Source organism: Manis javanica, chromosome 3 (assembly GCF_040802235.1).
Source record: "Manis javanica isolate MJ-LG chromosome 3, MJ_LKY, whole genome shotgun sequence".
Classification (NCBI taxonomy): domain Eukaryota; kingdom Metazoa; phylum Chordata; class Mammalia; order Pholidota; family Manidae; genus Manis; species Manis javanica.
In genome coordinates, this window is record NC_133158.1 from 73907530 (window position 1) to 74484245 (window position 576716).

The window sequence follows — 576716 nt, forward strand, 5'->3', positions numbered from 1 at the left end:
GCAAATATTTACAGACATAAAGGAACAAATTGACAGTAATACAGTAATAGTATGGGACTTTAACACTCCACTTTCATCAATGGGTAGATCATCCAGACATATAATTAACAAGGAAACACTGACCTCTTATGACACATTAAGCCAGATGGACTCAATAGATATATATAAAACATCCTATCCAAAAAGATCAAAATACATATTATTTTCAAGTGCACATGGAATATTCTTCAGTATAGATGACATTAGGCCACAAAACAAATCTCAGTAAATTTAAGAAAATTGAAGTCACAGCATCTTTCTGACCACCGTAGTATGAACCTCAAAGTCAATTACAAGAAAAAAAAAACTGAAATAAATAAAAAACATATAAGCTAAAAAACATAATATCAAGCCACCAATAATTCAACAAAAAAATCAAAGATGAAATAAAAAAAAATAACGAGACAAATGAAGATGGGAGCACAGTGTTCCAAAATCTTTTGGACACAGCCAAAATAGTTCTAAGAGGAAAGTTTGTAGCAATACAGGCTTACCTCAAGAAACCAGAAAAATCTCAAACAATTTAGCCTTACTTGTAAAGGAACATAGAAAAAAGAAGAAGGAAAGAAAGAATAAAAATCAGTGAAAAATAAATGAAATAGAGATTTTAAAAAATAGAAGCATCAATTAAACTAAGAGCTGATTCTTTGAAAAGGTAAACTAATTTGATAAACTTTTAGCCACACTTGTAAATAAAAAAACAGAGGGCCCAAATAAATAAAATCAGAAATGAGAGAGAAGTTACAACTAACAGAAATATAAAAATACAGCCACAAAAAAGTTAAAACCATAGAAATACAAAAGATACAAGAGTACTATGCACAATAATATGCCAACACATTGGGTAACCTAGAGGAAATGGATAAATTCCTAGAAGCATACAATCTTCCAAGACTGAGCCAGGGAGAAAAAGAAAATCAAAACAGATAGATTAGTAATAAGGATATTGAATCAGTAATTTAAAAAAAAGAAATCCCAACAAACAAAAGTCCAGCACCAGACGGCTTCACAGGTGAACACTACCCAACATTTAAAGAAGAGTTAATACCTATCCTTATCAAACTATTCTCAAACTCAAAATATTTGAAGAAGGAACACTTCCAAATTCATTCTACAAGGCCGACATTACCCTAATACAAAAAATAAGTAAATAAAGACACTACCAAAAGTAATTACAGACTGGTAAATAAATACAACAATCCCCAAATATTAGCAAGCAAAATTCAATAGTACATTAAAAGGATCATACACTATGATCATGTAAGATTCATTCCAAGGATGCAAGGATGTCATTATCCACAAATTTAATCAACATGATACACATTACCAAAATTACCAGAATAAAAACCATATGATCATCTCAATAGATGCAGAAAAAGCATTTGACCAAATTTAACATCCATTATAATAAAAACTTTCAACAAAGTGGTACAGAGAGAACATACTCAACATAATAAAGACCACATATGATAAAGCCATAGCTAATATCATACTCAATGGTAAAAAGCTGAGATTTTCCCCTAATATCAGGAAAAAAACAGATGGCCACTCTCACCATTCATTCAACATACTACTAGAAGTCCTAGCCACAGCAAGTAGTCAGGAAATGAAAGCATCCAAATTGATAAGGAAGAAAAATCGTCAGTATCTGCAGATGACATGATACTATATGTAGAAAACTCTAAAAACTCCACCAAAACACAAGTAGAACTAATAAATATATTCAGTAAAGTTGCAGGATACAAAATTTAAATACAGAAATCTGTTGCATTTCTATATACTAAAACTATTGGAGAAATTAATAAAATAATCCCATTTACAATTTCATCAAAAAGAATAAAATACCTAGGCATAAATTTAATCAAGGAGATGAAAGACATGTACTCTGAAAACTGTAACACATTAGTGAGAAATTTAGGATGACACAAATAAATAGAAAATATATACTGTGTTCATGGATTGGAAAAATATTATTAAAATGTCCATGCCACCCAAAGCAATCTATAGATTCAGTGCAATCTTTATCAAAATGTATTTTCAGAGAACTAGAATAACCCTAAAATTTATATGTAACCACAAAAGACTCAAAATAGCCAAAGCAATCTTGAGAAAGAAGAACAAAGAAGGAGAATCACAATCCCAGACTTAAAACTAATCTACAAAGCTAGTAATCAAAACAGTGTGGTGCTAGCAAAAAAAAAAAAAAATGCAACAAAAACAAAGAAACAGACACATAGATCAACAAAACAGAATAGAGAGCCCAAAAATAAACCCATGCTTATATGGCCTATTATTCTATAACAAAGGAGGCAAGAATATAAAATGGGGAGAAAACAGTCTCTTCAAAAATTGGTACTGGAAAGATGACAGCAGCATGTAAACAAAAGTAGACCACTACCTTATACCATATATCAAAAATAAACTCAAAATGGATTAAAAACCTAATACAAGATCTGAAACCATAAAACTCCTAAAAGAAAACATAGGCAGTAAGGCCCTGAACATCAGTCTTAGCAAAAATTTTTTTTTGGATCTTTCTCAGACAAGGGCAACAGAAGCAAAAATAAACTGGGACTACATCAAACTAAAAAACTTCTGCACAGCAAAGGAAACTATCAACAAAAATGCCAGATACGGGAGAAGATATTTGCAAATCAAAAATCCACTAAGTGGTTAATACCCTATATATGTATATGTGTGTGTATATATATATATATATTAAGACCTCATAAAACTCAGTACCAAAAAAAAAATCTGATTAAAAAATGGGCAAAGGACCTGAGAGGATATTTTTCCAAAGAAGACATACAGATGGCCAACAGGCACCTGAAATGATGCTCAACATCACTAATCTTAAGGGAAATGCAAATCAAAACCACAGTGAGATACCACCTCACACCTCTCAGGATGGCTAGTATGAAAAAGACAAGGAATCACAAGTACTGGCAAGGATGTAGAGAAAAAGAAACCCTAATGCACTGTTGGTGGGAATGTAAATTGGTGCAGACACTATGGAAAACAGTATGGCAGTGTCTCAAAAAATTGAAAATAGAACTACCATATGACTCAGCAATTCCACCTCTGGAATTTATCCAAAGAAAACCAAACACCAGATATGTGTGCCTTTATGTTCACTGCCCCATTCTTTACAATAAACAAGATATAGAAGTAACTTAAATGTTCATCACTAGAGGAATGGATAAAAAAGATGTGGTATATATAGACCTTGAAATATTTCTCAGCCATAAAAAGTGAAATATTGCCATTTGTGACAACATGGATGGGCCTAGCAAATATAATGTTAAGTGAAGTAAGTCAGAGAAAGGCAAATACCTTATGATTTCACTTACATGTGGAATTAAAAAAACACAAAACAAAATAGAAACAGACTCAGATACAGGAAACAAACTTGGTTAACAGAGGTAGGGAGGAATTAGGGGAGGTGGGTGAAGTAGAATAAGGGGGTTAAAGTTATAAACTTCTAGTTAGAAAATAAATCATGGGAATGTAAAGTACAGTATAGAGAATATAGTCAATAATAGCATAATACCTTTCCATGGTGACAGATTGTGACAGGTAGTCTTATTGTGATGATCATTTTGTAGTGTATGTTAATGTCAAATCACCATGTTATACACCTAAAACTAATTTTTTGTGTCAACTATACTGCAATAAAAATAAAAAAAGAAAAGAAAGAAAACCTCTTAGAAAATTACCAGAATACAAGGTATTTAGACTTAACAAAATTCTTCTTACTGAAAAATTACATCAGATTAGAAAAGAATGCAAATGTATCAATTCTATGGTGATTGATTAAAGTAAAGGAAAACTTAATAGAATTTATAATCTTTTTTGGAAAGATTGGATTCAAAATATAATTTATTGTCCATCTCTACATGATATAATGAAAATTTTTAATAGAAAAATAAACGGAACTTCAAAACAGTAAATAATGCAATTTAGCAGATGATAATAATTCAAGATATTACAGATATAAGAAACAGTACAGACTTCAGCAAGAACCAGAAATTAATGTGTTCTTGTATATAAGCATAAACTTAATAAGCTTTACCTATGACTATAATAGTTTTCAAACTGGAAATTACCCTATGAGAAAGAAAAAATTAAAAATAAGACTATCATAAAATTTGATGTGCAATCAAATATTTTCACCCTGGAGACTTTTCTTTTATGTATATTATATTGGTATTGCTAGAACTATGATTAGGATGATGGTTTATATATGTTACCTTCTCATAGAAAATTGTACTTATAAGAAAAATATGAAATAATGCATCATAAAGTTTTATGATTTACACTTGACTATTATTAAAAATACCAGCTTACACTATCCCCTGAAGCCTTTGGGAAAGCTTGGCAAGGCAGCAGAGACCAGGAGGAACTGGACGGGACGGGTCATAAGGCATTTGGGTTCTAGCCTCACTTTCTCTTTTACTTAACTGTTTATCATTTGCATTTGCCAGTGGTCTAAAAGAAAGATATTTTAATGTCTGCATAGTCTTCAATCAGTAAATGTGTTTCGTGGCATAAATTTAACATTTTTATTTTAATCTGTTTTAAAATCTAGGCTTTTGAAATAACATATCAAATACAAATATATGGGAATCCACGATAAAAAAAAACTCCTACTCAAGTTACTAGCCCATGCTCTGGTGATCTGTATGTGGTGGCAGCCTGTAATTCATTTTCTTTTTCTCTTAATAAAATTACTCTCTATTCATGGGCACCAATTTGTTTGGTTTAACTTTGAGAAACCGTTATCTCAAGGTACTGATCTGGAACCCAATTCTCCATGGCTAATGTGTTTGCTCCCTTTGCTTTTTGTTCAGTCCAGCTACTCACCTGGCCTGACACTGCTTAACTTCCCGAGCTCAGGCGGGATCAGGGTGATGTGGCCACGGACTGTTGGCTTTTCTCAGGCAAACCTGCCCGCACTGGATGCTGAAGAGAGTATGCGAGCAAAGCACCGAGTTTGCTTCTCTTCAGCCTGTCCACTGACAGGACTCTCGGAGCATCTAGTATTTCCCCCCCACCCTAGCATCAGTAAGCCATCACTTCACAGCAGTAATAAATTGAAAAATCAGAGAGCTGGAGACTTTTCCAAGCGTGTTTCTCAGAGCAGTTCTGCTGTGACATGGGTGGGATGGGGGATCTGGTGGAGACAGTCTGCTGGGTCCACCTACAAGCTTGTAACAGGGTTTCTCCAGTAGAAACTTACCAAGAAAGTTCCTCCACCATAGTAGGGAAGGATGAGCTGTACTGCCAAAAGGAAAAAGCCTTTCTTTTCCAGACAATTGTTTTATTTTTTCTTCTTTCTGTGTCTTTTTTATTTCATGTGATTTCAAGAATACTGTGTGGAATTGGGAATAAATTTGTGTCAATTTCTCAGTTGAATTTCCAGTTCTACTTCAGTTTCTTACGTTCAAAATGGAGACAATATAACTTACACACAATAGTATATAAAAATGAAGGAAAAAGTTTATTTTTAGAGATAATGAAAACTAGTGTTATCATATAAAATGAGATCATACTACTGTTACAATGTCTTTATTTTATCTTATTTAATCACATCTCTCCTTAAAAACTACACAGATGGTTCACAAGCACCAGCCAGACCTCCTAAACCGCGACCCCGCAGGACTGCACCAGAAGTTCACCACAGAAAACCCCACGGGCCCGAGGCAGCATTGGAAGATGTCGATGCAAAAATCGCAAAACTCATGGGAGAGGGTTATGCCTTTGAAGAAGTGAAGAGAGCCTTAGAGATAGCCCAGAATAATGTCGAAGTGGCTCGTAGCATCCTTCGAGAATTTGCCTTCCCCCCTCCAGTCTCCCCACGTCTAAATCTATAGCAACCAGGACTGTAAACACCAAAATGTAAAGCATTCCATGAATATTCCAGGAGTGTGGAAAGGAGAGAAGTGAGATGGAATTCTGGTGAGGGGGTGTCTCCTCTTCACGTGGCATCTTGAGAAGAGAGAGGCTTGGAAGCACTGCTCCTCAGAAGACTTGCTCAGGATGTCAGCGGGTGCGGCTTCCTTATTTTTGCTAGCCATACTTTTAAATCAGGGTTGAACTGACAAAAATAATTTAAAGACGTTTACTTCCCTTGAACTTTGAATCTGTGAAATGCTTTTCCTTGTTTACAAGTTGGCAGAACTGCAGTTTGTTTCTGTTTTGGGTTTTTGGTTTTGTTTTTTTTAATACCTGTACTGTGTTCTTGATGGACCCTTTGTGGAGTGGTCAGGTCTGCTGTACCATTTCCCTTCAGCTCCCTTGCTGTGCACATCAGCAGCTGCATCACATACTCATTTTGATCTCTCCCATCATGCCCACCCCCCCACTCCCACTGAGGTCCGATACCATTTCTCCCATTTACAAGATGCTTTAAAGGTTCTGATTTTCAACATATCAAACTAATGCAAAAAAAGTGTGTGGCCTTCACTACTGAGTCTTTTCATTAGATACCATCGCTGTTGAGAGATGGGAAAAATCTGAATGTATAAAGCATTTTTTTGGTCAATTAACTGTCTTTTATAAGGGGTTTTCATATAATATAGAGGAGTGTCCCTTTTTAGTGTAAGTTTTGTGATCTTTAATTTGCCATGTTTTAGTCCTCGTCATCCCAGGGGTATCACAACTCTGAAAACTTTCTACACTAGAGAACAGCTACTGCAGGTGCAGGGGGAATCCACTTGCCCGTGACAATGCTGTACTGAAGTTATACAAGGAGGCTCCCAATGCTGATGCCTGCATTACTTTGGGGCGTGCTGAATAAGAGGGCCATCTTCCTGAAATGTATTAATAACTGCCAGGCAAAATTATGGTCTTCCCTCCCCAAAAATGGAGAAGAAAGCATTTCCTAATCGAGTCATTTCATGCTGGTACCTAACTGGCTTAGGAACGAGCACATACAGTGGTGGAAACGTTCGATCTTGGATGCACTAAAGTGTTGATGCTACTGTGGCAAAAATGGTTTTTGTTTTTTTTTCCAAAGTTCTTAGTAATTTTCTCTCGGCAATCAAATTAGACTTCATATTTAATTTGTAGATGATCTCATTCATTGCTTCACATTGCTACATCCAGTCAGGTGAAAGAAATTTATGTAGTTTTGCCTTTGTTGCAAAATGGAGGTTGGTTCTTCAGAAACCATGTTACTACTTTTAATACGTCAACAAATATTTATTGAACATTTATGATGAGCTTGGCACTGTTAGCCACTATGTTTTAAAAGCACAAACTATTGCAAGCTGACTCCAATATAATGTTTTGTTATTCTTTATCTGCGCTTTTAATGGTGAAAGTCTCTCTGATGGACAAAGCCTGCAACGTTTCTACCACAGCTTCAAAATTGTCAAGAAATTTGCATTTTTTTTCTATTTTTAAGTCAGTGGAGAAATGAGACAAAATCAGGTCTGTGTAAAATGGCTGAACCCACAGAGGGTTTTCTAAATATGGACTAATTTCAGGTTTGTGCACTTTTCTACCACTTCTCTCTTAACTTCAGCGTGATATAAAAAGATGCATTTGATTGTGAGCCTCTTTGGGATCTGAAAGGACACGACCAAACATCTAACAGGTCCCACAGAAGTCAATGTTGTGCAAGATTTGTGTAGTTGCCAAGTTGACCTGGGGAGGGGAACTAATGCATTACTTTGCAAAGGGACACATGCCCTTACTTGACAGTTTGACTATCATGCTATGAGTACTTGAGGAATCACAGGCTGTGGGTAGTTTGTGCTGGTGTTTTAATTTCTTTAGGTGATTCTGAGCTGATTAATGTCCCTGTAGGAGAATTTCTAATTTACCTTAGATATTCTTCCTGTGAATAGGTATATGAGTGCAGGGTTTTTTAAAAATACTTTTTAAACTTGAATTGGCTAATTCCTCATCACTTTATAAAGTCCATGTTCTGTCCTCATGATTATTCACTTATTTGATCAATTTCTGATTCACATTGGAATAGCACTGCATATTATGGCTTTTTAATGATATTCTGATCATAGATACAGTCTAAAAGCCAAAAGTTGCCACTTCATTGTGATAAAATACTAACATTCTTAATAGATTAGGAAATGAATGTAAAACACAAATTTTAGAAAACATATTTTAGAAAACATTCTCATTTGATTTTCAAATAATGTGTGAAAATTCCCAGTGAGAATTAGAAAAAGAAAAGATTGGTAATGATAAATTTAGACCTGAAATTTTCTTAAAATCTGTTTTGCAAAGAAAATTTACTAGCCTCCACTGAAATCTGTGCATCCAGTACTTAACAGCAACCATTAGTTTTATCATGAAAAAGAATGAAAAACTTACAGAATAGAATGGAATGTGGGAATCTTGTTATCAACGTTGTCATGAAAAACCCCTTGCTACCTATTACCTATGACAGACCAAACTCATTTTTTGAGGAGATAAACCAAAACACTTTTTTTTTATCAAAGTTACTACCCATTAATGGTTGGAAATGCTCCAGACTTTCACTGTGATCTGAAAAGTAAAACATTCTTTCCACTTCTCAAGACTTGGTAATACGATTATTAAGCCAGTACACCATACAATCCATATAATTCAAACAAATCATGACCAACATTAACCTGCTCTCCCTGTCTCCCCCAACATGTTGTGGGGGTATAAGTATGTATCCTCAATGACAGTCCAGTAAATTTAACCTGCATAGTCTTTATTCCTCCCTCGATGTCTATAATATCCTGGCCAGATTTTCTGGACTTGAACCAGAGCAGTAGTTATGTTTACCTTGAACTTTCTTCCACAGACCTTTAGCCCTTCTTGTCCATTTCCCCTTGCACACATTGGAAATAGTCTTAATAACAGAGCCCTAATTCAAGGTCAGAGGGCCCATTTGTTAACTCAGTATTTCACACCTAAGAAGACTTGCAAATATTTCTTCATAATGTGAATTTTTCTTTTTCAGTTCCAGAAGCATTTCCTACAGTTTGGACATTATTTTTCCTCTCAGATTGCAACTTGAAGTTTTAATTTGCACTGAATTATCTAGCCTGGTTACAATTTTATTTTGTTCTCTTAAGATGACGGATTTAGAAGCAAATTACAGTATATTTTCAATAATACAGGTACTGCCTGTTGACCTGGAATTTTAGTGCTTCTAGGAAAAGTTTAAGCAATTGAGTGAAGGTTCTTATGTTTTTTTTCCCAATTACCATTTTATTTTTTTAATGTCTTTTTTAAACTTGTCTGATGTGGCAAAATAGTTATGTGTTCAATTAATTTATATTTTATTCATCCTTTTTCAATTCTGGTTATGTAAACTCAAGTACTTTATCTGTTCTTTTAAGGTATTTTATAAAATGAACGTTAACAAAAAAGCAGAGTTGGTATTTTATTTTTCAAGTGAACACAAACATTTCTTTTGGAGCATTTCTGTGTTGTAATTTTATTTGTGGTAAGCAAAAGACATTTAAGAACTAACTGGATGAAATGGTAGTAGTCATCCCAGATGATTTATTTATTAAAATACTTAAACCACATCATTTAAGGATACACACAAAAGCTACTCCAGTTAACAAAGATGAGAGGTGAGACAGAAGCCTTCTCCCAAAACCACATATAATATGAAAATATAGTTAATACAACTCCTCCTAAAGGAGCAACAGGAAAGAAGGCTGTGCCATACTGCATAAACCTGGAGAAAAGAACTCATGGAACAGGGTAATTACCAAAGCCGTGAACCGGTGGGACTGAAGCCATTCCCCCACCCCAGGTCCCTGGCAGGAGGAACAGAAATGGAGCGGGGACAGGGTAGAAGCCAAGACTGCTGACCACCCAGCCCTGGAACTCTCCTCTGAGAGTATGAACCTACATTGCATGGTGCTTGAGATTACTGGGGTTGGAAAGCTCAGAGAGGTGGAATACTTGGAGAGACAGATTCCAGCTGCTTGTGGAAAACACAGATCCACATCTGGCTGCTCTGGGCCAAAGAAAGACAGGCAGTCAGAGACTTCCTAACAGTGAGAGAGCTGCTAAAGAGGCAAGGATTGCACAGAGCTTCCTACTCAGGAGAAAAGACAGGTGGACAAAATTGTCAAGGTGCACTCTGCCCAGCAGGTTGGGAACATTCAGGAACTTCAAGCGCTCCATCCCCCTGGCTGGCTATGCAGCTCCAAAGCCCCCCACTGTAATACATAACCTGTGGTGCTTCCTCCTGGCCGGCATTGGCTCTCAAACTGGCAGCCCCTGCATTGGTGTCAGGTCATCCAGAGGGAGGCCCCATCTATGGCAGCTACACATGCAAAGCACAGAGGCTTACACCTGTGCACCATGCCCACTGGTTCTCTCAGTGGAGATGGGCACAGCAGCCGGCAAGCAAGACACAGCTCTTACCTCCCCCCAGGGCACCAGTGCTGCTCTCCTTTGACCTCTGACATTGCTCCAGGGGCTGAGCAGCTCCAGAGAGTAGAGCTTCTGGACACCAGAGGGCGCCACATACAAATATGAAGTCAGAGGAACCTGGTTCAAACCAAAATCCCACAAACAAGAAAAAGGGCCAAAAGAAAGTGAACTTACCAATCTTCCTGCAAGAGATTTCAAAATAAAAATCATAAACATGCTCATGGAGGTACAGAAAAATATTCAGGAACTCAGAAGAATTCAGGAGATTCAATCATTAAGGAATACAATATCTGAAATGAAATATACAATGAAGGAATTTAAGACCAGATTAGATGTAGTAGAGGAGATGATAAATGGAACAGAAATTAGAGAAGATGAATACAAAGAAGCTGAGGCACAGAGAGAAAAAACGATCTCTAGGAATGAAAGAATATTGAGAGAACTGTGTGACCAATCAAAATGGAACAATATTCACATTATAGGGGTACCAGAAGAAGAAGAGAGAGAAAAAGGGATAGAATGTGTCTTTGAGGAGCTTTGAGACTCATATTAGAACAGTTGAACCTAACAGACAGTTACAGAACACTCCACTCAAATGCAGCAGGATACACATTCAAGTGCACGTGGAACATTTTCAAGAATAGATTGTATACTAGGCCACAAAAAAGAGCCTTGGTAAATTCAAAAAGATTGAAATTGTACCAACCGGCTCCCACAAACTTCCCAATCTGGAGAAGGAGATAGTATCTCAGGCCCTGGAGGTTCACAGATCTCCCAACACAAGGGACCGATGGAAGACAACACCAAGACATATAATAATTAAAATGGCAAAGATCAAGGATAACGACAGACTATTAAAAGCAGGCAGAGAGAGAAAAAAGATCACCTACAAAGGAAAACTCATCAGGCTATCATCAGACTACTCAGTAGAAACCTTACAGGCCAGGAGGGAGTGGCATGATATATTTAATGTAATGAAGGGCCTGGAACCAAGAATACTCTACCATCAAAGATTATCATTTAAATTTGAAGGAGGGATTAAACAACTTTCAGATAAGCAAAACCTGAGAGAATTTACCTCCCACAAACCATCCCTACAGTGTATTTTGGAGGGACTGCTCTAGATGAAAGTATTTCTGAGGCAACATAGCTGTCACCAGAGGAAATACAACCACAGTAAAGGAAGTCAAACAATTAATTACTAAGCAGAAACAAAATCAAATTGACTACCCCCAAAGTCAGTGAAGGGATAGACAAAGAGTACAGAATATGATACCTAATATATAAAGAATGGAGGATGAAGAAAAATGATGGGGAAAAAAAGAACCTTTAAATTGTGCTTGTAATAGCATACTGCATTAAGTTAGACTTAAATAGTAAGGAAGTTACATTTGAACCTTTGGTAACCACGAATCTAAAGCCTGCAATGGCAATAAGTACATACCTGTCTATAATCACCCTAAATGTAAATGGTCTGTCTAAATGCACTAATCAAAAGATTTAGAGGCACTGAATGGATAAAAATACAAGACACATCTATATGCTGCCTACAAGAGACTCACTTCAAAACCAAAGACATACACAAACTAAAAGTGAAGGGATAGAAAAAGATATTTCATGCAACTAATATGAAGAAGAAAGTAGGAGTCTCAGTACTTGTACCAGACAAAACAGACTTCAAAACAAAGAAAGTAACAAGAGACTAAGAAGGACATTACATAATGATAAAGGAGTCAGTCCAACAGGAAGATATAACCATTATAATCATGCACCCAACCCAGGAGCACCACATATATGATACAAATACTAACAGAATTGAAGGGGAAAATAGAATGCAATGCATTCATTTTAGGAGACTTCAACACACCACTCAATTCAAAGGACAGATAAACCAGACAAAATAAGTAAGGACACAGAGGCACTGAACAACATATTAGAACAGTTGAGCCTAACAGACAACTACAGAACACTCCACCCAAAAGCAGCAGGATACACATTCAAGTGCACATGGAACATTTTCAAGACTGGATTATATACTAGGCCACAAAAAGAGCCTTGGTAAATTCAAAAAGATTGAAATTGTGCCAACCAGCTTCTCAGACCACAAAGGTATGAAACTAGAAATAAATTAAGCAAAAAATGAAAAAGCCCACAAAAACATGGAGGCTTAACAACACGATCCTAACTAATCAATGGATCAATGACCAAATAAAAACAGATCAAGCAATATATGGAGACAAATGACAACAATTATTCAACACTGCAAAATCTGTGGGACGCAGTGAAGGCTATGCTAAGAGGGGAGTATATTGCAATACAGGCCTACCTCAGGAAAGAAGAACAATCCTATATGAACAGCCTAAACTCACAATTAACGAAACTAGAAAAAGAAGAAAAAATGAGGCCCAAAGTCAGTAGAAGGAGGGACATTAAAAAGAATAGAGCAGAAATAAATCAAATCGAGAAGAATAAAACAATAGAAAGAATCAATGAAAGCAGGAGCTGATTCTTTGAGAAAATTAACAAAATAGATAAACCCCTAGCCTGACTTATCAAGAAAAAAAGAGAGTACACACATAATCAGAAATAAGAAAGGAAAAATCACTACGGACACCACAGAAACAAAGATTTATTAGAGAATACTTTGAAAAATTATATGCTAACAAACTGGTAACCTAGAAGAAATGGACAACTTTCTAGAAAAATACAACCTTCCAAGGCTGACCCAGGAAGGAACAGAGAGTCTGAACAGATCAATTACCAGCAATGAAGTTGAATTGGTAATCAAACAACTACCTAAGAACAAAACACCTGGATCAGATGGCTTCACTGCTGAATTTTATCAAACATTTAGTGAAGATGTGATACCCATCCTCCTTAAAATTTTCCAAAAAGCAGAAGAGGAGGGCATACACCCAAACTCATTCTATGAGGTCAGCATCACTCTAATACCCAAACCAGGCAAAGACACCACACACAAAAAAGAAAATTACAGACCATAATCCCAGGTGAACATAGATGAAAAAATACTCAACAAAATATTAGCAAACTCAATTCAAAAATACATAAAAAATACCATCCAACATGATCGAGTAGAATTTATTCCAGGGATGCAAGTATGGAACAAAATTTGAAAATCCATCATCATAAACCATATCAACAGAAAGAGGAACAAAAATCACATGATCATCTCCATAGATGCTGAAAAAGCATTTGACAAAATTCAACATCCATTCATGATAAAAACTCTCAACAAAATGGAAATAGAGGGCAAGTACCTCAACATAATGAAGGCCGTATATGATAAACCCACAGCCAACATCATACTTGACAGCGAGAAGCTGAAAGCTTTTCTTCTAAGATTGGGAACAAGACAAGGATGCCCACTCTCCCCACTTTTATTCAACATAGTTCTGGAGGTCCTAGCCATGGCAATCAGACAACACAAAGAAATAAAAGACATCCAGATTGATAAGGAAGAAGTTAAACTGTCACTGTTTGCAGATGACATAATATTGTATATAAAAAACCCCTAAAGAATCCACTCCAAAACTACTAGATCTAATATCTGAATTCAGCAAAGTTGCAGCATACAAAATTAATACACAGAAATCTGTTGCATTCCTATACACTAATGATGAACTAGCAAAAAGAGAAATCAGGAAAATAATTCCATTCACAAATGCATCAAAAAAATAATAAAATATCTAGGAATAAACCTAATGAAGGAAGTGAAAGATCTATATCCTTAAATCTACAAGACACTCATGAGAGAAATTAAGGAAGATACCAATAATGGAAACACATCCTGTGATCATGCATAGGAAGAATTGATATTGTCAAAATGGCCATCCTGCCTAAAGCAATCTACAGATTCATTGCAATTTCTATCAAAATACCAACAGCATTCTTCAATAAACTAGAGCAAGTAGTTCTAAAATTCATATGGAACCACAAAAAAATCCTGAATAGCCAAAGCAATCCTGAGAAGGAATAATAAAGCTGGGGGTTACACTCCCCGACTTCAAGCTCTACTACAAAGCCACAGTAATCAAGAAAATTTGGTACTGGCACAAAAACAGAACAATAGGCCAATGGAACAGACTGGAGAGCCCAGATATAAACGCAAGCATATATGGTCAATTAATATATGATAAAGGAGCCATGGACATACAATGGGGAAATGACAACCTCTTCAACAGCTGGTGTTGGCAAAACTGGACAGCTACATGCAAGAGAATGAAACTGGATTATTGTCTAACCCCATACACAAAAGTAAACTCAAAATGGAAAAGACCTGTATGTAAGTCATGAAACCATAAATCTCTTAGAAGAAAACATAGGCAACAATCTCCTGAATATAAACATGAGCAACTTTTTCCTGAACACATCTCCTTGGGCAAGGCAAACAAAAGAAAGATTAACAGGTGGGACTACATCAAACTAAAAAGCTTCTGTACAGCAAAGGACACCATCAGTAGAACAAAAAGGCATCCTACACTATGGAAGAATATATTCATAAATGACATATCCGATAAGGGGTTGACATCCAAAATATATAAAGAGCTCATGTACTTCAACAAACAAAAAGCAAATAACCCAATTAAAAAATGGGCAGATGATATGAACAGACAATTCTCCAAAGAAGAAATTCAGATGGCCAAGAGACACATGAAAAGATGCTCCACATTGCTAATTATCAGGGAAATATAAATTAAAACCACAATGAGGTATCATCACCTCATACCAGGTAGGATGGCCAACATGAAAAAGACTAGGAACAACAAATGCTCACAAGGATGCGGTGAAAGGGGAACCCTCCTACATTGCTGGTAGGAATGTAAACTAGTTCAACCATTGTAGAAAACAATACGGAGTTTCCTCAAAAAACTAAAAATAGAAATACCATTAGACCCAGGAATTCTACTCCTAGGAATTTACCCAAAGAAAACTCAGATTCAAAAAGATATATGCATCCCTATGTTTATTGCAGCGCTATTTACAATAGCTAAGATATGGAAGCAACCTAAGTGTCCATCAGTAGATGAATGGATAAAGAAGAAGTGGTCCATATACACAATGGAATGCTATTCAGCCATAAGAAAGAAAGAAATTCTACCATTTGCAACAACATGGATGGAGCTAGAGGGTATCATGCTCAGTGAAATAAGCCAGGCGGAGAAAGACAAATACCAAATGATTTCCCTCATTTGTGGAGTATAACAATGAAGTAAAACTGAAAATACAAAACAGCAGCAGACTCACAGACTCCAAGAAGGGACTAGCATTAACAAAGGGGAGGGGGGTGGGAGGGCGGGCGGGTAGGGAGGGAGAAGGGGTTGAGGGGTATTATCATTAGTACACATGGTGTGTGTCGGGTCTCTGGGAAGACAGTGTAGCACAGAGAAGTAGGGACTCTGTGGCATCTTACTACACTGATGGACAGTGACTGCAATGGGATATTGGGGGGGGATCTTGATAATATGGGTGAATGTAGTAAACACATTTTTTTCCTGTGAAACCTTCCTAAGAGTGTGTATCAATGATACCTTAATAATAATAAAAGAACAACAACAACAACAACAAAGGTTTGCACACTGGGTAGCTCTAACAATAGAAATTCATTATCTCATAGCCCTGGAGACTAGAAGTCAAGATCAAGGTGTCAATAGGGTTGGTTCTTTCTAAGAGATGTGATAGAGAATTGATTCCATGCACCCCCCCACCGCCGTGCGGTTTTAATATATCAGCTCCCATGAGACCAGAGAGTACTACCATGAAGACAAATCAACATAAGTCAGATAGATGATAGATAGATGATAGATTGATACATACATACATACACACACACACACACACACACCTGACTTTGGGAAACTGCACACATAAATGAGATGTCTGCTCCTTTGAGTAGCTTTGAGGATGTATACCAAGAACTAAATACTTGTATAATGAGGATTGAATAAAGCAAAATGTTGCCTGAAATATAAGATTTTTCAAATGTGATTTTTTTTTATTACAAACTGGTACCATTCTCCCAGTATCATCAACCCCACAATCTTGTAAACATATATCCAAAAAGTACAATGAAAAACAACAGGAATATATTATCTAACTTACAAATGTTCAGTTTTAGGGGCACAATTACATACTGAGGGTCACATATCTGTAAGCTATTGTAACTCCTGTTCTCAAATTTCTGTATATTATGCTCCCAAGTTAAGAATGAAAACAGGTTTGGGAACGCCAGAGTTGTAAGCAATCTTCCATGTTAGAAAACTGTCCAACAAGAGGCAATCTTACCCTTTCTGGAAAAGTTTCTAGGCTCAAAGCACTTAAATGAAAAGGAAATGGTCTGAAACCATGTCAGAACTGGAAAAGATATAAATAAATAAATGAATAAAATAAAAAATAAAAAAGCTACACCCTGTCTTAGAACTGAAAGTCAAAGTTACAGGAAAGTTCTAAGAAATACCATATTTGATAAAGCCATCCCTAATCAACACTCGTAACATCTATTCTCTAAATTCTTGATTTTTCTAATCATTCATTACTGGCCAGTATATAGTGGGACAAGAACAACGGAAATAAAAACAATGTTAATAGTAGCTTTTATATCAAGAACCACAGAATGCTGTAAAAATAGTTGGTTCATACAGAGTAATCACTATACCCTCAAAGTACATACAGTTAAATGGAAAATACACATAAGTAAGTCCAATACAATAAATGCCGTATATGTTATCACACTGTACTGGAATCATGTGCTTATGGTAAGTGCTTAAGAACTAACTTACTGGGCCCTTACTATATGCAAGAGTTTAGTGTTAAAGTATTTAACCCAACAAACATCATGGCCCTTCTAGTACTGTGGAAGGGAAGAGGGTATGATACATTCCTTCTAGAAAGACAAGTGATGAGGCTGGCCAGCATTTTGTCAGCCTACAAGAGGTGCAAGAACTCCAGAGGTAAAGCTTTTCAACTAAGAACAGCACACATGATAAAACACTGTTATTTAGGCGTGGGTAAGAAGTAGTGGGGACTGAAGAACACAGAAAGGACTAGTGAGGTATGTTGTGCCTGAAGGTAAAGCATTGTGCAAGACACTCTAGGATCCTAGGAATCACAGGACTAGGGAATCACTTGCTTGAGGTCAGAGGTCACTGGGCACCATGAAAGTACCCAGAGGCATTAGGGTGTGCCTACCAGGAATTGCCATATTAAATGACAATCAGGCAACAGGTAAAGGGAAACAATTTTCATGCCTTTTCTTCATATTCCTCTTTTGTTTAATTTTCAAAGGAAACCTGGGCAGTATTCTTGAATATTCATTTTTTGTATATTTTTCATCCCTACTGCCACTACCCTCTTTTGGGTCTGAATTATGACTCCGGTAGAATTTTAAATAGCCTCTAAGTGGCTTCCATGGCTCTAAGTGCACAACAGAATCAAGTTTCTGAAATCCAAATCCAATGTTACTTCTTGTCATAAGACCCCTATGGCTTTGTAGGGTAGGAACTGCGTGTCAGCTTTCCTCTGTGACCTTATCTCCCACCTCAGGCCCACTTTGCTTCTGCTGAGCTTGCAGTTTCCCAGTGTGCTCCCTGTCTTTGTGCATGCTAGTCCTCTGACATTCTTTTCCCTTTTGCCAGCAGCTGTCTCTTTGTCTTGGACACCCAGCTCAGGTACTCCCTCCGTGGAGCATTTCCTGCCTTCGCCCACAGGCTGGGGTGAGCAGCCATCCACTGTGTCTCTCACAGCACCATCATTATGACTACTTGCCATGTGGTTTTCCAATTTTTTCTTCCACAGGTGGCTCTGACTAGATTGAACTTCCTTAGTAGAGGAAGCATGTCTGATTTTGTCTGTGTCCCAAGCTCCTAATATAGAGCCCACCACCCAGTACACAAAAAAATGTTTCAAATAAAAATTGCAGCCTTAAGCAGCCAAACGTGGAAACAGTCATGAGCTCCACCACTAGCCACCTGTGTGCAATGGCGTCTCTTTTCTCTGATCCTTCTTTCTTCACCCATGGACCAGAAGTTACATAAGCTTACTCACCAATGTGATTATAGCAGACACCTTAGTTTTTGTTCACTGTTTAAATGGGGAGCAAAAATTATTGAATAACAAAAAAAAAAAAAAACAGATTCACAAAGTAAAAGCCAGAAGATTTTAAAATTTATTTCTGTAAAGCTCAAATCTGTTTCCAGTAATTAGAGGCTAAGAGAACAGTTAATTCTTTACAAAGAGGTAATGACAAACATCTATAGGAGACTACTACTCACAAATTCTCACGATGATATAATACTGGTTAAGAGGACAGGCTCTGGAGCCAGATTGCCTAGGATAAATTCTTACCTCTGCCACTTCCAAGCTATGTGATTTTAGGCAAGTGTCCTAACTTCTCTGTGCATTAGTTGCCTCATCTGTAAAATGGGAATAGCAACCATATCTACTAGTAAAGAACTGACAGAGGGACTCATTGAGTAAATGCAGATAAAAAACTTAGAATATACCTAGTACCAGGGAACGACCAACAAGTGGCAGCTCTCAATACCATGTATTCAGGAACTTAAGCCACATTTCATCTCCCACAGTCCCCAGAGTAGACAGCAAGTAGAAGCTTGTCCGACTTGGCCTATCAGTTCACACAGCGAGGGGAACACGATTGCTCTGACTAAAACTGAGGACATTTGAAACTTCAGGGGATAATGAGCTGCACATTCTGCTGATAAATTGCAGAATTGAGTTTTTAATATAAAACCTTCCTCCTATCAGCACTCTTCCTGTGCTTGCTTGCTACTCTCAGCCTTGTGAAGTGAAGGTGGATGCTGGAAATGGGGAGCTGGCTAGACCACTGCAGCCAGGCTGCATTCTTCCCCAGTAACTGCCTCCTAGACCAAATATTCAGAAGCTATTTTATTAATAGATGAAAGCCTTTTTTTTAATTTAAAATATAGTTCAGGAACAAAAACTAATTTTGTTTTTGTTGTGTGGAGAAAAGTGGCATGACCAGTGGGTTCCTGCAGCTACTCTGCCCCTGGCTCCACACCAAACGTAGCAGGATGTTGAAGAGAACAGTTCCTTTTTTTCTAGAATAAGACTAATGCCCAAAGCTGAAAACAACAGATGTTAAGTGCCTCCATATTCTAAAAACCTACCTAGCAAGGACCCATTAAGAGGCTGGTGGCAGAACTCTCTTCCACAGCCCCAAAAGTATAAAAGCAGAAAGTGATGGACTCAAGGGCTGACCGAAGAGAAGTGAGTGAAGGTGAGAATGCTGTAGATGGAATTCACCTCTCTCAATCCAAGCAGGTATCTCCAGAGGACAGCCAACCACAGAGACTGGGAAAAGGGTCGTCTCATTCTATCGGATGTCTACCTATGCAGTGAACTTACAGATCTGCCATCCGTAGGTGAGCAGAGTGGAGACAATGGTCAGGAGGAGTCTGCACGAATCACCTGGCAAGCCACCACCTCCCTGGGGGAGCAGGGCGCCGTCCACTCCCCGGGGACCAGCAGACCCCAGCAAGGCAGCCTAGCGTGCGCTGTCCTGACAGGCCCCGCGAAGGCTGCCTGCCGGGCTTTCCTGGAACGCGAGCGGCAGCAGAACTTGGGGCGCATGCCACCGGACCGGCCCTGAAGGAGTCCGCCGGGGGGGAGCTTAGGCGTCAGACAATAACCCGGTGAGCGACTGGAGAAGTCGTACACGAACTCAGTGACGGTGTTCACATCTGGGGACTTCCCACACAGATGAAACAAAAAAACAGCATCTGTGAAGCACTACAGTAAGTCTGTGAACTAAAAAGGGTTTTGCTCTCTTCCTTGAACCCTTCCCGTCTTCTCCCAACGCCGAAGAGGCAGAAACCTGAGTGAAGAGGATGGCAGAGAAGAAATCTTGCTCTTTCTCTTCTCCTGGTCCCTGAGGTTGGAGCCTGGATGGGGCGGGGGGACAGTGCACGGGACAGACTGTACTGGAATGCTGGTGACCAGGCAGTCACGAGGGAATTGATAGTCAAAAGTAGTGATTAGAGAAAACCCATCACACCTCACCATGCTGGCAGCCCATCAAAAGGCTCAATAGATGTGTTACTAAAAATAAAACAATCTTTTCATTTCCCATGGACTTTGGTGGTTTCCTTAGCTTCAAAACAATAAAGTATTCAAAGTCAGCCATCACTAGAGGTTCCTTCTCTGGGCATATGCTGTGAGCCAGGCAGACCTATTTAATTTCTCTGGGAAAACTTCCTGCCTGGCCAGCTCTGTTCTGTCCAGGACTCAAGTCACAAACTCTGGTTAACAGTCTCTTCAGCAGAGACCCTCTCCTCTTTGTTACCCAGGAGTGCAGGGTCCCACTCATCCCCTACTCTTCCTAGGCAGACACTCCTCCTCCTCCAGAAAACTATTCAAACCTCACTCGTGAGCTTGTTTATAACATAAATATATGGGGCATGAAGTAAAACACCTGGCAGCACCTTACCTAGAATGTCAGGGGCTGTGCGGAAATTACTCTCAAAAGGAACTGTACTTTTCCCTGAAGAAATGTTCCAGTGGAAGATGTAAAGTTTCTCTGCAGAAAATTAAACTTAACCACAAATACCTAGGCCCTAAGCTATTCAGACATGAATCAAAAATAGCAGTACCAGGGTACTTATTTGTATAAATGTTTAATCACAAGTCATGTGCAATGTTATTTATCTGGAATTGCCTGCAAAATAAGGGAGAATAGATGGTCAAAAGCAAGACTAATGTATCTCAATTGGGCTTTTTAATCAGTGCTAACATAATTAAACATTTATATAGCACTTTGGGTTTAGGAAAGCTTTATATTATGTTTTCCAAGTTATAGTTCTCAGAACTCCTTTGAAATAGGTGCATTATATTTGGTAACTTCTCTTTGCACATAAAGAGAATTTATAAGCCAGAGAACAAAAATAACTTTCCCTGGGTCACTCAACAATTCACAAGAGCAGCTAGAATTATAATCCATCAATTAGTTCCACTCTAACACATCAGACATTAAAAATAGACCTTAAAAGAATCAGGCAGATCTAAGTAATCCTTTTGTGAGCAAGAAAGGGAATTGAAAATGAGCAAGTGACTTTCACCTATTATCATTAGTGCATGATGGTAACTCTGATGGGCCGTCAGCTCAATAAGGTGTGATGGCCAGAATGGGCCAGAAAGAGAAACATGCTTACTTATTGACCATATGGTTTTTATTAAGAATGGTTTGGCAATTGGTCAACACCATCCTGCCAAGTAAACAGAATCACGTAGCTGAAGCTGAACTATACACTGCAAATTCTGCTAAATTGTTCAGGAATCATCCATCTGCATTCCAACGTGGCTGAGCAGCATGGGGTCACTCCAGCTAGTCATGTTCCATGCGTAAAAATGCCTGTATTTTCATTACTTTACTGTGTAATTAAAAAGAGGGAAAATTATGTTACAGTGCACCATATCTCAGAAAAAGAAAAGCAGGTAATTGCTTGATTCAGTGAAAATCTACTACACAGGGAAGAGGAACACATACATATTCTCACAAGTTAAATCCAAAAGCATCTATTTCATCTGTGAAGCTCCAGTGTGTAACACAGAAGCACTTTGGGCCACCAAGCTATTAATCTCCAAGAAGCTATAAACTTGTCATGTTAAGGACCCTGCAAATTCAGCTTGAATATACTTTGCTTTTCACATTAATGGCATGTAAGGACACTTAAGCCTCTCATTTTAGCACCTTGAGAAGACCAATGTCCTTGTTCTTCTCTCAAAGGACCACTACCACTTCGATGCGTGACTTGTCAATCCTTTGCGATATTAACCCATTAAATTAAACTCACTTGGATTTGAAGACAGGAACAAGAGTACTTGCTTCCCTTTAGAGGTCACACACTATGAGTCCACCTGGGAAAATTCAGAAGTATCCAAGCCCTCCACTGTTGATTAAAATCTGTTCTGATATCAGTAAGGAGTCAAGCTTCACTTTTCTCAGGGGAACAGTCAGGGATCTGATAAAACATGACAGACAAAATGCAAATCATGGCATCGATTAGGTGGTGCTTGTGCTCTATTTAAGTTAAACTTAGCTAAGTTAAACTCTAGCATCCTCAGATTTTACTTCATGCCCAAATTTCTTCATCTCGAAAGAAGCATTAATATATGCCCCATAATGTTGTAAAACTCCAGAGGCAAGTTTAAACAACTTGAAATGGCTTTGGGATGATCTGTACATTTTTTAAAGAATGTGCTGTTCAATTCTTTACATTTTTTACAGAGATCAGGAATCAGAACTCTCTTTCATTGATGGTTTATGGTCTTATTTTCCCCAATTTCCCTAATATGCAGCTTCCATATGTAGTTTCATCTCATACAAGTTCTTAGAGGGAATTTCTAAAAACTTGATTGTCTCAGTGGGAAAGGGCCCCAGAAAGAGTTCTGGCTTCTAATGTTCACCCATAACTGCAGAGGTCATTAGCCCATGATATCATTCTTCTGTTAACTTCCTTGTCATGTAAAGATGTAGGAGAAATGCTCATCAGATTGGTGACTTCCATGTTTGTTTTTGAACCATATAAGCAAGTCATGTCATCTCTTTAGGCTCATTTCCTCATCTACAACATTATCAAGTTTGGACAAACCTTATCTATAGATTCTTTCAAGTCTAAATATATACAGGGAGGTGGCTGTCACCAAGATAGCAACATAGAAGCTCCTGGATTTTTCTCCTCCCAAAGACATACCAAATACACAGATACACATGGATCAATTCTGAGAAAAATTCAGAAACTAGATAACTGACTCCTACATATCAGGTGACTGAAAAAATACCCACGTCTACAAAGGTAGGAAAGACTAAGATGCACTCTTGCGACAGACCCCATGTGCCAGCACAGCACCATGCAATCCAGAGGGAACCCCCAGCTCCTGGCTTTTCTTTGAGGAGCAAAGGGGTTGGCGAAATGGTATAAACTTTCAGTTATAAGATCAGTAAGATCTGAGGAGCTTCCGTATAGCAATGTGATTATCATTGATAATACTATTTCATATAACAGAAATTTGCCAGTGGAATAGAAACTGTTCTCACACACACAGAAAAGGTAAAATATGTGAGGAACGCATTGGGTTAATTAACTAGATTGTGGGAATCCTTTCACAATGTCTATATATATCAAATCATCACACTGTATGCTTTAAACATACGATTTTGTTTGTCAATTATACCTCAATAAAACTGAAAAAAATCATATTTGTGAAAAAATAAATTTATATGGGGAAAAACATCCTGCATAAACTGCTTAAATCTCTTGAATAGCACTATGAAAACAGTCAAACCTTACATTTCTATGAGGTTAAAAACTTGTATTTCCTTTCCATTAGAGGATGGTGGGACTAGCTTAATGACACATGAGCCATATACACCTCAATCTGACTGTTGGCTCCCCAAGAAGAATCATCCAGAAACAACACTGTGGTGCTTTTGTAGGCAAGGGTATATTTTCAGTTGAACTTCAACAACACAGTATAAGGCAGAATTGCTGGAAGACTTCTCACTAGCTGTCAGTTCCCACACTGCTGGCTTTGGTGTGTTATTAGGGAGATTAAGCACTTGCTTGTTTACTTCTGGGCAAGATGAGTGACCTTTTGTTTCCATTAGGGCAGTGAGTTTGCTATAAATCCCTGTGTTAAATTCTAGGAATCTAGAGATAAGCAGCTATTGAGGGCTCTGCCTTCTCTCCAGTTATCTTAAGACACCCATAGCACATACTACAAGCCTACTCACTTGAAGAAACTTTTAAAGCCTATGTACTAAATGTGAACTTACCTGCAGCATTACTGACAAGCTGTTTTCATAGATGGATGGACTTAAAGGAGCCCTAAGAGCTCAACCTGTTCAGCTTCCTGGCCTCATTGCTTGTCCTCATTGTCTTAAGAGAGACACATACCCTGTGCAATCCAGAACGGAGCTTGCTTGGGTTTCTGACTAAGAACTGTTTGCTGTTCTTGGTCATTTCATAACATTCCTTCCAACTCTAAGAAGGAATTCAAAGCATTCACAATATTACTATCAAACTTGATAATGTTGTAGATGAGGAAATGAGCCTAAAGAGATGACATGACTTGCTTATATGGTTCAAAAACAAACATGGCACAATATTATAAAGAAATATTCTTGACATATTATGAGACTATCCAACATTCTGGTCATGTGCAAATGTTTACAGTCTATTTGGACACAATTAAGTTTCCCTTGAGATATATATATTCTGGCTACCTATATTTCAGATATTATCAGTGAGGGTTGCTCAAACTTTGCTCAAACTATGAGTACAACATAGAGCCAGTTACAACACCATGCTTCACGTTTTGACAATGCAACTTCTACTGTTAAGGACCCCAGAGGCAACTGCTTCACTCAAAAGTATCTACCTTAGGGACTTACTGTCTAATGTAATAGAATGTGTACATTAGCCCAACAAAATTTCACACAAAATTTCCACATTTTATGGATGAACTGTAATATAATTATTAGAGATAAATTATTATAAATTATATCTCTATTCATTTTTAAATTAACTCACTATGTGGGTTTATATGTGTTGAGGGAGGATGTAGTATGAAACTGGTTTAATGGAAAAATATCCTGCATTTCTAGCTGTATGATCATTCATGATTCTTCACATGACAGTGAGAAAGATAATTGAACTATTTGTGACCTAGTTTCCTTGTCTATTAAGAAAAATGGTAGTACAGACTGTTATTTAAAAGAACTTGGGAAAAATCAAATAAGCATTATCTTGAAGAGTTTCAGAAAATTATTCAAAACCATAATCATATATTGAAAGAAACACTGCTTTGACCACTGTGAAGGAGTGTGTCAGTGTACTGTGACTCTGTCCTTACAGTGAGGGAAGGGGGACCTTTGTGATGGTCACATCCTCATTTGAGGCAACCACCTTCCTCCCTGAAATTAACAGCAAGCAGCAAATCTCCTTATTCAGTGTTAAAATGTGGCAGCCTGCTGAGTGTGCCGCCTTGACACAGCAATTACAGTGCAAGAACAAGACATTATTATCAATCTCTAGATGCTGAACCAGTGACAACCCCCTAAAAAGGGAGTAAATCAGGAGAAATGGAAGAAAAAAGACAGGGAGGCAACTGCACAGTGAGAAGGCAGCAGGGGAATGCACAAAACAGGGATAAAACGAGGCTCTAGAGGGGAATAAACATATGAGGACAGAGGAAACATGGCACCAAAAGTTCACTGCTGGATCACATTTTATTTTCAATAGGCACATTTGGCAGATTTAGCATATTTGATTCGCATTAATAAATAAACGTAACAGAACTTTGGAAGTAGGATGCGAGCCTGCAATACATTTTCCACCATTAGAGATGTAAGATGAGAGTAGACTAGTTTCAAGGAAAAAAATGCAAAGTAGGGCAAAGTCATTTGGGAAGATCTGTCAGTCCTTTCCATTTAATTCAACACACATTTGTGGGGTGTTAATCCAGTGTCGCATAGTATATAAAGTAATGAAATAATGAAAATGAGGCACAGTCTTTACCTCATGGGGCCCAGGCTCTGGGCTGTGGCGGGAAACTTTTGTGACTAGCCAGGATGGGATGAACCAGCTGTCTACCTACAAGTGTGCAATGCCTCTTCCCTCTGCTGACAGGCACCCAAAGGATGGGGCTCTCAGGGAACTCATTCTCACCCATGTGCTCAAGGCCCTTCTAATCCTTCTTTAACAATCCCCCATGCTCTGGAATTTTCTCTTTCTCAGTGCCCCTCTCTGAAATTTTCTGCAGAACCATTGCTCTCTGCTAGCTAACTACATAAACAAAACTGTGTGATGAATACAATCTAGGAATTAAACATACAGACTTTGGAGTCAGGCAGCGTGTAAATCAAACCAGTGGACTGCATCTTCCTACCTTCAAGATCTTGGATAAGTTACTTGAGTATTACCTGTAAAATAAGGATAATACTGGTATTTACTTCAGTGTTGTTGAAGGATTAAATGAACATATAGCAATGTTCATTTGAAATACTAGCCATTGTTTTCTGTTTTGGGGCTGTATTAGTTTGCCAATGCTGCCATAACAAAATACGACAGACTGCTTGGCTTAAACAACAGAAATGTATTTTCTCCCAGTTCTGGAGTCTGGATATCCAAGATCAAGGTGCCATCAGGGTTGGTTTCTCCTAAGGCCTGTCTCCTGCTTGCAAATGGCCATTCTCTTGCTGCATCTTCAAAGGGTCTTCCCTCGGTGCGCACATGAGCCTGGGGTCTCTCTGTGTGTCCAAATTTCTTCTTGTAAGCACATCAGTCAGATTGGATTATGGCCCACCATATGAACTCATTTAACCTTATTTCCCTCTTTAAAGGCCTATTTCCAAATACAGTCACATTCTTAAGTACTGAGAGCTGAGACTTTAGCATATGAATTTGGGGAGGACAAATGCAGTCATAACAGGGGTATAAAGTAAGTCTACACACAAAAAAAATCCACATTCACACCTGTGTGATTACCTCCTAGAAGGTGATGTAGAAATTTTCTTTTCCCCAAATGCCCCATCATTATCCCAATCAATACTATCTTCTCCCCAGAAATAACCACTATGTTAGCTGACAACCTCTTCCTCTCCTTTAACTTCATATAAATGAAATCATACAGTGTGCACTCTTTTGTGTCAGCCTTCTTTGGGTCAACAATAAATATATAAAAATACACCCATATGGTTCCATGGTACAGAACTTTCTTCTTTTTAGTTACTATGTATGAATATACATATAATTTCCTTTTTCATCAACCAAAGAAGAGCATTTGGGTTGTTTTCTGTTTGGGAGTATTATGAATAAAACTGCTATGAATTCTCTTATATCTGTCCTCAGTGAACATATGCATTAATTTCTCTTGAGTGGAATCATTTATTTAGAAGTGTAATGCTTAATTTATAAACAAGTGAAATTTTCAAGGTATTTTTTATTTTAATTTTAATTTCAGTGTAGTTAGAAACATACTACAAATAACTTCAATATGAAGCTTAATAGTAGGTAGACTATTGCCTTGGTCAAATAGTGTTAATGAGTGTGGATTTCTGGTACTAGGGAAATCCTTGGTGCTTCTGGGAATAGCACAGCTTGATATGACACAGGGGTAGCACTCAGGTGACATACACATGAAAGAGCTTCTCAATAATCATGTATCTGGGGCTTTGAGAAAGGGTATTGTGAGAAAAAGGATGAGTAAATGAACTGGAAAGAGTACAGACTTGGTAAGTATGTGGAAAATGCATATCAAATGAAGACTATGAAGTCAAACATCTATGGAGGACTCATGTGTAAGTGCTATACTAGACACAGTGGTAGAACTGAAGGTTATTTATTTTGGGGTATTGGATCCCAAGAAATTAACAGTATTCTTGATTAAAAAACAATTAAATGGAAAATCATAAATAAAAATTCAAGTGCTACAGAGCAGTTTAAAGTAGAAATATTAAAAAAAATACAAAGTATAACTCAGCATGTACATATTGAGCTTGAACCTATTTCCATCTGAAATAAACTGATGTGAATAAAACAAACAAGCAGGCTATTTAATTTCAGTTATCAGCAGGATAAAAATTTTACATTTCTGCACCTTCCAAAAACTAAATATTGCCAACTTACACTTTACCACATAGAGTGATGGGGCAGAAAATACTAGTTTGCATGCTCTAAATAAAAACATTATGGTTAAAAAAATAATTTTCTGGTTTTCTTTTTTCCTATTATTAAATTCTGAAGCTGGTTGGATGCTGGTTAGCAACATTTTAGACTCAGTGGGGCATAAGAATTTTGAGGCCATGAGGGTTTTAGGACATGTTGTTTCGAGTAGGATTAAGACTTAATTCCATTTATACATGGCTGCACTCCAGGTTTACTGAATCACAACCTCAGATTATTTTCATCAAGCTCTATCCATATCAAAATCACCTCAGTATCAAAACTGTTTCTCACACAGAGCCCGGTTTACGAACATCTGTTTTAAACTAGGAATTACATTTTATCACTCTTTAGCTTGTACAGTGGCATTCAAAAACTGATGATAGCACATCCCTGGCATGTTTGACTTCAATAACATACTTTATCAGCCAAAAAATATAGTGAAAATACTCTCCCTAAAATGATATTCAGTAGATAATCCAAAGTACAGGAGAGTCAGGAAATCTTTATCACTGTGACGTTCATTTTTACATGACTCACATGAGAAGCAATTTTAATTTTTGATGCTTAAGAAATAATACAGAATTTTTGGCCAGGCCATATGATCATCCATGGAACTGAAACATTTCCTTCTAAAAGTAAGTAGAGATGCTGAACACAATAAAACAAAAATAATTTGAAATTCATAACAACTTTCAAGAGAGAAAATCTGAAGGTGCAAGAAAGAAATTGAAAACTAAGGTAATAAACATGTGAACTTACACTGTCGCTCCCCAAGAGACTATTATGGCTCTGAATCCTGAAGGGACTGGTTTTACAAAGCTCATGCAAAGAGAGTTGATAGGGTTATGGGCCCTATAAAGTAGGAGCTAGAACTTCTACATAAAACTAGGCTCTCAAGGGGCTAAAACACAACAAAAGGCAAGTTATGAAAAGTCTGCACATGAACACAGGAAACTGAAAAAGAAGCTTGCCTGTCTCAACCTTGACTCAAGACAGAAACATGTATCCCTTGAAAATTCGCAGAGCTGAATTTTGGAAATCCTGAATATACAGATTTTGACATCACAATACCTTTGAAATGATAGGGTATATTCTGAAAAATTGCACAAAATAAATATGAGTAATAATTGCTGAGGTAAAGAAGAAATAAAAACCATTAAAGGTGAAAGAAAGAATAAAAAATTTGGATATGGACCAAATTTTGGATATCTAGACATAGAGACTAAATACCCAAAAGGTGGATCTGATACATTGCAGTAAAATTTTTAAAGGTCATGGAAGAGAATTTAAAGTAAATATAGCAGTAAAATCACATGCAAATGGTACGTAGAGTGACAGAAATTTTTTGACTTCTGCTTCCATCAATGAAGACATAACAAGAATAAGACTTAACCTCCTGAAATAAATAACCAGGAAACTAAGCTTGCATGTTTTTGAAAAACAACTCTTTTCAGACCTTGGGCAACAGGCCGTCTCCAGAGCATGGACAGAGAGAGGTAGAAGCCAAACAGACTGTGGCATCTTATGGAGCTGAGAAGTTGGAAATCAGTGTGAAGGGAGATGAATGCAAATGCAGTTTGTGGACAGAGTTCCAGAGAAGGAGAGAGTTGTTCAGAAGAAGTGCCCCAGGTATCTGCATTAGGTCCTCCTTGAGTTTTTGCTAAGGACCATGTTCTCATGCATAGAATAAAACCTGCAAACCAGAATAAAGAATGACCAGCAAGTTGCAAGGAGAGCAGTTCCCAAAGCACAGTGGGTAGGTGGTTATCTGAGTTGCAGCCAGAGTGGAAAGTCCTCAGTGATCAACAGGTTATTCAAGGGAGACTGAGCTACATCACCCTTAGCAGGAGGGCTGAGTTATCCCCACAGTGTGGGCCACTCCAGACCCACCTCAACAAAGTATAAAAGCCAAGACTCAAAGGCATCAAACTGATCTATAAACAAGTACTTGTTAAAAGAAAGCCTAGAAGTCTTTCAAGTTAGACAACAAAATCCAGACCTTCAACAAAGTAATCACAAAGTCCAGCATCCTGGGGAAAAAAAACCAAAAAAAATCAGGAAAAGGTAACTCATAAGCAGGAGGCAATTCAATCAATGAAATCAGATATAAAGGTGCCAGAGATGACAGACAAACATAAAAGTTTATTACAATAGCTATCATAACTTTACATGTATTATTATACACTTGGAGGCAAACATGAGTAAAATAAGAGAAATATTAGACATTAAAGAAAGAAAAAAAAAGCAAAAAAGGGAACTTCCAAAGATGAAAAGTGTAATGTCTTCAATGAAAACTTCACTGAACTGGCTTAACAGCAAATGAAACACAGTATTTGAAGATATACCAACAACATACATCTAAATGAAGCATAGAACAATAGACTGAAAAAGAAGGAGCATCAGTTGACCTGTGTATATTTTTGGAGATTAAATACCCTGACATATATAATTGGAGGCTCAGGAGGAGAAGAGAGAGGGACATAGAAAAAAATACATGAAAAAATACCACTTGAAAAATCTGAAATTTGGTAGAAACTGTAGACACTGATTCAAGAAACTCAACAAGTTCTAAGATAACCACTGGGAAAACCACACCAAATTACACAATTGTCAATTCTGAAAAACAAATATTGAGAGAAAAATCTTACAAGTAGCTTCCCTCTCCATCTAAAAAGAAACAGTACAGAGAAAGAAAAAAAAAAAGCTTAGGTCATTAATTTAAGCCAAGATGAATAGAAGAAAAAAACCTTCCACATGAATATCCAGAGAGAGGAAGGATTCCAGTTTCTTCCCAGATGCTCTTCGCCCTCCACGTTCCTCAGCCGCCTTCTTCAGACACTAGCAGGGGCCTGACTTCCCCGGAGAGGTGAAGGGGGCTGCAGACATACAGACCTTCTGTTACTGACTCTATCACTCTTCTAAGTATCTTTACAAATCTGCACAACATACATTCTAAAACATACTTTCTGGGTGGTAAGATAACTTTTTATTCTTAATTTTTCTCCAGATCTCTGTATTTCCATCAACAGAATTCAAGAAGGACCTTCAGATTCCACCAGATCTGAATCTCATGAAACTATACTAAATCAAAGACTTCCCCCTAATTGTTGCAGTCCTTTACCTTACTCCTGGCTCATTCTCCTTCATTTCTCAGTATGTTTAGTCTTAGCTAAATCAAATTCTCTCACTGCTACTGTTAAAAAGCTTAATGATTTTACTGCAAAGAAGTAAAAAGCTAACCTTTGCAAACAATATGGCTTCTCTCTCACTTACCAACTTTACATTTCCCTGTATGGCCCCGGAAGATGACTGGTTAGCCAGAGACGGGGGTAAGATTCCTCAAGGGAGGAACAACCTAAGACAGGCACAGTCGCAGGGGGGCCATCAGGTGAGAATTTGGGGATCAACAGAGGTGAGGCTCAGAACCTCACCCCCCCTGCTTTGAGAGAAATCTTCTGCATCCGTGGATGTCTTGCTGCCCTTGTCTAGCCTGGATTAATACTTAGTCCATAGGCACACACCTGATCATCTGATCATCTACATTTGCCTTCTTACAGCACTGAACTATGTTTTCTACCGTTATCTTGCATCTACCTACCACTTCAGCATTTTATTAAAAATAAAAATAATAATAATAATAGGAGAAATGTGGGATCAACATATAAATCAAGTACAAAAATCAAACGAATATTCATATTTGACCTGATTGTTTATAGGTCATATTGCATGATCAAAACCGAAAGTTTCTGTGATGAAAGCCCTTGTACTGTTCACCATGTAAGAATTTATTCACTATGTAAGAATTCGTTCACCATGTAAGAACTTATTCGTTATGCTTCAGAAGATTGGAGACTGACGAGAATTAGGCTTGAGATGGATTAATGATTGTACATTGAGCGTTGACCCCCCCTATACTGAATTTTATTGTTGTTAACAACCATTTGATCAATAAATATGAGAGATGCCCTCTCAAAAAAAAAAAAAAAAAAAAAAAAAGCTTAATGATTTTAATACACAAGTTGACAATCCTTCCAACAAAGAGGCCTCCTGGCACTCTGATCCTCTCTGTTCCAATGATCTTGTCTTCTGTTCTACCTCAGTGCTTCGTGTCCCTCATGTCCAGGGTCACACCTAAACTCATCTTTGCTAATAACTGTGACCCGGCGTAATCTCAATTTCATGCAGCAAGTTCTCTATTATATTGGCTCCCTCTGGAACCCTGCCTCCTGATTCCTCGACACTGCCAGTACCTCTCATCTGTGGATCCTCCCCCCTGCCCTTCTCCCTCACACCCTTGCTGCCCTCTTTCCCCTACCTCACAGCTCAAATCCTAGGCCACCCGCTATAACCCTCATCGCACATGCTCTCAGTTCCTTATCCCTCTCTTGTCATGTATTTTCTTGGCTATATTAATCACTGATTACATTTCAACTCTGGTTAAATCAAATTCTCTGCCTCCTTCCATGCCCGCAGCCAGGAGACTGCACCTGGCAAAAGAAAAATACTAATATGCTGACTGGTCTCACTTTAAAATCTTTATCTTTCTCCTCAAACATCTAAAACCTCCTGCCCTACCTTCACTCTCAGCTGGTGACTTTGCTTCCATTTCACTGGAAAAATGAGAAAATTGAAGCAATCAGTAAAACCTCCCTAAGAGTCCCACTACCACATCCACCCCCCTGGGAGCATCTGTACTCAGACTCGGCCTGCCCACCTGACAATACGGGGGGGCCTCTGATCTGATGTGAAGTCAGCCCCTCTACCCGTGCCCCGGACTGCATTCTCTTCCCAGCTTTCCTCTAACAATGGTGGGGGTGCGGGCAATAGTACAAATACAAGTCTGCTTCACATATGCACACATTATATATATGTGTGCATGTGTGTGTGTGTGTGTGTTATATATGTGTGCATTATATATATGATCCATATCCAGTAAAATAAATTATATTTATAAACACATATCATACATAATATAGTGTGTTGATGAGGAAGACACCAACATGAATAAGAAAATTAATTTAGGTCTATAATAATGTTTAAAAACAAATGAGCTTCTCTAATTGGTAAGTAAGAGAAGAAAGCAATGATTTACTGAACATTTGCTATATTCCAAGAACTGGGCTAAGATCTTATATCATCTCATTTACTACAAAAAGTAATTCGTGTAAGGAAACTGAGACTGAGCAGTTAGATAACTTGCTAGTAATCTAAAAGAGCTGGGAAATGGCCAAACTGGACTTTGTCCAAAGAATAGTCTGACTCCCAAGCCCGAGTTCTATCCCCTTTGCTGCAAGCGAAAAACACTATCATTTCTTGGATGGCTGGTCCTAATGTGATCCTAGACATTCTCACTTGAAGACCATGCTTTGTAAGACACAGCTCCACGGCAGTAAACGGGAGCCAATGTGTGGTTTGGTTAGACTGGGGCCTCTTTGCCCCTGTCCAGTGTGGCATGGCTGTCTTACTAAATAGTTGCCAGACAGGCCCAGAGGCAGCAGCATTCCAGTTGCAGGTGCATTCATTCCTAGATGTGGACTTTCTAACCAGGTTATAAAGTGCTCTGGGATTCCTCCACATGACATGCATCCTGTAAATGTAATCTGTAGTTTCCTTTACCCTATAGGCAGGAGGACTGGATCAAGCAACTTGAATCAAGCACTACAGTCTAGCCTTCTTCCCCTCTCCCCTCACTTCAGAACCACACTGGGCATGATGCTAACACACCTCCTCTGCCTCCAGAGTGAACTGCAGCTGCACTTCAGGGAACCCTTCCTAGACTCAGCCAGAAGCCAGAGGGTCAGTGAAGTGTGAGAGCCTCTTCCCAAAGGTTCTTAATAGCTGACTACGCACACCTCTTCCCATGTCAATGGCATCAGTCATGATGTCAGAGGGGCCATCTATACTCTGAAAACCAAAAACACAAGTCAGGGTTTCCCATCCCTGCAAAGATGTTTTACCATCCCAGGGTAGGGGTCCCCCAAATTGTGTAAGTGCCTTAGGGTCCTGCCAGAAGGAATGCCCTATAGAGGTGAAGGATGTTCATGTGCTATGCCTATGGTCGACACCCATACTAATAAACTAGGGCAGCCTGCTTAGGCTCATCATTCTGGGGGTATACCAGCATACCTGTGAGGACGAGCTCAGTGCCCTTCCACACTTCATGTTCTTACTGTGCAGGGTTTTTTTTAAAATTTTGCTATTGAAGTGCAGTTCACATAATACTAGTTTCAGATGTACAATATCATGATACCACAGTAAGTGCAGTTGCCAACTGCCACCACACAAAGTTATTAGAATATTATTGACTGTAGTCTCCTATTCTATACTGTTCATCCCTGTGACTTACTTATTTTATAATTGAAAGTTTATACTTCTTGATTCCCTTCATTTATTTCAGTAAAATAAATTATTGTCTCTCTCTCACTGCCCAGCCCTGGTTTATCTAGTGGTCTTTAAATAAAGAGGTAACTTGTCCCTTTGACATTGTCACAAGTATATAATATGCAGTTTCTTTATGGCCTTCCCCAGAAAGTCCTGCAACTCCTTACTAGAGTTCCATCAACCAGGAAAGGGCAACACTCAGGTGGTGGCTCTGGGAGTCCGAACACCACCATCACCACGAGACCAGACAGATGGGGGGCTTATGGCATGGGGGCAGGAGATAATTTCAGCCCGAGTCCACATTGGAATAGGCCTAGCTAGTTGGTAAATATACTCTGAGGTTATTTACCTTATCTCGGACAGCCAAAACAATTTCCTTTTAGGACAGTTGGCAGGGAAGCTGCGGCAATGGTGCCTAGGAGGGAAGTGGACAAGGGATTAGAATTAACCCTAACCACTCTTCCTATTGCCTTTCTCTTTCCCTTATTTCTAACAGCATAGTAGGCATATACATAAACTGTAATTAGCACAACCCCAGTATTGGCTCCCTGACCAATGGAGTAGAGGCTATTAAAATACAAAGGGCATATTTAAAACCTTTGAAATAATCCTTATGCACAAAACACAGTAATGAATCTTTGGGGGAATATTAGAAATGAGTACCAACATCAAAGTTTGGAGAATAAACAGGGATGACATTATGGGTTAAATTGTGTTCCGCCAAAAGATATGTTGGTATCATAACCCACAGTACCTCAACATGTGAGCATATTTGGAAATATGGATGTTGCAAATATAATTAGTTAAATTAAGATGAGGTCATACTGGTGTGGGGTGGGTCCTTCATCCAGTATGACTGGTGTCTTACGAGAAGAGGAGAGAGACATGGAAGAGAATGCCATACTGAGAAGCAGAAACGCACAGAGGGAGGTGCGATGAAGCAGAGACAGAGGCTGTGCAGCTGCAAGCCAAGGACCGTCAAGGATCAATGGGCACCACCCAGAAGCTAGGGAGGGCAGAGGTTCTCCTCTGCAGATCTCAGAGGGAGTGTGGCTCCACCACACCCTGATTTTGGACTCCTAGCCTCCAACACTGTGAAACAATCAATTTCTGTTGTTTATAGCCACACAGTTGATGGTACTTTGTTACAACCAGCCCAGAAAACTAATACAGGTGGTATTCCTTTCAAAACTTCACTTAACTTCCCTGTTTTATCACTGGAAAATGTAGATGAGCCCTGGAGAACAACAATAGAATATCTTCACAGATCAGGTAATAACTTCACCTGGAGCTTACTTACCAGATATGGACACTTGACTGAAGAAAATCAACAAAGTGTCTAGGAACTGGTATAAAGTTACTGAGATCGCAAGTGAATTTGTTTTATGTATAATAATAAACCAGGACTATCAGAATCAATTTCTTTCAATTGTGAGAGCCAACATTAGTTTTTTACCATCTTAACTCATCTCTACGTTAATTTTCTGGTTCTCTATCATAACTAAGTTCACAAGAATTTTCTCCCATTTCCACAGGACATTTCACTGTCCATTACATTAAAGACATCGTGTATATCGGACTTAGTGAGCATAAGCCACATACCATCTTGGGAAGGAAAATACATGCAAGATTCTGGGCGATAAATCCCGGGAAAATTCAAAGACATGCCAGTTCAGTGAAATTTCTGGATGTCGTTTCAGCCACGCTATATCTTTCAAGGGACTGACCATTGTGGCTCTTTGTCCGACCAACCACAGAGAAAAAGTTAAATACTCAGTGGGTCTCCTTGATTTTGGATGCACTATAAATCAGCTGGGTGGGCCACTCTGACCACTTACCAAGCAACCTCTGCAACTTCAGATATGGGCTTGAGAAGCCTCCCATCTGTCCCAGGCGGCCTTACGAGGGCTCTGTCGCCGAAGCCTTAACATCCAGCGGATCTACTGGTGCTTACATTTCCTGTGGGCTACTGGAATGCTAAATGGAGCCTGCTGCAAATCCCCACCTGAGCGCTTCTGAGTTTTGGGTGATAAAATGCTCTCCTCAGCAACTGTTCTCCACTTGAGATACAGCTCTGACTGTTCCTCGTGCTGGTAGAGACTGAAGAACTCAGTCACCATAGGACAAGTGACCAGGGACTTGAACTACGCATTTTACATTGTTGCTTATCCCACTAAGTCATGTCTGGGTATGTGCAGGAGCAAAACCATTATCTAGGGAAGTGGTATATATAAGACTGGGCTTGAGCAGCTCCTAGTGCTGCAAGAAATTTGCCTTAGCAGGTGACTGATAGCCATGACACACTTAAACCTGATGCACTAATTTCTCTCAGCCCACATTTTTTGGTTCTGTGAGAAAGTTAACAGGTTGACTAAAGAATAAAAATTGGTAGACTGCTTTACTGATGCCCTCTTAGAAGATCTGAAGATTTGTGCCTTTGTTGCTATTTCTCCTGGCAGAGCTGTCCTGGCATGAGAATTGCTTATGCTTTAAATATAACCCTTCTCAGGGCTCTAATTTGAGCCATAAAGTGTATGTGTCAACTTGTAATTGATTTCTGCTTTAAAGACAATATTTTGATTTTGTTTGTTTCTATAACTGAAGATAGGATAGCTGAAGTCATGGTGCTTGATCTTGACAAATATACAAATCCCTTGAAAGGCTGAAGGAGTCAGAGACATATGGGACATTACCAAGATTGGCATAAAAGTCTAAAATCAAAATGTGAAATGAAAATCATTAGTAGACAATAGAGAGGGATGCAGAAGTGAAGATAAATGCCACAGATGTTCTGAGCACAGAAGGGCCACATGGCAGATTTGCGCTTGTCTTGCAGGTGCAATAAAGAGAGCTTTGTAACAGGTGAAGTAGAGGGCGTTGGGGGGAAAGTATGGGAAGAACTTACTGGGGAGATTTTTCACAAGATAGCAGGCAATCAAGTATTTGAAATTTGGGGTTAGGTTGGATATTAATGACTGTGTTTTGTCTAATAAAGAGAATGCACACAGAATTATTCAAGCCTTCCCAAAAAACTGAACCTTTAAATATTTTCCTTAAAAAAACTATGAATTCTCATCTGGAATTCTAATATTTAAAATATATAAAAGCAAAGATACCTACTGGATGGGAGTGATGGTGGACCCTGGAGAGCTCTATTGTTGGGGCCTCCTCTCTACCCTTCTGCTGCCACTGGTCTGAAGACAGTCAGTGTTTACCCAGGCTTTTATTGAGTAAGATCACTGCTGCATTTAAAAAATAATAATATTGACTTAAAATGGAAGACAACCTAAATTTTCCCAAAAATGTATTTGAATAACATCAAAAGATACCCATAAATTCTTCTCCTATAGCTTTGATTTATGTAGTCATACATTTCTTGACTCATTTTTTTGCAGTCTCAAAGTGGTCTCAGTGTGATTGCAGAAGCACAGAGTTCTGTGAATGCTGGAAATGCACTCGCAGAATGTTTGTGTACCGATGATGCCTGGGCCCCATAGGGACTTCGTAGTCTTTATCCTATGCCTACCTTGGAGCAGGCATCAACATTTCAGTAAAAGTACTCAAGGCTTTATGAAATTAAATTTGCTCTGGGGGATTCAGTAAAGATCCTGAGGAACAAGGAGAGGGTTACCTTTGCACGGCACTGCAAAGTACTTAAGGTAACTCCCCGTGAGCCATCTCAGGCCTCCCGACAGTCCTAACCCATCACAGTCATGTTGTTTCTTTCCACTCTTCCACAGCCCAATTCCTCCAGTTATCTTGGCTTCAGTTTTTCCCACCACTCCCACCCTTAAGTCTTGCTATAATTCTTCCTTTTCTCTTTTTCCCTAGATAGAGCAATTCAAAGGTCATTCCCAGCCTCACCATTTGCTCAGCAAAGAACACAACCTCACTGTATTTCATTCCTCTGAGGAGTCAGTAAGTACCTGATTATTTTTCCACCGTAATTTTTTCTATCATATTTTTAACTTAATTAGTACACATAGCTAGTGGAGCAAATCTCCATTGACAAACAGTTATTTTTTTCTTTCTCTTTTTAATTATATGGTGTATAGGTCTACTTCTGCCTTTGGCCTCTCCATGACATACCATGGCAAACTTCTAATATTGTGTAGATTAGTCAGGAAAAGCTAAATGACGCTGCCGTAACAAAGAAATCTGAAATCTCAGTGACAGAAGAAAAATCTCTATATACGTCTTATTCATTCTATGTATCTACTGTGGCTCACCTGGGGTTATGCTCTTTTCACACTCCAGAGCCCCATTTGATGAATCAAAGGCCATCTCAAACACTGGTGGGCCACTGGTAGAGAGAAAGAGAGCTCTGGGGGTTGGGAGGGGGTGACGGGGGGGGGGGGAGGGTGTCTGGCACCAACAATTTAATGCTTAGGCTAAGAAGTGATATCTGTCTTCTCAATCTCATCCCCCATCCGCAGAGGGGCCAAAAGGCACATGTGTGTCCAGAAGCTGGAAAGCCAGAAATACTTGAAAATATCACTAATGATTACCACACTGTTACTAACTTCTTAACCAACCTCTCATTTTTCTCCCCCACAAAAGCATAAATGTAGGTCTAAGGTTTTGGCACTATTTGTCCCTTGTCCACTTATTTTATAACTTGCAAGGATGCATTGCAAAAACAGTTCTTACTACTCTGCCATCCATATTATCTCCTTTTTCTCTTCTTAGTCTCCTGTTTCCTTTTTCTAAGTATTATCAATAAAATACTTTATCCATTCTATAGAGGATTCTGAGGTTGAAATGTGGAATTTTGCCAAATTCACAAAATGTGGTTTGAAAACTTTCCCTCATGGGAATTGTCAGAAAACAATCAGCAGACTCTTGGTCTCATCCCACTATTCCACAGTTCAGGACAGGGTAGGCACAAATAGATTTGTAGTGGATAGAAACCAAATTTAATTTTTGTCATTTTCATCATTTTGTCTATTTGTGCCAGGAGCAGTAGCAATTCATGATGAGGTTATAACAATTTTATTAAAAAATTCTACTTTCTATTTAGATTGCAGGTGATTGGTGACTGGCATAATTTGTCTGTTTATCAAAGCATCCAATACTGATTTGCACTTAGTAGGTGGTTCCTAATTGTCGGTTCAATTGTATGAGACACTGATTGATTACTTCTTAGGATTTTAAATAGGCCAGCAGAGGACTTGTTTTTTTTTTTTTTATTTAGCAAAGACCCTTCATTAATTTATAATTACTATTATGCTCTATATAATACACTTTCAAACACAATTTTACACAAAATTTCCACAACTTCACAACTATGTATTATTTTTCCAAATTTTAAAATGGAGGAGCAGATTCTCAGAAAGATTACAGGTTTCAGGGAAACCTGCAATAGGAAGACATGTTTTCTGAATATAAATAGTATTTTTTCCATTAATAACCTACTTGCTATAATTCCTGAAGCCAGGTATGTTAGTTGGGATCACGTCCAGCTACGTACACTAGTAAGAGCAGCAACTCCAGGATAGGAATTCGCGGTCACTGCTGCCTCCCTCTGGAGGAGGGCCATCTGAGCTGCGCGGTGCCGCTGTAAAACCAGCAGGGACCAGTGTCTTGCCAATGGGTTTCAGCCCCGGGCAAGTTCGCTATGGATTCAATGTGACCAAAGAAATTGACAGCAAAATGTTTTTTGGGGTGAAAGGGTTTATTACCCGGCTTGTTCTCCTGGCGTCGCTGCCTCCCCCCAGAGCACTGGGCTGAGTTCTCTATATAGCGCAATAATAGCTTATTGCCTACAGGTGTGGAAGCGGCAGCCCAGCAACAGGCCAGTTACATCATCAGGTGGTTTAAGTTCAGTGAGGATCCTGGCCATCGGAACCCCAACTTCCCCACACCCAGGCACCTACCTTTCTGCCTCACTGAGCTAGCACATGGCTGCCGTCCTCAGGATCAGCTAATATTCCAAGAAGACAGCTGGATTTCCAGGGTTTCCCACCACCACCTCTTAGCTGCGGGTTACACAGAGAAGTGAAGAATGCTGCTGAGAATGAATGCTTCCACCTGAGACCAAGCTTTTTAGCAATTCTTTGCTGTCCCCCACAACACTTCCATCTGCATTTCCTAAGTGAGAATTTAGCATATGACCGCATCTCACTATAAGGATGGCTGGCAAATCTCGAGAATGTAATTGTTAGTTCTGAGAAGCAAGAGCTCAAGGTAACACTCAGGGATTTGTCTCTCAGGAGGACAGGAAGAACGGATATTCGTAGGACAATGGCAGTCTCTACCATAGTTGGGTACCTGATTTCAATCTGAATTCTCTCAGTCTTCAACCTCCTGCTAATAGCAATTAACTAAGAAAATTATTATGAAATTGATAGCACTGCACTTCATCAATTCTAAGAGGTACCCCTACACACACCTTTTCACATGATGTATCTTAGTATCAATACAATCAATAAAATTGGCAAACAGAAATTTGGTTGCCATTACCTGTCGATATGATAACAGCCCAATTCCATGTGCCTTATTTTATTACAGATGATCCATAGATGCTGCCTACATACAGGTTTGAAAGAACCCCAGGACCTCAGCCACTCTGGAATGAGTCAGGACAGAGCTGAATGCTCACTCTGCATGGGCTCAACTCATTTATTCATCAACTTATTCTTTCATTTGCTCAATAATTCAAAAATATTTCTGGAGTGCCTAAACCTAAGTATTGCCCTGGGCCCTGAGGATACACCAGAGAACCATGTCCTTGCTTTCATGGATCTTGCATTCTCATGGGAAAAAATGTGAGGGAGAAAATAATAACATGTAAAAAACATACCAGAAGTGATTAGAAGGAAAATAAAGCAGGTTATGGGCTAAGATGGTGTGTCTGTGGGGAATGGGAGACATTTTAGGATCTCAGAAGGTCTCTGTGATAGGTGACATTTCAGTGCTACTTAACTGAAGCTGAGTGCCCATGTACATACATGGAGGAAGGTCATTCCAGGCAATGTGAGATTTAGGATTAAGCTACTCTCTCAGGCCCAGCATCTGATCCAGTGACCCAGTGGGTAGGCTTTCATTAACCAGGTCACCATATCACCAACACCATTCTATTTATCCACCTGTTAAGTGACCACAAGGTTCTCTGTGGCCAGGCTCTGTCCACTCTTAGATACCAGGGTACCACATTTGTCCATGCTGGACTTGACACTTCAGAAACCACCTTTCTAGAATGCCAACAGTCAGTTGCCACCTTTCACTAGTGCTACTGCAGTTTCCCCCAGTCTGTGGCCGAGTACACTCCCACGAATCAGTCCCTGCCCAGAGTGTCTGTTAGTTTTATAATTATAAATCTCTTTATACTACTAAACTCTGGTTTCCTGATTTTGTCCTAAGGTTGGCCGGATAAAACATAGTAGGCATTTTGAGCTTTCTTATGTCTGTGTTTTCTTATGTAAGACTATGTACTTGTGCTGAAGTGTTTATTTCCAGACCCTCAGGGTCAGGGATCCTCTAATACAAGGAGCTGTGTGTATGCAAAAAAAAAAAATTTGTCAGTATGATTGAAGAAGTTTCATTGAAATGTTCTTATCATAGTTCTGTGTTTTTTCTCGAATAAAATGAGACTAATATATAGTACCTTGATATTTGCATATTGTCCTATTTATGGATGATGCTTTATTTTCAGCTCTGACGATATGGATAAATGTTCTTTTCCATATCTTCTCTGCTGCAGTCATCACTTTAACACCATTTTTCTGATGATCATCAAAAAGTTTTGACTCTCAGTCTCTCTTGTGAACTCATGGCAATAGTTTCTTATTGTTTCTAGTGTCTAACTTTTCTTTTTATCATAAAACACAGCCTAGTGCACATTTAACATGACATCAGTCTATTAGCTTTCACTAGATAACAGACCACCCCCAAAATTAGGGATTTAAAATACAACCATTTATTTAGTTGAAAGATTCTTGGGTTAGTCAAGGGGCTCCTCTGGTCTGAGCCAGCTTTGCTGATTTCTGCTGGTCTCTCGTGTGTTTGAAGTCAGCTGGTGGGTCAGCTTGTGGCTGAATGGCTTAGGATGGCCTCACTGACTGTCAGTCAGACGACCAGGGACTACTGAGCCTCTCCTGTCTCATTGTGGGGTACATCAGCCCAGGCTGCCTCACATGCTGTTGAAGGATTTCAAAATCAGCAAATAGACAAGTCCCAATGTGTGTTTGTCAGGTTTCCTAGTAGCCAAAGGCCAAAACTATTCAGTGGCCAAGATGGCTTCACAGGGGTAGACAAACAGACATCATATCTTGCTGAGAGGAACAGTGAAGTCACATTAAAAAGGGATGGGCATGAATGGTTATAGAGGCTTTATCATAACTGCCAAAAATTAGAAACAACCAAGGTGTCCTTCAACAGATGAATGGATATACAAACTGGGGTACATACATATGGTAGAATATTATTCAGCGATAAAAAGAAAAATCAAACCATGAAAATACATGGAGGAAACTTAAATGCATATAGCTAAGTGCAACAAACCAGCCTGAATAAGCCAGTGTGATGTTAGCACATGACATTCTTGAAAACGCAAAACTACAAAGACAGCAAAACATTAATGGATACCAGGAGTTTATGAGTAAGGGAGGATGAATGAGTGGAACACAGAGGACTTTTAGGGCAGTGAAACCATTCTGTATGATACGAATGGTGGACACATGACATGTGCAGTTATCAAAACCCACAGAATGTACAACACAGAGTGAATCTTAATGTGAACTACGGGCTCACTGAGGTAATAATAATGTGCTAATATTGGTTCATCAATTGTAACACTTGTACCACACCAAAACTTTTCTGTAAACCTAAAAGGCTCTAAAAAAGTCTATTTTAAGAAGGAGTGGGAGAGAAGGGTACATAAAGGGATAAGAATTTTTTGTGACTTCTTTTGCAATCTGCCCCAGCATTGAAGGCCTTTCAAAATCTGCCAAACCTTCCTCTCCAGATTCATCTTTTAACTCATCTGAGGGGGCCACCTTGTCCTTAGACCTAGAAACCCAACCCATCCCTAGAGTGCAGCTGCATCTCTGCGGGGGGTGGGGTGGGGACTCTAACCTCCCCTTTTCTCTGTATTAAAATCCTTTTCATTTCTCAACCAGACTATTACTTTCTCCACGAATCCTGTCAATGTCCTTGCATGAGAAAGAATCCCTTCTTGTTTTGCATTCCAACAACTCACTGCAAGTACCTTTTTGTGGATCCTGGTTTGCCTTTTATGAAGTTCAACTGTCGCACCTGTTTCTATCTTCCTTGAGGCCCTTGTTACTTTTTCTGTGATTCAACTACAATGCTAAGCACGGTGCAAGGCACTTAACTGGAATTGATGAACGTTGATCAGTGACTGTGATTAAATACATAAAAGATGTGATAGTTCAGTCACAAAAGTCCTGTTTTCTTGCCTTTTTTTTCTAAGTTGTTTGGATTTCCTGGTCTTTCACTTCTAATGAACCAAGTGCCACTGCATTTGTAAAATATAAAAAACAATATGTGATTATTAAATCACACAAATGATAATGATGGCAAATGGTTTCATGTAAAGTGTGGTAGAAAAAGGAATCAGATCTATAGCATATAAAGAATATCACATTTAACTTATGGACAGTGGTTAAGGAAAATATATATAAATTATTAGCTATTAGAGCCAGCAGATGGTTGCTATAATTGACAATGTGAATATTATAAGCATTGCATTAGACAGTGTTTCATGAGAATGAGTTTGGTAGTCAATACTGTACCACTTGGGGTACATTTTTTCTTTTTTACCATGACGATTGGAAACAGTGGGGATTTGAGGTTCTAATTTTAATTGATAAGCAGATAACTTTTTGCCAACTATTGAGCTCTAAAGGCCTGAGGTCTGCTCACTTTTTCAATATCATTTCTCTGCAATTGAAATAAAATGCTCAATTAGTCTTTTAAGCACAGCATCTGTGTTTTGAGGGCAAGTTGAGAACTGAAGTAAAAAATTGATTTTGTGGATGATTCTCAGACGGGTACTGGATCTTTCCCTTAGGGAAGCCCCCATCTCTGAGCAGAAGGCAGCTGCTAGAACTAGGACAGAAGAGACAGATATGGGTAAGTTTAGTACATGACCTGTGGTGGAATTTTAAATGGTTAGTAACTGACATAACTGAGCGGGAATCTAATGCTACATTAGCTGAGAAAAACACAAGGGACCTAACGATAGTGCTGTCTCCTCAGTCCCATGCCAGGAAGGGAAAGAAGGCCAGGACCCTACCTGTACAGGGGCCCTAATGCTCCCACTCTGGGGGATGACCCAGTCTGTGAAAGGGACTGAGGAGGGAGAATCTCCACTGATGGGACTCCCTGTCCTCTCTGCAACTAGGTAATGGTTTCACGTAATACCCTGGGTTTTGTATAGAAACTTGTCAATACAAATGCTTGTGGGATGTGCTCAGTGAGTCACTATTTAGAAAACGACCCTCAGAAATATACATATTTTAAAGTGTGTACATAGGATGAAGATAACACAAGAAATCACCTGTGATTATAAGACTCTTCAGTTAATGCACAGGCCCAGAATGTAGGATAAAATTAGTAAGACCATGACATACACACCCAACTATCAATGCCCTACAGGACAAGCAAACGTGCCCCACCCCCTCTCTCCCTCTCCCTCCCTCCCTCCCCCACCTTCCTTCTCCCCCTCCCTTTCCTTCCCTGTCCCCCTTTCTCTCCCCTCACTCCCCCTTTTCTCCCTGCTCCCACCCTGCCCAGGGGAAGAAAAGACAACATTCTTCATGTCTTCAGTCCTAACAAAAAATATTTACCTCATTTGTTTGTTTTGATTACTAAATGAGCCAATCTTTTTAAAATGCCTAGCTCAGGGGAATCTCACTAAAATTGCTGCCGCTGAAGGGTTTACCTAGTTTCAAGGCAATAGATAATCTAGGTATTAACAATTATGCATAATGAATCAGTTGTGGTATAATGCAAAGAGCTTATCTTGAATCACATCAGCTTGGGTTTGAAACCACTTACTGATGACCAAGAGAGTTTGGCTAACTTAACATCTCCGAATCTCCACTTCTTCCCCTGTAAAATGGTGCAGTAACATCGACCTCAGTGTTGTAAGGAATTAATGTAAAGTAAGTAGGAAGTAGGAGGTGATTGATAAATGTCAATGCCTTTTGCCATTTCCTCCTAAACCTCTCCTATGGCAGTCTCCAGTCTAGACAAGAGGATGCCACACTTGACTAAGTGGGTTGTAGCCCCAGACATTCCCTTCTACTGAGTGATTGATGGAAACCTGTTATCGCTTTCTGAGCAGCAGCTGCGGTTGACTGCTGCACAAATGCTCCCTGGACGTGCTGCTAGCAGATAGTGATGCTTCATTACCCACGGTCAGCTGACCACTTCTCTGGAGGAACCCAAATGAAGCATGTGAACCAGGGCTGCCCACCAATTCCGAATACAGTCCCGGATGGACACACGAGTGATCACATCCTTAACAACCTATTTCCTGCAATTTTGCATGCTGATCTGCCCTGAAAAACCTATTCATCATAATTACACACCTAAAATGCCCCCAGTTTTTATGTTTATCTCTAAAGTTAATTATATACCTAAACTTGTTTTGCACATTTTCTTCCAGGAAATTTCCAGCTACTCTCTGGATTTAAGCTGTTATATGACTTCGTCTCTCCTTCCACAGCCCTTTTCTGCTCTATTTCCCACCCAGATGTCGGCTGTGAGATTTGAAGGGAATACTAATGTGAATCCGTACTAGTCATTCCTCAAAGAGGCAGAGTGATCCTGGAGGCAAAGGAATAGGGCTTACAGTATGATGAAGTCCTTGTTGTCTATCTGCATGGGACTTACATCAGGTAAGCCTCAATATTTTCAACTGTGAAATGCAGATAATAATGCTTCATTCTGGTAAAGAATTATTGATGCTTAAGTGAATGCATGAATGAAAAATGATTTCTTCTGCTGTCTCAATTATTTCTGAACACATAGTTGATACTCAACGTTTTAATGCTCTTTTTTACACACAGATCTGCTCAGTCTATCATTTTGATCCACCTTTCGCTAAAAACTCTTATTCCGAACCTATCGCCCATGTCAACCAGTTCTGTCAGAGAAGCAGGTGGTGAGCAACTGGCTGAAGAAATGCCTCCAGCTGTATAATTCCAAAGCTTCAGTGCTTGACGGTGGGGATGGGAAGAACAGAGCCCTCCTGGGAAGGAGAGGTGGCACTATGTTGCCACCTTCTGTGAGACCACAGAGATGGCCTGACAGATAAGAACATTTCCTGGGGGTCCTACTGGGCTCAAAGCACCTGATTAGGCTCAGTAAGGGATGACAACAGAAGGAGAAAATGGGCCTCCTGCCTGGCTGCTCTCTCTGCCAAGGGCTTGGAGGCCTGAGAGAAGCAGGGGAGTCAGGGTTAGCTGGAAGGATGGCACACCACAATGCATTCCACTCAAGAGGAGCTAATTTTAAGCTGGCAAGTATTCTGTTCATTAACACAGAAAATATTCATTCCAGGAGTAAGGGAATTGGGAGTTAAGCACATCCAAGCACCCAGGAGGACTTGTAAATCACAGAGCTGCTAAGCAGACTGCAACCTCTGCTGAGAACAGGGAGACTATGTATTCCAGTCACAAAGGTGCATAGAAGCTTTTGTAAACCGAGGGAAGGCAGACACAGCGCCACTGCCTCACAGAGAGGACAAAATCTAGGACAACAGTTACTATACAGCCCAGCTATGCCAAAGTCTTCCTGTTGTCTTTTCTTCCTTAGTCCTTTTAAAGTTTTCTGATTTGTCATTTGTGGACATTGAACTGATCCAAAGGAACATGTGTTGTTTCACCGGAGAGGGGCTGGGGGTGGCAGGGGAGACATGCAAAGGCCAAAAGAGCATATTCAGTTCTGCTGTGGGTTTGTCCCTGGCCTGGCCAGAGCCGAGCTCTGAGAGCCGGCTGCTCCCTCTGAGATAATGTGGAGCATGATTTCTTCTGCTGTCTCAATTATTTCTGAAATGGAAACTTGCAAGGGCCAACTCACGGACTTACATTTAGGGAAACAACTCAAGCCCTCCCACACAGTCGTGGGCTTTGTTCTCATGGTTTTTTTCTGTGGGTTTTCTGCTCTCTGGGGTAGATTCTTGGAGAAACTAAACCAAAGCCCCAAGATTAATTCAGGTGGGTTACATGTTCAGCAATTTTATACAAACCTTTCAAGGCAGATGTGTGACAGGCATTTCTAATTATTTATAATGATACTTTTATGACCATAGCTTTTTTCTTCTAAGAATTTTCCTGATTTCAGCATGCTTTAGAAGGATATTGCCAGTCATCACAGCTAGCAATAAAAATTGGGGTGAAATGGTATGCAAATGAGCAATGTAAAACGTTCTTTTAAAGTTACATTTTGTACATGTTTCCATTATTATGATTTTATATTGCCAACAGCACATAGTTCTCTGTTTCAATTACATTAATTTTTTTAAAGGCAAATTTCAGAGTTGTAACTTAAAACAATAATTAAAAACAACCAGCAGTCAAATAATGCTGAGAAGCAACTTTAGTACAGGAGAAATAACTCTAGATTTGAGACAGAAATACAAGGTTTAGGTCAGCTGTGCCACTGAAGAAAATATTACTTAATCTTTCCAGTCTCAGTGACTTCAGGTCATAAAACAAGGACTAAGATGTCTATTCATCTGAATTGTGATTATAAAAATTGAACAGGATCGTGTGGATGAAATCTACCAGGTGAACGAGTTTATAATAATTAGTGTTTTCCTGGATAAATAGCATATAGAGACCAATGTTCACAGAATTGAAGGATAGCTTTGAACAGAGATTCACACTGAAGGACTACAGATAAAGGTTCAAAGATGGGCTTCCAGACAAAGTTGAAACAATGTGTAAAACTTCTGGGCATGTGTGTATGTGAGGACTCTCTTGGTTGCAGGAGACAGTACCCACACTAACTTACCCTAAAAAGAGCTTAAATGAATAAAGTACAGGTGGAAGCCTGGGTACCCTGGGGACAAGTGGAACCAGGACTTGGAATACAGCCAAGGTTTATTCACTCCACCTAGTGACTGTTTCTTCTTTAGAAGGACATTATTCACTTCAACACAGCTGACCCACTTCCTTGAAACACACAGAGGGGAACACAGGTTCAGACACTTACATCACCCATCCTAGAGAGGAACAGAAACTGGTTCTGCCTTCCCAGGAAGGTCCAGGAAAGGACACAGATCATCCTGCGTTGATCAGAATCAATCACTGGTCAAGAGGCAAAATATCTAGATGCTAGTGGGGACCACTTACATGCCATAGGGTAGGAAAGTATATATTTCCCAGAAAAAAGGGGAGATTTGGTGTGGTTCTGAAGAGACAACACATTAAAGACTATTTGGTGGGAATTCTCAGATTTTCAAATGTTTTCATTCACCATAGAACCACCTATCTGTAGATTTGAGAATTAAAAGGATGTTTCCTCTTGTAGAAATATCTTGTAACAGATTTTTCTTAAAGAAATCCAATGTTTCTGTGGATATTTTTCTGTAAAAATATTTTTCTGTAAAAAGTTTTTGTTTAACTTCAGTCATAGGATTAAAAAATAATGCAAAGCATTATTTATTAATAATCTTCCCATAAGCAAATTATTAATATTCAAATGGAAGTACATGGAAGACTCTAAGATTTAATAACTCTCAATGGACATGTTAGGCTCTGTAAAAATAGCTAATATCTGAAAATGGATGTCACTTGAAGAAATATTTGAATACTTAGTATGTAAGATTTGAGCTAGAAAATATCGTTAAGAGAGCTATTTAGGGAGAAACATCATTCATATTTGTGATGGTGAATTTTCTACTTTCATTTGGCTAGGCTGTGGGGTCCGGTTGCTTGTCAAAGGCCACTCTGGAGTTTCCATGAAGGTATGTTTTAGAGGTGATTAACATTCAAATCAATAGACTGAGTAAAGCAGATTATCCTTCCTAGTGTGAGTAATCTCATCTAATCGGCTGAATGCCTTAAAAGGAAAGACAGCTTTCTCCAATAAGCAGTTCTGCTTCAGGACCGCAGCAGAGGAACCCCACCTAAGACCCCAGCCTGCAGATTTTGGACTGAACACTGCTACAGCTTTTCCCGGAATTTCCATACTGCTCTAGGGGTTTCGGACTCCCGAGCCTCCAGTCACGTGAACCAGTTCCTTAACATAAGCCTCCAGAGAATCTTCATTAATAAAACATTCCTGAAATATAAACTGTATCTAAGACTGAGAAGAAAAAAGCCAGTAACCCAAAAAAGCCAGTCAGCGGAGCAGAAGCAGCAGCGGACCTTCGCAGGTTCACCTACCAGGGCTGGGCCTCGCCTCTCCGCCGGACGAGCCCTGGAACTGCCTCGGTGAGCGCGGCCGCGGGGGGAGCAGCGCGCCTGCGCGAGGCCAGGAGGGAGGCGCGGCCTCCGAAGCCCAGGTGGTTAAGAACGCACCTGCGGGTCTGTACATCCTGCCTGAGGCGGTGGGCTGCATGGTGGGCGTCTACAACGGCTAGACCTCCTCCCAGGTGGACATCAAGCCTGAGATGATAGGCCACTGCCTGGGGGAGTTCTCTGTCCTGGTGCAGCAACGGCAGCCTAGCATCAGGCCACCCTCTCCTCTTGCTTCTTCCGCCTCGAGTAGCCTGCCCAGCCCAGAAAGGCCAAGGACTTCTCCAAAAGTAAAAATAAAAAGTACTGGTCTGTGATTGTTCACATAAAAAGAAAATGAGATATGTAATGTTGTTCAAAATAAGACAATTTACATTAAAGCTAAATTAAGATGATTTCTTATATATTCAGAAACAAAAAGTGTAATGCTGGGTCACACTCATTCGTTGTGGGAAACAGGACTCTCAGACATTGGTGGTGGGAACAAAAGAATGATACAGCTCTGCGCTGGGCCACTTGGTAATAATACCCAGGGAAGCTGCATGCACATTTACCCTTTGACTCACGATTCCACTTATAGGAATATATTCCAAGTATACACTGGTAAAAAATATGAAGGTCTGTGCACAAGAAGCTTTATTAGTACTATCAAACAACTGTAAACAACCAAAACAAAACATTTACCAATAGGACCAGTTGACTGAATCATGGTACAATCAGAGTAGAAAAGATGGATGAGGCTGATCTCTACGTATTTATATGGAGTGATTGCCAGGGTATATTCCAGGTGAAAAAAGGCAAGGGGCAGAATAGTATTTATAGCATGACACCTTTTGTGTCAAAGTGGAGGAAATATGGAAATAGGAACATATATGTGTGTATATATATAGGTATCTATTTATATATATATATATATATACACAAACATATTATATTTCAAAAAAGAACAATGGAAGGACAACTTTAAAAAATCCAATAATACTAATTACCTATCAGGAAGGAAGCATATAGGCTAGAGAAAGAGATGGGATTGAAATATGAATTTACATTACAATTTTGACATGGGAAACATGTGAATGTTTCATGTAACTAAGAACAAATAAATAGGAAGAAAAATTTTAAATTAAAAACAGACTGATATAAATAGACTCAACTGTTGATTGTATAACAAAAGTTACCTTCACGGGAAAAAAACTTTAAGTGACTAATTTTAGCAGTACTATATTCTTATTTTAAAACTATAATAGCTATATTTAAGATAAAACTAGGTAATTATATTAATTATCCTGTGGGAAATGAGCATTGAACTGTAGTCTGGAGGACCCTGAACGTCTGACTGAGAAGTGTGTAGACACAAATAAAAATAACAGCAATCACTTATGAGGGCTTTCTAGGAACCAAGAACTGGATTTCCTGTATCATTACTTTTCATAACAACCTTTTGTGGGAGGCATTATTTTCATTGTTTCATACATGAAGAACCTGGAGCTTAAGAAAGGTTAAATACCTTCCCCAAGGACATTGTTTATACCTCTCTAGTTAATGCATATCCATCTTTATGATTTGTCCTTGGCTTACTTACTTACCAGAAACCGCATTTCATTGATTCAAAATGCCATCATCTGCAAGAGTGACAATTTTTTAATGGACCAAAAAAAAAATGCTGTCGATTAAATTATAGCACAATGTTTTATCATTTAGAGTTTTTATTTCAAGGATTGAAGGAATTCTTAAAGTATTATTTAGACATTCATTTTGAATCATACATCACTATTATCATATATAAAATTAGCAATATTAGCAAATTATGTTGCCTATGATTTCCTACAATTTCTTGCCATTCAGTCTGACTTTTCCACATTGCTTTTCAATTCAGCCATCAAGGTGTATGTTTTCCCACATATTTCCCTTTGTGTGCTCAAAAGAAGAAATACAATCAAAGCACATTGGTGCTGGGCTCCAGAGCCAGTTTTTCAATGATACAGAGGTAATCTACCTTTGGGTACCCTTTGGAACTTAACCCATTTAATCTATGTCCTTCCCATCATCTCTTGCAAGTGTTTGTATTGTTAAAAAGTGTTTTTGATTTTCCTACAATGTGTTGAAATTTAATTTTGCAAGTTTCAATGCTGGAGCTTTTCATGTTTTCTTATAAAACAGCAACTAGGTCATGACTGCTGCCAGACAAAATAAAGCGTCATTGGACATAACCTGTACCTTGATTACTGAGATGTTAAAATGTGAGAAAGAAAAATGCAGGCCTTAGAAAATAGTAGTTAAAAATAGAAGATTCACTCAAACATCATGAGCATGTGGAGGCAGCATCTAACTAGAGTATACAGCTAGTGGCCTGCCTGGATTTAACAACTCTGTCCCATTAGTTACTGTGTGTCCAGTGACAATCTCCTTTCCTCTCCACCGTCTTCCCATCTTCCCTTCCTTCTTTCCTATACATATTTATTGAGTGTCTATCTTGAACTAGACATTAGTATAGGTCTGATGGAAGTCATTAGAAAATAAAATAAGAATCATATCCTTTTGCAGCTTAAATTTCATTTAAAGAGAAGCATTTGATAATTATAGGGAAAAAGAAATACATTTTAGATGAGTGAAACACCATGAATCAACAAAATTGAAATAAAAGTGTACTTTTTCCCTGATATCAATTTAGACCCTTCAGAAATTACTTTTCTGGACTTTAAATTCTTTATTTGCATATTGCATGAATAAGTTGTGTATTTGTGTGTGTGTATGTGTGTATGTGTATATTACATTTTAAAATCAAAATACAGATGGAGATATCTCTTATAGAATATCATGTATTCTTCAAGGTGAAGAAGAAAAACTTCTGCCTAAAATGATCAGTGAAATGCAAAAAGGGCAACAGCATGGAAAATGAAATACAAATGAGGTTTATTAAATTATCTTGGTTATATTTCTCTAAGGTGTTGTTTGCAGCCCAGATGACCCTCTCATTTAGCACATGAGTTCTTGGTTAACTAAGCTGCCTTTGGAGTCACTGTGCTGTCACTGTGCTGTCATTCATGCATGTCATGGATTTTATTTTTCTTTCCTTAAATCCACAGAGAATATATCTCATCCCGAAATGCACACAGTCATTTGAATTTGGATTATTTCCCTGGATTCTTCATGTAGGAACAAATCTGTTATTTTGTATAGGGTTATTTTTTTCCTTTGCTTGATATCACAGGCTAATGAGCATATCATTTTCAGCAATTTAAATTTAAATGAATCGAAGAGTTAACTTTGCCTCTGTTCTTTCATAGCCACATACAGTTGCATTAATCTGATTAATAGTAAGGAGGTTAAAATTGCTAGCTTCTAAGAGAGGGACAGGCCAGTGGTATTAAATTTTATATTTGGAATGATTGTCCTTGCATGTTATTAGCACCTGAGATGGAGAGGGAATTCAAGGAAACGATTCTCTAACCATGTGTTAATTTAATTTTGGAAAAGATTCTTTAAGGGATAAATTGCATTGCAATGCGCTTTCTAATCAGACCGTGCATTAATTTATATCAAGGATCCCTTATCCTTTAAATCTACTATCATGGGCAGTAATTGTGAGGGCTCTATAAGGCTGTTTACAAAGTTTCCTATCAAGATACAACAGAAGATGGATTTATTTATAACATCAAATTTGTAATTGTATAGAATAGACACATCTCATTAGTTGGAAAGATAATAGCTAATTTATGTCATTCTGTATTTTGGGTGTGTATAAGACTTTCAAAAGAGGAGAAAAGTGGAAGGAACAGTAAGAAATTACCACTCACAGTTCTTATCTATAACCATTTAATTTATTTCAGTGGCCTGATGTCACTTATGGAATCCAGAACATAGATGATCGTTTTTTCTTTCTTAATTATATTATATTCTTTCTTAATATTATTATAAATAATAATGAGACAAAATTAGCAATTGTTTTGGTTGCTCTATTATCTACTCAGTGACTTTGAGACTAAAGAACCAGCTGCCCAAAAAGAACAAAAGTGTTCTTTTTAAGTTCCCCGCCCCTGGATGGAAACTTGGGCAGCACTCATGAATTTTTGGTTCACTGGGAGATAATAGTTCTGTTGTCACTTGAAATCACAAAACATAGTTTTCATTCAGTAAGAATGTCCAGTCTCAAGTATTAATCAACAATTTAATGAACATTATGAGGTAAGGCTTTCCTTATTCATTTTGTTCTAAGGCTTGGGCACAGAAGTAAGGTGTGACTGCTCTTTTCTCCATTCCTACCAGATCCTTGCTCTGTATTTGCAGCTTGGATGGTTTGGACTTGGAGCAAGGGAAAGGAGGAGAGAAAAGTTAGGAAGACAGGAACTTTCTTATTTGCTGATGGCTTCAATGTCTCTGACCTTGGAGGATATTTAAAGCTGTTTATTTTCATTATCTAATGATTATTTTTCTCCAACATGGTGTACCAGGTCTCATGCAGATGCACTGGACTAAGACACAAACGAAGCAAGTAACTAAACTGGTTGAATTGGAAGAGGTGATGCCACCCCAAACATCACTCTGTCAATCGTAGCTGTCCTGGGCCACCTGCATGTGCACTGCTGTTACCTGCAGGAGATGAGGACACAGTAAGGGACACACACACACTGAGCTCCTGCTATGAGATCTCTTGCCCTTGTTGAACCTTGACATTGCCATCTAGCCTCCAGAGAGCAACACAGACCTGATGTGAGCTAAAATGAAACAATTTCATGTGTGTGGAAAAGACCACTTCCAGGAATGACCACCAACAGTAGGCCAGCATTTGCTCATGGACTTATTAGATAGAGACCACCAGCAAGTTAGCAGTTGTCAGAGACTTAGCTTTCCCAACTTAGGAAAAGACACTACCTTCAGTTTAATATTTAAAAAACATATAAAACTGTTTCTTCAAAGTCTGCATGTTTCTAAAGACTATAATTTTTCCACTAAACCAGTAAGTATATCTGTCCCTCAACAATGCTCTGTGCCATTGGGGGGCACAAAATACACAGTACCCACCTCTGTCCTCACACCAGTGCCACCATTACACCACTCAGGGTATAGTGGACAGTCAGAATCCGCCTGGCTTGCAGGAAAGTTTGGTGAGGAAGCATGTATATGTAGGTATACTTAATAACTCCACCCTAATTGTTTCTTATTTAAGTAGTCCTATCCCTATTTCCCTCTCCTTATACTGAATCTTCCCACTGAGCAGTTTTATAGGTCCAGAGAACCTATGACTGAAATATGAAAACATAATGAAAAGGTTAATGAAAGCAGTGAGAAAACTTCTTTGATTTCTTTTAGGGTATTGCCTGTGATCTTTTAGATTCATGTTCTGATTTAGTGCCTGAGTACCTGAGTGCCTGCTGATTTGTATGATTCTCAATGACCAATGACGTGAATTACTGAAAACCTAATTAGGCCTTTTGAGCTGAGAAGTATTTTTTAAGAGACTCTGACATTTGGTGAGGAATGTGGTGTCAGCAGAACATCTAGCCTGAATATAATTTCTAATTTTGGGAAAGGTATTGGCACATAATTATGTGGGCATACAGAAAGAGCAATTATAAGAACCTGTCTTCAATGCTGAACTTTCAGAACAATGACAAAGGATGAATGCGGACCAGAACCAGACAAAACACATAGTGGCCCAGTCTTCTAAGACACTTGTATATGATTTATATATTTAAAGTCTCTAAACAGCTACCTGGAATTACTACAGATAATTCTTGTATGTTGATGCCAAAATATATTTAATAGCATATATAGAGAGGTTGGGGGCCCTTCTTAGTGAATGTTGGTCCCAGAAAGGTCAGCGAAGAGGGGAACATTTCAAGAACACATAAGTCTAATTATTGCAGCTTTAATAAAATGTGTTAGATTTTTGTGGAAGGAATGTTCTTGGTATTATGCTGACCTAATAAGCCAACCAGGAGCTCAGATGCCCCTGAAGAGGTATATCAATTAGCTCTTGTGGTATCACAATCTCAAAACTCAATGGCTTAAAACAGTACTCATTCATCCTTGTAGTCCATGTGTCTGCGGATCATCTGACTGACTGCTGATGTAGACTGGGCTTGGGTGTCTCAGCTCTCTTACTTGTGTGGTCATAGGTTGGCTAGGAGCCCTGCCTTAGCCTGGGCTTGTCTGAGGCACTTTGCCTGGTGCAGCGCTCCTCTGAGTCGTCTCAGACTCCTCCTGGCAGTAACAGGCCTGCCTCAGCTTGTGCTTCCCATGGCAATGACAGAGAGACAAGAGGGCATGGGGAAACATGGTAGGCCACTTGAGGCCTAGCCTCAGAACTAGACAATTGTCACTCCTACACGCTTTTACTGGCTAAAGCACACATATGGCTAAACCTAGTGTCAAGGGGGGTGGGGGAAAATATGCTCTGACATTTGGAGAAAGAACTGAAAAATCATATGTCGTGGATATGAGACAGGTAAGGGTAAAGAATTAGGACATCTAATGCAACAAATGGACCATGCAAGAAACGGAACAGGATGTTTTTTGCAAAAGCGTTTAATTTTAGGAAGTGTCTTCTGAGACATACACAGACAGGGGTGGAAAGAAAGGGCCTACACTGTGGCATACCTGTAGTGGCTTCTTCTATGAAGAAAATATGAGCCAAGGACAAAAACCAAAACCTGTGCAAACTATTACTGACGTGCATCATCACACAAAGTCATCTTTTGGCAAAAAATTAGTGAACTGTAATTATAAATATATGTGCTTCAAGTCTGGAAATCTGAGCTGATTTGTGATCATCCCACTTTCTAAACCTTTGCTGCTCCATTCTGATCTTTCATTATTATCTAAATTGGAGTATAAACTATTTTGGTGAAGCCCATTTGACTTTTCTCCCAACCACATGATTTCCCCAATAGATCAAATGCTTAAAAAAAATCACAGTAGAGGAGAAATTGATAAGTGGATTCCCCATGCCCAACCTATACACACATACATACCCTAGTTTCAATAGTGAGAGTGGGGAATAATGGAGATAAATCAACAAAAACTGCCTCACTGCCAGTTCCCCTTCAGTGCAATTCTAAGAATTCCTGGGCAAGGATGCTGAGGGAATCAATGTAGATTTCACTCCATCTACATTGCAGAAATTTCATAAAAACAATATTAATATTTATAAATCTGAGCAACTCTATGAATTGAACACTGATTCCACACATTGTCATTATCATCGGGACAATAAAAATATAATGAGTTCTGTGTAGGTAACTGTGAAGTACAAATCTGATATTTTAATAACTATTTTAATACATTCAAGAACAATTAAATTCAAAAGAATGAAGGAGTAACAAAGTCACTACAGGCAACATTTTAAATGGCATTACTCTGAAAACAGATTATCAGTTAGGAATATGGGGAAAGGTCTACCTGTTTTTTTGTGGTATTGCCAATGTGCCCAAAAACTCATCATCTTTTAAGCACTTCATAAGCAACTATCATGTATGAAAAACAAAGCTCTCTAAATTAAGAAAAGTCACAGAAGATGACTCCTATAAATGAACCTGAAAATATTTTTAAAAATAACTTTCCCTCTTAGAATCAGACTCAACAATCAGTAATGTCTCATTGTTTCTCAAGACAATTGTAAAGCTTTTGGTGGACAATTCTAATCAAGCTAAGAAAAAAAAACTTGTTGCCAACAATAATGTAGAAGCCCAAAATTTCTGGGTAAATTGGTTTAGTAATAGTTGAGCATTCCAAGGACCCCAGTGCTTACACACAACCTTTTTATAACAGAAATGTTCCATTTTCATAATAAGTCATTCCAGGGAGAGTGCTGTGAATCAATTTTCAAGTGGTAGCTGCATCGTTTTTCACTAATAATGTGGCTCTCTTACTCATGAGAATGCAAAGAACTGTATAGGACTGCCCAAATTTCAACTATCATTTCTGTGAATGTGAACATCTCAGATGGCATGTGAATCAAACCATCAATTTACACTGCTAATTGAAGCTCCATATTTCCTGGTCTACCTGGGAAAACAGTCAGAAAGAAAATATAAGAAAAGGTGAGATTTCATTTTGATTATTTATCCCATAAATTTATTTCAAGTTGAGTTGCTGTCAGCTTCCAAATGCACGTTTATCAAATGCTGTACCTTCAGACCATAGCCTCTGCTCTCTAATACAAGTTTATCAAAGAAACTAATTTATTTTGCACCTCTAAGACGCTGAGGCCCTCATTTGTTTATATAATTAGGTTTACTCATATAGATTTGATTGAAACTATTGAGTCCACTATGTGCTTTTGTACCTATTTGTTATACTTATAAATGTCTCCCATCAAAGTATCATGAATATTTTCACCACATAGCTGTTTCCTATTTTACAAATATTTTACAGTTCTTCCAATTCTTTTTCTGATAAGCAAATTCCATGTTCTCCCTTCCAGGGTAATGGAATAAAATAGCTCACAATGTGTTTATGTGTGTCCTGTGTGTAGGTGCACATATAGATACGCATACACCTGCATATGCAATTGAATTATCTTTTCTCTCATTCAGCTGTCTGGCCATCACAAAGTAGAACCTTTTCCAGAGCTAGCTAATAAAATATTTCAAGACAGATAATTTAAGAACATAACCTGCTTTTGGAGATGTATGTCTGTGTGTTTATTTCCCAAAGAATATTTGTAAGTTTGAGAAGCATTTTTAAGGAAAATGAAGAACGGACAGATTTGGGGAAGAAAAAGAAATTGGATTAGAATGAGGATGCTGAATGGGTGAAGACAGTGCCTAAGAAAAAATGAGCCACTGTTTTCTGACATCATGTCTCCCAACTACAATGCAGTTAAAAATATTTATATTAATCTTAGATAAGAAATACACATTCTGTATTTAAATGATTTTTTATTATTAAAGTATACTTGTAAAGCCAAAATTACTGCACTGATTTTTTTAAATGGTTGAGTTAGTTCCATTTGATTCTTTAGACATATAATAATAAAAACTAATACTGACATAACTTGTTTTTAAAGCAGTTTTCACGTATTTCTTATCATATTACTTTGACTATGACATTAATTACTTAGGGGATCCAGTAGTAAGTTACTCAGTGCAGATTTATCTTTTGATAGCCTCCCCAAGCATAAATACAATGCATAGAACTTGAGCTTATCTTGAGCATAGTTGCTGGCTCAACCACCTCCCATGTCTGTGATTGTGGAGTTATTCATTGTCTTCATCTGTAAGATAGAGATACCCCTCCTTCTTACAAGATGTTGAGTGGATTCAAATGAACCAGTGTGAATAAGACATGAATACAGTGCCAATCTCTTAATAGGCACTTAATATATGATAGCAATATATGTATGTTTACAAATGTGACATGTCACATGACATGACACATCACATTTTTATGACATATTTGACCTATGCATCACAGGACATTTAAAAATACACATGTATGTAACATAATGACTTATGTCTAATCATCAAATATAGTGAAAAATTCTATAATGTTGGCCTATCATATGATTTAAACATCTTAGATTAATCCTTTATACAGGATATAACCCATTCATATGTCAATTACTATTTCCCAATTTTACCTATTATGAAAGGAGGACTGCTTTATAAAGAAGTTTGAGAATGTAGTAGGCTGGGGCAAGCATGGCTTTTAGAATCAGATCTGGTTTGATACAACTTACCTGATTAGAAGCTAAATGTACTTGGGAGTTAAGCAACCTCTGTAAACCTTAGTTTTCAGCTGTTAAATGGGGGATATTTAATACTATTTACAACTATTAAGAATTAGGTAATGTGTGGATGTCCCTTGTCCATACTAGAAGCTCAATAAATATTAATTTCTCTCTCCAATGTACATAGCTGTCTTTATGTTATTTTGAAGGGAGAGAATTTCTATAAAAGTTTGTGCCCAGTTAATTCCAAATGGTAAGCTGAATGGTGTGTTAATGGTGGAAGTGAAGAGTGTGTTCTCTTAAGTTCCTAGAGCAGCCACACAGGGCACCCACAATAAATGTAATCTATCATTTAAGATAGAGACACCCTTACAGAACCAGTCACTGGTAAAATCTAGGACTAGCTAAGGTGGGCCACCTGACATAATAGGAAGACATGGACAATTTGACCTTGCTGCATTCCCTTTTCAGATAGATGGACAGTCATGAGTTTTCCAGTCTTTCATAAAGATAACTACTTTCTATACATGAACATCCTTGTTTAGACAAGAGGCAGACAGCCGTGAGAGAGATGTGAAGACATATTTCTGTTTTATTATCTTTTAGGCATAGACGGGTTTGTTAATCCATTTCCACATACAAGTCCTGTAATCACAGATAGGAAGTGAAACTTGAATTGGCAAAATCTGTCTCCTGTTGCCAAAGAGTTAAATTGAAGAGATGCAACCTCAAAAGCTGAGAATGGTGCATTTATCTTCCTTCCCAGCCTCCGCTGTGCATAGGGCTGCTGTTGCACAAATAAGCTTTCCTTTTTATCCAGGCATTGATTTAATAGTAATGATGTTGTCCCCTTTTTCCCAACAAACTTTTTGCTTTCCGTCCATAGCTCCGAGTTTTGAATGTTATGCTCTCTAGGTTCTGACAGTTGTTTGTGGACTTAGGTACTCATACCAAATGGAAGCCAAGAAATAGTTGTAGTATAAGCCTCTTTCTATTGTCACATTGCTTCTTTCTGCAAATATAACTTAGGAGTTAGACTTTGAACCTTTGATCTCCCACACCAAAAAGAAAAAAAAGAAAAAATATTTATATGGAAGTAATTTCATTTTAGTGTTCATAGTTTATTGTGGAAAGCAGGTGTTTAAAAATTTTAGGATTTCTTTAACAAAATTCTAAAAAGAAAAAAAAAATCACAGTATTTACAGAGATAACAGAACGGCTTAGCCATGCAACACAAATAACTTTGGTTGTTTTCTCCTTTCACTTTGGTTTAAATATTGATGAAGATTCAGTTTTTTTTCCTGCCCAATAAAACTTCAATAAATCAAAGTTTAGAGGCAAAATAACATATTTGCTTTTTCCCATAATATTTTATACAGCATCGAGTCTAATAGGATAGTTTATTTATTTAATCCATACCAATGCACTACAGGAAGCTTGTATTAAACTGAGTCACTATTGCCCAGACAGTAAATGGTTTACAAATGTACAATAACATGTGTTTCTAAATAATGCAGAAGTGGCAAAATATTATTTTCAATCTCCATCTGACTTTAACCTTCAATTGATTTTTCACTGCCTTCATAATTTTTTATCCATCACAATAAAAAAAACAAACACCAGTTTTCCTTTTCCTCCCAAAGAAAACAGAACACCTGGAAATCTGATGTTCATTTTTTTTTCTATAAAGTTATATAAATCCTGGGACAAAAAAGGCTGTGTGGTGTTCTCTCAGAAACCAGGCTTCTGCTTGAAAGAGCAAAGTTTAAAAGTCTAGTCACAAGTAGCTATTGGCCCATATCCAGCCTACTTCAAAAAGTTTCCATTTGTACTACCACCCTAAAAAGTTCCTCAAGCATAAAACATGTTTATAAAGTTACAAATCTGAATGTAACTAAAGATACATAGACATTTTATTATTACACTTTCATGTACTGCTTGATAAATTATGTACCAGTTAAAAACACTAAATTATCTCAAGGTGCATTCAATTATCTGTAGCGTAGTTAACAAAAACACACACGAAAAAAATATATATTCTATATTCTGTGGAAAATAACACAGCTTTGATAATGACCACTGTTAAAAATCTCCAATTCTGATTGATATCTTTGTTTTTTAAAGGAAATAGTTACAATTTTAAGGCAGTGGATAACCCAAAGGATTTAACACCAACTTCTAATTATAGTGATTTACAATGTGATTTATGAAAATGGGAATGTTATCCATGATTTTTCCAAACTGTCTCTCACATATTGTTTTTTTTTTTTCTTTTGGCAGAAAATAATTTACTAGCAGGTGTCTCTAAAGGTAAGTGCTACCCAAATTGTTATGTTACTTTCAGAACAGGCAAAATTATCAGTTTGGGAGTACTATCATTATGTATGTGTGTCCATATGCATGTGTGATTTACTTCTGAGAGTCAGCTGGTGGTACATACACAGAATCAGCTCCTCCAGTGAATGCCAATCTGATTCCCTGCCTTCCCCTCCCTGGTGTTAAAAATCACAGTTTTTGAATAGGGCAATGTGTGTGTTCCCCAATCTTCACAAGCTGCCACCTTTGGGATTTAGGTGCTTGTGAGAAAGTTTGGGGACATTACTGATAGCAATCAGAATCAGAAATGTACCTGCTCATATTATCCATTATAAACAATTGAAATAAAAACATTACATTGTACATCAGATTAACAGCAACTCCCAGAACAAAGCTTACAGTGTATAAAAATAGCTACGTAAAAAATTTACATAAAAGGCAAACCAAAAGGAAATCTTCAGTGCAGACATTTACAGAAAAAAAAATTAAACCAAATACAACATATGACCTATTATCATGGTCGTCAAAACCTGTTGTTACTGTTTGCAATTTCATTTTACTGTTTTACTTGAGATAATTCTCTAAAATCCTGTGACAGCTTGGTAGAATGAACTGCTTAATACTTGAGCCATGAATTGCTGTCAATGTCTTTGTATATGTATTAAATACAATCCACGTTCATGCTTCAATTGGTGTATATAGTTTTTTTCTCTGAAATGATGAAAGAAACATAGTTTAGTATGTAACCATAGAAATCACTTTTCACCATCAAAAGATGCTTTCTACTAAAAGTGATAGGAATTACTTTCCAGAACCTTTCGTAAAACTCCTTTGCCCCTGAACCCATCTGTGATCCCAGGAATGGCTCTGGCCCTTCTCAAATGACTTTCTGCAGTTGTTGAGAATCTTACTTTTGTGAAAACTGGTTAATAATTCATAGGAAGATTAAGGTTTTTTAAAGAAAATAGTTTATTCTGTTTCTCTTCAGGTTAAAACATTCACTTATCCTTCAAATCACACTCTATTTTGTTGGCTTTGTCTTCAAGCTCAATTTTCCTTTGAGAATTTATCCAATTCTGAAGGAAACAGAAGGTAAAAAATCTATGTTTACAAAGGATTGAGGGATGAACCCTAGAGAAACAGAAAAAAAAATCAGGTGGGAATATTACATATTTGGCCTCCAGTGGAAGGCAGGACAGGGGAAGGAATAGAGTTCTTACTTTTTTTGCTGAGTCAGTCTGAAATCCTGGTTTTCAGACTTTAAAAATATCTTCTTTCAATTATTCTCTTACATTCCTTTCCTGTGAATCCTTCCAATCACAATACTTTCTCATGTCCTCTACCTTCTCTATGGGATTGACTTGGGTGAGCCACTTAAATCATGACTAGGGGTTTGCTTATAATGAACCAAATTTTACCATGATTGTCGGGGGTTTTTAGATCAAATGAGTAAGCTATAATACCAGTTATTCTCACAGACACACAAAATAATTTATCCAAACTGGCTTCTCTGGCTGAATCAAGAGAACATAAATAAAAATAAAAAGCTCAAATTTCAAGTGGCAATACCATGGAAACATACTGCTTTGGGAGAGTCTTAAAAATTCACATTCATATAGCTATTATATATGAATATATGCAATATATGCAACATTGATATATATTTTACACACACACATGTGCATTGATACATACACACACATATATATAATATATGCACCATCTGCAAAAGTATGTGTGTATGCATGCACACATGTGTGTATGCACACACATTCATTTTTCATTAAAATGATTTGGGAGATGGCTGTATAAATATACTGACACTTTTAAGTATATTAAGTCCTTGGATTAAAATTTTTGTATTTGAAAATAATTCTCACTGTTGCTTTTTAAAATAAATTTAAAGTATTAGAATCAGCTCTTATCTAACAAAATATCAATTTATAAAATTAAGCTTCTTTGCACTTGGCAAAATTTTTGGCTTTAGAATACAAAATGCTAAGAATGTTAAAAATCTCAGAATGTACTTTAATTATTCAGAGGATAATGATTATTTTTCAGAGGAAGGAGAGACTGTTGAGATATTCTTCTGAGAACACCTTTCTGAGTTATCAAAGTTTCCTTTTGAAAAACTCTTTTCCTGTTTTGAAAGCTGCAATTATGAAGCATTTTAAATGTCAAGGCTTTCCCTTTCATCTCTTACAATGTTTCATACTGTCTTGGAAATTATTTCTATAAACCTCACACAATTTACCCACCTGGACACAACTACAACAGTTTCTCTCTTAGGCTTCTGTTTTGTGATTGTTTTCCTCTAACTTTTTGTTTTCTTCCAGATTACCAAGGTCTTTGTTTACATGTTTTGATGCAGTCCTATAGGAGAATTAAACAGACATTATTACATTGATACACACATATTTAACTTTTTTTTTTTAATTTTAGGGTTCATATTAATGTATCTTTAAAAAGCAAATGTTTTACATCTAATACAGGTGAACCACTCAGGTGAACAATTCTCCATCTGTGAACAGTGACTGGTAACAGAACATGTTCCAATGACATTACCTTGGTAGGGGGTCTGCATGAAATGTATGCTAAGACAAAAATAAATCAATCATTTTGAACACAGACTACATACTTAGTTACATTGTGTTTTTGGCTGGGTTGTTTTTTCTCCACTTTCTGGGAAGTAATTATGATCAGTTGAAAGTCAAAATTTTTGTTCTGGCCAAATACTTTCTGCAAAAATTTTCTGAGGGAGTTTCATCAGGGCTTTTCCCTTTTGGCATTCTCTATTATGCATCCAGGTTGAGCCAATGCCCTGTATCTTGGTTCATGGACTTTGTCTTATTGAATAAATTAAAAGCAAGATTAGAAAGAGACCCAAGTGAAATGCAAATCAAAACCACAACAAAATATCCCCTCACACCAGTCAGAATGGCCCTTATCTAAAAGACAAGAAATAACAAATGTTGGTGAGGATGTAGAGAAAAGGGAACCCTCCTGCACTATTTGTGGGAATGTAAATTAGTACAACTGTTGCAGAAAGCAGTATGGAGGTTCCTCAAAAAAATAAAAATAGAAATATCACTTGACCCAGTAATTCCACTTCTAGGAATTTATGTGAAGAAAACAAAATCCCTTATTTGAAAAGATATACGTGCCCCTATGTTTATTTATATTATTTTATTTATATTATTTAAAATAGCCAATATGGAAGCAACCTAAGTGTCCATCAATAGATGAATGGATAAAGATGATGTGGTACATATACACAATTCAGCGATAAAAAGAAAAGAAATCCTGTCATTTGCAACAACATGGATGGATCTAGAGGGTATTATGCTCAGTGAAATAAGCCAGGCAGAGAAAGACAAATACCATATGATTTTACTTACCTGTGGAATATAAGAACAAATAAAACAGAATGAACAAAGCAGCAGTAGACTCATAGACACTGAGAAGTGGCTAGTGGTTACCATGGGGGAGGGGCTGGGCTGGGTGTGTGAGGAGGGTGAGAGAGATGAGGGGGCACAAAAATTCTCAATCATAATATAAGTTGGTCATGGGGATGGTAGTACAACATGAAGAATATAGTCAATGATTCTGTAACATCTTTCTATGCTGACAGTAACCACACTAGTGGCGGTGAGGAGTTAATATGGGTAACTGTTGAACCACTGTGTTGTACATCTGAAACCAATACAAGATTGTACATCAAAGATACTTCAATAAAAAATAAATTAAAAATAAAAAAAAGAAAGACTGGCATCAGTGGCAGAATCTAAAACAGCTCTAATGTTAAGGTCCTACTCCAGCAGCATCAGTGTCCCCCAGGAATTCAACAGAAGTGCAAATTTTGAGGCCCCACAACAGAACTATGGAAACAGAAACTCTAGGCATAGGACCTGCAATGTATGATAAACAAACTTCCTGGTGGTCCTGCTTATGATGAAGTTTGAAAACCATTCCCCTGGTGGCTGCTATGGTTACACCAGCCTAGGTTTTATCCTTTAAGAGCTGAAATCAGGTTTTCTTAACCATACTGCTGAATTCCTTGGTCATGTGACCTCTCAGGAGCAATCATAATTGTATTTTCAAGAGGGTCCCATGTGCTGTTCTCCTTCCCTCCACCCTGCCTCTTTTCCTTCTTGAACTCCCTTCCTCTCTCCCTGTTACAAGCACATCAGGAGAACTCTAATGATACAGCACTTCAAATTATTGTTGCCATATAATCCCTAGAAGTACCTCTACTTTTAATAAATTATATAGTCTCAGATGTGTCTCTTGGTTAAGGAAGCTGGGGCAGAAAATTCCATTTTTCCCTAAAAGTATTTTGATGCTTTAAATTGAATTCCTTAAATCATTTGCTAAGAATCACAACTTTACTAGCAAAAGGGTAGTAGTATGATCGGTGTCCAAGTGAGATAAAGACATATGGCTTATTCAAACTGGGACATTCATTATATTTATCATAAGTTTAATTTAATTTGTGATTTAAAAATTCTTAGTTTAACCTAAAGGACAGACTTCCAAATCTATTCATTAGGCAGTAGAACAATCTCAAATTGCCAACATGACTAAGTCCTATAACATGTGATAATAGTTTACAAGACAGGTATTTTAAAATATAAACGAAAGCATGTTTGAAATCATTTGTACATTTGAGGTTATTTCTTGAGTTATATCATATTATCACATATTTTCTATATTGTACTAAAATGGTACATCATAGTGAATGACAACTTCTTTATGTAAATTTTCCAAGCCAATGGAAGAATAAAATAGATGGCATCTAGATAAATAAAACAGATATAGATAACATCTACATTATATGTATCACAGATGATTTGAGGTCTAGTCTTTTTTGCTAAATAAGTTACTTAAACAATAACTAATAAAGTCTTAGTAACTCCAACAATAAAACATGAGGGGTGGTGGATTAGAATGCTCTCTAAGGACTTCTTAAAAAGCCAAAACTTTCTATAAATCTGTGAATCCTCAGCAAATTGTTTTATTGAGGAATAATATCCATGCAAGATAATATACCTATCAAAAGAGTATTATTCAATGAGTTTTGAACAACTTTATGTATGAATGTAACCAGCACCCAGCTCAAGGAACAGAACAGTTGCAGACCCAGAACATAATACCCCCATTATACTCCCTTCTAGTCACTACCACTTCCTCAAAGGTTATCACAATCCTGAACTCTGAATAATTTTACCTGTTCTTGTAATCTGTATATAAATGGGATCATATCACATGTACTCATTTCTGTCTGCCATCAATTTAAACCCAATCTTATGTTTGTGAGATTCATATATAGTGTTGCATGTAGTTGTAGGTTGTTTATTCTCTTTGCTGTAAAGCTTGTCATTGGGTGAACAAATTGTGATTTATTCATCTATTCTATTGGTGATGGGCATTCTTGTTCCTTCTAGGATTTCACTTACACATAGGTTAGAACTCTTGCGTGTATCCTATGTGTCTCTTAGTCTCTTATGTTCCTATGTGTTTTATGTACTCTTTTTTCCTCTCTACTTCTATCTGGGTGTTTTCTATTGATCCATATTCCAATTTAACTTGTTTGGTGTTCTGTGGCCAATCTGCTTTTATTCATTCACCAGACTTATTTTTTAATATTATATTTTTCAAGCCTAAAATGTCTATTTTATTTTAAAATACATTTGAATGATTTTTCCATTCATCTCCTTTGACCATCTTTTCTTTCACTTTCAATATATTATTTATAGTTATCTTTATGTCCTGTGTTAACTACAACTCCAAATCATGCACAGGTCTGCTTTTTTTTTTGTTATTGAGTGCACTTTTCTTGACTCTTTGCATATCTAGTCCTTTATATTTTATGTATCACCATGTATAAATTAACTATACGGATTCCATACAATGCTCTTTTCCACCAGATAAGGCTCTCCTTTCCTCTGTTAAGCAGATAGGGTGAAAGGCCGATGACTGCAATTCAAGCAGGGCTTGAGCTAGGTTGAGGCTCACTTACAGCTTTAATAAGACTCAGTCCACCTCTAGATTATTTCTATTCCTAAAGCATGGCCCTCTCACGCTTCTGATCAAGATTGTGGTATGCCTTACTTTCAACTCCTAAATATAGAGAAACCCAGCTCTTCCCTTTGGAGGTCTCCACCCAGATCTCTAGCCATCTGTCTCATGACACATCAAGATACAATCGTTATAGTCTCTGGATTTGAGTAAAAGTTCCTTAAGAATAAGGACCTTGTTTTATTTCCATTTTACCCACAGCACATAACACATTGACAGAATATGGTAGGTATCCAAAAAACACTTCTTTTACTGAACTGAACTGACCTTATCACAGTTCATATTTCCTTCTACTATTACTTATGATATTAGTGTTCACCAATATGAAGTGCATATACACCTAGCTGCCTTTTCACAAATAGATAAAAGAGAAAGAATACTATATTGAAATGACAGAACTTGAGTGATATATTGCTCTAATATTTTCAGGTAAAATTGCACAGAATTATATGCAAAAGCATGTACCTTGATTACTTAAATAGCTCCTAACTATATTCCAATATATACTAATAACTATAATTTCTATGAATTAGGACGATATTGTGGTTAATAATCAAGGAAAGCCACACTATTCTCAAAGCCTCTTCTTTCCTGCCTTACTCTCCTTGCATTCTCTCACTGCTCTAATTTTTCTTCCATTCCCTCTATCTCTACTTCTCCTTTCACTATTTCTCTTTCTCTCTCTTTCAAACTCACTTTATTAACTACTATTTCAAAATATGAATGAAAATTCCAACTTGTTTGGAGCCTCTAGAGTGACAGATGAAAGAGTCAATGCTTTGTAGGCATATGTTTTTTAACTAAATTAAATTTATAAAATAAAGTAATGTAGTAAATCAATTTTTTACTTTCAATTTTTTTTAACCTGCCTTGACTGGTATGGAAATGAAATTACCTTAAGGTTGAAGACATAATGATTTCACAACTTTAAAATAAAGCATGGACTATAAGAAGTTCTGGTACTAGTAATTTTTAAAAAACTTGTGTTCAGTTAATCCTTACATTTATAACAATTATAGACTCTCATGAAAACACAGAATGAACTATTTGACTGTACTTGAGAGTAAAAAAAGGAAAATAGAAAATGAAGAGAATTTGACTCACAATGGGGGAGATCTACGTTTACATGGGTTTTCTTTTGAGGGCATCTTCCAACTGGAGAAGCAGAGGCTATACGGAGAACAAAAGCTGGAAGTAAAGGGGGGAAATCTCAGAAAGTAGATAGCCACAGAGTGGTGAGGGCCTCAAATTTGTGTGTAAGCTACAATAAACTCCTTGGATGATTTCTAAGTTGTGAATACGCGGGAGAAATTTCATATAGCCCATCAGAAAGCAACAGCTGAAGAGCCTAAAAACCTGACATGGATTTTAGCTCCTACCCACACTGGTAAAGTCTGGAGTTGAAACTCACCAAGCCAGAATTCCATGGAAAACATATCAGTCTTTCTATTAAAATCTCAGAAAAGCCAAGTAAAGATTATGGGCCAAGATCCAGCATTCACCCTAAGATAGCTGTGTCATATAAAAAGTAAGTAACCTTCATAAGATCAAGGAAATTAGGTAGTAATCAAATTATTTGCTAGAAAAAGAATCCATATTTTTAGAAAAACATAACCAAAACTATAATCTCTATAACATATTGTAATAATTTTAAAAAGGACTAGTATATAATTAAAAATTTAACATATATGTACACACACACACACACACACACACACACATATATATATGTATATGTATATATGACCATGAAGAATAGAAGAATGTACACAAAGTCCAGAGAATGTCCTTGGATGACACAGACTTTGGAAATAGTAGGCAAAAACTTAAAATTAGTTATTATATTACATGTTCCATGTCTTAAAGAAAAATATGGTAACATGAGAGAACAGATATAAATCTCAGCACAAAAAATGTAAACAAAAATAATTCTACACCTTAAAACTGCAATATTGGAAATGAACAATTCACTATTCACTGTCTTACCATCAGATTGGAGGTAGCCGAAGAAAGCCTCAGTGAACTTAAGGACAAAAGATATAAACTGAATATTCTGAAAAAAAGACATAAAGATGATAGGGGAAAAAAAGCAGATCCTCAGTGACCTGTAGGAAAATATCAAGCAGTCTAATGTATGTGTAATTGGAGTTCCTGCAGAAGAACCTAAAGAGAAAGGGACAGAAAATATATTTGAAGAAAAAATGAAAAATTCCCAGATTTGGTGATGTCCATTAACTTGCAGATACAAAAAGCTCAGAAATCCCCAAGAAATAATGATAAAAAGAAAAATACACCTAAGTATGTCATAATCAAACTAATTAAAAACATATTCAAAGAAAAGGACTTGGGAGTAAATTTGTTCAAGGGATGAATGACATGAATAAGAGTTGATGTGTCTCATCAAGAAAAAGTGCTTATCAAAGATAATTAACATCTTTAAAATTCTGAAAGAAAAATCTCTCAACCCAAAATTTTATGTCCAGTAGAAAGACATTTTAAGTAAAGGCAAAATAAGACATATTAAATTGAATGAAAGAAAACTGGGAGAAACCATCCCTAGGAAACCTGTGCAAAAAGAAGCATTAAGGGAAGTTCTCAGTTGAAGGGAAATGACACTAGATGGAAACTCAGATATATAAGAAACAATAAATAGAAACTGTATATATGTGGTAAAGTAGAAATACTGTTTAAAATTTTTTACAAAGACAATGGTTTGATGCTATATATACATAGCATTATATATATGACCCTTGAACTGTTATAACTTCATTTAACTTCCTCTATTCTTTTTGCTATTGTTACCATATGCATTACAACTGCATATATTATAAACCTCACACTACAATTATATGGAGGAGGTTAAATAAAATTTTAATGTTTCAAGGTTTTTAGATTATTACATGAGTAGATGGTTACAAATTAGGAGTTCTTATTGTAACCCCTAGAATAACCACGATAAAATACAAAGAGGTATAATTAAAAGGCGAGTAGAGCAATTAAAATGTAATACTAAGACTTACTTAAGTAACTCAAAAGAAAGCAAGAAGAGAAGACAGGACAACTAGATAACAAATAGGGAGATGGTGGTCTTAAATGTAACTATATCAATAATTAAACATAACTTGGCAAAATCCTCCAATTAAAAGATAGATATTGTCAGACGCTACTATGCATGTAAGCAAAACAACTCAATGCTCTGTTCCCAGGGGAAAATTTTTATTCTGAATGGTCCACATAGTAAATATTTTAGTTGGGCAGGCTGTATGGTTTTTGCTCTAACCCTTCATCTCAGCAGCCTGAGAGTCATAGTTTGATCAGTCTTATAAATAAAGGGATAGAAGAATATATACATGTAGACATTAAGTATATGAAAACAGTATGGCTATATTAATATTAGACAATGTAAAATTCAATGTAAGAAATATTACAGCAATGCAATAAACGTAGTTATTTAATTATAACAAGTGTAATATGTAAGGAAGTCATTATGATTGTTAAGTATATGTTCCTAATGAAAGCATTAAAAAACTGATAGAACTAAAGGGAGAAATAATAGACAAATACACAATCTTATTTAGAGAATTTAACACTCCACTTCAATAGCTAATAGGATAAATGGATCAAAATTCAGTATGCATGATCATGATGAAGTAACTAGTACTAGGCTAAACTCTAGTACAAACTTCTTGCATCATATGTGAAGTGTTTCCTATAATTTAAAAAAATCTGTAAGGATAAGAAGCTTTAAACAAACTTTAAGCTAACATATAGCTATAGATCCCTGTACCCATAAAGCACCAAATCATTTGTTTTTCACATGTGCCCATGTAACATCCACCAGGAAGTACTGTGTACTTGAATGTGCAGCCAAAAAGCAAGCAAGAAAATGAACTATAATGCATTTCAAAGACTGAACCTTACTTAATAGGTTATCTTAACAAAACAGAATTAAATAAGAAATGTTTGGAATTTAATACAATTCTAGTTACATGACTCCAAAGAGGAAAAATCAAGGGGAATTTCTAAATATTTTAAACTGAATGAATATGAAAATACAACACATAGTAATTTGTGAAAAACAGCTAACAAAGTGCTGAGAGTGAAATTTATAGTTTAAATGCTTGTGTTATAAAAAGAAAGGCTAACATCACTAATCTAAATTTTTTATTTACTTTATGAACTTAGAGAAAAAAGAGCAACTTATACTACTAAAAGAAAGAAAACAGTAATAATAAGAGCAAAAGTAATTAACATTGAAAATGAATAATAGAAATAAAAATAAAGCAAAAAATTAGTTCCTGAAAATCATTAAGAATTGATAGCTCCCTTAAAAAGACTGGGTATGATTGTGGAAAGCAGTATGGAGGTTCATTAAAATGCTCAAAACAGACCTACCATTTGACCCAGGAATTCCACTCCTAGGAATTTATCCTAAGAACGCAGCAATCAAGTTTGAGAAAGACAGATGCACCCCTATGTTTATCGCAGCACTATTTACAATAGCCAAGAATTGGAAGCAACCTAAATGTCCATCGGTAGATGAATGGATAAAGAAGATGTGGTAGATATACACAATGGAATACTACTCAGCCATAAGAAGTGGAAAAATCCAACAATTTGCAGCAACATGGATGGAGCTGGAGAGTATTATGCTCAGTGAAATAAGCCAAGCGAAGAAAGAGAAATACCAAATGTTTTCACTCATCTGAGGAGTATAGGAACAAAGGAAAAACTGAAGGAACAAAACAGCAGCGGAATTACAGAACCCAAAAATGGACTAACAGGTACCAAAGGGAAAGGAACTGGGGAGGATGGGTGGGCAGGGAGGGATAAGGGGGGGGGAAGAAGAAGGGGGTATTAAGATTAGCATGCATGGGGGGGAGGGAGAAAGGGGAGGGTGGGCTGCACAACACAGAGAGGACAAGTAGTGACTCTACATTTTGCTAAGCTGATGGACAGTAACTGTAATGTGGTTGTTAGGGGGGGCCTGATATAGGGGAGAGCATAGTAAACATAGTATTCTTCATGTAAGTGTAGATTAAAGATTAAAAAAAAAAAGAAAGAAAGAAAGAAAGAAAAGGGGGATTACTCCTTGATAGGATAAAACTATTGGTAAATCAAAGATCAACACATGCTTTAAATATCCTTAATGTTGATCACTTAAAGGGTGTCAGATGATCAGCTATGGAGGTACTCTTTTCTGATAATATTCCTTTCTTTTAATAAAAAAAAAATAAAAATAAAGCAGTTACTGTGTGCTGACCTCCAATGAGTTCTGCACAGTGGTATAGAGGGCATGTCAAAGTGTGGGCAAAGGGTCTGTTTGTTTCTATGCAGAAGATCAAGGCCTAGCTTGGATACCCAGAAAATGAACTAAGATACGATATGAGGAGGAGCTTCCGGCATCAGCACTCTCTGGAGGACTCGTGCCGGGGGATGATCATCAAAAAGCCTCCACAGGGATCTGGACGATGCTGCGGTTGTGGCTGCATCCAGCCCACCGTCTCCTGGACTTGCCATAGGAATGAGGAGGGAGATGTCTAGGCTGGCATGTGCATACAGTGAGACAATGAATTTGACCGGATCTGTACTGTTGGAACTCAACCAGGAGTTGGGAGGGGTGCAAGTTGTAGCACTCCAAAATCTTATGACTATAGACTATCTACGGTTAAAAGAACATATGGGATGTGAACAGATCCCAAAAATGGGCTGCTTTAATTTGTTTGATTTCTCTCAGACTGTTCAAGTACAGTTGGACAATATCCATCATATCATAGACAAATTTTCACAAATGCCTAGGGTGCCTAAATGGTTTTCTTGGCTTCACTGGAGATGGATGGTAATTATAGATTTGCTTTGTTTATGTCACCGTATTCCTATTATGTTATATGTGTGTGCAAATTAGTTAGTTGTTTAAAACCTATACATACTTAAGGTACTCTACAAGAAGATATGTCAAAGAAATAATCAATCCTCCCATGTTTCCTTCCATATGCTACATCTATAGCTTTTCTTCTTTCTTCCTAATTACAACCCTTAAACAGAATTCGTGCCTCATATCGAATTTACCGAGTATCATAATTCCTCCAGGTGGTAAAGATACCTCGAGACAAGTGCTGGGCATAGAAGCCACAGGGCATAAATCTGCAAAGAAGTAAAAAGCTAACCTTTTCAAACAATATGGCTTCTCTCTCACTTACCAATTTTACATTTCCCTGTATGGCCCCGGAAGATGACTGGTTAGCCAGAGACGGGTAAGATTCCTCAAGGGAGGAACAACCGAAGACAGGCACAGTCACAGGGGGGCCATCAGGTGAGAATTTGGGGATCAACAGAGGTGAGGCTCAGAACCTCACCCCCCCTGCTTTGAGAGAAATCTTCTGCATCCGTGGATGTCTTGATGCCCTTGTCTAGCCTGGATTAATACTTAGTCCATAGGCACACACCTGATCATCTGATCATCTACATTTGCCTTCTTACAGCACTAAACTATGTTTTCTACTTTTATCTTGAATCTACCTACCACTTCAGCATTTTATTAAAAATAAAAATAATAATAATAATAGGAGAAATGTGGGATCAACATATAAATCAAGTACAAAAATCAAACGAATATTCATATTTGATCTGATTGTTTATAGGTCATAATGCATGATCAAAACCGAAAGTTTCTGTGATGACTGCCCTTGTACTGTTCACCATGTAAGAATTTATTCACTATGTAAGAATTCGTTCACCATGTAAGAACTTGTTCATTATGCTTCAGAAGATTGGAGACTGACGAGAATTAGGCTTGAGATGGATTAATGATTGTACATTGAGCGCTGACCCCCCTATACTGAATTTTATTGTTGTTAACAACCATTTGATCAATAAATATGAGAGATGCCCTCTCAAAAAAAAAAAAAAAAAAGAAATATGGGGTCATAGTGAACCTGATACTCTGGAAAAAAAAAAATCAAATGAATATTCATATTTGACCTGATTGTTTATAGTTCATAATGCGTGATCAAAACTGAAAGTTTCTGTGATGACTGCCCTTGTACTGTTCACCAGGTAAGAATTTATTCACTATGTAAGAATTTGTTCACCATGTAAGAACTTGTTCATTATGCTTCAGAAGATTGGAGACTGACGAGAATTAGGCTGGGGGTGGATTGATGATTGTGCATTGAGCATTGACTCCCCTATACAGAATTTTATTGTTGTTAACAACCATTTGATCGATAAATATGAGAGATGCCCTCTCAAAAAAAAAATTAAAAAAAAAAAAAAGACTGGGTATGATAAAGGAACAAACTACAAATCAACAACATTAGGAAACAAAGAAGTGTTAACCCTACGGAATCCACAGGCAAAAAGGAGTAAGGGAATTTATAGGTAACTACTTTTTCTTTTCACAAAAATGAAATGGACATTTTCCTTCAAAAATGTAACAAAATTTATTTAAGAAGAAGCAACCTTATATCTATTAAATAAATTAAATTTGCAAGTTTTGTTTTAAAAGGAAGTTCTTGTAAAGAAAACTCCAGATCCAGGTTGTTTTATCATTGAATTATATCAAACACTTAAGGAAGTAACAAACTCAGTTAAAGAAGAGGATGGGATTCTCTCCAACACATAATAAAATTACTTAATTATTAAGTCCACACTACACTAGTACCAAAATCGGACATAGATATTGCGAGAAAAGAATATTACAGATCAACATTCCTTGTGAATGTAGAGAAAACTTTCCTATATAAAACGTTGGTAAATAGCACCCATTATAAAAATTATGCAATACATAAAAGTTACGATACCCAATAATAGAGTGGGATTTATTCTAGGAATGCAAGACTGGCATTCTGTAATCAGTTAATATAATTTATTTTATAAGAATAATATGAGAAAACAATACGGTTATTTGTGGTAATAATGTGCATGTAATGTAATGCAATATAGATTTAGAAAGAGCACTTAAAATTTAACAATGATTTATGATTAAAAACTCTAAGTAATCTAGGATATTAAAAAATTTCTTCGACCTGTTTATGGACATGGTGTAGTTAGGAATTTGACCTTTGTCTTCAGTTCCTGGGAGGTAACCTAAATAGAATTTCTGAGTGTCAGGAGTTGCTTTTTTATTCATGACGAACCTCTTGGATCACACCTGATAGTTTATGCTGAGAAGATGTCTCAGGATAGGACCATCCACAACCAATAGTTTTAAGATGGGGACTGGCCACATCTGAAAGGAGCAACCATACGGTTCTGGGTAAGGCTTGGGGCCATGTGATAATTAGCCTGACTTCCAGGACGGGAGAGACTGGAGACTGAGTTCAACCATATGGACTATTAGTTAATCAGTCACACCTGCATGATGAGCTTCAGTAGAAACTCTAGATACCAAAGCTCAGGTGAGCTTCTCAGATTGAAAATACTCCGTGCTTTTGCCACACATCAATGCCGATGGAGTTACATGTCCCTGAAGACAAAGGCAACTTCACATTTGGAACCCTTTCAGCCTCTGCTCTATACATCTATTCCCTTGGCCAATGTTAATGTATCCCTTACTTGTAGTGAACATAACTGTGAGTATAATAGGTTTCAGTGAGTTCTATGAGTATTTCTAGTAAATCATCAAATCTGAGAATGGTTTTGGGAAACCTCAACTTGACTTGGTATCAGAAATGAGGGGGTCTTATGTGGACTCTTCCCTCTAACTTTGTATTTGGACCCTAATTCCTTGCATCTGGGATCAAAAGTCTTGCACAAGCTTGGCAGTCTAGAGGACTGTACTCTTACCCCTGCAGTTTGGCCAACTCTGGGTAGGCAGGCATAAATGAAACATGTATAGCTAATATTGTACATAATGGCAAATACTGAACAGTTCCTTCTCTAAGACTGGCAACAGAGATTTCTGCTCTCAACAGTCCTTTTCCACATTGTATTGAAGGTAGAAAAAGAAAAAGCACACAGAATGGAAGAGAGGAAGTATAATTATCTCTATTTACAGATGAAATGACTGTTTACACAGAAATCTTAAGGGATCCACAAAAAACTAACAGAACTAACAAGTGACTTTAGGAAGATGGTTGTATACATTTCAACAGCAACAAAAAATTAATGTTTTCATATGCTACTGTAAAAAATGGAATAAAAAATAATTGCATTTATAATAGCTGTAAAATACATGATAATAAATTTAATATGCCAAATGTCTACAGTAAACTCAATGAAATATTGCTAAGTAAAATGGAAAATATTTAAATAGAGATGTATAATGTTAGTTTATTGGAAGAGTAAATATTTTTGAGATGTCAAATCTACCCAAGTTGATCTATAAACTCAAAACAACAATGATCCCACAAAACTTTAAAAAAAATTTGTGGTAGAAATTAACAATTCTCTAATTATATGGAAATGCAAAGAAGTAAAAATGCTAACACAAGCAGAACATCAAAGTTGAAAGACTTATATCATCATCATTATTATTATGAAAAATATATCATGGCCAAAAGAAAGTAAACAAATGGTGCTGCAATGACTTAATAAATTATACATACATAACAAAAGCAAAAAACAAATCAACAAATAAACCACCTTAATATTCACACACAAATTTTAGATGTATATGATTTCCTTGAATGTAAAAGTTAAAACTATAGTTTCTAGAAAAGAAAAATATCTTTGTCACTTTGGGTTAAGAAAAGATTTTGTTAAGTGGAGACAAAAATCACTAAACATAATAGGAAAAAATTGGTTAGCTGTTCTTTATTAAAATTAAAAACCTTTGGTCATCAAAAAGTAGCATTAAGAAAAGGAAAAATCAAGCCACAGAGACAAAATATTGAAAAGTATATATAACAGAGGACTTAAAAAAGAATAGGTAAAGAACTCCTATCAATCACACAAAGACAAATACCAGTAAATCATAGGCAAAAGATTTGGGTAGTCATTGCATGAAAAAGATGATCAGTAAGTACACGGAGCTTAAAATCATTAGGTTTCAGGGAAATGCAAGTTAAAACCAAAATTAGATAGCATTTCACGCCTTCTAGGATGGCCAAAATTAAGCAGACTGACTGACACCACCAAATTTAAGCAAGGATGTGGAAGAACTGAAGCTCTCACACACTGCTCTCAGAATTTGTGAACAGGACAACTACTTTGGAAAGCTGTTTCTCAATTTCTCATGAACAGGTATCCATCCTATGACCCAGCAATTCCGTTTCTAGGTATTTACCCAAGTGAATGAAAACACATGCCCACAAAAACGCTTGTGTAAGAATGTTGATTTTAGATGAATTACTCATAATAGCCCAAACTGGAAACTATCCAAATGTCCATAAACAAGAGAATAGATTAAAATAATATGATCTATTCTAACAATGGAACACTACTCAGCAATCTGAATAAATGAAATCGATCATACATTTATCTCAGAAATACTATGTTAAATGAAAGCAGCCAGACAAAAAAAGCATACATTCTGTATGATTTTGTTTATACGAGGTTCAAGATGAGGCAAATGTAATCTCTGGTGATAACAATCAGCACAGTGGTTGCCTAAGAGAACAGGGATGATGGAGCTGGACAGGAAGGGAGTTCATGGGAACCTTTTGGGGTAACAGGATGCTCTGTACAGTGATAGGGTAATGGTTACAAAAGTGTATACATTTATCAAAACAGATTTAGTTGCCCATTTAATGGAAGCAAATCTTACCTTAATTAAAAAAAACACTGTACAGAGAAAAGCTAATGCATAACCCTTGTCACCAGGAATTGAAAGAACCAGGTAAAAGGTGCAGTGAGAAACTAGATAGCACTTGGCACTTCCCATTCTCTTTTCTTTGTTTGTCTAGGGGTGGGGAATAGTTTTATCAAGTTGTATCAGATAGAAGAAAGAGGTATCAGAGGAAGGGACTGACTAGAATTCTCTCAAGAGAAGTCCTGCTACTCAGGACAAATCTCAGTATCTTTCAGCCTAATCTGTACAGGTCAATCAGGCTAAAAATCACTGCTCAGGGTTTGGAATTACAAAAGAAGAGGTTGTTAAGGGCCACAGGAAACATATTTGTAGAACGTATTTGCAGAATAGTAGATTAGTCAAATTATTTTTCTTAAAGTTTACAAAACAAAAGGAAAAAGACAATAAGAAATGGTAAATAAAAAGCAAAAATTTCCCTTCTTTTTTAAATCTCACTCTCCAAAACAGTAACTGCTGTCACTCTTACAACGGCTTCATGGCCAGGTGCTGTTCTGAGTACCCTATAGATATTTAATTATTTTAGCCTTAGAACATCTCCATCTTATGCTCAGACTGATAAACTTGCTTGTTGGTAAGTAGCAGAGCTAAGATTCAAATACCAGCAGCCTGCTTTCAGCATCCCCTCCCCTGAGTTACAAAATTAAACGAGTATGCTAAGGGATAACCATTGTGAAATGTACTAAATAGAAATAAAATAGTTGCCGGTGGGGGAGGGGGACATTCATTGTATATTTGCATATAAGATTTACATGAATTTTATTATGCATCTCTCCATTTTTGTTACTGAGTCTCCTCTCCCTAGCAGCGAAAAGCCTTTAAAAATTATTCTGGTTACTTTAGGCTTGGTTTTGAGATTGATGTGGTAAAAATAAATATAATTTTACCGGTGTATCTTGTTAAATTTTCAAACATTTTAGAATGTCTGAAAACACAGAAAGAATTAAGAGGTTAGAAATCCATCTATTACTGTGAAAGAACAGAAATTTAAATGGTTCTCTTTAGCAAAGTATTTTTCAGTCAATTGATTTGAGGGATAAGTTTAGATATTTATCAAGAAAGAGTGTTAAAATACAAAATATTATGGTTATTTGTCTTATGTTTTTTTTACTACTCAACTCTTTTGTAACTTGAAATATGACGGAAAATTTAAATCATAGACAATTACAATAAATTAATGTTGGAAGATGCTCTAGGGGTAACTAAGGCAATTTGAAGAAACTCTAAGAATGGAACCATAGGCCAAAAATAAAGGTCTTTCATCTAGGCCCAATAGTAAATATGGGGACCATCCATTGCATAGAAATTGGGGGATCAAAATAAACATAACAGTACTGAAAAGCATGAATATTGGATGACACCTGCATGCATTCAGCATCATGGTTCAAAGTGTTTCCTTAAGGAGGGTAATGTTGGGATAGCACACACCCTGGCTCAGGGCAGGTACCCAGGGAACAGGACTTCCCTTCACCTTTGAAGAGAGAATTAAAATGAACACTTGAAATTAAAAAGAAAAAAAATTAAATGCATATATGCAGACAATATAGGAGATTAAAAAATGAAACGTTATATTTTGATGCATGCCCTTTCCTCTGGAAACATTTCAGGCCACATGTAGCAGGAGAGGGGAGAGCCATGGATGGTTCTGCCCTCTGAGAGGCCAATGACTTTGTTACTGACTGGATGGGAACCCCAGGACTTTCACATCATTTTGTTTTCCCTTTAGTCCACTCTTTTATTTATGGTTTGGTAGAATAATGAAGCACTTTATTTTCTTCCTTCTGTGGCTGCCTGTCAGGCTATGGGTAGGGAAAGACAAATAAACTCAAACTTGGATTAGCCCAATTTCAAATACAAGGGGAGAAGCCGTATCAGCCCTGACCTTTAGAGAACACCCTTCCGTCCCTAGTACTATATTATATGCCAGCATGCAATCAAAGTCATAGATAAAATCTTAATTCTAAACAAGTCCTGGCGAGGCAGCAAAAATAACTGAAATATATTCCATATGGGATATGGAAAAAGATACTACATGTATTATTTTGGGCAGGTTAATATCACTGAGCCTTAGACACTATGAAAGAGGGTTAACTGCATTTACTTCATTAAATTATTGAGGATTTCAGAAAAGACACAAAAGAAAATGTAAAAAAACAGTAGGTGCTTTATAGTGGTAAGTAAGCAAAATCATTAAAAATGTGCTCTAAATGGTCCTCCAGCACTATCTTCTCAATTTATTCAGTGGGCCGTTGATTTTACCTCATGGGAATGTATATTTGCATTTAGAGTGAGTAGTAACTGGAAATAGACCAGTTAAAATTAACTTTCTTGTAAGATTCTGTTCCATTTATCAAGAGACACTAGTGAGAAGGATTTTAAAAAGGTTTCATATAACATTGTTTCCTGAAGTTTCAGGGTTATAGGCAAGTCTTTTTTTTGTTTTTAGTCTTTCTGCCAATTTAGAACTGCTTCTTTTTTTCTGAGATAGCAGTAGAATAATAGAGCATTATATAGGCAAAACATCTGTGAATTTCCAAATTGTTTATATATCATGTAACTTCATGAAAATAGTCAGGAGTTCCACAGTTGCAAAGATAAATCTCTTAGTAAGTTTCTAAGATTCATACAATGTGTATTTTGGGATTGCAAATGTCTGGTTAATGCTTACCAGTCTAGTGGTAAGAAGTATGGTGGTCAGGGGTCTCTTATGAGACCCTGGAAATTATGGTTTTAATAAACTTCTGAGTAAGTTTGTGGCACATCATGCTGCCTTTATATTCTTCCTTTATCTTTGGCTCTTTTAATTTTTCATTAGTTCTCGTACTAGGAAATATGCAGGGGAGCATGTGCAACTCAAATAGTAACATTTAACTTCCTGCAGAGCTAAAACAAATATTCAGAGGACAGGATGGAGAGAAGTGAAGTAATAACAAAAAATAATATTGATTTATCTCTAGTTCTGTAATGTTCTCCTATCTGTCAAACATCTAGACATGAGGTGGGATTAGCCAAATAATGCCTTTTGCCTGGAACTGTCAGTGAATGCTCCACATACATGGGAAATGATCAAAGTCATACATTCTCATTATCAAAGAATCTCCCATTTTAAAGAACTTCCAGCAAGAAGTTCTATGACTCAAAGCAACAAAGGAGTCAGGAGTCCTTACCCTGCAATGAATATACAATATCACAAAAGCACAACTGCTAAGCATTTCTTGCTCCAGTTCTCCATCTGAAATAGGTATAAATAAGTGTAGCTCATATTAATGGAATGGGGAGTACATGTTAGCTGAGCTGCCACTAGGTATAGCAATAAATGTACTCTTAAATTCTACCTGTGCATAAAAGATTGCTTTCTCCACTACCTTCACTGACTTTTAAAATTGCCAGTGTAAAGAACTTCCCCTAAATGTTGCTTTAACTTCACTGCTTTGCTAAGCTTATCACTGAGGCTTTTAAATAATATATCTGACTCATAATTTAATTATTGCTCAGACTGTCTGCAAAATGGATGACTCACTGAGACTGCTGATGATATTATTTAGCAGGATGATAAACACAGGGGTATGTTTCTTTAGGTATCTGGGGAAAAAGTCTCTATCATATCTTTATTAAAAGTCTCTCATATCCATGTAAAATTGTGATAAATATTATCTAGAAGAAAGAAAGTGTGGTAAACCCAAAAGTGGCCCAAGTAATTCTTCACATGAAAGCTCTTATCATTAATCTGCACTAACTCTGGACATAGGGATTAACAATAACTCATATCGCAAAAATGCTGGCTTATTTTAGAGGACACTAGCAAACAATAACTAATCAGGAATGCAAAGCACTTAGCAAATCTGAAGAGTTCCACAAATTATTAATAGAAATACATTGAGGAACATTGTAATTTATTATTTTGATTACCAATAATATTAACTAGCCAAGTTGGTGCACTTTTCAATTAAATAACAGTTATTTAGAAAAATGTTCAGGTCAGATGGTAAAATCCACACTCAATATAATGAGGTACTTTAAAGGAAATGTCTGAAGTATTAACCCTTAACCTAAAAACACTATGAAGCCAAGTGTCCAGCACTTATTTATCCATGATTTTAATTAGGGGTCACCATACTAAAGTTATTATGATGTTACCAAACACACACACACCTACAAACACATGTTTTTTTATTCATAGTAGGACAAATGAAATCTGATGAGATGCTGACAATTAGAGTAGGATGATTAAGGACGTTGGGGGTACTCCAGGAACTTAATGTTCATTTTATCATAATGTAGATTATTGCCTAATATTTTTCAGCTCAATTCTATGATAAGGGGAAATTTTTCTTTTCATTCTTTAAAGAAGTGAAATAACTTTGGAGTTTCTCAGAAACCCTAAATAAATAAAATGTGAATACCCTAGAGCACAAGCTGTTAGATTTGTAAGTACGTTATTGTGGGTTATAAAGGGAGGATACGATTTTGATCATCAGGAAATTTACACACATAAAAGGAGAATTTCTTTAAGACAGATATTGCCTCTGGGCAATTATTTGGCATTTCCTTTCATTTACATAGTATAGGCAACCTTCTGAATTTTCCATGGAAACCATGGACACATGAAGTATTTGTGGGCAAAATATTCTTTGAGAAAAAGAATGTATTTGTTACCAAGTGATAGTGGGAAATGCTCAAGATTGAGTGAAGTGCCAAGGTCAGAAATGATTGTGCCCCAATGTGAAAGAGGGCATGAATACCAACTACAACACATAACGGGGACATGTTTCTGCCTTATGTGACCGAAAGAGAGAAAATGTAAGGCATAGTGAGAGAAAAGAAGACCTAGTGATTAAGCAAAAAGATTCTAAAACACCACTGCCTTAAATAAAATACGATTCTGTCCTTCACCAACTGTACAACTTTAACCAAGTCATTTAACCACTCTGCCTTAGTTATTTAGAATGTAAGATATGAATAATAATAGTATCTACACCAGAGATGGGCTTTGAAAACAAAACAGCTCAATATTTGTTCATATTACATGACTTTAAAATTTCTGAACTACTGACTCCCTTTGGTCATTCGACTATTGCTTCACTGAAATTGCTGTCTTTATGGAGCAACATCATGGAACTGCGTCTGTTTTATCTTTTGACTCCCTTTTAAGTTAATATACCCAAGTTATTGAACAGTGTTATATCAGACATCAAGAATAATTAAGTCCAAAGTTGCCACTAGCTATACACATTCCCTTGCAAGAATCAATTTCCTTATTGATAAGATATGGAGATTTAAAGCCTATGTTAGAAAACAGAAGTATATAACAGAATCACCAAGGGAAGTTTTTAAAAATGCAAAGGCTAGAATTCCATCTCTTCCCAGTTATATCTGAAGCTAAGGTCAGGGCTGGGGCAATGAGGAGTACATGACATATGTGTAATTGTGGGTAAAATTGCAATATTTCTGAATCTCCAGCCTAACCTTAGTGCATCTCCATATCAATAGGTATTTCCAAGGGGTGCAGAGAAGTAGTCCAACTCCATATCAATAGGTGATTACATGGGGAAGGAGGGAATATATGGACCAGAGAGGTTGGATGGGGTCTCTTTTTGCAGATGGGTCATGAGACACACTGGCAAGCAGAAGTGGATGACTGCTTGTAGGCAATAAATGTTTTTTCCTCTCTTTATTTCTCCCTTTGACTGATTTCAGCTTCAAAGGTAATTTGCCCAGGACTGGGACCAGAAAATACTACTACCAGTATATTATATACTGTACTACTATGTATTTTCCCCCCGAGTTACATCTGGTAGTAGTCATCAGGACTTCTGAAACCTCAGTCTGTCTTTGTGGGTGTGACCCTTGGGCAGGCTGCCCCTAGAGATGGTGGAGAGATACCTGGAAACCCACCAGTGATGGTGGTGAGGCCCCAGTGGCTGCCGCGGTGGGGGGTGATGACTCACTCTTAACTCTGGCACTGGTAGAGGGTGTGGCTTTACCTGGGAGCTCCCTATCTATGGGGCTTCCAGGGGAGCCCTGAGTGGGGAACTGCTCTATGGTGAAGCACCTCCTAGTCAGGTGGGGCCTTCCCCAAAATTGGGAAAGGGTGGAGACACCGGAAGATGTGGAATTAGCCCTCCGTGAGACAGAAGGCTGCTTAGAGGCCGAGTGGCCGTGAAGCAGCCAGGATTGTGGGATGTTTGTTTCTTGAGATAGTGGAAAGGGTTATCAAGGAGAGAGACACACTTTGGCAGGAGAGAGACACACTTCAGCAGCGCTTGGAGGAGCTGGGCAATGACCTATGGGATGCCCTTAAGAAAGAGAGACAGTTATTGAGAAGAGAGGTCATGTTCCTGGAAGACACTTAGCAGTGAGGGAGGAGACATCAGAAGAATCCACATTGCAGAAAGCTGTGGGGGAGGGAGAGGAAAAAGCAGTGCTTTCAGTCCCAGAGATGGTAGAAGAGATATCAGGGGAGGATGAAGGCATGGGGCCGAGGGTAGAACTATTGCCGAGGCCACCAGCTGAGGCACCTGCCCTACCATATTAAAGGCCCACTTGGTCGTAATTAAGAAAATAAAAACGCAAAATCTGTGGGCACCTCAGCAGGAAGATCAACCCCCTCCCCAGGTTGTGGAGCACACCATGCTCCACCCCTACACCCAGGATGAACTGGTGTACATGAGCATCTGGTTTCTGCAGAAGCCACTGGAACCTCTGCCAAAATGGTTTTCTGTCTCTGGGATATGGGAGTGGAAAACATTATTATGTTGGGTTCTGAAATGAGTAGACTGGCTTCCCTGATGACTCACCCTTCCCTCAGGTACTGAATGCAAAGTGCCCATCACACCTCATGGAATCAGGTGCTGCTGGATTGACTGAGAGCAGCCATAGGGCAGTTTGGCTGAATCAGGGTGATTTAACATACTTACCCACTAGCTGGGAAATGTATGCAGAGCTCTAGCAGGTGTTAAAGGAGTTGGGCATGAAAAATATCATGTATAATTTGGACCCCAGGGCCCCAGTGTGAGTTGTTCACCATAGGAAAGAGAAATCTGGTGCTCTATACAGATCCCCCATCTCTCTTTGGGTCTCTAGTGACTACACTTGCCCCCCACATAGGGCAACCCATAAGTGAGGCTATTTGTACTTTAGCAGAGGCTATTTGTACTTCAGCAGATCTGGGAGAGGTTGAAACAATAAGATCAGGGAAGGAAGTACAGGCTACGACTGAAAGGAGAGGTGCAAAAGGCCCCGTGAAGGTCATGAGGACTCAGATGTGGGTTGATTTGATAAAGGTGGGGGTAGTGAAAGAAAAAGCTGATGGGCAGCCCAATAGGATCTTGTTAGAACTGTGGCACCAACTGAAGCCAGAGCAGCAGTCCCAGCCACTGAGGTCCAGGATACAAAAGCTGGAGTCAAAGCCCCATGTCTGGCCTGTGTCCCTGCAAGTCTTCCTGGGGAACAGTACTCAGGCTTCCATTGGGCCCTCATCCCTAAAGGAGGACGATTGGGCACTATGGTTTGACTGGCGGGGGGAGGGTTAAGGCCCCCATCTTGGGAGACATGCTGGGGATCGGAGGCCACATGCAGAATTAGCAATTCGTTGGTCCTCCATGAATGTACAATGTATACTGGTGCTGGTGGAAACAGGAACTGAATGTTCTCTGATTTGTGGCAACCCTGAGCATTTTCCTGGACCCCTGCTGTAATAATTGTCTATGGGGGTAAGGTAATTAGAGCAAAGAAACCCCAAATCCCATTGGGGATAGGATGTTTACTCCCAAAGGAATAGAGTGTGTACAGTTCTACCATCCCTGAATATATTTTGGGAGTCAATGTCCTGCAGGGCTTGTGGTTATTGACCACTACAAGTGAGTTCAGACTGAGGGTACATGTGGTAAAGGCAGTTCTAAGGGGACATGCTCAGCACCTGTCTGTAGCTCTGCCTGTACCTCAGCAGGTGACAAATACTAAGCAGTATAAATTGCCCGGAGGACACAAGAAGTTGTAGAAACTCAGAGGAGTTGGAGAAGGTGGACATCATAAAGTCCACTCATAGTCCTTTTAATTCCCCAGTGTGACCAGGGAAAAAGCTAGACAGCTCCTGGTCCATGACCATGAATTACAGGGAATTGCATAAAGTCACACCCCCTTTGCATGCTGCTGTCACCTCTATAATAGCCCTGTGGACATGGTCTGTCATGAACTAGGGATGTATCATTATATTGTGGACCTTGCTAATGCTTTCTTCTGTATTGACATATCACAGGAAAGTCAAGAACAGTTTGCCTTCACATGGAAGGCCAGCAGTGGACATTCCCTGTCCTTCCACAGGGATACCACCACAGTCCCACCATTGGTCATGGACTTGCAGCCCAGAACTTGGCCACATGGAAGAAAATGCAAATGGTTTGTCATATGCTCACATCTGCTTCTCTAGCATATTTAGAAGGGGAAGTCCCTAGACTGCTGCACTATCTAAGGAGAAAGGATGGGCTGTGAACAGCAGCAAGGTTCAGGGACCTGGTTTGTCTATAAAGCTCTTGGGGGTTGACTGGTCAGGTAAAACTAAAGTTATCCCAGAAGCAGTCACAGACAAGGGCCAGGCTTTCCCCACCCCCCATTGTGGCAGTAGTGCAAGAGTTTTTGGGTCTTTTGGGCTACTGGAGAGTGGTTATCCCACACTTGGCACAAATTCTAAAGCCCTTATACCAGTTGGTATGAAAGGACATCAGGTGGGATTGGGATGAAACATGCACAGCTGCTTTTATGCTGCTAAGCAAGCAAGGCTGTACAGGCCTTGAGTATAACGGACTCATCAAGGCCCTGTGAGCTAGATGTTCATGTAACTGAAGATGTTTATGGATGGTGTTTTTGGCAACAACTTGAATGGACACACCAACTTATTCAACTCTGGTCACAACTATGGAAAGAAGCAGAGGTCTGGTACACCTTGATAGAGAAGTGACTGGCTGCTATGTACCACGCCTTGCTGGTTATGGAGTCCTGCACCATAACAGCTCCAACCAAGGTCATAACCACCTGTCCCATTGCGGGGTGGGTGCAGGACTGGACCCAAAATCCACAGAGTGGCATGGCACATACACCTACACTGGCCAAATGGGTGCATATTTACAGCAGCATAGCACCCTCTCCAATGGCCCCTTTAGTGGAGAGTTCCAATGCTTACTGGGGCCTGAGACGTATACCAGTGGAAAGGAGGAAGAACTTGCTTTTGAACCATTGGTAGCTGAGAGTCCTTATCAGGAGGGAAAGCTCCTATCCCTGAATATGCTTGGTTTACAGACAGTTCCAGTTGTGGGCAGCCCCCAAAGTTGGGCTGCGGCTTTCCATCCTAAGACTGAGACAATATGGATGGAGGATGGAGAGGGGAAGAGCAGCCAATGGGCTGAGTTGTGGGCAGTATGGCTCATGATCATCCAGGAGCCCTCCCCTATAGTTGTCTGCACTGACAGCTGGGCCATCTATTGGGGCTTGACCCTGTGGTTACTGACATGGTACCATGCCAATGGGATGGTTGGTCACTAGCCCCTTTGAGGGCAAAAGCTGTGGCAAGACCTATGGGCCTCTGGTCAGACTAAGGCAGTTACCATGGACCATGTTACTGTCCATTTGTCTTTGGCATCCCCAGGGAATGATGAAGCAGACACATTGGCCCAGGTGTGTTGGCTAGAAGGCAAGCCTGTCTCTGATGTAACCCAATGGTTATATCAGCGTTTGTTGCATGCGGGGCAAAAGACAATGTGGGCTGCAGCCTGTTGGTGGGGCTTGCCATTGATCTTTGAAGAAGTTACTAGAGCCCAGAGTGCCTTGTATGCTCTATGAGGGACTTACACCAAGTCCTGCAGCAACATGCAACAATAGTAAAGGGGCTGATACCTTTTGTCAAGTGGTAGATAGACGATATTGGGCCTCTGCCCATATCAGGATATTGGTATGCCATGACTTGTGAGGACACAGCTACTGTACTGTTGCTTGTTTTTCCTCCATGTCATGCAGATCAGCAGATGACCAAAAGGGCCCTAGAGCATCTCTCTGCAGCCAGTGGCCAGCTACAGGTAATTGAGAGAGATCAAGGCACCCACTTTAGTGGACATACGTTATAAGAATTGGTGCAGCAATGAGGAATAAAGTGGAAGTCTCATGTACCATATAACCCTACCGGAGCAGGCAGGATAAAGAAGTACAATGGTTTGTTGAAATATGGCCTGAAGTCAGATACCAGTCTATGGGCCTGGTCAGTTCACTTATGGACAGTGCTACAGAGTTTGAATAAGCCCTAAAAAGGAACCTTGAGCCCTATGGACATGCTAACACACATTGCTGCCTCTCCTATAGAACTGTATGTGCAAACCAAAGAGGAGTTACTGAAGCTAGTATATGGCCAGCAGAGCAACATCCTGCTGCCAGCCCCAACTGCATTAAACCATGGAGACTCTGTTGAGTGGACGTGTCCCTGGACAGTTTGACACATGGACCAGCAATGGCAGACCCTTCTAACACCTTGGGGAAAAGGCCTGGAAGCTGGCTTCTGTGTGTTCCTGGAGTAACAGCAGAGTGACCCCCAAAGATCATGGTAGTGTACCCAAAATGTCTAGCAGGTAAGAGTACCTTACGGGGAAGTTTTGTTTTATCATTATGGCCAGTGCATGTACCTCCCATTCTGGACCTCCCACAGGGAGGGGGGTGAAAGCACAGGGAGGGGGGTGAAAGTCTGTTATACTAGACCAGGACAAGATCCCATTCCTGCCACTGTCCTAGCACAGGACCACTCTCTTGCATGCATCCTACTTGTTGGACAATATTTGCCTATGCTGGTGTCACTAAAACATGTATGTTATCTCCCTTAAGGTCATTTTCTTCTACAGTCCTGTGGTCTCGACCCATCCCCAGGCTGCAGGTGCCACGTAATGAGTGATCTGAACTCCCTACCCATTCAGTTACTGGCACCTGTGGTATGGGCCATCTATGGACTTAATCTGCATAGGACTTTGAACCTAGCTGAATCCTCTGGCTTGAGGATTATCATGATTTTATTGCTGTTTTTATTGCATATTATTGGTCTTGCTACAGTGTCCCAGTTTTCTCACACAGGGGCCATTGCAGAAGATGGGGAGCTAGTAGATTTCTGGAGGGGTGGGCCGAGGGTAAAACTGCAATATTTCCAGAATCTCTAGTCTGACCTTAGTGCATCTCTGCATCAATAGGTGTTTCCAAGGGGTGGAGATAGGTAGTCCATCTACCAATAGGTGATTACATGGGGGATCTGGGCTGGAGAGGTTGTTTGAGGTCCCTTTTTGCAGCTGTGTCATGAGAGACATTTACGAGCAGAAGTGGATGATTTCTTGTCAGTAATAAATGGGTTACTCCCACTTTATTTCTCCCTTTGACTGATTTTGGCTTCAAAGGTAATTTTCTCTGCACTGGGTACATATTTTCCCTGTGGAGTTACAGTAATATTAAGAATCTTCATTGGTTAATCAGATTTTCATTATAAACCACTGCTAGATGATTCATAAGGTTGATACTATCTGTATTATTTTATTACAGTAATAATTGTTAATCTAAATACCTCTAAATCATTTTAAAAGTAGTCTTGGTACTTTGTCTAGTCATTGTTTTAAAATTCAAGACAAAATAATGATGAATTTTTCTCTGAATTAGATCCTTCTGTAGAGCAAAGTGATCTAACTAGAATAAAGTATAGTGATAAGATAATTTCACCTCATCAACATTTTCACTATTAGCCAGACTAATCCCTTTTAATTAATCTCCACCAACCTTAGTCAAATGGTTTAGAACGGATGACCTTTAGACAGTATATGCTTTTTAAAAGTCCACATAGACATTGAAAAAAAATCAAATATTTCAATTCAGACTATTAACAGAAAAAATAAGGGGACACATGTGAAATCACACCCCAAGCCACGACCCCAATGTTGGCAATGTAGTCACTGTGAGCTAAACATGAACAACCTGATTTGGGGGATTTGTCTTTTCTACTAGGGAATTTACATGCCCAGCTGAAGTGACCATAATTAATCCATTGCAGTTTCTCCCAGTGAAAGTCAATGAAGAACCACAACTTACTTTGATTTCTTCATGTATAGCCAATAGACGACACCAGCAACTAGGGCAGCGAGGAGGAGACCAACCACGATTCCCACAATTAGTTTTGCCTGGTCATTCACCTTTTCTCTGTTTTCATCTACAACAAGAAAAAAAGTCCATGCAATTACAGACAATGCCAAGGATTTCTGAAGTCAAATCTAGTTAACTGTTTTTTATTAAAAATGTCTAAGGCTCACTATTATGAGTAACATGCAAACTTGTGCTTTTAAAGGATAAACTTTTAGCAATCTTACTGTCTTGTCTCATTTGCTATTTTAATTCAAGTAAAAATTCTGGCAGCTAAGCAAATTACTTATACAATGACACTTCATAAATCTTGAGCTGATAGTCAAGGAAGGAGAGTCGGCAGCATAGTACCTACCACTTATCTCGTCTGCCTCATCGTGTTCTGGAATACTTACTGAAATGAAAAATGTTAATATGAAATTAAAAACAAAATTTGTTGATATATGAAAGTCACCTTTACCATTATAGTATGATGTAATAATACTCAAAGATAAAATATCTATTCTACAGCTAATGGTAGAAAATAATGTACATTTAATAGAGCATGAACCTCCCTACAAAGAAATTAATAATGTTTTAAGGAAAGGAGAGTAGTTAAAACTGCAATTGTATTAGTCTACCATAGAAAATTTCACAACTGACAAGCTATGGTATTAACCTGAAATCCATATTAATTTTCCCACTATCTACCACCTGTCACTAGAACTATTTTTTAAGAGAAACAAGTTGCCACATATGAGACCTATAATGCAGTGTTTCTCAAATTTTCTCTAGTTACCTACCTGAGTGAGGGAGAACTCGCTTTCAGTGAGGGAGAACTCTACTGTCAGGGACTTACCACTAGAGATGTTCTCAAAGTCTTGGGGGTGCAGGTTAAAACTGGGGATGTCTCAGAGGCAATAAGGCCAAATATGTGATATTTGCAAAAACCCTCCAAATGACTCTAATAGAGCCGTGCTCCTGACCCAAAAGAATCACCATCGAATATTAAACTACATACCTATTTCCTATGTGCATGGAGCCTGCATCAGAACTTGCAGTGATGTTTGTTAAAATGCAGATTTGCAGACCTTCCTCATACATACTGTGTTGGAATTTCAGAAGGTGATTACTCAATTTGAAAATTACTGTATTAAATGTGGATCAAGCCACTGCAAGGTCTACGAAACCACTATTCAATGGGTTATAATTAAAAGAGAGACTTGTGTTCAGAAAGAAGGGATAAGTTCTCTTTCTAGGTAGGAAAAATCAATACTCCCTAAATTGAATTCTGAGATGTCAATGTTCCTATTTTAGAATTAAATTTGTTTGGTTCTTTTCTCCTGTCAATCCGTCAGGTTTTTATATTCTAGTCATATTCTGTTTAGGACCATTATCTTCAGACAATTATTTTTCCCTAGCTCCATCTAACTCCTAGCCAGTATGTCCCTATCTTGCTAATGTCACATACAGGATTTCCAACTGACTAAAGAATAAAAGTTTTGAGGGTCAGTTAGCATCCTATCCAGACCCAGGCCTCACTCTAGGCCAGTGCTAATTGAAGGTTGACATAGAAATAGGAAAAATGACAGAATTGAAGATGATTGATAATTTCAAATTAAATGATAATTATTTGCAGAAGAAACTGTTATTGGTATGTATTATTACTGATTTCAGCATTGACAGATTTTTTTCACATTTTCTGATAATTTCATTTATCTGATTTTTAGCTAAGACTTAAGTATGATATTCAAAAGCATCAATTTTTGAAAAAGATTTCATAAATTTTAATATCAGTTTTACTGTTAATTTGCTAAATGACTTTAAACATGTGGCATTCCTGCACAAAATAACTGTAGCATCAATACCACAAATAATTGGAATGTAAAATATTCCTATATGCAGGAATATCTCACATTCCAGTATGAGATAAGGTCTCTAACCATAACACATGAAATGATTTAACTGTCAAGACAAGGATAGTGCAAGAATGGACACCAGGGAAAACAAAACAAAACAAAACCTTATGATGATGGTACCAAATGCAAAATAAATAAATAAAACTTACCATAATGTAGTACAGGAAGATGGAATTGAAGATTTTAAACTAATGAAGAATAACTTCAAATTTTCTTACTTTTTTTAATGCCAGAAATGAAATACTCACTAGCAGAGACATTCAAGGAGTTTACTGTTCTTTCCAGCTGGTTTTCTGCTGTGCAAGTTAATGTAACATTCTCTTCAGGGGAAATGATAATTTTACTATAATACCTGCCATTGATATAAGGAGATTCCTCTGTCTGGAAAAGAAAAAGGAAAATGGATTCAGAAATGGAAATGGATTTAAAAACATGGAAAAACAATAAATAATACTGAATGAAATAGGCTAGGTGTGGTACGCTGTAGTGCTATCTGTTCAAGGGTATATGAAAGGTCATAGGTAAAGACCAATTCTGGTAATATCTACAGCAGGGGGAAAAAAGATTAGTGGGTCCATAATTGAATTTCTATTTATGCTGCTACTGTAAATTCTAATAATTTAATTAAGCTCCTCTTTTCCATTGATGCTCGGGTTAGTTATTATTTTGGCATGATAATATTTGTGTCAAAATAATTAATTAGTGGTTACTAGTCACTAATTTTCTCTTAATAAACTTATGAATTTAGTTATTATCTGTAAATTATAGCACTGTAGTGCTTAATTCCTTTATCTTAGAAACCACTGTATCTACGTGTGTATGTATGCATGATTTGCTCATCAGAAAATCAAACTATTTTTTCTCAATTTTCCTGAGCTAAATACAGAAGATACATTCCTTTTCATGACTGGTTAGTTCATTTAGTTTGTATGAGGTGTTAATGAGAACAATCAGTACATTTAATTCCTCCAAAAATAAGAGATAATTCACTTTAATCTCCTCTCCAGAACTTGACAGCTAAACCCAGCCCAACTAAAGTGAATATGTACTTGTCCTCTTTTCTGAGTCACATTAATATACACCATGTCCTATACTATTCTCTATTTGCTTTCTCCTCGATTACATTGTAAGGGCCTTGAGGACAAGAGCTAGATTCAAGTTTAGGGATATCATCTAGTCCGTGGGGAAGGGGTGGGGTAGAGTTATCAGTAATTGAAAAATAATAGATTCACCAGGTGAAGAGAGAACAAATAAAAGATTATGGATGGGTCAGCATAAATCTAGAACTAGAAAAATAACATATCACCTAGTGGGCCAGTATCAATCCTTCTCCCTGACAATGAAGAATGGTATTATTTTTATCCTCATAGTAAGTTCACATTAAGCCTTTTTCACTGAGACTTTGTTTTTGTTACTTTTATCTCTACAAAATGTATTTGCACGTTTCTAGGATGGCCTTTAAAAATCTGTTTCTTTTCATTCATCAGCTATTATCTGCTTATTTTTCCATTTTCTATGCTTGTATTACCAGTAACTAAAGGTTCGTTTTTTTCTGCTGTAATTACTACTTAATAGAACCAGAGAGCAAAAGAACAGAAATCAAACAGTTTGGTGCTAAAATATAGATCTATACATTGTCAGCAATTTAGGTAGTTCAGGTCGTTATTCCAAATTAAGACAGCTGCATTTCCTTAGAGTTAAGTGGCCTCGGGCCTCTCTGCCCTCCTTGTACATACTCTCTTACTTGTGTGTACCCATCACATCTAATCAAATCAGGGGTCATTTCAAGAGGGCCCATTCCTTTGGGGGACCTTCTGTACTTGGAATTATGCAAATATATAAGCATAAGCCATAGGTGGAAGAGCCAAAATTCAACATGATCTGCAAAACCACATTGCACAAGCTAGACCAGTGGCCCAACTATCTTGGACGGAGAAAGAATAGATATTTAACTTAAAACTAAATTGCAACTCTGCTTTATGCATGCCTTCTCAGATTTCAGCGGGGTCCAAAGCTGGGAAGAAGGCAGCACAGAAGATTGAGATAATCAAATGGAACCTCTGGGTGTTCCTGAAGAATCTCTAACAGGCTCCTCTGAGAAGAAAGATATCAAGACTGTTTTGGATAAAATGAAATGAGTAAATATGAAAGTAACCCAAGCAAGCAGGCAATTTAGTGGGATTACAGCTCTGAATCTAGTGACAGTCCAGATTCTCATTTTTTCTTTTGTTTTTTTTTTTTTACCAAAGAGAAAATTATTGGTAACATTCATAAGTTCTTAGCCCTTTACTATTAATAATATATCCTGACAAAGGTACAGATACCAGGGTTTGGTTTATGTCTAGTTTTGTTGAGAAGGAAACATCCTAGACACTATATACCAGCTAGCTTTATTCTGGCCCTAGCTGTGGCACACACCAGTCAGACCATATGTTCACAAAAAGTGAATGTGTTCTTTACCACATTCCAGGGCCAGGTTTTAAGAAGAAATATCCCTTAATGTGCACAAACAAGCAAAGTAATACACTTACACTCAGATATGTAAGTTTATGAAGCAGAAAAGTGTATACCTTAATGTTTTACCCACCCAAATTTCAGGAATTAGTGACCTTGGAACAATGCGCAATTTACATTCCTTTAAAAACACATTCCTTTAAAAATACTGACCACAACATAATGATTTTTTCATTCTCTTTGGCCCTGGAATTTAAAATTTCTCTTTGAGCCATGTTCTTCCTTTGTGAAAATTAAGAAGTTAGCAAAAGCCTCCCTAGAGTAAACAGCAAATTTCAAGATACTGACCAGTTAGCCTATAGTTTAGGTACCTAAATAAAACCCCACAATGGACCAAGTGCAGCATGTAACAGGAAGACAAATACTTGCTTGGTTTATGACACTTCCACTGCCCGTAATTGTCCACTGTATCGCTGGCTTTGGAAAACCTTCCACATGGCAGATTATTGTTTTAGACAGTCCACTGGGATCAGTTTTCTTTGTCATTTTGATTTGTGGTTTTCCTAAAATATCATCACAATTAAAATAATGTGTTGAACTGAGATCATAAAATAATCCAGGTGTCAAATTCTCCAAGAAAAATAATTCAAAATGATGCTAAGTGTTTTGTTACCTTCTACAATGAGAGTCAATGACTCTCTTTTCTTTAGGCCTTCAACCTCTTCCAGAGCAGTTTCACAGACATAGTTTCCAGCATCCTGATAATGGAGACTAGAAAATGACGGGCTAGATCGAAGCCTGATATTATCCTGATTAAATAAAAAGTTAATTACTTCACATGGCACAATTATATCTCTCAATGTATTTATTAGATAATAATGAAAACTAAATTATTCCCCTGAGTCTAATGAAAATGAAAGTTTCTTTTTCTTAACTTTAGATGTTTTCAAAAATTGATTTCCTTTTCCTTACATAGTTTCAGAGATAGACGTATCACTTTTATTTAATACTCTTCTGCTTACTGAATTTGCAATTTGGAACAAGTACATAAACTTCTGAGACTGTTTCCTTATTTGTGAAATGGAGTAATAATCTTACTATATTGAACTGTTATGAGGACTTAATTATATAAATAATATAATGTTTTAACATTAAGGAAAGTTCTCAATTCATAACTATGTAATTTGTGACTACTCCTTGTAGTAAATGTAGATGAACTAGGATTGACAGACACTGGAGATTTGCACTACATAATAAATTACGGCTATAAATGGCTGACAGTCATTTACATGATACAGTACAAAACAGGGTATCCAATACAAAGCCATGGCGATTATGACCAAATGTTTTTTTAAGAAACATTGTAACCACTTACTAATCCTAATATCTATGAACAAAGGAAATGTAGCATTTAATTTTTAAAAAAGCACATACAGAAAATAATGTTTTACTGGGAATTGAAATGCTTCTAAGCAGACAACTAAACACAACCCTAAGATTATGTGGTTTTTCTCCACTATGAATTTTTTTCTACTTCCCATCAACTAAACAATGGCCAGGCAATATTGATCATCACTCCAGACATTAGGTATTCAGCTAACTACAGTGACTGGAGTACAAACTCATTTAGCCAAATAAACTTAGTTTCTCAAATCCTGTAGAAATATACACCATGAGTGTTCACATGATTATTGAATAGCTTAGTCGCCTAGAACTTGCCTAGTCCTTTTACCACTGACTACTAGAAATATATCATATTAAATATGCAGTCTACTGAGTGAAAAAGAAGTTGTGATGAGGCTGTGGTGAAGAGAGAAAAAAAGAAACAGCTATCAGAATAAGAGGGCAAATCACAGAGGACCTAACATTAAAAGTGATCAACAAGCAATACAAAATTAGATATTTTCATCAAAAAAACCCTAACAATAGATTTTTCCACCAGTTTTTATAAAAGTAATTCTTGTCAACCCCTATGTCATATGGGTTGTATGTGTTTTGTCACCACATCACTGGTTAAGTGCTCCTGGCATATGCCATGTTCTGGTAATAAAGGCACCCAAGTGTTCAATATACAGTCAAGGATTTGAGTGGAATGACGAAAGTTACACCTTTCCCTGTGCTGATAACCTTGTCTCAAATCAGCAATTACCAATCCTTTCTTACTCTAAAAAAAGACACCAATGATTGGGTCCCCAGTAATGCCTTACATTTCAGAAAACTCCAATATAAGCACTCACTCAGAAATACTAAGCTCTTAGCATGTTTCAGGTGTTCTACTATGTATGGCCCAGGGGCGAAAGGAGATCTCTACCTTTAAGAACTACTGATTCAGTGGAACCCATATTCAGACACTTAAGATCAGTTTCAGCAGAGGCTGAAAGTCATGAGCAGAGCATAGTATTCACTCTCAGTAAGGCCTAAGCTCAATTTACCACTCTGTCACTTATGAACTTTCTGATTGCTCTTGCCTCAACTTCTTTATGAATACTGTGGGGAAATAATAAATGTCTTACATATTTCACAGAGTTGTCCTAAGTGTCATGGGAGAACAATGTGGGTTAAAACACACTAAAAATTGTTAAGCCCTAATGTATATAACAGTATATGCGTGGGTCTATGCACATGTGTGTATGCACCTAATTACTTAGTATATACATATAATTAAATCAGTTCCCCAAACTAAGTTCCAATTAAGTATTGATTATGGATGTCATAGTGCTGTTGATTATCTCTGAAGTTTCACTGTGGCATGATTTATATTAGATGTAGAGAAAGAGAGTATGAGTGTAGGTATAGAAACATGAAACATATTACCCATGAGAACACTTATTTGATACAATATAAAACACAAAAGAAGTATAAGAAGGGATCAGTCCAAACAATGAAATATTATCAAGGACTATTACTTACTTTCATCCACACTACAGTCGCATTCCTACTAGCAGATATTGTGCATGAAACAGGCAAGGCATCACCAATCTGCTTGGTCACTTCCCCACTTGGGCTTAAGGACAAATCCAAATCTGTGAAGCAGAAAATCTGATTGAATGCAAACTCCAGGAAAATAAGATTGTCAAAGTATTTTGGAGAAGAGAAGATGAAGAAAAAAATCCTTCTAATTGCACTTGAAATTCAGAACTGATTATGTGACTGAAATAACTGAATTGCAGCATAATCAGTCTAGTTTTTCAAGCCAGTTTTGAGATCAGTGTGGACAAGTGAATGGTCAATCTAATTGGTTAAGCATTTATTTCCAGTTATCATGACTGATATTTTGACTGCATTTAAGTGTTCTCCTAGGGTCTGTAACTTGAAGGAAAAAAATTCTTAAATCACTTCTGGAAGAAAATAAAGATTATGACTAGGTAAATATTATAAAAAGAGTTGGTAAGGCTCACCATAGCAAAATCAGGTATATTTAGATAGCAGGTGATAAACTGAAAAACCATGAGAGAGTTTATGTGTTTCTTCAAAAAGAATTCTCTCTAGTAGTTAGGTATTTTTAAAATGCTATTCCATTTATCATGCAGTTGAAATTTTAAATAAGATCTGTTGTTAGGTATACTGTCAGCAGATCACATTTTTAAAAAATTGAGTAGAAACACATCTAAGAAGGTGTAATCTTTCAGATGCAAAGTAATTTCTATAAGAATCACTGCCATAGTATGATCTGTGTGAGGAAAATCCAATTCAATAGAACAAACATTTGTTGTACAGCTACTATGTTCCAAACAGTGATGGGAGATAAAGAGCTGAATCATGAGTTTACAACTTACAATTTTTGAGGTAGAGGAACTGTGCACTCAACTATGTGACTATAATACACAGCAGCATGAAATCAGCATGGAGTAGCAAATGTGCTATAGATTAGGGGCTCAAATATTTGTTGAAAAGCTAAAGGAAGGGCTAAGGCTAAAGAGGTAAAAGCAAAGACTTGTAGAGTATACAGAACAGGGCCAAACTTAGTTTCATAGCAGTAATAAAGGTTTTGTATAGAAGTCAGTATCTGTTGTGGTTTCTAATGGTTGAGAAAGGCTTTGGTAAGTGGAGATACAAAGAAATCTGCCACATAAGCAGGCAAAGCGGTGAGAGACCTGGGCAAATTTCACAGTGGTGAGTAGTCTGCTGTGAATGGTTATAATACACGGAAGAAAAACCTATACAATTCACTGCAGCCAGAATATCAAGGACTGTGCTTGCCACACTAAGAGCTGGGACTCATTCTCTACAGTGGGGATTTGCTGTTGTGTCCTGTGCTTCTCTTTGGTTTTACATGCTATAATTGCGATTTGTTGATGGTTTGCAGTATCATTTTTAATACTCATTTCCCCTGCTAGGCAGTAAAACCATGAAGGCAGGGATTTGAGTCATCACAGTGTAGCCACAGTGCCCGATGGGAGGCTCTCCAAAACTATGGTTGAATGAATGAAGAAAAGAAGTAGGCTTTCACAATTTCTCATTACGATTAAAATATTCAATATCACACAGAAAAGTGGAGTTTTCTCAGACTATATGGGCAAATTTTATTTAGATAAAAATTCCATTCAAGGTGAGTGGAAGCTTTTATTATCTAGGCAGTTAACTTGCTAATAATGAGAAGGTACAAGAAGTGATTTTAAAAGATGATGACAGACTTCGGAAGTTTTGATGAAGAATCTGTATGTGTTGGCAGAAGAATAGTAGACATTGCTTCAGCAACTATGGATCTGTGGGCTGAAAGCCTTGATGGGAAGTCTGTGCTGAAAACATGTACAAGTACATCTTGGTGCTTCTCTACCCACACTCCCTTTTAGCCATCTATGGAAAGGGAGCAAATCTTGTTTTCAGAAAACAAACAAGCAGTCAAGGATAAATGGGCAAAAACAGGACTTTTATGTTTTTGTTTCATGTAATTTAGAGTAAAATCTTGATTTATTTGTAATATTTCAGCCTTTAAAGAGCAATACAGGCCCTAAAAGCCCTATAGTCTTGAAAACTAAAATGTATTTAAATCCAGTTAAATGCACTGAAATCTAATTAAACTGTTACATGCTTTTGTTATTTTTTTCCTTTATCACAGCTTATTGTTGAGGTACTAAGTGGCTGTAGCCAAGTCTTTGGCTTTATCACTCTGCTATCTATCCACCCTCTGCTTGATCTACAAATACAAATACAGGGACTTTCTTTTTAGCATCCTTAGTAGCTAGTATCTCTTAAACATAAGTTCATCATACCATATATAAGCACTAGATTATTGGTTATTTTCCAAGGATTTCATGGACAATGACACCAAGAGATTTTCCACAGGGAATTTTTTGTGCTTGCTATATCCCTCCACCTTAGTATTTTTTTTTTTTTAATCGAACAGGCTGTATAAATGGTCCCATAACTGGCTGATCCTTACAGAAAAAGTGGCATTGCTGTTATCCTGAAAGGTCACTGCTTTCTTTCTAATTAGCTCTTGATGGCAGACACACTCAGATCTGGGCAACATGAATATGAAGTGAACAGAAATGGCCTGGCTGTGAACATTTCCTGAGTCCATTGTTTTAATAGGGCTCCCCACAGTGTGCTCCCAACATCAGACACTCAAAAGCAACCATTTGGTTACTCCATCCCCCATGCACCTCCTTGTATCTCCATCAAAATTTTAGCTTCTATCCCACATCTTTTCCAGGAATGAAAAATTTAGAACCATTTCTTCAAAACAATTTCTAGAGCCTCTATTTTGAAAGAAAGAAAGTCCTCATACTCAATGGAATTATAGTGGATCAGGTCTGGAGAAACCTTTTATAACAGAGCATATCTTGAGGTGCTGTTGGGTACAAAGGCCTTAATAGAAACCTTGGCCTACTCCTCCAGGCAAGACTGACATTTGCCCAATGCCCTCTGTGAATTCCAGTGTCACGGGGTAACAGTTCAGATTGGTTTCTTGTTTCAATGATTCATCAGGTACATCAATAACACTGACTGTCAGGAATTAAAAAATAAAGCATTAAAGTAAAGTGTCTCTTCTTTATGTATCTTTTTCTATCACACTGGAGTACCTAGAACTTTTGGAGTATCTGGAGATCAAAAGCAGGTTAAAAGATAACACATAGGTATGTTCAGGGTGATTCTGAAGAGATTCTGTTCAGAAATCTTCTAGCTTTTTACATAGAGGTCAATAAATGGCTTTTACTGGTCTTGACCTCTGCTTCCAAAAGCTGAGTCTGCAGTGACTTTGTGTTGCTTGGGTTTAGATGTTAACATTATTCTTAATAATAATGATAAAGAAAAAAATGTTTCATCTATACTTTTCTGGGCCAAATGCAAACCTTGTGAACTTGAAGAATATCTGAATATTTTCTTAAAATATCAAATGAGCTATTTCTTTAACATTCATGTGAATATTTTGTTCACACCACAAACTAAGGACATTTAGAAAGAAAATGTTAGTTTACTACTGCTAAAAGATAAAGCTATTAGATTCATTCAATATTTCCATATTTTAGGGCAAATCTGGACCAAAGTTGAGTTTGCTGTGGTGCACTTCAGTAAGTCTACTGAAACTACATTATTTAAGAAAAATACAGCTGTAATTTATTTGAAAAGGTAGCCAGGTAGACTATTAGAGGCTGTTAAAGAGAAGCTGATAATGGAGAATAAGGTGACTTACAGTGAACTGTGATGGCTGTTGAAGCAATCATGCTTTTTGTGTCTATCAGGGAGCATTTGTAGTCTCCTGTTGCATTGCGCCTCACATCTGTCAGTGTGTAAGCATTTGAGCTTCTTATTCCTTCGGGCTGTCCCTTTTGATAGAGTCAAAATATCAGATGATTACACTTCGTAACTACAATGAGAACAGTTGCATATTTTTATGAAAATAGTATCTTCTCAGATAATAAAAAAAGGGAATGTGCTTCTCCGATTGGACAAATGAGAGTAGAGTTTGTATAATCTGATGTCTGGAAAGATAATATTGATTGTGTGGTTCAAAGAAAACTGAGGAGCTAATTTAAATTGTATTGATGACATCTGCTGTATTGACAGGATGACTTGTGTTTGACTGTTGAGGCAAATTTTTAAAACTTTTCTAATACTTTGTTTTTATATTTATGCCTTGCCTAATTCAACAAAAAAGACTGGAGGCAGCTCAAAAGAAAAAATGCCTTATATCCAAATAAAAAGGAGAGAAAGGAATAAAGAAAGAAAGGAAGGAAGGCAGGGAAGGAGAGAGGGAAGGGAAGAGGGAGGAGAAAAGAGAGGGGAAAGAGATTTTATAAAGAGAGACACAAAAATAATTATTGAACTAAGAATAGAAAAAAAACAGATGAACTAGTATACATTGCCAAAAAAAGATAATCACCTGATATTATCGCTAAGACTAAGGCACAAATTTGGATCTGTCATGTCTAACTCAAGGAATGATTCTTCAGGACTTACTGGTAAGTAAAACAAAAATTCCTCAGGAGGAGGGTTGCCATTTCCCAAGCATTTAAGAGTGATGTTGTCCCCTTCTTTGATGGCATTTTTTGGTGGGAGCACTTGTATTGTCACCTGCTCTGTAGGATCTGCAAGTCATAGAAAAAGTTAACCATTTTCATCAAGTACCAAATTACTCTGTACATACAATGTAAACGACTAAATTATACATAATTTTGTCAAGAAGATAGTAATTACTTAAATGTATCTTTTTATAGAAGGACTGAAGTTAATAGCTACCTGCTATACTAAGTACTAATCTCAGTTAGAGCAAACTACAATGAGACCCTGTTACATAAAAATCAATTTCTTCTTAGCAAAATATCTTTAACTGAAGTAGGACACTGTATGATTTCATTATAAGGACATTTAATTATATCATATAAATTGTACATATATATGATGCATTAATCATATATGGATCAACCAGCAAAGTAGCTTAAGCTATTCGGCACCCCTGAACTCATATTATGTAATAATACCTTATATTAAATAAACAGAGGCATGAGCTAAACAGCACCTGCAAGATTTTTGGCATGCAGGAAAGGAGATCGGCTTTCAAAAAGATAAATCCCATGAACTGAGGGACACCCTTAAAACAATCAACAGGACTGTAAATGTATTGTAATTCTGTTCTGTTCATTGGAGCCAAGTGCAACTTTCATTCCATTTTGGTTATTTTTGTCCATTTTGACCATTCTTGATCATAGCCTGAAGTAGAGCAAGTGGATATCTTTAGTGGAAGCTACTGCTCAACAATGAATGCTTAACAAATTAAAGGCTGGATATATTAGACCACATTTAGCAAAGGGGTACTAAAAGGAGATGTTTTGACAGTTATAAAGGATCCACTTTCTAATGTATCCACTTGTTATACAACTGGATAACACTGAACAATGAATCCCAAAATCATATGATGCTAAGGTTTATTTCAGAACATTTTCCGTAAGGCTTAATAACTATTGAGGCATGTTATTCAATGATATTTCCAAACTGGTAGTACCAAAATTGATCTGTGAAGACTTTTTTTCTTACTAACTAATAAAGCAAAACAAGTAAGTGCTAGATTTGGAGGTTTTTTCCATCTCTTATAGTCATTTGTTTACCTTTCTATGATTAAACTACAGAAAACAACTTAGAAGGGTTGTTATAGATTGTTTCTTTGTCTCTTCTTCATGCTTGGGCATCTCTGAATATTTGCCCAGAATGTTCTGAAGCTAAATAGTGATTGGTTCTTTTTAGTTGTTCTGAATGTGCCTGAGGTAGATCCCTGACCAGCATTCCCAATAAAGTTGGAAAGCAAATAAAGTTTGTTCTTGGTCCCCTACTAACCTTCATTTCTAGGCCTCCCTCACTTTCACATGACCCTTCTCTGATTACTTTTGGCCTGCGGTGCATCACTGTGACAACATTTGATCAAAGCTGATACCAGAACAGTGAACAATTATAATTTGTCTCACTTTCTTCTTTATTTCAAAACTTCCTTCTCTGTGTCTCCTTGTCAATAGGCTCTGCTCTGTGTTAGATAGTTGAAGAATTAAACTGAAATCAGCTGTTAATATAACACATCTGAGTTTTAACTGTAACTTTCTGGATGTCTGCTAACATGCCTCAAACAAAATTAATGATCTCATGCTCTCCTCTTGCCCCTGACTTTGAATCTTACTCTATTAATAAATCATCACTCTGCCAGTTACCCTGACTTTCTCCTTTCCCTCTCTTATCCACTCCAGCACCACAAGTCTTAATTATGAATACTTAATGCATTTTGTACCTGATTCTCCCCTTCTATTCCCATGAACACTTCTGCAGTCCAGGCTCTAATTGACCTACCTCTGAAACACTGCCAGTCTCTGTTCAGTCTCTCATCCTGACTCTTCCTCCTTTCTACTCCTTCACATGAATTCCTCTAAACCAGTTTCCTGAAGTAGTGCTTTGAACATTACAATGATATTCAAAATCTTCACACATTGTCAATAAGTAATGATTGAAATAAAATTTCTTAATCTGATATCCATAATTGACTTTATGTCAGGTGAGAATTTTACATCTCACTACTCTCTATATATACCCCTACATAATAACCAAAAGAGTCTACTCAAATTTTCTTCCTCCCATCTCTCCAAGTGTTCTTCTGTACAATCATGTACTCATTTGTTTTAGTTAATATTTATTTTGTGTAGGCACTAAATGCTGGAGTTACATAGCTGGAAACAGCCTTTTGTGAACTTTCAGTCTATTTATGATGACATCAAACTTAACAATTAAGGCTATAACAACATAAAACTGCAATATGATATAAGCACAATGATCACTGGTAGCTTATAGATGCAGAAGACTGGGAAGCATCCAGTAAAAATTGGCTGAATGTTGAAGAATAAGTGGTTTGCTAGATAATAAAGGTAAAGTAGTGAGTGCACATGGACAAGCATGAAAGTAGTGTTCTACAGAAGGAATCTGGAAAATACAACAGACTCTAGAAGGTAGAGTAAAGTGATAAAGATTGAGACATAGTGCAGGACCATAGCTACAAGAGATTCAAGGCATGTTAAGATCAGTAATGTGAAGATTAATCTGAGAGATCTGGAGAGTTGTTAAAGAATTTTAATCACAGCACTAACATGGTCACATTTATGTTTTAGGAAATATTCCTGGCAGCAGCTTGGAGGGCAGTTTGCAGTGAACAGACAGGAATACTATTTGGGAATTCACCACGGAAATACAGACAATAAAGAATGATGACATAATCTTAGTGTCAGGAGGCAGAATCAGATAAACACAAAGATTAAAGAGCTAGATTCTATACAGCTGCATTACTGACTGAATAGGGTAAGGAAAGAGTGGGCTAGTGCATCTTTCTCAAGCTTTCTCAGGATGAATTCAATAATTTTCCTTTTCCTGAATGTACTCTTCTGTCATTTCCACTTAGCTCTCTCCTCTGCTCTGAAGTTTTGGTTCTCTAGGTGTGCTCCTCAGATTAGCAGCATCAGCATCATCAGGAAATTTGTTATAAATTCAAGGTGGGCCCCTCCACACACCACCCAGATGAGAAGCTTTAGCACAGGTCCAGCAATGTGTGTTCTAAGCCCTGCAGATAATTCTGATGCACACTCAAGTTTGAGATCCCTGTCCTTGGGAACCTGAGCTTGTAGGACTGTTCACTTAGCTCCTGTGTCACTTACTACTCACAACATTGCATTGACAATTTCTGACGTAGGTCTTATTTCTGTACTGGAGAAGGAAACTCCTTGAATGTCAGGACTATGACTTAAACACTTCTGTGTCTTCACCGGGAAGGCCAACATGGCATTCACTGTGCCTTCTCAAAAGCTGTGCCACTCAACCAGCCACAGTAAAATCATTTCCTTCTTATTCATCTGAACACTTTTCTGCCCACCCAACTCCTCATGCCTGACATCCACATACATTCCTGTTCTTTCTTAAGCCAATTTTTCAATCCTTATTACTCATACTGATGTTCTTTTCTATCTTGTTCTCCTGCACTTATGCCAAGATAGTTTATTTCCAATTGAATATTTTGAAGAGAAAGAATTCTGCCTTCACTTACAGAAATAAAAGCTTGACTTCAGATAAGCTATACACAATGAAATCCTCTAAATCCTCACCTTTAAATCAAGTTGAGACTTATTTACAAAGTTTAAGTCAAAACAACATTTTATTGTTAGAGCAAGTGGAATTTCAGTTTTGTTCCTCCATAAGATTCATGTTTTAAATGACAAAAATAGGATGTAGATGAACAAAAACCTTCCAAAGGCTCAACTGGCATTTCTGCCCTTTTTTCCAAAATATAGAAGTACTAGGTTATTTTACACATGATATTATTACAAGAATTTTTTATTCATTTAAAAAATTCTCTCTTGCATTTTTCCCAAAAATCTATGTCTAGCTCTATATTATACAGTAATAATCATATAATAACAATGGCAATCGTACTTAATAATGACCATTTAATGTGCGATGTAGTGTGCTATTTTAGATTTGTGAGTTCACTTAATCTCCAAAACAACACTATGAGTTAAATATCATAGTTTTCCCATTTCAAGATAAGAAAACTGGGATATAATGTAGTTAAGCTACTCTTCTAGAAACACACAGTAATTGCTAGCCCTGGAACTAGATGGCCAGCATGTTTGCTCCAAATCATTAGATTATCTTGGCGGCTGTCTACGGGAAAGAGGATAGCATTTGAGAAAAGAATTCTAACCCAGTCTCTGTGGTTAATTTAGAGAAAATCTCTCGGCCTCATTTTGCTGCTAAGTAAAATAATGGAGTTAAATCAGATGATCAAGAAGCTTCCTTTTTAGTCTAATATTCTGTGTTTAAAATCTATGAAATAAAGTCAACTAAAACATCTTGGGATACAACATCCTTTTTAAACTTATGTAACTGATCTCATTATTAAAATCAATTTTTTCATTAAAATGGAAACTGCCTATCATTGGAAACCAGACTAATCAATCATAAGCCTCTTATTTATCTGTCATTCATTCAGAAAATCATCAGATGGCATTTTGAATTCCTACAATATCCAGAGATATGTGTTTGGGCTGAGGACTACCAGAACGGATCAGAGTAAGTTAGAGATCTTAACTCTAAAGAACATAGCATCTAGCAGAATACAGAAGAAACATTCTTAACTAGAGAGTGAAATATTTTATAAGGTGGAAAAGCATTTATTCTTTCCATCTTTGAAGCACTTCGGGAGGAAGAGATTATTTGGGTAATGAAGAATCAGGGTAGGGTGTTGGATTGAGAATTTGGATTGGGACTTTAAAATTTACAAAATTATATATTGAGTTACTTACAGTAAATATCAAAGACTGCTTGTTCAGAATTAATTGTTTTCTGGCCAGATGGTCCATAATATGTCACAGAGCAGGTGAATGGCATTTGTATGTCAGCCTTGGTTGACTTGTACTCCAGGGATGAAGTCATAGTATAGAGCTGAGTTACTGGGTCCATTTGCTTTTTAAAAATTATGACCACCGCTGAAGAAAATAAGAGCATTAATGATAGGATCTTTCATCAGAAAATGACAATCCTTAATTAAATGTTGTAACACCAGAAGCAGTTTTGTTTTTCTTACTGTACTTAACAGGAGGGAAAATTGACATATACTTAGGTAGGATGTCTTTTCAAAACCATGAATCAGAAGCATAGATAGAAATAGAATCCTGGAATTCTATCTCCCACTCACTTTAATTAACTTCTAGAACTTGCCATATACAGAAATAATTTTTCTCTGCTCTCAATTCTTCTGCACAAGGGCTAAAAAGGCATTTTAAAAATCACTTCATAATTTAATGGATACTTAAAGTAACAAAGCTTAGGGTCATAGCTCAAAAGAGGGTAACACATGTAGATGCAGGATAGTCTAAGGAATCCCTAGAGAAGAGAAAGTCAAATGTGTCGTTTGAAGTCACCACCCACTTCATACACACCTCCTTCAAAGGGCTGCAGCACTTTTCCATTCCTGTACCAAGTGATGTTGCCATCTGGATAACTGTCTTTTGAAATGCAGTCGCCCAACTGCAAAATAAAGAGGAAATATTACTACCTTGGTTTCATTGGTGGTTGTCAATATGAAAATAGGATTATTGGTCAGCTGATGTGCCCAAATACATAAGCCTAGTTTTGTCCCCCCTTAAAAACAACCTCCCTTCATACCTCTGCTAATGTGATTGTTCAGATCTGATCTTCTCACACCTTTACTTCAACTTTCAGTAATTGAACTTGTCAGTATAGTCCAAACTCCCTACATGGGATATGGCTTGTCATAATCTAGCCTCTCTTTACCTCTCCAGATTTATCATTTCACTGGATTCTCTAGCCCACTGTCTTAGCATCCAAAATTCCAGCAGTGCAAATAACTTGATGTGCCCCCCAAAATGTCATTCTCCTTCACAGCATATTTCATATTGTTGGAAAGCTTTCTCTAATTGTTATATGAATGAAATCTACTCACCCTTAATAACTCCATAAAACATTTAGCCCATTCAAGTAAGAAGACTTGTGCTTTTTGTTTGTTTCTTAGTTTTGTTTTTGTTTTTAAATCTCATCTCTTTCTCCTCTCTCCAGAATAACCACAACTTCTGTGTCCCTACTCTATCATGCAGACTCTCTGATTGGCCCCCTGTGACACTGTCCAGTCCACGAGAGCAGTCTACTTATTTGTCATAGCATCTGAGTCCAGAAGAGGGCATTTAACACTAGGCTAAGTAAAGACAATTAATCAAAAAAAGTTCTTACCTTTGTTAACTGCTCTGTTTCCAGAAATGGTGCTTTGCTTACAATTTCAGGTTTGGATGGTTGCTCTAAAGTTAAGGAGAAAAAGCTTTTAAGTACACATGGAAGAACAAAAGAACTTTTGTGATCTGGATTATAGAAAAATAATTCACTTATTTAAAGCAGAAAAACAAGCCACAGAATAAAGAATATAGCTGCCATATAATCTGTAATTATGAAATCTGATTAGCCCACCCTCTCCACATATTGGCTTTATTATATTAAATATTATTTTTAAAACTTATTACTCCTTGGAATAAAATATTCATGTTTTCTGGATGTTTAAGCAACATCCAGGAAATATGGATTTGATAGTGAAACAGAGGTTACTGTATCTGCAATTGATTACCACGTGCCCTTTCTACTTATTATTAACTGCCAGCTCTGTAGGTGAAAACCTGAATCCACATGAATCCTAATCACAGAGGCACTTATTTAAAGTGCATATTTCTGAGACCTGCTTATTAGACTACTAAATCTGAATCTCCAGGGAAAATCCTATAAAACCTATAAATGTTTTAAACAAGTTTCCTAGGTGATTCTTGGGTAGGATGAAGTTTAAGAATCACTGCTCTAAAATCATGAGAAATACCAAGTAGTTGAGGGCTGCAGAAACCCAGGTTTCCTATGTATCTCAAACGTTAGTTATCTGTCATTAATGGATTTTTATGAATATTTTATTCTAATTTTTCTTTTTAATTAGCTCTACTGAAAATTTAACTCTACAGAAAATGGATATTGCCTCTTTGTTATTGATTTTTGTGAGTTTCATGGAGCAGACATTCTATTTTCAAATAAACACACAAATAAAAACAACCAGCTATTCTTTCTTTCATAGTCTTATGGTTTACCATCCACAATATTTTTAATTTTTATTGCCAAACTAGACTAAATTGGCTTTTGTATAATTATTTCTCAGTTTGGAGTTCAATTGTCAGACATGTTACCTGCCCAGATCATTATAGGAAATAAAGTGAAGACAAAAGTCTTTGGAGCAGTAAAGTGGATATCACCAAGACTGTATGCAAAAAAATGTAAACTTCCTCAGGTTAATATTGAGAGCTAATCTCGCCTCTGTGATTGCTTTTATTAGAAATTAGAATAATGAATAATAATAGTAAATCTGCCTATGTGTCGAACTCATCCACTTTAATTATAAGAAGACCTATTTACTACTAATTCTAGGAATATAATTCTCCAATACAATTTTCACAAAAGTGATTATCTATTTTCAAATACACAGACTGGAAACAAAATATAAGAAAGAAAAATAGAAAAAAGAAATATAGAAGAATGGCAAGACATACAGAATTACATTAACACAAAGAAGTGACTCCTGCCTGCCTGTTCATTAGGAATGTGACCAAAGAATTGCAAAAATTTGATAAAAAACTCAAAATAAATAGTAATTTTTGGGAAGCATATGGTAATATAATGTCATTAATGTTCATAATTACAACATACTAAAACATTAAATTCTCTTTGGGATTCGTTTTTTTTTTTTTTTTTTTTTTTTTTTTTGAGAGGGCATCTCTCATATTTATTGATCAAATGGTTGTTAACAACAATAAAATTCAGTATAGGGGGGTCAATGCTCAATGTACAATCATTAATCCATCTCAAGCCTAATTCTCGTCAGTCTCCAATCTTCTGAAGCATAACGAACAAGTTCTTACATGGTGAACGAATTCTTACAGAGTGAATAAATTCTTACATGGTGAACAGTACAAGGGCAGTCATCACAGAAACTTTCGGTTTTGATCATGCAATATGACCTATAAACCATCAGGTCAAATATGAATATTCATTTGATTTTTGTACTTGATTTATATGTTGATCCCACATTTCTCCTATTATTATTATTATTTTTATTTTTAATAAAATGCTGAAGTGGTAGGTAGATGCAAGATAAAGGTAGAAAACATAGTTTAGTGCTGTAAGAAGGCAAATGTAGATGATCAGATGATCAGGTGTGTGCCTATGGACTAAGTATTAATCCAGGCTAGACAAGGGCAGCAAGACATCCACGGATGCAGAAGATTTCTCTCAAAGCAGGGGGGGTGAGGTTCTGAGCCTCACCTCTGTTGATCCCCAAATTCTCACCTGATGGCCCCCCTGCGACTGTGCCTGTCTTAGGTTGTTCCTCCCTTGAGGAATCTTACCCGTCTCTGGCTAACCAGTCATCTTCCGGGGCCATACAGGGAAATGTAAAGTTGGTAAGTGAGAGAGAAGCCATATTGTTTGCAAAGGTTAGCTTTTTACTTCTTTGCAGATTTATGCCCTGTGGCTTCTATGCCCAGCACTTGTCTCGAGGTATCTTTACCACCTGGAGGAATTATGATACTCGGTAAATTCGATATGAGGCACGAATTCTATTTAAAGTTTGTAATTAGGAAGGAAGAAGAAAAGCTATAGATGTAGCATATGAAGGAAACTTGGGAGGATTGATTATTTCTTTGACATATCTTCTTGTATAGTACCTTCTTGTATAGTATGTATAGGTTTTAAACTACTAACTAATTTGCACACACATATTGACATAATAGGAATACGGTGACATAAACAAAGCAAATCTATAATTACCAGCCATCTCCAGTGAAGCCAAGAAAACCATTTAGGCACCCTAGGCATTTGTGAAAATTTATCTATGATATGATGGATATTTTCCAACTGTACTTGAACCATCAGACAAATTAAAGCAGCCCATTTCTGGGATCTGTTCACATCCCATATGTTCTTTTAACCATAGATAGTCTATAGTCATGAGATTTTGGGGTGCTACAACTTGCACCCCTCCCAACTCCTGGTTGAGTTCCAACAGTACAGATCCAGTCAAATTCGTTGTCTCACTGTATGCACATGCCAGCCTAGACATCTCCCTCCTCCTTCTTATGGCAAGTCCAGGAGACGGTGGGCTGGATGCAGCCACAACCGCAGCATCGTCCGGATCCCTGTGGAGGCTTTTTGATGATCATCCCCCGGCACGAGTCCTCCAGAGAGTGCTGATGCCGGAAGCTCCTCCTCATATCGTATCTTAGTTCATTTTCTGGGTATCCAAGCTAGGCCTTGATCTTCTGCCTAGAAACAAACAGACCCTTTGCCCACACTTTGACATGCCCTCTATACCACTGTGCAGAACTCATTGGAGGTCAGCACACAGTAACTGCTTTTTTTTTTTTTTTTTTAATTAAGAGAAAGGAATATTATCAGAAAAGAGTACCTCCATAGCTGATCATCTGACACCCTTTAAGTGATCAACATTAAGGATATTTAAAGCATGCGTTGATCTTTGATTTACCAATAGTTTTATCCTGTTAAGGAGTAATCCCCCTTTTCTTTCTTTCTTTCTTTTTTTTTTTTTTTAAATTTTTAATCTACACTTACCTGAAGAATACTATGTTTACTATGCTCTCCCCTATATCAGGTCCCCCCTAACAACCACATTACGGTTACTGTCCATCAGCTTAGCAAAATGTTGTAGAGTCACTACTTGTCCTCTCTGTGTTGTGCAGCCCACCCTCCCCTTTCTCCCTCCCCCCCATGCATGCTAATCTTAATACCCCCCTTCTTCTTCCCCCCCCTTATCCCTCCCTGCCCACCCATCCTCCCCAGTTCCTTTCCCTTTGGTACCTGTTAGTCCATTTTTGGGTTCTGTAATTCTGCTGCTGTTTTGTTCCTTCAGTTTTTCCTTTGTTCCTATACTCCTCAGATGAGTGAAATCATTTGGTATTTCTCTTTCTCCGCTTGGCTTATTTCACTGAGCATAATACTCTCCAGCTCCATCCATGTTGCTGCAAATGGTTGGATTTTTCCACTTCTTATGGCTGAGTAGTATTCCATTGTGTATATGTACCACATCTTCTTTATCCATTCATCTACAGATGGACATTTAGGTTGCTTCCAATTCTTGGCTATTGTAAATAGTGCTGCGATAAACATAGGAGTGCATCTGTCTTTCTCAAACTTGATTGCTGCGTTCTTAGGGTAAATTCCTAGGAGTGGAATTCCTGGGTCAAATGGTAGGTCTGTTTTGAGCATTTTGATGCACCTCCATACTGCTTTCCACAATGGTTGAACTAATTTACATTCCCACCAGCAGTGTAGGAGGGTTCCCCTTTCTCCACAGCCTCGCCAACATTTGTTGTTGTTTGTCTTTTGGATGGCAGCTATCCTTACTGGTGTGAGGTGATACCTCATTGTAGTTTTAATTTGCATTTCTCTGATAATTAGCGATGTGGAGCATCTTTTCATGTGTCTCTTGGCCATCTGTATTTCTTTTTTGGAGAACTTTCTGTTCAGTTCCTCTGCCCATTTTTTAATTGGGTTATTTGTTTTTTGTTTGTTGAGGCGTGTGAGCTCTTTATATATTCTGGACGTCAAGCCTTTATCAGATCTGTCATTTTCAAATATATTCTCCCATACTGTAGGGTTCCTTTTTGTTCTATTGATGGTGTCTTTCGCTGTACAGAAGCTTTTCAGCTTAATGTAGTCCCACTTGCTCATTTTTGCTGTTGTTTTCCTTGCCCGGGGAGATATGTTCAAGAAGAGATCACTCATGTTTATGTCTAAGAGGTTTTTGCCTATGTTTTTTTCCAAGAGTTTAATGGTTTCGTGACTTACATTCAGGTCTTTGATCCATTTTGAGTTTACCTTTGTATATGGGGTTAGACAATGGTCCAGTTTCATTCTCCTACATGTAGCTGTCCAGTTTTGCCAGCACCATCTGTTGAAGAGACTGTCATTTTGCCATTGTATGTCCATGGCTCCTTTATCAAATATTAATTGACCATATATGTTTGGGTTAATTTCTGGGGTCTCTAATCTGTTCCACTGGTCTGTGGCTCTGTTCTTGTGCCAGTACCAAATTGTCTTGATTACTATGGCTTTGTAGTAGAGCTTGAAGTTGGGGAGTGAGATCCCCCCTACTTTATTCTTCTTTTTCAGGATTGCTTTGGCTATTCGGGGTCTTTGGTGTTTCCATATGAATTTTTGAATTATTTGTTCCAATTCATTGAAGAATGTTGCTGGTAATTTGAGAGGGATTGCATCAAATTTGTATATTGCTTTCGGCAGGATGGCCATTTTGACGATATTAATTCTTCCTAGCCATGAGCATGGGATGAGTTTCCATTTATTAGTGTCCCCTTTAATTTCTCTTAAGAGTGACTTGTAGTTTTCAGAGTATAAGTCTTTCACTTCCTTGGTTAGGTTTATTCCTAGGTATTTTATTCTTTTTGATGCAATGGTGAATGGAATTGTTTTCCTGATTTCTCTTTCTATTGATTCGTTGTTAGTGTATAGGAAAGCTACAGATTTCTGTGTGTTGATTTTGTATCCTGCAACTTTGCTGTATTCCGATATCAGTTCTAGTAGTTTTGGAGTGGAGTCTTTAGGGTTTTTTATGTAAAGTATCATATCATCTGCAAATAGTGACAGTTTAACTTCTTCTTTACCAATCTGGATTCCTTGTATTTCTTTGTTTTGTCTGATTGCCGTGGCTAGGACCTCCAGTACTATGTTAAATAACAGTGGGGAGAGTGGGCATCCCTGTCTGGTTCCCGATCTCAGTGGAAATGCTTTCAGCTTCTCGCTGTTTAGTATAATGCTGGCTGTGGGTTTATCATATATGGCCTTTATTATGTTGAGGTACTTGCCCTCTATTCCCATTTTGCTGAGAGTTTTTATCATGAATGGATGTTGAATTTTGTCAAATGCTTTTTCAGCATCTATGGAGATGATCATGTGGTTTTTGTCTTTCTTTTTGTTGATGTGGTGGATGATGTTGATGGATTTTCGAATGTTGTACCATCCTTGCATCCCTGGGATGAACCCCACTTGGTCATGGTGTATGATCCTTTTGATATACTGTTGAATTCTGTTTGCTAATATTTTATTGAGTATTTTTGCATCTACGTTCATCAGGGATATTGGTCTGTAATTTTCTTTTTTGGTGGGGTCTTTGCCTGGTTTTGGTATTAGGGTGATGTTGGCTTCATAGAATGAGTTTGGGAGTATTCCCTCTTCTTCTATTTTGTGGAACACTTTAAGGAGAATGGGTATTATGTCTTCTCTGTGTGTCTGATAAAATTCCGAGGTAAATCCGTCCGGCCCCGGGGTTTTGTTCTTGGGTAGTTTTTTGATTACTGTTTCAATTTCTTTGCTTGTAATTGGTTTGTTTAACTTTTGTGTTTCTTCCTTGGTCAGTCTTGGGAGGTTGTATTTTTCTAGGAAGTTGTCCATTTCTTCTAGGTTTTCCAGCTTGTTGGCATATAGGTTTTCATAGTAGTCTTTAATAATTCTTTGTATTTCTGTGGAGTCTGTCGTGATTTTTCCATTCTCATTTCTGATTATGTTGATTTGTGTTGACTCTCTTTTTCTCTTAATAAGTTGGGCTAGAGGCTTATCTATTTTGTTTATTTTCTCAAAGAACCAGCTCTTGGTTTCGTTGATTTTTGCTATTGTTTTATTCTTCTCAATTTTGTTTATTTCTTCTCTGATCTTTATTATGTCCCTCCTTCTGCTGACTTTAGGCCTCATTTGTTCTTCTTTTTCCAGTTTTAATAATTGTGATGTTAGACTATTCATTTGGGATTGTTCTTCCTTCTTCAAGTGTGCCTGGATTGCTATATACTTTCCTCTTAAGACTGCTTTCGCTGCATCCCACAGAAGTTGGGGCTTAGTGTTGTTGTTGTCATTTGTTTCTATATATTCCTTGATCTCTATTTTGATTTGTTCATTGATCCATTGATTATTTAGTAGCATGTTGTTAAGCCTCCATGTGTTTGTGAGCCTTTTTGTTTTCTTTGTAGAATTTATTTCTACTTTCATACCTTTGTGGTCTGAAAAATTGGTTGGTAGAATTTCAATATTGTGGAATTTACTGAGGCTCTTTTTGTGAGCTAGTATGTGGTCTATTCTGGAGAATGTTCCATGTGCACTTGAGAAGAATGTATATCCTGTTGCTTTTGGATGTAAAGTTCTATAGATGTCTATTAGGTCCATCTGTTCTAGTGTGTTGTTCAGTGCCTGTGTGTCTTTACTTATTTTCTGCCCGGTGGATCTATCCTTTGGGGTGAGTGGTGTGTTGAAGTCTCCTACAATGAATGCATTGCAGTCTATTTCCCTCTTTAGTTCTGTTAGTATTTGCTTCACATATGTTGGTGCTCCTGTATTGGGTGCATATATATTTAGAATGGTTATATCCTCTTGTTGGACTAAGCCCTTTATCATTATGTAGTGGCCTTCTTTATCTCTTGTTACTTTCTTTGTTTTGAAGTCTATTTTGTCTGATATTAGTACTGCAACCCCTGCTTTCTTCTCACTGTTGTTTGCCTGAAATATGTTTTTCCATCCCTTGACTTTTAGTCTATGCTTATCTTTGGGTTTAAGGTGAGTTTCTTGTAAGCAGCATATAGATGGGTCTTGCTTTTTTATCCATTCTATTACTCTATGTCTTTTGATTGGTGCATTAAGTCCATTTACATTTAGGGTGACTATTGAAAGATATGTACTTATTGCCATTGCAGGCTTTAGATTTGTGGTTACCAAAGGTTCAAGGTTAGCTTCTTTAGTATCTTACTGCCTAACTTAGCTCGCTTATTGAGCTGTTATATACACTGTCTGGAGAGTCTTTTCTTCTCTCCCTTCTTATTCCTCCTCCTCCCTTCTTCATATGTTGTGTGTTTTGTTCTGTGCTCTTTTTAGGGGTGCTCCCATCTAGAGCAGTCCCTGTAGGATGCCCTGTAGAGGTGGTTTGTGGGAAGCAAATTCCCTCAGCTTTTGCTTATCTGGGAATTGTTTGATCCCACCATCATATTTAAATGATAGTCGTGCTGGATACAGTATCCTTGGTTCAAGGCCCTTCTGTTTCATTGCATTAAGTATATCATGCCATTCTCTTCTGGCCTGTAGGGTTTCTGTTGAGAAGTCTGATGTTAGCCTGATTGGTTTTCCTTTATAGGTGACCTTTTTCTCTCTAGCTGCCTTTAAAACTCTTTCCTTGTCCTTGATCCTTGCCATTTTAATTATTATGTGTCTTGGTGTTGTCCTCCTTGGATCCTTTCTGTTGGGGGTTCTGTATAATTCCATGGTCTGTTCGATTATTTCCTCCCCCAGTTTGGGGAAGTTTTCAGCAATTATTTCTTCAAAGACACTTTCTATCCCTTTTCCTCTTTCTTCCTCTTCTGGTATCCCTATAATACGAATGTTTTTCCTTTTGTATTGGTCACATATTTCTCTTAGTGTTGTTTCATTCCTGGAGATCCTTTTATCTCTCTCTATGTCAGCTTCTATACGTTCCTGTTCTCTGGCTTCTATTCCTTCAATGGCCTCTTGCATCTTATCCATTCTGCTTATAAATCCTTCCAGGGATTGTTTCACTTCTGTGATCTCTTTCCTGACATCTGTGATCTCCTTCCGGACTTCATCCCACTGCTCTTGCATTTTTCTCTGCATCTCATCCCACTGCTCTTGCATTTTTCTCTGCATCTCATCCCATTGCTCTTGCATTTTTTTCTGCATCTCTGTCAGCATGTTCATGATTTTTATTTGGAATTCTTTTTCAGGAGGACTAGTTAGGTCTGTCTCCTTCTCAGGTGTTGTCTCTGTGATCTTTGTCTGCCTGTAGTTTTGCCTTTTCATGGTGATAGAGATAGTCTGCAGAGCTGGTACAAGTGACCGCTGGAAGAGCTTCCCTTCTTGTTGGTTTGTAGCCTTTTCCTGGGAGAATAGCGACCTCTAGTGGCTTGTGCTGGGCAGCTGTGCGCAGACAGGGCTTCTGCTTCCTGCCCAGTTGCTTTGGGGTTTATCTCCACTGTTGCTGTGGGCTTGGCCTGGCTGGGGCTGTTCCTCCAAAATGGTGGAGCCCCGTTAGAGGGGGAGCAGCCAGGAGACTATTTATCTCCGTAAGGGGCCTCTGTGCTCCCTGCTGCCCAGGGGGTTAGAGTGCCCAGAGATCCCCAGATTCCCTGCTTCTGGTCTAAGTGACCTGTCCTGCCCCTTTAAGATTTCCAAAAAGCACTCTCCAAACCAAAACAACAACAGCAACAATGAGAGAGGGAACAGAAAGGAAAAAAAAAAGAAAAAACACGCGATTTTTTTTTTTTTTTCCTCAGGTGCCGGTCCCAGGCACCCGCGCACTGGTCCTGCTGCCCTGTCTCCCTAGCACCAGGGTCCCTGTCCTTTCAAGGCTTCCAAAAAGCACCCACCCACCGGTCCCGCAGGGAAGGAATGCTCAATATTCTTGGTCCTCAGGCACTGGTCCCACGCACCCGCTCACCAGTCCCGCCGCCCTGCCTCCCTAGCACCGGGGTCCCTGTCCCTTCAAGGCTTCCAAAAAGCACTTGGCAAAAAGAGAGAAAAAAAAAAGGGGAAAAACACGCGATTTCTTCCGTCCTCAGGTGCTGGTCTCAGGCACCCACCCACCGGTCCCACAGGGAAAAATGCGGGATATTCTTTGTCCTCAGGTGCCGGTCCCAGGCACCCGCTCACCAGTCCCGCCGCCCTGCCTCCCTAGCTCCGGGGTCCCTGTCCCTTTTAGGCTTCCAAAAAGCACTCGCAGAAAAGAGAAAAAAAAAAGGGGAAAAACGCGCGATTTCCTCTGTCCTCAAGTGCCGGTCTCAGGCACCCGCCCACCGGTCCCGCAGGGAAAAACGGGGGATATTCTTTGTCCTCAGGTGCCGGTCCCAGCCACCCGCTCACCAGTCCTGCCACCGTGCCTCCCTAGCACTGGGGTCCCCGTCCCTTCCAGGCTTCCAAAAAGCGCTTGCCAAAAAGAGAAAAAAAAAAAAAAGGGGAAAAACGCGCGACCTCCTCCGTCCTCAGGCACCGGTCTCAGGCACCCGCCCCCAGGTCTCGCAGGGAGAAACGCGGGATATTCTTTGTCCTCCGGCGCCGTTCCCAGGCACCTCCTCACCGGTCCCGCCACCCTGCCTCCCCAGCAACGGGGGCCCGTCCCTCTAAGGCTTCCAAAAAGCGCTCGCCAAAAAAAAAAACTGCTCCGGTTTCTCTCCACCCGCCGGGAGCCGGGGGGAGGGGCGCTCGGGTCCCGCCGGGCTGGGGCTTGTATCTTACCCCCTTCACAAGGCGCTGGGTTCTTGCAGGTGTGGATGTGGTCTGGATGTTGTCCTGTGTCCTGTGGTCTCTATTTTAGGAAGATTTTTCTTTGTTATATTTTCATAGCTCTATGTGTTTTTGGGAGGAGATTTCCACTGCTCTACTCACGCCGCCATCTTGGCTCCCGCCCTGGGATTCGTTTTTAAGGCAAATGTCTAATAAATTTGAGAAAGGACTGCATCCAAAAAATTTAAGCAAATTGAAAATTCTGGGTGCTTAAATAAGCTAGAGTTCTCTGGGAACTAAAATCAGCTATTTATACCTCTCTGAAAGCTCAAAAGAGGTGAGATATTAAATTATGCAGCCAATCAAGAGTCAGAACTAACAAGAAGAAAAGAACAAATGGTTTGTTGTTTCTCCTTAAGTAGAATATATTCTTGCTATTTGGAGAGATTTGAAAAATCCTTTGAAAAACCTGAGGCTTTTAATACAAAATGTGGTTGGGTAGTTTAGCAAAATTGCGCTACTTTCTAGTTCACCAAAATCATATACCAAAATAGTTGTGTACCTCTTATGTACAATATATCCTTGTACTTTGCTTTGTAAACCCTGTGGTGTTTTATCCATGAACATCAAATCATAAACACTTGATGCATTAAGACTGATGGTCCTTTACCCATGGCTATGTGTACTTTGCTTCCATAAATATTTTTTTTTTATATCTCATTGTGGTTTTAATTTGCATTTCTGTGCTGATTAATGATGACCATCTCCCCATTTGATAACAAGTGTCTATTGATATACTGTGCCCACTTTTAGTTGGATTATTCAAATGATTATTATTGACTTGTAAGAATTGTAAGGACTATGTATTGAGAACATTTTCTCTTCTTGAGTTTGTCTTTTTTTTGAGAGGGCATCTCTCATATTTATTGATCAAATGGTTATTAACAACAATAAAATTCTGTATAGGGGACTCAATGCACAATCATTAATCAACCCCAAGCCTAATTCTCAGCAGTCTCCAATCTTCTGAAGCATAACGAACACGTTCTTACATGGTGAACAAATTCTTACATAGTGAATAAGTTCTTACATGGTGAACAGTGCAAGGGCAGTCATCACAGAAACTTTCCGTTTTGATCACGCATTATGAACTATAAACAATCAGGTCAAATATGAATATTCGTTTGATTTTTATACTTGATTTATATGTGAATCCAACATTTCTCCCTTATTATAATAACTATTATTATTTTCAATAAAATGCTGAAGTGGTAGGTAGATGCAAGATAAACTTCCATAAATATTTTATAAAATTTATTCTTATTTCAAGTGAATGAAACTGTAGCAACCCCAGGGAAGCCTATTGAAAGGATGCTTGAAGTTATTCATCTTTCTATTTGGAAGATAGAGTCACAGTGAGTACTGTGGAAGTAATGATAATACCTATTGCGTTCTTGGAGTTATGTTCTTGGAGTTATTTTCTCCTAAAAGTTTTGTTTCAAACTCTCTATATTAACTACATTTTTTGTATGTAATTTTTCCTTATATTAGCTTGTAACAATCGATGAGTATTAGTTGGAGGACCATAAAAGAGGGCACATACTATTTTAGCAAAATTGCATATTGATTAGGAAGTGTTTAAAAAAGACTTTACATGAGTTATGTCTTAATAGGATTCAAGAATTCAAGACCGAATAGAGAATTGAAAGGGAAAGTCATGCTATAAATTTATTTGCTTTATTAAAATACTTTGTCAGGGGTCTCACAGCCAGGTGAGGATGGAGTGATGAGTGCAAAATTGCTCTGTATCACTCATAAATACTAGTGTTATTATCAAAATCCACACACAGGACAGCTCAGTTTGCTATGGGAGGAGAGCAGGAAAAGCAGTTGGACTGGTTACACTGACTTGAGAGCTTTCCTCAGTACTTTGTCAGCAATTACCTCTCATAAATCCTCATATACTTTAAGAAAAGCATTGTGAGCCTGGAATCATAGTTTATTTTCCTCCAGAGATGGGAAAGGCCTTTTTTCATATTTAAAGAATTAAAGTGAAACATACAGTGTAGGTCTCATTCGTGAATAGGTTATTTTCTGCTTCCTTCATTAAAAAAAAATTACTTCCAGGTTGATTACTTTCCTGGGGAGGATGGAAGGAGGGATGCCCAGTTCTGATAAGAACAGTATCCAAGCGAAAGCTCTAAAATGATTGCATGATGCCCACCAGCACAGCCTACCACCAAGGGAAGAGCTGGCCCGGCTGTGCACAAGACCGTGTCATGGGGACAGTCTTTCTTTTAACAACACCAGCGCAGAAGAGAGTTTATAGATTAACCTGGATTGTGGTTTTCAAATGCTTTATTAGAGCTGGAGCCCTTCTCCCTCCTTTTTTTGTCCTGAACAAATTACCGTGAAACCACTTTAAGATATTGAGTAGGTAGAATTCCAGGTAATCTAGCAGAAGACACTCCTCACCCTCATCAGCTTCTTCATCAGCCCCTCAAGAGGATTCTAGAAACACAGTGGAACAATTGCCATCTAATGCAATGCACTCATTTTTCTGATGGGGAGGGAATCATAGGCCCAGACTGATGAAGTGACTTGCCCAAGGTCAGAAATTAGCAGCAGATCTAAGAAAGCCAAGTCTCCTAAGGACCATTTCAGTGATTTTTCCATTACACCACCGGCAGCCGTATGGCAATCTGGGTACCCACTTAACCTCTAAGACTTTCGCACAATCACTGGAATGAATCTTTGGGAATTTTAAGGATTTTGAACGGTTTTATTAACTTCAAATGTGCATTAAATACAAACACAATTTGATTCCGATGACATTCAACTTCAAAAAACAAAACAAAAAGCTGCATTAGTGGTGATAAAGCACGTGACTGATTTGGATCTGCTCTGCTCTATGGGCATGATTTCTTGCATTTGAGGAATAGCTTCAAACTAAAACAATCCTACATCAGAGGTAATAAAGTCATCAGTCATGGCATCCAGTTTGAATAAAAACAGTTTGACTTTGCCCGTCAAGACAGCCCTCTGTAGCCAGCTGATCTGGGATGAGCTCAAGTTAACCACCCTTGATTCTGTGGTACACAGGGCATGTTGCTAAGGGATGAGACAGAAAGAAACAGAGGACTGATTGATGAGCCTAGTAACTCTAAAGTGACTGTAATATATACATGCATGGCATGAAAGCCTGCCTGTCACAGCTGCTGTTTGCTTCACCAAATGTGACCCAAAGTAAATTCATTATTTTTAAAAAAGCAAAGCCCTATATGCTCTTGCAAACACTTTCTTTATCATGATCTGTGCTGTTCATTTAATTGGACTTGGAGGGTCCCACGGTTTCAGTATAAAACACCATTTTCCAGAGTGTGTAACTTGTCTATTTAAATTCTCCCTGGCCTAGAGCCTGGAATGCAAATTCTGTTTCTGAGAATCACTTTGTTGTCAAAAACATTCAAAAGAGAAGGGGGCAGGGGGCTGCTGGCGGTATGTGGGGTGTGAGTTTGTTTTCACTATCATAGAAATACTCTGTATTCTAAAACAGCTTACAAATTTTATTGATTTAGACCAAGTAAATTTTTTTTAGATTACTGTATGGCAATTTTTTAAAAAGTGTATTCTGAAAACTGTCACAAATGATTCTTCTGAATGGAAGAAACTGGATTTTCTCTACTTCCTTGTAAACTCTTGATATTTGGTAATTCTAACATAGTGAAAAAGATGCCTGATAATGACCCGCAATACACATAACCTTCAGAGTGTTGTGACTTTATCTCTGTACCTACTGGGGTATTTTTGTTCTATACTTATATTTATGGCTTCATGGCCTAATTAAAATAATTTTGTTGTTCTCTTTAGGAAAAGTGTCCCTAGCAGGGTACCATCCATTTTCCTATTAACATCAAAGTGAAATAAAAGAAAGAGAAAAAAAATAGATGAAACATTGGCAAATGCAAGATGCAGATTATTTGAAGCGTTTAATGGAATCGGGCATGACCAACAAACAGTTGGCATTTGGTTTGATACATAAAATGATTGAAAAGGATGGATAGTTTCTGGAAAATGCCTTAAGAAAAGCTGAAAAGTAATCAACTGAAACATGTAATATGCTTTTCCAAGGTTCTTCTGGAGAACAAAGGTTTCCTTCTATGGTATGAGTACTCTTTGAATCTGTGTCATGAGCTCATAGGAGCTTTGAAATCCACATAAATAATAAAGGGACAGTTCCTAATTAGTTGCCTAGACTATTACACGAGAAATAGGAAAAATTCATGGTTACTTGCGGTAGTAGCAAGGCTTTCTGGGTTTTCTTCTTCCCTGTTTATTTGAATAATTTCTAGGTACTGTCAAGTTATCAGAAAGTAGAGCAAAAATATTAAAAAGTTGAGACCTTCCACCGAAATTAAAAAAGACTGGTGTTGTGAAAAACTTTTGAGACCCATTTTTCTCCCTCTAATTTCTAAAATATTATGATGTTATAGAGGTGAAACTCTTTATTCAAATATTAAAAGATAAAATGCTTTAATTAGAACTTCTCAAATCATTCATTTGTATAGCTATTTGCACAGAACATTAACTGTGTATTATCATAATGCAAAGTAACTTCACCATAATGACTGCAGTAACGACCCCAAGTTTCTTCTACTGACCCTACCCTACTCTTCCCCCTTGGTGTAGTCCGCATACACATTCAGGGTGTGGAGAACGTCTCTATTTTAGGGCAATTTTCTAAACTAACTGGACACTGAAGAAATAAATCAACAAGCATTAAAAGTCAGGATGTGTGTGTAGTATACATAAATACACACATACATCAGAAGTGTATATCTCTGAGTCATAAGATAGTTTGAATTTGTCTGTATTTTATTGTTTTTATATATCAAAATGTCAGTGTTATACAGCTCAATCTAACACATATATATGTACACATGATATGCATGATGTATGTATGTATGCATATATATACACATGTCATATGTACACAGATCATTTATTTGTACATGTCAGTGAAAGTTACAGATTATGTGCCAGTTTCCACTTAGCAGTACTTCATATATCAAAGGAAATTTTACCCAACAAAACAAGAGAGAATAAACTTTAAGTTGCTCACTGCAAAACTCCTATTTGAATTTCAGCTTTTTTGTTTTCCTTGCTGACAGCATGCATGAGCAGAATGAAGATCGCAAGAAGTCCTCTTACATAGATGCCTGTTGTGGAGACACTACAGAGAGTTGAGTCTTCTTCCTAAAGAACATGTTCTAGTACCAGACATTAATCCCACTTAGCATGTATACGTCAGACTACTTACTGAACACCTTGACTACTGTAGGTGCTTCAAACACGTTGTCCTCCGTGACTAGCATGCACACAAATCTCTTTTCATCACCGATCCTTGCATTACTGATAGACAATGTGTAGTTTTCTGAGAGGCTCAATCTGTCTTTGTATTCTGGTACATCATCGTACTGCACACTTTTTTTTGTAGAGGACCTGAAGGCAATAAATACTGGGGAGCCATCGGGCTTTTCCTAAAATTAAAATAACAACACATTTTAAAAACAAGCATATTCAGTTGTTCCAGGATTACATCCAGAAAAATAAAATTTCCATGACCATATTCTTCTACCAATATTTATAGTTCTGTTCAAGAAGAATAATTTTGAATATGAGCTTCACATAAATCTTTGTACAGAAAATTACTCTTCATAAGAGAAGAAGCTATAAATTCTTCTACAAGTATTAGTTTAAATATGTGAAAATGAAAGGACACAGCTCTAGGAATCTGAGCTTCTCTTACATCTGGAAGGCAGAAATAGTGACTGTTTTAAAACTGACAAGAGTTGGCCTTATGTCTAATCTAAAAGAAAAAATCAGATGAAAAGAAGCATATAAATGTACAAATGATACTCAATAATCACCACAGCAAGTATACACTTGAGCTGCAAACACTCGTTTAGAAATCCTGGGCAATTATCTTTTCCATATTCATTACTTTAACCCACATACTTTAAATGTCCACACCTTTCAGTTTCAGCCAAAACTGACACAGCTGACCTTTGCACATAACAAAGTTTAATGAGTCTTCATGGAGGAACAATATTTGCCCTTGTGAAACAATCATGTCCATTAAGCAGTAGAATCCGATTAATCACCAAAATCTGCAGTTTTGCTGAGTCATATGGCTTAGCTCAAAGGACTTTCATATAAAAACTTACCATAAAAATAAAATAAAATCTGGCATATACAATTATGCCAATAGCGCTGAGACATATAATTCATTTCTTTCTCTGTTCCCACAATCATTCTCTTACCTAATAAGCTATTTAAAATAGGGACCAATCCCTCTTCTACTTACCTCACAAGGCCTGTGAGAAAATGAAACATGATTAAAACATTTTTAAATGAATGGCAAATTTCAAGGTGCTATGTGGAGTTACATTTTTTAAATTGTTAACAGTTATTACTGCTATGGACTAAATATTGGTGTTCTCACAAAATTTGTTAAGTCAAAGTTCTAACCCCTCATAGCTTGGTATTTGGAGGTGGGGCCTTTGAGAGGTAATAGATGAGGTCAAGGGGATGGTGCCCTCGTGATGGAATTAGTGCTCTTGTGAGAGGAAGACACCTAAGAGCTCTCTCTCCATGACAGCACAAGGAAGAGCTCGGTCCTATGAGCACAGAGCAAAATGGCAGTTGTCTGCAAATCATGAGGGGGACCCTCACCAAGAGCAGAATCTACCAGCACCTTGATCTTGGACTTTCCATTCTCTAGAACTATGACAAACAAATAGCAGTTGTTTAAGCCACCCAGTCTGTGGTATTTTGTTATGGCAGTCCAAGCTAAGGCAATTGCTAAGCTCATCTTTGTGTCCAAAAGTTTGAGTTGGTTGAATAACTGAGAGCATCAATAATATTCTCTGTAAATATTTTAATTTTGTCACAGGTTTACAATGCAAATCCTTGTCCTAAATCATTCCTTCATTAAGAGAAAGTTGCTCAACCAGTACCTTAAATTTCCACATTCACTCTCTTATGCAATAAATAAGTTATTAAATTTTGAGCACTTAACTATACACCAGGTACTTTCTTTGGGCTTTCCATGCATTAATTGACTTAATACCCCTAACAACTCTGTCAGAGTTATAATATTAGCTCCACTTGCAGATTAGACAATGGAGACAGAGATTGGTTAAATAACTTGTTGAAGGGTCCGACAAGTGCCTCTCAGTAGAGCCAAGACTGGCACCCCACAGACTGGCTCCATTCTGAATACCGTGTACCACTCTCAATAGCCAGTAGACACATCTTCTGTCCCAGGCACTGAGGCAGATGCTGGTGAGATGGGGATGAGAGCAGGTCTGGAGGGCTGCCTGGGGAACTCTGATCTCCATTCACAGGGAGCTTACCCTGCAGTAGGGGAGAAACTAATCCACCTTTCTCTCTGTTTGCTCCTTTGACTCTTTCCAAACCTGCCATTCGGCTTTCACACTACATTAAATTAGAGCTTGTACACTATTTGCCAGTCAACACTGTTTTTAGAACACATGGTACTTTAAATGTATCTATCTCATCAGTTTATCGCTGAAGCTTTTTGCTTAACTAGCAACTTGAAAATTGCCATTATTGTTTGTTTCCATGACCAGTTCAGTTTCTGTGAAAATTATACCCTGGGCTGTTGTCAGAAATGTTTATGATCACAGAATATTTAACCATTTGTGTTCTATTTATTTTGGCAGTAACTTTGACTCAACAGGTAATTTATGTGGTAGGCCCCTGACCTTTGGGATTTCAGAGGTGTGAACTGACTTTGTCCCTTATAGGGGGACTTCATATTTCCACTTTTACAGGGAATCAGTAATAGTTCAAAATTATCCATGAGCTGGATAACAGGAGGGAAGTACTGAGCAGTGCTGGGCGCCTCACCCACTTACGCTCCTCACACGTGCCCCGCATACAAGCAGTGTGCTTAGAGCCCCAGAGTCATAACAGTTTACATTTTTCATGCAATTACCACATTCCAAGCAGTAGGTAAGTATTCAGATATGAATTACTCCATGTAACTCTCAAAACACTATAGGAAAATTATTCTTATTATCTCATTTTATAGATGGGAAAACGGGGATTCATTCACTTGTCCAGAATTCCACAGCAAGTATCTGGTAGAAAATGGTGATCTGACTTTAGAACCCATGTTTTAATAGATTGTGTTATATCACTCTTTGAGTGCAACCTTAAGTGTATTTCCCAAAGTGTGCTCTGCAGAATGTGTTTTTACAGATATTTGAGAGGAGAAGTGGCAGTTAAATAAATCTAAGAAATGAATGAAACTCAGACAATTCATAATACATCTTAGTATACAAAAGGCTCTGAGCAGTGTCGCAATAAAAAACTTTTCAAAATTTATTTGACCATCAAACTCTTTTCCTATTCAAATGCCTTTTAACATTTCAAGGAGCTAGGGAAAATTTACCAGTATGTTCAAGGAAACATATGTCTACTTTAAGCTTACAAACTACCCTGAGTCTCACATGATCCAGCACTGGGAAACTGATACACTGATACCTTTAGTTGGTTTTGATAATTAAATTGAGATATTTTATCAGTCCAAGGTATCTAGCTACTCCACATTCACCAACCCAGATATCTATTTTCAATTTCCAGACCCATATGTACCTTGATACCCGAGAAAATATGATTTTGCTATCTGCCATAAATTCGAAATAAATAAAATCAACAATGTTAATGTAAAAAGGACCGATCTGCATCAACACAGTTTTAAGACTAAATACTAGAAACAAGTTTCTAATGCTGATGACTCTTACACAGCCATACCAAACAGCACATGAGTATGTGAAGGAAGGCTGGCATCCTCCACTAAGCTCTGTAGTATCTATACTCCACTGGTTTTATTCTTGAACTCTGTCTTTTTCTCTGGCTCTAATATTTAAGGCTGTATTTTTGACATTAATATGATCTAAGAATTATGTGTTTATTGGCTTTATTTTAAAATAGCATTTGTAATATAAGACTTAGAATTATTCTTTTAACATATTCAACACATTAATTCTACCTTCCTACATTTCTGCCTACAGTTGAATATCGCTGTTATGTTAATTTAAAATTTGCATTTACTCTCAGAAGAAATTTTATTTCAAAAACTAGAGGCAGTTAACCAAGTCCAAGGTAGGTCACACTTACATATTTCCATTTGCCAAACATGAGATTCTGAGGTACGTCGAGTCGGCAAGGCATGAGAATGGTATCTCCATATGCCGAATTTACAGTATACCATCCAAGGCCTGGAGAAAAAAGGAAAAAAGAGACAGAGAAGATTTTAAGTGTTTTTCTGATGTAAGAATGTAAATAACTTCAGTTCAAGATGCATATGTTAATAAAGGTTATCTATTATAATTTATCTTACATGACATACAAGAAGTATGAAACTATAACATTTTTCCTATTTGAATATCAACAGCTCTTATTTAGCTACTAAGCTTTGGATGCCACACAATTCAAATTTACAGATACTCCCAATTATATCAAGGAATAAGTAAGTGCATATATATCTCAAAGGAATGTAGTGGAATCTAAGCGGTTATTTTCTCTTTAACCACATATAATAGGAAAAATATCACTATTTCATGGGACTATGCAAAGATTAACATGTTTAAAGTTCTCAAAACTGCCTAACTATATTTACAAATATTCCCAAATTTATCTTTACAACTATTAGAAACTAAGAATTAATACATATAAAAGAACTGAATTGTACTTAGAAGTGGGAAAATATGCATAAAAATAGACCTTTTAATAGTAATGACTAAAATACTAGTTTTAATTTTATTATACATAAAATATTAACATCATAAGAATTTGTAGTATGAAAATTCTTCATAGAGTGTTTATAAAAGGATTACCTTGCATTTTTGGTAGACAATCTAATTTACACCATAGTTAGCTACTAAGGTACAGAAAACTTCCTAGGCCATTTAATTTTTTTATTGAGAAAAAAATATAAGTGATAAAAAATTAAGTTATCCCCAAACCCATATTTTTGTATATGTATGTAACATAATATTTAAATCTGTATATATGCATGAAGTTTAGAAATCCTCAGGCATTTAACTTGGCAATAGTACTTAGGAAACATCTTAGATTGTTTTTACCTTCACTTTACTCTACATGGATCTTTAAAATTAAAAACTTTTACAGCAAAATATCTATTAAGATATTAATACTGGATATAGACTGTGAAAGGGCGAAATTCATTTTTAAACTTAAAAAACCCCAAAAAACTAATGCTATTTTTTCCACCAGGTGGTGCTAAAATGCAAAGTTCAGGCAATTTCCAACACATAAATAAGACCATTTTATGACTTGTGAAGAAACCGGACAAGATGAATACCATCGATCATAATGCATTCATAACTTTTATATAGGAATAAAAATCACTAGCCTTAGTAATAAATACATAGATAGATAGATACATAGATAAATAAATAAATAAAATTTAATTTCTGACTTAAAATTCTGTCAATTGAGAAAGCTATTTCCCTTTAGAGCAATTTTGCCCCCATGAACAAAAACATTACAAAGAATAAAAATTTCACATAAATATGCCACATAACAATTAGTTTCTAGCATTTTTAACATTGTAAAATAAAGAATACCAAGTAAAAGCCATGAGAATATGTTCTTCATTTGCTATTTGGGATGAGATTTACTAAAGTTGTTTATTATGTGTTCAAGTTACAATGAAAAATTACCTCAATAATTTTTAAATTGTTTAGTGTTTCTCATACTGGAATTTTAATTCCTTTTAACTTCAAACCATTGAAGAGCTTAAGACTAAATGAACAAATGGTCTCTTCAGCCTTGTTAAAATAAAAATTGTGAGGATTTAGGTAAATGGTTTCAGGCATGCAAACTAATTAGAGTTAAGGCACTGCTTTATGTAACAGCACAGTATTTGCCTTCCACAATACTTTGGCTCCTAAATATGCAACTTCTATCAGGAATTTTAAGATCTGTTCATTCACTACCCAGGCCAGTAATGACAAGCCAAGGAAACCATTTTATGCCTTAATGTTTTGTTTTTTTTCACCAATATATAGCAAGGCACTTGAATATGCAATAAGTCTAAGATGGTCTGGATCTATACTTTAAAATATGGCAGAACATGCACACCTAATTACCTCCTATCATCAAAAAGCACAACATCTTTTGATAACTGACAGTGCTCCTTAGGTTGGTCAAGGGGTGAAAACAGTTTACAGAGTCCTTTGCCAGGTATGCAGGGAAATAAGAAAATTCCTTTCCCCAAAATTGAATGCTTTGCTCTTTCTTACAGACCATTTTCTTTACCCTTCTCTCTAGAACTTTAATGTGTTTATACACACACACACACACACACACACACACCAGATTTTATCATAGATTTTAAAGCTAAAGGAATTTCAAGAACATAGTGTATTAAAACGATGAAAGTGCAGTCAGAACAGGGAAGGGGCCATATTATTTTTAATCTTTGTATCCACAGGAGCAATGCCTGGCATTGAATAGGCATCTAATAAGATGATTTCTCATTTGCATCTTTCCTTTTTGGTTATCAAATTAGTATCTTTCCTTTTTGGTTATCAAATTAGTATCATTGAAAATCAGGGAGGAATTGATAACAATGGAACTTTGAGATGTCTTATTTCTACTGTATACTCTAAAGGCTGTCATATGTTATCTGATTTATAGGAGACATGGATTTATGCTTGGATGGCACTCTCTTCTGTGAAGAGACACAAACACAAAGCAAACATTTTTATAAGAATTTGTGGATGAAACTACAGGAGAAAACATTCCTCCCTTCTATTTCAAGAGAAATGAAGAATTTTTTTGAGCTCTGTGATTTCTACTATGAGACGCTTTTTCCCTTACTTTTGATGACCACAAAGTGGAGAGTTATTTTTTAAAGTACCTGAAAATTTATGGATTGGATTTTTAATGATGCTTGGTATTCAAAATTAGCCAGGAGAGCACTCTTTAGAGCATAGCAAACATTAAGGGAAGTAAGACATGTGACAAGAAGGAAGGCAGCAGTTAGATACAGAAGCACTGGTCTATAGACTTAGGGCAGAGTGAATGACAATCAGTTGGATGGTATTACAAGCCACAGTCATGATTTTAGAAATAACTTTCAAGTTTGCTATTATCATTTATTTCCCTTTTCTGGTAGGAGTATACTGACTCCTAGGTTCCTCTGACAGAAAAACTTAAAGGTCTGAACTTGTTGGGAGAATGAATATCAATAACCAGCACCCTACAACACCTGAGATAAAGTGGCCACAAGGACTACTGTGATTGGTGATGAATTAGCATCCTGATTTCTGGAGATGTCTCAGTCTTTGATAGGAAGTGCCAGTGAGACCCAAAGTACCTGTCAACACAAGTGATTTTGTTCATACTTTTCACAGAAGAGATTTTATCTTTGAATTGCCAAGTCTGACTTGAACTTAGCTTACGAATATTCCCCTGCAGTTTTCTCCCTATAATAATAGTTGGCTAAATTACTCATGGTTTTGAAGCTTAGAGATAGGACACTTGCAAATATAGAATGCCTATAATGTCATTCCTCAAAGAAGGCTAAATATAAAATACAGAAATAATGTATGTGCACAAGTGTGTGCACTTCTGTGTAGTACAATGTGTGTGTGTGTGTGTGTGTGTATATATATATATATATATATATATGGTCATAAGATAGGCTAGAAACATTTGTATTAAATTTAAGGTACTGTTAGGAAATGTTAATATTACTGTTGATATCAAAATGTCCTGACATAAAATAAAACACAAAATTGTGTTACACTTGAGAAGTAGTGTGTAAATTAAGCATTTTTTAAATGAGGAGTTTTTACTAAGTATAAAGATCACTAGAACTAGAAAGACTATGTAGGAGAATTCAGTGAAAATACAACAGGAAAAGTGCAACATAAGAAAAATCTCTTTCCAAGTAATTCTGACATAGAATCTCAGGTAAGTGATCATAAAATACAAGACAGTTATTATTATGCATTTTGTATAGCAAATAATTTTAGGAGGCACTGAAACAAACTGGTAAAATTCTGAAGTTAGGTGAACACATTTCATTTTTAACTGAAGTAACAAAATGTAATAATTTCAGCCACATTGGTGAAACATACTTTTTCCATATTGACTAATTCTTAAGGACTATCAAGTTCAGAGTAATCATTCTTTTTGTATTACTGACATATAGACATTTAATTTGAGGTAGCTTAAAATATGCTACCACATTTCAAGAACAACAAATATTATAGGAAAGTGGATGAGATTTAAGCCAGTTTCACATGCTGTAATTTAGCATGGTTAATTATTTTTTATTGCACATATACTTTAATAGCGTCATTATCCTTAAAAGCATGTTTTTGAGCTCTGGAGCTCTATTCAGTGCCGTAAAAGGGTTAATCCCTATTACAATTGGCTCCAAGCTTATGACAAAAGAACTACATTACAGTGCTGCAGAAATTTTAGAGAAATTTGTTTGTGCGGGTGAATTGTTTTGGAGGAAGGAGGTAGAAATGAGAAAGTTATCTGTAGAAATTACTTTCATATTTATTTGACTGGTTTTGACAGATTAACATGCTAGTGTCCCTATTTGCTTTATTAATAAATTAAGACAGGTACAATTCTAATTAAACAGGCAAATATATTGTAACATCAGTTTAAAGCAGTGTTTCTCACTTCATCATTATTGACATTTTGGGCTGAATCAATCTTTATTTGGGGGAGAGGGCTGTCCTGTGTTCTGTAGCATCCAGCTTCCCTGCTACTGCCTGTAGATACCTGGAGGAATGTCCCCCACCTCCAGTTATGGCAACAGGAACTCTCCATACAGGACAAAAGGTCTCTGAGAAGCAAAACTGCCCACCCCTGCCCCCTGAACTTCCATCTAGTTGAGAACCACTAGTTTAGACCTTCAACTATTGGCTTCTTTCATTAAAGCTGTGGTTTCCAATAAAGGGATCTTTGTTGTAAAATAGAATCTTAATGTAGGACTAACTTACTGAATACAAATGGAGGGATGGAGGCAGAAATGGCACATAATAACATTTGGTTATTATCAAATTTGTTTTCCTCACAGAAACATCTTATATTATATTAAACTATAATAGAGAGATTAATTCCCGACTCTGGGAATTTGAGATCCAATCTCTACAGAAATTACAAGAAATATTCTGTTTTAACAAAGCTATTTCATGTACCAATCAAGCACAAATCATACATCAATATATGCTTTCTAAACTATACATATTACATGTATCTTATTCAATGAAAAAATGTCAGAGTACTATTGATAGAAGGTAAGGCAAATGCCTTTAATGTAACTGTCAAGCCTGTGATTTTATGATTCAGTGACACCAAGTTATCTTATTTCATAATTCTTCCCACACTTTATTGACTTAAACAAGAGTTTAAAATTTTTGTCAAGGTCATAGGATATATAAAAAGTAAGGTGGTGTGTGTGTGTGTGTGGAGAGAGATGCAAAGGCCTATAATTCCCAAGTAATTTGGAAAAGATGGCAGATGCGAGAAGACATCTGATGGAATCTAATGTTTATTTGAGAAATAGAGAAAAGAGTTTCTCTACTCTCTTTTCCTTTTTCAATTTCTTTTCAACGAATGTGGGTCCTTGAGGACTAACTTGGGTCTTTTTCTAAATCTTGAAATCAGTATACATTCATTTAAAATTCACTTTCTGTATTACTTTTCACAAAGATAATATAATATAGGTATAATTTTGTCATACCTAGAAATAAGAACAATAATTCTTCCTTTCTCTTTCTCCCACAAGTTCTTATAATTCCATAAATGTATTACAAATATATCTTTTATATAATTGGTTAGGTCACTGTGAAATAACATTTAGAGGTAAAAGAACTATCTTATTAAATTCTAAAATACTGCTAGTACCCAGGAATGTATTTTAAGACATATGTTTTTCACTTTCAAGTTTGATATATTATAATGCTTGGATTATTTATTTTTTTAGCATATTATAGGTCAATATAACTATCCAATTATGTCATAGAAAGGAGATCTACACATGTAACATAATTTTAAAAATACAGTATCAGTACTTATACTATATATATATGTCAGTACTTATATTATTGGGCAGAAAAATATCCTCCCAACATACCATTACCTCTCAGTTCATTATACTACACACATGGAATAATCTATGAGACTGGGTAAGTCATTGTTCTTCCCAGCTGGTTTAGGCTTTGCCCCATCTCTGCTTCATTTACCATTGTTCCTTTGTTCCTTAGGTCCTGGCATATCTTTTAAGACCTCCATATTTATACTTTCAATCATGTATCAAGTATTATTGAATACCTATTACAGGGAAAGTGCTAGATGTTTTTTGTGGGGGAATTATAGAAATAAAATACTGAGGCCTAATGTATTAGGATGATAGAATTTGTGTGAGATGCTTAATAGGTAAACTAAGTGTGGGAATGCAGAGAAAGGAATCCCAGCAGTGGGCTTGAGGATATTGATAAGGGCTCTTGGAAGACATTTCATTTGGTCTGAATACTGAATAAAAGTTTCTAAAGATGGGAAGACAAGAACTACTTCACCAGCATGTCATAACCAGGGACCATGTAGAGGCACTTGACTGACAGTTGTTTTTCTCTCTTACGGCAAATCCATTTTTTATTATAGCAATTTCTACACAGTAAACCTTTGATCTTCATAAGGAACATGTCCTAAGACTGGCAGTTTTCCCAAATTCATAAATGCACATAAAATTTCCCCAATAAAATGCAATAAACTACTAGGTCTCTTTACTTTCATCATCAACACTTGCATTTGGATCCCTTTTGGAGCCACTTTAAATTATAAGGAGGAATTCTATCTGGAAGTTATTTAAAAGCAAAAGATTGATTTAAGTTGTGGATCTTTATTTTCATTTTCTGAGAGATGCCTCATGAATTTTAAATCAGCAAATGTACAGATTCTACTGTGCCTGTCAGAATTTCTTAACTTGGGATCCGTGAATGAACTTCAGGTCATCTATGAATCCTCTAAAGTTATTTTAAAAACCCTAAAACTGCTTTACTAAAATATCTGTTTTTATAGAAAGAGAATTCAAAGCTTTCATCAGTTTGTCAAATGTAACAAATGTAAAGTGAATGGAACTTATGGAAGCACAATTTGATGATATCAGTCAAATTTTAAAATGTTAATACCCTTTGATCCAGTAATTCTACCACTGGGACTTTACCCTACAAGTTTTTGCGAAAGTACACAATTACATACAAACATAATGCAACATTATTTTGAATACTAAAAAACTGGAGGAACCTAAATGTTAATATATGCATAATAAAGCACATATCCAGACAATGCTCTACAGGAATTTACTGAAAAGAAATGAAAGCTAAATACACTATTTTTCTCTCTAAATATTTCATTATTTTTTATCACTCATTCATCCATTGACTACTGTATGCCTACTCTCTGCCAAGCACTGTTCTAGGGTGATGATCCAGCTGTGAGGAAAAAAAACACAAAAAACACAAAACTGCTTTCAGGGAGTTTAAATTCTAGACATATATATTTATTCATGTATTTGAAAGTTTAAATTATTTTTAGAGAAAGAGGAAAATTATCAGTTTTATTCCTCCATTATGCTGTAAGCTATTTAAAGGAAAAGACTAGATTTTTCTCTTCTTAAAATTCATTGCAGTACCGTGAAGGCTGCAGGAGCTCAATAATAATGGGAAAATCAAGCCCACTGCACTGAATTCAAAGGAACTCTATAGGATGATACCCTTATAGCTAATATTAACATTTCAGAAAGACACATACTATTCTGTGAAATATTAGGGAATCCAGTGAAGTGGGGATGAGGGGTGCTATGATTAGAAATCAGTATCTTGGAATTATCCAAAAACAGAGATTTTGGCTTTAAAAAGCTTTTTAATGTAATATAACATACATGGCACAGATCTAGGTTTACATTTGAAATGTCACTAAAAGCACCAGGACTTAGGATTTTTTTAGTAACTCTCCTCACATTCTTTGTTATGAGGATGAGACTGGGATTCCCACACATTTGTCCCACAATGGACCTCTGGGTTACAAGTCATCACTCCTTGGTGATGAGTTTTTGACAAGGCTATGGGGTCTCTGTCAATATTCCAAGACACTGGTCCCTTCGTGGGGACAAACAAATAAAAACACTTCATGTTCTCGGGGGCTGAGGGGGAGCAGGGAGAATACATTGAATCAAAACATTTTTAATTTTGCATATGAAAATAACAATAGTCTATATTTGATTTTAAAGTAGAATTTTATAGACTAAAAAATGAGAATGTTTAAATGTATTTTCCTTTATATTATATAGTTTACTCATTATAAATATTAAAACCATTTATATAATTAATAATATATATTAGTTGAAGTTCATAATGTTGACTATTCTCTACAATCATACTTCTAATTATCTAGGACTTGATGCTGTGTCTTTAAGATGTTCATATAAAGAGAGTCCTCTATGCAATGAGTCAATGAAATGAGAATTATCAGTAAAATACTATTTTTCTACTGCTCCCTTCCCTGATTCAGCTTCTAGCATTAGTTCTTGCATTGTCTAAATCCATTTCAGAACTAGCTTAACTAAAGAGGTAGAGAAACCAACATTTAAATATTCCCCCAGGTTAAAATAATTCAAGGTGAGGATGAATATATTTATGCTCTACTGCTCAGAATATTTTATCAACATGAAGTCCAGGTTTAACTATTTCAGAATATTAGTTCTATTTGAATGGTGAGAAGTTGCATTTTCCTGTGCATTTTGCCCTAAGTTATATTGAAATTGTGAATACAATTTAATTATTTTAGTGAGAACAATAACTGTACTGTATTCATGAAAATGCTATCAACAGGAAGGCAGGCACAATGCTTCACAGAAGACCTTAATTGCATCATTTGAAGTAATGGAAACTTTCGGAATTTAGTAGTCTGTCTTCAGAAAGAGTTCATAGTTATTATGACATACTATATTTATTTTCCGCAAATAATTTAATGCCATGACAACAAAAAGACCTCTTGATTTGAGAAATTCAAAGCTGTCCTTGATAACACTCCCAATCCCCCAAATTCCTAATAGCTTTAATAGTCTTTAAATGCCTTAGAAAAAAAAATATATATATCACAGAGACTTTTAGCCAATATGATCATCACTGTTTTCACAGAGAGCTTCTGTTCATAACATCTTTGCAAATTGTATTGCTTTAGCATTTAAATTAATATTCAGCAGGATTAGAAAATTTTATTTAAAAAATTTTATTTACTGGTATATTCCACAGTAAGCATCTAACTAGGAAGCAAAAAATGTTTACATAGGGTGAAATAGGATTTTGCTCTTTTCTTCACATGAATCCCAATTAGCATTCCCTATGTCTCCTGAGGAAACAGATTTGTACAATCAAACATGGTAAGTAATAAAGGTTAAAAAGCTATTAAAGGTTTTCCCACATATTCAGTGCAGATTGCTGGCTGATTTCCGAGACAGATTTGTGTAAATTTCATGCTTTTAATTGACACCTCCCCAGAACAGCTGTAATATAAGTTAAAGTCATAGGAAGAAAAAGAAGGCTTTTTATGGCATTGTTCCCTTTCTTTAAGAACTAAACTCAGTTTACTACAAGATCTAGTTTTCCACCTTAAGGAGGAAAGAGATAAGATAGAAACATCTGTCCAAGACAATTTTTTGAAAAAGATCAAAACCACAAGAAAAATACAATTTCAAAATAAAATAAATAGTTGTGTAGGCTTAGGGAAGAAACATAATCTTTTATATGAAACTGAACTCATCTTCCTTAAGAGACCCCCAAGCCTTAATGGATCTTGTGTCACCCCAAGGATTAAGTAAGCATGGAAAACAACACCCACTGTGGCTTACCCACAGTGGGAGGTCCATGGAGTAACTCTAGAAGGCATAAACTTAGAGACAATACTGTCATCTATTACTATTAACAGTAACTCTTCATATATTCCATTTTCCCTGACAGTCATTATTCTTAATTGATGAGTGGGAGGAAAAGTGGGAAAGAGAACAAGATAATTTAGGAAGGCAATGAGTAGAGATGAGAAATATAGGAAGCTGTATTGAAAGGTAGTTTTATCATTTTAAAGGTGTCAGATGGAAGAATGCTTTAAAGATCTTGTAAAATCTGGACTTCAAGTTGCCTGCAGTTTTGAAACTTTCCCTTACTCTCAAAGACCTGAGATCACTGAATGCTTCATTCAGAAGTCAATTGTAACTTACCAAGTGTGCTATATTTATGCCGTAACATAGGAAATGGTTTAATGACCCCCATAAGACTGTCTGGAAGATCAGCTATTACGGACAATGTACAAAAAAAAAAAAGCTATATAAGAAAAACAAGTCCTTAGAGCAGAAAAATGGCCCGGTGGTGGACTGAGAATCCTGCATTTGACTGGATTTCCATGCTTGCAAAACTCTGCATCATATTCAACTGCCTGTTTTACACCTTCACATCCTTATTTAAGCATCAACTAAATAAATGCCTCTTTTGTATTATTCAACGACAACATGTGTGAACTGTGATGGACATGAATATGTATCTTGCAGACTCTCAAATGCAGGGAATATAATTTACCAAGAACCCCAACTGCTGCACTTTACTGTCCATCATTTAGTTTGTGCCGAGGCCATGCTTTCCACAAGCTAGTTCCCAGATCATGAGTGAGTTCAGCAGGGTTATGAAGGCAGGCAAAGTTTTTGGAGACAGGAGACTCCTCTGAGGGCTGACTATGGCCCAAGAAGTCCTGGACAAACCTTCCTTAGTCTACACAACAGTCTAGGACTTGTCCACTCAACTTTCCTTCTCTCTCCTTCCCCTGGGATCAGATTTATATTGAAGGCTGATGATTCCCCCAGCCTACCAGCTCCTTCCTCATTTTTTTCTCACATAGGTATCTCCCCTAAAACAGTAATCCTTACGTACTTAATTCATTTTGGCATGTTTCTCAAAAGATCCTGACTGACACATGGTAGAAATTAGGCAGAACATAGCTATATTTACCAACAGATGTTAGTAGACTATCGATTCCAGAAAATCAGGATTTCTACAGGGATATAGTGAAAAAACTGTACTTTGATTTAAGAGGGGTTAGCTAAATTAAAAATAAAATAAATAGTACAGCAATAATAGTAATAATAATAAGCACTTTTATGGGGCTTTATAATTTGCAATATTCTTCAGATACATGGTACTTTTTTGCATCTCAGTCTCACAGAAGCCCTAAATGATGTTCAAATAAGCCTCATGATGAACAAATATTATGATACTTCATTTTACTGATAAGGCACTGTTCATTCTGCAAAACCAAGAAACTAGCCCAATACCACCAAGCCAATAGGCAGTGGAGCCATTCGTCAATATTAATTCTCAACTCAAGTCCAAGGCTCATCACGATTAGATAGGCAGAAAATGATTACATGTTCTTATTTAATTTTGTATTGTGGTCAATTTAGGAATATTACTTGGAAATATTTAAATGTTTTCCATATTTAAAAACTTATAGGTTGGAGATACTAGAAAGAAAATAAGCTAGTATATTTGATCACCTTTATTCCAATGAAATGTTATACAGCAACTGAGCATTTTTGTCAGCAAATACACTAAGTCCTATCTATGATAGCTCATCTGATTCTCAAAATAACAGAAAACTACAAATAAGTGAAGAGGTAGGCATCTTTCAGATAAGGAACCAGAGGTATAACAAGGCTCTTAATGTAAACAAGGCTCTCTGTTGACAGGCAGAATTGTACTTTACTTAGCATTTCAGACCAATAACGCTGTAGAGGTACTAGAGCAGAATGTCAAGAAAAAAACACTGGGTGAATGAAATGAAATGGTTGGGATTCAAATCAAGTCTTTCTAACTTCAAAAGCTGTCTTTCCTCTCTACCGAAAATACTTTTTACAATTGCAACCTAAGGGATTTGAAAATTTAAGTTCACACAGAAACCTGCACATGAATGTTTATAGCGGCTTTAGTCATAATTGCCAAGATTCAGAAGCAACTAAGGTGTCCTTAAATGGGTGAATGGATTAAAGCAACTGTGGTACAGCCATACAATGGAATGTTATTCAGCAATAAAAATAAATGAGCTACCAAGCCATGACAAGACATGGAGGAATCTTAAACACCTATTGCTAAGTGAAAGAAGCCAATCTGACAGGCTACATACTATACTGCCCCAATTATATGACATTACAGGAAAGGCAAAATTATGGAAAGAGTAAAAAGACCAGTGGTTGCTAGGGTTTGAGAGAAGGGAGGAAGAGAGGGATAGGTGGAACACAGAAAATTTTTCAGGCAGTGAAATTATTCTGATACTATAATAGTGGATACAAGTCATTATACATTTGTTAAAACCCATAAAATGTACACCACAAGGAGAGAAACTTAATGTAAATTATAGACTTAGGTTAATAGTAATGCATCAGTATTGACTCATCAGTTTTAACACATGTACCACACTAATAAAAGATGTTAATAGGGAATGTGGGGGGTGGGGGGTGTTGGGGTACATGGGAACTCCCTACTTTCCACTCAATTTTCCTATAAATCTGAAACACATAAACATACTTTACTGATTTAAAAAATTTATGGACATAGTTTCTTCAGCCTACTGAATACATTCTATATTTAGATATTTTTCCCTAAATTCCCTTGTTTACAGTGGAGGGAAGGACATAAAAATTTAAGGGCAACACTTTGTATTCACCAGGAAAGGCGATTTCAGTCTAGGCAGCTGAATCCCCAGGCAGATCTCAGCAAGTGCTGCCAACACCTAGACTTCCATTTAACAGTGTCCCGGGTGGTCATGGTGCAACCCAAAAATAGCAGTTTCATGACGACGTTTCCCACATATTCCCAGTCCCACTGAGGTGCTAATACACTTGGTTCATCTTTCCATTTCAAAGAGACAGTATCTTTGATGATTTGCTCATGTTACTGCTCAGGGAGATAATGACACTCAAAATTCCCCTACACTGACTATTATAATATTACCTCTTTGGCTCTGCTATTTTTAACATCTTTTAAAGACAATAGTGTCATTAAGGTTAAAAAAAAGTTCACTGTTCCTACATATTAAAAGAATACCAGGTTCCAGAAAAGAGCTGCACATCTTCACAAGGCTTCAGGCTGCACCATGTCTTCTGCTTGTGAATCTCACCTGAGTTCTCTAATGGAAAGTACTCCTCACGCTTACCCCCCAGGAAGTAATTCATCAGGAAACAAACAGAACAAATGGAAAAGACTGAAGTGCTTAGACTCTGTCACTGTCTGAAAATCCAATGGTAATTTTCAAGTTTATTCTCTCTCAGGAATCCTACAAAAATATCTCTAAGGGTGTGTTCTTTAGTCACAATTCTACTTCTCTGGGTATACAGAGTAGATAATAAAGAATGCCTCTAGAATCAGTTTTAAAATGTTTTCTTCTCTATTTTTTGCATGGCCAGCAGCTTCAACATACAAATATGATTATTAGTACATGGTCAATCAATAAGTATATATTAAGTATCTTCTAAGTCATCGGTATGACTTTCGAGTTTGTTATTCAGAAATGCATTGATTCTTACCTCTAATTTTAAAAACTGGAAGCTATTCTACAAAGGAAATTTCTAACACAACATCTTACCTAACAGTCACCTAAGGTAAAACACATATGGTCAATGAAAATAACATACATATGTACTTCAGAAAGATATATGGAAGTGTGCTACTCATTCTAAAACTTTTACAGCTGTAAGACAATTTCTTATGACATATATAGGAAAGCCAGTGTAACCTACTGAAAATGGGAAACTGCATGTGCCTGAAGAATAGGCTGTAGCAAAAATGGGCTAAGCATTTGCCCAATATTGTTGATACAATCAACAAACTGTAAAGATATATGCTAAACATAAAGAGCCACAGGGTGCATCTCGTTAGTAGCAAATCAGATTTTCATTATTGACCTGCGCCAAACATTCCTTAATTTTTTTCAAAGAATTGATTCTGTAAACTTCTGAAAATCAAAATCAGATTTCTCTTAATCAAAAATATTCTATTTCATATTAATTCAAATACATTGGACATAAAGCTATCAATTGTTCACACTACATCAGACACTATATTCCTGCTGGACATACAAACATAAGTTATATATTTTAAGGAGATGAAACTCTAGAAGAGGCAAATGAAATAAAAACAACATGGGTATGATTCAAGCCCTGCTACTAATCAGATAGGTAACCTCCAGAGAGTTACTCAACCTATATGCGCTCATGTTTCCTAACTATTAAATGAAAGACAGTAACAGTATCATAAGGTTATTCTGAATGTTAAATAAATTACTATGTGTAAGTTGCTTAAAAGAGTGCTTTTCTAAGTGCCCAATAAACATAGGTGAAAAGATGCTCAACATCACTAATCATTAGGGACGTACAACTCCAAACCACGTGGTATCATCTCACACTTGTTAGGGTGGATCTTAATACAAAGTCAAAAAATGAGTGTTGGCATGAATGTAGAGAAAAGAGAATCCTTGTACACTGTTGGGAATGTAAATTGGTACATCCATCATGAAGAACAGTACAAAAGATCTCAAAAAAATAAAAACAGAATTACCATATGATCCAGCAATACCACTTCAGGGTGTGTATCCAAAGGAAATGAAATTACTCTATCAAAGGGATATTTGCACTTTCATGGTCACTGTAGCATGATTCACAGAAGCCAAAATATGCCAACAATCTAAGTGTTGTTTCATCAATGGATGAATGGATAAAGAAAATGTTATACATAGGTGCACACACACATGCACACAAAGGGATGTTATTCAGCCTTAAAAAGAAGGAAATCTGCCATTTGTAAAATACATTGATGCACCTAGACATTAAGCTGAGTGAAATAAGCCAGACACAGCAAAACAAATACTTCATTATATCAATTATATGTGGAATCTAAAAAAATAAAAAACCAAACTCATAGGAACAGAGTACAGCATTAGCCTCACCAAGGGGTGAGAGCATTGGGGAGAAACTGATCAAAGAGTACAAGCTTTCAGTTACAGGATGGATGAATGAATTATAGAGACCTAATTTACTATATGGTAACTATAATTAATGATAATATATTACACACTGGAAATTTGCTGAGAGTAAATCTTACCCCGTCCCACACACAAAGGGTAACTATATGAGGTGAAGGATATGTTAATTAGCTTGATGTGGTAATTGCTTCACAATGTATTTGTACATTAAAGCATGTTCACCTTAAGTTTATATAATTTTTATCTGTCAATATTACCTCAGTAAAGCTTAAAAATATTAGCCAAATGTTGTAGGAGAAGAGAAGAGATTGGTAAATAGACTGGAGAAGGTTTCACCCAGAAAGGACATTCATATTGATCCTCACAGATGAGGATTTCTTCAAGCGAAAAGGAGAATGAAGGAAACTCCAAGCAGAAGAAGGCTGGAAGCAAAAAGCATGATCTTGTTCAGCCAGTGGGGCTGAGGTTTACAGCATGTGTGAGGCAATGGAAGAAAATACAGCTGCAAGGTTGCTTTGAGGGTGATGCTTTGAAAGCCCTTAATTAAAGCTTAAAGAATATGGACCTTATCCTATATGGAATGTGGAGGCAATATAAGGAGTTTTGGTATATTTTAAGGATGGCAGTAAAGTGGTCAGATTTCTGCTGTTGGAAGTTATTTTTAGCAGCTGTATGGAGGATAACCAACTAGAGAAAGGACTAGGGGTAGGTAAGCGTTAGAAAGTTAAGATGATCTTTAGAAGGTCATGTTATCATAGTGAAACAGGGCCAGGGGATGAAGAAGAGGACACATTCCCAGTGGAATCAACATGAACTTCAGCAAGTGTGCTGCAGTGTACGACTACTGAGTTCACATTTACCAACATAACTAAGCACACTGCTCATGTGAAGACAGCTAATACTTAGTCTCTTCAAAAGCACATCACACACTATGTATGAAATCACACACTTTCTAGTCAAATGCGAAAGCTGCCTTTTTATGTTAGTTCTTTGGAAAAGCCTGAGGCTAAATAAACAGAACAGTCCAAAGCAAGTATTAATTCTGGTAGTGTTAGGTGACTGGATTTCTAAAAGATTTCTAAAAGCAAATTGTTAAGGTAACGTGCACTTTGGCTTTAACACATGCAAGTCCTTTTCAGTAAATACAAAACTACAGAAAGAGAAATGCCCAAGGCTGGAACTTAGTCCTAAAGAAATACTGCTTTAAAAAGAACAAAAATTTAGGCTTTGTGCTTACCAATTATAGTTTTGATAAAGAAAGCACAAAAATGAAATGTATAAGAAAAGACCTACAGAACTGTGCTTTTCAGTCACCACTAATTTTTCTTTTTTAGAACAGCTTCTGAATTCACTTGGGACTCCAGAAAGCACTGATGATGAGTGGATCAAGGATCTCATGCAAAGCTCTGGTATCAAGTACAAAGCCATTGTGTTGTTACTGTTTATACACTGCAATTCAAGTGATAGTGTGACCACAGATAGTTGCCAGGGACTATTGCTGCTAACTTCAGTTACTAGTGAATTTCAGTTTTGACTTGATGCACAATGCCTCTCCTATATGGGGAGAGAGAATGGAGAATGTAACTTATATATCTTTCAAATATCTCTTTTGAAAGTTGCTGATAGCCAGGGGTTCACAGCTCCTGGTGTTCTGGTCTTTCCTTCCCTCTGTACATAAGGGTAATGAATCAATCTGTGCTCTAGTCTTCTGGGAAGCCAAGCCATCCCATTAACCTGCATATGCCCGGCTAATGGCCTTTCTCCTGTTCACCATTCCGTTGCTTTGTGTGCTCTCCCCTTCAATGCCCTGACTCTGGGGAAGATTTCCGAATCACAGCCTCAAGCCCCTAGTGTCATGGACTGGCATGTCCACCCACCTCTTCATTTTTAAAATGTCTGCCATTGATGTTAGGTAGCACATGATATCTTTATTAAAAATACAGTAAAAAATACCAGTTCTGTAAATCACAGTTAAAGGGACACTGGAATAGGAATCTAGAGACCCAAGTTCTTGTCTCATCTTTACCTCTAAGGCAGTATGTATGGCATTGCTTTCTTACCCCTCAGTTTATTCATGTATACGAAGATACAAAATAAGACATAAATATTCTAGGATTCACATTCTCCAATACAAGAAAAGCATACAGTTAATTTTCAGCTGGAATTTGAAGCCGTATTACTTTTGTGTCTGGACTGGCAGAAGCTTTAAAAAAGAGAGTATGTCAGATTTCTTATTTTCATTTTATAACTTAATTTGATGTTGGAGCTTCAAATGAATATTTTAGTTACTTGACATCGAACAAACTTTGGTTTTGGATTCTAACTCTGTATCAGTTGATGAATGTTTTCAGATGTATCTTGAGTTTGCTTTTGGTTGGTTACCACTACCACTTATTATTCAACATGTTTATTACATTGTTTCAGTGTGTAATATGTTTTGAGTACTGGTATGTGCCATATTTTATGTATCTACACTATGAATGAATTCAGAAACAAGGTTGTAGGCAATTCTGAATCAAGTATAGAATAATTTTATTTAAATAGGGAACAAAATGAATATTATTTTATCTTAACTGCTTCCATTATGGATAATAAAAAATTAACTGCATTTCAAAATTAGAGTCATACTTCATGTATTCAGGATTATTCAGATATAATTTTATAGGTAATTGAAATCTAGCCCCTTATGTACAACATAGACTTTTAGATGGAAAATATTTGCACCATCACACTCTCCTGACTTCAAGTCAAATTATATGACAATAACTAACATTTATATAGTGCTTAAAAATTCCCTCTCCAAGAAAGCACCTTGTAAACCAAATATTATTCAGAATATAAGTGAATCCCTTCTGTGATAACTCAGTCATTTCTATAAGCATGCACTATGCTATAACTCAGTGAGGATCTTGAGAATTACCAAAGTGATTAAACCTATCTGCTAGGATACTAAATAGACTCACCCCAAAAGGATTCTGAAATTATTGTGCTTTGTTTGAAATGATTTATCTTTTCTCTAACTATTCCTGTCAGTTGACACTCTCTTGCTAATAACAGCCCACGTTTGCACAATAAGTACTTCAGAGTCTACAAGGCCCTTCCCCACACATTGCTCCATTTTGGGATTGCCTCATAGCCCCTTTCCAATTTGCCACTGAAGTGCCAGGCCTTTGAAAACAAAATAATCAAACTTAAAAAGAGATTCTATTTCAAGAGTAAACAGTCTCTGAGTGAGGGCCCTAAGGAGTTTCCATAAGAATAAAGTTTAGATCATGGACATCAGCATTTATTGTGGTTGCTCAAACCTTTGTGTTTCCCATGGGTTCTTGGCTGGGTTCTGAAAGACTGATGTTGGCAGATAAGGAGCCCCTGGCTCTATGAAATATTTCTGTTATCATGCTTTTAGAAGGAAAAACCTGATGACTTAGAGAGGTTATATTTTAGAATGAAAAATAACCTTAGAGATTATTTACTGCAGGTAACTCATCATACAACTAAGGAGGCTGAGGATCAGAGAATTTTTAGTATGAAAGGCAGAACTGACTTAAGATAACAGCTCTTCTGAGTCTCAAGCCCATGTTGTCTTTATTAACACCTCACCATGCATTTGTTCTAAATTACCTTGGTATTTTTAACATACTGGGTTTTTGGAACTTTGGCACAAATGATATGATGAAGACAATATATTCTCAAGTGTATGTACTATGACAAGTAATGAAGCATGTAACAGAACGGCTGTCTTTCCCATAATTAAATTGCAAATATTGCATCAGTATTTTCTCCATAGTTTCAAAAGTTGTATAGGGAACATTTTAAGAGATATTGACTTTTAAAAATGTCATCTGTTTGCCATACACAGAGCCACAAAATCTCTCTCTTGAAAATATAAAATCCTAAAATAAAAGGAAAAAGGAAAGGAAATATGGAAGGAAGGAAGAGAGCTACGAGAAAAGTTAGTCATTCTTTGCATATTAATATTAAGGAAATATGGTAACTTTTGTGTTTGAATAGTTTTCTCCTACAATTAGTCTGTGGTTAAATCCACATAGATATATTAATTGTAATTTTCTGGCATCAGGTAGAAGTGGCTAAATTGGTCATTTCTATTCTAAGAGACTGAAAAACTTATTACTATTACCTTTAAAAACTGTCAACTAACATAATACCAAGCATTTTGGTTTTCAAGTGACTGACAGCTTTGACTTGATATTTAATTCTCCTTAGGTATTAAGGTTAGGGAGAAAATGTCTACCTATTACAATCTTCAGTTCTTCCCTCATTTATCAAATGATCACGCTGGAATAGAAGGAAAATGGAGCAAGGACTTTGAGATTATAATACCATTTTAATAAAATATACATAGTGAACTAAAAGTGGTCTACGTATCTCACTTCAGAAGAGCCGTATTTCTAGGTCTTTATTACCTAACAACTTTGCACCATGTTTATACTTAACAACAACCAAAAAAGTGAAGCACACTTTTTCTCTTGGCTAGAATAAATTGGCTTAACTATTTGCAGATTTATCCTCATGACATATTCATGATAATTCACATATTCAGCATTGGGAGTAGATTCTGGAGAATAAGTTTCCCTGTCAGTTAATATGAAAACTATGCTGGTAAATAAAGTATAACATCTAAGAAATAAATTGGGAGATTTTAATTGATATGAGTCCTAAACAAAACCTGTAATGAGGACCCTGAGTAGACTGTGTGAAAAGCCAGTCTATAGCACCCTGACCTCTACAAATAGGCTCTGAAAACAAATTAGTTGTTAAAGTAATTTGAAATAAGAAAAAGCAGCAGATATTATATTAAGTTAAAGAACCAGTATTCATTAGTATAGCAATTCTACAAGTCCAGTTTTAAAAAGTAGCTCTCCCTAGGGATTCTTAGAGTGAAGTAGAGCTGGAGTGGTGAGGAATGTAAAAGAGGGTAGCCACTTAGAACTTGCTGTTCTGTGCAGAAATCACATGAGGCTTCCACCAGAGGATCATGAGGAAATGTGCTGGGTTCTGCTTGCCCTCTCTGCTCATGTTTACACTACTTAAGCATTTAAACTTGATAGGCCAATTGTATTAAACAACCACCTCTCCATCCCCAGCACATTTTAATCAATGAACAGAAATTAATTAACATGGAGAAGAATAGACATGAACTAATTCATAGAACATATTTTTAAGGTAAAAAATATTTCTTTTTCTCTAGAAACATAGGATACAAGACTTTTTATGCACGATTGGAAAAGGCCATGTTAAAGTTACATGAGATTTTGGCTAGAAATTTGGAAAGGATTAATAAGACATAGCTTATATCCAGGCCCATTTACTAAACTGGTAATATTATAGTATGACGAAAAATCCACATAAGTAAAACACACACACACACACACACACACACACACACACACACACACACACACACAGCAGGCTACAAACATAACATGATAACAAGGTTATCATATGTAACACAAATTACATTATAATTCTTCCCCTCTACTATTGAGACCTAAGTACTGAATTTCTTAGCACAGTATTCACACATTTAATCTTTACAGAACTTCCGTTATGCTGATGTTTCACATTTTAGTTTGTCTGAATAGAAAGTACTGAATAGTGAGGAAGAAAATTATAGACAGTGGGGAAAAAAACCCAGAGGTCTGGCTTATTCAAACGTTCTGGTTTGAACCCCGGCACCATGACTTCATAGCCATGTAATCTTGCATATATTTCTTAAGCTCTATGCCTCTCTACTTCAGAAACTGTAAAAATAGGGATAACTGTAGCTTTCAGCATTAAGTAGATAATGAATGCAGGACATAAAATACTCTAGCACATGGTGGGTGCTTCACAAAGGACAGTCTAATCCCCCCTTCCTAACAGTAAGAGCCAAGAAAATTCTGCTTGGCAACATACGAGTTCAGCGACCATATCTTCCGAATGAAAAACTGGGACACAGTCTGCCAAGGATGAATGCCCTTATGGTGACAGCAGGACAGAATATCTGAAGCTGGAAATGCCACTGCAAAACCTTGATGGATGTTTATCATGCTATGAGGAATGTAGACATCAGGACTGCATTCAAGCACAATCATTTTTAAAGGAATTTTATTTGGCTAACTTAAAAGAAAAGGAGCATGCAAGAGCACAACACATATTCAGGGAATGATTTTCTCCAAAAAAGATACCTGCGTTATACTTTTCATGTTATTTTAAATTGTAGTGGTGACCAATTCTGATATATAGACAGATTCAAATAGAAGACAAAGAGAACTTAAAGGAAATTCCTTACTATCCAGAATGGCTGTGAAGTGTTTTTCTTCCTTCTCTTTCTATTTAGTGTCTAGAGAGAAATCATTTCTTATCTTCAATATATTTTGTGACCTTTTAAAACCCTCCCTCTCCTAGTGAGAATGATTCATTGCTGTTTAAAGAAAAGAGAAAGAAAACATCTTCATGGTTTTCTAGGTTTAGGTAGCAAGTACACACTTTATTTGAATTCTTTTCCTTAAAGGACACTATAAAACTTTCTTTTCTTAATTGACTCAATTCAAAAATAGAGTAGAAGACTTTTTTCTTTAGCTACTAAGAATAGTTAGGAAGAATAAAAAAAGAGATGGAAAAAGCCTATTCAATCCACTTCATATCTGAGGGCTAATCTTACTATACTTCTTCATTGCTCCCTCCTGTCTCTTCTTTATACTTGTACCACACACACACACACACATATACACACCTATTTTCAACTCAGCCATCAGACTATCTAACCTTTACCAAGAATGGTGAGAAGCAGTCTCTTCAGAAAGGACGTCTTCTATTAATAATATATTACCTTACAACTTTACTTAAAGATAGTCTTATCTACCTCAGTCATTCTGTACTGTTAATGTAGTTAACACCAAGAATGTCGAAAGACCTTGTAGCAAATGCTAAATGAGAAGGGGCATGCAGATTGATATCTGTGGTAACTGGTATGTCAACTCTCACAAAACTGAAGACTATGAGGGAGATATAAAACACATATTTCCTCTTCAGTGACTGAGGACAAAAAGCTTTTTTTTAATTAAGGTATCATTGATACATACTCTTATGAAGATTTCACATGAAAAACATTGTGGTTACCTCATTCATCCATATTATCAAGTACCCCCCACCCCATTGCAGTCACTGTCCATCAGTGTAGTAAGATGCCACAGAGTCACTACTTGTCTTCTCTGTGCTACACTGTCTTCCCTGTGACCCACCCCGCAACACCATGTGTGCCAATCATAATATTCCACACAGAAAGCTTTTTTAAAAACTTGTTTAGGTAACAGTATTTAAAGTATTCACTTTCCTTCTTCTTTCCCTCCATCTTTATCACAGCTCACTCCTTTTCTTTGAACACACAAAATAACCAAGCTTTCTTGCAACAGAATTAACTTTTTTTGAAAGGCTATCAATCCACTTTGAATTACACTAAAACAATAACATTTTTTATATAACAAAGATTTTTTTATATAACAAAGATATACTAGCAGCTTTACACTTCTCTGTAAACTAAAATCATTGGCTATGAAATCAGTCACTTGATTTGAAAATTTTAAATATATTCCTCTATAAACAAACATTATTTAATGTTCAGAAACTGCCATGGATTGTTGGATTTTGTTGTTACGTTGTGCAATGTTTTAACATGCAGAAAATCTTTTCTGATCATATTTATATTTTATAGGTCCCTTAAGTTTTTCTGGCAAAAAAGAAAAATGGATATTTTCAAATACACATATTTCAAAAAAAACTTAAAAGTAAACCTACAGCATTTCTGCTAAGCATTTTAAGCTTATCATGAATGGAGGTATTTAGGAACTGAGAACAATCAATTGTTGAAAATTAAGAAAAAGCAAGAGAGAGAGAGTGTAGAAATCTTTTAGTTCTCAACTGTAAAAGTGTATATTCATTAACTTACAATGTATTCTTATTTTATGATTTTTCAATGCCTGTAACTTTTCCTTTTCCGTTACATAAAACCACCAACTGTTCTCAGTCAGTCATTTATTTGCAGCCAGAGGTAATCAATGGCACTTTGACCTTGTTTCCTAATGTTAGACATAAACTGATTCTGAGTGCTCACTATGTAAAACGCTTTCCACCCTGCTTGCGTACTTGAGTACAACATCAGATTGTTCATACAAAAATGAATTCTTACTCATGTTCCTTTTTTTCTTTAAAAGTTTGGCTTCTCATTTTCCCGTTGCCTGAGTTTGAGTCTGTCATTGGTTTTGGAACCAGAGCTCTCTCTCAGTTTCTCCTTCTGTCTATACCCACCCTCATGGTTTTTTCTCTCCCTTCATAGAACAGAACAAGTTTCACTCTGTTGATTCTCCCTCTCTTCACACCAAAATGTCCTTATTCGGCAGTCATATCAAAGAGGATTCTGCTCACCGAGACTCTGTGACACCACCAGCCCTGAAGTGGCTTCAAGGGCTTGAGGTACCAAAGAAGAAAACAAAAAGCTAAGTCACTTTCTGGTCGCTCCAGTTTTCTGATGTGGAATGTGGTGTCAGGTGCAGTGACAAAGACCTCATCACCTCAGGTATCATTCAGACATGGAAGAAGTGGTGCTACTTTAGGGAAGAAGTTATAAAATGTTCAAAGCTTCCAGGCACAAGGCCTCTCCTGATCTGAATGAGTAAAGAGAGAAGCAGGGAAGTTTTTGAAGGCAGTGGAAACAAAGCATCAATGCACCAAAAAGAAGGGAAGCATATGGGAAGAGCAATAAGAGTAAGTGAGAAGATAAACAGATGGAGCATTATAAGCGTAATGAGAAAACATTGTTGCCTGACCAACTGGCATTGAACATATCATTTTTAAAAGGGACCAAACCCTTTTGCTTTCTTCTCAGGTAAATGAGTTTCTGCTTAGGTTCAAAAAAAAGATAAAGAAGAAATAAGGGAAGGAAGAAAGCAAGAAAGCAAATTCCATCATCAAACGGAAGATCCTTTGCAACATTCTATAACATGTCAGACTAGTGATACCATGTTTTTATTGTTCTTATAAAATACTAGAAAATCATTCTGATTATAAGCAAAGGAAAAGTTGATAACTTTAGAGAAGTAAAACTAATTTTACACAAAGTTTTCAATAACTTCTTTTTCCTGAAGGAACCCAAATTCTCATAGAGATATCCTCAACAGCCCATTCCAGCAAGCAACTGGTAAAGAAAAATTGATTTCATTCTATAAAGGGAAATTAAACAGGAAACTCTTGAATGGTTTTGCTATATGAGGGTATTTTAAACACATCATTTTTATTCAAACAAAACAGTCCTGGGATTAAATGTTGGCTTCATTGTTTACAAGCTGTGAGCTTTAGAAGTTACTCAAATGCTGTAAACCTCCAATTCATCATGTGTGAACTGGGGATAATGATAGTCTTTATTTCTTGGGTTGTTGTGAGGCCAAAATGAGTTCATTTAAATTACCATAGTGGACAGCCTGATACATCGGAATTTTTATTGCTGCTGTACAAACATAGTGGCAAAAAATAAGAGTTTACTATTTACAGTTACTGGTGGTCAGATGCCTGACATTGATCTCACTGGGCAAAAATCAAGGTGTCAGTAGGGATATGTGCCTTTCTAGAGGCATTGCTGGAGAACCCATTTCCTTGCTTTCCATTGCCTTCTAGAAGCTGTACATTCCCTGTCTTGTGCCCCCCTTCCTCCATCCTCAAAGCCAGCCATGTTGCATCTATCTTTTACTCACTGCAGCAGGAAAGCTTTTCTGCACTTAAGCACTCATGTAATTAGGTTGGGTCCACATGGACAATCCAACCTATTCTCCCCAGCTCAGTGTTCTTAATCTTAATCACACCTGCAATGTCCTTTTTGTCACAAAAAGTAATATATTCACAGGTTCTGGGGGATAGAATGTGGACATATTTGAATAGAGACATTGTTCTGTTTACTATTCTCATGTACCTTATAAGGTGTTTCATAAATATTATTATCATCATCATTATTATATTACTGACATTAGCATAGTCATACACTTATAGACTCTTATAACCTAGGTATTATTTAATGACTCTGATTTTCAGCACATCCACACAATCATTTCTCAGATTACAAATTAGAGCCCAAGAGATGTGAAATGATTTGCACAAGGCCATCCAGCTGGTTGATACTGATTGTTCACAGTTCCTGACTCAACACAGTGCTTCCCCTATATTACAATGCCAAGAATAGTCATCTAACATATATACTGAATATTTAACCTAATTTGAAGTTTATTTTGTATAGAACCTCAAAAATATCAAGCTAATTACTTAATCTGCTTAACCAAGAACATAAAAAATCAAAACAAAAATTTTTCTACTTTACATTGAAATGCTCTTCAAAGATACTAGGGAAAATGATTATAATTGCTAACCTTCTCTGAAGTCAGGTTAGGATTTAGATTTGAGAAGGGTGAATTTTTAGACCACAGATATTGTATCTATCCTTGCGTGCTCTTTCTTGCATTTTTCTTTCTTTTCCCTTGTTTGTGCCCATAGTTCTGAATGAATATGCTTGTTCACTAGGAAAAATTAACAACTCAAAAAGAAAGTAATTTATTTCATTTCTAATTTATGATATCATCACATCACCAACCTATTATTCTATTTTTTTAAGAGCTTCCATGTTGATTCAGATAGGCTACCCATCAAGTTGTTTTAAATATTTGAGGTCACAGTTTGAAAATATCTACCTGTAAAACCCTGCTAGAGGGAAATAAGTGCAGATTAATGATATCTTACAAATCTAGCATAGGTCAGTAGTTCTCTTTTGGTTAGATTAACATTTTATACAGACAAAGCTAAGCAAAACTATGTTTCTATTCCCTAACACATTTAAGTCAAATTATGACAAGGCATTTGATGGCAAACATCTTTTATTCTTCCAATAAACTTATGAATATCTCTACTTTTCAGTCGTTCCTCCCAGGCAAACTTTTCAAATTTCTAGACATCTGATCTACAGCAATATTAAACTTATCTGAGTAATGAGAAACACTGACAGAAGCACTATGTTGAGTCAGGAACTATGAACTGTAGAAAAATCAGCATCAACCAGCTGGATGGCCTTGTGCAAATCATTTCACATCTCTTGGTCTCTAATTTGTAATCTGAGAAATGAGCTGTGTGGATGTATTGAAAATCAGGGTCACCAAATAATCCCTAGGTTATAATCTATAATCTAAACTAATATCTAAATAAATCATTCCTAATCATTATTTTTTGTAAATTCTGCATTTTTTTCTTTTATTCTTTAGGAACCCATGGAAGAGGTTACTTAGTTTGCAGAATAACTGGTGTTTTCTGTCAAAGAGACTTTTCAGCAATGAATTTAGCTATTTGAAATATGCATAGGTGATGTAATTTTTGGTTTACATGAAACTGATAAATGGCAAACGTATTTTACCATTACGATCCAGCCATGTTCAATATATCTTTTTATGGCAGTGTTATATCTCTCTCTTCATATAGTACTGTCCTGAGTATAAACATAAGCACATGTGATGCACAAAGTATATGTTATTCTTTTACAAGTTGGTTTTTCTTTGGAGAATTCTTCCATATTAATCTGTATTCAAATTAGAAGTTAATATTACATAGAAACTGCAAATATTGGAAATTCATTTTTCATTTGTGGGAGCCCATACAGGGTCAAAGATAAGGGCTACTCAGAAAGGTTAGTGCCAAGAATATCCAAGATTTTTTGAGTCTAATACAATAAATGATGAAGAAGGAAACTCTCCAATAGAAGTATATCTTTAATTTAATTTCCCATGGAAAGAACATTTAGAAACCACAATGCTAATCTATATCCTGCTTTCTTCTCAACCATTCCTCCCAAACAACACACACATAGTTAGATCTTAAATAACAGAAAATATACAGGAAATAAAGAATCACTGGACACAAGTGTGTACAAGAAAGAACAAGACTTTTACTCCTGTTTTCAAACATACTACAGGCTAAAAGGATTCAGTGTCACAAAGAAAACCTGAATAGATATCTTTATTTACCAAATTTCTTTCATTAAGTGTTAACAGAATTTTATCCAGCATAGTTCCTTGACAGCACTCTTCTAGTATTAAGGCATCAGCTGCATGTTTATGGAAGGGTAGGAACAGAAGAGGCTCAAACGTGTGGTATTTAGAAAATGTGAGAGGTAATAGAAACTTGACTACCATTCCTAAATAAGAAAGACACTTAGAACCTAGAAACTCTCAATAAAGAAAACTTTAAGGAGAGAGGACACTTGCAGACTAAAATATGATATATTTTCGAGCCTCACTTCTCCAAACTCCTTAGCTACTCTGCTAGGGAAATGAAGTATCTTAAAACGTACACTGGAATCAGATCTAAGCGGTAGGAACCAAGAGCAGCGGCATTAATTCTACTTTTGAAGTATGACTACTGGAATGTGAAAAATAACACAGATGAAAACCATTTAGTGGCGAACCAGTTGGGTGAGTTCAAGTGATGTATGGCAAAAAATACCCAGATAAATTTTTTTAGCAATAATAAGTCTTTTCTCTGTGCCATGTAGTTTATATTCAGTCTAATAAAACAGATTGAATTATGCCTAAAGGCAGCATAAATGTATATATTTATACTGACACCTCTTTAATATATTTTTCTCTGTCGAATGAAATGTTCTGGATGAGAAAAACTTCAAGATAACTAAAATATACTCATTCAATTATGAAATTGTAGTAACAAAACATGCTTTGACACTTTGAGTAGCAATTTTTCTAAAATGCATTGAACACTCCACTGATTTATCCATCAAAATTGGTAATATGTTGGGCATAATCCATCCTATATTTGATGGTATAAGGGTCATAACTACTGTTCTGTATTTAAGAGAATAAATCCGGTGGGAAGTACCATGTTCCGTGAGTGTTCAGGGTCATCCACTAAAGGCTTTCTGGATTGCTGTATTCTTCTAGATTTGGATTCTTCAATATCCTATATTCTTCATCACTCTCAATAATCATTTCCTTAGTGTGTCTGGTGTAATGACTTTCCCTTCCTCTTTTTGCTACTTCTAAACTGTCTTCCACTAAAATGAACTAAGTCATAAGAGGGAATCAGACAACTGAGATTTAAAATACAGGAGTCTTGATTTTTTTCACATAAAACCCTACTCAGTAGGTTCTGAATTCCTTTTTTCCCCCCCATTACCTAAATCCTGCAGTACTTTCTCCTCTTTGCTTAAGAATAGGTACAGAGCTGGCTCTGGATGAGTTATCATTGTGCCAAAAGTCTGAATAAGTGTGGTCCACGTGGATTTGCTTTTTTTTTTCCACCTTAAACCATCAGAATATAGTATGTACTTGGATATGGGGAAAAAAGTGGTATTTATTGACATCACACAGGAGCTTATTAGAAATTAAAAGCTCAGTACCACTTCAACCTCCAAACTTACTGAATCAGTATTTTGACAATATCCCCACATTATCGTTATGCACATCAAACCTGAGAAGCACTGATTTAGAACATAATGCTCTCCAACAGAAGGCTCCCCAGTGGTGGCCTTTCATTACCACCATCTGAGAAATCAGGATTTTCTGTTCTTGAGTCTCAATTTTTCCCTTTAATATTCTTCAATTCATCTTCATGGAGTATCTTCATTACAGTATGAAATACCCTTATCAAAAATTACTTGTCTTTGAAAAAAAATCTCTGAGTTTAAATAAATTTGTTGCAGATAAATAGGTACATTATTCAACTCAATTTAGAGCCATGGATCATAGGTTTTTAAATCCTTAAGGAATATTAAAAATCATCAGGTTCAATCTAATCCCCTCAATATGTAGAAGAGAAAACAACTCCAGAGAGATAAAGTGACTTGGATTACCACATTAATCAAGCATTGACATGCTTTATTCTATCTTAATCAAAGGTCCACACAGTCATTCATTTATGGCTACTCAATACATCTTTTCTTTTTAACTTGGTTTTCTGCTGAAATTCATGCACTCACTCTTTCTCCACACAGTGTCAACGCTGTTAAACTGATTTATTCTCCCTTAGATTCCTCTCTGCATGTCTTTATCGAGACTTGCGATAGGATTCCTATATACTATGCCTCACACTTAGTTCCATCTTTGCTACTGGGTCAGTGTCTAAATTACAGCTTTATTCATTTTCCCCTTGAGTTCTCCAGGTCTCCATTACTGCCTGGATTGACCTTTATATTCAACTGGTGGTACTCTATGCAAACTCTTTGAATTTTGCTGGTTCAGTCTAGGAACTCTTCTTAAACTAGCAACAATCTTTGCTTATCACATTATTAATTCTCCTGAGCTGGTCTTGCTCTCTACCTTGTAAATCTTTGGTTTCATCTCTGGCATTAGGATAAGAAACTCAATTCCGTCTCCCTCACTGACCTCATACTTTACTCTTAAGAGTAAGTACTAATGTTAATCATGGCAAAGGCATGATTGTAAATTATGATTTCTGGTGAAAGAAACAAAAAATTAAGAGCCCTTGTTTCCAGTCTACCTCTCCTAAGATCTGTTACAGCTCTTGGATTATTTGTCTGCTTGGCACTGTTTTTCTCTTATTTCTCCTGTGTAGCTAACAGGGGAACATGAGGCAGAAATACCTCATTTCCTTCTCACAAGCCTATGATATAAACTAGGAAAAAGGGAGCAGAAGTTGACTTCACAAACTAGATTTTAGTCTAAGCCTTATGTTAGATACACACTCCATTAGCTGGAAGTTCAACCCAGTTAAGAATAGAGATTACATAGGGATTTAAGTTTACTTAAGTTTAGTAATAAAAAGTATTAATTTACCTGGAATCTCCCTTGGGCATAACTGTCTATGAGGATCTGGCAAATTAATGCAACTGGAAAGATGTAATAGGAGTAGGCTTTCTTATTGAAAATGTCAATGAGCCCAAGACAATTTTGCATGGTTAGATATTTTTTAAAATAGTTATTCTACCTCCAAAATATGACTGTTGAATCTTAGGTGGTTTCCCCAAATGAAAGCTTTCTTTTTTATGGGCTTACAGATAAAACGCTTGCAAAATGAGGCAAAAATTTTCTTCCTTCACTGGTAACCTATTTTGAATCTTAGGCTAGCACAGCAACTAAATAAATAATATCTTGTACTCTGCTCAGAGAGATAGCACAAGAATAATTCACTGTTAAAAATAACCTAATTTTTAATGCAAGTGTTTATTTTCAAAATATAATTTATCCATTTTAAAGTTAGACCTTATGCTAACCAATTTGAAAATTAATGTTGAAAGATAAATGGAAGCTATTTCCTGAAGCAAATTTTGCATCTGTATTTTTAGGAATGCCTTCAGATTGGTTAACTGTCAGAAGCTGACCTTCCTAAATGCCCAATATCTAGTGAATTAATTTAAGGGCCTGTATATGCAGCCTGTTCTGAGGCAAATTACATGGTAAACAACCATTGCAGTTATAAAGGAGGCATACTTGCTAAGATGCATAAGATGAGAATTCAAAATGATATAGAACACATTCTCCCCTTATTAAAAACAAATGCAAATTCTCCTTAATAAGGACTTTGTCACACAATTTGCTTTTTCTACTCTCCTCCCCTTTAAATAATTACTGAGTTATATTTAAGTATAATATAGAGACACCATTGAAGTTTCTTGAGTGTCCATTTGGAAGGTGGGAAATATATCAGTCTTTATATACTGGTATAATAGTCCTATTCAGAGAGTAGCAATTTATGTGAAAATTCAGTAAGTGCCATATCTCAAATAGCTGAGTACAGTAAGCATCCACCATGCAAGAAAGCATTTAAAAAAATCAAGCTGAGCTTTAGAAGTATCTATCACAGTATTAAGATCTTCATTCAATAAATTGGACTGGTGTCTCTCCCAGTAGGACTATCATTGTAATGACACTGCCCAGCAGGATGCTGCCTTATGAAGGCATAGGAGGATCAATGTTTTCATCTAAAATCATTTAATTTAGAAAGGTTTGGGGTTGTTACAAATAGTTTAATTCTTTTAATACTTTAGTTAAAAGTTATGGAAACTGTTTAATCCAGAAAGTTTTGTAGGCAATAACTTTCTAACAAGAAATCTGATCTTGTTATTTTGGCAGCTGATAAACCATCAAGAGGAGCAAGTCATTGCTTAAAACAGATTTTAAGAAGTATTCTTTTTGGTAAATTGATATAATTTGTGCTAGTAATATATATTCTGTATAGCAGCATCAAATCTTAAATTTGCATGTCATTATTATTTTGATTCATAAAATTGTCCTTAAGATGCCTTTACAAGCCATTAGCTAACATTTATCATTAGAGTATTCAGTGATCAATCAAATACTAAGGTCACTTTTTTGAGGTAAAAAATGATCACATGTTGGCAATTTCCTTAACCTAAAATCAAGGTTGGTCAAAATATAATTTCATCAATACCATGATTATCATTTAATAACTCATATGATTGGTGTCCATTGTATATTTATTGAATGAATTAATAAATATAGGATAGCTGTCATAATTCTTTCATTTTTAGTCTTCTTATATACGTATATGTCTAAATGTTTTTAAATCTAATTTTCTGGGTTAAACTGTATTGATTTAGTGTATCTTTTGCATTCTAGGAAGCATAGAAGCAGGTAGATTTCTGTATTTCTGGTTATATGCAATGGTCTCACCCTCTCCCTCTCTCTCCTCTCCTTTTTCTCTCTCACACACAAACAAAATGTAGTCCTGTCTAGAATTTTAAAAAGAAAAAAAATTGATCATCTATTAGGATTCCTTTCAGAACTGCAATGAGATTTCTTTCAAACTTTTATCAGTGCAGAACTCAAGGCAAAACACAAGGACATTTTTTGACCAGTCTGCATGAGCAATAATGCCAACAAATTGTACATGCCATCCACAGGCTCTTTTCATGTTTCATTAGAGATGCAAGACTTGGTTTTGCCAGAATGTCTTACCTTGTTTTTATCTCCAAATTTAAAACAGAGTTTATTTTCATAACTCAAGATCTGATTGTTAAAAATTGGGTAATGAGTACAGGTCATTATATTTTAATTTTTGAGCAAATACTTATGGACATTCAGTACTATTGAGAATTTTTCAATATTTCGAAGAAATCCTTCTTGATTTTAACTTTATTGTGGGTTGCCAGTGAAATGTATATGCTTTCCTAATTTCTGAGCATGTACCAGTTCCCTAGGCTCCCAGTTGTTTCTCTGGCTGACAAGCCTTCATTTTAGTGGCATGTATCCATGACAGCTGTTTATTCCACGTTTCCATTGAAAGTATATTAACCTGCACACCTGGAGATAGTCATCATCACATACAGATGCCTTTGCATGGTAATAATTCCTTTTCTCCCCTCTCTCTTTATTGACTCTATACTAAAATCTTTCGGTCCTCATGGTTCTGATAACACACTGAAAGTCATCCACATTGCCTTTGCTTAATTAAGAAAGCTTGATTTGGGTGAAATATTTTTCAGTTAACTGTGTAGAACTCAATAAATAGGCCCTTTTTGCCTCCATAGGGTATGTATTAATATTTGCTACTAATAATAATGGGATTCACTGACCTTTGTTCATCTGAAATTATTCAGATTTAACAATTTCTTCCTTAAAACCCTGGTGTACCATTTGGGTTAAGCTTATGAAGGAAAATATCACCAATATCCTGATTATAGATATTCTTGATTTGTTTTCCCAACTGTTATATAATGAAAGTAATTTCTTTCAGTAGAGTAAAAATGGCAATAGTTGTTCTGTAACTTTCCTATTCATACAATTTCAACATTTTCTTACATGGTTGATTTTTCTGATATATAATACGAACTTAACATACAATGGCTATATCTGTCTACATTTATTCCCTAGGAAGTTGTTTCTGACCAAGAGTGCTTTGCTGCTCATTTCCAACACCGCATGGAAAATATCAGAGCTAGGAGGAAGCTTTCAGATCACTTTATCAAATCTCTAAATTTTACAAATAAAAAAGATAGAGACACCAAGACTTGTTTAAGTATGCACAGTTTGTTAACAGGTACTTGTACATAAATTGGGTTTTGTAAAAACTCAGAAATGTTCAGACATTTAGTATAGAGCAAACTATAAATCTAATAAAACAGTTCATTACTGCATGAAGTTCATCTCACCCCCTTTCACTCCAATGTAATTTTTTGGTCACATATGTTTTACAATACATCTTCCTTATTTTGACTTCGGTAGTATCTTGCTATCCTGCTACTTCTCTGTCTTCTCTGAGTGAGCCTTCTCCTCCCTGTCTGCCTAGCTATTGAGGTTATAGCAATGGCATGCTGTTGTGGGGATCTCTGTCTAGCTCTTATCATGTTCTTGTGATCCAGACTCATCCTTGCAATTGCTTGTAAGTCCTCTTCACCTGAATGTTTCACAGACATCTTAAACTTACTGGGGCCCAACCTGAACCACGTATTTTCTTATTTTCCTCACTCTATCATCCATAGATTACTTATCCTCTTTTATTTTCTACTCGGTTACTAATTAAACAATTAATATAGGCAACCAAATTGGGCACTTAGGTGTCACTCCAGATTTCTCTACCATCCTCAGTTAACCACATCTACTCAATCACAAAGTGCCCATAACATCTCATGTGGATGCTGCCTGACACATAGTAGCACTCCATAAATACTGACTGATAAATGAATAGAATAAGAATGAGCAAATGAATGATTACTAAGCAATAGTTTCTACCCTCATTTAGCTCATTGTCTAACAAATAGAAAGAGACTAAGAGATATTTACAGGATGCATGCTATGCTCCATCAAAGGTTACATATGAGAGATAGTTTACCAAAGCCAGGGCTTCAGAGGTCTCTTTGAATAATGAAAACCTAGGTAATTAATACACTTATTTATTAATTTATAATCTACTTAGTTTTCCGCTAATCTCTCTAGATTGAGCAGCAACAAAAATGGGAAGATGGCAAAGGAAAATTCCGTGGTTTGCACAAAGACAAGTTTGCCTTTCTTACTCCCCAAGTAGCAATGACTGCTTAGACCTTCTTGGGTACAAGTTTTCCTAATGGATCTCAGATCTCTGTCTTAACAAAATTAATGACCCTCAGAGAAAGACTTGGCCCCAAATTTTAGTAAAAAATGATGGAACATGAGGCTTCAATTAACTAACAGATGACATTTTTTCTATAAACTTCTGTATGAATTCAAATGAATCTGATGTTTTAATATAGAAATAGGCTGCACAAACATATTGATAAAGCTATAAGACCAGATTCAGTCTCAGCCTTCTTGTGAGGTATCCTCCACTTCTGGGCTTGTCTCAGATATGTGGTGACACTCAAAATGCCACACACTACCTCTCATCATCACTTCACTTAAAGTTATCTTAATGCCTAACATAACATTTTTAAGTTGGTGATATAACCTGTGCTATAAATATTCTGTCCTTCAGAAATGAAAGGAGAGCTATCACTTTCCTCAGTGAAAAATGAAATTTCACTTGTTTCCCTGTATGAGAAGGTGAATAGCATTAAGCTATCATAATCTAAGTGTGCCCTGGTCCCCCTTTCAACCAATGAGTAACATTGAAAAGGTGATTATGGGCAATAGTTATGGGCTCAGATTTGGTTTGGGAAAACAAAATAGTTTTATATGTCTTACGAAAGTGCCAAGTCAGATGGCATCTGCTTTATTAGCTCCATTAAGCAACCTGAGCTCACCAATTTTCTCTTAGCTTTCTGGCTAAAAAATACATTACACTTTACACTATCATGGCTGCTGATGGTTCCTATTCTTGTAAACAGTGCTAGAAGAAGGAAAAAAATCGAAACTTTTATGTCCCAAGGTTATGCTACTCTCAGTCTCTCTAGGGGTCAACAGATAAGGCAATGAGAGGAGTTATGCACTGTCACAGCCTGAACAAAATCTCATCAATCAGACAACAGGATTTCACTCTCTGGTGCCTTCTTCCACTAGAGTGGAAACAAAGGAAAGAATCCCCAAACAAGCAATTCTATTGAATTACTGTGTAAGACCAGGGGAACAAATGACAGTGCTTGTGTCTCCAGTAAGCACTTTACAACATGAATAAATAGTTTTCAGAAAATACATTTTATGTGAAATTTTATTTCATAAACACAAGAAGGTCAAAGTAACAGCACATAAAAGTTCAAAAAATCTCAAGTCAAACTATATTCTACGTATGGAGAAAAGTCCTTACCCTGACAATATATTTTTTTGCTGTGTTAGCCTAGTATGACCCTTCAACAATTCCAGATGACTGCCATATGAAAGCCATACTTTGGAGGGATTTGGATCTGAGCTCTATGATTTTCTGTTAAGTCGATGGCTCAGAATTCTGCTCCCATCTCAAACTTCCTCTTAGGAACTATTTCAAAGACTTCACAATACACAGACACACACACACAGACACACACACACACTCTCTCTCTCTCTCTCTCTCTCTCTCTCTCTCTCTCTCTCTCTCTCTCCCTCTCCAACAACAAGAGCTGTAAAAAACAACAACTAGACCGGAAATTCAAGGCCAATAAATGAATCAAGTTTTAAGTTATTCTAACTTCCACTGTTTTTTCCAGATATCTTTATTTGTTAACAGCTTATACCAAACTGTGTACATTTGTATTCTTAGGATGAGTAATAAGGAGTGTAGAAATACTATGATTAAAAGCTGATTTTCTACTTCAGATTGTGCCTGGTATAGGTAGGAGTAGATTAGCCACAACTGAGTGGAGTCCCCATAGGATTTTGTCTGGTTCAAAACTTTGCAGATACAGATATTAGATATACATCATCTAAGTTCATAAGAAATGGCTGCTTAATGCAAATATAAAGAAACAGTTTCAAAACAGATGTACAGAAAAAATATTTACCATGCTAACAGTAAACATAAGAAACCTGCAGTGACTATTTTAATATCAGATAAAATAGACCCAAACAAACAGTATTACTAAATATAAAAGAGGCATTTTAATGAGGAAAGAATTAATTAAGAAGAGGACATAGAAATCACAAATGTATATGAACTTAATAATAGTTTCAAAGTACAAGAAAAAAATGTCTAAAGAACAAATAACTAATTCTATAGTCACACCTGGAGATTTTTAACATCCTCTCCACAACTGATAGAAAAATTAGACACCAAAACCAATAGATGCAGATAATCTAAGCAATACTACCACCACCTTGACCTAATTGATGTTTATATAATACTACACCCAGCAAATGTAAAACACACAATATTTTCAAGTATACATAGTACATGCACCAAGATAGATACATGTTGGGCCATAAAACAAGTCTCAAATGTAAAAGGATTAAAATAATAAAAAATGTTTTTTTGATCCCTATAAAATTAAGGAGAATCATTAACAATAAAATAGCTAGAAAAAAAATTGTCACAGTGCTAAGCTTTACTTATAAGTATATTAATGAAGAAAATAACCTTTTCAAACAATAGAAATGATGTATTATTCCAGTATACTTAAGTGTTCATAGTAGTTATGAGCTGAAAAAGAGCTAAGATGTAAGCACAAGGCTGGGGAGTTCTCCTAATCTCCTTTAAAATATTTAGATATATATGGTCAATGAACTAGTTAGTGATTTTTTTTTTTCAGAATTTGTGTGTTTTGTTTTAAGACCTTAAAATAAAGGTATATAAATACAAAAAATAATTATGCAATTGGGTATGTATTTTTGCTATACTTCCAAAAACACTTCAATTTTGTTAAACTCACTAATTGGTCATTGGTATTCAGCACTTTTTTTGTAATCTATTTGTTAATATCCAATCTTGAAAAGAAATCTCTGTTAAATATGGGTGTTATACAATGAAAGAAGAAAGTTTTTATAAAATATTGATACCATAATTTAAAATAAGATGACAATTTTTAATCTGATCAACCACAAAATTTTAACTCAATTCTTTAATTGTGAATGGTAGAAACCTTTAAAAAATGTTACAGTTAAAACTTCACATTTATTTTTATTAGACTTCTATGACCAAACATTAATTTTGAATTGTTTTAATTTATGAAACATTTATCTTTTAAAATCTAGAGAGGAATAATTTCATTACATACTTATTACATTGATAATCGTTTTTAAATATTCTTTACGTACATGTGAGGGATTATGTCAGAGTTAGGGATATAATCACATTCTCTTCTCTGATAAAGGTTATATTCCAGTGGGGAAGCAAAAATGTTAATACAAAAATAGCTAACTATGTATAACAGTGAAATGAAAAGTGAAGTAAAGGGTGATATCAAAGAATATAGTAGATATCCACCAATGACAGAAATGGAATGAGCTTTGAAGAAAGACTACAAGTTAGGTAATTAATGGAGGCAGTTCTGGATAAAGGGAAGAATAAGTGAGACTGTGAAATAAGGGAAATGTGTTTGAAGAACCCAAGGAAAAGCCTATCAGTGGAAAAGAGAAAGGAAGTATGGTCTCCAGGGAAAGCAATTAAGGTCTGCTGAGCTTAGTAGAATAAAGAATGTTTTTTCTAGGTGCAATGGATACCATTTGAAGCATTTTAATCAGGCCACTTAGAATTGAGAGGAATGGTAGATGTTCTGGACTTGGAGAGTGAAAGAGAGGGCAGAGTAAACAATGGATCCCAGGTTTCTAGCTTAAGTAACTATATGGATTGTGAGGCTACTTGCTGAGATGGGAAAGATGGAAAAGGCAGAAGTCTGTGGAAGAGTTATACATACTTACTGTGACATACTGGAGTTTTAGAGGAGTGCTATGAGACATTCAGAGGAAGAATTCAGGTGTACACCTCATTATAGAAGTGGGCATCACAGCTGTGTTTTGGATTAGAGGTATAAATTTGAGGATCATTAGCATGCAGATGACAATGAGAGTCAGGATTATAATGAGGATATTTAGAGAATGAAGAGAACTGGTATAGAACATGCTATCTGAGGCTCAAGGAGCTCCAACATTTGAAGGTTAGATAGATGAGAGTGAGACAGAAAAGGAAACCCAGGGGTAGGAAAGGAATGAGTACTGTGCAGCGTGGTGGAGGGCAAGGAAACAGTGTCTCAAGGAAGGAATAATCAATACCTTGTGATGCACCAGAAAAGACATGAAAAATGAAGAATTAAAAATCTCTTTTCATTAGTAATATAGGCCACTGTAGATCTTAAGAGAAATCATATGTAGAAGAGAAAGGCATGTGTAGAAAATGAACAAATGGAAACATTTGTTGATTTGATGACAGAGAGCTAATCACAAGAAGTCTGGCTGCAGAAGGAAGAAGACGAGAGAGAAGGTTAAGGAAATACATTTTTTAATGTACTTAAGAATTCTCAGCACAGTGACAATGCCCAGGGTCCAATTAAGAGAGAGACAGTATAGACACAAGAGAGTCCAAAGTTTCTGAGAAACTGGGAGGAGCTATGACAAACAGGAGTTAGTTAAGTGATTACAGTTAGTCCAATATTCAGAGACAATATTTTAGAAGAGTTTTCTCTTAGACTCATTCAAATAATCTGGTATTTGGATAAGCATGAAATTCGTAAGACAGTTTTATTTGATGTTGAAAAACTTTACTGCTCAACTGTGTATGTGTGTGTATGTGTGATTAACTCCCCTGTATTTAAAACTTATGCCCCAGTTAATGAAAACTTATAGATAAGTTTTATCTACTTAGCAAAGACCATTTAAAAGGGAAATGCTAACTTAACCAGCAATTAGGTTCAAGCAAGTACACAACTGAAACAGATGAACAGAACACAAATTGCAATTTTAGTGTTTTATTTCTGTAGATTTACCTGAGTGATTTCTTCTCAGAGCAACCAGTGTTTTTAAATCTCATTTAAAAATTTTCAAGCATATAAGCCAACCTCACATGAAGGATATGACATAGGGTTATCTGTACCATTTTAAAATGTTTTTATTGAGGAACTTATAAACTTGAAACCGTCTGCATTAATCGACTTGCTTAATGGTTTATATTCAAAATCTGGGCTTCAGAACACACCCCCTTTGCCCACTGACCACGTAAGCAAATGCCCTAAAGGATAAAGTTGATTAGAAAGTGCCTTGCTGGGTTTTCAGCCACAGGAGGGGGTTAGGTAGGTGCCTCTGGCCCTATCTACAACAACATGGCAGAGCTATTCTACCTGTACAATTACATGATGCCACCAGCCGCAGTTCATCCACACAATTGATGATCAGATATTATTTGCTATAACTGAACTGCTATAAGGATGATTCACCTGCCAGTTAATTAATGGACTTCCAGAAACCTGTAAAGCATTTTATAGTGACACAAATATAAAGAAATTGGAAGCCAGTATTAAAATAATATTTCTTATAAATATAACACATGAAATATTATAATTTACAATTTATAATTATAGTTTATAATTTATAATTATAGTATGTCCACTGTCAATAATCTCAATGTACTTCATTATCAAGACAGCAGATAATTATCACTCAACTTTCATATATGAAAAGAGAAAGTGAATAACTTCCTTTTTTTAATAAGAAAAAGCCTAAGTTGAACATTTTCATTCATCATTAAAAGCAGAGCAACCTACCAGATTAGACCAATTATGAATGAAGTTACATATGGCTCCTGTATAGCCTCATGTTCTAGAGACAATTTAGTAGACTGAATGCCATCTCACAAAACAAGAGAAAAAACATTCTTGTAAAATTTCCATATAACACCACCATCTAGTTTAAGAATTGCAGTATGGAATAAGCTAGAACACATACATAAACACAAGAAGTTGCTCCATGAACATCACCAAGAGGAGTTGACATGCAGAGTGCACACCATTCTATTCAGTGTTTAATTACATCCTTAATTTAAAATTATGGGAGGGTAAGTAACAGAACAGCATCAAAATTCTTGTAACAAAGTCTATATAATCTATTTGATGTTGTTGGAAAAACAGCATATGCTTCAAGTAATTGCTAAAACCTCAAAGGATACTTTCCCAATTACTGAGAATGAAACCAAATGCTACAAAACCTAACTACTACCTGTGATACTGATAGAACAGCAGGTACAAATCCTCAGCAATGAAGTTCATAATTAAATAGTCATTGTTGCTTAAAAGCATGGATTCAACCTTCAGTGTAACCTCATGAATAACGGCTTGACAGACATTTGAAGACAGCCACCTTAACTTTTTAAAGAAAAACTGTCCTTTTCCACCTGATTATCAGCAGCCCCCATCAGCTAGAGGTTTAATTGACATAAATACCTTTCCAGGACTTCAGTGGGAGAGGATGCTGTAGAAGATGGAATGTGCCGTGAAACTCTGTGGATGAAAGTCTTGTGCACACATTCCTTAGTTACGTGCTTTGGCAAGAAAACATGCACACATGAGAAAGGAAATTAATAAGGCCACATCTTAGGATTCCTGAGCAATGGTGAGTGTTCATCTGCGACATGTGGTCATGCACTTTATATGATATCAGGCATAATAGTTGTGTAATTTTCCCCCAGCCATGTTCACCAGTTTGTGCATAAGCTTAAAGTAGGCAGATAACTGAATTTATATGCTAGATAAAGAAAAATGAAGATAAAAGGGACAAGAGAGTTATAGTCCGTAAAGATCTAATTACAATGAAAGCTTATGGAATCTAGTAGGCTGGGAAAGCACAAAGTAAGAATAAAACAAGAGAAGGTTAATGGATCTTGAATAGAAAGTATTTTTGGAGAATAAAGTAGGGAAAGAAGAATATGTCATTGTGGTAAAACAGGGGATGTTTGAACCCAAGATTTTGAATGTGCAGCAATTAATGACAGTCATATGTTACAAAGGCTATGTACTTGGGTCTATGGAAGTTACAAGGGTAAGGGAGACAAATTTGGTACCAGCCCATGTGCACTTACATTCTTCACTTAGTCCATTTAGATCTCAGATTCAGACACATGTATGTTATAATGTTACAATGAATTGTTTATTTTTAAAATGTAGATTGCTATTAATATTTCACTTACCAGAAAGTCCAGTTTTAAGCATAAAAGTGCCAAGTGCCTACAAAAAGTAGGATGTACTACTTTTGTGCCATTGCTTAGAGAAGAACACAGATATGGAATCTATTGATTCGATGGTATTTTGGTTTTCCCTAACATTCCTAAATATTAATCAAAAGTATTATACAAAAACTTTGTTTTGAATGCTTTTATAATATTAGAATATGGAGACATCTGCAGCAAAATTGATCTCTAACACACAGACACCCTGGAAAATACAGAGAACACCAAACTAGATAAATGCCGAAAAAACTATACTTAGGGATGTCATATTCATACTTTGGAAAATCAGTTTTAAAAATCTTGAAAGAAGCCAGAGAGGGGAAAAACACACCTTACCTATACAGATGCAGGTAAGAATTTTCAACTTCAAAGAAGTTGTTTATTTACTTTTATTATATAAGTACAGTACATTATATTTTAGCTGATCAACTCTAGTGTCAATTTTTAAAAGTTGTTTTAACCTAATAGCTTCTCCCCAGAAGATAACTAGAGGCATACCTCATTTTATTGCATTTAATTTTATTGTGCTTTGCAGATACTGTGCTTTTTTTAAATTTATTTTTTTATACAGACTTGAGGACTGGTGGCAACCTGTCATGATAAAGTCTATCCAGCACCATTTGCCAACAGCATTTTCTCACTTGGTGTCTCTGTGTCACATTTGGGTAATTCTCAGAATATTTCATACTTGTCATTATTATTATTAGGTTTATTTTGGTGATCTGTGATCAGTGATTTTTTATGTTACTTTTGTAATTGTTTTGGGTCTTTAAGAACCACACCCATATAAGATGGTGAGCTTAACTGACAAATGTTGTGTGTGTTCTGATTGCTCTACCAACCAGGTGTTCCTCTGTCTCTCTCCCTCCGCTCTGGCCTCCCTATTCCCTGAGACACAACAATATTGAAATTAGGTCAATTAATAACCCTACAATGGCCTCTAAGCGTTCAAGCGAAAGGAAGAGTCACACATCTCTCACTTTAAATCAAAAGCTAGAAATGATTAAACCTTTTCAGGAAGGCATCTGAAAAGTCAAGGTAGGCCAAAAGCTCAGGCTCTTGTGCTGAACATTTAGCCAAATTATGAATAGAAAGTAAAAATTCTAGAAGGAAATTAAAAGTGTTCTTCCACTAAGTGCAAAAATGATAAGAGAGCTAAACAGATTTATTGCTGATAAGAAGAAAGTCTGGAGAGATCAAATGAGCCACAGCATTTCCTTACGCCAAAGCCTTATCCAGAGCAAGGCCCTAACTCAGTTCTAGGAAAACTGAAAGAGGTGAGGAAGCTGAAGCTAGGAGGGGTCGCCTCCTCAGGTTTAAAGAGAAAAGCCTTCTCCATAACGTAAAAGTACAAGGTGAAGCAGCAAGTGCTGATAGAAAAGCTGCAGCAAGTTATCCAGAAGATCCAGCTAAGATGATAAATGAAGGTGGCTATACTAACAACAGATTATCACTGTAGATCAAATAACTTATACTGGGAAAAGATGCTATATAGGACTTTTTTAGCTTGAGGGGACAAGTCAATGCCAGGCTGACTCTCTTGCTTGGGGCTAATGTAGCTGGTGACTAAAGCCAATGCTCATTTACCTTTCCAAAAGTCCTAGGGCCCTTAAGAATTATGCAAATATACTCTACCTGTGGCTCTATAAATGGAACAACAAAGCCTGGATGACAGCACACCTGTTTACAGCATTGGTTTACTGACTATCTTAAGCCAGCTGTTGAGACCTACCACTCAGAAGAAAAGATTCCTTTCAAAATATTATTTCTCACTGAAAATGCACTTGTCACCTAAGAGCTCTGAAGGAGAGTACAATGAAATTAATGTTGTTTTCATGAAATCTAATACAACATCCATTCTGCAGCTCATAGATCAAGGAGTCAATTGAATTTTCAAGTCTTATGATTTAAAAAATACATTTTGGAAGATTACAGTTGCCAGTGACAGTGATTCCTCTGATGGATCTGGGAAAAATCAACTGAAAACTTTCTGGGAAGGATGCACCATTCTAGATGCCATTAAGAACATTTCTGATTCACAGGAAGAGGTCAAAATATCAACAAGAACAGGAGTCTGGAAGAAGTGACTCCAACCTGCATGGATGACTTTGAGGGGTTCAAGACTTCAGTGGAGGAAATAACTGAAGATAGGATGGAAAGAGCAAGACAACTAGAATTAGAAGTGGAGCCTCCAGAAGTGACTGAATTGCTGCCATCTTATGATAAACAAAAACAGATAAGGAGTTGCTTCTTATGATGAGCAAAGAAAATGGTTTCTTGAGATGAAATCTACCCCTAGTAGAGATGCTGTGAAGATTGTTCATATGACAACAAAGGATTTAGATTATTATATAAACTTAGCTGATAAAGTAGCAGCAGGGTTTGACTCCAATTTTGAAATAAGTTCTACTATAGGTAAAAATGCTATCAAACAGCATCATATGCTACAGAAAAATCGTTCATGAAAGGAAGAGACAATTGATGTGTCAAACTTGATCAGTGTCACATTTTACGAAATTGCCACAGCCACTCTGACCTTCAGCAAACACCACCCTGATTGGTCACCAGCCATCAACACTGAGGCAAAACCTTCCACCAGCAAAGACTGTGACCCCCACTAACAGCTCAGATGATCGTTAGCATTTGTTAGCAGTTAGCATTTTTAAATTAAAGTGTGTACATTTTTTTAGACATAATGCTATTATTGTACACTTAATAGACTAAGTATAGTGTAAACTTAACTTTTATATGGGCTGGGAAACCAAAAAATTCATTTAACTCTTTATTGTGATATTTACTTTATTGCAGGGGTATCTGAAACTAACCCACAATATTTCTGAAGTATGCCTGTAGTCTAAAATTAAGCAGCATTTATGTAGAAGTTCTCTGCACCACCAAATTTGTCTTGCTAAAGTTGTCTCCTTTTATTTAACCCATTTTCCATTTGCTGAACACTTTATAGGATAATAATCAGGCTTTTTACAGCCAAAATGTTCTTAGAAGATGATATTCCTTCCTATGAATTTCTTTTTTGTGTGATTTTCCTTTTTCTTTTCTCAACAGTTTGGCCAGATTAGATTTAAATTCTGGCTTCCAAAAGAGAATGATTTAATTACTGAACAATAAAGAACCTTATTCCCCACACTATCAAATTTGATGTTCCATACTAGTAAAATCTTCCAAGCAATAGTCAAATTAAATGAAGATAAAACAATAAATTGACCTATATGTATAAGAATAAACAGCTCTTATTTTCTTTCTTTTCCTTTCTAGAGTCTCATTATTTTTGGGGAGTTGAAGTTGAGAGGAAGGACAGGAAATTAACATAAAAGTAAATGTAACATTTCACAGAGCAGCTTGAAAAATTTAAAAACTATATACAAATAGTACAATCTCATAAAAGGGGATGTTATGACTCATTTTCTTATGAACTTAAAGTAAACTGGGGAGGAAAAAACTTTTTTTCATTTCAATCCTTCTTAAAAAATCTTTTGAAAATGATTTAATCCCCTTCTTGGCTTATTAAATAAAATCTATGGCAGAGCGTGAACATATTTGATGAATTAGATCATGTGACTCATTATCATTCATTATGAATACCAATTCTCATTGTACATTGTGGGATGGTGTAGGAGTTTGGACTGATTATATATAATCTTCAATGCCATAGAAGGTTCTCTTCTGAATAAATCTTATTCATCACTTGTTTTTTTTTCCAGTTTTTCTAATTTGAGTGCTATAAAATTGTTACAACTGAGAGCTAAGGATAATCCCATTTACAATAACTTTAACTTAACTGTATATTTTTTATTATCAAAATGTAAATTTTGATATTTCAAACCCTAAACACATACTTCCTAACTTCTACCACCACAGTTGCTTATCCAATTAATTAATTCACCTGTTGACACAAATATATTCATTATTTACTATGGTATGAAAGAACCTGGAATAAGGGTTCTTTTGAGTTATAAATTTATTGTGTATTTTCTGTCTCATCCTGATAAAAACATGAAGAACTTTTATAATGATAGAGATTATATACTTCTCAATTTGGATGAAGGACACAGAAGACCATGGAATGCTTACCCAAAGGAGAGGACAGGAAAGCTGCATAGTAATTTAGGCTTTTCTTAGAATGATTTTCATCTATTTATTAAACAGTATTATGAACCTACTACGCACAAAGTACCTTTGAATTTTGGTATCTGGTGTCTACCTTCTGAGACTTTAGAAAGCAATTAAAATTGCATGACTTTCAATTTAGGCAAAAATTATTTTTTTTAAATTTATTAAACTTATCATTTACTATTAGTCACATTAAATTACCATATATATATGGTGTATATATATATCACATATATCACATTCATATACATATATATGTGCATACATACACATATACACACCATACAGATATACAGAAACACAAACGTGTGTATGGCATTATTAATATTCATAGTCACCCTAGGAGTAAGAATTATCAGTTACATATTTACATATATATAAAAACTGAGGCTCAATGAGGTTAAGTAAGGCAGGGAATTTATGAGTTTATGTTGCAATGTGATTAGAGATAACTGTCAGCTGGAACAATAAGAAAAGGATTCCTTTTCTTTCCTTTTAGAACCAAATTTCTATAAGTTTGTTTGATCAATTGTAGACGATTAGACGGTAATTCTGACAGATTAACTGGCATAGTTTTGACTACTCCATATTATTCCCAAGGAATATCTTATAGTGAACTCTATAGGACTAGTATTAGGTACTCAATGGTTGATAAAGTAGGAGAATATGAAATAAATTTGAGAGATATTAAAAGAAGGCATCTAGAAAAATGTAACAGTTTAAAAGCTTGGAGTAGAGTTCTGCTTCTAGAGTTCTTCCAACTTCCCTACACATAAAAAGTGTGACCTACAAACTATTAAATGAATAGACACATACATATATAGTATATATTTTGGGCACACACCTTATTTGGCCCTCAGGCAAAATCCTGTAAAACCGGGAAACTTACCCAAATTCATACAATGTTCTCTTTTTCTAAACCCAGTTGTCATTTCTTCTACTTTTTGCTTCCTTTAGGTCTCTCTCAGTGTCTTCAAGTTACATTATTAACAGTAAGAACCATAAATCTTACTGGCTTAATGAACCAGACTTTGGGACTACAATAGCATCTGGAGAGTGAGGGGGAATATCTTGGCAAAGAAACAGTAGGGGAAGAAAAGGACAAATACTATACGTAAACTCAGACTTCTATCTATCTAGTGGAACTCTGAACTACACATGGGCAGTGCCGACTAAGAAACTCAGTTAAAGCTAAATGACCTGAACAGCAATTTCAGCTACTGTCCACCGCAGTGAAGAAAAAGTTTGGAATTAACTGCCTCATCACAAACAAACAAAAATCACTCTTTGGGAAAATATAACAGAATCCAGAGTTTCTACAATGTATTATTCACCTGTCCAGTATGCAATCCAGAATTACTACACATATGAAGAAACAGGATAATGTGACTTAAGTGTAATGAAAAGACAATGAAAAGAAACTGGCCCTTGTGAGACCCAGATACTTAAATTAGCAGGCAAGTCTTTAAAAATGGCTATTATAACTATTGTCAAAGACATAAACATTTATGCTAAAGTCAATAAATAAACTTTATGCTTAGAAAATGACATCAATAAATAAAAAGGAACCAATTAAAATTCTAGGATTAGAAAATACAATATCTGAAATAAGATGTTGGAGTGGACATACAGCATTTGTTTAAACATCAATTTTTCCGACATGTTAGCTTCACATTTTAAGTACAAACACACTACAAAACTGAACTGAATTTTTTGTGTGTGCTTCTGGTCACTGTTCATGGCCTTCTTCAGCCCTGTAAGTAAGGGGTTATTTTTCAGAAAGGGATAAAGATGTCAAAGTAAATTATATCAGCAACCTTTCACATGCACTGCCTACAACAAACTTGGACAGATAAAAAAAGGGTCACTGTATGACATTCCTTGGGGAGGGTATGTAGTAAAGCTATGCCATTGGGTCTCTCAGAATTACCATCTAATCATCTACAGTTGATCAAGCAAACTTCTTACTAACTTGTCATTATTAGATATCAATAAACAAGATGGTTTTGTTACTTATTTTATAGTTATCCTGGTCTGTCGCAGTGCTCAAGAAAGAAAGCAGTAAGCCCAGAGTTTGGTAAGAGTTTGTCTTGTTATTTTTTAACTAACCTTCAGGTACATGTTCAATCCAAATCAGACATTCTCCTTCTCCATCTCCACAGCAAAGGCTTTTTAAAGCCAATGTCTAGCATTAGTTATCCACCCAGAGATATTACTAAGTTGAAGAAGACCAATTCATTAGGGCAGTACTTAGAAGAAAATATAACCCTTTTTGTAATTCTATGTCCATGAAATAACAATCTAACCTATAGACTGACTTTCTGAACCAATCTATGCACAAGTGCAACAAAGATTTATTAGATAAACATTTTGGTTCTCAACAGGAGTGAAGAAAAGGAAACCAGTATTTACTTGGCAAGATAATATATTCCAGGGAGGTTCCTATGAACTTTTCATATACAGTCTATGTAATTCTCAGCAGAGTCCTGAGTGTTATGCACATTTTACAAATAGGAAAATTAAATTCAGAGGAATTAAATTATATTTCCAAAGTTACACAGCTGTTAAATGGTGAGGTTGAGAATTAAACCTCATTCTGCCTAGTTCCAAAGTCCAATGCTCTTTCTATGCCACTGCAAATTGATAAAATGCCATTTTGCTCTATAAATCAGCTGCTGATGAGCATGCTTAGTGTAAATCGTTCTGCGGAGCCTACTCACCCTCTGTGGGACTCATAAAATCAAAAGTCTAACTCATTCAAGCTGTTGAGACTAGATTCTCTAGGTCTTCTGGTAGAAAAAACCAACAGCCAAGCTTCTGGCTTATGAAGCTGGAAGTCAAATATCTGCTTGCTCATTTGACCTGGATCTAGGCAGAATCAATTCAGGTCATTTATCACTAATTAATATGTGTTGAAACAATGTTCCAAACATTTAGGGTTTATAACCTTTTCATTCTGTTATGTCTCAGGGATACCAGAGTACAGTCACCTCTTGATTAAGCTGGATGGACAAGTTAACCTTTGAGCTGCATCTTGGCACATGAGAAAGAATGGCTTTGGTAACTAATGGAGCTGGGAAGAGAAGAAATAATATATTTTAATGGAAAAACAAAAAATGGATATAAGAAAAGCACTTAAATATTTTTTATACAAGGAGCAGTACTGCAGATCATATGCAGCCTTAATAAATGAATGACCATTAAATAAAAATGTGAAGATGACACAATGTTAAAGAATGCCTTTGCCTGATCTCTGGCCCGTGATTGCTGTAATAGCTATGCCCTGTACTTAAGAACACTCACCCTATTCTACTCATCCATGGTTTCTTGGAGAACTTTCAAGACGACCAGAAAGATATGAGGTACAGAGAGCACTGATAGTGGGATCTGGACCTCCAAGAGCAGGAGCTCTACCAAAATGTCGAAAAGTTAAGAAAGTATAATCATAGAACAGGAATAACAAGCAAGCTACCATCACAGTCTCTGAGTTAGAAATTAAGACAAAACCAATAAATAAATGGTGGAAGAAATTATTTTTTAATTATATATTAGGGATATTGAATGCAAAATTAGTGTTGTATAAAATATATGACAGTGTAGTAACTGGCACTGCTTGATTGTTAATGAAACCATTTGTAGAACCAGGTTATGAAGGACAACTACTACCTTCTTCATGTTGTATTTTTCCTGAGGTTAAAAGTCAGGACTTATTTACCTCTTTGATGATATATAGTGGTCCGGGGACTACTGGTCAGGTTTAATCTGAGATACAGATGTTTTTATGAAGGCTTAAAAGCTACAAAAAGTCCATATTTTGGGGGAGGATTTTACTAACAAGTGCATTTTTAATGCTTATCTACAGTAATAGTACGAATAGAAACAAAAATGACAATTTTTCTAAACTTGCTGAAGGATTATCAACATATAGTGTCCAAATAAAATTGCCTCTTTAAAGCTGGAATGAGAAATTAGGTATAAACTGAAGATAGCTACTTTCAGACATTATGCTGAAAGAGTTCACCAGCTCTTCAAAACACATATAGCCAGTGGATGTAAATGTCTTACTTAAAAGTAATTGCCATTTCCTTGATCAAGGAGCTCCTTGATATCCTCACCAATTCTTCTCTCTGTATTTCTACTTGTGCTCTAATTATTCTGATCATCTGTTGAACCCATCTTGCCCATAACCAATCAGGTTAAATCATGTCTTCTGATTCCCTTGAACTTGTTCCTTAGAAGCTCAGAATTTTCTGGAAAATGTCACATAACAGTGTTGACTGACACCACTATGAATTTGTGTTTACACATCTTCTTATCTCCAGTTCTCAAAAGATAAGTCTCTATTCTTTCACAATCACATCATTACTTACGTATGCCCTCTCTCTTGAATCTCCTCACTCTTTCTCTACAGAGGTTCTTTCCCCTAAGCCCATGAACAATTTATATCTCTCCTATCTTGACAAAAACTGTCCTTGCCTCTTCTACCTTCTACGGATTTAGACACACTGTGGAATGCATCATCAAAAGTCATCAAACTGTACAATTAAGATCTAAATGAAAATTTGGAAAATGTAACATGCATTCTACACCATATTTTCTACACCAAACTGCTCTCTTATACTTCCATCTCTTGTTAATTATTTCCACCACAGTATTATTTTCTACCTACTTTGCCAAAGACAACCAAAGTCCTCGTATTAAAACCCTGTTAATTAACAAAAGTAGTCACCTTTTCTACTACTCTTTTAATAAGAGTAGTAAGGAAGGATTACTCTTTTAATAAGAGTAGTAAAGAAGAGTAATAAGAGTAGTAAGGAAGGATTACTCTTTTAATAAGACTTTTATTTTCTTTCTTTTGATGATAAAATAGTTTCTTATAAAGTAGAAAATACACTACATTATTCCAGGGGCATCCAATGCAATAAAATTTATTCTTTGTCCTAGTGACTTTACAGTTATGAAGGAGAAACTATAAAGAAAAAAACTAGGCCACCCACTTGAAGACACTTGTAATCTCTTTGTGGATTGAGATTTACCAGCCTTGTAAACAAAACTCACCCATACATGTTTGCTAAATAGAAAAAGCCTCTTTTCTAAAATGCTCACCATCTTTTTACATTAACTAAAATCTCTGTAAACAGAAATTTTGTCTAAGAAACAGAATTTTGTGCCATATGAACAATGCTAATTCCTTAAATGTTTTCAATTAATTTCTATTATATTGCATTTCATAAGGGCCAAATATTCCCTTTAAGTAGAAGCTTTCAGTGAAAATTATGGTTAAAAAATCAGAATTTACCAATACTTTATAATAATGTATTTGGACAGAAAAATAATGTATTTAACTATCTAAGACATGACTGTCTCTGTTCAATGCATGCCCTTGCACCAATATAGAGGATGACAGATTGAGTCTGAAAACAACTGATATTTCATAGGCACTAAATATCACAAAACAAGCTGCACATTTGTTAGCTCATTTTAAGGTTGCTTTTGGTGAACAAAATATCTCTGCCTTATAAAAACCCTCCTTAGGAAGGATGCACATTTTATAAATTGCCAATCATCCAGATTAAGTAATTTGCAGTCCCTGGGAAATTGCCATTCCTCCTACTGACTTAGTGACTTGAGGGAAAATACTTCAAAACAAAATTGCCCATATTTCTAAATAGCTTTTCTGCATCTCTGCATCCATGGCCTCAACATCCCACAGTTAAATATTATAACACATTCACCATGAAAAGTGTAATAGACATCTGTGTTATCTCAAAAAGTCAACAAAGGATTTTTTTAGAGTAATTGCAAAATTTAAACTTTTTGAGAGAATTAGTCTAACCTTCTGATGCAGGTGGTACCCATTGAGAAATCCTTTTTATCAAAGCCTTCCAAATTTGCAATCCTTGTAAATTACAAATCAAAAAACGTGTTTTATTTTTTATCAAAATGCCTTAAGAAAGTGTGTCAAGTTGTTCACTGTTGGAAAATTCTGTTTTTCATATTGTATATAACTTAAAGGTTGCTGCTCCTTTACCTTCTTAGCATACAGAGTCCTGGACACAGAAATAGACAAATTAGGAAATATATTTGTGAAGATAAAAAGTCCTTCATAGTAGGCAATAAAATGTATGCAAGAGAGCCAACCACTAACGGCTGCTGCCTGAGATAACGCTGCGCTGACACAGCAGAAAGAGAACTAAGGGAGGTGAAATATTACTGAACTTCAAATACGGGGATGTTCCCTTTGTGTATGTGGTTTTTAATCAGAATTATTAAGTGATATTGATTTGTATCCCTTTTCATGCTTGAAATATGGTTTTGTGAAAAGTATGTAACAAAATAAGGTTAAATCGCATTATATTTGTTATGTAGTATATCAGCTAAGAAGTAGCTTTTAAAAATAATATCCAAGATACAGATTTAAGATGGTCATGCTGATGCTTTATTTTTCTTGTACATATGGATTTGATCTCTCTCAATTTTCAAGTTAAATTTAGAGAGTGCACAGTTAATATTCTGTGTGTCTTGGAAAAGTGCCTGGATAAGAAGACTGTGAGAAATGGATGGAAAGGTCAGTCCAGCCATATAGTATTTTTGAATTGAATGTTACTATGTAATATAAGCTTTGTAAGTACATATTTTATGTTAAATTGCCCAGATTTTAACTAATGTTCCTGGAATGGCTTTCAACTGTTTGATTGTGTTTTAAGAGTAATAATGAGTTTTAAACATCAACATAGATTTTTGTTACCTTTATGTTCTGTAATTTATTTTGCTATAGGCAATAAACACTTGAATAAAGTTTTTCTTCCCAGTACTTACTCATATTAATTGATTAATAATGTCATTGCTTTTTTAACACATTATATTTTATACTGTTAATTATGGGGACTTTGAGATATATTTCAACTGTAAAAATAGATTGCCATATTTTATATGAGAGGGTATAAAGGCATTTGCTAAAGCAAGAAAGCCAAATAATATTTATTTATACATGTATACTATTTTTTTCATAAAATTAAGTGTTACATATAATCAGAATCTTTTTGGAAACATACCAGCATTGCCCTCCAAAACGGTCGTTCTTTCTCTTTTTTCTTCTAAGCATCTCTCTGCAAATCTTTGAGCCACATTGTCACATAGGGGATGTGAGGCAAGGGAGGAAAGTATAAAAATATTATTTACACTGATTTTAATATTTGTCCTGATGATAAGTATTCTTTCCATGGCTATTGAACAGAATGTTTTCATTAACTGACCGATCTGTTATTTTAGTTTGACTACCCACTACTAATTTTTATAAACTTTTTATGACCATGAAGTTGGTTTATACTCATCTGCTTCTAGAAATATTTGACATCAGTATTTGACACTTGATATAGAATCTCATATACAAAATAATATTTTTGAATATATTCTCCCAGAATTATGGAAATTCTCAAGTAACTTCACTTTCTTCTAGAATAATTAAAAAATATCTAGTTTGACTATTCATGTAATCAATTTGTAAAAAAAAGTTGGGTTTGACCTGTGTCTATATGCATGGGGGAACAGGTATATAGCATTAACAAGCACTGCCATCCAGAGCCTGGAGTACTGTTTGGCACATAGTAGGTATTCAATAAATATTTACTCAATTAATTAATAAATAACTATTTTATCATAGGTCAGGATAGGGGTGGAAGAGCATGGAAGAGAAAACAATGGAGTAGAAGTTAGAAAAATGGTTCTAGTCCTCTTTTTGTTCCCACTTAATATAAACTATTCACTGACTCCAAATTATCATTTCTAGATTCCATACTACTTTTCAAATGCTTTCTCCCTTGCTTGCTGCCAGTGATAGCCACTCATATAACAAGTTTCTGACAATACCCCACTTCTTCACAGAATTCTGGTTTTACTTTCATCAACATGGATCTCTTCCCTTCACACTTACAAATTTGTCAACTAACACCTCATTTTACTTGATTTAACATCTAATTTTGTAATGACTTTTACTACTTCTGAATTGTTTAACATGTTTTACATCTTTTTCCCCAATTAAACTCTAATCCAGAGATCTGAGACTTGTAGCTGAAATTGTCCCATACACATTTTATTTGACCATCACAGAACTTCAGTATTTGGCTAGTTGTATATATTCATGTGACATTGTATGACAAAAATACATAATTTCAAGTTTCTCTTGGAAAAATCCAAGATTTGGTCATACTGGGCCTGCATTCTCATTTGGAGATGATTAACCAGAGCTTAATAGCTACTGCCCCTTTAGTACAGGTACATGATCCTGTCAATTTCCAGGTTGCTTGCTCGATTTACTTATGCTCTCTGCCTGGAATGTGTGGTATATGTGAGACTTTAACCCATGCATGATACTCCATGCTAATATACCCACTCCAAACGCACACACATACCATACCATACCATACACACACCACACACACACACACACACACACACACACTCCAAAATTATTTGAAGTCTCTAAGAAGATCTGAGGTGTTCATGTTTATCCATATTTTGGTAAACTCGGATTCAATGAAAAGTGATGTTCAACCTACTCCTTCATTAGTTCCTAACTTATCTAATGGCATGTTGGGCAATTAGAAACTGAAAAGCCATTCTGATTTCCTCTACATCTCAGTATCTGATGATTTCCCAAGTTCTGTCAAATTTATTTGCAGAGAGAACAGTTAGGATGGTGGAAGGAGGTTCATTTTCTTCTTTCCATTTTGACTGTCAGCATTTGCATTTGGTGAAATGGTGCCCCTCTTTGTGTGATGGTATCTCTCCTTAAAATTAACAGAGCCCCACTAGGAGACTCCATTTAGCTTTAACGTAGAATTCCAGAAACCAGACTCAATTTATAGTCAACAGTAAAGTAGTTGTTTTTGAACCCAAATTCACTTTCATGGAGATTGCAAAATGGCACTCTGAAACATTTACAATGATCTAAGAGATGATTGGTGAAATGTTTTGGCACCAGCAAGTCTGGCATGCAGCCCTCAAGACAAGCAGCATTTCAACCTATATCCTTCTTGACTTTCTCTATTTGAAGCACTGTATGTGAGAGAAACAGGAAATCTGCACAGCACTTTTAAAGCAATGCAGTGAATTATAAATTAATGAGGGTTTAGTATGGGAAGGGAATGACATCTACAGAAGAGCGGATTTCATAAAGACAAAAGGGAAAAAGGTTTCCCTTAATAAAACATAACCTTTCTGTATGCACAATCAATTCTCAATTAGCCATACCAGAGAGAGTATCCACCACAGTCTGTCAAAACTGCCTTCCTTTGCTTCCCACCCCCCATAGTTCGCTGCTTCTGCCTCCTTTCACCCAAGATGCTCCTTGAATTAATATTTCCAACAATCTTCTTCAGTCTCTTTCTATCAAAAAATCCAATTTGCTTTTTATTTCTGTGGAGCCTCTATTGCATGGTACCGCTTTTCCTCCCTGTTTCTTGCCCCTCCTCTAACCAAACCTAATGCTTAGTCAGAGTGGGTAAGAAGCCAGAGAACAGGAACTAAGAGGAGAAATGATTTCCCCAGGAAGTTCCCCAATTCCTCCTTTATATCTCTTTAATGAGCATACAGCAATAAAATCACCATTTTGGAAGTTCAAACAGACTACAGGGAAATTTGCTGGAGTGATTTTAAAATTCAATTCAACAATTATGGACTGAGTACTTACTATGTACAAAGCCTATTACTAGGTACCACGGAGAAGTCCCTGCCCTCCAGAGGCTTCTAATCTAATTGGGAGGAGAAGCAGAAGACAATTTTGCAAATAAACATGACATACAATAGGGCTTGGATCACAGTAATAACAACTAATTTATTGCCCTTCTAAAGTAGGCAGGTGGTCAGTCAGTAATTTCTTCAGGACACATTAACTGAATATTCACTATTTGTCAAATGCCATGTAAAGCCATGGGGATACCAAGATGGGCAAGATAATCCTCCATCTGCACAGTCTATTAGGAAAGTAACGCAAGGAAACAGTTACAAACATCATGATTAAAATGATCATTTAAGTGTAGAAAACATGGCTATATGGGCCCCAAAGAGCCCATAGAGCCCAGAAATGGGCAGCAGTGCCAGACAAGTCCTCACAGCGGAGATGCATCTTGAAGGGCAAGGAGAGAAGGGCACTTCACGCTGATGCACCAGGAGGAGCAGAGGCTTGGGAGTGTGAGAGAACATTCTGCATTCTGGAAGAGTTTGTAGTTCTGAATGATACTGTACTGACAGGATCTGACTGGAGGGAGACTAGAGGATGAAGCAGGAAACCGACATGATCCTGGAAAGCTTTTGGATGTGGTAAGCACCCAACACAGTGCCTGATACATAATAGGTGTTAAATTTTTATGTGAGTAAATGAATGAATAAGGACTTGGCTTTATCCTCAAGATGTTGAATATTTATAGAAAGATTTATATTTGGGAAAAGTCTCCAGTGGGTGCGTGTAATGGTTGGATTGGAGGGACTGAGATTAATAGTGGACAGACCAGACAGGAAATTCCTGCAGTAAACCAGGTAAGATGACATGAGCTGCTAAAAAAAGGTTAGTTGAAAAACTGGAGGAGAACTATTTAGGAAGTGAAATGGCAAAGCTTGTTGAATAACTGGATGTGAAGCAGTAAGAGCTCAAACATGAAGATGTTTACCAGGTATGTAATTTGGGTAACTTAGTACTGGTGGTGCCCTTCAGCCAGATACGAAATTCATGAAGAGAATCCAGGTTTAATTCACCTTACTTACCATGTATTAGCCCTCAGGTACATATTTGAGTTTTACCTTATTTTTATTTAATTTCAGAATAAGTTTACTTAAATATTCAGTTTACCAATCCAATTTAAATTAGAAATTGAAACATTTTAGTAGGTAGGTGTTTACAGAGCAGAAAGAAGTGATAGCCAGCTTAATCAAAGAAAGAGACAAGAATAAACTTAAAAATTAAATAAAAAGAAAACAACTAGGACACTCTATTTCTGGCATGCTTAATGACATCTAACATTTCTTTATATGCTGGAGTAGAATCTTGCCTTGACCCACATATGTCTGGCTTTCTTACAAAAGTCATGCTACACCCAGTTTCATGAACAAGTAAAGCACATGGCTCTTCACTTAAAGGAACAGCACAGAATTACTGCACTCAAGGTACTTTCCAGAGACAGTAACCTTGAACTCATTACTGCTTAATATATATCAAGAATTTGGTTGAAATAACTTAAGTTTGCATAATGATTTGCAATCCAAACATTCCTCCAAAATATATCTCTGATTGTAGGTGTCAGACAGCATTGTATTAATTCAATTATAAAGCTTTTTTTTTTCCTTGAACAGCATGTACAGTAAGGAAGTCTATAAAAAATAGTTCTCAAAAACTAGCTTTTTATCTTTATAATGAGTATGGTGTTCAGGATTTTGTTTTGTTTTTGGCAGAATACCAGAATCCTTTCATTCATTCAAGGTGTATTTGTTGATTATCTATAATTTCCAGACACTAAGCTAGGTTTTGGAGATTAACACATGCACACATACACAGCCATGGCATGAAGGAGCTTTCAGAATCATGGAGGAGAAGGTTGGTTAGACAGATAATACAATGTTGTAAGCACAATGATAGCATAACATCGCAAATGACAGTAACTCAGAGGAGGGGCACTTACTTAGTGTCCTGGGAATGGATTTCTGGGCAGTGTTTCAGGTTAGCCAAGTGAAGAGTGGTGGGATATTCCCGGTAGAATCAGAGAGCATGTGGGAAGACATAGAAACACTGGGAAGTTTTTCTCAGTACCAGACATAGTTCTGACTGTTCTGCATACACACCCCTGCAGCATATGTATCTCCCTGCTTCCATGACCTGCTCTTCACTTGCACCTTCCTCTAGTAAATGGGCAGTATCTCATAACACACGCTTTATACCATTATCACCTGCAGCCTTATCTTACTGGTTTTACTTAATTCATCTGTGTCCTGATTTCCTCACTTTCTTAAGAGTACTTTTAGAAGTCTTTGAAAATATATTGTGTAAGGAAGATTAATTCCTTTGGCATAAGGCAGGCTATAAACAAATTAATAAATAATGGAGAGTGGGGAGTCAAAATAATATGAACATCATTTAGAACAAAGAAAAACAACCCCAAATACCTGAAATTGCCCATGAGAGCAACAGTGTGCAACTGATATTAATGGTGATCATCACTAAGTCAGTAAGAAAAGTTTGAAGTTGTAAGTTCTGTATAACAAAGCATATCACTTTTGAATACTCAGATCATTTTTAAATGGTTAATTTTGTCAATATTTGTGTAAATAAACTTACAAGTCTTTAGATAAAGAGAAAACTTGCCTAACTGGTATTGTTTTTCCCTGAAGGCAGTAATAAGCAGAAACTTTCATGTGTTTCACTTAGAAATTGTTTTATTTTAATATAATGTAGCTAAAATCTACCTATGGACTCTACTGTATTAATGTAAAAAAAAATCACCTTTCTGTACTTGAATGAGTTTTGACTGACTATATATTCACATATAAAAGACAAATAGGAGTTCATGAAAACCTCATGTAGTTGCTTGACAAGTCTCATTCAAGCTTGAATAAACAATTACTACACAAACTATGCATATGCTTTTGCTGAAAATGCATATGAAAAACAGTAGGAAAGGATGCTTTGTACCCAATGTAACACTGAAATCATTCACAGGGGTTCAATTAAGTAAACAACTTACCAGTATCGATTTGCATTTTATCACTGGCAATTTGTAACTTTTTAAGTCATTCAATTTATACTTTGATGCTTGTTATTCATATGTACTAATTCTACATTGCCTTTTCTATATTTTGAACTTAGAATCCCTAATAATTTTTTTTTACCAAAATCTGAACTTGGCTAAAATAACAAATACATAAACCAAGCTTATGAATAACATTTTAGTTTAATATCATAAAAAACATGGGTTTGCTTTAACCCCTTTCAGTAATTGGACAAGTGTTTGTTGTTACATGATGTTATTCATTCAACAAATGCTAATGAGCATCTACTGTGTGCCAGTAGCATTCTAGGTGCTATCTAGTAGCAAACAATGAGTTAGAGCTTATTCATAACTTCTCTAAGGGGACATTACTAGGAATTACCAGTTGATAAATGTAGGAACCAGGCCAGGAACACAAGCTGACTGACTGAAGGTCCATTTTCTAAATCTTTGAGGTACTCAGCTTCCAATACTGAAAAAGAAGTTAATATAAAGGGAACATAGGGAGAAGCAACATCTTGATGGCATATTTCAGTACCTAGACATCCAGCCATACCTGCCTAGTATTGAGCCCTTATATTCCTAGTACTTCAAGCCAATAAATCTCTTTATTGCTTAAATCAGTTTGTTTACTGTTAACTGCCATTAAATAAGACCTATTTAATAGATAATCTCTTGTATAATTTTGTGTAATTAGTCACTATGAGTGTGAATAAATTAAGGAAAGTATTTTTGCTAATAGTATTAGATAATAAAAAACAAAATACTTGTTATAAGCCTGCCAGAATTTTCAGAATTATATTCTTTTTAAATTATAAATATAATATTATCTCCCTTTTAATTGGGTGTGTGTACTCTTGAGCAAGTTATTTAACCTCCAAGTGCCTCAGTTTTCTCATGTGTATAATGGACAAAGTCATAGCGAATATTAATCTTCAAATAAGATTAAATGAAACAATATATTTTATATAAAAATTAAAATATACCTGGCAAATTAAAATCACTTAAGTACAATACCAGTATTATTGTTATTACTATTAGTTTTCTCAAAGGGGCTATGGCACCCAGACAAATTAAAAAAACACTACCCTAACAGATTAGGGAAGAAAAATCCCATCACCCTGTGATATAATTGTTGGGATATCTCAACCATTACTTGGAGTGGCTACTCTATTCTGTACAGAGCACAATCAAACTGATACTCTGGTAAATATTCATGGAACTATTATTGAAATGATTATTGACAGCCTTTGGGAATCAATAAATAGTGCCCAGAAGGCAGTAAATATGTAGAACATGAGTTTGGGTTCAATTAGCAATATTTTTTAAATTCATCATTTGACAATAGAAGAGAAAATGATACATCTGGTGAAAAGTAGTATACTGCCACCGAGGTACACAAACAGGGACACCATTTTCTTGGCAATTTTCCTCCTCGATTTCCCATTAGTTTCAACCCATTAGAAATTTCTGACAAATCTAAATCCTGTAAGGCTGATAGGTTTGATTAACCTAATAAAGGAAAAAAGTCAGCCACTTATAACTTTCACATGACATTGACATAAAGTCTTTATGTGGCACAGTTCCTGGGTTTTGTCATTTGAAATGGGGCAAGGGATTGCTAGTAGAATGAATAGGGTTGCGGGGCAACAGATTAATTAAGTAGCTCTCAGGAATGATATTGAAAGGTAACTGATTAATTGAACATTGAAGCCATCTAATCAAACAGCAGACACAATAAATATATTTCTTCAGAGATAAATTGTGCCCTGATTAACATATTCATTTATGCTGTTGAATTAACTCTTTGTGTGCTTTTTTAAGCTTTGAGCAGCTGGAAATAACCACCTGCTACAGATTCTCTTGTGTGTTATTCTAAAAATGTCTGGTGAACATGCCTGTATTTCTTCAAGATTTGAGCAGTTTATTCACTAAGTATGTAATCTTTCTGTTTATAAAAAAGGGTGAAAAATCCACTGAGTCATCATCATTATCCCACACAACCCATGGTCAGACAAAGCATAAAGAAGAGTCAACAACAATCTGTTTCATGCTGAACTAGGGATTTAATAAGAGAACATATAGCTGTGAAAATATAGTACCAAAGATCCACTAAGCTATTCATATGTGAAAATGTCTTCTGGTGTGAAAATATGGTCATCATTATTATTTTCGTATAAGCCCATGAAAAAAATGGTCACTTTATAACTATGAAGATTCGTTGAAATAAAGGGTGGATCTTAAATCAGGACAACTGGGGGATGATATATTCAGAGGGCCTGAAGTAGTTCATCTGTACTTATGCTGTCTTCCCTTCTGCTTACACTGAAGCCCTGCCCCCCAGTTTTGACACCCGGCCAGGATCCAGTTGCCACAGCTGTGAAACTCTGTGAATAGCGAGAGTCTGCTCCCTGTGCCTGTGGATGCTCATCATCAAAGGGGGTCTGTCACCCTCAAGTCCCCAGGCGAGTTCCCTGCCAGCGTGCAGGAGCAGTTTCATGGGGGAAGGGCAGGAAATCCCAGAGATAAGAAACATGGCCTTGTCAGGATCTGAGCCCACGAAGCTTGAGTACTATTGCAGAGCCCTGACTGAGTCTTGTGTGTCAATGACTTTCTTACAGAAATTCAAGCTGCACCTAGGGAGAGCTCTCCAGGAGAGCAGCCCTGTGAACGTCTCTGCTGCCACAGACGTCATGTGGAAAACTGGATGGAGCCGTGGTCACGCATCTCTCTTAAGTTGGAATTGGCTAAAAAGGCAGTGTCATGTGCACAGCCAAGATATTACAGAGCTGTTGGCTGGAAAAGTCAGGAGATTACTGACTGTGGAATTGTTTTGTTAGTGTAGACTAAAAAACCGCAAGCGACATTTTTCTTTTAGCTGAAAGGAATTTCATTAGATCAGTAACCAACTGACCAATAATGTACTACATAATATCTTACACATTATTTTTTTATTTACAAAAATTTTCAACTAGAATTTTATGAAAGGTGGAAATGTCTATATGAGTGAATATATATGGTAAATATACATATGAAAATTGCTTTAAATTAATCAGAAAAAGCAGGTCTCTAAATAGGTGAAATGCTTTTAGGACTTCACTAAAACACAGTTCAGCTTCATATGACCTTTAAATTAAAAAAAAAAAAATCCCCTATGCCTAATTCACAATCCCAGCTGCTTTCTGTTGTTGGTAGTGGTGTCTATATATCAAGGATTCATGTAAATGCATCCAACTGCAGAAATCTAGAGTGTAGATTTCTAGGAAAAAAATATAGGAATTATCAATCTTCCTCATATTTTTGGTCTACTCCTTAGGATATTAAAAAGAGAAAACTAAATACATCCTTTCATTTTATTCATGTGTTTATTGGCAACAATGTTATGAAGGAAGATGGAACCCCATTCCACTGGCAAACATCAGCATTATTTGATGACAGAAGCAAAAGCACCTGTCAAAAACATGCTAGTTTTCAGAATTACTATTTTTTAAATGATAAATATACACTTGTCTCCCTTTTAATAGGACATGTGGCGATTTACCTTTAAAAATATACTCAGTCTCTTTAAATTTCCAAAATCCACTCCTGCACTGAAATTACACCCCATTTACTATCTTTCCCTCTTAGCTAACTCTTCCAGATTTTAAAGATAAAAATGACCTCTCACCAATTTTACTGTATTTGATTACATAGAAATTGTGTGGTAGACTTGATTTATTTTAATTCCCCAATGTTAATTTCTCCAATTTTCTTTATTATTGTTCTTTGAGCTCATTATAAATACATTATTATCTATAGACTAAGATAAATGAAGGTCAGTTAAGTGATTTGTCATTTGTCTCATATATTACGCATCAAATAAGCTGTTGGTTATCTCCTGGATGTATCTGAAATGTATGAGCCATTAAATACAGATATAGATGTAGATATATATACACACACACATATATATACACACATATTTACATGTATGTGTGTATATATATATATATATATATATAATTTCTTTCTAGAGTGCTTTAAATATTCTCGAAGGAAAAGTCACTGTTCATATTTGTTAAGACAAACAGATCAGTGTCATGATTTCTTCTGATATAAAACGTATTGCTTACCTGACTGCTTATCTTTAAAAAGAGAAGATAAAAGAGCAGGAAGATAAAGAACATAAACACTTTTTAAAGGTATACATAAAATAATACTAAGCATTATGTTTCTAATTGGAAAGATAAACATGTTGTACACTGGAGGGTCCTAATTTAGATAGTTATGGAATTTTAAATTATTTTTTTTTCTTCAGAACAAATTTTAAGATGCATTTGGACCTTTGTGAATTGATTTTACATTATGTCTGGTCAATATTTTTGTTTATTTATAGAAAATAAATTGCAATACCATTGCAAAAATAAACATAACCAACCCTATTCTGAATGCAGTATAAAAAAAAACTAGCATGTATTGCTCTATGATGGACAAATCATGCTGTTCTTGCAGCCAATTTTTAAAAAAGCACTTAAAGAAACTATTGGTGGTTTACTTTTATTTTATTTGAACAGTATAAAATGAGTTCAGTGCTTACATTGTGCTATACAATTACCCTTATCATATCAAGAATGTTATTAAACATTCAGTCTGGGTTTTTGGCACTGTTGACAGCAGTCTTCCAAAACTGTGTGTGGATTGAATGCAAATAGGCATAAAGAAACATTTGATTTATCTCTGTAATATTGCGAAACTAGGAGAGTTTTGAATTTAGTTCAAAGAATAAAAGCTATGACTGACCTGATTTGAAATTGTGCATGTTTATGTGCAAAAACCATTTGAAACTTGTCTACACCTATTTTAAATAGCAAAGACATTTCATTCTACATTTGTCCAGTGTTCAAATCCAAGCCTACATGTATATATTTTATAATTTTGAGATATTTTTAAATTAGATTTTTTATTGTATTTCCTAGTTGAAAAGTCTATTTTGGAAAAACCCCAGATATGATTTTAATTAATGAATTATTAAATTCTATTATATACCTTTCTAATTAGATGTTTTTTAGATAGCCATGGTTAAATTCATTGGTTCTCAATATTTTTTTCACTTTAGAAAGCTCATTTACACAACATACTCCACTTAGAAACACTGTACATACACAGTATGATTTTCAACACATGTAAGTGGAGGGAGCCAGGAGGAGGTGTATCAGATGGAGGAAAATGAGAAGGTAGAAATGCAGACTTAAAAAACTATCTCTAAGTATCATGAATTAACTCCCAGGATTATATGCTGTCCTCATGTGAAGACTGGTGATTCGATGGAAAATTTTATTTTCCAAACAATATATATAACCTACTTGCTATCTTAGAAAGAGTGCACTAAAATTAAGAATAAGAAAAACAAATCTTTAGGTCGAAAGAACTATTTTTATTATTGTAATTTCTGCCTTTTTTGATGAATTTTAGTATATTAAATGCCTCTTCCAACCTGATAACTTGGAATTTACTAATTTTTGCAAGTGTCTCTTTTTAAAAAAGTATATTTTTCCCCTCAAATATTTGATATTTTTCTTAGTTATCCAAAGGAACAAAGTAAAAAGATATTTTTATTATTCCCTTAAAGTGGAAGAAATAAGTATCACAACTTACTTGGCCAACATCCTGCAATGCTTGAATATTCTTTGAAAATAATGAAGTTCATTCTACGTAGGCCCACCCCCGCCTCTAAGAGTTAGAATGACCTTTTATGTGCCTTGATACCTCAAACCTAAGAAACAAAAAAGGGGTAAGAAGGCCCAATATAGATCAGCTTTTTGGTCATATTTGAATCCCATTTAATTATATAAAATCCCATCCAGTCTTAAACCCAGCATCCCCCACCTCCAAACTTCGATGCTTCCCAATACATTCACAAACATATACAGACAAAAAGAAAATACATTGATATGTGTTAAATAGCCTTGGTTAATTTTTAAGCTGATGACGAAAAAGCTTCACTTGTAGTAAATCGAGAAAATTAAGGCTTTATGTAAGTACTGAAGCTTGAAAAAAGGTCCTAAATGCCACTCCAAAGGAGCATCCACAGTAACATGCATGCAATGGCAACACCCTTGGAATAAATATATTGCTACTCAGGGTGACTCCTTTGAAGGATGCATGATGCATCTAGATATTTAAGTAGAGTTGGATTTAAGATACCAACCTTGTTAACTCATTATTTTATGGTAATATTTGAATACTGAGGAGAAATGCTAAGCCCCTCATATGAAATTTACATTTTATAAAGAGGATTAAAGTGTAAAAAGAAATGTTTTACAGGAGTTTCGATCTTGTGTGAGATAAACAGAGAATTGAAGGTGAGTTGTGAAGGGGCTGAAATACTATTTCACTTATTGATCACAGGATTTACAAGAGGCAACTTGAGGAGGATGCATACGGTCGAGGTCAGTTGCCCCTTTAAATGTAAGTTCACACATTACTGGTGACCTACAGCTTCATGTTTCCTACTGAAAATCTGTGAAGCCTTTTTCTTTCAATTGATTAAAAACAAAGATACGTTGACAAGGGAACTAAACTAATGAGCTGTGCATAGTGACTAAGGCATCAAGGTTCTCTTGTCAATCTTCCTTTTTATAAAAAAGGGAGCAGAAACCTGATTCGATGCATCGCCTTAAACACTGATCCATGAACTTTGTCCATTGTAGCAACTAAACTGTTGAGACCATTTAGTTATCTAAGTAATATGTGTAAACATGAAAAATACAGCCAAAGATCTGGTTCTGTGCTAAAAAACTGTAAGCCCACAGAAAAATCTATTTATAACTTACATACTTCCTTTTATTCTTGTTTAATCATAGAGTGTCACAGCCCTTTGACAAATGCTTAAGTGATATTTGGCATTTAATATTTGATAAATGATATTTGATATTTCTGTTCATAACCCAGTGATTATAGTTGATGTACAGAACCAATCATAAATTCAGGTCTTATTGTTTTACATTAGCTCAGGCATCAGCAATTTAACAATGAATGTTCTTAAAAGGATTTTCTAATTCAAAGACCTTAGGTAAAAATCAAACATAGATAAAGTTTCTTTTCAGTAGTTTCTCTCTGTTTTACCTTCACCTTTCTCTCTTGTTCTTACTCTTTCCCCCCAAACAGACACAAGTGGCCAGAATACCCAAAGAAACTCATACTTTTCCTCTACTGCTGGGGGTGAAAAATCCCTGGGACAGAAGACCTGAGATAGCACAAAAAGAATAGCAATTTGCTTGGTTATCTGATGGAGGTGATTTATGTATAAGTACGAATCAACTAAAATTTCCTGCTCCACTTGTTTTTAAAAGAGGGATTATTAACATAAATGAATCTTGATTAGTGAGAGGGGTAGTAGGCCTAGTGCTCTTTGCAAACTTCTTCCCTAGGGCATGTTAGAGATAAGAGGTTTGCAACCTGGCAACCCTTTAAAGACTACACCAACTTTTTTTTTTAATGGAAGTTTCTTCTTTGCTGGCCCCTGAGCTTAGTACTGAAGGCAGGGACAAAAAGAGAGATTCTCCAGTCCCTGACCTTGAGAAGTTTAGAGCTGGAGGATGTTTTCTCTTAAACCATTTCCCTTCCATCACAACCACAAAAAAATAAGCAAAGCAAAACAAAACAGATCTGAAAAGACCCTGTGCTACTCTAGAACTGGGTAGTGGATAATCAATAAATATTTTGCTTTTTAGGTTTAGAATTGTTCATCAAATGGTTTATTTATTTTTCCTCTCACAAGTGCTACCTCCCAGAAGCATTCCTTTCCTGTTTCATGTTCTCTTGACTTTCCTGCCTTGAGGCTAACTTGGGAGTTGACTGAAGTGCTATTCCCTGTGCTGTGTGTCCACAGCTAAACTACTCCAGTGCGTTTTCTCTTATTCTGAGTTTTTCTCCTGTCTGCCCATTTTTATCCCAGTCACTTTAATCTTCAGTGATTAGCTGAGTGCCTTCAAATACTAAGTGAACTTTACATAGTGTTGAATGAATGATGCATAACTGATATTTCTCCCATAGAAAAGAAGTAATAGTGTGGTCTAAACAATCATTAAAAGAAAATGTTTACCCTATGTGTGACCATAATTTCATGTTCTTTTGAATGCAAGAGAAGTCAAATCCTGCAATCAGAGAAATTGTCTCAATTCATATTAAGAAGGAAAAAAGGAGAAAGAACTTAAAACAATCATTAATGAGATAATTATTCCAAGTTTTACTTCACTCAGCAAACTGATGGAAACTGGCCCTGAGGCATAACATTTGATAGTATTTACCTTTACAAAGGCACCAGTGGAAAAGTACATCTTCTAAATTTTGACATTTTTATGTTTTTTAAAACAGGATTTACAAAGAGACTAGAGGGCAGCACTTGAATCAACCATGAGTGTTTTCTGACAGAATTCATTAGAATTTTTTTTCCCATTAAGACTAAATGTTGCTAGAACGATTTTTAAAAAGTTGTTTACAGTGCCAATGACCAATTATTCAGAAATGACTTCTAAATATTTTATTTTATAATCATAAATCATATGGGAAAAGAATATGATAGTTTGCCTCACTAGGTATTTTGACCTTCTAAAGCTAAAGGGGAAGTAAATACCATCTTTATGATGTTCAGTGCTATTGGTTGAGGGCTTTTATATAACAGACTGATTTATGTCCTGAACTAATTCAGTAATGAAGTGAGGGAAGAGGAATAGCATGCACATTCAGAAATTACAATACAACATAAAGATCTGAATACAGAACTGCAAAGATACTGAAATAATCTTGTGTTTAAGAATAAAGATCACTGTAATAAAAACTTATTTTTAGAAAATTTCCAGAAAAGACTTGAATGATAATGTTAAAATTTTTTACTATTCAAAAGAACATTTATTTTTATTCATTTACTTCTTTCCATTTTTGTTTAAAAAAAGAATTTGGGGAACTAATGTTATTTATGTAAATGAATCTAGTTTTCATTTTATTTGTATCACTCTCATCAGCATCTAATCATGGAAACCTTAACACACATTCTTATTACACTTACTAAACAGTAATTACTGATAAGCACTTTTCTTACAATGCTGTAGCAGAGCAACAAAGAGTAAAGCAGAAAACTAACAAAAAGAGAATGGACAATGTTCTACAAATAGTATTTGGAAATTTCACATACATAATTTTATTTAAGGACAAACTCAAAACCAAAAAGATTTTTTGTCTTTTTGAAAATTACTGACATGCACAAAAATAGTGCACATGATTTAAGATTAAGTTGTAATACTAGAATAATTTTATTATCATCTCAACTTTACTTTTTGATAATATTCACAGACTAGAACTGAACTATAAAAACATCCCTATAACCACACTTTTCCTGCCTGTATGCTGTAGCCAAATATCAACAACAGCAAAAGCAAGTTATTGCAGCCACAGGGATTCTGCTGTCTATGAAGCAACTACATTTTTTGCCCTGACCTTCAGCCTGGGATATTCCTTCAGGAAGTATAAAATAGGTCACAGAAGTTACTCACTCTGTCTTGAGATTGGATTCATTCTCTGCTCTGATTACTCGTATGATCTTAGTGCACCTCACCTTTTAGATTCTAGGTCAATACTTCTTCCAACTTTCCATTTCAGAATACAAGAAGCTTCAGATTCCACACCAAGCCTAAATTCTTCACATCCCCAATATCCATTCATTTGTATTACTTATGTTATGACTTTTTTTCCCAACAGAATCATAAGCACATTTCAAAAAGAAAACATTTCTTTATTCAGTATATTAAGTATAATTTGTTGAATGCTTACCATGTAGCAGGTAATTTTCACATGATTTTTTATACATAGAAAGAAAAAAGCATTTAAGGTGTTTCTGTTTTATTTTTCCATTTTTATTGATAATGGAACCGAGGCATATGTCAATTGCACAAGCCACTCAAATCTGATCTGGGATTCCATTCCAGTCTACATCATCACCATTATAGGATTTTGAACTCAATATATGTTTATTACTAAAAAACCTTTGAAATCTATTTGTTTTGAGTTAATGATTTTAATTCTTCTGTGCTTGACTACTGAGAAGTGCAAATCCTCCACCATTCAGGCTAATTCCCTCACTCTGTTACCCTAAATTCTAGTAACCACAGTCAATCTCTGCTTTCAACCTTTGGCTTCTCACTGTCGAAGACTCTCCAGCCATCTCACCATGACACGTAGAACACATCAACCTATTTCACAACCGTTCTATAACATCCTAATTATATATACCTTGGTCAGTAATATAACATTATTTTTATGTTTTCTATGTAGTATCTTCAGCAACATGAACAGTTCATTGTAGGGAGAGCAGTTTGACATTTTCTCATAAATCTACACTTGCCAGATAGTTAAAGACTGAAGTAACATCCAAGTACTGAGAATTTCAAGAAAATAATAAAGCCTATGATATTTAATGTTTATATAATAATCAAATAAATTCATTGTCATAAAACTTTAGTATCTATTCCAGGATGAAAACATCTTTTTCAGAATGAAGACATCTTTTTAACATTTATAGATTAAAGTCTCCTAGTAGATAATGAGTGAATGTTATTGAATTATAGAGATCTTTAATATTTTCCTAAGTAATTTTTACATTTCATTTAATATTTAGAAGTTATTTATATCCATTAAGTATTGAGATGGATAAATAAAATGCCAAGGAGTCATAATATTGAATAAAAAGATTATGTCAATAATATGAGTGAGTTATAAAAAGCAAGTATGTTAAATTACTCCTAAACCAGTATATAGTCTGTGGGTAATTAAGGATTCTCCATCAGACCCAGAAGCATATCATTAAATGTAAAGTCAAGCTTCACATCATAAGGAAGAGCAGAATCTTTTGAAAGGATATGACAGATGTAATTAAGTATTTAGAAAACAAATGCTAATAGGTAGCTGAAGGCAAATTCATGCCTTAACAATGATTTTCATTATATAAGGAATTGTTTGGCAGATTATTTACAAATTGTTTTGGGCTTAGGCCACATCATTTTTTTTTTAATTTAAATGTAGCCTAAATTTAAGATTGACAAAAAGATACATTTTCCTGCTACAAATTGTGAGAGTTTAGGGATCTCTTAATATGCAAAACTGTAAAAATAGGTTGCTTCTATTTTGTATACAATGGTTTGAGTATGGTGTTTCCTATTGATTTCCAATTTGAAAAGGGGTTCATACCAATATAATGAATATTGTAAATTTTAAAAGAAAAAGTTTTCATGTTAATTTATATCCTTTTTCCTCCTTCTGGAGGAAAAAAAGGTGTTAAGTCTGATTAAGGAAAGACCTATTATTCCAGGAAGAAAATACACTATTATGACAGTAGTCCCTTTAGTGTTATAGCTAACTAGAGTTTCCTACTTCCTATATACCCAAGGTTCATGTAATATAGTGGAATTAATCAGAATATCCTTATGCATTAAAACTTTTCTCCTGATTAACTATTGTGGGTAAAATATTCTAATGTAAGAACATGTAAGAACGAGCCAGCACTTCTTTCACAAAGCACCTAGGATTTTCAAAAAAATCACTTTGTTTTTATTCCTTAGAAAAGAAGAAAAAGAATCCTTCCAGGTAACATCAAGAATACTAAGGAACAATCTTTTTAAAATTTCCTTGCCTCAAGATGTACTCTGGAGAGGTTGAGGGATAGAATGGAAAGGAAAAGAAAAATTAGTTTTATCTTTGCTAGGAAGTCATTATCATGGAAAGAGCAGCCATAAATTGAGAAAAACTTTCTTAAAAAAAAAAGATAATTCATTGGTATTTCTTCAAAGGAGATTTTTTTGGTACCACTAAAGAATAAACACCTATACTACATTCTCCCCCAAATTAAAATAAATCTTTTTTATTCTTTATTTAAAAAAAAGCTAATGAGCTCCTCAAAAGGTATACGAAAAGTAATTAATCATTTTACCAATAATGAATAAGCATAGCATAAAATATGACATAGTGTCAATTTAAAAATTCTGTTAAGTTTTCAAAGGTTGTAACTATTAGAGGCAACAATCAATTGTAAGGAAAATAAAACAAAATCCTTAGCATTTGTTCTCAAAATTATAGTGGATGGAGGTAAGAAAAGAATTAATCAAGCAAATCCAGTCTTGAATCAAATTTAAATCCAAGCAGTTCCCGTATCATGAAGTATATTTCACTAGTTATTACGGAATGAATGTTGAAGTTCTAACCTCAAATGTGATATTAGTAAGTGGGGCCTTTGGGGGGTGATTAGCCCTCATGAATGAGATTAATGTCCTTATAAAAGAGATCCTGGGGAGCTTCCTTGTTTGTTCTGTGAGGACAAAGCAAGAAGACATCCATCTATTAACCAGAAATTGGTTCCTCAGCAAACACCAAATCTGCTGGTACCTCGATCCATGACTTCCCAGCATCCAGAAGAGTGACTAATACATTTCTGTTCACAAACCACCTAGTCTACGGTAATCTGTTGTAGCAGACTGAAACAAGGCACCAGTATTTCATCAGAGGCCGAAACACATGTCACTATCTCTCTCTCCCACCAGAAAAAAACAGCATAAGAATAAGGGTTTTTGTCCGTTTTGTTCACTTCTGAGACCTCATTGTATAGGACATATAGTAACACTCAAAATATAGTTGTTAGAAGAATGGTACTTTGGTTTCTGACTTCTCCTTTTCTTCTTCTTTTGACTCTTAAACGGAGAAGCTATCTACTGCTTGAGCCAGCCCAGCCATCATTCACTCTTCTAGGAACAGCACCCAGATTATCACTGCATAATTACTCCCCACCTGCATCTTCAGCCTATGCAGTTCTGGCAGGTTGACATTTTCCCCACCCCCAACCCTGATAGGCTCCAAAGATGAAGGCATACTTATTTGGCTAATAGGAAGAGACCATTTGATTGAGTCATATGATTGGTTCAGATGGCAGATGACCCACGACAGGCCAAGGAGGCTTAGCTCAAGAACTTTACTTGAACTATTAAGAAAAAGAAGCTTTTTCCACTGAAGTTGCTAGGTGGATGGACTGTAATCCTGACAATCTCACACTTCATGTTCAAATGAAGTCAAAACAAAAGAAAACCAAGCCAAGACATGGTAACATGTATATTTTGGAATCATCTAATCTCTGGATTCCAAGACTGAAGACAGTTCTATCCCATTATTTTGAAGTTATTGAGCCAATAAATTTCATTTTTATAAATCCAGTTTGCGATGGACTCATGTTACTTGCTACTCAAAGAGTCCTAACACATGCATCCTCCAACTGTTGTATTAATTACTTAGGACCCTATATATAGAAGGAATAGCACCATGCTGATGTTGGCATTTGATAATCAGAGGAGGAAAATGGCATTAGTTCTAGTGTACTCTCAGACAGGTACATTCATATGCCCAACATTGTTTGTGTCCTCCTTTTAATTTACTCAGATTAAATTTCAGAAGGAAAAAGAACAGCATTTATTTCTCTGTCACCAGCTCTAGCTGGTAGGTTTTTCCTTGTGTGACTTGCCCCTAGCTCTTTCACCACTGCTAACTGTAGAACGGAGGTAAGTTATAATTAAGCATCACTTTTTGTCAAGAGCAAACCGTCATACATGATTAAAAACACAGAAAGAACAATTCACATTTTAGAGTTACAATTTGTTAAACCATACAGAAGCTCCAGATAGCTTCAGAATCAATATATGCCCTCATCTAACAGTTGAAAGAAATGAAGTATCTTGACCAATGTTGTAACACAGACTAGTAGCAGATGCAAAGACTAAAACAGAGCAAACCATACTATGATTTTACTTATTTTTATACTATCATTTCTTTCCAGAGACTTGCTTTTAAGTCATGTAAGAGTTTAAAATATGTATTTAAGATTATAATTTGATTCACGTGCAGAAAACTGGTTCTCAGTTTCTGTATACATGTATCATCACTGGGACAAATGACAGGGAATTTCACAGTGAGAGCTACTAAATAAGAGATCATTAAAAAATGATTTCATTAGCACACTCAAAATTCCAACCTAAACTTAGACCAGAGTTAAAAAATAAACTGCTTCATTTCCAGAGAATTAGCTATCTTTTAGGTCAATAGAACATAATTTACCTAAAGTTACTTTAGTGTCCTAACAAGTTTAATTTATCCCTACTTACCAGTAAGGTCTATGAATTATTTTAGTAATTGCCCAAGAGGATAGAAAGGCCACTGTAGAATACATTTACATATATTAAGATATGAAATTTTTAGTGAAAAAAACTCAAAATCTGAGGTAAAGAATTCTCTGTATTATATTTTTGAAATAGGGACAAAACATTTTAAATTAAAACCTACTTTAAAAGAAACAGATCTTAGCAAAACTAACTTTTAAGTGGAAGCATATTTCAGTCTAATTTACCATGGACTACAGAAAATTAAGACAATTAGTTTAGATGAAATCTTACGTATTTGAAAGTTTTCTCAAAATTGTTCTTTTTTCTTAATTTTTGCTTACTTTAGTATCTATCATAAAAACAATCTATCATCATAAAAAGTAACCACAGTATGTCACAAATAAAAAGTGCTTTGAAGTGCCTGGATGAAAGGCTTTATGTGAGTGCAATGCATTATTAATTCCATAAATACCAAAGAATTTAAGAGAGAAAGTAATTTAATGGAGAGAGTAGATTTTAAAGTTGATATGAATCATAAGCAATTATTACTATCAAGGGCAACTTAGTTTTGTATTTTAAGACCAATCAGTTTTATAATTAAAGCCCTCCCAGGAAGTAAGTGAAGTTGAGGGAGAGAAATGGGAGTACAAAGATATATACCTCATCGCTCTTAATCAGTTGTTCTTCCTGACAAAAGACTCAACATCACTTCTTTGCAGTGGGATAATTGGTAGATTCACTCTGACCAGCTCATCATATGTCCATCACAAAATTTAAATACACTGTCTATAATCCAGTTTTCAGTGTGTCAACTTGTCTGGAGTATGCCTGTATTTCATACTGTAATGGAAGTAATGTCAAACTCTATAGAGAAACATAAGCCTTCTGCTCAGCACCATCCAAAGGGGTCAAGGAGGAATTTTGTGGCTTAGACATAACTCCGATTCATGGATTCTATGCAGTACGATATTCACTATTCTGTAGAGAAAAACTCCTTGGCTACAATAACAGAATGTTTCAAATTTACCAGGGAAAGCTCTGATTTGAAACCTGCACATTGGACATCTATTTATTGATGGAGCTTGTTTGTCCTTTACTGACTTTGGGATTGAAAACCTGGCTTCATATAGGATATCCTGTGACAAGCATCTGGAAATAGCAGAAGAATTAAACTAAGAACAATGTATCTCACATTGTAGCCTATTATAACTATAGGCTCCTCTGGAAGGAGAAAATAGTGATATTTAAACTGAAGTTTAATATTTGCAAACTTGTTGGCTTTCCTATGTAGTCATTTCTCAAAATTCAAGGTGTCCTGAACAAAGTTCTAGCTTAATTTGTATACATACATGCATATGTATGAAAATATTTTTAATGTGGATAATGTTGATATTAGTGAGGCAAACTTGTTAAGTTTCAGAGAATATGATTAGAACAAGGGTGTATTTAAATCTTTGTAATAACATAATTGGTTTGTACCAGTCATTTGTTCTGCTCAGACTCTTCAGGATGATTTTCTTTCTAGGATACAATTTTCCCATGCCTACATTTGAATCAAAGTGTTGGTATATGGTAGATAATCTAAAAGTGAAGATAGTAGATGTATGTACCCCAGCCTATGACAGAAAGACTTTTAAAAGGTAGCTTACTGGGAAGTAAATTATTAAGTAAATGTAAAAATGTGTTATCTTGTAAGTCAGTGATATCAAAATATTAGTAAAGAGCTTGTTAGGTGTCAAACACTGTGCTGACATTTTATGTTTCATTAAATTCTCATTAAGAACTATATGAGACAGACAGTAGACTTCCTTTTTACAAGATAAGAAAACCGAAGCTCACGGAGGTTAAAAACCTTTGCCAAACCAATTTTACAAAGAGAGGATCAGGATTTCAACCCATATCTTCCTGTACCTGATGCCCCTTTCACTACAAAGTGCTGCCTGCAGCATAAGCAGTTTTCTAAGAGAAGTGTAATAGAAACCACTTCTCTCAGGACTGTATTTAGCACATGAGATGTAAATATAAAAGTTAGTGTTTAATTTCATCTCATGTATTATTTTCAAATGTTTTGAAGAAAAAGAGATGCATTTCAAATTATTTCGATTTTTGTACAGAAAAATCTTAGAGTTTGATATGCATGAATCCTTAAAGGCTCATTTTATTTTAAACAAACTGTAAAATAACAAATTTGCAAGTTGTATATATATTGCAATTGTCAATAACTCTGTTTGAAAGGTCATTTCCCTGGAGACCTCTTTTAAAAAGTAGGAGTTTATCCCTTCCTGAATATTCACTAAGAATAGATTATTCATCTAATTCTGGCATAAATGTATATGGAGGAGATTTATAGGCTTAGCTGATACTTTCATTTTACAGACCTGTTCATTATTACACTTCAAGTTTTGCTGCATGCAGTTCTCATTCAAATTGGAAATACACCCCTATTAAAAAGTGTTTGTTTACTAAGATTTCATTATAATCCAAGCAGTGTGTGGAACTGAAAGTAAATTATCATCTTATACTTTTAAATGATTTGTTCGTCACTTTGGAAAGAACAGCTTTTGAAATATGACAGTTAATGATAATGCTGCACTTCCAGTTACTGTCGTAATTCAGAAGAAAAACAGGATGGAAACTTCAAAACAATAAACACAAAAGAGTCGGGGTCGGAGCCAAGATGGCGGTGTGAGTAGAGCAGCAGAAATCTCCTCCCAAAACCACATTTATCTGTGAAAATATAACAAAGACAACTCTTCCTAAAATAGAGACCAGAGGACACAGGACAACATCCAGACCACATCCGCACCTGTGAGAACCCAGCGCCTCGCGAAGGGGGTAAGATACAAGCCCCGGCCTCGGGGGTCCCGAGCGCCCCTCCCCCCAGCTCCCAGCAGGAGGAGAGCGGTCTAAGCCGGAGGGAGAGGGAGCCCAGGACTGCTGAACATCCAGCCCCAGCCATCCGGACCAGAGCGCAGACACAGTGCATGCGTGGGGTCCTGGATACTAGGGAAACAGAGCGGCAGACCGGTGAGTGGGTGCCTGAGGCTGACACCAGAGAACAAAGAAATGGGAGTGGCCTTTATTTATTTATTTTTTTTGGCGAGTGCTTTTTGGAAGTCTTAAAGGGACAGGGACCCAAATACTAGGGAAATGGGGAAGCAAGACAGGTGAGCAGGTGCCTGAGACCGGCGCCTGTGGACAAAGAAAATCGTGCGTTTTTCTTTCTTTTTTTAAAAAAATTATTTATTTAATTTTTTTTTCTTTTGTTGTTGCTGTTGTTGTTTTGGATTGGACAGTGCTTTTTGGAAGTCTTAAAGGGGCAGGGCAGGACACTTAGTCCAGAGGCTGGGAATCTGGGGATCTCTGGGGACTCTAACCCCCTAGGCAGCACGGAGCACAGAGGCCCCTTACAGAGATAAATAGCCTCCCGGCCGCTCCCCCTCCAACGGGGCTCCACCATTTTGGAGCAGCAGCCCGAGCCAGGCCAAACCCACAGCTACAGCGGAGATAAACTCCATAGCGGCTGGGCAGGAAGCAGAAGCCCTGTCTGTGCACAGCTGCCCAGCACAAGCCACTAGAGGTCGCTATTCTCCCAGGAGAGGAAGGCCACAAACCAACAAGAAGGAAAGCTCTTCCAACTGTCACTCGTACGAGCTCTGCAAACTATCTCTATCACCATGAAAAGGCAAAACTACAGGCAGAAAAAGATCACAGAGACAACAACTGAGAAGGAGACAGACCTAACCAGTCTTCCTGAAAAAGAATTCAAAATTAAAATCATGAACATGCTGATGGAGATGCAGAGAAAAATGCAAGAGCAATGGGATGAAGTCTGGAGGAAGATCACGGATGTCAGGAAGGAGATCACAGAGGTGAAACAAACCCTGGAAGGATTTATAAGCAGAATGGATAAGATGCAAGAGGCCATTGAAGGAATAGAAACCAGACAACAGGAACGTATAGAAGCTGACATAGAGAGAGATAAAAGAATCTCTAGGAACGAAACAATACTGAGAGAACTATGTGACCAATCCAAAAGGAACAACATCCTTATTATAGGGGTACCAGAAGAAGAAGAGAGAGGAAATGGGATAGAAAGTCTCGTTGAAGAAATAATTGCTGAAAATTTCCCCAAACTGGGGGAGGAAATAATCGAACAGATCACGGAAATACACAGAACCCCCAACAGAAAGGATGAAAGGAAGACAACACCAAGACACATAATAATTAAAATGACAAGGATCAAGGACAAGGAAAGAGTTTTAAAGGCAGCTAGAGAGAAAAGGTCACCTATAAAGGAAAACCCATCAGGCTAACATGAGACTTCTCGACAGAAACCCTACAGGCCAGAAGAGAATGGCATGATATTTTTAATGCAATGAAACAGAAGGGCCTTGAACCAAGGATACTGTATCCAGCACGACTATCATTTAAATATGATGGCAAGATTAAACAATTTCCAGACAAGCAAAAGCTGAGGGAATTTGCTTCCCACAAACCACCTCTACAGGGCATCTTACAGGGACTGCTCTAGATGGGAGCACTCCTAAAAAGAGCACAGAACAAAACACATAACATATGAAGAATGGAGGAGAAGGAATAAGGGAGAGAAGAAAAGAATCTCCAGACAGTGTATATAACAGCTCAATAAGCGAGCTAAGTTAGGCAGTAAGATACTAAAGAGGCTAACCTTGAACCTTTGGTAACCACGAACTAAAGCCTGCAATGGCAATAAGTACATATCTCTCAATAGTCACCCTAAATGTAAATGGACTTAATGCACCAATCAAAAGACACAGAGTAATAGAATGGATAAAAAAGCAAGACCCATACATATGCTGCTTACAAGAGACTCACCTCAAACCCAAAGACATGCACAGACTTAAAGTCCAGGGATGGAAAAAGATATTTCATGCAAAAAACAGAGATAAAACAGCAGGTGTTGCAATACTAGTAGCAGAGAAAATAGACTTCAAAATAAAGAAAGTAACAAAGATAAAGAAGGACACTACATAATGATAAAGGGCTCAGTCCAACAAGAGGACATAACCATTCTAAATATATATGCACCCAACACAGGAGCACCAGCATATGTGAAACAAGTACTAACAGAATTAAAGGAGGAAATAGACTGTAATGCATTCATTTTAGGAGACTTCAACATACCACTCACCCCAAAGGATAGATCCACCAGACAGAAAATAAGTAAGGACACAGAGGCACTGAACAACACACTAGAACAGATGGACCTAATAGACATCTACAGAACTCTATATCCAAAAGCAACAGGATACCATTCTTCTGAAGTGCACGTGGAACACTCTCCAGAATAGACCACATACTAGGCCACAAAAAGAGCCTCAGTAAATACCAAAGACTGAAATCCTACCAACAAACTTTTCAGACCACAAAGGCATAAAACTAGAAATAGTACAAAGAAAGCAAAAAGGCTCACAAACACATGGAGGCTTAACAACACGCTCCTAAATAATCAATGGATCAATGACCAAACCAAAATGGAGATCCAGCAATATATGGAAACAAACGACAAGAACAACACTAAGCCCCAACTACTGTGGGACACAGCAAAAAGCAGTCTTAAGAGGAAAGTATATAGCAATCCAGGCATATTTAAAAAAGGAAGAACAATCCCAAATAAATGGTCTAACATCACAATAATCGAAATTGGAAAAAGAAGAACAAATGAGGCCTAAGGTCAGCTGAAGGAGGGACATAAAAAGATCAGAGAAGAAATAAATAAAATTGAGAAGAATAAAACAATAGCAAAAATCAATGAAACCAAGAGCTGGTTCTTCGAGAAAATAAACAAAATAGATAAGCCTCTAGCCATACTTATTAAGAGTAAAAGAGAGTCAACACAAATCAACAGTATCAGAAACGAGAAAGGAAAAATTATGACGGACCCCACAGAAATACAAAGAATTATTAGTGAGTACTATGAAAACCTATATGCTAACAAGCATGGAAACCTAGGAGAAATGGACAACTTCCTAGAAAAATACAACCTTCCAAGACTGACCCAGAAAGAAACAAAAAATCTAAACAGACCAATTACCAGCAATGAAATTGAAGTGGTAATCAAAAAACTACCAAAGAACAAAACCCCTGGGCCAGAAGGATTCACCACAGAATTTTATCAGACATACAGGGAAGACATAATACCCATTCTCCTAAAAGTTTTCCAAAAAATAGAAGAGGAGGGGATACTCCCAAACTCATTCTATGAAGCTAACATCACCCTAATACCAAAACCAGGCAAAGACCCCACCAAAAAAGAAAACTACAGACCAATATCCCTGATGAACGTAGATGCAAAAATACTCAACAAAATATTAGCAAACCGAATTCAAAAATACATCAAAAGGATCGTACACCATGACCAAGTGGGATTCATCCCAGGGATGCAAGGATGGTACAACATTCGAAACTCCATCAACATCATCCACCACATCAACAAAAAGAAAGACAAAAATCACATGATCATCTCCACAGATGCTGAAAAAGCATTTGACAAAGTTCAACATCCATTCATGATAAAAACTCTCAGCAAAATGGGTATAGAGGGCAAGTACCTCAACATAATAAAGGCCATAAATCATAAACCCACAGCCAACATCATACTGAACAGCGAGAAGCTGAAAGCTTTCCCTCTGCAATTGGGAACAAGACAAGGATGCCCACTCTCTCCACTGTTATTCAACATAGTACTGGAGGTCCTAGCCATGGCAATTAGACAAAACAAAGAAATACAAGGAATCCAGATTGGTAAAGAAGAAGTTAAACTGTCACTATTTGCAGATGACATGATACTATACATAAAAAACCCTAAAGACTCCACCCCAAAACTACTAGAACTGATATCGGAATAGAGCAAAGTTGCAGTATACAAAATCAACACACAGAAATCTGTGGCTTTCCTATACACTAACAATGAACCAACAGAAAGAGAAATCAGGAAAACAACTGCATTCACAATTGCAGCAAAAAAAATAAAATACATAGGAATAAACCTAACCAAAGAAGTGAAAGACTTATACTCTGAAAACTACAAGTCACTCTTCAGAGAAATTAAAGAGGACACTAACAAATGGAAACTCATCCCATGCTCGTGCCTAGGAAGAATTAATATCGTCAAAATGGCCATCCTGCCCAAAGCAATATACAGATTTGATGCAATCCCTATGAAACTAGCAGCAACATTCTTCAATGAACTGGAACAAATAATTCAAAAATTCATATGGAAACACCAAAGACCCCAAATAGCCAAAGCAATCCTGAGAAAGAAGAATAAAGTAGGGGGGATTGCACTCCCCAACTTCAAGCTCTACTATAAAGCCATAGTAGTCAAGACAATTTGGTACTGGCACAAGAACAGAGCCACAGACCAATAGAATAGACTGGAGAATCCAGACATTAACCCAGACATTTATAGTCAATTGATATTTGATAAAAGAGCCATGGACATACAATGGCAAAATGACAGTCTCTTCAACAGATGGTGCTGGCAAAACTGGACAGCTACATGTAGGAGAACGAAACTGGACCATTGCGTAACCCCATATACAAAAGTAAACTCAAAATGGATCAAAGACCTGAATGTATTTTATGAAACCATTAAACTCTTGGAAAAAAACATAGGCAAAAACCTCTTAGACATAAACATGAGTGACCTCTTCTTGAATATCTCCCCAGGCAAGGAAAACAACAGCAAAAATGAACAAGTGGGACTATATTAAGCTGAAAAGCTTCTGTACAGCAAAAGACACCATCAATAGAACAAAAAGGAACCCTACAGTATGGGAGAATATATTTGAAAATGACAGATCCGATAAAGGCTTGACGTCCAGAATATATAAAGAGCTCACATGCCTCAACAAACAAAAAACAAGTAACCCAATTAAAAAATGGGCAGAGAAACTGAACAGACAGTTCTCTAAAAAAGAAATACAGATGGCCAACAGACACATGAAAAGATGCTCCACATCACTAATTATCAGAGAAATTCAAATTAAAACTACAATGAGGTATCACCTCACACCAGTAAGGATGGCTGCCATCCAAAAGACAAACAACAACAAATATTGGCGAGGCTGTGGAGAAAGGGGAACCCTCCTATACTGCTGGTGGGAATGTAAATTAGTTCAGCCATTGAGGAAAGCAGTATGGAGGTACATCAAAATGCTCACAACAGACTTACCATTTGACCCAGGAATTCCACTCCTAGGAATTTACCCTAAGAATGCAGCAATCAAGTTTGAGAAAGACAGATGCACCCCTATGTTTATTGCTGCACTATTTACAATAGCCAAGAACTGGAAGCAACCTAAATGTCCATCGATTGATGAATGGATAAAGAAGATGTGGTACATATACACAATGGAATACCACCCACCCATAAGAAAAGGGCAAATCCTACCATTTGCAGCAACATGGATGGAGCTCAAGGGTATTATGCTCAGCGAAATAAGCCAAGTGGAGAAAGAGAAATACCAAATGATTTCACTCGTCTGTGGAGTATAAGATCAAAGGAAAAACTGAAGGAACAAAACAGCAGCAGAATCACAGAACCCAAGAATGGACTAACAGGTACCAAAGGGAAAGGGACTGGAGAGGATGGGTGGGTAGGGAGGGATAAAGTGAGGGGGTACAAAAAGGGGCATATTAAGATTAGTATGCATGGGGGGTGGGAGAAAGGGGAGGGCTGTACAACACAGAGGAGACAAGTAGTGACTCTACAACACTTTGCTATGCTCATGGACAGTGACAGTAAAGGGGTTTATAGGGGGTCCTGGTATAGGGGAGAGCCTAGTAAACTTAATATTCATCATGTAAGTGTAGATTAATGATAACAAAAAAAAAAAAAGAAAAAAAAGCAGTTCCTGTGTGGTGACCTCCAGTGAGATCTACACAATGGTATAAAGGGCATATAAAAGTGTAGGCAAAGGGTTTGTTTGTGCTCATACAGAGGATCAAAGCCTAATTTGGCTATCCCAAAAATGAACTAAGATACGATATGAAAAAGAACTTCCAACATCAGCAGTCCCTGGAAGACTCATGCCAGAAGATGATCATCAAAACACCCCAACAAAGATCCATGCGCTGCTACAGGTATAGATGCACTCATCCCACCGGTTCCTGGACTTGCCATGGGAATGAAGAAGGAGATATCTAAGCTGGCCTGTGCATACAGTAAAACAACAAATTTGACTGGATCTATACTGTTGGAACTCAATCAAGAATTAGGAGAAGTACAAATTGTAACACTCCAAAATCTTACAACTACAGACTATTTACTGTTAAAAGAACATATGGGATGTGAACAGTCCACAGGAATGGGTTGTTTTAATTTGTCTGATTTCTCTCAGACTGTTCTAGTTCAGTTGGACAATATCCACCATATCATAGATAAGTTTTCACAAATGCCTAAGGTGCCTAACTGGTTTTCTTGGTTTCACTGGAGATGGCTGGTAATTATAGGTCTGCTTTGGTTATGTAACTGTATTCCTATTATGTTAATGTGTGTGTGCAATTTAATTAGTAGTTTAAAACCTACACATGCTGAAGTTACTCTACAAGAAGATATGTCAAAGAAATAATCAATCTTCCCATGTTTTCTTCCGCCTGCTACTGCTATAGCTTTTCTTCTTCCTTCCTAATTACAACCCATAAATAGAATTCGTGCCTCATATCGAATTTACCGTGTATCACAATTCTTCCAAGTGGTAAAGATACCTCAAGACAAATGCTGGGCATAGAAGCCACAGGGCATAAATATGCAAAGATGTAAAAAACTAACCTTTTCAAACAATAAGGCTTCTCTCTCACTTACCAACTTTACATTTCCCTCTATGGCCCCGGAAGATGACTGGTTAGCCAGAGACGGGTAAGATTCCTCAAGGGAGGAACAACCTAAGACAGGCACAGTCGCAGGGGGGCCATCAGATGAGGAATTGGTGATCAACAGAGGTGAGGCTTAGAACACCCTCCCCCCCCATTCTGAGAGAAATCTGCCACATCCATGGATGCTTTATTGCCCTTGTCTAGCTTGGATTAACACATAGTCTACAGGCATACACCTGATCATCTACATTTGCTCTCTTACAACACTAAACTATGTTTTCTACCTTTATCTTGCATCTACGTACCACTTCAGCATTTTATTAAAAATAATAATAATAAAGAGAAATGTGGTATCCACATATAAATCAAGTATAAAAATCAAACAAATATTCATATTTGAACTGACTGTTTATAGTTCATAATGCATAATCAAAACCGAAAGTTTCTGTGATGACTGCCCTTGTACTATTCACCATGTAACTTATTCACTATGTAAGAATTTGTTCTCCATGTAAGAACTTGTTCGTTATGCTTCAGAAGATTGGAGACTGATGAAAATTAGGCTTGGGGTGGATTAATGATTATACATTGAGCATTGAGTCCCCTATACAGAATTTTATTGTTGTTAACAACCATTTGATCAAAAAAAATAGGAGAGATGCCCTCATAAAAATAAATAAACAAACAAACAAACAAATAAATAAATAAATAAAGTACACACTTCCAATTGTAAAATAAGTAAGTAACTGGGATGTAATGTATAGCATAAGTAATATAGTCAAAATATTGTGACAACTTGGTATGGTGATAGCTGGTACCTAGAATTATCATGTATATAAATGTTCAATCACTGTGTTGTACACCTGAAACTAATGTAATACTGTATGTCAACTACCCTTCAATAAAAAATAATTATCTAAAAAAAAAAACCAATAAACACACACCCTTGAGAGCGTAGACATTTTTCCTTGCATAGTTACACATGGCAGATTGATTGTTTTAATGGCCCTATTCTTTATTCTGTCCCTGGTATACACTATGTCTACCGTGTGACTTTGTATTTCCTCTCACTAAGGAGGCACAACCCCTTACCCCACTTCTTAAATTTGGGCTCACTTGGTGCCTTGTTTTGGCCACTGGAATGGTAACAAATGTGGTACAAGCCAAGGCTAGAGAACAGCACTTACACCTTCCTGCTCAGTCTTGCCCGTGACCATCACCATGAGAACATACACAGACTTCCCTCCTCCACAATGAAGGCAGACCTGAATTGCCCCAGTTGAACCATGTGAGACATAAGTAACACCAGCTGATTCCCTCTGACCAATCTCCAACCTCTGACACCTGCACATATAAGTGAACCCAGCCAAAATCAGCCAAACACAGCCCAGATCAGCTGAAACCCACAGATTCATGAGCTAATTAAATGTTTATTTTTGTTTGCTGCTAAGTTTTGTTGATTGTCTACAGTGACACATTACTGTGGCAATATCTAAATTAGGTCTTCTCTCATTTTATTTTTCTCTCCAGGGGCATTAGTGGGGATCTGCAATGAAGGATTAACATCATTTTAGTAAAGTACACTTTCATTTCTTAATTAGGAAATAGCCCATAAGAATACTTCTACATTTAAGTTCACATCAAATTGCCATTTACTGAGCATCTAGTATGTTTCTGGCATAGTTAGGAACTTCCAAGTAGAGATAAACAGTTCCAAAGATAGTGTCTGGAATTGTTTGAACAACAAAATATATAGTAATGCACTATAATCTAAAGCATAAAATAAATGTCCGTGAGTGTATACTGACATAAATAAATGACTAAATAAATAAATAAGGGAGAGTAGATAAATCTCCCATGCAGAAAAATTCCAAATAACTTTGGTAGATATTCCACTCTCAAGGAGGCAGACATGAACCCCCACTACTAAGTGTGGGCTGCCCATAGTGACTTATGATATAGGAAGGTGGGAAAAGAGTAACTACAGTGGGGAAAGCACCTAACAAACACCCAGTTCAGCCAGGTGATGTAAGTCAGCAATGACAATAGTAAGTTAGTAGGTACCTCTGATATGATGTGATAAGAATGGTATTTTGCCTAGATGGTTTTCCTCCCCAAAACCTTTAACTCCAGTCCCAAGATCATCATATGAAAAGCATCAGAGAAATCCCAACAAAGGAATATTACCTGACCAGTACTCCTCAAACTGTAAATATCATTAAACGGCTGGGGGTGTGGGGAGAGTCTGAGCAACTGTCACAGCCAAAAAGAGCTTAAAAAGACATAATGACTGAATGTAATGTGGTATCTTAATGTTCCAGAAAACTGATATTAGATAAAAACTAAGAAAATCTGAATAAAGTATGAACTTTAGTTAACAGTTACATAATTATTGCCTTATTCATTGCAACAAAAGTACCATACTAATATAAGATGTTAATAAAGGGAAACCTGGGCATGGAGTATACAGGAACTCTTTACTTTTTACACAACTCTTCTATAAATTTAAAAATATTCTAAATTAAACTTTTATTTAAAAATAGCGCCCATGGAAAATATGAATCAATAAAGTATTTTTTAATAATTACCATTCACTATTTTATTGCGGAGTGAAGGTTTTGATTGGTTATACACAACTTTGTGTATTATTGATATCTTTATTTTTTATTACCTAATTAAGTTTTATTGGAATTTCATGACAGTTTTTTAAAAAATCTGAAAGTTTCTAATCTTACAAACACTACTATAGAGAAATGAATTTTAACAGATTGCTAATTTAATGTAGATTCTTAATAAACACACTATCTCATTCTGAAAAGGAAAAATTTTACAGGTCAAAATAATAATTCTAAAATGAATTTAAATGAGTACATTGCAAATGACTATAATTTTGAAAATAAAATGAAAATAACATAATTGATTTCACTATCAATTGCTAAAATAATTGTCATGTATAACTCCTCTTGTCATACTGTTTTCTGGAGAAGACTAATAGGAGGATCACAGAAATACCAGCTGTTTAAATATTCTTTTTATTTACAATGGTAGCTTAATAAATAACCAAGCTGCTTAGCAACTATAACCTTTTTTCAGCTGAAAGCTTTCATCGAGATCCCCTACACATGAAACATTATTTTTTAATACTAGGCCATTATCATAATAATTTAATACTAAGAGACAAACATTCAATGCGGTAACAAAAAAAACACTAGCTGGTATGCTTTGTGGTTTTAAAAATATTAAAGATATCCAATGGACTTTGGTAAACAGGTCTGAAAAATAAAGGAAGCAGGTGTAGAAGACATTTAATAAAACATGCCCCTCATTTTTATTCCTTTTCTGTTTGGTTTCTTAGGTATCTCTGTTTGGCAGTGAACTGCAGTGTATGCTTCAGACAGATACTTTTATTCTCGTTGTCTATACTGATGTGGCAGCCAAAAGAAAGCTGCTAGAAAGTGTGGTTGAAACCTAATATTAAGTTTTTAAAAGCAAAACAGACTTTTTTGCAGATAGAATTATAGTGTTAAGCAATTTTAAATAATGGTTTAATATTTATTGCCTGAAGGTGGACACGATATGGAAGCACAAATAACAGATTCTAACCATAAGTTAAAATGGAATCATATTACATTTGTGTTTTTTTTGTTTTTTGTTCTGTAAAGAAAACTATCAGCATAAATTCATTAAAGGTGTTTCTTTTGTGTCCAGTGTGAAGGTTCTATTAAGGATAAATGGAGAAATGGAAGTTACTAAGTCATAAAGATTAAAGATTCTTCCTTTCTTAAGGGCTTGTTTATGCCAATTCTAGGGCATTGCAGGATCACTTGGTTTCCTTGCATGTCCTCACAACTACACGTTCTAGTCTTAGTGGATTTTTGTGGTTAACATTTCAGACATTAACTAGTAGCATTAACTACTTTTGCTTTGCAGAATGGTCTGCACACCAACTGCCACAGTGTCTCGAGAGTGAACACGAATAGCAGAATTATTAAGAGATATATAAAAATAGCATTTCCTGAATTACTTTATAAAAGTAGCAATTCTGAAATACATATTAGAAGTCAGGACTATAATGCCCAGTCCTTGTGCTTGCTCAATATCTAATTCCCTCATTAATGAGATAAGCAGAAAATTAAATAATAGTGTTTATGTATATATATACACATACATACATATACACTCCTAGTATTATCTGTAATACATGCATTATATGCAGTATTTTAAATACATGTATAGAGTACTCAACTAATCTCTTCCAGTGCCAGAAAACATGAATATCACAATATTTTGGAAAGAACTTTATGAAAAGCCCTTTCTTTTCAAATAAAATTAAGTGGTTCAAGGAGACCGGGTGAACATTTAAGAGACAAAAAGAAAACTCTTTTGATATGCATAGTTTTCTTTACTTACTTTATTGTTTCCAGGTTTGTTAGACCTTAAGAGGAACATTCTTTCAAAAGGGACTTTAACCCTGGAAAATCTCTTGGTCAAAAACTTTAGCTTCTAATTCTAAAGTGCTCTGACGGTATTTACTCATTCCTGGGTAGTTTACAAAGGGTATGAGCAGCACGATTCCCAGAGTGCATAGCAACCCCAGGCCTTCCTAAGTATTCAAATATTTAGTTCAAATGCTTCAGGATTACAAGTGAAGGATTTAAACATATTTCTTTTTCTTTTTCAAAATTCTTGTGTGCAAGGGGTGGGAGGAATAAAACACTTATTATCTCAAACCACCAGTTGATTTCCCTACTTTTTAATTTTATTGAATATTACAGACTGCAATCTTGAAATGCTTGGTCAGGACCCTTCCATTGTGTATCATTTGTAGGCAATTTCCAATGGGAACAAGTTGGTGCATAGTGGTTATGTTTCCAAGAAAGCCCATAGAAGCAAGGTAAGGGTTGATAAAAAGTGGAGAGCAGAAGCCATGGAAGAGATAAAAGCATAGTTGGGTTAGGTTATGTTGAGCCAAAATGAAGACGAGGGTATATCTAAAAATCTTATAAACTCTACAGACGTTCCCCCTCAAAACCCTCAGACACCCCAAACTTTGCCTATGTTTCCATGGAATAAAGAACACTGTGAGTTCATTTAAGAATCCAGAAGCTCAGGGGTTAAGAGCGCTTGCTCTAGGAAAGGTATGAGATATGGCAGAGGAAATAAAGAATGGTGAGTACTGAGGGAGACTAGAGTTATCCTGTCCCCAGATTCCCCTTTCTTTCCTTCACCACTTAAAAGCCATCGTCAGCCTTTAAGGTGATACAGTGGGGAGGTGTCCACAGCGAGAAGTGGCAGCAGTGAAAGTGTTAAAGCAATCTAAATTAGAGTGTGCCTTTCTCCCTTGCCCCTCAATTTTTCTGCCTCCTTGACCTTCCTCCACCCTTCCCCTCTGCCTCCTAATTACATACGAAAGGACACACCAGGGCAAGGGCTGCTGAAGTTCGCCAGGAAAAAAAGGGCACAGCCAATGGGAGTTCTTTGGTAAAGTGATAAAGATTACCTTTGCAAGTTCGGCTCTCCTACATACCTTGTCCCTCTCCACGTATTCTTTCCAGCCTGTGTTTGCTCACCTGCCATTTCCCCAGGGTGCAAGGAATTACTAAGAGACGGTTTTTTGTAAAATATGCATAGTGTGAGGATAAGAAAATGACTGCCTTTCTCATCCCTTTCCTCTTCTAGGACAGGACAATCCCACCTGGCCTTGAGGAAGGTAGTAAAATTGCCAGAAGAATAACTGGTTAAATATAGAAGAAATATCCCAACCATTGTATATAAAGCACAAGACTGCCCATATTTAGCTAAATTATGCTTTTATTTAATCAGTGATAGAAACATTAAAAAAATAAGTTTAAAAAACTTTCTAATGATTCTTTTTTCTTGTCAATCCTAGCAATACTTACGATGTGCAGGTAAAAAATACATTTATATGCTAACCTATATTTTGCGTTTAAAGTGAGTATAATTCTACATTGGCCAGACCTCTTAATATATCAAGGTCAGTTTTGTCCCTGAGGAAAGTCCTTTTGAAAAACATACAATGACATACAGTCTTTAATTTTGTTTGCCAGATGTTACATTCATTCTTCCATGTTGTCAATCCAAAAAGTAACAAAAAAGATATAAATAATAATCATTGTCCCAGTAAAAATGTCTAAGGATTATATCTAAATTTTACTGAATTCTGGGAGGGCTTATGCATTTTATGGTATTTTGCCCAAGGAGATCCAAAATCTAATTCAGAAGAATCCTAGTTGCTTAAGCATTTAATCCAATCTGCATAACTAGAAAGCAACTGAATGCTTTTCTTCTTGTCAGAATATTGAAAGCTTTTTTAAAAAAGCACTGCTAACTATTTTTGATTTCTAAGAGAATACCAAAAGAACCTAGGTGCCAAAAACTTTCAAAAACAGAATGGATATAGAACTATGATTCTTTTGATTGATGCTAACTATTAAGATCACTTAATTTAACCTTCTAATTTTACAATCAGAAAACTAAGGCTCAGAGAACTTAAATGACTTGCCCAAGGTCATTCAGGAAGTTAAAATCACTCAGTATGGATTGAAAATACCTTCTCACTTAAATTAAATTTCCAGTTTATAAACCTAAAAATGAAGAACATTAAAGAATAGAGTTCCTACAAAAATAATAAACTAGAGGTTTGTTTTCTTATTATTATAAGGCTAGCATCCACTTCAACAGGAGTAGGTCTCCTATGAAAAGAAAGAACATAGGTGAAATCATCCAAGGACCTCATGTTTTAAAGAGAACTCCTTATTTTCAAAGAGATAAACAAATCACCAGCCACACAGCAAGCAACTAGGTAAAGAAATACTTCGACATTCTGATAATCATGTGATGGATATCCCAACTCTACAGAATCCACCCCCCTACCATTTACCGTAAAAAGTATCAAAACTATACCAGCAAAAATGCCTAGTGGCTGTAGTACTAATCTTTTAACCATGTACATATTAGTGGCTATTTAATTTATGCCCACTTATTATAAGATAATGCATGGTCCATTTAAAACATAAGCTTAGAGCTAACCAGAAGCTAATTAAAAACTTTACACTATAATTTTCTGTGCTTGCTTTCCTCTGTAGTTTTAAAGGAGTACTTATAAGATTTTTGCAGTGCAATATAATTTTTTATGATAAATCATTCTTTAGATCATTGATAGAGAACAAAAATCAGTTCTCTAGAATCAAAGCACTCAGCTGAGGCACTGAAAGCACAAGATTCCTCTACTGGAGGCTTTTTCTCTGACAGAATTGAGAAGACTTTGAAAGAGGAAAGAACTCTGGCATCAATGACTTCCTCAAGCCTAGCTAGATACTATGCAGTAAAAAAAAAAAAAAATTGCTAATAAGAAAAACAAAACAAATAGAATCAATGTGTCACCAAACATACAACAGCCTGAACTCAAGTAAGAAAGTAATTTTTCCAGATGAGTGCCACTCACAGTAAATAATTGTATAAGTATGTAACAATCATGAAGAATAAAATGAGATTGTAAAGGTTCTGATTTTTAGCACTGATTCCTCTATTTATTGTTAAGATAACTTGAGGTGTCTTTGAGCCACATTCTCCCTATCTCAAGAATGAGACAAAATAGCTGAACAGGCTGTCACCCACAGATTGGAGGTAGTATAGTGAAACTGAGTGTAAAGACCATGTGAAACACCCCAAAGTTCAAGTTCTAGTTCTACCACTTACTCCATGGTACTTCACACAATGGCAGACACACAACAGGTGTTCAATTTTGATTTGTTCATCATAAATGAATGAAGCCAGCCCCCTAAATTAGGAAGTAGTAAGTCACTCTTTCCTCTCCTTCGTCTATCAGTCTGTCAAAGAAGCATTTGCTTCTTTGAAATGTCTGTGGTATTCCAAACGTGGTGTCATTATCTAATGCCATTTTTGTGTACCTGTGACTTCACATAGAGATTCCCGTAGTCATCTTCACTTCTCTTGCTAATCTTGTCCTCTTCCAAAGAATTTTTGTCACCTTTAGACATATCCAAATGTTACTAATGTGGTCAAATACTGATCTTAACAAATCCCAAATTATAATGCCTATCTTTGAAGATGTTCTCTAGACTGGCCTTAGAACTATTCAGTATTGTTTACGCACAATTCAAAAATAAAAGCAAAGTTAATTATTCGGTATAGTACTATAAAATTTCTCATTTCTAATCCAACATGCTTTTGCTTATTGAAATGCCTTCTAATGTCTTCAGTGTAGTAAAAAGAACATGATTTCGGATTCAAAAAACTCTAAATGTTAATCTGAATTCTGATACTTCACTAGACGTGTTATTTAGGATAGCTTGGCTCCCTATAAAATAGGAATAACTATACCCAACAGGCTTTCTTTGAGGATTAAGTGAGATAATAATAGCTAATAAAATATATACTTTATTGAGAGCTCAGGCCCCATTCTATCTATACCTCTTGTATGTATTTATGCATTTGATTCTTGTAATAATCCCACGAATTGATACTAGTTGTCAAACATGAGGGAATTTGGTATGGAAAATTAAAGCAATCTTCTAATAACTATTGAGTGGCTTCTGAGCTGTCACTCACAACTAGTAAACATGTATATAGAATAGCATACCTGATTTATGCACCAAAAATGCTAGTGAATAAATAAAAATTCTGAAATTTTAATAAAACACATTTCTTTAAAAAAAGAACATTAAATTTCCCCCAAACTATACAAATAAGAGTAGCTTATTTGACTCAAGATAAATAGTTACCATGAATCAAAATTACTGACTATATAATTATATCCTTATAAGCTTTATTTTCTCTATATGAAAAGTACATGAACTCTTAACTACCAGCTCAAGGTTTATTAAAGTGGTGATTGCTTTAGACTTTAAATCATAAGGATTTTTTAATGTTATAATGAGAACAGCATTAATTTATAGAATAAAATGACATGTATACAGTTTTCTACTTAAATGTGTGAAAATACCACATTACCAACTAAAGTAATTTGGCTAATACTGAACTAAGACCAATCTTAGTCATTAAGGAAACAAGCATAGTCCTGGCAGAGAATTAAAAATGTACTGTACAGAATTTTTTCCCCTTAATTTGCATTTATTTTATTATTTTGAGGGAACTTGAGCATTTTTTCACACATTTAAAGCCATTTATGTTTCCATTCTTGAGAACTGTTTCTTCATACATTGTGCCATTTTTCTATTGGGTTGTCCTTTTTTTCTTATTATTTATAGATAGATTTCTTATTGATTTAGGGATGTAGCCCTTTCTCTGTTGCAAATATTACAAGTATTTCCCTCTGGTTTATCAGACTTGTTTTTGCTGGGTTTTGCCATACTGTAATATTTTTATTGAATTTTGCTAAATTTAAAGATGAATTTAGGAAACATTGACATCTTCTCATCCAAGAACACAGTTTGTCTTTTCTTCATTCACTAAGTCTTTTTAAAAATTGTTGTTGGTCTTACGTACATCTTAAATGTAATTTGTCAAGTCAGTTACTGGGTAATTTATATTTTTTGTTGTTATTGGAAATGGGATCTTTATTCCATGGTACTGCTTGAGTATTGATTGCATCATTGAAGACTATTGATTTCTCTGTACCAATTTAAACCCAGCCTCCTTTCTGAATAATCTTATCATTTGTAGTAGTTTTAGTTGCTTCTCTTATTTTTTCTAGGTACAAAATCTTAATGTTCGCCAATAATGATAATTTAATTCTTCTTTTTCAAAGTTGATCCCTCTGGTTTCTTTCTAATTTCATTAGCTAGTACAGAACAATGCTAAGGAAGATTGCTGATAGTAGACATCATTGTGTTATTGCTGATTTTAATAGACTCCTGGTTCCCCACTAAGCATGAGCTTTACTGTTGAAATAAATGCTTTTTATCATGTTAAGGAAGTATCCAAAATAGTTTTATAAAATCAAGAATGAACATTGAAGAAAATCAGTGAAGATCTGGGGCAGCAAGAACCCCCTGTGTTGCTGCTGAGAGTGTAAAGTGCCATGGCTCGTCCAGAGAACTTCCAGGCAGCACATACTACAGTTCAAGATGCCACATTACCCAAAGACCTAGAAAGCCCGCTCAGCTGGACACAAATGCATGTCCACAGATGGTGACAGCTGCACCATTTCTAAGAGCCTAAACAGAAACAACTCACCAAACACATCTATTGACAGTGTAATGTGTAAATAAAATGGAGTCTAGTCTTACACAGAATATGAACCAAAACTTTATATAACATTGGTGATTAACCCAAACAGAACATTGAGCAGAAGAAGCCAGATATGAAAGATGTATGATCCCATTTATTGAAAAATCAAACGAGGCTATCCCATAGTGTTTAGAGATGTATTCCTAGGAGACACATCTGTGTTGTCTTAGGAAAGAAAAAAATAGTTATTTGCTAATAATGATAATTTTGCTTCTCGTTTCTAATATTTACACTTTCAATTTCTTTCTCTAGTCACTCATTTGGAGTATTTGTGGTCATGGTATACACAAACTTTTTAGGAAATGCCACCAGGCTAGCAGTAATTTTGACTTGTCAATTTCCTTCTTAACTGATTTGTAATACAATTACAATTTTTTGTACTACCAATAATACACATACTGTAGTACTGTTCCCTTACCCCCACCTACCAGTGACCGGAGGAGATGAGGGGAGTCAGCACCACAGGAGCCTGGGCCCATATCTATCTCCGTGTGTGGCCTGTGCATAGCCAAGCAGGCTCCAGGGTGAGGGGGCCTGTTCTTCACATAGCTGTCCCCCTGGGGCTGGCCAAGGGAGGGCTTATGGCCTGAGTGACACTGGGTCAGCCTTTGTGGAAAGCCTTTATCCTGAGCCCTCCCTCTGAGACCCTAGACTTAGAGGGTTTTATCCTGGCCCTTGGCCAGAGAAGTGGTTAGGACCGCTCATGTGGCATCTGACGTTCTACTCAAGGCCCAGGCTCCCTTCCTCTTAGCTCCCACTTGTCTAACCTCCTCCTACCATTCCTCGCACACCACCACCCCTGCCCACCCACAGCAAGCTCTGCAAGTAAGACCTTGAATTGCTCACTGATAGACCCCAGAGTTCAGCATGGTGGCAGGCACAGCACAGGCTCAATAAATACTGAGTAAACACTGAACCCTTTACTTCCTGTGAACATTTGCTGCAGTTCTGGGGCTGCAATTTAAAACCTACATGGAACAGAACACCCTTCTACAGAGGGACATACCAGTGGTGTGCCATCTACCTGGCCATTTTAGGCTACTTATGCACTGACCCAAGGCCAAAAAAAGGAGCAACTTGCTGGCTGGTGTGACTGATCCCAGTTATGGAGTGGGGGAGTGGAGATAGGTCACTGCTACATAATGGAGGCAAGGAAGACTATGTCTGAGACCAGGGGATGCTCTGGGGAACCTCTTGGGGCTTTTATCCCTAATTGAAAACTACAGCAACCCAAAAAGATGGGAAGACTGGGGACTCAGAGGTCTACATATTGAAGGTTTTGTTCACTCTGGAACCCGGAGAAGCTAAAGTTCATTTATGAGGAATAAATGAGTGGAGAAAGACACCATGGATACCCATGGGGATCTGTGCCCATGAGAGTGAAGTAGCTGTGCAGTTTCTCCACGCTGGTCACGTGCACGTGTGGATCGGTATAAACCAATCATTCTCTCCCTCTCTTCCTTCCCTCCTTTCCTCCTACCCTCCTTTCCTCCTTCCTTCCTCCCTTCCTTCCTTCATTCATAAAAATATACACTTACATGAACAACACTGTGGTTACCAGATTTCCCCCATTATCATGTCCCCACCACATATCCCATTACAGTGACTGTCCATCAGTCTAGTAAATGCTATAGAGTCACTACTTGTCTTCTCTGTGTTATACTGCCCCTTTTTCCTCTTATCCCTCCCTTCCCACCCATCCTCCCAAGTCCCTTTCCCTTTGGTAACTGTTAGCCCATTCTTGGGTTCTGTGACTCTGCTGCAATTTTGTTCCTTCAGTTTTTGCTTTCTTGTTAAACTCCACAGATGAGTGAAATCATTTGGTACTTGTCTTTCTCTGCCTGGCTTATTTCCCTGAGCATAATGCCCTCTACCTCCATCCATGTTGTTGCAAATGGTAGAATTTGTTTTCTTCATATGGCTGAATAACATTCAATGGTGTATATGTACTACCTCCTCTTTATCCATTCATCTACTAATGGACACATAGGTTGCTTCCATATATTGGCTATTCTAAATAGTACTGCGATAAACATAGGAGTACATATGTCTTTTTGAATCTGAGAACATGTATTCTTTGGGAAAATTCCAAGGAGTGGGATTTCCAGGTCAAATGGTATTTCTATTTGTAGTTTTCTGAGGAACCTCCATATTGCTTTTCCACAATGGTTGAACTAGCTTACATTCCCACCAGCAATGTAGGAGGGTTCCCCTTTCTCCACATCCTTGCCAGCATGTGCTGTTCTTAGTCTTTTCAATACTGGCCATCCTTACTGGTGTGAGGTGATATCTCACTGTGGTTTTAATTTGCATTTCCCTGATGATTAGTGATGTGGAGCATCTTTTCATGTGTCTATTGGCCATTGGAATTTCTTCTTTGGAGAACTGTCTCTTCATATGCTCTGCCCATTTTTTAATTGGGTTATTTGCTTTTTGGGTATTGAGGTGTGTGAGTTCTTTATGTATTTTGGATGTTAACCCCTTGTCAGATATGTGATTTACAAATATATTCTCCCATACTGTAGGATACCTTTTTGTTCTGTTGATGGTGTCCTTTGCTGTACAGAAGCTTTATAGTTTGATGTAGTACCATGTGTTCATTTTTGCTTTTGTTTCCCATGCTCAAGGAGATGCGTTCCAGAAGAAGTTGCTCATGTTTATATTCAGGAAATTTTTGCCTATGTTGTCTTCAAAGACTTTTATGGTTTCATGACTTACATTTAGGTCTTTGATCCAATTTGAATTTACTTTTATGTATGGGGTTAAAGAATAAGCCAGTTTCACTCTCTTGCATGTAGCTGTCCATTTTTGCCAACACCAGTTGTTGAAGAGGCTGTCATTTTCCCATTGTATGTCCATGGCTCATATCATATATTAATTGATGATATACGGTTGGGTTTGTATCAGGGCTCTCTATTCTGTTCCATTGGTCTACTGTTCTGTTCTTGTGCCAGTACCAAATTGTCTTGATTACTGTGGCTTTGTAGTAGAGCTTGAAGTAAGGAAGCATAATCCCCCTAGCTATATTCTTCCTTCACAGGATTGCTTTGGCTATTCAGGGCCTTTTCTGGTACCATGTGAATTTTAGAATAATTCGCTCCAGTTCATTGATGAATGCTGTTGGTATTTTGATAGGAATTGCATTCAATTTGTAGATAGCTTTAGGCAGGATGGCCATTTTGACAATATTAATTCTTACTATCCATGAGCATGGAATGTGTTTCTATTTATTGGTATCTTCTTGAATTTCTCTCATGAGTGTCTTGTAGTTTTCAGAGTATAGGCCTTCCACTTCCTTGGTTAGGTTTATTCTGCAATATTTTATTCTTTTTGAAGCAATTGGGATGGAATTGTTTTTCTGATTTCTCCCTCTGCTAGTTCATCGTTACTGTATGGGTATGCAACAGATTTTTGTGTATTAATTTTGTATCCTGCAACTTTGCTGAATTCAGATGTTAGATCTAGTAGTTTTCAAGTGGATTCTTTAGGGTTTTTTATGTATAATATCATGTCATCTGCAAACAGTGACAGTTTAACTTCTTCTTTACCAATCTGGATGCCTTTTATTTCTTTGTGTTGTCTAATTGCCATGGGTAGGACCTCCACTACTATGTTGAATAAAATGGGGAGAGTGGGCATCCTTGTCTTGTTCTCAATCTGAGAGAAAAGCTTTCAGATTCTTGCTGTTTAGTATGATGTTGGCTGTGGATTTGTCATATATGGCCTTTATTATGTTGAGATACTTCTCCTCTATACTCATTTTGTTGAGAGCTTTTATCATGAATGTATGTTGAATTTTGTCAAATGCTTTTTCCGCATCTATGGAGATGATCATATGATTTTTGTCCTTCCTTTTGTTGATGTGGTGGATGATGATGATGGATTTTCAAATGTTTTATCATCTTTGCATCCCTGGAATAAATCCTACTTGATCATGGTAGATGATTTTTTAATGTAATTTTTAATTCAGTTTGCTAAAGTTTGTTGAGTATTTCTGCATCTGTGTTCAACAGGGATATTAGCCTGTAATTTTCTTTTTTTGTGGTGTCTTTGCCTGGTTTTGGTATTAGAGTGATGCTGGCTTCACAGAATGAGTTTTTAAGTATTCCCTACTCTTCAACTCTTTGTAAAACTTTGAGGAGGATGGATATTAGGTCTTCACTAAATGTTTGATAAAATTCACCAGTGAAGCCATCTGATATTTTCTTCTGAGGTAGGTTTTTATTACCAGTTCAATTTCGTTGCTGGTCATTGGTCTGTTCAGATTTTCTGTTTCTTTCTGGGTCAGCATTGGAAGGTTGTATTTTTCTAGAAAGTTGTCCATTTCTTCTAGGTTATCCAGTTTGTTAGCATATAATTTTTCGTAGTATTCTCTAAAAATTATTTGTATTTCTGTGGTGTCTGTAGTGATTTTTCCTTTCTCATTTCTGATTCTGTTTATGTGTGTAGGCTCTCTTTTATTCTTGATAAGTCTAGCTAGAGGTGTATCTATTTTGTTTATTTTCTCAAAGAAGTTGCTCTTGCTTTCTTGATTCTTTCTATTGTTTATTCTTCCTGATTTTATTTATTTTACCTCTAATCTTTATTATATTCCTCCTTCTACTAACTTTGGGCCTCATTTGTTCTTCTTTTTCTAGTTTCATTAATTGTGACTTTAGACTGTTCATATGGGATTGTTCTTCTTTCCTGAGGTAGGTCTGTATTCCAATATACTTTTCCCTTAGCATAACCTTCGCTGCACCTTATAGATTTTGCAATGTTGAATTATTGTTGTCATTTGTCTCCATATATTGCCTGATCTCTGTTTTTATTTGGTCATTGATCCATTGGTTATTTAGGAGCATGTTGTGAAGCCTCCATGTGTTTGAGGGATTTTTCATTTTCTTTGTGTAATTTATTTCTAATTTCATACCTTTGTGGTCTGAGAAACTGGTTGGTACAATTTCAATCTTTTTTATTTACCGAGGATCTTCTTGTGGCCTAGTATATGATCTATTCTTGAAAATGTTCCATGTGCACTTGAGAAGAATGTGTATTCTGCTGCTTTGGGGTGTGGAGTTCTGTACTGTAGATGTCTGTTAGGTCCATCTGTTCTAATGTGTTGTTCAATGCCTCTGTCTCCTTCTTATTTTCTGTCTGGTTGATCCGTCCTTTGCTGTGAATGGAGTGTTGAAGTCTCCTGGAATGAATGCATTGCATTCTATTTCCCCTTTTAATTCTGTTAGTATTTGTTTCACATATCCAGGTGCTCCTGTGTTGGGTGCATAGATATTTATAATGGTTGTATCTTTTTGTTGGATTGACCCCTTTATCATTATATAATGTCCTTTTTTGTCTCTTGTGACTTTTTTTGTTTTGAAGTCTATTTTATCTGATAGAAGTACTGCAACTCCTGCTCTTTTCTCCCTATTAGTTGCATGAAATATCTTTTTCCATCCCTTCACTTTTAGTCTGTGTATGTCCTTGGATTTAAAGTGAGTCTCTTGTAGGCAGCATATAGATGGGTCTTGTTTTTTATCCATTCAGTGACTCTATGTCTTGATTGGTGCATTCACTCCATTTACATTTAGGGTGATTATTGATAGGTATGTACTTATTGCCATTGCAGGCTTTAGATTCATGGTTACCAAAGGTTCAAGGTTAACTTCCTTACTATCTAAGAATCTAACAACTCACTTAATATTGTATTGCAAAACAATCTAAAGGTTCTTTTTTTTCTCTCCTTTTTCTTCCTCCTCCATTCTTTATATCTTAGGTATCATATTCTGTACTCTTTGTCTATCCCTTTATTGACTTTGTGGATCCTTGAATCAATTTCACATTTGTTTAGTAATTCACTGTTGTACTTTCTTCATTGTGGTTTTATTACCTCTGGTGACAGCTATTAAATGTTAGGAACACTTCCATCTACAGTCTCTCCAAAATACATTGTAGAGATGGTTTGTGGGAGGTAAATTCTCCCAGCTTTTGCTTATCTGGAAATTGTTTAATCTCTCCTTCAAATTTAAATGATAATCTTGTCAGATAAAGTACTCTTGGTTTGAGGCCCTTCTGCTTCATTGCATTAAATACATCATGCCACTCCCTTCTGACCTGTAAGGTTTCTGCTGAGAAGTCTGATGTTAGCCTGATGGGCTTTCCTTTGTAAGTGATCTTATTTCTCTCTCTGTCTGCTTTTAATAGTCTGTCCTTATCCTTGATCTTTGCCATTTTAATTATTATATGTCTTGGTGTTGTCTTCCTTGGGTCCCTTGTGTTGGGGGATCTGTGTATCTCCATGACCTGAGAGATTATCTCCTCCAGATTTTGGAAATTTTCAGCAATTACCTCCTCAAAGACACTTTCTATCCCTTTTTCTCTCTCTTCTTCTTCTAGTACCCCTATAATATGAATATTGTTCCATGTGGACTGGTCACACATTTCTCTTAATATTCTTTCATTCTTAGAGATCCTTTTTTCTCCTTGTGCCTCAGCTTCTTTGTATTCCTCTTCTCTAATTTCTATATCAATTATTGTCTCCTCCACCATATCTAATCTGCTTTTAAAACCTTCCATTGTATGTTTCATTTCTGATGCTGTGTTCTATAATGACTGGATCTCTGACTGGAATTCACTCTTGAGTTCTTGAGTATTTTTCTGTATCTCTATGAGCATGTTTATGATTTTTATTTTGAAATCTCTTTCAGGAAGATTCATGAGGTCAATTTCATTTGACTCTTTCTCTGGTGTATTTATAATTTTGCTTTGATCCAGGTTCCTTTGACATTTCATATTTGTATGTGGCACCCTGTAGTGCTGAGAAGCTCTACTCACTGGAGCTGCTCAGCCCCTGGAGCAATGTCAGGGGTCACAGGGGAGCGGTGTTGTTACTTGTGGGGAGTAAAGAGCTGTTTTCTGCTTTCTAGCTGCTATGCCCGTCTCCACTGCCAGAACCAGTGGACTGAGCACACAGGTTTAAGCATCTGTGCTTTGCATTTGTAGCTGCTTGAGGTGGGGATTCCCTCTGCCTGGCCTAATGCCAGGGCAGGATTTGCCGGTTTGCGAGCCAGGTGCGGGCTCACCAGGAGGAAGGCGCAGCATGCTGCGTATCACAGAGGTGGTCCTTGGAGCTGTGTAGCCAGCCAGGGGGCTGGAGCTCCTGAAGATTGTGAAAGTTCCCAACCTACTGGGCAGAGTGCACCAGGACAATTTTGTCTACCTGTCCTTTCTCCTGAGCAGTAAGCTCTGTTCAATCCTTGCCCTTGTAGCAGCCCTCTCACTGTTAGGAGGTCTCTCAGACTGCCCGCCTTCCTTTTGTCCCAGAACAGCTGGATATGGATTCCTGTTTTCCACAAGTGGCTAGAATCTCAGTCGCTCCAGGTATTCCACCTGTCTTAGCTTTCCAACCCCCCTAATCACGAGAGCACCCTGTAGTGTAGGTTTGTACCCCCACAGAAGATCTCCAGAGCTAGATGTTTTGCAGTCCCTGGCCTCCACTCCCTCCCTATTCCATTTTTCTTCCTCCTGCCAGTGAGCTGCAGTGGGGGAAGGGCTTGGGTCCCACCGGGCCAGCCATGGCTCTGGTATGTTATCCTGCTCTGTGAGGTTTATTCTTTTCTCCAGGTGTATGCAATCTTGTGCAGCTCTCTTTCCTGTTTCTCTTTCAGGATTAGTTGTATTAATTATATTTTCATATTATATGCCGTTTTAGGAAGAAGCTTCTGTCTCACCTCTCACAGTGCCATCTTTAATGTGTATTGTACAGAATTTAAGAATAACTGACTATATGTTATTTTTATGTAGAAAAAGACCAAAAGAATGTGTTTAATTTATTACCTGCAGTTAAAAAAAATTATTCAGTAACAAAATCCTAGAATAACTGATTCAGCCTAATGTCTTTATTAGATCATTCCCTCTGTTTATCCTCCACTGAAGAAATCTGTACACAAATGAGATTCCATAGATAATGCTAACAGTCGCTTGTCACAGATTCACTGAAAAAAGTACATCACATATTTTTATTGAATATTGGGTCAGGGTATAGAGAGTAGCAAAGAACCAAGGATATTATACTAAAGAACTGGGGATATTATAATGCCTGTAATAAATTATTACAATAGTTATTACTCTAAAGATGTTCTGATTCACCACCTGTAACATAGGAATGATGATTTTGTACAAAATTTCTATTTGTCCTGCTCTTTCAAAAATGCACTAGTAGCCAGATGTTGCTTTCACTGGTAAGTAGGAACTTACATTAGAAGATTGTAGTAAAACTATATGACTTACCTATATACTATGTTGTAAAATGGGATGGCTACTATATTTTTAAACAGAACTAGGACAGCTGTTAGTTATGAGTCTAATAATTCCCAAAAAGTGTGTTCAGATGTTGAACTATGTCATTCCCTAGAGTAATGACTACACCTGCTTTTTCTATGAGTACTTTCCTCCTTCAGTATTCCAGTGACTCTTTAGAAAATGGCTAGAAAAACAAGTTCATCTGGCATAATTTCATAATTATCAGTAACTAAAACACTCTTTGTTTACAAAGCTGTTCTACAACATTGTTCAATATTTTGCTCCATAATATACCAAAGAAATCCAATATTGTATCATATAGATAACATCCACCATGTTGCACACATTAAATGATTGCCACAGCCTCCATAAAGTGAAGACAGGCACTATTTTCTCTATCACTCATGGTCTGGAAGACCACGTATTTTTCCCAAGGCTATAAAATATCTCAGAGGCAAAGCAAAAATTCAGAAAGCAATAATTCATTAATTGATTTCTGTAAAGTACCTTGATAGAAATAAAAAGAGGAAGTCAACAAATTTTCTGCCTGAGTGCATTACCAGTGCAAATGGAAATAAGGGTGGAATTTCTAGTTATTTTAAAGTATTATCACCTGCAAAGGGCCAGAACTGCTCAAAGCTGAGGCCCCAGAAGTGGAGTAAAATGTTCTTCACCTTTTCAACATTTTGTGAAGAATGAAAAAAAAAATCACTCAGGAATTTTTTCCACTAGAGCACTTCATTAGAGGGCTTAAACACAAAGCTGTGGAACCCTGGATTTCCATGAGTGACAAGTCTTAATCTACTTTCCAGGGTGGCATTTTTCTATCAGAAACCATCTCCTTTTTGATGCTTCATAGATAGAAGAGGCTGAGGAAAAGAATAGGTACTACTAAAAGTGATCTATTTTTTTTTCTATTTTAAAAATAATGAGAGAATTTTTCAGGTTACCAACTGCATTGACATCTTACAATAAAAGTTCATTATCAATAGAATATGTGGTCATTGAGAGCTTGTATTTTCATATTATGTTCAACACAAAGACTTAATTTTTTACGGACCTCAAAAGAAACCTGGCACAGATAATTGTTCTCTTTTTTTCTATCAATTCTTAATTTGTCTCCTTATTTTAATAGGTTCCTCTCATATGTAATTCAATCAGCTAGAATATTGGTGGTGATTAATAACTCTGTAACCAGAACCATTTTTCCCATTCTCTCTGAAGCTATTTCTCTTTTCTAAAACAAAGCCAACAACTCTTACTTCAAAAACACATAACCTAAACATTTTAATGGTTTTAAACAGTTTGAGGATTACAAACATTTACTAAATCATTTGCTCACAGTTGCCAGTCTTGAAAAAATTTTCCAGATTAAAATTACTGCTAATCCATCATTGATTTCCTATCTTAAAATACAACCAAATTTTGTCTAAAGCCCCTGAATCTGTTACACCATATTCCCAGAAAGATAAATCTCCCTCCTTTACCTTCTACTCTTCAGCACAGACACATTCTAACACCTCCACCAAAACATATTGCTTCTTCATCTATGTTCCCATTACAGTACCTCCATTACAGTCCTCATTCCCAGTGCATTATAGTAAGTTGTGAATATGTGTGTCATTTCAGCAGCACTGTGAATGCATCCAGAGAAGAACCTGCTACCTGCTGGAGCATGCCAGGCTCTCTCTAGATAATTGCCAGACTTGATGGCCCAGGAGGGGCATTGAAAGATAGATGCTCTATGAGCTTAAGATAGTATTACAATAAAAATTATTATTTATTGGGACACATAATTTCCAAAATTCAAGTATGTAATTTCAAATACTCTCATCCAGCAAATCAATTCATCCAGCTCCCTAAGAGTTCAGTTTGTGGATAACTCATTTTGGCTGATGTTTAGATGCAATATTTCTTCAAAGCAAATGTTCTTAAGAGCCAAATTTGGGTTCTTGTATGGTAGATACCAGTGTGTAGAACCTGTCCTTGAACTTCTCTGGGTTAAAAATGGTCTTCTCAATATTCTGAAATAGAGAAGAACTCTCAAAATACAATAAGGGACATTCATATCTAGGCACTGAACAATTCTGGAGCATTTTTTAAAGAAAAGCACAAGTTTTGTCTAAGGAGCTGCAAATGTTCATACATGCACACCAAGCTGGAAATGAGAAAGCTGCCCCTTTCAGAGTGAAAAGAAAAGGCAGACTTCTCATGTTTCATCTCTGGGTCCCGAGTACCTTTACTCCTTGTAACTATCTTCTAGGCTATGTGCCTCTTGTGGAATGAAGGAGGAACTTCATGGACTCAGCAAGCACCACCCTGAATCATCTCCTAGCCAGTCCTCCACAAAGTGCAAATCAGGTCTTGTATTTGAGAGAGGCAGCCACGATGTGTGAACTGTCTCTTCCTTTTGATTCTTTAAGCTTTCTCTCTCTCTATTTTATTGGCTTTTATCCTTTCAGAGGTAAAAACCTCTTTGAGAAACCAAGAGAAGCAATACAAATTCTCTGAAAAATGCAAGCAAGAAAATACTACAAAATTTTTTAAAGAATTAACAGACACTACAGGCTATCTATAGAATCCACATCAAGAACGTCTGTACTTAAGTCAGATCACCAAAAGAACATACATGCACCACTTCAGTTTAGATGCCCACAAGCATGGCTTAAGTTGAGTCATGTTCCCATGAATTGTGCTAAACTTTTATTCACAACCCATTTAAAAAAATGGTCACTTAAAGAGTATACATGTATTTAGCTGTAGCTAAAATCCTTTGTTCACTATGTTCCCCAAAGTCTTCCAAAGAAAAGCAGGAACTAGTTTTTGCATTTTTCTTAAAATTTGGAAATACATGTGCTCTTTTATATGATTTTTTTAAATTTATTTTTAATAATGGAATCTACATAATCATTGCATTTCTCTCTTTCCACTAAAACTTCAGAAGAGAAACTAGTGTGAATTTCACAAACACCTTTTTTGTGAAGGTATTCCATGAGAAGGTACAACACATACCTAATTTTTTTTGATTACTACAGTAATGCAAAAAAAGTAGGTGTTGGCAACTCTAGCAATCAGAAACATGAGATGTAAGGAGATGTTAAGCAGTTTGCCCAAAGTTACCTGTTTGGCATAAGACAAAGCACTTCAACAGCCCCCTGACACCAACACCAAGTCTCTCAAGTACACCATGTTGTGAGCAAAGACAATTACTACCTCATGCATATCCCTGGTGCTGTGGACTGAATTCTGTCCCCCAGCTCCCAAACTCATATTAAGCCCTGACCTCCAATATGACTGCTTTTGAAGATAGGCTAACATTGAGTGAGCACATAAGAGTGGGGCCCTGACCCCATAGGATTAGTAAGAAGTAATACCATAACCATAGAGTTCTCCCTCTCTCTCTGTCTCTCCCCGCCTCCCTCCTTCTCTCTCACTCTCTCTCTCTCTCTCTCTCTCTCTCTCTCTCTCTCTCTCTCTCTCTCTCTCACTCTGCCCCTGAAGTATGAGGACACAGCAGGAAGGCAGCCATCTATAAGCCAGGAAGAGAGCTCTCAATGGGAAGCAAACTTCCCAGGGTCCAGAACTGTGACATAATAAATTTCTGTTGCTCATCCGATCAGTCTATGGTATTTCGGGTACAGGAGACCAAGTTGACTAATATACCTGGTACAATAATACCCACTTTCCTTTCAAATCATTTCTGATCTCTTTTACCTTATATTTAAAATGTCCTCAGTATATGTTTCAATTTTGTAAGCAACTTAAATTCATTTTATGAGATGAAAAAATGAGAAAAAAGGTGAAGAAATGAATGTAAGAAGGAGGAAGAGAAAAAGGGAGGAAGAAAGGAAGAGAAAAGAACATCCAACAGTGGCTCTTCCCAATATGTTAGCTAAGTCAACCATCCATGATAAAATTGTAGCACTTCCCTTTTAGGAATTTTTTTAAGTATTTAATATTTGCTAATCTTTCTGACCTTAAAATATGAAGTAATATTTGTTATTCTTCAAAAATTTCAAGAATCTTTTTGTATTAGTGCTTACACATAGAAAAAACTTTCTTTTTCTGCCCCAACCATCTTTCACGTCCAGATATACGTCATATATGTCCAGATGGTTAGAACAGTGAAGCTTTAGCTGTATCAGCACACAGTAGGCACTCAAAAATGTTCATTTTAAGGGATGAAATTGAATTCTATGTGACCTTCTCTACAATGTAAACTATGTGATACAGTATTTACTTGCATGTCATTATTATTTACTCATTCTTAGGGAAAATTTAATTTTTCATAACTACCTGTTTCCTTTGACCACAACATACTGTTAGATCTCAGACAGAGGAGCACTTCCACTGGAAAAATAAGACTCCTTTGGGACCACTTAAAATTTCTAGTATGTTACATTTCTTGAAAATTCCCTCTAGGAGATTTTATTACCATCTACTTTCTGGCCTAACAAAATTTGGCACTTGGTATTCATTTTTCTTCTCTACCTCTACACTCTCCCTGTCAAAATGACCCTTGAAATACTGCAGAGTTATTGTGTTCTCTGTGATATCATTTTGACCAGTTCTCAAGGCAAACGCTATATAGCTTTCTCTTGACTAATTACCTCATTTTCCCATTAGTGCTCTAGAACCATTAGCATTTGCCTGACCTCTGATTTTTGTTTTAATTTTCATTAGTTATGTCTTTGTGGATAAAGTGAAGGTTCCTGTGGCCAGGATTCTCACCTGGACCTGGTCAGCTTGCTCACTACACGTGTGGGCAATATGTTGTTATTGACTCTATATAAAGAGTTCTGCCTAGTGCTCTGGGGACCCGGTGGCACGGCTGCAAGGCTGCAGGAGAGCAGAGATGAGACTGGAGTGTTGGCATCGCTGAGGGCAGAGACTGAGATGGTTGTCGGGGTAGAGAGGCCCAGAGGCAGAGACTGGCTTGCTGCGTGCAGACTCGCTCTGAGGTGGACGGGATTCTAGTGATTGACCTGCCAATGTGGGAATAAAATTGGGTATAAACCCTTTCACCCCAAGAACGTTCCATTGTCATTTCTTTGGTCTCACTTAATCCATAGTGAACTTACCTGAGGCTGAAACCCAATGGCAAGACAGTCTTACATAGTCCAACCTTAAGTGACACTATTTTCTCAAATGCAGCAATGAAAAGAAGCATTGCCAATCTAATTGTGACTCAAAAATCAAGTTGCCTATTGAACTTAAACACTTTTCAGAATTCTTCCCTAAATTCACTTTCTTTGGTCTCACTGTAGCCTTTTAAAAAGTGATTGTTGAAAGTGTAATACCATATTTTTTTTTACATTTGTAAGAGAGAGAAAAGTTTACTATTTTGTATATAAGTATTATACGGTAATTTTTTTATCTTACAGCAACCTCTTTTAGAGGACAATAAAAATCAGAGGTCCTGTAGATGTACTGGCATTTAGGAGAAAAGGGAAATGATATCAAAAAAAAGCAGAGTATATCAACTGTTTAAGAAAACACAGAAGTGGAGATTGACAAGGACAGTTTATTTGTAAGAAAGCAAGAAAGTGATAGAAATGAAAGAGTAGGTGGATGATATAAAATATGAAAAAATGCAAGGAAATATTTCAGGGTTTGGTACAAAGAACAGAACTCAGGAAAAACTGCATTTGTGACATGCATTGTTTTCTCTAGTGTGAATATTTAGGAGACTCAAGAAACTAGATACAACTGAATACCTAAAATATCAAACACTAGCTTTTGTCTTAACCATATTTTTGTACCATTGCACACCTCATTTTATTTTGGTCATAGCCTTTTATTGCTAATACCACCCAAATTCTAAGGCAGATGAAACTTAATGCACCAAATTAACTTAGTAGCAAAACCAATCCAAACCAAATAAACAGAAAACCACACATCAAAACAAAAAAATCCAGTTCCTCAACCAACGTAAGCCATGGTTTTAGAAAAGTTTGTGCTATGAAGTGAATTTTAACTGTCATTAATTTTTTTAAATGTCATTTTAGTGCAGACTCATTGAGAGAATCACATCTGCTTGACTGCAGGCTCAAGGAGAAATGGTGTCATATTCAACTTCTCAGCTTTTCTTAATAGAGAATTAAATTCAAAGCTTTTTGAGCACTTAAATCTTTACTCTAAGGCTAGTCAATGCACACAGTGCCTGACATGAGAAATGGAAATCTAATTTTAAAATGGGAAGTTGGTGAAGCCTATTTTATAATATTCTTAAAAAACAAAAAAGTTACCTCTTCAACCCCTTTATTCTGTTTTACCTTAAAAGACAAGACACATTTTCAAGACACACAAGGTTTGCATTAAAGCTTAAACTTGATTTTAAAGATCTATGTAAGGAAGAATGAGTACAACTATACATCATAGAAGGAAATGAGAATGAAACACATTTCTTCACTCAGTGAGTCAGTACCAATTCAACACAATCAAACCCATCAAATTAATCAGCAAAAGAACAGTATTTTTTCTGGTACTTTTAACCATGAGATCACCCCTTCTCCTAAAGTTACAGCAAAAAAAAAAAATATTATTCATTCCTGGAAAAAAAAAAGGGGGTGGGGAGAGAATATTTCATCCATTCCCAGAGACACTAAAATAGCTCATCAATCACTCAAAGAATATTGACAAAAAGAGGGAACAGATTTTGTTCTGCATGTCCTGGGAGAATATACAAAAAAAGGGCATGAATGCTCTACACTAATCAAAATCACTGCTACTACTTCAGAAGAACAACTCTAAATCCAAAAGGGAAAAAGAAGTAACATTTATAGAAATACATTGTTAAGTGCTTTACATATGTTCCTTATTTAATGCTCATAACCACCACAGTATAATTATCTACCAATTTCCTGATCAAAAACAAAAAACCCGAGACAAAACAATTTGTTCAAGGTAACAGAGTGATGGAGCTGGGATCTCTGCTTATCTTTCACTTTACACAATCTCTACTTAAAAAAAAAAAACTTCTAAAACATACATCTAGAGACACCTATAAGATTTGTTTCAGGAAAACCATATGTTCCATAGTTCTTCATTCTAAAGAACATTGTCTCAACTAATCAATCCCCAAAACCTCTGAGACCAAAGTGTAGAAGGCAAGTAATTCATGTTTACTGAGAAAGAGCAAATTTAGGCACCTTGCCCAGAGTTTCTCAGTAAATAAGCATAGAAAAATGGGCATCCATCAATTATTCCGACATACTCTCCAAAGAGGGCTTTGCGACATTTTCAGGTTAGTAGCCTGACAGTTCATGCAAAACATTACTTTTCAGAGAAGCCAAAACTATCTAAGCTGCCATGGATCCTGGTGTCCTAATATATCTCTTAAATCAACTCTACTCAGCTTTCCTCTTGCTTTTATCTTCACCATAGCTTCTTCAGTGCTCTCCCTCCTTCCAACCTCTCTCTCTGCAAATACACCTTAAATATTAGTATCACACCTACCTTGCTCAAATACAGTTTGGGTCTTATCGGTCCCCCAGTCAGAAAAGCCTTTGTTGTGTTCACAAAATAAGCTCCACACCCTTAGCCTGGATTACAAATCCTTCTTGAATGTAATTACAACTTAAATTTTGAGTTCTTTCTCACTGCACTGTGACTTTTAGTCCATTTCTTACAAATAAACACAACCACACACACACTCTACATTTCAATTTGCGAAACATGCTCTGTACTTTCTCAAATTTGAGTCTTTGTTCAAGCTGTTTTCTAAAGTGCCCTGAAACTTCATAGCAGCCTTCCCATTGTAATAAGGAAGCTACCCAGTTAGAACAAATCTGTTTTTCTCTTCCAAACTCATAGTACGTTCAATGTGCATCTCTCTGAACACTTCCACTACTTATCTGAAATTGTGCCTTTGTCCATCACCAGATTTTAAGTCTCTAAGTGGCAGAACTGTATCTAATTTATTTACATGTATCTCCCCCACTCCATCAGCACTGGGCATGATGTTTTACATATAGAAGGCATTACATTTGTAAATTGAACTAAATAATCTTTGATGAATAACATCATAACACATGCCCATTTCAGGCCTAAGTAGAAATAATTAAGTACTGTGCCATTCTCCTCCATTCACTGAGGGCAAAATTTCAGTCAAATATACTACACATTCTATTTTCCAGTTACTTTTCTTTCATGTTTCTTCAATAAAAAGAGATTGCAATGAAGAGGAAGCCTACAATGATCAAACACATGTTGCAGTAAGGAGGAGCTGTGAACACACTGCCTATGCAGCATGAGCTTGCTCAATATCAATGATAGAGATTCTTGACATTGTTATATTTCTAATTCCAAGCAACTTACTAAATATAAATGCTCTCATTTTAGAGGTGACAACTGATGGTCAGAGATGAGATGGGTGATTTATCCTGTGCCCAACTATTAAGTGCCAGAGGTGCATGAATGAGAAGTCAAGTATAGTTGACTGTAGAATCTAGACATATTCTAGGCTACAGAAAAAATCCCAGGTCTGCAGGATTGAAATGATGTGCAAATGTGTATAGAGGAGTGGAGATGCTGTTTTGTATCCTAATTTATATGGCAAATTTATACAGAAATTTAACACCAGAAAGAACTACTATACAAATATACCTTTTCAATAACTGTGCAGGCTGTAATACTTAATCTAAAACATATGAAAATTACAAAATATAATCTTCATTGGCATATTAAACATTAGCCATTATGCTGAAGAATTAATTCACTTACTAAACTTAATCATCACAAAAGCACTGAGGTAAATACTGTTATTATACACATTTTATAAATGAAGAAACAGAAATTCAGAGATACTAATCTACCCAAGGTCACAATGCTGTCTAGTGGTACCACACTCTGGTTTAGAACCAGACCTGCTGGAATGGTATGATATATTTTCTAACTATATGCATAAATGTGTATAATCCAGGCAAAACTTAACAACTGAAAGTGTTAACTTTAGATAATTCTTTTATTATTATCATTTGATGAGGAGTATATATGCATGAGATTTATAATCATTTACTTTAAAATGTGTCCTTGGACAAATTCTAGTTAATATCCCCATTAACAGACCTATCACTTCTTTTGTAGTATGTAAAATAAAATATTAAGCATTCTATATGAATACTAATACATATTTCATATCTTTATAATTTCTCCTAGTGTTTTCCAAAATTGGGAGGCTAGAGAAAATTTTTCTTATAACAAACAAAACCATCTTTGTTTTCTGCTCTTGTTGACTGCTGGCATCTATCTAAGCCATTTTTTTTCTGAAGAACACAGCACTTAAAATTGTAAATCATTTCATGTGTAAAAGAAACAGTATGGCACTTTAAAAAAATATGATTCCAAATTAAAATTTGGGTATTTCCCAAACACAAAAATACAATCCATAGCTTATATGAAAATAAGTGCATATAGACCACTAATTTTACTAGTTTCAACTACAAAATCACTCTACTTTGTTTTACCTCTAATAGCATTACTGTGAAAGGGATATTTTGTTTAAATTTTGAGGACCACATTTCAAACTAATTATAATTACACAATTCAAGCATTATCTACCTATCAGTTCACAATGAAAATAAAGCACATTTGTTTACAACACTTTTTGACTTTCATGTTCTTTTCCTTCACCATGTCTCCAAGGTTGTTGAGGTAGATAGGAACAGACATGGAAATTCTAATTATTTTGGACACTTGGACCTCTTTCTCCCATTATGAGTACTGTTCTGAGATAGTAAAGCTTTTAGAATTACTTTATAAAATCATAGGTCTGAAAAGGACTGCAGAAGTTTAGCCCTTCTTTCTTCAGATTTTATGCAGATCATTCTGTACTGATGCTGAGTCCTGACATTAAATGTCTCCAGGGGAAAAGATTCCATTTCCTCTTTTAGCAACTCGTTTTAGTTCATAAAAGGCTCTCACCACCATGAGACTTCTTTCCCTTTGTTCCTGTTTACAATATAAATTTTTATTGAGATTAAATCATTTCTTATACCTTTCATCTTTAGGGTAAATATAGTTTACTCCTTCAATTTAGGTTATATTTCTCTTCTAGGTTATGCAACCTCAAACACAGAGTTTTCTATATGCTTGCTCTTTAGATTCAGAAGCTGTCTATGCCAGCAGGTATTCAGAATCACCTGAGGATATCAGTTGCCTTAAAGGCAGCATTGCTATTAAGTCCCTGTCCAGCTCTGTTCAGGTGACCAACCAACATCTCTAATCATGGAAGACTCAATACCAATTTGCCCATGGACCCTTTGATGGTCTTGATGAATAATGTTATCATAGACAATACCCTATAAAATGGGATAACCCGTGTGGAAAGGACTATTGTCAGAACTGAATGAGCTAAAACATGTAAAGAGCCTAGAACAGTATCTGGCACATAGTAAATAGTTAATAAACATTAGCTGCTGCTCCTGGTGCAACTGATACAATTTTTGCCGCTCCTGTTACTGTTCCTGCTGCGACTAGTAGTACTACTATTCTGGCTTCTGTTACTGTTACCTACTCCTCTTTTCCTGCTACTATTATTGCTACTACTCTCAAGTCTTTGATACTTCTACTGTTAGTGTACCCTGACAGCTGTACTTTCTCCTACCACATGGGGGCATCCAGAGTGAACTAGGGTGTTGGGGATCACCTCCTCCCAACTTCCAGTTCCTCTTAATTGCATGGTTGAGCTAGGTTCTCCCTGATCACATGGCCTTTAACAATTATCATTAGAACTTAGTTCTAATAATTAACAAAGACACTGCAACAAATTTATACAGATAAGGCCCTTTAGGTTTTCTGGCCCTTCATCCTTCCTGAGATCCTTCTGAGATCATTTTGTAAGACCTGCATTAATGTCTTCCATTAACATGAATAATTGAAAGTTTGCCTAATAGAAATATCTTTCAATATTATATGATGTTTACCAACTCCATTAATGGGTTAGAAGTACAGTAGACAAGTATGTAGAAAATCGTAAGGATAAACCAATTTTAATTTCTTTAAAAGGCCTAGACTGAGAAATATTACACATGTTCTCCATAAGTTGATGTCATGGGAAAATTTTCAAATAACTTACTTTTTCATGATAATATTTATTTTCAAAGTGCCCAACAATCATTCTTAATGTTTATCCCTCAAACAAATCCCCATGGGAAATTACAGCATCATCAAACATTTTTTTACAGATGAAGAATCGAAAGTGTGCATATGAAGCAATTTAAGGATGGGTCAAAATGTGATTAGATTTCAGTCTCTGAGTTGCTAGCATGCTCTTAAGTCAACTGAAGCCTGCCTGCCTCAGAAAGGTAAACAGAATAAATGTGTTAGCATTTAGATTTACAAACCACAGCACTGGATCATAAACCAAGTTAGTAAAGCCTATTTCCATTGACGTACAAACAACACTGAAGCACACAAACACACACACACACACCACAGAAACACACACATACGCAGAGCAGAGATGGGACATCAACTCTTCTGTACTGATTTGCTTTGAACTAACTCTATTTCTCTGATGGATTTTATGGTAGACATCACAGCAGAGGCTACCTCCTTTCCTCCAGTTCAAGACAACCTGCCTTTGTGATTTCTAATTCAGCCTGTCCAACCTGCCTTTCCCATTATGCTGCTAATTCTGGGTGACCCAGATTGGTGATCTCAGAGACTGAAACTACAAATGGTATAGCTGTTCAGATGGCGCTTTTGTAATATCAAAGGTGTCTGTGAGGGTAAAGCTCGAAATTTAACATTACAAGTGCCAAATTCAAATTGATGTAGATATTGTTATCTTAAATATATAGATCAATTTGGTCTAAATACATTGTAATCATATAGCTCCCAGTCGAATGATGGCACAATAATCCATTTATTTTTAGGTCAGGAAATTCCTAATATGACAAAGTATCTAGAATTGGCACATTTCTTGACAGAAATTTCCCACTGAGTGTAAGTGAAATCCCTAAATTATTTAAGATTAAGTTGTTTTACTTGCTTTTTGTACAAGCCATATACATGAAGGGAAGTTTTGGTAAAATTTCAGAAGTATTATTTTTATCATGCTCTTTGCTTGATGTGTGTCATTATTCACTATCCTAGAATTATATAGTTGCTGTTTCTCTTCTCCATTTTTCTCTCTCAGTCATGGATCTCAATTGTGGCTGCACATTAGAATCAAACTTCAAAGCTTTCTAAAACTACTGATGCCTGGGTCCCATCCCCCAGAATTCCTTATTTACTTGTCTGTGGTGAAATTCAGTCATTAGTATTTTTACAACACCAAAGCTGCAGTCAGGATTAAAAACCACTGATCTACAGGCATTTACTTTGCTTCAGAGCATTTAAGTCATCTGGTCAGATGAAAAAGGTAGTGGTCATTGAAAGGGCTATAGTACAGGAGTGGCAAATACATGTAATTTCTTCTACTTAGTATGAAAAATATCCTCTGAAAGAGTCAGGATTACTAATTTTTAAAAAATTTTTTAGACACACTATAAGTTCTATGAAAGCAGAGATGATACTGCCTTGGTTACTATTATATTTTCAGGTATAGTTCCTTATTAATAACATAATAACACTTAATAAAAAGTTACTAGATTAATGATCAATCATATGACAGCAACTATGAACTTACTGGGAAGCAAATCTGTTTCTTATGACAAAGTCATCTGAATATTATCTTCTGAAAATCCTGTCCTGTTCTTTCTTGTGTTGCTCCTACATCATGCATAGTCCCTAAAGAAACTTCCCTGGCAGTTAGTTGTGTGTAGAAGTAAGCAGTGTTCATAAGTGTCAGTGATGCTTCATCAAATACAAGATATTAATTCTACAGAGACAGCTTATAACTCAGTTTGTCATTTATTGTTTGGTTATAGTCACCTTTATTCAACACAAAAGGGAATCACCAAGGACCAAGATGTGGGTTTTCCTTGTGGAATCAAGTAGCCAATTTCTAAGAAACTATCAGTGACTTTAGCACTTTGATTTTTTACTCTGATCAAGGTTCAGTTTCTATGGGAAACATATTTTATCTGCTGTACAAATCTGACAGTTCAGAGATTGTTTCCTTTTCCTTAATAATAGTTTGTTCCTTTTAATATTGAGTTTCTAATAATAGCTCTCAATGAGTGCCTATTTTGTGTATAAAATACTTTCAAACACATTTAAAAAATTTAATGATCCTAACAGCTTTAGAAAAAAGATATTACCTTCCCATTTTAGAGGAGAGAATCAAAGGATCAAAAAGTTGAAGTCACTTTCTCAAAAGGACATGGCTAGCTGGTGACTGAGCAGGATTTTAATCCCCGGTCTTTCTTACCCCAGTCTCTGAACAATAGATTAGTTTCTAATTTCTTTTCCTCCCTTACCCAACAAATCCCAACACCACCAAATCCAATCTCCAGAAAATCTTTCATTTGAATATTTCTTCAGTTCTGTCTACGATGAATTCTTTCTCTAGAACAAACTCCTGAGGACTTTTTACTCACTTCTGAAACTGGGGCTGAAAAATGTTGAACATTATCATCATCATCATATTATGGTTCTGAATCTATAAAATCATAGAAGGGTATTAACAAAATCATTATACAAATGCAAAGAATACTTTATGCTAGATATAGTCACTGAAAAACAGTATGGAGGTTCCCTTAAAAATTAAAAATAGAACTATCATACGATCCAGCCAATCCACTTCTGGGTATATATCCAGAAAATGAAAACAGGATATTGAAAAGATATCTGCACTCCCATGTTTACTGAAGCATTATTCATGATAGCCAAGGTATGTAGACAACCCAAGTGGTTGTGGATGGATGTATAGATGAAGACGATGTGACACAGATATAGATAATAAATAAAATGGAATACTATTCAACCATGAGAAAAAAGGAAATTCTGCCATTTGTGACAACATGGGTGGACCTTGAGAGCACATGCCAAGTCAAGTCAGTCAGACACTGAGAAAGACGAATACTGTATGATATCACTTACATGTGGGATCCAAAAAAAGGCATGCTAAAAACAAAAGACAAACAAAAGAAACAAACCAAAAAGAGAAATAGGAAGTAGAGTGGTGGTTGTGAGGGGTTGAGAAGTAGAGGCAATAGGGAGATGTTGCTCAAAGGGTACAGACTTCCAGCTATATGGTCAACAAGTTTGGGGGTCTAATGTACAGCACAGTGACTACAGCTAATAATGCTGTAGTAGAATACTTGAATATTGCTAAGAGAGTAGATCTCAAATGTTCTCACCATAAAAATAAACAGTAACTTTGTGAAAGAATGGAGGTGGTAGCTAATACTACAGTGGTAATCATTTTGCAATTTACAAATGTACCAAATCAACCCACTGTACACCTCAAACTTATGCAGTTATGTGTCAATTATATCTCAATCAAGCTGGGGAGAGAAAAAGGATGCATTATGCTTGATCAATCTATTACTTAAAAGTTCTCCTTCAACACTATTAATGAATAACATTAAATTTTATTTTAAAATTATTTTAAAATATTTTATACATGTTAAAATGATAATGCTTTGTTTCTGTTTAATAAATAAAATGACACTTTGAGAAGATGTCAAAAATAGTTTCTAAAACCTAATTATAAAATACCTGTTTCACCAATGGCAAATTGAAGTTGTCAAGTATTTACAAACATTTTGTAAGAAAAGTACATCGTCATCTCATTAATGATCCAAAAGAGAGATATTTACTTTCTTATTCTTTCTTTGTATGTTTAAATTCATCTAAATTAACTTTACCAGTTTATACAGGACAGGGTAGTTATTCCTTTCAGCTGTTATGTTTTAACGTCAATAACCTTTAGTATGGTATTTGGAAACAGGAATGGTAACAATATATAATCTATACATAAGATTAAAGGTATTAATAAGTCCCTGATGTAGGTGATGCTGCTAGGGGGTGAGGTGAGGGGATTTAGGACAATGTTTGCAAGCAGGCTGTCTGATAAACAAGTCAATCTTAGCCAGTGGGTAGGAATACTTTGTATTCTGAGGCCAATGGCAACTCTGTTTAAAGGGAGCCAAGGTTTCCCAAACAGAGTGACCCTTGTTGTCTTTGTGTGAACTGACTGGCTCTTTTGGATTTTCCAGGGAGGGCAGGTTTTCATGGTTTCAGTGGTCAGAAAAGTTTAACCTGCAAGATTGGACTGAAAGTACAAAACTACCATGATATAGCATTAAACCATAACCACTGTTTAATGCTATATTAACATTAGTTACAATAACGGGGGGGTAGTCTTTTGCTTATTTCATTCACTGTTTTTCTTTATTTTGAAATCATATAAGGAAATTTAAGGAGTTATTTAAACAACAAATCTTTTTACATCTAATATGTATATGTATGTGCAAAAATATATATTTATTGTGACTAATATTTCTTGTTAGCTACTCTGAATTGTTTTACTATTTGGCAAATGAAAAATAAGTAATATCTGACATAGTATTATGTTTTTATTTATCTTTTCAAATTTATAAAGCTTGAAAGGGAAGAGCAGTCTTGTCAGTATAGCAATAAGGACTATCTTATGCTTCATAAAGATAACAGACATGCAATTTCCTTTGAAGCTAAAATGTATAGAACAAAAATACCAAGTGAGCAAACATTTACTGAAATGTGTTAGGTTCTATGATAGGTACAGAAAAAAGGCAACTATTCTCCAAACTTCATCAGAACAATTTCTGTTGAATCTGAGGTGTCTTTATTCTTTAAAAGGAAAGACTATCAAACCCAAGTACCATTTTTTTAAACGATAAAGGTCTATTGCTATCTCTATTTTATAGGAATTTCAATATGCCCTATAAGAAATTCACATTTGGTGCTGTACTTCTTTGTATTTTAGGTGAACTGCTCAGTCACTTAGGATTTGTTAGGGGGAGGGGGAGGGTTGAGAATCAAAACAAAGTAAGGGAGTGTAAAGGCAGTTAAAAAAAAAAAAAAACAGCTCATGAGGGCTAGAAGGCCTTTTTGCTGCTCTTGGCAGAAGGAACAAAGCAAAAGGCAACCTCCAGTGCTAAGAAAACTGCAGACATGAATTAATGATTAAAAATTGGTAAATATTACCTGTTTCTTTATAAATATCTCTCCTAAACTTGCTATGTTTAATGGTTTAGAGTACAAAAGATATGACCAAAGCAAAAGCCATAAAAGAGGCTTTCATACCAGGAAAATAATTTATACAACAAACACAAGTGTAGTCATTCCAGCTGGCATGCTGTTATCCATCTTAATTATTGCAATAAATGAACCTCTGCGTCACTTTTAAAAGACTATGGAAAACTGGAGGGTTACCAAAAGATCAGAAAGAAAGCTTTATGTTAAAAAAAAGTGGTGATTAAATTTGAAATCTGACCATAATATTGATGATACATTTTTATTGGGATAAACAAGGTAGTTTTGTCTTTGAAAATGATATCTATTTGACCTTGTAAATTTCTTGATAATTTGATAAGTAACTATACAATTTGCACATGATCCACACAACAGATTGCATTTACAAAAAGCATTTTTGCTACTGGAAATAAGTACAAAGGGGAGTTCTGCAGTGGGCTTGGGTCAGCAGAAGGTAGGTAGGCTGATGGATGTAGAGCACGGCCTTCTTCTAGCAGCTGTTTTTAAAGTGTGGTCCCAGGACCAACAGCATCAGCAATGTACAGAAACTTGTTAGAAATGCAAAGCCTGGCCCCCACATCAGAAGTACTGAATAGGAAACTAGCGGTTGGGCCTAAGTGTTTCAGCAAGGGGTCCAGGTGATTTTCATGTATGTCAAGTTTAAAAACCAGTGCTCCAGGGAAAAAGAAGCTCCATGAGACCACACTGTGTTCACTGCTGTTATCCCCAGAACCCAGCCTCGCACAATAACAACTCACAGTAAGGCACTCCATAAATATTTGTTGAAGGACTTAACGAAGAAAGAAACTTTTTCTTAAAAAAAAAAAAAGTTGATTTAAAAAGATACCCCAAACCATCACTTTCGGTATTTTAGTGGGGGCAAAGAATTTCATTTACAGAAGTTAAACTTTGTTAAAGCTTCAGTGAACTGGACAAATTCTTATTCAAATTTAGTCAGTTGTATTTGAAAAACAAAATGTTTTTTTAAAAAGATATTGTGACAATCATGTAAATAGTTTTTAATTTGTGGAAGGGCAGCTAGTTTGTAGGGCTCTTTCGTTGTGCTTGGGGACAGGATTATTTGAAGAGAGACTGGTCTTGAAAAATGTAACCTATTACCTGTCATTCTCTGTGACTGGCATTAATTATTTTTTTAACTTAGTCATCCATTTAAACTTTTAGTATCACTTCCTGTTACTCAGCATAACATAATATACTCAGGTAATTTTGTATCATAAAACAACCCTAGCACTTTGCATGGATTTGATTCATAGATGCATGTGTAAAGCCTGCAAAAGATATCCTTTATTTTTTCAAAATCATTGTTTACAGAGAATGAACAAAAACAAAAACTTGAAAAAGTAATAGGATTTGTATCTGTAAACTCTATACTTACATCATCAAGATGTAAGTATGCCAAGAGGAAAATTTATGAACCTCAAGGGGCATGTTAATGGCCATCATCATTTCATGGGGTACAACTTTAGAAGACATGTGTTTATTGTATTTTCTGTTTGAATTACAAACTTTAGCAGAAAATGGGAAATTGGGAAAAGTAATACATTTGAACTCTAGCACACCATTTCATATAGTCTTACCAAAAAGTGTTACTTTAAAAAATTAATTCAATTCACCTACAATAGAAAACTTGTCACCATGAGCTGAAAACTGGTTGAAAGCCAACCAACAGGAAGTTAACCAACACTGTAATGCCACCTAATGATATACATATTCTTTTTATGAAAATTATTATTTCACAAACTGACATATAACTGAAGAACTATAAAACTGCTAAGAAATGAACCCAGGGGCCATGGATTCCTAATTCATATGGAGACAATCTCTTTTCCTGAATGCCAGCTGTGGGTGTAACCATGCCAATAATTGGTGATACCATGAACACCAACGACAGGGGAAAAAAGCCAAACAGAGGACCAGGCAGTGGGGAAGCTATGATTCCATATCTCCTAGGGAGTAGATATTGCTGAAGAATGTCCAAAACTTTATGAATTTAAGTCCACTACAATTCTAGTTAAAAATTCAACTGTTACTAATGCCTTTGTCCATCTTTCGGTTTTATCTTTGAGGACACTCTATGCAATGGCTTGCTTATAATGGATGTCCAATAAATATTAGTTTAATTAAATTAAAAAGTGCTATAGTAAGAAAGTATTATTTTGCCTGTCCAGTTCTTTCTGTTGCCACATTCCCCATTTTCATAAAACTGCACAGAAATCTGCAAATTTCCCCTCCTCCAATTATAGTTGATTGGTCCTAAGACAGTGCCTGACCCAAACTGAGCCAATCAGAATCCTTTCAGTATGAACTTAAAATCCAAAATAGGCAAACCATGCTGGTTAATTTATGAAGTGCAAGAGAACAAAATCCAGGACCTATAGACTGCCATATTGTATTAGAATCAAAGCACGACAGTCTGCAGAAAAAATGAATGCACATTTATAAAAAAAGGAAAACCTGAGAAATAGAAACAGAAGGTACATCATTCATGTCCTTGATTCTAATTAGTTTCCAAGACCTAAGTCTTAGCTGTATCATTGCCCTTAAGTTGTAGAGATTTCTTCTATTCTCATTATACAGCCCCCATTTTTGCTTAAGCTAGATCATAAGGACTCCAGTCACTGCAATAAAATATCCTAAATAACATAAGTGCCAAAATCATGGGTCATATTTAGTTACTTGCTTTTAACTTAATAAAATAAAAGCTATTTTCAAGGGAAACAATCTAAAATAGAAAGTTTACATGGAACAGTCACTTGAAATCAGAATAAGTATATTACATCAGAGCAATTTAGTAAGAAAAAACATATGTATGTAGGGAGTGGAGCCTAATCATTGCCTTGTATTTTTATATTTCTGTATATTGTCCAAGGACAAAAAATTATTATATGTATAATAATACATATTACATAGGATTAGGGTGACAGTGTATGAAACATTATCCTGAAAAAGTATTCAGCCTAAAATATGAAATCATATTCTGTTGGGGTCACTAAATATATTTTTTAATGGAGTGATATAAAAGCTTCCAAAGTAACCATTAAAAATTTTAATAGCATGAATCCTTTGTCAATAAGTGAGCAGGAAGGTCATTTGATTTAAATTATACATGCTGATTGTTAACTTATGATAAGCTTTGGGTTTAATATTTGTGGCATGAGACACATGCTTTATGTACTCTGCTTCCAATTATAATGTTATGAAACACTCTATATGAACCATGGTCATTATTACCTCCCTGCATTTGTTTCACCAATTATGAAACTACTTCTACTTTCCACATTAATGGAAAGGATAACAAAATCCTGTAAAAACCTTATAAGGCCACAATGATGGACTCAGAAAACGCAAAGGCAATCTCTGTAAGCTACTGAATTATTAAATAATTTTCCAAATTACAGTCACTGGCTTGCCATACTTTCTGTATGGCTGCAGTTAATTTAAAAATGAAGAAAAAATAAATCACACTACCCAGACAAATAAATGCTCATAACAGTAAGTGCATGAGATCCAGGAGAAGGCCACAGAGATGTGCAGATCTAAGCATACTCTGAAATATGTAAAATAATTATCAGGAGTACTTTATGGAATGTTGCATACTTTGTGTTTTCTTAAAAATCATGAGAATATTAAAAAATCCTCTGTGGTAAAGGTATGTTTTACAAAGTCAGCCTAAGTTAAGGGTCAAAAGAAATCCCTGAGGCCTTAGTAAATATACGTCAGCAAAGAAGCAGAGAAATGTCCATGGATCTCTTGAAGATGAAACCAAGGATTTAGAAAAGCTAAGGCTTCTGTGAGGATGGCAGCTGCCACACCCAGATGTGTATGTCTGCCAACAGAAAACAAGAAATGTCGCAAAATGTCTATGTTTCCCCCTCCCTCACATGTCTACTTTAGGTACTGACATCTCAGACACAGACATGCGTAGGCAGGGAGTCATGTGTTATGGTCACACAGGGAGAAGCAAAAAGGGAACTTAACACTACCAACTACTGCCCCAAACTATTCTGTACTTTCTTAGTGAGTTTAATTGTTTAGGAATTACTTTTGATTCTTTCACTCCTAGGTTTTCTAAATGCTGTTACTACAATTTAGTGAAAATGCCTGGCTACTGATGGGACATTCTTGAGGAAATGTCTAGAACTATATGGTAGAAACACACAGTCTTTTTGTTTCCTCCTGTAGCTGTTGGATTACTATGGCAATATGAGGGGACTCATAGTGCCTTTCATATACTATTCATCCTGGCTCATAAATTAAAAGCACTTTTAACTTAAATCAGCCTGGCTTCAGTAACTTGACAAGTGAGGTCAGTTAAAATACTCCGAAATTGTTGATTACCTACAGGCAGGTATGCATTATATTTTTAAATAAAAACAAAAAACCCTTTATTCTCTGTCCCAATTTCAGTATCCTATTCATTGTTTTTTTTTTTTAAAGAAACAGGTTTACATATGTTTTAAAGTCTATAACCTGTTTTGAATTGGCTCTTGACTAGCTGTGAACTAAATGTCAAGATACAAAGGAGGGCCTAGAAATCAGAACAATTTGGATTTCTAAATGTCAGAACACAATCTAAAAGTGAGACATCATTACCTGGACTGACAATATCTAAAACAATCATTTTATGAGTGATCCTTCTAATAAATGCCAGAGATAATTGCTATAGGGAGAATGTGGCCAAGTGGTGTCTCTGATTCAGGTGAGTTATAAACACGTTTTTATGAATCTATACTCAAAAAGAATCAATTTTGATACTACAAAGATTTTTAGGAGGGTTAACTCTGTCTCACAAAATTTAGCCCTGCTAATTTCCTCCAGTGAACCAAAATGAAGAGATAAGATTTAATATTACACCACTTCTCAAACAACTCCTTAAATTAAAATAACAAAAATGTTTTACTTCTAGATATCTATGCTTTAAATTTTTCTGGTTGATAAAAATAGGCAATACAGTATTTTCTATATGCTATGATTCCTGAAGCTTCTAGCTTCAATTTATGAGGTGCTATTTAACGTAACAGGCAAAAAGTAACAACAGTACAATTCTTACTACTTCCCAAAATTTAAAATTATCTATACATAATTCAGTTTAAAATTAAAATGTGGATGATATAAATTTCAAATCATGCAGAAATCTTACATGAAGTTTCACAGAAATAAGTAGGTTTTTTTCATTTTGTTCTTCCATTGTTGAATTTTTACTTACACTGCAGAAATATAGTTCTAGATGATAACCAGAAATCAAAGAATTCTAAATCTGGATAATATGTTTCATTTGTGTAATTCACTTTTACAATGTATTTTATTTGTAAATATGCCTCAATAATATTCCTGAACAATGGTCTCCAAGTCTCTCAAGTCAGACACCAAATTAAGCAATATTAAACAAATTTCTTTCCATCAGGAATAAGCTAAGCTTATTTGTATTGTGAACTGTAAGAGTATAAGTATGCACCATAAACAAACGAGTTTGATCACAGCCTAATGATTGGGATCATAAGAATCTAGAAAACATTCTCCACGACTACTATGTTGAGATCTTCTAAAATAATCCATTCCATTAAACGTGGTCCAACAACTTTTGGTGTCAGAAAATTATTACTGATACAAAATTTGAATTCGTTTTTTTTTTTTTTTGGCTTCTCATACTCACTTGCCATCACAGGTGTGAATTTGTTAACAGTATGTTTAAGCAATCTTTTAGCAGACATCATGTTGGCTTACAATTTTATATTTGCAAATCACTTCAAAATACCAATCAACAAGCAAACTCTGCAATCTCATCTTAAGCGTGATTTAAATTTAAATGTGGATCAGTATTTTTTTTAATGTCAATAAAAATGAAGGATCATTTTAATTCCAGTATGTTTGTAGGTTTACTGTAGTAAATCAGAAAACTTTCATATGCCAAAGGAAGGAAAAGAAGGAAGAAATGTATAAAAATGAGTATAATTGTTTTTCTAAAATTTCATAATTATGGATAGCACCATGTCTAACTAAATGTCCAAATTTCTCGATTCAAAAAAGCAAATGACCACTTGGGAAGGGTATCTTTTCTAGTTTTGGTAGTAACAGCATTGTTACAATAATCTTTGCGGTAGTAGTTTCGTTAAGATTAATACAAACATTCAAATCACATGAGTATGTAGTTTTAAAAAAATGGCTTCCTTCCTGTCTCATATTTCCAGACCTCCTTTTTAGAGCTAGCCATTATTAACAGTTCTTGAATGTTTTTTTTAAGAAAAAATATCTATATACACACAGCCATGTTAAATGATTGTGTCTGTTTAAATACACATACATGAAAATGAGCATATACTATACACAATGTTCTGCCAACCCTTTTTTCTTTCTATTTATCCTTACATTTCTTAATAAATAAGGATAAAGAAAACTAGTGCAATAATTTTCCATTTTCCATGGAAACTTTTTCCTCTTTTCTACTACATTTGAGTATGTGTCATATTTGAACTTTTCCTTGGGAGGCACAGTACGTTGAAGCGTTCAGCTTAAGATGTTGACAATAATGGCAGCTAACATTTCTGAAGCCTGTACTACTTGCCACACTCACTTTGCTAACCACTTTAAAAGGATTTTCTAAGTTCTTCCAACAAACCTCTGATACAATTATTATTATTCCTTTCATTTTACAGATACACTGACCTATAGACATTGCCCACTATTTCAGTTACTCATTCATCCTCTTTCCTTTCACAAAATCCTTAATGTAACTATTCAGTTTATAGTTGCTAAATGTTTAATGTAAAGTCACAAGACTTTGAGCCCTCAAGAGCAAGGGTGTGGTTAGATCCATGCAGAATCTAATTATTAAATTCAAAATACATCCATTTTATATTTTAGAAGAAAAAGAAAAGCCTGGTTCTTGAACCAAGTTTTCCTAGGAGGATTATAATCAAATTAAGCTAATGTTAGATCCAACATCCCAACACCCAAAAATCATAAGCAATTTGAACCAAATGGAATCTTAAGTTTCGGTTTCTTCCTATCACTTTACAGATAAGAAAAATGAAGCATTTATCCTTTCATATTGATCTCTAACTTGAAAAAGGTATCAGAAAATCTCTGCGTGGAACATGGGATACAAATGAAACACTCCAAACATGCACGTGGCTGTAACATTTTGTAACACTATCACAGATAGATAAGTCTTCTCCAACTGCAGCAAATTAAAAGTCAAGGAACTGGCTTTTTCTTTCATTGGTTGAATCCTGTTTTGTTATTATTGTTGGGGGACAGCTGTCTGTGGAGATGGGATCATGGATCAGTATTCTCATCACAGCTATTAATTCACCCTTTACCACTTCCTTTTTCAGACTTTAACCCTTCCTCATAGACCTGTGTTCTATAAGGTTTAGTCAATTTCTTTGTTTTATTTTACTTTGAAGCAAATCCAACTTTTCTGTATCTTTAGTTACAATATAAGGACTGAAAAAAACATTGCGCTCTCATGATATTTTTTCAGTGTTGAATTAGTAGTTGTATTCCTCCTTGTCTATTACAACTTCATATTCAGTTAATGCTTGCCTATATTGTATTTTTTATTTCTATAGCTCAATTATTTTATTTATGGTTCACTGTGACTGGAAATTTCAATCTGTAAAATATTACATGGTTAGCTCTTAACTTAGCATAGTGATGAGTAAAAGGAAGTATAAATAGTACAAAAAGAACAATGCAAAGATCATTTTTATTTGGCAATGAACTAAAATTACAGAATGCTCATAATCACATGGAAGAAAGGAATCACAGTTATAGCTTAATATCATCATTGAACAAGCAAAGAAACAGAAAACAGAAATACGAAGTGACTAACCAAAATCCTAAGACGGCTGACAAAGGCAGAACTGAAACCTGAAGCTCATATTTCCTCTTCAGTCTTCTCTATCACTGCCATTGATTACTGGCAGTCACGCCTCACAGAGAAGGACAGTTCCTGGTCACTGTTATTAACTTGACAACGATCCTAGTTACTGCTACTGATTCAATAATGATAAACCAACATTTACTACTAAATGTTTTCCAGTTTAATTACAAAACAGTGAAGTTAGTGGACTGTATGGACTGTTAGAATGGGGCCTATTTCCTTAACTTCTTTTTCATTTTATTTTATTATTTGTGAAGCAACTATATTTAACAATGTAGTTAATGTGGTTAACAAGTACTCACTGGTTCTGTTGTGAGAATCAATGTGATTTGTTAAGACTTAGAAGTACAGTCTGTATCCTGCAGACATCTAAAGAGAAAAAGCTAATAGATTGGGCAATATTACCAGAAGGCAAAGTAAATAGCCAATAAAAAAGTAAAGCAAAAGATGATCTTATGTTTGATGTGTTTCTGGGATTTGTTTGATGAGTTTTTTTTTGATGGGTGGGGAGAATTATTTTATTTTTATTTCCTCCCACTATTTCTATAGCAAACTCATTTGGAAGCTTACCCTGATTGCTACCAAATACTGGTGTGGAAAATACAGTGATTGTTCAGTTATTCAATTTCTCTTATGGAGAAATCTCTAAATCTCTATTTAGAAAGTGCTCTGGGGTAAAAAGAGGACACAAAACTCAAAATTTATCAATTTGAAATATCATCAACATTTACTATGATGTTAACCAGAGTGAGATTGAAACGACTGAGAAAATAATACTTACCGAGTGATTTACTCAGACTACCTTCGACTTTTGTTTTCACATTAAAGAGTTAAGTTGATAAGGATAGCGTTGTAAACACTGGGGAGTGTGCTTGAAAAAGGAATAAAATGATACTAGTCAATTGGTAGTTCCTGAATTAGGGCTTTGTTTCCAAACAGACATGCTTAAATGTGCCTAACTCAATAGGAAAGAATGTAACATACCTTTCTATACAATTGTAATTTTTTACAGAAAAAATCCACAACTCACTAAGAAAGCAACTAAATATATATAAAGTAAATATATTTACTTTAATATGATGATAGGCCGAGGCTAGGCTGTCAGAAAGCAGAGTCTAATGTATAGGGTTGAAGGCCCCTAGGGAAAAGGTGTAGGAAGGTAGGATGTGGGGAAAGTCTTCTAAAATCTGTTCATGGGGAGTAATGTCCCTACATAATGAAAATGGATTTCACTGGGCTCTATTTGTGAATAAACCAAAGGAGGGAACCTGTAACTAGGACCAAATCTGCAGTTTATGCTGGCCTTGAATATTTCTATTTAGCTGGCCCATGCATGGAACCATTGTGTAGTTGATTCCAAAAACGGCACCTGTTCTAACTAAAGATGTATCACTGATTCATTTTTGTCTTTCTAATTCTGCTTTTGTAATATCCATTTCTTGTTCCTTCAGAAGTATGCACCTATCAGACTTCCCTTTCCAGAATCTGAGTATTCACCCACTCATCTCTCCGTTATACTCATTTCCCTAATTTTAACTCTCTCTGCAACCACAGGAGGCAAACTCTATGTCAGCCCCAACCCCACTCTTTGGGTGGAGGAAAGGAGAAGCTCAATTCTCAAATCTTTTTTCAGGCCCACTCATCCCTGGGTTTAGAGCAGATCATTCAATAGTATATTAATAATATATGCTCCATTGATCTGTTGAGGAGTAGTTTCAAAAACAATGTCTTATTAGATTCTCACTGGCTCAGTTATGGAATTGAACCTGTACAAACAAGCCTTCTGCACTCACCACAGATCTGAGTGTACACAGATACACTCAGTTGGAAACTGACAGATACATTGTGTACTTATGTAATTTACTATTAAATTATATTCCCTAACATTACTTCATGTAACTTTAGTTTATCTCTAGAATTAAGCAAACTGATCCCATTCAGATTCCTAAACTAATAAAGAACCATGAATTCACATTCTGCTATTGCAGAATTTGATAAGCACTGTTAACTTTGCTCAATAATTCTCTGAATTTTATGAGAGCTTTGCATCAGAATTTCTCTAAAAACTTTCTTGCCCACCATTGCTCTTCCCTCTTAGAAAAAAAAATTAAGTAATTGTTAATGAGAAGAGAAATTCAAATTAGGAATTACTAGAATATGTTATCAATTAGGTGTCTCATCAAAGCAGGAAAAGAAAAATTGTTTTATAGTGTTATGCTACTAGGTCATGTAAATAATCTGTGTGAATACAATTTTTTTAAATAGAAATGTCCTTTTCATGCTAGCTTCCCAGTCTTTTCTTTCTTTTCTCTCTGTAGAGAATTTCTCTGATTCCCTCCTGTACCTCCTCTCTCAGCAATAAAAGCTGCCCCCTTAAGATCACTTCTCCGTTACAGCTTTTACAAAACACTCACTTTACCTGTGACCACATCCTTTACCATAAAACTTAACTTTTTAAATCTATTTACAAAGAATAGGGTTTATTGATAATGAAAATTAGTTCACCACATTAACCTTAGGTTCTGTTGCCATGGAAAATTGAGAGTGCTGTTATTGATAAGTATCTTATGTTTATAGGAAGATTATTTTGTTGGGTCCCAACATTGTTAATGTGAAACCTATATTAGATGCAAAGAATCCAGGCAATATTTGTCATAGGAATGGGTAACATTTTTTCAAGTAGTAGAAGAGGTTGAAAAAAAAATGTCATATAGCCTATTCGATTAATTCAGACCTTTGACAGGTCATTGATATGGCCCAACCAGTTTATATATTAACAGAAAGAGAAAGACCCACTTGCTGGGCTTTTATTTGATAATTCCTTTACACTGACTATGTGTGTTTTTCATAACCTACAATTTAAAAAATAAGTTAAGTAAATATCTGTATTTCTCTAATGATCTTGCATTTAATGTTCAATGTCTATGGAAGCTCTATATAGGACACATTAAGGACACATATGTTATACTGCATTCAAAGTCCTAGACTGAAAAGGCTAAATGTGAGCTTAGATTTTTGTAATTCAAAAAATTTTTAAACTTTGTTGTGAAACTAAAAATTGATTATACAAATACAGGCCATTCTTTTGAAAAGCACTACTGTGCATGTAGTATAGCAAGTTTTAAAAGAATGGGAACTATCATTGACAAAATGCTGTACTTGTATTGGTTTATCTGGACAATGTCTCTTACATGAGAAAAATATTAGAATTTCTGGGTGGGGATTTGGGAGACAACTTTGACTATCAAACCACATAAGTAAAAATTTGCTATCAAGGTTCTCTATGGGGAATGAGAGAATAAAGACAGAAAACAGAAGTTAAAATTCACAATGACTGGGAAGGATACAAAGTAAAGCAAATATATAATCAAGGCTTTTCAAAAAGGCTTTAAGTAAAAAGTTTATAGGATTTAAGATGATTTTGTCCAGAGAAAAGATATCCGAGAGACTTAGAACTACTAAGCTTCCAGCTATCAAACACCATCAAATGAGATACTGTAATCAAGTCTAATTCTGCAGTTTTTCTCTTTATTACTAATAGCTTGCTTCTTATAATGTTAGTTTCAAGAGCACAAGGTTTTAATTTTTCAGTAAAAATGAAATCTTTTAAAATTTTCATGAATTTTCTTTTGTGTCTGAATCTTACAAATCTTTCAATAGAAAATACTTTTGTAAAAGTAACACCAAATTTTCTCCAAATTCACTGATATTCTACCATTAATACCATCCAAGGCATGGCTGACAATACACGTGTATTTTCAATGGCACAAATATATTAAATATTGGCTGTTTGACTGATCAAACGCCTCATGAAATCTTTTCTATAGAATTTTTGCCAAATGCAGGAAAACGCTCTGACCCAAAGGTTTAGGAATTCAAAATAAGAGAAATAAAAATATTGCCAGTTATTTTTGACAATACCAGTCTATTGACAATGTGTTCCAACCATTATCCTAAAAAAACCTACAATTTTAAAAATAAATTAAGTAAATGTCTGTATTTCTCTAATGATCTTGCATTTAATGTTCAATGTCTATGGAAACTCTAGAAGAATACAGTTATTAAGGTTTTTATCTTATTAGCCTGAATTGGCACTTGGAAGAAAAATTAGACTAACTTTGTTCCAGTTCTTTTTATACTTCATTTTGCATAGCTTGGGTAGAATATGGCAACTACTATATCTGTTTTTTTTTTAACCATAATTCAAGAGATTTATCATTCTCTAATTAAATTGTTAAAAGCAATCGAAAAATTATCTCAGTATATATATTTCCTATTCATATGTGGATATATGCTCTAATTTTAAATAGGCTTCATTAATAATCAAGATTTCTAATTTCCACTAATCTATTCAATCATCATATACACTGGGGATATATTATATATCAGTAGACACTGAGTAGAAAAAATATTAAGAAGACATTGCCCCTGTCTCCAGGAACACAAAAATGCTCTATGCAAAGAGTGTCAAGAATAAATAGGCACTAGGCAATAAGTGAAATAAATGAGTTCTGGAACTGCAGAGGAAGGACACGTTAGGAACATCAGGACAGAATTTCTGGAGCAGGTGTATTCTGAAACACGGGTGTACTAGTTATTCCGGCAAAGGAAAGGGGAAAGGAAGAATGTGAAGGAGACAGGGACTAGAATAAGAGAGTGACATGAATAACCAACCAGAAACAAGAAAGCCAGGGCACACTGAGAAGTATGGCAGAAGCATAGAATTTCAGGAAAGGCTGTGTTGAGAAATATAAGAAGAACCTTAAGGACTGTGCCTAAGAAGTTTGTGTTTTATCTTATCCTTGTAATGGGGAGTCATGAAAATGTTTTAAGCAAAGCAGTTATAAGATTTTATTTATATATCATTTTGAAGGCAGATAAAAGAGAGCGGAAGGGGGCTAGGCTAAAGTTTAGGAAATCTGTTAGACTATGTTTATTTTTTTTACTTCCTTAAAATATTTCATCACAATAGAATATTCATTTTACTCTGAATCTACAGAGTCTATGTATATCTGTCTTTTAAGCACATACACCCTTACTCCTAAGTTACCTCTGGCCTACTCATACTAATGACCTAAAACAATATGTTCACAGACACTGTGACCTCAGCCTGCAAGATGTCTCAGTTTTACCTGTAAATTTACCTTTAGATTTCAGCCTCAGTATTGCAGTGCAATGGTATTTCACTATCAGATAAGAATTATGTCATAATGAATATGATACTAATAATTAATGGGTAAAGTCTAGGAGTTTGTGCATGACTTGTTTTTTTAAGTTGAGTAGATTCAAGGTTATGCCCAATAAATAACAATGATATCACTCTCATTCATATTCTATTTCAGTGGGAAAAAGGTGGAGTAGGAAGAGCTACAGCTGGCTATTTTATAATTGAACAACTAGGGCATCTCATCTTTGCATACTCACGGGAATAAACTGGGCTTGTAATCATATTTTGGGGACAGTAGAATGATTAACTGAGATCAAATACTTGAATAATATTAACAATTTCTGGAGAGCTTATTATTTAACAATCACACTATTGAATAAGTTTATCCCTACTGTACAGATTAGAACAGAAGAGGGATTAAGCAACTTGCCCAATGTCCCCTGGCTGGCAGGATGAAGAGTAAAGAAGCAGGTTTCAAAACCACAGTTTGGCTCCAGAAGCCACATTCTCAAACTCTATTCTACAATCGAAAGTAAACACAATAAAATGAGCACTTAACTCTAAAGAATGCTTAAAAGTATAATGAATAAGCTACAAGCCTCAATCACCAGGTTGCCCTCCTGGCTCTGCCATAAGAGAAGGTATCTAATTTCAGTATGAAATGTTTAAAAGCTGTCTCTGTGTTGGCAATTCTCAAACATGCTGGAGAACTGTGCCATTTCTTTAACTGATAGCATTTTAGTAGTGAATTAGGAGATCTAATATGAAGGATTATGCAGTTTTCTGTAGAACTCAATAAAATTATTTCCATTTTGAATTTTAAAAATGAAGATCATTTAAATACTTTTCTTAATTGCACCTCTAGCAAAAGTTATTGTTCACCACTGATTCAAACCTATACAAATTTTTCCAAATCAATGTACAATTTTTAATCAGAATTTTTAATAGACCTTAGAAATCATGCAGTACAATACTTCCATAACAAAAGGGAATCTTATAAAAGGTACATGATTTGTCAGGATCACACATAAGTGGATATCAACTTATATTGAAAATACAGTTGGAGTTATCTAAATTAAGGGTTTATTGGGAAAATAAGATAGGAAGATGTTGAAATACAGACTGCTACCGTAGAGAAATCTATAATCATTTGATTAACAATCTAGACAAAGTTAACTGAGAAAAATATCAGCTATTTTCCCTCTCTCATTCAAATTTATAACTGTTCTCGCTTTACAGATAACACAAAAGTAGTATCAAAAATATTCATTATTTTATCATTGGAAATAAACTCTGATGCCTTGATATATTAAAGAATACTTCTCAAGAGTATACCTACTTTAATTTCATCTAGTGATTTATTATCCAGAGGGTACAGAGAGCTAAAAACTATAAAAACATACATTATTTGTATTAGCATTTTTAATCCTATTAATAAATAAGGGATTATTCAATTTCTAAAATATTATTAATAATAAAATGACAGATTTTTAATAATTATGCTGTTAAATTACAGATTATCAGGAAATCATAATAAATAGAAGCATCCTACAGTTCTCATAAAAGTAGTGGAGCTCCCTCTATTGAATTAGAGTTCAGAAAAATGTGGCTTGTATTTAGAATCATAATTCTATCATCAAAATGGCTCCATTAAAATTTTTCTCTTCCTAAGGTCTAATATCTTTCAAACTGTTGAAACATGTACAATATCAGTTTCTAAGAATAATATTGTAAATTACACGTCCTTATAATTTTAGAACATTCTTTTTTTTCTTAATGGTTTTTATTTGCAGGAAATTACACCTTAAGGCTATAACTTTCAATTTGTGTTATTCTTTTGTTTTCTTTGAGTTGATAAAACTGGAAGATATATTTTGGTTCCATCACAGTACATTTTTGGGTTTCCATTACAAAATTGGAATTCATATTCTTAATAGGATGTTTCATAGTCTTAATATCTGTGAAATAATTTCAGTAAAATGAGGTAGTTCACATATTTTGCTGACATGAATAAACTGACATTATTATATTACAGTTACTGAAAAATGATACTGATTCATAATAATTATTGTTGGGTCAGAGTCTATATCTATACTATGTGTCAGGCAGTGAAAAATGCTCCATACCCTCATTACCTTATTGAATATCTGTATCAAATGAACTTGATAGTATAGATATCCTTATTTTACAAATGAGAAAAGAGAGACAAGAGTTAGAAATCAATATAGCGCTCTGAATCTTTTCTATATATTGAGAGTCTGTGAAATCTGTGAGCATTGACAGTCTATATCATTGAAGAACAGCCATCATGTCTACAAAAAGATCACTACTCAGGCAGTTGAAATCCTTTCAACCAAACATTTTGGATAAATTCTAAAAAATGATAACCTCCAAACCCGACCCTGAAACTACTCTTTTTTGCTGTTTTATCTTTTATTTTAGAAAAGAGACATATTTCTTATCAGCAAAGAGAAAAACCGCTGTGCAGATGCATGTTTTGTTTTAATATACAAGTACTTATTTGTCATTCTAGTATGATAAGAAAAACAATTTTATCTTATACTAAACAGTCATTCCTAAAAGAAAATTTCTGTTTGAGAGCTAGATTACCACCCACTGGGGTTGAGGTAAGTAGGGGATTAATTCTACAGGGAATCCAAATTGTATTACATTTTACTCTGAGATCTGATAGCAAAAGCATTATTCATATTTAGAGCCATGACCATCTCAGTAAAAATATAAAACCTATGTCTTATAACCAACCTAAACATTTTTCTTGGAAAGTATCATACTTATTACCAGGTAAAGAATATGCTTGCAGAATAAATTATAAATGTCACAAATTTGAACATTTAAAACTATGTCCTAGGCAGAAACTGCTTTATTCATGGAATTACAGTATATGCATACTGATATTAACTCCATTATGAATATTATTTGCCTTGTGAAGGGGCTAAAGTGGCACAAAATCTCAATCATAATATAAATTAGACATGGGGATAAAAGAAGGATAGAGAATACAGTCAATAGTTGTATAACATCTATGTTGACAGTAACTACACTAGTTGGGGTGAACATTTAATAATATATATATATATAATGGTAGAATCACTATATTGTATACTTGAAACCAATATAATACTGTAGATCAACTATACTTCAGTAAAAAATATATCAAAAAATATCTTCAGCATATTCCTGTTGAATACTTTTCCTATACATATTGTTACAGTTTTTCTATATAAAAGTGGCTATAAAAATATGTTTTACTCCTCTCCATAATAAGTCCAAAAATTACAAGGTGAAATACATTTAATGTTTTTTATAAATTTACAGAAGATGGTACTTTTCACTGGCTCATAAGCAATTTTGACAAGCCTGTTAAAACAAATTTGCTAGAAAAACTGTTCAAAATATGATTTGCTTTAAAATAAGTGAAGTGTGTTTAGTAAAATCTATCATACAGGGTTTGCAAAATAGCACGGTTAGACCACCCACACAATGTATACTGTACCTAGAGTGAACTAACATAAACATCTGAAAACCATTTGTGTAATCAAAAATATCAACTATTCTTAAAACTCACATGTTGTGTCTCAATCCCCTGCTTCAGGTAATCTGATCTCATACTTTGGAAGAGTATGAATCTTCCAAAATAGAAGAAAATATGACTTAAAATTACATAGTTGATGTTTTACAAATTAGCCATCTTATGTAGAGGTAATAAATACACCTGTTGTCCTCATTTTTGGCCCCATCTCATGTTTAATGAAGTTAGGCACCAATTTATCTGTAACTTTTGCCTTGTGAGTGTTTGTGCCCATTACTCCTATAATTCTCATTTTTTCCCATAAGCTTTAAATAAGCAAGAACCAACCTATTATGTTTTTTTAAGAAGCTGTATCAATAACATAGTTATGGAGGAAGTATGAGGAAGGGACATCTCTAAATACTTTTGTTGGGATTTTTTTTAAAGATACACTTTTTTTATTGAGATAAAATTGACATAACATTATATTAGTTTTAGGTGTACAATATGATATGATATATGTACATATTGCAAAATGATTACAAATTAACATCCATCACCATGTATAGTTTTTCTTGTGATGAGAACTTTTAAGATCTATTCTCTTAGCAGCTTTCAAATATATAATACAGCATATACTCTTTGAACTGTAATTTTAGGACTTCTTTCTAAAGGAAAATTGCACATATTTTTGATTCAGCAATTTCACTTCCATGACATTCTCCTACCAACATAACTGCACACATGGACAAGAACATGTATTAGGATGTTCACTGATGTAGTATTTGTAATAAAAAAGATTGGAGACAATCTACATTTCCAAGAAACAGGGAATGGTTAAATTAATTATGGTACATACAATAAAATCTAAAAGGCTACATTGAAAAATGAGATAGAGTTTATGTATGGATATGGAATAATCTCTTAATCTCCAAAATGTGCTACTAAATGAAAGGGAAAGGTAAAAAATGATGTGCATGGTACGTTCCTACTTAATTTTTTTAGTTGGGGATGTGTATATGCAAATATTTCCTAGTACATGAGTACTTGAGAAGAAATCCTCTTCTGAACCCCACAACTGATAAGTAAATTAGGAAAATTACAGGACATATTTGAACAACTTTAAAGAATTCCTAGTTACTTCCAGGAGTTAGAAAGTATGTTCCTTCAGACCTTAGCATCTTCACTCACGATATTCTCTCAGCCAGTATCTTTTACTTGATTATTCTTTAGCACATACCTCACATATCACTTCCTGAAAGAAACTTTCTGATTTCTTCCTAAACTCCAGACCAAATCTGGCCATTGTGATATAAAATGTTCTCTGTTTGTCCTTGCAGTACTTACCAAAACTTGTAGAAGGTATTTACATAATTAGTTGACTAACGACTGTTTCTGAGAGAGAACATAACTTCTGGGAGTTATAGGACCTTGACAATCTAGTAGCTACTTTACTGAAGTATCCCCAGTACCAAGCACAATGCTTTGCACATACTGAGCCCTCAATAAATATTTGTGGAATGCTGTTATATATGTTAAATAGTGAATTCATATGAGTTTTAATCCTGGATTGGCCAACATTGTGACCTTAGGCAAGTAACTAAGTAATTTTAAGGTTCTTTATAGTTCCAAAACATTGAATGAATGAGTCTAGATATAAATAAGAACATTGTTGCCTCTAGAAACTGTGGCTAATTTGTTACTGAATTTTAGATAATCTCTTAACTTGTGTCTTTATCTATCTCAGCTGTCAAATAAGGAAACTGAACAAGATGAACGTCTAAGGCACCTTCTCATTTTTCCAACAACCCTTCTTTAATTACATTTTAGCTTCTGACCATGAACTGCGCATGCCTTTAACCCTTCAAAATTTCTCTCACACACATATGCATACAAGAACACACACACACACACACACACACACACACATTTTGAACTTTCTAGTTTTATTTCAGGGGAAGATTAAGATTTGTGCAGTAGAAAACAGTATTGTTACTGACGCAGTTTGAGCCTCCACAATTTGTCATATTTCTTGTCCAAGGACCTGGAAGACAATGTAAATTGTGAATATGGAGCTAAGGATATGCAATGAGGATCCTGCCACATCCCCCACTATTATTATGAGAGGTAAACTGATTGCAAAAATGGTCCTAATTCTCTCTCCTAGTTACCCACACCTTTTGAAAAGTGTTTTTGGCAATATTTTAGCAATAGATGGATGATTTCCCTGCCCTTGAATTTGTGCTGGGTTGGGGCTTGTCTTCAACAGCCAGATGTGGCAGAAGTGATAGTTCATCAGAACTCTTGCACACTTCTGCCTTCTCTCTGAACCCTGCTCCCCAAGAGAATAAGCCTAGGAAAGCCTATAGAGAACGAAAGGCATAGAGAAGATCCAATTCCCCCTCAACAACCAGCCAACTCTCAGAAAAAGCAAAGCTGCTTAGGCTGACCCACAGCAAACTACAGAAGAATTAAGACATCTAGCAAAAATCACAGAAACACCCAACTGTCCAGACTAAATTGCCAACTGGCAAAATAATGAACTACATAAAATGTTTGCTGTTTTAAACCACTTATTTGGAGTGATTTATTGTGCAGCAAGTTAACTGATACACTGTGGTTCAAAAATTTAATAAGAGTAACTAGACCTGTTTTTATGATTTTTGCTTGTTTTGGAGCTAGATAAAATTCCATACTCAGAAACCTTCCAACTATTAAGGACAACACTTGGGAATATGCTGGCAAGAGTTAGCCACAGTGGCCAATGCCCTCTCCCTTCATTCTTCCCTACTAATGAGGACAAAACTATGGTCTCCTTTAGGTTGTGTGAAAAGGTCATTTTTTTACTCTGTAAAACCTTTTTTTTAGGTTTTACACTCAAGAGACAGCTGAACCAAGTAACGTGTGGGTAACTAATTAGGAATTGTCAGTCTTGGCACAAATTGTCCTACCTATATTGTTGACTACCCCAAATCAGGTCACCAATCTAACTGATACAAGTGTAGCTTACATGTACAAAAGACTTGAAGCCTTCCTTAAATTTTACAGACAGCCCTGGTAATATATTTTTTATCCAAATTGATAATAGAACTACTGGGGAGCCTCACAGAGGAGCAGAATGGGACTTGTGCAATTGGCTGAGAAAGGATTTCAGGATCAGACTGAAATAGACCTTCCACTGATAACTCTATACTAAGTATATATATATATATATATATAGCTCCTGGGGGAATTTAAAACCCCATTATTTTCTTGGCATCTCAGGTCAATTTGGTTTCCATTCCAAGCCAGGGGATACTGTTTCACATCCACTACAGTATTCTGGGGTTCCAGGATATAACACTTTATCTCTCTTATACTTAACATTAAAGGGGCATATGATTCCTTATTGATACTTCACTGTTGCTGATACTTCAATAAAAAAAGATTAGAAATATGCACTTTATCAGAATGAGGAATACATGTCTTATAGTTAGGTACTCTATAAGGCAGACCTATAAACAGGCAAGTCATTAATGATTATGGTGACTATACATAAATTTTTTTGTCATCCAGTCTGTAAAGAGTGAAATAGGGCGCCATTAATAACTGAGTCAGGACATCAGGCATAAACTAGGACTGTCTTGGATATACCAGGATGTATGTATGGTTCATGGAGTGATAGAGGAGAAAACCTTATGGAAAAAAATGGCAAGTGGGGGAAAGCAGGCCAGAGAAGTTAGGAGGCTGTCTAATTTCTGATTAATCTATTCCCCAACTTGCCATTTTTAGTTTCAAAATGTTGCAATATTGTGAATTCTCTGAAGGCTAGACACTGGCATGTTCATTGATGAACCTCAACTCAAAGTCAAATTAAGTAAACTGTTCTGGATTGGGCACAACTCTGATTTCTCTGTGAATGGATAATTGAGAACAGACTGGATAAATAAGAGAGGAAGCACAAAAGCTAATTTCATTCTTGGAACATACACTACAATAATAGGCTGTGATAATAGGATACTATAAAACAATTACCAAACACACACATTTGAAACTAATCTGAGCTGAAATACATATGGTGGTCCATCTAATAATAAGGTGGAAGGAGGGGGGAATATAAATTGTTATTGAAACAGAAACTAGCCAGATGAAATTATTAATAACTCCATATATATGATAGTATTTTGTACACTATAGAGATACTTGCAATAAATGTAGAATCTAACCTTGTCAAATAGCCTGTATCTTTTTGTTAAACATAGAAGATATATTTTAGTCCTGACTTTGCTCTGCAAAAAGAAGGGAAAATCCTGCCCTAATAAAAAAAGTAATGAGAAATATAAATGGACATTTTTCTGGTCTTTTTCATTTCTGACTGAAAATGAAAAAGTTGATATCTCAAAGTAATAATAAAATAAACACTAATTTATAACCCATCACTCCCAAGAAAACTTTCTTAAGTATTCCAGTAAGTTGGTTCATTTCTTTATACACCACATGTAAGAAATGGCATGGGTCTTCCTGAAAACTTAACAATGAAGAATAGAATTAATACTTTGAGGGGAGTTAAATTTAAGTTTCTACATATACACAGAGGTACAGAAATACTCTTTTGTCATAGCTACACCTATGTTGTTCTCCAACATATCTGAGATACATGCTGCATATGTCTACTTGAATTAATAGCTTCTGAGAGCTAGAACTCTTTGATGATGTTTTATGCTTAAATAAATGGCCAGAACAGAAAGAGGTGTGTTTGGGAATAAAAGACAAGGCAATCATAAAGCATTTAAACTACTATATGACACAATGCTGCCATCTGACACTGACTAATGCTGACAATTTCAACAGTGCTCAATTTTACAAACATCTATGTTTACTTGCATGAATCTTGAGGGAGAAATTTAAAAAATGAGAAGAAAAGAAACACGTTTGCCTGCTTTTAATAAAATGGTCCAAGTGATAATTAAGTGGCTTAAATTAAAGAGTGTTAGTCTATTAACAATATAATAAAAGTCTTAATTATATAGCATGTTTTACTTGAAAAATTAAAAATGCTGAGCAATCTAATTAGATTTCAATACTAATCTCACCCAAATCAGAACCATGCATTCATTACACATTACATAGGGAGAAAAGTTTACAGCTGGGAAATAAAAAGGAGCAGAAAAATAACTTTCTTAAGGTCACATGGGATATTTATACGGCATAGCTAAAAACTGAACACAGTACTGACTCCAATATAAAGATTTTTTTGTAACATTTAAGACTATTAAAGTGGTTTGTACTAAATTTTTTAATAAGTCAACAGTAGACAAGCATTCTTTTCCAAATTTCTATTTTAAAAGATCATCTAGTTGGAATTTTCTAAAAAGTCAGGAAAGTTTGGAATCTGAACATGAAAATATTTTTTGTATCTATAGATTTTAAAACCATAGGAAAGCATTAGTAATGTCTATTTCCTTCTGCATTGTACTTACAACCATGGTGCAAATCAACTTCTTTGTTTAGGAACATCTTTAGGGTGTACATAAGGCTCTGTCACATGAACCATCAGCCATAGCATCAACCATCACATTTCATTCTAAGAACTATAAATGCAGTTTAAATAGAGGCAGGCTTCCAGGAGGGATGGGTTACATTAGTGGGGTGTTTTGAGACCTAAAAACCTTTCCCACTGTTGATGTGTCTTTTCCCAGGAGAATGAGGGACTAATTCTCCATCGCACATTTTTTTTAACCCTCCTGCTCAGCCTGGAGAAATAATCACAAGATCTTATAATGTGTTTATGAAGTAGGAAAAAAGATGGAAATTTCACAATTGGGATCCACTGACATTTTTCTAGTAATACAATTGATATGAACTGTGTCTGTCCAGGCTGCGCAGACTGAAAGCATTAGAAAAACACAATTGGATAATGACCCTGCTTTGACCAAATCAGCTTTTACCTTAAGTCATGAGAGTTTTGAGCTGAAGAGATCTCAGAGAGTAGATGGATCCTTAGTACACCATTTACTTAACACCTGAGAAAGCTGAAGCCCAAAAATGTGAAATGACTTGTTCAAATGCCTAAAGGTGAATATGGTTTTGAACCAAGCCTAGAAAAATGGTATACTAAAAATAGTATTTCATTAAATTGTAAATTGTTATTGGATTAAATAAATCATCAAGGAAAAAGCAATATTTACTGCTTACTAAGCAGTCTGCTGTTTTGAAGCTAACACTGAGGTAGTTTGAAAGGACATTATTGGGGTTGATGCTTTTCCCAAGGCCTACTGAGATAAACTGACACACTGCCAACATAATATCCCTCTGAAAAGCTTTACCTGTGTTCATGTCTTGGAATAAACCTTATATCAATCAGAAAGCAATTAAGAAAAATTCTAGAGAGGGGTACACACAGAGTGAAGAAGGAGTTCATTGCAGGGCTCCACCTCCTTGTAAATAACCGAGTCAAGACTTTTTAAAAGCAATACAAAATATCACCACAGGCTGACGCTCTTTCTACAAGAATAATGGGATTCTTGCTCTCTCCGATGCTGAGAACTTTTACTTTATCTCCGAATTCAGTTTTCGTGGTTTATACATATACTCATCCTCCCTTCCAAACAGGTAGCCTTGCCGTGCCTAAAATGTATCGCGGACTACGTAGCGACTGCAGATCAAAAGACCTCAGGGGCAGTTTCACAAACTCGATCATCAGCCTCCAGGTCTCCGGAAATGAAGGGAGGGTGAGTCACTTAGCCCGGGGACAAAGCCAGCCTTAGGCTCAGCCAGGAGGAGGGCTCCGAGGGAGGCGCACTCGCTGTCCAGGACTCGCGTCCCGAGTCAACATGGCGCTTTTAGTGCCATAATCCATTCTTTTAAAACACGCTGACAGCGCACCGAGAATTTTGCGCTTAAGGCAGCCCGGAAAATTCAAGGAAACCACTCATCTGAGGATCGCAGGCTTCTGACCCCCCGATCAGCGTGGCTGGAGGGGCCGAAAGCGCGCGGCTGGGTATGGGCTGGAAACGCCAGCTTGAGGCGCCAAAGGAACCTCCGCGGAGGTGAAAGCGGAACCTCTCCCTTTTGAGCAATTACATTTTCGGAAAAACCTGTCCTCCGAGGTGACCAACTGAAATTTCAGCGCGACTGCAAGTAAAAGGAAACTGGGCGTGTGCGTGTGGTCCTGGGTTTGACGTGTTGGTGAGAGGGTTAAACTGAAAACCAATTGTGGGCATGTGAATCTTGGCGTCTCACAAACGACATCACCTTGGTCCTCCCACCTCTGCTGCGGGCTCGAGAGCGAGCGCCCTTCCTTCCCACATCGGACACTGGGATCGGGAAAAAGTGCAACCCACAGTGTCCAATCCAAGGGGGTCTCCCCTGCCCACCTCCCAGGTGTTCTCACCCCGCCCCACCTGCTTTAAAACGGTTCAGCTCTTCGTTTCACACCCCGCCCAGAGCCGGAGATTTGTCATAGCTGCCTTTCTCTGGCCTCAGAACAGCAGGTTAGCTCATTACCTCACCCAAAACGTAACGTTTGTAGAGAAGGGGCACCCCCTCCCTCTACACCCCGCTGCCTTCGCCCAGCAGCAGTTCACGAAGACTTGTGGTCTTCAGGTCGAGCCCCCAGCCGCACCTTTCCCCCTTTTCCTGGGAGACAGCCAGAGGCTCAACCCTCTTCTCTGGCCTCAGTTTGCCAACAACTGAAGGGATGTGCAAAAATTAGAGGCACGAAAAGGAAGTGAGTTTTCCTGTAAAAATAAAACTAAAGAAAAGAACAAGAAAACAAACAGAAGCCCAAATAACAGGAAGTAAGAGTTCTACTTGCAACTGTCTACGAAGGGCTAGAGAGCAAAACTTTCAAGGGAGAAAAAAATTCCAAAAAATCCTGAAGTCTAGCGAGAAGATGAACCAGCTGCTGTGCCCACGGACAGCAAACACAGCGCGCTGTTAGGACCAACTCGGGTGAGCTGCCCGGCGTGTCTCAGGCCGACAGCGCCTGGGGCCGTCCCTAGGGTGCAGCCTGGGATTCCCGGAGAGGTATTTTAGTTGTTGGGGCTTTTGTCTTTTTTCTTCTGTGGCTCAGTGGAGAACTGAGTAGAGAACTCAGTGGAATCACAGGTCCTGAAAATCCACGACGCCCGGACGAAGGTCCCCCAAAGCGGGCCGCGTACCCCAGGGCAGGCGGCGCCCTCCGCCGGCCCGCACCCACGCCCGCACGCCCCCCCCGCCCAGTGGCGGGGGAAGGGCGTTCAGCCCGCGACTGCCGCGGCGGGAGATTTGTGGAGCTGTGATTCAAGTCCTGCTTCTCTCGTACCCCCACCATCCCTTTTTCACTTCCTACCGGGGGAAGGTACCAGGAAATTTATCTCGAAAAGGTGCGGACAGTTACCGCCTTCGGAAAAAGCCAAGCGAAAGAAAAACTGCCCGGAGCGCAATGACGTGGACTCTGATACCCAGAGACCGGAGAGCCTGTCAGAGGGCGAGAGCTCCCCGCCCCGGCGGCGGCCGCAGGGGGAAGGGGAGAGCACCAGAATCCTGCCCGGGCCCCTGGAGGCCCGGGCACCCGGCCGCACCCAAAGTTCCTGGAGGTTTACCCAACGCCCCCAGGCGCTGCCCAAACTTGAGCCAACCGGCCGATCCCAGTGAGGCACAGGTGACTGAAGCAGGGCCAGCTCGGTGCCTCCACCGCCGTCCCCCCACCCCCAGCCCCACGCGCCGAGCCGCGAACCTGCGGAAGTGCCCCGGCCCAGGGCGGCCTGGGGCTGCTCCGAGGCCCTTGCTCACCTGGCCTGAGGGCAGCGGCAGATATCAAGAGGCAGAACACCAAGCGACAGGAGGGGGCCGCCCTCGGTGCCATATTCCTCCTCCTCCTCGGGGACCACCGACAGAGTCCGCGCCGCAGGAGGGGGCGTCGTCCCGGGCGCCGCGCAGCCCGCGCGCCCAAGGGTCGGGACTCAGGGGGCAGCGGCTTCCCCCAGACACACTGCCCCCCGGGGCTGTGGCGCTGCACCTTCGGGTCTGTGCCGCACGCAACTTTCCACAACGCAGTGCCCCAACTCTTCCTCCTTCCCCTTCAACGCCGGCTTTTGATCGTTTTGGCTGCTCCTCCGGGACTGGCGACCCTCTCTTCCCGGGAGACACTTAAGTAAGTCGGAAAGGTGTACGTGGTTCTTTTTGCTGGCCTGTTATTTTCCTTCTTTTGGAACAGTAATGATAATGGTAGTGGCAGTGTGCACCAAAAGCCCTGTGCTAGGAAGGAACCGCCGGGGGCGGCCACAGGGGGCGGCGGGTCCAGGCGGTCTCCTCAGGTGGCAGCGGCGCTGTGGCAGGGAGAACAGCGGAGCGGTAACAGAGGCACAGTGGCAGCGGTCCGCGGGCTGCTCTGAGTGGAGGGACTGGAAGGCGTGTGTAAGCCGTCTCTCTCCTCCTCCCCCCGCCTCCTCCCTCCTTCCTCTCCTCCCAGCTTCCCAGGACGCGGCGCGGAGCAGGTGGTTGGAGCGCCGACCTGCAGCCTAGAGGCGCTGCAGGACCGAGTCGGAGACTGAGCCCGGCTCTAGAACGGTGAGCAGGAGGCGCGCGCGGGGGCCGGCCGGCCCGGGGCGGGGCTTCCTCGTGGCTCCGCCGGGCCACGCCCGCCAGTGGGGAGCTGACCCCGCAGCCGCGCGCGTCCGGGTGGGCCCCCGGGACTGCCCCTTCCCGGTGTCTTGACCGTCGTCCCTGTGATTCTGCGTCTCACTTCATACCGCCCACCCTGCCTCGCCACGGTTCAAAAAGCCAAACTGCCTTTTTCTTGCTCCCAGACGCCTGTCCCCGTGGCTCTCCTCGGATCTTCCAGCGGCGATGCTGCATCTCCTTCTCCTATAAAGACAGTAGGAGACGGAGTGGGGGAGGGGAGCTCACGGCGGGGTGCAGGGGTGCGCGTGGTGGGGGTCACTGTGGGTCCTAGGGCGGGAGCGCAGGAGAAGGAAGCGGCTGCGGGAGGCGGCAAAGGTGGAAACTAGCCTGCTGGTAGTGAACAGCAACAGCCACCGGTTGGCCGGTGGCAGCCTACGCACTGAACTGATTCCTCCCAATTCCGCCCACCAAACCCGCCTCCTGCACACACATTCTTTGGAACACCGATCTCTTGAGTCGACTGCCCAGTACCAAATATAAAATATTTACTCTTTCCCAGGGGAAATTAGATCAGTAATTTCTAGAGCATACTTCCTCACCCGGATTTTTCCAGTGTCTACAAAAGCCAGAACGTGTCTTTTATTTTGAATTAAGAGGCAATTTTAAGTTACAAAATCCACAGATTACACAGATTAAAAGCCAAGCTGCTTCTTGTCCATTCCTGAAAGCTAGGCTTCCCAGCAGATGGACAGGCTTCTCAGGCAGTTTGTAAAGATTGAACCACCTCCCAAGCGGACATGGGGAAGCTCCGTCGCTTTCAGATCAGGCAAGGAACATGAAGGAATATTTTCTTCTAGAACACCATGGTGGAGCTGTCGGGGCTCTAAGTGGCTCTAAATCAGAGACACGGGATCACAAGGTTCATCCCCGAAGCGTAATAAAATCTTGGTCCCCGAGCCACTTCGCTGGGGCATTAAATAGCATTTCGTACATCATAGGGTCACTCCTGTATGAAGCTAGTCTCCAGCAGAGAATGCCAGCTAGTAATCATCACGTACTGCGATTTCATCAGAAGGCTCGGAGTCACCGGCAGGAGAAGCTTAATAAAACAAGCACACACACGCATCTACGTACACAATGTCTTTGAACTAGTTACTTTTCATCCTCGAAACTATTAAGCTCTATCTTCAGCTGTGATTTTTGTTAAAAGCTCCTAATCTTGTCCTTCATGTTCTCTATACATTAACAGTATTCTAGAATAGGGCTCTTATATTTTTCCTCTCAAAATGAGGAGTTTCTCCCGCTTGGTTTTAATATTAACATTTTATTTGCATCTTATTAACCAACAGGAAGGATAATGCTAGGAGACAAATGCCTTTTAATTCCGTTTTCTATGAGCTAAATTTGGCTGAATTGCTAGCATTCCTGTGGGATCCTGTAGAATTCCTTTAGGGAATTGTTTTTCTTTTAACAGAAGCTTTAAGTGGCTTGCATTTGAAGAAATCATCTATATTTAACCTGGATCCCCCCTTTTCTATCTGATCCCCTTTATTTTGGGATGGGATTTACAGCATAATTGTTTAAAAAAAGTTGATCTGGAAAAGGCAAGTTGTCTGGTTTGGGCTGTGACATTTGCTAGCTGTATGATCTTGGTCAACTCTCTTCATCCCTCTAAGCTTCAGTTTCCTTACTTGTAAAAAGTGATAACAACCCAGCCTCTTGAGGTTGCTGTGAGGATTAAGTGAGATCACATGAATAACAGGCTAGGTAGAGTAGTAGGAGCTTGGGCTTTGGGGAGAAGTCAGTCTAGTTGAAATCCCTGTTCTTCACTTGAATGACCTTGAGCAAAAGTCAGTCTCACAGAGTATGATGACACATTAGATTACCACCTTCAATGTCATGCAGCTAAATTGAATCAAAATACATTCTATTAATTAAGGATATTATCCACACACATACATACATATGTATGGAACTCTGGAAGCAATACATACACACACATATGTGTATGTATGATACATACTTCTTTGTACAATAAGTTGCTTCCAGAATTGCTTTTAGGGAGGAATGTGTCCTAGTTTAGGAAACTGCCTTGGTAAGCCATTTGGAGCAGTAACTCCAAAGGCTATCAGTCATATGTAACTAAGGCCAGAAAACTGATGGTCATACTACTATATATTAACATCATAAAAATAAAAATAGAGATTACAAAATATTTTAAAAAATAAGAATTGGGCAGAAGAGTGAAAAGGGGAGTGATGCTGAGAAATGGAAGGGACAAGGGTCAAGCCATACCACTATGAGTTTGGAAATGGTTAACAGCCTTTAAGTATATCTTAATTAATCAGTAACAATTATTTAACAATTATTATCTGTTACATTATTTTAAGCTATTTATATGAATTAATAAAATACTTCCCCCTCAAAAAAATCCTATGAAGTAGGTGCTGTTTTCACCTTCATTTTGCTCATGAATAAACTAAAGCCCAGGCACACGAAGTAACTTGTCCCAATGTCACACAATAGTTCATAGTAATGGTAAAGGCATGACTCTATCCCAGGCATTTTGATTCTAGATGATTCTAATAGTATATACTGTAGTGTAATCACACTCCAGAGCATAATAATGGGTACTTCTTACTGCAAGAGGTAAAATGAGTAATGTTCACCCAGAGGAAAACATATTTGATCCTAGAGCTTCATTCCTATCTACTTTCCTTATCACTATCCACTTTGCTTATCAGAGATATCTAATAATAAATTTATGCTTTTCTTTTCGGTTGTTGTTGTAGGGGTAGGGGGTGATTTAGACATAATTTCCTTCATCTTCTCAAAACTTTAATAAAGTTTCCTACCCTCCAACACATTTTCCTTGTAGAAATTAATAAGGCAGTGCATCCTATCTTCATGAGCCTGGTGCAGGGCATATGAGATGTCAAGACCATTTCTAGACTGGAGTAATTTAGCTAAGCAAGAGCTCAGAATCAGAAATAAACTTTAGAATGTAAGCACCAGAAAATAATGTAGTGGAGAGAGTATTTGTCCTTCAAAATCTAGGGAATGAGGGGTTGGGTTCACCTTGCCTGGTTCTTAAGAGAAAGTATTTTCCAGCTGCATCTGGATCACAGTTGCTTTTCTTACAACTGAGAATACATAATATTCCAATGATATTTACCAGATAGGTTAGTCATGCATCAGAGTATAATAACGAGTGCTTCTGATTAATGTAAACAATTTCCCAATGGAGATGAAATTTCACCGAAGATGTTTTTGGAGGCTGGTGACATTTGTTCTTTACCACCTTATAGCGTTCTGTGTGCCTTCCGAGTTTTTGAACACACTTGTATGCAATTCGAGAGCATGCAACAATTCTAATTCACTTTCTCTTTCCCACTGGTGATTACACATTTCTACCCAATACTTTTCAATACATTGGGCACTCTAAGTTTATGTATGAATAACAAATGATGAGAAAGAGTTCTTCATTATAGAACATTAATCTTGAGTCCAACTTACAAGGGAGAGTGAGTGATATAAGGAAATAAAAGGGTTTTCCACTGGGTCTTCACTACTTGGACTAGTATGATTACATTGCCAAAGTGTGGGCTTTTTCCCCACACCACCAAGCAGTTCTCAGCTGGGTGACCTATTCTGACATTGTCTACCTGAAGATAGCTTAGCCAGATGGGAGAGATGCACAGTGCAAGGTATGGAGAAAGGGCAGAAGAGTTCCCATGCTCTGTGAACATGCCACGCACCCAGAATATCCACATGTTCCCTGCGTGGAAACCTCTCTGCACCCTGTCTTTGGGTGTCTGTGGAGGCTCCATTACGTAGGCATGATTGATGAAATCATTGGCCACTGGTGATTGAACTCAGTGGTGATAGCCCTCCTTTGATGGCTGAGACTAAAAGTTCCAGCCCTCTATCCATGTGTTACCTAGAGATTTTCCAGAAGTTGCTTCATGAGCATAACGAAAGACACCTTTATGACTCTTATCACCCAGGAAATCTCAAGCATTTTAGGGGAACTGTGCCAGGGATCTGGTAGAAAACCAAATATATATATTTCTTGTAATAAATCACAATATCACAGCTAGGGCAGACTAAAGTTTAGGAAAGGCTGAAAATAGAAACCTGATTAGTAAAGGTTTTAAGGGACCAACTGGGCTGGAGATGGGCAAGGGCCTGGGCTGATACATTGATGAGAAAGTTTGAAATGGAGCACTAAGTGGGTTTTTGTTAAGTCTAGGGAGATATAACTATTTTAGAGAGATATAGAGATTACGTAGGCTTAAGATAAATCTCTATTTCATTTCTGTACCCCAAGGTTTTTAAAGTTAAAAAATCCTAAAAATCGCTCTACATATGGACTGAAGGTGAAGATGACCATCTGTCCTCCTCAGAAATAATCTCTTGAATTTTGTTGTTTAATTTCAATTGTTAATAGTAACATCAGTCATTGTATTAATATAAGTTTGCAACTCATATCCTCAATAGTACTAACAAAGATGTATCACTGAAGCTCAGGAAACCAAAAACTTTCAAAGCCTATGCAAACATTATGTTCTTATTTCAGACTGTAGATTGCTCAGTGTGTGGGTACAGAAAGAAATGTATGACTATTTCAGTTGGAGTAGAAATCCGCTTAGTCATTTTCCTTCCTGTCTTAGACATGAGCAGTGGAGAGTTTAGCTAAGCTGTATGACTATGAAGCATATGCTGTAACTATAAAATGGATGTCAGAAACCTTAGTGTATTAAACAAAATTCACTAGTGATTTCAGTAGGTGCATGAAATTTAGTCAAGAACTGTAATGGGCTAGGTTCTCTTGTAAGTGTCCCTTCAGAGTCCACTGTATGTTCTTAACTTTCAACTGAAATAAACAACTCTTCTAGTTTTGAGTAAGCAGAAAGTTACTCAGAATGTTATTCAAATATTTGATACCTTGAAAGAATTTCAACTTGACTGATTCTCAAGAAGTTCTCCAGAGTTGTCTCTACTTACTTTGTCATATACCTACTAGCCATTATAATGTATGATAATTTCATTAAGGAATTTAAGGTAGATATGTAATGACTGTAGAAATAGGAAAATGATGTGTGTTTGATTTTAAAAAACAAATTACCATGGACTTAATGGACTTCTGGAAAGCCAAATTAATTAAATACTAGGCCTAGATCACCCATATTATTTCACTTTAAAATGAGTAATATAGTAGACTTTAAAGGAAAGTTTTAAGCAGCAATTCTTGGATAAACGTATAATCTTTGAGTAATATTAATTAGCACAAAAAAGATTAATATCACCGAATGAAGGCTTATTGATTATGTGATATAAGAACCTTAGAATTGTAATGCTTTTCAGGGTCTTACATGTAATTTTCAAAGAGTTTTCAATCTTTAAGTACAATCTTTTTCTTCTAATGTAGGCTTACCCTGAAGGTCAGCTTCCTATTCCTCCCTTGCTCAGTCCATTCAAACCGTAGTGGTCTCCTCAGTATTCCTAAATATACTGGCCATATTCCCAAGTCAGGGCCTTTGCACTTGTCTTTCTCATCTTTGGCACTCTTTTCTCCAGTTACTAGGGCAGCTTATTCTATCACTTATTTCAAAGCATTTGCTCAAATGTTACCTTCTCATTGGAGCTTCCTGTGAACAACTATTTAAAACTTCAACCCCCAGTGCCTATACTCCTTATCCTCCTTTCCTGCTTCATTTTTTCTCCATGGACTTTATTACTATATAACATAATTCATATTTAACTTACACAACTTGAGTATTGTTTGCCTCTCTTTACTACAACGAAGACAGAAGTGTCTATTTTATTCTCTGCTATATGCCTAGAATAGACAAACACATAAGAAGCAAACAATACTATTTGACTAATGTTTTCATTAATTTATAGCTACATGAATGAATTATATTTTTCAAGGTAATTAATAAACTGATACATGTGGGGCTACTTTGGAGGAAGTTTGATAATTCGCCTGACGTTTGACTTCCTCCTTTAGACACTTAAAGGCTTTTTAGCATAGTTAGAAAACCCACTGGGCCAGTCTAACCATATTATATGACAAATGAAGTAATAGAAGTCCCAGCAGCCAGAGACTTACCCAAATTCACAAAGCTGTGGATACCACTCTTGTTTAAATGCAAATAGACCACTTTCAGGTACAGTATGGATACAAGATACCCTGTAACTGAGTCATAGTCTCAGAATAATAAAAAAATTTGCAAGCATAGCAGAGAGCATTAATCAATTTCAAATACAGTGCATTTATCCAAACTCTTTTCAGAACAAACATTCTGAATAATGTTCTGTATAACATTTCACTAAGGCATGATTATAGATGCAGTATCAATATTGCAAAGTCTACAGTGGTGGTTCAGTATTTAAGATTTTAAGTCTCAGTGTTCTTTAAACTTTGTTCTTTACAGGGTGGATTTGGCAAAATTATACTTCACAGAAATGTATTCCACAAACAGATGATTCATAACCTATTCAGTTAACAGTGCTATAAGACAAATATTTAATTTAATTTAATGTCCAGCATTTTTAACATTACATAGAAGTGTTTACTTTTTTTTGTAAGGGCAAGAAATTCACTTAATAATTGGACCTCAAGGTGAAAAGCTTATAAGAAAATACAATACACACTAAAATAGCTATATAAGTTAATGCAGAAAAAGATTTTTAAACATGTAAATGCTTTCACTGACAATACCAGAATCAGTGATATCTTTTAGCTGGAAGGGAGGTAGATTCAATAATTTGTTGGCTATTGCTTCCAGTTTTGAAATTCTGTTAAAACTAGTTAATTGACATATCAAACTGTCTCTTAAGGAAAATGATTTGCCTCTTTATAGAGAAGGATGTTCAGGTTATGGAGTGAGGCATTCTGTCCAAGACTGGTTAACTTACCAAGTTAGAAGAGAATACCCAAAGAATGCAACTCTCCATTATTTTTCCTAGACTCAAGGACATTTCAAGTGTGTAAGGTCCAGGGTTATTCCTTATATTATTTTCAGGGCTGAGACAAATCGTGAGTTCAGGATTAAATGAACATTGAATTCAATCATTAAAGACAAAGACACATCAGAGGCAGCTTGAGAGGCACGCACACAGAGAGAATGTACTCATTTGGCCTGACAGAGAGGATGGGACTTAGATACTCAGGTCTTTTCCCCACACCAGCAACTGAGTCATCTTCTATTCTTTCTTCTCCCCTCCTATAGTCTTCAACTCCTGGGATCTCCCCAGAAAGTCTCAGAAAAACTCCTACATTGCTCTATCTTGAGGTGATTCTTCACCATCTGCTCAAATTCATTCCATGATTTAAAATGAAAAGAACTTTTTTCTAGTGATGATTTGCATTCTAGTTCTAAAATGATCAGCATCTCCTTCTTTTCCCTCCCAACTTAATACCTTGTCTTTTGCCTGTTCTGGGAAGACTCAGCATTTTGTGTCAAATAATAAAGCCATGATAATGTATGAATGAAGGAATGAGCGTATTGTGGTCTGTGTGCCAGTGAAAGGAAGAGATGTCCAAAGAGAGATGAGTCATAGATCAGAGAAACAAAACAAATTAGCATATCTTGGTATATAGGCCAAGAAAGAAATTTAGCTCTTGGTATTTCCCCATCCCTTCTCCTCTATTTTTATAAGGTATTTTTTAAAAGAACTTTATTATAATTTTATTTTTGTAATATCATTTGGCCAGCTGAGTTTGTCATCAGGTCAGGAACTTTTTACTAATGGTCAGGATACTTCCAACTGGAAGTAATAGAGCCTACTCCAAAGAGCTTACCAAAAAAAAAAAAAAGAGAGAGAGAGAGAGAGGGGGTCAGGGAAGGGTGACTTACTGGTTTTAATGACTGGAAATCCCAGAGGTATGTATGTGTTTAGGCATAGCAGGATCAAGGCATTTGAGCAAAGCTGTCAAGGTTTTGCCCATTTTTCCATGTTTTAGCTCTACATGCCTTTGTCTTTGACTGCCTCCTCAAATTCTCTGCTGCAGCCCAACATCCCCCATACTGCCAAGATGATTACCTTCAGTCCTAAGCCTTTGTCTGCAGAGACTGAAATCCTAAAGGAAGAGAAACCTATGCATGAAAAAGGTTAATTGGTTTTGCCTGTCTCTTGAGTCATTTACTGTGAATAAGAAATAACATTACTGGACTGGCCAGGCTGAAGTCATATGTACACCCCCCACCCACTGCTCTGCAGTCCGCAGAGGGCAGGTAGCCATCACACTTGACAGTGCCTCACAGGGATGGGGGTCGGTGGGCAGACAAAAACAGTAGACCTCCACCTCATTTCCTCTATATGACTTTTTGTTGGTTCTCAGGACCAATACCCTTTCTATCCAGATTATGTACAACCAGAGCTTTTGATTATCACGGGTTGGGGGTGGGGTGGGAAATAGAAATGTACTGCAACATGGGAAATCTAATTTTATTTTCATCCTTTCTTCTTTTAAAGTGCTAGATTATTGGCACAGAGGAAAAGCAGGCATTATTTTCAGGTACTAGTTAATGCTTTCTCTCCTCACTGTCCTATGCACTACCTGATTATGTGGGGAATAAGGGAAGCTTTGGTGTTGTTTTATGCTTAGAAATAAAGAGACAAAATAAATAATCTGAAGTATTTGCAAATATATTTATTTCCTCTAGATACAAGGTCAATGTAAAGTACATTCAGACAGTTTGACAGAACAAGCAAGTATGTTCCCAGGATCTCTTTTGAAGGTGAGCACTGAGTAACTCTTTTCAAGTTCATTGTCCATATATTTGCTAGGGTTCATTTTCTGTCAATTTATTTCCAGCAGTCTGCTGCTGTCCTTGCCATAGAGTGAGGAAAGTAGATAAATTGCCAGAAATGCGTATTGGCCAATCTTTTTGATTCATCCAGCCCTGATTTCAGTCTTTTAAGTAAATATGTTTTCGGTTTTAGCAGTCATGAAGACAAGTTCTTACTGAAAGTTTCAGGTAAAATAAGTCAATGTTTTGGTCTTTTTTTTCAAGCAAATTGATGATTTTAAGCAAATAGCTGCCCCCAGCCAATCCTAAATCACACTTTCTACTTGATGTAAATACAATTAGCTCAATCAGTCTCCCTTCTTTGAATATAACTAAGCTAATGTCCATTCCAGCCTTTGTTCATTACCCCTTCTTTCTTTAAGAATCATCCCAAATCTCTTCCACTTCTCTAACACACTGAGCAAGTGTCTCCTCCTCCATGGAACAGATCTGTGCCGCCTGTGGTCCTCACTTCATGAAGCTGCCTTCAGTGATGTCACATTGGCAACTTATTTACACCCTATGGAAATTGAAAATTAGCAAACCCTACAAATCAGGGCTGTTTTTGTTTTCATATTTGAGAGCTGGTTGTTACATTTTTGCTAGCACCCTATTAACCATGGAACTGACTACAGCCTCCAATGACCTTTCTAATGGTGCTTGAGAGCTTGAGTTTCATGTCAGATAAACTGGATAAACTTGAGTTCTGGCTCATCTATTTAATATTTTTGTGACAGTAAGCAAATTATTTCTCCTCTATTATTTTTCTTAAGTAAAATAATACATGTGAAAATGCTGGCATACAGAAGTTCTGAGTAACAGTATCTATTTCTCCAATACTCTTGATCCTTTACACCTATACCATCCAAAGTTTTGATTAGCTATTTTTTTCTGGTTGTATGTTGATGTCATTTGTATTTGCTCTTTCTTTTACCACAAAGCCACCAGCCTATAAAAGGACCATAGTAGTTTCTTGCTTAGTGTATTTGTTAGGCAGTGAACCCATAAAAATGCTGCTTGAGAGCATACTTGTGGGGTAAGCATTCAGAAAGTCAGGAATGGTGTCCACTGATGCCTGAACTGCATTTAGCAAAAGACGAAGGTGGCAACAACTAGTGAAGAAAGAACTGGATTAGGAGTAAGATGTATGAGTTTCAGTTTCAGAACACAGCGTCTAAAAAGCTCATGAACTCCAATATAAGATAACTCTAGGTTGAATCCCAGTTCTATGTCTCATTATGCAGCCTTTGCCAAGTTACTGACCTCAGCTTTCTCATCTGTTAGATGGACTTAGAGTAGCTTTGTACTTATCCTCAAAAGTTAAGAGGGTCAGATGTTTAAAGGCTGCTAAGCGTGCAGATAGTAGTCTCTAAATAAAAAGGGCTATTTTCATTCTTCCACTAGTTAATTGCGTGGATTAATCTTCAAGGCTTATAGACATTAAATCCACCTATGAAAGTAAGAGGGCTGATTTGCTCTCTTAAAGGGGCTTTTTATTTTGACAAAATTCTCTGTGCCTAAAGCCCTTTATTCTAGAAACAGAAGACTTAATGCCATAATCCCTTTCCAGTCTCACATCTCCTATCCCAGGACCCCAATCATGTGTATAGCAGTTTCCAACCAGTGTCCTACCATCTGCTTCTATTTTCCATTCTCCAAAGTTCCCCTGGTCTTCTTAAGGCAGACACACACACACACACACACACACACACACACACACACACACACACACACACACAAATTTGATTATGTCACTCCTTTTCTTTAAAGCTCCGCTGGAGTCACTTCACCTATAAGATGTGGTCACTTCACCTGCAAGATGAAAGCTAAACCTCATAGCAAGATCTCTGATGTTCTTGACCTTCTTGCTCCTAGTTTCATATTTGCCCATCTCAGTTTCATATCCCAACACTCCCTTAGGAAACCTATGCTTCAATCAGATTAAGCTCATTGTTTCCTAACATACCACAGCAGTCTTTCTCAACCTAGGGCATTGCCTATGTGATTCCCTCAGCCTGAAAAGCACCCACCACGCCCATCCCTTTGTCTTTCGGAGATACTCTACTCATATTTCAAGACCAGCCTCAAATGTTAAGTTGTCTTTTAAGCTTTTCCTGACTCCCTGAGGCAGGGTTAGTCATGCTGCCTCTCTTCCTGCAGTACTAGCCTTTACCTCTTTGAATTATATTTATCTGTTTACAGGTCTGGCTCCTCCACTGAAACAGCGACTCCTCAGTAGTGAGGTGCCACAAATCTGGAGTCAGACTGTCTGGCTTACTAACCCGTGCCAACACTTTCTAGATGTATGAACTCAACTTCTTCAATCCCCAGCTTTCTTACTATAAAATGGAATGTTCCATTTCTACAATAATTAAGAAAGAAAGTGCACGTAAACCTCCTACCTCTATGCCTTCCATATGTTAAGGGCTCAATGAATGTTATAAACGGTGATGTTGATAATGACGATAGAGGACATAGAAGAGCAGGAGGGGAGAGAAAACATGATGGAAATGAAACCTCATTTATCTTTTCAGTCCCTGGACCACTTCCCAGCTTCTTGCACCTATTAAGTGGTTAATGCATGCTTGTTGATAGAATGGTTGTGCTACTTTACAGCTAAAATGACAGACACCAGACATGTTTCTCATAACCGTCCACGACTTTGAGTACTGGTCATATTACCGTACTTCACAGGTTTGTCTAAGCATTTCAGTTGTTCTTATTACGAACTGAAACAGGCTTGAAAAGAAGGAAGAAGCGGTGATTCCCAGTCAAGAGAGCAGCCCCACTAGTAGGCACCACCTGGGTCTAAGTGCAGTCAAAGCAAACTCCTTTGATGTGCTCTGAAAGCCTGAGGGCAAAACAGAAACTCAGCCAGGGGTTGGAATGCAAAGGGCTTGGAATGAAAATGTGTGTTCCCGCAGGGAGGGAGAACTAGAGGGAGGGACTGTGCTCATTGAATAAAGAAACCCTTGGACTAGAAAGAACTGGAATATGGAGTAGAAGCCCAAATTAGCAGAATGGCATACTCCAAAGGCAGTTAAGCAGATAGAAACCTGATACGCAGGACACAAAACTACGACAAATTCTTGCAATTAGTCCTAGAGATCAGCCGGGAATTGGCCTAAGGGTGCGGTGGGAATGGGACCCGTGAAAATAAATTGGGGAAGGAGAAGAACCGAGGAGGTGGAGAGAGAAGCGGTGCTGCTTAATTTAATTCAAAGAAGTGGGGGGGAGGGGCGAAAATGCTCTCCTGTTTTCATTAAATAAAGGGTGCTGTCCAGATCGAGTCGTCTGGGTTTTTTTTTTGCAATGGGTAGAGAAAACAAAACAAATACAAATAAAACAGGAAAAAGAGGGGTGCTTTCATCTTTTCTTCCACCGCCCTTCTTGCGATCGAGTCCTTCCTCCAGCCCCAGAGCCGGCACGCGAGGGTTTTATTCCCCTTTGCTGCCCAAAGCTTGCCGCCTTCCGGGTCCCCAGCAGTCGAATCCATTCTCCAGAGCTGAGCTGTATTTGGTCCCGAGACCAAACTGGCCAGCAAACTGTCCCAGTCCTCTGTCCCTCTCGTCTCCGTTCCCCCTTCCCGCCTCCCTCGGGTCCCTCCGCGCCTCTGCCCAGCTGTCACCTGCTCTCTTCCAGCGTCTCCAACCCGGCGGCCGGAAGGGGGGCCCGTCGGTACTCCTGGAGTGTGACAAATCCCAAAGGGCCCTCTCACCCTTCCTCGTCAATAAACCACTGTCTGAGGAATGTCATTTCCACAGCCGAGGACCATTGTGTCTACACCCCGCAAGACAGATACAGCGCGCGCCCCCGGGCTGCCGGCTCGGGGACACCTGGGGCCCCCGAGCGCCCGGAGGGCAGTGCCCCGGCCCCAGTCCTCGCCGCCACCTGCCCAGGCGGGGGCGGTGACGGCCCCCAGGATCCTGGGGCTTCTTCGGGCGGAAGAGATCACGGTCAAGGTGTAATCCCTTCAACTGGTTCTGAGATTTTCTGTTCCTCCAGGTGATGGTCCGCCGCCTGCCTCCTTGGTCAGAAGTCATTGATTCATTCTTTGCGGGAAATGGAGGACTGACATACACTGAGGAATGTCACAGACATGTTACACAGAATAAGCAAGTGCCTGCCCTGTCCTTCGTTATCACTAGAAAGAAATCCAAGGTTTTCCCAAATTTTTGCTGGAAACACTCCTTTTAGCCCCACACTTCCTATGAATTTTCATCATAAATGGCACTTACCCATTATATATAAAGTCTAGAAATGATGATTGCACTTTTTTCAACACTTGAAGTTACCAAGAATGAATAAAACTATTTTTATTGGAAGGAATTCCTAAGCAACCAAGAATGTGTAACTTCAGGAAGGCTACTTGAATTGCTCTTCTGGAAACCAGAGACAGAGTTGTGAAATAATTGACAATACAACTGTGTTGGTTGCACAAAGTGAAAGGCCTGCTCCTGTTTTAAGGGTTCTGGGGTATTGTTTTATATTTAGGTAAGAATGCTGATCTTGGCATAATTGATACATAGAAAGTTATTGAATTGATGTGGGAAACAAAATCTTAAGAAATCCTTGAGCATTCTGAAAGGAAGCATTTAGTTCTCTGCCACTCAAGAAAAAAGGAACAGTTCAGCTTTCAAAATGTATCTGCATTATACAGCCAGCCAATAAAAATAATCCTCACTCAAGCAATTAGGGGAGAGCACGGGGTTGCAGTTGGGATTTTTAACTTGGTTAAAGCAAATAAAATACTGCACAAGGGATGAAATCAAACTTGTTGAAACTTGGATTTGCAGAAATATAAGGTAGCTTGGAGAGGATGAATTCAGGTGGAAAATGACCTTTTTATTATGTTCAGGAAGGCATTAGAATGTCAGAAGAAATGCGGGAAAGGAGATTTATTACCGGAAGCACAGTTGACAAGTTCCATTTTGTTGAGTATCCTAGATGGAGGAAGGAAACCAGCATTTCAGGAGGTGATTTAAAAAGCTCTACAAAGTGTTCAGTAATCAAGGACACCTGAATGGAGAAGGAGCTTGGTGCTCTCAGCCTGCTGAGAGGCTCCTAGAGGCCTCAAAGTACCCTATTCCACCACTGATTTATATTTGTACTAGGTAGATTATATGATATAACATGGGATAGACTCAATGTAATACTGAATATGTAAGTATGTATATATCTATATGTATATCCAAAATATATGCATACTGAATATATATATACATTGACTATATATATACACACACACTGAATATACCTATACAGTATATTATGTATATATACTGAATTATGTATACATACAGAAATATATACATATATATATATTCAGAGATTCAGAGGGTAACACTTCTATTAAACATTCCTTAAATTTTACATATTCATTTTGTGTTGTGATGTGATTTTCTGCTCCAGCGAATACACTCAGTGAAGACAGAGAATTGTTGGTGGTGGGATGTGGGGAAACTACTTTTTTCTGCTCTATCCCCAGTGCCAAGGAAAGTGCCTAGCAAATAGTAGGCACTCTATAAATATTTTTAGAATACGTGCATGAATGAATGCTGGAAAATAGTCTATATGTTCATTTGGATCTAATTAGCATATTGCTGACATTACTTTTTGTGTCAGAGGGGTGCTAATTAATTACTTACAGGAAAAATAATGAAAGTAAACTCACTGCAGATCCCTGGACACTGAATGTGAAGATGACAGTCCTTCCTTTTTTTCCTTAGTTCTTTCTGTCAACAAGAATGTGGTTGGAATCTCATTTCAGATACCAAATGATGCCCCTGCTATGGCAAGGAATATTTTTGTATGTCTTATGTCTTTGCTACCTCCTACTCCCCCTTCTCCTCTGTCTCATGTGTGCACTACCCTCAGGAAATGCCCCCTGCTTACACCCATCCAGGAATGTATTTTTCCTGGACTAGTGCCTTTTACTTAGGATCTTCCCATACTTTTTCCTCCCTCATTAAATGTTACCTACCCCTTTTTCTATTCTCTCCATTCTGCTTTCCATACAGATTTATGCTTCCTACATTAATATATTTTTACTTTGTTAGATTATGTAGACAGAATTGGGGGGCCACATAATACAGCTACTTTCCCAGTGAGGCTAATCTTCCTACAACATTGACAAGCAAGAAGCAACATGGGTGAGAACTCAGTCTCTGGACATAAGACAGATGTGCTTTCTGCCTTTTATGAATTATGTGACTTTGGGCAAATTACTTAACATCTCTAAGCTCAGGCCCTTCATTTAATAGTAAATGTCAAAGCAGATCTCATCTACTAGGTCACTATGAATATAAAAAAAGAAATTTCAGGGAAAGCATATGCATCAGCTACTACTAGTAACATCCTTGATAAGTGGTGTCCAGACTCCATTTCAATGCCCTCGGTGTTGGGGAAGGAGATCACCACTTTCTTTAGTCAGTCAATTCTTTGTGAAGACACATTGTTCCCCTGCTATGAAGATCTTTTAAAATAAGCCTAAGCCTGCTTCCTTATAGCTTCCATCCATTGGTCCTCAGTGTTTACTTGGAGAAACAGAGAGTACACATGGGCTGTTATGGACTGAGCATCTGTGTCTCCCTCACCACCCCCAAGTTTATATGTTGAAGCCCTAACACTTAATGTTTGGTATTTTCAGATGAGGCTTTTGGGAGGTAACTAAACTTACATGAGGTTGTAAGAGTGGTGCCCTCATGATGAGATTAGTTCCCTAAAAATAAGAGGAAGAGATAAGAGAGCTCTGTCTCCATCAGCATGTACTAGGAAAGGCCATGTGAATGGTGCCACAGCAAAATGACAACTGTTGCAAACTAGGAAGAAAGCCTTCACCAGGAACCAGATCTCCTAGCACCTTGGGCTTGGATTTCCAGGCCTCTAAACATGTAAGAAATAAATGTCTATTGTTCAATCTACTCAGTTTATGATATTTTGTTATAGTAGCCCAAGCTAAGACATGTGTCCTCTGTTATAAAGAAACAATTACAATTTCTAAACACAGTTATTATAGCCCATCTGTATCTTCTCCATTCCAAGCTACGTTTTTCCATTTCCTTCAAATAGTGTTTATCTGGTGTGGTTTCTCATCCCATCACCAACTGACTACTCTCCTCATGATGACGTCTAGTTTACCTATATGTATTTTTAAAACTTGCCCCAGAAAAAGATGCAACAACCTAATTGTTGCCTAACTAGTACAGATTAGAGGGGAGATATTATCTTCAGTGATTTGGACATTCTATTCTTAATGAAAGCTGAGATCTCATTAGATTTCTTGGTAACTGTGTCACACAGTTGAAAGCATGTCTAATTTGTCAACCACAAGTTAGTAACAGAGTAGGAACTCCAGGTCTTTTCCACATGAAGCACTGATAAACCAGATCTGGTCTGTTCTGTCCATGAGTAACTTAAGAGTGTGTCTGACAGGAGGGTGTAATATTTATTCCCATTAAGTCACGTTGAAGGAAATTCTGGAGACAATGCCTTCAAACTGTTGTTCCCAGCCTTTTTTTTTCATCTCAGTACTCTTTAATGATGCTATTCACATGAAATGCAAATGCCCATGGGCACACCCATGATTAGTTGAAATTTCCATCTGCCAGTTTTAACCCCACCTTTTATTAGTCTTTTATGCAAAAATGCATATCAGAACTTGAGCGAGTAAACCAAAGAACTAAATGAGAAAAGCAGTAGCCTAAAACTTTTGGAAGATTACTTAGGTTAATATCTTAATGATATTAGGGAAGAAAAGAATTTCTTACATAATATCAAAAAGAAAGAAAACATAAATAATAAAGGAAGAAGCTGAGACATTTGACTTCCCTAAAACAAAAAAAGTCATCAATCTTCACAAACAAAATGAAAAACATTTGCAACACATATATTTGATGAAGGAACAGTATATATCCCCCCAAATTAAAAAGAATCCTTACAAATTATTAAGAAAAAAACAATTGATAGAGAAATGGGCAAAATACATAAGTATGTACTTCACAGAAGAAACATGATTGAACAAAAATCATATGAAAAAATTAACTATAGTAATCAGGGAAATGTAAGCTAAAACTCAATGAGCTAGTGATGGACTCACTAGAGTTGTAAAAATTTAATGACTATAATACCAAATGTGAGGGAGGAGTTCCAGTAATGGGAACTCTCACTCCCTTGGTGGGAATTGTTACAATTCCAATTGCTACAACCAGTTTGGAGAGCATTTTGGCATAATAACCTATTCAAATTAAATACATGTATCTGGCATATATTACACAGGACAGAGGCAAGAGACTGTATTTGCCTTTCATATAACAGTCCCAGGTGAACAGTCCATTTTTGGGGGTGGCCTCTTCTACAGTCATTTGAGGATTCTTCTCTTTCATTAGTTGGCCCTCTCTTAGACCACTGCCCATGCTTGCATGGTCTACAAGCTAGGTTACAGGCACATCAATGTTCCAGAGTGAGGGAAGGAGAATGAGAAAATAGATGACTACACATCCAAACTTTAAGGTCTAGACCAGGAAGTGTCTTACTTCCTTTTCACTTAGGCTCTATTGGCAAGAATGAAATCACATGGACACAAATGGCTGTAAGAAGACTGAGAAGTATCTTTTCTAGTCCTCTATTTTTTTGGAGTAAAAGAGAATGGATAGTAGTGAGCAATCGCCACCATACCCTATGACACAGCAATTCTGCTCCTAAGTGTGTACTCTATGTACTTACCCTAAGTAAGTACTCCTAAGTATATACCACATATTCCTAAATGTGCGCCAGGAGACACTGTACAGGAATATTCATAGCAGCATTGTGGTGGTAACACACACACACACAGACACAAATCTGGAAATAATTCAATTATCCACCAATAATAGCAATAATAGACAGAATAAATGAATTGAGGTGTATGATGGAATACTACATCATCATAAAAATAAACTAAAGCTATACATAAACAGATGAATGTCACAGCAATGTTAAAAAATAAGTCACAGAATATATCTGGGGTGATTCCATTTGCAAATAGTTTTTTTTTAAAGGACAAAACTGAAAAATAATGTTTAGGGATACATAGGTGGTAAACCAAATAAAAATAAGACAATGAAATCTCAGAAGTCAGGATGAGTAAGCTGTCTTTTGTGCAGAAGGAAGTGACTGAGATGGGGAAAAGGCACTCAGTACTGGCATTGCTGTGTTTCTTAACTGGATGGTGATTACGTGAGTGACACATTTTCTGTGTGTATATGTTGAATAACAAAACCTTTCCTGAAAAATTATATTTCACAAGTAAGCAATTTTTTAAATTGTGTATTTTAAATATGTTGATAACTAAATCTTTGTGACACACAATTTGTAATATGTGTTAAGACAAAATAAGCATGATTTTATCCAGAGCATAGATTCATAGAGGGAATTTCTGCCATTCTGGAAGTTGACTTCAAGGAAGATCCTTTGGGGGATGTTGTGGAATGACTACTCCTTCTATCACAAAATGCAGGCTCTTATTTTATTTCTCTCTTCTGTCCTCTGGGTAGGTCGACTTATTCTGTGCCCACCTGCAGGCAAATCATACAATAGAGTACAAACTCTGTACAAAGCATATAACCACAATTCTGATTTTACAAGTAGCAAGTCTATGTCAGTATTCTCACCAGTTCCTTCAATGGAACACAGTGGTGAGAACATGAAGCTAGAATCAGGGTGACTGGTCTAAAATCCTCGTTCTCACCTGGAACCACACTCTACTTAACATCATTAAGTCTCCATTTCTTCACCTACAAAATGGAAATTGTAATAGCACCTAATTTATAGGGTTATTGTCGGGGTTCTATAAGAAAATGTATAGTAATTTCACATATACTGTTATATAGTATGTGGTTAAAAATGTTAAGTTAAAAAATATAACAGAAACATTTTTTCAGTTAACAATTGGTTAACTCCAAGTAGAAATGTAATATGCTGCTGGCCAAATACAGTCTTTAAAAATTTGTTGCATATGTGCAAAAACTAGTTCGAACATGTGATAGTCCTGGCATATAATGGACAGTCAGTAAATCTTAGCTTCCTTTTATTTTAAGACATTTGGAAGCTTTGTCCTGTTTCTTTCAATATATTATTAGCCATTAATCTACTAATTAGAGTCAAAAGTTGTAATTAGGAGATGAGATAGAATATCCTTTAAGAGAAAGTCAGTCTCTCTACTGTGTTGTAAATGTTTTTTCTGAAATTTTTGCCTATGTGTGAAGGTCAGAATCCCAAAGGGTCAACAATGTGACATAAAAAATGTACAATTAAATGCATAACTATATGTAAGTTTCTAGTAATGTAATGGTATATAATAAGAACTTAGTACACTTGAATTTTCTTTTCCTCACTGGGAGTTGCTTGAGATGCTTATAAAACACTAAAATGAATCCTTAATATTTCTTTGTCTTTGGAATTTGAATCTGATTTTTGAAGTAGTTAAAAGCCACTCAGACCCAAGCATGGTGAATAATATAAACGAACAAGTTGTAAATGCCATTTTTAGTAAAAAATGAATTGTGATGAAATTAATGAGACTTTTACTTGCATAAACTTATAAACTGGTTTTTAAGGCAATTCCAAAAGGGAGTTCCACACATGGTTTTGGCAGTGACAATGCCTTTGGAGTAATTTTAAAGGCTTATTTCATCTCATCCAGCCGTGTTGATGTCACTCATATGTGATAGTCATCAGTTATTAAAATATTGAAATACTTGTGTACCTATTACTAATAGCTCCTATAAATTTCCCTTAAGATGGTTCCCCTAACTTCCCAGCTGCCCCTGCCCCTCCACTAACTTAATTCATGATATGGCAAAGGGTCTTGAACCCTCTTTAGCACTAGAGCCAGTGTCAATTTTGATCAATTGATAATAGTGCCATTTAGTTTGCTGATTATTTTGAATATCACTACGGGCTGTCATACTGTCTGATCAGCAATTTCATGGTTCTGGCAACACTCATTTGGGTTTTAAGCTTGAATAGTTTGTATGCCATCAATGGCAATATCTTTCTGAGATGACTAGAAAAGAAAATTAACTAAACATTAACTAGTTCTTCTTTGGAACAACTGATAACCTTCAAAATTCCTTCCTTAATAATGTGCTACATGCATATGATCAAGACTTCAGATATATCTACCATCAATAAATAAATGCTTTCTTACTGTTTGTAGTATGGACAGGAAAGCATCCTAAATATCTCTGGAGTTAATTCCAATACCCTTCTATAGATGTTAAAGAATAATTAATTCTGCCAATGATAATTCCATTGGATTTCTATGTACAATAAAAATAAGTAGAGTAATTTATACATCAGATAGTACAGATTAATGAAATCTGGAGATGTGGTCAGAAAAAATCTTTGAAAATCCATTTAGGTATTTAGGGTCCATTTACTTTCACAATTTTCAGTTGTTCTCTATTGTACTCACCTCATTGATATTTTTATTGGTCACAAAATGGTGATTGTTTCATTTTTGTTATAAATAACCCCATCTTATTGGCAGCTTTCTATTAGGGTTTCATTTGGCATTAGTTGTGATTGCCAGCTATTGACATTATGTGATCACATATTCAGGTTGTGGCAACAATTTCCCTACACTAACCCAAGGAAGCTGTATTATGAAGTGATCGCCATGTTACAAATGTTATAAATGAAATATTATTAAATTTTTATGGTGTTTTTCTTTATGTGTTCCTTTATATACATTTAAAAAGAATTCTGCTTTCCGGTTTCTTGTCCTTTGCATTTTGTAAGAAGTAGGGTAGCGGGTGGGAAGGGAAGTGGGGGTAGCAAGGGAAAATAGAACCTAAGAACCTTATGACTGCAAGTGTCTCCAGCACCTAACAGTCCCTGGCACATGAAGACATTCAATCAGTGGTTAGTGAATGGAAAACTCTAGGAATGGAAATCATGTAGTTTACATACTTTCATTGGTTACAATTTGGAACTCTAGGCTGCAGGTCCTGTGGTAGCAGTTAAGGCCCTGGCCCTCCCTGACTTAATTTTTAACTTGAGAGAATTGCATAGTAAATCATATATATAGGAGATTTCTGGGATCTGTTGTCTAAAGCTCTCTCATTTTGAGAAAAGGAGCTGTATTATAAGCTATGGAGTGGAACAATGTGATGGATGTCAAAGTCAGTTCCAGACTGATAAAATGTCCTCCAATGCTGTGTTTGAAACAGTTAAAGGAGGCTAATAAAAGGAGAAGAAGGAAATGGAAACAGAAAGATGATTCTATATTCACTGCCAAAAGGGCTAATACCTTGGATTCTGTTACAAAGTGACAGACCTAAGCAGTAATGTGGTTTCAACATAGCAGCATGTTGAAGTACTATGAAACACTGTATAATTTCATCAATCTCTTCTCTGAAGATACAAATTTGGTGTTTATTTTAATAGTTTCTTATGGTTTCATTACTTTGAAAGAAATCAAGTTAGAATGAAGATTTAGTTATCTATTGCTGTGTAACAAATTACACTAATATGTAGTAAAAGTAAACATTTGCTATTTCTGTTTTTGTAAGTCAGTAAATTAAGAGGTGCTCTGTTTAGCAGTTCTGGCTTGGAATATCTCAGGAGGCTCAGTGAAAATATTTCAGCTGGGGCTACAGTCATGTGAAGGCTTGACTGGGCTTCAGAGCACCCACTTCTAAAAGGGCATACTCACATGGCTAGCAAGTTGGTACTTATTGGCAAGAAGCCTCAGTTCCCCCCATGTTAGCCTTTCCTCAATGCTGGTTGACTGTTCTCATGACATGCTGCTGGCTTACTTCACAATGAGCGATCTGAAAGAGTATAGGTGGTAGCAGTGATGCCTTTATAACTTAGCCTCAAAAGTCATGAACTGTCACTTCTTCAATATTCTATTGTCAAGCAGATAAGCCTTACTCATTGCGGGAGGGAACTACATACGGATTTGAATACCAAGAAGAGATCGTAATTTGGGCATCATCTTGGAGGCTACCACAAATGCTAAAAACTGAAATGTAAATATTGTGCACTGGTGGATTGGAAAATGGTTGTATCCTATCTTCAGTTCTCCATCTATCTAAATGCTTTTTAAATTTGTGTATCTACTGAAATTATCTCATTTAATTCTTACCCCAAAACTGTGAGATATATTATTGGTTTCATCTTTTAGGTGAAAAAAATGAAGGCATAGAGCAATTAAGTAACATACTAGTTTATACAACTAGTAAGTGATTGAATTAGGATTTCATTTCATTGCCACCCATTGGTTTCATTTAAAACAATGCAATAAAAAAAAATAGATCAGAGTACTACAGCTGCTTCACTAATAAATATAAACAGAAGATGAGGTAGAGTAAAGGGGTTTACAATCATGTATGAGATACTGCCTAGAAAACTAGATAAACTCTTTTAATCACTAAGCTAAGATGGTTTCCAATATCCAAGCAGTAACTTTGCATGCTATAAACATGATTTTTGCCTAACTCTTGGGGCTGTAGATACCAAGGTATATCCTCAAGTTACTTAAGCTTAGGAAAAATTGAAAAATAAATAAAAATGGTAGGTAATTCGCTTATATATGAAATTTAATTGCCAGAAGAGTTATGTTTATTTTGATCTGACTGGCACATTTTTTCTGTAAGGAGTTAATTGCATCAGTTGGAATCATCTTGGTTATGCTACTCTAACAGCCTCACAATTTCAGTGTCCTGAAACAAGACAGATTTATTTCTTGCTTACACTTGTCCAACCCTTGTCAACAGGGTGATCTCATGTACTGCATCAGGGAACTAGGCCAATGCATGCTCTATGTCTCATGCTTCCAGGGCATATCCACAATTTGTAAGGTCTGAAATTTATACAGTTTTGCATGGGCTTTTTAAGAGATATAATACAAAATTACAAATAAAGAATTAGATATAGAGCCTTCAAGTGGGCCCATGAAAATGAGGGGCCCTAAAACTTGTTTGCTGTTTTTGTTTTTTTCCTTTTTTTATTAGTTTCACAATAAATCAGCTTCATACTTCAATAATTTCTAGGTCAGGTTAAAGGAATATGGTGAATCACACACTGACTCTTCAAGATTTAATCAAACTTCAATTTAAGCTGGAATTGACACAGCCCATGTTCAAAGTGGGTTGGGAAGCATAATTCTACCCTGTGTGTCCAAGGAGCAGCTTTTTAAATGGGAATACTTGGTAAACAGCAGTAACAATTACTGCAGTAATCAAGGAGCAAAGGCAGGGGAGATACATGATTTGAATGCATAGTCAAATCACCATTTAAACTCGATCCATCCACTTTTGTAAAATATCCTTTCCTACTTCTCAGAGCAGAATCATAAGTTAGCTTTCTTGGGGCCCTTCTCCCAATGATAGCCCAAAGATGGTTACAGACAATATTTGTTTCATGAATTTTTATTTTCTTTTAAAAGTGATCAACTTCTTTTCAGACATGTACATTTTTCTTAGCTATACTATCTTTTGTTGAGTTATATGGTATGATATCTATATCTGCATACATATTTATATATATGGATTCAAAAATATATGTAGTATATTATATAGATACTACAGATATATACATATGTAAATATGTATATAAGTATGTTATATAGAATATAGACACCTATATGTAGATATAGATACCTAAACATGTATCTATAGTACATTATATATCTATTATATATAGTATAGTATATGTGTATATATAAATACATATATATATAACTATATATAGCATAAATAGTAGATATAGCATATATAGTACAGATATATGTTATACTACATGTGGTATATTCATGTATGTACTATATGTATATGCTATATGTATACTATATTCATGTATAGTATATAGTATACTAGAGATATATACTATGTACTATAGACATATATAAATATGTAGATACGATACTGTATTTACCCAGTTTTTGGTGTCTTTCATGTGATTTTGCATATAATCTCTATTCTTATATATTGACTTTCCATTTTGTTGTAAAATCACTTTACTTTCAAAGCCCTGAAAATATACTAACTAAAGTATCTTCTAGCCTTCTTATAATGATGACCATACACCAAATTAGTGAATATTATTGCTCTGAGTGATCACTGCTACTGTAGGATCTGAATAACCACTAGAATCAAGTTTAGCATAAAGACAAGAGGCCCATGTTAGTTAAAAGGGTTTTTTTGGGGGGGGTGTTTTTAATTGGATATACTGGAACAGTAGAGTACAGAAACAGAATTCACAGTTAACTACAGTTTTTGAAACATGGACAAATTGATTTTATTTTATAGTTGTATACTGATAATCCCTATAAGATTGTTTGAAAGACAAATCATTGTTCTTATTTGCAGTTAATCTGGAAATATGCCAGAAATTAGGTGTATGTCCACATATATGCACATGTTCATGCTAACTTACCAAAGCAATTATAATAGATTATTTTTTTCTCCAAAGTAGTGTCTTGTACTCAGATCTCAACCTACTATTTTAACAAAAAGGGGCCTGGGGCTTGGATACTTTTTAAAATAATGACAACAATAACCCAAAAATGTATTGAGTTCCTATTAAAGTACTAAGCAATGATGATTTAAATTAATGCTACTTAGTTATGTGATTTCACAGCATTCAGTCATGCTAAGCTCACTACTCACTGGTCCTCCAGAAATAAACAAATGGTGATCGCTCTGGTTGATACTAGAGCAGAATGTACTTTAACACATGGTAACCCTCAGAGATTTTTGGTTCCCTCAGTGCCATTGATGATTATGGATGGCAAACAGTTATGGTCAGGAAGGTTCTCTGGACGCTGCAAACTGGTATTCTCCCCAACAAGAATAGGAAGGTTTTATCTCTTCAATACCAGAGAACATATTGGGCACTGGTACCCTACAAGGCCAGACTCTGTAAACCCCTGTTGGTGAGTTACACTTCTGGGTCAGAGAGTTGAAGAGTGCTGAGGAGAAGTGCCAAGTGGGAGACAGTAAATCCACAGCCTCTGAGAAGAGTGGGAACTGTCAAGCAATATAAATTGCCTAGGGGCTTAAAGAAATAGGAGAAACTATCCAAGAACTACACTAAGTAGGTATTGTATACCCTGTCATAGTGCTTTCAGTGGTCTGGAATGACTGGCAACAGAAAACCTGATGGTTCATGGCAGACAACCTTGGACTGCTGAAAAATGAACAAGGTAATACCCCGCTACCCCATCCATATGGCTTTGCTCAACATTGCCACCATCTTGATACCTTGGCTACAGGCCTAGTAGTGTACCATGCTATACTGAACTTAGGAAATGCTTTTTTCAGTATCTCCCTGGCTGCTGAATGACAAGATCAATGTGCCTTCACATTGGAGGGGCAACAATAGATCTTTTAAGTGCTTTGTCAAGGCTACCTGCTCAGCCCTACACTCTGTCATGGGATGGCAGTCCAAATTGTGTCCATGTTCTCCTTCCCCACATCGGTAAAATAGGCTCATTACATTAATGATAGTTGACAGGTGGAGACTTGCCTCTGCTGTAGGACACTCTGCAGATTTTGTGGAACATTAGCAGGGACAGTATAGGTTGTGAAGCCAAAGATAACAAGATCCAGACTCTGTTATAAAAGTTTTTAAATTCATTTGTTCAGATAAGACACATGTTGTCCTAGAAAGTGGAATTGATAAGACACAAGCCTGTTGAACATGCAAAAACCTGGAGATCCAAGCCTTTGAAGGATTTGGGGCCTTTGGGGAACTTTTATTTCCCACTGGCACAGTGCCTCTGTCTCTTTAACTGCCTGGGAAAGAAAGGGTATGTGTGGGACTGGGGACCAGAGTACAAGCCTCCTTTGAGATGGCAAAAATGCTAGTGTTGCATATTAAAGCTCTGGGTATCTTCTGTGCAGCTCTACCATTTGAATTAGATGTGTCTGTCACTCCAGAAGGTATGGGTTGGACACTGTGGCAGAGACAACAGGAGAGAGTATCCATAGTATTTTAGTCCCAGCTCTTGAAGGGTGAAGAAACTTGATAACCCCCATAGGGCAACAGCTTCTAATAGTGTACACAGTGTTCCTCATAAAGGAATAGTATATCATATTTCATTGACTTACCTCTGTCATGGCTTAAACTTCTACTTTGACTAAGTATCATGCCTGTTTGAGTGGTGGAGTACCTGTCTGCTACCCAGCTATCTCTACAAATGTGGGTCTATTAGCCCCTGTGGAATATGTAAATCCTCCAAATGCCCCTCATATTGGGAATCCCAGCTGAAACACTCAACATTATAAAGGTATGGGAAATCTTAGACTCTCATCACGGATGGATGTACTATATTGCTAAGAACACCAAACCCCACGTGGGAGAGACTTTATCTACTGGAATTTTACAATAGGATGGCTCACCAGGATGGGGTTACTTCACACTCCTAGGTGAGGGTTGTCTTCTCAGTCTTCTCTAAGATCCACTTGTCCTGCTGTGAGCAGTACCTATTGAAATGCACTACACCTGGAATGGGGTGTGCACCATTGAAAGATCAGAGAACGTGGGGGTTTTGTTCCGGCATATCCTGCCCATATTCCATCTTCTCATATGGTGCTGTTTCCCCTGGCTGACATGCATGTTATGCACAACCAGGTTACATTTCTTAAACTGCAAAACTCCTTCTCAATACCAGATAGGCATGTTTTGTTTTCCACTGGTACCATCATTTGGCCACTGTCTTTGTTCCATCTGTTGGCTTGGAGGATGTTATAGCACACATAGAAGCCCTTACAAAATTCACCCAACAAGCCTTAAATGATAGGTGACAAAGCCTGTCTTATTGAACACTGAAATGTCTCCAATGAAAAAGCTGTCCTCCAAATAGGATAGCTTTGCTCACTATTGCTGCCTCACAAGAAAGAGCCTTTGCCATTCTCCAAACAGAATGTTGTATGTCCATATTTGATGAGTCTTCTAATGTATCATCTTTATTAAATCACATGAGGACACAAGTGAACACCCTGAGTGATCTGATACCCAGCTTAGAGGATTTAATAAATCAGTAATTTGGATTGTGGGGCTGTTGGTAGAGAGAATAATTACTTATTTGGGGTATCATCTTAGTCTGGGTTTTCTGTTGCATATGCCTATCTTGTTGCTGAGGTATCTGCATCCAGTGCAGCCAGACAGCCACCAAATGAGCCCCCTCCATGCTAGTGAAACCCCTTACTGACTGCTCAGGTCACAGTCCTGAAGAGGGAGGCATGTAAGATTGTAAGAGCTGGTCACAAGTGGTGGAGTATTGGAGGAGATCATCAAAAGGAAATGACTGTCAGTTGACCTGAGAGCTGGCCCTTGGGCCTAGGAGGCTCCACACCCACTCCCTGCCCTTGGAGTGTGCATTCTGCCCACAGTTCCCAGAGCCAGAGCCATTTTCAATGATGCAGTCTTGAGAGCAATGTTATTGAGATCATCTGGATAGTATATGTGACTGAACCAGATAAGGCCTCTGTATAAACTGTTAAGATTTGGTGGGCAGGGGTGACAATCTTCTCATCTTGTAGCCCCCAACACAAGCCTCTGATATAAGTTTCCTTGTTTATTAAAATTGTCACCTACCAATCTGGAGTGGTCTGCCTCTTTCTTTAGTCTCTCCTTGCCCTCCACATACATGGGCCAATTTACGAATCAACGGTGGAATAATCAAAACCTATTTTTCATTGGAATTAAAATCATATTTGAATTCTTTCCAAAGTTACTAAGCTACGATTACATGAGCCTAATATTATAACATGGGAGTAAACATGGCAATTGTGTTTTTTGAGATATTGCTTGTAATTACTAGAGATAGGAATATTAGAAAAAAAACATCTGTAAGATTTATTGCTGTTTCTTCATGCATGGAGAAACTAAGTACCGATTACTAAGAGTTTGCCTAAAAGATTTATGAATTAATGTTATTGTAGATTGCTTATTTTTCTTATGTTCCTTAAATGAATATGATGAAAAAATATTCAAAAGGAGTAGGTAAAGGAGAAAGATAAATTCAAAACCACAAGATGTGTCTTATACAATTAATCTCTCTCCCACCAAGCCTACTCTCTTTTTTCCAGTGCCTGCTACACTTAGTTTCCCATAACTTCAGATATCTAGTATAATATATGCAGGCTGTAGATTATTCAAACACTTATTTTATAGAAATGTGCTTAATATTATTACCAATTCACTTATGTTCTCCATGTGTTTGATATGAAACCATGAACATATATAAAAAATAGTATCAGCCTATCACAGATGTTTCAGAACCATTTCCCACTTTAGATAACAATCAGGTGACAGATTATGTGGAATCCCAATTTGCAGTCAAAATGTCTTTTCAACTGTGTTTACGCTACTCATATTTCATGTATTATCTTCCTGGACTTCAGCCCATAGCTATATCTTACTCTAAACTCTGCAAGTATGATTATTTGTGACATGCTTTTGTGTCACATCCTGCTTTTTATTTAAATTACATAAACAAGTGTCCATATTTCAAATCTTAAGAAGTTAATTGACATAAGGGAGCATATACTTAGAACAAAAGCCTCTCACTGAGCCTAGCAATTAATATTTGCTAAATGAAGTAATGAGAACACAACAGTTATTCAGCCAACATAAAGCCTCTTTAAAATGTGAGTTGATGTTCCACACTTTAGTAGAAAGAATAGGTATATACATTAATTTATTGAAGATATTTATAACCAGAAAAATTACAGGTTAAAATAAAAACCCTGCTTTTCTGGCACTTCTGCCTCTTACAAAGTGAAAAAAAAGTGGCAAAATAATTTTGGAAAAATGATTATTAAAAGAAAAGAAGACAGTACAGAGTTTCAGGTAAGTCATTTTTGTTCAGTGTTCCATACAGCACAAATATAGATTCTTTTACTGAAAAAGTAAAAGTGGAAAAACACAAATGTCAGAAAAATAATTTATGTCAGGTTTGAGATTTGATAGCTCAATGACTTTCCGCACATTATTAAATTAAGTCACTAGTTCATTTCCGAAAATCCATTTTCTAGGTGGTTCAACAGATGTTTACTAGTCAGCTTTAAATGGAAATGCATATTAAAATAGTTCAAATTATTAACATGCAATACAATTTGTCCAAAGATGGAAAAGATTTGAAGGAGTGGCAATCTCAGTGTATTTCTTTGAAAATAGAATTTTAAAAGTCTGTATGACACTCAAAGAAGCTGGAAAGGAAGTCTTGTTCTTTGCTAGACACTTTTCTAAGTATTTTATGTAATTTTTCATTTAATCTACAAAATAACACTATGGAGTAGCCATATTATAACCCTTATTTCAGAGTTAACAAGAATGAGAACTTTAAAAAGATATTTTAGTCAAGCACCTTGTAGTGTGTGAGGATATAATAAGCTCTTCTAGAGGCTGTTTCCTGCCAACAGCTCTGCTTTTGTTTACTCTTTTTCTCTGCTTGCAATATACTTAACCTGCTGGTTCCTTACTTGTAAACTCTTTTTCATTCTTCAAAACTCACTGATCTCACCTAGTGCCTGGTTCTCCTTCATGAGGGCTCACAGACAGAGCACTTAGTGCACCACACTGAATTTATCTATTGAAATTATCTGCGGCAGCTTTCACTTTTGGCTGTTAAACTGCTGAAGCTAGGGATAAGATCTTATTCACCTTTAGTCTTAGCTGGGGTTCCCTACAAAACAGAATCTATTGTGTGTTATAGTTTACAGAAAGATGCAATTTCAGGACAGAAAGAGTGTGTGAAAAAGGAAGTGGGACAGGGAAAGGAGAAAAGAAAATATAAGACATTGCTCTAAACAGGTGACAGCTTCAAAAGACACCGTATTTAGTTGCTTAGACATGTGGGATGTCTTCCAGGATGGTCATATGGAAACACTACACCTTAGAAGGGTCACATCTGACAGAGGAAGGATTGAGAGTTTGTTTGCTTCCTCCTTCTTGTCTCCTGTCTTTCACAGGTTAAAGTCAGACACATTGGGTATTATCACTCTTCTGCATTCTGGATTGTTCCCTGGCACCCATAGGGCAGAACTTTATCTGATCTTCATAGTATTAGGAGCCATCTTTTAACATTGTGATTTTTTTGTTCATTATACATGTTTTTTGCATTAATATGAGTTTTTAAAATATTGCATTGGAGTGTACTATTTCTTGATTACTGAGTATTTTGCAAACACATTCTGTACCTTAAGCAAGGGCTTCGCTTGCCTCACACTAGTCCCAAACCTTCTATACAAGCCTATATTCCTGTAAGTCTGGGTTGCTCAACAGGTTTGCACGTCATCAGATGCAGGAACTCAAGGAGCACCAGAATCCAAACAAAGCCAGAATCACCAAAGGCACTTTCATTCATTATTTCTTTAAGAAATTAATTCATTCAATAAATATGTATTAAGTTTCTGTGTGCCAGTGTGGGTAAAATTGCAATATTTTGAGAATCACCTGGCTTTAGTGCATCGCAGTATCAACAGGTGTTTCCAAGGGGTGGAGAGAAGTAGCCCATCTCTATATCAACAGGTAATTTCAAGGGCAAGACAGAGCATATCTGGACCAGAGAGGTTGGGTGGGGCCCCTTTTTCACTAGAGACACAGGAAAGCAGAAGTGGATGACTGCTAGTAAGAAATAAATGAGTTTCTCTCACTTTATTTCTCCCTTTGACTGATTTTGGTTTCAAAGGTATTTGCCCTGGGATTTTTTCCCAGAGTTACATCTGGCAGTAGTCAGCAGGACCTCTGAACCCGAAATCTGTCTACAAGGGTGCAACCTTGGGTGGGCTGCCTCTAGAGATGGTGGGGAGGCCCCAGTGGATGGAGTGGTAGAGGCTGCAGCTTCACTCAGGAGCCCCTCTCTGTGGGGCTTCCAACTGGGGAACCGCTAGTGGGGAATTGGTTTAGGGTAAAGCACCACCTAGAGGGGTGGGGCCTTCCCCAGAATTGGGGAAGCGTAGAGACACTGAAAGCTGGAGAGTTAGCCCTCCGTGAGATAGAAGACTGCTTAGAGGCCCTGAGAGGCCATATAACAGCCGATTGTGGGATGCCTTCTACACGAAATAGTGGAAAGGGTTATCGAGGAGAGAGAATTCAGCAGGAGAGAGACACTCTTCAGCATCGTTTGGAGGAATTGGGTGATGACCTATGGGATGCCCATTAGAAAGAGAAACAGTTACTGAGAGGACAGTTACTGGAAGATATGTTAGCAGTAGCGAGGGAGGAGACGTCAGGAGAATCCGCATTGCAGGAGGCCATGGGGGACAGGGAGGAAAGAGCAGTGCTTTCAGCCCAAGAGATAGTAAAGGAGATGCAGAGAGGATGAGGGGGTGTAGCCAAGGGCCAATCTGTTGCTAAGGCCACCACCCAAAGCACCAGCCTCTCCTGTATTAAAGGGCCACCTGGTTGTAATTAAGAAAATAAAAACACAACAACCATGGACTATTCAGGGGGAGGATCAGCCCCCTCCCAGGTTATGAAACACTCCATGCTCCACCCCTATGCCCAGGATGAGCTGGTGGACATGAGAATCCAGTTTCGGCAGAAGCCATCGGAACGTGTGCCTACATGGCTTTCATGTCTCTGGGATATGGTGGTGAAAAACAAAAATGTCGGATTCTAAAGTGAGTAGACTGGCTTCCCTGACGACTCACCATCTCCTTCGGCAGCAGTTGCAAAGTGCTCATCACACCTCAGCGAATCAGGCAATTCTGGATTGGCTGACAGCAGCCACCAGGGCAGTTTGGCTGAAGGAGGGTGATTTAAGATACTTACCCACTAGCTGGAAATGTATACAGAGCCCCAGCAGGTGTTATGGGAACTGGGATGAAAAATATAGTTTATAATATGGATCCCCCAGAACCCCAATGAGGAGTTGTTCATTGTAGGAATGAGAAATCTGGTGCTGCCAACAGCTCCCCCATCTCTTTTTGGGTCCCTAGTGACTATTCTTGGCCCCAACATAGGGCAACCCATAAGCGAGGCTACTTGTACTTTAGCAGATCTGGGGGAGGTTGAAACAATAAGAACATAGAAGGAGTACAGGGTACAACTGGAAGGAGAGATGCAGAGAGCTCCCTGAAGGTCTCGAGGACTCAAATGTGGATTGACCTGATTAAGGCCAGGGTGGTGAAAGACAAACTTGATGGGCAGCCAATTAAAGCCAGAGCAGCAGTTCCAGCCACTGAGGTCCAGGACATGGAAGCCAGAGGCAAAGCCCCATGTCCAGCCTGTGTCCCTTCAAAACTTCCTGGGGGAAAGCTCTCAGGCTCCACCTTGCCCCTCATCCCCACAGGATGATGACTGGACATCACAGTCTGGTGGAGGGAGGGGTCAAGGTCCCTACATTGGGGGACATGATGGGGACAAGATGCCATAGGTAGAATTAGCAATTCATTGGTCCCCTGTGAAAGTGCAATGTGTCCTGGTGCTGGTGGGCACAGGAGCTGAGTGTTCTCTGATCCATGGCAACCCTGAGTGTTTTCCTGGGACTCCTGCTGTGATAGGTGGCTAATGGGGGTAAGGCAATTACAGTGAAGAAAGCCCAAGTTCCATTGGAGATAGGGTGTTAACCACCAAAGGAGTATACTGTGTACATTTCTCCCATTCCTAAATATATTTTGGGGTAGATATCTTGCAGGGCCTGTGGTTACAGACCACTGCACGTGAGTTCAGACTGAGGGTATGTGTGGTAAAGACAGTTCTGAGGGGACATGCTAAGCATCCACCTGTAGCTCTGCCTGTACCTCAGTGAGTGACAAAGACTAAGCAGTATAAATTGCCTTGGGTCACAAGGAAATTGGAGAAACTCAACAGGAGTTGGAGAAGGTGAGCATCATAAAGCCCACTCATAGTCCTTTTAATTCCCCAGTGTGACCTGTGAGAAAGCCAGATGGCTCCTGGCATATGACAGTGAATTGCAGGGAATTGAATAAAGTCACACCCCCTTTGCATGATCTTGTCCTCTCCATAGCAGCCCTTATAGATACCCTCTGTCATGAACTAGGAATGTATATCATTATGATGTAGACCTTGCTAATGCTTTCTTTTCTATTGACAAAGCACAGGAAAGTCAGGGAAAGTTTGCCTTCACATGGGAAGGCTGGCAATAGACATTCACTGTCCTTTTGCGGGGATACCTGTACAGTCCCACTGTTGGTCACAGACTTGTAGCCCAGGACTTGGCCACATAGAAGAAATAGCAAACAGTATAGCTGTATCACTACATTGATGATATCATGCTCACATCTGATTCTTTTGCAGATTTAAAAGGGGCAGCTCCTAGACTGCTGCAACATCTACAGAAGAAAGCATGGGCTGTGGACAGCACTAAGGTTCAGGGACCTGGTTTGTCTGTAAAGTTCTTGAGTGTTGTCTGGTTATCTAAAGTTATCCCAGAAGCAGTCATAGACAAGGTTCCGGCTTTCCCTACCCCTACCACTGTGGCAGTCTTGTAAGAGTTTTGGGATTTTTGGGCTATTGGAGAGTGTTTATCCCACACTTGGCACAAATTCTGAAGCCCCTATACTGGTTGGTATGAAAGGGCATCAAGTGGGACTAGGATGAGACATGTGCGGCTGCCTTTACTGCTGCTAAGCGAGCAGTCAATGCCTTAGAGGCCTTGAGTATAATGGACTCATCAAAGCCCTGTGAGTTAGATGATCATGTAACAGAATGTGGTTATGGATGGGGTCTTTGGCAGAGGCTTGAATGGACACGCCAATGTATTGGATTCTGGTACAATTATGAAAAAGAGCAGAGTTCCAGTATACCTTTATAGAGAAGCAACTCGCTGCTGTGTACCATGCCTTGCTGGCTATGGAGCCCAGCACCATAACAGCTCCAACCAAGGTCATAACTGTCTATCCCATCACAGAGTGGGTGTGAGACTGGACCCAAAGGCCATGGAATGGCATGACACAGAGGCCTACACTGGCCAAAAGGGGTGCATTTTTACAGCAGTGTAGCGCCCTTTCTACTAGCCCCTTAAGTGGAGAACTCCAACGCTTATTGAAGCCAGTGACCTATACCAGTGAAAAGCAGGAAGAACTTGCTTTTGAGCCGTGGATAGTTGAGAGACCTTATCAGGAGGGAAAAGCCCCTATACCTGAAGATGCTTGATATACAGATGGCTGCAGTTGCGGGCAGCCCCCAAAGTGAAGGGCTGTGGCTTTCTATCCAAAGACTGAGATAACATGGATGAAAGATGGAGAGGGGAAGAGCAGCCAGTGGGCTAAGTTGTGGGCAGTTTGGCTCGTGATCACCCAGGAGCCCTCCCCTATAGTTGTCTGCACTGACAGCTGGGCCATCTATTGGGGCTTGACCCTGTGGCTACTGACACGGTACCATGCCAACTGGACTGTTGGTCACCAGCCCCGTTGGGGGAAGAGTTGTGGCAGGACTTATGGACCTCTGGTCAGACTACAACAGTTGCTGTATATCATGTGACTGCCCATTTGCCTTTGGCATCCCCAAGGAATGATGAAGCAGACACACTGGCCCAGGTACGCTGGCTAGAAGGAAAGCCTGCCTCTGATGTAGCCCAATGGTTGCATTAGTGTTTGTTGCATGCAGGGCAGAAGATAATGTGGGCTGTAGCCTGTAGATGGGGCTTGCTGTTGACCTGTGAAGAAGTCAGCAGAGCCCAGAAGGAGTGCCTTGTGTGCTCTAAGAGGGACTTACACCAAGTCCCACAGCAACATGGGACAATAGTAAAGGGGCTGATACCCCTTGTCAGGTGGCAGATAGATTATATTGGGCCTCTGCCCATATCAAAAGGATATCGGTGTGCCATGACTTGTGTGGACATGCTTTTCCTGCTTTTCCTGCATGTCATGCAGATCAGCAAACCACCAAGAGGAGCCTAGAGCATCTCTTTATAGCCTATGGCTGGCCTCAGGTGATTGAGAGCGATCAAGGCACCAACATTACTGGACATGCATTACAAGGATGGGTGCAGCAATTAGGAATAAAGTGGATAGTTCATGTACCATATAACCCTACTGAGGCAGGCATGATAGAGAGGTACAATGGTTTATTGAAATCTGGGCTGAATTTGAACACCAATAGGCTGGTCAGTTTGTTTATGGACAGTGCTACAGCGTTTGAATGAGAAGCCCCGAAAAGGAGCCTTGAGCCCTGTGGATATGCTAACACCTTGCTGCCTCTCCTATATAACTGTATGTGCAAACCAAAGAGGAGTTATTGAAGCCAGGATATGGCCAGCAGAGCAACATGCTGCTGCCAGTCCCAAATGCACTAAACCCTGGAGACACTGTTGTGTGGATGTGGCTCTGGATATTTCAACACATGGACCAGTGATGGCTGGCCCTTCTGGCACCTTAGGGAATAGGCCTGGAAGCTGGCCTCCTGTGTGTTCCTGTAGTAAGAGCAGAATGGACCCCAAAGATCATGGTAGTGTACCCAAAACATATAGGAGGTAAGAGAATCTTATGGGGAAGTTTTGTTTTATCTTTATAGCCAGTGCATGTACCTCCCATAGCCCTATATATTGACCCATCAGTAACTCCCACAGGGAGGGGGTTGAAAGTCTGATACAATAGACCAGGACAAGATCCCATTCCTGCCACTGTCCTATCACAGGATCACTCTCTTGCATGCATCCTACCTGATGGACATGCTTTGACTATGCTTGTGTCATTAAAACATGTATGTTATTGCCCTTAAGGTTATTTTCTTCTATAGTCCCTGTGGCTTGGACCCATCCCCTTGCAGTCAGCAACTGCTGCATGATGATTGCTTCGAACTCCCTACCTATTCAGCTACTGACTGCCTATGGAATGGGCAAGCTAAGGACTTAATCTGCATGGGACTAGCTGAATTCTCTGCCTTGAGGATTATCATGATTTTATTGCTATTGTATTTGTATGTTATTAGTCTGGTTACAGTGCTTCAGTTTTCCTGCACAGGGGCCATTGTGGAAGATGGGGAACATGTAGATCCTGAGGTGAGATTTCTGGAGGGGTAGGTTGTGTGTAAAATTGCACTATTTCCAGAATCTCTTGCCTGGCCTTAGTCCATCTCCATATCAATAGGTAATTACAAGGGTGAACCAGGGTATATCCGGATTGGAGAGGTTGGGTGCAGCTCCTTTTTCTGCAGCGAGAGACAGGTGAGAGCAGAAGTGGACTGCTGCTTGTAGTCAATAAACAGGTTTCTCCTACTTTATTTCTCCCTTTGACTGATTTTGGTTTCAAAGGTACTTTGCTCCAAGACTTTCCCCTGGAGTTACAACCAGTAAAGGTTTTAGCAGACAGCTATGTAAATGACAGACTGAAATTATCGTATCTAAATATTTAATTTCCATTGTGATACCTTTAATTATTTTTCTCTGGAAATAATGGCTGTAGACCTCAATTTCAAATGAATTGGGGAAAAAACTGAAAAAAAAATCACTGGATGTTTACAACTGAGAAGTCATTAAGAGGGTATTGTGATGAGATGAATAGTAATACCTACAACAGCAAGCTGCTTCCTCTTATACTTATTGAAGGCTTTGGCTACTGTGTTTTTGAAGACCAGTAAGTAAGCCTATAAGATTGTGATAGCTGATGACGTAGCAAGACACAGCAGACCACTTTTTCTACAGATTTTATTTTCAAGGCAATAATGCAAAAGTTGAGACATTAGAAGGAAAGGTAGTAAAAGGCTTCATCTCAAATTGGCCTACCACTTAGGCCTTATGAAGGAGAAATATATTAAGACATTAAATAAGAATTTAAGTACAGATACCCAGAACATGACAAAATTAGAAAATAGATTATGCCCATGGCAAAAAAGGTAGCAGTAATAGTGGTTGCTGTGTTACAAATACCGCAACTTAAGGAAATCTGATAAAAATGTACAAGAGAGGTTGCTGATAATATGAACCTCCCAGATATGTTGCATGTTTCTTAATTTTTTTTTGATGAATCACTTTGTGTTATAAACTATTATTTATTCTAACAAGACAATGCATGGCAATACACCTGTGTATTTTCCTGTGCTATTAACATTCTTTGTGCATTGTTTATAATCAAGCCTGATTAATCAGAATAAATTAGAGAAGTTAAATCTGCTCACAAATATTACCCCCTGTTTTCATATTCAGATTTACAGGAATCAGGGCACAAAGTAAGCCTTTAAATAATCTTCCATTCAATTTCTCTTTAAAAAACAGGACTCCAGTTAAATTAGTGGATAGGTAAAGCTTCATTAACTTTTCTATTAATATTCATTTTTTATAGACTATTGTAGATACTTATTAAAGATAATACCACTTAGTAAACATTCCATATTTCTTGAGGATTTCTCATTTCTCAATACATTTATGTTTTATAGTATTATAAAATAAGGGTATATATGATACAATGAAGTAAGTAGCAATAAATATAAGCACACATTACTTCATTGGCAGGACATTTGTATTAATTGCAAGCATTTTTAAAGAAAATACTCAGAATATGTATCATTGTGACTGAAAATTGCATGATTGTCATAAATTTTGGTGATTTAAACTGTTTAGAAAATAACATTAATTATGTTTGGTTCTATAGTGTCCTTCATTAAAAAAAATTTTTGGTAGAAGATTTTTCTTTAGTTGCTATGATTTATTTCAAAGTTCCTATGCCATCATTGTAGGAAAACACTTTAACGTTAGCATGTTATGCTACTGATGAATTGTATCCTTGATGTACACTATAGTACATCTCACCCACAAGACTAGTGATAGTCTGTAAATGAAATGCCATCCTTCTCAACATCTGTGTAATAATGCTAAGGAGTGTGAAAAATTCTCTTGGAAGAAATATTTCAAAATTATTTTCACTTAAATCCCAGGTTATCTTACCATGGTTTCCAAGGAATTCCCTTTTTAAAAAGATGAATTTTTTGAAAACCACTAACACTAAACCAGTAAACAATTTCTAGAAAAATAAATTAATAGTCATTCCAGGGAAGCATGTTAGAAGTAGCTCTGTGGTTATTGATGAATTTTGAAACAGAGACTTGTAAAGATCTTTATAACACCTATCCCTGTTTTGTTGAAGATTGTTCTTTCCAGGTTCTAGGGCAGAATCCCCTCTTCTTAGGGTGAGAAGACTTACATGTTTCTCACAGCTCATTCAGACAGGCCATCCCTTTCTGTGACACACAATAGCCTTACCTGTCTCCCTAAGTGGTTTTTCTAGTAACGGCTGCTGTTTTCACTGCTGGGCCAGCTCCTGGGTCAGGGTGAGGAGATTTCTTAATTATCCAGCCTGGGGCCAGGGAGACCACCACTTAAATAATGCTTGCACCTGAGAGGTAGAGAAAAAGTAGTTCCTTAAAGAAACAGACAAAGGGGGAATGAAAAATAAAAAGATGTATCTTCCAAGGATGACCAAAATCTCCTCTGAAAGGAACTAGAATTTAAATGAGTTGCAAAGAGAATAAAATTATTTTTCTTATTCATGCAGAAACAGTTGCTTTTTTTCTCAAATATTATTCTCTATCGATGCCAGGGTTCTTGTTTTCCAAGTCGAAGAATGAACTTAGCAAACACCCAAGGCAGGAGAGTCAGGGTACAGGCTTTTATTCAGAAATAAAGTGAGAGGAAAGAGTTCCTGGCTCACGCCAGGAGGGGACAAGAGAGCCTGGGGTGGTGCATTGTCTAGGGGATTTATAGGCAGTTGAGGATTTTTGGGAATTGAGGGCTTAGGGTGTGGACTTGTACCACCTGCCCTGCCCTCAAGGTGGGCTGGGTAGTTGTCTGTTTGCTAGGGTTGTTTACAGTGAAGCCACAGGTTATGCTGAGATACCCTTGCAGAACACTCAAACACTCCAGGCCAAGTTGTTCCTGGCCTTTTGACTTTTAACTGATCTCACTGAAGGTGTCTATATTCCTAATCTGGTATCTTTACCCTAGAGAATTAGTGTGACCTTGACTTTGCATAATGCTGAACACAGAGTTTCGATAGGGACTTTACATTGTTACATTGCTTTGACTGTAAATATCTTGCCTTGTTTTTTTCCAGAGGCCCTCACCCTACTCTGTCTAAGCCCATGGTCCCTGTCTCACTATCAAATATTGCTGTGTTGAACTATTACACAGCTTTTCATCCAGAAAAGAAGAAACATTCTCATCTGTCTTACATTCTTATTTTCAAGCATTAGAGGCTGCATCATTCAGTGGAATAAAAACAACTCAGAGCAAGAGGTTTGAAAGGCAGTCCTGTCTGATTAGTAGTCTATGAAGGGTTAATCACCTCCAGTTAATATCTTCTACACTATCAGCAGCCTATGGAATGTTGTATTATTTGATACCAGAAAATTCTGGACAGATTGTATGGATTGATGCAGGAAATAGTGTTAAATTCTTCAGAAGAACAGAAGTATATGAATTATTTATACCCAAAGAATAGACTGGATGATGTGTCTAAATTTCAATTCTAATCTTCCATAAAAGATTTACAAAAGAACTCCTCTACATAGGTCACTTCTCTCAGTAACATACCCACAACTATCTGTTCTTACCTTAACTTTCTTAAACTGGACTTCAGTTTTCAACAAGTTCCTGAAACTGTGTTGTGGTTTCTTCTTGCCAAATCTAAGAATATTTCCTGTGTTCTTTATTTTGACCCCTTTGGGGTCTCTTTACATCATTATTTCTTATGGGAACTCTGCCTCTTTTACTTTCAGTATCACTGATGTTTTCTTGATTGTTTCTTGATTATTTCTACAAGTTTGTTTGAACCAATTCTCATAGGCCTTTGCTGGCTCCCTGTCATTCCTCAATTTTTACCTAGTGGTAATAAGACCCAGTTCTTAGATGTCTGTTTTCTTCTTTCTTTTTGTCCATTTCTGAGACAGCTGTCTTCCTTCCCCTGCCCCTCACTCCATTCCTTCCTCCCCTCTCTCCTTCCCCACTCTCTTCCTTCCTCTCTTTTCTCATCTAGTTCATTCACTCAACCTCTCTGTGATTCTAATAATTTTTCTTTGTTTTGTTTTGTTTTTAGTGGGAGAGTGATCTTTCTTTAAATTAATGCCCTTGACTGTGGCTCAATGTTTAAGTATCTCTAATCCATACCAGTAGCCCTAAATCCTAAACCTATCAGTTAGTTCCAGTTGAATTTTTCAGCATTACATCAGTATAAACACACTTAACACTAACATCATGGTCACATCATTCTCTACATTATTGTCATTGTTACTTGCCTCTAATCAAATGCTCTGCAGTTGTCTATTCTACTTAAATATATATTATTTTGTAGAGCAAACAAACACACAAACAAACCTGACAGCCAATCCTTTGAAATGTTTCTTACATTTCACTGCTATCACCTTTGTCTGATGCTTATCACCTCACTGCAGTACCAGTTGCTAACTTCTTCCTGCCCCTAGTTTCTTCTCCTTTTTCTTCCACCTTGTACACATTATAGGACTCTTCTGCATGGTTCATTTGTATAACATCTAAATGTGAAAACTGGCCAACTGAAAATACTGAATTAATCATGTTATTTCCAATTGTTAAAAATTCTAATGATTTCTTCTTGAATCCACTCTTTTTAAGGAGGTCATTCAAGATGATCCACTCTCTGATCCTTATTGTAATTTGCATTTATAGCCTGGGCCCATATTTGCTGTGTCAAATCCTATTCTGGCTTTAAAATTCAGTAATGATATTACCTCATAATGATATTTTTCTCAGCAATTCTAGCCTATATGGTCTCTTGTTTCTCTTAATTCCTACAGTTTATGCCATACATTTAATCCCTCTCTCTGTCTGTCTGTCTGTCTCTCTCTATATATATATATTTAGATCTATCATCTAATGTTAATATTATTTTGTAATATTAATTTCATGTTTACTATGTGCTAAATAAGTATATTATCTTTTTTATTATTGAAACAATTTTTACTGAAATACAGTTAACATAACATTGCAATACTTTTTAGATGTACAACAGTGATTTTGCATTTATATATATTACAAAATACTCACCATAGTAAGTGTAGTTACCATCTGTCACTATGCAAAGTTATTATAATATTGTTGTCTATATTCCCCATGTTGTACATTTCATCCCCATGACTTATTTATTTTATAATTGGAAGTTTATACATCTTATTCCCCTTGACCTATTTCATACATCCACCACCCCTCTTCCCTCTGGTAACCACCAGTTTGTTCTCTGTATTTATGAGTATTTCTGGGATTTGTTTTTGGTTTTTTTTAGAGTCCACATACAAGTGAAATCATATTGTGTCTTCTCCTACCAGACTTATTTCACTTAGCATAATATCCTCTAGGTCCATCCATGGTGTCACAATGGCAAGGCTTTATTCTTTTTTGTAGCTGAGTAATATTCTATTGTGTATATACACATCTTCTTTATCCATTTATCTATTGATGGACACTTAGGTTGTTTCCCTATCTTGGCTATTGCAAATAATGCTGCAATAAACATAGAAGTGCATATATCTTTTTGAATTAGTGATTTGTTTTCTTTAGGAAAATACCCAGAAGTGGAATTACTAGATTGGTATTTTTATTTGTAGTTTTTTGAGGAATCTCCATACTGTTTTCCATAGTGGCTGTAACAGTTTACATTCCTACAGCAGTGTGTAGGGGTTCCCTTTTCTCCATATCCTTCCCAACCCTTGTTATTTCTTGCCTTATTGATCTAGTCATTCTTACTGGTGTGAGGTGATATCTCAATTGATTTGTATTTTCCTGATGATTTGTGATGTTGAATATCTCTTCATGTGCTTGTTGGTTATCTGTATGTGTTTTTTAGAAAATGTATATTTGGGTCCTCTGCCCATTTTTTAATTAGATGATGATGATGATTTTGGTGTTGAGTTATAAGAGTTCTTTATACATTTTGGATATTGGCCCCTTGTCAGATGTATCATTTGCAAATATATTCTTCCACAATGTAGTTTACCTTTTCATTTTGTTGATGGTGTGCTTTGCTGTGAAGAAGCTATTTAGTTGATGTAGTCCCACTTGTTTATTTTTCATTTGTTTCCCTTGTCTGGAGAGAAGTACCCAGGGGGAAAAAAAATTGTTAAGGCAGTATCCAAGAGTTTATTGCCTATGTTTTCTATTAGGAGTTCTATGGTTTTTACAGTTTTTACAGTTAGGTCTTGAATCCATTTTGAGTTTATTTTTATGTATGGTATAAGAAAGTGGTCCAGTTTCATTCTTTTGCATGTAGCTGTTTATTTTTTCCCTGCAACGTCTATTTAAGGGACTGTATTTTTCTCATTGTATATATACTTTCCTTCTTTATCATAGATAAATTGACGATAAAAGTGTGGGTTTATTTCTGGTCTTTCTATTCTGTTCTATTGATTTATATGTCTATTTTTGTGCCATTTTACATTTATAGCCTGGGCCCATATTTGTTGTGTCAAATCCTATTCTGGCTTTAAAGTTCAGTAATGATATTACCTATAAACAGTATAGACATATTGATTTATATGTCTATACTGTTTTGATTATTATAGCTTTGTAGTATAGTTTAAACTTTGTTCTTTCTCATGATTGCTTGGCTGTTGGGAGTCTTTTGTATTTCCACACTGTTTTAGGGTTATTTGTTCCAGTTCTGTAAGGAATGCCATTGGTATTTTGATAGGGGTTGTATTGAATCTGTAGATTACTTTGGGTAGTATGGGCATTTTAACAATATTAACTCTTCCAGTCCGTGAGCATGGTATATCTTCCCACTTATTTATGTTCGAGACATTATGTTCATCAATGTCTTATAGTATGTCATCTCATATAATTCTCAAAATATCTGTATTATTATTCCTATTCTGTAAAATAGAAAACTAAGGCTTAGAATGCATAAAGCACTTTCCTAAATAACAAAGTTAAAAGACAAACCTAAGATATAAAAATCTTTGACTTTAAAAGTGTAATTTTCTACTGTATGATACTGAAGTATTTTGCCTTGTATTATATCAGTATTTAATAAACTCCTTGACCAAGTAGGTGTACCAAAACACGAATAGAGTGAATGAATGAATGAAAGTTTTCAGGTGTTAAGTCTAAGGCTCCCAAAAGTATGATAAGCAACTTAAAGCCCAACTTCATGACTTAGAGTAATGTGAATGTCCCTAATGGCATTACACTTGTAAACACTGTAATTTCTAGCACTTACTGAAACTTCATTATCTGATGTACATACATTTTCTTAATCATGAGAAAAATCTAAGTAGACAGTAGTTTTTCCAGCTTAAACATTGGAAGAAACAGTTTCAGAGAAGTTGTCAACTGACACACAGTAAGTATCAGAACAAAGAACTATAGGTAGCTACATTCACTTCTTATTTTTGTCTATTTAACTATGCAGTCTTTTAATATTCAGTGACGAGATACATATGCCCTCCTGAACTCTCCCAGGAGTTGAAAGAACTGAGAGTCAAAAACAAGCTTAGGCACACTCTCACCCACATAGACTGAGGTTGCTGACTCTAGTGCTGTGACAGTACTATCTTGCATCTGGTGATACACATGAAGTTCTCATTTACCAAGTCTGTGTGTCTGAGAGGCCATTAAGACATTTCTAGATTTTCTTCTGGGAAGAAGCTGACATTACTGTTCTGCAGTGCTCTGAGTCCAGAGTGAGCTGGAAATAACAGACAAATTTGTGCATTCAGAATCAGATTGAGAAACTTTTGGGAAAATACAGTAAATGGATGAAATGAATCTCTATTTATGTGTTTATATATCTCTATCATATTTGTTACAGTCAAATTGAAAACATAACCTTCATTTGTGAAATTTTTACTCTCTTGTAAATTATAACCACTTACTATTCTGTTGAAAAGAATACAGCCTCTCATTGGCTTTTGTTTTAAAATGCAGACTATAGATTAGGATATTGAGAAGAAATATAAATTATTACAAATTACCTGAAATCTACAGAGCTTCATATAAATACTTAAGAATATTACAAAGCCTCTGGGATGCAGCTTGCCATTCTAGTACTGATTTAGGGACATTGTGGATAATGAATGAGGCCAAGTTGTTAATCAAAAAATAGGGATTTTCTAAACATGAAAAAAAAACCACTTAAGAGGATGATTGAGTAGAAGATAACTGATGTTATGCTTAAGAAAATAATTTACTGAAATTTTTGGCAAATTGAATGTAAGCAGGTAATTTTTTTTCCTTTCAAGACATTTTCCCCTGCCTTATGCACAGTGAAAAGTATATATTTTTCTTTTTTTACTATCACATATTTACAGATATTTAATATTAAAAAGATCATAACCATTATATCATCATTTTTACATTTCTACTTCTAGTTCGGTGAGTAATGAAAGTAAATAATACTGTGCTCAGTTAAATGTTAAAATTCAAAAGCAGTGTAAAACATGCAAAATACTAGCACATCCAATATTTATGAACAAAAGTGTTTGGCTGGTCTACATGACATTAGCATTTTTCAGTGATCACAGAATCTCAAGCCAAAAGAAACAAATAAAAACTGTTTAATGCAAATCAAAGGATTTCAATCAAATCCAATAAACTTAATATTGGCAGGGTAGGAGAGTTGTAAAGGACACTGGCGGGTAGGGTAGGTTGAGAAATGCACACACAACAATTTCATTTGAAATAGTATGGTTTAGAATCAGTTTATTTCAACTTTACCTCTACAGTTCTATTATTTCATTGAACAAATCTACATTGTAAAGAGTATGCCAGAGCTTGTTTTTAGATAACTGATGCCAGGGAAAGTACTAAAGAAACACATAGTGAAAATCTATATGAGGACAGATTTGTAAATGGATGTAGGATTTTGGTATATGTTATGTTCAATTTCAACACAAATGTTCAAGGGTCTTCTCCTGTGGCATAAAGATGACATAATTTATTGACTTGTCTATCAGGAACATCCAAAATTCTTCAAGTTTTCATCTTTGCAAGTCCAAATCACTGTGGTGAAATGAAAGGTAAGGATATGTCTGCCCAGTTAGGGAACCAAGGTAAAGAGATATTGGTTGAGTCTAACACAATTGACTCTTTTTCCTTAGCAAGATCTGAAGTTGGTTTTTATATCCCAAGATTATATAAAGGCCACAAAAGGATTAGCCAATAAATACATTGTAATCAACTATTTAAATTTGGAGTAATAATATAAATAAAAATATATAAAGCAGATTATAAATACAGATTTCTAGAAAATAAGGTGTATCTAGAGGAGTCTGGCTATTAGTGCAAATGCTTAATGATGAAACAACTTCCAAACATACCCCAGGACCTTTCTAAATATCAGTTTTTATATGCATAGAAACTGTAGTTCAAGGGGGAAAAGAATTTTGCCAAAGGTTACACCGCTGGTTTGCCTGAGTCAGATTCTGATCCTAGACCTGTTTCAGGTCTAAGGCAATCCCTATGCTCAGTTTATTACACTGTACTGCTTTTCTGTATAAAATCATTTCCTGCTTATTTGGCCAATCTAATAATGTTTCTGCCTATCTCTATTGTGTCTTATATATTCTTTGGTCCTTTTATTTTTTCAATCTATGTTGTTCTTACTGTGTATTGTGTTATCTATTCTGGTTTGATCCAAGTTGGTGTGTTCATTATAATGAACTTATTTTCTCTATTTACAAATACTTAGAATTTAGTCCCTAAAATATTATGCTTTGACTTTAGCAATAAGGGCTGGGGGTGCTAATGCTATTGGTCTGTTTTGTTTTTCCTTAAGTCACAGCAAACAAGGAGAGGCAATATGTATTCTAGGTCCCTGAAAGTTTTTTTTCTGTACTGCTTAGCTGTACTGGAAGAGTTTGATAGGTAGCGGAAGAATGATGACTGGGTTCGCTTTTCTCTTTTTCTCTCTCTTCTCATCCTATTTGTCTTCCTTACATTGCCTTCTCTTACCATGTAATAGGCATGTTAGGTCTCTCATCTCGTTAGGCCTGCCATGACTCATCAAGGGGTTTTCCTCAATGAAAGTGTTTTGCCATTATCTTTCACTTCAGTGAGACTTTCTTTTTCTTTTCCACTATGCTGCGAAACTGAGCCACCAACTTATGTCATCTTCAAGCTGAAGCAATTGCATAAACTTGCTCTGGTAAGAACATGAATTCCCAAAGGCTTCAGCAGGTGTTAGGGCAGGTCCTGTGAAAAAGACGGGTTAGAAGTGAAAGGACTAGAACCTAAGCAACATAAGGCATTTTTGAGAAATACAGTATGTGGCTCAACCTCTTATGTGACCCTAGTCATAGTACAAGGTTAAGAACAATTATGACTCAATTATTTACACAGATATATAAAAGGAGGAGGATGGCTTAAAGGATTAATGATAGTGAAAAGGTGGTGGAACACTGTTTATTTTACTGAACCTATACATGTATTCTTTTCTATATCTTTCAGTTTACATTTATCTTGAGGATTTTGTAAACTACAGGAGAAATTATAACTGAGTGCATTATAGTTTTTGGTTTGCTTATGAGGAAGGGAGTAGGGGTTGGGACTGGATTAAAGTCATATTCCTGAAGCACATGGCTGCATGGAAGAAGGCGGAGACCCAGTGAACTGAAACACTGAAGTGAAGAATATGGTACTGGTGAGTGGAGTCTGGAGAAAAGTGATGAATTACTGGTATGAACTGAAAATTTTCTCTCTCCAACACTAGTCCCTAGGATAAATCTAAAGGGTTATATCCATCTAAATGCCTAATATTATTTCTTAGTAATAATCACCTTTTTTTGTTTGGTTCAGTTCCAGAAATGGATATTTTAGTCTAGGTTGAAAATGACCACAGTCCGCATATTCTTAATCTTGTCCTCCGTCTTGTCATCCTGAGTCTGAACAAAGAACACAGAAGGTTAAAGTAGAGAATGGTTTCTTTAGTTTTGCAAGTCACATTCTGAGTCCAAGGAGTTATGACAAATCCTCTCAGTTGTATTTTAGAAAGAACTGTTGACAAATTAATTTTGATTGCTCTGTGCATAAACTGTCTCCCAACCTCCATTTCTTGATGAAGACTTCCTGGAAGTTGAAAATAGATAAATAAAACAAAATATAATGAAAATAATTGGCAAAGTTAGCGAGACAACACCTCAGATGGAATTCAGATGAACTCATACATAAATGTATTAGGATAAAATCCTTTTATGAGTAACTTCCTCAGAAAAACTGAATTAAGTCAATGGGAGCCTTGGTCTTAGCCATAAATACCAGTTCAGGAAGGAAGGTAGAGTGGGGAATGCTGTTTCTCATGGAATTACTTCTGTAAGATAAATGACTGATTGAAATAATCTAATGATGAGTGGGCATATTATTTCTCTAGGTTTTACAGTTTTATGACATATTCATTTGCATTTTCTAACTTCCAGGATTTTCTTATATCATGATCCAGTAACGTCATTGATTTAAAAAATTTAAAGCTGAAAAGGATGTAAGAAAACATTTTATTTTCAAAAGAATTTCTGTCTCAACACTGAGTAATTGGACCATATCTTTGTTACTATAAATAAAATTCAGACATATTTTCCTCAGGATGGATTCAAACTTTAGTATACTTTACAATAATGAAAAGTATTTTATCTACCCCAAATTAGAAAGTCATTTTATTCTGAATATTCTCACAGAGCACAATGCTAACATCTTTATCAACAAATTTTATGATTGACTCTTAATATGCAACTTCCACAATGAGTATATACATATTATTGACAACTGATACACTGTGAATAAATAAAAACAGGATTTTTGTACAATATAATAAGTGTATAAAACTATATTAACAGGAGTATAAGAGCAGTGTATAAGAGTTTTTCACAAATTTATTATGTAGTCAAGACCTATTGATTAATATGGGCAATCTTGACATGAGTTAATTATAACATTTAAGTTAACTCCATAGAGTGTATCTTCTTAAAATTAGTTTGAATTTCTTAGTTTGTTTGACAAAGGGCAAAGAGCTTTCCTATCATATTGAAAGGTTTGTGTTAACAGATTCAAGGAGCAAATGCATTGTCAAGATCCCTTGTATACCCTTCAAATCTCCATGCTATGGGCTTGTGGCTATGGTCTCATTCTGATTTTTTTATTTTAAGTATCATTAAATGAATTTTATTGGCAGGTGTGGGAAATTTAATTATGGCTTTCCTACAATGTCCACAGCCCAATCCCTGAAACCTGTGAATATATTTTGTTACATGGCAAAGAAGAATTGAGAGAAGATGAAATTAAGGTTTTCCAGTTAACCCTGAGATGGGGAGACCTCCCTGGATTGTCCAGGTGGACCCAATGTAATTACCATTATCCTTATAAGTAAATGAAGGAGCAGGAATTCAGTGGGGCAGCTTCCGAAAGTTAAAAAAGTTAAGAAAATGAAATTACCTTTATAGCCTCCAGAAAAATAGTTCAGCACTGCTGAAACCTTGATTTCAGCCCAGCAATACTTAATTCAGACTTCTGACCTCCTGATGATACTAAATAATATATCTTATTGTTTTAACTCATTAAATTCATGGTAATTTGTTTAGCAGTAATAGGAAACTAGTACTGCAGGCATTACACTGTTGCATAGCCTCAAAATTTTCTCCTACTAATTTTATGAAAGTTCAAATAAAATACATTTGAAGTTTATAATCCTTAATTTGTCCTAATAAGATTTCATTTTGGAAATAATATCACTTTCTCTTCCATATTTTCCAGAAAAACAGAAAAAGCAAAACTTGGTGGTGATGGTGGTGGCTGCCATCTCAACCGAATATTTCTTTCAGATGTTGACAAGGTCTTGTTTGAGCAGGCCTGTCATAGCTACGGTTCCCTTTCTTCAAATACACTGGGCCTGGAGATGTTTGAAAATAACCTTTGGCCCTAGCATCTCCTACTTTTAGTTAGGAAGCCCTTTATCTGCTCTGGTAACCTGGCTCGCTGACTCTTCCTAGGATTCTGCTTCTCTGGTGAACAATGCAAACCTCAGTGGCTCTTTCACTGTGTTTTACTCTAGGCACTATCATACTATCCTTAGTTCTATAATTTGCTCTTTCAGGGTCAGTCTTACCCAAACTCAAGCTCAACGTCTAGGGCTATTGCATGTCTATAAGGGGAATTTAGATTTGATGTCTGTCCCTCCAAAGAAAAAAATGGGGCTAAACCCCAAGGCATGCTGAAGACATATCTAAGTATAGTTTAGGATGTTTCTCTTGCTGAGAATGACAGGCTTCTAAATTTTTAAAAGATATTTGCCAGCTTCCTTAATGTTTGGCATAGAGCATAGAATTTCTTTCTAATAAACAAAACATAATACTGTTTCTTCAGGCAATGTCAGGAAGTCTAATCAAGAGTTGACTGTGAGCCAGCATTTTGCCATCCACTCTGTTGAGATAAAATAATGGAGGCTAAGGACATATTAACTATTCATTTCTCTAGGTTTTCTAAATTGAGTCTCTGTAGCAGGTTAAGTCAGTCAGAATACAATATCCTTTCAGAACTACATTCATGGATACATGATACAATGTTATGCTCTAAGCTTTTTTTTATAGAAGGTCGATAGGAGAAATGGCCATTTGAATTACACCTCTTTATTGCTTGAGAAATGGTAGTTGAAGATATTGTCCATTATATAACTTAGAACCTCTTATATAAGACTCCACATAAAAAAGACCTCCTTAAACTTTGTGTTGGGGGAAAAAAAGTCATTTCAGGCAAACTTTTATGCTTCTTATCAACAAGTGAAAGCCATATAAGCCAAAACACTTCATTTATAATGATAACATGTAAACAAACAAGAAAACAAATAAAACTTCACTAAGTCATTCAAAACAAAGCTCCTTTTATCATATCTTAACAGTAAATATCCCAGAATATCTTCTCAAACTTATAAACATTGATTTTGAATGTAAACACTTTTTCTACCCCATCCTTCAGGGAAATGGGATTTAGACAAAACAAAATGGCAAGTGAGGACTCAGAGTGATGTTCATTAATCCTCCTGTACATGAACTTGATAGGAAGCAGTAGAGCTTTTCTGTTGAAAGGTTAAGATTCTGGTTTAATTAAATCCCAGAGCACCCCACTTACTAGCTGAGGCCTTAGGCTATTTAGTTAACCTCTCAGTTTCAATTTCCCCAATTTTAATTTCTCCAATTACAATTTCAAATTCTTCAAGCTCAATTTTCAACCTGTAAAATGGAAATAAAATATCTGCCTCCTAGGATTGTGGTGAAGATTAACTAAGGTAATCCTTATAAGGTACTTAGCACAGTGCCTGGCATGTAAGGCCCAAGGCCCAGTAACCACTGGTATTGTGGATGTGGATGTGGTAGGTGGTGATGATGACAGCGGTCAGAGTAGATGTAGGTGAGGACAGCTCTTTCTTCACAAACTTTTTGACTCACATGATGGTGCTTTACTCTCAGCTTTCTGCAGAGGAAGCACCTGCCCTCAGAGGCTGAATAGGCCCAAGTCAAAAGGATGAAGGCTTCCTCAGGAATGAACCTGGATTATATTTTCAGGGAGAAGTCAAAAGTAATAGAGATTTTCTTTCTACAATTAGAGGAATATGATATTGACCAAACAGTTTGTTTGCTTTTTTTTTCATTGAGCCTCTTGCCAGCTCTGCAAAGACAAGTATAGTTGGGTCAGTCTTGGGGAAAGGAAAGGCCAAGCTCTATTTTGTTTTGTGGGGAGGAATATAAAAGGGTGTCCTAGAAGTACATACCTTGTCTAGTTCACAAGATAGAGTAGATGAGTGACTACATACAGATTTGTGCATAATTCCCAGCCAGGATAAAAGTGTGTATTACCTGGAGCGGTGGTTCAAATTTTTTGGTCTTAGGACCCTTAAGATTACTGAAATTGACAAAGATCTGGCTATACTTTACTAGGGGTCATGAATAAAGGCCACAGGCTTCAACACACACACACACACACACACACACACACATTTTTATATATTTTTATATGTATGTGGATTATAGTCATTCATATTTGCTGTACTATAAATAAATGTTTATAAATTTAATTTATGAATTCATTTAGAAATAGAGGTAATTAACTCATTACATGTTAATATAAAATCTTTTTTATGAAAATATATTTTCCAAAGCAAAAAAATGAGCAGCATTATTTTACTTTTTTTTTTCAAATTTATTCAATATTCACCTTATAGAACACAGCTGAATTCACAACTGGTTCTGCATTCATTTGGTTACAATGTTTTGTTTTGGTTGCAGTAAACAAAGTAAATCCAATGTTACAAAGATATTTTGGAAAGCGAAGGAGGATTTTAATAATTTTTTGAAAATTCTGAATATTCTTTTTAACACTTTCCACTCTACAACTGGTCATTTCTTAAAGGTTAGTTGTAATGTGGAAACTGGAACCATATCAATGAATTTTTTCACCCCATTACAATAAAATCATTAGACTCCATCTTTGCATATTCTACTATGCTTCATTTTGTAACATGCATTTGTCATTTGGAAAATGTTGGTCCACTGAATTATGCAGATTTCCAAATGTTGAAACATATTATTATACATTATTAAATAGTAACATTTGTTAATCTCATTAGAAAAGTCTTTCTCTATTGACAAGGTTTCAAGCTCATAGAGACAGGTGTGAATTTCTCAAAATCCTGTTTTTGCCTGAAAGCTCAAATTTCATCCTTGCAAATAAATAGTCAGTTGTTTATTTGAAGTGTCAGGCTCCCTATGTTCATTCTTGAGAAAATACCTGCCAAATGTCCAGGTCTGAATACCCTTAGTTTATCTGTCCATGGTTCTTTCAAGTAAACTTAGTACTCCATGAGGAAAGCAGCTGGTTCAGACTGCAACTCCAACAGTTGCATAAAGAGCTTTTCCTTGAAATGACTATCACATATCAGTGTACAGGAAAGTGATTTATATTTAAAAAGTCATGCACTCAAGGGTTGATATGAAATGAGTAATACTTACTGCTTCACTGAAGACATTCTTAAGTAAAATGGACATTTTTACAGCACGTGTGTAGCTAAAGACTGTAGTGACTACTAATCCCATTTGGTACTAATGCTTTGTTTTGTGCTTAGGCCTCAGCTGTTTCACTCACTTTTGCTTTGTGGCATAAGAGCAAAGATTAAGACAGTGAAATAGACAAATACTATCTTAATATTATTATGAATTGCTATGTCTTATTTTTGGGAACCTAAGTGAGCTGATAAACTATTAGGTAGAGATGGCACTCAGATTTGGGATGGGGGTGGATTCCCAAGAACATGGATGAAAATTGTCTATTTCACCTAAAGCCTCCTATCTTCTATCTCAGATAGATTAAGCCTTCTCATTCCTCATTTTAGGCAACAAGATCAGGAAAACTGATATCATTTTTTAAATTATATTTTAATGTTAATTTAATTAGTTTTGGTCAGTATAACTCAGTGTACCCATTTAAAGAAGTGTGTGTGTGTATTTATATACCTTTATAGTTATCTATAGCTATATGCACTGTTATATATAAATTGTGTTCCCTTAAAACCCTTATGTTGAAGTCTTAAGCCCCAGCACCCAGAAGGTGAGTGTATTTGGAAATAGGGTTTTAAAGAGGTAATTAAGTTAAAATGAGGTAATTAGATTAGATTTTAATCCAATACAACTGTTGTCGTGATAAGAAATGGACATTAGGATGCAAACACATACAGAGAAAAGACACGTGAAGACACTGGGAGTTTGGCCATCTGTAAGCCAAGGAGGGAGGCCTCAGGAGAAACCAGAGTGGACACCTGGATGTCAGATTTCCAGCCTCCAGAACTGTGAGAAAATAAAGTTTTGTTTAAGCCACCCAGCCACCCCGAAGAGGGACTGTGTAATGGCAGCCTAAGAAAACAAATACCATAAAGTACTTTCAGTCATCAGTACAGAAGTGCAGAGGGAGATCAAGATTAAATTATATTCAGTTATTTAAAAAAAAAAGGATGGGATGCTGACTGGTGGCTATGTAGTTACTCATAGCCAAAATTTTCACTGCCAGTCCTTTTAGACTCAGATTCATAGTCCTCATAGTCCTTATTACAATTTTCAGTTCCCAAGTACATACCTTTTTTTACAATTTTTTTATTAAGGTATTATTGATACACACTCTTATGAAAGTTTCACATGAAAAACAATCCCAAGCACATACTTTTCAAGTAATTGGCTATCTTTTCAAATATTATTTTTCTTACAAACAAAACCTCACCAATAAATACTATTAGAATGCTACTGCACAAATAGGTTATAGATTTGGCAATGTTTAGCTGTCACTTCTGCTGTAGAGATTTTAAAGTTTTGCTATTTGAAGTGCATCTGCCTACCAACAATATCAATCGTCTTAAGAGTTTGTCAGAAATGCTGTCTTGGGCCCCACCCTAAATCTACTTAATTAGCATTCATATATAAAAAAATATTACCATGTGATTCTTATGCACAGTAAAATTTGAGACACATGGCAAAAGGAGTATGTCTAGAAGCATATCAATTTTTTGTCAGATTCAGATATTCTATAAAATGGCAAGTCTTGGAATGTCCTGGAGGAATGTGCAATGTGTGGGAGTTTTGCAGGAAACAGAGAGCACACTTGTCCTGAAGTCATTTTTACACTATTTCAGACACCACAGTGAGGGTATATTTTTCTTGACATATGACTTCTCTCTTTTAGGAAAATCCAGAACACAAGGTGGTCCTCAAGAAGCAGTGACATTTCTCTTTCAGTGTCAACACTTCATGGGGAAGAAGGATTTATTAATAAAGATGCCAAAAGAAATTGAGAATCTTCTGTGCACATTTTCAACAATTGAAAAGTTTTTCTCATTCCTGCAGTCATTACTTTTCAGTATTCAATGAGGATAGCCCCAAATCTACCATACATACCATGTGTTCTGAGTACACATTTCCTTGTTAGATCATTACTAACTTGGTATGCCTATACTGAACAGCTTCACAAGTTAGTCTGTTGAGTCTAGGCTGGAGTCCAGCTGTTCACTACAAAGTGGTAAACAGTTGGATGTCCTGGACATTTCTCCTGCTTCTTTTGTAGATCAGAATTGAATGTATTTTCCCAGGAAGTATTTTGTGGGATTATAAGAATTTGTGGAATACCTCTCCTGTCAGCTGTAGTGTTCAGTCTGGACATTTACTTAGCAAAACATTTTTCTGATGGTAATACCACTAACAACATGTCAAACTGAAAAAAGAAATTTTATCTTCATAAAGTGCTATGATTGAAAATCCATTCTGAAGAAGTTGCCAATGGTATCATTTCATTTGTAGGACCTAAAATAATATATACTGTCATAAATGCTGTAACTGATATTTAGGCCTGCCATATGCTGTTTAACATCCTAGTGGCAATACTGTTTTTTAGCAATCATTTCCACATGGGGAAGTTGCATCATTTATTTGCACCTCCAAGTTTTTTAAACAACTGTGAGGGTGAATTTAGTTAGACATACAATGGTGTACTTACAGAGGTATTCACTGCTCATCCCTCATGGCATGACCTCCCTAAATCAAAATAACAATCTTTCCCATCCTCATAAGCTGCCATTTGGCAAGCCAGCTGGTCTAGCTTGTTATTGGAAACCTGTATCATCTTTTGTGTCCTACCAGATGCTCCCAGCAGATATTTGCCAGAAGTTGCTCTAATAAAAATGGGAGAATAAGGGAGTCATTTGAGATCTTCCCTAGAACTTTAGTAGAAGCTTACTTTTATACTTTCAACACAAGTCATTTTATAAGATGATGTAATCATTAAACATTTGAGGAATTACATCATGGTTTAGTTAATGATCACTGGCATTTTTCATGTTTAACAATAGTTCAGTCTGGGTGAATGGGCTGACCTTGGAATATAATGGAGTTGTACAGAGTTCCAGTGGTTTTTCAATAGCTGCATTTCAATAGTATACTTCTAAAAGGTAAATGCAAACACATGGCAATAGGTTACAACTCATTACCCATTTTCTTTTTACAAAAGAATGACCTTAGGAAAATGCCATTAATTAGGTAAAAGTTAATAAATTTTCAGGGTTGTTTTCTCCTGGAAAATCCCTAGTGACTAAAGATTTTGAGTAAGTTTACATGTAGTTATTTGCTATCCATATATATGTGTGTGTGTGTGTGTGTGTGCTTTGATACAGTGTTTGTTCAAGTGTTTTGACCATTTAAAAAATTTTTTTTCCAATAAAGTTTCTTTATATATTCTGGATACAAATCCTTTATTAGATATGTGTTCTGCGTATATTCTGCGTTTTGTTTTAAAATTTTCTTTTTGATATTTTTTTTCCCACTACCTTTAGGCTTTTTTCTTTTTCTTTTCCTAGTTCCATGATGTGTAAAGTTAGGTTTATTTGAGATTTCTTTTTTCCTAATGTAGGCATTTACCACTATAAAATTCCTTCTTGGACTTGCTTTTTCTGCATGCCATGTTTTCATATGTTTCATATTTCCACTTTCATTTGTCTCTAGACAGTCTTTGATTTCCATTTTCTTTTTGACCCATTGATCAGAAGTATGTTGTTTAATTTCCACTTGTTAAAAAATGAATTTTGACTTTCTTATTATTGATTTCTAGTTTCAGATCATTGTGGTAGGAAATGATGCTTGATATGATTTCATTCTTCTTAAATTTGTTGTCTTACCACTTAACATATATTCTATCCAGGAGAATGTTCTGTTTGTGCTTGAGAAGAATGTGTACTCTGCTGCTGTCACATGTAATGTTCTGTAAATGTCTGTTAAGTCCATCCAGTCTAATGTATAGTCTAAGTCCGAGTTTTACTTAATGATTTTGTCTGATGATCTGTCCATTGTTGAAAGAGGGGTACTGAAGTCTCCTACTATTATTATATTGTTCTCTGTTTCTCCTTTTAAGTCTGTTAATATTTGTTTTATATTTTTAGGTGCTCTTATGTGGGTGTGCAATTATTTACAAATGTTATATCTTCTTGTTGGATTGACCCCTTTATCATTATATAATGACCTTCCTTGTCTCTTTTTATAGTCTTTGCCTTACAGTTTATATTATCTGATTTAAGTATAGCTACTCCTGCTTTCTTTTGATTTCCATTTTCATGAAACGTCTTTTTCACATCCTTTTACTTTCAGTATGCATGCATCCTTAAAACTGAAGTGAGTCTCTTGCAGGAGCACATAGTTGGGTCTTTTTTTTTTTTCTTCCCCATGCAGCTGCTCTATGCTTTTGATTGAATAATTTAGTCCATTTACATTGAAATTAAATGAAGAAACTGGGAGATTAACCTTTTTTGCCTGTTTCCTCTGCCTTGCGCCCAGTAAATGATTGCAGGGGCAGGGACTGGGTGTTTTATTTGCTACAGTCCTGTGGAACTTGTAAATGTGAGCACCTTTCATCAACAGAGCCAGGTTATCTAGAAGCCCATCCTCAGTCTACACCCACAAGAGTTGGAGTGCCGGCATTAGTGTATGCTCTTTTTAAAGATACACTGATAATTTGGAGTAGGCTAGAGAGAGAAGATGGGGAGGTGTCCAGAGACTTCCCTGGTCTCTGGTGAGGATCATAATCTGCCCCTAAATGCACACTACATTAGAAGACTGACCCTCAGACAGCAGTTTTTAAAGTATGAAAATAATCCTCATTGAGGCAAAGACTGGGAGATTGGTTTTCAGTCTGCTCCCTCTGCGCTGAACCCCAGGGAGAAAGCCACTGTGACTCCTTACAGCCCCTTAAGAACTACATTGCTGTAGTCTTGTGGATCTTGTGGATGCAAGAACCATTGACTTTCAGAGCTAGCTTTTTGGGGGAGTCTTACAAGTTGGGGCACTGGATGTAGGGCACAAGATTTTCACTTCTCAGAAGAAGCTGGAATTCCTCCCAATGGAACTGTGCCAAGGCTAGAGTTTAGCATGAGTATCACAGTTTGTCCTACCCATTGCATTGTAGGTGGTATGGGTATTTCCTCATTCATCCAGTGTGTAGGAGTTACTCAGCTAGTGTCTGGATTTCTTTCAGAGAGAACTGCTGCACGTGTAGGTGTAGATTCAGCATATCCACGGGAGGAGCTCATGGAGGCTCCTGTGTTGCTATCTTGGGCTCACATCGATGGCATCAAGAGCCTATTGCTGGTGGAATCTAATAACTGTAACATTGGTTCAAGCATGGTTTTTAATATGTTGTTTTTTTCATAGTGATGAGCATTTGCTCAAGAATTTTTATTCAGAGTCAATAATTATTGAGCAGTATCTGCCAGGGATACTGAAAACTCTCATAGTATATTTCTTTGGTAATGTCAATGACTGAGTGAAATTTCATTTTGTGTTATACATTTTGATTGCTTATATTTGTGAAGAGAGAAAAAAAACCCTCAAGAATAACCAGAGGTCTAACTGTGAATAATGAAAGCTTGTGTCACCTAGGATTCTACTATGTGTAAATAGAAGTACATTTTATTTTATTATTTTAAAGATCAGTTCATAAATTAGCCTCTTTAATTTCCCTTCTAGCTTTTTTTCTCTTTTTTTCTTTTTGTTTCTAATATGTATAATTTATGGAAGGTGAATAGTGAATGAATTGGAGGCCAATGACTATTAATAAAGTTTGGATTACCTGGATTTTAATAATTTCTAGCTGAGCTATTCTATTAATGTGTATAACTGATATCCAATTTTATTGTTTTTTAGTTAAAAATTATTTTTTAACCTTGTAAGTTCCTGTGTTAGCTGGTATGATAGGTACAAATAATGACTCAGACTCAGATTTTCTTTACAAGAAAACTTGTTGTCTGAGAGGGGCTTTGGGACATATACATTTTTAAAATTCAGAAAAAAAGGAAGAAGTTTTACAGCAATAATACTGATAAGAAGCTATACAGGTACAGAGAAAGGGAAGATTACTGGAGAGATTAGAAAAAGTTTCATGGTGGCAGTGGCATATGAGCTTCACCTCAAAGCTGGGCAGGATCTGGACATATGAAAATGGGTAAAGCAGGATGGGTAGAACATGTTTAAAAGAAAGTACTTTCTTTGTTAGTCAGATAGCCTAAAGGGTAATCTTAAGAACTTAAGTTAGAAAAGTTTGTTGGACTTGGATGATGGACAACTTTGGATATTAGGCTAAATTTTTGGAATTAACATCATAGGTCATGGAGACTTTGGAGCAAAGAAATGCTATGGTCAGTGTTGACTTTCAGGATTATTAACCTGGGCAGCAGCACATAAGAGGGACTGGAGAAAGGAGTGAATAAAAGTTATGGGAACAGTTAGAGACTGTTTACATGTCTCAAGAAATAGGTGGTCAATGTTTGAAGATTTCAAAAGGATAAAATGAAAGAACCAAATATAAAAGGATTTTAAAGATGGAATTGGGAGTACATGGCAATCAGTATTCTGTTAGTAGAAATTTTTTGTAGGTGTTCTGTTGGGTATTGTGATTAACATATAATGAGTGAGATGAGTCAAGGAATTTATGATATGCCAGATCACACACACACATATATAAATAAAACACAAAACAGAGGAAGTAACTGAGTAAAGGTACACGGAATTAGAAAGATGTGAGTTTGAGGACATTCATTTGTCTTACATCCTTTCAAAGTCCTATTGAAATGGGAGAAAATATATACATTAAGGAGAAGAATAAAACCCAAACTGTTGAAAAACAAGAAAGGAAGCAACAGGAGAGCAGAAATCTTGGAAGACAGAAAACAGAGCCTATAGGGAAAACAACCGAGGAAATAATAATCCAAAGCACCGGAGACATGAACAGCCACTTGACAAGTTGCTCAAGAGGGAAATCTGTCGCTTTTAGCTTTACCATTTCTGAGGGAGTCCTGTTGGGGAAAAAGACTTACACACCTATAAATGAAACCTGTGCCACCTATATGTGTTAATTAATAGCCCGTATGGCAGCAATATGAACAAACACTTTCGGAATAGTCATAGCACGAATGAGAGTGTTCAAGATAAACTACTACTCCTGGAGAGGCCAGGAGGGAACTTAAAATGATATGAGATTTGAGAACATGTTTTACTAGGAAAACTGAAAAAGAATGCTTTGAAAAAGGAGAAAACAATGTGACATCTTTGAATTAAAATATGATTATCAAAATTAAAGATAAAATTAATGAACAGATGAAATAATTGACTGCTTAGGGCTAATGATAAAATATTGATCTGGAAGTTAAAATACAGAAAATCTCCCATAACACACATGAAGATGCCAAAGAAATGGAAAATATAAAAGAAAAGTGCAGTGCTATTGAGGATGATGACTCAATAGGGCCAATATCCCCTTTACAACAATTCCAGAACCAGGGAACAGAGACAATTTAGGGGAGGATATAATTTTTATAAATAGAAGAGTATTTCCCATTACTCATAAAATTTACCATTCATTAAAATGTTTCTTGAATGTATTACTGAAAAATAACTTAAAAATAATGCAAGATTGACTCTGATATTAACATTAGGAAAGTGTGATACTGGTTATGACTTGGAAAACAGAACAAAAACTAAAACCACAGAATTAGCTTATCAACAATGGGAAATAATTGGAAATGGCAGAGGGTTGTGAGTGAAATAATGTGCAGAGAAGAAGAATGAGTGAAGCATGGGAAGAATGGTGGAAAGTCAGAAGGAGATGGGTTATAAGGCAGAGCCATTATCAGCATCTTTCACTATTTCTTTCACAGTGTGGCCAACATTTTATTAATTGGAAAATCCTTTGTTGTTACTTAAAAATGCATAGTAAACCTTGAAAATAAAACATATTTCACTTTAAAAATAATATGTACATTTTGAAAAGTTGTCCAAACAATAAATTATACTCCTTGCCATCTATAGGTAGCTACTGCTAACTTTTTAGTTACTTTCTTCGTAAGTTGTTTCATTGATGGTGTATTTTTGATATTATCAAAAACTCCTTGCAAACATAATGCTTAATGTCTGTAAAAGATTCCATTCTCCTAATTGAGATAGTTGACTTACTTCTTAAGCAACTCTTGGTCAGGTCAGAAAGTGATAAACAGTCCTTATCAGCAAAAACTCTGTTGAAAAATTAAAGTTGTTTAATATTGAGATAATAAAATTAGAATTGGGGACTGGGGAAAAGTTGGGAGTTTCTAAGTGAGGGAGCTGTTACAGAGTAGGACAGTTTCTTCTCTTGCTGTTCTTGGGATTTCTGCAGCTGGCACCATGCAATGAAGCCAACAAGAAGGCTTCCATAGAGGCCTAACAGAGGCAAACAAACTGAGCACAGGTCCCAGAGTCCTAAAGAGTCTTTGTTGTGTATTCTCCAGTAACGACAGATTTCACCCCACTGGGTGTGTAATTTCACCTCATGGTACTGTTTGAGGAAAGCATTCTTTGGATCATGTTCTGTAATTCTAAAAAACTTGGATGTGACGGTGATGCTGTACCTCTGCAGGGCACACCTGCAGTTACAAGCCACGGGAGCAGCTGCCACTCAAGTTCCAAGGCACTGGAACTACCTGTAGAAAAGGCCTCATCCCAGACCTAAGGAATTAGAATTTCTGGATAGAGCCCTGAAGTCTGTTTCTACAAGCTCTCTGGGGATTCTGATGTTAAGTTTGTTACAAGCTGCACTAGAAGGTATTGGGTAGAAAATGAAGGATGCAGTGAGGAAGAAGAGAATCATGAGAAATCCCAATCACTGGACTTACACAGTGTGGGTAAGATGTGTTCCCCCAAACATGAATCCAGGCCTTATGAAGAACACATATAAACTACAAAGAATATCACCAAACACCAAGAAGTGGACATAAATGTAATGCTTGCCCTGGAAGAAGAAGACTAACGGCAGCTGGTGGCACCTGCAGAAGAATTACCTACATTTTCTTTGTATTTTGCCAACAGGCTAGAGCTGACCATTCCTGTGTTACATTTTTATTGATGTTCTCATAGTGAACACTGAAGGAAAGCCTCTGTTGTGTATGACTGAGTCTAATCAATCAAAGATCAGGCATGTTTTACTACTGTCAGCTATGATTTGTTCTTTTCATTTTCTTGCCGCAGAATTCTGATAAATTCATTCCAAATGCGCAGCACAGGTAAACATACTACAAGATCATCATAGCCAAGTGTTTTTCCAATATTCCAGACCCTGGAACAATACTTGGCACAAAGAAGGTATTCACAGAACACTTGAGGAATTACATAGAATTTACAGAATTCTATGATACACACAATTGAAATTTAATCCAAAAGTCAAACTTTCTGTTGAAGAGTTTGAGGATTTAGTTGAAAGAGGTATGAAGCACTATAGGAAGAATTGATGAAATGCTTCAATTCTCAGATTTTTTCTTATACTCTGACATTTGTCTATGAACATTATTTCAGCTGATTAAAACAAGACTTTCCTTCAAACTGTTTAAAAGTTTTTTTTTTAACCACTGGGTCATATCAAATACAGAGGCTGTATTTGTAGTTATCATCAGTAGTTATCTTCAGAGTTCACAAAAAGAATGGTCTTTGTTTCATCTCATGTAACACTTATCCTATTCACTGACACAGCCCAGGATTTTGATATTCTAATCCTGTGCAACTGTTGATGGCTCTACTTGTAGCAACAGTGAAGAATGGTGAGTGTAACATTTTTACTGGGTTGTGACCTTACCCAATCCAAGCTTCTTGGTATTGCCTCTTCTCTGATGAAGATGCCTAGGGATATTCCAACTAGTCCACATACAAAAAAAAAAGAAGATGATGAAGAAGAAGGAAACAACATGTCCTTCTTCTGAGTAATTGGCTTGTTTTGATGCCATGGACATCCTGAGCACTATAATTGACTTAAGAAGCTGCCTAGGTACATAGAGAGGTTAGCAACATATCTAGGTTTTACCTCACATCTCTGGCTCATTTTCATTATCTTTAAATGAAGGAGTTGGTGTAAATATAAGGTCATTTCCAATAAAACAAACAAATAAGGTTTTGTTTCCAAATTTTATTATTTGATGAAAATTTAGAAAGTCAAGCATGCAGAATTTTATCTCTGTCTTTATGCTGGCTACAATTTGGTTATTTTAAAGTATCCAGGGATTAATTTTTTAGTTATTGTATTTGCCAATGTATAGACATTTCCTCAATTACTTTCTGTTTTCTATCATATCCTTGAAAAGTGAAAGGCTAAATGTGTATGATGCTATTAATAATGTTTTTTAGAAGTATTTAGCCAGTGTTGATGCTTATTCACAGTCATAGTCTCAGCTCTATTGTATGCTTCTTAAATTCCATTTGAAATGGCTAAGGGACTAAATAAAGCCTGCTATGAAGCTGTGATAAGTTCTTTGGAAAGCGTTTAGAAGAAACACTAATAAATTTTCTCCCCACAAACAATATGTATCATCCTCTCCCTCTAGAATGTCTCTCTAATCTTAGTGACTTCAATCATATGTTTCCAGTCTCTACAAAAATAAAAATTCTAGTAGAAAAATTCTCTAAATATTCACATGAGTACATGACTGACTAAAAGAAAAGACCTATAAAAATGTGGAGAAAAGACTCTATTCTGCAAGAATTGCCAAGATGAATCAGGGCACCTTAATCCTAGAAACCTTATTCCATAGAATAGATATATGCCAGAAGTTGGAATATTTTATTTCTTAGTCACTAGCAGGATTGTAGTTTAGAAAATTTCCTTAAGCCTCGCATGAGGTTTCCCTTTTTATTAATAGAATAGAAACAAAGTTATGAGAAGATTCATATATGGACATACATGACTAGGTATGGTTTCCCTGCAATTCATATGTTATTTCTATAATTAAAGCATAGTATTTATAAACAACTTTCATTCCATTATCAAATGAAAGGGATAGGACTGCCAAACTCTCATTTTGTAGTCTTCATCTTTGACTTTTTGTGTCAATGTTTTCCTCATTAAAGATTTTCATTGATGGTCCCTTTAAGTGTACTTGCTAAGAAAATAATGTAGAAGGTAGACAGAGGAAGAGGGCCTGGGACCAGACCTTCTGCTATGGATTATCTTCCATATTATACATATATGCATCTATATAAACATTACAACCAAGAGAAGTGAAAATTAGCAGCTATACCTTCTTAACTTCATGTTGGTCACCTTTTACTTATGAGGCTTAGGAACTCAACATGGCATGAACCTGAGGAAGTTTAAACTTATTCCTTCATATGTGAATATACCTGGTTCCATGAATGGTCTTTCCTTGATTCTTTTTTAAAGAACTTATTTAGAGGGATTCCCATTTCTTAATGATATAAGCTGTTGATAAGGTCCACCTTCTGCTAGACAGTAAGTGTTTGACCTAAGAATGAAAACGCTAAAATACAAATTATGTTTTTCCACTTGATTATCTGAAAGAGGAATGTTTGTTCTGCATGCTCATTCCTTAATTTGTCCCATAAATGCTTCATCATCATGTTGGTGCTCAACTCAAATCTTCTGTAGAATTGAATGACATAAACCTATGACTTGATGCAGTTAGTGAAAATCCTCAGGTTTTCTTTACTGTTTTTAGCTTTGGGTGGGAGGTAGAGCAAACCACTAAGGTCTCAAGGCACTCCCATGTTCAGACAGATGATGTATCATTTAAAAAATGTAGCTTATTTCCAGAGAGACCCTTTTATTCAGTTTCATCTGTGTCCTCTATGCTGATACCATTCTGTTAGCAGTTGTAGAATAGGGAGGGGCAGGGGAGGTCCTACATGGTGCCTTGTATCGTGGCATGTATATGCTACATGGGTGTTTGCTTAGAACATTAAGCTACAGTGCTAGAGTAATTCTCTCTGAAAATTATTTTATTAGCCTCAAACTATTAACAATTTTTCAACTTCCTCTGCTTATGTTATCAATTTAAGTTGCAACTCTATTTAGATATTTGTTGTTTTAAATTCAGTAAAAGTTGCAAATTTTCAGTATGTGGTTCTTTCTGAATTACAAATTCAAGCTTTTAATCCTTCTAATTTATAAGCATGATGACCTAAGGTTTCCCTTTCAATTGAACTACTTTCATTTTTAATTGCAACTCTTTTGAATTTGCTTGCTGGTTTTTGAAAACATGGTTAATTGAGAGGGATTAGGAACTCTTTGATCCCTGAAGTAGTGACGATGCTATGTATCGCCAATTTTCATCTTTTGCAGAGCTAGCCAAACTCAAGGATATTGGGGCAGGAACCATCTAACCATGTTCATGTAACTAAGCACCTTTAGGTGTGGAATAGGGGGAAATAGGTTAATTGTTTAAATATGAGGATAAGCCTTGTTAGAATATAGCAGGTCACTTCCTGGAACATTGTTCCTTTGGGAAACAGCACCCTCAAAAGGGTGATTGAAGAGAGTTTAGTGAAAGCACTGTTTACATTTGTAGACAGGATTAAGGGAAACTAACATAAATAGTGAAGAACCTTGTTGCTAGCAACAGCGGGAAGATATTACCTCCCCTCAGCCTGAAGGACAAGGGGAGGCAGTGATTATCAGAACTGAGGTGTGGGCAGCCTGACGAGAGCTTGGTCTCTGGAAGAGGAAACACCTCTGCTGATGTCTCTCCTCCTGCCTTCTATTCTTCTGATGCCTTCCCCTGTGAACCCCAGCCAGAGCCACAAGCAAGGGAGATTCCCAGAGCACAGAGAAGGGCCAGGAAGGAGAGAGGTGAGCTGGGCGTGGCAGAATAGTCATCACTCACTGCCTCTTTTGTCCCTCAGCATCCGCTCTTGATGCTTAGTCTGAATGAAAATCTTGCATCCCTACATGGGGTAGGGTGATGTTAATTCAGTTACATTTTCCCCAGAAAAATAAATCATTAACCATCACTAGTGTGCTTCATATCAAGTAATACAATCCCCTTACTATCTATCAGCACTTTGACTGAGGTATTTACCATTCTGAGTTTCACAAATCCCAGGATCTGAATAATTACTGGTTCTGTCTTTATTATATTGTTTTCTATGGACCAGGGCTTTTGGGTAAGGAAGTACCAAAAGGTGCCAAGTGAATCCCTAAGTTCCAATCACAGTCTTCCTTGCCCTATTGGGAAGCAGCAAACCAGTTTCTACTTGGTAATTGAGTTCAATCATTCAGTCAGTAAGCTGACATCTTTCTTTCCCTGTTGGTTTAATGAGGAGAACAAAATAACCAGCTCCCAGTCTCACCTCACATTAAGATAACCATAACTGTGTTCCCTAGTGGAACAATGCCTCTGTTAACATAATGACCACCAGATTCACCAAGTTCCTGTTTCAGGTACCAGACGCATATATTTCTTAAGTGAATAATTTGATATAATGGTAAGAAGGGATCTTCTCATTTCTATCTTCTAGTTACTTTTGACTACAGTTATGGCAACACCCATACTGGATACTGATTAAATGTCCTGAAAAAAATGTCTCAGAAACCTCATAGGATGGTATCTGAGATATGTATCAAATAAACCTTCAGATGTATATCACAATGATGCCATTTGACTACTTTTTAAGCCAGTTATTTTTTAGTGGTATGACACATGGCAATATGGGCATAGCCCATTTCTACAATTCTTTTAAGATAAATTAAGTTGCTTTGCCAGAGCTGGTGTTGTGTGGAATGCCATTATGCAGGGGAAGGCACTGTACAAGTCCATAGATAGTGAAGCTGGCAAAATTATCAAAGATAGTGCTAAGACACATATTTAATGTATCTATTCCTCCAATGAAAAAATAGTGGGACTACTATATCAAACTACAAAACTTCTGCACAGGTAACCATCAGAAAAATGAAAGGCAACCTAAATATTTACAAATAATATGTCAGATAAGAGGTTCATATTCAAAATATATAAAGAAATCATAAAACTGAACACCATAAAAACCAAATAATCTGACTTAAAAAACAGGCATAAGAACTGAATAAACATTTTTCCAAAGAAGACATATGGATTGCCAACAGACACATGAAAAGATACTCAACATCAGCAATCACCAGGGGAATGCAAACCAGAAACACAATGAGATACCACCTCACACTGGTCAGTGTGGCTAATACCAGCAGGACAAGAAATAACAACTGTTGGTGAGGATGTGGAGAAAAGGGAACCCCTAGACACTGCTGGTGGGATTGCAATTTTTTTTTAAGTTTAAAAAAATTATAAAACTTTTGTTGTAGTCACTATGTTAAGAAGTATGGAGGTTTCTCAAAAAGCCAAAAATAGAAATACCAAGTGACCCAGCAATTCTACTTCTGGATATTTACCCACAGAAAACAATCATGAATTCAAAAAGATACATGCACTCTTACGTTTACTGCAGCATTATTTAAAATAGCCAAGATATGGAAGCAACTGAAGTATCCATCATGAATGGATCCAAAAAAAAATGTAGTACATATATACAGTGGAATATTACTCAGCCAAAAAAAGAATGAAATTTTGCCATTTGGGAAAACAGGTGTACATAGAGGGTATTATGCTAATTGAAGTAAGTTCCATAGAGAAAGACAAATACCATATGACTTCACTTATATGTGGAATCTAAAAAAAAGTCAAAATGGAAATAGATTCATAGCTAGAACAAACTGGTAACAGCTATTCAGAAGGGAACTTGGGGAAATAGGTGGGCAAAATATGTGAAGAGGAAAAAATTAGTGAGAAACTTTGATAGCTTAATCTGAATGATGGTTATATGAGTGTATATACCTGTCAAAATCCATTGAGCTGTATACTAAGATTCATGCATTTTATTCCATGTACTTCAATTTAAAATTTTTTAAAGAGAAATTCTGAAGAAGTTAGTAAATTTAGTTAAAAGAAAAGCTAAGAAAATCTTAATTTCTACCTTATTTTTATATTGAGAATTTTTTGTTTTTCTGAATTTATAGTCTACAACAAGGAACTAGTGGAAACATGTACACACCATCAGATAAGTTAAATTTTGTCTACATTTTGACCTTTGTTAATAAGGTAAAATAAGCAAAAAAATAAATAAAAAGAAGATGTCCAATGTGTCTGGCTGGTTCTCCAGTGAATAGTGCCATATTAGGCTTCAGAGTCAACCTCAGCAGTTGCTGGAGAGGTAAAAGGAAAGAAAGAGTTACCAGGACTCAGTGAGAGCTCTAGCATAGGAGAGGTATAGTCCAGGAAATGTCAAAGAAAAGCAGCTATTCACACATGGCAGAGCATCAGTCAAAGAGCTAAAGAATAAATACCCTGGCTTATCTTTTTTCCCACCATTAAATCTTCTGGCCATACACAACCAGACAGAGGGCAAGTCTATTTGATGCAGTCCATGAAGTCAGTGTGCAGAGAACAGAGTATGGAGTTGGGTACAGAAAGGTGGAAGTGGATCTAAAGAGGTAAATGGAGAACTTTCCAAACTGTCAAGCATTTCACTGAGTAAGCAGTATCAAATCTGGATATAGGCATGATGCTGAAAGCCTTTCAGGAACTCTCAAATTCAATAAACCATACTGAATTATTATGGAATATACATTGATGTCAGATAGCTTGACTTTAAATGTTCTCTCTCCTATTTATTAGTTGAATAACCCTGGATAAGACTCTTAAGTAATATGATTCCCAATCTTAAGATATTTTTGAAATGGGTGTTGTAGATGCTCTGAATCAACATTCAGTAATTCAGTATATGGTACTGTGTCTCCCATAGCCAGGAGTCGTGGGCTGAGAAATCAAGGGGTAGAAATGAGAGAGGCACCACTCACCTCTATCCCCTGGATCTTTTGTTCTGCTGGCCTAGAGGTATTAGTTCGAGAAAGAGGAGTGCCTCTACTGGGGAACACAATGAGACTACTGAAGTGGAGACTGAGACTGCCACTTGGTCACTCTGGGCTCATGTCTCTGAATCGACAAATAAATAAATGAAGGAGTTACTGTGCTGGCTGGGATAATTGATTCTGATTATCAAAGGTAAATTAGACAGCTACTACAGAATACAGGGAAGGATTAGCATGTCTGGAATGCAGGAGATCCCTTAGGGCTCTTCTTAGTAGTACCATGCCTTGTGATTCGATTAACAAAAAACTACCGCAACTCAATTCAGGTAGGGCTACTAACAGCCCAGACCTTTCAGAAATGAAGGTTTGGGTTACATGACCAGGCAATGAATCACAACCAGGAGAAGTAATTGCTAAGGGCAAAGGGAATATGAAATAGATAGAAGAAAGTAGTTATGAGTAGTGCCTATGATCACATGGCCAGCTGCAGAAATGAGGACTGTATCGTTACTAGCATTTCTTCCTAATTTTGTTATGAGTATGTTTGTGTATTAGTAAGCAACTGTATTTTTTTCCTTCTCTTGCTCTATCACATAACATTAGATGTATTAATTTTGTATTGTAGTATTTAAGTTGTTAACTTTACATCATGGTATTTAAGTTATAGGATATCAAGCTGAATATTACCCAAGGAGTTATATCCCAAGGGAAAGGGATAGTGCTTTCTCAATGGTAAACATGGTAGTGGTAACAGGTGAGGAGAAAGTGTGACTTTGCTATTGTCTTTATTTGGTGATTAAGGATGGTTTAAGGAGATGTGTTTGGGATTTACACTGTAAAAGGATGACTATAACAGTTAAATTTTATGTGTCAACTTGGCTAGGCTATGGTACCCAGTTGTTTGGTCAAACACTAGTCTAGATGTTGTTGTGAATATATTTTGTATGTGTGATTAACATGTATAATCAGTTAACTGTAAGGAAAGGAGATTACCCTTGATAGTGGGATAGGCCTCATCAAATCAGCTGAGGGCTGAAACCAAAGTTTCTGAGAAAAGAAAGATTTCTGTTTTAAGGCTGTAACATAGAAATCCTTTCTGAGTTTCCAGCCTGCTAACCTACCCTAAAGATTTCAAGCTAAAGACTACATTACTCTTGCCGGAGTTTCCAGCCTATCACCCTATTCTACCAGTTGTAGACTTGTCAACTCCCACAATCACATGAGCCAAATTCTTAAAATTATCTATCTATCTATCTATATCTATCTATCTATCTATCTATCTATCTATCTATCTATCTATCTATCTATCTATCTATCTATCTATCTATCTGTCTATTTATCTATTTTTCATCTGTTATCTGTCTTTCTTATTAGTTCTGTTTCTCTGGAGAACTCTAACACAGGTACTAAAAGTACTTCCTTTCTATAGATGTTGTTCACTTTAAATGAAATAACATATGTAAGTGTGATGTGAGTTGGGTGCAAAAGAACAATTTAAACTAAGTTGGCTTGCACAATAAATGTATACTCTTGGTTTGTGTGGTAGCCTATTTTTTCCAAAGTTGACCCACAAATACATGCTCTGCATCAAGTGCTCTTTTTATAATGTGATATTGACACACCTCCATAGAGAGATGAAGGTTTATGTTCTCTCTGTACACATCTGTGAGAGACTCAGCCAACAGAATGAAACAGAAACAATTTTGTCTGAATTTTGAGGTTAGATTATGAAGGGTAACATAGCTTCTGTCTCTGTTTCTGTCTGTCTTTGTCTTTCTATCTCTGTCTCTGTATCTGCTATCTATGTACTTTTTTTGACACCTAGATCCCATGGTGGGAGGAAACCCATCCCACATGGGGAGGTCATGTGTAGGTGTTCCAGCTAACAACACAAACTAGTTCCCCAGCTGATAGCCAGCATCCATTTCCAAATGTATGAGTAAATGAGCTTCAAATGGCTCTAGCCCACAGCTTTCCAGCCTTCAAGGCTGACCTAAGCCATCTCAGAGTGTCCTGTCTGAATTCCTGACCTATAGAAACATGAGATAATAAATATTGTCATTTTTAAGCCAGTAAATTTTAGGCTAATTTGTCATGCTGCAATATATAATGAATATAACTTTGCTTTATTGAAAAAAATCTAAAGGTGACATAAATTTTAGGCATGATTGGGTCACAGATTGGCTATGTTTCTCTGATTATTTTCCTGTTAGTTTTATCTACTTACAGGAGAAAAATAACTACATTTGTTTCACTGCCTCACATCTGTATCAGATACTGTCCAAAGCAAAGAGATCACTTTTGATCAAGCACTTCCGGAAGGAATCCTGAAATTCAGTATGATTGAGCTATCTTAAGTCCTCGGGTTGAGGCATATGGAATATAAGCATTAACTTGGTATATTTTTTCCCACTTAGAATCACAGAAATTCTCAAACCTTTATCAGTGGTTCTCAGGAAAAGGAGAATAGATACTCTGGAAATAACCACAAATTTCCACTATAAACACATGGTGTATTATTTGATATACAGTGTCCTTTACAAGTTAAAATTATAACTTAGTTTTATCCTTAGGGTCAAATATTTTCTCATGTGTTATCTTGTCTCATCAGTCACCAATTTTTTCATTAGTATTTCACTCAAGAAGATAAAAAGCAATCCTATCATGCTCCAATCTTTCCCCTTTCTAACTTAAAATTCCCTTTTATTACTCTGAGGCTTAGTAAATGTACCTGCCTATCTCTGGGTTAGTTACAGCACTCATAGGCTCTGTTTAAAATTAAGCCATTTTACAAATTCTTTCTTGAAATTGTTTTCAGGATACTTGGCAATGTTAGATGACCACATATGTTTAATGTTGTTAAAAGCAGAGTTATTTTAGCAAAGGTGTGAAATAGTGCTTTAAAATCAACAAAAGGTATACCCCACAGAGGTCCTAGAATAGCACTTAATATGTATAGAAGGAAAAGAAGTTGCAGTGTATAACATGAGTAATGTAAGATACAAAGAGTTAGCGTTAATGGTTAGACTATTTCCCAAATTCTGTTATGAAGATTGTAAGTTTTGTGCAAAAAAAAAAAAAAAAAATCTCAGAGGTTAAATATGTTTGGAAAATGCAATGTACTATCTTGTCCTTTCGGAAATTCAGAAGGCAGATGAACATATTAAAGGACCTGAAAAGTTCTATAAAGAAGAGGTTGTTTAATTTTGGTAATCCAGTTTTTCCTACACAGATTTGGAAAACAAAATGGATCACTTGTCTTAAGGAGATATTTGTCATTAAAAATGAAAATAACAGTGTGATATATATACTAGGGAGTCAAATGATGAAATATAGTTCATCACTAATAAAAATGAGCTGAAAACAAGAAATTGGTAATTTGGAGCCTTAAAGTGGTGAAAGAATGTAGACCACGCTAATATCATTTTAAAATAGCAATTTCCAGTTTCAGCTAAGAAGGAATAACTCTTTTATTTCTCCTTAGAGAAATAATCCCTGGATAGAATTTACGGAACAACTAGCTGATAACTCTGAAAAGTAAATAAAAGCAGGCAGACTCAGGAGAGAGATCAAAAGCCCCCAAATTGAACCAATACAGCGGTAAGTTTCCCGTTTTATTTTTTGTTTAGTTTTTCATTCCCTTATCTCCTGGCTTATATTATAGGAAGTCTAAATCATGGAATTTCACAGTGTGCATGCACAGTAAAAGCTCTAGGAAAAATCTGTTTTCCAGGCTAGAGGACCAGGAAGTGGGCTTCTGTGAATGGAAAGCATGTGTATGTGTGTGTGCACACTCACACACAGGCAAGTACCCGTACTGCTTTCTTTCTCTTCCTGCCCCTGGCCCTGAGGCGCCCTTCTCCTGAAGCTGCTCCTGTATTGGCAACAGTGGTGACCGTAGCACCTGTAGAGATACTTGAAACACTGATAGACAATCCTTCTCTCTAACCAGAGGCATTTGGAAAATACATGTATCTGGAGGGCATAGGTATTTTTATTCCCTTTTCACTCACTACTTTGTCCAGAGGAAGATCCAGCCGTGGGAAGTGTGACACGTAAGAAGGCTCCAACGTCGGCTCTCTAGCTAGCTCCCAGAAACCAGCAGTGTGAGGGAAACTATGAAGAAGATAGAATCAGATACTGTAAATCTGTGTATGTAGTACTAGACTAATCACTTGGTTGCACTATGGAACTGAAACAACGCACCATAGGAAAGCTTTGGGAATGCAACTGTGGTGCAGACCACTGTCCAGGTCCCAGACTTGTCCTTGGGTGGTACACATGCAAGATACACCAAAGTGACTCACAGAGTCTCTGAAAACTGAACTGATATTGGAACCACAATCCCTAGATGATCACTTGGAACTTGTGGTTTGAACCTAACTGGGGTGATTGCCTGCTAAAACAAACAACAACAACAAAAATCAATATTCTCTGGAGGTTTTTAATAGCACTTGCAATCTCTTAATATTCAAAATGTCTAGGATACATTCTAAAATTACTTGACATACAAAGTACCAGGAAAATCTTAATTTGCTTAAAGGAAAAGACAATGAAATACTAACCCTGAAATGACTGCAATGTTGGAATTAGACAATATTGTAAAGCAACTATAATTTTGCTCTATGAAGTAAGGGCAAGCACTTCTGAAATAAGTGGAAAGATAGATGTTCCCAGCAAAGAGATAGAAGCTGCAAGACCAAATGGAATTTTATTTTATTTTTTGAAGTCACTATGCATAGTCCACACTGAAAGCATAGGGAGTTGTACTCTACCTGCTTGAAAGCAGAGTATCTACATAAACTATCTGGAATGGAACCCTCTCCAAATGGAATTTTATAGTGAAAAAAATGCAATAGGAGTAACAAAGACCCTGGATGTGCTCAGTGTAGATGAAAGAGGAATTGCAAATTCAAACACTGATTGATATAAAGTTTCCAAAGTGTACAATGGAGGAAAAAACAATATAGAAATGAAGTGAGGCTTAGAAATATGTGAGACAATATCAAAAAGTTTAACAAAGAGATTGATGCAGAAAATTTTTGAAGAACTCCTGGTTTAAAATATCCCAAATTTAGTGATGGACACAAATGTACTCAGTAAAACTTGAACAAAATAAACTCAAAGCAAACATTCCCTATATACACCATAATCAAACTGATGAAAGCCCATGTTATAAGAAAAATATTAGAAACCATGGAGGCCATAAGAGAGGGGATCAGTATTTTTTAATGTGATGAGTGAGAGAACTGTCAACCCAGAATTTTTTTTTTAAGGACAGTTCTAAACAGCAGGACTTTATTAAGCAAACCATAAATACACTCTAAAGAAGGGTGGAGAGCAAGCTATCTGGAAACCAGAAGCAGCCAACCCAGAATTCTTTAAGAAACAAAAAGTATCCTTTAAGAATGAAAGTGAAATAAAGACATTCGCAGATAAAGGAAAACTAAGGGAATCCATTCAGAAATGCTACAGAATATAGCCTTTGGCTAAAGAAAAATGATAACAGAAGAAATCATGGAAACTTAAGAATAAACAACAGAAATGATAAATATATGGGTAAGATGAATGTTACTTTTATCCTCTTAATTTTCTGAAACTAGATATGTTTCCTGAAAGTAAAATTATAATATTGTACAATAGGGCTTAAAATGTATATGGGTCTGATTCACAGGTATTAGTTTTCTGTTGCTGGCATAAAAATTACAACTTTTGCAGTTTAAACATACAAATTTTTATCTTACATTTCTGTTTATCAGAAGTCTGACATGAGTTTCACTGGGCTAAAACCATAGTGTTTGCTGTGTTCTTTTCTGGAAGCTGTAGAGGAGAATCCATCATTTGTTCATTCAGGGTGTTGGAAAAATTCATTTCCTTGTGGTTAGGACTGAAGTACCTATTTCCTTTCTTGCTGTCAGTTTAGGGCTGTTCCTAGCTTCTAGAAGATGCCTGCATTCCTTGGATCAGCCTCTTTCCTCCATCGTCAAAGGCAGCAGCAGTGGGTCATTTGCCCTCACACTTCAAATCTCCCCTCTTTCTTCTTCTGTCACATCCCTTTGACTTCAGCCAGGGCAGGTTCTCTACTTTGAAGGATTCATGTGATTAGACTGAGCCCACTAAACAATCCAGGATAAGGTTAAAGCTCTTAACCTTAATCACATCTTCAAAGTCCCTTTCACCATGTAAGGTAATGTATTCACAGACTCCCAAAATTAGGGCATGGTGGGAGTAGGGGGTGTTACTCTGTCTAGAGCAATATATGAAACTACAACATAAAGAGAGGGAAGTAAAGGGCACCATATGGTAATAAGGTTGTTTTTTTATTAAGATATTATTGATATATAATCTAATGCTCAGGTTCCACATGAGCAACATTGTGTTTACTACACTCCCCCCTATTATCAAGTCCCCACCACACACTCCGTTACAGTCACTCAGTCTATCAGCATAGTAAGATGCCACAGAGTCACTACTTGTCCTCTCTGTGCTATATTGCCTTCCCTGTGCCCCCCATATCATATGTGCTAACTATAATGTCCCTTAATCCCCTTACCTCTCCGTTCCCACTCAGCCTCCCTAACCCCTTTCCCTTTGGTAACTGCTAGTCCATTCTTGGGTTCTGTGAGTCTGCTGCTGTTTATTTTGGAATTTAAATCTTACCTTTTTCTCCCCCATTTATATTTGCAGGACTTCCTTGAGAAGAGAAATGTAAAGATTTTACAAATGGAGGAAAGTAAGTAATTCCACAAACCTATCATCTAGTTGTATCTAGAATCTGTATTTTATTTCAACAGTAGGAAGTGATGTTCCTATTTCATAAACTAGAAACATCATCATTGTTCTAGTTTAATTTTTTGATTGTTTCTTAAAGTTCTTAAACTAAAATGATATGAATTATATACATTTTTATATATCTATATATACATACTATTTATTCACATGAATTCCTTTATAGGTATTTAGTCTAAACTATAAAAACATGTTAGCCTGGCATTGATTTGCAACTCGGTATGTTGTGTGATACTTGGAATGGCTGCAGTCCTGGGGAGCTGAACATGTTTCACAATATTGGGTAGCTTCTGTACATTCAGTTGACAGGAAAGATAAAAAATTATCCCAAGTTTCTAAAGGAAAGGTAAGGTAGGTGGAAGTAACTAATCAGGATATATTTTGGTGACTTGTAATGCATAAGACAATATAAACTATGAATCACATTTTAAAATAAATTTTTCATTAAGGTGTTATTGATGTACACTCATATGAAGGTTTCACATGAAAAAACAAGGTGGTTACATTTACCCATATTATCAAGTCCCCCCCATATCTCAGTGCAGGCACTGTCCATCAGTGTAGTAAGATGCCATAGATTCACTATTTGCCTTCTATGAGATCACATTTAGTGATCAAAAATAAACTGAAATGCCTTTTCATCTATCTAAAAGAGCAAGGAAAGATGTACCAGGGAAATATTGTAATCTAATGATGAAACCTACTGGTCATGATTCTTTTTAACATAATTTTATCTCCTAAAATTTAATAATTTTATGTAAATTAGTATATACATGTGTACACATAGTATAATCATCAAATGGGAAAGCTTTGCATATTTTAATTTCCATACCTATTTTTTCCAATTTATAGACAATCTGGTGATTTTCCCTTGAAAGATTTGCTTACTTTATATCCCAACTTTCATAAATATTTATTAGAGGACTACTCTGTACAAATAAACTACAGTTGCAGTCATCAAAAATTTCATGATTTAAAAGGGAAGATACCTGGCTTTCTTTTAAAAAACATTTCTTCCCCTAAAAATTATATTTTCTTTAATTTCTTAAACTGAAGTTACTAGTCTCCTTATAGAGAGATATTTCTCTTAAGCCATTTAGATGACATAAGTTTCAATACTTTTCCTATGTCTGTTGTGAAGTAGATTTTATCCATGGTATTATTACATCTTGAGTACAAAATTATGTGACATTGGAGGAGTACAGTCAAGGTAGGCAGAAAAATTGCTTAAAGATATTACTGTCTTACCATGTTAAATGATGTTGCGTTGCATAATTGTGTACTACTAGAGAGCAAAAGGGTCAAAACTAGAGTTGTGTGAAGTGACTTATCTTTAGGAACAAAGAAGCTAGAAAGACAATGGTTCTAAGATACAATATTGTTCTATTTTCATTCATTCATTCATTCATTCATTTATTCATTCACTCAATAAAACTTTTGACATCCTACTTAATACATTTCTATCTAGATCAGTGTTTCTTAATCCTGGCTACACACTCAAGTTACCTGGGTACCTCTGAAAAAGTACAACTGCTTGGGTCTCCACATTACATTTATCATATCAGAATCTCAGGATGGAGGTGGTGGTAGTCTTAGGAATCTACAACCTTATAAAATTCCCTAGATGATTTCAATAAGCAGCTGGGCTTAAGAACAACTGTTTTAGCCTTTAAGATACCCAAGATTAATGAGACTTTTTGAACCTCTTAAGAGTGGGAAGAACTCATAAATACCTGCTTCATTTATATTTCTTTATATAAATCCTTATATTTTGTTCTAGAAGCCATACTTCCTGGGTTTCTTAACCAAACCATATTTAACACTTCTTGAACCAAATTGTAGGGTGAAACTGTTGCTGTATGTACAGGGGATTCTGAGCAGGGAATATGGCTGCTTTTAGTTATATACATTCATTTTGTCCTCTCTTTACTCAGATCATCAGAATAATTTGTTATTTCTTAAAGGGGTTAATTCAAAAAAGACCATGTATGACTTGTTTTCTGTATGTGTAAAACGGTATTCATACTTATATTGAAGCCTCCTCACAAACACATTATACTGAATGAGATTAAATATTAAGCTTGCTAACCTTTTTGAAGATTATATATATATATATATATGAACATTCAAAAACTTTTTTGGTTTTGATAATATTATCCTTATTACTTCTCAGTTAACCATTTATCTTGCTCTGTAAAAATGTTTCAGAAATAGAAACAATGGGTTTTCTCTCCTGAATCTGAAGTACCTGCTGTGTGTTTGAAAGCATCATTGGGTCATAGAGGAAGATCCCCTGATCAGAAAGAATTTTTTAATCAAATTGGCTTATGCTCACTGATTTCTGAAACATTAATTCTGAGAATGTGGTAAGTCTCCATAATTTCTTCCTGAGGAAGCTCATCTATTCCAGTCTGGCAACATTTGACTGCTCTTTCCAAAATGAAAAATGAAAAATATTTTTTAATCTATCAATAAAGAATGGGCTGAATTTTTGTTAGAAATCCAAGCCAGTATAAGTTCATGTTATTAATTACCTGAGATTTGAAAATTCCTTTTGTTTTGTCATTCTTAACTCAATATGTTTATGAAGTTTTTTGCTATTTATTTGTTGAATTCAGAGCAGTGTATTTATTACTATTGTAAATGATATTAGTCATAATTATTCTATTTATATTTTAACCTATTCTGATTTTGATTTTTTAGAGCTTTACGATTGTTTTAAAATGAAATAAATAAGTGATCAATTTTACAGATTTATAAACGTCTTAGTACTTGCAACAAAATTTTTATGGTAATTCAATTTCTTGGTTTGAAACATTCCTGTCTTAGCTATCTATCACAACTCATGTGCTTCATTTTTATACACATGCAGGTAAGGATTTTATATACTTTTTGTTTCACAGTTGTGGTGCCGAGTGCTGAATCTCACAATATAAAAGAAAAATTCTATATATACAGACTGTGCTCTTATCTCCAGTCATCTTACAAATATATGCTAAATCCTGTGGGAAAAAATGGACTACACTAGGGTTTTTGTATCATTCAAAACAATCTCTTTACCTCTCCTCAATTCCATATCCAATACTCGATTAAGTATTAATTTTATGTACAGAGAAAATTTCAGTAAAGTATTAATCAAGACTCTGGGTTGTGAGCAATAGAAATTCAACTTAGAGTAGTTTAAGCAAGAGAGCATCTTTTTGATAGTTATGGTAAAAAACTCATGAGGAGACTCTGGTTGAGATCATGTACTAAACCCTGAACTAATTTATCAAGGATGATGAAATATTCTTAATGGTAAGATATGCTCACAAGTCTGCCATGTTTTGGGGGTTGGTAGGTGGATAAAGGTCCACTTTTTTCCCAGAGTAGATTAAATAGATTTCCCTAAGAGAGGCTCTGAGAGACATCCTACTTCTTAAGTAGCAGGAAATGATGTTGGGCAAGAAGAACACAATCACTGTATACCATAGTAGAGTTATGCAGTAATAAAAAGAAAAAGAAATAATGATACTTCTAGCACTAAAATATTAACTTTATGAAGCATATTTGCCATGTAATTTTTATTCTAAGGCCTGTTATAAATTGTTAGAAATCACTCTAATTCTTATAGAAGATTATAAAAAGAATTCAACAATTCTAAAGAATAATACATGCATAGACTGATGTTTCAAATGGACCAGATCCAAGTAATGATGCTATTTTACAAATACTCATGAATAGAAAATAAAAGATAAGAATATATGATAAAATGTAAAGTAAAAGCATTATGATAATGGCATTTTAAGTTATTTCTCTTTTCTATATAACCCTGTTTATTTCCTATTCGTGTTATTTCTTACTATGCCCCACCCCCCACTTTTTTTCCTAACAGTGTTCTTTGTGCTATTACATTTGGAAAGAATTATTCAGTAGGGGATGTAAACTAGGCTTTTAAAAGTAGAGGTCAATAATATGTAGACTGCACATTATCCTTTTAGGTTGTCTCTGATTTTTCTAGTTAATTATTGTAAGCTTTTCTATGTTAGTGCTATGAACTTTTGACATCATGAGCTTATGTTTTAAAAGATTTAAAAGTAAAGACTTGCATGTAAAGAATGATCTAAATATATTTACTTTAATGAAGAAGTAACTTAGGAAAATGGAGGAAACAAACTAGATGGATCACTTAAGGTAACTTATCTAGCTGTAGCAATAACTGAAGGACTCTTTAGATCTGGACTTGATGACTAAAGAATTTTCTGATAGATACTGAGCTGACTCTTTAATGAAAACTGTACAAAATGTACTCTGCCTATTTGACAAATGGCATAAAATATAATATTCAATGTATTCTGAAGGTCACATGGTAGATACTGGGATCAGTCTCTAGTTGTATCCCTCAAAGCAAGTAGTATTTCTTTGTTAGTGTGCTCAGTAGAACACTTAACTGTGTTGCTTTTGTCTAGATTCTCTTGGAACTTCCTCTTTTCTCATGACATCTCACCTATATATGGTGACATGTCTTCTAAACTTAGGACCTTGTTACTGAAACCAATATTCTTTAGTCTTTAATTGTTAACTTTAACAATAGCTGTTTGACATACAGCTCTGTCACTCAAATCGGAGTGCTCTGTAAAATCTAAGTGCTTTGGGTGGCTTCATTTTCCTTTTAGGATTAAAAACTTTCTGCTAGCAACAGTTTTGTGTGTGTGTGTGTGGGGGGGGTGCTGTGAAGGCAGATGATTAGAAGTCCCTTTGGTAGCAATGTGTCACAAATGAAAACAGTCTCTCCATTCGTATAGTATATTGACACTTCTTGTATAACACTATTAAGCATACTCCAGGCAACAGTGGCTTTGGAACATATTGCAAATCTGCATGTGCTGGTAACAGCTTATGCCTTTTTAATATTTCTGCCCTACACTGCCTCCCCTCCCCCTATGTCTTTTTGAGACATTCTTCACTAATTATGTGGAGGAGGAAGGTTGGAGAAGAGAGCACAAGCATCGGAATAAAGATCTAGTTTTCTAGTGGGTCCTCTAATAGACTTTATCAGCTGCATGAATCCCTTGAAATAACATATGGAAGTTAATGAACATAAAGAACCAATTTGGATTCTGAAATGGCCTTTGACTCCTTAAAAGTAAATCTTTATTCCTAAAGTTTTATGCTTTGAAATGTCATATATTCGTTAACTAGGAGGTAGGTGCCTTGAACTCAGAATGCTAAGAAATCAATTGCCTGAACTCATTCTTTGGTTTAATGCTTTATGTATTAATAATAATTATGATTTTCTTCCTTTCTAGCCAAGAACTTCTCAGTATATATTGAGTGAATGACACAGTTTCTCTTCTGTATATTACAAATAAAAAAAATGATCGTGGAGACATACTTTGTCACATTCCTGTTCTAATCATTATTAGTTTTCTTATTTTTGACCTTATAGATTGAATAGATTATTTTGTGACTTTTAGTATTGACTGTATTGTAATACTCTAGAGCTTTCTCTATAGTGGGCTCCTGTCTTAAACTAAACCAAAATCTCATCATTTCATTAAAAAAAAATCAGGTTATTCTTTTCACTAACATGGGAATCACCACATAGTGCTAAGAGGAAATCATACTCAATTCCCATGTGAACATTCCTCTTCAGAAAATATTACTTATGTCACACTCATTTACCTGCTTCCCTACTCTCATTTACTATTTATAATGTCCCCAGTTGTTAAGGGGTGAGATATGCTTGGGCTTCACCTTGGGGAAATGGTCCCATAGAAAAATGAAACCGAGGGTCCAGAACAAATGAACTAAGTATCTAAATTGGAATTAGAGAGTATAAACTTTTCCTTAGATTTTAGATTTGAGTGCCTCCAAATTCTCTACCTTCTCTATTCCTATAGATACTATCCTTTTATTTTAAAGATTATCTGAAATTTGACTTTATTAAGAAGCAAAAAATGACTACTCCCCATCCAACAAAAAAGAAAACCAATTTATTTTGCCTACATTTGTGAGATGATGAGTCTATTACATTTACTGGGAATTCAGGAGTGATTATTCAGTCTATATCCACAGATGTAAAGGAATTTTCAATTTTTGGCTAAATTTAAAAGTCTGTTCAAATAATTGCTAATTATCTAACCAGTCAGTGGTTGTTCTCTCTCCATGTGTGTCCTTCTTCCACTGTCTTTCTCCTTCTATCCTTCCTCTTCTTTCACATACTAATACAGTTATTTTATATTTTTAATATTTTTTTTCTTTTAATTCATTTTATTATCATTAATCTACAATTACATGAAGAACATTGTGGTTACTAGACTCTCCCTTCACCAAGTCCACCCCACCACAAACCCCATTACAGTCACTGTCCAACAGCGTAGTAAGATGATGCAGACTACTTGTCTCTCTGTGTTGCACAGCCCTCCCTAAGCCCCCCCACATTATACATGTGAATTGTAAGGCCCCCTTTCTTTTTCCCTGCCCTTCCCACCCCTCCTGCCCAGTCCCTTTCCCTTTGGTAACCGTTATTCCATTCTTGGGTTCTGTGATTCTGTTGCTGTGTTTTTCCTTCAGTTTTTCTTTGTTCTTATACTCCACAGATGAGTGAAATCATTTGATACTTGTCTTTCTCAGATTGGCTTATTTCACTGAGTATAATACACTCTAGCTCCATCCATGTTGCTGCAAATGGTAGGATTTGTTTTCTTCTCATGGCTGAATAATATTCCATTGTGTATATGTACCACATCTTCTTTATCCATTCATCTACTGATGGACACTTAGGTTGCTTCCATTTTTTGGCTATTGTAAATAGTGCTGCGGTAAACGTAAGGGTGCATCTGTCTTTTTAAAACTGGAGTGCTGCATTATTAGGGTAAATTCCTAGAAGTGGAATTCCTGGGTCAAATGGTATTTCTATTTTGAGCTTTGTGAGGAACCTCCATACAGTTTTCTACAATGGTTGAACTAATTCACATTCCCACCAGCAGTGTAGGAGGGTTTTCCTTCCTCCACAACCTTGCCAACATTTGTTGTTTGTCTTTTGAATGGTGGCGATCCTTACTGGTGTGAGGTGATATCTCATTGTGGTTTTAATTTGAATTTCTCTGATGACAAGCGATGTGGAGCATCTTTTCATGTGTCTGTTGGCCATCTGAATTTCTTCTTTACAGAACTGTCTGTTCAGCTCCTCTGCCCATTTTTTAATTGGGATATTTGCTTTTTGTTTGTTGAGGTGTGTGAGCTCTTTATATATTTTGGATGTCAACCCTTTATCGGATCTGTCATTTATGATTATATTCTCCCATACTGTAGGATACCTTTTTGTTCTATTGATGGTTTCCTTTGCTGTACAGAAGCTTTTCAGCTTGATATAGTCCCATTTGTTCATTTTTGCTTTTGTTTCCCTTGCCCGCAGAGATATATTCAAGAAGAGGTCACTCATGTTTATGTCTAAGAGATTTTTGCCTATATTTTTTTCTAAGAGTTTTACAGTACATGACTTACATTCAGGTCTTTGATCCATTTTGAATTTACTTTTGTGTATGGGGTTAGACAGTAATCCAGTTTCATTCTCTTACATGTAGCTGTCCAGTTGTGCCAGCACCATCTGTTGAAGAGACTGTCATTTCCCCATTGTATGTCCATGGCCCCTTTATTCAATATTAGTTGACCATATATGTTTGGGTGAATGTTTGGAGGCTCTATTCTATTCCATTGGTCTGTGGCTCTGTTCTTGTGCCAGTACCGAACTGTCTTGATTACTGTGGCTTTGTAGTGGAGCTTGAAGTTGGGGAGCGAGATCCCCCCACTTTATTCTTCCTTCTCAAGATTGCTTTAGCTATTTGGGGTCTTTGGTGTTCCCATATGAATTTTTGAACTATTCTAGTTTGTTGAAGAATGTTGTTGGTAATTTGATAGGGATTGCATTGAATCTGTGTATTGCTTTGGGCAGGATGGCCATTTTGACAATATTAATTCTTCCTAGCCAGGAGCATGGGATGAGTTTCCATTTGTTAGTGACCTCTTTAATTTCTCTTAAGAGTGTCTTATAGTTTTCAGGGTATAGATCTTTCACTTCCTTGGTTAGGTTTATTCCTAGGTATTTTCTTCTTTCTGATGCTATTGTGAATGGAATTGTCTTCCTGATTTCTCTTTCTATTAGTTTATTGTTAGTGTATAGGAAAGCCACAGATTTCTGTGTGTTAACTTTTGTATCCTGCAACTTTGCTGAATTCCGATATTAGCTCTAGTAGTTTCAGAGTGGAGTCTTTAGAGTTTTTTATGTACAATATCATGACATCTGCAAATAGTGACAGTTTAACTTCTTCTTTACCAGTCTGGATTCCTTGTATTTCTTTGTTTTGTCCTATTGCCATGACTAGGACCTCCAGTACTATGTTGAATAACAGTGGGGAGAGTGGGCGTCCCTGTCTTGTTCCCAATCTCAGAGGAAAAGCTTTCAGCTTTTCACTGCTCAGTATGATGTTGGCTGTGGGTTTATCATATATAGCTTTTATTATGTTGAGTTCCCTGCCCGCTATACCCATTTTGTTGAGAGGTTTTATCATGAATGGATGTTGAATTTTGTCGAATGCTTTTTCAGCATCTATGGAGATGATCATGTGGTTTTTGTCCTTCTTTTTGTTGATGTGGTGGATGATGTTGATGGATTTTCGGATGTTGTACCATCCTTGCATCCCTGGGATGAATCCCACTTAGTCATGATGTATGATCTTCTTGATGTATTTTTGAATTCTGTTTGCTAATATTTTGTTGAGTATCTTTGCATCCACATTCATCAGGGATATTGGTCTGTAATTTTCTTTTTTTGTGGAGCCTTTGCCTGGTTTTGGTATTAGGGTGATGTTGGCTTCATAGAATGAGTCTGGGAGTATTCTCTCCCCTTCTATTTTTTTGGAAAACTTTAAGGAGAATGAGTATTATATCTTCTCTGTATGTCTGATAAAATTATGAGGTAAATCCATCTGGCCTGGGTGTTTTTTTCTTGGGCAGTTCTTTGATTACCACTTCAATTTCTTTGCTGGTAATTGGTTTGTTTAGATTTTGTGTTTCTTCTTTGGTCAGTCTTGGAAGGTTGTATTTTTCTAGGAAGCTGTCCATTTCTTCTAGGTTTTCCAGCTTCTTATCATGTAGGTTTTCATAGTAGTCTCTAATAATTCTTTGTATTTCTGTTGGGTCCGTCGTGATGTTTCCTTTCTCATTTCTGATTCTGTTGATGTGTGTTGATTCTCTTTTTCTCTTAATAAGTCTTGCTAGAGGCTTATCTATTTTGTTTATTATCTCAAAGAACCAGCTCTTGGTTTCATTGATTTTTTCTATTGTTTTATTCTTCTCAATTTTATTTATTTCTTCTCTAATCTTTATTATGTCCCTCCTTCTACTGATGTTAGGCCTCATTTGTTCTTCTTTTTCCAATTTTGATAATTGTGATGTTAGACAATTCATTTGGGCTTTTTCTTCCTTCTTTAAATATGCCTGTATTGCTATATACTTTCCTCTTAAGACTGCTTTCACTGCGTCCCACAGAAGTCGGAGCTTTGTGTTGTTGTCATTTATTTCCATATATTGCTGGATCTCCATTTTAATTTGGTCATTGATCCATTGACTATTTAGGAGCGTATTGTTAAGCCTCCATGTGTTTGTGAGCCTTTTTGCTTTCTTTGTACAGTTTATTTCTAGTTTTATGCCTTTGTGGTCTGAAAAGTTGGTTGGTAGGATTTCAATCTTTTGGAATTTACTGAGGCTCTTTTTGTGGCCTGGTATGTGGTCTAGTCTGGAGAATGTTACATGTGCACTTGAGAAGAATGTGTATCCTGTTGCTTTTGGATGTAGAGTTCTGTAGATGTCTATTAGGTCCATCTGTTCTAGTGTGCTGTTCATCGCCTCTGTGTCCTTATTTTCTGTCTGGTGGATCTGTCCTTTGGAGTGAATGGTGTGTCAAAGTCTCCTAAAATGAAGCATTGCATTCTATTTCCTCCTTTTGTTCTGTTAGTATTTGTTTCACATATGCTGGTGCTTCTGTGTTGGGTGCATATATATTTATAATGGTTACATCCTCTTGTTGGACTGAGCCCTTTATCATTATGTAATGTTCTTGTTTATCTCTTGTTACTTTCTTTGTTTTGAAGTCTATTTTGTCTGATACTAGTACTGCAACATCTGCTTTTTTCTCCCTACTGTTTGCACGAAATATCTTTTTCCATCCCTTGACTTTTAGTCTGTGCATGTCTTTGGGTTTGAGGTGAGTCTCTTGTAAGCAGCATATAGATGGGTCTTGTTTTTTTATCCATTCAGTGACTCTGTGTCTTTTGATTGGTGCATTCAGTCCATTTACATTTAGGGTGATTATCGATAGGTATGTACTTATCGCCATTTCAGGCTTTAGATTCGTGGTTACCAAAGGTTCCAGGTTACTTTCCTTACTATCTAAGAGTCTAACTTAACTCAGTATGCTGTTACAAACACAATCTAAAGGTTTTTTTCTATTTCTCCTCCTTTTACTTCCTCCTTCATTCTTTATATATTAGGTATCAAATTCTGTACTTTTTGTCTATCACTTGATTGACTTTGGGGATAGTTAATTTAAGTTTGCATTTGCTTCATAATTAGCTCTTATACTTTCTTTACTGTGGTTTTATTACCTCTGGTGACAGCTATTCAACCTCAGGAACACTTCTATCTATTGCAGTCCTTCCAAAACAGACTGTAGAGATGGTTTGTGGGAGGTAAATTCTCCCAGCTTTTGCTTATCTGGAAATTGTTTAATCCCTCCTTCAAATTTAAATGATAGTCTTGCTGGATAAAGTAATCTTGGTTCCAGGCCCTTCTGCTTCATGGCATTAAATGCATCATGCCACTCCCTTCTGGCCTGTAAGGTTTCTGCTGAGAAGTCTGATGTTAGCCTGATGGGCTTTCCTTTGCATGTGATCTTATTTCTGTCTCTGGCTGCTTTTAACAGTCTGTCCTTATCCTTGATCTTTCCCATTTTAATTACTATGTGTCTTGGTGTTGTCTTCCTTGGGTCCCTTGTGTTGGGAGATCTGTGGATCTCCATAGCCTGAGAGACTATCTCCTTCCCCAGATTGGGGAAGTTTTCAGCAACTACCTCCTCAAAGACACTTTCTATCCCTTTCTCTCTCTCTTCTGGTATCCCTATAATGCGAATATTGTTTCACTTGGATTGGTCTCACAGTTCTCTCAATATTCTTTCATTCTTAGAGATCCTTTTGTCTCTGTGTGCCTCAGCTTCTTTGTATTCCTCTTCTGTAGTTTCTGTTTCATTTATTGTCTCCTCCACCGTATCCAACCTGCTTTTAATACTCTCCACAATGCTCTTCAATGATTGGATCTCTGACCTGAATTCATTCCTAAGTTCTTGGATGTCTTTCTGTAACTCCATTAGCATGTTGATGATTTTTATTTTGAACTCCCTTTCAGGAAGAGTCACAGGTCCATATCATTTAAATCTTTCTTGGGAGTTGTATTAATAATTTTACTCTGGACAAGGTTCCTTTGCATTTCATGTTTGTATATGGCACCCTCTAGTGTCCAGAAGCTCTATGCTGGAGCTGCTCAACCCCTGAAGCAATGTCGGGGGTAGCAGGGGAGCAGTACTGGTACCTGTGGGGAGGAAAGAGCTGTTCCCTGCTTCATGGCTGCTGTGCCTGTCTCCACTGTCTGAGCTGGTAGGCTAGTCACACAGGTATAAGTTTTTGTCTGAGAGCAGCCAGATATGGATCCCTGCTTTCCACAAGTGGCCAGAATCCCAGTCTCCCCAGGAACTCTGCCTGTATTAACTTTCCAACCCAGTAGTCATGCAAGTCTCATGAAAGCACCATGAAATGTAGGCTTTGCTCCCAGAACAGATCCCCGGAGCTAGGTATTCAGCAGTCCCAAGCCTTCCACTCCCTCCCTGCTCCGTTTCTCTTTCTCCCACCAGTGAGCTGGGGTGGGGGAGGGGCTTGGGTCCTCCCGAGCCACAGCTCTGGTACGTTATCCCATTTGGTGAGGTCTGCTCTTCTCTTCAGGTGTGTGCAGTCTTAAGCCATCCTCTTTCCTGTTGCTCTCTCAGAATTAGTTGCACTAACTATATTTTCTAATTGTATCCAGTTTTAGGAGGAAGCCTCTGTTTCTCCTCTCACACCACCATCTTTAATCCTCAGTCCTAATGCAGTTATTTTATATTCTTATTACTCAAAGAAAAACATAATTTTGTTTTTCTAAACAGTAAGATCTTTAAAATCTGATGTAAACATCACTGTACCTCACTTCTCCAGCATTGAACATGCTACGTTTGTTCCATGGGATGCACATGTGGACATAGCCCCATAGAAACACCACTGCATTTAATTACATGTAGGTCTTGATTTCTAGCTCCTTTCCAACTTCTACCTCTTAAATATACACACCCATACATACCATCTGCACAAACCCTGAAATGCTAAAGGGCTGTGTGGTAATGATGGTGCCGCTGGCTCTTTTCAGACTTGATGAAATCACTATATGCAGGGAATCCTTTTACTGCCTCAAGTTACATAGCATAGAGGAGAGTTGACCATTTCTCTTATGTGGCACTATGTGTATAACTACATAAGATAAAACTAAAGTTTAAAACACAAGTAATGTTTTCCCTATGCTCTTAACAAGTGATTTAGAATGAAAAGTCCTGGGTTGAAGTCAAGAATGGAGTCATCATTACAGGTGTGTGACCTCAGGTAAATCACATTACCTCACCATTTCTTTTCCCACAATTAATAATTTCTTTTCTACAGTTAATCACCTGCTTTGAATGAATTCAAAAGAAAGAACAAATAATGGAATTGTTTTGCAAAATGGGGAACTTCACAAATTTTAGACATTATTACTTTTGTCTTGAGATATACTTTTTGTTTGTACTGACAGAACTTACTGTTCTGAGCCAATGTTTCCTACACTTACCAGAGCCTTAGCAATAATCAAACTAGTATTAGTGAAGAAACTGGAAAGGACATAGTATTTGTACACTTTCCAGCTTAGTAAATTCCATTCTCATTTTTTTTCTAGTGGTGCTGTCCTTGTGACTAGTCTTGTGATAATTTTCAAGGATATGTCAGTTTGTCTTCATATGTCAATATCAACATTGCTTTCTTCTGCAATCTCATGTGAACAAAATAATTTCATAGCAAAAATTTATACTGGTAATAATAATAGAAAGATGTCCTGCATTTCCTGGCATGTTTTCAGTCTGAGCACTTTGACTTACCTTATATTACACACACACACGCACATGCACACATTTGTATACAAATATGAGTATTTATATATTCATGAATTTGAGACCAATGCAAATAGGAAAATTATTCTTTCTTATATTTTGGTAGTAGCAATCACTCAGCCATATTGGAAGCCCTATTTTCATAGTGGAGCACCTGGCAGAATGAAATCCTTCAGAAATTTCTTAGAAAATATACTCAATCTCAGAGTCAAGTGGCTGGAAAGTAGAGCCTATAGAATTCATTTATCTCTTCCTCTTTCTGGATCTGGCTTTGTGGCCAGGCTTATTTCTGGGAACTGTTTCATCTTTATAAATGCATAATGCCCAGGATTAGAGAAATAATTATTTTGTTACACTTAATATGTGAAAAAGCGTCATAAGTCTAATACTGCTTTTTCATGATTTACTCTATCCTTTTTCATTGCTTCCACATGAATGGAATAATCAAGTTCCTACATGCAATCTGATTTTCTTAATTATAAGTAGTTAATTTTTCTTTCTTTTTTATTAGTTTTATTTTGGTATCATTAATCTACAATTACATGAAGGACATTATGCTTACTAGGCTCTCCCCTTCACCAAGTCCCCCGCACATACCCATTCACAGTCACTGTCCATCAACATAGTATGATGCTGTAAAATGACTACTTGTCTTCTCTGTGTTGCACAGCCCTCCCTAAGCCCCCCCCACATTATACCTGTGAATTGTAAGGCCCCCTTTCTTTTTCCCTGCCCTTCCCACCCCTCCTGCCTTTGGTAACCGTTATTCCATTCTTGGGTTCTGTGATTCTGTTGCTGTTTTTTTCCTTCAGTTTTTCTTTGTTCTTATAGTCCACAGATGAGTGAAATTATTTGATACTTGTCTTTCTCAGATTGGCTTATTTCACTGAATATAATACACTCTAGCTCCATCCATGTTGCTGCAAATGGTAGGATTTGTTTTCTTCTCATGGCTGAATAATATTCCATTGTGTATATGTACCACATCTTCTTTATCCATTCATCTACTGATGGACACTTAGGTTGCTTCCATTTTTTGGCTATTGTAAATAGTGCTGCGGTAAACATAAGGGTGCATCTGTCTTTTTAAAACTGGAGTGCTGCATTATTAGGGTAAATTCCTAGAAGTGGAATTCCTGGGTCAAATGGTATTTCTATTTTGAGCTTTGTGAGGAACCTCCATACAGTTTTCTACAATGGTTGAACTAATTCACATTCCCACCAGCAGTGTAGGAGGGTTTTCCCTCCTCCACAACCTTGCCAACATTTGTTGTTGTTTGTCTTTTGAATGGTGGCGATCCTTACTGGTGTGAGGTGATATCTCATTGTGGTTTTAATTTGCATTTCTCTGATGACAAGCGATGTGGAGCATCTTTTCATGTGTCTGTTGGCCATCTGAATTTCTTCTTTACAGAACTGTCTGTTCAGCTCCTCTGCCCATTTTTTAATTGGGATATTTGCTTTTTGTTTGTTGAGGTGTGTGAGCTCTTTATATATTTTGGATGTCAACCCTTCATCAGATCTGTCATTTATGATTATATTCTCCCATACTGTAGGATACCTTTTTGTTCTATTGATGGTTTCCTTTGCTGTACAGAAGCTTTTCAGCTTGATATAGTCCCATTTGTTCATTTTTGCTTTTGTTTCCCTTGCCCACAGAGATATGTTCAAGAAGAGGTCACTCATGTTTATGTCTAAGAGATTTTTGCCTATGTTTTTTCTAAGAGTTTTACAGTACATGACTTACATTCAGGTCTTTGATCCATTTTGAATTTACTTTTGTGTATGGGGTTAGACAGTAATCCAGTTTCATTCTCTTACATGTAGCTGTCCAGTTGTGCCAGCACCACCTGTTGAAGAGACTGTCATTTCCCCATTGTATGTCCATGGCCCCTTTATTCAATATTAGTTGACCATATATGTTTGGGTGAATGTTTGGAGGCTCTATTCTATTCCATTGGTCTGTGGCTCTGTTCTTGTGCCAGTACCAAATTATCTAGATTACTGTGGCTTTGTAGTGGAGCTTGAAGTTGGGGAGTGAGATCCCCCCACTTTATTCTTCCTTCTCAGGATTGCTTTAGCTATTTGGGGTCTTTGGTGTTCCCATATGAATTTTTGAACTATTTGTTCCAGTTCATTGAAGAATGCTGTTGGTAGTTTGATAGGGATTGCATCAAATCTGTATATTGCTTTGGCCATTTTGACAATATTAATTCTTCCTAGCCAGGAGCATGGGAAGAGTTTCCATTTGTTAGTGTCCTCTTTAATTTCTCTTAAGAGTGTCTTATAGTTTTCAGGGTATAGTTCTTTCACTTCCTTGGTTAGGTTTATTCCTAGGTATTTTATTCTTTCTGATGCTATTGTGAATGGAATTGTCTTTCTGATTTCTCTTTCTATTAGTATATTGTTAGTGTATAGGAAAGCCACAGATTTCTGTGTGTTAACTTTTGTATCCTGCAACTTTGCTGAATTCCGATATTAGCTCTAGTAGTTTCGGAGTGGAGTCTTTAGGGTTTTTTATGTACAATATCATGTCATCTGAAAATAGTGACAGTTTCACTTCTTCTTTACCAATCTGGATTCCTTGTATTTCTTTGTTTTGTCCAATTGCCATGACTAGGACCTCCAGTACTATGTTGAATAACAGTGGGGAGAGTGGGCATCCCTGTCTTGTTCCCAATCTCAGAGGAAAAGCTTTCAGCTTTTCACTGCTCAGTATGATGTTGGCTGTGGGTTTATGATATATAGCCTGTATTATGTTGAGGTACTTGCCCTCTATACTCATTTTGTTGAGAGTTTTTATCATGAATGGATGTTGAATTTTGTCAAATGCTTTTTCGGCATCTATGGAGATGATTATGTGGTTTTTGTCTTTCTTTTTGTTGATGTGGTGGATGATGTTGACGGATTTTCGAATGTTGTACCATCCTTGCATCCCTGGGATGAATCCCACTTGGTCATGGTCTATGATCTTTTGATGTATTTTTGAATTCGGTTTGCTAATATTTTGTTGAGTATTTTCACATCTACATTCATCAGGGATATTGGTCTGTAGTTTTCTTTTTTGGTGGGGTCTTTGCCTGTTATTGGTATTAGGGTGATGTTGGCTCCATAGTTTGGGAGTATTCCCTCCTCTTCTATTTTTTGGAAAACTTTAAGGAGTATGGGTATTATGTCTCTTCTGTATGTCTGATAAAATTCCGAGGTAAAGCTATCTGGCCCGAGGGTTTTGTTCTTTGGTAGTTTTTTGATTACCACTTCAATTTCGTTGCTGGTAATTGGTCTGTTTAGATTTTCTGTTTCTTTCTGGGTCAGTCTTGGAAGGTTGTATTTTTAGGAAGTTGTCCATTTCTCCTAGGTTTTCCATCTTGTTAGCATATAGGTTTTCATAGTATTCTCTTATAATTCTTTATATTTCTGTGGGGTCCGTCATGATTTTTCCATTCTTGTTTCTGGTTCTGTTGATATGTGTTGACTCTCTTTTCCTCTTAATAAGTCTGGCTAGAGGCTTATCTATTTTGTTTATTTTCTCGAAGAACCAGCTCTTGGTTTCATTGATTTTTTCTATTGTTTTATTCTTCTCAATTTTATTTATATCTTCTCTGATCTTTATTATCTCTCCTGCTGACCTTAGGCCTCATTTATTCTTCTTTTTCTAATTTCGATAATTGTGACATTAGACCATTCATTTGGGATTGTTCTTCCTTCTTTAAATATGCCTGGATTGCTGTATACTTTCCTCTTAAGACTGCTTTTGCTGTATCCCACAGTCGTTGGGGCTTTGTGTTGTTGTTGTCATTTGTTTCCATATATTGCTGGATCTCAATTTTTATTTGATCATTGATCCATTGATTATTAAAGAGTATGTTGTTAAGCCTCCATGTGTTTGTGAGCGTTTTTGCTTTCTTTGTACAATTTATTTCTAGTTTTATGCCTTTGTGGTCTGAAAAGTTGGTTGGTCGGATTTCAATCTTTTGGAATTTACTGAGGCTCTTTTTGAGGCCTAGTATGTGGTCTAGTCTGGAGAATGTTCCATGTGCACTTGAGAAGAATGTGAATCATGTTGCTTTTGGATGTAGAATTCTGTAGATGTCTATTAGGTCCATCTGTTCTAGTGTGTTGTTCAGTGCTTCTGTGTCCTGACTTATTTTCTGTCTGGTGGATCTGTCCTTTGGAGTGAGTGGTGTGTTGAAGTCTCCTAAAATGAATGCATTGCATTCTATTTCCTCCTTTAATTCTGTTAGTACTTGTTTCACATATTTTGGTCCTCCTGTATTGGGTGCATATATATTTATAATGATTATGTCCTCTTTTTGGATTGAGCCCTTTATCATTATGTAATGTCTTTCTTTATCTTTGTTACTTTCTTTATTTTGAAGTCTATTTTGTCTGTTACTAGTATTGCAACACCTGCTTTTTTATCTCTGTTTTTTGCATGAAATATCTTTTTCCATCCCTGGACTTTAAGTCTGTGAATGTCTTTGGGTTTGAGATGAGTCTCTTGTAAGCAGCATATGGATGGGTCTTGCTTTTTATCCATTCCATTACTCTGTGTCTTTTGATTGGTGCTTTCAGTCCATTTACATTTAGGGTGATTATTGAAATGTATGTACTTATTGCCATAGCAGTCTTTAAGTTTGTGGTTACCAAAGGTTCAAGGTTAGCTTCTTTACTATCTTACTGTCTAACTTAACTCGCTTATTGAGCTATTATAAACACGGTCTGATGATTCTTTGTTTCTCTCCCTTCTTATTCCTCCTCCTCCCTTCTTCATATGTTGGGTGTTTTGTTCTGTGCTCTTTTAAGAGTGCTCCCATCTAGAGCAGTCCCTGTAAGATGCCCTGTAGAGGTGGTTTGTGGGAGGCAAATTCCCTCAACTTTTGCTTGTCTGGGAATTGCTTAATCCCACCTTCATATTTAAATGAAAATCGTGCTGGATACAGTATTCTTGGTTCGAGGCCCTTCTGTTTCATTGCATTAAGTATATCATGCCATTCTCTTCTGGTCTGTAGGGTTTCTGTTGAGAAGTCTGATGATAGCCTGATGGGTTTTCCTTTGTAGGTGACCTTTTTTTTCTCTCTGGCTTCCTTTAATACTTTGTCCTTGTCTTTGTTGTTTGCCATTTTAATTATTATGTGTCTTGGTGTTGCCCTCCTTGGATCCCTTGTCATGGTAGTTCTGTGTACCTCTGTGGTCTGAGAGGCCATTTCCTCTCCTAGTTTGGGGAAGTTTTCAGCAATTATTTCTTCAAAGAGACTTTCTATCCCTTTTTCTCTCTCTTCTTCTTCTGGTACCCCTATAATGGGGATATTGTTCCGTTTTGATTGGTCACTTAGCTCTCTTAATATTCTTTCATTCCTGGAGATCCTTCTATCTCTCTCTGCATCAGCTTCTCTGCTTTCCTGTTCTCTGCTTTCTAGTCCATTAATGGTCTCTTGCATCTCATCCATTCTGTTTTGAAGTCCTTCCAGAGCTTGTTTTATTTCTGTATTCTCCCTCCTTAGTTCTTGCATATTTCTCTGCAAGGCCATCAGCATTGTTATGACTTTTGTTTTGAATTCTTTTTCAGGAAGACTGGATAAATCTATCTCCCCAGGTTCCTTCTCAGGGGAAGGTGTAGAAGATGTCAAGGCTGTCTGGGTTAGTCTTGTCTGAATCAAATTTTTTTATCTTTTCATGGTGATAGGTGCAGTGGAGTGCTATTGACTTGTCTGTCAGCTGGGAGAGTCAAGACTCTTTCCAATTGGCTCGTGGATTTTCTTTACTGGAACAACTGCAACCCCTAGTGGCTTGTGTTGGACAATTGTGTGTAGATTGGGTCTCTGTATCTTACCAGGCCGGTATGGAGGAAGCTCCCTTGCTGAGGGCATGGCCAGCCTCCGGCTGCTGCTCTGCTATGGCGGGGCTCCGGAGGGGTAATGGATGGGGGCTGTTTGGCTGTTTACCTCCATGAGTGGTCTCAGAGCTGTAGCCCAGGGGGTTAGTGCACCCAGAGTTCCCTGGAATTTCCAACTGCAGGACGGTGACCCAGGATGCTTCCATCCAGCTGTGGGGTCCCTGTCCCTTTAATACTTTCAAAAAGCACTTGCTTTTCTTTGTCACAGGGGCACTGGCTTCGTTCACAGGTCTTACTATACTGCTCCCCTAGTTTCCAGTACCCCATGCATGCACTGTGTCTGCGCTCAGGTGCGGATGGCTAGGGCTGGGTGTTTAAGAGTCCTGGGCTCCCTCTCCCTCCCTTCTCTGACTCCTCTCTTCCCACTAAGAGCTGGGGTGATGGGCCTCGGGTCCCACCGGGCTGTGGCTTGTATCTTATCGCTTTCACCAGGTGCTGTGTTCTCACAGGTGTGGATGTAGTCTGGCTGTTGCCCTGTGTCTTCTGGTCTCTCTTTTAGGGATAGTTGTATTTGTTGTATTTTCAAAAATATATATGTTTTTGGGAGGAGATTCCCACTTTCCTACTCACGCTGCCATCTTGGCTTCACCCCTAAGTAGTGAATTTTTCTATGGAGAGATTGTTTTAAATGACTATTACTTTCCTGGCTTTATTATGGACTTCATGTTCACTCTTTAAATTTCAAATATTAAAATTTTGGTAGGAATTAAAGAAATGGTGATGGTGAGTTTTTGAATTTAGCAAACTCAGTGTAAGGATAGTTTTTCATTTTCTAAAAATTAAAGAATAGGTTACTGACTCAACCTTTGAAATGTAGATGAAATGTATGTTAATTTGCATATAAATTATAGGACATGATATGAGTTACAGTGGTTTATAGGTAGTGAGATAAACTTTTAATAACATGATCTAGAATATTGGGCATACTCTGCATTTGTTTCCCCCTGGTGAGTAAAGCCAACTCACAGCTATATATGCTTTATCTGTGTACGTGTATGAATATATGTATATGCATATGTGTGTACCCTACTTATAAGACTGGTATTCTAATAAATATGTAATACTTATGGTTTACAGTTAATCAATTAAAATAAAATATATGAAAGCAGTTTAAACTTGTTCTAGTGAGCAAGGGGTAAAAATCCCTAAAATCATACATCTTTTGGTGATAATTTGCATTTCAATGTATTTTTAATTTCCTTTAAAAATTATAATAACACCCAACCTGCTTTTTCAGGCTATTTGTCATGGTTTTGTTTTTTTTTCAAATTTCCATTAAGAATATGATAGATTATTTATTTTCCTATGATTCAGAGAATTTTTTCTGGTTTGGAAAAATGCAAGACTGTTAATACACAAGGCAACAGTAAGAATGGATGCTTATATCATGCTGTAGCCAAAAACGAAACCTTTAGAAATTGATTACTTGGTCTGACAAAGACACACCCTGATCCAAATCAGCAGAAAGACCTGGAATAGTAAATGAATTGAATTTTATTTTCTATCAGTGTGTAGTATATCAAAGTCTGATCACCAGCTAGGAGCAAGTCATAAAAGGAGATCCTTCCTTTATCCCCAAATAGTAAATGTGGTGACACACAAGAATGTTAATGGGAAGGCTTCTCTTTTTCTTTCCAGGTGTGGTAACTGAGGAAGAAAAAAGGAATGTAATAGCAACTACATTCCAAGGCAAAGTAATTGCAAATAATTATCCCTTTAAGTTTTCAAATTTGATTTTATGTAAATTAGATGATTGTCAAACAAAGACTCTCATGAAAGAAGTAAAAGTATCTCCTTTAATGTTCTTTCCAGAATAACATACCAGGTGTAAATATGCTTTAATTCTGATATTTAACTTCCTCTTTGTGGCTGACTACTGTGACTTGGGCAACTTTTAATATTTTTGTATCTCAATTGACCCTTCTAAGTTAAAGAGATAATTAGAATTTCCAAATAGACATTTAATAAGAGTAATTTAATACTGGTTTGAAGTGTTACTTCTTATTATTAACTTCCAGGATTAGACTAGCTTTCAGAAATACCTCCATGTCTGTGTCAAAGCTTCACTTCACCGTTTCCCAGAAGAGGCATGCTCCCAAAACATTCTGGTTGTAAGCTTAAGTGTGTACCAGCTGCATCAGGTATCTGAATATTAGTTAAGAAAGTATGACTACCATACACACATAGCTAGAGATCCTGTTCAAATACTGAAAAAATATGTCTGGGATCTGGAAAGCTGATATCTTCTTTCGTCAATGCCAGCTTCTCCTTGGATAAGTCTAGGCCCAACTAGGTGGAGATTTCAAAGCTTGTTCTTATTCATATTTATATGCAAAAATATTTGTTTATGTCTGTAGAAATTGTATGTAAGTATATATATATTTAATGACAGCTTTATTGAAGTATATTTCATATACCATAAATTTTATCCATTGAAAGTGTACAATGAAGTTGTTTTTAGTGTATCTGCAAAGTTCTGTGATCATCACTTTCTAATTCCAGGACATTTTTTAAGCCCCTAATAGAAGCTCTATGTGTACCCATTAGCACTCTCCATTCTTGCTTCTAGTTGGGCCCTGTCAACCACTCACCTACTCTCTTATGGATATGTCTCTTCTGGACATTTCATATAAACAGAAACACACAATATGTAGACTTTTGTATCTGACTTCTTTTGTTTGATATGTTTTTCACATTCATCTGTGTTGTAGCATATATCAGCATTTTATTCTTTATTGGCTGTATGCTATTCTGTTGTATGGAGATACTGACTTTTGTTTATTGGTTCATCAGTTGATGGACACTTGGGTTGCTTTCACCTTTGCTATTATGAATAATATGCATATATTTTTCAGTTCTCTTGGGTGCTTATCTAGAAGTGAAATTGCTATGTCATATGGTAATTCTATGTTTAGATTTTCAAGGAACTACCCAACTGTTTTCCAGATCTGCTGCAACACTTTACATTCTCACTAGCAATGTCTGAGGAGTTATACATATTTAATAAAATATTTAAATATTCTGCTAAAAGTTAAGGGGAAAACACTCATGTAAATGATAAGCATATTTAGATTTTTTTATCTGAATGATACTTATAATTATTAGTATATAAAGTTTCTTAGAAAAGCATTACAAAGTTGTTATAATTAGTGTACTAGAAAACAAACTTACCCCACATATTCATATTATGGCAAGGACTTAAAACACATAAATTCAAATAAAATGATATGAAATTTCCAGAGTATAAATATTTGTTTGATTAAACTGATGCAAATAATTCCATTCAGTAGTTATCTGTTAACTAGGAAATGAGAACCTTTTTGGGAACTTTTCTCAGAATGAATGATTTCAGGAGAAAGCATAGAGATGATATACTTTGAAGTCTTTAGAAAATAAGTTTACTATGAATATACTGGCAAGTTTACTGAGACTTATGTCCAAGGATATTTATTGTTGCTTTTTGTGTAATAGGAACATCAAAAAGACAAAAAAACGTAAAGCTTCTTTCAATAGAGTACAGATTAAAGATGTTATATATCCATACAATTTCACACAAAATGGTCCTTGCAAAGAATGACTTAGTTCATGTATAAATAGGTGGAACAATCTCTAAAATAGATGCTAACAAAAGTAGAGAAGAGGTGCTTAACATAAGATCTTTATATGTGAAATTATAATTGAATGTACATGGGCAGGTATTTTGAGTCTTCATGGCCAGAGTCATTTGGAACTGTGAAGAATAATTGTTCTTGAGAAGAAGAATGAGGGAGTATGAAGAGATTTTCCTTGTTCCTTTTTTACATTTGGGTATAGTTTGAACTTTCTAACCTTTGTATGTTATGACCTTTATTTGTTTCCTTCCACAAATATCGAGAGATATGTGGATAGTTAGATTTTCTCCATTCTAAAAAGTATTTTGCTAAAAAGATCTATGTATAAAAAGCATGGGATAAAGGCTGACACAAGCAATGCAGTTACTTATCAAAGTGTAATGCAGCAATGCCCTGCTGGATATGCATCATATTGCTATCTAGTTAAAACAGCCTAACTAAAGGCCCTGGCTATGGTAAAGTTCAAGGGTCTCTGGGAGTTGAAATTCCTTTTTGGAGTCACCTTGAATTCTCAGAATCTAGCCTGCATCCTGCCTGACTTGTGTTTCAATAGCATATAGCTTATCTCCAGGGGGATAATTTAGAAACTCTGCATCCTAATTGCAGTTGGGCAAAGCCAGGTGCCTGATAAAAGTTTTTAATGTTCTCTGAGGCTTTTCAAAAAGATGATGTGAGAGAGCAAAATGGAACTCTAATGGAAGATTCTGTGCAAGAAAGCCTTGCTCCCCTGCTGTCCCGCAGTTAACCTGACTCCAAAGCCTCTGTCATTCAGTATTCCCGTTGGCCTGTACGATTTTGTGGCCAACAACACCCTTAATCCAGGGTTGAACCAAGCGACTCTCCTGAGTTTGGCTACTCTGGGGAGTCTGCTTAAACTCTAGCTAGATCAGGAGTCCTAAGGTAATCTAGAAGGGGTACATAGAACTAAGCTAACATTATGGTTTTATGAAGATAAATGAGGAGAAACTGGGATTAAATTTCTGTGCAGCAATGCACTTTGTCCAAGAAACACCTATTTCCTAATCTTTGCAATCTTGTAACCTGCTGAGATGTTAATACATAAAAGCAATGGTACTCCACTGGGGAGATTTCACAAAACCCCAATCCTAGACCATCTGGCAATGTCTGGACACCGTTTTGGCTATATCTACTGGGGGGTGTTAACAGCCATCTAGTAGGTAGAGTCCCCAGATTCTGTTAAAATCCTCCATATCCTGAGGATTTTACTTGAATTAGACAATTAGAGGTAGGAAATCTCAGTTGACTTAGATTGCACCTTCGTGTGTGTGTGTGTGTGTGTGGTGTAGGGTATTTTTCTGGGCTCTGAGCAGTGCTCAGTAAGGACTTCAAAGTGAATTGATCATGTATTTTAAATCCACTATGCAAAAATCACCACGGGCAGGGCAAGAGCAGTCTATCTTTACCTAAATTTCAGAATCTACTATGCTTTTTGATATTCTTCTATCTCTTGTCAGTCTCTATAATTGAATCTCTCTTTTCCTCCTTTTGAAGGTATTTAAAACATTTTTTCTTTATGGTAGACTCTTTTGTTCAGTCTCTTTATCTCTCCCATCATTCTGACATATCCTTCTCCTTTTTCTGCCTCTTTTGTCTTTTCCAGTTCTATCCTCTTTCTCTCTGACTCCCTCTTATTTTATTTCTCCCTTCCTAAATGTTCTCTGTTGTCTTCTGTTATTTTCTCTCCAGGTTTGTCCTTCCTCCACTATCTTTCTCCTTCCTTTTCTCATTCTATCCTTCCTTTTCTTTCACATACTAATAGTTATTTTATATTCTTCTTACTAAAAGAAAAACACAATTTGTGATTCTTTAAATAGTAAGATTTTTAGAATCTAATATCAGCACTGTACCTCACTGTCTCCAGCATTGAACACAGTACCTTTGTTCCATGGGATGCACATGTGGACATAGCCCCATAGAAACACCACTGCTTTTAATTACATGTAGGTCTTGATTTCTAGCTCCTTCCCAACTTGTACCTCTCAAATATACACATCCACACATACCATCTGCACAAACCCTGAGATGCTAAAGGGGTGTGTGCTAATGATGGTGCCGTTGGCTCTTTTCAGACTTGATGAAATCACTATAGGCAGGGAATCCTTTTACTGCCTCGTTACATAGCAGAGAGGAGAGCTGACCATTTCTCTTATGTATTGGGCCACCATTGGCTGCAGATTTTTTAAGCTTGCCTCATTTAGATCTCAAATCCTGGCTGAATTTACAGGTTTAAGCTTTCCATGCCTCATTGTTCTCAAACAGATTCCAAGTGGGTACAATTCCCCAAATCCTTAGAATGTATTTAAAGCTTTGAGGTATATTTCACCTCCCCAAGGGGAAAGGCAAACCATGACTTGAAAAGTGACTTTCGGCAGGTGTACATCTCCCAGACTCTGATTGCACAGTAGTAAAAATAAAATTTTGTGGCACTCTTTAATTTTCATGAAGCCATGCAAACCCCAGTGCCTAGAAAAAAGGCGATTTTTGAGAAGGCAATTGAAGCTGTAAAGATGTCATGTGGAAAATATCCATGAAGGTGTGTACGCTTAATCTAGCCTGAGCTTCAGCAGCACTAAAACATGCTGTCGATCTCAGGCTGTTAGGTGGTTAAACTTACTAGGGTTAGAACATCTAAAAATGAAAGGAGGAAAATGCCATGTAGGGATGACCTTTTGCAAGAAAGGCTCCGTGTCTGAGACCTGAGGTAACTGAAGAGCGCGCGGGCCATGGGGTTCTGGCAAGAAAGCATTAAAAGGCATCCCTGCCGGGTGAGGAATGGCTCTCATTTTTTTTTTCATTGCTAATTGATGAGTTTCACTATTGTTTTAAAAGAAATCTTATGGCCAGAGAATTTGAAGGGCTGCTATTCCTGTACAGATAGACTCCAACAGCAGATGTATTCAGAGCACCATGCACATGGTGACAGTAAAAAGAATTGCTTCCTTTTAAATTTATATCCCACCCAGAAAATTTACATTATGAAAATATGCCATTTATTTGTGACTAGGATTCTCTTTCAAAACTTGACTTCAGACATTTTCCAGCCAACACTAAATGTTCCACATTACAAAGCTTTACTTCTCTCACTCTCCCACCCCAGCCCTGCTTTGGAACACTAATGTCGGTTTTTGTTCCACTTTAGATAGATAATGAGCAGGATGAGCTGCAGGTTTCAAAAGGATTCGTGCTATCAGTTGACAAAAACAATGAAATGGAACCTGGACTCATTCCCTATTTCCTTTTAATCATTTCCTGGGAAGGGTACCATGTAGCTATTAACGTATCTCAGAGAGAGATGAACAGAAGTGCCTGCTCAGTATATATGACATATTAAATAATAATATTTCAAAGAAAATAATTTGTTTTCCTTTACTGGGATTTTCTAAAAAGCGGTTTCAATATTAGTCTGGTTCACCAGTTCAGAATATTGGATCCTCTTACCAAAATAGAGGCAATACAGGCTTTTTGGGTGACAAGCACAAATACTGGCACAGGTCCCTCTTGAGCAGGGCAGGCGTGTAGACCAAGCGGTCCTCTTTCCCCGTGTGGGGTTTCTATCCGTTACCACCGAAACGAGTGCCAAGTTCTCATTCACAGGCCTCTGACTACAACCTCGCTGCGTGTTGAAAAGGAATGGAGAAAATGCCCTTTTCTGACCCTGCTCGGAAGAGCTGGGGAGTTTCGCCACAAACATTTCAGCTCTAAGAGTTTCCGTCGCTTAACTAATGGCCGTAAGGCAATTTTGCCGTAAAAGATAAAATCTCCAGAACTAAAAGAAGGACGTTATTTTAAAAGGTCATAATAAAACAAAAAAATGAGTAACAAAATGAAAGAGAATTTATTGTGATATATAAAATATTTGAATACGTTCAAAATATATAACGTGGATTCATGGCAATACTGAGCAAATAACTAATTTGTGGATAAGCAAATATTTCATTTGTAATATACTTCAAAAATTTTGTTTATAATATACTTTTTTTTTTTGCTTGCTCGTCTCCTTTGGCATTGCATATTCTCCCTTCATTAAAAGAGGTACCAGTTTCCTAATACGAGAACGCATGCTTGTAACTGAGCTTTGCAGGGTGCCGTGTCTTACCTCCCTGGGCTGTTTGTTCTGGGCACGTTGTCACATGTCTATAGGAAGTGCGGGTTCAAACTCTGCACCACTTAGACCAGTTTTGAGGGCTAAGATTTATATTACTATAAAAATGGGAATCCTGTTCAATGGAGAAATGAAACCAAACTGTAAAACCAAACTGCCCACTAGTTTTCTTTCTTTCTTTTTTTTTTGTCACCTTTTATGGCAACATTACCTTATGGCCAAGGCCAGTGAGCTCCGGGCGAAAATGTTAGCAGGGAAAATGCAGGCGGCCCAGCTGTCCAAGGCGAAGATGCTCGGAGCCACGGGATGCCCCAGGTGGTGTCCCGCTCTCCTCCTAGGCACTGACTTCTCTACTATCCTGTCAGTTACTCTGTCTTTGTTTTTTTAAATCATTGTCACATTTATCATTGTTTGGCATTTTGCACTATTACTTGTCTTATTTTAAAAATACAGAAAAAATGCCCAGAAGAAAATAACCAGCTTTCATATTCCCAGCACCCAGTAACAACTTGTCGTTTTGAAAGAAAAATTGCTATATTGTTTTTTTGTAAAAATTATTTATGCTCACTGTGGAGAATTTAAGCAGTACAGAAAAAATACAAAATAACATTAAGAAAAAAAAAAGCAAATATCATTAGGTATAATCATTACTCTAGACAAACATTATTCCAGACATAATCCAAATAAATAACAGAAAGATAATTTTACAAATACTGGATTGTACTGTAGATGTTTACAAAAATTAAAGCATTAATTTTACATGTACTTGAAAACAATGGAGAAAAAGAGGATGTAATGAAATTAAAGGAATGGCTGAACTTCAAATAAGTTTGTCTTCAACAAAAGATTGTGTTTAAAAATTTCTTCTAAGCAAAAAAATTATAAAAATTAGGACTTTGGAGTCATTTTTGTTTTTAGAACATGTTTACAATTTTAAATAATCGAGCCCTGCTGTGAAATAAAATTTAGCACTTTCAACATATCTTCTTAGCTTTCCTACCCTTATATCCTGATTCTTGTTACTTGTGAAACTGATTTTGAATTTTCTAGAATTTTAGAATTCACATTTAGTTTTCTAACCATATTTCCCTTGTTGTTTGGTCATTTTATATCTAAATGAATTCGTGTCATGCACACAGAGATATTGTTTGCTTCACCTTTCTATCTCCATTTCCTTGGGTAGTCTGGGAACATAGCAGGCAACTTAATATTTATTCAATTGAGTTATGTTTATCTCAATAGTATTTACTGAGTTAAATGAATATATAGCTATACTACTAGAAATAGAATTCAGTGTTCATTGCTATGCCTTTTAATATAGTGTCTCTAGTTCATAGGTGTGTCTGTGAACTCAAATCCAAATTGCCTGGTTTTGTTACTTTTTCTCAACAAGGGCTATGGGTTACATATTTCTGGAATTTTTTTATGTATTTAATAATGACTTTGGCATTTCTAACAATGGTATCTTGTATGGGTATAATGTGGGTATAATGGGTCACAGTTACTGCCTTCAGGACTTTGCAGATATCTCTGTCCATTTTACTCTGTTTTTGAATGTTGATGTGAAGTTTCAGGTCAGCCTGAGTTCCTTTTTCTTTTGTAGGTGATGTTCTTTTTATTGCCTTGAGGATGTATTTAAAAGCATTCTTCACCTTGTACCTTGTCTATTTTTGTGTAATAGGTCCTTTAACATATCAATCATAGTTAAATTTTTTGATAATTCCAACAGTGGTGTCTGTAACTTCCAGGGGTGGTGGTGAATATTTTCCCAGCCTGAGGCAAAATACCTTTGAACTGAAATCAGTCAAAGGGAGAAATAAAGTGGAAGAAAGTCATTTATTGCTTAGAAGCAGTCATCCACTTCACTTCTGCTTGCCCATGTCTCAAGACCTGGCTGCAGAAGGGCAGCCCACCCAACCTCTCTGGTCAAGATCTGCCTTGCTTCCCCTTATAATTACCTATTCATATGGAGATGGACTACTTCTCTCCACCCTTTGGAAACACCTATTGATATGGAGATGCACTAAGGCCAGGCTAGACAATCTGGAAATATTGCAGTTTTACCCACAGCCCACCCCTCCAGAAATCTTGCCTCACAATCTACTCGCTCCCCATCTTCTGCAGTGGCCCCTATGTTAGAAAACCGGAGCACTGTAACCAGACTAATATCATACAATAACAATAGCAATAAATCATGATAATACTCAAACTGGAGGATTCAGCTAAGTTCAAAGTCCTATGCATATTAAGTCCATAGCTCACCCATTCCACAGGCGGCCAGTAGCTGAACATGTAGGGAGTTTAGAGCAATCATCATGTGGCAGCTGCAGCCAGGGAGTGGGTCCAGTACATAGGGACTGTAGAAGAAATTAACCATAAGGGTGATAAGATACATGTTTTAATAACAGCAGCATAGGCAAATCTTGCCCATCAGGTAGGATGCATGCAAGAGAGTGGTCCTGAGATAGGACAGTGGCAGAAATGGGATCTTGTCCTGCTCTAGTGTATCAGACTTTCACCCCGCTCCCTGTGGGAGTTACAGATGGGTCAATATGTAGGGATATGGGAGGTACATGCACTGCCATAAAGATAAAACAAAACTTCCCCGTAAGATGCTCTTCCCTCCCGAATGTTTTGGGTACACTACCGTGATATTTAGGAGACATTCTGCTGTTATTCCAGGAACACACATGAGGCCAGCTTCCAGGCCTTTTCCCCATGGTGCTGGAAGGGCCAGCCATCACTGGTCAAGAGCCGCATTCACTAGACAAGAGTTTCCAGGGTTTAATGAAGTTTGGGCTGGCAGCAGCATGCGGCTCTGCTGGCCATATCCTGGCTTCAATAACTCCTCTTTGGTTTGCATATACACTTATATAGGAGAGGCAGCAAGGTGTATTAGTATATCTGCAGTGCTCAAGGCTCCTTTTCAGGGCTTCTCATTCAAATAGCACTGTCCATACACAAACTCACCAGCCCCATAGACTATTGGTGTCCAACTTCAGGCTAGATTTCAACAAACCATTGTACCTCTCTATCATGCCTGCCTCAGCAGGGTTATATGGTACATGAAACTTCCACTTTATTCCTCATTGCTGCACCCATCCTTATAACGCTTATCCAGTAAAGTGGGTGCCTTAATCACTCTCAATCACCTGCAGCCAGCCATAGGCTGCAAAGAGATTCTTTAAGCCCCTTTTGGTCATTTGCTGATCTGCATGATGTGCAGGCAAGGAGCAACCAACAGGCCAGTACCTGTGTGTGTCCTGACAAGTCATGGCATATCGATGTCCTTCTGATGTGGACAGAGGCCCAATAGAGTCTAACTGCCACCTGACAAGGAGTATCAGCTCCCTTACTGTTGTCCCATGTTGCTGAGGGACTCAGTGTAAGCCCCTCTTAGAGCACACAGGCCCTCCTGGGCTCTGCTGACTTCTTCAAAGGTCAACAGCAAGCCCCACCTATAGGCTACAGCCCACATTGTCTTTTGCCCTGCATGCAACAAACGCTAATGTAACCATTGGGCTACATCAGAGGTAGGCTTTCCTTCTAGCCAACACACCTGGGTCAGTGTGTCTGCTTCATCATTCCCTGGGGATGCTAAAGGCAAATGACAGTCACATGATATACCGTAACTGTCTTAGTCTGATCAGAGGCCTGTAGGTCTTGCCACAAATCTTGCCCCCAAAGGGCCGGTGACCAACCATCCATTTGGCATGGTACCATGTCAGAAGCCACAGGGTTAAGCTTTGATAGACTTCCCAGCTATCAGTGCAGACAATTACGGGGGAAGGCTCCTGGGTGATCACCAGCCATATTGCCTGCAACTCAGCCCACTGGCTATTCTTCCCCTCTCCATCTTCCATCCATACTGTCTCAGTCTTTGGATGGAAATCCACAGCCCTGCACTTCAGAGGCTGCCCATGACTGGAGCCATCTGTATACCAAGCATCTTCGGTATAGAGGTTTTTCTTTCCTGATAAGGACTCTCGACTAATAATGGCTCAAAAGTAAGTTCTTCCTGCTTTCCACTGGTATAGGTCATTGGCCCCAGTAAGCATTGGACTTCTCCACTCAGGGCTAGTAAAGAGGGCACTACACGGCTGTAAATATGTGCCCCATTTGGCCATTGTAGCCATTTGTGCCATGCCACATCGTGGCCTTTGGGTCCAGTCTCGCACCCACCCTGTGATGGGATAGGTGGTTATGACCTTGGTCATAGCTGTTCCAGTGATGGGCTCCAGAGCCAGCAATGCATGGTACACAGCAGCCAGTTGCTTCTCTATCAAGGTGTACCAGACCTCTGCTCCTTTCCATAGTTGTGACCAGAATCCAATAGGTTGGCGTGTCCATTCAAGCCACTGCCAAAGACCACATCCATAACCATCTTCGGTTACATGAACATCTAGTTCACAGGGACTTGATGAGTCCATTACATTCAAGGCCTGTACAGTCTTGACTGCCTGCTTGGCAGCAGTAAAAGCAGCTGCACATGTCTCACCCCAGTCCCACCTGATGCCCTTTCATACCAACCAGTATAAGGGCTTCAGAATCTGTGCCAAGTGTGGGATAAACACTCTCTAGTAGCCCAAAAGACCCAAAAACTCTTGTAATAGTGCCACAGTGGTAGGAGTAGGGAAAGCCTGTACCTTGTCTATGACTGTTTCTGGGATAACTTTAGTTTTACCCAACCAGAAAACTCCCAAGAGCTTTACAGACAAAACCACATCCTGAACTTTGGTGCTTTCCACAGCCCATGTTTTTTCCTGTAGAGATTGCAGCAGTCTAGGACCTGCCCCTTCTAAATCTGCAAGAGAAGCAGATATAAGCATAATATCATCAATGTAGTGATATAGCCACAATATTTGTGGTTTCTTCCATGTGGCCAAGTCCTGGGCTACAAGTCTGTGACCAATGATGGGACTGTGGAGGTATCCCTGTGGAAGGACAGTGAATGTCCACTGCTGGCCTTCCCACATGAAGGAAAACTTTTCCTGACTTTCCTGTGCTATGTGAATAGAGAAGAAATCATTAACAAGGTCCATTACACAATGTTATGTCCCTAGTTCATGACTGAGGGTATCCATAAGGGCAGTAATAGAGGGGACAGCAGCATGCTAAGGGGGTATGACATTATTCAGTTACCTTTAATCCATGGTCATATGCCAAGAGCCATCTGGCTTTTTCCCTGGCCACACCAGGGAATTTAAAGGACTATGAGTGGGCTTTATGATGTCCACCTTGTTCAACTCCTGTAGAGTTTCTCCAATTTCCTTGTGTCCCCCAGGCAATTTTTACTGATTAGAGTTTGTCACCCACCTTGGTATAGGGAGATCTACAGGCGAATGCTTAGCATGTCCCCTCACAATGGCCTTTAGCACACATACTCTCCATCTGAACTCACCTGTAGTAGTCTGTAAGAACAGGCTTTGTAGAATATCTACCCCCAAAATGGGGGTATAATCAGTGATGGGAGAAATGTATACAGTATACTCCTTTGGGGCTAAACACCCTATCCCCAAAGGGATTTCATCTTTCTTCATTCTAATTGCCTTACCCCCATAACCATCTATCATAGCAGGGTCCCAGGAAAATGCTCAGGGTTGCCATAAATCAGATTATATTCAACTCCTGTGTCCACCAGTCCCAAGATGAAGGCCTTGACATCCCCTGTCAGTTGAACCATGACATCCAATCATCCTCCTGTGGGGTGAGGGCCCAGGCAGAGCCTGTGTACTGTCCCCCAGGAAATCTTGTAGGGACATAGGCTGGACATGGTCTTTAGCTCTGGGTTATGTGTCCTGGACCTCAGCAGCTGGAACTGCAGCTCTGGCTTTAACTGGTGCCACAGTTCTAATAAAATCCTGTTGGGTTGCCCATCAAGTTTTTCTTTCATACCACAGCCTTTATCAAATCAACCCATATCTGGGTCCTTGAGACTGTCACAGGGTTCTTTGCACCTCTCCTTTCAGTTGTAGCTCATACCTCATTCTGTGCTCTTTTTGTTTCAGCCTCACCCAGATCTGCTAAAGTATGAGTAGCCTCACTTATGGGTTGCCCTATGTGGGGGGCAAGAAAACTCACTAGGGACCCAAAGAGAGATGGGGGAGCTGTATGAAACACCATATTTCTCATTCTTACGGTGAACAACAACTCATCAGGGCCCAGGGGTCCATATTATAGATGATATTTTTCATACCCAACTCCCATAACACCTGCTGGAACTCTGCATATGTTTTCCAGCTAGTGGTTAAGTATGGTAAATCACCCTGATTAGGCCATACTGTCCTGATGGCTGCTGTCAGCCAATCCAGATGTACCTGTTACCCTGAGGTGTAATGGGCATTTTGCAACTTCTGTCAGAGGGAAGGGGGAGTCATCAGGGAAGCCAATGTACCCATTTCAGAACTCGACATAACAATGTTTTCCACCCCCATATCTCATTGACACAAAAGCTATGTAGGCAGAGGAGGTTCCGAGGGCTTCTGCTAAAACTGGATGCTCATGTCCATTGGCTCATCCTGGGTATAGGGGCAGAGCATGGAGTGCTCCGCAACCTGGGAAGGGGGCTGCTCCTCCCCCTGAGTAGCCCACAGTTGTTGTGTTTTTATTTTCTTAATTACAACCAGGTGGTCCTTTACTACGGGAGAGGCTAGTGCCTTGGGTGGTGGCCTCAGCAACAGATTGGCCCTTGGCCCCATTCCCTCATCCTATCCTCACATCTCTACTATCTCCAGGACTGAAGGCACCACTCTTTCCTCCCCCTCATCCATGGCCTCCTGCAATGCAGATTCTCCTGCTGCCTCCTCTGTCGCTGCTAATGTATCTTCCAGGAGCACAACCTTCTTCTCAATAACTGTCTGTCTTTCTTAAGGGCATCTTGTAGGTCATTGTCCAGCTCCTCCAAGCAATGCCGAAGTGTATCCCTCTCCTGCCAAAGTCTTTCTTTCTCCTCAAAATGCTTTCCACTATCTCAAATAAAAGACATCCCACAATCCCCACTGCTACACAGCCACTCAGGGCCTCTAAGCACTCTTCTATCCCATGGAGGGCTAATTCCACAGCTTCTGGTGTCTCCAGCCTTCCCCAATCCTGGGAAGGCCCCACCACTCTAGGAGGTGCTTTACCCTAGACCATTTTCCCTCTGACGTCTCCCTAGTTGGAAGTCCCACAGATAGGGGGCTCCCAGGTTAAGTCGCATCCTCCACAGTTGCAGCCACTGGGACCTCCCCACCATCCACAGGGGTGGTTCCAGGTATTTCCTCACCATTTCTAGAGGCAGCCAAGGGTTGTCCCATGAAGATAGATTTCAGGTTCGGCTGTCCTGCTCACTACTCCCAGATATAACTCCTGGGGGAAAATATTTTCCCAGCCTGGAGCAAAATATCTTTGAGCCAAAATTAGAGTCTTTGTCTTTTGCATGGTATATTTATTTTTCTCTATCTTTAATGTAATGTACTTCTATCGTATGTTGTCATTTTCTGTCTAGAACTGAGAGACATATACCTGCCTGCCTAGTAAGGATAACCCATTGTATACATATTCTACAGGACATTAAAAGTTTCCCTGAACTGAACTCATCATCTTCCTCTACCCCACTACAACCAATATATATATTCTTCCTATTTAGCATATATTGGTTGAAAGCATCACCATTTATCTATTTTCTCAATGCAGAAACCTAAGAGTCATTCTTGAATGTTCCTTTGGCTTCATTCCCAAGAGGCTTTTGTTAACTATTTAGGAAAATGTTGGAGTCTGCTCTTAGGCAGTAGTAATCTGGATGTAGCAGAAAACCTAAGTGTGGGAAAGATTTGAGACTTTGTTGCATGACCTGGATCAGCTAACTTAAATGCACTACTTTTATTTTTAAAGTAGAAGTATATTTTAACTCATATCTCATATTATGGTGAAGTTTAACTTAGGTGATAACAGAGTTTTTCCTAATGTCCTTTTCATAGAGACCAAGACTCAGTAAAGTGCCTCATAAAGGATAGTTATTATTATACATTTCAAGTGGATTAATACACCAAAAATCACATAGCTAATTAGTGGCAGATGTGGCATTTGAAACCAGGCCACTCAAGTTCCAACATTAAACTTTTTTTCTTATTATGCTGTACTATTCCTCAGGTGGACTCGAGGGAGCAGCAGACTAGAGGGCAGACAGTGCCAGTCCAGTAGTGGGTAAATGTGCTTCTGGATAGATGCAAGAGTTTTTTTCTTTGTCACAAAGCAAAGGAGTTTATTACCTGAACTTTTAAACTTTTTCTGGTCAAGATATGTGAGTTTTTATTTATGTTTTGACTTCTTCTGCTTCTGTCCTATTCACTATAAGAAAGCTTGCTCAAAACTCAATTCCACCTTCACCTTTATTGATAAGTCAGGGAAACCAAGGCTTGTGGTCACAAATTTTATTTGTCCCACCTGGATTGGTGGGCAGACCATCAAATGCACAGGGATTTCATGCCCAGGAAGCCTCAGGAATCATAGATCACTTGGCAAGACAGACTGTGAAACATACAATGTTTATGATGATCTATGTTGTACAATCATATGAGATAGATTGCATATATAATGCTCATCAGTGTGGAGTCATTTGGGGAAGCATCTGCTGAATTTTGTTTGCCAGCTTGAGGAAAAGATATTTCCAAAAGGTTGGCACAGGCCTTTATGTTCTTATTGTATGAAGCAAATTTATACGTTTTAGTATGACTCCTGGAGTGAAAGTGAAGCAGCACCTCCCCATAGAAGTAACCTTGGGGCCACACTCACCATCCTCTACTCTACTAAAAATGTGCCATACGCTACAAAAACCTCAAGGGATTCAATACCAGCTAGCTTTATACTAATGGAGTGATTTTCTTTAATGCAAAAATACAGCTGGAAAATATTCTTCTTAAGCAATAAGAGCATCAAAGTGTACGTATTATATATGTACCTAAGGACACAAGTCTACAGCTGTGGTACTTGCAGTGATTTTAGGGGACCACACAAATCTATAAATAAAAGGAGAAAGAGTGTAAGAGAGAAAGATTGTGGTAGTTTTTTTTTCCTGCTTATCTTTCACATATATTATACAAGTATATTTCACGTACATTATATACAAAATGAGTAATTCATTATCAAAATGTATTGCTGGAAATGTATTTTCAAAGAAGCTTATCAAAGCACAAACTTGGGCTTAGATGGAACCATAGCTCACTATAAATTGCTAAATTGCAGTTTCTATTTCATCCATATGATTTGAAGAAAATTTCAAAACTCCTTATGGTTTTTAGTACAACAGAGAAGTTAAATATTCTTTTCTGTCTGGCTGTTTTTACCATGAAACTTTCTCAATGTAGTGTAATCAGCTTGGAACAAGGCAGGATCTGAGATTAAGAAACTTATTTTTAGTCTGTATGTCAACATTTTCCCTGCTTGGGAAGCACCATTAACTAGGGAAATACTCTTAAAACCATGTTATAACTCATTATATGAGTAGTAACCAAATTATTGTCCAGGGACACAGTAATTTTTGTTCATTTATTTGCAGTACTGAAGTCCAACAACATATTAAGCTATTGATCTACTTATAGACTCACAATATGCATTCTGATCAAATTAATTCAAATTTATCCTCTATACTCATCTTACTATAAGTTTCCTTTTTCTTTACTTTATAGGATATTTGAAAGCTCCCTGAGATGATTTCCTTTAATAACTATTCCTGGGTTCCATCTCAACCCAGGGAACATATTTTTGAGTTTCTCAAGGCTTTGAATATTACCTCATCTTCTTTATGTCAAAGTTTAGAGGAAACTTGTTTTTCTCTTGGCCCTTATTGCTAATTTAATAAGACAGTAAGTTTTCCTATTCTCTTTGCTGGATTCAATGATGCCTTTAACCAAATTTTCATCTTGAAATCCATGATCAAGATTCTTATTACCCCTAATAGTATGACTCAGTATGGAAACTTCTTGGTCATAGATGAATTAGGCAAATGTTTCTTCCTGATTTGTAATTATGTTACACATTTCTTATTGTAAGTTAGTTGTTCTTGGCATGATCTTAGTCAAAATTGCTCCACCAGTGGTTGTGATTGTATTCATTCATCTTATTACTGGGATCTAAACATAATACAAGGTTATGTTTTGTCATAATTAGTTTCATCTCTCTTGTAATAAGCTTAGGTTTCATAGAATCTGACTTCATTTCTGAGAGTTTTAAAGAAAGGATATTTGGCAAACTACTACATTATAAAGTTCTCTTCTTATTCCCATATGTAATCTCATTCAAATCAATTAATATTTAATTATGTTTAGAGGTTAGGAATTTTAAAATTAGTGTATATATATAAAAGATTGACATGTGCATTATATTTGAGTGAAAGATTTAGAGGCACATTTTGTGTTAGAGGCTATTTAAATTACTGTAGAATACCAGATTACTTTATCTCCAGTCTATCAAAATATAATCTAAAGAAGTTTACTGTCAGTGTGACAAGATCAGTGGATGCCCAATAAATGATTTAATATTTTAAAGAGTTGTAACCTTCTGGTCAATTTTTAGAGAAATGCTAAGTTGTAGGCCATTTGGTAGCAATCAGTAAATTACATCTTAAAGCTTATTCAATGATAACTGAATATTCTAAAAGTGAAAATTGCCACTAATATAAAGGTTTAGTGTCTTTTCTTCTTGGTTCTACATTATTTGCATGCAAATGCAGATGTACTTATTTGCTAATGTAGTTGGAAGTGCTGTGGATAAAATGCTTAAAAAATATTCACTGAATTTCTGTATATATATATATATGTTCAATAAACTAAAAGAAATCCAAAGTTAGTACCCACTGGCAAACAAAGCTCTCTAGGTTGTAGTGTGTTCATTCAGATTGGTTTGATCTAGGAAGTCTTTAAAAGATGAGGCTTTCTTTTCCTTTCCACTATATTAATTCTGGTTCAGATGGATTACAATTCATCTTCCTTGTTGCTTTCTGTACCTGTGATTTCACCTAGAATGAAAAAATGAGTTTACAAGCAAGTGTAGAAGAAGTGGAGGCTTTGAAGATTAGAGGATATATTATATAGGCTTCAATAGGTCTAAAAAGTCATGATGACCATCCATTATAGAAAGAATAGCACTTAAAATGTATGCCCTCTGGTTATATTGCCACTGAGTATACCAACTAAATACAAAAAAAAAATGCAGATGACATAGATGACATCATCGGCAGAACCAGCATAATTAGGATCATGGATGACTCTGAAACCTGTGGAGAAGCTGATATTCCTGTTGTTTCCCTTATCTTCCTTACAAACTAAGTTTTTCTTTACCAAGCACTTTTCATATCATTCCTCCCTTCAAGCCAAAGTTAGCAGTTAAGAGATTATTGTTTTCTTCACTCTCTGAGCAAAACTGAGCAGATAGATATTACTGTTTTCATAAAAGTTCTGGGTCTAAAACTGAAGTTCTTTGTTCATAGTGCCCACTCTGTCTAACTCCTGAGCCATCTGAACAAAAGGCAAGAAATGAATCTGGTGACAGGTTACACTGAGAAATCTGCCAAGTATCCAACCACTCTATGCCAGTCATTGTATATGAACTGTGATGTGCAAAGAGAATAAATGATAGTTCCTTTTTTAAGGAGCTTACACTCTATTAATGTTGCACACTCTAAGTCTCTTTGTATGCACAACTTTCATATGGATAGCAATATCACCCTGGTAAATGGTAACTCAATGAGTGTCCTGTTGAAATATTTTATAGGAATTCATAAGACCAATGGGTTCAAGTGGTGACAGAAGGTATCAGGAGGTGTAATTGGTGACTGGCACAATGAGGTGTCCTTTGTTGGTTTTCCTAGGGCAGGGGTTGACAGACTTCAGTCCATGGGCCAAATCTGATTCACTCTGTATTTTTGTAAATACAGTTTTATTGGAACAAAACCACAGTCATTCTTTTATGTTTGTCTATGGCTGCTTACATGCTATATTGGCAGAGTTGATTATTTGGATCAGAAACCCTCTGGTCTGCAAGGTCTATGATACTAACTTGCCCTTTTCAAAAAAAGTTGACTGGTCCCTTTCCTAGGGGATCAAAATATTAAAATAGAAAATCTGATTAGTCATAGGGAGTCAATTTAGGTTAAACATAGATTCATTTCTGGACATCATGACTTGAAGTAATTGTAGGATATCCAAGTGAAAACATAGTGGGTAGTTGATGGGGCATCTAGAACTTATAAAAATTTTCCAGGCTAAGCCTACTGTTTAATTACCTGCCAGTAGAAGTGCTAGAGTTAATCTGTGACATGGATATATATTCTGATGGGCATTTTTAATGACTGACAAAGAAGAACAGAAGTCTAAGCACTTTTGAAATATTTTTTAGAGCATATTTCAGAATAGTGAAAACAGACCAGATTTTAGGAGTTTAGGAGTGAGAATTGAGAAAATAAAAGCATGTTCAGGAAGCTTTGTTGTAAATGGATAGAAAGAAATATGTGTAACTTGAGGGGCATGATAATCACATGAAGATTTATTTTAAGATAAAGGATTCAGACAAATGAATATTTCAAAGCAGACAGAAAGAAAGTCACTGAAATAAAAATGATGAAATATTTTGGTGAGAGGAAAGGATAACTAAGTGTGTGTACATGTATGTACAGAAGGTCTCAAAGGAATGGGTGGTAGATAGCATTTAGGAACACAGATGGAGGGGTATATTAGACAGGACTCTTTCAGTTACAAGTGACTGAATCCCAATTTGAACTAGTCATAACCAAAAGAGGGGAAACGTCACTGATTCATGTAAACTATTCTCTCTTCTCTTTTTCTCTCAACTCATATCTTTCCCTCTACATATTAGTTTTAGTCTTTGAAAAAAATAATTTTATAAAAATTGTAACAGATCATGAACTGCTATCTGCCCGTAGGCCCAGATCTTTGCAAAATCTCATTCTAAGAGGACAGGCTCTATTTGGGAATATTATAAGATTATTCTCTGTTTAGCTCAACTTGATTCACATGCTTGTACCGTAGAATAAACACCTAGCCCTCACCCCTAACTAGTGGGGATGTGGTACCTTCTTTGTCCCAGCTTCAGTCAGGTGTTCACCACTCCAGCTAATCACTGTTGCTAGGGCAATGAGGTACATGATCGGTTCACCTTGGATCAGGAGTCTTTTTAGATCTATCATTGTGTCCAAGATAACAGCAGAGCCCAAACCCAGAATCCTTAGAACCAGGAAGAAGGAGAGGTGGGGATAATAAGGTGATCTGTTGAGAGAATTGTTATGAACTGGCAGCCACTGTGACCTGTGACTCTAACAATCAAGCCTGCTAGTCATTAGTATGTACCTGTTTGGATGGACTGATTGTGGCTGATGTTCATATGAATTGTTGTGGTATCTGTCATAGTTGTTACCTCTCTTTACAAGAGTATAGTCTTAGAAGTACATTATATCATTTTGTTCCTTAAGTTTGGAAGGAAGGAGAAAAGAATTGAGACTATTGAGATTTACAGTTGTAGAGAAAATAAAATGAGAAGCCTCACTAGACTGGACTAGAAGAGTAAATGCATTAGCAAGTCACATTCTTTCAAAGATAAATTCCAACACTATAAAAAAGCACAAGACTAATAGTTGGCAGTCTCTGGGTTAAGCACTTTACATACTGTTTTTCATTGTGAAATCATGAGACCCTCTGAGGTAAGTAGTCTTACTATTTTGCAGATGGAGGAATTGAGGTTTAGAAAGCTCTCTTGTCAGGTCGCTATGAAGTGGCGACCAGAGTAAACTGAGTGCTTACCTCTGTGTTTCTGCCTCTCCCAAAATCAGAATGAAGATGAGTTAAATATATCTTATTTTCTTTCTTTCTCTAGCTCTTCTCCTTTCATTTTTTAAAATAAGCTTTTTGTTTTGTGATAATTTTTGATACAGAAAAGCTGCCACAGTGGTGCAGAGGGTTCCTAAGTTGCCTTCACTCAGGTTTCTCCATTAATATCTTGCAAAAACATGTTATTTCTGTCAAAGCCAAGAAATTAATCATTGCTACACAAGTGTTAACTAAACTACAGGCTTTGTTTGGATTTTTCCATTTTTCCACTAATACCCTTTTTCTCTTCCAAGATCCAACACAGCATACCACATTGCATTGCATTTCCCTTTACTTTCATGTGTTCTCTCCGTCTGTCTCTCTCATGTATTTTGCTCTAATTTTCCCATCCTCTGATTGTATCTTCTTTTTCCTTTTCTCATTTTTCTTTCCTTTCCTTCCCCCATGCTTTTATCTTATCTGATTATTTCCTGCTACACTGATGCAATTATAAAGAGGAAATATTTTGAAGGGTATTGCATTAGCTTGGTAAGTTTCACAGTGGCTTGGCAAAGTGAACATAGAGTTGTTACTGTTGTCATTGTTTTATGGTAATAAATTTAGAAAAAAATTGGTATCAAATCTGTACCAATTCAACTCCCTTTAGAACCATAACCTGAAGTTGAAATCCAATTCCCCATAAAATAGAATACATAAATATAAACAAATTTAGAAACTAACTTTTATAATGTTACAGATTTTGAATTGGAGATTGCTACTGTACTCTGCACCTTTGAAGATACTAATGCCTGTGGTTACATAGATGGGGTGTTGGACTAGGTATGTTTGGTAGTTTGCTCTAAGGATACATCAGAATGCTGCAGTGCCAAGATAAAATCATAAGGCCAAAGCAATAGGCATGAAACACAGATTGTGATAGTAAAGTGAAGATACGAAACCCAGTGGAAGGCAGTAGTAGACAGACACAAAACATATTGCATATGATCAACCTGAAGACAAAAGACAATTTTCACTGGTAATTTTTTGAATTCTTCATGGGAGAGCAAGAGGTCTTAAAGGGAAAATGACTGTGGAGAAATGGTGAAGAGTGGACAAAATCGCGAGAAGGGAGAAAACTCCTAGAATCAAGTCTCAGTGAAAGGTAGAAATGAAGACTGGAGAAGTAAGAACAAGTGGGTGGAGAATTTTAATTTTATTTTGTTATAATTATGTGAAAATTGAAGGAAGAAAAGTGATCCTGTAACTTAGAAAAGTTATTATCACCAAATGTGGAAGGATTTTAAGACAGTGTTCTTTTCCCTCAGAGATGGTGGAGAAATCACAGTTAACTTGTTTAAGGTGACATACATAAGTGATGATGCAGCTCCCAGTGAGCCCCGAGGGACATGCTGTACTGTGATTACATCGGCACCCTTCACAGAATCGTTTTCTCACTTGCTCACACTCTGAATCTTTTAATTCCGTTAGCTTCTAAGTGGGTCTAAAAAAAAAACCCCATGCGCATTAAAAACTTTCGCATCCCGTGAGCCTTGCAACTTAATATGCATGAAAATTACCCTTATCTTTTGCTTATTTTGTTTTATTTTTTTCCAAGACACCGATTTTCCTTTGTTTAAACTGATGGTGCTCACAAACTTCTCAGCCACCAATTTCAACACATACATTCATTTTATCCATGAGTTTCTGTGACAGCGTGCAGGCTGTTGGTTCTGGAAGGCAGTACTCATGTGCACACTTCACTTGAAGTGATGTATTTCAAGCAATATTGGTGTACAGCAGAGAGAGAACCTTTTAATACACAAGCTGAGAAGTGGGCAATAACAGGTCACTGAGAGAGAGAGGACAAAGAAGCTCTCAGGTAGACTGAATATTTACAAAGAATCAAAGGGCAAGCAAAATTCTGAAGAAAAAATGAAATGTAATTCATCTGGCTGTACCTTACTTTAATTGCTCTCTTTACATTCAAGGAGGGGATACGGAATAGCACAAGACTTCTAGGAAGTGAGAAAAGCTTTTCCATCTGATCTAGATGTGGTTTAGTGGAAACTGTCACTGGTACCACTTGGGAATGAGAATGTGTGGCATCTCGGCAGCCTCAGAAGGAACACTGCTTCATTACGGAAACACAGCTGCGTGGGGCAGTCAGGCTTGCAGCTTTTATTCTAGTTAACCTTGTTCATTGTGTTGGTAATCTTTAACGTTTGCTGGGCCAATCTCTAGGGGGAATTGATATTCCTAAACCTAGGGATCAAGACACAGGTTGGAGGAATTGATCCTGCGAGCTCACTTGAGCTGTTTTAGATAAAGCTTTATATTAGAAGTTATAAAAATATCAGTAACAACATAGCAGTAGCCAATTGTGGGATAATAAGCAATATATTTGTTCTTTCTCCCTAGTTCCTGAAACAAGGCTTTTAGAAATCCTTGAAAATCCTTGTCTGTTAGTAGTTTTGCTTTTCACATGGAGCCCCTTTTGTCACACCTTTAGTTTATGCTAATGAAATGACTTAGAGTGGGTTCCCTAAACGGCCTCAGGATGGGGCTGATCACCAGAAACGTAAGTGAATGTAGGATTGGAACTTTCAGCCTTACCCACTGACCACAGGGAACAGGAGGGCATAGTTGGAGACGCAATTGTATGAAAACTCTTGAAAAGCAAATTTTGATGATTTTGCTTTTCTGGGTTGGCGAACACTTCTGAATGCTGGAGGACAGTGCTCCTGGAGAGGGCATGGAAGCTCCACACATCACCATCCACACCCGCATACATTCCCTACAAATCTTCCATGGCTGTTTCTGAGCTGTATTCTTACGATAAACTGAGAACTCTAAGTCCCTTCCTGAGCTCAGTGAGCCATTCTAACAAATTACTGAAACTTGGAAAGGGGTCATGGCAACCCCCAGTTTACAGCTGGTTGATCAGAAGTACAGGTGACAGCTATCACTTGCAATTGGCATTTAGAGCGGGGGCAGTCTGGGTCTGAGCCCTTAACCTGTGGGGTCTGCCTAACTCCTGTGGGTTAGTGCTGGAACTAGAACCTAGGACAACCGGTCAGTATGCAGAGAATCAGAGAACTGGTTCTTGGTGTTGGAAAACACCCCAGATTAGTTTTGTTTTTTTCCTGACTATTTATCACTTGCCATATTGTAGGATGCTAGGGCCTTGCTACTCTGACCAGCAGTATCAGATTCATCTGGGAGCTTGATAAAAATGGAAAATCTCAGACCCACCCAAGACTTGCTGTTTCAAATTCAGCCTTTTATCAAGATCCTCAGGTGATGCATCTGCACATTGAAATTTAAGAATCACTGTGGGAGAAAATTTACAAAATTCATCTTAAGATTCATTACCCAATTTAAGAGCCCACATTTGTCCCTAGAACGAAGGCTAAGCAGTTATGTCTCTCGGAGATTCCAAAATAAAACTGAATTCACTTGTGAGACTTGCAGGTTTTGGTCTGGATTCTCATTACACAGAAAAGCATGAGCTGTGAAGATTTGTGGTGTTCACTCAGTATTCGAGTCCAGTAACAGTGTGATATTCAGATGTAGGTTGTAGGCTGGGTAGTGTAGGCTACTCTATTCTTTTGCTTTAGCATTTCTGTACAGGCAAAATTATGGGAAAACATTGAGCTGTAGATGGAATCAGAGGAGAGGTGGAAGGGAAGGCAGGTGAAATGAGACGGGAAATGAGAAGATGCATTATTTTCTTTTGGAGACAGCAGTGGGCTGAAGAGTTGAGTGTGTACATCTAAGATTGCAGATACATTTTAATACAAACTGGCAGAGTCATTGTTCCCCTTAGTGACAGCCATGAGTCACTGCCACTTCTCTGGCACTTAGCAAGTGAATGAATGGGTGGGAGAGAGGAAGTGTTCTTACAGAGTGAAGAACTGCAGTGAATTTTTTGGTTTAATCTCCATCTTCTCTGCAGACCAGAATGGCAAATGTGTCTGTTCTCCATCCAATTTGAACATCTTTAGCTTTGCAGGAAACAGATTTTTTGCAGTGCTTACTACTTCTTGAAGTAAAAATTTTGTGCTACCTCCTTCGAGATCTTGTTTCTATAAATTTAATATATATATTTATTTCATTTCTAAAGCTTCTTGTGTCTCTTCTTTTCCAATAATAACAGACCATTTACACGTATTGGCAGAAGGCAGTAACAAAACCTCACTTTCATCTTTGGTATGAGCACTGGGGGAGGCAGTGGGAGAACGTTGCATGGAAGGATGGAAGACAGGGTGAAATTAGAAATGAAATGAGCTGAAGAGACAAGTAATGAAAAGGGGCAGGAATATTTAGCCATAACTAGCTGAGGAAGAAAAAGTCTATAGAAATTGGTACAGGTTCCCAATATTAACTACTTCGTGTCTGAATATGTAAAGATTTGCAAGCCTACTTTTGCTTCTATTCTTGACAGATGACAACACACAGAGTAATCCTGAAGTATAGCAAGGATTAAAAGACTATTCCAGTTTTGCTCTAACTCTTCCTCACCACCTTCTTTTGAAAGAATAGGCTGCTCATTACTACAAAGGCATTTCTTAGGAGGGGTTTACCACACACTTCTGTTCTAACTGGGCTCAGGCCTGTAATTTGGACCTGTTTCATTCTGCAGTTAAAGAATGCATGAAAATAGGGCTAAAATGAGAGAGAATTTGACTAGTCAGCAAACCATTATAAGCTCGGATCTTCACATTTATGAAATGAAACTGTTTTCTGTATCCCATCTGCCCTGATGTAATGTCATAAATTTGGATTATATGTCAATTATCCAAATACCCTTCTCTGTAGTTTCTCCCTTGAATACGAATGTGAATTTAAAGCTTTCCTATGTACAAAACTTCCCATCAGAACTATTTCAACCACATGCTGGATTATTTCATACTTGCCAAACATCTCTTTCCAAGGTCATCTGTTTCACTACATCACTGGAAATGAAGTGGGACGTATGGTTCTGTTTAATCAAATTTCATGCTCTACTGCCTCCATCTTCTGGCCTCTCTGCTAATTGATCAAGTTTTCAATTAAACTCTTCCGTCTTTGTTTTAATTCTTTGTTGAGGTTTTTATTCCATTAGATGATTTCATGAGATCTGAGCTGTCCAAACCCCTATCTGCCTCTTTATCTACCTGACATGGAATTGTTTTGCTTTGAGGAAACACTGTTCTCTTTTTCTCTCTGACTTCATCCCATTTCTCACAATTAAACTTCTCTTTGAATTGGCTTTGTCTACTATGTTCAGAATTTTTAAAATTTTGATTTATTTGTTCAAGACTTATTTGTTCATTAGTTTACTTCATATGTAATCAGGGATTTAAAAAAGAACCCTCTTAGCACACATTTCAGCTGTCTTGTTCAGTAGCAATTAAGCAAATTGGAAGTATATTCTACTAAACAGCAGCTAAAAAAATGACTATAGTTTATAAATGGTAGGCATGTGACATTCTCTTTTAAGTAAGGTTCTTTGCTGTGAAGTCTTTCTAATGAGCTGTAACACTACTTGATTACTGAACCCATTTATTGTTTCTATAGATCAGATAAGGTGCTAACAAAACAAATATATGTAGCCCTGCATCTCTTGGGTTACATTGATGACTCACTTTTATATTTGGTAAAGAAAGTTTCATCCCCAAAGCTGCAGTAAATCAAATCTGCCTTGAAATTCACAAATGGGTAGTGTATTGAAATATAACAGTTATTAAAATCAATATTTAAAAGAAACCCAGGAAAATATGCTGACAGGATCAATGTAAATAAGCTTTGTTGAGGAGGGCTTTGCTCATTGCAAAATAATTTTTAATTTCAAAATACGGAATTTTAACTTTAATACTTTCATCGCTGCGGGAGAAAGTAAGATACCGCCATTTCATAGGAGCTTTTGCAATGCTTGACAGGCTGTATTAAAGGTTTACTGTTTAGAGGTTTTATAATATGAAATGCTCACTTTATGGTAATCTTCAAAGAAAGTGTGAAAGCCCATAAGATATATTTCTTTTGACTACTTAAGATGCAAAGAGCAAGCATACTTTCTCACCTTAGTTACCTGCATCTTAAAGTGGAACTCTGGCTCACACTGGTCCAGAAGCTCTGTATTCCTGCTAAGGCTTACTGTTCATCATGTGAGCAGTGGTTTGTGGAGCACCTAATGTTTTGCTTCTACAAATATATTCTAAAGATTCAGAACCTAGTGGTAATTTTAACAAAATTTGTTTATACTTTCACAGCTTCTTTTATTTCCATTCACCTCTTGATAAAGACTTAGCTGGTTTGCATGGATTAAAATGCCACAGAGCAATTTTTAAAGATGGATGTGTCTAGGGTGCATGGGATATCATGCCCCTTGAAAACTGGGAAACAAAGTACTTCAGTTTATGAAATAATTTTTAACCACATTTGAGTTTGGTGAATCAATAAAACTCTAACCCCAAGCTTTTAAAGCCAATATGCTTTTAAGGGTATTTTCTGGAAAGGGATGTTGAAACATAAGGAGAAAGTTGTGACACTTACTCTAAAATTTTCCTGTATTTTAAGTAGATAGCATTTATAAAATTAAAAAAACCTCACTGAGAATTTTGCCAAGAGTATAACTTCCTATATTCCATGAATACATGAATATTCTAGAGTCTTCAGATATAAAACTTCTCAACTGTTTCAGTGGTTGCTTGTCTTAACAAAAATCATTTTGTTTTAAAAATTTATGATGTGTTGTGGCTGATCAAATTGAACTATACAATATCATAAATTCAAAGCCAATTCTGTCTAAGAATGCACACTATCAGTTAAGAAGGCATTTTTCCCTACATTCTGTTGTTTTTAAGTCAGGGGCTTCCTATCTTGAGGATGTAGGTGAATCACTTGGGGAGACCCACCGCTGCAGATTGAGATTCAGATCCTGTTGATCTGCCGTGGATTCAGGCGCATGCACTAGGTCATGCCTCCGCCCTCCCCACCACAGCATTCTGTTGTAGCTGACTCTCACATGAAGATCCTCAGGGCACAGTGAGGAACATGGTTTTTTACAGGTCTGTGCTCCAGCTTCTTATAAAGACCTCAAATTTTACCTATTTGCTGGAATGTGTCTGAACTGCAGACATTTTAGCTGACTTTCATGGATCACATGGCCAAAAACCATTGAATAGTGGCTCCCCTTTTCATCAGAGTTCAACTTTGTGTTTGTTAATAACAATCAAGAAAGGCAATAACGTGTGCATTTTTATTTGAAAAATTTTTGAAGATGGCCGTCTTCCCTAATCTTTGCTAAGTGAACCTGCTTTTGAGGGGATAAGTGATGTGTTTTCTGGGCTTAGGTGATTTGTTACAGTAAAAGTGTTTTTGCCAGATAAAAAGTGTTATGTCTTGGAGTGAACATACAATTCTTTCATTATTTAATCTCTAAAGGAGCAAGTAACCCCATAAGATTTATTAAGTGTTAGGTGTAACTATGTTTCTATCTATTAAGGCAAACTTTTTGCCTTACATGTTTTAATTTGAAATAAAGGGACAAAGTTGAAGATCAGCTGTGTTAAATATGCATTTTGACATGGTATTCCTACTTGCTATTTTTTTGTCAGTCAGGTCGTAATATTTATTTCCTGTGATGTCTGCAGACAACACTGGATCATTGGAAGCCCAAGCCGACTAGCTGTAGAGTGACGTTGGTAGACCTTCCTGACTCATATCCACGAATGGAGCTGCATTTAGTACTAGAGAGCTGGGGAGTTCCAGATTCTTATTCCTGATAAAATTCCTGGCTCTGAATGTGCAATATATTCATATTATTATTCCTATATTTTTCTACTGCTTTATACAGGTCAACATCATTGAAGAATGTTAGAGTAAGTCCAAATTGCTCTGTAAACTTAAGAATTGTACATGGCCATTTACAGTCCATATCTGTTAGCTGAAGAGTGCACGTGGAAGCTTCCCTAAAATATCTTTTTGGACGGGACTACCCTTTGAAGAAATGTTTCTTCAAAATAAAATTACTGGTTAATTGTGTTCTTCTAAGGAACTCTCCTTAGATATCTAAAACTGGCAGGATACTTTAAGGGAGAGGCTGATGGTAAATACATGAAGTACCTTTTTCTTCCCAATCCTTGAACCTGACTCTCTAGTTCTAGTCCCGGGTATAATAACATGAATCTTCAAATCCCAGACTGGAGTTTATCTTCACAGTGGAAACTGGGCAATACATGAATTTGAAAAGGAATATGAAGCTTATTTTCTTAAGTGCTTCCCTGGAGAAGGTATGGCCAAACCTTTATTTCCTCTGAGCTGTTCCAACTCCTTGAACTTCTTCAAGAAAGGAAACTATATATCTCACTGGGGAGTGAGAGTAGGGGAGAAAGGGAATATAAATATCAGAGAGATCAGCTGATCCTCAGAATAAGGCTTTCTGCTTTATAAATAATGGTGGTTTATTCCCTCCTATACTTTCTTACTTTCTTGCTTGAAGTTATTTGGGATAAAGGCATTGGTAAATAATAACATTAATCAGATGGGTTTTTTTCATTCAGCAGCTCAGGAAGAAGCAAAGAAATTAAAAGCTATGTTACCCTACATTCATAAGCCAGATCAAATCCTCCTATAACACAATAGAACTGGTAGTGGACTTGGAGTCAGAAGTGAGTCCAATGCTGGAATGTGGGAAAAGAGTATCCTGGGGCAGGTCAGCTTATTTCTGCAAGCCTCACTTTCTTACCTGTAGGAATGTATTACCATGATCTTTCAGGTTCTTAGCTTTAAAACTCTAAGATTTTAAATAGGAGCTGATTGTGTTTCCTGTACTTCGAATTGTTGAATGTTTCTCCAGAGTAGATACTTGCCTGTGTGTTTCCTCTGAGGACAGAGGGCCAGCCCCAAAGCAGTGTACCTGTGTAAGCTTCAGGTGGTTGTGGAGCAAGAAGATCTGGTACAGATTTAATGTTATATGTGCTTACATGTAATTTCTGGGGATCACAGGGGCTTTGTTTTTGTTTTTGTTTTTAAATTAGATTCTCAAAGGAGTTTATGAACCCAAACAATTGCCATAAGGAAGGGAAGTACAAGAGAGAGACTCTACTTGTGCAGGTCCTAAGAGAAACTTGGAGCTGATGCTGGAGGGGACTGTAGGAGGCACACACTTCCTATCTCTTAACTGGGATATGTCAGGATTTAGAATAAATACTTACAGTAGATATTATTATTTTATTGGAATTTAAAAAACATATTGTGCTAGACAGTAAGAAAGTGTTCAAAACAAAAAAAATAAAATCACACAATGATGGGGTGTGTCAAAGGGACACAATGGCAACTGAAAGTGCTCCCAGTGGTCAACAATGGAACCATTTGAGCAACATTATAAAATAGCACTAGATTATAACCTAAAGTATAAAATAAATATCCACAAGTCCCACACTGAGTAAATAAATGATTGAATGAATAAATACATTGGGGAAAATAGACAAATCTCCCATGCAGAAGAAATCCAAATAGTATGTGCAGATATTCCACTTTTGAGGAGTAGGGGATATCTCACCACTCTCTAACTGTGGATTATGCATAGTGACTTTCTTCCAGACTAAAATAAATATGGGAAGGTTGGGCAAAAAAGTTAACCTTATAATGGAGAAACCCAACGGGTACTCTCTCAAGTCAGGTTATGAAGGTTAATGTCAATGGTGATAAGCCATATTGATGGTGTGTACCCCTGATATGATGTAGTGAGAATGGCAATTTGCTTCTATGGTTTCTCTCCCAAATTGGATATTATCTTTGTCTAATCTAAGAAAAACAGCAGACAAATCCTAATTGAGAGACATTCTACAAAATACTGGACGAATAATCTTCAAAACTGTCAAGATCATTTTATGATCAGGGAAACTGTCACAGCTAAGAGAAGCCTAAGGAGGCATGGCTACTAAGTGTGATGTGGTGTCCTGGAAGAGAAAAAGGACACAAGGGAGAAACTCAGATAATCTGAATAAAGTGGACTTTCATTTTAAAGCTATATTGTGAAGTGTTTGTTCTTTGTGTAAACAACACATCCTTGCAATTGGAATGAAATATATTGGGAATGTGGTATTGCACAATATCACTAAGAGCAACTCTAGAGCTTGACTTCCAGGGTTCAAATCCAGGCTCTGCCAATAATTATAAGCTATATAGCTTTCAGTAGTTATTTAACATCTCTGATACCTATTTTCCTTAACTCCAAAATCAATACATGTAAAGCTTTTATGATAATAGTGTCTGGCCCATAGATACATAATTATTATTAATAGGAAAAATGAAATATAGAAGTAGGCACTTACATATTAGGCTATACAAGTTTAGTTGTATTTAATGATAATGGTTATAACTAACATTTGTGTAATGTTTTATAGTATATAATGTGGTGGCATGTACCTGAATTCTTTGGAGACTCACAACATGAGCTATTTTGGTATATTATAATCCCCAATTTTCAGAGGGGAAACTAATTTAAAGAAGTTATTGGAGGTCATAGGTAAATGCCAGAGCTGGGATACAATGTATTCTGATTTCAAAACCCATGTTCTTTCAACAATATAAGGCTGCCTTTCAGGCAGTTTTTAATCTCCAGAAATTTTAAATTAAAAAAAAAAATTCCTGAAGACACTGCTCCAAAGTTTTGCTCTCAACATTTGATTACATTTTTTGTCCTAGCACCCTTAAGATAGAAGAATAAACAGTGAATTCTATATTTTGAAGATGAAAAGGCAAGGCTCTAAGATTTTCCTTCTTTTCACATCAGGAATTTGTTAGACTCTTGGAGAAAAATCCACCTTAAACCAGACTAACTTTTATTATTTGCTCTAATATGCAATGTTCCGTGCTGGATGTTATGGGTGATACAGTTTTCCCCAAGGTGTTGTCTGTGCCTTCTTTTCATCTAAACCTAAATTAGGCAATATATTCCTCTTATAGGAATTTCATGTTTAAAGTTTAGTATATCATAGCCTGACCATATTTTATATAGACAAATATTGGACAAAAGATAACTGTGAAGTTTTTTGAGTTTTGCAAAAGATAAATGTAATTCATACAGTGAACAAATTAGCTTTATAAAATACATAATTAAGTTGCATAAACTTGGATTTTCTGGAATTATATACATGCATTTTCATGCCTGTATAAATTCAGTCAAAATACATGTGTGTATAAAATGTGTGTGTATGGCATTGTCAGACCATGTATGAGGGCACTGTGCAGAAATGTAATCCTGTAGATATGTGAATATAGGTATTTCACAAGAAGAGGAAGTGAAAGATCAAAAGCCAAACAGTAAGTTACAATTTCATTATTAATTATTGTGTAACAAATTACCCTGTAACTTAATGACTTAAAACAATAAATATCTCAACAGTTTCTGTGGGTAGGGAATCTAGGTGCCTCTGGTACAAGGCTTCTCAGGAGATTGCCATAAAGGTGTTAGCTGGGGCTGTGGTCTCATCTGAAGTTCTTAACTCATGGTGGATCTGCTTCCAAGCTCAGTCACATGGTTAACAGCAAAATTCAGATTCTCACTGGTAGTTGGATGAGGTATTCATTTCCTTATAGGCATTTGACCAGAGGACTCCCTTAGTTCAGTGACACATGGGTCTCTCCATTGGGCAGCTCACATGACAATTGACTTTCCTTAGAACTTGAGAGCAACTGAGTGCCTAAGGAACTCAGCCTTTTGTTGGGAACTTTTGCCTCTTTTAAGCCTGTGATGGCCGCAGACTGGAGGTTTCCATCCTCCCTCATTACTTCCGCGTTCATAGCCTAACTAGCTTCCCATGCGCGCGTTCTTAGCCCTAACTCCACCTTCCCACCTAACCTAAAACCTGCCTAAGACCCTAGTGACAGATGAGATAATCAATTCCCATTGGTTTCTCCTACTTCCTTATCTTCCCCTATATAACTAAGCTTCTGATGCAATAAAGCTTACTTTACTGGAGAATGGAGGGGCGCAGACCCCCTCATTACAGCTGGAAGGGGATTTGGCTGTGACTTTCCAACCAATGAAAAAAGGCCGATCTGGGTCCCCACAAGGGATCTCAAGTATTACCCGCCTACGGAGGGGGAGTTCACGGATGTCAGTGATGACCCAGAAGGCCCCTCGCCTCCTGAGGATATCTCCTCTCTCTCTTTCAGAGTCACAGTGAACCCAGTGATGCTGGTCTTCCTGTTAATAGCGATGAATCTCCCATTAGCTAAGACAGAATTTGGAGATCCCTGTCGAGCAAGGGCCATACTATGAAAGACCATCAGAGACCCCTGCATGGCCTGCATTTTCACCAAGTTCCCTTCTCCCATAACCTGTTATACTTCTACCAAAACCTGCCCTAATGGGCAACGGGCAGCTACTCTTACAAAAGGGAGAGAAAATGGATGCCCTGGAAGGGTTCTCGATCACAAATTTTGGCAAGGCCCCAAAGTATCCTCACCCGCCCCAGGGAAACCCCCCTCTAATTGTCCTTGCACCACTTTTCAAGCCTCCATTCATGCTACATGCTATAAGGAGATCAACCCCTGCACTCACTGTAACAAAACATACTGGTATGCGATTCTGACAAAAGGCAAGGCTGAATATACTGACTGTCAAAAGAATAGGGGAGAGCAAGTCTGTTGGAATAGTATGCCCCTACAGACATCTCTGATGGGGGCGGAGTCCAAGAACAGGCTCGACAGCACAAAATTAAAAAACTGGTAGACAGGCTGATTGAAGACCAAAATCCCCTGATTTACAACCCTCTTAGCCTCCTGGAGATCAGCGGAGAATTGCTTCTTGATCCTGAAACACAATCAATCATACAGGCTGCTTTTACCTTACTCAATAGAACCAATCCTGATTTAGCGAAGGATTGCTGGCTCTGCTTGAAGCCGGGACCATTATGGGCCAATGCTCTTCTTGTTAACCTGTCACAGGTGGAACCCCAGTGCCAGCTGTTACCCCCAAGTTCTAGAGTCTATCTAGACCCTCTTTCCCCTAAAGGCCCATGCTTCAAAGCTGACCCCAGTTCTGATAATACTAGTGAGACAGAGGTGGGCCAAATCCACTATTCTTTTTGTCAACAAAATATTACTGTGAACAATACCTTTCTCTGTCCCCCTAATGGAACAGTCTTCATTTGCGGGGAAGACGCGTTTAGCTTTCTCCCGACGAACTGGACGGGGCTTTGTGCTCCAGCTGTCATTTTCTCTGACATTGGGATAGTCCCTAATAATCAGAGCCTCCCTATTCCTGCTTTAGACCACATTGAAGATAGATCAAAGAGAACCATTCAGGTTATCCCCCTGCTTCTGGGCCTTGGGGTGGCCACTGGGGCTGCCACATGGGCAGCAGGATTGGGGACCTCTCTGCATTATTATAAAGCCCTTTCTCAACAGATGATCGATGACATACAAGCTGTGGCCAGCACAATTCTCGACCTTCAAGTACAATTAGATTCCCTCGTGACAGTAGTCCTACAGAATCGTAGGGGGCTTGACCTCCTCACTGCTGAAAAGGGAGGCTTATGTCTCTTTTTACAAGAATGCTGCTTCTATGCGAACAGCTCTGGCATAGTCCAAAATAAGGTCAAACAACTTCAAGAAGACCTCGAGAGACACAGACAAGAATTACAAGCCAGTTTTCTTTGGACTGGGTTACATGGGTGGTCGCCCTATCTTCTGCCCCTCCTTGGTCCTATCCTTCTTTTGCTCCTACTGTTCACTTTTGGGCCCTGCCTTGTTAACAAGATTATCCAGTTTGTCCAAAAAAGAATTGAATCAATTCAGTTGATGAGTGTGCAAGTATAATACCTGAGACTTGCCACAGAAGCCTTATGATCCAGCAGTGTCCGTTGATTCCCCCTGACTATCTCCCCATGTGCCCATGATGGGTAAGATCTCCAAGGTGGAGACAACCTAAGACAGGCCTTGGAGGATGAGTAAGCTTGGGACAACCAAAGAGCTGCAAGGTACCCAGTGACGGGTAAGATCCCCAGAGGGGACAACCTAAGACAGGGGCCTTGCCCGCCGGGACATCCCAGAGCATTTATAAAACAAAAAGGGGGAATTGTTGGGACCTTTTGCCTCTGTTAGGCCTGTGATGGCCACAGACTGGAGGTTTCCATCCTCCCTGGTTACTTCCACATTCGTGGCCTAACTAGCTTCCCACGCACGCCCTCTTGGCCTTAACTCCGCTTCCCCACGTAACCTAAAACCTGCCTAAGACCCTAGTGACAGATGAGACAATCAATTCCCATTGGTTTCTGCTACTTCCTTATCTTCCCCTATATAACTAAGCTTCTGATGCAATAAAGCTGAGTTTTGCTGCACCTCCAAAGCTGTCACATCTCCTGGCTTGGTGTGGTTTTGTTTTCCCCGGATCTCTGGGGAGGGTGACCAAGCCGTCGACACTTGCCCTCTCGCTCAGCACCCGGGGATAACAGGCTGGTCCTGCTTGTCCACACACCGCCCCCACCCCCACCTCCGCCTTCTTGTTGCTGAGGAGCAACAGTCTTTTTATAACTTATTCCTAGTAGTGACACCCCACCACTCTGTCATGCTTTTTTGTAGAATTTAGTTACTAGATCCAGAACACACTCAAGTGGAAGGAATTACACAGGGCATGCATAACAGGAGGTGAGGGATCATGGGGAGGCATGTTAAGGTCTGTCATGCAGGCATAGTTTTTAATGAGAAAATACTGAGAAACACTGAAGGGAAGTTGCTTATCTTGGCCCAGGGATAGATGAGGTTTAGGGGGCAGGGTTGCTTCTGTGGACGCTGATGATGGATTATATCTCAAGTGTTTAGGTGGGATATGGGAAATAGTGCCTGTTTGTCTACAGTTGCAGTATATGCAGTGACACATATATCAGAGACTAGATAACTATTTACCCAACTCATTTTATCTTATTTCTGAGCTGGTCTACATTTGCAAGCATTCTTTGTGGGTAGGTGTGGGCATCTGACTGTTTTAGACAAAGTAATGCAAATAGAAGTTGTATGAACCACATGTAGGTGGACACAAAAAATTCCCGTGCATAATCCTCCATGTTCTTTTCCACTTCAGGCTGGACTGGATACAAACTCAAGGGTGACTTTGTAAGGCCTATATTGAATATGACAGAACTCAGGATGAAAGGAAGCTTTAATATATGACAAGCTCACTGATCAAGAGCATTAATTTTTTAATATTATGAGGGAGAGAAATTATTTCTAAATTAAGCCACCAAATATAAAGAACACATTGACTATAAAAGCTAGCATTACTGTAATTACTACATGAGTCAGATAGCTAAAGTAATAGTCCTTAACCAAACAGTTAAACTCCAATAATGCAAAAATAAGTAAGAAATGTAAGATCATACCTTAATTATTAAATGTAAGATCATACCTTAATTATTTTTTAATCCAAAATACCTGGAACAGTTGTTGGCCTGAGGTGGGTTCTTTGTAATTTTAGTAAATGAAAAATGCTGATCCAAGTTAGTAAAATATAAGGGGAATCTGATGTGTATAAGGTTTAAGAGCTTTCAGAAGAAATTTGAACCTAGACCAATATCCTAAACAAAATTTCAGATGATAGTATGTTTTGTTTTGCTGCTGCTAATGCATTGTCCTCAACCTCCAGCGTGGAATTCTTAAAGCGATTAAACAGTTAAGAAATGGTAGGCCCAAGTCAGGTGCTTTAGAGTCAAATGTTAGATTAAAGAGCAAGGAGTTTAGAGGCACTGACAACAACAATAAATTCAATTTACTAAATACTTACCTTTTCAGCCAGCTTTTATAATTGACCCATATATATTACAGTTCCCTTTTCTCCCAAAGCATATTAAAGCCTTGTTATTCCTTTACAGGTTATATAATATCTTGTAAATTGGGTCTCCCTTATTTTTTTTTTAACATCCATGTATTAAGGACCTAGTATGCACCAGGCATCGTATCATGTGCTGAAAATTGAGATGGAAAAGATGTGGGCTGTGTCTTTGAGTAGTTTAGGCTAACAAATTTATGGAAAACAATGGCTACCTTTGTAATATGCCTTAATGGCCAGCATCTAAAGTGCTAGCATTAATAGCATAATTCTTGCAAAATAAATATAAATAGAATACTACAAATTGATATTTACACCCACTTAACTTTCCTCTTCATCATTGTACCCTTTTTTCTCAAACTCAGTACTTGCACATGCAGCAGATATTGCTTTTTTGCATTATTTTTCAGCATATTTTCTTACATAATGTTCCATTTTGCTTGCAGCAACCCTTTCTTTGTTGTTTGGATAAATTGTTACAACTCTGCAATCAGCAGAGACTAGGTAACTATTTACCCAACTGATTTTCTCTTATTTCTGAGCTAGTCCATATTTGCAAGCATTCTTTGCAGGTAGGTGTGGGCATGGGACTGTTCTAGACAAAGTAATACAAATAGAAGTTATGTGAACCATATTCACGTGGACGAAAAAAAATGATAAATGATAAATCTTTGGCAAATGATAAATCTGAAGGGGCAAAATATTTGGCTAGCAGCTTGGGGCAGAGCAGGGCTACAGGACCTCAGTAGCCTTGGAAATGGGTTAGAGGAAGGTGGGGCAGTTGAGAAATGTAGGCTTCTGTCTGAACTTAAATCCCATGGGTTTGCAGAATCCTGCTGAGGACCAATGTTTAATGGGGTGAAGGGAGATAGGCTCCCTTTAAGGATTGCTTTTCTGTGTTTATGGTCCTTCTTAATTTTTTTCTTGATGCAGCTGTTTCCTTTGTCCCCCTCTTGCTTGCTCCTAGCTAATAGTAACTAGTGCCTTGAGCACTTATGCCATGCCTGCAGTCTGAGTGCTTTCCTTAGCGTTATCTCTTGTAATACTTCCAGCAGACTCATGGGGAAGGTGTTACTGCTATCTTCATTCTGTCCCTGGGAAAAATAGGTGAGGTCAGGTGTACCACAGCTGGTAAATGATGTGGGTGTCTGACTCCAGTGGCCTGCCTTTTGATAATTTTACTTGTGAATATCAGCCTGTCCTTTTTCTAAAATTCCTTACTCTCTGTTTATTAAATTGACACTTAGAATTGCCCCAAATATCCATGCTTATTAAATCACCTGATTATTTTATTAAGTTTTTTTCTCCTTTCAGAAGTACTTGTATTTATTTTAGAAAATATAGATAATCAAAAGGAGGAAGCAAAATCACCCATAATCCCTTTATTTAAGAACAAACGCTGTTATCAATTTGGTGTATGTCAAGTGATATAAACATATTGTAGATAACATCCACTGGGCCTCTCTTCAATTGTTACTCTTATATATATTAAATGTTGTCAGACTTTTCATATTTCAAGTCACAGATACACACTCAGTCTAATTCAATTGGGGCAGTTTTATTGAATGAGTAGTGTAGAACACCCCTAGTGAATATCTCTCATGCCAGATTACTTTCAGGTTGTGTAAATTTTTCCTAAATTTGCTCAAATAGTCTTGGTTCAAGCCTGTTAATCTGGCATAATTATTAGCAGCATCCTTTTTCATTATCAAAATTTTCCTAGTTTAGATAATAAATCATATGATTATCTTGTTCATGGGCCACTGGCTAGTCCAACAAAGAGACAAATCATTAATTAAAAATATTCTATCTGAATAGCAAGATTAGTAGAATAGAATTAACCATTATTTGGAGAGAACATAGGGAGAGGATACGGAAATGCACTTTTTTTCAAGTGTACTAGAGTCTTTTTCAAAAGGATCACATACTGGAATGAAAATGTCCTCAAGTGATTTTTAAAAGCTTATATCCTACGGGTTGCATTTTAGGCTACAATACATTAAAAATAGAAACAAATAATGAGAATGGAATTAAAATGTGCCAAATGCATGAAACAAAAAAAATTTTTAAGTGTTCTTTTAAAGTGCCTAGGTCAGGAAAGGAATCCAGAATGTAATAACAAGAAAATGCAATGAAAATATAAATACAATATATAAAAAAAGTATGGAATGCTGCCAAAATAGCACTTAGGAGAAAATTTATCACTCAAAAATCCCTCTCTATGGAAGAAAAGGGAAAAACAATGAACTAAGCCTTTACCTAAAGTATTTAGGAAAAGGATAAAGCAACGTGCCAAAAGAGAATAGACATAAAGGAAATGATTTAAAAAAATAGAAATATGTGTGAACAATAATAGAAAAGGATGCAATTCACAATAAAGCAAACATTAAACACTTCGAAATAAATTCAGGAGCTGAAAATGATGCATAAAACTACCAAGCTTTATTGGGAAAATGCTGAAATAAATGGAGAGGCAAACTGTATTTCTGAAAATGAAGACAATAGTATCCTAAATAAGTCAGATAATTCCCAACTTTCATTACAGCTTTCATACAGTCACAGTGAACTCACCAACATGATTTCCTTCATAAATGGCTGAGAAAAATTTCTAAGCATGCATTGAGAGCAGAAAGTAGGTTAGAATATCAAAGAGTTTTCTGAAAAAGAGAATTGAGAGTTACTAACTTCCGTCTATTAAAGTCCACAGTAAAGTGATAAAAATAAAAACAAGGTTATCTTCAGTGAAAATAAAGTGAAATAAATAAGCTTCAGATAAAATAAAATTCTAAATGCAAGGATTTATGTTATAGTAAAAGAAAGCATGACTATTGACTTGAACTTTTGAGTGGTCACCTTGTAAGCAGAAAAGTTATAGGAAACATCAAAATGGAAAAATAGCCACAGATTGTACTATAATTTTTAATTTCTGTACAAAAAAAGATTGCAACTAAGTTAAAAGAAAAAATCCAGAAGTAGTTTCAGAAAAAGTGAAAAAAATATTAAATCAATGTTATATGAAGTAGTGTTCATTTGGTATTTAAGAAAATTTTCAACAACACAGCAAATAATTAGAGGATATTTAAAAATAGTTACTTAGTTTAACAAACATTTATTGAACTAGGGTTCTCAGGATACTTATAAAAATATCACTGCCCTCAAGGAGCTTGCATCTGCTAACAACAGAAACATATGGCAAAGAAATGCAAATTAGATATTAAAAGATTTTTAAACCTACTTAACTGGTATAATTAAATCTAAATGTAAATACTTAGTATAGATGACTTTTTAAAACTAATTCATTCACACTGCAGGTATTAATTCTCAAAATCCACATACATTATTGTACATATCAAATTTTACTGTAATCCATGTTAACCATTGAAATATTCAGAAATTTATATTAGCAAAAGAAAACATCACTTATAACATTCACAAATATAGTTATGTTAATGTACATTTCTCTGAACTTTTATTCTATGCATACTTGTTTACCAAAATAAGGTCCTACAATAATATTGTTTGTAACTTCTTAATATGTAATAACATAGTATAAGTACTCCCATTTTAATAGTATACTTCAAAATTATAATTTCCATTTATTTCATCAAATTCTATTGTAAAGATATATCGTAATGTATTTCACTAATCCCCTTTCGTTGGCTTTCTCTTGAAACTCTGATAATAGTTTTTCATTGTTATTTAGTTCATTCAGTTAATATTTACTGCCTTAATTGATGTTTAGGCTCTGAGGAGAGTGATGAATACAGCAGATGTTCCTGTCCCCATGGGGCTTTTATTTTGGATTGCCATGTTGATCATGCTGTCCTCTTTGAATTCCAGCTTAAGGCAAGCGAATTCAGGGACCATATCTTATTGCTGTAGTACTCTATCATCTGGAGGGGTTGCTGCAACTATCTCCCATACCTACCTGTGACACAGAGCTCACACTTGCTAGCTGCTGCTCCCTGCTGCACCACTCCCCCAGACTAAGAGAAATATCTGACCCCACATTAGAACCAGCTATCCTTTAACTCCAGTCTAAAGCTGAAGTCTATACAATTGGATTGCTTCCTATTTTCCAAAGGCTGCTAAAACCAAATTTATCTTGCCTAACTTCTTTTTGTTTTGGCTATCACCCAAATTATGAATTCTTATAGTCATCAAACTGATTGCTACATGTATTTCTCAAATGCTCAGGGATGCCTTTCTCTTAACTCAACTTTTCTACCTCTCTGCATCCTCCCAATCTTTCTCATAGTGCCCAGTGAAATTTTTCCTGTGTTACAAACAAGCTAACCTACCTCCACAAACACTTTCCTTATTACATCTTTATTTCCTTTAAGGAAATCACTACCAACATCTTGAGGCTGCTTATTTTATGTAAAACCCAACTACTTTAAGTTTGGATGAGAAACTGATGTCTGTGAGGTTATCACTGTATATTATTTTACATTTCATTTCTCCTCCCCTATGTAGTGATTCTAATTTGTTTAATTCATGTATTTGTGCTTATAACTGTTCTTTCAAAAGTACACCTTTTGTTTGCATCAATTTTTAATATAGAAAAAGATATTGAAAGTGACACTAATAAGATGGCATAATAAAAAGTACCAGCCATTGTCCTTAACATAAACACAGATAAAGCAATGATATTTGAGGCAAAATACTTTTCTGAGAAGTTCAGAGACCAGTTAAGAAGTTGCAACACCCCTGACAAGCACAAAAATGAGAAAAACCACTTTGAAACAGGTAAGAGAAATTTCACTTTATCCGTGTCATCCCCTCCTCCAAGTCAGCACAGTTCAGTGCTAAGAGAGATCCACTTGGCCTGAGATTCTTTCCTTGGGTAAAAGAGTGAGTGAGCCCTTTGGGATGCTGTCCAAGAAATCTACTTCTGTACAACCTCACACAGACTCTGAGGCAATCAGTATAGTTAGAAGCCTGAGGGCAGCTAAGAACAAAGAAAAAGGGTGGGCAGCTTTCTTTCAGAACCTTCGTGGCTCTGTAGGATTGAGAACACACACAATTTTGAGACTTCTCTTTTGGGGACAGGAGTAAAGTAGAACTTGCACCAGCTTTCTGTCACTCCAGCCCAACCCCCTAGGGAAAAGAGGTGGCTGTCAGCAGTGCTGCAGGATTGAGGGAAAGTACAATCCTGAGACTTCTCCAGCAGGAAGAAGAAAGAGGAGTGGAGCTTGCACCCAACTTCTGGGCATTTAATGCACTCCCCCAGGGAAAGAGAGTGTTTACTTTTCAGCAAACAGCATGGTTCTGTGGGGTTATGAGAAGATGCCCTATCCTAGATGTCTCTTTCAGGAAATAGGGAGAGAAGTGGAGCTTGCACACATCATTCAGTGTATTGTCCCAAGGAAAAGGCGTGGGTAGCCCTGAGCAGCCAGCTCACATAGCTACACTGTCTGAGAGAGTAAGTTAAAACTTGCCACCTTAACTGATGTCTTAGGTTCTGATGAACACAGTGGACATGGTACCTGTCCCCATGGGGTTTATATTTATAAGGAGATAGGGAAAGGGTATAAAGCACACAACCCAGAATCTTATCATTAAGGAGGAAGGGAAAGAGATGGAGCTTACAGCCAATATCCTGGCATTTTAGGAACAGGAGGAAATATTTTCACATTAGTTATATGATAAAAAGATAATACCCAAAGTATATAAAGAGCTCATTCAACTCCATAGCAAAAAAATAAACAGTCGAATTAAAAACTGGGCAGAGGTTTTGAACAGATAAATAGATATTTTTCTAAAGAAATACAAATGTCCAACAGGTACATGAAAAGGTGCTCAACATCACTAATCGTCAGGGAGATGCAAATCAAAAGTATAATGATATCATCACCTCACATCTGTTAGAATGATTATTATTGAGAAGTCAAGAGATGGTAAGTATTGTTGAGGATGTGGAGAAAAGGGAACTCTTGTGCATTGTTGGTGGAAATGTAAATTGGTGCAGCCACTATGGAAAGCAGTATGGAGGTCCTTCAAAAAAATTGAATAGAACTTCCATATGATACAGAAATTCCACTTCTGTGTATGTATCTGAAGGAATTGAAATCACTCTCTCTAAAAAATATCTCCACCTCCATGTTCATTGCAATATTGTTTTCAATAACCCAGACATGGAAACAACTTAAATGTCCAGCAGTTGGTGAATGGATAAAAAAATGTGACTCATATATGTATGATGGAATACTGTCCATTAGCAAGAAGGAAACTCTACCATTTGCAACAACACTGATGGACCTTGAAGGCATTATGCTAAGTGAAATAAGACAGAGAAAGATAAAATATTGTGTGGTTTTACTTAGATATGTAATCTAAAAAACAAACAAACCTGTAGATACAGAGAACAGATTAGTAGTTGCTGGAGGCATGGCATAGGGAATAGGCAAAATGTGGGAAGGTAGTCAAAAGGTACAAATTCCCAGTCATAAGATAAATAAGTTCTGGGAATGTAATGTACAGTATGGTAACTAAAATTAACACTATTGTATCATATATTTGAATGTTGTTAAGGGCATAAATCTTAAAAGTTCTTACTATAAGAAAAAGAAAAAAGTGGTCAAATGGCAAATTTGCTTGTAGACTATCTTTAAGGGGGAACTGTAGGCTATACACCTTATTTATCACTGTCCTAGGATTTGTAAAAATGTTTTAGCAAAATATTTGAATTACTCTCTGGAGAAACTTCCCTAAGGCTCTGCTTCAGGCCAATTTCTAGTAAAACTGGCATTCTTGCTTGGCCAGAAACCCTTTTTTATCCATACCGAGTCTGGAGATGAGAAGTTGGATACTGGCTAATTTTATTGTCCTCCTGTTGCTCGCCTTTGCCAAACAAAACTTTAATAATAAGAAATGCAGGTTTTTGAGTTAACTTGCATACAACTTCCTATGCTCTGCATATCTATATGCACGAATCTTGGAGGCCAGGGATGGGAATGTGTGCCTTCCTGTACACACTCAGATGGCAGACACTCCTTAAATGTCTGTGGACCCTGTCACATCTCCCTCTAACTCCTAGTCTTAACCCAACCAGTATCCTAATTGCTAGACTTCCCTTCCTTCAACTCTTCAGCCAAAACTGCACATTAATATAGCAATGCTTCTTATAACTGAATGTGCATAAAAATCATTTGGGATCTTGCTAAAATGCAGATCCAGGTACAGTAGGTCTGGTGTGTGACCTGAGATTCTGCCTTTCTAACAAACTCCTGGAGGATACCTCTTGCTCACGGTTTGCAGACTGCACTTTGAGCCTCAAAGTTCTATAGCAGAATTCAGAAGACTTTCTGAAAAGAGCCAGATAGAAAAATTTTAGGCAGAATGGGCTATAGGGTTTCTGTCCAACTACTCAGTTCTGCTACTGTAGCATAAAAGTAGACAGACAACATATAAATAAATGGATGTGACTTAGTTCCAATAAAACTACCTATATATCCTGAATTTTGAGTTGCATAGAATTTTCACATGCCAGGAAATTTTATTCTTTTGCTTTTTTTCCCCCACTCTTTAAAACTGTGAAACCATTTTTAGTCAAAGACCACACAAAACCAGGCAGCAGGCTGGAGTTTGAAGGTGTGCCAAAGTTTGTCAACCCCTTTTCTAAAGCAGAAACTTTGGAGGTACAGATCCAAGTGTGGGTTCTTATTCAACTATTTACTGAATCTTGCTCAATGCAGTCATCTGACCTCTGGGAAAAAAAACACACCATAAAACAGACAAAATAATAAATAAAATGGCAATAGTAAGTCCTTCCCGATCAATAATTACTTTAAACACAATGAATTCTATGAAACATTCAAAGAAAAATTTACACCAGTGCTTTTCAAATCCTTCCCAAAAATTGAAGAAGAGGGAGCACTTCCAAACTCTTTTTATGAGACCAGTATTTCTCTGATGCTAAGGCCAGACAAAGAAAACTACAAGAAACGAAAACTATAGGCTAATGTCACTGTATTGTGAATATAGATGCAAAATCCTCAGCAAATATGAGTAAACTGGATTTAACAGCATACTAAGAGGATCACACATCATGATAAGCAGGATTTATTTCCAGGTTTCATGTGCATGCCAATAAATGTGGTGGACCACATTAATAGAATGAAAGATAAAAATTACATGATCATCTCAATAGATGCAGAAAAAGCATTTAAGAAAATTCAGGACTCATTCAGATAAAAGCTTTCAACAACCCAGCTATAGAGGGAACGTATTTCAACATAATGAAGGCCACATATGACAAGCTACAGCTAACATCATAACCAACAATCAAAAATTGAAACCCTTTCCTCCAATATCAGAAACAAGAGAAGGATGTCCACTCACCACTTTTAGTCAACGTAGTACTGGAGGTCCTCTCCAGAGCAATTAGGTAAGAGAAAGAAGAGTCATCCAAATAAAAAAAGCAGAAGCAAAATTATCTTTGTTTGCAGATGACATAATCTTCACTAGAGAATACTCTAAAGACTGCACATGCCCACAAAATTGTTACAGTGAATAAGTGAATTCCTCAAAGTTTTAAGATATGAATAAACATGCAAAAATAAAGTTGCATTTCTACACACCAACCACAAACCATCTGTAAAGGAAATTAAGAAACAATCCAATTCACAATAACGTCAAAAGAATAAAGTGCTGTAGAATAAACTTAATGAACGAGGTGAAAGAGTTCACTGAGAACTACAAAGCACTTCCAAAATAAATTAAGGAAAACATGTAAATGGAAAGATATTACATATTCATAGATTCAAAGACTTGATATTGTTAAAGTATCCATATTACCCAAAGCCATCTACAGACTCAATGTTATCTCTTTAAAAACCCAATGGCAATTTTTACAGTACTAGAAACAACAATCCTAAAATTCACATGGAAACCATAAAAGACCCAGAATAAATAGATTGTGAGAAGTACAAAGTTAGATGCATTGCACTTCCTGATTTCAAATTATGTTATATATTACAAAGCTATAGTAAGTAAAACAGTATGATATTGGCACAAAAACAGACATATAGACCAATTCAGCAGAATAGAAATAAATCTATGCACAAATGGTCAACTGATCTTTGACAAAAGTGCCAAGAAGACACAATGAAGAAAGGACAATTTCTTTCAACAACTGGTGTTGGAAAAGCTGGATATTCACATACAAAAAATGAAATAGGGCCCCTGTCTTACACAATGCATACAAATCAATTCAAAATGGATGAAAGACAAACATAGACCTAAAACTATAGAACTCCTAGAAGTTAGCATGGGGGAAAAACTTCTTGACATTAGTCTTGGCAATTATTTTTTTTAATATAACAACAAAAGCACACAAACATCAAAAGCAAAAAATAGCCAAATGGTACTACATCAAACTGTAAACCCTCTGCACCAAAAAGGAAACAGTCAACAGTGTGAAAAGGCAACCTACAGAATGGGAGAAAATATTTATAAACCATCTATCTGATAAGCGGCTGATTTTTAAAATACATAAAAAACTCATACCAATCATTATCAAAAACCCAATTACCCTATTTAAAAATGAGCAAAGGACTTGCAAAGACAGTTCTCCAAAGAAGATATACAAATGACCAACAGGTACATGAAAAGATTCTTGACATCATCAATTGTCAGGGATATGCAAATCACGACCAGTGAAATAGCACCTTTTTCCTGTTAAGATTGTTGTGATTTTAAAAAAGGTAAGTGTTAGGGAAGATGTGGAGAAATTTGAATCCTGTGCATTTGTTGTTGGCAATGTGAAATGGTGCAACAGCTGTGAAGACAGTATGAAGATTCCTCAAGAAATAAAAGTAGAACTACCATATGATCCAGCAATCCCACCTCTGAGTATGTATCCAAAAGAGCTGAAATTAATATCTCTAAGAGATATGTGAACTTTCCTGTTCATTAGAGAGAACTTTCCTGTTCATTAGAGCATTATTCACAGTAGCTAAGATATAGAACAACCCAAATGTCCACTGACAGAAGAACAGATTAAGAAAATATGGTATATACATTGAATAGAATATTATTCAACTTTACAAACTTTCCACTTTCTGCATTATTCAGAATTCTTATTTTTGCAAATATAAAAGACATAAAATATTATCTCATTATTCTTTTGATGTGCACTTCAGTGATTAATGATTTGAATGTCTTTTCCTGTGTTATCAGCTTTTGGGTTCCTCTTTTTGAGTTGCATCTTCACATCCTCCGCCTGTTTTTTGGAGTGATTCTGTGATTACTGTTGATTTAGATAAATTTGCAGTACACTTTAGATACTAATCATTTAAATGTTTAGGACTTAAGAATGGCTTTTCCCATTTGTTCATCTTGTAATTATCTTTTCATCATGTCTTTTATCTTACAGAATTCCTTAATTTTATGTAATCAAATTATTTGTTTTATCCTTTGTAGTTTGTTTTTGAACTTTTGTTTAAAAAATTCTTTCTAATCTCTAAATCTATATTTCATATTAACTTTATTACTGTATGTTTTAATGTAGACTATCAGTCCATCTGGATTTCATCTTTTTTATGTGCTGTTAAGTAGAGGTCTAGTTTTACTCTTCTCTATATAGTGAGCCAGTCTTTTAACACCATCTGTGTTAGGCCACTTCTCAAATAGCCTTCAGTGACTCCATGACTCCTGCTTCCTGGTCTTCACACCTTTGTGTAATCTACGCCAGTTAAGAGTGGGCTGTACCTAGTGACTTGCTTCTAATCAACAGAATATGATAAAAGTGATGGGATGTCACTTCTGAAGTTAGGTTACAAAAAAACTGACTTCTTTCTGTCTTACTTGCTCTCTCTTGCTTTTTCCTTCTCTCACTCTGGGGAAACAAGCTGCCATGTTGTGAGCTGCCCTATAGAGAGGACAACACAACAAGGGGCTTTAGTGTCTCACTCAACACGACAAGGGACTGTAGTCTCCAACCAAAAGCCAGCAAGGACTTGAAGATTCTCAACAGCCACGTAAGTGAGCTTGAAAATGAACCTAAGTCCTAACAGCAGTCAGTAAGCAAACTTGGAAGCATATTCATCCCCTCTGGAGTCCTGAGATGACTGTTGCCCTGGCCAGCACTATCTTGTAGCCTTATGAGAGACCCTGACTGAAAGGACTCAGTTAAACTGGATTCCCAGCACTGAGAAACTGAGATAACAATGTTTATTGTTTTAAGCTGCTAATGTTAGGGTAATTTGTTACACAATAATTGACTGCAATACACCATTTACTAAATTTAATCTGTTCTTTTACTAAATCATATATAATCTTATCATTGATTAATCAATTCCACTCGTATTACTAGTGCTTTGCCATATGCCCACATATAAAAGAGTGGATTCCTCTGCTTTATCTTCTTTTATTTTTTGAAATAATTTAAAGATAATTTAAGTTGAATAAAAATGAGAACAAAACATATCCAAATTTGTAGGCTGCTGTTTATGCTTAGGAGAACGTCTATATTTTAAAATGCTTATATTAGAAAATAAGAAAGATCTAAAGTTAATGATCAGTGATGCCACCCTGCAATGGTAGCACAGGAGGAGAAAATTAAACCAAATCATGTAGAAGGAAAGAAATAATAAAGATAATTGTAGAAATTAGTGAAACAGAGAATAGATACCCAATAGCAAAGAATCAATAAAATAAAAAAGGTTCTCTGAAAATATCAATAAAATTGCTAAAATACTAAACTGGTGTAAGTAAATGTTTTCCATAAGTAGCCAAATGTTACATATTTGCTGGCCATAAGGTCTTACAAATATTTATCTCTATTGACCTGTCATAAAAGCAAGAATAGGCTATTTGTAAGTGACTGTACATAGATGTATTCCAATAAAACTTTATTCCTTGGTAGTAAAATTTGATTTTCTTATAATTTTGTGGTATCTTGGAGTATTATTCAACATCTAACATTTTTTTTCAAATATTGAAAGCGTTAAAGTCACCTGTAGCCTATGGGTTATACAGAAACAGTAGTGGTACATAATTTGGCTTTTAGAGATGTTTCTAGGAAAAACTCATTGTTATAAAATTAAATTAAAAATGGAATAATTCAAAATACATAAAGGAAAAGTTACTAATCTCTTCTTACACAAAAGATGCAAAGGATAGTAATAACAAAGGATGGCCCATTAGAAAAATGGTCAAGTATTAGTTGATCATTGTAGTAGGATACTTCTATCAGTACAATTTCAAGGAAGTAAACTAACACTTAAACATAGGTATTTCCACACATATTACTTTCTATAATTATTACAATTCTGAGAAATTGATGTATTTTTATTTGTTTTTACACATGAAGCATGAAAACCTAGATTTAGTAACTTTTCTCTGAATTACTGCTTTTATGCATTTCCAGTTGGAGAGTCAATTGCTGTAACATTTTTGGAAAGTTATTTATAAAGAACTACATTCAAATAAAGTAATACACCTACTTCTTTATCTAGCCTTGTCACTTTCTATTTATCTCTGTACATATGAATGTTTTCATGGTGAATATACATGGATATTTATTGAAGCATTGTTTATAGTGGTAAGCTAATTGGAATCAACCTGAATGTTCAAAAGGAAGTATTAATATAGTGTATAACATGTCTTCAACTGCACTTAAGTAAATATGGTGCACTCATAGTCTGGAACAGTATATTGTTCTTAAAATGAATTAGTTCTGTTTGTATGTACACATATGTAATGTAGAATCTGTATTTGCAAATTCTCCTAGTTGTTGAAATTTATTTCTAATACTCAAGTCAATATTCATGTCATTTTCACAGTTATTTGTGGACATGTACAGAATGGCGAAGAATCTGAATTACCCAATGCACATATTTCTAACTGAGACTGAATAGAGGAGATAATTCTGTCTTCTTGTTTAAAATCTCATACTGTAAACAAGTGTACGTTTTTTGGTCTGTTTAATGCCACTTCTTTGCATTTTTGTGCTGCATGTTGATGATTTCCCTTTTTAAAATGGTCCCCAAGTGTAGTGCCAAAGTGCTGTGTAGTGTCCCCAGGTGCAGGAAGGTTGAGATGTGCATTATGGAGAAAGTACATGTGTTATATAGTTGGATAGGCTTCTTTCAGGCAAGAGTCAGAGGGCTGTTATCTGTGACTTCCATGCTAATATATATTAATGACCAATATGTATTAAATAAGGTGTCTTTAAACAAAAACACACATAAAACAAGGTTGTATATTGATTGGTTTATTAAAATTTTGTGACTAGAGGCTTTCAGGGAACTAACCCTGCATTTCATCAGAGATAATGATTCAGTATTTGCTAATGCAGTGTTCAGGGTGACTGTAGAATAAGAACATAACTACCATGAATAATGAGAATATATATATAAATATATGTGTATACACACACACAGACACACACACAGGTGACTAAAATGTATTTCTTAGGAAAGCAAATACAATCAACCCTTTCTTTTATTTCCAATAAAAATAACACACAATTTCTACCACTGTTATTAATATATTTACACATGTTTGTCTAAATATGAAGAAGAGCATGGACCAATATGCATGAAGATATTCATGTCATTTGCCTCTGGGCAGTGAGAATGGAGTAGATGAGGGAGGATTGTTAACTCTTAAAAATATATACATTTGTGTAAATTTAGTCACACATTACTTTTACTATACAGTAAATGAAGGAAATGAAAAAATATATATTGCCCCAAGTTAGAGAACTAATAACTAAAAGCAATACAACCATTTTCTTCCAGTCAATAATTTATGATTCCTAATCCAGGGTTCTTTTCTCCACATCATGTTGTTATTAACATTGATACATGTGTGGATTGTATGGATATTTAACTAAAATGAACAAAAAATAGTGTTACACTAAGATGTTCTACAGTGATCTGTAGGTGTGCCTATAAAAGAGAATTTTATGAATTATAAGTAGGGTTATATAGTCATTGATTAATTTTTTCCCCTTTAAAGTATAAAATAACAGTGACTGTATACTAAGGAGAATCTGAGGAGGGTAGTGTAATATTATTAAATACATTTCAAAAAATATTCTGTGCCTTTGTATAATACCCTGGACTAATCAGTATAATAATTTATAATGACTATTTCTTATTGAGTACTTGTTGAGTACGTATTAAGTCAGCTACTCAACATATATAATTCCATAATACTTCAGATGCTCATTTAAGCTTCATTTCCTCTGAATTTCCTTTTTTATCTGTTAATGGAGGAGGCTTGCACTTGTTTAGTGCCTCAGAGGAGATATAAAGAAGGGCAGAAGGTGGAAATAGACTGCATACCTTTCTAATTTTTATGTTATAGAAATTAAAGCCTTAAGGGAAATTTGGACACTTTTCAGGCAGTTTGTAGTGGGCCATGTCAGAGACTGTTAATTTTCCCCAGTATCTCTTCATCTTCTTCCAAAGCAATAGTTCTACTTTTTTGTTCTAGAGAACTCTGCCCAGGAAAATAACTTCATTTCTTAGCCTTCTTTGCAAACCAGTTGTGGCTATGGAACAAATTTTGTTTAAGGTAATAGGAGTAGAGTGTTATATACTAGATTTGGACATTTTCCTTCAAGGTAGGTCTGTGTGTACCCTTTGCATCTATTTACTTTGCCTCATCTGTCTTCCTGATCCTTGGAATGTAACCACGATGACTAAAGCCAGTGCAGCCACCTAAGACCATGAATTTATCTTGGTAACAGTGGCCACACGTGGCAGAACAACATGGCAGAAAGATCTGGTGTGGCAGATGCAAACTTACCACTCCTGGACAATCCACTTTTTTGCATGAGAGAGATTATACTTACGTTTTTATTTAGACACTGTCATTTTGAGTTTCTGTTACTCGCAGCTTAGCCTATTCCTAATTCATATATTGATGGGGAGAGGGACTTTGGGAAACAAGCAGGGAGATCAGGTACTTCCACAGACCACAGAGATAGTCTCTACAACCAGGAAGTCAGGAGGGAAGAGAAGGAACTGGTATTTTTTCTAAGCAAATAAAGAATGACTGCATGGTATACCAGTGAGATGGAATGTAGGCAGTCTCACAATAGATGCTTGTGCTTGGCAAGGAATGGAGAAATACAATAAACTCTGTATGCCTTCTATATGAGGAAAGAGTTGGTCAAATATTTTTTAAAATTAAAATAATTGTTTTGGGTAATTCTTTTTTTCTCCCTCTCTTTTTTAACAATAATTTCCATGTAGTTCCACCAACCTGCTAGGTATTTTGCATAAACTGTATCATCTAATATTTATTAGAACGCTGTAAGAGGAATTATTATTGATAAATAATAATGCTGTCAAGGAAACCTGAAGGTTAAAGAGTTTAAATAACTTGTCTAAGGTCACATAGCTAGAAAAATCATAAAAATTCAAACATAGCTCCATCTCTTTCTAAACATTTTCTATAGTTGAAAATAAAGAAAACATGAATAAAAATGAAATTACTACTGGCACAAGAACAGAGCCACAGACCAGTAGAACAGATTAGAGACTCCAGACATTAATCCAAACATATATGGTCAATTAATATTTGATAAAGGAGCCATGGACATACAATGGGGAAATGACAGTCTCTCCAACAGATGGTGCTGGAAAAACGGGACAGCTACATGTAAGAGAATGAAACTGGATCACTGTCTAACCCCATAAACAAAAGTAAATTCAAAATGGATCAAAGACCTGAATGTAAGTCATGAAACCATAAAACTCTTAGAAAAAAGCATAGGCAAAAATCTCTTGGACATAAACATTAGCTACTTCTTCATGAACATATCTCCCCGGGCAAGGAAAACAAAAGCAAAAATGAACAAGTGGGACTATATCAAGCTGAAAAGCTTCTGTACAGCAAAGGACACCATCAATAGAACAAAAAGATATCCTACAGTATGGAAGAATATATTCATAAATGACAGATCTGATAAAGGCTTGACATCCAAAGTATATGAAGAACTCATGCACCTCAACAAACAAAAAGCAAATAATCCAATTAAAAAATGGGCAGAGGAGCTGAACAGGCAGTTCTCCAAAGAAGAAATTTAGATGGCCAGCAGACACATGAAAAGATGCTCCACATCGCTAGTTAGCAGAGAAATGCAAATTAAAACCACAATGAGGTATCACCTCACACCAGTAAGGATGGCTACCACCCAAAAGACAAACAACAACAAATGTTGGCGAGGTTGTGGAGAAAGGGGAACCCTCCTACACTGCTGGTGGGAATGTAAATTAGTTCAATCACTGTGGAAAGCAGTATGGAGGTTCCTCAAAATGCTCAAAATAGACTTACCATTTGATCCAGGAATTCCACTTCTAGGAATTTACCCTATGAATGCAGCACTTCAGTTTGAAAAAGACAGATGCACCCCTATGTTTATCAAAGCACTATTTATAATAGCCAAGAGATGGAAGCAACCTAAGTGTCCATCAGTAGATGAATGGATAAAGAAGATGTGGTACATATACACAATGGAATATTATTCAGCCATAAGAAGAAAACAAATCCTACCATTTGCAGCAACATGGATGGAGCTGGAGGGTATTATGCTCAGTGAAATAAGCCAAGCAGAGAAAGAGAAATACCAAATGATTTCACTCGTCTGTGGAGTATAAGAACAAAGGAAAAACTGAAGGAACAAAACAGCAGCAGAGTTACAGAACCCAAGAATGGACTAACAGTTACCAAAGGGAAAGAGACTGGGGAGAATGGGAGGGTAGGGAGGGATAAGGGCAGGGAAGAAGTAAGGGGGTATTATGATTAGCATGTATAATGTGGAGGGATGGGGGAAAGGGGAGGGCTGTGCAACACAGAGAAGACAAGTAGTGATTCTACAATGTCTTACTATGCTGATGGACAGTGACTGTAATGGGGTTTGTCAGGGGGACTTGGGGTAGGGGAGAGCCTAGGAAACATAATGTTCTTCATGTAATTGTAGATTAATGATAACAAAATAAAAAATAAACAATAAAAAAATAAAAAATAAACAAAAAAAACAAAAAAAATGAAATTACTTCCAACATGTTAGAAATCATTAAAAAAATACTAACAAAATTCTAAATAATTGAATTTTGAATAGTTGATTGTAAAATTATATGGATCATTTTACTGTAGCTATATAATGTATAAAATTATAAATGAATCACATACTTAAAGAAATTCTAAAGAAGAAAAAATATTTTAATATTTTACATGCATTTTAACAATTTGAAGTGAGATTCTTGTTTTAGTAAATTTGGTGGTCTAAAATTGTTAGTACCAAAGGAAAAATGCTATATATAGTTTTTAGACAGATACCTGGTAGGAATATGTTCCATTACATGACAATATGTAGAAAGAATAAATAGCTTGTATCTTGATGTTTTTCCAAATTAGAATATTTGACTTGATTCCCCCTTTCCTCAGTGTTAGCAGGAAATCAAATCTGTCTTGCTTATTGGTGGTTACTATTCCTTTTCCAGGATCATTCAAGAGTTCTGAGATATTTACCTAGTCCAGAAAATTTGGGAAAAGATTTGTAGACTTTCATATGTCTTGGTGGCCACTGTGATTCTCTTTTCCCATACCAGTGTGGCCCATTCTGGGAAAGCAGTTCTGCTCCAACTCAGGCGTAAGTATTTTCCATCCCGTGCTTGTGCAGCTGTTCTACTTACTGTAGATACCCTAGTAGGTGAGCTGAGTGCCAAATGTATTCGTCTGAGACCTCATTATGTAGCAGCAATTTTAATCCTATCTCCTGATTATGACCCTGCTGGTATGACAATTCCTCCTTTGGCTACTGATCTACTAGAATAAGGGTCCCAAACTAGTAGCAGTCATGGCTTTTTCTTGTTAAGCTGGACTCCTAGTGTGTCTTCTGGTGGAAACATCCTTCCTCTGAAAACTGGGACTTTTAGCTTTAAAGACCACAAATTAGAGAGGGCTGGAAGCACCAATACAAAATAGATTGTTGGGACTGAAGATGAGTAAGATGAGTAAGGTCACTCCTAATTCCCCGTCTAGGTTCATGGACGCATGCATACTATCTAATGGGGACAGTCTACCATATAGTGGCTGTTGGGTTGTGCATACTGAAGGACATTTCCCTGTCATCACAGGGTGTTATCTCCAAGCTGATGTCTCATCTATAACTCTGATTCCATTTCATTGCCCTTTCTGGCCAGCTACTTATGAATAATATTTGGTGTGTGGTCCCTCCAGATGCCATTTCTCCTAATCCATTTATTCCCAATATTCCCATCCTCCTCCAAATATTCCTGACCAACCAGTCAAGTAATGAGGCACTATCCATGAATCTATGTAAATCCATACCATGGGACAGTATTCTTTTTACAAAATCAGCTAACCAGGTAGCTGGTTAGCTGATATGCCTGATTGGTCTTTCAGGGTTACCCCTTATTTGGACTACAGTACAGTTATATTCAATTTTCAGCCTGGACTTGCATGCAAAGCATTTCATCAACTTGTCTAATGTTATTGAAGTCTTCTCAAATGTTATCATAAAAACAATACCACATATCAATGGCAAGTTTTTATGTCAACATATGACCTGGGTTAAAACTATAGGACTTTTCTACCCTCCTATGCATCAGTATATGTTAGAATGGGTATTTCTGTGAAAAAAAAGGGAACAAAAGTAAACCTGAACATTTTTAATGTTTGTTTATACGAAAACAAAATGATAAAATGATGACTTTTAATATATTTGATGGAAAGCTCACTGCAGTAAGCTTTTCTTATGCTGTGCCCACAAAGAGAGACAATCCACTTAAGAAAGTTGAATTATCTGAGTGATACTGCTACCATCATTTCACAGCAAAACAACAACAAAAAGTGACTGGAATTGCTCAACATGTTACTATCAGTAACACCCTGTCCACATACACACATGTACACACAGTATTGTGGGAAACTAATTTTTCTGCAGATAGTTAGCTGGCCTGAGTGAGAGTTACCTTCACATGGACTTAGAAGCTAAGAGAACACAATAATAAAATGACTCAGTGTCCTGAATGCTGCCTGAGTAACTGTAGAGCTGGCAGGCATCCTGAAGACCAGGTTTCTTTCAGCCTCCTTAAGGTGGAGAGGATTCTGTGTTGTTATTATCATATTATTTAGGTGAAACCAGATACTAAGTGCATGAATTTGTCAAAGAGATTGCCACCAGAGATTCAGGAATATTATGTTTTGGAATAATATGTACTGTCTTTGTGATTAGCATAGTGTGATGACTGGGTCTTTGTAAACATTTTATAAAGATGTAAGTGAACCTTTTTTTTACTTCAAATTGCAACCATTTTGAAAAACCTGAAAGCTGTTACAAAAAGGAAATGCCAAATGTATTGCAAGTCAGTACAAAAGGAAGCACTTGTCTGTTGAGCATGTTTCACAGAATTGTAAGTTAGTAGTCTCTTCAGGTATAAAATAAGAGCCTGATGTTTTTGTGTATTTTATTTTGATGGCTGGCTTATCTATGGAGCTAATAGGGAATCAAATAAGGCTTTGTGAAACTGAAAGGTTTTCAAACACTTTTTTGCTAGATGACTGAATATAAATAAATAAAGATGAAGTGATTTAAGAATAATGGATAGTAGCTCTTTTCCTTCTAGCTACAGAGATTAAGAAACAACTATGAGTCTACATTTCTATAGATTTCATTTTTTTTACACAAAAGTGACATATTATTATTATTAGGCAAGCAAATCAAATGTTATTGTATCAAGTGTAGGTCAAGATTCTGCTTTTTCTCTTATATAAATACTTACCTGGGCTACAATCCTGTAACAAACTACATGTTGGGCCCCAAGAATCTGCATTTTAGACTACATCAATAAAGTGAAATCTTCCTAAATTTCTGTCATGGATCTTTATTCAGATTACTTGTAGATGTTTGACTAGCTAAAATGAAATTGGGATGGCTGTTCAAGACTAAGCTGGTTTTCTTCATGAACTGTAGAATGTACAGCCTCTGTGGCTGACTCCATATTATAAAATCTTCTCTATGGGAATTTTGCCACATCAAAGGAGCTCAAACAGATTTGTCTTCAGAACTATTATTCTACTAAGTTTCTGTAGTACCTTATTTTCTTCCCCTATGATAAGGAAAAGAAGGATTGTGAGAAGATCATAAACAAATTGGTTATCTTGAAAAATAAATGACATCCCTGTGATCTGGAGGTAGGCCATATCAATACCAATTAGCATCTACTGCCTTGGGCCTTTGAGACAGATGAATAGGAAAATTGATGCATCATTACTGTGGCACAGCAGTGTTAAATTCAAAGTGAGATGGAAGGTCTCCATGGAGTTGACCCTAAAGACCAGAGGGTCGAGAACCAAAGCATTAACTAAGAGAGAGCTGGCCTCCTCCTAGGAGTCTGGTAAACTTTCCTTCCTCTCCCACCTTTGCCCTCCCCAACTCCTACTCCACACTCTGCTGAAGTAAAGCCATCCATCATGTCTTACATGTCTGCTTCCCAAATTTAGTCATAGGTGACCAACGTATCTTTCTTTTGTGAACAGCAGCACTGTTAGTCTAGAAGAGCAGATGGGCAGCTCAGTTTGAACAAAATGTCAGGCTAACTGCAGAGCTTGACCCCATCACCTCCGAGAATGACTAGTCTTAAACACAGCTGCTACAGTTACTCATTTGCAGTTAGACCAGGATCTCTCCTGGATTTTAATTTTGCAGTCAAATCTAAAGCTAAGAAAGACAAGGATAAAAAAATTACTTTGACTTAAAGTCTGTTTGGCATGAAGCTCTAAATTGATTCTCTCACTGCTTTACAGCTGCCTATGAATACCTTCCCAGTGAAGTTCTTACAACTCCTCAAACTTTGTTCAGACAGACATCATTTTTTTTTTTTACTGCTAATTAATGCTCCTCTTCACTTCCTTCATCTGTGCTAACTATACTCTTATCCTCTCCACTTCCTAAGTTAACTCCTTGGGTGTTATTCCTTCTTTCACTTGTTATATGCATATTTTCCTAAAGCTTGGAGGATCATCCTTTACAAGAACTATTAGATTTGTATCTTCTTCTCCATTATAACTCTTAGCACTGAAATATAATCTTCCAACTCCTAGGTACCAAACCCTTCTCTCTGGTGTTTGTCTTTTGTCTCTTTTTGCTTTATTACATTTGCTTATAGAATAGGTGTAGTGTCTAATATTTGATGAAGTCAAAAGCCTGGGCAGCAAGAGATACTCTGTGGGGTTCATTGTCTAGTTTTACAAGCATCTGTACAGTGACAGTGGGCAAGTAAAGTAACCACATTTGCCCCAGTTTCTTTGTCTGTTACCTGAGGTTAATGATCTACCTTGGAGAGTTACTGTAAGGATTTTATGGGGTCTTATTTAATGTATCTCTCATATGATAAACACTACAGGTTTGCTATTTTTGTTGTGTGTAATCTGAAAAAAATAATTCTACTTTTATGCTTACTGATTAAAAGTCTACTACATTTATGCCAATGACTAGATACAAATACCTTAGTCTGGTTGTACAGATCTCCTGTTATATCATCTTTTCTTGTCTAGTTATTCTTAATTTTTAACCTCAACTACAGGTAAACACTCAGATGCAGTATCTAGTCTCCTAGAAACCTAGTCCTAACTTTGTGATTGTTATCTCTTGTTTTGAAATTCAAGCTCCTCCTTTTATAATTGGACTTTGCCTCAACTGCTTTGCACACTATTCTTGGATGAATCCACCATACGGTGCTTTTTATATCATTCCACAACTTAAAAAAAAATTAAGCATACAGCTTGTGCTCTAATCCTTTCTGTGGATTTAGACATTTGTGATACTTTGTTCTCTGGTTTTTTGCTTTTATGCATATCTTCTTAAGTAGATTGTAAGTTACCTGAGGGTAGGAACTCTGCCATCTTTTGTCATTCCATGGTGCCTGGAATAGTGAGGTAGACAGTAAATAATTAATAAACATTTACCTAATTTGTTGAGTAATGGTTTGGACGTTTTCTATCTGATTCCTTTGTACATACATTCTTGGAAAAAGTCCAGTACGAAAGGAAAATGAGATTTCAAGTAACTTTTTGTTTTTTCACAGCTTAAAATAGCTAATTAAAAATAAAATTCCCTACTTAGGAAATTGGCAAACTAAAGAATGCAGTTTTTGCCAAGAAAGTTTTTTAGAAGATTGATTGAACCTTGTGAGAGGATCATTTTCCCTTTCTCCCCTGCAGTTCTCAACCTCTTGTCTGATTCACTCGTTTCTCCCCAATTCTTTCCTGTAATCAAACCCTGCAAAATTTTAGACAGTGGAGTCCGGTCTCAACTTCCAAGATTTCACCACCCATTCTCTCTCTTGCCTCCTGCAGCCAAACTACACCACTGCCTTTCTGTTCCTTGAACACCTGAGGCTCTGCAGCTACCTCAGGACTGTTGTATTTGTAGTTCTGCCTGCCCAGATTGCTTCTCTGCTTTTTCTATCTACTGCTTCCTCACATCCCCCCAGCTAAACTCACCCTACTCAGAGATCATCTCCATGACCACCCTGTTCAAGGGAAGGTCTTGTCTTTTTCCCACCACAGTCTGTCATATGACCCTGTTTATTTCCTTTCTGACACTGACCACAGCACGAGATCATCATGTCTACTCTGCCTTCTGGCTTATTGCTGTCTTCCTTCACTGGGATGTATGCTCCACAATGCTGGGAACTTAGTTTCCATGTTTATTGTTGTCATTTCTTGTACTTATAAGAGCACCTGACCTACAGCAGCACTCATATAAAAACTGAATGAATTAATAAGCTTATAATAATAAGCTTAAGCTGAAACATATTTGTACTCTATGTGGTATAAAATAAATATTCTTAAAAGAGGGTGTAGTGAGGTGGGATGTGAAATGCAGATCGTTTATATATTCTCCAGAGAGGAAAGGGTCTGGAGTGAAGTTGGTCTCGTATAATAACCCAATTACTTTGATAAAACAACGTTTCATTTCTCCCCAGCTGTGAAAGGACTAATGGATCCTGGGTATGTGTGTTTTTCTATCATGTGTTTCCTGTCTATTGTATAACAGATGAAATGAAGAGAATTATTTTAATAGCTGCTAATGTTTTCAAGCAAAAATAAAACATGTCCTGCCCTTAGAGCTTGCCAGGGTTTCTGACTCACTCTGCCAGTTAGTGTGGAGAGAAAATAAAATTTACCTCTGCAATTTATGCAGTCTCATAGGTGTGGAAACAAAACAATGTCTCAGTTTATAGTGTAAAAATTTACATGATGACACTTAACGTATAAACAATCTACTCTTACTAATCTAAGGAAACTTGGATACTTCCTTCTTTGCCTGCTATATGTCACTATTCTTCTATTTGCTCTTAGTTACCCTTATCCATGTTTGTCTCCTGTTACCAGCTCTTCAGTTCTCCGGGTATAGTTCTCAATCTCCACCAATAGTGTGATACTTATTTTTTTCTCCTTGTCTTGGCTGATGTTGCTTTCCTAGCCTGGATTATGAATTTTATTTCAAGGTCTGGTCCAAGTCCTGTATCTTCATTAATTGTTCTCGCCTAATATTTTTTAATTTTTCATTTGTGTCCTTAATTATTTGATATCTGAAAGTTCCTACTTAAAAAAAAAAACTCTGTGTTCTCTTGCTAATAAAAATTTAAATTTCTCCAGGGTGGAAACCATTCCACATATTTCTTTTCCAGCCCCTACAGCTCCTAGCACTAACTGAGCCCATCATGCATGGGCGCTCAGTAAATATTTACTAAATTGGATTGGATTGTCAGAGGCTCTGGAGACAATGGAAAATAGAAATCTATAGTGTATAGTAAAGCTCAATTAGGTCTGTATTTCTAATTTTCGTACCCACTAAATCTTTGAAGAGAGCTTCAATAAAGTTATAAAACTAACCTTTTATCTCCTTTCTTCATCTTGCAGAATTGGAGGTATCAATAAGAAGACCAAAGGGCAATAGCCTGTGATCAAAAAGAGAAAATTTTAGATATTAGATCAGTGAAATTATTCTCATTGATTTGAACCTCTGTGCTAATTTTGCTTTCTGTGAGAAATACACCCACAGAATCTAGGAGACACTATAGAAGCTAAAAAGATGTAGCTCATATTAAAGAAATGTAGTCATATGGATTAAAGTAAGGAGCCAAAGACATATCTTGTGTCAGTTAGCAGTGCATAGTTGGGAAACCCACCCTCCTGTGCTTCCCTCTGGCCCTGTTCTGGATTCTCAGAGAAACCTGTGTTGATATGGAGGATGAAGTAATCAGCAAATGGTTCCTTTAGTAGTCAGTCCTGGATCTTACACTTGGAGAAACTTAGTTTGTCCTAACAATCAGGTGAGCTGTCTAAATTTTGATGATGAGAATCATGCAATTGGTTGTTTCCCTTTCTTTCTCTCAGTAGAAGTAAGTTTTCATACCACCAGAGGACTTTTCCTGAGCTTAGGTTTTCTGGCATGATTTTTTATTTCTCTACTTCTCATTTACCCAATTCAGTTTTTCTGGTGAGTTTTTAAAAAGACATCACTATTTCTCTAATTTTCAATTTTATAAATCCTTTTTGGAAGAAGGTAGGACAAACAGAATTATTTTAAAAAGATCTTGACCTGATAATACCCTACTCTTGAAAATCATAAGTGAGTGGAAGGGGTTTTTTTCAGCAATGTACTTTTCCCCGTACCCTGCTTTGAGCGTCTTTAGGTATTGCTGTCCGCTGACATAGTTACTCTAGCCTTCAGAAAGAGAGGGAGGAAGTAACCTCCTATTTCCCTGCAGCACCGTGAGGGTATACCTCACCGAGGTAGTGATTCTAATTGAATGGAAGAGACAAAAATGTTAATGCAGTGCCTGTAAGGGAATTATATTTTAATTTCAGAGATGAAATGTATATGTTTGAATGAAGTGCCATTGAGAGGCTTAGCTGGGGAGGAGCGCAGTTACATCTTGACATAACAATCCCTGAGGAGAGAGGTTTGTAATTAGATATGGGGAAAGCTGATGGAATCCTCACGGCTCACAAACAGCACCCATGTTGCCATATTGAATCAATGCAAGAGAAACAAAACTTTGTAAGGTGAAACCTTATGCTATCCTTATCTAACGTTTTGTTTGTGCCGTTCAGAATCCCTTCTGCCTGATCTAAATCCACTCAGATATGGATGAGTCTATTTCAGAGAAAGAAATACCATACTGAATCTTGTTAGAGTTAGAAAATCTGTATTGGAGTAAACATTTTGATAAGTATTATTATGCTGTATAGCAGTAATTTACACAATGTAATGGAATATAAATGATTTCTGGCCAGTTAATTTTCTTGATAATCTATATTATCCTTATTTATTGCAGCTTTTATTGTAGTCATTTTGGATGGAAGTGATTCTAAAGTGTATTATATACTGATTTACCTTTCTAAGCAGAGCACAATGATCATTATATACTCATTTAATTAATGACTAAGAGTCATCAGAATGAAGAATAATTACTATTTGGTGCTATAATATATAAATATTATTTACAGTCTGAAGTGAGCAGAATCTTCTCAGTGCCTCATTAGCGCTGTGCAGTGGGGAACTCAGTATTCTCATGGCACTATGTGAGAGAATGCCATTCAATAAATGAGAAGTTGAAAGGTTAAATGATTAAAGCCTGGAATTAATCTTGAGACACAAACAACTTATAGATAGATAGATTTCCCTCATGAGAACAAAACTCAATATTACTTTGTTGTTCCAAAGTGCCTCTGAGGTATCTTTACATTTCCCCTTACAATTAAAGTAAATGGTTTGAAATGGGCATAACTGATTTGAAAACAACTTTCCCAAAAAGATGGCTCTAGCTTTTCTCTTGTTTTCCATCTTTGATTATGCCCAAATGCTGCATTCCTTGAAAATATTCTGCTCTTCTCAGGGTTGAGTTCTCAGCGTTTTCCAGTTATTTTTGGAAGGCCCCTGTGTCATGCATCAGGGTTACTGAAGTTGTCTTGTTCAATGTCAGTCGTAGGGATAGTTTCTATTGTTATTTAGCTCTGGTGCAATTTGGGTGATAACCAGATATATCATAGTAGGTTAACAAAAAACCTCCTCTGAAGGAAAGGACGTTGCATTGCTGTCTGTGTCCCTTAACCTGATTGTGGACTAGTTCTCCGTTTCCCAGTAGGACTACAAATTTTAAGTAGGGGTTATACACTGAGATTTTTATGATGCTGTCCCAACAGGTTTGCTATTCCTAATTTTAATTTTTCAGAAAGTCTTTGTGACTCAGTATATTTATCTCCTGTTAATGACATAGCATTCAAGATCTCACCACACTCATTCATAAATGAGGAAGCATTGTATCCTTTACAGATTGCATTCCTCTTTTCTTCTTTACCCCTCTGATCTGATTTACAATGGGAAGACATTTCTGGGGAGCAAAACTGCTCTCTCTTTGTACTGAATGGGAGATAATCTTTGGGAAACAAACGGAAGTAATAATTTGATCAGAGACAACTGTAACCTGATAAATAATAGTTCTTAACTCTTCATTACACTCCAACTTGGTCTTTGCTAAATATTTGACGTTCTGCGTATTTCTCATTTCCCCAAAAGGCTTACCATTCTAATAGCATTGAAAAGTGGCCTTACGGACGAATGTTCTGTGGCACTGACTAGTAATAGCTTTTTCACTGAACCCCAAGCCCTCTTAACTGAGAGACAGATAAAACCCTATCATCTACTTCATTTTCTCTAATTCTTTTTTCCTCTTGCCTCTAGGAAAAAAAAATTAGAAAATAGTTGGCAGCAGATTAAGGACACAAGGCAGAGAAAAATGTAGGTTCCTGAAATGTTTAAGGGAGATGGAAATCATCTACTTTTGGGAACTGCTTAACGGAATTTAGTGGGTGCATTAGTTATCCAAATTACCTCTTGCTTTTATCACACAGACAATATACAGCTGAATTGTTAAATGGTGTGCATTTTTTTCTCAAGAGCAAGATTGGACACTTAATCAGGTCAATAATTATTCACGCATTAGCACAGTCTTCTTCTTAAAGTGTAACGGTGACTCACTGGGTATATAGTCATTATTACTGATTAGCAGGAAATTATTTTTGCGCATCAGTGGTTCGTGTGAAAACAGCTAAATTTATTATGCTCAGTTATTTAACAGTTGGACTATGTGAGAACTCTGGTGTTACTGTTGTGATTAAATCTTTATACATATACCAGTAGATAACTATGGAAAAACTATACTGCAGAGCTGCTGTTATGGTTGAATTTTGTTACTAACAGGTCCAACTTTCTGAAGTTTGATACTCACCTTGGTCATACATACTGCACTTCCCCAATAAAGTTCCTTACAGATAAATTTGTGTGATAAAGAAAGAAATGGGGAGCAAAAAGTAAATAATATGAAAAGAGAAGATAAAATATAAAGAAAGAACAAATGTAAAAAACAAACAAACATGAGTAACAAAGACAGGAAAGATGTAATGAGAAATATACTTTGAATTGTTAATTGGATGATATTTGGTGAAATGACTGAAATTCTCTTTGGTCTGCACAATTGATTTTTAATATTATAAATGAAAGAGAAATTCTATACTTCAATCATTTCCACATGGAAAATATACCACAATAAAAATTTGCAGAACATTAATGTTATTTGTCCATTTCTGAATAGGTAAATACATCTTACAGGCGATAAATTGACTGATCTTGATTTTCATTGTGATCTTGTTTTATTTCTACCACCTTCTATTTCACTAATGGATTATTTTGTAAAAAGAATAAGATGTTACATATTTTTAACTATAAATCTATCAGCATTTATTGCTAAAAGATAAGGATTACCTTTTAAAGGTAACTATACTCTTATCATATGTAAAAAAACATTAAAAACAACCCATTAATGTAAAATATCAAGTCCCTGTTCAAATTTTCCAGTATGTTTACAATTGTTTTGTTTAAATCAGTATCTAAATAAGGTCAAAACATTACATTTATTTTGACTTGTCTCCTTAGTATCTTTTAATCTACAGGCTATCCCTCCTATTGATTTTTGTTGTAACTTACTTTTTGAAACTCAGATTATTTATATGTCTTGATCTGATTCAGGCTTGTTAGTTTTGGCAAAAACACTTTATATATGGTGTTATACCTTTTATGAAGAGGCACATAATATCTGGTTGGTTTTTTTTAGGTTAGCAGTGAAGTATTTTGTTAATTTGAATGTTTTATGTGGGAGAGTCTTGTCAAATGCTCTACTGTTTCCCTTTATTTACCCTTTTCTAAGTAAAGAATTAGTGTCTACCATCATCCAAAGAAAATAATATATATTCAATATCATTTTGAACTTGTGCATTTTAACATACTTGATTATCAATCCACTGAAGTTTTAATTTTTACTGATACACAAATTGCCCATCTTTGGAACACCCCTCCAGCCTCTGGATTTGACTCCAGTACTCCTTGATGGATTCATCGCTATCGGGTATGACCCTATGACTGGGGTCGTCATCAACATGTCCTTTTCCAAATTTGGAATTAGCCATTCTTCAACACTGCTTTCACTGGGAAATGATATTTTGAGATAAAAAAAAAAAAAAGAAAGCTAGGACTATTTTTGCCTTGTTGGTTTTAAACAATGATTTCTTGTTGTTTCTATGCCTTTTTCTCTATTTAGTGGACATGCTTATGAATGTCATTTTTTTTAAAGAAAGTAAACCATGAGTTTATAATGATATTTCCAATTCCAGTTTTTCAATATGGAGTTGCAATTAACTCCACTGATTTCTCGATTACATATTTTCTTTTTAGTATACTTAACATTTATGACTGGTTGCTTTAACCAACTATATATAGGGTTTTTTTAAAAAATTTTTTTACCCAGGTTTTTTTGTCTTTAAGGTAAATTCCACTCCAGAAGGGCAGGTAAATCACTGTTTTTTTAGTCATTTGGAATTATTCTTCTTTTTTGGGTAAGCCAGCCACTAAATGTTTGATTTTGCTTTAAATTTTAGGGATTGAAGTTTTTCATTTTAATATAATTATATTTTATAATTATAAAATGTTTATATGGGTCATAATACATCTACAAAGCAAGTATTTTCAGAGAAATCTAAACTCATCTATCATTGGTTCTTTAACTATGTTCCTCTGTCCTTCACAATTTACTAATTTAATTGTTTACCCTCTTATTTTCTTTTGAAACCAAGCAAATGTATATTCATAAGACTTGTTACATAAATGTTAGCATGGCTTTCTTTTTTCACTTAATATTAAGCCTCAGCTATCTATGGTACTGTCTCTTTTTCCTTTTAACAGATGAGTTTATTTCATTGTATGGATGATTTACTATAGGTTATTCAACCAGCTTCTTACTGATGAACATGTGTTTGCTCCCAATCTTTAGCTATTACAAATTGTGCTTTAATGAATAACCTTGTCCCTAATTTCACCCATATTTTTGCTGTTACATTTTTTGGGGTAGATTCTTAAAGTGGGATTTTTGGATGAAATAATAAATGCTTATTTAATTTTGCTATAAAATGGCAAATTATTTTCCACTCATTTTGTATTCTCACTTAAAAATGTATGATAGTTGTTGTTCCCTCACACCTTTACCAGTATGTTATCGACCTTCTGGAATTTTATTGTAGTGATAAGCAAAAAAATGGTATCTCAATATAGCTTATTTTGCATTTATCATATTAAGGTGTAAATTTTTCATTTTAAATGGGTTTTGTGTTTATTTTTTGGTGAGCTATATGATTATATCTCAAGGCAGTTTTCATGTACATTTGTTGGCATTTTGTATTCTTTCTTTTTTAAAAAACCTTTTAAAATATATTAGGAATTATGACAGGTTGCAAAGGTTGTGTCCATTTCCTTTGCCATATTCTTTTTCAGTTCCTCCTATGAAGCCTTGGAGTTCATTTATCACTTGCTGTATAACAGTGTTAGGCCTGGGTCTTGTTTTGGTCAATAGAATGTAGCAAAAGCGACCCTGTTGCACTTCAGCCTTTGGCCTCTAGAGACCTTATACACATCTCTGTTTCTCCCCGCCTACCTGCGCTATGAGCCAGTCCTCGTTACCTGCCTGAGCATAAGAGTCCACCTGGAGCAGAGATGAGCCATTGTTGCTAGGGTCACTTTCGACCTGGCAACAAGTGTGAGCCCAGCAGAAACCAGAAGAACCCAATACCCAGCCCAAATGTCCAAACTTAGAATCATGAGCTGAATAACTTTTGTGTTATACTTCTAAATTTTGGGATGTTTTATTATGCAGCAAAAGCTCACACAAGAATAATAGCTCTTTTGCCATGAAGTATTGCAAACACTTTCCCCAGTTTGTATATTGTTTTTTTTAATGGCTAAACAATCTGAAGGTTTTTTTTTTTGCATTCCTATTTTATTTTAATTTTGCTTTTGCTTTACTTATCCTTTCTGTTTTGTTTCCCCATGAAACCCAAACATGGTTTTAATAGTAACAATCACATTGAGCCTATGATTTCATATTCTTCATTTTTAATTTAACTATATATTATAAACATTTCCCTGTGTTTCTGTGTTGTGCTTATAATTACAAATTTTAATTATGAATCCTTTTATGTTCTTTAGGTTTACCATAATTTATAAATCCTTTTCCTGCTGGACATTGACTTTATGTTTGTTACTATTATGGATAATGCTATCATGAACAGCATTTTGCTATACTGAATCGTTTCCTTATGATTAATTGCCATGAGTGGAATTTACAGAGTCAAAATATATAAATAACTTTATTGTTTTTGCTATATTTTGACATATAGTTTTTCAAATAATATAATTTGTAATGCTACCAGTAGTGAGTACTGTTCTCTTCATAGTTATAGATTTTTATTTTTTATAGCTTGTGTGCCTTTCTCTGAAAGTAATTCCTGGAAATGGTTTAAAAAATCAAAAGTTAATAATATAAGGCATAAAACTGCAGTCTCCTGTCCGTTCCTCCCCACAATAGTTTTCTACTCCCTTAGTGGATTATGTATTCAGTCTTTTTAACCATTTTTTCTGGTGTTTAGCCAGGTTCCAAAATACTTATTTTTAATATCTTCTGAAATTTCAAAAATTGTGTAATGAGTTCTTATTATGGATACTGAAGATTTAGCTCTTTTAAAGCCCTCTCATATATTTCTGTCCCTCCCACAGCTGTCTGTTTCCTCCTCCCATCAAACAAACCCAGTTTTTAACATGTAGGTTGAATCCTTCTTCAGAGATTTTAATTATCATGGCTATGTAATACTGTTTAATTCAGAGCCAGGCTGAGCACTATTATTAAATTTCCTTTCTTATGCAATGTTTTTTGTTTGTATTTTGTGGAGTTAATTGCCCTTTATTATTGCTGCTGCTGTTGTCATTTAGTTTTCTTACAAGCTCTGCCTAAATATCCCCACTGTCTTCAACACTTTTCAGTACTATTTGCCACTCAGTTAAAGTAATCAAATAACTTTGTATTTTGGAATAGGAGTTTTGGAAAATCCCTCCCAGAACTTTAATTCTTACCTCTTTTGCTTCAGTCTGCTTAGTTATTCTCTAGGCTCAATGAGTATCCACCATCCTCATACTTTTTGTTCTACAGGACATTCTCCTCACCTTTTTCCTGTGCTGGATCCACTGTTTCCTGGATATCATTAAAAAAATGACATTTGTTGTTTATTTTGTATGCCCAGCACCTGAAGCCTTTTCTGTGATTGGAAAGTCTTCTCACTTATGGACACTGTAGGAAAGTCAAGAAACTGTAGCTGAAGATACAAGATTCTCATTTTTCATTCAGGACATAAATGTTTGAGCTGGGATGGTTCAGTTAAACACATTCATGGCAGACTTTAGCTCGGCTCATGATGCATTAAGGCAGGGGCAAGGTACTCTCTCTGGTGGCTGCAGAAATAGCAGTTTGTTAGGTCCTTGATGAAGGCAGGGCCACCTCAAGACTCCCAGCCAGTACTTGCAGGACCCTCTGGTAGTTAACTGCCCTCTCCCATCCCTTGATGATCAGTTAACTGCTTCCTCAGAATTGCTACAAAAGCTGAGCTTGAATACCTGAAACCCTAGCTCTGTAATTGTATGATTGGCCCAAGTCGTTGTTTTTCTCACCTTGTTTCCCACCAAATTCCTGGAGCTATGTGTACTATATTGTAATCTCTGAATTGTCCATAGGTGAGCTCCCTGGTGATTTCATGTAGAAAATTACAAAAGAAAAAATCTCAGTGACCTTTTTTAATTCTTAATTTTTTGTTGCAGCCCCAAATTTTTTAATAGAAAGGCTGGATCTGGGGTTAGTTTTTGTAACTGTGGCAGGCCCATCAGCCTCTGGCATGCTTGAACTTCCAGTCTTTGGAACACATGTAGGGTTTAGTTTGGCTGTGTTATGTTCCCCGGCCTTGCTGAAATGCCTGTGCACCTCTGGGCCTTTAGAGCTTCGCTGACAGCCTTCAGTAGATGTCCAGGTTCTTGGGCTCTTTGCATGGGATGTTTTGATCCTTGCTGTGAAGGATGTTTACGCCTATGATTGCCCTCTCCCACTCCCACCCCCATCACAGCTCAAGAGAAGTGAAATGTCACATCTCTTTGGTGACAATACTGTGGCATGGCTTGTTTATCCAGTCCTTCCCATGACTCTATAAATTACCTGTATCTCCCAGGTAAACTCCTTATCTAGATAACTATCCAGAGTCCTCTTTTGTTGTTCAGAGCTAGGAACTCTGATTGATAGAAAGCTCAAAGATATAGTGCACCTTCTTTACTTATTTACACCTTTGTTTTGCTGGAGTACATTCTCCTGCAACTTCAGATAATTATATGAAGAATGGAATTTTTTGATAGCATATATATTGGAGATTGTTTTTCTATTCTTACAGTTGATAGATACTTTGACATGCCTTAAGGTTTGACTATTATCTCAGGCAAGAACAAATTTATGCTAACATCCCTCTGACTGTTCTTAGGTAGCAAATCATACCTCAGAATTTTAAAAGCATTTTCACATTTGTTTTTATTACTTTTAGCGTGGCTGTTGAGAAAGCTAATGGTATTTTTATACACAGTCCTTTGTGAGTTAATTTTGTCTCTAGAAATTTTCATGATCCTCCTTTATCCCTCAGATGATGAAATTTTGCAGTGATGGACTTTGGTGTGAATTTTTTTGTTTATTTTTGTTTCTTCCTTTACTTCTGTTGGATATTTTATGTTCTTTTCAACATGGGAAATCAGTGCCTATTAGTTAAATTTAAGGTATTTTCCTTGTTTTATTTCTTTGATAATTTTGTCCTTCCCATTTTCTTTATCTGGAAATCCTACTACATAAATATTGGGCTTCCTGAATCGATCCTTTTTTTCTCTATTATTTTCTGTCCTGTTATTCTTTATTTTCATTTTATCTTCTAGGAGATACCATCAACTTTATTTCTAAGTCTCTCTCTTATTTTAGTTTTTAAGAATTTTTTTCATCTGAAATAATCTTTTTTAATTTTTTTGGTAGCATCTGATTCAGGGCCATGAGATATATTTCTTTTATTTCTTTAAGGAAAACAAAATATTAAGAATTTTAAAACTTTGCTTCTTAAATTGTCTTTTTTTTCTGTGTTTTCATTTCATGTTTTATGTTAGGGACTTCCACAACTGGCATGTGGTTCTTGGCCTCCTATTTACATTAAGAATGAGACATTAAGAGCTTATTGAGCCCTGATTTCTCTCGTGGGGATGGTTTACTGGTAATTTTTACCAATGGGAGAGCTCAAGCTTTTTGTTGTGTTTGAGGGGTCTTCTATTGCTATTGTGGGTAGATTTTTTTTTTCTTTTGATCTGTTTTTCCTTCCATTTCCTGACTGGAGTATTTAGACCTGGATACTAGTAGTCTAAGCACCAGGATGGATGAGGAAGGGGGTCTGTGAACTTAGTGTTTAGTAAATGAGTTACCACGTAAATCACATTTAGTACCTTACCTCTTCCCTTCACCCATGCTTTACGTCCATTGGTGAGATCCTCTATTGTTCAACTTTTTCAGAGAATAAACCCTTCATCTTAGTACAGGTAGGAAAGAGATAATTACTTGGCTGTTTGGGATGAGAGAAGATATAGCTCCTCTTTTTAAAGGCGCAGCCACATTATCTCACTTTCTGTTCTTCTTGCAACTTCATTGAAGTAACTGAGCCCTTCAATGCCTCAGGCTCTTGTACTGTGAAAATGCTAGATTCTTGTTCATGTCCTCTTCTCCTCATACACATACACATTTTCTCTAATCAGGCCTCCTAAATTAGTAAAAACTGCTAATGTGGTTTCCAAAATTAAATTAATATCTGTATTCTACATTCTAATGTAAATAAGAGGCCAAGAACCACATGCCAGTTGTGGAAGTCCCTAGTTTTCTAGTTTTCTTTGACTTTATAAGTATATTCTGTTTTAAATGCTCTATTTGTGTGTGTGTGTGTGTGTGTGTGTGTGTGTGTGTGTGCATTTTAGATGGAACAGAAATAAATGCATCTGTCAGATTCATAATGCTTAACAAGAAAATTCTAAGTACATTTCTTTCATAAATAGAAGTCAGGTGCTAAAGAATCCTCCTATGGGCAGACTGGATACTAAAGCCTGTGGGAATGGAATTCTGAATTCTATCAACTCTCTTTGGGCTTTTTCATATATATATATATACTCTTTTTAGACTGGCATTTATTAGGATTGGTTTATTCTAGAATTGGTTTATTCTATTTGTCTGCTCTTTCTCTCTTACTGTATGCATTATTAGAAATGTGTTATTATTTTATTTTATATGTTTCAACTCTACCTCTCTTCCCATGGATAAGATCAATATTATCAAAAGGTTATAACTCTTGTCATTCACATCCCAGGTTCTAGTCCTGTATTCTCTAACTTAGTTGAGTCCATTAATTGAATCTGTACTCCTGAGATTACTATTCCTTAATACCTAAGTTCAGAAATTCCTCTTTCTCTTCACCCTCTGAAATTTTATTTCCTTTCTAATCTAATTTTATTTTAAGATAATAAACATGTGGTAACACTTTCATGACCATTATGCACTATTGGTTATGCACATAAGGCACCCTATCTCCCTGTTTTCATTTCTAATCAACAATAAATCATAAGTGTTCAGCAAATGTTAAACATTGTAGATGGAAGAAAATCAAGAGTGTTGGAAAATTCATGAGTGAAGATTTATGAATCATAGAGATGGACAGAAAGAACAAAGAAAAATAACAAGGTACTCATTAAGGGTCAAATTATCTACTGATGTAATAACTGGATATTTATTTTCATTTCACTATATCATATTGCATATAAAATCTGACTCTTTTTCTTCTTTCAAAATGAGGTTTTGGAAAATTACTGCTTAGTAATGTATGCTGTTATAGGGTCACCAATATTGATGCCTAACAGAATACTTCATTAAGAAGTTAATCTAAAAGGGACCGGAAGCCAGAGTATATTGCATCTTCTGTTTCTCATTTCCATGGAACACAAGTAAAGCATTTGCCTACATGTAGAAATACCAATGGATTGGTTGAAGTGGTATCTGTAGTGCTTTAATATCTGTAGAAGCCTATACAATTTTATGCTAACATCCCTCTGTGAAAGTCTCTGGAGGGAAAAGAGTTGACAAAATTACCTATGAAGTCTCTTCAATATATTTGTCATTTAAATTCTTTCAATAACCTGGTTTATTATGAAAAACACTAAGCCAATTGCCTATTCTACAATGTTTTAAAACTAAAACAAAACTAGTTGCTCGTCTAGTATTAGCCTGAACACTATTACCTAATTAGAGAATATCTTTTTGTTCTTGCCTGAGATAATAGTAAAACCTTAAAGCATGTCATTTTTGTTTCTAGATTGGAAACTTCTATGGCTTCACCTTCTACCCCTTTTTAATTTTGGACTAGCCAAGTCTATTTTCCATCAGACATTTTCATTTGTTTAATAAATCAGGAATCAAAACCCTAGATTCTTGAAGACAGTAGGTTCGTAGATGAATCAGGCTTGAGAAATGGATATTTTAACTTACTCTGTCTTGCCATATAATGCTCCAGTCTTGCTCTAATTCTAGGGGGAACAAAGCTCCTGGACACTGGATCATTTGCTTTACATGATTCAACTTAAGGTACTATGTTTTTATTCTGTACATGTAAAATTTTCCAGAATAGGTACTTTAAAATCTACATTTTTTTTAGGTTTAAAACTCTATTTTAAGAAAAATAATAATTAAGTCAAATATTGTTATCTGCTTTAATTGGTCAGATGTTCCAATCTTTACTCTTTATCCTCGCCAAATTATACCAATGCTTTTCTTCCCTTGTAGGCTGCCTGCTCCAGTATGAACAGAGATTCCTTTTTAGCTCACTATAATATAGCTTAAGCATCTATCATCCTATCTTTCACATAGTGGACACTCAATAATTAATTCAGTATAAAACACACTGATCCTCCCCTTCCATAAAGGACAAATAGGCCTTGCTCTTCCAGAATTCTGTAATATCAATTCAATATTTTAATTGCTGGAATTGATGTGTAAAAAATGACTGTTGCCTTTTTAATCAGAGTTGGATATGTTCAGTGAATAACAATAACAGTAATGCCTTATGTCACTGATTTTAAAAAACACTACCTCCCCAACCTTCCTACCTTCCATGCTCATTCCATCCCTCCCTTTCTCTTTCCCTTCCTTCCTTTTAAAGTTTTTCATGGACTGTAGCATCATGATAATGCATTTTAGAACCAGTCCAGACTTAATTGGTAAAAGAGCATAGCTCCAGTTAGTTGAACTCCTGTTGCATGTTAATGTGAACATGGGATCTTATATTTTCCTATTTTGCAGAGGAGGAAACTTAGCCCCAAATTAAGCAAATCACCCGAAGTTATATATATCTAGTAAATGGTGGCACTTGAATTGATATTATTTCAGTCCAAAGAGTGTGCTTTTTACATAAACTAAAGATGTATATGTTCACTGTATGTGAAGTATACCTGGACAGAGCCCTGAAGTGGAAACAGAGTCATATGCTACAGGTGGTAGAATATTTAGAGGGCATCTATTCTAATTCTCTTAACTTGTGTGTGAGAATTGAGCTCCAGTAGGTTAATTGATTTCCTCTGGGTTATAAAACTAGAAATTTGAGAACACAGGACTAGGACAAAAATCATGCATACTTTTAGTAACAAATTCAAATAATAAAGTAGTTTAAAGAAAAAGTAAAATTTTGCCCCACCCCTTCCTGGGCAGATTCTACCTTTTGGAGATAAAGTAAGTATCCTCCACTTTTCAAATAGGACTAAAAAATAGAGATCATGATGCAAGCATCTGTAAAGGTAAAACTTAAAATCATTTTGAAAGTTGAAAAGAAAATATTGCCACACATACAACTCTTCTAAATATGTTTTCTACTACTTTTATTAAGTGGAAGAACTGATATAGATAACATATAGAAAGACTTCCAGAGTATCACCTATGTTCTAGGAACTCATCATGTCCATGTCTTAACTCATGTGATCCTCATCACAAAGTTTTGCAGTGAGAACTAGCTACCTTTGTTGCCATTTTATGAATGAGGTAGCAAGAGTTTAGAGAGGTCAGGCAACGTACTACAGGCGTAACTGAGGATTCAGACTCTTAGACAATGAATATTTGGGGCACTCAAGCCCTTGCTAATTGAGGTTCTGTCTGACAGTATTGGTAAGAGCCAGTGGGTAATGGAAGAAGGAAGCCAAAACATATTAATTAAAATCTCATAAGTAAAGATATGAGGACTATAGAAGCTTTGCATGATTTTATTCAAATCTTTTATATATATTTGTATGCTGACCACTTTTTCATCTCTTGCTTTCTCTTTATGTTATATACAGACTATCGGTAGTCACATTTACAATTTAGACTTTAGGTAACAGAATATTCAATGGGACTGTTACTGAATTTGAGGATCAATTAACATAGCCAATAGTGGATACAATGACTTTTTGGACTGTTTCTCATTTTGGGGAAATAATAAAATTGTCTCTTTTAAGGATAATTATACATTGTTAGGTAGTGATACAAAGTTTTTTATTGTTGTATAGGAGGTAAAATGTATGTAGCAGGGAGCATAGAATTTGAGAGTCGAAAGAGTGGACTGTACCACTTTATCTTTTCATTGCCTATTGGCCCCAAATTTACCCTGTTTGCCTGTTCTGTGAAAATAGATTTGGACTTTTTGCCACCTGGCACAATGTTAGGCTTTCTCACTGCAGAGCAATGGAGATACTGCAGGAGGAAAGGGCTTTGTTTTCTGGTTTTGGAGTGTTTGCTCAGAGGGTTCCCAGAGCATGGGATAGCCTCTTCACTGCTTGGCTTCTGAAACACCTGCAGTGTCCAATACCCATTCCTGAACCGTGGGCAGATTCTCCAGCGTCCAGCTCCTGCCGTACATGGCAGCCGGCAGCACCTAGTGGTAAATAGATTCCACCTGGGTGGTTTTGTAGTGAGAAGCACCTGCCTGTGAACAGCTTTCACAGGCCTTTAGAGCACAGATATCCAGCAAGTTCTGCCAGCTAGGCACCACAGCAAATTCTCTGCCACTCGGCAGGTCCCAGTTGTGCCCTCCCCTACAAGGTCTGAATCTCAGCCCTGGGTTTTGAGGGGACGGGGTCCTCTAGAGAGTTCTCTCTCTGCCCTAGGGGAAGTGATTGCTCCTTATACATGCTACTCCTACACTTTTTAGAGTTCTCTTTGCTTTTCACTAGCCGATGATATCTCCTTATTTCAAACCCTCATTATAGTTACTAATTCATTATAGTAAGCTTCCCCTTTTAAAATTACTTTAGGATTTCTCTCTCCTGTTTAAACTCAAGACCATGACCTCAATCTCTATGCTTGCAGATCACTCCCTTGTTCTACCACTGCTCCTTACCATTAGGGTGTAATTTAAAGCTTATAATAATGTGGCTTTAAATATTTGTTAAAGATAATGGGGTAGAAGAATCATAGAATTTTTGGGTGGGAAAGAGCACTAGAAATCATTCAGTCCAATTTTTAAAATTATTATTCAGATATGGAAGCTGTAGCCAGAACTTCAGTAATGCTGAGAACCATATTTTGTACATTTCTGCATCACTATTGCCTATCGCTGAGTCAGTGTTTAGTAAATGTGTATTGAGTTGAAACGAGTGAATTTACTTCAAAGGTACTTATTGAACACTGCTTGTAGCTGCATATAGAATGATGGTTTAGACAGTGTTCTTTGACCTCAAGAGGTTTTTAGGCAAGTAGCACATTTGAAATTAGAACTTTAACTTTGGTTAAACCTAAACCCCTGTTATTTTTGGATATTATTGCTAAACTGATTGTGGGTTGGAATCAGAAGTTGATTTTCTTTGTGCAGTTTTGTCTTTGTGTCTAAAGCTTCGTAGGGAAGAGCATCATGTGGACATATTTAAATGTAATTGAACTCTGATTAGCTATTAGAAACTGCTGTCTACCAGAACAAGTTTTGTATAGTTACCTCTAAAAGCTCAGTTTCTGAAGCACACATTCATACTTCACTTCTTCACTTACAGGGATTTTATCTTTATGCAAGAATCCCAAACTCTTTTTTTATTTTAATTTGGCCAAAACCTTCTTACTCTACTTCCTAGAATGATGGTGATAGGAAATAAGGCCACAATCTAGTGGGGTCAGATTGGAAATACCTTGATTAGCTCATGAAATTTCAATAATAAACGTTGGCTGAATTGGTTTATGAATTCTGATGTCTTTAGAAATGTAGTAAATGTCTGTCTTTGGCATATCTTCATGGATGTATTTCTTTGGTAACATGGTATGTGGTCATTTAGACCATTTATTTGTTAATGTTGATTCACTACTTTTCCCCCTTTAAAAGAGGGGTTTGGATGTAATTGAATCCATGTGATATTTCAGACAAATTTGAGTCACAGTTTAATCAAACATATTTTAAAAAAATACTGGGCACAGAGCTTGGAGTATTATAGTTTTGCCTTCATCATAAGTGGCTGTGCTATCCCATATTTCATAAAATGTCTTGCCTCTAATCACTGGGGGACACTGTATTTCGGAATATTTCACAAAACTTAGACTAAATCCTACCTTAAAAAAGCAGAATTCTAATAATTGATGTATATTTTGGCAGAATATTGTCTAATAAGGAGTTTTTTCCTTATGTAACATTCATCAGTAGATAGGCAAAACTTAAGAACATCAGTAATTAAATTTCTTTCTTAATTTCATTCCACAATTTTAAAATAAATTGAAAGCTGAAAGAAATGACACTTGCTGCTGGGGTATGAGAACAACACAAACAATACCATTATTAAGTAGTGGTTTTAATATTCTCTTGTTCCAGTAATAGCTTATTGTGAAATCATAATTTTAACATTAATTTTGGATCCAGTATCAGTCCTCTTTTTATTTATATAAATACTTAAATTGGTGACATAAATTTAATATCTAGGACAACATGGACATTTTAAAGAGTGTCACTTTTTCTGCTTTCCCTTCCTCATCTTTTATTTCTATGCCCATTTTTTTTTTTGAGAGGGCATCTCTCATATTGATCAAACAACAACAAAAAATTCTGTATAGGGGACTCAATGCACAATCATTAATCAACCCCAAGCCTAATTCTCAACAGTCTCCAATCTTCTGAAGCATAAAGAACAAGTTCTTACATTGTGAACAAGTTCTCACATAGTGACTAAGTTCTTACATGGTGAAGAGTGCAAGGGCAGTCATCACAGAAACTTTCGGTTTTGATCACGCATCATGAACTATAAACAATCAAGTCAGGTATGATTATTCATTTGATTTTTATACTTGATTTATATGTGAATTCCACATTTTTTGATGATTCTTAGTTCTAGAACTCATTTCCCTGACACACGCTTACTCTTTGCCTGTTCAAAGCTTCTGCTGACCTCTAAGAAAGTTGTGGCAGACACAGATTCTACTTGAGTATAAGAGAGTAAGGAGTCAGTGCTTTGCTCTCATTGATCCCTTCAGAGGTCATTCCTCTTATGATGGTGCTTTTAAAATGCTTACTGTTTAAAAAAAAAAAGAAAATTAAAAGCTACTATGGGTAAAGTGTTAAAAAATAAAAATCTGTTTTAATCTACAGACAAGGGAAACCACATGTACCATCTTTAAGTATTTTCTTGCAATTTATTCCTGTGTGTTTGGAGAAATAATTAGGATTATACTTCATAAAAATTAGTAGTTTGCAGTTTTTATATTATATATCTTTGGAATTTTCCCATCAAGTAATCTTCTAAAACCTGATTTGTAATAGTTTCATGATGTTTCATCATATAAATAGAGTTTTTTAGGTGCTAATATAAGTGGATTTCTAAGTAATTGTGCAGTTTATGGAAGACACGGGCTGTTCCATAATGATCCATGGGAACATTTGGGCAAGTTGCACATGCTCTGGAAAAGGCAGCAGAGCTCCTGCCCACCACACTCTTTCCCAGTGAAACCCAACACTCCTCTCTGGTGATTGGCCTGGAGAGATCACCAAGGGAGAGACAAACCTGCTGCCTAAGGTTGTTTCGTTGAGTGAAGAATGGAAAAAATGGCTGAAACTTATCTTCTATCCAGTTTCTATATATGGAATCCATAGAAGAAATGATGAAAACCTAAGGCAATGATGTAAATAAATTATGGAATGTCCATCACAAATAAATCAGTACTACATTTTGATCATAATGTACCAAGAATGATGCAGTCTTATTTAAATCCTTTTCTTGAGTTAACCCCTCTTCCCGGTTTTTATAATGGGGTGATTGCCACCAAAGTGACTGTCAAGTTGCCAGAGTATCTGGCTGTGGGGAAGTTGGGGTTCCTATATACACCAACCTCTACTGATTTGTACCATGTCAATGCCAGAAGTCCATCATTACTCTACTGAAGGCCAGGATCCTCACTGAACTTAAACCACCTGATGGTGTAACTGGCCTGTTGCTGGGCTGCCGCCTCCACACCCGTAGGCAATAAGCTGTTATTGCGCTATATAGAGAGCTCAGCCCAGTGCTCTGGGTGGAGGCAGAGACGTTAGTGCCCGACCTACCACCAAGAGAACAAGCCAGGTAATAAACCCTTTCACCCCAAAGACTGTTTGGCTGTCATTTTCTTTGGTCACACTGAATCCATAGCGAACTTGCCCAGGGCTGAAACCTATTGGCAAGACACCGGCTTACTATAAAAGGCCTTAGAAAAAAACCAAATAAGTGTAACTTCCCTGAAAAGTGTTTAAGTTTCCATAAAATCTAAACTCTTTCCTTGAGTAAAAATGTTCATAGTAGAAAAGAGGGACTTTTCTAAGATGCAGTTTTATTTATTTTCCCTAGTCATAATGGTGACTGAATTCTGTGACTACACTTAACTGCCTTCAGTAGAGTAATGATGGACTTCTGGCATTGACATGGTACAAATCAGTAGAGGTTGGTGTATATTTTCAAGTAATCTATTTTGCATATTTTAATATCTCTTAGTAAAAAGGTCTGTAATTAATATTTAGATTTGAAAAAACTTAATGTGAGAAACATTAGTGATTATTTCTGGCCTTAGATTTCAGAAATAGATAAGCTACTTTGAAAGTAAAAATTAAACAATGTCTATCTGCTCAGATGATAGAACAACTTAATGGTTTTCATGACACATATTTAAAATATATTGAAACAGTGCTCTATATTTATATAATGGTGATGTCATATCCTTGATAAATATTTGAGTTACTTGACACCTGGTGAGCATCTCTTATTGAAGTTTATCTAAATGTTTATATTTAACGGTTAGAGTTTTTTCTGGGGTTGCAAGCAGACCTTGACTCTAATTCCAGTTTAAATCTTTTTGCACAATTATTTTGAAGTTGACATAATGAAGGAGAACAAAAAGCACATGCATGTTGGAGACAGAGAGAGAGAGAGAGGGAAAGCAAGGCAATATTTTAAAATAGTTCATGGTTTACTAGGAAAGAAAATACTTGCCCATTAATGTTAAATAATAACAAGTCATGCAGGGTTTAAATATTACTATACATTTTTTCTTTATCCTTCTTACCATGGCAATAACTTTAACAGGATGTATTTGTTTCTTTTTTATTGGAAGATTCACTTTGGGACCAATCATTTAACTGCAGAAGTGAATCTCTTTTTAAGGTATGTGGTCAGAGTAATACACTTAAAAATTTTTACTTTTTATCTGAGACTAATTGCAATCTTTGGTTATAAGGGAAAAATAAAAAGCAAAAGAAATAAAATTTGGCTAGTTAGACTGCTATGTGAACTATATACTTTAGAGCTTGAATGAATTTAGAGCTTGTCTAGTTCAATATTCTTCCTTTTAAGACAAGGATACTTATGTCCTGACAGGTGGCTTGACTTCCATAAAACCACCTTGGAGGCAAGGTTGGGAGTGAGAGGCAAGGCCTTATAGCCTCGGGCACTTGCTTGGCTAATACATTGTGAAGATGAATTTGTTCTCATTTTATTTTAAGCCTTTGTGTATTTGTAAGTCTCATGCAAGCAAGAACTTTACACAACAATTTCATTTATTTTCTAGTTCTAATAATATGCATGGCCAACATTAAAAAATTTTTTTTTGTTATATAAAATTCTCTCTGAAATCATAATTTAAAAAGAGTATTTCCCAAACTGTCTTTTAAGTATCAAAGTAGAGAAAGAGGAAGATTTTGTTGTCATCCAAGAGAAGACAACACTATTCTGTGATTATAACAAATAAGGAACAAGGAATGCTGATCAGGACCTCTTGAAAGTACCACTTGAAATTTTTTTTAAATGACTTTGGTGAAGTCCCTAAAGCTATTAGCAATTATATTTCTTTATTGCGAGAAGGTGATAATAGCTCTCCTCTGGCTGTTAACCTCTAACCAATAAGCTGTCCACACATTGATTCTTCTTTTATTGAAATATTAAGTTCCTTGATGTGTCTGTGGTCATGGCTGGGCTGAATATTTTTTAATGTGCTCCCAGAAGAGCTGTAGAAAGAAGACTGAAACACAGATGAAAATTCTCTGATTGGAAGTTTGGTTATTGCTCTGAACTTTCCTAAGAAACATTTGCTCACTGTAGCTACCAGGTGGCAGAGGTTATCCTAGAACGGAATTCTGTGGTCATCTAAGTCAGCGGCTTTCAAAATGTGGTTCCCTGAAGCACTGTCACCTGGAAACTTGTTAGAAAGGAAATTCTTGGGTCCTACCCAGATGTATTGAATCAGAAACTAGGGTCGAGGCCCAGTTATCTGTGTTTTAACAAAATGATATCTAATTTTGATGTACGTTAACATCTAAGAACCACTAGTCTGAACTATAAAAAAATTAAGATAGACTCATAGAGGTCAAACATCTCAGACTTGGCAACAGAATTTATGCTGTATTGGATATGTATTTTTTGATCACTCAGGGACACAAGAGACTTTGTGTTAAGCCTACATGGATTGCTTATGCTAACTTCAGTGTAATTCCTGGAAATATTGGAAGAAGTCAGGAAAATCTTTAAATTTTGATAGCCATGGGTTAAAGTATTGAAAATAGCAGAAGGAGGTCATTCAGGAAATAATGGTTGCTGCTGAGATATTATCAACAGGAATCTATTCATTTATTCTGTGCAAATGAAAGCTAAGAAAGTATACAGGGCACTTTAAAAGAGTTAGCACATTTTAAAAGATTATAAATACTCTGAGAGCATTAGTCATGTTCAGCATTTGTTTTTATAAAGGAAAGTTTGATATGGTATTAAAATAATGATAGTCTTGAAGTTTAACATACTCTTTGAGACTAAAGAAATCAAAGAAGTCAGAAGAATTTGCTTCATTACAAAGGTATTAATATTTTTTATACTTTATCCTGGTAGCAAACTTTTTTATAGTAGAAATAACTATTTTTCAGGGAAAAGGAATAAAAAAATAAAGCTTATATAGTGCTTACAAAATTATTTTTATAGTTGCAGTAGTTTGAACTTTATTGTTGACACTAGCATGAAAGAAGCACAATATTTGCAAATGTGTCCAGTGCTTGGTTTGAACATTGCTGCTGTACACCAGACCTTCTCAAAGTACTGCTTTGGAGAGGGTAGGGCAGAGTGCTGAGTTTTTCAGAATTACCTGGAATTCTTACCTTAAACTGTTCATGTCCTTCAACATCTACCATTCCTCCAGCATCCCCTTTGCACTGCATCCATAGGGAGTAACTGCCTTAGATTACGTTAAATCTAAAAAGAACTGGTCTTTCAGAAATACATCTTAGTTATTTGTATTGTTACCTCATCTGTAATCTCCATGTAGCTATCCAAGGTAAGAAGAAAATACTGCATATTGGTTAAATTTTAATATCATGTGAATTTGTGAAAATGGAGGAAGAAGGGGAGCCCAATAATTTCAATCTGATTTTTAAAAAATCTCTTTTTTAACTTATCAGGATTTTTCTATCTATAATGGATTTTTTTCCCCCAAATACTTCTACCTTTCTGTTCTTTTAAATAAAGCAGTAGAGAACATTAAAAATGAAACTAAGTGTGCAAGAGATTGGGAGGCCTGCCTTGGCCAATCAATAGATCTTTGTAAGGAAGATTTCTTTAAATATGAAGTCATTTATTGATTGTTTAAATCCCACCTATTGCCCCAGTCCTTCTAATTCATTATCATTAATGGTATGATGTAAGTTTGTTAATATCTAGTTTTCTGAGGATGCTGATTTTGTGAAAAGAAATGAAAGCGACCATTTTGGACTTCTGAATTTAGAAAGCTGGTTATATGAGATGCAGAGAGCGCTCTTAATCTGATCTTCAGTGAGCTGCTGTCAGAACCCTGCAGTCGGGATTGACTCCTTCCTGGCTGTCAGCTCCATGGAGAGTTCTACCGAATCTTCTCTACTTCAGCCCTGGCCAGAGCCTTTGGGCAGCCTCAGTTCTTGCTTGGTCCCTTCCTTTTTCTGACATTCCTGTAGCTCCGTCATCCCTGTTGCCCTCCTATCGGTGGTATCAGCTGCTGTCAGGTCAGGTCAGATGAAGACTTTATTTTACAATCCCAGTTCTAGGCCTGAAAACATACTGGAGGCAGGGATAATACCGAGACAGGCATAGCGATTGCATGTTTGATTTTTGTGTACTCTGAATTTGAGGAACACAATACACTTTCAGAAATAAGATAAATACCACGCAGTGGCTAAAGACGAGAACCCTCAGAAGAAATCAGGCCATCTGTTACATGGCGTTCTCTCAGCATCCTTACATTCGTCAGTGTCTCATTCTGCATTGCTGTGAGTACTTGATTAATGCCTCAAGTTTGTTTTATGAGGACATGGTCTGTGGCTGTTTGGTTTGCTCTATGTGGACTCTGATCTTAGTGCTTAACACATATGTGCTTGTGAAATACGAGCTGGATGAGTTCTGAAGAAAAATACCACTGACAACTGAGGAAGCAAAGAAAGCTTCATGTGGCATAAGGAGAATTTGAGTAGAGTTTAGGTTGTCAGTAATATACAGAAGTATGTTTAGTATATAGATAAGCTGTTACCCAATAATCCAGTGAGGGAAGCAGCGTGGCACAGGGAACAGGGTCAGTATATATGGATGTTCTCATCTAGCTTGGGCAGAGAGTTCCCGTGGGAATAGAAGAGGAGATTAAACATGTGAAGTGGTTAGATGATGGAAGGCCTGCTCGGTGTTGTGCTGGAGCCCATTTGAACTGGTCTAAGAGAGCCTGCTATGCACATCTCTCCCACCTTCAGGAAGTCAGCCATGATGAGAGTATTTACACTCCAGGAATCAGCAAATGGCATAAACTCAGGCTCCGCCTTTCTCCTGAACACAAACATAGAACCAAATATTGTTAAGCATTTATAAACAAATCACTGCATCGCATGTTAGGCTTCAGAGGGATGCTTATTTCTAGGCTCAAGTAAGAGATAGCAGGATGAAAATGAAAATTTGTAACATTAAAAGCCACCACTTAGCAGCATCATAAGGTAGAACTGTTGCAATCAATGAAAGCTGAAAGTCCTGAACCTAGTAACTTCAGTAAGAAAATAACATGGCAAAATTGATGGTTTGGAAATGCTTGCCTGTTCTACCAGTCTTCCACACTGATCTGTTGCCCTGATTTTGTTTCCCCTTCACGTTCTTTGGAACCGGGGTGGTACATAGGTAGAGAGGACGTTTCCTGATAAGCCAGTGAGGGAAGCAGCATGGGTACTTCTGTGCATTCTCTTAGTGTCTTCCTTGACATTTGTTAGCTTCTTGTTATACATTCCTGTGATTACTTGATTCATGTCTCAAAGTGAGACGCCTCACATTCTCATAAAATCATTTTGTTTGAGGACAACCTCAATTCTGTAGAAAACTGGCAGTGAAATTAAAAAATTTTATTTGCTTTTATATTTGATATCTATATTTCTCCTTACAAAAAGGAAATGACATGGTTTCTTGTACAGATAATATATTATAAAAAATTGAATGATGTGTATAAGTTTAAAAAATAAAGCACCTATAACATATAAATAGCCATTGTTAAACTTTTTTTTGTTATTCTTCTAGGTATAATCTAATAATTCCAATTTCATTTCCTTCTTTCATTTTTCTCTGTAGTACTTAATGTCCATCTAATAAAATATTTGGTTTTATTTGTGTAGTCTTTCTCCCCTTCCAGAATGTACCACAATATAAATTCATCTATTATTTCCTCCTAATTTCAAGATTTTACTTTTTACCTTAATTTTTAAATACCCTTTTGGATTAAATGAATTTTGATGTTATGAATTTGATTTCAATATTTCTTTTTTAAATTCCCCCTCAGTTATCCCAACTACCATTCAATGACTATTGCCTTAAAGTGCCACTGTTATCATGATTTAAATTTTCCTATGCAGTTGAATCTGTTTCTTATTTTATATTAATTTCATTTATTCATTCATTCATGCAACAAATACTTACTGGATATTACTATGTAGCAGGCATCATACTGGTTCAATGGTATTGGGGCAACTACCTCCATCCCCAATTAAATCAAGGTTCTTTGAAAGCCACACCTAGTTCATTTCAGACTCACTTTGCCTACCCAAGCCTTAGTCTAGTAAATCAGATTGTTTTTAAGCTCTTGCCTATGAGCCTAAGATTAAAGTAGTGCAGTAGTAGTGGTGAATGCAACACGAAGGCCAAGGGGGACAACCAAGGGGAACATGGAGACAACTCAATGAGAGAAAAAAGTGAAAATTTGATATAGGGAAAAGGTAAATAAAAAAAATAAATTGACTTTAAAGCCTTAAGTAACCCTGAGAAGAGAAATCTATATTTTACCTCTGTGTTAGACATAGAATTAGCCTAATCAATATATTTTTTAAAAATTTACTCTCTTAAAATTCACATTCATTCACTTATTAGGGGAAAAATGAGAGCATATGTAGAAGAAATTTTAGTGTCATAAAAATAAAGTAATTGATAAAAAAGAAGTTTTACATCTAAGGGGCTTATCAACTTACAGTCAAGGAATCAGAAATGACAGATAAAGCACTATGGGTGCAGCAACAAAGCATGGAAATGGGTGTCAGGAAAGCCCACAGGTGGAATGGGTAGACTGACCAGAAGGGACATGGGGCTTGTTCTTCATGTTTGAATATAGGTTCTTTAGAAAGGGAGTGGAGAATGTCATGCAAGGTAGAAGGTTTCTCTAAGTAGAAATATGGAGAGTGAGTTTCTGGAAGGAAGTTGAGCAAAATTCAGAAATACTAAAAAAAAATAAATGTTGTGTTTGAAGATGGGCAGGTTGCTTGATGCCTCTAAATGGTCCTGTTATGTAAGGGGGAGGAAGAGGCTCAGAGTGTCGGCTTGGGCCATTTCTTAGAACACTATGTGTGGAAGACTCTCTTGGCTCTATACATAATATCTATTGTAACCTGTTTTCCTTACAAATAGAAACCAAATTTTTCATAGTAGTGATGTGTCCAAGAAAAACGTACATTTCCAGGACTTCTACAGGGGGGCATGTTACACAATTTTTCATGTGTTTTATTTATTTGAGCAAGTATTTAAGAATATGTGTTCTAAGCCAGGTACTGTTCTAGGCACTGGGAATATAGTAAGAGAAAAAACAAAACAAAATAGACACAATCTCTCATCTGGATGAGTTTAAATCTAATGAGAAGGAGGATATTCAACACAACTTCCCAAAATGTAAAATATATAATATGTTACATAGTGATAATTACTATGGTAGAAAACCAAGTAGGAAAAGTGTTTTACTTTGAATAGGGTAGTCAAGGAGAGTCTGATTATTGGAGCAAAGGTTACGAGGTTCCTGACTGGTAAGTGAGTCAGCTATGTGGCGAGTGAGTGTGCTCAAGAAAAAGCAAGAACAGTAGGAAAGCAGGCCAGAGGGGAATTCAGAGGGTAGATGCTCTAGAATCCTGTAGGTATTTCACTTTGTGTGAGGTTAGAAGCCGCTAGAAGTTTTGAGTAGAGAAATGACAAGGTCTGACTGGGCTTTTAATAGGATCTCTCTGGCTGTTCAGTGTTAATAGATAGGAAGAGATCAAGTTTGATGGCAGAGAGGCAAGTTATGAGGTATTAGAGTCATCCAGGTGAGACAATTAGTGGCTCAGACTAGGGTAGTAGTAAGGAGTTGGAAGTGTCAGAGTCTGGGTATGTTATATTTTATAGACAGGGATTTGCTAAAAAATTGCATGTGGGCATGAGAGAAACATAGGAGTTGAAGAAAACTATGAGAGTTTATCCTAAGTTAATGATAAGATGTTGTAACTGTTAATTGAAAAACCCAGATAGGAAAAATATGGGAGAAACAGGTTTTTTTGTTGTGTTTTTGTTATTTTTTTATATTTTTAGAGTGCAGAAATCAGAGATTTGGTTTGAGACCTGTAAAACTTGAGAGGCCCATTACTATTAACATAGAGCTGTCAAAATGACATTCAAATTTAGGCGGGGGAGAAATCTTGATTGGAGCTATTTATTTGAATGTTATAAGCAAAAAAAACCAACAACAATTTTAATACATTGCGACTGCAAAAGGCTATCAAAAGACTGAATGTAAAAAGAGAAGATAAGAGGAGAGAAGGGGAGTTTTGGAGGGGAAGGAAGGGTAGAGGAGCAGAAGAAACGGAGAGGAGAGATATAAAGCTTCGTCCTGGAGCTCTCCTATGTCAGCCCAGGTTGGAGAGAGGGAATTAGCCAAGGAGATTTAGAAGGAGCAGCCAGTCAAGTAGGAAGAAAGCCAAGACAGTGGGGCATTCTGGATATCAAATGAAGAAAGTTCCCAAGAGGACAGGGAGATTATTTCCAATGCACACTATCAGTACAGGCTAGAAGAGAATTGAAAATGACTGCTGGATTTGGTGATGATGTGGATATCATTGGTGAGCTTGGCAAGAGATGTTTTAGTAGAGCGATGCAATTTAAAATCTGGTTTAATTGTGGTCATGAGAAAATGGGAAGTGTAGTATTGAAAACAGTTATGATACACTAGTCGTTCTTTCAAGGAATCATGTTCTCAAAGTAAAGGGGGTGTAGGCTTGAACATTTTTAAAAACAGACCAAGCAATGACAGCATGTTTACTTGCTGACCGGAAATAATCAGAACCAGGGAGCAATATTCTCTAATGGGTAAGATAGAACGAGATCTTATACACAATAGAAACTTTTGGGAAAATATCCAGTCTTAAAGCTGGATGGTGAGAAAATGTGGTGATGGAAGCTTGCCAAAATTTTCCATTGCTTGTTTCAGGATCTTCAGGGAAATACCAAGCAAGGTCATGAGCTGAAAGTAAAGATTGCTATGGAGATATGGAGGTTTGGGTAGTGGGGAACCTGTGAACTTCTCCTGGTTGGCAGTGGGGAAATGAAAAGGCCAAGGAAGATTGCTGGGCAATGTAAAGACTCCCCCTCCCCACTCTTTTCTGTATAAATTGTGGATGCAAGGACGAAAGCACAGTAGCATTCTTGAGATCACAGCACAGAATTGTCAGCACAAAACCTTTGTATGAATAAATAGAAAGAACCCTTTATCTATTCTGGAGCCATTCTACCTTTCCTTCACTTACCTGTGGACTTCATGGTACATGAGAAAAATAAAATGTCTATTTGTTTAAAACTTGGTAGTCAGGTCTCTGTCATACACGCTCCTGAACTCTGTTGTAACATATCACAGGCTTGGACTTCTTTGTTAGATGAAGGGGAGTCACTCAAGTTTTTGAAGAAGAATGAGACATGACTAGTTCTGAGATTAAGATCACTTTAGGGTGGCAAATGGATTTTCCTAAAGTGCATGTTACCTCTGTTCCTTGAGTGTCCCAGGCAGTTTGCTACCTAAGGTAGAATCTATTGTTGCTTGCGCCAGGAAGGAAAGTTTTTCAATCAAAACTCATTGAAATAATGGTGTTAACTGTGTTTTTTTTTTCAAGCTGTGAAATGATTTGGTGAATGCAGTGGTATCAGAGATTGCCTAAAAATAAATTGGCATAGGTCTTCACACTTACAAAGATGGAGTTTAGGTTCCTCCTGTGTGTTTTGTGTACCCTGTCAATGTTCCCGTGTGGACAATGGTCAGAGTGAAGACTGGCCCTCAAAAATTAATAGAAGTTTTATTTTATCATTCAAGGTGCTATGCTATATTCATTTTGGATTAGACAATATGTAAGTCCTTTACATATTGTTAAATAACAAAGATACATTTTGAAATTGGGATTATTTTGGCATTATGTAAAGGTTAGCAAGTAACAATTGTTTCTATTAAAACTGTGTGAGATATCCTCCAATTCAGGGGCATATCTGTATGGATATGTGTGTGATGGTTTTCTAGGCCTACCTGAAAACAGTGCAGATGTGACATGTCTTCCTACACAACTTACTTCACAGTAATGAATTAAAAATACTTTTCTGTTTCAAATTAACTACCAGTTTATTAAGCAACAACATGCAAACTCTCGTAATTTTGAAGTTACATGAGAAAGACTTTAAAAAAATAGGACTTTCTAGCTAGCTAAATCCCTAGATGGCTCTCGTTTCATTATTTGTTTACTCTTATGTACTGATCCATTGCTTTGTGCCAGGCATTGGTCTAGGTGAGGAGGAGAAAGCAGCAAAAAAGAAAGACTGGTCTTGTCAACAGAAAGCAAACCCATGTCACAAAAGAAGGTGAGAGAATTAAATTTACTGACACATACCAAGTGTCAGTCAGCATGAAGCAGACCGCTGACATGCATTTCACATACTCATTGCTCTCTGGTCCCTTGCTTAGCACAGGGTCACGTAGCTGGAGTATCATCAATAACTGAATGTCTCTCTGGCTCAGAATAGTTGAAGGAATTTAGAAATGAATATGAAGTAGAAGCATCTTGTTGAAAAGACAACAGTGAGCTGTATTTGAAATATATTCATGCAACCTAAATATTGTAGCACCAGGAAATTTCAACATGATGAAACTTTGTCCTAGATTTTTATCTTTAGCAATTATGCCATGAACATTTTACAAATTAGTGACATTAAGAGAAAACTGGATGGAAGATATAAATGGCAAGGAGTTCTTTAAATTAAATATATCCAAATAATTACTACATGATAATGTCATTTAAAAAAAATAGATTACTTCATTTGTGGACTATGGTGGCATCATTAATATCATTTTCTTTAACTTCCCTTTCCTTGACTTGTAGAAGTTTCTCTACTTCCTACCACTTTTTCTGAAGAAAGCCCTTAAAAACGTTTGTTGAGAACAGTGGAAATTAATGGCTAAAATGAGATTTTTCATTGATGTCATGTTTCAAATACCCAAATTACACATGTAAGGAAACTTGCTCCTTTGTTGCATAGATTTTCTTTTTTTGTCTTTTTCTCAATCTCCTAGACTTTGCATTATTGTTTCTATTTTAGAATGTATATTGTATCATAATACATGAAGGAAATCCACCTAATGGATAATACAAGCCTTAGTGTGGGAAGAAAGATGGTTTTATGCTATTAACCTCTGCTTTTAAGTAATTTCATTTTTTAACCAATAAGCACAATATTAACTTTATTAACAAAACATATGTGTTTAAATTTTTTAAATTAGTCTTGGAAAGAAATAATTAAGGTATACCTCTTTAATCTACTGCTAAATGCACCTGGAGGGTAAGCATATTAGAGTTTTTAAAACAGTATAAAAACACTACTTAGTTATTATAGCACTGAATTAACCACTCTTTTGATGCTTAGTAGCATCAACATTTACGGATTTACACCTAAGTGACACTGGGAGTGTTTTTTTCCTTTATGAAGGAACTTTAAGTTCATGACCTCATCTACAGAGCAAATGAAATTTCCTAAACTAGACAGATGTCTGCCAAAAATATACTTCACAAGCAATTGGGTTGAGGAGTGATGCAGGGGGAAACACACAAACACCAAAGAGTAAGTAGTAGAGTATCATTTGCACATGAATAGATCGGAATTTCTAACAAACTTCGAAACCTAACTATTTTCCATGACACAAGAAGTTACTAACAAGAACTTTTTTCATTAAACAGCCCATTGCTGACATTTTTACTCTACTTTGCTAAAGAGGAAAATGCATCTGAAAAGTGTTGAATTTTTTTTTTATTTCTATTTACCTTATGTAAAATAATTTGAAAAAAATGTATTATATTCCTGGAGTTTTTTGCATTTCTTGTTTAAAAGAAAACGTGTCAATAAATGCAGCAGTTAAAATCGTAGTGTCTTTAATAAGGTACCTTAACTGTGGTAAATTAATATCATGAATAAGTAATTTATATAAGGATTTATAGTGAGGTCATTGCTGATGTTTCTATGGGTACTGGACATCTCTACAGATTTTTTAGTTGGAATATAATGACTATTATCTAGATAGCTAAAGATATGTGTGTGTGTGTGTGTGTATATATATATATACACACACACACACACAAATAAATATATATACATATATATGCATATTTCTTTGCCATAAAATATATAAGGACTTTTTTTTAAGAGAAAGTGAGTCTTGAGATTAAGGCAAGATTTGCTTTGTAAGAAGCATGGAAGAAATCCAGTCTATAATGATATGGAAATTTGGGATAGATTATGATTTTTTAAAAATTAACAAGTGGCATGCAAACTACATATTGATTTCTTGGTCTGTAAAATGGGCTTGACAAAGAGAAGGACTAGAGAGTGAGCGGAATAATATCACTAGAGCTTCTTGTCTATTTTTACAGGATTGTAAATTTCTGAGGGATGGTTTAAACTGAATATGAATCTGTGCTTTTTTTACAATTCTCTAGATTTACAAATTGGTTATCTGACAGCTTCTTGATCTCATGAAATACATATTTTCCTTCCCAAATACATAGGCAGAAAGCTTTTTTATATGTATAATTAAGATTGTTATTGTTAGAAAACAAGTTTTAAAACATTGCATATGTAATATTCTAAAAAACTGCTAATTCATAAATAAATGAAATTTAGACAAGCAAGTTAATTTATAAAGAAGATTTAAAAATTTTTTTTAAAACAACCTATTGTGGCCATTTTTACTGTATTGCCATAGAGGTAAAACACTCTATAGATAGTTTCATATTTTCTTTTTGTTTCCATTTTATTTTTGTAAAATGACTTGATAAAAGTATTATATTCCTGGATTGGGGGTGGGGGTTGTATTTATTATTCTAAAGAAAACCCATGTCAATAGAAGCAGTAATTAAAAATCATCAAATGCAGGAAAATTTTACTTATTTATTTTTTATTGAGATATCATTGATATACAATCTTATGCTCAGGTTTCACATGTGCAGCACTGTGGTTACTGTATTCCCCCTATCATCAAGGCCCCACCACATACCACATTACAGTCACTGTCCGTCATATAGTAAGATGTTATAGAGCCACTACTTGTCTTCTCTGTGTTATACTTCCTTCCCCGTGCCCCCTTATATTATGTGCACTAATCATAATGCTCCTTAAGCCCCTTATCCCACCCTTCCCACCCACTCTCCCCAACCCCTTCCTTTTGGTAATCACTAGTCCATTCTTGGATTCTGTGAATCTGCTGCTCTTTTGTTCCTTCAGTTTTTGCTTTGTTGTTATACTCCATGAATAACAACATTGAATGAAACATCTCCATGAATGAAATCATTTGGTACTTGTCTTTCTCCACCTGGCTTATTTCACTGAGCATAATACCCTCTGGCTTCATCCATGTTGTTGCAAATAGTAGGATTTGTTTCTTTCTTATGGCTGAATAATATTCCATTTTGTATATGTACCACATCTTCTTTATCCATTCATCTACTGATGGACACTTAGGTTGCTTCCATTTCTTGGCTATTGTAAATAGTGCTGCAATAAACATAAGGGTGCATATGTCTTTTTAAAATGGGGCTGCTGCATTTTTAGGGTAAATTTGTAGGAGTGGAATTCCTGGGTCAAATGGTATTTCTATTTTGAGCATTTTGAGGAACCTCCATACTGCTTTCCACAGTGATTGAACTAATTTACATTCCCACCAGCAGTGTAGGAGGGTTCCCCTTTCTCCATATTTGTCGTTGTTTGTCTTTTGGTTGTTGGCCATCCTAACTGGTGTGAGGTGATATCTCATTGTGTTTTTAATTTGCATTTCCCTGATGATTAGCGATGTGGAGCATCTTTTCATGTGCCTGTAGGCCATTTGAATTTCATCTTTGGGGAACTGTCTGTTCAGATCCTCTGCCCATTTTTAAACTGGGTTATTTGCTTTTTTGTTTGTTGAGGTGTGTGAGCTCCTTGTATATTTTGGATGTTAACCCCTTATCGGATATGTCACTTATGAATATATTCTCCCATACTGTAGGATGCTTTTTTGTTCTACTGATGGTGTCCTTTTCTGTACAGAAGTTTTTTAGTTTGATATGGTCCCACTTACTCATTTTTGCTTTTGTTTCCCTTGCCTGAGGAGATATATTCATGAAAAAATTGCTCATGTTTATATTCAAGAGATTTTTGCCTATGTTTTCTTCTAAGAGTTTTATGGTTTCATGACTTACATTCAGGCCTTTCATCCATTTCGAGTTAACTTTTGTGTATGGAGTTGTCAGTAATCCAGTTTTGTTCTTTTACATGTAGCTGACCAGTTTTGCCAATACCAGTTGTTGAAGAGGCTGTCATTTCCCCATTGTATGTCCATGGCTCCTTTATTGTATATTAATTGTCCATATACATGTGGGTTTATATTTGCACCCTTTATTCTGTTCCATTGATCTATGGGTCTGTTCTTGTGCCAGTACCAAAATTTGTTAAAAAATTAAAGAATTACTAGAATTTATTTAATAAGTTAAAACTTTCATCTAATATCTAGACCACATACACATACTGCAGGGACTGGTTTGCCTTATTTTTCTAGTCATGTTGATCAGTCAGTTCAACCACAGAATCCAAATATTCAGGGTGGACATGAGCCCTGTGAGACAGTATTATTAAGACAATAGTATTTACTTCTTCTGTTTCTGTGCTTGAATAAAAGGAATGAGAGAGGTTGTGGAATAAGGAGACCAAAAGAGGGGTGAGAATACTATGGATGAGAGAAGAAAAAGATAAATCTGGAATATTTTGAAAGGAACCATAACACAGTACACATAGGTATTATTTAATATTTAAAATTTAGTAAAATATTACTTTGAAAATATTTAACACTCAGAGATAATTGTTCATCTATCTAACTTTATAATAATGGACAAAATAAACTTTAATAAATATTTACAAAATGCAGGGAAATGTGTTTTATAAAAGAATTATATAGAAATTGATATAGTCATCTGAGAGTTCATAATTTAGGATTAACAATGTGGTTAAAAAGATATAAGACAATAAGTAATTACAGGCTAAACACAGAGTAGTGATATGGATCAGTTACTAGAATTAAGGACTGACGATATTTTGTTGGTGCAAAACCATATAGCATTTTGATAAAGAATGTGGACTCGTCAGGCTGCTTACATTTCAGATACAGGCCTTATCCCTTGTAAGCTGTATAATATTATACAGTTCTCTGTACCTCACATTTTCATTTCAAAAATGGCAATAATAATAATAATAGGACCCAAAGTCATAGGATTTGGGGGAGGATTAAAAGCATATTGTGTGTGATTGCATACATATATGTAGTTAATATATAGTTATATACAATTATATGACTGTATGATTGTGTTGTATACATGTATAATTGTGTATGTGATTATTTAAAGTAATTGCATATGTGTATGTGATTGTGGACTGTATGTAATTGTGATTGTGCATGTGTGTATATAAATATGCATATGTGGTTACATTTGTGTATATGATTGCGTTTTTATATGTGTGTGTGTGTGCATACATATGTGATGCTAGTATGCAAGTATGTGCCAAGTACTTGGTGTACTTGATACATAGTACTTGGAGTACTCGACACACAGTAGGTATTCTATGGAAGTAATTATAGCTGTAAATGTCAGTTTCATTGAAAGAAAGAGAAGAAAAGGAGGAAGGACAGGGAACAGGTTGGGAACTTGTAATTATACGATAATTTGAGTGAAATTAGCACCCATTTTGTGTTCAGAAGCATGAGGACCAGTTAGGAAGATTAAGGTAAGGGATTCATTTAAAAGCTACTAAAAAGAAGGCAGGGGGCACAAGGAAACACTTCAGAGGATCTGGGGAAGGTGAATACTAGTCTCAGATATAAGCTGTTCATAAATTCATATAAGGACATTATTTAGATCTTTCTAACAAATTTCCTTGATTTGATTCTAAGCCCTTTACTCTGACTTTTCTAATTTAAAATTTTAAAGGGTAGAGGTTCTCTGCATTCTGCTAATATGTTTCTACTTCTCCATATCTTCATGTTCCAAAAACATTTAGGTGATATAGACCCAAGTGTAAAAATTTCTGGAGATTTTCAGCAGTGCATTAGAGTTTCATTTTTTACTTTGTTTTGTTTTCCTTCTGACAGAACATTAAAATTTGGTTTTAGGAGCAGGATTATGTGAGTTTATTCTGCTGCCTTGTGAGCTTTAGAGTTTACTTTGGACAGTGTTAAATGTTTGCATAAAAAAGAATTTATTTTACTAGAAGAAGGATAAATATAATGTTAAATATACCAAGGGTGATGATGGTTGGTGGCAGCCTTTACTTCTTCTTTTTGCTGCTAAATTTGCATATTAAATATTATCTAGAATTCTAGATGCAGAAGCCCATTCTGCCAACATGTGAAAGATGTACCCCATTATACTTTATGACACAAATTTCTCTTACCCTGTTCTAATTCAAATTACAGGATAAATCCTCTCTTCCATAGAAAGTTATAAAGAACTTTAAATGAATTAAATAAGTTTATTTACAAAGACAAGCACTGAAGAAGTTGTAACAATGGTAAAACTTATATATAATACATGTTTAAACTTCTGGAACATGTTAAGCCCATGACCAATTAACTCACATATTAATCTCTTTTAGGTGATATATTATTCTCTTAAATCATTTAGTTGAAAGCAAAGATTTGTGATTATTTAAACATCTTTCTTTGGAAGTATTTCTGAAAGTTACTTGAGCTTCATATCATTTTCATGAAATCTGGCAAATGGGAAACATTAATATTTTCATGTTATACAGCCTGTAGGACTCAACTCAAGGTAGAAGAACTTGCTAAGGTTGTATAGTGAATCAGTGGGAGAATTGGTTATTTGAGTTGGCAAATTCAGTGACCATCAGAGTTAAAATGACATTTTGCTTAAGAAGGTCAGTGAGACAAAAGGGTTCATTTGTATATACTTAGTGTAGTTTATACCAGATTTTATTTTTATATTCCTTCATAACTGCCCAAACATGGAGAATTATTGCCTAAAGATTTCAGAACCACCTAGTTATTTTTTAACAGAATTTTTAGATTTTTAGCCTCCATATATATCCAGGAAAATATATTCCTTTGGATTTGCCAGAGATGCCAGAATGAAAATCAAATTCTAATTAGTTAATTTCAAAGGTGCCAGTTTGTGTCCTTTGAAATATTTAGGAAGATGTATTTGTCTCTTCTGTCTTAGATAGAGTGAACTTCTAACCAGTCTTGTAATTGAGGCTTCCCCAAAGAAGTCTTACTTATGTTGCTTACTTTATCTGTCCAGAAGGTTGAAAGTTCAAGCTGTTATGTATAAAATGAATCAAGGGTAATTCAATACACACATCACTTATTACCATTGTCCATCTTGGTAATTTCCTTAGTATCTCATCATTAATGTTAGGGATTATTGATTGAGTGAAAGTCAGACTGCAGCGGTCTATGGAGCATAAGAAGCAGGGCTTCCTTTTAGTGGTATGATAATTCATTTACAGAATGAGAAGATATGTTTGAAAATATAACTTACATAATATGCTAGGATGTGCTAAGTACTAAAGAAGCGGTAGTGCCAGTGAAGGTCATTGGAATTTAATAGAGGTGAAAATTAATTGAAGTGACTGGGGGGGAAGTTTCATTAAAAAGGCAAAATTAAACTGGTCTTAAAATAAAAATTATGACCTACATCAGAATTGACAAATAAATTTCAACTGGAGTGAGAATTCCAGTAGGTAATAGCTTCCCAGACCAATGTGAAAGATTGTGAGACTAACTCCACCAGTATATAAAAATATCACCTTATTGATAGGAAAATTATATCATAAAATGTATCTCTTATTTAAGGCCAAAGTGTGACTTCCTATGACTTTTCCCTTAAAATTTAAGCTTTGGGACTTGCCTGCAGAGATATGTGCGTGGGCAAAACTGATCCTTTTCTAACCAGTTGCTTGGAGAACCTCAAGATGCTGCACAACCAGTTGAGGTGGGGTAGAGAAATCCAGATAGAACAAGAATACAAAAATAACGTGTTCTACTTTCAAATGGGCACAAAGGATAAAAATAGGAAAGGAGTATACTACCTGCACAGTTCCAGAGGGCAAAAGAGAGTCAGCATGCTTTTCCATGTGTGAACAGTGCCTTTATCTCGATCTCATCAAGTTATTTATGTTATGGGAAGGAGTAAAATGACCGATTTTTTTTTCATTTTACTCTAAAGACAGCATATATATATATATAATATGATATATATATATAATATTTAAAAGGAAATTTCTAGCACTTCTCATGGTATCATGGTATTGCATCAGCCTAGGTAAGGATGCAGAGAGAAGAATGAGCTCCATTATGGCTGTTATGGTATAAGATGAAGGATTGGGGAAATATCTGTTGCATATTTTCTATGCCTAAAGGTGGCCGTGAGCACATTATAATCATGGGAATGGTAGGAGGAAAGCCATGGAGGCATGGTTAGGTGAATATAGATAAAATGGTGACTATTTTGCATTGACTGTGAAATCAGTACTTAGGAGATGCTGGAAAATATTTAGGTATCAGCTTTTACAATTCTCTTCCCTTTCACAAAGGAATAATGACCTTTCTTATTCGTTATTCTCATCTCTTCCTCTTACATCTTGGAGAGCACCAGCAATTGGGTACCTCTAGTTTTGTCAGGAAGAAGAGCATGTTTCCATCACTTCCTTTTTCCTTTGGTTCACCAAGCATGTTGTGGATGTTCCAGACAATTCTTTCTGCAAAGCACTTTTTGTTTGTGAGGTGGTCAAGGGTCCAGAAGATTTTAAACATAGAAATACGAAGGAGAGAAGAGGGGTGAATAAGTCATGAAAACTCACATGAAAATTACTATAATAATTCTCCTTGTTCTTTACTTTTTTTGTGTAATTGTTTATTAAACCATAAGCATTTTGAGGGCATCTGGTAGACTCTTTGGCTCATGATAGGCTCCTAGTTATACACTGAGATGTTTTCTTGAGGGAAGGAAATGTGGGTCAATTCATCCATGGTTGAACCAAAGATGATGTGTATTTTGTAATTCCCGACAGTCTTGTAATGATACAGTGGAAGGTTAATAACTGTTATCCCATTCTGTTTTTGCAAGTTCATACTGTTGCAATATGATCTGGGTTCAAATCATGACTACAATGCAGAAAACTCTGGAGATCTTAAGCAAATCACCAAACCTCTCTCAGCCTCAATCTACTCACCTGTGCATCCAGATAATACTGTCTGCCTTGCCTACCTTACAAAGTTGTAGGAGGAACAATGTAACAATGGAAAATTCAAAGTGCTTTCCAAATTTAAATAACTTTTTATAACATTTCTGAGACTATTAAAGTGGTCTAGATGAATAAGACCACTTATAAAGTGATCTAATGAATAAGATCATTCAACACCTAATCCCTAATTAAGAAATGCCCTTTCCTATAGGGATTTTATTAAACCCCATTCTGTGTTCACTGCAAAACAACCCAAAACATCACACAGCCAGTGGGACCTCTAGCACCAATGGTTAAGATAATTTGCATAGACCATCATCTGTAATCTTGGCTAACAGAATATTAAAGAAAAATGCAGGCTTCTGGGGGCCAGTTGTTCTTAACTGAATACTAATACCTGCAGAACTATTACAAAATTGGAGTTTGTTTTTGATAGCTACCTTATATTTTCTTTTTTAATACAAAGAAATGCTTGAGTTTTATGAGCATTAATCTTAATGAAAAGTCTCTCCTGATTATCGGTATTTGATAGTCTTAGAGGATAGAAATTATATATAAAGTTAGATGTTACTGTGGAAATGGAAAACAGGTCATCTGTGTGTTTCATGGCATACCTGACACTATTTGTATTGGTGATATATTGTCAGTATATCAACTCCAGACCACAATCAACCATTAGCTGTATATTCTCTTAATTGCTAGCCTTTCCTCACACCTCTACTTTTAGTTAGTATTGTTTAATCTTGAAGTGCAAAAACCTTAACACAGTCATCGTTCTTAAGTACAGCTTAAAAACACATTCCTATGATAATACTCACTCTCTCCCTGAAGTATACTTTGGACACTGAAACACTGACTTGGGAACAGATTGGTAATTGGCATTGTGTTGCCCTCACAAAGAATTATTTTGGAACTAAATAAGATAATTTTGATTGTGTTATATAAACACAGCAGGCTCCTACAGTCTCAGTTTTATTTTGTAATAAAATATTTGTCAGTAACTTAACTAATAAATATATTTTTAAAAGTGGTAATAGTTGGTCAGTATAATAATGTCAAGCATATCTATTTCAAACATGCATATGTTGGGCATTTGTGATTGTAAAATGCTATGACGTAAAGTTAAAAAAATTAGAAAACTGTGAAGATACAAATAGACTCTCCTTTGCCTCATTAAAGTTCACACTTTTGTAACTTGAGAAATGGGCTTGGTTCTCAGACCCTCTTCTTTATCAGTAAATAGAAAGAACAAGGATCTATTTTTCCCTAAACTTGGCTTCCTGTTAATTCTAACTCCTCACTTACCAGGTACATTGGTGACTCACTCGATATTATAAATGGCAGTGGCTAATCCTTGTGCCCCAAAGACCAGTGCCCAGATGACCTTAAACACCTTTTCTTGCTTTCTAGAGATTAGAGGAGCAATAATGAATATGTGGCAGGGGACTTTATTTAGTATGGTCTTGTTTTGCAAAAGCCATACTACTGGTAAGAACTGCAAGGGTCATAACTACAGACAGCCAGCTCTTAGCTGTATCCTAAAGGCAGAATCTCAAGAGTTAAATGATACAGCAGTGGCATAAAGAGTGAGATGCTGGATAAGATCTTTACATTCTCCAGAGGTCACTGTAACCTTGGATCCAACTTTGCCTTACATATTACTGTATGTTACATATATTGTTAAAAGTCATAAATTCTCAAGTTGAAGCAATTTGTTGCTATTGTTTTGGGTAAACTCATAAAGAGCAAAACTGAACATTCATTTTATGTTGAGAAAAATTAGTTAAAAATCAGGGCCTAACTTTTGTTGCTGGGTAGCAGATGGGAGGAGCCAAGATCAGAATCATCCAGTCTATAAAATCATTACAGAGTTTCTCCTCAACCCAGGTGGTACGTAAATATTACTATAAAAATAAATAAACTGATTTCTCATGAGATTTTTTTCTAGGAAGAATTTTAACTCATCTTAAGAATATATTTACAGAATAATAATAATATCCAAATAATTAAAAGATTAGCATTGCAAAGATTAATTAGTGATATTCTCTTTTTCATTTCAGTATTGTTGTATACTAGCAGCATTCTTTACAAAGCCAGGTTAGTTCTCAGGAAACTGTATTTTATACCTTATTTAATCAATGAGGTATTTGGTTTCCCTCTTGGAAATATTTTCATATAACTCAATTTTTGTCATCCAATGATATTTAATCTACTTTATATAGAATTACAAAATACTTGTTGCAGTTTATTATTGTCATTGTTAATATTATTACTGGAGCTTACAAGAAGATCTACCTGATATCTGCATGAAACCTTACATATTAAATCTGGAAGAATAGATTATTTAACTTTTAGTGTAAATTCATTTAACAGGTTATTTCGGAGACATATTCTGTGTAAGAAGATTCTAAGACTGCTTGGGATAGATTTTATTTTAAAAGACATATAATTAAGTTGATTCACATAGATCTACATGAATCCACAGTCTACTGAAAGGTCACTAGACTTTTAAGAATACGAAGTAAGATACTGACAACATTACCAGCCCAGGAATATGTGAGCCTGGTTAGCCTTAAACAGACTGGGGATTTTATTCACTCATTGTGAGGTTAAGAGGCTATGATGTCATTTTAAAACTATACACAGCCCTAAATAGAGGCCAGACAAATGGGGGTGAGGGGGTGGGGTGGGGAAGAGCTGATTCATGCTTTAAAAAAAAAATCCTAAATAATAAGGCAATAGCTCCAAAGCAGTGACCAGGAAATTACTTTCTGAGTAAGATGCTCCAGGGCAAAAGTCTTTCTTTAACAAATATTGTTTAAGGCAGTGGAATCTGTTTGCCATCATTTCTTTCCTCCCAGGTGATTAAATGCAGAAGAAAAACAGTCATTTGATAGGCACAGAAGCTATTTACTGAAAGTATATTCAATCACTATAAACATTATTTTTACAGCAAGACTAGCAAAAGATACTATGGGGGATCCCATAAATATTTTTAAAAAGAAAAAAATGTTAGTACCATATACTTTTATGAGGGTTTCAGAGTGATCTGTATGCAGCTGTTTCCTCCAAGTACTGCCTGACATTGCCAGCCCTGATTGTGGAGCCAGATGGCATAAAACTCAGTTCCCAAATGGGAGAGATTTCAGGCTAAAGAACAGGTTCAAGGCTTGTTTTGTTTACTGACTAAGGATAATTCCTGATTATTCTCTCTATATTTCTTATTTATAAAGTGAGATAAACTATTGAACACTAAATAATTACGAAGCATTTTATTGCCTATACATTGTAAGGAGAAGCAAACCCAAAAACCTTCGGGTATATGTTCCTGAAATTGAAACCTTTTTTGTTTCCTTGCTTTTCCTTTTGAAAATTTGATGTAAGTAATTCTGTAGGAAAAGACCATTACATTCATTTCCTTGGGATTTCCAGTAGCAGCTTCAAGGTTTCGTTTGAAAGAGAAAGGACAGACCCAAAGTCTGAAGGTATAGGCTGGCCTTCCCCAGAATGTTGGGCTGTAACCATGCAAAGTTGCCAGGGACTATGGTGGGTGGCACAGGTAATGTAATCCCTGGTGTGGGTGATGAAGGACTTCACTGATGTGTGGCTGGGGCCCTTTATCTAGGCTGACCTAAGTGACCATACAGTCCCCTAATGCTGCATCTCTGCTCCTTACAGTGTCCTTTGGTTGTGACACATCTCTTTGGCCTTCGCCCTCTCTTCCTGGTGCCTCTTCATCTCTCCTGCCTTTTCCCTCCAAGAGCAGGTATCACTTCTTTAAACCTTCAGAATTTCCTCAAGGACATAGAACCTGATGCACAAAGATAGAGAGACTCAAGATTACAATTTTTTTCAGTCCTGTCATATCACCTCTTTAAGGAAATAAGCAGAAAATTGTCTAAATCAGTTTTTCTCAACAATGGCTGCGTAAAGGAATCATCTGTGAGAGCTTTGGAAAGAATACCAGCATGTGAGCTTCATTCCCAGAGGTACATTGTAGGCAAGAGTATTTTTAAAAGCATTCCAGTGCAGCCAGGTTTGAGAACATCTGGTTAGGTATTTGAGTGGGCAAAAGGCAAAGATGAGAAAGGAAATGGAGATGCAATGGTGAGGACTATTGATACTTTAATAATTATTTTGTGTAGAGCAGTTTTAAACTGTAAACAGTTTGCATAGTTTGTTTGAAAACATCAATCACACCCTCAAAGGTAGTTTGTCACTAGTCAAGGAATTCAAAAGGCTATGTTACATACTTGGAAGGTATTTTAAGAGTATTTTGAACATTAGTGGCATGGATGGAATGTATGTGACATCTACAAATAAAACTGTATTGAACGGGAACTGGAGAGCTGAAACCTACAATTCTGGCATGTTAAAAAGAACAATATTATGATCTTGGTAGTTTCAGTTTTTGTATAGTTAGTAGATACCCAAAAAAACCCAAGATAGCATTTATGTGTAAAAATTTTAAATACAATCAATGATTAATATATACATTTTTAAAAAAGAGAAAATGATAATTTTGCTTCCCCTTCCTCATATACTATGACTTGTTATGGAAGCCTTGTCCCTGGAAATTTATATGAAATATCCAGAACTTCATACATTTTTCTGATATTCATATTTGCCTGACTCAGGTGACATTTTCCCAGCTCTATTCATTGACCCAGTGTTTTTCTTCTGTGTTGTCTTCCCTGGAGTTTTCCTTCCTCTTCCAGGGTCTATATCTGCATTATTTGGATGACACTCAAATCTGTCCCAAGCCTCTTAATCCTCCTCTCCTGAGTTCTGGTTTTTAATTTTCAACTAACTACTGAATCATTCCAAAGGAAATGTACTTATGATGCAAAATAAAAGTAGCCATCCCTGATTCCTTTCTATAAGGGCAACTATAAAAAAGTACATATTTTATTTTAATGGCCCCATTGCTTAATTTTGATGTAGTTGTCAATGAAACATCACAATGAAAACAATGTGAGAGGTAGATCACAATCCAGGGGTAAAAAAAAGTTCCAGATGATAAATTATTTTTAATTATATCAAATGAACCCTGGGATATTCCTCAGTTATATTTCAAAATCATTATAATACAATTGTTTTATAAATATTCTTTCAATGTACTTAAAATTGAGTATGCTCATAGTACAAATAAGCACAATTAACTAATATAATTCATGCATTTAAGGAGAGCATTAAGTAACCAGTTATTTTAATAAATATAACAAATATCCTATATAATTTTAATATTATGTTTTCCTCTTGAGAACATACTGAGCTACTAGAAAATAACTAATAATGGACATACTACTTTATTCTCTGAATTTAATATGTAGAGAGTTAAATTTAAGAATTTATTGTGATCTCTACAGTAGTGAACAAAAAGGAGTTTTTCCCAAAATATTTTAATTATTTTTAATACATAATATCACTCCCTTCTCTCTCTGCCTCCTAATTCAAGCTACTATATAGGGAAAGAAATATTCAGATTAGTCTCTAGAATTTTATTTATACCCAAATACATGTAATTACAACAATATGATATGGACTATACAGTTATAGAACTGTGTGTTTATGTGTAATTACATCCCTAGTTGCTAATACTCCAAATAGCTTTTAAATAATAACAATGATAATAATAACAAAGATAAAACTAACTCTTAGGAACTTGAGACCCTGTTATTGCAGAGATCTTAAATGTAATCTCTCTTTTTTTGAAGGGCAATCTATTTTACAAAAGCAAGCTTGTATAAATGAAAAGTTAAGATGGGTTTATTTTTTTAAATAAATGGACTTTTTATGTTTTATTTGTCTTGAAAACACCCCAGTATATTTCCAGCACTATTATGACCAGGGGCTGTTTTGAGTTATGCTGTACACAAGGCTACGCAGGTATGCCTGCTATTTTGTTCTTTCTTTGAAGATTTCTTTTCAGACAATTAAACCACTTTTGATTTGATGAGCCCTCACCTGCCCAATGAGGTTGTAGCCTTCATTCCCCACCCTGGAATGTTTTTTACAAAGAGCTAGGGAAACAAGGCGGCTAATTGTGAAATACTCTATGAGTATTTGGTATTGTTTTCATCACAGAAGTGTACCTTCTGAGAATTGTCAATAATCTGAAGTGACTTCAACACTTGGACCAATTCTTCTTCTTTATGTGCTCAAGCAGATATGTGTTCCTGTGGGTTGTCCGGGAATATTGTCTTTACCTTTGATTTTGCTGGATTAGTTCTCTGATCATGTGGTCAGACTCTTTAATGTCTCAAAGCTGCTGCAAGTAGAAACTTATGTGATGTATCTGTAGGCATTTGGAAAGTTAAATAGAAATGTCTCAAAGACTGCTTAGTTAGAGGAAGTATGAGATATTTTCACTTCCTCAAGGAAATTATAAAATAGAGAAATTGTTTTGGATTCAGAGACCATAGAAACTGATCTATATTAAGCTTGTAGATTGACCATAGTTTGCCTGCTGCAGAGCCCTTGTCCAGCTGTATGTGCGTGTCTGCTTCCTTTAACTAGCTGTAGCTGGGCCTTGTGAATGGATGAGCACTCTTTCTGAAAGAATTAGAGGCCCAGATGGAGTCTGAGGGAAATCCCAGAAAGGCATACTCAGGGAAACTGGAACAAGAAAAAAACATAAGTTAAGAAAAAGCTTGACATCTGGGTCAAAAGCATAAGAATCATATGTAAGAACAAAGGTTACTGGTAAGTAAACAGGAATGATTTCAGCAACAAGAAGTCCTTAGTGATGTATTCAGTTTGTATAAGAAAAAGCACTTATACTAAAAACATATGTTTTTGAAATAATTCCCATAGTCATTCTGGGAGGTGATCTAATATATTTCTTTACATGCAGATGAGGAAACATAAAACCATAGTGGTTAGGTAGTTTTAGTCTGGAGGAGTCATTACTTAAGCTTCCTGTTCCAGCACACTGGCTTAGACCATTTCAGAAAGCCAACCATCCCAGTTATTATCTATGTAGACTTAAATTGTGTTCTCCCATTAAAAAAATAAAAATCAATAAAAGCAAAGTGTTTGATAATTGAATATCCATTAATTAAGCTAACTTATATTGGAGTTTTCATTTCTCTAAGGAAACATTTCCACAAGTTTTGTTCCTTCTTTTACTTCTTTTTGATATTTTTCCAAGAGTGAACATTTTAGTGGTGCTCTCAACATGCTACACTCCAGAAAAATACATGTGCTATTACCACTACCCTGCTGAAATGCAGTTAAATAAAGTGTTCAAAGGGTTTTAATCTTTGCTTTCTGTTTCTTATAATCAGAATTCAGTCTTTCTGAAAATGTTGTCTGTATTAGTTTCTAAGGACTGCTCTAACAAAGTACCACAAACTGCATGAATTAAATGACAGAAATGTATTCTCTCAAAGTTCTGGAGGTAGGAAGTCTGAAATTAAGATGTAGGAAGAGTTAGTTCCTTGTGAGTTCTGTGAGGGAGAATTTGTTCCATGACTCTCTCCTAACTTCTGGTAGTCTCAGAGGTTCCTTAGCTTCTAGATGACGTTTTCCCTATATCTTCACATCATTTCCCTGCCTCTGTGCCCAACATTCCCCTTGTTATAAGGATGCAATTATATTGGGTTAGGGCCTATGCTGATGACCTCATCTCAGCTTGACCATCTATATAGATCCTATTTCCAAATAAGGTCACATTCAGAAGTACTGAGGCTAAAGACTTCCATATATTTTTTGAGTGGACACAATTCAACCCACAACAATGTCCTAAACAGGATTAATGAAAATTTAACAGCATCTTATATTCTGATATTTGTAGAGTTTATTTGATCATTTCTATCAGCATTAAAACATACTAAGAGCAGACCTATAACAAAGATACCTTCCCTCATTTTAATACGTCACCTCAAGCTATCATTCCTACTTTTATCCTGTTACAGTTGAACTTTACAAAAAAACATTCTGTGATCTTCACTTTCATACCCCACCTTCACCCCTCTATATTCTCACATTACACTACACTTATGAAATAGCTTCCAATCAGGTTAATGATGATCTCCATTTTGCTAAATCCACTTGAGATTTTTTTTTCTGTCTTCAGTTCATTCATCTTTTCAGGATTGTCATTGGAAGATGCACTCTCCAGTGGTATGTTCTTCCTGACCATGTTGAGAATGCAAGTTCCCAACTATTCTGTATTTGGACCATTTCTGAGTGTGTTTCCAGTAAGCAACCCTGGAATAAGGTAGCATTTTCCTCTAGATAAAGAGCATATTTGCTTCCACCTTACTATGACAGTGGTTATCTTCCAAGTTTAGTGTTCTTCCCCTGCACTGCAACCCACTGCATGTGCAGGCTTCTGTCACAGGCACTGAATGTAACTCCACAAGACTTAGAGGACCTAGGGAACCATCACAAGCATCAGAATGCCTCTACAACTCCTCTTTTTCCCATGGGTAATAAAGTCCTTCATCTCTAACCCAGGAGTCTTCTGCTAGCATTCATAAAACCATTAACAGACTAGCTTATTAGCTTGCACATAAGGAAAACTCTCAGACCTTCATAATTCTTGATAACCATTATTATTTAACTTTCTCCAAGTATTACATCTCTGGTTGTGCCTCTCAGATTTTCTTCACAAATAGTTCTTTTTCTAAAGGGTCATCAAATCCTTGAGCTTGTCAAAAATGAGCCTTTTTCTTACAGTCTCTTGCTAGGAAATTTCAACACACTGACCATTCTGGTTACTGTGGTGAAGTTCAGATTTATCTTTTAGCCCAGAGCTCTTCTCTGGTCTATCAGTATAACCAACTACTGACTGGCCATAGCACTTGGATATTTTGAAGATACTGCAAATTCATGATGTATGTGACCAGATTCATGTTCTTTCTCTTCAAACCTGGTCCTCTTTCACTGTACTCTTTCACAGTAAATCATTGTTGTCTATCCACTTGCTCAGGCCATTCCCTTCTGTATCCCTTGGTTTTCCTATCTAATCTGTCACCAAGACCAATTGCCTTTATCATATCAATATCCATGGATTGTGTTTTTCTCTTCATTGTTATTTCACCCTGTTCTTAGCTACCATTATCTCTTAAGTGGACCTCCTAATGTGTCCCTCTACATTCATTCTACTCTCCCTTCAATCTGTTTTCCGTCTGAAGCCAGAGTGAATAATCACTTTAAAACTCACATTGAATCATGTCATTCCTCTGCTTAAAGCCTACTTGAAACCTTTATTGCACTTAAGGTAAGTATTATGGGTCTACTCCTATGCATTCTTTTGATCACAGCCTATTTAAAGCTTTCAGCCAATTCCCAGTCTATGTGGATCCTTTGTTACATGATCAGATATAATCCTGTTCCCTTTCTTCAGCATTTTTGCAGATGGTCATTTTGTATCCTTAGTCTGATTATTTAATTAACACAATTCTATGTCCTTTCTCAGGCAGTATGCTCCATGAGAGTAAGTGAAAACTTTGTGTTTGAGTTAGCTCACAGTGTATCTCTAGCCAACTAGTACAGTGTTCGTTCCCAAATTGGCACTCAATATTTGAGAATGAACACTTTGGTTAAACAATTATGCATTTTTCCTTATCTTAAATATTTTTGTACTAATCATTCACACCAAATAATTCATACTGAATAACTAACAATTCATACCAAAGCCAATTAGAGGTTTTAAAATTATAAAAAGGGTCATTTTAGCCCTTACTAAATGCCTTCCATGACTCCCCATCACAATTAGAATGAATCCAAACTCCTTACCTTGGCTCCAGAGTCCTAGTTGATTTACCCTGGCTAATCCAGGACCTTTCTTATAGCGCTGTCTCTCACCCACTGCCATAAAGCTGCACTAGATGGATAGTCCTTTCTCACTCCCACTAGAAGCCCCTATGCCAACCGCTCCCTTTAATCTTTGTCTCATTGACTCCTTTTGTTACTTAGATCAGATCTCCCTGTCCATCAGGTTGTAGTCAGTCAATCAACCTCTCCTCGGTAGGCACTTTTCACAGTTTGGTACTTTTCCTAGTTGTGTGTGTATTTATTTACATTCCATGTTCTGCTACTTTGTCATGCACATACACACATGCCTCATCCCACTAGAAAATTCCTTGTGTGTAGACTTTCTTGCTCACTGCTGCATACCCAGGACTTATGAGAATGCCAAGTACATTGTACTCACTCAACAAATATTTTTGAAGTAAATGAACACACTCTTAAGTATAAGGGTCAGGTAATTTCCAGCAATGCTTTTGGTGAAAAACTAAAACTGCTTCTTTTATTACCAGAAAGGAGTGTGATTATGGTTTTTAATATGGCTCAAATAATTTTTTATAATTTGAAGTTTGTCTTCAAATCAGTGGGGAATAAGTAAGTTCATGTTTTTTTTTTTCCTTTTCACTGATTTACCTTGAGAACAAGTTGCCTGTTTCTTTTTATAAACTAAAGTTGAGCAAAGATTTAAACTAATGTGACAGAATCTCCTGATATTTAATTCCAGGCTAGTGCAAACACAGAGGAGACAAATGGTCCTCTAGCAATCCTCTGATCTTAAAACATAACTTCCTTCTGTGCATTTGCAGTATTTGGATTTGAAAGCAACAGGCTGTGCAGCCATACACACTATAATGCTATCAAAAGTAGAACTGCATTATTTCAGCCTCTTTACCTGTAAAGTGTTGATTAATAATTTTTTTCCATTTTTTATCTGATTCTTTAAAGGTACTAATTTAATAAGAGCAAGATAGCTCACTTGCTTCTCCTTTGAACTGCATTGACATCACAACTATGAATTAAATCTTGTATCTATAGGAAACCTAAGGAAGAAGTACAGACATGTTTAGAAAGAAATTAGAGAAAAATAGCATTTTTTTTTTGTACTTTCACAAACACTAGAAAAAGAAAATATCCCTCCAGTGCAGCTCAGCATCCCTCCTTCCACTTGTTCCCAATAGGTAAAGTAAGGTATAAATTCTCCTACACTACTGACACCCTTTCTGAGATAGGTTTTGGTCTTTCAGGGTTAGCCTTAGGCAGAATTTTGAAATATTTGGAGTTATTCTTGTGGATCTTGTATTAGTGCTTCCCTTTATTTTGACATTGCTAATCCATTGCCTCCAAAGTTTCAACATTTTAGCTCTTCCTTGGCAGTGTGCTGTACCCTGTAACTCTCTTCCTTTTCCCTCCATGTCTCCCTATCTATGGCCCTGTTTAATCTGATAACAAATTCAAATTAGGCAGAGCTAAATGATTAACATATTATCCTTCTAGGAAATGCATTTTTCTGTAAACCAGTGACTATCCCTTCAGTCAGAAATGTGACTTTAATGGTCTTCCTGTTTAAGACTTTACAGGTTTTGCTTTTTTTCTTTCTGTAATCAAGTAAGAACAAAGCAGTTCAGTTTGAACTAACAAACACATACTAGGAATGCATACGTCGACAATCACAGCCTTGTGGAAAGTGAGACTGTGGTTTGGTTAATGTAGTAAATTTAAAACTCTAACAATTTTGGAAACAGGCAGCCTCCTAAAGGGCACAAGACATGTCAAGATGACACATAATCAAGTTTGTCACTTCAGACATGTGAAGTGTAATCAAATACCTGGTGGCAAGGTGATAACGGAAGTAAAACCCAAATCCCTTTATGGAATATCAGTAAGCCAAAAAGAAAACAAGGCCAGTACCAATTGTAGGATGCAATCATGAAAGCTGATTGTGAATAGCTTTCATGGCTGGCGGTCAGAGCAGTTTCATGTTCTACATTTATGTACTTTTTTAGGAGCCAGAATCCACACTGTGCCAATTCTAATGTGACTGGAATCTGGTGTTTTATAAACAGAGGGCCCTTTGGAGAATCTGGTTCACCAAGGGCTAGAAGCAGAAATCCTTTGCTTAAAACTCCAATAAGAGTTAAAATGCTCATTATTTCCTTTTTAATTTTCCACTACTCGTCAAATGTAAGTAGGCTTGAAATGATTGTATGGCAAAATCTCCATCAGTAAGTAAGTGGCCTGGATAAATTAAGCAACTTAATGTTTGTTCAGTGTGGAACATTCTGTTTGTCAATAGTAAGTGCTTTATAACTGGCAGCAATTATGTGAATAGTATTATTAATAATAAAATGCTATTTTGCAGCCTTGGGTGAGGCAATCAGGTACTGTTTTGGTTTTTAGAGATAGTCAGGAATTGCATCTTTTAAAAATAAAAAATGGTTATATTGCTATCTCTATATGTCTCCTTCTAATCTTAATAATGACTCTCTATAGTGACCATTTTTCTCATTTTATATGTGAGATAGTTGGGGCATAAGTAACTTCAATGCGTCCTAAAGCTGTACATAGCTTTATATTAAGGTGTTCAGTCTCCAAAGCTTGAGTCATAGACACTCACTGTAAGAAGGAAATCAGAAGACAGTGATGGACTAGAACAGAGGACAAGAAAGTGAGGATAGGAGCAAAGACATGAAGTAGTAAGTGTGGTATTAGACATCCCTGGGTGCGATGATAACTCTATCAGATACTACCTGGGATATCTCTGTCAAGACATTGTCATTGGCTTTAGTTGCCCTAACATTTGTTAACTAGGGTTTAATGAGATGAAGTGTGTAGATGGCTTAGCAAGAGCATTAGGCAGTCTGCCATGAAAGAAGCTTGGAAGTTGCTGCTCTGTACTAACAACCAGTAAAAAGCTAAAAAGTCAACAACTCTTCTTAGATCTGCAAGGACAGTGAGGTTACAGGACAAGCCACTGCTTCCAAATTTGGAGAAACTGACAGGCAATATAGGAAATCAGGACTTAATTGGAACAGAAACCTGTAAGTGAGACCCAATACTGCTGCAGGAAAGCCTGAGCTGTAATTGACAAATGGCTGATGGATCAGGATGAGTAAATCTGAGAATTAAAAAGTCCAGGGGACTCAGTCATGGGCATACTCCTCAATTTTTTTATTTTACCTCTAGGAAGTTTGCCAAGCCCTCGGTCCCCACAGTGAATATCAGGGGAAAATCCCCTGCTTCTGGCAGGAGAAGGGGAAAAGGAACCTTTTTGAAATATTCCAGAGCTTTCTGTTCTTAAGCAGGCCTGATCTCTGGATAAATTGTTTAATGGAAGCTTAATTTCTTTGGAGTTTATCAGGGCCTAACTGACTTGGAAAAATGCAACTCCACCCCACTTCAGTCATCTTGTTCCACCTAAGGGAGGGAGAAATAACCTTCTAAGAAGCACTTGTGAAGTTCACAATCCAGAGTCATAGGCGCACTAAAAGACTGGGAGCCAATCACAGAACTAGAGACTGCCTCCGCTTCCCTCCATACCTCACCACCACATTATTGACTCATATTTACAGCAGTTCCTTTTATCCAGTACATCATGTCTGGCTATAAAGAAAATATTACAAGGCATACTAAAAGGTGAAGGACAGAATTTGAAAAGGTAGAGCAAGTATCAGAGATAAGATAAGACAGAGGTGTTAGAATGATCAGGCTAGGAATTTTAAACAACTGTTGTTAATAAGCCAAGGGCTTTAAAGTAAAAAGCTGGCCAATGGGCAATGTAAGCAGAGAGACAGAGTGCTAAGGAGGAACCCCAAAGAAATGCTAGCCATCAGACGCTGTCACAGAAATGAGGAATGTCTTTCAGGAGCTTGTTGGTGCACTGGGCACGGCTGAGGAGGAGAGCCTCTCAGCAGGAAGGCATCTCGTTAGAAACCTCCAGACCTGGAAAGCAAACCAAAAACTGACTTGAAAGAAAAGAAAAAGAAAAAGAAACAGAGCAGAATACCTATAAAACAACTGGAGAAGCATAGCATGTGTAATGAGAATAACACAAGGAGAAGAAAAGAAGAAGGGAAAAGAAGAAATATTTAAAATAATAATGACTGAGAATTTCCCCAGATCAATGTCAGATGCCAAACTACAGATTCAGGAAGCTCAGAGAATACCAAGACAGATAAAGGAGAAGAAAACACTACCCTTAGGTATATCATATTCAAAATACTGAAAATCAAAGACAAAGAGTATCGATGATTAAAATAAAAGACCCCCGAACAGTATGCAGCTCCAGTATACCTGTTGACATAACTGCTGCTTGGCAAATTGCATTTGGATAATTTCATAAGGGGCCTAATGAAGAAAATGATTATTTTACCATGTTTCTGATGATAGGACAAAAGAGGACTTCTAATTGTTAGGTAGAGGTATGGGAACTGATGGACTCTAAACATTTGCAGGCACCCTTGTGTTGCCAGCACTTTTTATAAATAATTGCCTGAATGGGTCTTAACCTTGGTTATTTGGCAGATAATATGGACCCAACGCAAACATTAATGTCAGCCTATAGATTACTCTTCACAGGGATCTAAGGCAGAAATCATTCAAAATTAAATTAAGAAGTAAAATCTTTGTGTTCTAGTGCTTTAAAATCAAATTAAGGGCAAAATGAGGCAGACTGTTTTCTACAAAATGAGACATTAGCAAATAGCTCATACTCTTTGAAATAACTGTTACCTCAACCTCTACTTCCTTTGGACTATATTCCTACTTGGTATTGGAAAAGATATAGGGCATTTTTAGTGACTTATTTTAGGTCATAGGACAAAAGAGTCTCAGCAGTCACCCCATGTTGCAAGCACATAGACTTCGTGTTTCCTGTCACATGGGCTCTCTTCTCTCAGCAGGACATTTACCACAAAGACTTTGAAAAAGGCTCCTGTTTTCTGAGGCTTCTGCTGGCTTCATCTCCTTCCTGAGCTGGGTAGCAGGGGAGTCCAGAAAGTGCTAGAACTTCACCTGCACAGCATAAAGTGCTGAAACCCACCTGGATTACTAAAAGCAAGGGGAGGTGAAGTCTTGACAGAAAGAGAAAGCAGGAAATTCCACAGAATAAAGTAAACACTTCCAGTTGCAATCTATGATGATTCCACAACTTATTTTTTATTTTTTTATATTGACCCTAGAAGTTTCAATAAATCTTTTAGATTTTTGTCCATTTCCTCATACTTTATTGATATTTTAATTAATAAATTAGTATCTTAAATCTTCTAATATTTTACTAATGGATATAAAATCTCAACCCTTATTTTTCCAAGTCAATGTTTTTGGTTGTGGAAAAACCCTATAAAATTGTTTTTAACAACAAAAAATTCTTAGTTTCTTATTCTTATTTTTTTCAACCTATAGATCCTGAAAAAAAGTTTATCAAAGATACTAACAAAGGAAATTATCACAATACAACATCATAGGTGGGAAATTTGTACTCAGATTATCATTGTGCTGGATTCTGTGCATAATTTGAAGGTTGTGTTCTGTGTCAGGGACTGAGTACTCTCATGTCCTGCATGACAGCAAAGAACATGCTAATATTTAGTAAGTAATATTACCAGTGGACTGGCATCATTATGGTGGAAGTATCAAGGCTTCTTTGCCTATATTTGTATTTTCTTTCAAGGTCATTGCTATGCTCTGATGTTCTGGGATCAGGTGAGGTCTAAATTCTGTATTTCCTCTCTTGAGAAGGACTATTTCGGCAATGAACACAGAATTTGGAATTTGGATTTTTTTCAGTTTAGTAGACCTCATTTCATAAACAGATGATTATTCCTGCATTTAGGAAAAGAGAGATGCCAGATGGTGAGGGTAAAAAGCAATGTTCAATCCGAAATTGCTACAAGAATAGAGAAATGACGGAAAAGCTATATAGTAAAAAGTTTTTGGATTATTTGTTTTATCTATTTCAAGCATTCTCCAAAATGAACATTTTTCTTTAAGGAAATGAATTTTAGCTTCAGACTCTTAAGAGACCATCACAAAAAAACAAATTAGTAAAAATACAGTAATATATACCTTAACAGGATGCTTTCTAAATTGAGTTTTAGAGTTTCTAAATTTCTTTTTTATGAAGACATCTCTGCTGCAAAATCACTAAAAGTAGCTAATTGGCCTTGAGGGCGTTACTTATTAAAATTTGTGTGGGTAAGCAGTGTAAGTTCCTCTGTGCAGTAGAAGTAGGTTAGAGCAGTGGTCAAGACTTCATTCCACAAATACGTACAAGTGTACTTAATGATCTAAATTTTCTCTTTTGTGATCTTTCAGAAGTGGACAGGGAACACTGGGGGCACGGTTGTGTTGGTGGTGGTGGGACAAATTTATTGAACTAACTTAGAGATCGATTTTTCAAAAGGAAGAATCTTTTAGCATTAGAAAGGACCGTTCACTACCCTAGAGGTTTACACTTTATTATATTTAGTCAAAATTCTGGATTCTCCATTTGAAACTTAATCTTTGAAAATGTTAGGTGACCTCACTTATGCATATTCATGGCATGTCACCAAATGTGTACTTCAGAGATTAAAGATGGACTCAAAATGTCTGGGTATGTACGATTTCTCTTAGAGCATGAAATAAAAAGAACTGGTAACTGAAAGTAATAGTTGGTTCCCTAAATTTGGAAGAACATTTTGTGTGTATTTGATTTGTATATTCCCTAAGTATGTGCATGTGAGCATTTTTTATGTGTTTCTGTGAATTACGTGTGATTATTCTGTCTCTTAGTTTCAGGTATGTTATAACTCTTAGGATGAACATTTAATCAGTCCTCTAGTGGATTACTTGTAATGATTTCTGCAGTAATTCTCCTTACTTTTGTATGCATGGCCCTTTGCAATGTGACTTAACCACTTCTCCAATCAAAAGATGGAGTCTATTTCCCTATCTCTGGAATCTGGGCTCATCTATGCCTTGCTTTGACCAAGTGAATACGGTAAAAGTGATATTGTGTGACATCTGAGCCTGGGTCTCAATAGGCCTTGCAGTTTCCACCTTCACTCTCTTAGAATGCTTTACCATCTGGTGATGTCCAGCTTATTGTAGGATGAAAGGCCATGTGGAGCGGAGATGAGCCATTGCAGCTAAGAATTCAAGACCAATCATCTGACAGCCAGCAGCAATCAACAGAAATGTGACTGAGGCTATCTTATGTCTTCCATCCCTTAAGCAACAATCTTACCTTGATTTTTACTTAAAATTGCTATCATATTAATGCATTAAATGCCTGTATGTATTGAGTACTTTCTGCATGCAGTGTGTGATTACATACTTCTTATTTTCTTGGGCTTTACAAAAGAAATAACCAGAGGAGTTTCATTCATTGATAGAATAATATAATACTACAGACTAAGGCCACTTTCTTAAAAATTTATAGAAAAATTTATGTTTAACTCTGCCACATGTATGGACATATTTATCAAAGACTTAACAGTAGAAAGTCATGAGGAGAAGCAAAGGAGTATCAGAAGGCTATCTGAAGGATGAGTTTTGACATGGGCCTGAAGAAAGGAAAGCTTGATGCACTAATGCAATTCTGAGTAAGAACAGGTATCAAGGAAAATAAGAACTTCTGTTCAGGAAGGTTAAGAAGACACAACATTATTTTAAGTTTCTGTTTAATAAACTTTCAGCACTGTTGTACATTACCTAAATTTTGTTGCGTTCATTGACGTTTGAGCCATCGTTTTTTCAGTCAAGTGTTGCCAAAATCCTAAACAATTGTTCTTTGGGAATCAAGCCTGTTTTTAACTTGGAAAAAATCTTTCTTTTCTTTTAATATTTCTCTCTCAATGTTTGCTATAACCATTGAAGAAATGGTTATGTATTTTTGATTGGTTTCAGTTCTTTTCCCTTTATTTCCTGATTGCTTCTCTCCTTTCTTCCTTTCTATTTCAGTTCATTTTCTCTTTGTCCTGAAAGGTATTTGAAGAGCAGTAGCATATTGGAATTAATCTTACTGTTAGTAAATAAATGTGTCTTTAGAAAGTAACTTAGATGGCATGTTAAGTTACTAAAGTTAGAACAGGAAACAAGGTCAGAAACAACAATTATCACCTCATATCAAAATCTAAAACACATCCAAAGTAGTTATTCATAGATGTAGACCTGAAATAAAGAGATACTATTTATAAAAGGAGAAATATAAATGGAGCCACACAAATTCACTCAGGTTACCTCTGAAGCGAACTCGTACCCCTTCTTATGTTCTTCCAGTTCAGGCAGAAGATGGGAACACTTAAATCAGAGAATTGATTCTAAAGTGGGAAATAAGGGTTGCTCTTAATTGTATCAGACATTAATATCTTGCATTTCAATAATTGCTATTTTTCTAAATGACTCTTACTGGGACACTCCGGTTTGATGCTTTGGCTCCTCTCTAGAAGCTGTGTGTTGCTAGTACTTGTTGCTAAGCAACACCACACAATGAGAAAAGCTGAATTCTGACATTTTAGTGGCAGATTCAAAAAAATGTCTTGATCTGTAATTTAGTATTAAATGATATGTATGTCTATATGATATCTTTAAATTACATAAAGCAGAACTTATCTCAGACGATCTGGAAAGTTTGCCGATCAGCATGTGATTTCTTTCAGGTTACAAAAGACTTTCAAGTACACAGCATATGTCATCTTTTAAAAATTTAATAAACAATTGCATTACAAACAAATCCAAGGTTTTACAGTTGTGGAACTATTAGCTATTTTCAATTGGCATTTTCATGGAGAGTGACACACTTGCCAAACATTTATGAATTGAAGGTGTGGGGAGACAGTTCTCCATGGGTCTTGTGCCTCTGCTTGTCTTACCAGCGGAGACACTGACAACCTTTTATTCAGGCTACTTTTCAAAGATGCTTTTATAACAAATAATTTTGGAAGATAGAGATTGTGTCTCCCTCTAGAGCAAAAAGCAGATTTGCTTACACCTTTGAAAGATAGAAATAGTGTGTCTTTCTGGAGTGAAGGGCGAGCATGTTTACTGCCCATTATAGAAGATTCGCATTCTCTAAACTCAGTGTTCTGCTCTGGTAATGCAGTCCCCTGTGTGTGCAAGGATCACTTGGCCCTCTGCATCACCCTGTGAGAACTGGGGCTTGAGGAACCTGTATCAGGGAAAGCTAATTCTCTGGCTATTGTTGTTGCTGTGGTTAATTAAGTCCTTTGTTTCTGACCTAGAAGTCTTGTGAATTCTGACAGTGTCTATGAAACTGAGGGGGGCTAACTTGTTAGCCTGAAAGTAGTGTTACTTCTGAGACCCTTCAGGTTCTTGACAGAAGGCGTGCTTTTACTGACAGTGAATGTTCTAATAAGTGTGTCTAACCAAAAATAAAAAAAATCTAGAAAGTACATCAAAATATTAGTTGTAAGTAACTGTGGAATGTGGATTCTAGGCAGGGTGCTTAAGAATGTACAATTTGTGCCTTATCTTTAATTGTATGAAATCATTTGTTCCCTGTTTTAAGTTTAACCATGAGCTGTAGAGGAGAAATATTTTTGCGTAGGTGCACCTTCCCTGAATCTTTAATATCACTCCATTTAGGCATTTTTCTGCTTTGTCCAAATGTATATCACTGATCATGCCTCACTTAAGAAAAATAAATTGCTAATATCTGGTCTTAATGTTGGTATATACCACTGTTTCTTATGTTTTAATATGCATCAGAATTACCTGGAGAATAAAATACAGATTACTGGGTTCTTTTCCTAGAGTTTCCATTGCAGCGGGTCAGGAATAGGCCTGAGAATGTGCATGTTTAACAATTTTCAAGGAAATGTTAATGTTCCTGATCTGAGGAACAAACTTGGAGAACTGTTGATATAGATTGATGTTTGGAAATGGTACATATTTAGAGAGATTATTTAGAATCACAGTTACCTAGGTTAGAATCCCAGTTCTGTCATTAACTAGCTGTATAACCTGGGAAAACATTTTCTCTGAGACTCAGTTTCCTCATTTAAAAGATGGGACTAAGAATAATAATAATAGCTATCTCCAGTGACAATTTTCCAACTTTATAGTTAGCACAGATGTTTTTTCAAATCTGTTTAAATCCTTGCAAATCAAAGTGTGGGCCACAGATAAATAGCATTATCATTACCTGGGAAATTATTAGAAATGCAGGATCTCAGGCACCCCAGACCTACTGAGCCAAAGTCTGAATTTTAACAAGGAATTAGTTTTACCAATCTGTATTAATATTATATGACACTGGATGAATTATCCACAAGCTCACACAGAAGTAAACATGAAGAGGTTAAAAAGCAAGTCTCTAACCTCTTATGCTACAGGGCCTATAGGTTAAGAAGAAAAGAGCTAATGTTGGTTACAGTAACTCCTATGCCCATTTTTCTACCCAATGGGAAAAGTTATGCTTTGTGACAAAAAAGTGATGAGGAGTTTACAAATTCCCTCATTGCTCCAGCTTGGTGAGAACAGAGTCAGTGGCTTAGAACAGCATGCACTTGATTGTAAGGATGGAGCAGGGCTTCAGCCTGCACCCACAGAGACAGGTCATCCTCAAAGTCATATATAAAAGGTGCAGGAGCCTTTGAGGACAGCATATTTTATGCCACTAATAAGAACAAGAATCTCAGTACTAATTAAGAGTTCCCTGTGATTAGTAATAAAAGTCTTGATACAAGCTTGGTATTAGTCAAGGAAGGATTACCTGGGGCACTTGTAAGAGAAACAGAGCAACATGGGTCACTAAGAGAGAAAGTCCCACTGGACTAGAACATGGGGAGTTCCCCACATCTTCTAGTGGTTTTTCATCAATTTCAAGTCAGGAGATGTTAGAAATTAATAATGATAATAACAAAAGTTGTATGATGTAGAGTTTGGTCACAATTATGAAAACTGCATCCATCATGAGTGTTCAGTTGTCCCCACAAAGTCTGGAGATAAATTTTGTCCCCAGGTATTGCCATCAACAGCCATCAGACTCCTTGTATCACAATGACAGCTGTAGTGCCCAGAATGTCAGTATCAGGAATGTCACACCTGCTTTCACACAGCTCATCGTTGGATCCAGGAGGTGCATGTTGCAGTGAAGTTAGAAATAGGTCTGGTACAAAGTGACTCCATTTAAATTTCCATGAATTGATTTATCAACTTTAAAGGATATCCTTACTTCATCAGATAAGATTTAGGAAGAAGTCATTGAGCTCAGACTATTCTTCACTTTTTCATCTCCTTCTCCTTCCAGTTTCTTTTTAATAATGTTATTTCAATGCTTTTTAAAAGCATATTCAGTGTATGTCTATCACCCTTATTTGTCTTTCAGTTGAAGTTTACAGTGAAATATAATCCTGCTTAACCCCAGCTCTAACACTGAAGCTTCTTTGATTCCCATCCAGGGATGTCATATATCTACACGTTTGTGAAAGATTCTCTTGTTATGTCTTTGCACATTTTCAAGCAGATTGATATAGTTTTAGAAATATTTATTCTTATAAGTTGAAAATTAATCTTTACTCTGTCTAATGCAATATATTCGTGTACAACATTTTAAAACTAGAAATAGCTGAGACATCTGTGTTATTCTACTTCTACACTGACCTCTCTAATTTTTTCAGTTAATTTTCTTGTGTTTTCCATTATATTTTCTTTTTATCTGCAAGTAATCTACATACATACTCTATTTTGCTATTTTTAATAACATGGGATAGCACTTACAGAAATATCTTAAGCACAGGTGGAGATATTGTGGACTTGTCCCTTTTTTTTAAATCTTAACAGAAGTTTTGGAGAAATGATATTTTATTTTAGATAGTTTTCTTTTATTACATTTTTACCTATTACATTTAGTGGTAATGTCTGATGCATTTATTAGGTAAATTGGGGCCAGGTACTGGAAAAATGAAGCATTTAGGTCCTTTGACCTATGTATGTGATTAATTATGTTAACAGATTAATAAATGATAAAACACTCTTGAACTCCTGAAATAAATCCTCTTTGTCCATGATATTTCAGAATATTATGGATTTCAATGAGTTCAGTTCATTTGTGCTCATAAATAGAAGGTGTTTAGTATGCCTCCTTGTGGCCAACTCTGTCTGGTCCCTGAACCCCAGTATTTTGTATTGAATTAGAACCTTGAGGTTGGTTGCTAACACCGAACTATTTAGTACTTTGCAGAGGGATAGCCAGGTCATCTTTATTAACAAATATTTTCTGTTGTAAATTGATAACATAGGCTTCTTTCCTGCTGCTGAGATTACTTTCATTGTTAAGCAAGTACTGCCGTGGCTAGGGGGAAAGGTTGCCTTGTTCACTTTGCTGATTTGGTAGTAGCTTCATTCATCGTTCAGGCCTCTATTTGGTCACCCCTCTGGGACAGAGGAGCTGTCATTCATGAGTGGTGATCATGATATTCCAGAAGTCTTGGAACATGCAAGGAGCAAGGCTGAAATATGGGTGCGCAGGAGTTTTGGAGAAGATATCTATGCCTAAACCCCTCAGAATAGTGAAGAATGTGAAAATATTAAAATACACCTTTTTTTCCCTAGATTGTGTTTTAAAAGCATAGCTAATTCATGTTCAACCTTTCACCACCCTTAATACAAGATTATGTGTATAGTTTATATATAGCTGTGTAATGTGTTCCCAATAGTTCTTTTTCCATATCCTGTAGTGTTTTTATTTAAAACCCTTATTAATATTCATTTATATATTATATGTCATTTCAGTTTTAATTAATTTTTTCCTCAGAGTCATCTAGAAGTGGTAATAAACTTCCAAGTGGAAAGTTGAATTTTTGACTTAATGTTATTTGTAAATTTCTAATGTCATTGCACTATGTTTAAGGAATATGTTATAATTTTTTTCTGCTATGTCGAATTTCTTGAAATTTTGGCTGTTCCATAGAACTGTGAAAAGTGTATGTGTGTGCAAATACATTTGTTACCCACATTGTCTATAGTATTAGTTTTTTATCCCTTTTGTTCCATTAAACTTGTTTCAGAGACACACATGTTTAAAAAATTTCATTTCGTATGTCAATTTTTAATTGTTTTACCAGTCTTGCATAAATTATTGCAAATATATTATTTGATGAATATTGGGTCATGACAACTTTTTATATATATTTTGCTTCACCTTTTAGCCTATTTAAAGTCCTCTGTCTTATTTGTATTTCATCTAATATTAGCAGTGTTGCACTCAATCTCTATTGTCTGTCAATGATCTGTTAAATCTTTCATACCTCCTCTTTATTTTAAACCATTCTGTCATTCCTCCCCCAAATCCGAAAGAGTATTCTGATGAATGCTTTAAAGAGCAAGCAAAACAAAATATTTTAATCCAAGAATGTCTCAATAGAAAAATATATTTAACTCATATTTTGGTGGTTATGAATACATTTGGACTTATGTTTGCTGTATTTTAATGATTTTCTAGTTTACACGCCTTATTATTTTTTTCCTTTTTTTGACTGAACAAGTTCTCTTTATTTCATTTTTCACATTGTTTTGAAAATTTTTAATATTTACAATGATTACCCTTATAATATTATACATTTGTTTGTAATGAACAACTTAGAAAAATTAATAAAGGAGTTAAGATAATACAACAAAAATCTTGAGGGTAAATACAGATAGCCGTATGATATCTTTACAATAGTATTTTTTATTTTGAAGATGAGAAAATCAGTGCTAGGTGGTTACTATGTGTCAGACTCAGATGAAAACTTTTGAAAAACATTAGTAAGCAAAAAAGAAGAAAATCTTTGCCAACATGGAGCCTGCCTCTTTGAGGGGAAGACAGACAACAGACAATAAACATCATGAATAAGCACATTATTTAGCAATACAGTTTCCTAGAAGGAAAGAAACAGAGCTAGGTAATGGGGACTGAGGGGGACAGCACTGCTTGGATGCTGGGGCTGGGGAAGGGGGCAGGGGTGGACTTTTCTCAGCATTTTATTTTGGAGATTTTTAAAACTTCAAAAATAATTGTATGGAAAGTATATATATCCTTCACCCAGACCTTGAGTCACAAGTTAAATCTTTCTAGTGCTCGCTCCTCCAAGTGATTCAGATGCAAAAGTATGTTCAGGAATCAGTGGCTCAATTTAGGGTCAAAGAGCTTGTAAATCAATGAGAGGAGCAGCAGCAGGCACAGCTGAGACAACAGTTTGCTGAAACTGAAACAAACCTTGCCGAAGGGAAGGAATCCTTTTCATATTTTCTGCTATAGTGAAAATTTAAACTGAAAAATACAGTTAGCCAAATTTCCAAGGCTTTTCAAAAACAACTTAAGATTCTTCTTAAAACTGCTCTACTTTCCTTTGTGAAAGCTTTAGGTATAACTCCCTTGAGAAATGGGAAGTATTCCATTAGCATTTATTAATTCAATGCCCAAATTATAGAAAGCATTCATCTATTATGGCTTTTGTTTCTTTACGTAAAATATTTTACCAGAAAGTTTTTCCCTCTGTATTCTCCCAGCTAAATAAAGTTCAATGATATTTAATACTCCTTACATTTTGTGGGTATATATGTAATATCAAAAGCTAATATATAATTGATCCTTCTGCACCTGCAAAAAAATGGGTTATGTGGTAATAAAGACTCCTTCCTTGTCCTAAGCCTAGTCAGTCTGCTCTGAGTCCTCTTTCTGATGAGGCCCAAACCTTGGGTTTGTTGCTTGGCCTACTTCTAATTTTAGCAAGAATCTTGCTGAGTCAATTTAATGAAAATCCCCCACTCGTAGAATATGTTCACTCTGGTTACCTTCAGCAGGAATCCTATTAGGCCAGTTTAGCAAAAAATTACCCTACCTCCTAGTAATTTTCCATCCATTGCCCCCTTGCCCTGTTCCTTAACTGTATGTCCCTATTTTTCCTTATGTTATTTGGAGTTGAGCTCAATTTCTTTCCCCTAGTGTAAAACCCCATTGTAGTATTGCCCCTAAATAAAGCTTGCCTTACTGTTATTTAGTAAGTGGCATTAATAATTTTTTCTTTAAGAGTAGTCAAGAAAATGTGGAAACTGTGGTTGTGCTCTGTTCCCACCGTGGAGACTGATAAATCCACTGATAATCCAAAATGTTGATACCCAGAATTTTGAAAACCAGAAGGATTCCTGAAGTTAACGTTTAACCTAAAATTTCCAAAATCTGCTTGATTATTAAGTCATTTTGCAATGGAATAAATTTATTTAACTTTTAATTAGTTTTAGTGTAGAGAGGGAAAATGATGGAGATCTGTGCTAGTACTTAAAGTATGGGCCTGGGCTCTGGGATCACCAAGATCAACATCTGAGCGTTTATTGGAATGCAGAATCTCATGTTCCACTTCAGGCCTCTAGAATCATAATCTGCATTTTAATAATATTCCCTGGTGATTTATATATACACTGAATTTAAGAAACCCTCTTGCAGATAATGTAAAAGAGTAGAATTACAATATTCATCTGATTCTTCAATGTATAAAAATGCTATCTTGTTTAGTTAAATGAATCTATATCCCTTGATTAGACTGATTCATTAAAGGGAGTATGTCTTATAATTATTATGATTAGAATGAAAAAAATACTCTCTTGGTTTGAAAATCTTCCACACTGGTGTTCAAAATAAGATATATATTTTTTTGAAAGCTTAACCTCAGTTGACACAACTGTGTAAATATTTTGCATAACATTACTATTTTGTTTTCAAATGTAATTTTTAATAAAGATAATATATGTCCACAGCTTAAACAAAGTCAGATAATCCTACTAGTTCTATAAAGGAAAATAGTTTCCCTTACCCTATCCCTCTCTACTCCCAAATTCTGTTTTCAGTGGCTATCACTTTAAGTTATTTTTGCTTTGTAATTTGTATGTATGTATATATATTTCAGAAGTTTGAAAAGGTAAGGTATAGCAATACACACACACACACACACACACACACACACTCATATATATATGTATATTAGTTATATTTTGACTTTTCAGACTTTAAAGAAATCTTTTGACTTCTTTAAATCAACACTGAGATTTTACGTTTCTTGCATTACTCTCCTGACCATCACCTACTGCTGTCCTCTTGACCCACACTTCCAAAACAAATATCACAATTTTTATTAAAGTAACATTCAGGGTTTACATGATTAATTTATCTAAAAAAACTGCAAAATTGCACCAGTAGTCTAGTATCTAAGGTAATGTATCAGTTCCATTTATTTTCTGTTAAACAGATTCCTTTTGGAGACATCTTTCTCCCTACTTTGACCTGAACTGCCTGTTATTTTGACCAAATGCGCAAATGGTTGCCTAGGGCTGCCTTTCGCTTCCTTCCTATAAATTCTATACACCTTTCTCTTTCTTTGGATGCTCTATTTTCAAGATAACAGTTCTTTCTCACTTTGTTTCTTGAAACATCTTGTAGCTTCCAGATGGATGAATCTACTAGCTTCAAATAGTGAGGTACATTTTTTAAAACATTTATAAAAATGCTTTTGTCTTCTCTAACACTGTATTGTTGCAGTTTATTACATATTCCATATATATTATCTGTTTTTTGTCTTTAGAGTTTTAGTTTCTTCTCTTAATGACTGTGTTTTGAGACATGATACTATAAATTGGTGTGGGTCTCTTAATTTATTGTTCTAATGGGCACTTTAAATCTGGAAATTATCTTTTTGGGAATTCTGGGAAATTTTCTTATATTATGTCTTTCATTACTTCCTCCCCATTTTTTCTGTTTGCTCTTTCTGAAAATATTGTTTATGTGCTGAGTCTTCTAGATTGATCTTTGATTTTAATTATCCTTTCTATTTTTCTTTGCCCCATCTTTTTTTTTGGTCAGTTTTTTCAGTTGTGCTGTTAGGTTAATCTTATAAATCTTCTAGCCATTTTCTTTTTATTTCTGCTTTCATTATTTAAATATATAAAAATTGTTTTAGTATATATATATATATATATGTTTTTAAAAAAACAGCATCACACGTATGTTTCGTAGATACCATATTTTCTTTATTTCCTTGAAGGTAATTAAGAGACCTTTACTAGGTTTTCATATTAAATTAGGTTTTTATCTGTTCATTGTTCTGACTCAATTTCCTTCTACTTTCACTATTTTTTTGTTTTGATCTCATTTGTGTTTTTAATGTTTTAATTTAATTTTCAAAGCAATTCTAAGAGGTAGGAACTATGTTAGGCTTCAATTATGTAATAATAAAATAGTTTAAAATATACTGCTTCACATCTCTTCTCAGGAAAGGGATCTAGTCAAGCTATCAGCATGCTCCACACTCAGCTCTCTTAACTTCTAAGTTATATTAACCTTGCCTTTTCCACATTGACAATGGAGGACTATTACAGAAAAACTATTGTTGAAAGGATAACCCTTGTGGATAATCAGAGAGAAAAGTAAATATGATTCATTGATTATGTTTTTAAAATTGTATAATGTTCTGATTTTTCAAAATTCATACAAACATTTTCAAAGATATAATTAATCTCATAATAAACATTTTCACGACCAATTACCTATGAACCAAATTGCTTCTAGTAGGTAGACAATTTACGTATCTCAATCCTTGGTTAAAAGGTTACATTTTTATTATGTGTCCTACAAAGTCACAATAACTGCTAAGGGCATTCTCTTGTATTTCTTCCCTGAGGGTTGAAGTCTTAATAACAGGAAAAGTATATTATTTTTGTATAGTATAGTGGTTGGAAATTCATGTATGCATAAATATATTTCAGGTTTGATTTATTAGAAACTATTGAAAACAAACACCTACCTACTTGAGCAGTATAAAAATGAGCCTACATTCTGGAGCATTTTGATTTAAACAAAAACCAAAAATGTAAAACCTGAGGGAATGATCACATTTGTGCACATTTATTAAAGAGTGTCCAGGAAACACCAGCTATATGAGAGTAGATATTGTGAACAAAAAAGGCTCATGGACAGATATTTGTGCAGATTCTGGGTTAAACAGACTCTTCAGAACCTTAGGTGTGCTGATGTGCATAACAGATTTCCAAGAAATGATATTAAGGGTATTTTACAAGATTTAGAATATATTTCACCATTCATGGTGCCTATTTTTGATAGAGAACAGGAGATTGCAATATACAGCCCACCATCCAACTGTTATAGGTGAAGAAATCAAGATTCTGAGGACATCAAGTATACTGCTTAAGATTATTCCATACCATCCAGATTTTACCTTAGGGGAAACCACAGTAGGTTAAAACCTCCAAAATTTTTGATGTGGATAATTTAGAAGTAGTCAGTGAAATAACAAATGAGATAGCAAGAATAGGTAGGAATTAATGAAAATATCTCTATGCAAGTATGAGTACATAATTTCTGGGGCCCAATATAAAATGAAATTCAGAGCCTCTTATTCAAAAACAGGGAGGAAAAAGTTCGGTTAAAAATATAAAACTTTTTGTTTAAAAAGTTTTTAGAACTTAAAAAAAAAGACTTAGTAAATATACTAGAGGTATAAGGGAGCAACAATCTTAAAAGCTACAAAAGAAATAGTAGTTTTGTTTCATAACTTTTATCATAATAATAATATATAGGATCATATACTTTATTACACATGATTATATAATGATAATACTTTATTAATATGATGATTTTTCTGACCTGCTTTTGTAAACCTTATTTATTAGGTCATCAAATTTATACTTTTAGCCATTTTAGTTTAATCTGTGTAAGTGAAAGTAAAATCAGTTCCAAATTATTATCAAATAATTTTTATAATTGTTTTTTGAGAAGTATCTTTTTACTGATGGCAACTGTTATTGGTGCTGGAATAACTTTTTAATAATTATTTAAAAGTAAAAACTTTAGTGTATCCTGAACTGACAATTTCTGAGGAATAATTTTCCCAAAAATACTTAATTCATCATAAGAATTAATTTCATATAAGTCTAAATTTAATTTTAAATGTGAATTTGTACAGTGGCATTTTAATGTATCTATGACATTTCCTGTAACTTGTTGAAGTCAGACAAAAAAAGTGAATTCATGATTTGTTTATAATTCAAAATGCCTGTTTATGCTTTCTATCAGTGTCTTCAATTACAAGAAAAGTTAATTTGAAAATTATCTTCCTTGTAAATATTGGTTCATTCAAAGATTCATATGAAAATAGTGTTCTTTTCCACCAAATGTGCCATTCTTTAAATTCAAAGTCTATGTCTATGTCTATGGATATTTGCCTTGCAATTTGGGAGCAGTTCCCAAACGAGGGTCTGAGCCCTTTGAAGAATTCTAACAGCTCCCTGATATACTTTATAGCAGTGTTCATATGTACAATTTTATTTTGTTCTAAATTACTGATAATTTACTGCCTCAGCACCTGCAGTTCTTGTCTCAGCAGCCAGACTGGAGAGTTAAGATTGGTGCAGACGTGGCAGGGACAGGCCACAAGAATGCATGCTCCTATCCTTGCCACCTATCTGCCTCTAGGACCCAGTCCCAGCCCCTTCTTGGGGCCCTGTGGGGCTGCAGACTGGCCCAGATGTGCATGCCATGTGGCCAGGTGACCTGCTCGGTATGCATGCTACTGGACATACTCTCTGACCTGAGCCTGTGTGTGCCCCAGCATATCTCATCTCCTCTGCTCACAGGCATGCTCCGTTGTTCCATTTGACTTCACTTACAATGCACAAGAACAAAGTTAAAATTATGAAGAATTTCACCAGAGCAAGAAACCAAAGGTAGGACCTTTGAATGACTACACAGTTTGCACATTCTGTTGCTAGTTCTGCCTCTATATATGGAATTTATGTTATCTCTATGTTACCTTATGCCTCAGTGTACCTTTGAATCTTAATCCAAAGCGTCTGATTATGCCTCACTCATAGTTGAAGCTGAAAGACTAGTGTTCACATTCCTCTCTATAAAGCTCTAAAGTACTTTTTTTCACTATCTTACTGGGCATCATTTTATCCTCCTTTCAATAGTTAACTTGAGTATAGTTTGTAGGCATTATTGATCACTGGGAAAGCCAGGATTGTTGATTTATAAATAGTGATAGTTTTAGGGACTTATAGTTAGTAACTGTGACAGTTGTTCATTTCTGAGAGTTTGGTGACTGAATCTTTTTGAAATTAATCTTAGAATTTCTACTAAATTATAACAAGTCACATGTATTAAACAGGTCACATATTTTAAACTTAAGACAGTGAATACAATTGTTTATATGAGTTAAGTGCTTCTAAATCACAGGCACATGCTTTTGGCAGTGTACCTCCACCTTATGACCCTACAACTTAGAAAGAGATATCTGTATAATAATATCTAAAGGAACAGATAAATAGGGCTTGATAGGTATTGCATCTCATGACAATTAGCTTTTAAGTTGTAATTACATATATAAAATAAGTGAATAAAATATGTATTATTTATCATTTAATAACAGATGGAAGTTTGTTATGTTAGGAGTGACTGCTTGGAAAGGATTGGCCACAGACATGACATGACAATTTTCAATTACATTTATCTGAATTGATTAGTTACTACTGTTTAAGAACATGAAAAGATAAATTGGACATGACCTCTCTTTTAAAGGAGATTGAAAGTTTCAGGAAAAAAAGGTGATTAAAGATAAACCACAAATTTATTACAAAAAAGTGATCATTTGCTGAAACCCAGCAGAATTTCACATCCACTAACCTGTAATGTAATTTTTCCCTGATTTACTGTTATAGTTACTAATATACTTTAAGCTGACTACAGCATTTAGTAGGTTTTCCATGAATGCCAATTATGTATGATTATGTATAAGGACTTTTATTAAAAATTATAACACCTCCTTGAGATGTATATCATTGTCATCTCCATTTTATAAATGTGGAAACTCTATTTCTGAGAAATTAAAATATCATCCTTAGGTAATTCAGCAAATAGATTGCATAATTGGGAAATGAATTCAAAACCAATTCTGTCTGATTCTAAAGCTTTATCCACTGTACTGGTTGTTCTTACAGTTATTTCTTTGGCATATCACAATCTGAAGGTTCAGTCTAGAGTAGATTTTTCTTAGCTGTTCCTGACAGAGTACTTTCTAAGGGGAAAGGATTTGATGGCAAAAAATGGGAGGTATTTGTGATCAAGTATGTTTGGCTGTATTCTCTTCCTCTCACTGGAAATTCATAAAATACATTAGCATATTCAATAATAAAATGATCATTGAATATAAAAAATATAAGGAGTAAATCAGTTGTGTTTGCTGAGTTAGCATACACACCAAAAAGTTGCAAAGAAACACAATTTCAAGATAAGCCTTACCTATTTCAAGATGAGTTTAAACATGTAGATATGTTAAATTTTAACTGTGACAATATTTCGGGCATTTACTTCTGTACTCTTTCTGATACCAATTAACATATCATGGAAATACCATTTTATCAAACAAGGTTTTGGAGAAAATGATATGGCAGTATTACTCCAGAGAGAAGAATATATAGCTATTTAGAAGCATTAACCACATTATGGACTACAGAGAGAACATAAAAATCAATGGTCTCATGGGGTCCAGTTTGTTTGTGACATTGTTATTACTGGAGGAAGAAATGTCTTCTAATGTATAAACAAATTAATGAAAATTATATTTATCTAAATCATTATGCAGTGCTTTTTGTTAACTGATCTATGAAATTGTTGTTGGAGTGGTGATGTAAAATAGTAAAACAATCACAAAATGTGTGTGTGGGAGATTCTCAAGATGGCAGCATGAGTAGGGTGGTGGAAAACTCTTCCCAAAACCATATATATTTTGAAAATACACCAAATACAACTATTCCTAAAAGAGTGACCGGAAGATATAGTACACCAGCCAGGCTACATCTACATCTGTGAGAACTCAACATCTAATGGAAAAGGGTAAGGTGCAAAGCCATGACCCAGTGGGACCCGAACACTCCCCCCACCCCAGCTAACTGGTGGGAGGAAAAGAATCAGAGTTGGGAGGGAGTGGAAGCACAGGGCTGCTAAATAACCAGCCTTAGTAATCTGCACCAGGAGCACAGACACACATTTCATGGTGTACAGGATATTAGAGGACTGGACAAGCAAAAACCGAGACTAAGACTGCAAACAGATTCCCACAGCCGGCTACCCTGGGACAAAAGAAAAGCGGACACTTTAAAAGTCTTAAAGGGACAAGGGTTTAACAGGTGGACAAAATTGTCTTGGCACACTCAGCCCAGCAGGCTGGAAACTTTAAAGAACTTCAGCTGCTTTAACCCCCTGGGTAGCAACACAGCTCCTAAGCCCCTCATAGCAATAAGCAGCCTGCCATTCATTCTCCTCTGCTGGCACTGCAAGCAAACTGGCTGACCCACAACTGCTGTGGAACAGAGGGGGAGTATCCCTGCTCACAGCAACCACACAGTCTTCTCTCAGTGCATGGCTAACCAGGCCAGACCCAGAGGCTGCCCCCTGCCCACAGTTGACTGGAACACACAGCCAAGATGGACGCAGAGTTTGAGAAGCAGGAAGTTGTGCTGTTCTTGTGGGAGAACACACGCTGCTTGCCTGCGACCCCCACCAGTGCCCTAGGCCATCCTGAGGGCTGCTTTGACAATGGCAGCTAAGGGAATCAACCCAGAGGATGCTCCCTGTGTGCAGTTGACCAACACAGGCAGTGGAGATGGGCAAGGTGACCAGCAAGCAGGAAGGGAATTTTTTCTCCCAGCTGACACATGTGCCACTCATTGGTGACCACGTCCATCACCATGAAAAAGCAGAAGAACCTTGTTCAGTCCCAAATCCCTCAAACACCAGAGAGAGGGCCTGGTGAGACCAATATCACCAATCTGCCTGAAAATGAATTCAAAATAAAGGTCATAAACATGCTGATGGAGCTACAGAGAAATATGCAACAGCTAAGAGAGGAATTCTGGAGAGAGATAACAGAAATGAAACAAGCAATGGAAGGATTTAAGAGCAGACTGGATGAGGTGCAAGAGACTGTTAATGGAAGAGAAATCAGAGAACAGGAATATGGAGAAGCTGAGGCAGAGAGAGATGAAAGGATCTCTAGGAATGAACGAATATTAAGAGAACTGTGTGACCTATCAAAACGGAAAAATATTCACATAAAAGGGGTACCAGAAGAAGAAGAGAGAAAATGGGATATTAAGTGTCTTTGAAGAAATAATTGTTAAAAACATCCCCAAACTGGGGAAGGAAAGAGTCTCTCAGACCGTGGAAGTCCATAGATCTCCCAACATAGGGGACCCAAGGAGGACAACCTCAAGACATATAATAATGAAAAAGGCAAAGATCAAAGACAAGGACAGAGTATTAAAAGCAGCCAGAGAGAGAAAAAAGATCACCTACAAAGGAAAACCCATCAGGCTATCATGAGACTTCTCAGCAGAAACTTTATGGGCCAGAAGAAAATGGCATGATATATTCAATGTAATGATACATAAGGGCCTCAGCCAAAAATTCTGTGTCCAGCAAGATTATCATTTAAATTTGAAGGAGGGATTAAACAGCTCCAGGGTAAACAAAAGTTGAGGGAATTTATCACTGACAAACCATCTCTACAGTGTACTTTAAAGGGACTTCTGTAGATGGAAGTGATCCTAAGGCTAAATAGATAGCAGAGAAAAGAAAACCATAGCAAAGAAAGCACACCAACCAAATACTAAATAATGCAAAATAAAATCAGCTATCCACAAAATCAGCCAAGGAAAACACAAAAGATTACAGAATAAAACCCCTAACATATAAAGAGTTGAGTAGGAGGAAAAACAAGGGAGAGAAATAAAGAATCATCATCCTGAGTCTATAACAGCAAAATAAGTGAGTTAATTTAGATGGTTAGATAGTAAAGAAGATAATCTTGAACATTTAGTGACTACAAATCCAAAGCCTGCAATGAAAATAAGTACATATCTATCTATAATCACCCTAAATGTGAATGGACTGAATGCACCAAACAGAAGACACGGAGTAACAGATGGATAAAAAAGCAAGACCCATCTGTATGCTGCCTCCAAGAAACTCACTTCAAACCCAAAAACATACACAGACTAAAAGTGAATTGATGGAAAAAGATATTTCATGCAAATAATAGGGAGAAAAAAGCAACAGTTGCAGTACTTTTATCAGACATAACAGACTTCAAAACAAAGAAAGCCACAAGAGACAAAGAAGGACATTGCATAATGATTAAGGGGTCAGTCCATCAAGAGGATATAACCATTATAAATATCTCTGCAACCAACACAGGAGCACCGACATATGTGAGACAAATACTAACAGAATTGAAGGAGGAAATATAACACAATGCATTCATTTTAGGAGACTTCAACAAACCACTCACTCAAAAGGACAGATCAACCAGACAGAAAATAAGTAATGAAACAGAGGCATTGAACAATACCTTAGAACAGATGGACCTAACAGACATCTACAGAACTCTCCATCCAAAAGCAACAGAATACACATTCTTCTCAAGTGCACATGGAAATTTTCAAGAATAGATCATATACTACGACACAAAAAGAGCCTCAGTAAATTAAAAAAGATTGACATTGTACCAACCAGCTTCTCCAACCACAAAGGTATGAAACTAGAAATACATTACACAAAGAAAATGAAAAATCCCACAAACACATGAACACTTAATAACATGTTCCTAAATAACTAAGGGATCATTGACCAAATAAAAACAGAGATCAAGCAATATAAGGAGACAAATGATAACAATAATTCAACAATGCAAAATCTGTGAGACACAGCAAAGGCTGTGTTAAAAGGGATGTATATTGCAATACAGGCCTACTGCAGGAAAGAAGAACAATCCTGTATAAACAGTCTAAACTCACACTTAATGAAACTAGGAAAAGAAGAACAAATTAGGCCCAAAAGTCAGTAGAAGGAGGGACATAATAAATATCAGAGCATAAATAAATAAAATTGAGAAGAATAAAACAATAGAAAGAATTAATGTAAACAAGAGCTGGTTCTTGAGAAAATAAACAAAACAGATAAACCCCTACCCAGACTTATCAATAAAAAAGACAGCCTACACACATAAACAGAATCAGAATTGAGAAAGGAGAAATCACTACAGACACCACACAAATACAAAGAATTACTAGATAATACTATGAAAAATTATATGCTAACAAACTGGATAACCTAGAAGAAATGGACAACTTTCTAGAAAAATACAACCTTCCAAGACTAACCAAAGAAGAAACAAAAAATCTAAACAGACCAATTACCAGCAATGAAATTGAATTGATAATCAAAAAATTACCCAAGAAGTTGTTGAAGGTTTAAGTATGGCAGCCTGAGAGGTGAGACAGAGGCTTTCTCCTAAAACTGCGTATAATATAAAAATATGATTAGTATGACTAATCCTGAAAGAGCAACAGGAAAGAGGGCTGCACAAAACTGCATACACCTGGAGAAAAGAATAAACCTCATGAAACAGGATAACATACCAAAGCTGTGGCCCGGCGGGACTCAAGCCCTTCTCCCACCCCAGCTAACTGGAGAGAGGAAGAGAAATGGAGTGAAGAGGGAGGGGAGGCCTGGGACTGCTGAATACCTAACACTGGAGATCTGCTCTGGGAGCACAAACCTACATTTCATAGTGCTTTCATAGTACTCTCATGATTAGGGGTTTGGAAAGTTAAGACATGCAGAGTACCTGGAGAGACTGAGATTCCAGCCACTTGTGGAAAGCAGGGGTCCATATTCAGCTGCTCTGGGACAAAAGAAAGGTGGGTAGTCAGAATTCTTAACAGCAAGAGAGGGCTTCTAAAGGGGCAAGGATTGCACAGAGTTTACTGCTTAGGAGAAAGGACAGGCAGACAAAATTGTCTGGGTGCACTCTTCCCAGCAGGTTGGGAACTTTCTTGATCATCAGGCAGTCCGGCTCCCTGGCTGGCTACACATCTCGAAGCAAACCCTCCATGATATGCAGCTGACTGTGCCTTTCTCCCGGCCAGTTCCACCTGGCTCACAAACTGGCAAACCCTACCCTGGCATTAGGCCAGCCAGAGGGAATCCCCATCTACAGCAACTACAAATGAAAAGCATATAAGCTTATACCTGTGTGCTCAGCCCACTGATTCTGGCAGTGTAGGCAGGCATAGCAGCCAGGAAGCAGGAAACAGCTCTTTCCTCCCCATAGGCACCAATAATACTCCCCTGATACCCCCAATATTGCATCAGGGGCTGAACAGCTCCAGAGAGTAGAGCTTCTGGGCACTACAGGGCACCATATACAAATATGAAATGCTAAAGAAACCTGGTTCAAAGTAAAATTATGAATACAACACTTGAGAAAGATTCAAATGAAATTGACCTCATGAATCTTCCTGAAATGGATTTCAAAATAAAAATCATTAACATGTTCTGGGAGTTATAGAAAATATTCAAGATCTCAGGAATGAATTCTGGTCAGAGATCCAATCATTGAAGAGCACAATGGAGGGTATTAAAAGCAGATTAGATAGGGTGGAGGAGACAATAAATGAAATAGAAATTAGAGAAGAGAAATACAGAGAAGCTGAGGCACAGACAGAAGAAAGGATTCTAAGAATGAAAGAATATAGAGAGAACTGTGTGATGAATCCAAATGGAACAATATTCACATTATAGGGGTACCAGAAGAAGAAGAGAGAGAGAAAGGGATAGAAAGTGTCTTTGAGGAGGTAATTGATGAAAACTTCCCCAATCTGGGGAAGGACATAGTCTCTCAGTCAATGGATCTCCCAACACAAGGGACCCATGGAAAACAACACCAAAACATATAGTAATTAAAATGGCAGAGATCAAGAATAAGGACAGACTATTAAAAGCAGCCAGAGACAGAAATAAGATCACATACAAAGGTAAGCCCATCAGACTTCTCAGCAGAAACCTTACAGGCCAGAAGGGAGTGGCATGATGTATTTAATGCAATGAAGTAGAAGGGCCTCAAACCAAGAATACCTTATCCGGCAAGATTATCATTTAAATTTGAAGGAAGGATTAAATAATTTCCAGATAAGCAAAAGTTGAGAGAATTTGCCTCCCACAAACTGTCTCTACAGTGTATTTTGGAGGGACTGCTATAGATGGAAGTGTTCCTAATGTTTAATAGCTGTCACCAGAGGTAATAAAACCACAATAAAGAAAGTACAAGAGTGAATTACTAAGCAAATGCAAAATTAATTCAAGGATCCCTAAAGTCAATCAAGGGATAGACAAAGAGTACAGAATATGATACCTAATATATAAAGAATGGAGGAGAAAGAAAAAGGAGAAAAAACAGAACTTTAGACTGTTTGCAATATGATATTAAGTGAGTTAAGTTAGATTCTTAGATAGTAAGGAAGTTAATCTTAAACCTTTGGTAACCACAAATCTAAAGCCTGCAATGGCAATAAGTATATACCTATCGAAAATCATCCTAAACTTAAATGGACTGAATACACCAGTCAAAAGACATAGAGTCACTGAATGGATAAAAAACAAGACCCATCTATGTGCCTTCTACAAGAGACTCACTTCAAACTCAAAGACACGCACAGACTAAAAGTGAAGGGATGGGAAAAAATATTTCATGCAAACAATAGGGAGAAAAAAATCAGGAGTTGCAGAACTTGTATCAGACAAATTAGACTTCAAAACAAAGAAAGTAACAAGAGACAAAGAAGGATATTACATAACGATTAAAGGGTCAATCCAACAAGAAGATACAACCATTATTAATATTTATGAACCCAACACAGGAGCACCTATGTATGTGAAACGAATACTAACAGAATTAAAAGGGGAAATAGAATGCAATGCATTCAGGAGACTTGAACACTCCACTCACTCCAAAGGACAGATCAACCAGACAAAAAATAAGTAAGGGAACAGAGGCACTGAACAACACATTAGAGCAGATGAAACTAACAGACATCTACAGAACTCTTCACCCAAAAACAGCAGAATATACATTATTCTCAAGGGCACATGGAACATTTTCAAGAATAAATAATATACTAGGCCACAAAAAGAGTCTCAGTAAATTTAAAAAGATTGAAATTGTACCAACCAGTTTCTCAGACCACAAAGATATGAAAGTAGAAATAAATTGCACAAAGAAAATGAAAAATCCCTCAAACACATGGAGGCTTTACAACATTCTCCTAAATAAACAATGAATCAATTACCAAATAAAAACAGAGATCAAGGAATATATAATGACAAATGACAAAAATAATTAAACACCACAAAATCTGTGGGATACAGCGAAGGCCATGCTAAGAGGGAAGTATATTGCAATACAGGCCTACCTCAGGAAAGAAGAACAATCCCATATGAACAGTCTAAACTCACAATTAACAAAATGAGAAAAAGAAGAACAAATGAGGCCCAAAGTCAGTAGAAGGAAGGAAATAATAAAGATTAGAGCAGAAATAAATAAAATTGAGAGGAATAAAACAATAGAATCAATGAAAGCAAGAAATGGTTCTTTTAGAAAACAAAGTAGATAAACCCCTACTCAGACTTATCAAGAAAAAAAAGAGAGTCTACACACATAATCAGAATCAGAAATGAGAAAGGAAAAATCACTACAGACACCACAGAAATATAAAGAATTATTAGAGAATAGTGGGAAAAATTGTATGCTAACAGAATTGAATAACCTAGAAGAAATGGACAACTTTGTAGAAAGATACAACCTTCCAAAGCTTACCCAGAAAGAAATAGAAAATCTGAACAGACCAATTAACAGCAATGAAATTGAATGGTAATCAAAAAACTACCTAATAACAAAACCTTGAACCAGATGGCTTCATTGCTGAATTTTATCAAACATTTAGTGAAGATCTAATACCCATCCTCCTTAAAGTTTTCCAAAGAGTACAAGAAGAGGGAATACTTCCAAATTCATTCTATGAGGCTAGTATCACTCTAATACCAAAACCAGGCAAAAACAACACAAAAAAAGAAAGTTACAGACCAGTATCCCTGATGAATATTGATGCTCAACAAAATATTAGCAACCTAAATTCAAAAATATATCAAAAAGATCATCCACCATGATAAAGTAGTATTTATTCCAGGGATGCAAGGATGGTACAACATTCGAAAATCCATCAACATCATCCACCACATCAACAAAAAGAAGGACAAAAACCACATGATCATCCCCATAGATTCTGAAAAAGCATTTGACAAAATTCAACATCCATTCATGATAAAAACTCTCAACAAAATGGGTATACAGGGCAAGTACTTCAACATAATAAAGGCCATATATGACAAACCCACAGCCAACATCATACTTAACAGCAAGAAGCTGGAAGCTTTTCCTCTAATATTGGGAACAAGACAAGGATGCCCACCCTCCCCACTTCTATTCAACACAGAAATGGTGGTCCTAGCCATGGCAATCAGACAACACAAAGAAATAAAAGGCATCCAGATTGGCAAGGAAGAAGTGAAACTGTCCCTGTTTGCAGATGACATGATATTGTGCATAAAAAACCCTAATGAATCCACTGCAAAACTACTAGATCTAATATCTGAATTCAGCAAAGTTGTGTGATACAAAATTAATAGACAGAAATCTGTGGCATTCCTATACACTTACAATGAACTAGGAGAAAGAGAAATTAGGAAAACAATTCCTTTCACAGTTGCATCAAAAAGAGTGAAATACCTAGGAATAAACCTAACTAAGGAAGTGAAAGACCTATACTCTGAAAAGTACAAGACACTCATGAGAGAAATTAAAGAAGATACCAATAAATGGAAACACATGCTGTGATCATACATAGGAAGAATTAATATTGTCAAAATGGCCATCCTGCCTAAAGCAATTTACAGATTCAATACAATTCCTATCAAAATACCAACAGCATTCTTCAACGAACTAGAGAAAATTGTTCTAAAATTCATATGGAACTACAAAAGACCCCAAATAACCAAAACAGTCCTAAGAAGGAAGAATAAAGCTGGGGGGTTGTGCTCCCAACTTCAAGCTCTACTACAAAGCCACAAAAAATCAAGACAATTTGGTACTGGCACAAGAACAGACCCACAGACCAATGGAACTGACTAGCAAGCCCTGATATAAACCCAACCTTATATGGTCAATTAATATATGATAAAGGAGCCATGGACATACAATGGGGAAATGACAGCCTCTTCAACAACTGGTGTTGGCAAAATTGGACAGCTACATGGAAGAGAATGAAACTGGATCATTGTTTAATCCCATGCACAAATGTAAACTCGAAATGGATCAAAGATCTGAATGTAAGTCATGAAACCATAAAACTCTTAGAAGACAATATAGGCAAAAATCTCTTTGACATAAACATAAGCAACTTCTTCATGAACTTATCTCCATGTGCAAGAGAAACAAAAGCAAAAATGAACAAGTGGGACTGTATCAAACTGAAATGCTTCTGTACAGCAAAAGACTCTATCAGTAGAACAATTAGAAAAAATCAGTAGAACAAGTAGAAAAAAGGCCTCCTATAGCATGGGAGAATATATTCATATATGACTTATCCAATAAGGGGTTGATATCCAAAATATACAAAGAGCTTACACACCTCAACAAACAAAAAGCAAATAAACCTACTAAAAAATAGGCAGAGAATCTGAACAGACTCTTCTCCAAAGAAGAAATTCAGATGGCTAACAGACATATGAAAAGATGCTCCACATCGCTAATCATCAGAGAAATGCAAATTAAAACCACAATGACATATCACCTCACACCAGTAAGGATTGCCACCATCCAAAAGACAAACAACAACAAATGTTGGTGAGGATATGGAGAAAAGGGAACCCTCTATACCCCTGGTGGGAATGTAAATTAGTTCAACCATTGTGGAAAACAGTATGGAAGTTCCTCAAAAAACTCAAAATAGAAATACCATTTGATCCAGGAATTCCACTCCTAGAAATTTACCCTAAGAATGCAGCAGCCCAGTTTGAAAAAGACAGATGCGCCCCTATGTTTATCACAGCACTATTTACAATAGCCAAGAAAAGGAAGCAACCTAAGTGTCCATCAATAGATGAATGGAAAAGAAGAGGTGGTACATATACACAGTATATTATTCAGTCATAGGAAGAAAACAAATCCTACCATCTGCAACAAAATGGATGGAGCTAGAGGGTATTATGCTCAGTGAAATAATCCAGGTGGAGAAAGACAAGTATCAAATGATTTCACTCATCTGTGAAGTATAAGAACAAAGAAAAAACTGAAGGAACAAAACAGCAGCAGACTCACAGAACCCAAGAATGGACTAACAGTTATTAAAGGGAAAGGGACTGGGGAAGATGGGTGGGAAGGGAGGGATAAGGGGAAAAAGGAGCATTATAATTAACACACATAATGTATGGAGCGGTGCATGCGCAGGGAAGGCAGTATAGCACAGAGAGGACAACTAGTGATTCTATAGCATCTTTCTAGGCTGATGGACCGTGACTGTAATGTGGAATGTGGTGGGGACTTGATAATGGGGAGAGTCTAGTAACCATAATGTTGCCCATGTAATGGTATATTAATGGTACCAAAAAAAAATGTGTGTGGGGAATTGTACTGTGGAATAGAAAAAGTGACCAGAATAAAAAAGGGTATTCAAATTGATTTTAAAGAAGAAATAAGAGGAAAAAGCCAGCCAGGATGTGGTTTAAATTTTAAAAGTCTGTCATCTAAGAAAAGTACCATTACAATTAAAAAAGAGGGAAAATAAGAAACCTTTAAAAAGAAACAAAATATTTAAAAGGCCCTGATATTTTAAACAAAATAAATAAATCAACAACATGGTAAGACAATATTAATTATTTTTATGCTCAAGTTTATCATGTAAGCTTGCATTTTTAAAGCCCCCCAAATTTTTCTGAATGTGGGGAAAATAAGTCTTTAACGTTTGTTTTACTGTTGGTCTGCTGTAATCCTTCACCTTGCTTGGGTTCCTGACTGTTTATCTCATTAATCAACTTAAGATACTTAACTCGTTTTGAAAAATCAGGACCCCAAAATCATACTGTTCCAAACCCAACTGGACATTAATCCATAAAAATGATACCTTATTCTTTCATTTTGACCTGGCAGTCTCCTTTTTTAGAGGGATCAAGTCAATTGAATCTTAGTAAAGCAGGTTTTAGCATCCCTGTAGTTGTCCTCTCAGCTGAGAATCTACAAAGTGAAGATTTGAAGGGCTTGTGTACAGAATATTCTGAGAACCTCCAGGATTTAGTAAATATTACATTTTTAAAAACAGCACTTCTTTTAGCAAGTAGCTCATGTATTTACTTGTTGATGTATCATGCTGGGCACCAGAAGTGAATATGATGTGGGCATGAAGGCTTGAAAATTTTTTATTACTTTGGTGCCCCACCATAGTCTTTTGAATGGGGCAGGTATTTTCAAAATAACACTTGCCTAAACAATCCATAGACTTTATAGGAGTATCAGCAGCTTGAAAACTTCCTGACTCAGGTTTCATTACTGGAAAAAAAAATCCAAATGAAACTTCTGTTGAGAGAATATAGCCACAGCAGGGGTCCTGATGTGGGTCTCTTTGTAATAGAAATGAAGGTAAGCTGCATTTTAGATCTTACTAGTTTGTTTCTTAAGAAACCAACATCTGTTCCTTATTCAGTTTCCTACATCTGGGATTCTTTTCTGTAATGCTAAATGTATATTAACTTTGTAAAATAATCATGAAGAGACATATTTCTGTGTGTATTTTATTTAGGGGTAAAAGCAAATATGACAAATGAAGTAGAAAAATTAATTTAAACAACCTGTTGTTTTACTGTATGAGAAATAATTTCAGTTATTTAATCTGAACAGATACCTATACACATACATTCAGAAAGTTATTGGCTTTAAATAAATATGTCCTTTAGCCTTGAAAAATACTTATTTGTTTGAATTACTTAGAATATTAGTCTATTTCATCATCACAATCCATTAAAAACACACACACTTAGGTAGGAAAACTTATTCTTGGTATTCTACGAACACCTAGAATACTACTTCTCAATGTATGGATCAAGCATCTCAGAAACAGAATGAATCACCCAGTGTACTTTGTCAGTACTTCTTGAAATGCAGATACCTGGGTCCCTTGCCAGATTTATTAAATCAGAATCTAAATAGCGGCGGTGCTCTGGGAACTTTACAGAAAATTTTCAGCTAGTCTGATGTGGTAAGCATTGACTATTTCTGCCTTAATGTTGAAGCAGAAATAACTAATTCTGAAGGTGTTTTCTTCATGAAAGGTGTATGTATTATTCTTCTCAGGATGCTATAACAAAATACCACAAACTGGGTGGCTTAAACAACACAAAATAATTTTCTCACAGTTAGAGGCTGAAAAGACTATCATCAAGACAGCAGTAGGGCTCAGTTTCTAGTGAGGTCTCTCCTTCTGGCTTGCAGAGAGCCATTTTTTTTCAATATCTTCACATAGTCTTTCATTGGTACATGCAGGAGGAGAGAGAGAGATCTCTCTGGTGCCTCTTGTTAAAGAACATTAATCCTATTGGATCAGGACCTTACCCATGATCTCATTTGACCTTAATCACTTCCTTAGAAGCCCCGTCTCCAAATGCAGCCACACTGAGGCTTGAGACTTCAACCTACTAATTTTGGGGAGACCCAAACCTTCAGTTAATAACAATGTACTATATATTTTGTCAACTATTTAGTTCTTTCCATAAAGTTGAAAAAATTTAACATTAAAAAGCATCAGTTATATCCATAAAATAGGAAAGTCTGAAAGAAACTCAAGTTTTGAAAGTCCTTTCTTTCTAGGACAGAAATGTTATAAATAGTTCAGTTAAACTTTTGTATCTTAGAAGAGAAACTGAATTCATAATCTTTCACACTCATATTCTGTGATTGTTCTAAATACAAAGTATGAACAATGAAAAAAACACCTGAAATTGTTTCATATTTTAACCAAAACTAAAGGTTGTATACCAGCACCAAAAGCTTAATCCTGGAGAATAGTGATAGAGAATAATGGGAGGTCATGGAGCATAGTGGCAGAGGATAATGTCTTGTAAAGGACAACTGAAATTTGAAAGGCTAGAGAAGAAGTAAGGTAAATGTAGGAAATTCAGAAATTGAGGTTTCAGGGAAAAGATCAAGAGTTCACTACCTGATGATTGTGTAGGTGAGAAATGAAGAGACATAGACTTAGATGCATGTTTGATTCCTGTTTCTAGATGGCTGAGAAGACTTAACCTGTCTGATATTGAAATCCCATTACAGGACAGAATGTTATATTATCTTTTTACTGTTGGATAAAAAGTTATCACAACTTCATGGCTTATGACAATAAACATTTATCATCTCACAATTTCTGTAAGTCAGTAGTCTGGGCTTAGCTTAGCTGAGTCCTTTACTTAGGGTCACATGAGTCTACAATAAAAGTGCTGGCTGGGCTGCATTCTCATCTGAAGGCATGACTGGAGATAGATATGATTCCAAGCTCACTGAGGTCAGCAGCAGAATTGATTTCCTTGAGGTTGTGTGACTGAAGGCCCTGGCTTGTTGCTGGCTATTCGCTGTTCACTATCCTCAGGTCCTGGAAGTCCTAGAGGCTTCCCACATGTTCTTACCATATGGACCTCTTGAGTGTGGCTGGTTACTTCTTCACATAACCAAGGAGGGACCTTAGCTTTATTCTGTTGAAACAGACTCTTGTAACATAATCATAGGAGTGATATCTCATGCAACCCAATCAAGGGAATGTCATTCCATCACTTTTACTGTATTTTTTGGTGAGAAGCAAGTAACAGATTTCAGCTGTACTCAAGAGTGAGGGGATTATGCAAGAGCATAATGCATTGATGGTCACCTTTGTGTGTATCTGCTGCAGATAGTAATACTTACTCACACAGCTCTATAGGGATTAAATGAAAGTATACACATAGAGTTCCTGGTCCATATTATGTATTACTTATATAGGAGCCATTACTGTATTTCACTGACATGTCTAATAAAGAAAGGCTCTTCTGAGGTATTAACTGATCTTTTGATTGCCTCTCATCTCATATATTCAACCTGGAGCAACCAGTGAGTATATTGCACCAATCTTGACAGATGTGATGTCATATTTGTTTCTTATGACCAGTTTGTGTTAAGATCTCAGTCTCAGTCTAGACTGACTCTCAGAAAAATACTACAAAAAAGGAAGAATCACAAAGTACTTCGCCTTTCTGCTTCTGCCCTCTGTACTCAACACACACCTTGGTATGATATCTATCTCTCTCTCCAACATTTAGTAGCATCATGCCATTCGCTGGATCTCTGGGACCCTCTTAGGTAATTCTCTCACATCCACCCTCTTAGGTACTTCTCTCACATCCACTCTCCTTAGAAAAAGAATCTAATACTACAATCTAACAGTAAGTTTGTTTTATCACTATACCACCCCCTACCTGTGGGCCTTCATTAGCATAGCTATCGAAAAGCTTAAACTAATTAAGCGTATTTCTTAATATGTCACCTCTCCCAGGAGACCTTAGTAGACTATGTACTCACACGTACCGAAAGGCAAACAAGGAGAGACTGAGTGAACTTGGAATCATGCCTTTTCTAAGCCGAGCCTCTCGATGAGAACACAGCCCAGCCAACACTGGATTGCAGCCCTGTGAGCATCTGAGCAGAGGCCACAGGTTAGCCAGACCTGGGCTTCTGAGCTATAAAAACCGTATTCCTTTGTGATAGTGTTTTAGGTATTGTGTTTGATATGGGGGCAGAATTTTCTACGCAGTGAGACCTAACTACAATTCTCAAACAATAGAAAACTTCATCCAGTTTTTTTCTTTTTTATATTGTTCAATGTAGAGTTTGTGTTTCAACATGCAAACAAATTATGTACTTTAAATAAACTGGTCCATGTCAATAATTATACTTCTTGCAAATGTACTTTTCTGGGAAAGGAACTCAAAATAATCACTCTTAGGAGAGTAATCAATGCTTTATTACTCTCTCCAGCACATAGAACCCTTTAAAATATATACTTTCCATGCTGCAATCACATATGAAAGATATTTGATGAATGGTTCTTTAAGAGAGTTCTCTGAATTTCTCTTAAGATACTCAAGCTTGTCAGGTGGGAAGTATAAAAACACAAATTAAAGTAGGCTTCTTAAATTTAAATGTATATTTTCCAGAGAAAATAGGTTAAATATATTTTAATCTGTAGTTTAACTTGAATTACAATGACTGTGAAAATAAACACGTCATGACTTATTTAGGTGGTATTGGTAAGAAGAGGTAGACATCTTTTTCTATTCTGAAGTGTTTTTCATATTGGAAAGTTTTATGAAAAACTGAATCTGAGTAAAGTTCCCAATGCCCTATATATTAAAAATATCCAAGAAATAGGTGTTTATTTGGATATATAGTATTTTAATTCAGCGCTTTAGTGTCTGTGAAACACAGGTAGGTGGATTAAACAGCTTTGACATGTTCAGACACCAACTGGTAGCCCTCAGTCACCCCTAGAAGATAACTGACCAAGCATGAGGACTTTCTCATCAGATTGTGCTTCTGTGCATGATGGGCAGTCTTCAGAACAGGAGGGGAAATGGCGTAGTTGAATCCTTTTTCATTGCTTGACCCAGCCTCACCGAACTGAATTGATTAACTGTAAAAATGAAAGTATCAGTCTGATGAAAATTAAGGCATTTTCCCACCTTTAGCAAACACTGGATTAAAGGGATGAAATGGGATGTAGTAAGCAGAACGGATAGTTGACAGGTTGTGAATGGTACTGCGTGAGTGACTAAGGGTCACATTCACCCCTAATTCTTGCTCATTCACTCTTACTCTCTATCCCCATCCCCATCTCTAAGCTGAACCTCCTAATGTGAATAAAACTTGAAAATTCAATTCAAATGAAACAGAAAATAGGTAATACTCAAGCTTCAAAGCAAAATCCAGGACTGGCTACATAATTTTCAGGGCATATTATAAAATGAACATGTAGAGCACTTTTCCCCCCAAATATTAAAATTTTCAAGATGGCAATGGCAGAGTATTAAAACAATCTCAAGACCCTTATGAGCATGGGGCCATGTGTGACTGCACAGTCTCACACTGAGAAGCTGGCCCTGCAAAGATCAACCCCTTCACCTCTGCATTCTTCCAAACAGTGGTAGCAGAGTTATTCCTATGGCAGGATGTATGTATAGCTTCACTGCACTTTAGAAGGAAGAAAGGATCCATGGAGGAGAGGGGGCTTGGAGAGGGAGATGCTGATGTTGCCTCTCAGCTGGTACCCAGAACACCTGATACTTAATGTGTTGGCCCTGCCTGTCTAGCCCATGCCCCAACTCTACACACATTTCTCTTTTTCTTCTACCACTTGACACTTGTTTCAGCCCAAATAGACATGGATTAAAATACTGGCAGGCAAAATGAGTCTTTTCCCTTTTCCTATATTGCATCCCATGTATGGCCCTGGACCTTTAAGGTCAATTCTTAGTTTTGTTTGCTTCTTAGAAAAGGCTACAGAATCCTGTCTTTATGAATTATTACAGAGTGTAGACATGAAAACAGCAACTGTGAAGTCAGACTTGTGTAGGTTTTATGACAGGTTGTGCCACCCCAGCTGTTTGATCTTTAGCAAATCATCTATCTTGCCTGAGTCCATGTTTCCTAACGTGAATGGCAATAAAAATACCTGTTTCACAGGGCTGGTTTGCATATTAAATAGGTAATATTTATAAAGAGAAGTGTCTTGCATATTATAAATACTCAAAAATATGACTTTTTCATCTCTGTATTATTATAATTACTAATCATACATTGAAGAAAATATCAATTAGTTTTATCTTGACGTAAAGAGTATAAAAGTTAGAAGTGTAGAACTGGAGACAACTTCAAAGAATTTCTGGCTTAGTTACTCTTAATTTATTGCGATCATAGATCCTTTTGAAATCTGATGAAAGGCAGTGGACTCTTTCTCCACAAAGTCACAAATGCATTCATCATTCTACACAAGGGGATCTTTCACTACCTGAAGCTCATCTTCGGAACCTATAAATGGAGGTTAAAAAGAGTGTGTCAAACCTCATAGTCACAAAACAGTGGTGGGATTGGCCTCCCATTATTGAAAGGAACACCCTTCAATAACCTGTTCTGTTTCCTGAATATGGGTCTGTTCCTTTATTCTTTGCCACAGAAATGCTAAGCATAGCCTGGAAATTAGTGAGAACATCAGATAATGATGCAAGGTTTTGTTTCAAAGAAAATGACTTCACTAACTCTCCTTTTGCAAGCCTCTGTTGTTCGGAGAGACTTCCAAGTGCTGTGAAGTTCTTCCTTTTAAGTGATCACATCTAGTGTGCTGTGCTCACAACACTAATGATTTCATACTTGGGTAGTGGAAAAGGATAGTAACTCAAGTTTGGGTGAGAAACTGAAGTCTGTGGGCTTTACTACAACCTAGGGATTGTCACATTGATCTCTATTTTGTTTTTCCTTTTTGAGTTAATTCTCTTTATCTCCATTTCTTTATCCCTTCTTTTCCTTTTCCTCCTCACATTAGGCTTTGGGTCTAGTTTGAATATCGTTTAGAAAAGTACCCTGTGTATCTAATTTCTACCTGAGCGTTAACTTTTGCATTTGACTAGCCAGCATTTATTCCAGATTCTTCCCTCCTCTTTGGCTACTTCCACCTTCTATTATACAGCAGACTTGTGGCAGGAATAGATAGGCAGATACTTTCCACAAAGAGACCATGAAAATAAGGCTAAAAGAAAATAGAAAGGCAGGGGCCCAGCATATCAATTAGGCTCATAACCTGGTTTTCATTTTGTTCCTTTGTGGTTTCCATTTGACTCACACAGGTTCCTTCTCTTTCTGAAGCACACATTCCAGGGTTTATGTTCATAGGTAAGAGATGCATGTAGAGTGTATGTAAAGAGTAATTTCCAAAGAATAACTCCAAAGAGAGCTGTCATATTTCTCTTTATAGATATTTGGCTTCAAGTAATTTTTATATTTCTCCTAGCTCTAGATCAAGCTAATGTTGAAAGGTAGGATATCCTGACTGTCTCCACATTTCTTGCAATGATATTGCAAGGCAAAATCCAGGGGGAATTGAAACATCATCTGTCATGTTTAGTCAGGATGAAGCTATGTGACATTTCAAGTGCAGGAGCAGGGATAGTATCTGCCAGCCTGGAAGTTTTTAATCCCCATTTCTGAACACTTGCAGAGATGGCACACTAACCCCACTGTGCTAGTGCCCTGTCTGCCACTGACATGCCATCTGTTCTTGTATGTGCTGGATGCGATCAGATGTGAACCTCAAAGACCTTTTTGAAGCTAAGCCTTATTTGAGTCCTGAATCATTAACTTTCACCCAGACTCATCACATTTTGCCTTCTGCCTGCACAGGTTTTGTTTAATAGGTAAGTAACTGACATGTGACAGGTCAGAAACACCACACTGACAGAAAATAACTTCAAGTTAAGTGCACCTTTCTGCAGGGTCATGGAACTTCAACAGAGTTGCCTAGCTTTTCATTACTTGGCATGTTTACATAATTTATCTATATTTATTGTTAAAAGTTGTGTGTGGGCTTGCTCAAAATTTTAACTGCATCTTCTCCTAGTAATAAAAAAGGAGAAATGCTTCTCACGTGGTAAGTGTCCTCAGTGGGCAGAGGCCTTAATGGAAGCCTTGTCAGAGCTGACCTCAAGAGAATGCAGCACAGGATCCTGTCTGTGTCTCAGGAGATGATAGAGCTGTAAGTGGGAATCGTACTAAAATAAGATCCGACTGTTCATAATTTCACTGTTACAGATTCACTCCTTTGGTGTGAAAAGTTTTTAGTTTTCAAAATTGCAACTATTAAATTACAAGCTATCTTGGAAAATATAAGACAATATCTGTTAATTCTTCAGCCAAAAGCAAATTAGGCACCAACTTCTGTAAGCAAAGGGCATGGAGTGGGTATCAGAATGATGAGGCTTGGAGGACAAAGCTCTGAAAGTTGAGGGTGCAGAAAGACAAAAATCACCTGCTTCCTGATTTGATAAAATTAGATGCTGCTCTGAACTACAGTACTTCAGTCAGAGAGGATGATGAGGTGCAAAGAACTGACCAACAGCAGTCTCTGCATTTAAATTACTGATAAATGTTTGAAGGAGGTCTGATGCTGCTATAATTGGGTCCTAAATAAATTAACAAAGTACTCTTAGAGCTATCTAACAGTGTACACAGCCCTTTCACAGTTACAATTTTAATTTCCTAAACTTGTTGCTTTCATTATCATCTACAGAGGAATCATTGGCATGGCACATAGCAAGCATGCATAAGCTCATGGTCTTCTATAAGCAAGTACTTTGGAGAAGAAAACTTAGGCTCAGGAACCAAACTACAAATAGATACTGTGATTTATCCATGGTTACATCAGAGTTATCCATGCGTAATGTGTATTTTTATCTTTATTAGTTTTAGTTTACATTGCTTACAATGTATGAATCATTTATGGAAACTTCAACACTATGTATTTGAGCATGAAATTCTTTAAAAAATGCTAATAATATTTGAAGTGATTTGCTGGGATGACTTTTCTAGTATAGGTCAGTAAGAGAGAAGGAAGCAAGACAAAGTTATTGTTAAAATAGGAAAATAACACATGTGAGATTTCTTTTTGGCATTCTTCACGTTTCTGTCATAATGTTGCTTCCAAGAATATACCTTTGGATGAGAGAAAAATCTTAATCTTACTTAAGTCTTAGGAGTACAGGGTACCTCTATTTTTCTAAATTTGTTTTTGTTGACATACAAGGAGAGAATGATATATTCATGATTCCAACATTTTATGAATCAAAAATATATGACCTGGCCTATATTATTTTTTATTATTTTTTAAAAATAGGAGACTTATCACAAAGATAGAAAACCTATATTACATCCAGCTTTATATTGATGGATTTCATTTACAGAAAGAAAGAAAATTACATGAGCTCGAAATCATTCAAAAATATTTAGGAATAATGACTGCTGTTGGTTAGAGTGCAGTTTTTTAATTGTGACAGAATGAGGAAAGTTAATTTAGGAAAAAGAATAAGGACAATATAATATTACACTTTCTTCTATATTATTTTCTTAAGAGTCAAAGCATTTTAGAATGTAATCTTACAGCCCAGAATCCAAACTCCTACCTAAAGCACTCAATGCAATTTAATTATTCTTTTCATAGTTTCATGGTTACATAGTCTCCTAGGTATTTCTTTGATGATGATCAATGAATTTGCACCCATTCTTCACAGAACTTTGGCTATTCCAAGCCAATAACCCTTGAATAGCCACAACACAGAATTCTTCTGTTTACTTTAAAATTTTGTGTAAAAGACTAAATTATTGTTTCTGGACTTTCAAAGACAATTGAAAGATTCTGATATTTGTGAACAAGTAGTAAAAAAGACAATAATAACCATTTAGTAAGCCTTAACTTTTCATGAACTTGTGCTAAATAGGTTTACCTGTTCTTTTAAATAAAGATTGAGGACTTAAGAGAACATAAGAGTAAAAAATTTTGTGTAAATCTCTTATGTTAAGAGTGGTTATCAATGGGAAAAACGTCCTGTTTTTCATCAAAAACATTAATTTTAGTTCTTAGAGGAGAGTTAGAAGATTAATGGTATCAGCCACCACACTGGGCGTTTCAGGAGGGGCTGTGGCTAGAGAACATCTTAGGTAAAATGCAATGACTTAACCATAAACTGGTGAGAGATCTTTCTTGACTACTAAGCTGTGGGGTTTTTTTGTTCTTATTTTTTAAATACAGAGTGGTGGAGATGTTATACTGCGATTGGGACATCAGTAGGCTTGAGTGTCTGTAGCACTTAAAGTTTAGAAGACCACAGCTGGAGTCTAGGCTTTGTATCTCACAAATATAACCTAGAACCATTTACTAAATCTCTCTGAGCTTCATTTTCATCTTTTCTAAGATTCATACCTGGGCTATTTAGGGCAGCTCAAGTATGTGTCATGCTACAATCGGGAACCTCAGTACTGGGAATGTGTTTCAGTTATTTTTTGTTGTATAACAGATCATCCCAAAATGCATTGTCTTACAGCACTTATTGTTCATGTCTTACAGCTTATTGTTTATGACTATAAGGGTTGACCAAGTGAGTTTTCTATTGGTCTAACCTAGGTCATAAGTGTTGCAGCTAGCTCTGAGATTAACTAGACAGGGCTCAGCTGGCAGCTGGGGTGACTCAGTTTCCCTCTGCAAGGCCTTTTCATGGAGCTAGCTTGGGCTTTCTCACTGCCTGTTGGTCTTAAGCAGCACTCCCATAAAGAGGACTTCAAGAATGTGAAAATGGAAACTACACGGCTCTCAAAGTGTGATGCTGGGTATCCTAAAGTGTCCCTTCTTCAACATTTTATTGGGCAAAGCCAGTCATAAGGCCAGCCCACATTCAAGGGGAAAATTAAATCAGACTCCCCACTTGATGAGAGGAGTGGTGAAGTCTCATCACAGAAGTAATGCAAAATGAAAGATAGTAGTATGACCATGTTTGGAAACTATCTACCAAAGAAGGAGAGTTCTAAACATGGGATTTGGGCATGGGATGTTTCTGAGGAACACAGACTGGTGATAGTATCCTCCCCTGCAAGGAAAATCCATAGATTCAAGTCAAAATATGTAAAGTCCATGCCCAAATAGGATATAATGAATTCAGTTAAGAGCATGAACTCTAGAAGCAAAACAACTTTGGGGTTAAAATTTAAGTCACTATTTCCTATTTGATTAAGTTCTTCTGTGTCTGAATTTTCTCATCTATGAAAGAAGAGAACAAAATTTTCTATCTCATAATTATTTTGAAGATTAAATAATTACTATATTAAATAATTGCTTAAATACAGTTTAAAATAGTGCCTGGAAGATAGTAAAAGCTGCCAAGAATGTTTATCATTATTGATACATACCTAGATGCATAGGGATGCATACATACTTCAAGAGGGGGTGCTGGTGTGAAGTTAGCAAGGAGTTTCAGTTATAGCTACAATTGGGAACTCAAGGGGAATTGGTCAGTTTTAAGAAACCTATCTATATTTTTCAGATCTCTGGTCAGGGAGCACAGGAAAGAGACACCAGTGAAAAGGAGCTGACCCCTTGGAAGGAGATCAGACAGAAGGTAGGCAATCTGTTAACGTCTGGAGTGTAAAGCAGGAGCCAGATTCTGGGGCCCATGAAGAACTAAGTAAGCAGAGAGACCTAATAATGTGTACACTTTTATGAAAGGGGCCAACTCTTGACTGTAGCTTTGTAACGACAAGTGTATCTTGGGCTTTCCTTGAATTCAAACTCTGTCTACATACAAATGAGTCTTGGGACATTATGGACCCCAGAGCTTGGTTAAATCACTTAGCCTAAAACTCATGACTTAATCCCAACCCTCAATCAGATATAATTTGACTTCTCACCACTGTTGATTGGCCTAGGAACTGAACTCAGCCTTGTCTGTAAGTGGGAACCGTGAGTAGATTCAGCGCAGAAGCTAGAGAGAGGAAGGCAAATGCAGGGGCTGCAGCCTTAGGCTGACAGCCTACCTCACTGCATGGTTACGATGATCAAATTAAACAGTATATATAAAAGAGCTTTGTAAATTATCCTCATCAAGCATATCTCCTGAGGCAAATAATTTTTCTTTTTAAAATAAATTTACTTTCCAAATTCTCAAACTGATTTCCAAGGTTAGTATCTGAGATGTAGTATATGAAATCTGAGCTCAGAGACAGGTGGTCTAAGGCAGGCAGGTCAGTGTAAGTGGCAGCAGTGCCCCAGGACATAGTTCAAGATGTAAGCCATCATGAAGGAAAAGGTGGCGAACGTACGGTGACTAGAAGACCAGAGCCCTGACTGTGTGTGTGCATAGCGCACTCCCGTGTGTGGTGGCCACAGGACAGTAAATCCTGTGCTGAGGTTTATAATCCCTGTGCCCTGGTTTGAAGCAGTCTCTGTGAAGTGGATGGATGAAGGCTCACAGGTGTGGGCTGAGCCCCAGAATCAATTCTGCAGGTGCTGGTGATTTCAGTAAAGGTCTGAGTCCCTTTAGAAAGTCCTCACTGCCTGAACAAATGAAATGATTTTGAATGCTTCTGCTTGCTACAGGGAAATTTATAAAAAGGTGGCATGATTTTATACTCCTTTGGACAGCTTTTTAAAGAGACCTGAGCCAAGAAAATTGCTCTCCCAAAGCCTGCTTAATTTCTATAATGGAAACCAATGTATTCCTTAATACGAATAACATTAATTCTATTTTAAAGTTATGATGAGAGAGTTGAGGTTTTAAATTACCCTGTCTATACTTAACATTGGGGCTCTTTGTGTAATCTGTATCTTGCAAAGATGTCATTTCTGTATTATTTTAAAATAAGAGGTTTTAAAATTGACATTTTTGTTCATTGCATTTATTGTTTTTTTTTGCATTTTTCAAAATATGTATTACTTTTGTCAAAAAACGTTTTTTTAAAAATTTTGGTATCATTAATATATAATTACATGAGCAACATTGTGGTTACTATATTCCCCCCATTATCAAGTCCCCACCACATACCCAATTACAGTCACTGTACATCAGTGTAGTAAGATGCTATAGAATCACTACTCTGTGCAATACTGCCTTCCCCATGACCCGCCACCCACTGCCTACATTATGTGTGCTAATTGTAATGCTGCTTTTTCCCCTTATCCCTCCCTTCCCACCCACCACCCATCCTCCCCAGTCCCTTTCCCTTTGGTCACTGTTAGTCCATTCTTGGGTTCTGTGAGTCTGCTGCTGTTTTGTTCCTTCAGTTTTTTCTTTGTTCTTATACTCCATAGATGAGTGAAATCATTTGATACTTGTCTTTCTCCACTTGGCTTATTTCACTGAGCATAATAACCTCTAGCTTCATCCATGTTGTTGCAAATGGTAGGATTTGTTTTCTTCTTATGGCTGAATAATATTCCATTGTGTATATGTAGCACATCTTCTTTATCCATTCATCTATTGATGGACACTTAGGTTGCTTCCATTTCTTGGCTACTGTAAATAGTGCTGCGATAAACATAGGGGTGCATATGTCTTTTTCAAACTGGGCTGCTGCATTCTTAGGGTAAATTCTTAGGAGTGGAATTCCTGGGTCAAATGGTATTTCAATTTTGAGTTTTTTGAGGAACTTCCATACTGTTTTCCACAATGGTTGGACTAATTTTGTCAAAAAGCTTTTTTAAAAAAATTTTGGTATCATTAATATATAATTACATGAGCAACATTGTGGTTACTAGATTCCCCCCATTATCAAGTCCCCACCACATACCCAATTACAGTTACTGGTTAAATGGTATTTCTATTTTGAGTTTTTTGAGGAACTTCCATACTGTTTTCCACAATGGTTGGACTAATTTTGTCAAAAAGCTTTTTTAAAAAATTTGGTATCATTAATATATAATTACATGAGCAACATTGTGGTTACTAGATTCCCCCCATTATGGTGGGAGGGGAACAAAACCCTCCCACCAGCAGTGTAGGAGGGTTCCCCTTTCTCCACATCCTTGCCAACATTTGTTGTTTGTCTTTTAGATGGTGGCTATCCACTGGTGTGAGGTGATATCTCACTGTGGTTTTAATTTGTATTTCTCTGATGACTAGTGATGTGGAACATCTTTTCATGTGCCTGTTGGCCATCTGAATTTCTTCTTTGGAGAAGTCTGTTCAGATCCTCTGCCCATTTTTTAATTGGATTATTTGCTTTTTGTTTGTTGAGGTGCATGAACTCTTTGCATAATGTTAACCCCTTATTGGATATGTCATTTATGAATATATTCTCCCATACTGTAGGGTGCCTTTTTGTTCTACTGATGGTGTCCTTTACTGTTCAGAAGCTTTTTAGTTTGATATAGTCCCACTTGTTCATTTCACTTTGTTTCCCTTGCCCGGGGAGATATGTTCATGAAGAATTTGTTCATGTTTACATTCAAGAGAGTTTTGCCTATGTTTTCTTCTAAGAGTTTTATGGTTTCATGATTTACATTCAGGTCTTTGATCCATTTCAAGTTTACTTTTGTGTATGGAGTTAGACAGTAATCCAGTTTCATTCTCTTACATGTAGTTGTTCAGTTTTGCCAATACCAGTTGTTGAAAAGGCTTTCATTTTCCCATTGTATGTCCATGGCTCCTTTATTGTATATTAATTGTCTATATACATGTGGGTTTATATCTGTACTCTCTATTCTGTTCCACTGGTCTATGGGTCTGTTCTTGTGCCAGTACCAAATTGTCTTGATTACTGTGGCTTTGTAGTAGGCCTTGAAGTTGGGAAGTGGGATCCCCCTGCTTTATTCTTCCTTCTCAGGATTGCTATTGTTTTCTATTATAGTGAGAATTAGTCAAGAATGTGGTGTTAAATTACTATGTTAAATTACCCTAAGAAAATATTTATTTATTTATGCAAATGGATTATATGCAAAGGTGAGACTGCTGAACAGTTGAAACTATATCCAAAAGACTCATTTTCCTCTTTTTTTGCAAATCACTGCTTTTCCATACTTCAAGCACCATGAGAATGACTCCTTGAACTGAATTGCTCCAAGCTGAACTCAAATAATATTCTAGATGTTGAGATGGAAAGTTAAGCAGTTACATGATTTGTTTCCCAAAAAGTGCCATTAATTCAGAGAAAACCCATTCTAGTTTTGAAATTGTGCCATATGTTCTAAGTCATCTTTATAATTGCAGCATTTACAATAAAATTGTGCCCAAGGTAATTTTTTTTCATAATTTTCCAAGTTCATGCAATGTGTCCAAGGGAGTCAGATGTTTAACTCCTGATGGTGTTGGGAAGCAGACAAGTGAAATTCAAAACCCAAAACTGGTGGGCAAGAAGCAGAAGTTCACAGGTAATGAGGTGGCAAGACTGGAAAGGGCAGAGTTCAAAGGGATTCTGAAAGGAATCATTGAACTTGAATAAGATGATGAATAAGATCTTGACAAAAAAAACCACACAAAGTTCAGGAACCATTTATTTGGGTTATAAAATATAATAAGCCTGTGAAACATTCCTTTTTCTAGAAAAAAACTCTACTACATTTTTACATACTGGCCTACAAGGGTATTTTTTCCAATGTCCCAGTGTTAAGTTAGACTAAGTTTAAATTATGAAAAAAATAGTTTCAAATGTAATAGCCTCCTATGAAAAATCATAAACCACTTAAATGCTAAGTTTCAAATCAGAGCAGCCTTGAGAAGATTTGTGTCTCCTGTAAAATACACTTCAATCAATAGACAGAAAAGTTAGTAAAGGTTAAGGCCTATACTTTACTTCTTTAGATGCACATAATTCACATGCTTCACCAAGTTTCAACAAAATATTTAAAAAAGGAAAAGAAAAAACAAAACAAAAAAACTGCTTTCTGCCTTTATGGTATACAATCAAAACAATTCTTTGCTATGTCTCTGTACCAGGTCAGAATAATCTCATATTGAAATGAATGGTCTCTCTTTTCACACCTTATTTACCTCATTTAGTAAGCACACTCTCCTTAACTATGTGTCAGGCACTGTTCTTAATGAAATGCTAATATAACTCATTAAATTCTTATTATGTCCCCATGAAATAGATGTCATTATTATCTTCATTTTACAGATTAGGAAACTGAGACATAGGAAGGTTAAGTAATTGCTCAAATTCAGGTAGCCCAAAAGTAGTGGGTCAGGCATAAGAATCCTGGTATTTTGGTGTTAGAGTCTTTTCCCTTAAGCCATGATATTCTTAATGCAACTGCTCTTAGAAAAATGCCTTAATAGAGAATATAACCAGAGAACGTCATTGATTAGGCAGGACTCCCAAATGCTAGATGGAATCCCAACTCTTCTGTGCTTATTTTCATTTCTATTTGTGTTTTCTATGGTCATTTTAAACAGAATTTCCAAACTTGAATTCATTATCTTCCCACTGAAAGACATTTAGCTGTATATTCTGCACCGGATGCTGACTCACCAGTCATTCAGTACCTTAGGTAAAATCTAGAAGCTATTCCAGAATTCTACTCATGCTCAATGTCAACATGTAATCATCAAATCTTACTCTTCCTAAATATTCTCAGAGCTGGCCTCTTTTCTCTATGCCATGGCCACTTTTATTGCCTCTTCTCAGGCTTTGCCATCTTATGGCGAGACAACTAAATTGTCACCTGAATAGTCTCTTTGTTTTTAAGTTTCCTCCATTCTAGCTATCTTCCACACTACTGCTAAAGTGATTTTTTTTTTTTTTTGGGCGCTATTTTCTGAGCGCGGCTGCCAACATCTCCCTGCTAAAGTGATTTTTAAAAATATTTATCTGATCATGTTTCTCTTCCAATTAAGACAGATCACTCCCTCCTTATTGCTTATGATATAAATCCAAAGACCTTGGTATGAAAATATAAGGCCTTTTATGATCTGATCCCTTTCTTGTCTCTTTCTATTCCCTTAATTATACTTTATGACATATCAAATACCAAGCAGCATGCAGTTTTTAGCCTCCTGTCTTTGCACATACTAGTCACTGTGCTTAGGATGATCTTCTCATCTATTGTCCTCCCCAGTAAACTCATACAAATGTCCGACATATGTCCATCTGATGAGTCCAGCTAGCCTGTTGTTGCCCAGAAGAATTAGCTATGCAATGATTCCACATCTGTGCCTTCTGCAGGTTTCTGTTACTGAATTTAACACAACTTACTGAAATTATTTTTTAATAATCTGTGCTAGACTCTGAGTTCCTTAAGGGGACAGCAATTAACAGGAGGTCAGTAAATGTTAGTGCAATAAATTTGTTATGAATTTCTATTCTAGCTAATTGCACTGTGAAAGATTTTATGCTGTCAGAAGAAAAATAAATTTGAGAATTAGTACATCCTAAAACTCAGGGATGGCTAAAAAGGAAAGATGGTAAGACACATTGGTTTGGAAAATAAGGGAAGAATGCAGTGTTTCATTTAAGGTGGAGGAGGAATCAGTCTTTATTTGAACTGGACCTATTTTGTCTTCTAAATTGGCAAAATGTTACTTTCTATAAATTAATTTCTAACTCACTACTGTTCTACCTGGATTCATCTTGAGGACATTCTACTACAGAATGCCATCTGGTTGTATATGCTTACACTCTGGTGTGGCCCTAACAGTTATGCCTCGCAGTGCTGACCGTAGTTCAACTGGGTCTCTTTCAGCTCAGAAATCTCAGTGCTGGCATAGATTGTCCCTCACATTTTATATGAGCTCCTCTGCATGGTGCTATTTACCGCCCATAAAAATTCCTATCATTTGACAGATAGAAATAATTTTGTACATGCACCATTTGAAAGAGTAAGACTGAAAGATATATAGACCTGTAAGAGATTTTTAAGCTTTCCTTAAGACTGTTTCTTTCATTGGCTGCTCATTATCATGTTTTCCTAATCAAATCTCTATAGTTGAATCCAGCAAAGAAATGGTTTTAACTTTCTTGTGCACAATAAGATAATTACAAACATATAGGCAATTTGCAGATTACCCCACAGTCTGTAGTATAAATGTTTAACTCTATGTCACAGACTTCAAGGCTGGATTTGGTGTGATGTTCAAGACTTTTTGTATTGTGAACCATAAAGTATTTATCAGAATTCAGGAATAAAAGAATTATTTTTTTGATAATTTGGTTCCATATTATTTTCTTTGCTTCTGATATATTAATATTCTGATTGCATACATACATTTAATAACCATTACATTTAAAAATTTTCAGTTCCGTTTATCTATTATTGCACTAAGAAAATCATGCCAATACAGTGACTTAAACAACAATCATTTCTTTTTCTCATAAATTTACAATTTGTTCAGGGTAAATATGACAGTGGGACAGTGGTCTCTGATACACAATTTCTGGGACGACTGGAGCACGTATAGGCTGTAACAAATGGCAATGGAAAGGTGTCTCTCTCTCCTTTTGTTGTTGAAATATTTCTTCCATATATTTCTCTATGTATTCTCTCTACCATTGTGGCTTCAAGGTGGTCAGACTTCTGACATTACATTTCAGGGCTCTACAAATTAAGTGTTTCTAGAAAGAAAGGCCTTTTATGACCTAGCCTTGAAAATCTTGAAACAAAGCAACCTACTTTCTGATATATTAAATTGGTTCACACATGGTAAGCCCCAAAACACTGAAGGAGTAATCTATACAAGGGTGGGAATAACAGGGGCATAGATCACCTAGGAATGATCTTTGAGCCAGGTTACCACATTTCTATGGCCCTTGTCTTCCTTCTCTTCTCTTTCCTCTTTCTCTTCACTTTCCTCTTTCTCTACTTTCTTTTTACTCCTCCTCCTCTTCATTCTCCTATTTCTCCCCCTTTGGTATGATTGATACATAGTCAATTTTGAAAAATGTAGGCAGTAATGTAGTCAACACTACAATCAAGATATTGAATAGTTCCATTGCTATGTGTCTCTGTAGTCAACCCCATCTCCCCACTTCAAGACCCTGACAGCCAGGAATCTGTCTTCCATCCCATAGTTATATGCCTTCTACAAAATGTAGTATAAAAAGAATCAACTGTATCTAGCTACTTGGCTTATTTTTTTTTCTATTTAGTGTAATGCTTTTGAGATGCATGCACACTGTAGCAAGTTTCATTGTCATAGTATTGCATCATATGGATATGCCACAATTTCTTCATTTCTCCACCAGTTGAAGAGCATTTGGATATTTGAATTTGGAACATTTTACACATGGGTTATTGTGAAAATAAATTGCTGAAGTGGGGAGATTGTGTAATAAATATCTAAAAATGTGGAAGTCGCTTTAGAACTGGGTTATGGGTAGAGGTTGAAAGAGTTTTGAGGTGCATAATGGATAAAGTCTAGATTGCTTTGAAGGAAAGATTGGTAGAAATAGGGATATTAAAGGTGATTATAGTGATAACTCAGAAAGAAAAGAGAAGAGTTGTAGAGAAAGCCTCTATTGTCTTAGAGAATACATATAGCATTAGGAACAAAATGTTTGTAAAAATATGGGCATTAAAAGGCTGTTCTGGTGAGATCTCAGACAGATAAGAGGTACATGTTACTGGAGTCTGGAGGAAAGGCAATTATTTTGTCATAAAGTGGCAAAGAACTTGGCTGAATTGTGTTTTAGTTTTCCTTGGAAGACAGAATTTACATACAGTAAAATTGGATCTTTAGCTGAGGAGATTTTTAAGCAAAGTGTTGAAGGAATGGTGTAATTTCTCCTCACCTCCCTCCTACAGTGAATGTGAAGGAGGGAGACAAATTGAAATAATTATTAAGTAAAAAGGAACCAGAACTTGAAGATTTGGAAAATTTGCAGACTATCAATGTTATAAAAGATGAGGAAAGATGTTCTGAAGAGAAAACTAAGGGTGTGATTGGACAGCCATTTGATTAAAGACCGTGAGTGTGACTCATGTATTTCATCAGCCATTTTAGCAGAAGCCAGGAGTACCAGAAGAGACATTGCCAGTTTGAATTGAAAGACTAGGAAGAGGAGATAAAATAAGGGAATCCCGTCATCTGTCAGCTTTTGGACTTACTGAATTCTTCAGGACAGCTCAGTTAAGCTATTCAGCAGCAAGCATACTTTTTCCTTCAAGAAAAGGGAAGAAGGACCACAAAGGCAGTTCAGAGATCATCAGGCTGCCGATTCCATAGCAGGCACAGAAGGGAAGGCTGCTTTCTCTTTGGTTTCAGAGAGTGGGATTCCTCTGTCCATTTCAGCTGGCCAGGCAACCACCATGGAGAGCAACATGGGTGGAGCAGCTACAGAGATCAGTGGAGGGAAGGGCCCTCATACAGAGCCGTGGGGGGCTGGGATGCCCCATGAGCCAGAGGAGCCACTAGGCAATACTGCTGCCTCAGTGGGCCTGGAGGGCAGAGCATCACACCGAAGAGGATCATTCTCTAGTTTCAAGATCTAATGGGATTTGCCTTGCTAGGTTTGGCCTTGCTTAGGACCCACCACTCCTTTCTTCTGATTTCTTTCTTTTGGAATTCAAATGCTTGCCCTATGCCTTTCCCACCATTGTATTTTAAAATCTCTTCTCACCCATATCTGATTTAGATAAGACTATGGGCTTTCACCATTAGAATTGATACTAAAACTTTGGGGCTGTTGGAATGGGATGAATCTATTTTGCATGTGAGAAAGACATGAATATTAGGACCAGCAAAGGTGGATTTTATGGACTAAACTTTTGTGTCCCCGTAAATTCAGATGTCGAAGTCCTCTGAGTTTGGCTGTATTTGGAAAAGACGCCTTTAAGCAACGATTAAGGTTAAATGAGGTCATCAATGTGGGGTCCTGATCCAACACGATTAGTGTCCTATTAAGAAACTGTATCAGACTGAGAGCACTCTTTCTTTTGCTTGAACACTCTGTTTATCAGTTTTGTTGAGTTCTTAAAAGAACCACATTTTGTATGAATTGATGTTATCTATTTTTAAACTTTTCAATATTATTGATGTATCATATTATCATTGTTATTTGCTTTGTGTTTATTTTCTTCTTCTATTTCTAGTTTCCCATCATAGAATCTTAGATCATTAATTTTAGAATTTTCTTTTCTGATATAAGCATTTAATGCTAAAAGTTTCCTCTAAGTCTGCTTTAGTTCTTTCACACAAATTCCGACATGCATTATTTTAAATTTTTTTCAGTGCACATTCTGAAATTTCTTCAAAGTTTCAAAAAATTTCCAAATATTAAAGAATTTTCTAGGTATCTTTCCACTATTGGCTTCAAGTTTAATTGTGATGTAGTTGGAGAACATACTTTATAGAATTTCAACTTTTTTTATTTTGGTTGAGGATTTCTTGTGTGTGTATGATCCTGAACATGTTTTATTTTGGTAAATGTTCCATGTGTACTTGCAAAGAACACCTCTTTTTCTCTTGTTTGGTGGAGTGGTATATAAATGTCAATTAGATCAGGTTGGTTGACAGTATTGCCTTTAATATCCTTACAATAATTTTGGCCTATCGTATACAAAGAGGGAAGTGTTACTATCTAATTGTTCATCAATCTATTTCTCTTGTATGTTATATAAGTTTTGCTTTATGTATTTTGAAGACTGTTAGTAGGTGCATGCATAATAAGTACTGTTACATTTTCTTGGTGAAGTAATCCCTTTGTCCTGCTGTAATTTCCTTTTAGATTCCTGCAGTATTCCTTGTTTAGAAGTTTATTTTTTCCTACTAATGTAGTGTGGGTAAAATGGCAATATTTCCAGAATCTCTCACCTGGCTTTTGTGCATATCAATGGGTATTTTAAGGGGTGGGGAGAAGTGATCATCTACATATCAGTAGGTAATTACAAAGGCATGCAAGGGTTTATCTGGACCAGAGAGGTTGGGTGGAGCTCTCTTCTGCTGCAGCCTGATTAAGAGAGAGACAGGACCAACTGCTTGCAAGAAATAAAAGGGTTCCTTAACTTTATTTCTCCCTTTGACTGATATCAATTTTAGAGGTATTTTGCCCCAGAATTTCCCCCTGGAGTTACATGTAGCAACTTTGTTTTTTGAAAGTTTTTGCTTGGTTACCTTTTCTATCCTTTTACTTCTAATCTATGTCATTACATTTAAAGTAGGGTTTTTGTACACAGCATATAAATGGGTCTTGTTTTCTCTTACTTTTTAATCTAATATGATAAACTTTTATTTTGAGCATACCAGTTAATGAAATTACAGATTGAGTTGTATTTAACTATAACATCCTTACTTGGTATATTCATTTTCTCTTAGTCCTATCTGTTCTTTGTTATTTTTTTCTCCATTCTTTCATAGTGAGCACTTTTGATCATTCTATTTTGTATCTACTGTAGATTTATTTATTATAACTCCTGTAAATTTTCTGGTAAAATTGATTTTAGTGTTTTTTAGTCTTCTAAATCCTTATTTTCAGTTTATTTTATTTATCAGTAAGTGGGGAAAAGCTATTGCTCTCTCTAATTATAATTGTGTATTGTGTATTTTTGTTTTCTTATTTCAGTTCTATCTGTTTTACCTCATGCATTTTGACACTTTATTTGATTGACTGAGTGATTGACCCATTCATTCACATGTAGGATTGTTATGTCCTTTTGAAATGTCCCTTTTATCATTAAGTAATGTTCCTCCTTTTTTTGTTCTGAAATCAATTTTGTTTGACATTAATATAGACACACCACTTTTTCTTTATTGACTGCATGGGAATTATTGAATATTTTACTTTCTTCTATCAACTTTTCTTTAATCTATTTATATTTTCATATTTATTTTCCCTTTTTATTGAAATATATTGATATACAATGTCATACTGGTTTCATGTGTACAACCTACTGATTCAACATTAGTAAATGCTTACCATGATAAGTGTAGTTACCATTTATATGTTTTCATATTTAAAGTGAATTTCTTGTAGGCAGCATTTATTTAGTTTAGCTTTTTAAACTAATATGACAATCTCTACCTTTTATTTTGATCAATTACATTCATATAATAATATACATATTTGAGTTTAGTATCTCACTATTTGCTTTCTTTTTGTCTCATTTTTTTGAACAATTTTCTCCCTACTTTTGGATTAATTTAATATTTTTATGATTCCTTTTTATTATTGGCATACTTATTTTTTTTATTAAAGTATCATTGATATATAATCCTATGATGGTTTCAAATACACAACACGGTGGATCAACATTCACCCATATTAAGTCCACACCCCTTCCAGCATGGTTACTGTCCATCAATGTAATAAGATGTTACAGATTCATTAACTGTATTCTCCATACTGTACTATATTAGTATACTTCTTTATAATTTTTTAACAATTATTCCAGGATTAACAATTATATCTTTAGTATATCACAACTAGACTTCCTGCAATATGATAACACATGTACTATAAGAAATTTACAGTATTTCTACCTTCCTCATATCTTTTGTAATATTATTATCATACATTTCACTTATAAATGCTGTAAGTCTCACATTCTGTTTTTGTTAGTTACCCTTTAGATTGTAAATTATCTCTTAAGTGACTAAAGATAAGGAAAAAATTCCTTTGTAAAGTTACCTGTATTTTTCTACTATGCCTGGAGCTCAAACCAGTTTGTGTTTGGTATCATATTCCTTTGCCTGAAGAACTTCCTTTAATATTTCTCACATAGGTCTGCTGAAAATGAGTTCTCTCAGCTTTTTTTGGCCTAAAAATATCTTTATTTACCTTCATTTTGAAACATTTTCACTGGGTATACAATTCCGGGATGACAGCCATTAGCTGAAGTACTTTGCCGATGTCACTCAATTGTCTTCTGGCCTGCATAATTCTGGGCAAGAAGTTTGCTGTTATACAAATCTTTGATTCTTTGTATATAATGTGCATTTTTCCCCCTCTAAATTCCTTTAAGATTTTTGCACACTCTGTGTGTGTATGCATGTGTGTGTGCATGAGAGAGAGAGAGAGAGTTTATCCTGAGCGGGATTCTTTTATTCTTGTATTCTTGAAGTTTATATCTTTAATTATTCTGGAAAATACTATTATCACTTAAAATATTTCCTCTGTTGCATTCTCTTCCTGCTGCTTCTGGAATTCAAATTACACTTAGGTGAGACCATTTGAAATTTCCCACTTCCCAGATGATCTCTTCACCTTTTTCTTCTTTGTTTCTCAGTTTGGATAATTTCTATTGATGTTTCTGTAATTTCACTAATTCTTTCATTAATTGTTTTGAACATGCTTAAGAGCCAGCCAAATGGATTCTTTTTCTATGTGTATCTTAACAAATTTTTTCTCAGCTTTTGCATCTGACCGTTTTATATGGGTCCGCTCGTTGAGATCTTCCATTTGTGAACGCATGTTGTCTCTTGTTTTTTCTACTAGATTGAAAAAAATTCTTCGTCATACTTATTTTAAAATCCCTGTCAGAAATTTACAACATATGGTCATTTCTTTTTTTGGTTTAGTTTTTTATATATATATATATATACATATATATATATATATAATTTTTTCTTTTTGCTTGGTTTTCTTTTCCTTTTTGTTTGCCTTTTTAAATGTCTTGCATGCTTTGACTGAATACCAATATCTTTGAATAGTAAAAGTGAAGGTCAACGTATTTTATGCCTAGAAGCATCAAACCTCTTTTTCTGTCCAGTTGTTAGTGAGGTGCTGGGTTAAGGGAATCTAGTCGAGAGTTGAGCTGGATATGGGTTTTATTATTTCTATGATTATCTTTAGTGAACCACTTAACTTTAATTTTCTTTATTTTGGGCTCTTCTTGTCTTGTTCTTTAGATTTGGGTCGTGCTGCTGGGTAAGTTTTCTCAGTGTGACCCCTCTGATCTCGGCTCTTGCTGTCTCACATACCTGCGCCGCAGGGCTCTCTCCATGCTCTCGCCCCACCCCCGGCAGGTAATTACTGTTGGTGGTTGTAATGTACGAACCTTATCTTTGGGTCAGAGTTTTCTTTTATTTTTTCCTAATCCAGCCTCATGCTTATGAGACCCATGCCCTTGGCTTTGGGAATGCAGTTTTCTCAGTATTCCTGTCCATCATTTCCATGACAGTCAAACACTGTTTTATATTTGCTGGTTTATTTTGATGGAAGTTTTCTTTCCCTTAGCTAGCAATACAAGCTCACTGTGTGATATCAATATACAATCCTAGGCCCAAAATGATATCTACAGAATTTCTTCTTTTATTTTACCTCCAATCACATGGTCTTTGCCTGTGTTTTAACTGTGACAGACTTTACTGGCCTTTCATCAGAAGGCTGACAGCTTTTGCTTTGTAGGAGAGAAAGCTCTAGAGAAATATGCAGTGTTTAATTACTGTTCCTCCCCAGCTCTGATTACCTCTTCATACTTGCCTCTCTCACTCTTGCTTTATGTCCTGCCCTCAGTCCTTCTTGTCTGGTTTTGCAAATGAGTGGAGATTTCTGTTACGTCCAGGACTCAGCTGTTTCAAACTGACAAACTTGTCTACACTTTAACTTTGCCATTTAAATAGTTGTAGGTACTTTTTCTTATGCATTTTCATGGTAGCTGATATCTCTTTATCCTGTACTCTGCCACAGATATGGCAGTTTTTGTACTTTGTGTCTCCTTAGAGAAGCTTGTTCCTCTTTGGAATTTACCTTTTTAATGGGTGCCTTGTGACTTTCACTCTCTGATATGTTTAAGAACTTGTGATTTTGTGGTTTCTCCAGCTTTTTCTTTTCATTGTTTGAGTTGGGAGCAACATTATTTGCAGCTTTTACATCTAAGTAGGAGAGCTAGTTTTATATCTCTTATTTCTTAACCTGTTAATGGGTGCAGATTCATTAGCCAGAAGCAAAATTCCACAGTAAAATTATGGAAATACTGAAGTTAAAGTAATTCATTTACTCAACCATTTTCTAATATGACATAATAAAAATTTTCGTTTCAGGAGAATCTACTATATACAGATATACAACCACACTGATAATTATGACCACATAATTAGATAAGGGTTTATAAGCTCTGCATTGTAGATAATTGCATTCACAAGGAAGTTGAATTATTTCCTTACAGATGGTCAGTGTTAGCTCTTAGATCTGTATCTAATGACAGAGTTGAAATTTCAACCTATATCTTTATAACCTGCAAAATTATGCTTTTTTTTCTTTTGCCATGAGACCAGTGATTTTTTTCAGATACAGAGCTTAGTTTATAGGATTTAATTAAGTAGTAATTTCTATAGAAGAACAAGGAGAAAAAAGGTATATGAGCAAATGGCAAATAATAAACATTGAATACTATAAAAGATTCATGAGCAAAGTGCTATGAAGATACAAATTAGAGTGCTGTTAATAATTCTCTCTGGAAGACCCATGGATGAATTTACAATGGAGGTAATATTTAACTTGTGTTTTGAAGGACTAATGGATTTTTTCAGGAATAAAATGTGCTGACATGTCTTTGTTTATGTCAGAACATATATATGTACAAAGCAAGTGCTATATCCAGGAGGAAGTAGAAGTTTCAGTGTGTCATGATGCAGTGTATGTAGCATAATTTGGTGGGTAGGAGACTAGAGAGGAAGAATGGAACCAGACTGTGAAGATCTTTGATGCCAAATCAAGGTTGTAATAGGATTGGATGTTTCAAGCAAGAGGGTGAAAAAACCGATGTTATGTTCAACAATATGTTGACAGGGTTGGTAGGAACGATGAGCCGTCATATTAATTGACTGAATGTATGGGGAATGATTACAGTCTGTTCAATATTCCAGGTGAATTCTCAACTAAGGGAAATATAGAGGAATCAAAGACAGAGAGGTAACATTACACAGGCTTTTCTGGGTGAAATTTTAGGCAAATTATTGGATAATTAGCTGAGACAATAAGAAAGAGGAGGTTATTAAAACTTGGAGATAGGATGATGATATTAACTGATATATATATAGCATGTTTAATCTTCAGTGGTACTAAAATGAAGGTAACGTGAGATAGTTAATAAGACAGTAAAGATCATATTATTCTGAACATGTTCCTAGAATAGGATTAACATATATTTACTAGTCACCTACTGAGTGCAGAGAAAAAGTTCAAGGTAATTTGAAAGACACATGAATCCGTCTCCCCTCCACAATTGCACCTTCCAAGCGTACAGTTGGGTTGGGGAGATGAGACAGTAATGTGATTAAAAGCACTACTGGGAAACAATAGAAAAGATTTTCCAAGGCAGAAAATGATTAATTGCTTAATGATTTACAAGATTCAAAAGGAAAGAGGTTAATTAGCAGTGGCCAGAAAGGAAAGTTAATAGAATTTAAAGAAAGTATACAGTATGTCAGTTTTCCGCAGGGGATAAGCAAAGAGAGCTTGCGTGACTGTTGAGTTTTTTGGAATATTTTTGTGAATGTATAATGAAGATTGAATTTAAAATGCTAAACTTAAAAACTGCCACTTTTGGGTTTGCTGCAGTCCCAGTGACTGGGGGTAGATATTGGACGTTGGGCTTGTTCCCATTGACCAGGGAGCTTACTATTGAGGTTTGCAGTCTTGCTCATGCATGTATGAAACAAACATCTACTCTCCCCTTAACGTGTAACCCTGAAAGAGAGAAATAATCAAAATGCAGCTGCTTCCAACCAAGATGTGTTCTGTTTAATGATATAAGCTAGGTTTCCCTGATGCAAATCTGTGTCTCTGCTGAGATAGAAAAATGAACTTTTTTCTTGATCCTGGATTTATGCTATCCTACGATTGACAACTATTATTTGTCATTGGGAGATAGTGTTCTTTTACATCCAAACATGACTTGCATTTATTGGAAGACTAGATCCCTCCAGGAAGGATGTATAAACCCGCTAGTGTCTTTATCTCATTTTAGGAGAAAGACCGTTAGCTGGATTGAGGCTGTCACACTCCAACTTGTGTTGCTTTATTAGTATCCCCATTGACCGTGTAATGCTACTTAATATTTTAAAAGACAGATAGAAGAAAAAATGTCAAGTAGTATGATTATCTTGATTTCAGATCCTATTTTGTGGGTGGAGATGGGAATTTCCCTATAAAAAAATTAAAAAGTGCCTCGAGAAGGTTTCAATTCTGGGGTAAGAAATGATGAAGTCTTCGATTAGAGCAGAGAGAATTTCTTTTTTGTCATTGCAAAGGGAGCAGAGTTGTACTGCAACACTAAGGTGGGAAGGTAAACAGCTTGGGTGAGGGCTGAGCTGGCTTGCCCTGGGTAAGTTTGCTGAGAGCTAGGCTGGGGCATAAGCTCTGTCCTTCAGTCCATATTTCCCTACAGTCCATTATTCCCTTAAAATAAAAAATATTTTAAAAATTGTATGACTTGATTTAGTCATGCTTTGAGGAGTGAAAACAGGAGCTCATTAACACTATTTGTACAGTGTGAGTATGGGAGCTTCAGGAAGCCCCTTATGAATAGCAGGAGGTGACCTGCAGGTTTGGGGAGCATCAGTGGTCCAGAATGAAAGCGGGTGGTAAACGTGACAAGCAGGAGGGATTTAAGGAACATATGTGCATGTTTTCCAGGTTCTCAGAAATTGCTTGGAGTGGGAGCTTAGTAGAGTGAACTTCCTAAAGACTATGCAGTGTGGCCTGTAAGATTGAGCACTGAAGGAAAATGAAAGTCAATAAGATATAGGATATGGTTGCAGAAAAATATAAAGCTTTATTGTAATTGACCAAAAGTTCAGGAGACTCTCTTTTTCACTAAAGGGGCATTCATACATAAAACCATATTACAGTCAGTTTTTCTTATTCACAAGCATCTCTTAAAATGGAGTGTGCTTTATAAACCATGTGAGATTTTTATAATTATTAAGGCTCATGCAACTAAGCAATTAATTTGAACTCACTCACATTTTTAAAAATGAAAAAGCACATAAAAACAGATTATGGAAATGAAAAAAAAATACCTGAATAAATTAAAATGTCAGAGCCCAATATTTTCAAAACATAAAGTATGTGTTCTTCAGGTACTCAGGAGGTTTTGTACATGAACCTGATGTTAATATCAGTCTCAGTGAGACTACTTCAAGTGTTTGCTCTAGTACTTTGTGAGTCTGTGTCTGTATAGAACTGATTTAATTAATATTCTACATCTCAGTAAAGAGCATTGGAAATGAAAGATTAGTGGTGGGTGTGGTGAATCACTGAATTGCTCTAACCCTCTAAATCACACAAGGATATGATAGGATTATTAATGGTGCTTGAAAATGTTCATTTTAGTCTTCCTTGTTTAGTGGCACTTGAGGCTACAATGTTTTGATACGTATTATTTAAGCCCTCCTTCATCACTCTGACTTACAGCCCATTATCTGCCAGTGTCTAACCTAGAGATCTTATTAGCTAAGCAACTTCTTTGTAGCTCAGTTTTCCTTGATTCAGAATGGTATGAAGACTGCTTTATCATGGGGGGAGGAAATAATAAATAAGATACCCTTTCTACGTCACAGACTTGCTTAAACAGTAGGGAAATTCTTGAGTATAGAGTTACCATAGTTAATTTCTCTTAGATCAATTAATCAAGTTGTATGAAAACAAGCATAAAACCAAAACCAACCTTGACTACCATTTTGATTATTCATTAACATTAGTAGATGTGTAGAAAAGTACTGTATCTAAATTAAATGAATGTTTGAAAACCAAACCTACTATTTATTAACTAGGTAAGTAATTTTGGGTCTACTATTTTCAAAGCACTGTATTGAGCCTTGCAGATATAAGTACAAATAAATGGTAGTTGATCTTACAGTTTAATGGAAAAAACAAACATCAAACTAGAAAGTAGATGTGTAATGTGTTTATAAAGTTGAAGTATAGAGTGATATGGATTCATAAAACAATAGGGTGAGCCTAGTGTGAGGATTCTTTAAAGGCCTTCTCTGACAAAAAAAATGTAGCATGTTTGCAGGCAAAGAAAATGTTGTGAATAAAAGCCCTAAAATGAGTTATTCGAAAACTGAAATAAAAACAGAGTCAATGAAATAAAAACATATATACTATAAGCTACATACCTATAATATATGCTATTGTTCCTATAAATACAACATATATACGTTGTGTTGATATATAACTAGGTGAAAAAGGCAGGATTTAAATGTAGATCCTTGTATACAAGGATAGGATGATTTTGGCCTTTATCTTATTTATTCATAGGAAGACATAAAAGATTTTAAAAAGGTGAGTGACATGTTCCAGTTTATATTTGAAGACATATTTCTGGTTAAAATGTGAAAAGGGAAAGAGTAAGAGAAGTAAAGACTCACTAAGAGAAATGATTGTGGAAATAAGGAGGAAAGGGAAAGGAGGAATTGGAACATTTTGAGAAACAATTGGCAGGTGGAATTGATAGCACTTGGTGGTTGATATGATGGCAAGAATGGGGAAAGGAGGATTCTGTGAAGACTCCTAGACTTACTGTTTGTATAAATTGGTAGGCAGTAGTGTTAATTGCCGACATAGCAAACACTGGCAGGCGGTCAGATTTGGTAGTTGGGAGACTTTTTTTTAAAGTTTTTTTTTGCTTTTTGAGAAGGTAAAGTTTAATTCTGGTCATGTTGAGTTTGAAGGGCCTTTAAGTTATGCATGTGGAGGTGATAATTTAGAATTTGTATATATAGTTATGTACAATGGTCTTCAGATATACAGGTCATTAACTTATTAAGTTAGTTTACAATGGAGAATATATAGAGTGGTAAAAATAAGAATGTATGGGAGTGAATCTATGGTACACAAATATTTGGGTCAACTGGAAAAGAAAACCTAGCACAGGAGACAGGAATATAGAAGCTTGGGAGAATATCAGAAAATATCTCTGGAGTTTAGGGAAGAACGTGTTTCAAGAAGGTCAAATAGTCAATATTGTGGAGCACTGACAAAATAATGCCATATGTAAATGCATACATTTGTAGAAAAATCATCTTAATTATTGGATATCTAGGTTGAATGACTACTTAACAACTATTTTTTTTCATATGTTCCCAGATTTTTAATCTCTATATTTTAGAAGCCTTTGACTCTTAACATCTAATCATCTGCCATCTCTAATTCCCCAATATCTATTGTATTTCTGCTCTTATAGCTACTTCACTGTGTCTACCTTAATCCAGCACCTTACTATGATTTTCTAAGGACTCACCTTGCTCACTTATGTCCTATCACTGTCTACTTTAATGCATCCTATATACAAATGGATTAGTCTTTCTAATTTATAATTCTAATTTTACCACTATCCTCCTCATAAATCTTCAATGATTTATTTTCTGCTGAATTTATGATAAATTTTTTTGACAGGTTTAAGAGGATGCATGATATATTATGAAGTTTTAATCTCCCTCTTCTGCCACGTTCTAAGTAAAATGGATTTTGCTTACTGGCTGTCAGTCAGAGGCTGGTTTTCTTTCAGTTAATACAATGATGGTTATAAGAAAGGAAAAATTTAAAGAAGTAAGAAATGTTAATTTCTATATATATGGATTGAATAAGAATGCAGGATAGAAAGCTAATCTGTATGTTTGCTTTATAGAGAGTAATTTGAGAAATTGAAAAGGCAGGAAGAAAGATATTTGAGGGATACTGTGGTGTGTGTATAAGTGGAGAATGGGAGAAAGAGATTTGGGGAAGGGAAAAGAATTTTAGGAAGTTTTCAATCAGATCCCTTTTGATTTTCTTCAAGAGAATTCAGTAAATATTTGATACATTTTCATTATCTAACTGTATAATTCATCTCTAAATACAGCTGATACCATCTTTTTTAAACCCTACCTTTTTCCCAGAAATCATAAATTGCAGCCAACTGGGAATGTCTGCTTTTCTGATATGTTCAGTGTTTTCTCATCTGCATGTATTAGCTTTTGTTTTTTATTTCTGGAACATCCTTTTCTCCCAACAGATCTGAAGAATTCCTGCTACACTTTCAATGATATCAAATGGTGTTATGTCCATAAAAGATTACTCTAACCACACACTGGGTCTTATCTCTATTTTTTGAGATAACTCATCGAACTTGAATTTTATTTTTCCTGTGGAGTTGACTTTAATCTGGATTGTATTATAGCTCTTTGTGTATGTTTATAGTCTTAATACTCCCTGACACATTAAGAACATTACAAAGAGACACTATTTCTTAGTCTCATTTATATCCTTCTGTCCTGTATAGTACAATGGCCTTAAAAAATTCATAGTTATAAACAAATAAAAATATACACTGTGTCATGTATATTCTTAAATACAATTCTTAAATACAAAATATTAACATTTATTAAAATTTTACTAATGATATTTCCTTTAATGGTATATTGTAAATTATCTTCATCAGTTAACAAATGAAATAGCTTTGACTGTATAGAAATTACATATATTCAAACAAAAAGAATACTGAATTATCAGTAATAAGCTTGTATCTATGTTCATATTCTGAGATTTACAAATCAGAGAACAGATCGTTTACTACATAAAGCTTAAACAGCAAACCGAATTGAATCATGTATTGGTTCTCTGAGACTTAATATCCACAGATGACATGGCAACACCCACATGTGTGTTTGTGTGCAGTAGGATTACACCACAGTTCTTGCGGGGCAGCTAGCACATCTGCCCTTTCTACAGTCCACAGAGAATGAGAGACTTTGATTCTGCAATGCAAACAAATTTTCTCTGGTGAAGAGAAGGAAATCTCTGGAAAGTAATCAAATGGCTCTGGGGAGGCAGGTCTTTAAATCTCTCTGGAGCTCCTCACTATCTCTAACTTCCAAGGCATGTTTGACATTTAATCATCCTTTAACCTATGCCATTTCCTCAGAAAACCTGAATCATGCAGAAATAGGAAAATATTCTTGGAGACTTATCCCACAACATATGTTTAACTGTATAAAAATTTTATGTCTAATAAAACAATAAATGATGTTCTTAAAGTTTATATACTTGGATGTTCTAAACATCATTTCTATTATAGTTTGCTATTCATTTGTGTCCATGTGAAGAAAGGACAATAGTATCCTATTTGTATACTAATACCTACTTATTTTAAATTAGTATAATCTAAATTTATAATGATTTTATGGAACATACATGCCTATCTTCTTATATAGTTAAGCACTCAAACATATAACTAATATAAAATTTTAAAAATTATTATCACAAAATCTAAAATCTAACATATGTACATACTAAATATTTGGATTCAGTAATTCAGAATTTTTGATAATTTAGAGTCCCTGTTATTAAAATTACTTTTTTAATGTATATTTTTCTGAGAAATTCATGAACCTAACTGAAATTTAAAGTAGAATATTTAAGATTGTTCAGAATTTAATAAGGATTCCTTTATATACCTATTATATTAGGTGGTCTTATTTATATGTTCCAAATTATACTATTTTATGTTTACTTTTATTACAAAATATGTCAGTGATACAGAGGAGTCTGTATAATCTTTTATGTGTATATATTAAATATATGATATATATTTATATATTAAATAAATATTAAATATTAATATTTAGCCAAATTAAGAATATTTTCTAATCAATAAATAATATTTAACAATTCTAAAACCATTCCACTTCTCTCTCCAGTGTAACCTCTATCTTTTCATGTAATGAGTTGTTTTTTATTTAACCTTTGAGCTAATTAATGTGAACATAGAATATTGTTTGCATGCTCAAAAATTTTTATTTAAATGGGAACATTATCCACGTATGATTTTTCAACCCTTAAATTTCATTAGTGAAATTCAGCCATACAGATACCTTTACTCATTTTGTTCAGTTTAACTGATCTGAAATGTCTTATTGTTGGAATACCATATTTTTCCTTAAAAAAACTCATTCTTCTGTTGATGGATAACCAACAGTATTTCTGACTTTTAATCATTATAAACAGTCCTTCAATGAACAACACTCTTAGGTATATCTTTTGAGTCCACCTGTGAAATATATCTCAGGATATATTCCTAGAAAACGTATTTCTGGATATTAGAGAATAAAAATTTTTAGCTTCGTTAAGGGGAGTCAGTTAGTCCTCCAAGATGATTGCTTTTATCAGTGCACGCTCCCACTAGTGTAGAGTTTCTATTCAACATTTTCACCAAGACTTGGAGTCATCAGGTTCTTCAGAGAGGTAGTAAAGAATAGGAATAAAAAATACATCTTGGAGCTAAATTGCATGGCCTGCAATTCCAGCTCTGCCACTTACTGTCTTTGTGACCTTGGCCAGCAACTTAACTTTTCTGTACATTAGTGTCTTTACTTTCAGAATGAGGAAGAGAATAAAGACACCTTTCTTAAAGAGTTGTGAAGATTAAAAGAGTTCATAGAAATTGAGCATTTAGTATATTTTCTGACATGCAGAAAGTATAATTTAAATTTTTAAAACTATTTTATGGAAAGTGGGATTGTATTATCTCACTGTTTTAATTTGCACTTCTGCAATACTATCAAGATTGTATTTCTTTGAAGTGTATGTTAACATCTTAAAATCAGGGTTTTAGCCTTTTTTGTTATTCATTTATAGGTATTTAAAAGTACTTTTTGTTTGCTATGTTTTGGTGTGTAGAGTTGTTACAAATATAATGTTATAAACTATTCTTTTAATTTTTATAATTTTATTAGTATGTACAAATTTTTAATTTTAATAGAGTCTAACTTTCTGTGTCCTTTACTGGTTCTTAACTTTATTTCTAAGAAATATTTTCTTATTTTGAGTTTCTGAATATGGCTTCCCACAAAGTCTCCCAAAAGCTTTGAAATTTTTTTTATTACCCTGGATCTTTAATTCACTTTGACTTTATTTTGGGGGTATAATGTGGGAATGATAAAATTTTATCTTTTTTCCATATGGATAACCATACATTCTGATACTGTTTATTATATAGGTCAGCCTTTTACTACTGATCTGTAATTTCTTCTCCATTATAGGTAAAAATTCCATCTCTGTGTTCTGTGTCTTTTGTGTCCTTTTGTGTTGGTATATTTGCCCATTTTTTTACAACCTGATTACAAGAATCTTGACTATTTTGCACATGCACACACACACACACACACATGCATGCATGAAATAAATTGCGATTTTTTTTACTCGAATTTTGGTATATATAATAACTAGGGGTTATTAACAAGTAATAATACTGAAATTTTTCCATCTATGAGCATGATACCTTCCTCATTTTACTCCAGTATTTTTAAATGTCTTTCAGTAATCATATTTTTCTTCATAAAGTTTTTATACTTTCTCTGCTATTTTTGTTCTTAATTTGTAGGTTTCCCTTTTTCTTTATTATTCTTTGTCACTGTAAATGAGATTTTCTTTTCTTTGGCCATTGGTGACAGATGAGAACCCTATTTTTAAGGTTATCATACCTAGCAATACTGATGAATTATCTTGTTAGAAAATTTGTAGTTTGGTTTTCTATGTAGATAACTGTAAAATATAACAAGCTTGTATTTCTTTCTAAGAATCATGCCACTTATTATTTTTTATTTTACTGTTTTGCCTAATACTTTCAGTTTGAGTTAAGATTTCATAGCAGGCCTCCTTGACCAATTTATGAATGTCAATTAATTTCAATTAATGCTTCTAAAAGTTTCAAGCATTAATTATTGGGCCTAACACTGTTTTCTTACATTAGAAGCAAGAAACATGGAATTTCTGTCTTTGTGAAGCTGATATTCTAGAAAGGGAGCCAGATAATAGGTGATAAACTTTTAAAATGATAAACTTTAGTACATTATGGGGTATGCTAGGAGATAATATGTAAATTTTATTGCATATTTTATAGAAATGTTACATGTTACAGAAAGACTGGAAACAAGCCACTGTATTAAATAAAGTGTAGGGTGGACCTTATTAGGAATTTCAGATTTGAGCAAATCCTTGAAACAGGTGAGGTAGTTAGTCCAGCGGAGAACTGAGGGAAGCGTGTTCAAGAAACCACATGAGCATGACTGTCAGGCAGGCGTGTGTCTGGCACACATGAGGCTGAATAAAATGGCTGTTTGGCAAGAGGAAAGCAGTAGGATTTCTGGCTATAAAGTAAGGAAAGGGGGTAAATTCTTGAGGGCTTTGTGGACCATTTGTAAGAACTCTAACTTTGCTCTAGGTGACATGGAAAACCACGGGAGATAAGTGTGGTGAGGAATAAGAGGATCTGCCATAGCTGTAAAAGAATCACTCTTGCTGCTGGGTTGAGAATAGACTATGAGTGTACGAAGGCAGGAGTTGTTAGGAAGCTAATACAGTAGCCCTGACAAGGTGATTCATGCCAGGCTAGTAGTCGTGAGTACGGTTGGAAGTAGTCAGATTCCAGATTTATTTTGAAGGGATTGTCAACATAATTTGCTGATGGATTTTATGTGTTATAACTGAAAAGCTGGATTTGACATAATGAGTATTTGACCTATTTGAGTAATAATGAAGGCTACAACAGAGCAAGTGTGTGGGATGGAGCCAGGGAAGTATTATAAATTCAATATGTGATCTGTTGAGTTTGGGATGTTTTTTAGACATTAAAGTGGAGGTGCCTCATAGGCAAATGGATTTAAAAATTAGAGTTAGCAATGAGATCTGGGTAAGATACATAAATTAGGGAGTTTTTAGCATATAGATGATATTTAAAGCCACAGACTAGATGAGATTACTAAAGCAGCGAGCATAATAGAAAACAGAAGAGGACCCAGACGTGAGTCCTGCATCCTTACAACATTTAAGTCATCTGGGAGACAAGGAAGAACGTGAGAAAGAAAAGGAGTAACCAGTGAAGTGAAACGAGAAAAGCTAGAGCGGTTGGAGTCCTGGAAGCCAGGGGGAAAGTTCATCCGGGATTAGGAGAGGAACGGTTGTATCAAGTGTAGCGGATCAGTGGGGGTAAAATCGGGACTGAGAATTGACCTGAGGATACAGCAGCGAGGAGGTCATTAGAAGTTTCACTGGGGCCAGACAGTGGGCTTGAGAGGTAACTAATAAGAGTGAGTTTGAGACATTAGTATAGTAACACCTTCAAAGAATTTTGCTGCAAAGGAGAGCAAGTAATGGATAGTGAGGTCCGCATGCCTGTGTGCTGTTAGGCAGGATCCCGCAGAAAGTGGTACGATGTGAAGGGAGCAAAGCGACGCTGGAGCTGGAGCTCTAAGTGAATGAGAAGGGGCGGCTTCTAACACACCTGCCAGTGTCCAGGTACTCTCCTGAGTGCCCTACATGTGTCGGCCCAATTTATCCTCACACAGTCCTCTGAGTTATTATTAACTTACCCACTTTGCTAGTCAGTTATTGGGGCAGCTGGGGTTTGAAACCAAGCACGTTTCCTTCAATCCTTAGCTGTTAAACCCTGGTATCTCATTTCCTGTCCTGAATGTGGGACTTTAGCACCTATTGCCCTGCAGGAGCTGAATTCCCATATGCCACTGCCTATTTCTGAGCTGAAGCCCAGTATGCCTATTCATGATTCACTCCAACTCATGTGTAATTTTGCTATATTGTTTTCAGAGAAATTTATCATAGGTTTAAGTGTGTTTCCTTTTAGGGTTTCACTTTTTGTATTTATTCATTATTGCTATTTTTTTTGGGTAGAAGAATATATTAATTACTTAACTGTGGCCCAAAGCTATATATTTAAGGAGAATCTTAATGATATTTAAAATAATTTAGGAGCTATTGTTAAACTCAATTCTAAATTCTTATTCCAGGTACATGTCTAGGTTTGTTGTCAAATTCCCTCATATCCCTGCCCTAGCATTTAGCTTCTGTGATTTTCTTACCCCTCTAGATGTTTTGTTTTTTATCCCTAATATTTTGCTCCTTTGTAACTAAATTCATTCAAATTTTCTTATGTTTAGTTTCAGCTTTTTAATCTGTAGAGAATGCCCTTCAGTTTCTGAGCTGGCAATCCATGTTTCAAACACCTTATTGAATATTTTATTAAAAAAATAACTTTCTAGGAATTCTCCCTGGATACACTCCCTGTACCATGCACATCACGTCTTTCATTTTTATAGTAGATTGTATTTTACTGACTGACAAACTGAATTGTGGGTATTCTCTCTCTCTCTCTCTCTCTCTCTCTCTCTCTCTCTCTCTCTATATATATATATATATGTATATATATGTATACTCAGTTTTTTTTTTATCCAGTAAATAAGTTTTAATCTCTTAGAGCACAGCAATCATGTCTACTGAATTTCTTTAAGAAGAAAAATTCTTTCTTGGCAATTATAATTCTGTTTTGGGTAAACATTTTTACTCAAAAATATATGTGAATAAATTAATTATTATTTTATCCTGTAATGGGGATAAACCTTATAACAAAAAACCATAAAATGAGAGGTAGTCTTTTCCTTAAGGGTGGCAGATTAAATTTACTGCATCATTTCAATTATTTATTCACCTAGTCATTTGTTCATTTGCTCATTTATTCAACAAATATTTTTCCTTGAGTCCTAGGTTCCAGGCACTGTCCTAATGACTTGAGCATCATTACTGAGCAAAACAGCTAAGATCCCTGCCCTCATGTAGTTCTGTATGGAGCTTGTAGGAAAAACACATGATGAAATGTCACAGTTCATCTTAAGAGAACCTAGAGTACATAAAACATACATTAACAAAACACACAAAAAATTATTTCTTTGATGGATAATATTGAACCCTGAATTTTTTAGTGAATAGTTAAGTGATCTATCTAAAAAAAAAAGGCAAGATGGCCAGAGGAGGTTCCTGTGGATTGAGGACCACCTGTAAAGAGGGGTGAGGTCAGGTATTACCATACCTTCTCTGACATCCAAGATACCCGAAATGCCAAATTTAAGAGGGGTTTGAAATTAATTAGGTATAGAATTCTTAGTTTTTATTTGGGTCCCTTAGATCATCTAAATATACCACATGATTATTTATTTTCTATTTGGCCCGTCTATTCTTTGTACATTTTTTCTCTTTCCTCCCTATTTAAAAATTGATAACTTTTTATAATTCAATTTTATCTCTTCTATTAGCTTATGATTAAACTCTTTCTGTCATTGATCTGTGCCAGTTGTTCTGAACATTTGTGAACATTTGGCCGTGCCTGGGGACCTTTTTGGCCGTCACAGCTGGGGAATGCATGTAGACTGCAGAGGTAAGGGGTCCTGGTGAACACTGTACAGTGCAAGGGCACAACCAGGGTTACCCGGCTCAAAATCAATGCTCACCATTTCTTCCAAAATAACCAGGTGGAGAAAGTGAGCTCTAGTGTTTACAATGTACATCTTGAATTTGTTAAGTGTCTATTACCAAGTAAAGTGTAATGGTGAGACTTTCTCAGCATTCCCACTCTTCCCTCAGAGGCAAACAGCCAGTTCTCCCTTCTTAGGGATGTTCGCTGAGCCCCTTGTCTCCTCCCGCACTGCAGTGGACTCTGCAGGCTCCTTGGCATGTTTAGGTATTGTGCTTCTTTCCCACTGGCAGGTGGCTTTTGCCTGTGTTAATACAGGCCTATCCTGGTGGCAGCTGACCTTGCCAAGTGTCACCGCAAGTCCTGAGGAAAATAGGACTTCTGCTCTGTCCCAACAGCAGGTACATTTTGCCTTGTCTGAGAGGAAGTTCCATGAGACGGTAGATTTTGTGTCAGTGGCACCTGATTACCAGCTTATACTCAGGTGGGTCCTGAAGCTTGCACGGGGCCTCCAGGTGCTGCTTTTTCCATCTCAAACCTAGGCCACACTTGATGTCCACCCATCCAGGGGACACTCACAGGCCTTGTGCCCTGTCCCTGATTTTCTGTGAGGACCATATAGTGGACAGTGGTAAAGACATGGATTGAAACATCCCCTTGTGTCTGGGGTTCCCAAGTATTTTAAATTGTTAGCCTAACTCACACTGCGTCTTTATTCATTTGTTATGTTTCTGTTGTTCCTATGTGCTGTTCTGGAGACTGCCTTCTTCCTCTCTTCCTTTCTTGTTCTACACAAACTGGAACTGTGTGTTCTGCTTCTCAGAAGAGCTTGTTACCTTTTAGAATGCAGATTATCCAGTTTCCTTTTGACTTCAATTCTGTAATAGGGCTTAAAATTATGATTTGTAAGTTATAAAGCTTTTTCTCATTGTTAGAGTCCTAGGTTCTCACTCAGCACCAAATAACAGCATTGAAAAAAACACCTACGTAGGTAGTACAGTCTACTCAGTCAACAGTCACGTCTATGATGGGTGGTTACGTGAAGGGAAAACCTTAAAGATATGAGTATTCATCACAATCCATGCGTGCCCAGAAACATGCACATATATGTCAAGAGTCACCCAATACTCACCATTTCTACATCTGAAGAACATTGATTTTTGTGTATTTTACTTCTATTCTTTCTATTCTACATATTTTATATATATGTTGATTTTTTTTTTTACCTTATGATTTCCCATCCACTAATTGACAAAACCATAGTTTGCAAAACATTGCCTTGGACTACATTTCTAGAACTGAAATTGTTATTTCAAAAGCACATGCATTAATATTGTCTCTTTTAAAATAGATTGTTAAGAAATTTAATACAATTTGTTAAATTTTATTAAGAGAGAGATACTTTGAAAAACCCTTGCCTACCGAACTAACTAAAATGACAGGAGGTATTTGAGGAAAAAGAATGCAGTTATCGGGAAGTGCTGAGATCAGTGCAGAAACACAGGAGATATATTCATGCACATAACAATTAAAATCAAATAGAAATGTGAATGGTAAACTTCTCTCCTTTTTCTCCTCTTCCCTCATCCCACTCACCCACTTAATTACTTGAAAGTTTTTCATGGTTTCTTGTGTACCCTTCTTAACATTTTCTGTGCAAGTTCAAGGAAAGACACATACCTTTTCACAGGTAATATATCAACAACTTGCGTTATTCTGTACTGTGCTATATCTTTTTTCCCCCCAGTTAATCTGTTTTAGAGATATTAAGCACTTAATTTTAATAAGCCTGTTTAATTCATGTTTGATAGAAATAAGGATTTTTTTTGCTATAAATCATGCAGTTATTTTCTTATTTATAGGTATTTAGATTTTAATTTTCAGTTTTAACTATTACATACAATACCACAATCAATAGTCTATATTGTGTATATTAGTCTATATTTTTATTCCAATCTACATCAGATAAATACCTAGTAATGTAATCACTACTAATAAAAAAGGTTGTGCATGTTATATTTTTTATGGGCTTATTGCTTCTCAAAGGTTTTTCCAGTTTATTCCTTCTAATTGTATGTGAAAATGCCTCATTACACAGATCGTCATCATATTCCTAACATTGAACTATCCTTGCTTTGCTGGGATGAACCACTCTTACTGAATTTATTATTCTTGTATTATATGGTTTACTTCTATTTTATAATATTTTGTGTGTATATGTAAATGAGTGTGTGTGTGTGCATGTGTGGTTTTTTTGATCAGTATTTCATGGGACACTGAGTTATAATAGTAAGTTTTTTGGCCACATTTTGTTACCAGTGTGGGAAATTTTCAAAACTTTGAACAAATTTCAAAATTTCATTATTTTCCATGCTATTTTTCTAGTATATATTGCAACATAAAGATCACCCAAAACCTTTACGGCTTAACCCAATAACTTGTTATTAATTCCAGTAATTCTGTGTGTTGGCTGGTATCAATAGTATGTTTCTTCTACTGATCTTTTTAGATATTATCAGTATTGTTGGGAGCAATTTAAATTTCTTGAAAGGAAATAATTAGGTGCTTTCAGGTGTTAATATAGAAGACTAAAATGGCATAAAAACTGAAGAGAAATTAATGAATATGGCTGGTTTTGATGTAAAACCTGATGATCAAATAAATATTTAAAAATGATATTTCCACAAGTGATTGATTTGTGCTTATGTTAATCTCACCAAGTAATTGAATCTGCTCTTATTGACAGCACATTTTGTATAAGGTGCCCTTAGAACAACAGCCTGATGGCAATATCGATAAATGGTCATGTTTCATTTGTTTTCCACCCTAAGTGTCCCAATATAATTCTGTCTATTTCCTTATTATGTATCACCTACCATCTTTGCTCCAAAGCACTTTGTGGACAGAGCACATTCAATCAAATGTAGGCTGGGAAATGCAGCTCTGTTGACTAAGCTAATTCTTGAATTTCTCTCTAGGGCACAGCCTTAAAACACAACCTGAAACAACATTTTGCTACTTAATTAATCAGCAGAAAAGTAGTTATGCTGAGAGGAAATAAAGTAGTTATGCTGCCTCAGTTAACACAGCCATTCTGTACTGGTAGGCACCAGAGGTTAGGTTACTCAAGCACTCTTTCAAGTAAGGAAACATAGGGCCAATGTTGCCAAATTCATGAATTATAATTGCGAACATAGATCCTGACACAGAGGATGGAACCTATGCCTGTGGCTACAAGGTAGGGAAAAGAAGGAAATTAATTGTTGGTACAATAAGGTTTAACATTTCTCTGAGGAACAAAAGTTAGAAACTCAAATCAGGTACTCTGTATTTGAATCAGCACAGATTACTCCTTGGATGCCCAGGCAATGTTATTAATGCTTTTGGAATTGTTGCATCTGGTGATTCTTCATGTCAGCTTAATCAGGAGCCCATTGCCCTGACTTGTGCTCTCATCACTTCCACAGTATTTATATAACTTTGGAAGTATTTACCTGGCCTTGCATTTGTTGCTCCTCAGCAACAAGCAGACAGGGAGGGGGAGCGTGGGGGACAAGCAGGACCAGCCTGTTATCCCTGGGGGCCGAGTGAGAGGGCAAGTGTTGGCCACTTGGACACCCTTTCCCAGAGATCCGGAAAAAACAAAACACCAAGCCGGGAGATGTGTCAGCCTTGGAGGCGCAGCAAAACTCAGCTTTATTGCATCAGAGGCTTAGTTATATAGGGGAAGATAAGGAAGTAGCAGAAACCAATGGGGATTGATCATCTCATCTGTCACTAGGGTCTTAGGCAGGTTTTAGGTTAGGTGGGGAGGCCGAGTTAGGGCTATGAGCGCACGCCGGGAACTGAGTTGGGCCACGAATGCGAAAGTAATGAGGGAGGGTGGAAACCTCCAGCCTGTGGCCACCTCATAGTCACAAGCCCCGAAGAGGCAAAAGGTCCCAACAATTCCCCGTTTTTGTTTTATAAATGCTCCGGGATGTCCCGGCAGGCAAGGCCCCTGTCTTAGGTTGTCCCCCTCTGGGGACCTTACCTGTCACTGGGTACGTTGCAGCTCCTCGGTTGTCCCAAGCTTACTCATCCTCCGAGGCCTGTCTTAGGTTGTCTCCACCTTGGAGATCTTACCCGTCATGGGCACACGGGGAGATAGTCAGTGGGGATCAACGGACACTGCTGCATTGTAAGGCTCACAGCTACTGTAGGGGTCACTGGCTTCTGTGGCAAGTCTCTGGTATTGTACTTGCACGTTCATCAACTGAATTGATTCAATTCTTTTTTGGATGAACTGAACAATTTTGTTAATAATGCAGGGCCCAAAAGTGAACAGTAGGAGCAAAAGGATAGGACCAAGGAGGGGCAGAAGATAGGGCAACCACCCGTGTAACTCAGTCCAAAGAAAACTGGCTTGTAATTCTTGTCTGCATCTCTCGAGGTCTTCTTGAAGTTGTTTGACCTTATTTTGGACTATGCTGGAGCCGTTCGCATAGAAGCAGCATTCTTGTAAAAAGAGACATAAGCCTCCCTTTTCAGCAGTGAGGAGGTCAAGCCCCCTACGGTTCTGTAGGACTACTGTCGCGAGGGAATCTAATTGTGCTTGAAAGTCAAGAATTTTGCTGGCCACAGCTTGTGTGTCATTGATCATCTGTTGAGACAGGGCTTTATAATAATGCAGAGAGGTCCCCAATCCTGCTGCCCCTGTGGCTGCTCCGGTGGCCACCCCAAGGCCCAGAAGCAGGGGGATAACTTGAATGGCCCTTTTTGATCTACCTCCGATGTGGCCTAAAGCAGGAATAGGGAGGCTCTGATTATTAGGGACTATCCCAATGTCAGGGAAAATGACAGATGGAGCACAAAGCCCCGTCCAGTTTGTCGGGAGAAAGCTAAACGCGTCTTCCCCGTGAATTAAGACTGTTCCATTAGGGGGACAGAGAAAGGTATTATTCACAGTAATATTTTGTTGACAAAAAGAATAGTGGATTCGGCCCACATCTGTCTCACTAGTATTATCAGAACTGGGGTCAGCTTTGAAGCATGGGCCTTTAGGGGAAAGAGGGTCTAGATAGACTCTAGAACTTGAGGGTAACAGCTGGCACTGGGGCTCCGCCTGTGACAGGTTACCAAGAAGAGCATTGGCCCGTAATGGTCCTGGCCTCAAGCAGAGCCAGCAATCCTTCGCTAAATCAGGATTGGTTCTATTGAGTAAGGTAAAAGTAGCCTGTATGATTGATTGTGTTTCAGGATCAAGAAGCAATTCTCCCCTGATCTCCAGGAGGCTAAGAGGTTGGTAAATCGGGGGATTTTGGTCTTCAATCAGCCTGTCTACCAGTTTTTAAATTTTGTGCTATTGAGCCTGATCTTGGACTCCACCCCCATCAGAGATGCCTATAGGGACATCATATGTATTCCATATGTATTCCAACAGACTTGCTCTCCCCTATTCTTTTGACAGTCAGCATATTCAGCCTTGCCTTTTGTCAAAATCGCATACCAGTATGTTTTGTTACAGTGAGAGCAGGGGCTAACCTCCTGATAGCATGTAGCATGAATGGAGGCTTGAAAAGTGGTGCAAGGACAATTAGAGGGGGGTTTCCCTGGGGCGGGTGAGGATACTTTTGGGCCGTGCCAACATTTGTGATCGAGAACCCTTCCAGGGCATCCATTGTCTCTCCCTTTTGTAAGAGTACCTGCCCATTGCCCATTAGGGCAGGTTTTGGTAGAAGTATAACAGGTTATGGGGGGAGGGGTCTTCTTGAAAGCACAGGCCGTGCAGGGTCTCTGATGGTCTTTCATAGTATGGCCCTTGCTTGACCGGGATCTCCAAATCCTGTCTTAGCTAATGGGAGATTCATCGCTATTAACAGGAAGACCAGCATCACTGGGTTCATTGTGGACTCTGAAAGAGAAAGAGAAGAGAGATATCCTCAGGAGGCCAGGGGCCTTCTGGGTCATCATTGACATTAGTGAACTCCTCCTCCATAGGGGGCTAATACTTGAGATCTCTTGCGGGGACCCAGAACGGCCTTTTCTCATTGGTCAGAAAGACACAGCTAAATCCCCTTCCAGCTGTAATGAGGGGGTCTGGGCACCTCCATTCTCCAGTAAGGGGGTCCTTCCATTGGACTCTAACTGTCTGATAAGGAATGGTTGTTGTCCAGTGCTCTTGGAAGGGCGAGAAGTGTTCGCCTTTGGCAAAATTCAAAATATTTAGAGTAAATAATGCCATCTTTAGTTGATCATGGGAGGGAGTGTTCCCCCTTTTTGTTTTATTAATTGACCTTTGAGGATATGATTGTGTTTTTCTATGATTGCTTGTCCTTTAGGGTTATATGGAATTCCAGTGGCATGAGAGATTAGCCATTTACTCAAGAATTCAGTAGAAGACCTACTGTTAAAGGAGGGATGATTATCGGTTTTGATATGGTCTGGCAGGCCAAGAACAGCAAAGCACTGGAGAAAATGGCTTATTGCATGTTTGGATTTTTCTCCCATATGGGCTGTGGCCCAACAAGCATGGGAGAAGGTATCAACTGTTGGAAATATGTATTTAAGCTTCCCGAAAGGGGCAAAATGTGTGACATCAGTCTGCCAAAGGTTATTGGGCCTCAGGCCTTGAGGGTTCACTCCATTATTTTGAAGCAGAGGAACCTGTAGAAAGGGCTGGCATGACTTACATGTCCTAATGATCTTTTTAAGTCTCTGACGGGGACCTGAGGGAACCGATGGTGTAGTCCCCTCCAATTAGCGTGTGTAAGTTGATGAAAAGAGGTGGCCTCCTGTACCATGTAGGCTGAAGCTAGTTGGTCTGCAAGAGCATTGCCCCTTGACAGAAAGCTTGGCAAGTCCTGATGTCCTCTTAAATGTTGTACAAAAAGGGGAATGAGTCTCTGTTTTAACAAATGGCAGGCTTGAATCATTAAAGGAGTGATGAGATTATTGTCGAGTCTGATGTGAGCACCCACAAGGTTGGGCAGTAGATTGACAATGTAAAGGCTATCTGAAAACAAATTAAGAGGGCCTTGGATCTCAGACAGAGCTAAAACAACAGCATAAAGCTCTTTAAACTGGGCAGAGCCCTGCACCTCATGAAAGAGAGTTACAGCCAGAGGGCATTCACTTGTGCCTGGGGGAAACATTACCACAGAGGCTCCCTGCTTACCCCTGCTGGTAAAAACAGAGGGGAAAGAGAGGTCTGCCTCAGAGAGGAACATTTTAGGCAGTTGCCACGCCAACTGGCTAAAAGAACTCATCCACTTATAGGGACCATAGTGATAGTCCACTATCCCCGGAAAGCCTTTCATGGCCATTGCCAATCTGGAATTATTTCTCTGTAGCCATGAGAAATCATTGACCCAAAAAGGGACAATCAAAGAGTGGGGTTCACACCCAAAAAGACGGACAGAAAGATCTTGGCCCTTGACAATGCAGTTGGCCATTTGATCCACTATAGAGTACACTCAGGGCGCCCCTCCCACAGACAGATGTATCCAATGTATGGGATCTCCCTCCTGAGCCAAAAGGGCAATGAGGAGGGTCTTTCCCACCATAATATAGAGGATTAGTGGCAAGTTTGGATTATATCTTTTTAAGGCAGAGTTACAAATGGCATGTTGAACTTTTGTCAATGTGTCTCTATGTATAGGGGTTAAAGTCACCGTTGAGGCTAGGTTAAAGCCTTTTAATAGGTCGTAAAGAGGGATAAGATCAGCTGTGGTTATAGGAATCCAGGGCCTCATCCAATTGATTTCCCCCAGCAGTTTCTGGAGCTGTGGTAGTGTATACGCATCCTGAATACATAACTGGGGCTTAACAGGGGAGACAACATCTAATGTTAAAGTACTCCCCAAAATTTTAAAAGGAGCTATTTGTTGAACTTTATCTGGGGCAATTTGAAAGTTGTAGTTTTTGAGCAGGGAAAGGCACCTTTTCAAGAGGTCGTCTAATTTGTGGGAACAAGTGGCCCCCAAGATAATATCATCCATATATATGTAAAAGAGTATGTCAGATTCCTCTCAGCTTGTTGCTGGCATTCCTCTTTATACAAATCACACCACTTAATATAAAGTGGGCCAGGGAGAACCGCCCAGGCAAGAGCCCTCCAATCTGCGGCGGTGCACGGATGGTGAGCAAGTCCCTGGAGGATGGTCTCGGTCCAAGGAGCATTGGGGCTGTCCTCAAGAACAGCCTTCTTTAACTCCTTAAGGTCACCTGGCTCCCAAAGGTACCAGGGGGCAGGGCGGTTACCTCCGGGATTAACATTGACAGGAAATAGCTGACATGGCCCTGGGTCGGGTTGTGGGTGGAGCCCTGGATTCTCTTGAGGTTGACAACCAATAGGAGGGCATAAGTCCTTATGTGGGAGAGGAGCTGAAACCCCTGCCCGTTGGTATGGGGGAGGGGGGGCTGATGGCGATTTGAAAGGGTTAGAAGGGGAACTAACACCAGGAAGTGGAGGATATAAGGGAGTCATGGATTTTGGGGGCCAGGGAGCGGCATCAAATGGGTCGGTGGTGCGGACACTGATCCTTCTCAGGCTCCTTATCACTCTCCTGGCCTGAAGGGGTGGTTTCGGGTGGGGGAAGAGGACCCAATTTTCCCCGAGAGGGGGCCATTGCTCCAGTGGCCTCCTTATCTCCTGAATACTTAGCGGGTGGTTTGGTAGGCCAGGGAGGGAAGGAACTCTTCAAGGCTGCCAAAGTGGGGAAAGTCCCTAGAGGGGGGATCTCACCCCTGTTAACCTGGACCTTGAGCACGAGCTGCTCTACCCAATCCCAAGTCTCCCAGTGAAACAAATTACTCTCTGGTAACCATGGGGCGACCTTAACTAAAATCTCCCAGGTCTTGATAGCCTTACTATCAGAAAGCTTTAAGCCCCTGATTTTGAGAAGGACCCTAAGGGACTCAAGGGAAGGATCAGGCTTTGAGGAAGTTTGTCCCATGGCTTATGGGAATACACTTACCCCGTGGTCCAATTAGCTTGTCAGCAAAGCGTTCCTCACATGGGGCACCAGTTGTTGCTCCTCAGCAACAAGAAAGCTGGGGGGTGGTGGGGGGGGGGTCGGACAAGCAGGATCAGCCTGTTATCCCCGGGAGCTGAACAAGAGGGCAAGTGTCGACGGCTCGGGGAAAACAAAACCACACCAAGCCGGGAGATGTGTCAGCCTTGGACACATCTCAGCAAAACTCAGCTTTATTGCATCAGAGGCTTAGTTATATAGGGGAAGATAAGTAAGTAACAGAAACCAATGGGAATTGATTATCTCATCTGTCACTAGGGTCTTAGGCAGGTTTCGGGTTAGGTGGGGAGGCGGAGTTAGGGCCAAGAGCGCGCGCCTGCGGGAACTGAGTTGGGCCACAAATGCGGAAGTAATGAGGGAGGATGGAAACCTCCAGCCTGCGGCCGCCTCATGATCACAAGCCCAAAAGAGGCACAAGGTCCCAACAGCATTGTTGTTACTTTGGAAGGGACAAACAGATTGTTATTAGTTTCTTCTATTTCCAAATGTTCAGCACTGAGGAGATGGTTTTAATATTTGGTGCTAACTACCATCAGTGCTGTTCTTTAATCTCTTCCTGCTTAGTTACCTCTCCTGTGCTATTAATAAAATTCATTCTCTGCAATCAAAAATTAATTTTTATTAATAAATAAAAATTATTAATTTAGTCATCATCTAACAGCATGCAGCAAAAAAAAGAGATAGCCAGTATTTCATATTGTAAGAAATAAATCTTTAATCCTTTGAAGTTTTGGTTGTACTATCAATACCTGGGGATAGAAAATGCCTTACTCTTCACCTGGTACCTTACTTCTATCTTCTGTGTTTGTAATTTGTTATAGACAAGTGGCTCTACCATGTGATTCTTCACCCTAAACCACTGAAGCCTGCCCAAAGTAAAAGTCCACAAAAATCCAGTGTGATGGAAACTTCAAAGAGAGGATTATATTCTGCTCCCACTAGACACAATTTTTTCAAAATATATGTTTTAAAGTATATATAAAAAGTACACTTTCAAAGTATATATATATTTGTAATATATGTATACAAAGTATACATATGTGGAGACATATATACATATAGAAGTATGTATGTACAAAAATTGAGAAAAACAGAGAGAGCAAATGCTGGTAAGATGAGAAGATTTCACATTCTACTTTCCGAGGTCTATTGAGTGTAATTGGAACTGTTTAAAACCTAATGCAAGCCCATTGATTTTTGTTTTACTCTGAGACTGCATGTGTGTCACATGATCTCTGGCTCTGGGTCCTTTCAGTTGTTTACTACAGTTTTTCATTTTAGGTGCAAGGATAAATTAGAGACTACCAAACAGGCCCTCTTAACTCTAAAAGATTCAAGCTGGATATGAACTGAAAACACTTCTCACAGGCATTTTTATGTCTACCTAAACCTCTGTCACTTGGCCATTTAAATGTCTTATTTAATCTGTCTCCAGAATAGTCTTCTTAGCAGAGTAATTAAATTACATCATTATTACCACTCCATAATCATGTTGTACCTATGGCAAAAATACTTTCTTCTAGATACCTTATTCACTAGAACTTATATTTTGATTGTTGCCAATATTACTTCCCACTTTGATACTACATTTCATACTAATGGACTATTATAAGCTAGTTGAGAATAACAAGAACATGATGTATCATGCAACTTTGAAATTTAAAAATTTAAACACCTGGAAATAGATATATGTATTTTTTTAGATTCAAGAGACTCTAAAAATACCATTAGGAGACTTTCTTTTGTCTGACTAATGATATGTAAGATCAGCTAAAGGCATAGGTGATGCCTCCTCTTGTAAGAAATCAGTTACTGTCTCATCCACTCTCCCCTGTGAAAATAGAAGAAATGGCAATGCAATCCCAATTGCACAAAACCTTGAAAAACATCTCCCTTTTCTGGCTAACATCTGAAAATGTTTCAAGTGAAAGAAGGCATCAACTCTATTGTTCACATAATTCCCTTCTCCCATTTCTTTCACTGGGTCACAGAGGCAATGCAAATTGTACTGGGTTAATATAATTTAGTTACTGTACTCTGCAATGTTTAATTCAACTTCATAACAATTTCAGAATTATTTAAATTATGTTTTGTTTTCTAGCTAATTAAAATCTAATAAGATAACTGAAGAAAACTTAAAAGTTATAATTTGTGGAAAAAATTTGGATCTTTAGCTGATGGGGTTGGTAAAGAAAGAGAAATGATGAATTAATATGTCTTATACTTTAATTATTATATGAGCCAACAACCTATCTTCCTCTCACTTGGCAATAGGTTGAAGCTATCATCCTCTTGAATGTGATAATCATAAATAATCTAGGGATCATGTCTTTTGGCAGAAGTAACCTTAAAAGGACAATGGGAAGGAGCATTAATGATTCTCTTACCATTTGGTGTAGGTCCAATTCAAGCAAGCTATTGCCTACTTATCACTCGCCGAAAATATCTGTTCATTCAGAAGAATTTATGCTCCACCAAAGCTGTGACACTTCCCACTAAACCTTATATGGCATTTAGAGCCAATCCAAGTGCTGGTAAATAGATGAAATAACTTTATGTCAACTAGATGAATGAGTAAAGGAAATTTATAATGCAAAAAAGAAGTTCTGAAGATTAGGTAAACTGGAGACTATATTGCTGAATTAAGTTATGTAAACTCAGTTGAAATAAATGACTGCTCTGGGCCACCACAGTTTTGCTGCTCTGAAGTTTACAACCTATGGAATAGATCGATATTATTTAATAGATCAGTATTTTTAAGTCATTCTAAAAAACACTCACCTTAGAAAATTCATTAGGAAAAAAAACCTTTCACGGCCATGTGATGGAGAAACTCAGTACATGTTTCCCTTTTGCACACTTCTAATGTTTATTAACATGTTAAAGCAGTGGTCTCCAAATAGGGTGTATAAATAAGATAGATAATTCAGTAGGAGTTAAGAAGGAAACTTGAAAACATTTTTAAGATTATTTTTATAATGTTTTAAATTTATTTTAATTTTTATGTATTTTGTAACACATATAACATTAACATAATAGTGCAGTTACCCAAATTGTCATTGATGAAGTATATGAAGAAAAAACTTGCAGGCTTCTTCATTAAAGGGTCTTAGAATTTTTGCAATGAAGTAAAATTACTTTGAACTTATATCATAATAGGTGACTGTGAGTAAAATTGCAATATTTCCAGAATCTCTGGCCTGGCTTTAGTGCATCTGCATACCAATAGGTGGAGAGAATTATCCATCTACCTATCAATAGGTAATTACAAGGACGTGCAAGGGTTTATCTGGACTAGAGAGGTTGGGTGGACCTCTTCTGTGGCCCTCTGGTCAAGAGAGACAGGATGACTCCTTGTAAGAAATAAACTGGTTTCTTAACTTTATTTCTCCCTTTGACTAATTTCAGGTTTAGAGGTATTTTGCCCCTGGATTTTCCTCCTATAGTTGAAGTGTCTATACATATTGTTAAACAAAATTTAACTGAGTAAATTTAAAGATTCATTTTATTAAGTGATTCATGAGTCAAGTAGCATCTCATCTAGCAATCAGAAGGGTCCTCCAAGGAGCTGTACAAAATGGGAGGCTTTTACAGGAAGAAAGAGGATAAGACAAGGAAATTATTAGTAAAAAAGAAGGAAAGATTATTTCAGGCAAGGTCACCTTCCCTTAGGTGGAAGGGATGGGGTCTTATCCTGCAAATTATCCCCTAGCTCTGATCAGGAAATTACAGATTGATTGGTTTAAAATTCCACTCCAGGGGGAGGGTGAAACTGTAATTAAATTAAATTAAGTATTAAGCCTTGATGGGGCTTAGCAAAAGTGACTCCATTTTGGGCCTATTTCTTTTTAACAGTACATATGAATGATCAGTCATGATCCAATGAAACACACTTTGTGAATCACTGTTTTAGTATTCAAATTTTTTTTCCTGAAAGTGTGCTTCCATTTACTGTATCTGTTAACAGGGGAATGATAATGACCTGAATTTTAGACTCTGTTTTGCAAATTCAATCATTCCTGTAAAGTCTTGTTCAGAGAAGACATAAGTAAAGAAAAATTATCATGAAGTTGGATTTTTACCTTGCTTGCAAGCTAACCAGTTAGCCTCCCAGACTTGGATGCTGTTAAAAGACATAGGACTCCTTGGTCAGAAATGAGTGGCAACCTAATTGGTAGTCAGAGTACCAGCATTATTTTTCTATTTTTGGCCAGTTCTCAAAGCCCCAGTTCCCACAGGCACATGTAAGGAGGGCTAGATGACAGCTACCACATCATGAGTTGCTTACAGACTGGGAAGCCTACATTTAGGGAACCTGGATCTTTTATAATGGGCAAAAACATGCTTCCTCTGCTTTGGAGGAAGATGCTGTCTCTGTCTTTCAAGGCTGTTGAACAAACATCGTTAAAAAGAAAGTCTTGAACTAAAGGCATTCAATGCCTCTGCTTGAAAGACAAGCAGAAACATGAGATTCATGGAAAAATGTCTCCTAAGTAATCTACACTTGCTGAGGGGTTTGACTTTACAGAGTAAGCTGACTTACCCTGCACCCAGCCAAGTGATCTCTTCCAAATCCTTCCACACAGGATCATCTTCATGGACACACGCAAAGTCCTATGCTCAGAACTCCTACCCACCCTTCCCACTCCAACCCCACCCATCCACCTGCCCTGTGGTTTAATGGTCTAAGAGTGCCTGTGGTCACAGTCTTCAATCTCTTAATAATGTTATCTTAGGTCTTGGGTTTTGTAAGTGAAGTCCTGTGAGGTAACAGACTGGCTGCCAGGCCCTTGGAGGCTTGGCTCATTCCTTCCTCTTGCCCACTCCCTGCCTCCTGGCAGTAGGTTGTAGGCCATCTGCTACCCATGACTCCCTACACTCTGCCTAGCCTCCCCACCCCCAGAAGAGAACTGCTCTCTCTGGAGCAGTAATGGGGTGTGTTAATTGGGGGAGGTCCTCATTTGTTATTGCCCTTCTTCCCACACAAGGCCCCAGGCTGGGGGTTGCACATTTATTGAGAGGGTGGCCAGGCCAGAATGAGGCAATGCATGAGTAGGAGAAAGCCCCTAATGCACCTCTGATCCAGTGCATCTTGAGGATGGAGGATGCATTCTGGCATATGTGGGGGTTCAAACACCCTGGGTATTGACTGTTCAACCATGATTGGGGCAGCCAGCCTGTGGGAAGAGATTGGCTTTCCCAGAGCCCACCCCAGTCAGGGCATAGCACATGTGTCTAGCAGCTGGCAGGAAGTGTTGCCCAGCATGTCCTGAGTCACAAGCAGGGTCCCCCAGGCACAAGAGTTTGCACTGGCCCCATGAGTATCCTAGTTCCAAAGGGAGTGGTCTTCATGCTGACTCCATGCCTCAAGGCCGTCTTATCTGCCTTCCACCTTCCCCAAGTCTGTTTTTCATTGTGTAGTCTAGATAATTTGAGGCACCCTCTGGGGATTAGCTGTGGAATACAAACTGTATAATTAGCAGTCCTCTAAATGAGTTAATGCTGTCACATTTCGTGTTAAAACTGGCATTTTAAGTATAAAAATGGTTAAATTTATGCTCATAATTTAATAGTTTAACTTTTTCTTTACTTAGAGTGACATTAGATGACAAAGAAAACACATAATGGCAAGTTGAGAAACAGCAAAAGAAAGGAAAAATTTATATTTAGTACTTACAGTTCTTTTCCCCCAACTTTTCAGCAAGGGTTCTTGCATTTTCTTTTTGCTTAACTTCTACAATTTACACGGCTAGACCTGCTCACACAGGTATCTCTGCTTCACCTCACCCAATGCCCTTAGCCTCAGAATTCATTTGAAAGCTGTTAGAGGAGATACCCACAGTCTGCATCTGTAACATACTCTGCTCTTTCCACTTTTTATAATGGAAGGAGTCGTTGCTTCTGTCCTGGTCAACCTATCCCCTTTTATCCTGAAGCCTTTTCTCTTGTTCTTATCAGGGACCACACACTTCCTCTCATTTATCCCTTTCTCTCATTGGAATCATGAAACCTTCACATTCTTCACCTGTCCTGTATAATTTGCATTAATATTCAAACATGCTTTAGTATCATGCACCGTTAACTTTAACATATACAAACAACAGTCACATACAAAACAAGAAAATCTCTGGACCCCATAACCCTGCTTTAGCTGCCTTTCCATTTCTCTGCTCTTTCATAGCCCAAATTTTCAAGAATTGTGCACTCTTGTGTCTTTACTTCAGATTCACTCATCTCTCCACTGCAAATACAGTCCACGTACTTCCACTGAAATTGGTTATTAGTTACCAAATGATCTTTTAATACCAAATTGAGTGTTCACTTATCTAGCTCCAAACATACTTGACTTTTCAGCAGCATTGAACATAAACAACTTCTCCCTTCTTGAATGTCTTGGTGTCTGTGGACCTGTCACTCTCCTCACTTTTCATCCACCTTGTAGGCTCTTTATCAGTCTCTCTCTCTGCTGACTCCTCCTCTACCAAAACTTTAAGTGTTGTAATGCATCCAAAACTTAGTACTTGTCTCTCTAATCTTCTTTATACATTCCCTTTCTATCTATTATCTATCATCTATCTATCTATCTATCTATCTATCTATCTATCTATCTATCTATCTATCTATCTATCTATCTATCTAATCATCTATCATCTTCAGTTTGCATCTCCAAATTATATATCCAACTGCCTCATCTCAGATGTCTAACAGACATTTCAGAATTAAGATGACCAAAATGTGATCGTGGATTTTCCGCAAGTATTATGTGCTCTGTCTTTTTGAGCTCAGTAAAGGATATCATTGAATCAGTTCCTCAACCACCTGATTTATCTCCCCTTTATCTGTCACATCAGCTAGTACTGTTTGCAAACCTATAAGCCTAGTCAGAATCTGTTCTCTCTCGCATCAGCTCAGATACCACTATAGTCTAAGCTGTCAATACCTCCTGCTGGCAAGTCTCTTTTAACTAATCTCTTCATTTCCATACATGCCAACTACAACGTGATAATGATCTGGGTATTTTTTTAAAAACAAATTAGATTATGTTTGTATTCAACTCTTAAAATGAGGACTATGGCTTACAAAATCCACATATTCAGGACATGCCTATGGTTCCAAGCTCATTCTATATTGTTTTCCCTAGCATATTTCAGGCACATTGGTCTCCTCATTTTTTTCACAGGTCAGGCACTCATTTTCTTGGGCACAGGTATGTTAGAGGACTGGCTGATACCTGAAACAGTACTTGGAATACAATATTCAATAGGTGTTAATTAGATGTGAATGTATTTTTTATCTGTCTAGTCATCATTTTCTGATATAGATTTATTAAGTACTTGCTATGTTATTATTTGAGATAAATTTAATATTTTCATTTTTGGAAAATACCACAAAAATCTCTATGAAACATATACTTTCATATATAATAGTCTCTGTTTTTAAAGTTGCTCATTTAATTCCTTTAAACAGAAACACTTATTTGTTACTTTAATGTTATGGTTTGGTTGTTTCCTTTAGACTATTAATATAATTGGTTGGTAGAATCATGGTTGTGGTAAACTATATAGCTTAATGGAATTCTTGAGGGCCAGGAGTTAAAACCCATCTTAGACTTTATGCCTCTTTCATTCTTGACCCTGTGCACATAACTTATCTAGAGAATGGTATTAGTATATATCTACATCAGGGATGAGCAACCTTATGAAACAGGGTATTATATAGCTCTCTACTACTTCTGGTAAAATGAAGGTGAATAGCAAATATCAATAGGCTTAAAAACACCAAAAGACTAGGTAGAGGGGAGTAGATTTTTGGAGTCTGGGATGTTTCAGAAGTTGTCTAAATTAGGTTATGTCTGGTAGTGGAGCACAGGAGACAGGATCCTTGCTTTTTATCTGCCAAGCATATATGACTAAATCTACCCATCTACAAGTCTATTTCTTCTGAGTATCCTTTCATATTGCTCAAGTCTCAAATTCCCTTCTCACAGGACCAATTGTGCTGCACCAGCTTTTCACTCAACTATATCATCCATTAAGTTATAAAGTCTGTGAGAATGAGAACTATAAATGCCATAACTGTGGGTATTTCCCTTTGAATTGAATGAATGGATGGAAGAATGAATTGAGTGTTAATGCAATAGCTCATTATCATCTTTAAGAATAGCATGCAGGTATACAAGAATCAGTAAGGGACTTTCTCTGATGTTTCACCTCTTAATTGAATCAGATAAAGGGAATTTTAAAAATCCAGGGAAGACATCTGTTGTATTATTTGTACCCTGAATGCGTTTGCTAGGTTTTGAAAGTGAGAGAGAAAAAGGGGAAAAAAGCAAAAAAAGAAGCTTCATGATGAAATCTGACTTTATTTCATATTGTAGGTTTATTGGTTATGGTTTTAAATTAAGAAAATAATACCTAACTTGAAACAGGTATGAAGTTATTAAAGTTGGCAAAATTTTAGCTGCTCAATTCATGGTAGATATTACCATTATTTGCTTACACTCCTTAGATGGAAATTTGTGAAATTTTTACAACAGTATTAAATATCGACTTTTTAAATCCTTTTTTCCAAGACTTATTGCATGCTTAAGATAAAGCAATGATCTTTAGAACAGTGTATAGAATAAAGCAATGATCTTTAGACTAGTTCCAATAAATTGTTAGTTACCAAGCATTTACATATCCAAATTTACTCTTGTAAGAGGGTAACTTTTTTTCTATACCAGACTTCTAAATTTAAGTTCCAAACCTTGAAGTTAGAATTTTTAGTGTCAAAGGCAGTTGACATCTCACCTTTGAAAAAAGAATTAAGATGGTATTTGCTTCTTATAAAAATCACAGTGTTTAAGTAGCTAACTATTCCAGGTAATGGGTCATTTTAACACCTGCCTGATCCCTTGACTATATATCCTTGTAGTAAACATTATATGCCATAGTCATTAGATGTCTTTTCCTAATCCCATTCCATTTCTGCCATCTCCTTTACTTGCAGATAGAGATTATGCTACATGAGGTTATCCATTTTGAATAAAAACAAAAAGCTATTGCACTCAGTCATATGTGCACCATTTATCCTCCTGAAGGTAGGCCTTTCATACTTACTTGAAACAATCATATATTAGTGTAAACAGGAGATTGAAAAAAGAGATTAGAGTCTTGCTTAGTGAAGGGTTGAATGGTTCATGTGGTTTTTTAAAATGGCTTTGCAGAAGTGAATCACTGGTTCAAACTTTGGTAAGTTAGAAATGAAGAGAAGTTATTACCTTCTGATAGTTCAGTGGTAATTTTGGTCCAGTTCCTATTTTCCACATGCCTTAGTGCCCAGCCTCAACAACTATGGGTGCTGATGGGAGCCTTCCCTGAGAGGGAATATGTGAATGGTCCCTAGGGCCTGGTACTAGGGAGCTATGCTAACTCAGGGATGGTGTGCAGCTGAAAATTTCTCTTGTAAACTTTTGGTGATTTCACAATACATAACCTTCTCAATTCAGTCCAGTCAGATAAAATAAATACTTCTAGACCAACAATGTGCAAAGTACACAGAGATTAGTAAATGTTAAGAAGTAATATTCAGAGAACATTGAATTCAGAGGTTTTATATATATATACATATATATACATACAGCCACTTTTCCCCAATTTTTCTTTGCACATAGACAGTATGTTAATGATGGTTCTTAAAATCAGCCAGGGTCAAGTATTTCTTTGATGAATTGTACCAATAACTTTAATCAAATTTGAACAAAGCTATATGGGAATAACTCAATAGGCACAATACAGGGGAAATTAGAAATCAAACATAATTTACAGAGCCAACATCTGCATTTAAGAGTAGGCATCCTTATTACTAAACATTCTCTGTGTGAATTTAATTTACCAGAAATATCTGACACCACCCCCACCTTCCCTACCCTGTGCCCCTTTAAATAATTGAGAATTGTTTGTCAGAGCTGTGTTCCAGCAAATCCATGCTTCAGGGGCTGTGTACATAGTTCATGGCCTTTGCATATGCTTTATTGTGTGCTCGTTTGCATGTGTTTTTGCATTTCTAGTCTTCATCCTATTGGCTGAGCTGATAATGCTTCTTTGTGCAGGTTGTGTGTGTATTTGAGTCCCTCAGGCACCTTCTTCAGTGTCTCAAAGTCAAACAATCATCACTCCTGAGCTTGCTGACCTAATTGCAGATCCTTAAAAATGTCTTTGCTGATCTGTTTGGTCATTTCCTTTGTTGTCATTCTGCATTTTCACTTCCCCAACTCCCGCGGTTTTTATCCAGTTGTTCATATCCATATTTAGGCTGAAAACTCTTTATTACTGAGGTTTGTTCTTTTCCACTCTCAATGAGAAGGGGAGATTTATACAAAATTCGGGGAAAATCCATCTTGATATAGGAAAGCTCTGGCTTTATGCAGTATTGCTAAGAAGTATTGTTACAAAATAAAAAAGAATGTTTTCTGATAGATTTTATTGCCCTCTTTCTTTTAAAAAGTAATATATGTTAGCTGTAGAAAAATTGAATACAAAAATATAGAAGAGAAAATAAAATTGCCCATATTCTCAAGTCCTAGAAAGAACCCCTATGAGCTTTCTGCTATACTGCCTTGTTTTTTTCCTAGAAAATGTACCAGTTTGTATACATTTTAAAACATTTAAATAAAATGTATTTATATATACATGTACTTAAATATACCTACACATATACTTGTATCCTGGTATCATACTGTCCATATTTTTTAACCCTATTTCTTCTTTATTATATTGTGAATTATTCTCATGTCATTAAGCCTTCTTTAGAAACATTATTTTTAAAACTTGTTTAACTATAAAATGAAATATGTAGTTGTAGAAGCATGGTAATTATGAGCAAACATGAAGAAACTCAACAGTTATACCACCCAGAGACATCTTTTCATTGTCAACACTGTCTTTTATTTCCCTCTAGACTTTTGAATACATACATAGAATGTTGTGAAAATAAACACTAGCATCATACTGTACAAATGGTTTTGTAACCATGTTTTAAATTTATTTTGAAATTATTTTGTCTTCAAAATTTTTAATTTCAGTGTCATTCTAAATAACTGCATAGTAATCTAATCCTTCATTTTTAGACTTTTCTGCCAACAAGGCCAAGGCAGAGTGATTAAATCCTCTAATATCCCACTGTCAGAAATACCACTGTGCAAATCTTAACTATTTGCTGCCCACTATGAATTTGTCCATTGTGTAAGGTCCAGAAGAAAAAGGAAGAAAAAATTTAGAACAGATCTCTGTACTTTTTCCCCTTCTCTCTTTAGAGTTGAGTATTATCTTATAAAATCTTGTCATTATTTGTTTTGCAATATTAATTCATCCATAAGAGTATTAAAGCAATTATGGATTATCTCGTGGTGTCTATTATGTGTTGTGATATTATTCCTTTAACCTATAAATAGAAGTCATATTTACAGAGATTTGGAGACAATAGCATAAACAACATCAGAATTATTTGACAAATTATAACAAGATAAAATATGGGTTGTTTGGAGGAAAATGAGCTGATAAGGAAACCGTAAGTCCTTTCTTAGACTTTAGGTTCAAGTGTTTCAGAAGGAAACATAATGCAATAGAGTAGTACAGGCATACCTCAGAGATATTTTGGGTTTGGTTCCAGACCTCCATAATGAAGTAAATATCACAATAAAGCTAGTCAAATGAGGTTTTGGTTTCCCAGTGCATAAATAGTTATGTTCACACTATACTCTATTCTATTAGGTGTGCAATGGCATTATGTATTAAAAAAACGTACATACTTAATTTAAAAATAACTTATTACTAAAAAATGCTAACCATCATGTGAGCATTTAGTGAGTCCTGATCTTTTTTTTTTAATTTTTTTAATTTTGGTATCATTAGTCTACAATTACATGAAGAACATTATGTTTACTAGGCTCCCCCCTTCACCAAGTCCCTCCCACATACCCCTTCACAGTCACTGTCCATCAGCGTAGTGAGATGCTGTAAGTCCTAATCTTTTTTGCTGGTGGAGGGTCGTGCCTTGATGTTGATGGCTGCTGACTGATCAGGGAGCTGACCACTGAAGGCCGGGTAGCTGTGGCAATTTCTGAAAAGAACAATAAAGTTGATCTCATAGACTGATTCCTCCTTTCATGAACAATTTCTCTGCAGAGAAATTTGATAGTGTTTTCCCCACAGTAGAACTTCTTTCAAAATTGGAGTCAGTCCTCTCAAACCCAGCCACTGCTTTATCTACTAGTTTATGTAATAATCTAAATCCCTTGACATTTTAACAATCTTCACAGCAGCAACACCAGGACACATGATTCCACCTCAAGAAGCCTTCTTTGCCCAACCAGAGGAAGCAATTCCTCATCCTTTCAAATTCTATCATGAGATGCAGCAATTCAGTCACATCTTCAGGCTCCACTTCTGATTCTCATTCTTTCATTGTACCTACCCGTCTGTGGTTACTTGTTCCAAAGAAGTTATGAACCCCTCAAAATCATCAATGAGAGTTGGAATCAGCTTTTCCCAAACTCCTCTTAATGTTGATATTTTGACCTCTTCCCATGAATTATGGATATTCTTAATGGCATCTAGAATGGTTAATCCTTTCCAGAAGGTTTTTAATTTCTTTGGCCCAATGGTAAAAGGTGGTTATCATTTTGTAACCACCATTTACATTTATTTTGAATACATTTAAATATTAATATATTTCTTAAGAAGACTTGAAAGTCTAATTACTCCTGATCTATAGGCAACAGAACTGATGTTGTATTAGTGGGCATGAAAACAACATTAATCTTATACATCTCTATCAGAGCTCATGAATGATCAGTGCATCAATGAGCAATAATATTTTGAAAGGTATCTTTTTTTCTGAGCAGTAGGACTCAGCAGTGGGCTTAAAATATTCAGTAAACCATTTTGTAAACAGATGTGCTGTCATCCAGGCTTTTTTGTTCCATTTATAGAGCACAGGCAGAGTAGCTTTTTGCCTAATTATTAAGGTCGCTAGGAATTTTGGAATGGTAAATGAGCACTGGCTTCAACTTAAAGTCACCAGCTGCATTCGCCCCTAACAAGGACAAGTGTGCTTGTCCTTTGAAGCTTTGAAGACAGGCATTGACTTCTCTTTAGCTATGGAAGTCCTAGATGGCATCTTCTTCCAACAGAAGGCAGTTGAAAAATCTCTTGTTTAGTGTAGCTCCCTTCATCATTATCTGAGCTGGATCTTCTGGATAACATGGTGCAGCTTCTCCAGCACTTGCTGCTTCACCTTGTACTGTTATCGAGATGGCTTCCTTCCTTAAACTCATGAACCAGCCTCATTTAGCTTCCAACTTCTCTTCTGCAGCTTCTTCACATCTCTCAGCTTTCATAAAGTTGAAGAAATTTAATGCCATGCTCTGGATTAGCCTTTGGCTTAAGAGAATGTTGTGGCTGGTTTGATCTTCTATCCAGAAACTTTCAGCAGATCAGCAATAATGCTGTTTCACTTACTTATCATTCATGTGTTCACCGGAGCACTTTTAATTTCCGTCAGTAACTTTCCTTTACATTTACAACTTGACTAATGTTAGCCCAAGGGGCCTAGCTTTCAGTCTATCACAGCTTTTGACATGCTTTTGCACTAAGCTTAAACATTTCTAGCTTTTGACTTAAAGTGACATATGCAGCACTTCTTTTCACTTGGATACTTAGAGGCCATTGTAAGGTTATTAATTGGCCTTATTTTAATATTGTTATGTCTCAGGGAATAAGGGGGCCTGAGGAAAGAGAGTGAAATGGAAGAATGGTCAGTTGGTGGAGCAGTCAGAACACACATAATTATCAATTAAGTTTGCCATCTTATGTGGGCATGGTTCATGAGGCCCTCCCTAAATCATGATAGCAACATCAAATACTGACCACATATCACCATAAAAAAACATATTAATAATAATGAAAAGTCTGAAATATTGTGAGAATTACCCAAAATGTAATACAGAGATAGAAAGTAAGCAAATACTTTTGGAAAAATGGTACCCATAGACTTGCTCAACACAGGATTGCTACAAACCTTCAATTTGTAAAAAATGCAGTATCTGTGAAGTGCAATAAAATGAAGTATGCATGTAGTGGAGAAGAGTAACTGGTAAGGGTGAGGATGAGGGTCAGAACAACATGACAAGGATGATGCAATATCCTAAGAATGTAAAGATGTGACTTGTTACCACCTGTAATATTAACTCCTGAAATGAGTTGTAGAAAGGCCAGATCCAGATTTCATGGAGATTTAATCTCATCTTGTTTTATGTGCCCTTAAGAAAAAAGATTACAAAGTTATGACTATAAATATGAGTAGGAAAGTGAATATTTAAAATGAGAAATCATAATGTTACAAATTATAAAATGCTAAAATACACCACAATCATTACAAAATCCAGAATAATAACCTAATACAGTCATTAATGAAAATCCTGACAGACATGTATAACTTTTTTTCCTACATTTTTGACAGCATACTCTTTGATTGCTTTTTCATATGATAAATATTTTGTAATATCATCTTCTGTGGAGAATATAAAAATAATTAAGCCAATGCTCCTGCAAGTTTGATGTGAAATTGTTCTTTATTATTGATAGTTTAGAAAAGTTTCTTCTGCTTCATAATTCATTGCTGATAATGTCATACAGTATTTCAGGATTGAAAAATTTGAGAAAGCCTCTTTGAATTATCTATCAAGTGTGAACAGGGAATTGAAAGTTTCTTTTGTGCAATGATTAATCTTAAATATTCCTTGAATTTATGACATTCATAAACCACACTGCCATCAATGTCATCATGCTTTTGTGGAGGCATATTATGTTACCTTCACTGATCTAAGTTTTCATGTCAAGTCAGCATGAAATTTAAACCATTTTCCAATGAGTCATTTCATTACTTAGATTATTTGTAAAAAATCCTCAATATATTTGTTATTTCTATTTGAAGGGCTGTTTTCCACTTAGTGACTGCTTTGGTATAATCTGAAATCTTTCTATTGTTATAATTCACTTTGCAGAGTTAGAATAATTTTTATTTTATGTCATTTCATTGAGAAAGAATACTTACATACAGTTGAATGTAAAACTTGCAAATGGACAATTCAGAGTTTTGAGAAACATATACCCATGTAACTAACATCTTAATTGGGATATAGACCCTTTTCATAAGCCCAAGAATTCCCTTTTGTGCCACTTTTGTTTCAGTTTTCCCTTTTGTGTCCATTCCAACCCCACACTGTTGTGGGCATTTCTAATGCTATAGCTTATTAGTTTTGCTTATTTTAATACTTCAATAAATTATGTTTTATAATATTTTCTCTTTTTTCTCCTCTGTTCATGGTTTCTTTCACTTAAAATAAAGTTTTTGAGAGTCATCCATGTTTTTATATGTAATAAAACTTCATTTTTTTAAAGTTGTTGAGTAGAATTCCATTATATATGATAATTTGTTTATATTCTTTTTTGGAAATTTGAGTTGTTTTCAGGTACAGGCTATTATGAATATATTTACTAAGTTGTTCCACTATTTGTTAAAAGGATTTGTATTTTAAATAACTATTCAATGAACTATTTTTCTATTCTTACATTAATTCAACAGTGTCTTGATTACTGTAGATTATGAATAGAGCTACCATAACCATCTTATATAAGTTTTTTTGTGGATATATTTTAATATCTATTTGGTAAATAAAATTCTTGTGTCATAATGTTTAACTTTACAAGAAAATACCAAACAATATTTCAATGTGACAGTACCACTTTTCACTGTTCATCAATATTTGCTGTTGTGTCTTAATTTTTTTTCCATTCTAGTGGCTGAATCTCTCTGTTTTAATTTTCATTTTCCTGATCCTTAATGATTTTCATTTCCCTGATGATTGTGATGTTAAGAACATTTTTATGAGTTTTAAAAATCACTGTCTGTATCTTCTTTTATGAAATTTCTATTGAAATATTTTACATATCTTTTTTGCTTCTTTGTATTTTTATTACTGATTTGTAAGAGTTCTTTATATATTCAGGTACAAATCTTTCTCCATTTTATGTATTGGACATGTAATTTTTCCAGTTCCTAGATTACTTACCATTTTCTTAATGAGTATTTTTCAAGAAGGAACTTTTAATTTTAATGAAATCCAATTTATCATTGTTCTTATTTTTGTACTCAAAGAAATCTTTACCTGCCACATATCTTGCTTGCATCAGACACCTGACATATTATCTTGAGTTCTCGTGATGCTTAATAGTTTTTGCTTTTGGTATTAGGTCTATGATCTCTGTTGAATTAATTTTTGTGTTTAATGTGAAGTAGAATTTTTAGTTACTTTTATTCCAAAAGTTTATAAAGTTATTAAATAATGTTTTACTGAAAAAAAACTTCATTTTTCTCACAGAATAATTTGGTGTGTGCATTAATCTATTTCTGTAATCTCTGCTTTATATCATAAATGCATATTGATAACTATGGATTTATGTACATAGTATTTTGATTGCTTCTAGATTCATTACTAAGACTTTAGATAAAGTAGTATGAATCCTCCAAATTTATTGACAGTAACTTTATCATCTTTTTTTCTGGGAAAAAAGCCCTGATGGTTTTAATTGGGGTTGCAAATATCACTGAAGAGAATTCATAGTTTAAGAATATTCAGTCTTTTAATTCATAACATGATCAATTTCTACATTTATTTCAGTCTTTTTTAATGTATGTCGGATATTTAGCTTTCAGTTTGGCATAAAACTGTTACAAATGACTGTTAAATTTATTTTAAGTTTTTATTGTAAATGGGTTTTGCAAACTAAATTTTACTTCTCAATATTTTTCTGTTACATAGAAATACAAATGAATTTTGTATCTATTCATTTTACATCTGTCTTATAGTCTCTTGCTATAGTCACTCATTAGTTCTACCAGTATCTTCTAGATTTCTTCTGATTTTCTCTGGAAACAATGAGATTGCCTGTTAATAGAGTTTTACTTCCTATTAAACAATGCTGAAAACAAGTAAAGTTAATATTTTTGCCTTGTCCCATATTTTAGGAAAAATATCCAATATGGTATTATTAAATATGGTGTTAGTTGCAAATTTTATGTAGATTTCATTTATCTGGTCAAAGAAGTTCCCTTCTATTCCTAGTTAACTGAGAATGTTTTTTAAAAATCGTGAATGTATGTTGACTTTGTCAAATAATTTTTCTACATTGATTGAGATTATCACTATGGTTCTCCTCGCTTATTCTGTTGTAGAGTACGGGGTTGAATAGTGTCCACCCAAGATTCAAACCCACTTGGAACTTCAGGATGTGACCTTGTTTGGAAGTAGGGTCTTTGTAGATACAATTAAGCTAAAATGAGGTTATACTGGATTAGAGTCTTAATCCAAATATATTTGTTATTTCTATTTGAAGGGCTGTTTTCCACTTAGTGACTGCTTTGGTATAATCTGAAATCTTTCTATTGTTATAATTCACTTTGCAGAGTTAGAATAATTTTTATTCTTGCAAAATTAATCCAAAGATTGGCAAGCTTTTAAAAAGAAGGAAATTTAGACACAGAAACTGAGGAAGGAGAATGCCACATAAAGATGGAGCCAGGTGTTAGATATTATAAGACAAGGATGTCAGGAATTGCCAGAAGCTAGGAGAGAAGCAGGGACAGATTCTTCCTTAGACTCAGTAGTAACCAACCCTGCTGATATCTTGATTTTGGATTTGTAACCTCCAGAACTGTAAGAGATTAAATTTCTGTTGTTTTAAGTCACTCAATTTGTGTTAAATTGTTACAACTCTAGGAAACTAATATAGATTTTGGTAATATCATTACCAAATGATAGTATCATTGTTATTTGTGATGTAATGTCATTCCCATAGGTAAGTTTCCCTGGAAAGCAGACTCTGAGATGAATATTTGTGTCCAGGATTGTTTTTATTTTTTCTGCATCTACCCTTGTGGGAGACTAAAGGAAGCAGGAATAATCAAAGGAAGGTGTTGGACTTTGATGCGATCACAATGAAGACCTCACCTGATCCCACAAGTAGTTCTGGAGTGAGATGACCTTTAGAATTATCCCAAAATAAGGGAAGAAGGCTGGACTTTTACAGTCCTATGTCAGGTACACACTTCTAGAAGTCTGGGGAATGACTGCCTCTATCTAGAGGAGGTTGGGGAATCTGAACAGTACCGTAGCATCCACTATAGTCTACCCTTACACTGTTGGGACCCACCTGTTTTTATAATTTCTGGCAGCAGCTCCTGTAGGATTCTGGTAGGCCTCTTTTCCTGAGAGAAATTTGTAAGAAGACTGTAAGTGACATAAATTACAGCCTGTGCAGCTGCAGTTGGTATGAGACTAAATTTGATATTCATGATTCATGATTTTTCTACTCTACTTTCCATCCTAGCTTTCCCTCACTCATGGTTAGCTCCTTCAGACCACATTTCATGAGGGATCTTAGCTCCCAGTCACTGTCTCCTTCTCAAGCTATGGCTATTGTATTTGTCCACATACCATTTAGGTGGGGCAAAAGAATAAAAAGGAACACCCAGTTGGGTCACTTAGTCATCAAATACTGTCTTCCCATCACCAACTGTGTCCTAACAGCCCTACCTGCTCCTGATGGACAGGGTTAATTATTTACAATGTGGTGATTCCTTTTCTTGTATGGTGAGTTCTGTATCTCAGCCTAGAGTCTAAAGCACTCAGGTGATAGCCATAGCTTGAAATTTGAATGAGCTTATTACTTTGTTTTTTTCTGATGGAACCATTCTTATTCTGGATATCAAGACCTCTAAACTCCAAAACCTAGATTGCTGGGTGGGAAGTACAAATATCCTAAGAGAGTCATGAGAATGATGATAACTGGGGCCATTTCTGATTCTACACTTTGTTCTCCAGCCCCTCCCTATTAGGGATACCACAGCAAAAAAGAATCATTGATTTATAGCACATATTATATCCTGGCAGATGGTACCCATCACTGTAATATTATCATCTTTAAACTGCTACCTCAGCTGTACCTTCAAATTCCATTCCCTGGCTTAATAGTCCAACAGCCTTGGGTGGTACAGCATGTGATTTAACTAACGGCCACCATAGTCGGATGCCAACTTCCAAATATCCTCTGCTATAAAGTGTGTTTCTGTTATTGATGCAATGTTATGTTATACTGTTGGATTTCATGTTGGATCAAATACTCTGGAACCTCTCATGCAGTGGTTCTGTGGGCAAGATAGGCAAATTCATGTGCAGAATGCATGTTGATTCTAGTAAGAAGAAATCTCTGACTCTTCTATCAGGTGTCCTGTAATCAGAATTGGCCCCAGTTATCATCATTCTCATGACTCACTTAGGATATTTGTACTTCCCACCCAGCAATCTAGGTTTTGGAGTTTAGAGGTCTTGATATCCAGAATAAGAATGGTTCCATCAGAAAAAAACAAAGTAATAAGCTCATTCAAATTTCAAGCTAAGGATTGGAGGTGTCCAAGAAAGTTAACTCACCCTCAGCTGGCTGAGTGGTCACCTTGAGGGATAATGGTGCATCAGTGACTCAGTGGCGGTCTTGGTGGCTGGTGGACAGACCTTTGGCAGCACTGGTACCCAGATCAGGTGGTGTGAGCCCAGGATGTCAGGCCCACATATAGCTTCCACACTTGCCATCATGGAATCACTGTGCTACCACTGACCAGAGACTAAGGCTAACTGAAGTTAACTGGCTAGGTAAAACCATTTCATTGTTTCTGACTCCTCAGGGAGGGTCAGTCTCTGGTGAGCATTAAAATGGCATACAAAGATCTTCACTCTTTTTGCCTGTTCCCATGGGTTTTACATTTAACTATGATAGGAGGATTATCTATTTGATGGTAGGTAGCTCATACTCTAAAATCTCTTCTACTCTAGTAATACAGGTTCTGTATTAAAATAGCATATGGTTGAAATGAACATATGTGGATTGGGTGTTCAGGTGCATATGGGCCATACTGGACAAGGCTGTGGCACTAGTGAGATAACTTTGCCCCTCATATTCTGTTTTATCTTTTGGAGTCATAAGGGCTTGTGTTGAAGATGGGTCTTGCTCTGTGTCTGTGACTCAAATCCAAAGAACATTTCTTTTTACTGACCTCCAATATTATCAGAAATGACAACTACATATGGAGCAGAATAAAATGTTATGGGGATTTTGAGTTTCTTTTTATACGTTTTGCTTTTAACCTTAGTGTCAGACTGATCTTTCCATCCACCTAAGTAGCCTTAGCTCATAAAAAGAGTAGTCCCCCTAAGCTTGTGAACTGGGGAGCAATTATTACTAAATGTGGCTAATATACATATTACAAGGTCAACCCAAAGCTACTTCCAGTAAGAGGAATAGTGAATGCCCTTGTTATGTCTCCATGTATGTATCTTCAGAGAACTAAGAGCTGAAAATTTCATTTGTATAAATTGGAAAGGATATTAACTATAACTCTGAATTTATGTAACACCTTGCTGCTAAATTCATACCCTGAGCATCGCAGAGATTAAGAAACTTAACAGTGTTCAGAAAGCAGGCAAAAGAGACCTATTTGTGTAAGTACTATTTCATCAGCGGTAGGATTTCCCTTTAGTGGAGTACCAAGTGATCGTTTTAAGTCACAAACTCATATCTGCAGGAAGCCTGGTCTGGTTTTTCTGTGACCAAGCCTCGAGTGGCTCTTCTAAGACTGAGCCTCAGGTATGATACACTGTATGCCATGCAGATCTCCTTTACAATGTTATTATCTCCCCTACTGGTTTAATTTATGTATTTAATTTTAGTTTCCAGGATGCAATTTGGCTAATTACTTGAGAACTGCAGAACCTTATGAGTGAAATTTTTGCTTCTGTAATTTGTGGCACATCAAGTATAATAATGTACATTTAATTTCCTCAAAAAAAGATAATTATGCTAATAGAATTATTTGAATAAAAATTTGTACTTTGTGGTGGATTTTGTCCTTTTCCTACTAATTTATATTACTACAAGTCAGTAAGGAATTTTAATAAGCCACTTGAACACTGAGCAGGTAAATCTGCGAACACCATAGGCATCACCCACTCCCTTAACATCCTCGGGGGAAAGGAGTGTCTCACAGTACTGGAGGGCCAGGGTTCCTATAAGGTAGCAGTTCATAGGGAATATTGTCTAGGTTTAATGTAGAAAATGGACAACTTGACTATATGGACTTTGGTAAAGAGAATAACCTGATTTGTGGAAATCAGAACAAAGTCAGCTTCTTTGATAAAAAGTTTGTATTGGTTATAAAAATCAACCAAGAATCGTGTGTGTGAGCATTTTGTGGAAAGAGGTCCTTTCTCTATTCAGCTATTTAAGGAAGAAGAGATTTTTAAGTGAAATTCAGACTTCTAATAGGTTCTCCATAATCACGGTAGAATATGCAGGTTGAGAGAGGGTGAAGATGAGCATTAAGAACTGAGTATGTTGAGTCTATTGCCACCATTTTCGTTCACTTATTCTACATAAGAATTATTCTTTTTTTCAAGAGTTCCATTTCCCCTCCCCCTTTCTAAATAAAACCATGTACTTAGGGAAACACAGATTTCTAGGTCACCAGTCGGCATGGACTGTACAGTTAATATACTTGAATGGAAAGCCAGTCCCAGTCACGAGGCGCTGCCCTCATCCTCTACAGGCAATTGTTTGTTTGGATTTCATTGCTATGCTGTTAAGTGAATTTATGCTTGCAGACCCATTATGTTAATACCTATTTTTCCCCTTATGTTAATACCAGGTCTAGAGAGTAAGTAAATTTTCTCATACTATTCTTTTTTTTATTTGGTTGTTATGTTAATGCTTTAAAATTGAATGATTTGTCAAATGTGCATATTATGTGTCCATTATAAGTTTGCTGTGTTCCAGGTGCTTGTTACTCCTGATGGACACTATGGTGGTAAAACAGGCCACATATTTGCCTTCAGGTAGTTATTTGGCATGTATTATCACAAATTTAAATGGCTTAAAATAGGAACTGTCCATTATTTTCCCTGCCCATGACTGTAACAAGCTATTAAGGCAACATCCAAGCAATACAGAACTACGAAGGACACAAGCTTGCTGTTAGAGCTATACTGGAAGGTCGTGACTAAGGGCAGGGATTTGAAGTATAGAATCAAAAACTCAGGTATAAATTCTGCTTCACACATGTGTTAATTCTGTGTCCTTGGGCAGGTCATTTCCATTCTCTAAGGAAATCTTAGTTTCATCATCCTATGGTAGAAATAGTTGACACCTACCTAGCAAAGTTGCTGTGGGGATTAATTGAGTTTTTATATATATATATATATATAATGCATAACAGGATTAGCAATGCTTAGAACAGAGTAAGCATTCAATAATTAGTTTCTATTAAAAATACAACAGTTTGTAAATTACATTAGTAACTCATCTAGCATATGTGACATACAGATGCACCCTTGCATTTTTAAGCAAATTACCTTCCTCAATTCAATAGAATGTTTTCTAAGAAAAAACTTTATTACCCAGTTTGTAGAAAAGGCTCAGATCATTGCAAGATTAAAAATACATTTTTTTCCACCATCCTGGTTCACCTAATCGGTAATGTAGACGATGCCATTATTGATTGTTCTTCAAAAGCAGAGAGTGTGGCTGAAAACATTAAAGCCACACTCTCTTATAAATAAAAATAAACTTTAGAATAAGAATGGTGAACAAACCACCTTATTTCAGAGATGAGAAAACAGGTAGAGAGATGGGAAATGAAGGATAACAAGACTTATTATTTTCTTTCAGGTACCTTTCCGTAACTTAAAGCTTGGAAGAAAAAATATCATTTTCCTCAGTACCCTTTAGACATTTGTTTAATTTCATGCAATGTTCTTTAAATCTATAAAAGATAAACCCAGGAAGAGTTGAGGTAAATCTATGTAAACACACTATGAGTTCTTGTGACATTCTCACACCATTTGCTTGTGCTAGTAAGAAGTTTGAAATTTAGCCTCTTGTTCATGGAGAAAACCCTCCCTTTCCCTCTTTGATGATATTTACATTTACATTTTTTAATGCAAGAATTTCAATAAAAAACTGGTGGCTCTCAGACAAAATTTGAGACATTTCATAAAAGACTAGCGGGCTCTGTTTTTAAGGAGTGTAGTCAAAAGCATTGTTCTCCAATGAATGTCTAGGTCAGCAATGTTGGCTTTTCATCATGCAGTGTCAATAAACTTTTTCATGAGTTTTGGCCTCTGTACCTGAGGACTATTTGCCTATAAATTACATTATAAAATTATTACTACATTTATGCTAAAGAAAAGGGCTCTCATGCTTCTAGACCTTTGTCGTCAGTGAAAGCTAGTGATAACCTAGCTTACAGGAAAATCTGGTCTTTGGTATTTTCTTTGCCTAATGAGCTCACAAGAGTTATTACCTGTACTTCAGAAAATTATGTTGTTTTATTAATTGTTCTTCTAAATTGGTCTATCTGAGGTTAGTCTGTTCTTAGAGCAGCCTCAGAGTATTGTTCCTGTCTCTGTGTTCCTGTAACATTTTCTTCACACCATTCATTATTGTAGCATGGAACACATTGTCTTATAATTATCTGTTTACATTATCTGTCTCCCCCACATACTTGAAACTGCTAGAGGGCAGAGACCTGCTCCCCTTTATTGTTAATAGACCAATATCTAATTCTGGTGAGGATCCAGACTAGACTTGGTATGTGATAGCACCATACACTGATAGGTATTCCTGGAATTTCGCCATATTAGACAGTTCTCATGGATCTAGTTAAGGTTTTTGTGGTAATTGGATATGTTGGAATAGATGGCAAAAATTGGTATTTATTGAATGCCTGCTGTTTGCATTGTTTGTACACTGTCTCATTTAATTGCTGCAATAACACCTTAAAGCGGTAGTATGTATACCCTCATTTTTTATTTTAGGGAGTTTTTATTCAATACAGTTTAGAAATATGCCCAGTTTCACAAAGATCCTAAGGAATCAAGATTTGAAATCAATAACTTTAGCCTCCAAAGCCATTATGCTGTTTTACAGTCTTTTAGCCAGATATACAAGATCAGGTCAAGGTTAGGGAGAGGGTAGGTAGCAGTTAAAAACAGCCAAATGGCTTTCAAAAGGACAGGACACATCATAATCATAAAGAAGTAAAGTGTTACCCATAATATAATGGAAGGAAAAGGAATTTTCTATCTCAGGGCTTTAACAACCATTTATTTGTCAATTGTTTATTACATACTAAGTATTAAATATTATACTGGGATATGGAGATTAATAAGAAATCTCCCTGATTTCAAAGGACACTTACTGCCTTAGTGGAAGGAGATGGAAATCTAGTCAAATACATTTCCTGTTATAGGGATTATGAGTATCTATGACATACATATGAGACAATATA

General features: G+C 36.5%; 2 protein-coding genes and 1 long non-coding RNA gene across 12 annotated transcripts in view; 2 read left to right on the forward strand and 1 right to left on the reverse strand.

Annotated features, from left to right (window-relative positions):
* The window catches only part of CBLB (Cbl proto-oncogene B), a 207779-nt gene extending 198350 nt beyond the window's left edge, over positions 1-9429 (forward strand). For 3 of the 6 annotated variants that reach the window (XM_036998645.2, XM_036998647.2, XM_036998646.2), the window contains exon 19: positions 5653-9428. In XM_036998645.2, coding sequence (XP_036854540.2) covers positions 5653-5912 — 260 coding nt within the window. In that variant the 3' untranslated portion in view covers positions 5913-9428. Of the gene's footprint in view, positions 1-5652 lie in introns of all 6 variants that reach the window. The other 3 variants (XM_036998650.2, XM_073231707.1, XM_073231709.1) reach the window with 1 other exon arrangement.
* A 54787-nt stretch (positions 9430-64216) lies between these two features.
* ALCAM (activated leukocyte cell adhesion molecule) lies at positions 64217-271348 on the reverse strand. 5 transcript variants are annotated; one of them, XM_073231710.1, is made up of 16 exons: positions 270220-271348; positions 128304-128404; positions 124414-124633; positions 108999-109063; positions 108191-108278; positions 107555-107737; positions 102690-102817; positions 101923-102055; positions 98196-98308; positions 95959-96094; positions 95711-95848; positions 93080-93208; positions 91289-91327; positions 90886-91003; positions 69141-69224; positions 64217-64331 (listed from the first exon to the last, which is right to left on the reverse strand). In XM_073231710.1, the coding sequence occupies exons 1-16, from the start codon at positions 270290-270292 to the stop codon at positions 64244-64246; spliced, it is 1836 nt and encodes a 611-aa protein (XP_073087811.1). In that variant the 5' UTR covers positions 270293-271348; the 3' UTR covers positions 64217-64243. The 5 variants fall into 5 exon arrangements, with proteins under 5 accessions (XP_073087811.1, XP_036854589.1, XP_036854590.1 ...); XM_036998694.2 differs by having other exon boundaries at positions 93080-93212; positions 95715-95848; positions 270220-271340; XM_036998695.2 differs by lacking the exon at positions 91289-91327 and having other exon boundaries at positions 93080-93212; positions 95715-95848; positions 270220-271347.
* On the forward strand, positions 270914-347828 carry LOC118968435 (uncharacterized). The gene is made up of 4 exons (XR_005056088.2): positions 270914-270996; positions 341966-342081; positions 345169-345214; positions 347479-347828. It is a non-coding gene; the product is annotated as an uncharacterized lncRNA (long non-coding RNA).
* The last annotated feature ends 228888 nt before the right edge of the window (positions 347829-576716 follow it).

Coding starts and splice junctions, on each gene's coding strand:
- ALCAM (XM_073231710.1), bottom strand. CDS start 270,292: ATGGCACCGAGGGCGGCCCCCTCCTGTCGCTTGGTGTTCTGCCTCTTG. Junction 108,279..108,998: donor AAACAGAGCAGTTAACAAAG/GTAAGAACTTTT, acceptor TTTATTTTGCAG/TTGGGCGACTGCATTTCAAA. Junction 93,209..95,710: donor AAGTGTCATAAACCAAGCAA/GTATTTGTCTTC, acceptor TTTTCCAGACAG/AGGAATCTCCTTATATCAAT.